This window comes from Puma concolor, chromosome D1, assembly GCF_028749965.1.
Source record: "Puma concolor isolate L17-30 chromosome D1, mPumCon1.1.hap2, whole genome shotgun sequence".
Taxonomy (NCBI): domain Eukaryota; kingdom Metazoa; phylum Chordata; class Mammalia; order Carnivora; family Felidae; genus Puma; species Puma concolor.
The window spans coordinates 112814263-113390978 of NC_141676.1; the positions used below are offsets into that span (position 1 = coordinate 112814263).

At 39.4% G+C, this 576716-nt stretch overlaps 1 protein-coding gene, 1 long non-coding RNA gene, 1 other non-coding gene and 1 pseudogene across 15 annotated transcripts; 2 read left to right on the forward strand and 2 right to left on the reverse strand.

Annotated features, from left to right (window-relative positions):
• Positions 1-13182: 13182 nt before the first annotated feature.
• On the reverse strand, positions 13183-412548 carry GRIA4 (glutamate ionotropic receptor AMPA type subunit 4). 13 transcript variants are annotated; one of them, XM_086679252.1, is made up of 17 exons: positions 412321-412548; positions 411716-411891; positions 410362-410520; positions 263773-264012; positions 128525-128709; positions 106100-106153; positions 88105-88263; positions 82517-82684; positions 81228-81332; positions 75953-76063; positions 67871-68077; positions 62005-62375; positions 59741-59939; positions 52748-52995; positions 20232-20346; positions 17914-18048; positions 13183-13563 (listed from the first exon to the last, which is right to left on the reverse strand). In XM_086679252.1, the coding sequence occupies exons 2-17, from the start codon at positions 411801-411803 to the stop codon at positions 13399-13401; spliced, it is 2709 nt and encodes a 902-aa protein (XP_086535378.1). In that variant the 5' UTR covers positions 411804-411891; positions 412321-412548; the 3' UTR covers positions 13183-13398. The 13 variants fall into 13 exon arrangements, 11 of the variants coding, with proteins under 11 accessions (XP_086535378.1, XP_086535379.1, XP_086535383.1 ...); XM_086679253.1 differs by lacking the exons at positions 20232-20346; positions 412321-412548 and adding an exon at positions 26568-26682 and having other exon boundaries at positions 411716-412178; XM_086679255.1 differs by lacking the exon at positions 412321-412548 and having other exon boundaries at positions 13432-13563; positions 17801-18048; positions 411716-412179.
• Positions 257462-257568, forward strand: LOC112866284 (U6 spliceosomal RNA). The gene has a single exon (XR_003224118.1). It is a non-coding gene; the product is annotated as a U6 spliceosomal RNA (small nuclear RNA).
• Positions 299432-314477, reverse strand: LOC112865895 (60 kDa heat shock protein, mitochondrial pseudogene; annotated as a pseudogene).
• LOC147577001 (uncharacterized) lies at positions 412469-415579 on the forward strand. Its single transcript, XR_015241386.1, has 2 exons — positions 412469-412665; positions 414606-415579. It is a non-coding gene; the product is annotated as an uncharacterized LOC147577001 (long non-coding RNA).
• Positions 415580-576716: the final 161137 nt, after the last annotated feature.

Consider the following 576716-nt stretch of genomic DNA (forward strand, 5'->3'; position numbering starts at 1 on the left):
CTTTTTTATTAGATAAACCATCTGTTCTTTTCTATCCTTCTCCCCCTGATTCCATCCCCCCCACTTCCTCCCTCCCTTCCTTCAGTATTTGTGAAGTGCTCCTGAGTGTCTGTATTGGCAGAAATGTTCCCAAACTGTGTCAGACATTTCCTGCCCCCGAGTGGCTTACAGCAAATGCATGTGGAGTAGACACATGGGAAGTGATGGGACAGGGGAATGGTGTGGGGCCTGAGGAATGGACAGACCAGCTTTTCCTGAGTCCTGTGCAAGAAGAGCTTCAGAGGAGGAGCGATCCCTCAGGTGAGTCCTGGGTAGATTTTGCGACCAAAGTCAGGAACAGAACAGAGAAGAGTTTTCAGTCAGAAGGCCCTGCATGGGAACTTAACTTTGTCAGGCCTGGGTGTGGGCAAGGGCCTTTCTATGGCTAGAGCTGGAGCTCGGGCTGCAGCACTCACCTTAGCGCACAACGTAGTGGGGCTCCAAAAAACTCAGGCGTTCATACATAATATTTTAATGTGGTATTTTTGAAAATAAAAATGAATCCAAAACGCTTGATGTGCAAGATATCAAACTTATTGTCAATCAAGATGACAATTTAAAAATGAACATGTTGGAATTCACAAATGGCACCATGCAAAAGACGTTTCGGCAAACTGAGTTGTAAATTATGGAAGGTGCACACTTAGTGAAAAAAAATTGTCAAAAATATCAGTTCTCTCAACTGAAAAGACAAAGAAGTGGATTTTCAAAGTATTACTGAGGAGTCTGCTTCCGTGAAAGCCAAGAAAGTAACAAAGTAATACATTTAGTTTTAGGGGCGCCTGGGTGGGTCCATCCGTTAAGCTTAAGTGTCAAACTTTTGGTTTTGGCTCAGGTCATGATCTCACATTTTTTGGGATCCAGCCCCGTGTCAGGCTCCACAAAGTCAGTGGACTGGGACTCTCTCTCTCTCTCTGACCCTCCACTGCTCACGCTCTCTCTCTCTCTCTCAAATAATAAACCTAAAAAATTGAATAAATAAATTTTGTTTTCATGTAAATAAAACTTTAAACCTAGAAGAATATTGTGGGTTTTAATACATTTATTTTGCAAATGTTTAATCTTTTTTCCCACTACCTTAATATTCTTCAACCAAGCTAATCATTAAAATACATAAAAAACGTATAAAGGGACACATTTTTTTTTCTTTTACCTTGGGTTCTCATATGGTTTAACAGGCAACTCTCTAAATCTTACTTTATTAAAACATTTGGTATGTTTTACAAAAATTTTGATATTTAAAAACATGTTTAAAATATTATTTACCTTGATTATTGAGTTTTTTGGTTCCCTTTCAGATTTCACTCTTGCAGCAAATGTCTCATTGGCCTCAGTGGCCCTGGAAGAGAAATTAGATTCGTTTAAAGAAATAACTACTTGGGGCGCGGCGCAATCGGTTAAGCGTCCGACTTCAGCCAGGTCACGATCCCGCGGTCCGTGAGTTCGAGCCCCGCGTCAGGCTCTGGGCTGATGGCTCAGAGCCTGGAGCCTGTTTCCGATTCTGTGTCTCCCTCTCTCTCTGCCCCTCCCCCGTTCATGCTCTGTCTCTCTCTGTCCCAAAAATAAATAAACGTTGAAAAAAAAAAAAGAAATAACCACTTAATGTTCATACCCACTTGAAATGCTTTTTGAAGCAGGAAATAGTTTTAAATGGCAATGGTTAACCGAAACTTCCCACTCCGGTCTAGATATGTAACAAGGGTGTTAGAAAAACTCAGTAGTGTTCCCCCTGCACGTCTCTCTACTCCTCACACAGAACGCCTCGCTTCTGACGCTTCTGGTTACCAAATGGGTGGGTTTTTTTTCTGAGGAGGGACACACAGGCCAGAAAAATGTAGTTTAAACTCCCTTACAGCCGGCAGCCCAACGATGGATGTCAGGCACCTGCAGGGAGTAACATTTCCCAAGATGCTTATGGTGCCTTAATGCCTCAGTGTTTACACTTCCTTAAAAACTAAAAGCAACCTTATCTAGACAATAGGTAAATCTTCAGGGTCTCACAGGACCATACAGAAATTCCTTGGAGACTTACGGTAACTATACCTCCCTCCCTCCATAAACTTAAAAGTATATGATCAGTGGTTCCTCACAACCCGGGTGTAGCTCTTTCTGCTCACGGTTCCTGTCCCCGTGCTTTAATAAAATCAGCTTTTTGCACCAAAGACGTCTCAAGAACTCTTTCTTGGCCCTTTGCTCACGAGCCCCACTTCAAATCTCGTCACCTTCCCCCCCGCATCTTAGCAGTTCTCCATGACACCAGCTGGGCATCCTACAATTTAAGTCAATTCTGACACAATCGTGTGGGATCTCAGAGGTGAAGGGCTCTGTCTCCCAAGACGGCTCTCACCCCCATTTCAGACTCCAGCAGCAACGAGGTCCCCCTGCCACCCACACCGTCCGGCCCACCTGGCTCCAGACCAGAGGCCCCCAGAACTTCTCCTGGGGCTCCGTTATGTGTGGAGGTGCTGGCAGAGGGCAGGTGTAACGCGTACTCACGCTTATCACTTTATTGGACGTTAGGAAGTAGTTTGCAGATGAAGGGGTGCAAGCAGCAGGGGCTGGGAGGGGTCCCGGGTGCAGGAGGCTCTGTCCCTGGCCGGGTGGGGTGCGTTCCTCACCCCCGCCAAGGTGGGTGTGTCCCGTGACCGTGACCCGGAAGCGCTCTGCACTCCTCCCTTTGGGACCTTTAGGAGGGCTTCATCGGGAGCAATCAAGCATCAAGTCAATCATCTGCAGCCACTCCTTGACACCTTGAGCACTGTGGGGCCCCTCTCCAGCTGGTAACCCCTCCCCTCCCCCCCAATGGCAGGCAGCTGTTGCTGCTTCATCAGCAGCCGCTAGTGGCGGAAGGAGCAAGCTAGCATTTCTTTCTGTTTTTTTTTTTTTTTTTTTTTTTTTTTTAATTTAAATTCCAATTAGTTAACACACAATGTTGTCATGGCTCCAGGAGCGGAACCCAGTGGTACATCACTTACCTACAAAACTCAGTGCTCATCCCCACTAGTGCCCTCCTTGATGCCCATCCCCCACCCTCCTCCCCTCCAGCAACCCTCAATTTATTATCTGTATTTAAGAGTCTGTTATGGTTTGCCTCCCTCTCTGTTTTTATCTTATTTCTCCTTTCCCTTCCCTTATGTGCGTCTGTTGAGTTTCTCAAATCCATATATGATTGAAATTGTACGATATATGTGTTTCTGTGACTGAAATTAGCATTTTCTTGTGCTTTTGAAGCACCAGATCCTACCAGGCAGTTGGTTTTCGCTTAGCCCCACAGCCTGGGGTGGGGGGAGACTTCGTGACACCCTAGTCCGTCTTGGGGGGAGAAGTTCCTGCAGGGGACAGGATGTCTTGTTTCAGTCCCTTCTCCAGAAGCAATGATTTCTTTGTGCCATGGAGACAATAAGATTTTCTAGTCCTCCTCATTCCCCTGAGACCTGTGACTTGTAGGAGCGAGAGGTCTGGGAAGTCAGGCTGGACATTGTGGGTGACCCCCCAGGGGCTGTTCACCTCATGCACCTGCTCCACCCAGGGGATCTCTGTCCAGCCTCCACCCTGCCCTCCATCTTTCTTCAAAGCACTCAGTGAAGGGTCATGAAAAAAGGCTTACGAGTGAGTTCAAATTCTCTTGGTCCGGGGTCCTTAGCTATTTCCAACTGTATCATAGCCACGCTCAGCCTTTAAGAATGTGTTCATGTTTCGGGGGTGCCTGGGTGGCTCAGTTGAGCGTCTGACTTCGGGTCAGGTCATCATCTCACAGCTCGTGAGTTCGAGCCCCACCTTGGGCTCTGTGCTGACAGCTCAGAGCCTGGATCCTGCTTCGGATTCTGTGTCTCCCTCTCTCTCTGCCTCTCTCTCTCTCTCTCTCAAAAACAAATAAACACTAAAAAAATTTTTTTTAAAAACTGAATGCGGTAACATTTTGGCTCAACTCTTCTTACCCGCAATGTCACTGCCACTGGAACACCACCTCCTCTGTGCTGAAGACGTGAAACTATTTGTGTGTCCCATTTGTCCTGCAAGGGACTTGTCCTCTGGAATTCGGTTTACGTGGCTTCTGAGAGCAGCTTCCTGAGTCACACAAGAAAAGTTATGATTTTGTATATTATCTGGCTTTTTGAGAAAGTCACTTTTCTCCCCCAGCTTTTTATGTCCTAGGCAGAAGCAGAAGCCCAAAGGCTACAGAGACGAAATATAGTTTTGTTTACTGGGCTTCTATGGCACTCCATTGCTGTGATTAGCAGTCCATTAAACATTCCTCTTCAAATTCACAGAAAAATCAAATACGAGGTATTCTTGTTCCCATTTTACATATGAAACAATAGGCTTTCTCCAGAGGCCAAAGAGTAATTGCCAGAGCAAGGATGCACATCTAGTTTGGTCTGCCTCTACAGCTCCAAATTTGTTCTTTCCGCCGCTCACTGTCGCGTATGTAATCAATGAGTCTGGAGACATCAAGTGGAGACATTTATAAAAATAATCCTGAAACAGTGCTAGAAGTCCACATAGAGGTAAGCACAAGACACAGAGACATTAAAAAGAGGGATCTCCAAACTTAGAGGATTAGGGATGTGTGACCAGAGATGATTTCTAGAACGCTTCTTGATGGATGAGTAGATATTCGTTATAAAGACACAGGTGACATATACCACATTTTGGGCCCATCCAGCTTCTTTTGGATTCTCTTCCCATGTTTATTTTCCACATGGTGCTTCCCCTAAGTGGGAGGCCAGTACTTGGTTCCCATGTCTCCCCCGCTGCTAGGTCACAGGTAACTGAGCGCCACGACTTAGATATTCCTGCCTGAGGTTTGAACTGGAATGAGGTGCTGTGTGGAGTCCATTTCCTGAGAAGGAAACAGAACACGCTGGGGAGGCACCCCACGCTTAGAGACAGTACATACTGAAGCTTCTCCTCCGTAAATTCCTGGGTGGCTCAGTCACTTAAGCATCTGACTCTTGATCTCGGCTGAGGTCATGATCTCACGATTTACGGGATCATGCCCCATGTTGGGCTCTGTGCTGACAGTGTGGAGCCTGGAGCCTGCTTGGGATTCTCCCTCTCCCTCTCCCTCTCTTTCTCTGCCCCTCCCCTGCTCTCTGTCTCTGAAAATACATAAATAAACTTAAAAAAAAAAAAAAAAAAAGAAGAAGCTCCTTGCTCAGTGTCCTTGCTGTTACCTGTGTGTCCACGGGAAGCTGGACATGGCTTGGGGCAGATCGGTGACAGATGTTTGGCATTGTTCTTGCTTTCAGCCACGTGCTCTGCCTTTCCCAGAGAGTCTGCGAATTCTCTAGTATCTGTTCATGAATTCACCTGTGGCTTAGCTGAGCTAGAGTAGGCTCTGTTGGTTAGAGCTGGGACCCTGCTCTGAAATAGAGCATTGCAGGGAGAGGTAATTATTAGAAAGGGAAGATCAGGGGACGCCTGAGTGGCTCAGTCAGTTAGGGAGGAGTGGGAGGCAGTGGGAAGGTGAACGGAGAGCAGGATGAGAAGCACAGGACTTCGGCTCAGGTCATGATCTCAAAGTTCCTGGGTTTGAGCCCTGCGTCGGGCTCTGTGTTGACAGCTCAGAGCCTGGTGCCTGCTTTGGGCTCTGTGTCTCCCTCTCTCTGTGTCCCTCCCCCACTCACACTATGTCTCTGTTTCAGTCTCAAAAATAAAAAAATAAACATCAAAAAAAAATAAAATAAAGGCAAGATCAGGAAGCACTCTGGAAAGTGTAGCTATGAGTAGTAACCGGGTGTTATCAGAGTGGCAGGTGAGTGAGAGAAGATAGTGCAGACATTGACAGGTGTCACATAATACACACAATTATTTTCATCAGGAAGGTGACAGGGCCATGTGTGGGGTTTAGGAAAATCACCCGACAGGTGTGTAGAGAAAGGACACAAGGGACATACAGGTGAGACAGGCAGCAAGGGGACCTTGCGGGAGACACGTGTAGTAACGACACTGAGAAGTCATGAGTCTCTGACATGTGAGTCCTGGAACGGATGAAGAGAACAGGGTGTGGTAGGAAGATACCTATGAGATATAAGAAATTTAGGATGTTAGTTGGCTGGATGTGAGAATGATAAAGAAAGTGGGTTCTAGAATGACACTCATGCATCTAAGTTGTGAGATTAGGTAAATGGTAGGACCGTTCACCGAGACACGGAATGGAAGAGGAGGGAGGAAGGCAGAGGAAAACATGAGGAACTAGATATGTTTCAGTTGAGAAGTCAAAAAGGAACAACCCATATGAGATTGGATATGTGGGACTGGAGTAAACGATAGAGATTTCTGAGTTAACAGTGCGTGGGTGATTGTAGACATCTTGACGATGGTAAGATCAACCAGGTGGGATATGTCCTATGAGAGGAGAAAGAGGCAGAAGATACAACCCTGGGTAGTATCAGTAAATTGTTTGGAGGAAATGGGGAACATAAAGTGGAAAAAGAATATACAAGATAATTAAGGGGGAACCTAAAGAATAAAGAGATCAATTGGGTTAGTTCCATATTGAAAATGTTCAGCTAATATGGCCATGAGATGTTTATTGGTGACCTTGGGATGGACATTTTGATAAAGTGAGGGAGCCAAATAGAGAAGTAAAGTAGGGGATGAAAGGTCACTCTTTCCAGTGACCAGGGTATGAAAGGAGGGCGAGGTGAATCATCATCTTGAGTAAGATGAGCAGGTGAATGATCACAAGGCCACCTACTATCTATTGGTGTGGGTGACTTCAATCACACAGGCAAAGACCAACGGGAAGTCAAGCAACCACAGGGCTAGGGTTCAAATGAAGTATCTCCACTGGCCTTGAAGGCACTCAAGATGATAACGGCACTCGGGGGGCAATGGCAGAATGAGCCAAATGCCATAATCCTTGATGAATGTGAAGCAACGACAGAGAATTCAGCAGACACAGTGGACGAGTGGGTGATCCATGTGACAGCACGGTTAGGTGACCTGGACCTCAAAGAGGAGGGGTAATTGTAGGAATGGACCTTCCTTTTCCTTCTAGGTTTGTGGTATGTGGAGTGATGTTATAAGGGCATTGGACAGTGCTCTGGGGGGGGGGCAGGGGGAGGCTGGGAATCCTGGGGGTGTCCTGACTTTGTGCTGAGGGCACCAGGGAGGGTGATGGCAAGGTCAGGGGGAGAGGGAGGCAGCGGGAAGGTGAACAGGGAGCGGGATGAGAAGCACGGGAGTGAATTGAGAGAGAATGTGGGACAAGAGAGAGAAAGGTTGTCGGGATGATTTCCACGTGAGGCTGTGACCAAGGTTTCCATGTGGAGGGAAACCTAGTGGACTGAGCCTCAGAGTTCCTATGCGGGTCTGAGGCCCCATGATCCAGAAGCCACGTGTCCTGATGGTGGCCTTGGAATATGAATGGTGTCATCACACTTTAATTGTGCTTAGATTTATGAACAATATTGGTAGCAATCATGGCTTTGGAAAAGTCTCAGGCAGATGGAACTAGTCAATTTTGTCTTTCCACAAGTTTGAAACAGCAGTTTTAGGTGACTGAAGATTAGGTACATCTTCAGGAGAGGCCAGCTATGGTCTAAATTGTTCCAAATCTTTTCTTTTAAAACAAAAATGCATTGAGAGCATTCACATTCACAGTGGAGATTCCCTCTGAGGAGCCGACAGAAGCTTCTGCAAAGGCGATTTCTTTCGAGGGGCTTCACTCATTTCTTTTTCTTTTTTTTTTTTTGAGAGAGAGAAAGAGAGAGACAGTGTTGGCGATGGGCAGAGACAGAGGGGGAGAGAGAGAGACAGAAAGAGAGAGAGAATCCCAAGCAGGTTCCATACTCAGTGTGGAGCCCAACGCAGGACTCCATCCCGTAACCCTGGGATCATGACCTGAGCTAAAATCAAGAGGTGGACACTCCACCGACTAAGCCACAAAGGCAGCCCTCATTTCTGTTCTTGTTTAGCCCGTCAGTTCATTCAATCATATGTGGGAACTCTGCTTGCCAGGGACTACAGACCTATTCATCTTGAGCAGTAACTCTGCACAGTATTCAGCTGGTGCTAAATGTTTAGTAACTGCACAAGTGTTGGTTGAGCGTACAGACTCGGAGGAAGAAATCATAATAATCTGCTTGAGCAGGCTCACATTGTGTTTGGGATTACAGGAATACACATCTCCTAAATCACCCAAAACATGGAGTAGTCTGGCTTTCTTTCTTTCTAACGTTTTTTAAATTTATTTTTGACAGACAGTGAGCAGGGGAGGGGTAAAGAGAGAGACCAAAACACAGAATCTGAAGCAGGCTCCATGCTCTGAGCTGTCATCACAGAGCCCAACATGGGGCTTGAACCCACAAGCAGTGAGATCATGACTCGAGCCCAAGTCGAACGCTTAACCGACTGAGCCACCCAGGCGCCCCATGGCATTATAGTTTAATAGAATACTTAAGTATGTTTTCTAGAGATCCTCTCAGACCTACCCTCTCCTCCAAATCCAGAAAAAACTGAATGACATTGTGCTCTTTGCCATGAGGAAGAACAAGTCCCAGTATAGATTTCTGCACATTTCTATGGATAAGAGACATGTAATTAGGGTTATTTCTGGTGTAGCATGAACCCAAACATGGGACTTGGAATTTGCTCGACTCCCTCTAATCCAACCACAAACACCAGCCCGTGGTTCGTAGGAAAATTTATATGCAGGTTGTGGGAAGCAGCATATATCAAACATTAACACACATAACAGTGGAAAATCATTTGTCAAGCATTCCTTTTCTGCCATGTTCTTTTGCCCACCCACGGCTGGCCTTTTACCTAGCTTTCTGCTTTCTTAACATGTCCTTTGCCTTATCTTTTATTTCCCTCATTCCTCTGCCTGCCTCTTCCTCCAAAGAAAATAAAATCAAAGCAAGATTAACAGGTTATTCTATTTCACAGGAAATAATTATCTTTTGTTTTTTTGCGATACAATTTCCAAATTTCATCTTTTTCTCTTCCTAATTTGTCAAAATCGTTTCTTTTTTTTTTTTTTAATTTTTTTTTCCCAACGTTTATTTATTTTTTTTGGGACAGAGAGAGACAGAGCATGAACGGGGGAGGGGCAGAGAGAGAGGGAGACACAGAATCGGAAACAGGCTCCAGGTTCTGAGCCATCAGCCCAGAGCCTGACGCGGGGCTCGAACTCACGGACTGCGAGATCGTGACCTGGCTGAAGTCGGACGCTTAACCGACTGTGCCACCCAGGCGCCCCTGTCAAAATCGTTTCTTAGAGAACGGTTCTATTTTGCCAAGATCCCTGGTACTAGCTGTTTAGAAAATACATAAACGGGGCGCCTGGGTGGCTCAGTCAGTTAAGCATCTGACTTCGGCTCGAGTCAGGAACCAGTTCGTGAGTTCGAAACTTGCCTCCAGCTCTGTGCTGACCACTCAGAGCCTGGAGCCTGCTTCAGATTCTGTGTCTCCTCTCTCTGCCCCTCCCCAGTTTGTGCTCTGTCTCTGTCTCTCTCTCTCTCAAAAATAAATAAATAAATATTTAAAAAATTAAAAAAAAAGAAAATATGTAAACAAACCACTTGTTCCATGTGCCTTTGGTCCTACAAATGGTAAGGACTGGAGCCTGCTGGACCATCTGAAATGAAACGCTACTTAGGGATGTGCACGAGAGCCCATACATTTCATGCAGCACCATGTAAACAATTCTAATGAACCTTCACGACTCCAACTTGTCTTTGCAGAAACTCCCCTGATGTCAGTTTCATTTGGTTCTTTTCTATTTGCACTTTCTTGGTGTTGCAAATTGGAATATTCTGTTTTCTGGGAAAATTATTAGAGCACATTTTATTTTTCACTGATACCGACGTAATATATAAATGTGTGCTTATGCATTGACAAATATATATGTTACACCTACTGCACGGCACCTACTGCCTTAGGGAAATGGATGAGTTCACAGTCAGCAGGTGGGGAGACCAGGGAGCGGCCTGAAGCCAGCGCGGTAACAGGGGAAGCTGGCGTTTTTAATTAGTAGCTATTGAATTGAGTGTAGCCAAGTGGTTCTCTGGAGGGCCCTCCATAGCCTTCAGACATGGTCATTGTGTGCAGTTAAGCAGCTGATGTAGCTGCAAAATTGGTTTTGCCGGGCATATTCAGAAACTTGTGCACTGGATGGTGGGCTGGCTTGCTTGGTAATTGAGTTCTTTATGGAACTAAATGCTTTCCCTTAAATGTTTTTAACTTAAACATCAATGTTTTAAAATCACATTACCCAGCTTTATATCACTTCCTCAGATTGGAGTCCAGATTTGTACTGGTGGCAGATTTAAAATTTGGTTTTGGCAAAATTATTCCATAAGAAATATAGAAATTTAACTATAGAACGCTATTACTAATACAGAAATGGAAGAAAACAAAGACAAAAAACTATAAGAAATACAACTTTTGGGGCGCCTGGGTGGTGCAGTCGGTTAAGCGTCTGACTTCAGCCAGGTCACGATCTCGCGGTCCGTGAGTTCGAGCCCTGCGTCAGGCTCTGGGCTGATGGCTCAGAGCCTGGAGCCTGTTTCCGATTCTGTGTCTTCCTCTCTCTCTGCCCCTCCCCCGTTCATGCTCTGTCTCTCTCTGTCCCAAAAATAAATAAACGTTGAAAAAAAATTAAAAAAAAAAAAAAGAAAGAAATACAACTTTTAACTTTGCATCATTAATCCACTCTGAGGCTTCACGAGATTTTTAGAAGAATGGGTGAAACCAAACCCAAACCCTGTTTTGGGTTATTTACCTTGTGACAATTTTTCTAGCTAAACAAATTATTCCACGGCTAGGTACATGAAACACCTTCTCCTCCGATCAGAAAATTGATTAGATCATCTTGTTGTTGTTTTTTTTCCCCCTTTCTTTTATTTTTTTTCTTTCTTTCCTTCTTTATTTATTTATTTTTTGCCATTGCTCCTTCCAGTGAGATAGACAAGTTCATGAAATCAGCCAACTTTCTGCCTTCCTTTTGACCTGCTATATATTTCACACACACTCTTGGGACTGTTCATGAGGACAGATGTCTTTCTGCTTCCACTTAATGAAATTAATTCGATTCAATTCATTCATTCATTCAACAAATATTTATTAAGCACCTACAATATGCCAGGCACTGTGCTGGGTGCTGGGGATACAACTGTGGACAAGATAGACACAGTCCCTGCCCTCAAGGAGCTTACAGTCTAGAAGTTACACAGACAAGTACACACACAGGCAGTTACAATGCGGTATGGTAATGTGGTGGGGAGAGGACACCGAAAGGGCACCTAACTCAGTTTCATAGGCAGCGGGTGGTGGACAGTTGTGGATTGCTTCCTGGGGCAGGTGCAGTCGATTTGGTACTGAAGGATGAGGACAAGTTAGTCAGGTAAAGATACAGGGAAAAGTTACAGCTCAAAGAAAGAGTAAATGCAGTGTCCTGTGTGTCCTGTGTGCTGCTTGTGAGGTTTGAGGGTGGGCAAGGTTGGGGCGGGGGAGAGAAGTCATGGAAGAGAGAAGGGAAGACCAGGTCACGAAAGGACTCATTCGCTCTGCGGAGAGCTTGGGATTTTTCCTGAGGGAACGGTGCGTGTGTGTCCTCAGACCTGCGCTTGTAGAGACTGACCAGGGGAGGGAAATCTTGAGAGTGGGAGCCAGGCGCTCAAGCCTTCACCTGTTCCTAAGTCATCTCCCATGATGTCATACCCTGTGCTCGCTCCAGCCCGCCTGGCTGCATACACTCCTTCGACAGTGTTCTGAGGAGCACGGCGGTGGATCTCTGCTCAACCCTAAGGCTCTTAACACCTCCTCCACCTGTGAAAACGCAACTCATCTTTCAAGGCCACACTTCCGAAGCTATCTTGTGCTTTCTGCCAAGATCTCTACACATCGTGATGTTTATCGGGACCACACTATTAATTATTTCAAATGATCTAAACCTTCCTTCGAGCCATGTTAATTTCACCCATACAGAAGGTGGGTTTTGGAAATAAACATGGGTATAATTTTCTTCACCAATGCCTGTTGAAAACAAGGAGAAATTCTTCGTGTTTCTGGTCTACCACAAACCATTCTTAGTGCCTTCGAGTGATTTAAAGGGAACGAGGCGAATGGGGGATTGGGGGAGAAGCCAAAGAGACACATTATTTTATGCAGCAGAGTGTACAGTCAAGTAAAATTTCAACACACAAGTACAGGGTATGTTGCTCTTATAACAATGAATCCTCCCCGATTCAAACACTCTGCCCGGGACAGTGTCACCGGCTCACAAGGCAAAACGTCTGTAAAAGAGGGCAGCTTATTATTTGGAGACGGTAAGGGCTAAGGACACGCTCCAATGTGGCCCACACTTGACTTCTACAAATCCCCTCCTACACAGTCTTAGAATTTCTCAGGTAACTTTTATAATGAGAAGAAAACAACCCTTAAGCTCTGTGGATATTATAAGAATGTCCGTTGTTTTATTCTTTTTGGTGGGTACAAAAACCACAATTTTGTACACAGAACAAGATTATAAATAATACTGATAACACGAGTGACCCAGAGTCTCTCTCGCTTCTACACTGCAGACTGATGACTTCACATAACGTTGTTTTCGTGTTGTCTGTGTTCCGGGTACCGAGACAAATGGGATCTGTGGACACCGACGCAGGTGACAGAGGGGAGGTTACGGCAACGAGGAGGGGATCAACTTTTGTAAAAAAAAAAAGTCTCTAGAGTTGATTACAGTGATGGCATTTATCTCAATTATTGCAATGTATTGTTCCCTAAGATGGTTAGAAAAAAGAATCGTGTTGTCCTCTACTGAATTTACGTCGGTTAAAAAGCAAGCATGTTTCAGTATGTTTTCTCCAAAGTGAGTGTAAATACTTCCTTTAAATTTTCACAGGATTTACATGTGTGTTTATTATTTTCTTATCACAGTTTAGTGATTTGTTTTCTCAGCTGGAGTCTTCAACGGAACACGTGGGTGTTCTGGAGACAGGTTAGCAGGTTCATGGACTTTTCTAACTACTTGACCCCTTGCGGTGAAGACGGAGGCCTTTCTGAGAAAGGACTTCACAGTTTAATGCGCTAGCTCGCAAGTCTGATTAGTTTTTAAGTCCACTCCAGTGAAATTTGTTGCTGTTAATACGCCCATCCCAGCTCCCCCTCCCCCCCCACCCCACTCCCCGAGAAAACCTAAATTGTGAGTTTTCCTGATATAAAATCTGAGTTTGGGTTTCCGAGCTGAGCTCATGCACGTGTTGCTGCTGGACCGGCGGGAGCATCGGGACGCGCCGCCCGCTCTGGCCCGGAGGCCTGGTCCGCGGCCCCTGCTCAGTGCGCGGGCTGCGCTCCCGTCCGTCACCAGCACAGTTTGATTAAGGCACTCAATTATGTTTTTGGTTTTCATGGTAGGTCCGATGCAATGACAGCCAATCCCGAACTCTGTCTAATCGTAGTTCCCGTGTGTACCGCCTTGGGGCAGTCGGGCGTCAAAACGCGGCCGTTCTCACCCACGCTCCCAGTGATGGATAATCTGGCTTTGTTTCTTATGGCTTCAGAAAAGGTCAGCTGGGTGCATGGAAAGGAAAGAGAGAGAGTGCGCAGTGTTACAATGCTTCTGTTCCTTCGGCAACGCGAGACACAACAAACACCAAGATATCGATAATTAGACATCTGCATTTTTTCCAAGATTCTCTTTGGTCATATGAACACTATGCATGCCAGGGAAGGAACGGTCAGCTACCCCCAAGAATAAATCGGTCTCCAGTTTGTGGTCCTACCTGTTTCGGAACTAATTTTGAAATTTGGTTTGGCACATCTGGGCAAGACACGGCTTTTGCCTCCTGGCCCTCTAGAGCCCAGGACTTCTGGTCCAGCTCACAGCCTTCCCTACGCTTGTTCATTGGTAATTGAGACGCTTGATTCTTGTCAGAAAATGTCTTTACGGTGCAGGCGTTATCCTCTACACTTTGATGAGCTGCCTAGGCACACTATTATCTATCTATAGACTATTCTTGACACGTCTTCCTGTCTTGGGAACACAGATCCACAGACACTTCAATCGTGGGGTACACATGACCCAGAACAGCTCGGTTAGTGACTTCAAGGTCCTCCTCTGTGTCTTCTGAGCTAATTCATATTTTAGGAAGCTCTGAGTGCTCCAAGGAGGGTGCACGGAAAGGGGGCGTGTTTAGATTCCTCAGGAGCTGGCCTGGCTGCGGAACCTTGCAGCTTGAGGTTATGGGGTCAGGCTTCTGAAATCCTCATGAAATTCCTGTTCTCTGTCACATTAAGTCAGTAGCAGGTGACAATATTATGCAGAGGAGAAACAGGCAGTGATGTGTACATCTAGTGACTGCTCATTCGTGGTCTTTGAATTTTTGTCTAGTGGCTGAATTTTAATGTTAAGTCCAGAGGAAAATAAGGGAAAATGAGATGTTCCCTAAGTTTGTTACAGCTCATTATTTATTTCTCGTAACTTATAATATATCTTAATTCCCTGTTGTGAATTTAAGTTTACTTAAGTCTTTAGGAATTCTATCTTTATATTTATTCTGTCCTGGAACTTAAATATTAGAATAATTGTATATCAAATAGTAGGATTAATAATGGGAGTAGAAAATGGTGTAATGTAAAGGTTTAGGGATCAGATGCCCTGATAAAGTCAAACTGTTAGTTAATGGCTTATTGATGAAAACCAAGGTCATTATCATAGTTCTTTAGAAGACAGTCTCAACAATTAATATGCATCTTCAAAATCAGAGGTTAGGATACAATCTCTACAGAAACTGCTCATCACTAAATTAAAATAAACCAGGACCAGAGTTTGAATTCGTTTCCTCAGATTCCCTTTCGACATTTAACATGAAGTAAAATAGAAAATTATTTTTAAAAGTCTACTGGTTTAGTTTTGTTTTCCTGTTTTTTGAAGAGGAAATACAGTTAATAAAAGCATTGTGATATTTTCAAGGTTTTTTTTTTTTTTTTTTTTTTTTTCCCCAGAAGGCATTTGCTGTAAAATCTATTTTGGCTTCCTTTCTTTTCTTGATTGTCTTTGTGAAGAAAGGAACATATACAAATGGGAAAGACTCTATGTGCAGATTCAAGTAATCATCTATAGATTACTTCTCTATAGATTAGTGCAACTGAGTGGAATAATGTCTTTGAGACCTCCTTATTTTGTCTTTAAATCTTAGCATTCTTAGTTTTTCTTTTTAAAAAATTTTAATATTTATTTTTGAGAGGTGGGGAGGAGCAGAGAGAGAGAGGGAGACACAGAATCTGAAGCAGACTCCAGGCTCTGAGCTGTCAGCAGAGCCTGACGTGGGGCTCCAGCTCATGAACTGTGAGATCATGACGTGAGCCAAAGTTGGATGCTTCATCGACTGAGCCACCCAGGTGCCCCTTAGCATTCTTAGTTTTTAGCATTATTATTTCTTATACTTAAGTCTCCTAAGACTATTAGCATTATTATTTCTTATACTTAAGTCTCCTTAAGAATAAAATGTCATTTCTATTCAGCTTGCTGTGAACCTATCGAGGCTGCTCAAATTGGAAAACTTTCTTATGAATTTATACGTGGTCTGGGCCGTTTTAGATTGCTGAGCCTCAAGGCTATGACCTTAATTGTACGTGTTCCTGTGAGGGGTAATCACTTTTAGAGTAAATATTCTACATACGGAAAGTTTCAGGTTTTGTTTTTGAGATTCTAGGACATTATTTAAATTATCAAAAAATTTGCACAATTGTGGGAAATAGAGTTTTTGAAAGGAAAAAAGTACAATAAAAGCTCTTCAATCTTCTTGGTGCACATCATTTCATTTACCCTGGGTGCCATTAGGTCTTTTTAAAAATCATGGATACTAATGCTTTACTTTTATTTGAAATGTACTATTTCAGGCATGAGGCAATGGAGGTGAATCATTTGATAAGTTGTAATGCCAGGTTCCGACTCCAAAAACATTACTACATGTAAATTGTATGCACGTCACCTGGGAATTTTTATCTCTTTAGCAACTTCCCAGATTTTGTAATGAACTGGCATCCGTGTTTCTTTCTAGCATTTTCTAAGGTTCTTTTTCTTTTCTTTGCAACCCTTGCCTTGGACCTTGCTGATGGTTGGAATGTTTTTGCTATGCTAAAGAGAAGTCAGTTGTAATGAACTGGTAATAAAACACGGAAACAAACCAAAACAAACAAATAAAAAAACCCCTTAATTGTAAGACATAAAATTCATTCCAGAATTAAATCCAAATAACTGACTCTGAAAAGTTGTCAGGGATTGTTTCTCTCAGTTTGGGAAAATCTCTCCTCATTTGCATAATTAAGATATAAGCATTTCTATAATGGCCAAGAGACCTTGACATTATCATTGTTGGTTGTTTTGCGATCAGAAGGCAAACTCAAAACATTCTGATCTGAGTGAACTGAGGGTTTGTTCTTAATTCTTTTCCATTCCAATTGGGAAAGAACCATTTGGGGCTTACCTATGTGTAGTTAAAACTCAGTCATCCATCGATTTGTGGATTCTGGATAAAAACACATCTTGGGTAAAAGAGAATGGCTTTGTTCTTTGTTTTGATACACTCACAAAGTGTTTCAATAGCTTTTATATGAATAAATATCAAAATTAAGCATATTTATCTGTCAGCACCTCAGATGTACATCTTCTGAAAATTATATTGGGTGTTTGAGTCTCGGTGCATCAAACATGAATTCCTCTTGTGGGTTCACAGGCTCAACTGTCATTGGACACAGAGCGAGCAGCCGATTCAGTCGACTATTATCTATAATTTTAGAAAATGGGTCTTACAGACCTGATTTTAGGAAGAGTAGTAAATGCTGGCAGATCTTTTTAAAAAAAAAAAAAAAACAAACACTGTCTCTCCTTAGAGAAAGAATGTAGTGGACACTTAGATTCTTAAAAAAAGTATTGCCGTCTCCTACATTTCATTGACTATTTACAATTATCGTGGCACAATCAGAGGATGTGAGTAAGTAGGGCTGATCTGGCTTACTTGAAAGCAACTAAAGCGGGAGGAAAAAGAGGCCATAATTTACTGCAATTTTTATCTTTTCTGTCTCCTCGCAAAGAACACATACATCGTTGGCATCTTTGATGGAGACGCTGCTGTCTTGCCTAAGCTGTATATCCACCTTAGTGATACTGTGGACCTAAGAGCTGAATTTTGTCTAATAAATATGAATTGTAGTCAACATCCTGACGATCCCTCCTACCTAAAGGTCTGGCTCAAGGTACTGTCAGATGAACAAACAGCAGAGTTGCACTCTTAAAAAATACAGAATATGGTTAATGCAAAACAAATCAGAATAGGAGCTAAGATTTTTGGGCACTTACTCTGTGTTTGGAGTTGTTTCTAAAAAAACCCAACAACATATAATCATGGAAAGATAGGCAGCTGTCTAAGCTTTGATCATCTGAGACGTTTTTATGCTTATTTTGTTAGCAATTCTCCCAAAATTGGATTGTTCCACAGGAAACCCAGAACTAATTTCCATTTTCTCCCAAATTTGGGGGAGGAAATCCTGTTTCGGTCATTTTCCAGAGCAATCCTGGAGGTTTGTTTTTTGTCTTTCTGACCCTTTCAATGCAGATATCTATTGGCAACATAAAGTTTCGAACGGTGCACCCGCAGCCAAAGAAAACCGAACCACTTTGCACTGAAGTTTTCAAAAATATAAAGCTCTAATCGGAAGCAAGCAATATCACCACTGGACAGACAGGTCACGACACTGCGTTTACAGGATGCATCACCCACTCACTGTCGTCAGCCCTAAGTCCTACCCCTAAATTTTAATACTTTCGGTTCCATATACGTTGTAACCTTCTCTATAGGTTGCTAAATTCTGGGTATTGTGCGAGGAGGTTGGGTTAAAAGTCTGTGCACTGTTGGCCACCTTCATTCTCTTCGCTTCTGCCCTGGACTTGTAACAGAACTCTATCAAAGCCACCAGCATCGCCAAGCCCAAGCCGCCGACCAGAATGTAGAAAACGCCTGCGACGTTGCTCAGGCTCAAGGCGCTCGTCTTGTCCTGGGGGGAGGGGCGGATAAAGACATTTCAGTTAACCCTGCAAATGTCACACCCGGAAGGCAAAACAGCACATGACATCCAAACAGCTAATCAAAGCAAGCGCCTAACTGAACCTGAAAGTATCGACGTGTATAGATCACTGATGCAGGTGTATGGATGCAAGCATAAAGCTTACAGCTCTCGGAAGTGAAATGATGGCGACTGCCAATACAATTGCAAGTAATTACATTCGGTAAAATTTGTGACGTGTTATCATTGCTAAATATGCAGGAGAAAACCACCCCACTCAGCCGGAGAAAAGCGTTTATGTATTTACTCAGCGCGGCAGAGGGGGCTTATTGTTAAGTTTGAAAATGGCATGTTTATGACCCAATTATATGGGAAGGGGATTCTTCTGGTTTTCCTGCCATTACGTATACTTTGAACGTTTGAAATTTCCCGTGAATAAATCTCACTCCAGGTTTCCTACTTGAGGAACTACGGTATTTTAAGCTACCATTTTCACATTTTCTTCATTGTTGCTCTACCAAATATACGGTCGTAATGTTCTGGGTCTGCACTATTTGTTCCTTCAGTCACAGGTGCGTGGGAAATCTTAAATATCATATACTCTTTAGGAATAATTATATATGCATCACACTTAGGTAGCTTTTTACAAAAAAACCGTAGAAAATACATGAATCAGCATGGCTACGTGAGACATAAATTATTTTTCTGTGGACAAATTGGTAACTATTCTTATCGACTGAAAAATAAGATTCTATTATTAATCAGTTAATACTTTAAACATCTTTTTCTCCAGAGCTTTTGTATACATACTATCTCATAAGCCATTTGGAGACAGTCAAGCATATGATTGGAAGATACTAAAATCGTAACAAGAATTCAGAATTTTTTCATGAATTGTAAAAATGTCCATTATGTCAGGTCACTGGAGGAAGCATTTTGGGCAGACTGCATGCACGGTGTATGTTTTGTGCGAGATGTGATTCAGACACTTAAATAGTTTTCTTAGGGGAGTACTTAAGTCAAAAGATGTACTAGGTACATGGTCCACTTAGCCGTGATATCAGCTGATTGGGCCACAAATTTAGAGTAACTTCATGTTAAAAATAATTGCTCGTTAAGTATTTATGCTTCTCTGACTTTGCATGAGGATTTGAGAGAAGGATTTCATTACTTGGCCAAGCTTGTCTCCTTCTACTCTGGTTCAGAGGCAGGAAAACAAGTGGTGAAAACACAGGGATAAGCCCTGGAAAAGTATCAGTGAACATACTTTGTCTCTGAAATGAATGGAGGCTCTCCTCTTTAAGCTGTTTACTTGTTTAATGTTTTAGAATAACTAATACATTTTTTTTCTTTGTAAAAGAAGATAAAGAAAAAAATAAGAAAAGATTTCAAGAATCTCCAATCATGGCTTTCGGGCACCGGTATTACAGTCTATTAATTTGTGCAGGTAATTAGATTCTCTGGTAAATTACTACAGTGTTCCCTTTAGAAAGAAACATTTCCTTTAGAATGTAACACTATTTTCATTCCTACTCCGCTGAATCAGGTCTACAGATCTCCTGCACTTGCACCAAAAAGAATTCATGAGTAAGAGATCTTAACTTGATATTATTCACAAGTATCACTGACTTATTAAAATCATTTGGATAGACTCCCGGTCGGACAGTTCATCGCTCATCGGTCAGCACAAAACTGTAAGAGGGCCTCTTCAAACTAAAGTGGAATGCTTGGCAACACAGCGACCAAAGGCTGGCCTTCAGCATCATAATGTTTAGCGTTTACAATCTTTCTCAGGATGATTGCCGAGCAATTTCCCATCTCCTGCTTTGAGAACCCCTGGGTTCCCGAAATCATTCACAGATTTCGTGGTGTTTGCCTCTGAAAACAAACAGGAACCGCAGCGGAAACACTACTTTCGCTCGTGGTTGTGGAATCTGAGAGCCACAGAAGGCATCTCGGCGTTTTGCATGGTTTTGCTGCCAATCGGAGTTTTCCGGGCAGCATTCCCGGTGGGGAGCAGGGCCTGGGCCTCTGGGGAGGCCGCCCCGGGGCCGGGATGCGCCCCGCAGGGTGGGCACAGGCGCCTGGAGCTGCCGTGTCCGCGTGTAGGGTTGCCAAGCGCTCCCGTTTAGTGCCGTGGGGACCCGACGGGAGGCCCGAGCTGCAGGACTGACCTTGCTTCCCGAGTCCTTGGCTCCACATTCACCTTTATCGTACCACCATCTGTTTTTCAGCTTGTCTAAGACGCCTGCCTCACTGAGTTTCAAAACGGCAAGGTTTACAGGAGTTCTTCACGTGGAAAATAACATAAATAACATCATACATGTTATTTTATGTTATTCAAGTCAAACTACATCAGAACCGCACGGCAAAGTGACGGAGCGGAGGCCACAGTGGGTGCTGTGCGCGCCGGAGGCCCGGCTCCAGCCCCGGACAGAAAACTGGGGCCCTGCTCCATCGCTTCAGGTAACAGGCGCATACTGCTAAGGGAGGATCTGTAAATAACACGTATGCAATTACTGTGAACCCAAAACTATTGGCCTGGCTCGCTTTGGCGTTGACGACCTTCCCCAGGCAAGGGTGGGAGTCATTCGAAATCCAGCGGCCCCTCCCCGCCCCTTACCCCCCCAAACCCCTTTCAAAATTAGTGGCAGTGGCTGCAGAGGGACGTGAACAGGAGCTACACTGCCCTGGCCTCAGGCCTCACGACCCCGTGATTCAGTCTGTGGGATCTGACTTGACGCCCAGGACACCTGTGCTGTGTGCATCCTGGCCCGGACTTGAACCACGCTCATCGGGACCTACTGGGAGAGGACAAGGATGCCGGTGTCACTGACCAAGGGCTGGCTGCCCCGTGTAGAGGGCAGATGCCTACATCACTGACGTGTGAGCCTGTGCCGGTACCTTCCTTCTAACTGCAGTAGTGAATCTAAATAGTATCGCCAGGAGCCGTGTTCCTCTACCTTGAATCTATCGCCTTGATGTGCTGCAAATACAAAGGGAATGGACTTCAGGATGTACTCTATGAACAGGGTATTACCAACAAACACATGACAGGTGAGGGGTAACCAAGATTTTTATGAACAAACTCTTGTCCTATAAAATACCACTCCTTTTGTATTAACTGTTACGTAAGGAGTCTCAAGGGAGAAAGGCCAGGCATCACTCAGGATCAGCGTTCCAAGGAATCTAAGAGTTGCCCCAGGTGTCGCCGCCATGTTAACACCTCTGTGTGTATCAAATGAAGGGGACGGATGGCCAGCGGTAACTCCCTGCCCCTCCCGTTGTTACCGTTTCCGTGCTTGGTTGCTTTCTGTTTCTCTTTGCTTTTACACACATTCAGAGACAGACTCATTCAGTTTCTCTTGACATTCCTAAGGCTGCCACGATCGTTTTCTCGGGCTCTGTCTCCTAACACCTCACTTCTTCTAGGAAATACTGAGTGCATTTGGAGAGGCACGGCCTGCGTTTATCTGATTACCAGGGGACTAATTCCATAAACTTATCTGCACAAGGAGGCAATGCGCTGATAATGATGGTGATGATGCTTGCTGATGCTGATGGAACCCTCACGACGTACCAGGAACTGTCAGAAGCATTTTACATGTTTGGATACTCTGATAACCTGTATCTTACGAATGAGGAAACCAAGGCACAGAGAGATTAAATCATCTAGTCCCACAGCTAGGAAGTGGCCAAATCAGGTGACTTCATAGCTTGTGCAGTTAAAAACACTAACAACACAACACTCAGGAAATGGAGTTTCTGGTTAATTGAGTTTTCTGATTAACAGGTAAGCCAAAACTCTATTTTTTTTTTAAAGTTCTGGAAGAAGTTTCTAAATTAATGTTTTTCTTTTTACCTGTTTTCTGAATCGGATTTCATTTTCATATCAATCTTGTAACGTTTTACAAGGTTCACTGTTCCATTTAAGAAGTAAAATGCATTTGCCATGTTCCTAGAAAATTATATTGTGTTTTGGATTAAAACCTATTATGGGTGTGATTTAACACTTTGTGCTAAAGGCTGAGTTTGGGGGTGGGGCCGGATGAAGATTCTGGTAAACTGGGGTGCTTGGTTAATTTGGCCCCAATCTAGGTTTTACCACCTATACACTCCCACCCCCGTTTATGATGATTACAAAACCCACGTCAGGTTGCCTGATGAGCTGTGAACTCCAGAAGCCACAGCTCATTGGTCTTTGTAAGACCATATTTACCAGGGTGTCTGACTCAGAGCGGGTGCTCTGTAAAGTTGCTATATTTATTTTGAATCGAGAGCAAGCTTTTTTGTTTAACTGATACTGTAAGAGTTTTGAGGTCCCAGGCTGCTCACCAAAGCCGTTTTCACACCTGCACAGGTGCATGTAGGAGCCTATGCTGCACTTGGAGAATGGGGTTCTCTGGGAAGAGGAGGACTTCATGCTGAAAAGGGCAGGAACACAAAAGCAGAGTTTCCTTCCAGGGTCTTTGAGAAGGGACGACCTGGAGGTCCTGCTTTCCCATTCCCCCTTAACTTTCCCTCTTGCCATTTTATTCCTTGTGCATTCACTTCCGGAGCCTGGTTTTAGAGAGTATGAGTAGGTTGGAACTGTGAAGTTGAGAAATTTATTATGAGCCAAACTTAAAGGTCAGCTGGTGGAATTTTGGACACTGACCAAGGCATTCATTATTGGGGGATCCCTGGTTTTTGTCTGCCACAACTTTTTCTGCTTATGAATTTATATTTTTAGTAATAATCCCTTTATTGTTGGCATTGGCCTCTATGGTTATGGTGAAGGGGGTAACACCACTTATGACAAACTTTAAAGTCAGGAATGGGCTACAGCGTTCAAAGTGCCACATTAAAAATGGGTACCGTGTGATCTAACACAATTACTAAGAAAGACATCACTTGGTAATCACATTTGCAAGATGATTTTTAGAGGAATATCCACATCCACGACTTACCTATTTTTATATACACAGAGGAGAGATCAAGGCATAAAACAAACAGAAAAAGTCAGTAACTTTATAGATCATGAGTGATGACAGGCGTTGCCAACATTTTCAACTAGAACCAGGTTCAAATAACTCACCTTAAAATTGGATTCAAATTCTAGGTATGGTTTGTGCTCAGACTGAACCATATCAGATTAACTGAAGAGGAAAATGAGTTTTAGACACTGCAATGTTATTTTTAAGTTGGTTCATTGTTAATTAGCAAACTTCTGTTATTTTATTCACAAGAATAAGGATGAATTTCTTATAATCATTAAAAACAGACCCCACCGCAATAATCAGTAAATTTTCCAACAAATGCATGAGCATCCCCCAAATCGTGCCTTTCTACTTTAACTTTTTTTTTTTTTTTAAGATGCAGGACTTTTTTTTTCTTTTTTTAAAAATTTTTTTTTTCAACGTTTTTTATTTTATTTTTGGGACAGAGAGAGACAGAGCATGAACGGGGGAGGGGCAGAGAGAGAGGGAGACACAGAATCGGAAACAGGCTCCAGGCTCTGAGCCATCAGCCCAGAGCCCGACGCGGGGCTCGAACTCACGGACCGCGAGATCGTGACCTGGCTGAAGTCGGACGCTCAACCGACTGCGCCACCCAGGCGCCCCAGGACTTTTTTTTTCTTATTTCTTTTCTTAAATTTTTACCTTTCCATGTGAAGTCTCTGGGTTGAGGCTGCGGGATCAGGACTTCCTGCTCTGGGAAGGGCCATCAGGTGGGTGGGGAGGCTAATTGTTTTGCAGCCATGGGGTGTGAGTACAAGGTGCCACAGAGACTCTAAATGGTCCCGGGTGTGGGTGATATTAAATGCTAAGTTCCTTGAGACAAAAGACAGTGCTAATTCTCTCTCTTCCCCAGAGCTACTGACACATGGCCCAGTGAAAGCAGAACGTTAATAATTTGCTCCTTAATGGAAGGCTGGAGATGTCCTCCGTGGTTATACTCCTGCAAATGACAGGTGGGTCACTTGTCTCCTCCAAGTGGGGTGGTCCCCCCTCCAAGGGGGGTGGTCTAAGGTTTTCCGCCTTCAGGCGAACCACTACTAGAAAACCGAGTTTTCTCCTATCACAGAGCCTGTATTTGAAAATCTGAGAAGCGTGGATTCAGCCTACCTGTGCTGAGCCCTCTGAATGGGCACATTCCCTCCTGCACTCAAGGGGCCTCATTTACTTGTCGCTTCTGCTTTGGCTCGGCATGCAGCCCATGCAGCCCAGGCTTCAGAACCAGCTTGACTCCCCACCTGGGCACTTCTCCTCCTTATTCTGCCTCCTCTGAGGAAGATCGGGCTACACGGGAGGAACAAGGTCACTTTGAAAAGGAAACCGGTCACCGGCAGAAGGTACAAAACAAAAACGAAAAAGCAGCTGTCTCCTGGTCATTTGCTCTGGCCTAAGTTTGGTCAGGGGCGTTTAAAAAATCACGTTACATTTCAAGGTCAGAGTAGGGCGTTATTAACATTGAGACTGTAACCCCCTACTCGCTGGGTGATAAACGTTGTATCAGTATACAGCCTGCTGGGAATGTTTTTTAGGATGAGAACAAAATTCCTGAGGGAAAACAAAACAAACTGTGACAGCATTTGGGGGGAACGTTTTATGTTAATTTTTACAACACTTTGGTAAGATTTGAAGTGACATTTTAGAATATCACTTTGCAGTTCCTGTATGGTGAAAGTAATGTATTGCCTACCTGTGGGAACAGCAGTGTGATTTTGGAAACTAAAAGGTTAGATTTATATGTATTTTTTGACAACAAACATTTATTTAATGTCCACTGTATACCAAACAATCTGTGGTATACAAACATAAAAATCCAACTGAGCTCTCCAAACTCTTATTTCAATAAACGGACGTAACTTTTACTAAATGGATTTTCCCATTATGCACGCGTTTCTGTTCTGCTTACTTTTCTCTGGAAAGACTTTTTCATGGACACTAAAATAGGACTTTGTTATTCATTTTTGTAGAAAGTTTTACTTGTGAAGCAGTGTGATACTTCTATTGGAGAGTAAAAAAAAAAAAAACAAAAAACTAAACCTTTGGGAGCAAAATTTTTCTGATGGACTAGAATATCTTTGCTTTTCATTTTTGGTGCTATCAGATTACATTTTCTTACACTTCTAATTTGCAAGGAAAGATAGTTCTTTGTGCAACTTGAAATAATTTCCTCTGCATATATGTATTTATTTACTTAGGTTTTTATGGAAGCTATCAAGTTGGGGCCCCAAAATATAAAAAGAGTTGATGTTCCTTGAGTAAACATATGGCATGGAGGAATCTTGCCGGGTAACCATCCCAGAGATGCCCCCAGGATTCTCCTACCTTTCTGCTCTTTCTCTCCGGAAGGATTCTTTCCCTGGACCAGGAAATGGGAGATCAAGGCTGGGTCCAGATGCCTCTCTGTGGCTAGAATAGTCACTTGACAAAGTTTAATCTCCCTCTTCCTGCTACAGGGCTGGGGATTAGATGGGCAGAGACAAAGGAGCTAGATTTGAAAGTCTTTTCTGATCCAGAAAGAGGGGGAAGTTAGCAGCATTGGCAGAGAATGAGGTTACTAGCCATCCCAGCACGCACTCTCTGAAAACAGAGCATTGTTCTAGGGGTTGGGTGGCCAATCGAGGGCATTGATACCCTAGTCAAGAAACAAGACAAGCAAGACTTCCCGTTTTGGGCAATTCTCTAGATTTTAAAAGAAAGACGAGTGCGTGCTTTAAAATTTTCGAGACTCTTACGTGCCAATTGAAAGTATGTAAGAAGAGAAAATTCAGTCAGAATATTCCCACCTCTGGATTGGTTTCTTTAAGTCAATACATAGTGAAAGGTTCTGGCACACGAGTTGATAATTTCTGCTGCTGGCATACCTTTTTTCTCTTTAGACACCGCTTAGGAAAGAAAGCTGGAAATATGCCACGGAGGTAGTGAAGACAGAACTGAGCGGGACTTGTTTTTGTAGCCTGATCATTTCGTAATTTCATCCACTTACGGGAGGCCAAAAATGTCTAGTTCACATGCCTATCCTGGACTTTTTATGTACCTTGATATTTAATGGAAACATGAGGGTTCTGGGTGGAGCAATGGCCTCCTGGAAAGTATTCTATGGAGTCAAGCTATTGCTATTACTTACACACGCTTTGTAGAAGGTCCAGTCTTTCAGTGGCGAAGGAAGCACACAGGCTTACCCTCTGTGTTCGCCCTGCTCCCTTCACTAAATTGCCCTTTTCAAGACTTGATCCCTCCCTGCTTTGTAAAATGAGGCGCACAGGACTACAGCGTCTGCTCCATAACCTCTTTGAAGCCAGAGCCGTGTGGTGACTATTTCGGTTAGGCTGCTGAGCGTGTCCCCAGATTGGTCCCAGTTGCAAATATTTTTGCTTTGACAGTAATTGCATACTTAGGTTTCAAAGGGACTTGACTCGCCATTTCTGGCCGTGTCCAGAGACCCAAACCCCGTCTCCCAGCAGATGCACCTGTTACTGTACATACTGTTTACCCGCTTGTGGTGACATTGAGGCTGACCTTGGAGTCACCGCCCCCGCTGCCACACTCTCCTTTGTCGTACCACCATTTGTTTTTCAATTTGTCCAACAGGCCTTGTTCATTCAGTTTTAAAACTGCCAGGTTAACAGCATTTCTTGAAACGATAAAAGATATTTTGTAAGAAACTGCACAGCTGTTAAGATGTTAGCAGGAATGAGGACGTAAGCTCTTTTATAAGCTTCTCCCAGACGCTAAATAAACCTCTCATTTTGCCATCCTGCACCCCCCCCCTTCCACTGGAGTCCAAACCAAGGGCGATTGTAACTAATTTCAGAGGGGATCAAACATGTGCTGTTCAAGCTCAGACTTCATTTGTTGTCAGACCAGCGACAAGAGATTTTTTTTTCGTTTTCTTTTGCAAAACAGCAATAAACTTGAATTTACTAGTAACTGAGAAAGAATGGTGTCTAAAATTCCTCTGCCTCTAAGAAGGTCAACAACCAAAAAGAGACTGAAATGAAAATTCATCCCCAGAAAGAGAAACATCACAGCATGAACAGATCAAAATGGCAGCCACTTTGTCCTGACAACCAAGAAAAGGCTTAATTATTATTCCCTTTATAGTCTGTGTGAGCTTAGTTTGTTCTATTCGTTGGCCCCTGAATCTAGGATTTGCATGTTACCTGGGCTACAAGTCAGGGGATATTCAAGAGAAAGGTAGCAGGAGACCTTTGGGAAAAGATCTTACATTTGAATGTTGTGCTGATTCTTAAAGGCTTTGGATGCTCTTTAGAAACCAGGATCCCACAGCCAATTTGACTGTTGACATTAAGTAACGAAACCCCAGGAAGTCCTCCTGCATGTGATGTGGACTTTGCACACAAACACTTGAGATTCGACTGCCTCTGTGGGTATCTCTATCGGGGAATGAGGGAGCAGATAGAAAAGATTCTCCAAAGGGATTACAGATGTGTCACGGGCTTTTGCTTCCCAGGTACTTGGTTTCTTACTTGCTTTCAAGTTATAGTTTTTAAATGAGACATTATCTCTTTCAAGAGGTTTTCCCAGCATTTAATGACATTTCTGTTAAAGCAAAAGAGTGGCTTTGTAGACTGAGCATTTGGGTTATGCTCTTTGATGAATGCTGAGTTTGGGGATTACTTAATACCAGATGAATTACAAATAAAACAAAACAACCGCATATTAATGAACAGCACTTGAAAACTGATTTGCAAGTGAAATATCGTTTTGTGGACTAGTAGAAAGTATCATGTATTTCACCACTATCAGCCTATTGAAGTGTTTGTTTTCTTAAAAAGGGTTTATAATATTTCACGTAAACAATGTTCATTTTCCAGGGTTGGGACAGTCTGATCCACTTGGAGAATAAACATTTCCCGTGAGTAAACCATACACTTTGAGGGTACTACTAACTTCATGAGAGGGAGACTGCCATTTACAAAATGCGAAGTAAATAATCAGCTGTTCCCACATTCCCCGGTAAGTGCCACACTACTGGTGAAAAATAATTAATACACTTCCTAAAGTGGACACTGTCAGGTGGTTGGTTTAATCACCAAATAGATCAGAATGAAATTTAAGAAGGAATGAATATTCAGTGAAGAAAGAGAGACCTATTAAAAAATTTGGGGGGGGGGGCGGAGAAAGTAATTTAAATTTATTTGTGTCTACAACAAATTAAATTTGTCTTCCAATGATTTAAACTGAACTACTAAACTTTTTTGTTTTGGAGAAAATTATTTTTATAATCCACTTTATTTTACTCTTAAACATTCATATCATATTCATTTTATTGAAGTCGTATCCCCATAACTTTATATGTTGGTTTAGACCATTCCTTTGATAAAACTGAAGTCATTTCATGAGAGGGTTATTTAACAGGGTTATATTAGCCATATCCAAAGACAGTTCCACAGCACAGGAGAAAACAAAAAGCAAAATAAAGGAATGGATAAGGAAAAAAAGCTTAATGTTGAGAAAACCGTCTGGAATAAAGTTTTCCGCAAAGTTATTCTATGACATTGTCTTTCTAATATCATCTAACAGGCCATGTAAAACCAGTTTAGTTTCACACTGCTATCCGTATGTGTGTGTATGTACATCTGTATTTAGTTAATGTAATACAGGTGACCAGTAGGTAAGTCACTGCCCAGTTCACAGCCGAACCACATGTTTTCCTTCCAGAAACATGTGGTCCCTTGACAAAGTCTACTTAACACTATGGTATGTAAATTTACTTATCTTTAATGATGCATAGAAGGTAACTTATAATTAATATTCAGAAAGAAGTCTTTATGGATTCATGATCGCTTTGCATATTCGAACTGCCTGTGTTCCACAAGTGTCTGACTACAGATGCAATTTCTTCGTATAACCACATAGGTCTAGCAGCCTCCTTAGATTGTCATTTAAACTGCAGCATTCACCACATACGTAAGGACCGTTTGAGTATCTGTCCTGCCTCATTTATGGAACACATTGCCTTTACACATTATTAATAATGAGCATCATCAAATGACTTAAAAAATACATAAAATGACGTCACTCATTGGTGCTAGAATAGATTTAAAAGTTTTTTTTTTTTTTTTTTTTTTTTTTTTTTTTTAATCTCGGCAAGAGAAAAGGGAACCCTGAAGGAGTAATTGTAAGCAAACTTAAGGAAATCCTAAGTAGTGGGATGAACGAGCGACTGAGAAAGCAGATCCTTGTGGCAGCATGTTTTATGGTTGCTTTGCCACCGCCTTCATACCTTTCGGACCCAGATTTGAAAACCAATGTCAGAAACATATATTAATGATACGGGATATTCTTGTCCTGATTAAACTTCGGAGAAGCTGAAATAGTGGTCTGTCAAGAAGATAAGACATAGAAGAAAAAGGCTGCGGGCTATTCCTTTCATTAATGATTCCTTTGATTCTGTAAAATGCAGCTTTTACATGTAAACTCAAATGAATGGATTGTTTCCATTTAAAAGAAGAAACAGTAAGTGACCACATTCTTGCTGGATGTGTAAACCACAATCGATAGCCCAGGTGTGTTGGCAATGACCTGTTTATAGACTGAAGTAGGACTCAGGCAACTGACTTCTTGCCTTTGCCTTGAGTACCTCAGGGGAATTCTACATAAGAAAAACCCTCTCCAAACAGCCTGTTTAATAAGAGTGAGATGATGGGGGACTTGATGCAGGGAGGAATGAAAATGCTCATGTAGCCAAACTCTAGGACCTCAGGAAAACTTCCCAAGGTTTTCACTCCTGAAATTTCCTTCAGTTGAGCTGCAGATTATGAAAACCCTCAGCTCACTGCCCTAGCATCTGGGACCCATTTTTGTTCATCAGACTCTCACGGAAACACCACACAGAACAAAAGCTTTGCGACAGGAACCGACAAACCCAAACCTCTCCCGTCTAGTAATATTGGGAAAATTCATCCAGGGAACAGTAAGATTTTCCTGTTAAAAGCACGCCTAATTCAGGCTAAGACATCTATCTCTCACTGCACCCTTCCATAAATAATCTATCATTAAATTCTACAGGTTTGGATATGCTTTTATGCTTAACTTATGCCTTACTCATTACATTTACTTCTGGACCGTATTTGTTATAATTTTTCTGTCAGTGAGGTTTCAAAATTTACATCTGACAAAATATTTACCTAATAAGAACAATTTTAAAGTTTAAGTTTAGGAAAGTATTTTTTATGATTTCCTGGATATAAGAATACTACTGTAAAGGACTGATATGTCAGCCCTAGACTTAGTCAATATCTGTACACAGGATATTTAAGGCATAACCAGTTTGTAGAATAAACAGTTGGCAACATCACATCTAATCTGGTTAAAACAAACTCAATCCCATTTTACTTAATAGGATGGATATTTCCTTGTCGGTGATGAGATCAATGATGTATGGACAGTCTATTTGTGTAACCTGCTGTGTAATTTTGCTGGTGTTCCATTATTCTTATAGGAAAGGATCTATTAATGATACACACATGAGAAAGTCCTGTCACCTTTAGGCTTGTTTTCTCTTAACCAGAATGCTCTCTTCATACCAACCTCTCTCTCTCTTTCTCTATGTTTTGACATTTTATTTTTAAGTAATCTCTACACCCAATGTGGGACTTGAACTTACAATCCTGAGACCAAGAGTCACACACTCCACCGAATGAGCTGCCAGAGGCCCCTAAACTCTCTACCAAATTTAAATATCAGGTGTTCAAATGTCCAAAATATTTACCTGAATGATGCTAGGACACAGTTTTCATAGTCAGTCACCACAAATCTTAATATACTTTAAAAAAACTAAAAATTGTGTAAATCCATAAGAAATTATGTAAACAGATAAGAAAATCCCTTTAAAACCAGCAAAATCCCTTTAAAATCATTGGTAGATGATTTATGCAGAAAGACATACAAACCATACAAAAATAATTCAACTTAACCTGGAATTAAGCTGATGTGAATTCAGACAATTCTTTGCTAATTCAATTCTTGGCCACTCATGTCAGGAAAGATAAAAGTAAAGATGATGTTCAGTATGGTCAGGGATTTTATAAGATGTGCGTCCTAAACCACTGATGAGAGAATTTAAAAACTAAGAGGGAAATAAGATGGTTTTATACAATAAAAGCTTGAAAACAATTCCTGTTCTTGGAAATTATTGATAATGTTGATAATAACATTAATTGATTAATATTAATGTAATTGGTTAATAAGAATTCTCCTTTGAGGTATCAATTCTAGTAAGTTTATCAACAATGCTGGTAAAGGGGCTGAATAAATCTCATAGTATATTTCTGTAGCAAAACACTGAAAGCAATGTACACGCCCAAGAGGAGGGGAGGATTAAGTAGATTTGGGGGTATAACGGTGATTCTCAAGCTTGACCTGGGTATAGAATCACTACTACAAATACAGATGATCAGGCCTGACATTGCGGTATCAGATTCCTCTGAATTGGGGCGGGGGGGGGGGGGCGGGCAGCATATCTACATTTTTACAAAGCTCCTGAGATGATGGTGGTATTTATTCATAAGCACCAATTGGTCTTATGACTGAATTTTTTACAACCATTAAAAGTTTTTAACAACACGGAAAAATAATTACAGTATAATGTTAAGTGAAAAAAGAAATTTGTATGTTCACTATGACTTTAAGAAATATATATATATATATATATATATATATATATATATATATATTTATTTATAGAGAGAGACATTAATAGAAAAATATTAGAAAAAATACAGCCAAGAGCTATCTCTGGATGTAGGGATTATGGTCAATTTGGATTGCATTTTGCTTTTTATCCTTCCCCACCCACCCCCCCATTTTCTACAATAAAGTGATACTTTATTAATCAGTAAAAACAAACAACAAAACCTTCTCGATTATTTTACAATGTTATATTATTTTATAATCTAATGTCTACAAGAATTGTTTTATGCAAACCAAAATATACATTCTATTTTGGGTCCAAAAACAACAGAAATGGGGAAATGGTGGACTTCGGGAGTTATTATTAAGGACATCAGAAAAACACTCATTGCTCCTGATGCTGTGGTTTGCTTTGGTCCACTTGGTTCTGTCCTCTAGCCACAGGCTGGAGGGCATGTGATGCACTTGGCTTCCACCAAGATTCTGTCTCATCTGAGGGGGAGGGGTCAGGCTGAGAAGTATGAGTAACGCACAGATTAGCAGGCACACCCCCTCAGATAGGATCTGCAGGAGGTTAATAGAACTCTCTGTGGTCTGCAGAGACTGACTGTCTCACACACATATCTGCAGAGACAAGGTGAGCTTTTCCCCTTAGGCTTCATTAAAAAGATGTCACTGTGAGTACACTGGCATCCTGCTAAGTGGGCCATTAAAAAAATACGGATATACTTCTGTTTTTAGTAAAAGAGTTTTCATGGCTGGCAACTACGTTTTCCCCCAAACAAGTAGTAGTAGAGATTCTAAGAACAAAGTCCTTTTCATTTTATGGAGGTTTTTTTTTTTTTTCTTAAATGAAAAAAAAAAAAATCAACATAGCACATATTTACTGTATCTCTTTCTTGAAATTAAACTAAAATTCTAGATTGGAAAACTCATTGGATTTAAGCTTTGTTATGCAGCAGATAAATATATGCAGAAACATTTCCAGGACAACTCTACTAAGAAAAGAGTAATTTCATGAAAAATGAATAACAATCAACTCTGCACTGGGGTGCCTGGGTGGCTCAGTCAGGTGAGCATCCGACTTCAGCTCAGGTCATGATCTCACGGTTCATGGGTTCGAGCCCCGCGTCAGGCTCTGTGCTGACAGCTCAGAGCCTGGAGCCTGCTTCTGATTCTGTGTCTCCCTCTCTCTCTGACCCTCCCCTGTTCATGCTCTGTCTCTCTCTCTCTCTCAAAAATAAATACCCTTGGGGCGCCTGGGTGGCGCAGTCGGTTAAGCGTCCGACTTCAGCCAGGTCACGATCTCGCGGTCCGGGAGTTCGAGCCCCGCGTCAGGCTCTGGGCTGATGGCTCAGAGCCTGGGGCCTGTTTCCGATTCTGTGTCTCCCTCTCTCTCTGCCCCTCCCCCGTTCATGCTCTGTCTCTCTCTGTCGCAAAAATAAATAAATGTTGAAAAAAAAATTTAAAAAAAAAATAAAATAAATACCCTTAAAAAAAAAATGAAATAAGACTCTGCGTAGACTTTTGGTTCTGTCATTTAAATGATGGTGGCAATGCCACTGTTGTCACAAGGGTGACATACAGCAAAGTCTATCCCATAGAATAAGATGAGATAGGTAGAGAGGAGCACATATCATATGGGATTTTACTTTTGGGGTGTAATTAGCGACATCCCCTCACTTAACGGGGTTCTCAGCCACAAAACTGAGAAGTTACAACAACTCCAGAACTTTGTATAAAGTCATCGAAAGAACTATGCTATCAACCAAGAAAACAGAATAAGTAAATAAAAATCAATAGGTTGTCAGATGATAAGGAGGTAAGAACTAAGTATGTCTGCTTCTCAGGAAAGGCACTGGTGTCCACGATTCTACCCTTTCTCAGCTGTTGAAGGGCTGAAGAGCAACCAGGTCTCAGCATTAGCGATGCTCCACTAAGTTTTCAATTTAACTTGTAGCTGCTATTACCATTCTTTCGAAACTATTCCTTCCCGTAAACAAGCACATGGCTCTTTTCGCTTCACTGGATTTGTGCACTTATTTCCAAAGGTAGAATTTGGGCTGAATTGCTCTGCATATACATGCAAATGTTTTTAGAAAAGACAGTAAGTTCTCATCCCACTTTGCTCACACATTGACAGGTAAGATTTGCTAAAATGGCACCAACCAACTCATAATTTAATCTCAAAATTGGGAGGGAACATTTTTTTAAGTGGAAAGACAACTCAGACCCAACATGATGTATCATTAACATCTGGACACCACTTTGGTAAGGAAGGATTTATTGTCCTTGTGTTGGATTTTGGATGACACATACGCGGTTAACTTATGTGTACAGTCCTCTGACATTTCACACTCCAAGTGAGTCAAAGACAACTAAATAAATTGAGTAGATACTGCGTTAGATTCCAGAAATTGTCTCTAAATTGTGTGTTCTTTGGAATTTGCATGACTAATTTCTATTTCAGGACTGGGTCTGAGGAACGTGATTCGTTGAAGACACGTTGCGATTTTTGTGAGGATGCCTGCCAGTAACTTAGAGCACTAGCTAGAGATTATGATAAATGACAATTTTAATTCTATTTTTGGTGTTAAATTTTTAAAAATGTAATCGTTACAAATATTTCATGTGGTTTAGTTTCATGGTTTTGTCAATTTTAGGTCACAGAGTAGAACTTTCTATCTTCCTCTGGGTCAGGGACCTCTTTTAGAAGTCTGTGCAGGCTATGGATACTTTCTCAGGACAAATGAACAAGCATACAACATCAGAGACTGGGGATCCACAGACCTTGGAAAGGCAATCATGAACACAGATAAGAAGTATCTGTTCCAGATTTGAATAGTACTTATTGTACATTAATTAACTACTTTCAAGTATGTCTATTAAGGGAAGGGGAATAAAAATATTTCTATGACCGATGGTTGCTCCAGAATTTTCATAGAGAGGAGGTTTTAGACTGTGATTTGGTGGGAAGGAACTTCCACCATACTAGCCTGAATTTGGAATCATTCTGCAAGCACTTCATGTGTGGGGCTTCATAAAGACTATGTTATATTAATATATATATAAGTATGCTATATTGTATATATATAACATATATAAGTATGTTATATTAATAAAAATTAAAAATACAAACTGTTGAAAGATACTTCTGGTTACCCTTCCATGATATGGAGAAAGTGTTAATTATTCATAGCAAATAATGTAACTTTTATTTGTGGTGGTCTTGGGGTGCTGTTTGAGAGGATACGGGCTAAGTTCTGCACCCCAAGCCACCCTGTTTCTGTTATCATTATCTGTGATTGAATCATACAAAAGAGGGCTTTGTTTCAAGAGGAGACCATAGCTACCTGCAGACTGTGCAGTGCTTTGGGTTGTCTCCGAATATCATTCACTTGTTTAGGTGTGATTATTATTAAAGTAAAATTTCAAAAATGGTACAGCTGGTGGCTGTCACCATTCGCCATGTGCGAGCTGTTCAGCAGTACTTGGCTTTTCACACAGATGCCTTGCGTGGCCCACAATTTGCTGTGTGGCCTCTGCTTCATCCCTGACTTTGGGTTCCTTCATCTCTTAGACCACCCTCCTTATTCTCTTTAGATGATTTCCAGAATTCTAAACAATTGCATTTCCCTTTTCTTGCTTTCGCTGATTTTTTAAAACTTCCAGCAATTGCTTTAAAGAACTAGAATCCTATCAGTTTTGTTTTTTTTTGGGGGGGGGGTCAAAAAAAATTAAGAGGTTATCTCAAACCTTCTCATCTTACAGTTGTGGTCAGTGGGGTCTAATGAAAGTTAGGTGAGTTGCTCACCAAGGCCCAGCTGGGATGCAGGTCTCCTGTCTCCTGGTCCAGTGCTCTTTCCCACAGTACAAGGATAACTTTCCTTCTGTTGGTATCCGTTCCTGTGTAGCTAAACTATTTATTCATCCCTATTGTGGTTCTCCAAGGAAAATTTTCTTTTTCCTGTTTGTCAGGCTTCCTGGGGGTGATCCTTGGTGGAGCCTTGACTGATATATTTGCTACAACTTCTGTCCCTTCTGGCTAAGTATTTTTGGAGCTGAGATAAAGCTTCAAAAGCATGAGGTCTTATCAACTGAAATTGATCCTTCCTAAATATGCAAGAAGGAAGAAGTGTAGATGACCTTCTTTAAAAAGCCGTACCATAACCTTTACGTAAAATCACTTGATTTGATTAGATGGTAACCCTTTTTCTCTCTTAAGGTTGGAAGAAGACGGGTCTAGTTCGATACATACTAGGTTCCTAGTGATTTAAGTTCTGATCTTTCAGGACAGGTAATGTTGGATCCCAACGACAGCATCATAAAGAAACTCACAGAAGATGGAGAAGTGTAAAAACAATGAATAGCGAAGCTCCATTACAGAAACTCAATCTCCTCTTTGAATTTTCATTTCCTCTCCTTTCTTACAGCTAATTATCCATTAAGAACTTTTTTTCCTGAAAAGGTGTCTCCCAAATTTATATTTTCATTCTTATTATACTGTTATTACCTCAGGGGAAGCCTTTATTACCTGAAACAAGATCCACAGATTGTCTCAGTCTGTTCTGAGCTACCCAGACTCAGAACGACCATGCTTCTCTGCTTATTCACTGTGCTTTGTCAAAAACCCTTACTGACTCATGACTGCCTCCAAGGATACTATTCTATTTTTTTTTTCTGACATTCAAGGCTTCCTAACAATTCAGCTTATATATACCTTTAAAGTATAATTTAATTATATTTGATTGGGCCAGACTCTGTCCCAAGTTCTCCATATTTTCCCTGAATCCTTGTTGAATCCACATGGCTAGTAACTGGTGTAGGCGGGATTAGAACCTGGATCCTTCTAACACAGAAGCCTGGTCTCTTAACCACCCTAATTCCCCAAATAGACCTTCTCTGCCTCCAGCCAGGCTAGTTTCCTGAAAGTCCCCCAAATATTTTACTCACAGTTGATTCCAATCTCATGACAGAACCTTCACCAGACATTTCTTTCTTCCCCCCACCCCAGCTTTTCTAAAGTCCTTACCATTTTCCAGTTATCACTCCTAGACTTATTCATTCAACTAATATTTATCACCTAGTACACCTGAACCTTTATGAGGTCTATCCCAGATACTCTGGACTCTATCTCCTTCAAGTTTTCTATTGTCTGGAGCACTCACACTTGCTCTGAGTCATACATTACTTTACCGTGTTATCTTGGCACAGTTTTTCTCCATGGAGGACAGTGACTGTGGGACTTTATACCATGTTCACCCCCAAGGCAGGGCAAGAACCACAGTGGGTGTAATCCCTACACTCAGGGATTAATTTAAGGTGCTACTTTTCAAGCAGCCTGTTCAAATGAAAGGAGACTGTGCTGAACCATAAAAGGGAGTTCCTTTGACCATGAAACCTAATGGATTTGGGAAAGACGTGGTACGGAGAGGGTTTTAAAACAAAACAGATAAAGCAAAAGGCTCCCAAACTGTCTGCTAAATATTGGCAAAAGGGACATAAAAATTACACCAGCTATTTTTATGAATAATGGCAAACAATTTTGTCCATCATATAAACAAAATTATCTAAGGTAATATTTCAGTGACATTAAAGATTGTTAAAATGAAGGGGTTACCAGCTCGATCTGTGTAGCTGGGCAAGGAAAAAATACTAAATGATAAAATCAAATACAAGCTTGTTGTGAGTATGAAGCGAAATCAGACATTTCCAATGAAACTCTAAGATAAAAATCCCAGATAATGGCACTTTTGTAATTCAGTACTAATCTATTTAAGTGTAGCAAATAAAACATGTCACTTTTAGAAAATTCTTCTGTTGCTAAACATACTACTGAGAACAGAATAATTCAGTACTTTATTTTAAGAATTACATTTGTCATCAACAGATTATCAAATGCCAACTCTATGTCTGGTTTAACTTGATTAAGATTTATTTTACTGTGTATTTAAGTATGTATTTAATTCACTAAATATGTCTAGTAAACCTTTACCTACAAATATTTTAACTTTCCCACCAAGCTCTTAAAAGAAAAAAATAAAGTTTCAAATTTTCTTTCATTTACAGTGCCAGATTCCTTCACGACAGACTATTATTTAGTTAGAAGTTGAAACATATAGCTTGAAATGTCTTGTAATCACTCTTGTTTCATCTACCCTAACTTTTGGCTTGGATTTTGGTTAAGTGGGAAAAGAGCATAACCATAAAAAGGAGACTGACAAAAACAGGTCTTGGACAAGAAGGGATTCTAAGGTAATCAGCACTGGAGGGGATGCTGTGTGAACCTGCCATTGAAAGGCAGGTGCTTTTTCTGTTACTCTCTAACAATAGCCCAACCCTACGAATTCTAAGCCTCCGTGTCTTTAAAAATTTTAAGTTGATGCCATTCTAAGTGAAACACAAAGCTGCTTATCTTTGAGAGCAACAGGGCTCACAACCAGATTTCAAAACAGAAAGGCATCCGGGGCACCTGGGTGGCACAGTCGGTTAAGCGTCCGACTTCAGCCAGGTCACGATCTCGCGGTCCGTGAGTTCGAGCCCCGCGTCAGGCTCTGGGCTGATGGCCCAGAGCCTGGAAGCCTGTTTCCGATTCTGTGTCTCCCTCTCTCTCTGCCCCTCCCCCGTTCATGCTCTGTCTCTCTCTGTCCCAAAAATAAATAAACGTTGAAAAAAAAAATTAAAAAAAAAAACAAAACAGAAAGGCATCCTCTAATTTACTTGTATTAAACAATTTAAGCGCGAAAACACCAAAGAGTTTAAATTCTTCAGATAGTTTCGCCTACATTTGCCTCTAGTGGTGTTCACACTAGACCACAGCACGTGGCCTTTTGGTTACCTGCTCCTCAGCAGAAGTACTTGGGTAACTTCTTAAGCTACCATTTCCATTCGCTATTTTTAATGTACCTAAGAAACTGCATGTAATTGATAGATAGGAGATCAATACTATTCTGTTTACAAAGCAACAAACACAACAAAACAATAACGGTGATTCATCTCCAGGGCAGTTTGCCTAAAAGAATCACCACAGAACCAGCATCAATGCTTTCCCCGAATGGGCTTACCGTGGAGCATTTCATAAAATTCAAATTATACAACAAATATGCCTGACACAACTAGTGTCAGGGTGGATATCAAATTCTAATACATAACTGGTCCACTAAATGATATTGTAACAATATGGTAATATTCCTTCTTTGTGTCACGGCTTAGGCAAGCCATACATCAGGCATCTTAAAATTCAGGAATGAATAATGTGCCTCAAATATACCCTGTGCTTTTCCTTAGGGGAGTCAGTGAGCGGGAAAGTAAAAACTAGGTTCTATCTGACGTCTGACGACAAAATGAAATATCTGCAGAAAGCCGAGCGCTTAGGTTTCTGTATCTGGTGACCACTGCGATGTTGTCAGCTACAAAAATAGTTTGCGTTAAGTCAAGTTAAAATCAAGTTGCTATTTCACATGTGCCTTCTCACGGACGTTCCTAATCACATGACTACTGAGGTTCCTGCTCAGAAGAAAACAATCTCTAACAAAAAATACCCGTCTGAAGTGATTTTCTTTCATTAAAACACCCCGACGATCCAAGTTGAAGGTAATGCCAAGCTTCTGAACCCTCTTGTAAGGAAACAGCCAGAACTGTTTCTGAATGACAACTATCTATTGGCAACAAATCGCCTGAATTCTCATTCTTCCTGCATTTCCTCTCCTTTCTGAGCTCCCTTTCTTCTCGAGCCTCAGGTATGTCCATTGTCTGATCCTCAAGCTTCCCTAAAATCTACTGGAGTCACACAAGAGAGGGCCAGGAAGACAGAAGCTGTCGTTTCATGAGCCCAAAGTTCTACCTTTCTTCCAATATCTCAAATTCTGGATGTATTTAAATTCTCTCACTTGTTTCTCGCCTTGGATTTCTTCCCCCCTGGAAGGACCAAGGTGAAAACAGTACCAAAGACAAGGAATACTGATGATTTCCAAGGACAGCAACATAGAACGTGAGAGATAACAATGGAAACCACTTAAAAGTGATACCCAAGGCCCGAAAGTCTCTAGAAGCATGAAGAAACACCGCTCAAGACAATATCAGCTCCCCTTCCTCATTTTTCTATCCAGTTTTCATATGGTACCTTAAACATCTCATTAAATCTACACTGCCTGCACACCCAAAATCTAGCCTGAGCCAATTCCAAATTATATACCATCTAAATTCTATCAGCTGCTTATTTTAGTAAAAAATTCTTAAGAATACTATTTTTTCTATAGAAATCCTTTGGATTTTCATTTCGATATTTCTGTAACCCCATTACTCATGACGGCTTGACGAACAGTTACTATCTGTATTCTACACGTAGAGAAATGAACAGCCGATGGTAACTTCCTAAGGCCTATGCAAGAGATTGATCCTTAGTGGAAGACTAGCACTGATACTTGATGATGATGAAAAACATAAATGCATTCGCGTATAACTAGATATGACTAGTTTTCCCTGCTATCACATTTGTAAGGGGATGTTCAAGTGACTGTTATGCACAGGTGGCAAGCTGATTTCCTAATGCGTGGGTTAAAAAATATAAATGTATAAAGAAAAAGGGATTGAAAAACAGGTGGGGGAGGGGTTTCCTTCAAATGGATGGAACCCATTCTTTTGAAAGAAAACTCCCCTCTTACCTTGGTCCTGGAGCTGGTTAGTTCTCCTCTGTCCTCCTCCTAGGGGAGAAATACCCAAAGTTAAACAATAATAGAACATGGTCTTGTATTACAGTCAAGTTCAGTTCCGGCCAACCCTTTCCTCAGGTCTCACAAGACACTACCAACTGTCTGATATACTGGGGCGTTCATTGAATCCAGCTTAACATTTATTTTAAGGATTAAGCCAAAGGGGAATGAACGTTCACTGCATAAGGGGGACAAAAGTGTCTGCCCTTCTCAGTCTGTTTTGTCAGAGCTCCAACGAACGGAAGCCTGGCTTAGAGCAGAGGAATTCACGGAAGGGCTTTGCTTGGGCAGTTCTCAGCAGCTGTAGTGAATCAGGGAGAGTGTATGGGGTGCCCCTGGAGCTCCTTAAAAACACAGAGGCATGCTGTGGTCTTCTCAACCCATTTCCCTGATGTTCCTGGTGCAGGCCAACACCATGTTTGGGGCCGTACTGAATCTGGTGTTAACAAGAATTATTGCAAAAAAAGGAAAACAAACCCTAAGGGGATATTAAAAGGGAAGGTTAGGAAAGTTGGGGAGATGGGGTATTATCGGAAACTATGTACTTGTTTTATTTTTTCCAAACAGGATATCACAGTAGGGAAAAGATGGGATTTTCCTCCCTCAATGTACCTCCATGTAACTAGGACTCCTGGTGTCTCTGGAGAGAAACAAGGCAGCACAATAGAAGGAGCATGGACTTGGGATGAGAGAACGACGGGCGCCTACCTCACCTGAGTTTCAGGAGAATCACCTGTGCGGGTGGAGACAGTAACACCAGCATCAAGGATTCGTTGGGGAAAATATATTCGTATACATGTGCTTGGTATGGAGGAGTTGTTGGATTTGTTTCCTTTTCATCTCTATGGCATCTGATACAATCTTTTCTTACTTGAACTCCTTTGTCTTTTATGAGACTGCCGTGTAGTTAACTGAGTTTAGAGTCAGTTCCTAGTTACCCTTTGGCATAATTTCAGAGACAGTGACTGGCTCCCATAAAACAGATCAAATACCAGACAATTGATTGAATTCCGTGAGACATGAAGGAAAGTGGAGACCAAGAATGAGCCTGAACCCATACAAGATCATGTGCTATTGTTATTTAACTTTGGGTAACTTATTAAAATTCTTTATCAAGCAAAATGACATCAGGTGAGAAAATGGATGGACTCTGGAACCTTGGGGTTGTCACCATATATTTCAGAGGCGTCAGAATGAAGGATGGGGTAATTGTTACTCTAACGGCCATTATGAAAATATGCGGGGGGAAAAACACCGTATGGCAGAGTCCACGTTATACGTCTAGTACTATTATGGGGTCTTTAGCATTACGCTCACCCTACGAACTCTGATCACCTTCAAGTTACAGGATGTGAATGTGGCATAGTCAAACTTCCCTCTATAAGCATACATGTTTTTCCTCATGTTCTTCTTTGGGAACTGTATGTTCATTCGTTATATTAAGAAAATTCTAAAAATGGCTATTTTGACAAACCAGCCTTTTATCCACTAAACTCTATAGATTCCCAAGAATATACACAGAAATAGGGAATTGCCCCCCCCCCCCCCGGAACAGTGCTTTTGGAAATTGTAAGGCTGTGTTATAACTGGAAAAAAACCCAGTAAACTGTCTTTTTATAAAACACATACTTCATCCATGGAAGTCACCTAAACGACATTGGAAGGACGTATCTTTAGATTCTGAAATGATGTGAAAATTTCTGAGTAAGAACAACTCTGGGGACACTGCATGGATTGGATAAAGTTCCACTGGTTGTGCAGCCTTCATGCTTCAGAATAAACTGATGGCTACTTGTGATGAGGCCAAAAGGAAATTAAGTACCATTGACCTTGTTGGTGTTATTAGGGTGCCGTTAGAAAGCACCCTCTCAAGTACTACATATTAAAACACCGTGGGATACCATATTACCTGGGTCAGTTTTCATCATATCTAGATATGGAAGCACACGTTTTGTTCTTAAAAAAAAAAAAAAAATCCAAAATCCAAGCTACATGTGTCTCACTTTTGCTGTTTTATTCCCCCTTTTATAATCCAGTGAATTTTGTCAGATTTGTACCTTGCCAAAAGTTTGACGTCAGTATATAATTTTAAAAGTCTGTATATAGAGACAGACAGGACCTGTGTCTATCTCTAGCTCTGTGCTTCTTAAGGAGAAGTGCTTTCCCTAAATACCTTTCTATTCACAGTGTAGACAGAATGCTACAGAAGCAGCTGTTTATCAAAGAAGTGACTTATTTGATCCCCAAACCAGATGAGATTCTATTGAGGTTCTGGGAATGAATTTCTCCCCAGTCTTATTAAGTGTCTGCAACTTCAAAGAGGTGTAAGGGAATTCGCCAGTTGTTCTGCTAAAGATAGTCCACTGCGTGACACAGATTCTCAGACTCTCAAGCTGGGAAGGGGACTCAGATGTCCCAGCACAGTCCCTCAGAGACGTGAGAAGCTCTTTGACTTGAGCGACTTCGGGATCTTAGCCAATTTCCTCCCATCTTTGGACCAGTTTTAATTGTTGTGAGATCCTGGTTGACCTGAAATCTACCTCTGTGCAATGTCTTCCACTGAACCAGCGTTTGTTTAGTTCTTGATATAAGTTAAACGGTTTCTTGAGCTCTTTGTGGGTATTCTCAATACGCCTTGAGATTATGGATGCTGTTGAAACCGAAACACGGAAGAATCACAGAAACTGCTGAGCAAGTTTTCAGCGTAAACTGTATTTATGTTAAAAAGTTCTCTTTTGTTCTTTTCCCTGTAAGAGCACTGGAGAGAGTCAGAAGAGCTCAGTTCTAATTGCAGCTGTGGGACAGTGGGCAAGTCACTTAACGTCTCCCAATTTACAGAGTCTTCCCATGGAACAGAATGACATCATAAGAGGGTGAGAAGGAGCAAGTGAAATAAAGTGCTTTGAAAGCTCTCGTGCTGCACTGTAACTATTACTGTCTCACTTAAGAAGTATCCTGCTTGGTAATGTTGAGAGTTCCGTCATTAAGCCAAACTTGAACATCAGCTCTTAAAAGTGAACAAACTAAAAAGAACATTAATTAGATGGTGTATTAACTGAGTCTTTGCCCTAAATGATACTATCATTGCTAGATCATTTAATAGAAAGCAACTTTTTTTTTTTTTTTTTGAAGCCTTCACCCTTTGCTTTTTACGCTGGGAGACCACTGAGGCCAGCTCTTGCTGGATCCGTTGACTTCTGTTGACCTCCGGCTAGCCTCAAACAGAAGCTAAAAGATTAGGGTGCTGACTTAGGGCTCTGGATACTTGGTTTCATTCTACATTTTCTATTTCTCGTGCCTTTTTGAAAAAAATTTACTTTGCGTGCTAAAGGCACTAGCAATGTAGAGCAGCCATACTTGCTGATAATGCCTTTGTGAAATATTGTGGTCTTAGCTGAAAATGCCTGAAAAGACAGGAAGGAGAATCGGGGCTGGGTATCTGATGAGGGCTTCTCCTAGTTACGAACAGGATTCTGGCATGTTGCCATCTTAAGAAGTACGTTCAGAAGCTGCATATCTGTCAGCCTCAAAGAGGTCACAACCTGAATTCTGTAAGAGCAGAGGCCTTATGGGTAGTTCTTGACCGTCTATGCAATCTTCTGTATGGTGAAGTGACAATGGAGAGGGGTCCATATGCCCCTACTTTCTTTGAAAGTAGAGAGCTGTTTGCGTCACATTGGTTTAACTGACTCCAACTTAATTCTTATTTTGGCTAAGTCCCAAAGACTGAACACGTAGAGAAAACAGAGGGAATAACATTTCTGTGAAAAATTATGTGTGTGTCAGTTTCTTCACTGTACCCCAGAAAAAAAAGTAAGCTACAGAAAGTCTAGTTTATTTCAACATGTGATATGACTTTGCATGGTTGGTGGTATTTAAAATGATGTATTTCTCTCACATCCTGGTATTATAAACTTTGAAAGGCAGAATTGACACTTAGGATTATTTTTATGCCTTTAACTTTTCTTCATTGTTGAGTTGTGTGATACTAAAAGAACATACTGAAATAATTTCATAAGGTTTTTGAAAGTTTATCGGGGCACCTGGGTGGTTCGGTCGGTTAGGCGTCTGACTTTTGGTTTCAGCTGAGGCCCTAATCTCACGGTCTGTAGGTTCAAGTCCCTCATCGGGCTATGTGCTCACAGCATGGAGCCTGCTTGGGATTTCTCTGTTGCTCTCTCCCTCTTCCCCTGCCCTGCTCACTCTCTCTGTCTCTGTCTCAAAATAAATAAACTTAAAACAAATAAAAAATAAATTAAAAAAAGAAAGTATATCTCATTCTGTGGATGAGTCCAAACAATGATTTTTTAAGGTTTTCAGAGCGTATGGAATCTATCCATTTAAAATAAACTACTTTCAACCACGAAACAGATTTTTCTGATATTAAGGAGGATTAACAATACATAGACAGTATTTCTAACTTCTGTCAGTACTATTATTATTTACAAAATATTCTCATCACGAATACAGTGCTGTTCCAGAGAAGGCTTGGGGCCAGGGCTAGGTGGCTCGCAGAGTCATTTTCTATTCAGATGTTGCCAGATGTGTGTGGTGTTTGTAGCAAAGTTATCTCAAATGTATGTTATTTCATTCTTAAAGCAAGAGTGCAGGACTGAATTGGGTGAGGGGGACAAACGTTAAAACAAACGAGCCACAGTTTCTTATTCCTAGCTAAGTTAAAACAGAACATAATTTTAAACCAAGGTCTTTACTATTTTCCAGCTCATTCCAAATCATGGCCAAGCTATTTTATATCCCCCTTTCTTAAGTATGAATTGTAAACCCACCTCATCTTGGCTGATACTATCTTTAGAGACAAAAGGAAGACAATAATGTCTAAACTTGCGGATGGCTGCTTTCCCATATGCTATGGGTACATTTTCATTTTTACGGAAAGCCATTATTTACTTAAGATGTACTAAGTGGATGTTTATCGTTCGTATAAAACTGCATTAAAACAGCTTTGTATAGAACTCTGCATCTAGGAGTACATTACATCTCCACAATAAAGTGAGATCTATTTTTAGTTTATTAGAGATATTGTGGGGTTTTAGGGTAAATCTGATTGCCATTCTCCCTCCAAGGTCCTGTGTGTGTGTGTGTGCACATGGGCACGTCTAAAATGTTCTTTACATGTCTAATCACTGCAAGCATAAAGAGCCCCTCTTCCCTCTCTTCCACAGTCCCCCCCCCCCCCGCCCACCTCCACGCCCTCAGGTACGAGGGACTTGGGACAGTAAGGGGAGGAATGTACCACAGCATCGCTATAATGCTTCTCCCCTCTCCGAGTACAAGGAGTTGTGGTCTCTCTGAGAACTTTAATGGCTCCTTCCTCTGCAGCAGCTTGTGCTGGACCTCCTTGTATCCTTTCCTGTAGGAAGGTTAAGTCTGGAGAAGAGAATCCTACACAAACAGTGCACTGAAAGCAAAAACAACAACAACAATAATAATAAAGCAACCCTACCGCTTGATCTTGGTGCTGTTCTGAGAACGGCTCCTACTCCGTAAACGTCAAGGGCATTTACCATCTAGACAAGTCGTGGTCCTACAGCCTGAGGTCTTCTAGGGAAGAACAGTAATCTGATACCTTTTCTTTGATAACTGAGCATAGACAGGGCCAAAGAGTAGCTGTGTAGCGTGGGGCAGAAGCTGCAGTACGCACGGCAGAGACAAGTGTCACACAGGGCATTGGTCCTGTGGCCGAGACTTGCAGTGTGGGCAAGTCCACGCACTGGACCACACCAATACGTGTGATTCAATATAAAAACACCAGCGGCCCATCCAGGTACACTCGCAGCTGCTGCCCTTGCTCTCTTCCCAGCTCCAGAATTCCTGGTTCCACAGATTGTCCTTCCATCCCTACCCCCTACCCCCAAACCTTCTGTGTTGGACATTGTTTTCAATTCTTTGCTTTGACTACGTGGCCTTTAACTCCTTATTTAGGTATCTTGGTTGGGCCTCGTTCTAGATCTTGGCATTGCCAATGCCCCCAGGGGATGTGTCTTTTCTCCAGACCTGGTGTTTTTAGCTTTGGCTCTGGAGAACCCACACGTGGGCTTCCAACCAGGGCCGCACAACAGGGCGTCCAAACACGCAGAGCCCTCAGGCACTTCTTCCTGACGCTCTGTGTCCCCCTTTTAACCTGAGTCCTTAGCGCTGCCATTGTTTCTGGGAGCTGCTCTGCATCACGATGACATAATGTGGAACCTGACTGGCTACGAGACACCCACCAAGAGGAAAACACTTCAATACGCTACTGGTGTAAGGGTAGGTTCATCTACCGCACGTTTATTACACATCAGATCACGAACCTTGGTCTCAGGCGCCACGTTGTGTCTCCTAAGCACACTCAAACCTGTAGGTTGAGGCTACCCGACCTGGCTGGCCATGGGCTCGGCACTCACATTAACTGCATGTTACCACAATTTGAATTGTATGGGAAACAGGTATCCTTTCCGCAGACTCCCTACCTTTACAGAATTTGCTCATAAGGCAATTGTGTGGGACTAACGAACGACAGTTTGGAAATTCTGGCTTTCCCTGGAACTGTCAGAATTGAGGTCCAGCCTTAGGTCTCTCCTCAGATCAGGCCGTGAAGGCTTGAGCTGTTGAACCTGTTTTATGGCATTTTTATCTCGTTAACTGGCATCCTCTTTGAAGTGCTAGAAACTAAAATGGCCACAACTTACCCAGTTTCTGAGGCAAGGGATTCAAGGCCGGCTTCTAAGTGTGATGGTGAGTGAGAGTGCACAGCAAAACCCTGAATTTAGAAACTTTGCAATGTGCTTTCACCTACTGCAGTCACAAGGCTGAACACCAGCTGGCAAATTCTCAGTTGGAACCCAGTGACCATCTGTTGACTGAACTGGCAAATACATGTAGGCAAATCATTAGCATTGGCCGCTTTTCACAGTGGGAAGAATGGAAACCATGTATAATGCCTGCTGAATCTTCAAGAAATGCAGACAAATGCAACATTTTTTTTTTTTCTTCTTCATGGGCAGCTATAATTTGAAGCATCTTTTAATCGTAGGCAAGAATGAAAAGTGTAGAATTTCAAATGGCAGTGGAAAGTTTTCTGTTTTCCTTCAGGACTCACCACCTAGAAGGGAAGGGAGGACGGGCCTATGGATTCTAAAGGGGATCATTTTCCCCGGCATGGAGGCATGCAGCATTGATACATTTACCATGCACATCTTAGTTGGTGAGGGCAAAATACTTGGTCCCCCCAGTAAACACCAGCATCTCTGGTAGCCAACTGGGTAACTGATTAAGCAGATCACGACCAGGGGATCTGTGTACTCGTGTGTGTGTGTGTGTGTGTGTGTGTTCTAATCCCTAGTCCAACAGACTATGTTCCCAATCATGGTGGGATATCCAAAACTAAGCTACCTATAGCCTCTTTTCATATGGCACCAAGAGAAATGAAGGCTATTCATAAACAAAAACATCTCTTTCCAAAAAAGATAAAATTAAAAAAAAAAACAAAACTGTGTATCAATCTGCTGCAACTCATTTCTGGAAAACACGTGAAAAGTTTATTCACTTGAGGCCAAGCACTGCCTAGGCATACTAGCTCTCAGCTTTAACTTTCTGTACTTTTAAGGTTTTCTAATGCCCACATTAAGTACTAATGGTTGACTTGTTACTAACACCAAAAACAGACATCAGCTTTATTTTCACGCACAACATGCAGCAAACCCTTTGTTTCTAAACCTTCCACGTAGACTTAAATGGATGAATAAACACGTATCATCAATCCTCCATAAGAAAGTAGTTCCTTAGGGATAATACGTTTTCTCACACATGGATTTGAATATTAAGTTTAATACATCGGCCCTAAAGAATCCTTTGAAGTGGAAGGAACGATTTGGCCTACACAGAACTCTGCCGACCCTGACACAGAACTAGACTTGGGCCAAATGTCCTGTGAGGCTGGGGATGGTGTTAAATACTGAAAGAAAAAGTCCAGTGAAAGATGTGTTGTTCTGATTCCCTTTCTTAGCACTTTCCCTCTGGCCACGCCATTGCTCTGGGGCCCTGAGCGCCTGTTGTAAACTAAGCACCATGTGCTCCGTTTCAAAGGTTTCGCTCCTGTTGCCATGGGTTCCTGCAAGTGGACGTCAGCAGATCCAACTGAGCCTTCTGTTTGTCAAGACTTCAGTTACTGATCAAGTTCTTTTGGAACAGTTTTGTTTCAAAACATCGTGTGTGTGTGTGTGTGTGTGTGTGTGTGTGTGTGTGTGTGCGCGCGCGCGCGTGGGGTGGGGGGGGGTGACAGAGCATTTGTCTTATTTTAGACATAGTCTTGCCAACATTTTTAGAGAAGGCAGAATTTGAATGACAATTATCACTGCTGAATAATAAAAGCTAGGAGACTCGTTTTGTTGTTTTTTGTTTTTAACTTGGCTTCAAACATTAGGGTCAAGTATGTAACTTCTTATATACTTGGCCAGGGACAGTCTTCAGATGTGATCCATTGCTATGCTCCCTAGAGATACTAGATACCACGTGTATCTTTAGAAGGGGTATTCTCATCTGACAGCTATTTAGCAGCCAGTAAATCTGTATTAACTAAGTTATTATTTGCTCTAAACAACATTGATCAGTTCTGCTTATTGCACAGTAAAGTCAAGAGTATAGCAACTAGTGTAATATAGACATAATAGAAAAGACAGTATTTTGGTAGCAAAGTATGTAACTTTACTATGCAATAAATAACTGCAGGATGGCAGGTATCTACTGTAGGGTAAAGCTGATTGTACTGACGGTAAAGTCAAGGTAAACATAGTGCCCCTTTTATCTAAACTACAGATTTCACTGCAGTGCTGTCTACAGCATGTCTTTTAAGACAACCTTGAAACATTTCCCAGCCAGAGGAATGTTTGCAATTGTTTCTGGTTGCGAAAGGTACTGGAGAGGGAATGAGAAGGAAGACCAGGATGTGGACAGTAGTAAAAGTAGCACTGTTCACGTGAAAAGAAGACTCAAGACAAGTATCGGGGGGTGGGGATTAGACGGGGTTGATAAGATACGACAGGAGGTTTTGTCCTCTTCTCTCACAATGAGAACTCAAAGTCTTCTTTAGAAGATGACTTTGGAAAACAAGTAACTATGCCAGGGAGATTTAAGTTCTTCCGCTGGTCAGTATTTCTAGTTTATTTGCTGTAATTGCTTCCTTTTATTATAGCAGGATCCATAGATGCCACATTCAACAGCATCAGTAGCCCTAGCATCCTCCTAGGACCTAAAACTCAATGAATCTATGTCAACGTCCAATAATCCCAACAACCTCTGAGCATAGCTACTGGCCTTCTGTCACTGAAAGCTATCTGTAAACCCAGCAAACAGAGTCTGGCATAAAGTCTCTTTGAACAAAGAGGAACCTCCGGGTGTTATTCTCTAGTGTAAAGACGGGTGCTGGTCATCCCTGCTGAAATATTTTCTATCCCAGACAGAAGCGGTCTCTGTAAGGATCCTGACTGCATTTGTTTTAAAGTCTAAAGACCCAAGCCCTGGCTTTCCATCATGATTCTATACGATACTCTTCCTCTTTTCTGTGACATTTATTCTGAAGCATTGGGACCAAACAGCCAGGTTTGGAAATGTGAGACTCCCAACATAAGATCGTTAGCTGTTTGTCTGCATTCTGACACAGAAGACTAGTTTTCCTGTTCTTAAAGTCTCATGTTGCCCTATGAACCACAACAGCAGAGTTTGTGAAACTTGTAACTAATGACAATGAAACAGACAAGTCTCACTGTATCCAGAAGTATTAACCTAAACACTTAAAAAAAAAAAAAAAATAGAACCTATCGGAAAACAAATAAGGCAGAAAGGTTTCAAAGACACTCTTGATACAGGTGTGCCTTCTGGATCTTGAATAAATTCAAATTCAAATTCTTTTGGATTTGATTCTACAAACTAAATCATTCATACAGAGGGGGACTATCAGTCCATCTCTTTATTAGTTTGCCTCTGTTCAAACACAAGGATCCTAATGGAATAAGAATGATAATGTAAGCCTAATGACACCCTCCCCCCCCCCCCCCCCGCCCCGTAACCCCTCTCCCCACCGTTCCCGTGTAGCAGGGCTGGGAGTGGGGCAGTGAGGAGGTGAGGGGTGAGGTGCATGCTGGGTAGCCCTCAGTGCCCTTCCAGTGTTCGCCAAGACAGGACAGAATGCCTGTGGTTTTGGCATGCAGGGGCCAGCTTGCTCAGGAAATTGTGGCGCAGATAAAACAAAGTGCATAAAGAAACTCTCCATCCAGGAAGTGGGGTCTAACAATTGACTCATTAACAAGATCCAGGGAAGGACAGGAAAAGGCGGGGGAAGCCAATAGCTGATGATTATACAGTTCCAGACAGACGAAGGCCTTGAGCTCGTCCCCACACAATCCCCGTAGTGTGGATTTGACAAAGTGGCACATTTAAGGGGGGTCTCTCTCTTGCCATCAATGGGAGTCAGGCGCACCCGTATCTGAGGGCCAAATGCAGTCCTTGGAACTTGACTTTATCAGCAGACACAAGACAGAGGACAAGGCAGCTACACCCACAGAGAATTAATTAAGAAAAAGCGACATCCGGTGAATGTGATCAGTGGTCTGAACACTGACGTATGTATCAACCACCGCTGCCGTCTCCCCGTCTATTTCTCTTACGTTACTTATGTTACTGCTTTGAGAGCTGGTACTTCTTTCAGGAGCGATTTCTTTGCTACGCGGCTTCCCTGCCATCACAGATTTTTACACCGCATCATGCAAAATATACCCTCCAAGACCGAATACCCTGAAGCCAGTTTAGGTTTCTGAGTGGTTGAAATATGTTGGGGGAGAGTCTGATCGTGGGTAATTTATTTGTTTGGCTTTCTCCCTAAACATTTCTCCAGTTTCATGTGGGCGGGAGGGATGTCCAAATGCGCCTGACTTCACAATGGCCAGAGTCCACACCCAAATTGGACTCGACTGGCTAATTTCTGTTCTCTCTCCTTTGAGAACTGTCCCTTTGGACATACCATGAAAGCCCTCACTAGTTATCACGGTGTTGCTTGCAAACACAAAATACTGGTTTAATACAACCTTCCCAGGACTAGCATTTGTTTCCTCTATCTGTGTTACCCCCACCCACCCCTCCCAAGACACACATCCAAAGCACGCTGCAGTTCCCTTGTCAAACCAATGAAAACAATCATGTAATTTTTATATTGTTTTCATTCCTACTGGGCTCAGGTCTCATTATTTTCACGTTTCAAGGGCTTACCAGAGACATCATTTTTCAACACCAGGTTCGTGGTTAAGTCCTTTAGCAAAGATTCTGACTTCTTCTTGAATCTGTGCTTTGTACGAATCTCTCCTAAGCAGCACTGAGACCAGAGTAATTTGTCAGTTGTCATTTCTGACTCCGGCTTTGCTCTAGCCCCAACGATTCAACAGCAGCCTTTAATTGCTTAAGGAAAAGAGGAAATTCTGCCTCCTGGGCATAAACATGTGAATCCTCTATGTCCAGGACCAAAAGGGTAAAAAGGGCAGGTTTTACCAACATTTCCTTCAGAATGAAAGTCTCATCTTTAACACATGTGGATTAATACCACAATGATGATGATATTAATCCACATGTGTGATGCTTTGCTCATGACTCACACTACAGGGGTCTCTGTGTGAGCAATTCTACATTGTCGTCAGGTCTGATTTTACGGATCTTACTTAGGCCACACTCCCTTTGCAATGGGCAAGAGTGTGACTAGAGTAAGCACCATAGAGTCAGAGCCCAGCTTTCTGGCCGATAGCGAAAGCATCTATAAACAGATGCGGTTACAGAGTTAGCACCCATACAACCTCACGGGGATCTGAAATATAATGATGCCGTGAAAAACGAAACACTGAAATGGAGAAGAAAAAAAAAGTGGTTTGTTAGGAAAAGGTTGGTTTTCTCTTACTCAGAAACTAGAGGGCAGGCAGAGTGCGGAAAAATAATGAGAAAAATGTAGAATTGTTAACTGACAAAATGAGAGCGCAGATTTTAGTGACCAGACAAAGTTGATGAGACACAGAAGTGCGGCTACCCACGTTTTCGGCCCACTGGAAGCAGCTAGTGTTCAACCAGTTTGGTTTTTATATGGCCTTAAAAGATATACATGTCAACTGTGATTAATTATTCCAAAATTAAAAAAAAAAAATTACCTGACTGTTGATCAAAACGTATGAAATGGAGGAAAAGAAAACGGACGGACATGCCACGTTCACACACAAAACCAAACACGTCTGTCGGGGACATCAGGGAAGGTGGAATACTATAACAACACATGTTCTATTGTTATACTATCCCACCCACCTTAATGAGGAACCCTTGGGCGTTGCTACTCCATAGCCTTTCGAATCCAGATTTCCTCCCACTTTCATCGTGTCACACGGCTTTCGCTGCTCAATGTACTCGTTCATAGTGGACTCCAGGAGGAACGCAAATTTGCCCTTGGATTTGCGGACACGAGCCACTCCCTCAGCTGTAGTCCTCGTGAACACGGACGGCTCTGCCGATCGCATGTAGGTCCACATCTTTTCATACACTGCTATTTTTGATCTCTGGAGGAAATTAAAATAAAATTAAATACAGGAAAGAAGGGAACAACATGTTAATATCGACCGAACCCACATACGGAGAAAGCCTTGTTAAGTACCTTTTTTTCCCTTGTCCGGTCAGTCCAGTCTCTCCTTGCTAGCATTTTGCCCTCCAGCGAGGAAACTGCCTGTTCCAACTATTTTAGGAAATCACTGAAATGGCAGACATGTAGAAGCCATACCTGAAGGAGCGGGCCTGCCTGTCATAAACAATTACCCTCCTCAAGCGCCTAAAGAGCAAAGTACTATTATTTTTATTTTTAAATGTAGAATGCCATAACGAGAGTTCTATCACATTCATGGTAAACCAGAAAAGGGCCAGATTAGACTTGAGGTCAGCTCTGTAAAACTCCTTTTAATCCGGCACTTGAATTGTAGCAAATGAGGAGTGTTACTATGCTGTGCCATTTTTGTCTTCTCTCGTGCTTCAGAGTTGTACACGTGAAGCATTCTAAGTCGAATAGGAAGAGCGGTCTGGACCAAGTCAGTGGCAGAGGGGCACAGGAAGAGGGGCACAAACCAAACGACCACAGCACAAGGGGCAAACTCTAGGTCCACCCAATGTTTTTAGACTTTTTCTAATAAAATCTCCAAGTAGCACATACATTAAACTTAGAAGTGATTCCTTCTCTCTCTGCAGGTACACACTTCGAGTTAGAAAAGTCATGGAGATGCAAAGTACACTGTAGGGAATATAGTAACTGTCCAGTAACGTATGGTGACAGATGTCAAGTGCAGTTGTCATGATGAGCACTGAGTGATGTATACCTGAAACTACTGTAACGTTGTATGTCAACTACACTTCCAAAAATAAAAAATAAAAAAATTATTTTCAAGTAAAAAGTCAAAAAACCTGAAAAACAAAGAAAGCGATTCCTGTTTTCCTATTAAATATTTTAGAGAGTTAGTCTTTCTAATACCCTGACTTCAGCCAAGAAATTTCTTTTTGTCCATTTGGGCTCCATCTAAGTTACTCCTACTACTTAATTTATCTAGATCCTTGTGCTGGTATCTGCATTCATATTAGATCTTGTATCCATACAGATATTTCAAATGCAAAAATGTTTCCAAATGACCTCAAATGTCCCGGAGGGATGTATTTAATGAGTCAGAGAAGACTGCCTCCTGTTTGATGTTTGATAATACAATCATGCTCAGAGTTTTCTGGTATGAGTGTTTGCCCAATAACAAGGTGTTGACCTTTTGTATCTGGATCCAAATAAAAACTAATGGAGACTTCATTCAGACTTAAGTCTCTTCATTTGAGAGCAAATCCTCAGTACCATCTATATTCATTGTACATTGACATTGTACATTGACATTGACCTTCCTTTGTCTATCAGAATATAGGATCCGATAAATGACAGATTCTCAATTATCAACAAATATCCTGAAGAGCAAACTTAAGAAGACACGTCTTTGGGGCAAAAATCAAATGATTCAGGTCGACAGAGAAAGATGTTGATAAAAGTTGGATTTAACAGTTTGGTTTCAGAAGATGGGAATGGAGTACTCAGTATCCTATGTAACAGTAAGAGATGTGCATACTGGAACACTATAAAAAACAGATACTTTATGCCAATGTGTATTCAAATGGGGATAAATACCAAGATGGAGAAGGGACATCCTGTATTATCCCATGGAGTGTGTTGATGTTATTAACACTTAAACGTATCTCAGTGGCATAGAGCTTGTGGGGGGTGTGTGGGTGTTCAGGTAACGTCGGGTTACTTGTGCCTATAGGAAGCCACACTGAGGAAACTGCATGCCGACACTAAATGAAACGGCAAATATTCTCTGTGGCTCCAGGCCAGGGGCGGATCTGGACTCAGAACCCTCAACCTCGGGATCCACTAAGGAGGCCATGCTGCTTGGCCCCCTTCATTCTGTCTTCAATAACAGAGCTGTCTTCCAGACAACTAACTCTTCCATTTTATGAGTTCTGATCTCTGAAAATCCTAAACTGTCTGGATCACCGGACACAGAAGTCCTTAAGCATTCATTCTGATAATTTCAACCGAAAGAAATGTTGGCAAGTGACATGTTTTAGGCGTATAATCACCCTAAAAAACACGTCGACTTGTGAGTGTCACCGAAAAAGGTACAGAGGTCCACATGCATTTATACTTCATGGATACTACGTTGAAAACAAAAGAAATAAAACCTGGGTATCGTTTTCATTGAAAAGTGTTCTGAAATTTTTTAAGAACATGAGAGTTCGGGTGGTTACTTGGCAATTTTCCAGTGTCTGGCATCTTGCTCGAAGGGATCAGAACCGCTAAACAAAACTAACACAGCAGGGTGGAAAAAGACTATTTCCAGGCCTTGACAATGAGGAAGACAATTACAGAGTGCAATGAAATAGTAAAACACATGATTCCTTTCTAAAAGAACAAAGTATCTTTAGGCCACCGATATTTTTTAGAAGTCCATTTGTACAATTTCATGTGAGGAAAATTACTGCTGCATTTGTTTAAATACATTGAATTACATACACCTTGAGTGCAAAGGAAGGTAAATTAATTCCTTTAAAATCCAGAAGAAAGAGGAATCCACGTGTAGTTGCGCCAAACTTATGTATAACAGAAGTTGTAAAGGTACAGCGGCCCGGTGAGAAATTAGACAAATAATGAAAGCAACTCTTTTGGGGGAAAAAGAAATTACACTGTCACTCTGTGAATGTTTAGGAATTCTGATTCAGAGTTAAAGGCGCGTGGCATAGATAAGATCATGTTCACATGGTGAAGGGGGTGGGGGGGGGGACATTCAAGAAGGGAAAGACGGAAATAATATCCCTGTGCCTTATCTGTGACCGCAAGAGGTGTCTGCTAAGGAGTGAGGGTAAGCAAACCTTTCTACATTTGATGAGACAGGTTAAAAGGGAAATTTCTGCAGACCCAGCAAACTCATGAATGCAGTGATAATGGGATTTTAAGCCCCTAAAATCTTCAACTGTCACATCTTCTTAAAGATTAGGTTTGGGGAGTGACTAGGCTCAAGGTAAGAAGCAAAGATAATAAAAAGTCATTCTCTGAGATTAGAAAAATAATCTCAGATTTATTTGTTTATTGCGAAACTCAATGAATAGGAGGCTTACTTATTTAAAGCACTATTTTATTACTTGAAATCATTCTTGGAGTTTTAAAACTATGCTGTGCTTTTAATTTCTCAAAAATGAAGTATCCTGCCGTTCCCGTTTTTTTTTTTTTTATTTTTAATTTTTTTATTTTTTCAACGTTTATTTATTTCTGGGACAGAGAGAGACAGAGCATGAACGGGCGAGGGGCAGAGAGAGAGGGAGACACAGAATCAGAAACAGGCTCCAGGCTCTGAGCCATCAGCCCATAGCCGGACGCGGGGCTCGAACCCACGGACCGCGAGATCGTGACCTGGCTGAAGTCGGACGCTTAACCGACTGCGCCACCCAGGCGCCCCCCGTTTTTTAAGAGAAAATAGGTACACGTGTCACGCATTATACTTCATATGTACATTGTTGTCAGGTGAATTATTTCCTGCTTCTAGTCGCTTATGCAGCATGGCGGATGTTCACAAGATTTGATAATCTTATAACCCCTGAGAGAGTAATCCACCCCATTTACGCATTCGTGGTTTCCCCGATGGCTGAAACAGCCGCAGTGTAAAATCTGCGTTGAAATAAAAAAGCAGCATGTGCAAATCAGGTGTATAATAATGTCTCAGTACCTACAGAGAAGGCTGTCGGTAAGTGACAAATAGGAACTCTCTTCAAACGCCTCTGTGTTTATGCTGAACTGGGAGCACAGAACACGAAACATACCAAGCTTCACAATGAGGCACGCCCAAGGCAACAGGTGAATTCAGATGTAATTTGCCCCCATGGCCTAATTCTTTCTCCAGTTGATTTTAACTGCAACATTTTTTGAAGCCCTGAGTACAGGTCACTGCCCGAGGCAGTTCAGTGAGGCTGAGAGATGTACCATTACTGTGTCCCGTGAGGAAACATTTTCGACAAGGGCAAAAATACCCTTCACATTCTGTTTCCTCAACCCGTCAGACAAAATGGTTTATTTAAACCAGGTCATCATCCGTGGGAGAGGGGGGAGAGCACAGGGTAGGAAATGAATTCGATTTTTATCAGAGAACCCAAGTTTATGCATTCCTGAAAGTGTGCGGTCAGGGAATGGGCTTTCTTGTCCCATTAGGGTTCAGGCAACAATAAATACCTACGCTTCTAAGAAAATCTTTCCATTTTGAAACTGAAGTGGGGTGGGAGAGAAAGGAAAGGGGGCTCGGTGATTGCACAGCCTGTGTGAAAGGCTCTGTAAAGCCAGCAAACAGCTTTCCTTAGTCCTGTATTTCTTATCAACATACTCTCTTATCTACCTCACCAGTTTTTAGAATTTGGGACACTTTAAAAAAATTCCATAAAGATTAAAAATAAACATTTTCAGGGTGTCTGATGCTCGAGAGCTTTACAGGGAGTTATTTATGAAATTTTTTTTTCTGGGAATCAACATGACCTTTCTTCCTTTATCACTCAAGGCAGGATGATGAACCTGCAAATATTTGCCTGATTTCCATGAAAATCAGTCACCTTTTTCCAGTAAAATGCAAGTGATAGCACAAACTTGTATTCTATTTTGATGCATACACGTAATGGTTTCTGGGCACAGTCACTGAATTTTACCTACTTACTTTTGGACGGAAGCAGTTACAAACTTAGAGATTTCCGGCAAGGTACTGAAATTATGCTAAAATGTGTTAGAGCAGTATGTTTCTATCAGTAACTTTTAAAGACTGGGATGTACTCAGTAAATTTTAAAAATCTGCTTAGTTAAATGTATCCACAGAATACTGTTAATAAAATCTATTGCTATGACTATTATTTATAGTTTTAGAAAAATCTGCAAATACTCTCATTACCATTAATTTTTCATTATATCTATTGGCAATGCTCCAAATTGTTGACGAAGACACTGGTTTCTTTTTTTTTTTTTTTCAATATATGAAATTTATTGTCAAATTGGTTTCCATACAACACCCAGTGCTCATCCCAACAGGTGCCCTCCTCAATGCCCATCACACACTTTCCTCTCTCCCCCACCCCCCATCAACCCTCAGTTTGTTCTCAGTTTTTAAGAGTCTCTTATGCTTTGGCTCTCTCCCACTCTAACCTCTTTTTTTTTTTTTTTTGCCTGGTTTCTTTTTTATTTTATTTATTTATTTATTTTTTTAAATTTTTTTTTTTCAACATTTATTTATTTTTGGGACAGAGAGAGACAGAGCATGAACGGGGGAGGGGCAGAGAGAGAGGGAGACACAGAATCGGAAACAGGCTCCAGGCTCTGAGCCATCAGCCCAGAGCCTGACGCGGGGCTCGAACTCACAGACCGCGAGATCGTGACCTGGCTGAAGTCGGACGCTTAACCGACTGCGCCACCCAGGCGCCCCGTGCCTGGTTTCTTTTTTAAACAATGCCCAGTGATGCGTCTGGCAGAATTTTTGTGTGGTTTGTTCTTAATTTAGTATTATGTAAACATCTGTAGTTTATAAGGATAACACAATCAGATGTTTGTACAAAAAGAGAAATCCCTTACTGAACTCCAAGCACATGAAACTTAAGGCCAGCTTAAGGATTAGCGCATTTTGTTGTTTTTAATTTTCAGGCTGAGTGGGAAAATGATAAGCATATACATTTAAAATGACAATGCAAACTTTCATGTCCTATACACGTAAGCGTGAACTTCCTTTAAAGGGCGATCGTTATTTTTACACAAAACCTTAAAAAATAGGGAAATCTGTCTTGTCTTCTGAATTACTAAGTATCTGTCACTAACCAACTGAAAGTACACATAAAATGTCCTCATTATTACTTTGGTAAATACTTGAGAAAATGTCACTCTGACTACCTTTTAATGATTTGGTTCTGAAATCACAAAATGAATCCTCATCTCTGACCAGACATTACCAAGTATGTATCTCTGGATTAAGCAGAAGCAGAGTAAAAGAGTTTCACCGATCAAAAATTCATCCTCCTAATGGAACAAACAACTGAAAGACAGAAACAAAAACTCCCAAATACCTGCCATCCTGAGGGAAAACAAAAGGGATCATAGCCATATGTAAATTTCTAGCAGTGTGAACAATTTTATCCACAAAGCAGAGAAGTCAGCACATACAAAGCCCTACAAAGGTGTCCGGGAACATAACAGTTCTCTTACCATTATCTTGTGAGGAAGCAAATATATTGCTTTGAAAGCCACTGTTACAGAATAGATTACAGACTATATATACCTCACAGAAGGGTGTATAACCTGCAGTTAAGGGTTTCAAATGTAGCACGTTAAATTTATTCTTTAAAAAACAAATCTTACGTTCATTTTTACGCTCTTAACCCCAAAACATACATAAATTCAATCTTCCCAGATGCAGTATCATCATAGCATTACCAACACTGGAATCCTTTGGATAAGTTACATTATAAAGTTGTTTTAATTACCTTTTTGTTGTCATTTTCCCTTGAGTCTTTCTTGTAATGTGAATAAGTCAATTAGATTTTGCAAATTAAAGTGATTGTAAAATCCAAGTAGGAGTATTGGCATTAAACGGAGCAGTTACTACTGTATGTGTAAAACCTACCATGGCTACAGCCCATAAAATGATTGTTGGCAAAAATGGCCTGAGCTTCAAAATTACGAACATTTCACCGTTGGTGTTTCCCTTAACTTACTCTGAAGAATTCTTTTGTTGACCCTGAATCCAATGTTCCATAGGCAATTTCTGTTTGTTTGGCCAGGTCTTCCGCACTTTCTATGGGGGAGACCATTCGCTCTACCGTCAGGAAAGCAGCGAGGTTAGCGGTATAAGATGATATAATGATGAGCGTGAAGAACCACCAGACACCTCCAACAATCCGACCTGAGAGGGATCTGAACACGGAGAAGATAATGCACATTTTCCTTTCTCTAACCGACATAGAGAAATAAAATAAATACCATCGCTTCCCAATGTACGTTGAAAGCAACACCTGCAAACATTGTTTCATTTTCTGTCTACTCAAGAAGGATTCTAGCCTTCAGTGCGATCTGATGCCCTTCATGGCATAGTGAATTTAGAAATGCCACTGGCAAGATGGAAAACGTTTCCTTTTTACTGTTTAGTCAGCAGAAACATGGGACTTAATGCAGTTCCTTCAGGTACAGAAAAGGAACACGCACTTAAATCCAGTGACACCCTCCTCCCTTTACATTTTAGCATCTCTGGAATTAGGAGGCAGCCTACAGGCCAGGAGATAAAACACAGTCATGTGCTTTAATGGGCAGCATTATTTCTCTCTCCGTGGTACCTAAAATAGCAATACGTCTTAACACTGGGAGAGGTCTTAGATTTGACACAATCTGATCAATACCCTTATGACAGAACCTGTGATTACCTTCAGTCAGAGCCCAGCCAGGGTGGGTGGGGCATGTGCCAAAGTGGCACCTGCCATTGGCTGGGCCAGATGATGCCTCAGACTGGTCTCAGAGGGACTGCAGTCGAGGGCTGTTTTTTTAGTTTGAGATTTCCTTTCTGATAATTTCATTTGTGAGCGTTACTGATCTGAGTGGAGGATGGGCTATGTCCTAACACGTCTTCACTTTCCGGTGTAAAAATGTTCCCTATGCCACTGCCAACATGAGACCTGAGCGTGTGACCTGTCAAGGGACAGCAGGACGGCATTAAAAACCAATGCTAACCTTCCAGAAAAAAAGTTCTCTCCTCATCCTTTCCCTGCTGTCAGAGATGTGTGGGTGATGTGGATGCAGAGGAAAAGCGGGGATGGAATGAATTAAAAATCCAGGTCATTTTCATAATTGATATCACTCAGTGGGACCATCAAACTATTTGAAATTCCTGGGACAAATTGTCTTTAAACAATTTTGTAAAGTAAGAAACAAATTTTCATATTTTCCATGACATTTCTAGCCTTAAAATTCTCCCTTTTTTATCAGTATTGTATTAGTCGCACTTGTTGGTTTTAATTTGGCATTTGCTTCATCCTGGTTTTCAAATCCATTAGTTGATTTACTTTGCTTTCTTTTCATTTCATTAATTCAGAGTTATTGACTCAGATGCATATGACAGTGGAATTTAAACACATTTATAGTTTTCCTGGGTCTTAAGGAACATCAAGTGACTTGTGGCTAAAATGTCTCCTTTTGAGAAAGCATACATTTCTTAAAAAAAAAATCTGTATATTTGTGATGATGATATAAGTCACTATTTAAATTCAATTCTTAGCTTCTCCGACTTTCTGCTGTTTTTTTTTCCTACAGGAGAAATTTGGTATTTTTCTTGTAACGGGAGATTAGCTGCATTTTTGGCAAACATAACTGAAAATGTCTTAGTGGCATCCAAAGGAAGTGAGGCATGAATCCAGAGATATTGAAAAACATCTCTATTAAACTAACACAGCACACAGCTGAACTCTGCCCACGGCTTGTATTGTTAGATAGAACAATGTATACCTGCTACCCACCATCCTGACTCAGGTTTTCAGTAACTACGTGGCAGAAATCTCCTGTAAGGTGCATGGGATGTAAATCAAGTTCGAAATTAATTAAAAAAAAAAGTGAACAACAGCCATAGTAACAAAGACATTTGATTTTGAAAAGGAGACAAAATGGAAATGAATTCCTGTTCTTACAGTTGAGATTTTTGTCTCCATCTGTCAAACCAGTGAAGGAAATATTAATACCGCAGTGCTTTTTGAGGGTTCTCACGGGTAGCATGTTACTTTTCCATCGGGAAATTTCATCTTTATGAGGTTTCCACATTTGGCGCTAAGTTGGAGAAATTGGCTGTGAATATACTTAGATTAATTTGGGAACTGCAAGTTTTTTTGTATGTTTCAAGTAAAGCTCTGCTTCCGGGACAAGAACCTGGATAGAGATGTTCTGCACGACACGAAGGATTACTGGGGAATCGGTGAGGAACTGAGGTTTTCAGACTCACCTGGGTGAAATGTCACATCCTTGCTGCATGAAGGCACCCAGGGAAAACCAGAGGCTGTTAAAGATGCCAAACTCATTGGGAGGCTGGTCGCTGGGTCCTTCCTTTCCATCCTCCGGCTCTTCTGTGTGCCACTCGTACGGACTGAACCTGCTAACTAGGAATAAGACCACGCTGACACCAATGTAGGCAAAGACTATGCACATCCAAATCTCATAGGCCAGAGGATCCAAGAAGGAAAACACTCCTGGTTTGGATTTCTGAGGCTTTTTGATCATGATAGATATGCCCAAACTCATGAAGGGCTTAGAGAAGTCAATGACCTCCTCTCGGACCAAAGTGATTGTCAGAGGGGCGATAGCAATCTCTGCTTTCTAAAAGAGAAAAGACACATGAAAACACATAGGTTAATGCATCTTGTGAAGCTTTAAGGATGTGGGCTGGGGCAGAGGGGGAGCCCTAATTGCTTTTCCTTATGGCTGAATTTCTGAATTTCTTGGCCAGAATTGCTACGTTGCAGCCTTTTCTGTTTCCTTTGGAATGGTGCCACGGACTCATTACTTGGCCATGCCTTAATATTATGAATTGCAAATTTCAAACAGTCCTTCTTTTTTTTTTTTTATCCCTTTCCAGTTGTAACAAACCTATCATACTGTCTGTGTTCGTGGGACAGAAGAAACCCGTTGTTTGATGACATTTTCCAATCCAGCGCGCACACAAAAATCTGGAAATTGGCATTTATTTCTTACTATGCCCATACGGTGATTTTTTTCTACTTCCAATTTCTAACACAGCTTTTGGAAAACAGTGGATTCAATTCTCAGATATTATGATCGTTAAGACACCAGCTTCCATTTTTGTTCTGAGTGATTTTTCTGAGCCCGTTTTCCATATCTCTACAATGAGGACACTTTCCTGTTTGCCTTGCTGCATTACTGTGATTATCCATTACAAAAATGAATAAAATACTAGTGAGCACTTATTGAGGGATTATGTACCTGACATCGAACTAAATATTTAAAGGGCATCTCATTTAACATTCATGGTAATCTGGCTTATCACTGTTTTCTAGACGATGGAACTGAGACTCAGGTGAATTCTACACGTCACAGCAGTTCTGGGATTGGAGCTTGTGTTTCCTTGTAAATCATGTCATCTCTCAAACTGATGAAATAAAGTGTCATGAGAAAACTGTAAGATGTTACATGATCTACACTGTGAAAACAAAGATTATTTGATTGTTCGTTTGGAAAGGAAAATATTTGGCATTAAAGTGGAATCTGGGACATTGATCAAGCACTTGCGCTCTTACACAGAGGCTGCCTCACTCCCGTACACCCTCAGCTCGCTGGCTCACCCGACGGCCAGCAGCTTGATACAGGGGCATCTGGAGGGCTGCGGTGGGCACTGCACTGCAGTCATGATGCTGCCCGCTGGGCGAGTGAGGGTTCACCAGCAGTGCCTTCTCGGGGAACGAACTTAGCTTCCATCATAAACGCCCACACACACAGAAGTCAGATTCACTACTGGGAGGTGTTTATTTCTGCAATCTTACTACTTGTATAACTCTCATTATACAAGTGATATATAAACTAGCCATAGGAAAATTAGTATCTAAACACAGAATCCCCAAATTAAGGAAAGTTACCTCCACTCTTACCTAGTCTTATTTTTTTCTTAATATATGCCCTGCTAGACATGGTTTGATGAAGAATATTTTCCTTATTTCACAATGGGGTAATATAAAACACTATGTTTTTTAAAAAAAACTTAATATTTATTTTTGAGAGAGAGAGAGACAGACAGACAGACACAAAGAATCTCAAGCAGGCTCCAGGCTCTGAGCTGTCAGCACAGAGCCTGATGCGCGGCTTGAAGTCACTAACCTTTAGATCATGACCTGAGCTGAAATCAGAACGTAACCGACTGAGCCACCCAGGTGCCCCATAAAACACTATTTTATGATTCTTTTACTCAGAAGGAAAGGATGAACGCTTTTCATTTTATCTTACATATTAAAAATTAGTTAATGACTGCTGGTATTTTATCATATGAAAATAACAAAATTTACTCAATCTACTTATTATTTTAAGAGTTGTTTGTACTGTTTCCAGGTTTACACGGCTTAAAACTTTGATGAATTATGTGAACATCTTTGAAGAAAAACCCTAGAAGATACCTTAATTGTTTAAGATGTATTTCGAGAAGTGGGGTTGCTGGTCTAAATGGTACCCTTCTTTGTAACGGTCATGATGTATTTTGTGCAACTTTTCTCCAGGAAGACCATGCAAATTTCTACTGTCACCAACATTGTGTGACAGCTTCTGCAGCTATGGATGGTGGACAGCCCATGTGTGTCTTTATTCTCATTTATCGTTGTCAATTTGCTCTATAGAAAATTAGATCTCTTTGTATTGAGTTTATTTTTGTAAAACAAATAGCTACATTGGCTTTTTAAATATCATAACCTGTTATAATCTGCCTGTATTTTCCATACGGTGAATTCATTTTTTACTGACTAATTTGTAAGCACTTTCAAATATATTCAAAATATTAACTTTTATTTTCCACATATGTTGCAAATATTCTCCCTACTCAGCATCTGTTTTCATTATATAACTTAGATCAAGGTACTTCATTGCAATATATGTATTAAATTTTTTGTAGCCTATAAAAGTATCTTTTTTGTGTCTTTAGCCTTTGGTTTCATGCTTAGAAAAATTCTTGTCATATCAGCGGATCCCCGCGAGGCTCAGTCGGTTCAACATCTGACTCTTGATTTAAGCTCAGGTTATGATCTCCTGGTTTGTGAGTCCAAGCCCTGCGTTGAGAGTCTCGTTAGATCTCTCTCTCTCTCTCTCTCTCTCTGCCCCTCCCCTACTCAGACTTTCTCTCTCTCTCTCACTCAAAATAAACATTTTGAGTATAATTCTCATATCGTATGATCAGTCTCCATCATACGTGTTTTAGTCTTGCCCCCACAATTCCTCTAAGCTGTATTTGGTAGCATACCTGATGACATCCTACAAAATCGTTAGTTTTCTAAGTGGCTGTTCTGCTGTTGCAACAGGAATATGTGGCCACAACATCCTTACACCGATCTGAAACACCACTCGTGTAACTCGTTCTGCATAACGTTCTTATGAAATGTTTTACTTATGCAAGTGACCCTGAATGAGTTAACTCCACAAAAGGAAAGCAACACGGAGAGAAACAAGGGGGCCCTCCTGCATGTGAAAGTAGATGTGAGGGAGGGCAGACCTGGGATGTCTGATGAGGGTACTTGTGACGTCTGCAAGAGGATAGTGAACAGAGGAGACAGACCTGGGCTTTGTCTGCTAACCCTGGAGATGGTCCACAACCTTTCGGCGATTCCCGGAAGGAAGTAGGCAAAGGGTCTCCTGCAAGCGCCGCATGATACCTGGGTTTTCCAGGGCCTCTGGGGCAAGGCTCATGAACCGGCACGTCACCACACAGCACAGGTAATCCTGGTGCCGGCCGGCCATGGAACATGCCTGGAAGAACATTCCCGTGGATTCAACTCCATGCACACGAGTCTGGCAGGACCCAGCAGAAGGGCCACAGAGGACCACGGAATGGACTCGCTGGGCGCACAGGTGCCACAGGGGGAGAGCACCTGTCAGGAGCGGGGAGATCTGCACTGGGGCCACCTCCTGGTGGTGCACTGAGGCCGCACATGAGTGCTTCACAGGACACTTATTCCTGACAAGTCCATTACAAAGTGTGCAGAGAACATGACAACGACAACAACAACAACAACAACAACAACAACAACAATAACAATGGGTTCAAGGTGAATCCTTTTGCTTGTCTAAGGAGCTCTGGTAGCTAGGACAGAATGGGTGTTTCACCCCGGGCCCCGGAACCTGGACATCTGTTGTACGTGTTCACAGTAAGAAAGTAAAGTAACTCAGAAGAAAGTGCGGAATTTACAGACACCTGGATGCAGACTGACGCCACAGAAAGTGTAGGAGACACATGGGAGAAGATTCCTTTCGGGAAAAGCTCAAGTGGCAGAGAAGAGAATTTAAACCCTGGAGGATTAAGTGATGAGTGAACATGATGAAAACTGATAACCACTAGGTTACCTTCTCTTTCTCTTTGACACCTGCTTGACTTTGGGACTTTCCGTTACTGTGGTGTGTACCACGGATACAACTTTTCGTTAGCTATGCTACTCTCTAAATATCGCTCATTTTTGCTACTTGAACCGTATGGTCAGAGCCCTCGCAAAGGGGTGAGCCTGGGTTGCCCAGTGGGTAGGGGCTCCGCAGAAGAGAGAAGTAACAAATGCTCTAGAAAGAAACCTAAGCTTGTTACGCCATCCATGACTAATTGGTGATCCAAGTAGGATTTTTTGAGATGAAATACCCAATAGTGATCTCTGAAGGAAATGAATTCTTGTAGCTCTAACAACTTGAATAATGTTTATATTTAAAATCTACTTATCGTATCAAAAGTTAAAAATATTGCCGTCTAAAAAATTACCAAGGAACACCTGGTTTAGGGATCCTTTTTCTTTCGAGCTTGAAGCTCACTATCAAACCGCTGATGAGCCCTGTGGTAAAATACTTTTTGATTCTTTAAAACTGCCAATTTTTTTCACCTTCACTTAGGGCACCTCACTGGTCAATAGTTCTTATAAATGGATATAAAACTAACTGATTGCTCTTTAATGCCAAACAATTTCCTCTTCTGCTGAGGGCACAGCCACAGGCCTGGACTGGTTGCAGAAAGTTGGTCGCTGCATGGTGTGACGTGCAGGGTGCAGAATCGTGACTAGTGGATTGCAGTTCAGGCTTGGGAACGGGGCCCCTCAATAGACCTCGGTTATGTCCTCAATCGTTCCATCATTATTCTTGTCTAGGGAAGGATGGCTCTCATGCAATTATCTCAAAGGCATCTTGTGAGGGTGAATCAGACAGGGTGTGCTCTGAAGGAGAAGTCTGTGAAATACGAATTGTCTTCTAGGAAATTTCCGAGTACACCTCAGGTGGATACAGCTTGCTGCGAGCTCTCGGGTTGGTTTCTGGACTTTGGTAGGATCACGCATCACCAGCACTTGGTAACCACTGGTTTCATTTCGATCCTTTGCAGGGACAGCTGAAGAAACTGATCTTGTTCTGAGTAAGGCAGGAATGTCTACACAGAGTATGCCCTTGGCGATAAACTGTGTATACTTCGTATATGGTGAACTCCCAGGGAAGGGCTCCCTCTACCTGTTTTCACATGAGGCCCGCTATGAAGTATGTTCTAGCTTTTTTGGTTTTGCTACATCGAAAAAAATGATGCCACTGCAAAAAGTTTAAATTTACTATGTTCAGGACTGTGAATATTTTATAGATGCTAAAGTAATTTCATGATTGCTTCACCAAATTACATTAAAGATATTTACCAGTAAGTACAAGCAATGGGGATACAGAGAACTACTTAAAATAAGGTCTTAGTTTATGCTGTTGAAGGAAATCTTTCCCTTCAATCACCAAGTAAATAAATAAAAGATTTGTTGTGCGGTTCTTAAAACAACATAGCTATGATAGAACAACATCAGGCAAGAGAATAATCATCACAGGTACTGAAGTCACCACTTTTTTTTTAAATAGGACATCATATTCTAAATTTTTTATCTTTCTAGATTTTGAAGTTACGAGGTATTAACTTCTCTCATTATTTGGGAATGGCACCATAACAAACTAGAGAAACGTCTGCACATCGTATATGCCTCTCTGAATGTTAACTGCAAATTTAAAAACAGTATAGGTCTTTAGAAACAGATATGTGCCCGGGCGGGGAAAAAAAAAGTTTCAGGTTTATGTAAGTAAATTCTTCAGTAAGTTGATTTGCTTACCCCGTAAACAAGTTCTCCTACCATCCCATTCCAGATTTTTGTGTCTGCGTCCCTCGCTCCATATTTTCCATCAGGGACAATGGCAATTTTATACTTGATACCAATATGTTTTGCAATTTCAGATGCCAAATCTACACAGTATCCTTCATACTTGTCATTTCCTTCAAACATTTCGTGATTTTTCTTGTACATAACATATGGGGATTCCTATAATGAGAGAAGTAGAACTGTAAAGGGGGAAAATAATAAAACATTCCAAAGTCTTAAACTTTTCAACCGCAGAATTTGACAAAACGACTGTATTTAGTATTAGTACACACACTGATTTTGTGTGGCGAGAAATCAGTAATAAAGGATGAATAGAGAAATATGCTTACAAGTATATTCGATGGCTTTATATTGGATACTGAGAGTGAAATCTTTAAAACAGTTTTCTACTGAGTGACTGTTAAATATCTAGCACTGTGACAGGAAAAATAAACATTAATAATTGTCGAGAGAGGCATAAACTGTCATCTTTGGCAATGGGATTAGTATTCTAAAATATCTCATGAAGTTAGAGACCATTTAGTAGTTAGTCAAGGTCACAGGTCTCCATATTCTGCATCTGGTTTAGGCCACATTCAACTATGACCTCCTTTGGGAAAAGAGCTAGATGATTTTTCTTTGCTATCTAGCATTTTGCTGGATGCCTCTCTCAGAGCAGGTGCTAGCGAGTTCAATGAAGAAATGAATTAAGAGCTTAAAAAATTTATATACTTATTTGCATTAAATCACCTTTCCTAACATTGTCCAATAATTTTGCTTTCATTAGAGTTTGATTAGGGTCGTGTGGTCCATGAAATTTTATTCTATTCTAAAATATGTCTCCGATGAAAACTAATAATTCCCCACCCCCCAATATGACAATCACGCCCTTCAAGTCATATTCCCATTTAGTTCTTGAAGCAAGTAAGAAAACAGGATGAAGAATGACTGTGAAAACCCTTATAATATGAAAAAGTTTACTGGTGGCTAATAATAGTAGACAGTTTTCAATTCACACACACACACACACCTAAACCAAATGATTTGAAGGCCATGAACTAGAGAGATAAATTAACAAACACCTGATTTTATAAATGAAGACTAAAGCCACCAAAAGACAGGTGTGGTGAACACAGCTGAGGTGTGCTGGTCACACCTCAGATTTTTTAGATTTTTTAGCCATATGCAGACAAGAAGTGACTGCTTTTGGCCACAATGTCATGGAAATCATGGATTTATAACATTGTACTGTAACAGTCACGAAGTAGTTTTCACACAACTCTTTTCTTCTCCCTCAGCCAGCGTGTTAACTAGCGAAGTTGAACGTGGCTCTTGTGACTCTGTGATAGATGGTATTTCACCTTGCATAACATGGCAGTTTCTATACTACTTCTGATTTTTAAGGACTTTGCAAACGTGGAAACTACTTTTGAAAATTTAATGAAAATGTAAATGACATGGTCCATAATTTTCTCTCAGAGATGCCCTAAGTAACTCTCCTGTGGCCAATTGTCTAGGCTTCGTCCTTGAATACTACTGCCTTATGTTGACATAGTCAAGGGACCCAGAAGTCTCCCGCCTCTTTGTAATTAATGAATAATTTAACACTGGACTTGGGTGAAGAAAGTTTCTCTACCTATAAAATTAAGGCAACTAATTGTCTCTTCTTTAGATAGATGAAAACGGTTTGGTAGCTTACAGAAAACATTCTCCTGTATAATTTAATTAAATTATAAATGTGGTTATGAAGATGGATGAGTTGTTGCAGAGCAGTGTTAATTTCTAAGAGCGTTTATAAAATATTGGTAGCTACAAGGAGCTAATACTTTCCTTCTTTTTTTTTTCTTGTGACAGCTAATTAAAACGTGGGAGAATATGGAGAGAAAATCAAGAATTACACATTTATAAAATACACCTGAAATTGCTTCATGGTTACCACTTAAAACTTTTAGTAGAACACACTTAAGAGTTTTCAAAAGTTGTACCGCTATGGCTCCCATGTGGTGCTAAAGTGTGTGCAATACTTGAACACTTAAGTATTTTAGCCTTCATATACATATATGACCGTATCAGTTCATGTGCACATGATTCTCTAGCTGGTAATCACATCTGTGTTGCTAAATTACCTCTACATTATTTAGGGAGCAAGTTGCTTTAGGAAAAGCTGTGTTTCTACTGTGTACTCAAACATTTATTAAGCACCCACTGCGTGCCAGGCAGTGGGAACGAGGAGGGCAAAAATAAATAAAATATTCCTCTTGTCCTCTTGTGATTAAGATTGTAATTCTTTGTAAAAAGGTGGTGGAGGACAATGATAAAATATAGTCGTGAATGGGGCGCCTTGGTGGCTCAGTCGGTTAAGCGTCTGACTTCAGCTCAGGTCATGATCTCACAGTTTCTGAGTTCGAGCCCCGCATCAGGCTCTGTGCTGACAGCTCAGAGCCTGGAGCCTTCTTCGGATTCTGTCTCATTTTCTCTCTGCCCCTCCCCCACTTGTGCTCTGTCTCTCTCTGTCTCTCAAAAATAAATAAAAATGTAAAAAAAAATATATATAGTTGTGAAAAATATTAGTAGCTCCGACTTATTTAGTACATGTGAAGAAATAATGCTAAGTTCTTTAACTGTACCTTTCATTTACTTTTCACATTGATATTTTGAGACAGGCACTTCCCACTTCTCAGGCAGAGAATTTGAGGCTCAGAGAGGGTAAGCAAATCATTCCATTTCACAGAAGTAGCAGAAGTGGGATCTGAATCTCTATTTTGAAGTATATGGAAATTGTTGAAGCTCTTACTGCATCTGTCAAGGTGTGTGCAGCTACTTGAGATTTGTGATTTAACTAGAGAGGGGACAGGTGTAGGTAAGGATGTGGATTTCTGTAGTGTGAGTGAATGAAATACTTTATATGAAATTATAAGTACACAGTGTAGATAAAACCTCTCCTTATCTCCTCCTATTGTCTGGTACATATAAGGCACTCAATAAATCTGAAGATTTCCTGGTGGAATTGTGCTCCCTAAACACGAGTATCAGGGCAAAGTAATTATATTAGACTTCCTGATTCAGGTCTTCAAAACGAAAGTGACTATTAAGTGCTAGGCTATCTCTTCTGAAACACACACGTGCAAATCTAAGTAAAAAAATATCTAGCTTTCTTTTCTTTTCCTTTTTCAGTTCCCTTTTTGGACAGAACGGGCCTGTCAGGGTCTTTGAGCTCCTGCCAAACAAACCAACAAAGACTGGAAGACCTTCAGCGTACTGAAGATGTTGACTAGAGATTTAGCGAGACTTTTTGCACAGGTGGGGGCATGCACAGGTACTGAGATTCAGGTGTGCGGTGCTCCAGTGTGAGAGAAACAAGATGATCACCCTCAGGAAGGTGGGAGAACAGGTGGAGAGAAAAGCGAGGCTTTTCTTGAACAAAAGATCTCCCGGTTGCTCAGCTCAACCCAGCTTCTTTGCGAGTGTCTCATTTTGCTTTTCTTTCATATTAAGTCCACATGGGTAGCAGATCTTCAACACTCTCCCAACCTCGTCCTTTGCACCAACCCAATCTGACAATTTGCCCGCATGTAGCCCTTCTACCCTGCATACTTGCGGAGGATTTAATACAAGGTTTTGGGGGCTACTATGCCTGAAGAAAATACCAAATCTCCTCAATAGAAGAGAAAACAGAGTCCTGGTGAGTCATTAAGGGGGATTTGTGGGGCGTCTTTGACATGCAGCCTTATGGAGTCCCGGGTATTGAACTGTGAATAAAAACGGAAAGATCAGACAAGCAGAATATAACCACTTAGTTCTGCCTTAAGAGTATAGCCTTCCATCTTTATTATCAACTACTGTGCTCTTTGGGACAGTAATTCCTCAGAAGTTATTTTAAATGCATTACTTCTTAGTGATTATGAGTTTATGACTACAATTTCCATAATGGGTAGTGTTCTACATCTGCTCTGCTATTTCAGGAAAGAAATCAATCCCTGTCTAAAACTGCTACATCAGGGCTTGCTTATGAAAATGTTTGTGTAAATGAATTAAGATGATTTTCAATCGATAAAGTATTTTCCTACTGAGAAAAATTTTGGGGGTTATTTGTATTTAGTAGAAGTAAAACTGTTGAAAGAGATACTTATTAGAACGTTTTTAAGATTTTCTAAACATCATGAATATAAACATTACAAGCACTGTTGAAAAGAGTTAAAACAATAAAATCAGTACCATCAACCAAAGTCAGTTGCTACGTGATATTTCCTTTTCCCTGAAGAATATTAATGGATGTAGATAATTGATCCCATGGGTAAAATTCTTACAGGTGGGAATTAAAGGGTTATTATTCAATTCAGAAAAAAATGAATAAATTGGATGGCTGCACAATTTTAAGTTCATTCAAAATAAGGTATTTCAAAACCAACCGAGTGCTAAGCCCTTCAGAGGCAGGCACATGTATGGGGAAATTAGTATTTAGTACAAGGGAGAGAACAAATACGTCTATGTTTTAGTGCATAGGTCTATGTACATGTGCATATATTATATAAAATATGTGTGTACTCTTATATGTGCACATGTATATAGACAGTGCGTATCTATAAAATCCTAGAGAAAATACGAAACATCTAACAAAAGGTATAATAGAGTAACCTCTGGAAAGATCATGTGTGATAAGTAAAACTGCTTTCAGGTTTGTAACATAATTCCGATGCTGTAGTGAATAAATCTGGATGTATGTATGCACAATCTTCCTCAAGGTTTGTTACGTTCACAAGACGGTAAGAAATACCTTCTAAGCTGAGTCATGCATCATAAGCATTGTTTAGCTTCAGAAGAGAACATGCAGGGGGAAATGGGCTCGGCTGAAATACTGCTTTATCTCTCCTTTTCCGGAGAGTTCCGCAGCCCGAGTAGTGAGATCACAGACGGAACCACCATTCTTGCTCTTCTCTACGGCACTAATGCCTTTTCCTCAACCGCGCGTCCTCAAACCACATGGTGCAGACCTGGCTTTCTTGGGTTGTTGACAGGAATTGTTACTTAGAATTCAGAAAGGTAGGAGGGCTCAGAGTCTCACAAACAATTACAGACTTTATAAAAGTTTTATAAGTTGTGGTCACTAAGGCTGACAGAAAACAGTGGGCATCTGAACTCAAAACTTCAGACCTTCCAACTCTGTAGTCCTGACCCTCATGGGAGGGCACTACCAAGTTTACATTTTATGCACGTTCAGCTAAGTTGCTGTCAGCATGACTATATTCAGGTGGAATAAGCCATTCAAACGGAGACCCCACTCTAGATATACAACACGGTTCTAAGGGGAAAAAAAAACCAAATTTCACCAGTTCAAAAAGCAGAAGCCACACTTTACTTGAGCATGGGGTCGAAGATACTCATCTACTGCCTGTTGTCTGCTTTCTCTCACTGGAATATCAACTCATCTGAGTGCAGGGTTTTGTCTGTTTTGTTGTGCAGCGTATCCCGCGCCCAGCTTAATAAATATTTGTGGATGAATAAATGAATTTCTCAATCAATTTTATTTAACAGCATGTATCATTACAATGTATCGACACATAAATAACAACATACACAAAGGAAAGACAAATGGGAGAACAGCAACGCCATATCAGTTTTGATCAAAATGAATGGTTTCCAGGGCCACAACACTCTCAACCTTCCGTGTCTGGGTACGTGTCTCGTGCACGTTACAGTGTCTAACCAGTGCCATCTGTGTTGGGAGTTCTCAGTTGAATTTGGGAGATTTTTACATGTTGGTGCCAATATCTCATTCATCTACAAGGAATCATATTTTGTTCAAAATGAACGAGATGGTGGAGTGGTCATAGGTCCCGGGTGACCGTTTTCAACAAGAGCAAACACAAGGAACACTTTGAGGGAAAAGATTCTGGTATGTTTTTAAATTACCGAATCATTATGCAATTGCACAGCCCAGAGGTATTACTATAGGAAGATTACATTTTTATACAAAAGACAAATACGAGTATTGCACTGTTTTAATAGCAAAAATATTGATATCGCTGTCCAACAACAGTTAACTTTACAGAATATTCTTTACGTATATAAGAAACCACTGAATCTCAATCACTGTAACTTATGTTTTGGTAGCATGCTTCCTGAAAATGAGCCATGCTTGCAAGGTGATTCAATATTCTGGTTTCAAGAATTAGATCTCCCGTGCCTTTAATAACATGGACGAAAAGGAGACTGTCTACATTATACCTATAATGCACATGAAAACACTTTATTTCACATAGAACAGGCAAGATTTCAGAGAACCTTTAAAGAAAACAGCTGTGTATACTCAGAAAACAAGCACACAAACTCAGAGATATTTACGTTTAGAAGACCTTCACTTGGAATTAGAAGTGACAGAATTCCACCTTTCTGTACAATGCCCTCATTTCAAGATAGGGGAATTGATAGGTCAAAATTACTGAGTGATTCTTTTTCGACATCTATGGATTTTCTTGAGAAAGAGGATTAATTCTTCTTTTGTTCTAGTATCTCGGAAAAGTCACAGAACTTAAAAAAAATTTTTTTCTGGTAGTCCAGAGCTGGTCATCCAAGAAGAATCCCACATGAAAAATTAGCTTATATCTACTACACAGGAGAACAAGACGTGAGCCTTAGTTAGGAATGGTCGAACAGCGTGGAACTCATTTCCTTCTTGATCAATTTCTTAAAATAGGATTCTTCATCAGAGGCTGAAAAGAGGAGGACTGTACTGAAGTACGACTTTCCATTACTGTGTCTTTTTTAGGAAAAGAAATATAGACGTGTATATATATATAGATATATACTATATATATTATATACTGCTTTTCAAGTCCCATGCAACTGTTACACAATTAATTAGAAGGTGTATATTTTGCACTCTTACAAAAAAACTGCTGTAAGTCGGTTTGCATTCTAAAATCATCAACCTTCAATCAAGGCTTGGCAGATTAACAGTAAACTGCTAGCTGGTGATGCAACACAGAGAAAACGAATCCCAGCACACGGAGGCTTCTTTCTCTCTGGCATTTTCTCACGCTTTGACCTCAGGGCCAAGAGTTTTGGAAATAACTTGAAGTTACTAAAAACTAAAGTTACATAAGCTAAGAGTTAAATAACATAAAATACTTCCACTTTATTTAGAGGAAGGGCTTCATGAATTATTGAAAATGTGTTCTGCCTAACGAGACAGTGAGCTGAGGATATAGGTCACCGACTGTTCATCTCCTTTGACCAGCATTGACTCTAAAGGGCAGGCTTGACTTTAGGGGAGAAAAATATACCAGATATTCTCTATTATTTAAAAGGTATTTTCATTAGGATGGCTTTGAGAAAATGTCCTTAACACTTGGAGTATTTTTCATTTTATGATGTGGTGGAATGGAGCAGTCGTATTTTTCTTAAATCTTAAGAGAAGTCCAAAAATTATATTGCGTATGTGTCAGTGGTCAATGAGAAAAATAATCGGTGCAAAACACCCTTTCCACGTGAAAAATAAATATAAAATAAAATTTTGAAAGCATTTAGTTCTATAAAACATGCTCATTAAAATCTTTACATTCATATCCCCACTATTATAAACAGACAATGCAAATCACTATCCAATGATTAAACTACTTGAAAATTATCCATTTGAACACTATTAACTATTATTACATTGATGTTTAAAAAAAAACAGTAACAACAATAATATGGTGTTTACTACCAGATATTTTTCTGTGACTGGCTGCTGCTTTTCCCATGTTCATTCTTGTGTCCTTTGGAATGTTAGCATTTCATCCATTTCTAACTAGAGTGTGACAGTTTCAATTGTTAACATCTGAGCATTTTTCCAAGAACAACAGTGCAACAAAAGATAATACAAATGAAAGTACCGAGTGTACTCAAAGCTCAGGACAAACCTATTCAGGGCCTCAACGGACTCCCGTGGATCATGTGACCCATGACCCATGCCACCACACGTATGATGCAGCGCTCACCCTGTTCCCCATGGCTGGGGAATCAAATCTGCCTGTGGACAAGACGGAACAGCATAAAGCATAGACCAAAACTTACCATAATTGTGGTTACAACCACTGTTCTGTTCTCAATAGCTGCTGTGTCATTGCCAAGAGTGGGCACGTCCTGAATCAAGACTAATTTATCCATATCATTCCAGTAACCAACCTGCAGAACAGAGAAAATTGTTGAAGACGCATTTTAGAATAGTCTTCTCCAGCTCTTTTGGGAACAATGAGGGGTATTAATAAGCAGGCAGATTTAAAAAGGAGATAAAAAGAAGGCTTTGGGAGTTTTCTTAGTTGGCAATGAGCCGATTTTTCTGATGTTAATGATACTGCCTGGTTGTACATTTGGCAACTTCACAATATACCATCGTGGAGTGGCCACGACATTGGGGAGGAGGGGTTCAAAAAAGAATAGGGATACAGATGGAAAACCATCTTATGTTGGGCCTCTCTTCTAGTGGGACTGTCACCTTCTAAAATTAATTTACATGGTTTTATCAATGTTACTGGTTTTATCGTAAAGGGAATATATACGGGTTATTTTCAAGCAAAAAAAGTCTTGCATATTTTTGAGGCAATATAGAAATAGTTTTGGGTTTTACATAAGCTAGCCCTGGGGTAAAAGCCTGACCACTTTCTAAAAGGCTACATACATCAGAGATTAATATTAATGAGCAGTATTTTCACTTTCAAAGATAACACTTAAATTTGTATTCTTGCATTTTTACATCCTTGTATTACTTTCTCATTTGGACATGAAACAAAGTCCTTTCCATAAAATCTATTAAGTACTTAGTTAAGTACTTTACAAAGTAATGAACTGTGACGGGGTCCTAAAGGAAATCCAGGGCTCTTTGTATCATGTAGACCATGAAGTAATAGGAATAGCCACCACTTGGGCTGCTTGCACTGGGACACACACTGTATCCGATGTGTTTTGTTTAGATGCATGGAAAAGTTTATACACACAGCAAATTCAGAAGTAGGTGCATTTACGAACCAGATTTTGGAGATGAGGGCCTATAAAAGAAGGTTAAATACACTGCACTTGGGAATACTCCATGGGTCAGAATTCAAAACTCAGGTCTGCAGGACACAGAGTCCACACACTTTGCTATTAGGCTCCACAACCTTCTCAAACAGGTGTTCACTTAATACTTGCTTAACTTCCTTCCTGAATTTCTGGATGCAGGTGATCATACTCGTGTCTCCAATAAAATTTATGTAATTGCTTACTGGTCTCATTTGTTCCAGTATGTTCTGGAAGTCTCTCCTGCTTCTTCTTCCAAGCTTCTTAACTATTGTGTTAGTATTTGTGAACATAGTAAAATGAAGTAAGGATTAACATGTCAGAAAGAGGCACCATATTATTCACAAATGTTGCATGTATCATCATAGGGCAGACAGAGGAAACTGACTGTCATTAAGAGGGTTTGACACAGTTCTTAGTTTGATCTGAAATCATGAACGTACAGCAATTCAGCAATTGTTTTCAAGTGTCCGAAAGAATCTATTTGGAGCTGACGTTTATTTAAGAACTCAGTTAAAAAGTTAATTTAAAAACAAGTACGCCTCTGAGACATACACACACATCCTAATAACCCTCAATTCCTATGTGTACTTAAAAAAAAAAGCAACATGTCAGTTAACAGGCTTCCAGTTAATTCTCCTTTCCACATGACAATTATAAGATGTGAAAATAGGTTTTACAGTTTAGCACTTCGTTAAGAGGCAGCCACCTTCCAGGTCCCAGCAGCTCATTGTCTAGGAATGGCATTTTTCTTTCTTAATGAGTTCCCACAACAGAAAAAACACAGATTTGGGACACATCCTGGAGAGTCCTCAGATGTTGGCAAGACCCTGACATTTTGCATTTAAAAATGGCCTGCGGCTTCATGACTCTCGACCCTTAAAAGATAAGTGATTTAGAAGTGCTGACAAGTTAAAGTAATAAGCAAAATTTTACCTAAGTGGATGTGTTTGCCTTTTATTTACTTGCAATTCTGTGCAAAAAGAAAGCCAGGGCTTGGGGTATGGGACCATTCATGGCAAATCTCATTAGACCATGGACTCACTGGGAATTGAGTCAATTAGAGCGGACAGTGATATAGGGGTCACCTCCTGAAGAAAGGAATCTTAAGAGTTGGGACCTAGAACCTCACGTGAGATGCAGTTTCTCTCTTTAGTTCGTCACATCATCGGAATTGGACAATGTACTGGCAACTTTTCCCAAGCCTGATCTCATTTAATCAGATGGGGAGCTAGGCATTTTTCCTAGAGACAGAAATTGGGGGAAGGATACTTTTGTAATGCTAGAGCAAAAATAGGGAAGCATTTAAATCACTAAAACGGCAGCGATGTCAGAAAAATATTTGTCTTCTTTGGACTCCTAAAGGTGAATTGTGCATAAATATTGCCATACTATGAATAAACATCTCTGTTTTTACAGGGGACCTTGACTGCGATGTAGGGATCTGGTGAGGACTGAGGGGCCATGAGGAGCCCCTGTTGTACTTAAAGCTTGCTCCTGGGAGGGCTGATAAGACCAGACCTGTCCCCCCAAAATAGGAATCTCATACCAGCCCTAAAGAGAACTCTTAGAGGCCCTGGGACTGACAGGGTTTCACAGCAATGAAGAGAGTGAGCTCTGGAGCCTGGTGAACCCTGGTTTCCACCCCATCTCCACGTCTTTCTAGCTGAACATCGCTGGGCAGGTTAGTTTCTATGAGCCTTACTTTTCTTTAAAATGAGAATAAGCAGGGGTGCCTGGGTGGCTCGGTTGGTCAAGCTTCTGACCCTTGATTTTGGCACAGGTCATGATCTCATGGTTCAGGGGATTGAGCCCCACCACCGGGATCTGTGCTGACAGAACAGAGCCTGCTTGGGATTCTCCCTCCCTCTCTCTCTTTCTTAAAAATAAATAAACTTAAAAAAAAATAAATTTAGAAAAAAATGTATCTCACCTCCAGGCTGTTGTGTGGATTAAATGTAAAAATGCACATCAGTTTTCCATTTTGGTGTGTGGGATGTAACCTGCTCTCAATAAATACAATTGTTCCAATTAAAAATCCCTGCACCAGGCACATCTGGTTCCAGGGCACTTCCTGGGGGTCAGTGGAGTGGAAAGGTCCCACCACACTCAGGAGCCAGCGTTTCTGAAAGAGCGTCGTGGCTGCTCCTTAAGGAGTCTCTCCATCAGTTCCTCTGTTACAGAAGTCACGGAAACTGACAGGCAGACCTTCTGATCTATTTTCAGAGACAGCTCCCTTGCCGGCAACTGTTCCATTTACAAGAACGATCGCTCAGTTTGCAGACATTTTGCCGAGTTCCACCAGCAGAGTGTTTCTCGGAGTGGCTCGTTTTTAAGTTTGATATTCCTGACAGAAGGCCCAAGTTGCTCGCTGCCACGGAAAAACGAAGACGGATGAGTCTACCCGATTTTACACTCGTATTTCTTTTAAGGGTTTTGGATGGATGTCAGCTGAGTGGGAAGATGTTCATCACTCTCCCAACTTGCTCTTTAACCTTCGCCTCCAAAAACCTTAATTGCCGTTAGCGTCACGGTTCAACAGGCCATGGAAGGATTCAGTGCCAGATACAGCTCCCTTGCTATTACTGCCAGCTACCACCAGCTTCCTTTTTATTCTTTCTTTTACGGAGAGGTCATTCTACTCTCTGTACCTACTGTTTTGTGAAGTAGGGGGTGGTCTTTTGCATTTCGCAAAGCTTCTGTTTACATGGCTCCTCTTGCAAAGTCTGGTGTGTGGCCGGAAGGTGCGCCTGGAGGTGAGCCACTGTTGTTAGGGCGGGGACTCTGTCCGCTCCAAAGAGGGGAGAAGCATTTGCCCCAAACGGGCTGCCTCCTTTCTTGTCGTTGGCTGTGTGTGGACGCAGTGGGTCCAGTCGGTGTATACATGGGACTCACCACGTTTCTTCCTGGGAGCACATCTCATTCCCTTGCCACCGGTGGTGTCCTTGGAGGGGCCCATGGGGCAGGTCTGTTCCACAGGTGCCCTGTCACCTGCTCTTCCTGACCTGCTTCTCACCACGTCCAGCCTCCCTGTCCACCTGTCCCAACGCTGGTTTCCTGCGTCTAAAGCCTCCCTCCTCGACACAGCCTTCCTTGATTTGTCTTCCTCTAGCTGGAAGGGATCTCCTCCTCTTTAGGATTTCCACATGCCTTCTTTTTAACTGTCGTGGAAATGACTATATTCTACCGTGCGAGAAAGTAAAGTCCTTTGGAGCAGGACCACTCGGGTGGGGTAATAATGTAGAAGGTTCTGACATCAGACACATCTGAATTAAAGTCTTCGTTTTCTCATTGCTGGGCCTGAGACAAGGAGCTATAACCTGTCCGGCCGTAGTTTTCTCGTTGGAAAAAGGGAGCTCATAGTACTCACATTACAGGTTTGTTGGATTAAGTCATACCAAGTCCAGTGTTTGGGACACAGCAGGCATTCCGTATGTTCTAGCTACTATTACTGCATTGTAGCAGGAAATTATACATGAGACAGTTTTTTAAAACAGCCAAGGGTTGAGACAATTTTTAGATGAGGGAACTGAACACGTCTTTCCTTGAGCATGCTAGCTAATCCTAGTGAAAGGAATGTTAAAAATTATATGTGTTGGGTATAAAGTACCTACTAACTACTGAGATTGGATTGTCTGGTTCTGTAACATCAAGTACTGGCTGGATGTTCAGACGACCAATGATATGCCCAGTCACGTCACAGGACCAGCAGAGTCACCTTCTGAAATCCAGGAAGCCGGCATCAGCAGCTTCCTATCCAACTTCCCCATCCCCTCAATTAGAGTTTCCCAGGTGTTTGTTCCTCTACCCTGCTGGCCAAGTGATAAACTTAATCTCATCTTCTATCTGCTCTTTCTTTTGTTCATTGCAATGTGTTTACTTGCTTATTTCAAGAATGTTTCATCTGTTCTAAATATGTTTTTGTTGTTCTGATGATTTCATAAATGACTGCATGGAGGTGAGTACGTGTCTTATCTGCAAGGTATGCTTTCCTGCACTGTAAATTTTGGTTTTTGAGACTCTTTTTGCTAAATCTTTTTTTAAAAAAATGTATTGTTTCCACTTTGGATACAGGATATAAACAGCATATAAATTAGTTTGTTTCAGCTTTGGCATACCATTAAATATCAATTATGTGACACAAGAATTTACTTCAGCTCAGATTATTAAAAAAAAAATGCTATTTGTAAGTACTCACATTTAAAAACCAATGTAGACCATCCAGCTACCTATTACGTATAAACCTTTAAAAATGTCAAATGCAAACTAAGAAGACTGGTTGAGTGTGGCTCACCTTTCTAGGCCCTGTGCTCTTCAGCTCAAACACATCCATTGTGTAATTGACCCTACGTCCATAGTGGTCAAACTGAACATTTCCTGTCAGTCCTTGAATTCGAACCTATGAATGAAAAACAACACCCACACATATATTCATTTGCCATTTTGCTTACAGAAATCTTGACTTCATTTGCTATAACTATAAGCTATGAATAACTAAAATACCATAGGATATTTGAGCTGCTGGGATATAATCTGAAAGAAGTAAATCAAAGGGATATAATCAATTCTGATATATACTTGAAAGAGGAATATGTTTTTTTTTTTTTTTTAATGTGATAAAGAATACTTCCTTAATATTGAACTATTGCCTATGGGAAAGGAAATATGGGTTATTTATAGTTGCTTTTCAGTTTTATCTATGTATTCACATAATAAATTAAATAGTCCTGATAACCATACTGTATCATATTCTCCTTGATAATATTAAAATTAAGCCCTGAGGGATTTAAAATACAGATACACTAAAAAAAAAACTTTCAAGGGTTTTTTATTCCAAATTTCCTTTTAATTCATTTTTACCTGTGATCTGAACTCATGGCATTTCAGAACGTTTAAAATGTAAGATTACAAATATACACATATTACATTAATCGTTTGAAAAATACTGTTAGTATAACCCAAACAGAGTAAAATAAACAAATTACTTAATCCAAGTTTACAAGACAATTTAAAGATCTACTGTGGTAGTAATTAGCAGTGGTTAAAAAACATTTCTAGTTCTTGGATGTTCTGGCCCCAAGATAGCATGGACTTCCTAGAGTCCTCGTAGTTAGGTAGGTCAATGTGACTGAAATAAGTGAGTTGTAAACAGAGGTGATGAGTGTCACCACTGGGCCACAGCATTTAATTGCCAATTCAAAACCTTCCATAACTCTCTTTCTCTTTGTAGCATTTGAGACGGTTATTGCTGTGTTAACCTGAGTGATTACAACAGGCAGAGTACCTCTCCTAATCTAACGTGTGTGTGAGTGAGAAATACTCCTGTTGTTTGAAGTCACAAGGACTTGGGGTTGTGATTGTGACATGACCTAGTTTATCTCGACTAAGCATCTATATAAGATATGAACAGTATTCTACTTAGTATTTTATTTAGAAATGTCTCAAAAATGATAATGGCTTAATACATTAAAATGGCAATTGTAATATAGATTTACTCTCAAAAAAATTATTCCATTTTCTTGAAGATGCCACACTTAGCACTGTGAAATCAACTGAACTTAATTAAATAAAATTGTGAGTTACCTGTTTGAGTGTCCTCTCCATGTCAATTCCCTGGCCCCATGGAGCAGCAGGATTTGCCAGACAATCCCCAGCATTTCCTCTCCTTGAAATATCAATTTTCTGCCTCCTAAGATTTCGGAAAGTTTCAGCCATCACAAGGACTCCATCATAAGTCAGAGCAGACGTATACTAACAAAATGAAAGTAATTATAATGGTGAATGATCAACTCTTATCAGTCACCAGGAACAGTCTTGGGGTCCTTGAGCACCCGAAGAGGGGCCATTAAACACCCTCTTGCCTAAAGGACAGTTAAATTACTGATATTTAATTGACTCTAGCTTCAGAAATTTCTATTATCACTTTATTACAAAGAGTGTATACTGAATCTTACCACTCTGATTTTAAAAGGGGAAAACACACTGTGAAAAATAGAAATTTTAATGCACAGTTTTCCATTGGGTGAGAAAAGCAAGACCCCTTGGTGAGGTCTTTTCACTGGGTCCGAGTAGAAACAGATAAAGTGCAAGCAGCTAAGTGCATTATTACCACCATCTGCCTTGAAGTCATGTGCTGCGGCTGAGTCCAGAATGGCTGGGGTGCCTCATTCTCCTCTTCTGAAATGCCCAGCAGGGCTCCTTAAGATTTATTGTGCATTTACTGACTTGAAGTGTCTATGTTGGTTTGGTTTCTCAGAAGAATGTGGGAATATTTACTGTCACCTAGCCATAAGATGCCAGAAACAACATCTACTTATTGAATAGAAGTGTATGTACCCGTCACTGTGCTACATAGGAATGAGCATAGTTAGGTCCACGCATGTTGTCCGGTGTGCATGTGCACGGGAACATTAGGTCATCCCCCTAAGTTTCTGCTGTCACAGAGGGTCAAAGTAGAGACCTGAAGTGAGGACCCTGTGCTTTCTGATGATGCCCCTTGCTTCTCTGTGAGAAAAGACAAAGCCCTCAGGAAAAAATTATTCAGGATAGAAGAGGAAGCGAGAGGAAAAACCAAGAACATGTAACTTGTTTAAGCTGAAAATAAAAAGAACAGTGCCCTGGGGCGCCTGGGTGGCTCAGTCGGTTCAGCGTCCGACTTCGGCTCAGGTCATGATCTCATGGTCTGTGAGTTTGAGCCCCACGTTGTGCTCTGTGCTGACAGCTCAGAGCCTGGAGCCTGTTTCAGATTCTGTGTCTCCCTCTCTCTCTGCCCGTAACCCACATGCATTCTGTCTCTGTCTCTCTCAAAAATAAACAAACATTAAAAAAAAAAAAAGAACAGGGAATATGTGTTGGCTTTGACTCGGCAATGCCTGAACACGTGGAACACAGGGCACAATTTTCCTGAAGCACGGCAGAGCGCCAACCACCAATCATGACAGAGGCCTGCCTGATCTCTTTCCCGAGTTCCATCTGGTCAGATCTCTATGATGAAAACATTGTAAGCCTGTACAGGAGGCAGTTCTGTGCTGTGGAAGGTAGAGGATGTCCCCTTGCTTTGCTGCTAGCAAAGGAAGAAAAATCATTTGAAATTCAAATTGCAGAAAGTAAACTTAGGCGGTGTGACTAGTAGGCACACCAGCTGGAGAAGAGAGAATGAAACGTGGATGAGGTCGAGAATATAAATCCTAACAAAGAACCTTTCTATGTAGAGAGCCCAATTAAAACGCTACATCAGGAAGATGTATGGGAGACCTGTAAACTATGAGCCTTGTAATATATTCTCCTAGACATGATGAGATAGGCGTAAGGGCAGGCATGTACCATAGGTAAGGGCCAGCTACCCTCATAGCTGGGATGATGTTCTACCTCCTCCCCTGCCTGGACCAGACATCTCTGAGCAGAGAAAGCCATCAAGTCATGTTGTTGTTGTTGTTGTTTTGGAAAGTAAGAAAATAAGAACAAGAAAGAAAGGAGAACTTCCTAAAGACCTAAAACACCTGAGAAAAATGCAATGTTGGTATTTTAGGTTTCAAGAAAGGAAACAACAACAACAACAACAACAACAACACATTGTCACTTGTTTAATAGGGAGAATAAAGCTGAGAAGAGATGGCACCAAAAAGCGAATGCACTTGCTGTGTTTTGAAAAGTCCATCCATTTTCACGAAACAAGTGAACTCCAAAAGAGAACAGATATCACAGAGTGGAGCATGAGTGGCAAGGGCCTTTGACAGGTTGGAGAGCTGGGACTTGGGAAGATGTAGTGGTTTATATAGATTTTCCTTTTTTGAAGGACATAATTCTCTTCCACGTGTCTTACTGTGTTAATGTCCAAGAAATCAGATTTATGGACGCACATTTCTAGATGGCATCTAGAAAATTCTTACTGACAAAACACTTCATTTTAGGGCTGGGTAAAACTCCAGTTTGGCCTGGAGTTATTCCTGCTTTAAATGGTGATGACAATGGTGAAGTGAGTTCTGGTTACCCAGGTTCAGAGATAACAAGATAGAGTTTGGCGGAATCATAGCGCAGCGCTGAGAGCTTGAGCTTTGAAAGGAAAGGACTACGTGAATTCTAACTTGTTACTCCTAGTTTTATGGGAATGAGTACATTTTCCAGCTATGGAACACAAAACAGATCAGAATCAAACCAAACAAGCTAATAGTGACTATTTCCTGTGGTTGTTACAAGGATGAAATACCACATCTGAGAACTCTTTGAAAAATGTGCTAGACACTGGCTAGAATGGCAAAGTCTACAAAGATGTGTCCTAGATGGTTACTGCTGCAATGGAGTTTACAGAAGTGCAACAATAAGCATATAAAAAATTACATTAAGTCCTCTGTGAGAATTACACAATTAAATAACATGGAGATTACACAGCAGAAAGGGATTGTATTTACGGGGAGACTAAGGAGAGGCTTCATAGACAAAGTAGGATTTGAGATGAAGGCTCATATAAGGTGGTTGGGTTTGGACAGCTGGAAATAAAGGTGGAGGACAGCTAAGGTGGGAGCAAGGACACAGGGACTGGTAAGGAGGGGAAAACTTCAGGGCCGTCCAGTGTGGCTGGCCAGAAAGGCAGAAGCACCCATGACTGGAAAGACCTGCTGGGCCTGCACTGTGGAGTGCCTCTATTCCAGAAGGTTTCCTTTTCTTCACAGCAGGGGGGTGACACGATCAGAAATCGTGTTTCAAATCTTTGATGAGGCACCAAAGAAACTCAAGGGAAGTTCAGTTAAGTACATTTGATCCTCATTACTCAAGGATCCAATATCTGCAAATTCACCTACTTCCTAAATTTGTTTGAGATGCCCCAATCAATAGCTGCAGGGGGTCATCTGCAGACGTGTGTGGAGTTGGTGAAAAACAGGGTCACGCAACACACGCACACCCAGCTGCAGTCAACCAAGGCAACGCTCTGCCTCCTTGTGTCTCCTCCCACACTGTAAACAAGGGGCCTCTTGTGGTCTACTTCGTGCCAGATTTTTCCACAGTGATGTGCTTTTTGCTGAGGATTTCACTTTTCAAGATGACCCAAAAGTGTAGTGCTGCTGTGCTATGTAGTGATCTTCCGTGCAAGAAGGCTGTGGTGTGCCTTGTGGAGAAAATACACGTGTCAGATAAGCCCTGTGGAGGAATGAGTGACAGCGCTGTTGCCTACGAATTCAATGTTAATGAATTAACGATGCAATACATAGGGTGTCTGTAAACAGACTTAAAACAACATGTCATATGATATGTGTTGAATGGTTGACAAAAATGTTATGGCCAGAGGCTTGTAAGAACCTAACGTTGTATTTCCCTTAGGAGCACGTGTTCACATGTCACTCATTGTTCATGGCAACTGTATAGACCATAAATACCATGTGTAATGAGAACTGATTGCGTATATTTATGACATGCCTAGTAAGTGCCTAGCATCATGCTAATAAGAGCTGTGAAAAATGAGAAAATTATGTTTTTATATATAAAACAAAGTGTCTCACTCTGTGACATAGACAAGTCTAGTTGGAGGTTATCAAGTAGGAGACACTGGGATGGGCTCAAGGCAAGATAGGGAAAGACTGACCCCATCAGTGTGCTCAGGGCGGAGAACCACAGTGGACACCCTGACCACGTGGTGATGTTAGTAGCCACAAGGAGTCACAAAACCCTACAGAGAAGCTTGAAGCCTGTTCTAGATACCACAGCTCAAAGGGTCACAAGATCTTTGAAAGATGGTTTACGGAAGAAATGCTGAGCAAAATGACGGTGTGACCATAGACAGGGTGAGGAAGAAAGAGTCAGACAGATTGGTGTGAGGAGCAGTAGTGCAAGGAAGTCTCTGCACACAGACAAGAGAATGAGAGGAACGTGTGGCAAAGTGTCCGGATCAGAAATGAGTCCAACAGGAAACTTTGTACATCCTCTCTTTGCACATTAATGCTTGATATAATTGGGCTTTACGGAGGATTTATCTCTGAACTTGCATGAAGGCTAAAGGACTTCTCACGGTGTTTTGAATCTGGACGGTGATTTGCATCTTAAAAATATTTAGGCTCTTTAATATGCTTTCACATGCATTATCCAAAGTACAGAAAGTGGTAAAATATAGTAGACAATGCACTTGTCTAAGACTCAGGAAGCCCATGATTCAATTCTGGGCATCCTGCAAACTCAGAGATGGCCAATTAACACACCTGTGTAACAACTTGTATTTATTAGTTCCTAAAATCAGAGGGTTGGATATGGTGCTTGACGCATAGCGGATACTCAATAAAGGCTCTGTTTTGAAATTTCATGATTCTATAGAGTAGTGAAGCTGATATGATCAGCCAAATTCCTGTTTTACCAAGGGGAATTGACATAGCTGGTGGCAAAAGTGTTACATTGAGAGAACAAAAGACGTAAGACTATTTACCTCTAGATCTAGATTACCTATAGTTTTCTAGGATTGAATTTCCAAAGGACATTTGAAAACATTTTCGTAGAAAACACTGACAGTGAAGGATCAGTGCACATTGAGAATGAGAACTGCCGTAATTATGCAGGAGCTCAAACCCACTGAGCTGGAGTTGGAGACACATTACACCACTATTTACATGATGTCTACGGCCACTGTCTCTTCAGCTGAGGAGAAAATGGGCTGTGATGACAGTTTTCCAGCTTCTTTTGTGGCTACCACTAACATGCTTCTGCAATGTCAGTTAGAGAAACATTAAGCAACCTGACCTTGAACTATTAGTGTCAAAGAGTTTTGCATTTTACATTTACATTTTACATTTAAATTCCCCAATTTGCCTACTCATTATAAATCACTTTGCAAATATAGTTTTTGCCTAGCGGCGGTTTGGGGGTGGACTAGTTTCCAAGGATTGTTCACCTTTGAGATATTCAGTGAGTGAAAAATTGTTTTAAAGTCTACAATTTCTTCACAGAAATTTATATGCGAAGGAATAAAAATAATAATAGTAAACTACTTGAGCTAATGTCCAACAATCCTGCTCTTACATATAAAACTTAGAAATTATTAAAGACTTGTACAGTGCAGTGCTAGTGACAAAAAGCTTGTGCTCTATGCCACACTATAACTGACAAACATTTACGAGAACAACTACATAATGAACTTTCTACCTTAAATTTTAAAAACGCTAAAAATACATAAGATAAAAACAAATACATACCTTTGGAGGAGTCTCAGATCCTGGATACTCTCTCTGGTCTAGTTTCTTCCAGCGATCCATTAGTTTGGTTACCATAGGTGTATTAAAATCAACCAGCTGGAATCCTGTAACATTGGCTCCACCATGGATAAATCTCTCCAGAGAAATATCCTTGAATCCCTATAGAAATCAATATGATAGTTTGTTAAGTTTAGTTCATTATTATACATTTCAGCTCTTCAATGGAAACATAAGTTAATAACCAAAATGTACATTTATCCATATTTCTAATAAAGCAATGGCTGGAAACGTGGAGGGTTTAATTATGCCAATTTAACTGTTAAATTCTGTCATTCAAAATCTAATACATGGGGAAAGCAATAAAGATATTTTTAGTTCAGTTCAACTCAATTTAACAAGTATTTCTTGAATGGCTCTGAATGCCTTTTATGAAGCATGAAGGGGGATATAGCAGATGAAAATGACAGTACCAAAACGTCTCCTACTGAGGCCATAACTGCCCTCTGATGTAGATATGTAGAAACGTGTCTTATGTGAAGGGAATATCAAGGTAGTATACTTTGAGTATGTGATGCATAGTACCTTTATGGGGGGGTTCAGTTTAATTACAAAGTAGTCTAAAAGCAGACAGAGCCAATAAGTTGAGCCAGGGAGAGTAAAAGCTTTGATCGTATGAGTCACTACAACCCTTAGAGTCCTGGGATGTGGTAACGGAAGAGAAGAGAGCAACACAGGCCATTTGTGGACTTCTGTGTGTGGGAAACAAGATGGTGCCCCCAGGCAGGCTAGGGGAGCTTTGAGGGAAGAGTGTTCTCTCTCTTGGTCCACACATAGTTATTATCTGAGTTTCAAAAATTCTGGAAAAATCACTTATTTTATTTCTTTTTTAATTTTTTAATTTTTAATTTTTTTAATGTTTATTTATTTTTGAGAGAGAGAGAGAGAATGCGGGAGGGGCAGAGAGAGACACAGAGAATTCAAAGCAGACTCCAAGCTCTGAGCTGTCAGCACTGAGCCTGATGTGGGGCTTGAACTCACAAACCATGAGATCATGACATGAGCTACAGCTGGACGTTCAACTGACTGACCCACCTAGGTGCCCCTTTTTAAATTTTATTTATTTATTTGTTTAAATTATTTTATTTTATTATTGTTATTATTATTTTAATGTTTTATTTATTTTTGAGACAGAGAGAGACAGAGCATGAGCAGGGGAGGGTCAGAGAGAGAGGGAGACACAGAATCCGAAGCAGGCTCCAGGCTCTGAGCTGTCAGCACAGAGCCTGATATGGGGCTTGAACTCATGAACTGTGAGATCATGACCTGAGCTGAAGTTGGACGCTTAACTGACTGAGCCACCTGGGCACCCTGTGCCCCTTTTATTAAAAAAAGTTTTTATTTATTTTTGACAGAGAGGGAGAGAGAGAGAGAGAAAGAGTGCAAGTCAGGGAGGGGCAGAGAGAGAGGGGGATAGAAGATTTGAAGTGGGCTCTGTGTGCACAGCAGAGATCCCAACGTGGGGCTCGAACTCACGAACTGTGAGATCATGACCTGAGCCAAAGGCAGATGCCAACCGACTGAGCCACCCAGGTGCTCCTCTTTCCTTCTTTCTCTCCCTCTCTTCCTTCCTTCCTTCCTTCCTTCCTTCCTTCCATCTATCCATGTATCATCTAATTTTTTTATACCTGGGCCCTTTTTTCTGCTAAGTATTTAAGGTGCATTACAAATATACTCAATACAAATTAAAAAACAAATAGGCAATTGCAAGAAGAGGAGAAAAAAGCCTATTAGGTAAGCAAATTAACAAAACCAAAGGTATTGGCTCAGAAAAACGTTTGCCCTTCCCCCACACCCCCAACACACATGCTCATGAGTTTGTAGCATCCTTATTTGCCTTCTTTTTGGTTTTCTCTTAGAATTAAGTAATTTAAAAAAAGTTTTTTTAATGTTTATTTTTGAAGGAGAGAGAGGCAGAGCATGAGCAGGGCAGGGACAGAGAGAGAGGGAGACACAGAATCTGAAACAGGCTCCAGACTCTGAGCTGTCAGCACAGAGGCTGACGCGGGGCTTGAACCCACGAACCGTGAGATCATGACCTGAGCTGAAGTCAGAAGCTTAACCGACTGAGCCACCCAGGCGCCCCATGTTTTGTTTTTTTGTTTTGTTTTGTTTTCAATGTGAATTTGATTCACTTGTGTTGAGGAAGCTAAGAAAAAGTGTTTTGTTTATCTGTTTATTTATTCTTTGGCAAAAATAAAATATGCAGCTGTGATCCTGCGGTCACAGCGAGAACCAGCGCAGGAATCAGGGAGAAGAGAAAGACCTGGCGCTCCCTCTCTTCCTGAAATGTGTCTCAGACTCGATTTTGGAAACACCTGTGTTTTCTGTTGATAACAAAGCAGGTTATATACACACACTGCTGTGTGGCTGCCTGAGGAGAAACGGCCCGTCTACTGGCAACTATGCAAAGTTGCTCCTGAAACCGCCAGGAGTGTGCGTTTACAGCTAATCTTGATGCTGTGCTTCTTATGTGTCGGGCACTGTGCTGAGCACCTCACACGGGCTATCCAGTCAGTTCTCATCACAAGCTTGGAGACAGATCGGCGTCTCAGACTTCTCTTAAAAACAAGGAGACCCAGGCTCGGCAGATTACAGCAAGACTCTGGAGGATTACCCAGAAACACACACGATGTGTATGAACCAGGACGACTCTTGCATTTGCCGTCTTTGCCCTCTGCTCCTGTGTCTTCCTACAAGAGTATGTGTTTTCAGTTTTGGTATCTATCATCACTGCCTCTAGCAGAGGGAGGGTGATACCGTAGAAAACTGCCCGGACCCTGACTCCTCCTCCGTAACCCTCTGGCCTCAGGTTTCCCGTGTGCAACACAACAGTCACAACGCTGGGGTAGCTAGCACATCTGGTTTGAGTTCAGCCAGCGATAGCTATTATTAATTAATCCCCTAGACAAATATTTATCTCAGGCCTATTACGCGCCAGCTAATTTGACAGCTCATCGGTAACATTCTCATTTCACTGGGAAAGAAACTAGACACCAAAAAGCAAGTCTACATTTCTGAAATGGGAAAAACACTGTCCATCAATCTCAAGCTAGTTAAATGTCAGCCGAACATTTGTTTGCGTCTATGAGAAGATAGGGCAGATTCACAGGCAGCCCAAAAAACCCACAAAAATTCAGTTTTCTAAAAGCCACAGTGATTCAACTATTGCATTAGTTGCTAATTGACGACATTATTATTTTCTTTCAGCAGAGGCTGAAATCAAAGAGCTGCCACGCCTTCTCTCATTGCGTTATCCCACAGCTGCAAGACACAGGCAGAGACGCAGCCTTCAGAAAAAGCATCTGATGGAAAGTCTAACTGATGAATAACAGCCCACATTTCTCTGATTCTATCCTACTGCTCTGCTGAAGGTGAAGGAAAAAATATTACCGCATCTGATTTTAAACTCCTTTCAGTTATGATCTGAATGAATGGTGGGTGGCTCAGTTAATTTTAGCCATGTCTGCTTGAGGACAGGCAATATTTTTCCTTTCATATACTTTAAAGGGTTTTAGATCGAAGAGTGATAGGATCTAGACTGTGAAGCAGTATTCTTGGAAACAGTTAGTTTGGTGGCTCTTTAGACTTCAGTTTTTAACCAGAGAAGTGAAGACACTGCTATAAAATTGTAACTCTTCAGACAGTGTGTATGTGTGTGTGAAATCCACGGCTGAGTAACTAACTTGACTAACTTAACAGTGTCTATATAATACACTGATACCCTAAGGAAAGATTAACCTCCAACTCGGTTTTCCTCTTAATGTCCATTTACAGTTCATACATCCGATGGAGGCAAAGAAGCAGAGGGAAATTAATAAACTACAGGACTTCAGATATCCTGCTGACTACAGATGTAAATCTGCAGGTCGATCACATCATAGGTGTTTAATAAATGCTCACCCTTTAGCATTTGTCTAATTCTGATTACATTCCTGCTGTTTTGCATTTCAGGCTCAAAGGATGACTAAATCATATCGACACAGCTCTGGTCAGTTAACAGAAGGACTGGCAGGGAGCATGGGAGAGGTTTCCTTTTTTAACGTCTTTTAAAAGCTGGGTTGTTAAGAAATTGACTTAAAGTATGCATTTTTGGTGATCAAGTGTATAGATGGTGGAATCAGACATGCTCAGTGCAGAAGTTAAAAAATGCAGTAAGCACAAAGCAACAGGTAAAACAATGTCTTCAAGTTCATGGAATCTCGAGTGGGGTCATTGCCCTAGAGCGAAACTATGCTATTGTGCAAATTTTGGGAAAGGAGTTCTAGTCCCCATTTGGACATCAACTGGATGCTGACATGTGGACAAGTCACTGCAATTTCCTTACCTTCCAGATGAGGTGTGGGTGATGTGTGCATGTCTGTGTGGTTCTGCGTGCTGAGGTGAGGGACAGGCAAGGAACAGATGCAGTGAGTCTTCAGGGACATACCCTGGTCATTCCGTAATTTTATAATTTTACAGTACTTCATGAAAGGTCCAGGTGTTTTCCTACATGGAAATGGAATGTATTTTTAAGATGAGAAATCTAAATGAAAGCAAGATTTCAGGACCTTGCCTTGTAGGTACAACAATGTCCATGGCTTCTTGTGCCTACTGGTGGCTCTAGTTACATACTCTGCTGGAGGAGGGGTGAGGAAAGATATGGATACAAACACAGAGAAGGTCTGCAGGGCCAGGTGCCCCTCAAGTCTGGCATACGAAATATTTAAATGAATGCCCATTTTGTGGCTACAGCAGGTATTTACCCATCTTGATTTTATTTATTTGATTGACTTATTTTTTGCAATCAAACAGGACAGAGTTTCAGTCTTGCTTTTGAGACTTAGGGTCTGTGTGATCTTGGATAAATTACAGTGAACCCCAAAGTCCAGTCTATAGAATAACATATGGTCTATGTTGAGGGTTAATTAGAATAATTATGGCAATGAAATAAGCACAATGACATAAGCTGGGAGAGAGAGGATAGCCAGCCACTAAGCAAAGAGGAAGGATAAGGGCACTTTTTATAAGGTCAAAAAAGGCACTGTTCCCACCTCTTATTCTTTTTTAGAGAGAGCACTTGAGTTGGGGGAGTGGGGAGAGGGTTTGGGTACAATGAGAGAATATTAAACAATGCTGAGCATAGAGCCTGACATGTGGCTTGATCTCATGACTGTGAGATCATGACCTGAGCTGATCAAGAGTCGAAGGCTCAACCCACTGAACCACCAGGTGCCCCAATGCCCTTAATGAGCTTTCGGGGTGCTAATAATGTCTTACTGGCAGCTGGGCCACAGGATAGTGGAGAATATCCAGTATACAGGAGGTAAAATAATGATTTCATGACTAAAAAAAAATAATGCATTTTGCATTATATGTATTCTTTATAAATCACGGGGTGATTTGTGAGCCCTGACAAGACACTATCAGGTTAAGTGCATAAGGACAGCTTTCTAGAAGATGTGACTCTTAATTGGGTGGGGTAAGTGCCTCCCAGGGAGACAGAGCGAAAGCTATAAAGAGATATCAGGTATCTGGGAACTAGTCTGATTTCAGGAAGGGGCACATGTAGGGTGCAGTGGGAGAAAAGATCTGGGATTAAGAGGGATAAAGCTGGAAGGGCTTTGTGCTTTGGGGAAAAGAGTGTCAACACTTCACCATTAAGGATTTTTGCAGCCTGGCACCTAGATTTACCCTGGTAGGAGAGGGTAACAGATGGGATGGTGGCAGTGCGTCATTTTGAGACCTGCCAGTTTTGTGGAGAGGTGAGATGACTAGTATTATCAGGTAGGGTTGGAGAAATCTCAGGGTCCTTCCCTTTCACAAAGCACCTGAATCCTTTTATTGTATTTGCAGCCTGGAGTCAAAGAAATAATTTAAGCTGGGAAAAAATATGATCATACCTGTCTTAACACACACACACACACACACACACACACACACACACACACACGGGAGCAAAGTAAACACAGAACCTGAAACAAGAAAGTCTGTGGGCAAAGTAGGGAAGCAATTTCCTCCCTTAGATCTCTGAAAAAGACAGTATAGTGAACCAACAGATCATGTTTTCCTGCCTGTAAGTATCTGGGAAATTTCTAGAACAGAGCTTAATCTAATGAGATACCATGGGCTTTCACCCATGTGTATGTCATGGGTATAGATGGGTATAGATGGGTATGTCTAAGTAAAATATTCCCACATACAAACAAAAACAGGACAGAGAAAAGACAGATTTCAGCAATCTTTCCTTACAAATTTTACTCATTCTTAGTATTCCATTGTTAATGATAGTGGCAGTGATATCATGGAAAATTTTCAAAAATCTGGGAGAGGCATGTCCATTCACCTACACATGAGGCACAGCTCATGCTATTTAGATGATGCCAGCTCCCTGTGGGTCTTCTTGGACTCTTGGCAGGCTAAATAAAGTTTGGGTAATAAAGAAACAGGGTCCTCATTCCCTTTGGCTCCTGAATGGAGGTGAGATTCCCAGCACACCGCAGTAGCTACAAAGGGAACCAGTGGGGCACGAGGACATCAGTCTATTCGCATTACATCAAGACAGAAGGTTGTGTGAGATTGAATCACAGTTAATTGAAGATGATAAATTTAACTTACGGATAATGAAAAGACAGTTTAAGGAATGCTGATGAGCTCTCACAACCCATTCGCATCCTTATTCATAATGAAATGGAATTTTATTTTATTTAAATATGTGGAGTCTGCCTTCGATATTTCAGCCAAAGAATTTGATGGTCATTAAGGAGCCAACGTTTCTGTGACTGTACTTATTTTCTTTCTCAGTTTAGAGATTTATCATTTTGAAAGATCCCCAAAAATATCCATAATGAAACTCAACTTCTCCGTGGAGTAAACCCTGCTGGACTTTTGCAAAAATGTGTGCCTGTAGATAATTTCATGCATCACATGCTGCTGTCTGCCTTGCTTCATTCTTTGGTAAATTCAACTTGGTGTTCGTATTTTCTGCTTTCCTTTTCAACGTTATGACTACGGAATATTAAAAATTTTTAAAAAATGTTTGTTTATTCCTGAGAGGGAGAGAGAGAGACAGAGAGACAGAGAGACAGAGCACAAGTTGGGTGGAGCAGAGAGAGAGGGAGACACAGAATCCAAAGCAGGCTCCAGGCTCTGAGCTGTCAGCAAAGAGCCCTACACGGGGCTCGAACTCGTGAACTGCGAGAATGTGGCCTGAGCTGAAGTCAGACGGCCAACCGACAGAGCCACCCAGGTGCCCTTGACTACAGAATATTTTAAAGTGTCTGGACAACTTGTATCTACCAGTAACCAGTAAGAATTGTTCATTTAGAAATCAGTTCTAACTACTACTGTTAAATCAGTCTCTCTTTCAGCTATATTGAGGTATAATTGACAAGTGAATTTGTAATATATTTAAAGCAGATAAGGTGATGATTTGATGTACTGACGTTTTGTGAAAGTGTTCCCACCATCGAGTTCATTAACTCATCCATCACGTCACGTGTTTACCTTTTTTTTTCTTTTTAGGTGAGAACCCTTAAGTTCTACTCTCTTAGCAAATTTCAGTTATATAATACAGTATTATCAACTATAGCCACCATGTTATATATTAGATTCCAAGACCATATTCATCTCCTAACTGAATGTTTGTACCCTTTTACCAACGTCTTCCTATGTCCCCCACCCTCCAGCTCCTGGCAACCAAAACCCTATTCTCTAAGACTTAATCTATGAGTTAGATTTTTATTTTATTTTTAAATGTTTATCTATTTATTTTTTTGAGAGAGAGAGCTAGAGAGAAAGCAGAGGAGGGGCAGAGAGAGGGAGACAGAAAATCCCAAGAAGGCTCCACACTGTCAGCATGGAGTCTGACATGCGGCTCAAACCCACAAACTGTGAGATCATGATCTGAGCTGAAACCAAGAGTTGGACGCTTAATTGAGTGAGCCACCCAGGCACCCCATGAGTTAGATTTTTAAAAAAATTCCCAATATAAGTGATACCATGGAGTGTTTGTCTTGTTCTCTCTAATTTCACTTAGCATTATGTTATCCTGATTCATCCATGTTGTCACAAATGGTGGGCTTTTGTTCTTTTTTATGGCTGAATGTGTCGTATATCTTTTATCCATTCATCTGTTGGTGGACACTTAGGGTGTTTCTATAATTTAGCTATTATGAATAGTGCTACAATGAAATGAGGGTATATATATCTTTTTGATATTTTTCCCCCTTTGGATGCATACCCAGAGCTTGGATTGCTGGATGATATAGTAGTTCATTTTTAATTTTGTGAATAATCTCCATATTGTTTTCGACAGAGGCTGCATTTCCACCAACAGTGTACAGGGCTTCCCCACTTTTCTACACCCTCACCAGCATTTGTTCTCTTTTAAAGAATAGCTATCCTAGCACATATGAGAGAATAGCTCATGGGGGTTTTGATTTGCATTTCCCTCATGATGAGGGATGTTGAATACCTTTTCATGTACTGTTGGCCATCTGTGTGTCTTTGTTAAAATGGTGCTATGCCCATTTTTAAAATGAAGTGTGCACGTGTGTGTGTGTGTGTGTGTGTGTGTGTGTGTGTGTGTGCTATTGAGTTGTAAAAATCCTTGTATATTTTGGATATTAACCCCTTCTTAGATATGTGGTTTGCAAAGATTTTCTCCCATTCTGTAAGCTGCCTTTTCATTTTGTTGATGCTTTCCCTTGCGAGATAGAGCTTTTTAGTTTGTTGTGGTCCCACTTGTTTATTTTTGCTTTATGTGGCTGTGCTTTTGGTGTCAAATCCAAAAAACCATTGCTAAGGTCTATGTCAAGGGGATGACGTCCTAGGTTTTCTTCTAGGAGTTTTATAGTTTCAGGTCTTTTTTTTTTTTTTTTTTAATTTTTTTTTTCAACGTTTATTTATTTTTGGGACAGAGAGAGACAGAGCATGAACGGGGGAGGGGCAGAGAGAGAGGGAGACACAGAATCGGAAACAGGCTCCAGGCTCTGAGCCATCAGCCCAGAGCCTGACGCGGGGCTCGAACTCACAGACCGCAAGATCATGACCTGGCTGAAGTCGGAGGCTCAACCGACTGCGCCACCCAGGCGCCCCTAGTTTCAGGTCTTATGTTGAAGACTTTAACCCAATTTTTATTTCATTTTTGTGTATAAGACAAGGGCCCATTTCCGTTCTTTTGCACATGAATGTTTACTTTTCCCAACAGCATTTATTGAAGAGACTATCCTTTTCCCATAGTATATTCTTGGCTGATTTGATGAAAGTTAATTGACCATATATGCAAAGCTTTATCCCTGGGCTCTATGTGCTGTTACACTGATCTGTGTGTCTGTTCTTATTCCAATAGCATACTGTTTTGATTGCTACAGCCTGGTAATATAGTTTGAAGTAGGAAGCATGCTGCCTCCAGCTCTATTCTTCTTCCTTAAGATTGCTTTAGCCATTTGGGGTCTTTAGGGGCTCCAAACAAATTGTAGGATTGTTTTTTTCTATTTCTGCAAAGTATGGTATTTTAATACTGATAGGGGTTGCATTCAATCTGGACAGTGCTTTGGATAGTATGGAAATCTACACATACTTTTAATTTAATACTTCCATTCTATGAACACACAATATTTTTCCATTTACCCGTGTCTTCTTTCATCCATGTCTTTGGGTTTCTGGTGTACAGATCATCCACTTCATTGGTTATATATATTCCTAAATATTTATATCACTTTTGATGCTCTTATTAATAAGACTGTTTTCTTATTTTCTCTTTCTGATGGTTTGTTATTACTGTATAGAAACACAGCTGATTTTTGTATACTGGGTTTCTATTCTGCAACTTTAATGAAATCATTTATTCTAATAGTTTTAGTGGAATCATTAAAGTTTTCTTTTTTTTTAATGTTTATTTTTGAGAAAGAGAGGGAGAGTGTGTGTGTGTGTGTGTGAGTTGGGGAGGGGCAGAGAGAGACACACACACACATAGAATCAGAAATAGGCTCCAGGCTCTAAGTTGTCAGCACAGAACCCGATTCAAGCAGGGATTGAACTAACTAACCTGAGATTTTGACCTGAGCTGAAGTCGTATGTTTAACCAACTGAGTCACCCAGGTGCCCCATCAATGTTTTCTATATATAATATTGTAAGATCTACAAGCAGAGGCAATTTTATGTCTTCCTTTCTGGTGTGGACGTCTTTTATTTCTTTTCTTGCCTAATTGCTCTAGCTGGGACTTCTAGCACTATATTGAAAAACAGTGGTGAGAGTGGATATCCTTGTCTTATTCCTTACCATAGAAGAAAAGCTTTCAAAGCTTGTCAACATTAGTTGGGTATGAAGGTAGTGGTGGTGGGCTTGTCATACATGGCTTCTGTTATGTTGAGGTATGTTCCTTCTATACCCAGTTTTTATCATGAGATGATGTTGAATGTTGTCACATGCTTTTTCTGCATCTAATGAGACGATCATGTGTTTTTAATCCTTTTGTTAATGTGGTGACTGAGTTGTGGATGGTGAGCCATCTTGGCCTCTCTGGGATAAATCATGCTTGATATTGGTATGGCCTTGGTATGATCCTTTTAATATACCTGCTGAATTTGACTTACTAATATTTTGTTGAAGATTTCTGCATTTATGTTCATCAGGAATATAGGGCTTTAATTTACCTTTTTATTGTAGTGTCATTGTCTGACTTTCGTATCAGGGTAACAGTGGCTTTTTAAAACGAGTGTGGAAGCGGTCTTTCCTCTTCTATTTATTGGGATAATTCCAAAAGGATTGGTATTAACTCTTCCTTAAATGTTGGTAGAATTTACCCATGAAGTCATCTGGTCCTGAACTTTTTTTGGTGGGAGCATTTTGATTACCAATTCAAACTCTTCACTTATTATTGGACTGTTTAGATTTTCTTTTTCATCATATTACATGGTAGGTTGTATGCTTCTGGGAATTTACCTGGTTCTCCTAGTGTTCCTTTAATGCTGGTGTATAATTGTGTATAGCACTGTGTTAACGATCCTTAGTATCTGTGTCATGAGTTGTATTGCATCTTCTTAACATTTGTTATTTTCTTCAAGTCTTCTTTCTTTCTTCTTAGTCTAGCTAAAGATTTCTCAATTTTGTTTACCTTTTCATAAAACCAGCTCTTAGTTTCATTGATCTATTGTCTTTTTTGTTTCTAGTTCATTTATTTTCACTCTGACCGTTGCTATTTCCATTCTTCTACTAACTTTGCCCTTAGTTTGTTCTTCTTTTTCTAGTTCCTTGAGGTATAGAGTGAGACTGCTTATGTGGTATCTTTTGTCTTCATGTAGGCATTTTTCACTACAACCTTCCTTCTCAGAACTGCTTTTGGTGCATCCCACATGTTCTAGTAAGTTATGTTTCCATTTTCACTTGTCTCAAGATATTGTTTGATTTTTTTTTAATTTTTTTTTTAAATTTTTTTTTTTCAACGTTTATTTATTTTTGGGACAGAGAGAGACAGAGCATGAATGGGGGAGGGACAGAGAGAGAGGGAGACACAGAATCAGAAACAGGCTCCAGGCTCCGAGCCATCAGCCCAGAGCCTGACGCGGGGCTCAAACTCACGGACCGCGAGATCGTGACCTGGCTGAAGTCGGACGCTTAACCGACTGCGCCACCCAGGCGCCCCTGATTTTTTTTAAATTTTTTATTTAAGCCACTGGGTATTCAGGAGCATATGGTTAATTTCCGCATATTTGTAGATTTTTGAATTTTCTTCTGGGAATTGATTTCTAGTTTCATATCTATGTGGTCAGAAAGGATGCCTGATATTTCAGTGTTTTTAAATTGATGAAGATTTGCTTTGTGGCATAACATAAGATCTATTCTAGAAGGTTCCATATGTGCTTGAAAATGTATATTCTGCTACTGTTAAATCAAAACTTCTGTTAGGTCCACGTAGTCCAACAGGTAGTTTAAGTCCAAGCCCTCCTTACTGATATTCTGCCTCAAGGATCTAGCAATTACTGAATATGGGGTATTAAAGTTCCCCACTGTTTTTGTGTTGCTGTCTATTTCTCTTTTCAGATCTGTTAATATTTGCTTTATATATGTAGGTGCTCTGACGTTGGGTACATAAATATTTACAAATGTTACATTTTATTGATGAATTGACTTCTTTATCATTATAAATGACATTCTTTGTCTCTTGTTATACTTTCTGGATTACAGCCAATTTTGTTTGATATAACTATAGCTACTTCTTCTTTCCTCAGTTTCCATTTGCATGATCTCTTTTTTCTATTCTTTCACCTCTGATCTGTGTGTATGCTTCAAGCTGAAATGAGTGTCTATAGAGTTGGGTCTTTTCTTTCTTTCCTTCTTTTTTTAGGAACCTATTTTCATTCAGCCACACTATCTCTTTGGATTGGAGAATTTAGCCCATTTACATTTAAATATATGTTGGTAGGAATAGACTTACTACCAACATTTTATTGTTTTCTAACTGATTTATAGTTCCTTCCTCCCTCTCTTCTTTTGTGATTTGAGGATTTTCTGTAGTGGTATGTTTTGACTCCTTTATCTTCATGTTTTGTGTTTCTATGAGAAGTTTTTGCTTTGTGGTTACCATAAGGCTTAGATAAAACATCTTATAGCTCTAACAATGTACTGTAAGCTGGTAACAACTAAACTTTGAATGGATACAAAAACTCTACAATTCTACACATTTCATCCCACATTTTATGTTTTTGATGTCACAATTTACGTCTTTTTATATTGTGTATATATTAAAAAATTATTGTAGTTATAATTATTAATATTTTTGTTTTTTTTAACCTTTATAGTAGAGTTAAAGTGATTTACCCACCACTATGACAATATTGGTGTATTGTAAATTTTTCTATATATTAACCTTTACTGCTGGGTTTTATACTTTCATGTGTTTTCATGTTACTAATTTGTATCTTTTTATTTCAGCTTTAAACATTAACATTTCTTTTTTTTAATGTTTATTTATTTTTGAGAGACAGAGCATGAGCATGGGAGGGGCAGAGAGAGAGGAAGACACAGAATCCAAAGCAGGCTCCAGGCTCTGAGCTGTCAGCACAGAGCCCGACGTGGGGCTCAAACTCACGGACTGCAAGATTATGACCTGAGCCAAAGTTGGATGCTTAACCAACTAAGCCACCTAGGCGCCCCTAAATATTAACATTTCTTATAGAAACACTCATGATCAATTCTTTCAGCCTTTGCTTGTCTGGAAAGTTCTTTATCTTTCCTTCAGTTCTCAGGGACAACCTTGCCAGGTAGAGTATTCTTGGTTGCCAGTTTTTTCCTATCAGCACTTTTTTTTTAAATTAAATATTTATTTATTTTTGAGAGAGAGAGAGAGAGAGAGAGAGAGAGAGAGAGAGAGAGAGAGAGGCAGTTTGAGCAGGGGAGGGAAAGAGAGAGAGAGGGAGACACAGAATCTAAAGCAGGATCCAGTCTATGAGCTCACAGTACAGAGCCCAACACGGGCTCAAACTCACGAATCCTGAGATCATTACCTGAGCTGAAGTTGGACCCTTAACTGACTGAGCCACCCAGGTGCCCCTCAGCACTTTCAATATATCATCCTATTCTCTTCTGGCTTATAAACCTTCTGCTGATGGTCTTGTGGTGGTTTCCTTGTACATAACAAGTTGTTTTCCTCTTGCTGCCTTTAAGATGCTCTCTTTGTCTTTAACTTATGACAACTTAACTATAATGTGTCTTACTGTATATCTCTTTTTTTATGTTTATTTCTTTTGAGAGGGAGAGTGAACGAGCAGGGGAGGTACAGAAAGAGGGAGAGAGAGAGAGAGAGAGAACCCAAGCAGGCTCAGCACTGTCAGCACACAGCCCAACGTGGGGCTCGATCCTGTGAACTGTGAGATCATGACCTGACCTGAAGTCTAGAGTCAGATGCTTAACCAACTGAGCCACCCACGTGCTGCCATAGATCTTGATTTCTACTTGTTTTCTCAGGTTAGGGAAGTTTCCAGCCATTATTTACGTGAACAAGCTTTCTGTTCCTTTCTCTCCTCTTCTTCTTCTGGGAGCCCTATAATATGTACACTGATCTATGATGGTGTAACAGAAGTCCCTTAAGCTATCTTTACTTCTTTCATTTTCTTCTTCTTTTTACTTCTCTGAATGGATGGATTCCACTGCCTTGTCTTCAAGTTAGCTGAGGTTCTTACTACCTCAGAATAGGTAGGTTCTTACTACCTATTCTAGTCTCCTATTGAACACCTCTATTGAATTTTATAGTTCAGTCATTGTATTCTTCAGCTCTGTGATTTATGTTTGGCATTTTAAAATATTTTCTAACTCTTTGTCAAAATTCTTATTTTTGTTAATACTTTGCTCTTCTGGCCTTGATAAGCATCTTTATGACTGCTATTTGAACCCTGTTTTGTAAATCATTTATTTCCATTTCATTAAGATTTATTTCTGGAGATTTATTTTGTTCTTTTGTTTGGAAGATATTTCCTCGTTTCTTCATTTTTACTGATTCCCTGTGCTGGTTGGTTTCTGCACATTACATAAGACAGACACATCTTCCAGTCTTGGCACACTGGTCACATATAGGAGATGAGCCTCATCAAACGGGCCTGGACTAAATTGTTGGTTGTCTCTTAAACCTATGTGATTGCTCAAACAGCTTCTTTTTTCTTTTTAAGTGGATCTTAGTAGTTGACAGGCCTGCCAATGTTCCAAAGGAAGGAATCACAGTCAGAACCTAGATGCAGGCTGAATGGAAGTTTGACTTTCAGGTAGCAGCCTGTGAAATATACGGTCAAACCCACTTTTAGGGAAAGACTAGGAAATGTGCACCTTGCCAGCTGCCTCTACATTGAGCCCTGGGGGGATGGCCTGGGTTAGTACTTTTGCACATACCTGTTAAGAAATGCCTCATTGCTTGCTACAGTACTGTGGGATTTGTGAATATAAGCTCTGTTGCCTATCAGATCCAGTCATCCCTTGGGTAGGTCACCAGGCACGTGTACAATATTCTAGAGACAGGTTGATGTCCTGGTTTTATAGGAGGAGTGAGCCAGAAGGAGAAGGTGACAGAAATGTCCACCACCTCCCCTGGGCTCCATGAAGAATCATGGCCAGTTCTTTGATGCACGCAGCTGGACCCTTACATACGGACACTGAGGCAGGAGACTGTGAAGTAGATAGTCAACTGCCTTTCAGGGAAAGAGTGGAGACGAGCATTTTTGCTTGCTCCCTCTGTGCTAATAGGGTCTGTGGGGATAGTTACATTCAATGCTCACGAGCCCATTAAGAATACGGCTTCTTTGTTTTCTATAGTCCTGTGGGTCTCATGGACATATAACCATTGGCTTTCAGAACTAGGTGTTTCGGGGCCTGTCTCTTGACAGCCTTAAAAGCTGGGGTGCTAAATGTATGGCCCAAATCCTCACTGCTCACGGAGAAGCTGGGAGTCAGGGATTCCCTCCTGATTGTATGGCACTGTGCTGGGGTAGTTTTTATGGAAAGGGTGGTCTCAGCCTTTCCTATCCATTTCAGTGTGTGTAGTTTCTTAGCTGCTTGGATTTCTCTCAGGGCGATGACTCTGTGTGTGTCTGGGGGTGGAGGGAAGTTCAGGAGCTTCCTACCCCACCATCGAGGTCCCTCCAACTAAACAGTCCCGATGAATTGGTTAAATACCAGTCCCTGATTAGCTGCAAATTGTAAGTGGAAGTTATAAATGGAATTATTTTCTTAACTTTACTCTCAGAATGTGTGTTGCTAGTGTACAGAAATACACACATATATTTTTTTAATACTGACCTTCTATCCGGAAACCCTGCTGAAACTCTTTATCAGTTTTCAATTTTTTAGTTAGATTCCTTAGGATTTTACATTCACAAAATCTCCTTTTCTTCTTAATCTGAATGCCATTTATTTCTTTTTCTTGCCTAGCATCCCTTGCTAGAAGCTTTAGGACCATGTTCAACAGAAATGATGAGGGGCCATTCTTGTCTGCTCCTGATTTTAGGGGGAAATCATTCAGTCTTTCAACATTAAGTATATTAATATAATCTTTCTTTTGATAATGGATTTACTTCACATTTGAGATTCCTATGCAGTAGTTTTCAGGAAACAGCTCGTGACTGGCCCAATGAAACAAAAAACATTCTGGTTTTGGAAGTCACAGCTATTTAGAGATAAATGAATTAAGTCAATAGAAACCATAATTAATAAATATATTGTAATTTAGATCTGCACAAGTTACTGAATAATCATGTATTACAATGATATCAAATACATATGGTAAGGGCTTTGTTATTTTTAGTGACAGTGATGATTTATGCCCTAATTCAGGCAAATATTTTTTCCTACTTCATATGCTGTAATGACACACATAACTTAAATATGCTGTCATCTCCTAGGGCTGTTTAAGAAAGGCTGTGATAGCCATTAGGATGTTATAACCATTCTTTCCATTTTGTACTGGTTTGTTTGTCAATGTCAGCAATTCATTTCTGGTATGACAGTCTATAACACATTGACTTTTTTTTTCTTCTTTAATTCCACTGTTTGGAAAGAAGAGATGTCAAAACGCTCCACTTGCTAGAATCACCTTGTACAATGTCACTGTGAGTGTACACATTCCATAAACATAAGAGTTTTTTCTCTTATAGTGACTAATATGAGAATATATTACCTTTAAGAATTATATTTTTATAAAATATATTAAAACATCCAGACTATGGATCTACTAAAAGCAACGGAAAAGACAAGTCAAAATTTCTCAGTGTTTTCATGATAATCCATGAAGTAGCAAAATTATACTTTATTAATAAAAACAAGGAAATAGGAGTTTACAGTCTATTGTTGCATTTTACTATCTCTATTCCATAGCGAAATCCAGTTCACTAAAGACTGAAAATTCCTGTCTCAAAGTGTGATGGTCCACTCACTACATGACAAGAATGGATAAATCTGAAATCTCTATTGTAGCCTTTGGCTCTTCTGTTGTAAGCAAAAGATCTTCACCAAAGAAATATACAGTGGAAAAGAGAAAAAGGAGAAAAAATTCTTAACTTTTCTAAAATAAACCACTTTTGAGAGCAAGCCCTTGGGGCAGATGGCCCTCTAATAAAGCAAGGAGAATGGCCCTCCACATAGTTCGCTTTCCTTCTTCACCGCAGTTAACAAGAAATACTTGGTAAGCCTTGCCAAGAAATCTAAAAGGACTTGCCTTAGGGCTTTTAGGATTTTATACTAATGTATGTATCTTGTTCGATAACCTTCTACATATATGAAAAACTGACATAATTAAAAAAAATATGGATCACTCCCAATCAAAAGACTTCTTTATACAATAGTCATTTCAATCTTGCTTTTTCTTAAAATCAGAGGACATGGGTCATCAGTTTGATGATCCTTGTGATAGCCCAAGTAATGGAAATCTGGATCCATAGGTACATTTATCATTTATACAGAGGAAAGACCATTATTTGATTTGCCAAGTGATATCACAGTAAAGCAAACATTATCATTACTTTTTTTTTTTTTTCAATGTTTATTTATTTTTGGGACAGAGAGAGACAGAGCATGAACGGGGGAGGGGCAGAGAGAGAGGGAGACACAGAATCGGAAACAGGCTCCAGGCTCTGAGCCATTAGCCCGGAGCCCGACGCGGGGCTCGAACTCACGGACTGCGAGATCGTGACCTGGCTGAAGTCGGATGCTTAACCAACTGCGCCACTCAGGCGCCCCTATCATTACTTTTAAGGTTGCTTTGGCAGATGTCAAGCTAGTCTGCACCAAAATATATTGAATTGCACATTATGAATACAATGACCACCGCAATAAAAATATTATCCTAAGTGTTACCAACAGATTAGTAAGTAATGTAGTTTATTCATTTACTGAAGTGTTATTGTAAAGCACAGTTAAAATAATCTGGAATGCTTGAGCAATTCTTATGAAAAACAGAAAATAAAGAGTTCTTACCAAGTTTGCAATGATGTAGTGGTAACCCTTAACATGCTTCCCAACACTCACAATCTGCAAAGACAGAAGGAAATAAGAGAAAACCTGTTTAACTTCACTGAATGACATTTTTAAAAACAGAATTTTAACTATTGTAGCATAATTCCATGTGGAAACATGAAGAAAAAATGTTACAGTTTTCGTTATAATAGAAGAAATCCACAAGCCACCTTAAAAATTAAGTGATTAAAGTAAAAAAGAAAACCCTCTAATTTCAATCGTGCTGTATAAATGACTCTTCATTCACTATACCTTGTTCTTGTTCAGAAAACTACTATGCTATGATCCCCTCAAAGAGAATGACAAGGTGATAAAACAAACTGATAGTTTATATAAATATTTCTATAATGGAATATGCATTAACATAAGAAACTTAAAATTATTCTGGTCCAAAGACTATAGTCATCCTTAATTTGTTGATAACTTAAAGAAATGTATGATAGGCTGCTGGTGTCTTCAATTGTTAAGAATGGTTTTCTATGAGTAGACTGGATTTTTGTCCCGAGCAGGAAGCAAGGTTTTTCTAAGGCACAATCTCTATGTGTAGACACCTCTGATACTATAAAATACTTAGTTAATTCCCCCCTGCATATGGATAGACTATTATTTTATTATAATAAAAAGACTAAAGACAAAACATCACGAGACTTTTTCTCTCTGCTAGATTCATTTTTTTCCCCTAAGAATGTTTCAGAAATGTTTTGAAAATTAGAAACTCAGAAATTTCTATTGCAGGAATAAAGTTGCATTAGAAATTACAACTCTTAGGGGCGCCTGGGTGGCTCAGTCGGTTGAGCGTCTGACTTCAGCTCAGGTCATGGTCTCCCGGTTCATGAGTTCCAGCCCCGCGCTGGGCTCTGTGCTAACAAACAGCTCAGAGCCTGGAGCCTGCTTCAGATTCCGCATCTCCCTCTCTCTCTCCCCCTTCCCTACTCATGCTCTGCCTCTCTCTGTGTCTCAAAAATAAATAAATGTTAAAAAAATAATAATAAAAAAAGAAATTACAACTCTTATTTTCTATAAAACTGAAAATTCCTTCAATGAGAGAAAATCTAATGACAATTACCGATGGGCAGCTTTGGAATCTCACTGGTTCCCCGAAGGTGATAACACAATACATGATTTTCATGTACTTTCATCATAAAAGGAAAAATTAAGTTGCTTTTAGCACTTTAACATCCTCTAACAGTAGTTCTTTGTAAATTGGTGACTTGTGTATAAAATAAAGGAAAACCCTTTTGAAACAGAAAACAGAGTTTTGCACACACGGCTATTGGTGAAATGGTGTCTCTGCTCATGCAATCTTTCCTTTTTGGTTACAGCCAAGACCTCCTCTTTGTTTTTATGGTTCTGCAGTTTCACTACAAGGCAGTTTGGAAATTTTACTTTGAAATATTTGTTCATATTGTTCAGGATATGTCGTGCATTCTAAGTATGAGGATTTCCCTTCAACAATTCTGGGAGATTCTCTACCAATAACCCTTCACACATCTGTGTGTTCTGACAAATACTGCAGTGTTGATGTCACTGATTCCCAGATCTCAGCAGGTTGAATAAATTCAAATTTAAACGACAATCTACCTCAAGAAGGTTGCGATGACCAATTCTCACAGAAGGTGTCTCCCTCACCACGCTGAGCCCAGGCCAAGGCAGAAAACACTCAGCTGACTCCTTGTACAGGAAGCAGATTTTTTTCTGCTCCTCTCTTTGACTGGGCTGTCACTCTTCTAGAACGTGGCTTTAAATGGGACCTGAGGTCTAACTTACTGCCTTGGCTGAGCCCAAAGTCCCTGTTCTCGGGTGAGCATGAAACCCCCAGTCAGTCAGGCTGCCCAATCTGGCAACTTCCCTGGGTGCAAGTTTCTTTCGCTCTTGGCTCCTGGAGACTTCACTCTCCAGGAAGCTCAACTACATATTTGCAATGTTTTACAAGTAGTTTTTATATTGCCCCATTTATCCGGTCCCGAGTTTATCTAAAACTGAACACCCCTTGACAGTCTCACCACAGAAATGAGAACAAGCAATACAGAGACGGGATGATAAGGAAAGTTCAGTAAAGAAACCGCTTAATTAGTCACCATATTGGGTAACCCAAACCCGAGTGATTTAGCTGGGGGGGGGGGGGTGGTGCTGGGCAGGCAGGAGCCCTCTTTTTCTCCGGAATCTCGGGTACAACTTGTACAAAAGACAATGATCTAGGGACACTTGACAGCTGGTACTGGTAGGAAACTGCAGAGTCGATGATCCAGTCGGCCAGCACTTCCTGCTATGTGACCTCAGCAGGGATTGCTGCCACAAGACAATTCGTTATTAATCTCTTGCTGACTCACTGGAACTTTCTCTGGCTTGACTGGGTAAGCCGTTTTGCACTCTCTTTAAGCCCCCCTGCTCATGCTGCCTCTTCTCTCTCAGTGCTCTCGGCTTGGGGTTCCTCTGTGGCTGCATTCAGTAACCTGTGCTTTCGCCTAGAATCACTTTCAAGAGTTAACACTTGCACATGTGAAAAAGCTGTGGAAATTCTGCACTAGGTGTCTCTGCGAGGAAATTACTGTCAGTTCTAGACTGCCTAGCAAAGAGCTGTCATAAATTAAAGCTTATGTAATGCGTTTTCGAGGGATGAGGACTTTAAGAAACCACATACAATTGAAAGTGACAAAAATCCCGGCAGAAGAGGCCTTGCAGAGCGTGATACGCCTCAACGTTCTGGGAACCAGGGGCCTCAGGGAGCAGTGATCTGAGGATTTATTTCCCTGGCTGGGGACGCTACAGAGAATGCCATTTTTGCTGAGCCAGATCCTGGCTGGGGTAAAACGAATGTGAGAGCCTCACTGCCTTTGAACACTCACCACCCTGACTGAGGGTGGCCAGGGGTTAATAACGGCCAGATCTCGGTCACTCTGCCAAGCATCCAACACTAGATGGAAGTTTCTTTGTGAAAACAAATCCAATTTATACTCCATTACTCCGTAGTAAAGGGCCCTGCACCTAGGGTGTCATTTCCTTAGGTTTTTCCATCGTTTTTATGGTTGTGTAAAACCAACAGTCTCACGGATATGGTTCTCCACGGCTGTCGTCATCTCAACCAAAGTGTTGTATAAAAACAAAACAAAACAAAAAATCTGAGTGGCTGGAGTTTGGATGCAGACCACACCTGTGTCTTGCTATTTCTGACATTATTCTTTATAAAGAAGGAAAATAAACAGTGGGAGGTGAAAGATATTAATATCTAACAGCACAACACACAGTGTGTTTGGCCCACTTGTTATGGGAAAGCAATGTCTACAACAAAGACTTCGCTGCAGCAATTAATTATGGCCTTTCATAAAGACAGAAAGGTGTAGGAGTAGAGACTCCATCTCTGTTATCTTCTTAAAAGACACAGAGGATGATAAATGGACAAAGAATAATGATCAAGTGTCTGTTCAGAGTTCTAAAGAGTGAGTTAGGGAGAATGTACAAGTTACACTGATTATACACTTTCAGAAGAACCCATCTTTACAAGAATAAAATGCTTCAGAAAAGGCACTAATTGATTTCTTTGATTACTTTCTCTTGGTTGTTTTTTAGGAAACAGTTGCTGAGAAATATCTATGTTGCTGGTCAAAGATTCAGTTCTAAAGTCAGGCCTATGCATATTTAATAAGGTAAATGCCAGATGCACTCACCAAACTGTTCTATTAACAAATTATGGCATAATCTTTATGAGTGTAACTTCTAAGTCTTTATTCATTTATTAAAATTAGGGAAGGATGAACCCAGGATACTTTTCACCTCAATCCCACCTTTATTTTTTTCTAATTTTTAAAATGTTGATTGATTGATTTTTTTTTTTTTTTTTTTTTTTTGAGAGAGAGAGAGAGCTGGGGAGGGGCAGAGAGAGAGGGAGACACAGAATCCAAAGAAAGCTCCAGGCTCTGAGCTGTCAGCACTGAGCCCAACATCAGGCTCGAACTCATGAACCATGAGATTGTGACCTGAGCTGAAGTCGGACGCTTAACCAACTGAGCCACCCAGGAGCCCTGACCCCACCTTTAAATAAATTTAGTTCAATAAATGTGTCCTATGTATAAGTTTAGGGTAAGGAGATTCAAGGCTTAAAAAGATAAGTCGGTGCTGCAGTTATAAGAGTGTTTAATTTCTCTCCTAAGACGATAAGCCTCAAACAGAAATGACTGAAATACCGAGTAAAGGGTGTGCCATGGATTTGAAGGAGAAGCGGGATCATTTTGTAGGGAGAACAAGGTAATTTTAAAGACAGAATAGATGTTAAATAAATACTGATTGAGTGGATGAATAAAGAAGTTAGCCTATAAATGCCACAAACACTAGTATATGAAGATCAATTTGAAACTTGTAAATGGTGGGAGTTTGGCCTTTAACCCACCATACAATTTTACGTGAACCCTTCCTGTATCAATGGTTTATAAAGCATTCAGGGGTCTCTCTAGATACGAGGTGCTGTGTATTACCTCCCGCTGTTATTACGAAGCCACGATCACTGTAGTGAACACTATCTTCAAGCTAGAGACCGGCAATGGCACACCCGAGTAGGAATGATTTTGGCTCGCCTTTTACTCCGACTTAATAGGCAGCTAGAAATTCCTCTCCCAGCCGTTATCACGTTCCAGAAAATTCCATGACAGTGGCCAACCGGTACAGCCTACCTGGTGGTGTGCGGGACACGATGCCTCGTCAATGGTGGAGACTTACTGTAACGAGGGCAGTCACTCACTAGTCCTTTGTCTCTGTAGAAAGCCCAACCCCCCAGATGCCCCCTGAATGTTGACTTTCAGGGTGCTTCAAAATACCTTATTATAGAGAGAAACAAAAGCTTTCCCTTGTTTCGTTTGATTAGCTAGTTTACCTCAGTTTCACCAAAAGAAGAACGTAAGGCAAAGGATTTCTGCAAACACACTGCAGAGTTCAATTACAACCATGTAAGAGAACAATAGGACCTTTACTTCTGGGGATGCGATTCACAGTCAGTGAGGGGAACATGAAGAACCCCAGAACAAAAGGAACTAAGACTATTTGTGTGAGAAGAGATTTAGGGAGAGGACAGAGAATGAGAGCTCTCATCAGTACATGCACACACACACACACACACACACACACACACACACACACAAAACTGTATTTTTTCCTTCCACACTTGAAGATGTTAGAAATTACAGAAATTTCTAATTAGGACACACTCATTTTTCGGAAGCTCCGAACAGTGGCAGACTGCCTTCCAGTAAAAGATGTCAGGGGAGAGTCTTTCTCAGGCTTAAAGTCATGTGTTTGCATGGCCAGTGAGTGTCACAGACACTACTGATGGCCCACCAATGCTTTTCCTCTTAGCACTTCAGTGCATACTGCTATAACTGCTAGCACCTGAATTTCCTGGACGTTGGGATCTTCTCTGATCCCTGGCGCCCACTTTGCGCATGGTGGGGCGGGCTAGCAGACCAGGCAAGAGGTGCCAGGGAATTAATGCCCTCCTCCCCAGCAGCCCCCATACAGAGACGGACGGGAGCTGGTGCAGAAGTATTCCAACGCCCATGCCAGAGAGAGGAGTCTGACATGTGCGTTCTATTTACACTAATTTCAAATGACATTTACAATAATCCTCTAGTAATTTACATTAATATCAAATGAGATTAAGCCTTGGTCACCCACATGGTAATTTTCTAGATAAATGCGCCTTTAATTGATTGCATTTCTCCACTGCACTTGCAGTGTGTTCTTCAACTCCCAAACCTACTGATTACACACAAATCCTTGTCTTAAGATCTGCTTCAGGGGAAACGAAACTAAGTCTCCAAATTAAAAAAAAATTACCAATGTGACAGTGACATTGTTAAGGGTAAAAAGATACTTTTGTTGGGTAACTGTCCCAAGCTTTCATCTCTGTAGCATAACACATGTACGTTATATTCTGAGTTCCTAATCTCTGAGTATAATCAAGGACTCATGTTGCATGAAATACCATGATTTTATTTGGATATCTAAATTTGGATATCTAAAAAAAAAACAAGAAAAAAAGGTTTATTTTGATATAGAGAAATAGGGATGAATCAGTATCTTTAATAAATTCTTTTCATTCCTGATACATGATTTTTCCCTTTGTCTTGTCTTATATACTTTAAGGACATCCATACTTAGTACTGGTTGGCTATTGGGTTTTTTCTTTGAATGTATTCCAGATGTTAAAAAAAACCCTTCAGTGTCGTCTTTCCAGAACAAAGATTGTAGATCACTTCTCCCCACCGAGGGCCCTCTGGGGGTAGGAACTGAATGGAGTCGTAGAACTATGAGCGAAAACCAAGTGCTAAAACGCAGGTGTTTAGTTCTGTTTCCACACCTCACCTCAGCATGGTAACTGCCAACAGCTACAGAAAAGCACATCGTAGAATATATCCTTCTTTCTGACTGCTATGGTGGCTCCAAAATTCTACACCCACAGAGCTTGAATAATATTAGGATTCTCATCATGTTAACAATGGCCATCTCTTAGCAGAGATCCATTCTGTTTAACAGTGTTTTAATTTAGTGATTGAAAATATTTGTAGAGAGGCACAGAAGGTTCTATGGAATTTGTGATTTCGAATGTGAAACACACATAGCGGCCTGAAAGAGCCAGTGAGCACAAAGCTCTTTTTTAATTACAGAGATTATTTTTTAAGAAGCAATATAAAAAACAATTCTATGGGGCGCCTGGGTGGCTCCGTCGGTTAAGCATCCGACTTCGACTCAGGTCATGATCTCACAGTGGGTTTGAGCCCCATGTTGGGCTCTGTGCTGACGGCTCAGAGCCTGGAGGCTGCTTTGGATTCTGTGTCTCCTTTCTTTGGCCCTCTCCCACTTGTACTCTGTCTCTGTTTCTCAAGAATAAACAAATGTAAAAAAAAATAATTCTTTTGAACAATTCTAATGAGCTGTAGGTGGAGGGGGGAATATTTTGCTTTCATAAACAAACACATTAAATAAATACAGTCATTAAGTGATGAAGCTGGGACGCCAGCCCAGATGTTTTGACTACAATTTCGTCTTTTTTTTTTTTTTTTTTTTTTTTTTTGTTTTTACTATACCCCGTTGCCTTCCTTAGGCCATAGCAGTCAGAAAAAGGATTTATTTTTTGGCCAGTTATTATACATCTTTCCTAAGAGGAAAATAAATAACAGACATTTATGACAGTACCCTTCGTTATCACATTAGGTAGTAGGCAAATGCCAAGGCTGTGGATGAGAAAAACCAGCTTTCTTTTAAGGAACCAAAAAAACCAATTCCTTTCCTTTAAATAATCTCCTATCTGCACATACTGCTTATTTGAATCGCATCATATATGCAAGGTTTCCCTGGTCCCATTTTGTAGCAGATTGGTACAGGGCCACACAGATGGAATGCTATCAGGTAAAACTCAACATATCTAAGTTTAGGTTTGCAAATTCTTCATATATCCATAATAAAGCTAATAGCAAAAAAGCTTCAATAACTTGCATTCAGTTTTGTTTACCTTGTACTCTATCAGGTATACATTTAAGATGACAGTTCAAGTATATAGTCTAACTTTAATGTAAGTGCAACTCAATCCAGTAGATAATTCTATTTATGTGACAACCTCAAAATGATCATTAAAGGTTCAATTATGTACCATACAGTTTTTTTTTCTGTGCAGTTTTAAATACATTTTATGTTGTTCTCCTTGAAAACCCCATAAACAGTAGTTTATAGAGTATATAAATCAGAATATTTTATTTCTTGGGGTGCCTGGGTGGCTCAGTCAGTTGAGTGTCTGACTCTTGGTTTCAGCTCAGGTCATGATCCCAGGGTCGTGGGATTGAGCCCCATGGTGGGTTCTTCGCTGACTGTGGAGCCCGCTTGAGATTCTCTCTCTCTCCCTCTGCCCCCTCCCTGCTTGCGTGACATGTCATCACTGAATAAATATCTATTTATGGGTTATAAAGAAAACTTGAGGGGGCGGGTGGGGTTGGTGGTGATGGGAAAAAATGTCTTCAAATGTCACATATTGTCACATAGGTTTCAAAGGGATAGATAATTGTGAGGGGATATTTGAATTATACGTCAACTATGTTCGAACATGGCTTGCATAAGCATCCTGGAAAGGTGTTGTTTATGGGATAGATGGCCTCTAAGATCCAGCCAACCTGAGAGCCTCTGATTGTGTGACTTTCCAGTGTAGGGAAGTGTTAATGAACCACGAGTTCTGGGGGCTCCTGTTAGTATACCATCTTCTTACCACCCTCCCCTTAATTTCGTATTTCTTTTCCTTATCGTTTTGATTTGAAATATTATCATCTGAACATTCTTCCCTCTCTCATTTTTAATTCAAACTTCCCTTATTTTCTTGGAGACGTTTTATTTTCCTGTATTTTCTAGGCAAATAAAATGTAAGGAGGTGACTGCAGGGAGGGAGGGAGAGAGAGAGAGAGAGAGAGAGAGAGCTAAAGAGAGAGCAGGAAATTCTGTGGCCACTCTTGCAGGGAACACCAGGTTAAATAAGGTTTGAGGCTGCCTTGCTATAGGAATTTTTAGAGACTTTAATATGCTAATGTTCACCAAAATCCCAAGAGCCAGACAGAGTACACAGCTCTGTAGAACAGTTTTAAAGGGTTGTTTAAGGACATCCTTCTACAGCTTTACTCTCTACTCATCGCTTTCCTTAACCGTCACATACATTTCAGACTTGAGTTGCTTTAGCGGCATTTTCTTATTTCTCCTCTGTGTTGATCATCTTTACCCACAATAAAAAGTCAACGGAACTATTTGAGGCATATTCAAGATATGTTCTGTCCATAATTTTTGTGTTAGTGCCTCAACTATGTAATAATGCCAGCTGGTACCTTTTTAGTCACGAGTTCTAAAATTTGCACGTTTGTAATCTATTCAACAGATGGTAAACCGTGACTAGTTAAATACAGAAGACATATGACCCCAGAGTTACTCTCTTTACTTTTATTTCAGGAGAATGCTTTCCTTATGGGGGACTTTATTAAGTTTTTTGGACTTCAGACAGCTTGGTGCTGGACTTCAGAAAGCAGTTGGTGCATAGAACCAGGTTCCTGGGAAGTGGATTCAGAGTGCAGACAGAGATGTACACAGAGACCCAATCTTCACAGACAAATACAGACTTTTCTATGTAAACTCTTTACATTTGTTCAAGTGACTAACTCTGAAACTATTAAAAAAAACCAAGCAAATGAAAGGTCATAACCAAGAGAAAAAAGGCAGGGAAAATATGTCCCTCCCTAATAAATGATATTGTTCTATTTCAGTGTCTGTATGTTGTATTTGCATGTAGGTGTGTAGGGATCTTATTCCCATGAAGACTATTATCCATAACTAACAATACTGTTAAATTTTCCAAAGGAAATTTTCTTTTAAACCCTAATCATTTTTTAAATGATTTTTAAATTTAAAAAATTTAAAGCATTTTTTAAATGGTTTTTTTAAACCCTAATCATTTGAGCTTCTCAAAATCTTAACCAAAGTAATGGTGACTATGAATCCCTGAATTAAGTGCATATCGTGGTGCTTGGCAAAGTAGACATTAATTAATACGTTTAAGAATTTCTCATTATCACTACTTGGCATTAGATATTTACTTGTTTATTGTGTGGCTCCCTCACGAGTCAGGGACTTGCGGGGGGGCCTAGGACATTGTCTGGCCTCTGATAAGCACTCAATAAATATGTGTGATATAGACGCCAAATAAATGAAGCTAACTACTGGTATACATGAGACATAAAAAATAAAGACGAAGCACCATTGCTCGCTTGATCACCAGTCTGTTCCCCTTTCAGTCCATTCTCTATGTTGTCATGAGAATTATCATTCTAAACCACAGATCGATCAGATCACATCTAAAAACACCCAGTGACATTTAAAGGCTATGCGGAATAGAAGACTACTTAACAGAGACTGTGAAGCCCTTTGGAACCTGTCTTCAATTTGCCATGAGCGTCTTCTCATTTCCCCTGCACCTGATGTTCCAACCACACGTACTTGCTTCCAGCCACCCGCACCCCCCCCCCCCCCCCCCCACCAATGGCTCCATCCCAGGGCTCTTCTTTCCCTCTGCCATCTGCCAAGGCCCTTTCCCACCGCTTCTTCCTGGGGAGTTCTGACTCATCTTTCAGCCATTTGCTTTAGTCTTTATTACACCTTTCCACACTGTGCTATATTATTTGCTTGTGTTCTTGTTTTCCTTTACATTTGAAATTCCTTTAAGGAATGAGCCACAACTGATTTAATTTTATACACAGTGCTTAGAAATGGATAGGTATGGAATAAATATTTGTTGAATAACCGAGCAAATGGGTGAATGTTATGTTCATGATTAAGAAAGGAAAATGACAGGGTACAGTGGGCAGAGACCAGAAAATTAGTTTCTTTCATGTTATGGGCAAGATACTTATATTGTTCTGTCATTATACTGGATTAAAATACTTGACCTTCAAATTTACATATGATAGCAACCAGCAAAAATAGCCATAATATTATTACAAGAATAGAACTAAAAAAAATTTTTTTTCTGGGGCACCTCGGCGGCTATGTCAGTTAAGCGTCCAACAGGCTCAGGTCTGATCTCATGGTCTGTGGTTTCGAGCCTTGCGTTGAGCTCTGTGTTGACAGCTCAGAACCTGGAGCCTGCTTCGGATTCTGTGCCTCCCTCTCTCTCTGCCTCTCCCCTGCTGGTGCTCTATCTCTCTCTCAAAAAAACATAAATAAATAAACAAACATTAAAATAAATTAAAAAACATTTTTTTCCAGTATAGATTCTGTGGTTATAAAGGCAAAGACATAAGGCAATATTCAGACAACTGAGGCCTGGACTTGAAAGAACATAACAATCTCTTGGTATATGTGACACTGGGGATGGGGAACTTAGAAAAGAAAATTCCCTGTGTATAATCTTGATCTTCCTTCCATTTACCAGTGATCATGTGGACCTTTCTTCTTTTTTTTTTTTTGTAACAATGACGCCATTTTAACTTCCTTCCACAATCTGATCTTAATATATTTTTTAAAGTTTATTTATTTATTTTGAGAGAGAGACAGTGGGGGGGGAGGGACAGAGAAGAGAGTGAGAGAGAGAAAATCCCGATGTGGGCCTTGAATTCACGAACGGTGACATCATGATCTGAGCCAAAATTAAGAGACGCTTAACCAACTGAGCTGCCCAGGAGCCCCCATAATCTGATCTTAAACTTGGCACCAGTTGTACGCAAGGGCAGAGAAAATCTAGGTGATCAGTAGGGAAGATGTGTGCAACATAAGGGGAGGATTAAGCATGAATCTGTCCTGTTACCTTTCTAACGAAATCACTGATTAAAAGATGCGTCACTTCACGTACTGGCAGGTAGCGCACTCTATTACTCAACTGTCTGATAGGAACACTGGAGGTTTTATACAGTGTGGTTATACTGACGTTTACAAGACCCCGAAAAGTGTCCTCAAAGGTCATATTGGGTGCTTTGCTTCCTTTTTGTCAATCTCACTGCCTTTTAAGCATTTGGAGAGTGGATGCAGAATTCTGATGGAATAAATTACATAGTTATCCTCTGTCTCCCATTTAATGAGGAATATTGCCTTTCTCTAAATCACAGTAGACAAGTCTACGCAGCAGCTTTCTATTTAAGGCTAGAAACACTAGCTTATTTCTCTAAAATTATCAGATTTTCTTTTATCTTTTTAAAAAGAAACTGAGCTTTTGAATGTTTGTGTCAACAACAATAACAGAAACTATTTTAAGAGGTATTCTTGAAGCAGCAACTAAAACAATTTTAGCTGAACACAATCAATGCCTAGAATGCACAATTCTTCCAAGATACAAGTACTAGCATTCTGCCAACCAGTTTCCTTCCTCCTCAAAAAACATACATCCTTTGCTTTCTTCACTTTTCCTTTTATATTAATTTTTTTGTTTTTACTTTGTAAGGAAATGAGGAATATCCACAACCATGGTAACGGTTGCTAGGAGACAATTAGAGACCCCTTTCTAACTCCCACCAAGTTCCATTTGCACTAGTCTGACTGAAATCTATAAAGGTGTTTTTTTCCCCTGTTTTCTATGAAAACAACATAACCAGTGCATTAGAATGGGATTTACCCATTCAAATCAATTCAGCTAAAACGTAAGATTAAAGAAGTGAAAATTCACCTTTAAGAAAAAAAAAAAAAAACACCATAACCTCACATCTTTTAAGTTTCTCCTCACTTTGCTGCGGTTCCTGACGGATATGCAGAAGCAGCTTTACAATGGAGCCAAGCAGCAGGCCCTGCCAAGGGCCCGCAGTGCAGGAAGCTGCTGATACGGTTTCTGTGCTGTAGTAATTTCTTTGAGTGCCTGATTTGCTCCCATTCCATCTCACTCATTGTTGCTCTAATATATGGAAATGAAACACTTGTGCTTTTTCAGCCAGTACGAGCACCAGAAAACCCGGATTTCCCATCATCTTCGGCGGGTGAGGCATATTGGACAAGAAAGCTTCCCAGGTAATTGAGGGCTGACCTCCAGAAACTTCAAGGACTGGTGAGTGCTCTTCCTTCAAACACGGGAGAGAGATACCTCCTGCCTGTGTCTTCAAACAAAGCTCATTCAGACTTTCATTTATTGGACGATTATTTTGCTCCCTTTTCCTATCACTGGGGATATATTGGCAAATGCTAATTACAGACTCTGCTCTGACGGAATCAAGATTTCGACAACAAAGACAGACGGCTGAACTAGGACAGCGCAAGGAATCCGCATTCCTGCTGCCTCGAGTCTTGTCAGCACCATCTTGGGTTACCTGCTCCACTCCAATTTCTACGTTTGCCGCCTGCCCAATTTTTACCACGTAGAATGGGTCTCCGCCTCCTGGGCTTTCCCAGAACTCCTTGCCTTCCTGCCTTGTTTCCATCTGGAATATCCTTACCCCTCCTTGGTTCCTGGAGAACTACAATGCATTTTGCATTTAAAAGTCTGTTTTCCCCCGGGAAGCACTTCTGACTGTCTCCATTCTACTGGGTCAGCACATTTGCTGGGGTCCTGATACACGTTGCAGTATTGCTGATTCTGAACCATCACATTGTCTGGTCATTATGCATTTTTGTTTCTGAGTTCCCAGCTTGAGAGTATGCCTTCCTGGTTTAGGGGCCATGTTTTGCTCATCTTTGTTCAGCCCCGCAGGGCCTGGAAGGATGTTGGGAACATAGATGTTGAATGCATGCATTCGGAATCAAGTGCAGGACCCTCCTGTCTCTACTGCTGTCTCCTGTCACCTCCTGTCTCTACTTCTCATTCCTACTGTCGGGATGCATGCTGCTTAGTCCTTCCACAGATGGTTCCAATAATCAAAGCCATCATCCCCAGTGATGAGGCCTCTTCTGGAGTGACTACTCACGAATGAAGCTAGTGTTCCTTGTCTCCATGCTTGTTTTTTGTCTCCTCTGTCTCTTATACTTCTGTTTTTGACGATTTTTTTTTTTGTCTTGGTGTGGAAAAAAAATGACCCCATGGGTATTAGTCAGTAAGTAAAATGCTCCTTCCTTTCTACATAATGATTCGACTAGTTATGGCACACGGAGGCAGGCTCTTTAAGCCGCTGGCTCTTGTTGATGCTTTATTCAAGTCAGAGATGTTTTTGGAAGTGGAGGTGGGTAGAGGTCTAGATTTAGTGCAGTTCTTTATGTTAGAGATATCTGAAAACTTATAAAGGCAGATTATAGATGAGCAGACGCTATCTGTTCCGACACATTTGGCAGTTCGCCAAAAATCCTGTCTGGGCCCTGATCTTATCACTGGGCGATACTGGACAAAGAGGCAGCCTTGGCCTTAGGACACACTGCTGAGGCCCTGTGCACTTTCCATCACTAATTTGTGAGAAATTTGCCTCTTTCCAATTGGTCGTGCCCTGAAGCAGGATCACTGCCTTCCTCTGGTGACGCAAGAAGCCCCTGAGAGGTCAGGCATGGCTTTAGGCTTTCCTGATTAGTTTGCAAACAGTATGGGAAGGTCACTGGCTTTGCCAACTGTCTGAGTGTCACGTTGTGTCTAATGAGAACCTGAATTCCCCTTTTCTGTAGTGAAAGGGGAAACAGTGCAGAAAGGGGCACCAATTATGTTCGAGGTATGAGACAAAGTGGCAGTTTGAGATACTCATGAGCCAATTTCTCTATTCCCTTGTCAAACAACTATTTCATAATGTAAGGTCAGTCCTTGACGTCTTCTCCTGAGAAATACTTGGTGAGGCTCCTTAAATACATCCATCATGTGCCCTAAAGGCAGCTGGCTCTCGTTCCCTACCAGACGCCTCTGACATCATCACGTATTGGATAAGAATGGGCACTCATCCCCAGATCGCCGAGATGTTATGAGATCCCTGATCGTTTTCTACGTGCTCTATTTCTAAAGGAAAGAAGGCATTTTCATAGGATTTTAGCCAATGCTTTTGGTTTAAACTTTAGTTAACCAGAGAAGAGTTGCTAACTAGAACAGAAAAGAGAAATAAATCTGTTACCTCATCACTTGATCTTCAGCACACAGAGTCTAGTGTCTCACCCAATGTGGGCACTCGATAAATATTGGTACAATGAATGAATGTACAGAAAGGGCCAACTGACCAAGGTTTTACTTTATACTCCTTTTCAAGGTGTATCCCGTGTGTAAAATTATATTGTTTCAGGATCAAATGCAATTATCAGTCTTTATCAGAAATAGCATTCGTGAATTTTAGAGTGAGCAAAATTTTCTAACATCACCTCAGTCTAATGTTCTTTATTCAGAGTAAGGAGAAGTAGAATCACGGGCATTAAATTATTTCATTTACTTTTTTTTCTGTTACTTATTTATTTATTCTTGAGAGGGAGAGAGAGAGAGAGAGAGAGAGAGAGAGAGAGAGAGAGAGTCAGTCCCAAGCAGGCTCCATGCCCAGCGCGGATTCTGACATGGGCTTGATCTTATGACCCTGGGATCATGACTTGAGCCAAAATCAACAGTTGGACACTCAACTGACTGAGCCACCGAGGTGTCCCTCTGTTTACTTTTTAAAAATAAATAATTGCACATTTCTTAAAAAGTGAAAATATTCATCTTTTTTGGAAACATAATTTTGGGGATATAGGTTGAATGAGCAAAGAAAGAGGTAGCAGAGAGTACAAACCACCTGTGGCCCTATGTAATGACTGTATCCAGAGGATGAGTTGGGTGTAATGAGAGAAGGGTTTCACTGACCACAGGAACATGGGAATTTAGCTGCGTGACCCTTGTTATTTTTCATGGTGGAGTAAAACGTGTGAGCAACATTAGCCTTAAGTGCTATTCTGCTCAAATAATTTTTGATGCCAGAAAGACAGTTAAGATCAAGTTTGTTGCTGCTTTTCTGCTACTGGGCTAAGTATATGTATCAGTCTGGTAGTCGATATTCAGTTGATAAGGTCTTAGAGTCCCTAAGGACTCTTTGTAAGTAATCAAGCTCAGGATTCAAAATTAATGGATATGTGTGAAAATAAAATAATATATAAAAAGGTTTCCACTATAAAGCACTGATTTTGATATGAAAGCAATTCATTGGATTCCAGCTATATTATTTTTAGCTATTCTATAAAATAATTGTCAGAGGAAGAAAACTATGTAAGGTGAATAATGCTAGTGCCCAATATGGTATATTAAAGTAAAAATTGACAGCTTTAATAATTGATCACAAATTTAACAAATACTCATAGAGTAGTTTTGGTTTTTGTCTTTTTTTTTCAGAGTTATTTTCAGCAGATGAGTGGACCAAATTGCCCACTGGATTTAGAAGGCCAAAAATGCAACTTGTTTTATTACAGCCTTGTGCAAACAATGACAATAAATCTAGCTTTGTAGTTTTGTTACATTTCTATTACCTTAAAACTCAGTGGGTAATATTTATATAAATTCTTCCTTTTTTCCTATGGTGTAATTTAGCATAGAAAAATCAATATACCTTAAACTACACTCGCGTATAGTTGTTTTGAAACTGATGTTTTGAAATGTTTGAATGCATACACGGCTACTTGCTATTTTGAACAATAATCTATGGAAGGGAAACTTCCAAACTCATTCTATGAGGCCAGCGTTACCTTGATTCCAAAACTAGGCAAGGACCCCACTAAAAAGGGGAATTATAGGCCAGTATCCCTGATGGACATAGATGTAAAAATTCTCAACAAGGTACTAGCAAATTGAATCCAAGAGTACATTAAAAGAATCATTCACCATGACCAAGTGGGATTCATTCCTGGGTTGCAAGACTGGTTCAATATTTGCAAATCAATCAACATAATACACCACATTAATTAAAAAAAAAGGGTAAGAACCATATGATTCTCTCAAAAGATGCAGAAAAAGCATGTGACAAAGTACAGCATCCATTCTTGATAAAAACCCTCAACAAAGCAGGGAAAGAAGGAGCATACCTCAACTTCATAAAGGCCATATATGAAAGACCCACTTCCTTAATATCCTTAAGCTAATATCATCCTTAATGGGGAAAAAGTAAGAGCTTTTCCTCTACGGTCAGGAACGGGAGAAGGATGTCCACTCTCACCATTGTTATTTAACACAGTACTGGAAGCCCTAGCCTCAACAATCAGACAACAAAAAGAAATAAAAGGCATTCAAATTGGCAAGGAAGAAGTCAAACTTCAATATTTGCAGATGACATGATATTCTATGTACAAAACCTGAAGGACCCCAGCAAAAAACTGCTAGAACTAATACATGAATTCAGCAAAGTCACAGGATGTAATCAATATACCGAAATCTGTTGCATTTCTATACATTGTAATGAAGCAGTGGAAAGAGAAATCAAGGAATCGATCCCATTTACAAACGCACCAAAACCCCTACTATCCCTAGGAATAAACCTAACCAAAGAGGTAAAAGCTCTGTAGTCTGAAAACTATAGAACCTTCATGAAAGAATCCAAAGAAGACACAAAGAAATGGAAAAACATTCCATGCTCATGGATGGGAAAAACAAATATTGTTAAAATGTCTATTACTACCCAAAGCAATACACACATTCAATGCATTCTCTATCAAAATGCCACCAGCATTTTTTTTGCAAAGCTAGAACAAACAATCCCAAAATTTGTAAGGAACCACCAAAGACTGCCAATAGCCAAAGCAATCTTGAAACAAACAAACAAACAAACAAACAAACAAACAAACAAACATAAACAAAACGAAGCTGGAGGCATCACAATTCTGGACTTCAAGCTATATTACAAAGTACAGTATAGCACTGGCACAAAATGACACACATAGGTCACTGGAACAGAAGAGAAAACCCAGAAACGGACCCACCATTATACGGTCAACTCAACTCATCTTCAACAAAGCAGGAAAGAACATCCAATGGAAAAAAGTCTCTTCAGCAAACGGTGCTCGTAAAAATGGGACAGCACTGTGCCAAAGAATGAAACCGCACCACTTTTTTACACCATACACAAAATAAATTCAAATGGATGAAACAGAAAAACTATTAAAACCCTAGGCACAGGCAGCAACCTCTATGACCTCAACCACAGCAACTTCTCACTAGACATGTCTCCAGAGGCAAGGGAAACAAAAGCAAACATGAAGTATTGGGACTTCATCAAGACAAAAAGCTTCTCCACAGTGAAGGAAACAACGAAACTAAAATGTAACCTTCGAAACGGGAGAAGAAATTTGTAAATGACATATCTGATAAAAAGTTTATTCAAAATCTGTAAAGAACTTCTCAAACTCAACACCCACAACCAAATAATCCAGTTAAGAAATGGGCAGAAGACATGAATAGACATTTTCCCAAAGAAGACATCCAGATGGCTAACAGACACATGAAAAGATGCTCAACATCACTCATCACCAAGGAAATACAAATCAAAACCCAATGAGATCCCACCTCACACCTGTCAGAATGGCTAACATTAACAATTCAGGAAACAAGAGATGTTGGCAAGGATGCAGAGAAAGGGGAACCTTCTTGGTGGGAATGCAAACTGGTGCAGCCACTCTGGAAAACAGTGTGGAGTTTCCTCAAAGAGTTAAAAATAGAACTATGCATTCAGCCCAAATGTCTATTGACTGATAAATGGATAAAGAAAACGCAGAACATGTACATAATGAAATATTGCTCAAGCCATCAAAAAAGAATGAAATCTTGCAATTTGCAAGAACGTGGATGGAGCTAGAATGTATTATGCTAAGTGAAATGAGTCCGAGAGAGACAAATGTCGTATGATTTCACTCACATGTGGAATTTAAGAAACAGATGAACATAGTGGAAAGAAAAAAAGAAAAACAGAGAGGGATGCAGACCACAAAAATGACTATTGACTATAAAGAACAAACTAAGGGTTGATGGAGGGAAGCGGGTGGGGGATGGGCTAGATGGGTGATGGTATTAATAGGAGGGCACTTGTGATAAGCACTGGGTGTTATATGTAAGTGATGAATCATTGAAGTCTACTCCTGAAACTGTATGTTAACTAACTAGAATTTAAATAAAAGCTTAAAACATTAAAAAAATAAGCCAACTGAAATTAAAAAAATAAAGATAAAGCCCATATTTAAAAGTACAACTATGGGGGCGCCTGGGTGGCGCAGTCGGTTAAGCATCCGACTTCAGCCAGGTCACGATCTCGCGGTCCGTGAGTTCGAGCCCCGCGTCGGGCTCTGGGCTGATGGCTCAGAGCCTGGAGCCTGTTTCCGGTTCTGTGTCTCCCTCTCTCTCTGCCCCTCCCCTGTTCATGCTCTGTCTCTCTCTGCCCCAAAAATAAATAAACGTTGAAAAAAAATATTTAAAAGTACAACTATGAAGCATTCATTTACTCACCCTTATAGTCAAGAACTTTATCTTTAATAAACACCTTAGTTTTGTTGTCCTCATCACAGCTTTCTAGTGACAGTTTTGCTTTTTTAATAGTGTTTTGGGCCTAAGGTCAGAGTTTTTCAAGCCAACTATCTAAAGACAGGGATAAAATTCTGCATTTTTAACAAAGCCGATACCTCAATCCAGTTGATTCCCAAGCCTACTATTTGTTGGAGATCTACTGCCATAGAATATTTATAATTAAGTTAAAAAAGATGTTGCAAAATTCTAAAAGCAACTAATTTTAATTAATTTGAAAATCCTGACACATCCTGTAAGTCTTTTAGGCAGAGATTACAGAAAAGAGATATTAAAAAAAATAAACAGCGATACATTCATTAGAATGAATTAGGCATAAAAATAACTTGGAAAACAGGTACAGAAGATGAAGTGCTTCTTTAATTATAGTTGTCCATTCACACATTTTAGGAGAAAATTGTGTGAGCCATTTCCATTATGATTTGAAAACTGATATGAATGAAAATATCAGCAGAGTACTTATGGATAGCATGTTGCTGCAGTCTGGAGGTTGCCTACCCTTTCATAAATGTACTAACACGTCCCCTTATCTGCATTATATTAACTTCCCCATCTTCTGAAAGAGGGCTACTTCTCAAAAGCATTTTCCTGATCAAGATTATTTAGCATTTTACTGTTTTAAAAACTGCTCTGGTTGATTCTCTGAAATTGTTTTCTCCTGTTATTTCAATTTATTAAAGAGGATGTTGAAATACAGGTGTATTAAAATACATGTAGAAACTCTTGATAAAGTTTGGATTAGCTCTTATGTTTAGACGAGACAGGAGTAAAACCAAGAAACATTAAAACATGATTTGGCTTAGAGGTACAAAGCATTAAAATATAGATAGTAAAAAAAATCATGTTCAGGATCAGAACATGTCTTTTTTGGGGGGAAAATTTTACAGGACAAAGAGTATATTATATTCTCATAATACTGTAGATTTTGTACAATCGATTAGGTTTATAGTTGAGAGGGACAAAGTCTCATTATTACCATGCAGTCACGAGAGAAAAGAAACAGTTTAGAATTCGGGAGGAAGAAGAGACACGGAAAAGACATGCTCAAGTTTTCTAAGTTCTGGGGATGTAATGTACAGCATGGTGACCACAGTTAACAACACTGTGTCACGAGGGCGTCGCGGGGCTCAGTCCGTTAAGTTTCCAACTCTTGGTTTCGGCTCAGGTCATGAACTCGTGGTTTGTGAGTCCAACCCCTACATCAGGCTCTGTCCCGACAGCGCGGAACCTGCTTGGGATTCTCTCTCTGTCTCTTTCTCTGCCCCTCCCCTGCTTGCTCCATTTCTCTCCGAAAATACATAAATAAGCTTAAAAAATTTTAAAAAACCAATACTGTGTTATCTGTCTGAAACCTGTTAGGAGAGTAGATCTGAAATATTCTCATCCTCAAAAGGAAATGGTGACCACATGAAGTGACAGAATTGTTCGTTCACCAGCCCTTCTGTGGTCGATCACCACATCATAGTACGTTAGTGTATCAAATTACCACACTGCACACCTTAAACGTACACAATGTTATATGTTAATCATATCTCAATAAGGCTAAAGAATATAAAAACAATATTTTTGAGGGGCGCCTGGGTGGCTCAGATGGTTAAGCATTCAAATCCTCATTTCGGCTCAGGTCATGATCTCACAGTTCGTGAGCTCCAAGCCTGCGTCAGGCTCTGCGCTGACACTGGAGATCCTGTATGGGATTCTCTCTCTCTCTCTCTCTCTCCCTCTCTCTGTCACTCCCCTGCTCTCTCTGCCTCTTAAAAAACAAAAGTGTACTTTAAAAAATGATCTTTTTGAGATGACAAAAAAAAAAAAAAAAAAAGACGTCTGTTTCCCTTAGCAAGATTTTTTATTTAAGGCTTGCTCACAGAGTTTATCCAAAGCTCCCGGGTATGATTTCCTTCTCAGAAACCAGCTAAGCCCTGAAATGGGGCTTCTCCAGACGTGGTCATTTAAGCACAAGCGCTAAGCGGGGGTCTTTCTGAGCCTTCCTGGCCCTCTGACAGGAACATGGTAACCCAGGCAGTTCTCAGAACTGACTGTTCTGCAGGATTCATGAGGAGGTATTTACAGAGCTTCAGTCATTCATGGCAAACAACTCAAACTCTCCATGCAGGGGTGGTGGTGGGAGGGAGTGAAGACGGGGTTTGAGCTGAAGTGACTGTCTTACTTAGGCAAGTAAGACCAAAAGCTTTTTCTTGGATTCCATAAATACACATTTAAAAATTCCATACACCTCGAAAAGTTGCAACCTTGATGATTTTTTGGACTCCCACTCAGGAATAAACCTGAGTGACATACAGGTTTGTAATTAATATCTTCCAATACGGCATAAACGTATTTCTTCAATCAAGTTTCTTTTTTTCTTCTTCTATGAAAAGTTAACAGGAAGTGAATACTCTTTCATTTCCTCTTACGGTATAGACTGGCTTCACCAGACGTTTCAAAGAACGACCACACGCTTTTTTACCTTTAACTTGCACTAATTCTTACACAGTTGATGGGGGAAGCTCTGGCCATTGAGTTCAGGGTCCCTCAATATTAAGGAGGAAGCTCTGAAACGTACTTTGGTTTTGATTTTTCTAGTTGGGTACCTGAGTTATTCTTATAAATACACCTCCACATTGGTAAGTTTACTACTACAAATCAAACCCTATTATGATGCAAACTGTATGTGGTAAAATAACCAACAAAACATCACTACAATACTGCTTCAGCCAACCTGACTCGGTGTAGAGAAACAGGGGCGGACATTTCCGAAGCCACTAGATGGCATTCATTCCCTGCAATTTTGGCCAAATAGAGCTACAGCTCATCACGACATGTAGGGTCAGGAGGAAGGCAAAAGTTAACCACGATTTGAGGATATTTTCCTATCATTTAGCACAATAACAAAGCTCACTTTTACCTTTTCCTGTCTACTTCAAATCAAATCAACAAGCATTTATTGAGAAATTTATTAAAGGAGTCTTCATTTGTGAAGAGTTGAAAGCCATCTTCACTGTGCACTTAAACAGGTAGAGGAAAATATGGTATACACAGTATGCAATTTAACTTTTACTTCACTGCTTCACATGTTGTTGGTTCTCACGCAGCTGGTTTTCTAAAGGTTACCGAAAACACACAGTCACAAATACTGAAACTTTCTAAGATTGTAGATGGCATTAGTCTTCAAAATTAATGTTTATGAAAGTAGGAGGCCAAGAGCTCTTGGTGACTCACAAAAGGTCCTTTCTATGGCAGGTCTTAAAAATGTGTGAGAAATAGTGCTTCTAACGCACTGAGACCTGAGAACCAAAACGGCCTTTGGTGATAAAGGATTATGATTTAGTTGTGGAGATGAATCATGGAATGAAAAATCCTGAACTCTGCACTTCAGACGAAATGGTGGGGAGGAAATATTGATGGGAACAAGTAAATCAAGAGTCAACTTTTTGTAGAAGGCATAGGGTTATAGCAACATAAAATCCAGGACTTACCTGTTCTAATATGTTTTGAAGCCTCTCTATCTCACAGTCTATTACAAATTTCTTCTCTTGTCGTCTATCAAGTTCTTCTAGAAGTTGCCTATAGCTGACATCATTAAAATTTTCCACACATATAGCGCTGACATGCCAACCATTTTGTCCTGCTTTTTCCATAATAGCTTGAAGTATTGAGTATCCTAGTGGGGAAAAAAAATCCAGACGGGTTACCAAAATCATACTTTAACTCCCCTTCAATAACTTATGTAGGCACTGAATCTACAGCAACATTTTTATGTTGCAAATACACAATGAATGCTTTAGAAATTTAAAATCTGACTGGTTATTTGTGAATCACTTGTTTTTGCTTTCTTTACTTGAGGCAACACCCTTTAAAATATTACTTGGATGAAGGAAGAATACCTTAAGAAGTTCTCAAAATTTCTCTACTGGAGAACATTACATTGCTTTAGACATGTTTTTGATGAGATAAACCAAAAACCAAATTCAGTACTACCGGCAGTCAATACAATTTCATAAATTCATTTTGTTAATTCTACTCACTGGAAAGAATTAATTTTGAACAACTGTTTAGGCTCTTCACTCGAACATGGTAGTAAAAACATTTTTTTTTGGATTCAGCTGTGGAAGAGATGATGTAGAAAAAACAATGCAAAAGTATGTATTGAAGACCCATTATTGTGAATGGAGAGGCATGATTATGTCCCCTCCCTGCCTTTTCTGGAAAGAAGGCGTTCTTTAACTCTTTGTCTCTTGGCTGGGGAATGATGTGGATTGAGGTTGAACTGAATGGCTACTAGGTGGGGCAGTAGGCACCCAAACTCATAATCTAGTAGAGGAGAAAAAGACATTCAAAGAAACAAAGGCAATTGAGTTTAAAATGGTGTAATGATAGCTGTGCTCAATGCAGTGTTGGCCCAAAGGGACGGCTTGGTTAAATCTGCCTTGTTGGACGTGGGTACCAAGTGCGGAGAACAAACAACTTGTACTGGGTCGTGAAGATTGAGGACACTCATCCAAGATTGCAGAAATCCGAGGAGTATTCGTTAGCTGGAGACAGCCTTCCAGTGAATGGGGGGGGGGGGGTCTGTGCCTTGTTGTCCATCCAGACCTCTCTGCATCAACCAGCACAGAAGGGAAGTAAGAGGTCTTGGTATCTGGATTAAGGAAGATGCGCAAAACTTGGAATACAGCACCTGGAGTGTTTCTTCGGGCCAACACTGTCTTGAAATCTTGCTTCGGCTCTTGGTTTTTGACTGGCGGAGCCTTTAAACTATGAACAGCCCTTACACACGAACTGGTTAGACTCAGAGCCTGGTACCCAGTTATTTTTTCCCCCTTGTGGCTTAGCATAAAAAAATATGCTAGTCCTTTTTAAGAAGGTCTGGCATTTCTTTGAGTTCATTCTATGACAGATGCCTACGGTCTCTCCCTCCCCTGGTCCCTGGAGTGAGCCTGTAGAACCAGGTGGATTAAAAGCAAATACTTGAATACAAAGAACTTGCAACATAAGAGGACATTTATTCAGGTTTATGATTGGTATGAGTCTCTCAGATTCAAGGGTTTTGATTTTTCGGTATATTTTCTACAAGTCAGAGTTTCAAACATTACGGATGCTCAGTTAATATCAACAGATGGAACTGATGATGAGATCATATTTGAAATATAAATTACCTGATATCCTGCCAAATGAAATACTGTGGCAGTCAGGACTCATTTTTATCTAAATGAAAAAAAAAATTCCCCAAAGAGGAAGAAAGAGGGCATGTTAATTACTATATAATTATTCTGGTACATCTACTGCTCTATTTAGTTTTTCCTTCTGCAACGTATGCCTATCATTATCTTTTCAAATCTCACCTAGATTCCCCTCGGCCTCCACCCCAAGTCCAGTGCTCTTTCCCTTGTTTTCTGTTGGGCACAAATGTCACAGGATGGTCTGAGTGCTCTCTTAATGTACCTGTTCATGCCTCATTTATTCAGTTACTGAGACTTGCTCTCTGCTAGGAAGGGAGGCAATGTTACTTTTATTCACTTTTGACACCCATGAACACGTTCTTTTCAAAAATACCAACAGACATCTTCCTTTTCCTTCTTCTCCCTCTATTTGTTGTCAAACCAAAATAATTTAAAGGCATTCTGCTCGATTTTTTGCATGTCGTGCAAATGAGAACTACTGTTCGCACACACCAAAGCAGTTGTCCTGCTCCGTGGGATCAATTCTTTATGTATCACCTTTAAATTTATGTATCTTTTTAAATTTCTGGCATCATGTGCTTATCAGGATTCATGTCACCAACTAAGCATCCAGGTTGTTATTATCCTTCCTACGGGACTTTCACAGAATGTACAGCGGCAAGCCTTCTGATGAAATTCATATATGGTCACCGCTGCATAAGAGATATTTCAAGATTCACACTAATGCCAAAACTATAATTCAAATTCAACATTTCATTATCTGCGTTTTCCGATTTACAAATGACACTAGAATTGACATAGACGAACCCCTAGGACACAATCTTTGTTAAATGGCAAAGAAAGTTGGCTGCCTAAAAAGAATCATTAATCATGGTCAGAAGTAAATGGCATCTTTTCAATGCAGTGCAAGGGACATGCAGTTACAGGTTGGAAGCTTGAATTCTTTTATAAGCTGTGTTGGATTTTAATATGCTTTCTTATTTATGTCACTCAGAGGTGTGTGTCTTATTTATTTGCCAGGATAGTTGTAACTTGGAGAAAATACTGCTGTTGAATCTATGATTATGTAACTTAGCTGTTATATAAACTAAAAAACCACAAGTCATGTCATACTAAATCTACATCTGGCTATGATTTGTGTCTCCTACTTATTAGAAAATCTGTAAGGCAATATTGTTGGCCATGAATACTGCAGTGCTGGGTGAATCCCACAAGACAGACGGAGACTGTACTACTGTAAAGGATCTTTTTAGTGTTGCTTCTACATTAATAAGCTGCCTAACATTTTAATTCAATATAATTTACTGAAAACCTACTACATCCAAGATTCTTGAAGGTTTGCCAAGATAAAGACATGATTCCTGTGTCTACAAGGAATTAACTAGCTAGTCACTTACTAAGTAACTATTATGCAAATTACACAGTATCATATAAATAACCAAAATAATTTTATTAGACTCGTAGCGAAACCATCCCATGGACAAGATCACAGTGCTGTCCTAGAATAAGTAATTAAAGAACACTATCAAGTGACACACACAGGTATTTTTAAAAATGTTATTACGTCATGTAATGATGTTATCAATTATGCTGACAACTGATCACAGTGATGTAAGCAGTACTGAACTACTGCATCCACACACACATCAACAGTTTTTACATCATCCATGGGGAATGGCGTATTTTCCATGAGCAGTACCATCCAGACATGTGGCTGCTAGCAACACAGGCTGGATTTTGTTTATGTGATGTTCTCTCTTTCAAGAGTTATTTGATTCAACTATCTGTACACAGAGGAGCAGGAGGAGAATCATGAGAAGTTTATGTATGTCATGGTGGACATAATTTCAAAAGAAGGGAGTTATCCATAAGCTGTAAAAAGACAAAAACAAAAAACTTCCCTTGGATAAGGACAGAGAAGAGCTCATAGTGCTCTTTAAATTTTTTTTTTTTTCAACGTTTATTTATTTTGGGGACAGAGAGAGACAGAGCATGAACGGGGGAGGGGCAGAGAGAGAGGGAGACACAGAATTGGAAACAGGCTCCAGGCTCTGAGCCATCAGCCCAGAGCCTGACGCGGGGCTCGAACTCACGGACCGCGAGATCGTGACCTGGCTGAAGTCGGACGCTTAACCGACTGCGCCACCCAGGCGCCCCAACATAGTGCTCTTTAATTAGAAGGTCATCGGTGCACTCAAAGCTGCATCACTGGAAGGCTGGACGCAGAAGTCATATTTCAGAAGGCTGAGAAATTGAGAAAATGAGACGAAGTGAGACTGTAGACATTCTCAAGGAGTGTCGTCAGGGTAGTAAAGTAATCAGATGAAGTGTGCCCCATCACGATGAATAGGGGTGTAGAAACATCGAGGTCGTGAGAACCCGTCTGGAAAGGAGAGGGCTGAGTCTATCCCACGGGGGTTGCTGAGCTTAGAAAAGAGAAGGGGCAAAGCGACTGCTTCTTTGTACACCAATTACAACCCCTCTCATTAACCTCATGAATTGCTAGGCAGGCATCTACCACCAGTCTAGTGATTTCTCTGGTCTGGGCACAATCACGGGCATCCCCAGCTAGTGGATTTGAAGAGAAAGGTTTCTATGTCTGGGAGTATACTTCATGCTGTGGATTAACCTCAGTTTTAGGAAGGAATAAGAGTCTGGAATCCTCGGCATCTGATGCCGCCATGCTGGAAATGGAGAGCAGATGTTGTGACCACAGAGTCCGGACTCTTACCAAAGCAGCTTAGCCTGGAAATCACGTGTTCAAAGGCCACTGTCTGGACTCTAAGGTCTCAGCACATGGATGGAGGAACCAACATGTAGCTTGGTTAAATTTATGGGCAGCTGTGACTATAGCATTTATTTTGTGCCACAGTTCACGAAGGGCAGAGTGAAAATAAACAAAGATCTTCTAACTTAAATAGTTTGAGGCCATACATGCAAACCTGATATAAGATGACGAGTTTTCCTTGTCTACAATCAAGAGTAAAAATGGAAAATCCATCTTTAAAGATGGGCATTCTGGGTCTTAGATTTTCCCTGTGGCCTCTCGTATTTTCTCACAAGAACATTCATCGTTTCCTGACCCCTATACTCCAGTGTTCATAGTTAATTCAGAGGCCATCTTACAGGTGAACTTAGTAATTTAAAAGTTTAAAGTTTCCATTAGTTGCACCTGAACCTAACCCTCATTAATATGGGAATACAGCAAATATTTTTAACCATTTGCCAGAGGTTCAAAGCATAGAACTCCTCCCTCCAGACATGCCCTAAAACTATTTTTTTTTTTCCTTATTTCTCTTGGGCTTTTCTCCAGGCCGCTGGAGAATTTGATTTCAGTGCAAAGAATGGTTGAACCTATTAACTTATACATCACTTGTTTACACAGCAACTAGACTGATTTTTGTAGGCAGAAACTCCATGGCACTTCCTTGCAGTGTCCTGTTTTCTTATTCTTTTCTGATATATACCAAAATCATAATCATCCCTCCCTCTCTTTCAGTATCATTTGGGCCACTAATGTCTCTGTTTTACATTCTCCAGCAATACTGCTCTTGTCAGAAGTTCTAGGTGGTACCATGCATCTCTACCTCAGTGCCTTTGCACATGCTACCATTGCCCTTAAAAAACTGTTTCCTTCTACCTTTGTCTTCTTTCATCTTTCGGAGCTTGTTGCAAACATAACTTACCTACCCCTGAATGATCACTTTCTCCTCTGAGCTCTTCAAGCTCTTATAGCTTTCTGTACATTTCTTTCAGAGATTTTTACCACGGTTTCTGGCTACGTATTTAATGATGATCTGATGATGCCTCTGCCTTCCACTGTATTGTGAGCTCCGTGAACATAGTGACCACTTCTGGGCTCGGTTCGTAGTTCAGTGGGGGCACAGGTGATGCTCAGCAAATTGTCTGAATGCATGAGTGAACTAGTGGGAATGTTAGAGGCAGGAATCAGAATTTTAAAAGGCTCAGAGGTAAGACAAAGCGTGGCAGTTCATATCCAGGAACCTGAAATATGTCCAGTTTATCTTGTGTGTTTGGAAGGACAAGGACGGTGCTGGAGAACTGGTGAGGACTGCAGGAAGGGCTGGAGAGAACAGCAGTCAAGTGTCATCACAGGGGCTTTCTCCACCGTATCACAGAATTCAGTCTTTATTCCCCAGGGACATCAGGAAGAGAATGACAAATGTGTTGTACAGTGATCATTCAGCTGAGGTGTGACAAACACTGTGGATGAAAGTAACAGGAAATGGGAAAATCAGCTCATGCCATACTGAAGGGATCCAGGTAAGAGATGACAGGAAAGGAGAGTGGATTTGAGACTATGGGAGAAGGATAACTCAACTTGGTGATCGACAAAACAAACGGGATGAGGAGGAGGCGGATTTGGGCGTAACAACAATCTGTTCTGTTGGTGGTCATTTTGTCCCGTTTTCTCCAGGAACTTAGGTCTCTCTGACGTCCTGAAGAAGCACGTATTTCTTCTACTTGGATTTCAGATGTCAAGTGACTTCTGGTGATAAGGCCTGGCAGTCACCTCCTTCATCACCCAAACCAGTATGCTAGATTCTGACACAGGTTTGAGAAACCCAGTTTTCTCTCTTGCTTCAGGCATCCAATTTTCTAGAGACCATCTCTCTACATTCTGAACAGTCCCTAAGAATAACCTGGAGGGGCACCTGAGTGGCTCAGTCAGTTAAGCATCTGACTCTTGATTTCGGCTCAGGTCATGATCTCACAGTTCCATGGGTTTGAGCCCCGCATTGGGCTCTGTGCTCACATCAAGGAGGCTGCTTGGGATGATCTCTCTCCCTCTCTCTCTCTCTCTCTCTCTCTGTCCCTTCTTCCTTCTCTCTCTCTCTCCCAAAATAAATAAATAAACATTAAAAAAAGTTAAAAAAAAAGAATAGACTGGAGATCTTTTCAAGTTTGCTTCCAGAATTGTTTAATCTGCTCAGCACTATGAGTATTTATCCATCTTTTTATGGTGCACAGCAAAGCCTTTTCACGCAAGAAAGGCATTCTTCAAAAGTTTGCACAGTTTTAAACTCCAATAACTAAAGACTAGTTTCCTGATCAGAATAAATGTCTGGCACGATTTCTGTATGGTTATGATTTTGCTCATAGGCTGACGTTTTATAAATTTTAAATATCACACTAAGAAAAATTCACAATTATTTTTTTTCACAATATAAAAACTTGACAATTCAAACTTGCACTAAACGCAACCATATAGTTGCATCTAAAATATAGATTTTGAATTGGGGCGCCTGGGTGGCTTAATTGGTGAAGTCTCTGACTCTTGACTTTAGTTCGGGTCATGATCTCACATTCGTGAGTTTGAGCCCTGTATCAGACTCTGTGCTGACACCTCGGAGCCTGGAGCCTGTTCCGGATTCTTCTTCCCCACCCCCGCCCCCACTTTCTCTCTCTCTCTCTCAAAATAAATAAAAATAAGCTTAAGAAAATAATAAAAAATATAAATTTGTGAATTAACAGCAAGCAAATAACTTTTGTCTCATATTAAGCATTTAAAGTACTTAAGACCTAATTTTGCACGTTAAACTTATTCAATATGCAACACTCTGGGAGAGCAAATTGTTGGAAAGGAGGGACAGGGCCCCTTAGAGACAGGACTGCTCTGTGCAGAGAATGACAGGTGGAGAAGGGGAGGGTCTGCTGGAGAGACAGTGAGGTGGGAAGCCTGAGGAATACTTAACAGATTACTAATAGTTTAGAGACTAGTCTGCTGGAGTAGTAGGTTCATAAACATACAAAGCTTTATTTTCATTTGACAATGTGCCGGGACCTCAAGAGTGGCCCGGCCCGTGAAAGAGGTAGGACTGTCCCCACCCTGTAGGTGAAGAAACAGAGATAAAGATGGGCTGTGTGACTGACATCAAGTCATAACCCTAACAACCGGCAGGGCTGTGAGGTTCAGCTCAGGCCCTCCGTTCTCAGGCCCAGGGGCTCCTGCACCCGACGTGAGCACACAGGGGAGCTGGAGATGACGCCTCAAGGAGGGCTGGGGCTGTGTTGTGGTCTTCACCAGCTCTGGTGAGCCTCTCACCAACACCCCTAGCGCATCAGCAGACGGTGTCGGTGCTGTCTTCAGGGACTCCGAGAATCTGACCGCTTCTCCCAGCAGGTGTAAGCCAGCACTGCCTCTGGTCTGGAACATGCAGGTGTCTCGTGACCTTGTTCTTGCTCTCGTCACCACCCCCCACCCCCGGGACCACTGGTAGCACGGCTGTGCGCAGGCCACATCCCGTCACTCCTGCTCACCCCTCCTGCTGGACCTGCACTGCGGGCCACTGAGTCACATCTGTGACCTCAGCCTCTCCTACCTCGGCACCTCTGACCCCAGTGTCTCCAACCTCAGCGTCTCTGACCCAGCCTCTCCGACCTCAGCATGTCTGACCTCAGTCTCTCTGACCCCAGCCTCTCTGACCCCAGCCTCTCTGACCTCAGCCTCTCCTACCTCAGCACCTCTGACCCCAGTGTCTCCAACCTCAGCCTCTCTGACCCAGCCTCTCCGACCTCAGCATGTCTGACCTCAGTCTCTCTGACCCCAGCCTCTCTGACCCCAGCCTCTCTGACCTCAGCCTCTCCTACCTCAGCACCTCTGACCCCAGTGTCTCCAACCTCAGCCTCTCTGACCCAGCCTCTCCGACCTCAGCCTCTCTGACCTCAGCATGTCTGACCTCAGTCTCTCTGACCCCAGCCTCTCTGACCTCAGCCTCTCCTACCTCAGCATCTCTGACCCCAGTGTCTCCAACCTCAGCCTCTCTGACCCAGCCTCTCCGACCTCAGCCTCTCCGACCTCAGTCTCTCTGACCCCAGCCTCTCTGACCCCAGCCTCTCTAACCTCAGCCTCACCGACTGCACCCACGGGGCTTAGTCCCAGACCCGCCAGTCAAACCAAGAGCTGTGCCCTCTTGCTGTCCTCCAGGCGGGTCCACGAGGCTCCCCTTTCACCTCCGTCCAGCCTTTACCCCCTGCCCTCTCTTCAGCAGGCCATCCCAGTCTCATTCTCCAGCAAGACAACTCTCTGGTCCTGAGACTCCACATTTCCCTTCCTCGCCAGACTCTGTCTCTAACATCACCACCTAATATACTAGGTACATTATTCATGTACCATGTGTATCATCATTGCCCCCACAAAAGTGCAGGCTCACACACGGAGGCACACTGGTTCTGTTTCCTGAGCGAGAAGACTGGCCACTAAAGGGCACTCAATGAATGTGCTTCAATAGTTAAAAACCGGAAGTTAGATTTTACTTAATTTTTTTTAATGTTTATCTATAGCTGAGACAGAGAGAGAGAGAGAGAGAGAGAGAGAGAGAGAGAGAGAGACAGAGAATGAGCAGGGGATGGGCAAATAGAGAGGGAGACAGAATCTGAAGCAGGCACCCGACTCCCAGCTGTCAGCACAGAGCCAGACTCAGGGCTCGAACTCACGAACCATGAGATCATGCCCTGAGCTGAAGTTGGGTGCTCAACTGACTGAGCCATCCAGGTGCCCCAAATTTTACTTCATTTTTAAGAGGGACACACTGGAGGCTTTGGAACACAGGCAGATGACAAAACTGCTTTCATATTAGCTGACATGATGGACTCCAGTAGAGAAGGAAGAAAGGGAGGCCCAACAGGAGGCTCCAGAAATGAGTCCAGGTCCAATGCAGTGACTCCTCCAGTCTACAGTCATTTGAACAAAGACGGGGGACAATGGAGAAGGTCAGTGGCTTGCTTTTCTCCAAATTCTACACTTGCCACTTCATTCTGTACTCATCCATCGAGTATACTGGGAGATTCTTTATCATAGCAGGTTGGAACCATACAAGACTGCCATTTTTATGCATTTAGATGCTAAAAGAATGTGGCAGGTAAGTTCAAAAACTCCCAAACCAGGGCAGAGAGGAGTCATGAGGAATAGGAGCCAGGAGCCTGGCACACCTCAGCCCTCCTTAGGGTATCCCTGGAAACTGCTCTACAGTTTCTGTTATCAGTCTTTCTAGCAACCATCTTGAGTCATTAACAAAGGCTGAAACAAGCCTCAAAAAAAAAAAAAAATCAGAATTAAAGGAAATTTGAAATCCGGTTTGGAAAGAACTCTATTCTACATGCTAAAAACAGAACTACATTTGGTTTATAAAAACAAATCCTCAGCTAACCTTGAAGAGCTCTTTCAGTGGCTGAGGATGGTCAGTGCTCTCTACAAAATGCTGGTTTTTAAAAGACCAATTAATTTACTCTACCCTACGTTGAAGCCTGAGTCCCAGAGAGCTCATTAATTAAACATGAAAGCAATCACTAGCAACACAAAACACATGGAAGTGTTACACATCCTATTAGATGTCAGTTTGTTACTTACGTGCCGAACTGTGTACTGTAAATAATATTAATTTAGATCCGGCTTTTATATACAAAGCCAAAACCATTCATTTTGGTTGATTTGAAAGTGATATTTTAAAACATTACTTTGTCTTTTCTTTTGAGACGGAGTAGCAGCACATAATTTTCTTTAGATGATTCTGTTGAAAGGATTTGCATACAATTACCGAGACAATTTCTGTTCCTAGCAGGAACAAACACAGGATGAAGTAAGTATTCACCATATGATTAGCCTAATTTTTATATCCCACGGAGGCTTGCTCAATTCCAAGAAGTAATTGTAAACTCATGTCAGTGACTGAGAGTGAATACATTTGATTACTCACTATTAAATTTCTTTACTGGGGAAATGACACTGAGGTGATCATATAAATAAAGAGTGATTTCTTGAACAGCGTGCCAAGAAACAAATGATGGATTCAGTGGTAGACTCAGTTACCTTCAGCTGCAACAACTGTGTTTTTCATTTCAACTATACGGTTCTGAGGCAGCGTATTTGAATTCCTTAATCATCCAGTTTTGACTTCTATGCAGTGAAGATGATTAATGTAGGATTTTATTACGTATAGAACCTGCTCCATAGCTGTTAACAAAAATGGCCTTCACTCCCCATGGTAGAACGGAGGGAGAATGCTCTTGTCTATTTGAGGGATGTGCTTTGTGAATTCATGGCAGGCGAGGGAATTCTTCCCCACAACTCTGGGAGACTCAGAACGTATAACTCAACATCCCATTCCTGCTGGAAAACGAAAAGAAAAACTTAACTCTTATCCTTCAATTCTGTATTTGGTTACTAGCCATGGACTCAACTCGGTTTCGTCAGAAACCCAGGAGATGCTCTCAGACTTGTCACTTTTTTTCACCGTCATCTCTAGTCGATGCCGGTATTTCTTCCTAAATATTGTGCTTAAGATCTTCCACGAAAAGGTCCCTACTTATCCTTTCCGTTTTCACTCAGTGAATATTTCCTGAGGGTCTACTGTATGCAGGCCATTGCTCCAGAGTCTGCACATACAGGAATAGCAAAGACAGTAGAACGTGCAGACCTTCGAGAACCTTACACTCCTGGGCTAAGGCAGACAATAAACAAATACACAAATACATTTATAATGACAAGAGGTGGCAGGTGTTATGAAGAAAAATGAAGCAAGGATGCGACAGAAATGACTGGCGGCGATGGTGGCACTTATTTTTCCACACCGGTCTCTCACAATCTCTCTGAGCTACACATCCCTCAAGTCACACTGAAGATCAGCAGTTCACTGAGTAAACCAGTTTCTTTCTCACTTGCTTCATGTATTCCAGTGGCTACCCTTTGTGCTGAGAAAGTCTATGTTCTTCATCCTAACTTGTACCTTCTGATTTCAGTTTAAGCCTCGGCCTTAGTCTTAGGTCATTTTAGAAGACTTCTCTCACTGGGACTACTAAAACAAAAGCTTCTGCACAGCAAAGGAAATAATCAACAAAATGAAAAAGACAGCCTACGGAATGGGAAAGGTTATTTGTAAACGACATCTCTGATAAAGGGTTAGTTTCCAAAATATATGAAGAACTTAGACAACTCAAATAACACCCCAGAACAATCCAATTTAAAAACGGGCAGAAGATATGAACAGACATTTCTCCAAAGGAGACATCCAGATGGCCAACAGACACATAAAAAGATGCTCATCGTCACTAATTATCAGGGAAAAACAAATCAAAGCCATGAGGAGATACCACCTCACACCTGTCAAAATGGCTAAAATCAACAACATAAGAAACAAGTGTTGGCAAGGATGTGGAGAAAGGGAACCCTCTTTTACTGTTGGTGGGAATGCAAATGGGCACAGCCACTGTGGAAAAGAGTACAGAGGTTCCTCAAAAAATTAAAAATAGAATGATCCAGCAATTGTGCCACTGGGTATTTAGCCCCAAAATAGAAAAACACTAATGCAAAGGGATACATGCATCCTGATGTTTATCGCAGCATTATCTACAAGAGCCAAATTAAGGAAGCAGCCCAAGTGTCCATCAACTGGTGAATTCATTAAGATGAAGTGGTGTATGTATATGTGTGTGTGTGTGTGTATGTGTGTGTGTACATATATATGAATATATACACCTATATGAATATATACATATATATGAATATATAAAATATATATGAATATATAAAACATATATGAATATATGCATATATAGGAATATTACCGAGTCATTAAAATAATGATATCTTGCCATTTGCAAGGATATGGATAGGGCTAGACAGAAAGTACTAAGTGAAGTAAGTCAGGGAAAGACAAACACCATACCATTTCACCCATATGTGGAATTTATGAAACAAAACAATCAAGCAAAGGGAAAAGGATGAGAGACAAACCAAGAAACAGACTCTAAATACAGAGAACACACTGATGCTCACCAGAGGGGAGGTGGGTGGGGGGATGGGGGAAATAGGTGATGGGTTACTAAGGAGGGTACTTTTGATGAGCACTGGGTGTTGTATGGCAGTGTCTGAATACCTGAAATCTAATATAACACAGTATATTAACTAACTGGAGTTAAAATGAAAGGAAAAAAAAGAAGACTTCTCTGTCTTTTCATATTGAGTATTTTTTGTCTTTTTTGAGTATATTTTCTTTTTTCTTTATTCTTCCCCAACTGTCTGTACAGAAATTACAGCTCATATCTCATTGAATTAATTAATTAAATTATTTATCAAGTAAGCACGATACGCTACTTTTGGAAGTACCAAGTACACAGTGAGGCCCAGTTGCTGATCTGAAAGACTTTGAACTTTAATAACCATTATTGTTAATTTACCTGTCTAGTTCTCTTTAAGTATGATATGAGTTCTTATTCACTTTTGTTTCCCTAGTTTGTTCTTTTCAACACAAAGGAAAGAATCCAAGAAGGAGATCGAACTGAATGGCAAAGGTAAAAATCCTGCCTATTTTATATCACACCCCTCCCCCATTTGATCAAGTGTAATAATAATGGAATTTGCGTTCCATTTGATCAAGTGTAATAATAATAAGGATAATAAAAATACCTGTAAGTTATTGAAGGCCTACCTAATCTGTAGCAGGTACTGTATTAAGCGCTTTATGGGCATAGTGTTAGTTTTATTATCTTCATTTTATATAAAGCAAACTAGATGATGGAGAAGTTGAATTCTTGTAAGATTACTTAGCAATTATGTTAGAGCACTTCGTGTGATGTTAAAGTCTGCCTTTTATTCTCCTCTGTGATACTGTCTTTAATACAATGAACACTTAATTCCATTCTGTTTGGGATAATTTTATGCCCCTATTAAGGATTCATTTTTGACCCAGAAATATCCCTGACCATGAAGCACTCCTGGTATCAGGGGTGTCTCCAAGGAGCGCTATATATGGCTGCTGCTATTCGTGTTGGGGATGTGCTTACTGTTTCAACTCTAGGTTCCCAGGGAAGTGATATGCCTGTCCCCCCAGCACCCCACCCAACCACTCTCTGGCAGATCTGGCCCAAATGTTGCAACTGAAAAGATTACAATAATGAACAAAATTTATTCTTTCACAACAGTTTATGAATGCTGCCCTGTGGTTAAGCTTGGTTAATGATGTCGCCCTGGCCCTGCTCAGGACATACCATCAACTCCCTTCTCTCTGAAGGATGTCAAACACTGAATCATAGAATTAGGTCAACTCTTGACAAAGAGCTTTTGAATTACTATTGAGATCTATCTATATGTTTGCCCACATTCTTCCCTTCTAGAAAGAGTCACAAACCCATTTCACAAATTATATTTGAACCACAGTACAGAATAGCTTTTGCTGATGCAGGGGTTAATGTAGGGGAGTTTTCCGGATAGGTATTAAGACAGCAAAACCAGAAAGCACTTGCATTTTTAATTAAAATAAATTTGCCCGAAAATTATAATGGATATAGAAACACTTGTCTACAATTTTATAATTGTAGCAAAATTGAGTCAAGTTTGTACTATCAGGTAGAAAAAATCAGATGGAGCTATTCATTTTTTCATCAAATACTCAGAACATGGCAATAAGTCAGTAAGTGTCTGCTTTGCTTTCTGACCCAACAATCTCTACTATGTATCACTGACATCTTGACTGAAACTCATGGTGCAAATTTCTTTATTAAGTGCTTCATTCATTCATTCATTCATTCATTCTTGGAGAGAGAGAGTGTGCAAGTGGGGGAGGGACAGAGAAAGAGAGAGAGACACAGAATCCCAATCGGGCTCCGTGCTGTCAGCACAGAGCCCAATGCGAAGCTTGATCTCACTAACCATGAGATCACGACCTGAGCTGAAACCAAGAGCTGCATGATTAACTGACTGAGCCATTCAGGTGCCCCCATTATCTGAAATGTAAAATTTGAGCTATGTTCTCTATTTTCATCTCCAAATGCTCCCTCAAGGCTCAAAATGTTATTAATATAATTATAACACTTAAACCATTGTTTTTGTTCTAAGAAGTGTTTAGTGCTGGGTGTTTGTGAACATATATTATACGTCATTTCTGAAAATGTCCCCACTTGCAGAGAGATACTTAAGAGTTAAATGAGCATCTACATAGGATATTTGCCCCCAAACTGCTAACTTCTTTAAACATGGATTGCTTTTCATGGTACCCCTTATATGTTTGATAATTCCAGCAATTTCTGTAGATCAACTGTCTTTAAGCACTATTTCAATACAATCAGAAAAAATAATAGGTTTTTTAAAAACCATTTTAAAATTTAAATGAAAACATCACCCCCTATTTGATGAGACCTTTGAATTCCTGGTGCCTGCTGAGCCGTGCTGGAAGGACGAGCTTGCCTCCTGCTCACGGTGCTGGACCATGACATGCTGGGGGCTGATGACTTGGAAGGGGAGGCCTTTCTGCCACTACGCTCAGTGCCGGGCCTGACTGGGACGGAGCAGCCTGGCGAGGTGCCTCAGACCCGTCTGCCCGTCACCTACCCTGCGCTCAACGGGGATCCTATGTCCTGCAGCTGCTGGAGAGCCGGAAGGGTGATCGGGAGGCCCAGGTGTTTGTGAGGCTGCGGAGGCAGCGAGCCAAGCAGGCCTCCCAGCATGCCCCAAAGCCAGGGCGGTAGCAGTGGAGGTTGGGGAGGGGGCTGGGTGCCTGCAAGATCTGGGTTCTCCCCACCAGCCTGGCCTAACAGTCCGCAAGGGCCCTGCAAGTCTGGGGAACCCCGGTGTGCGGAAGGCCCAGAGTGTGGATCTTCTCTGGTCCTCCCACCAGAGGGGCCCGGGGTGCTGGGACCAGGGCCCTGTGGTATTTATACTCCCTCCCCCTGCCTCCAGCCCTGGCCTCAGCATTCTCTACCAAATTTCAGCACCAGGGGGAGGGGCAGCTGTCTGCATCTCTGGCCCTCACTCTCCTGTTGGGGAAGTGCTGCTCTGGCACAGCTGTCTCCCTGCGTTTCTGGCCTGCCTATTCCAGTCACTGGGGTGGGGGGCTAGGCTCCCTGGGGCCTGCTCTTTAGCTCTCCTTCCCTGGTTCACTGGGGCTGGGGCTACCACTGCCCTGAGAGGGAGGGTGGCAGCTATAATGAAGGGAGCCTGGCTCCTCTCCTTAAAAAAAAAAAAAAAGGAAGGAATTCTATAATTTAAAAGATTTTTATTTTTCCCTGGGACTCACCTCTTTGTATATGTGGGGTGGTCTTGTTTGCAGAAGAGTGTATAAATGGGATTCTGAATTTTGTAACAAGAAGTCAGCTTTGCCATTGGTAGATCTTTTACATAAAACATATAAACTCACTCTGTAACTGGAAATGCAGACCTTATGCATTACAACCATCCTAGCAAGTCTAAAACCTTACAGACTATTTGCAGCCCAAAGACTTTAGAGAGAATATAGTCCAAACTCTTGACCTTGAGAAAATGAATACCCCTCCACCCACCAAAAATGACTTACCAAGTTATGTGTTAGGTATGGTAGAGACTCAAACAGAGGCCTCCTGACTCCTAAGCTAGTATACTTTCCTGAATCTCACTACTTCCTGTTAAAAATCCAACTTGACAACTGCTATTTGAGGAATGTGATCTAAGAAAGGTGATTACCAAGGATGTCATTCTCAGACATAAATTTATTTACTTATTTATATTTATTTATTTATTTTATTTATATTTATAGACCAGAGAATCATATAATTTGCAAAGTAATGAAACATTCTTAATGTGCCTTGTTTAGGAAAGAACCTCATGATAAATTCTTTACTTTTTCATTCTCAAGTTAGTTAACATAGTATAGTCTTGGCTTCAGGAGTAGAACCTAGTGATTCATCTCTTACATATGATACCCAGTGCTCATCCCCAAAAGTGTCCTCCTTAATGCCCATCACCCCTTTAACCCACCTCCATCAACCGTCAGTTTGTTCTCTTTTGGTTTGCCTCCCTCTGTTTTATAAAGATGTCCATCAACTGATGAATGGATTAAGATACATACATGATGGAATACTACTCAGTGATGAAAAAGAATGAAATCTTTCCACTTGCAATAATGTGGATGGAACTGGAGGGTATTATGCTAAGCGAAATAAGTCAGAGAAAGACAGGCATCATAGGATTTCACTCGCCTGTGGAATTTGAGAAACTTAAGAGATAAACATAGGGGAGGGGAAGGAAAAAGAAATTCGTTTTATAATGCAGAATGAGGAAAGGATCTGCCTCTCATAATCTAAATCCTAATCTAATCTAGATTATTTTATAAAACAGTATGAATACAAACTTAGCCAATCATATCTGCTGTTTTCCTTTGGATCCAAAAAAAGGTAAGAGTGAAGGCTGAAGTCATGGTACATCTGTCCCTGATGAATATAATTCTAGTGTATAATGACACCACTTTTCATATACTAAATGTAAAACAACTATTATTATGCTACCAGATGTAAACTGATGATCGTAAATAGCCCAGAGTAGAGAAATGGGAAGGTGTGTCTGTAAATGCACTGGCCCTGTAGGAAAAAAATTTAAATGTACTGAAGATGGCTGAGAACTTACTCAACATGGCGGAGCACTATTTTCACATTTAGCAATCACAAAAGTTTAAAGATAGAAGAACTCGACTCTCAATTGACAAATAAGGGAACGGATAGTCTTGAGGAGAGGAAATGACTTCCTAAGAAGTCAGTTGCGAAACCAGTACCTGAAGATTAGAGGCTATAAAACATCGTCCATATAATGAGGGCCTGGAAGTCTCTGTCTCGTCTCCCCACCCTCCCTGCCTTTCCTTTGATTCTCTTTCTTCTCCTCCATCCCTCTGGTATCATCTCACCTTGCTACACATATTTACATTTATTACATTTTACTTTACAAAATGGGATTTACTATACACGTAGACACAACACTCAAAATATTTAACCACTTGTGTGACATTGGTCAATCAAAATGGCCACCAGTGCAGCACTGTCCTACGGGGAAGAGTATCTCATCTACACACATGCTTTTTGTGAACCCATTTTTCTTCAGTAATAGATCATGTGTATCTTTTTTAGGTAAATAAACACAGAACTACAACATGATTATTAATGGTAACAGAGCATGCCATTGGATGGGGTATCATACTTCATTTAACATTTAGGTCGTTTCTGCTCTTTGCTCGTTGTATACAAGGCATGGACTTTTCATTTTCAAATGTAATTCAGATCAAATCCATGTTCACTGATAATTTGGTGAAGAATAAAAAACAAGCTAAAGTGTAAGAAATCATTTCTGTGTTTAATGGGTAACATATCAGTACTAAATTGCAACACAGCTATTAGGCTTTTCTAAACAGAAATAAAGTGGTACTGGAATGTTCTCTTCCCATCCAAAATTCCTTCTATGAACATTTAAAAGTGCATATAAAATGAAACTTATTTCTCCTTTCCTCGGTGTTTTTTTCCTGTTGCCTTTACTTAAGTCTTTAAATTTAAACTTCAGACTAAAAATTTTAAAGGCTCTTAAATTATGTAGTAGCTGCATCTAAATGAAGAATATCTTAAGATGAACCAAATGAACCGTTTGAGAGACAGAAACATATAAAATAAACGTGCTTGTTGCCAATTTGTGTTTCCTGTGCCTCAAGAGCTCTGATCTGAGTTTTAATGCACACTTGGAAGTGAGAGCAAATGAAGTGTGAGATAGGATAGCTTCTCCTCCATGACAGGCACTGTCCTGGGTCTCTCTCACCTGCATCAGGCAATCAAACAGTTCTAGACCACTCAAGAAGGTCTCAGGGGGCAAGTCAGCACAGCATTTGTATAGAGACTTTGCTTGTTTCTTTTCTTATGCATTACTGTCTACCCAGCTTACCTGTAACGTCAAGACTCAGAAGTTGAGAAGTGTTTTAAAACCTGTAAGCATCCTTCTCATATGAAAATAACTTAAAAAACTTTTTTTTTAATGTTTATTTATTTTTGAGACAGAGAGAGACAGAGCATGAACGGGGGAGGGGCAGAGAGAGAGGGAGACACAGAATCTGAGGCAGGCTCCAGGCTCTGAGCTGTCAGCATAGAGCCCGACGCGGGGCTTGAACTCACGGACCACAAGATCATGACCTGAGCCGAAGTCGGATGCCCAACCAACTGAGCCACCCAGGCGCCCCCCTTAATAACTTTTTAAAGGTTTCCACAGATTTTTAAAAGTGTAGCTATTTAACATCTTACTATTCATAAGAGCAATTATATATATATGTGTGTATATACACACACACACACACACACACACACACACACATATAGAGAGAGAGAGAGAGAGGGAGAGAGAGGGAAAGAGGGAGAGAGAGAGAGAGAGAGAGAGGGAGAAATTGCACATGCATGTAAGAGATAGGCATAAAATAGAAAAAAAAAAACCAATCACGTATCTACCATCCAAAGGTATCTATTAATATTTATTGAATTTTCTCCAGTCCTTTTCTCTTATGTTCTCACCAATATGAATGCCAATATTGCATGCACACTTTTCTTCCATGCAAATAATTATGTCTACGCTCTTCAAAACTTAACAAGCACCATTTTAAAGGTTGCTTACTATTAGATATTTAGTCACATTTTTTTTCAGATGAAGAAACAGAATTAGCAAAGTTAGTAGCAGAGTATTTTCCAAGAGAGCTGCACTAAAATTTTTGGCCTGTCTTCACACGTGAAACTGACCCTCCTCCCATACTGAACTGTGGGGATCAAAGTTCCCTCCTCTTGAATCTAGGAGGCCAGTGACTGTGGGATTCCCAAGGTTAGATCATAAAAGTGGATAGAGCTTCCTCCTGGTCCCCTTGGGATGACTGCCTTTGAAACGGAAGCCCAAGCACCCGGTGCAGAGGGTATTACGTCGGGGTTGACAGCCAAGAGCACAGATGAGGTTTTCAGCTGATAGCCACAATCTCCACGAGACCCACGAGGTAGAGGTCTCTGAAGTCACTGGCGGCCCAGTGCCCATCTGACTGAAACTACACGAGAGACCCCTGAGCGAGAAGCACCCACATAGCTGCGCTCTGCTGTCTCTAAAGCCATGGGAGGTAATCTACACTACTGTCAGTTAGATTTGGGGGTGAATTCTGACGTAGTGATAGATGACCAGAACCCCAACCAAGGTCACACAGCAAGTATGCAGACCCTGGCCATGGCATGCCTACATATGGCAGTCCTACTTCATCACCTTATCTACACTTCCGACCACTACACCATACTGCGCCCTGTTGACTGCCTTCTATAAACTGTAGAAACGTACACAGCTTTCTTTATGTAGACGCAAGGAACAGTGCGTGTGTGTGCGTGCGTGCGTGTGTGTGTGTGTGTGCGCGTGTGTGTGTGTGTGCGCGTGTGTGTGTGTGTGCTAGAGGTAGTAGAAGCAGCACCAGCAGCAGCAGATTCTTGTGCACCAGTAACAGTTACAGTAGTGATCTCTGGATAGCATGAGAGCGAATGCCATTTTGTTTAAATGCTAGACAAAGGAAAACATTCCACGGACTAGTTGAACTCTTAGGATATTTTGGATAAATATTTATATTCTCAATGCATTTTCTCAGGACCGTAAATTCTACAAGTTACGAAGACTATATTATGCAATGGATGATAGTTACCTTCTTAAAGTTGCTACTGCATAGTTTGGTCTTAATGCAAAGGGTTCTGTTTTACAATTGCTCTGCAATTCATTAATTTTCATTTTGTTCCTTTCAAGGGCGTTTAGGGTCTGGGATATACAGTTGTAAAACACAGCTCTCACTAGAATTCATAATTTACTAGGTCTTAATATTCCATTTGAAGAGGCTCCTGGAATATGATGAGGTCAGAAGAGAAGAATAAAAAAGAAAACCATTTGGCATGCTTAATAACAGACTATTTATCCATGGCATAATCTGAAATCTTTTCAAGCACGGCTGAAGGTGACCCGTACCTCAAACTCATTCAGATGGGATTGGTCACTTTGTAAGAATTGGAAGGGGAGGTTATATACATCTCATTAGTTTTTCTAGCCCAACGATATTTAACTTTGATTGCTTATTATAAGCAGAGTAACTGTGCAATTTTTCATACAATCTCAGACACTTTCAAGAGTAAAGGGGGGCACTGTGACCATTACACTAGGCTATCAGGTGTAAACCAGAACTGTGCAGGCAAGCCCAGATGTGTGGGCCAGCTGCCAGGTGGATCCTGGGGGAAAACAGAGATGAATGAAGAAGGCACTGCCCACAAGCAGCTCCTAATTTCCCCCCTCCTCCTGCGTTGTAACTGAGAACCAACAAAAAGTATTGACAGAAAAAGTGCCCAGTGGGAGATGTCATGTGCAAGTTGAGAGGTACTTGGTTGTCTAGGCAGCCCCTGAGTCTCCTTCACTGTTTTTCTCCTTCTAATCTGGCCAGACATTAATTAATCCAGGTCTCTGCAGAGTTACAGTGATCCTATCAACACTTCCATTTTTTATTATTCTTAGAAAGTTATGATAATATTAGAAATCCTGTGAGACTAGAATCTAGTGTTTGAGATCAAAGAATTCTGGATCTCCTGTGTTCGCAGGATGTTGAGACCAAGTTTATTGGAACTTAACTGAATTCCAATGCAAATCAACTAAAACTTTCTTGGTCTAGAAGACACTAAAAAGTGTAATGCAATTAGGTTCACAGAATGGGTTGAATGGATTTTATTCCTAAAAAGCCAAATTAAATTTTAGACATATGAGAGTATTCAATCAGAGGCTCTAATACATCATGTATTGAATTCTCATGTTTATTGCATATTTTTTATATTTTCCAAGCCAATTTAAAAGTGTTAACAAATAAACATTATATTTTTTTTATGAAGCAATAGAAACTAGGAGATTTAGAGATCAAGTGGCCATATTGGGCAAACAAATTTCCCTTCCAATTCTAATCTGTGTGAAATCAAAGCATTTTACAGCTGAGCGGATCATGGAAACTTCCGATGTGGACAAAGGCTGAGCCAGAGTGCTTATAAGACTTGCCCAAGGTAAGTTATGGGAAGAGCTGGCTGATGACAGAGAAGGCTCTAAAAACATCCTTTCTCATGTCTCTGAGAACTGGCATTGTCCTCGGGGGAATCTGGACAGGGCAAAGCTGAGTAGGAAGTCTAAAACCTTCCAGACGATGTGAACTCCTATTAGTCTTGGGCAGAATAGAGCAAAAGACGAAAAAGGACAAAATATAAGAACATGCCTATTGAATTCCCATTAAAATAAATCTTTTAAGAAAGCACTTAAAGGTTATCCAAAAGTTTGTTACTCTCTTCTCAGCATTGCATTCTTCTAGGAATGGCTGTGCAATGAGAATTCTTGATCATTCAGATAAACTGCAAACCTATAGTAATCAAAACATTATGGTACTGGCACAAAAAGAGACACATAGATCGATGGAACAGAAAAGAGAGCCTAGAAACAAACCTGCAACTACATGATCAATTAATCTATGACAAAGAAGCAAGAATACACGATGGGGAAAGAGTCTCTTCAACAAATGATGCTGGGAAAACTGGACAACTACATGCAATAGAATGAAACTGGACCACTTTCTTATACCACATACAAAAAATAAACTCAATATTGATTAAAGAATTTAATGTGAGACCCAAAACCATAAAACTCCTAGAAGATAACATAGGCAGTAATTTCTTTGACACTGGCCATAGAAACATTTTTCTATGGGTAGATCTACACTATGGTCCAGCAATAGCACTGCTAGGAATTTACCCAAGGGATACAGGAGTGCTGATGCATAGGGGCACTTATACCCCAATGTTTATAGCAGCATTTTCAACAATAGACAAACTATGGAAAGAGCCTAAATGTCCATCAACTGATGAATGGATAAAGAGACTGTGGTTTATATACACAATGGAATACTACATGGCAATGAGAAAGAATGAAATATGGCCTTTTGTAGCAACGTGGATGGAACTGGAGAGTGTTATGCTAAATGAAATAAGTCATACAGAGAAGGACAGATTCCATATGTTTTCACTCTTATGTGGATCCTGAGAAACTTAACAGAAGACCATGGGGGAGGGGAAGGCGGAAAAAAAAAGTTAGGGACAGAGGCAAACCATAAGAGACTCTTTTTTTTTTTTTTTTAACGTTTATTTATTTTTGAGACAGGGAGAGACAGAGCATGAACAGGGGAGGGTCAGAGAGAGGGAGACACAGAATCCGAAGCAGGCTCCAGGCTCCAAGCTGTCAGCACAGAGCCCGACGCGGGGCTAGAACTCACGGACCGCGAGATCATGACCTGAGCCGAAGTCGGCCGCCCAACCGACTGAGCCACCCAGGCGCCCCCATAAGAGACTCTTAAAAACTAAGAATAAACTGAGGGTTGATGGGGGGTGGGGGAGAGGGGAACGTGGGGGAGGGGCATTGAGGAGGGCACCTGTTGGGATGAGCACTGGGTGTTGTATGGAAACCAATTTGACAACAAATTTCATATAAAAATAAATAATAAAAATGTACCCCAAGTAAAAAAAAAAAAAGAAACATTTTTTTAGATATGTTTTCTGAGACAAGGGAAACCAAAGCAAAAATAAACTAGTGGGACTACACCAAAATAAAAGGTTTTTGCACAGTGAAGGAAACCATAAAACAAAAAGACAACTTATTGAATGGGAGAACATATTTGCAAATGACATATCTGATGAAGGGTTAACATCGAAAATATATAAAGAACTTATACAACTCAATACCAGAAGAACAAATAATACAATTAAAAATGGGCAGAAGACCTGAATAGATGTTTTTGTTTTTTTTTTCAAAGAAGACATACAGTGGGCCAACAGACACATGAAAAGATGCTAAATATTACTAATAATCAGGGAAATGCAAATCAAAACTACAATGTAATACCACTTCACACCTGTCAGAATGGCTAAAATAAAAAAACACAAGAAATAGCAAATGTTGGTGAGGATGTGGAGAAAGGGAAACCCTCATGCAGTGTTGGTGGGAATAAAAACTGATGCAGCCATTCTGAAAAGCAGTATGGAGGTTCCTCAAAAACTTAAGTGATCCAATAATTCTACTACTGGATATTTACCCAAAGAAAATGAAAACTAATTTGAAAAGATACATGCATCCCTATGTTTAGAGCAGCATTATTTATAATAGCCAAGCTATTCAAGCAACCCAAGTGTCCATCAACAGATGAATGGATAAAGATTATATGTATCATGTCATATCATATCATATCATATCATATCATATCATATCATATCATATATATTCTTTATCCATTCATCTGTTGATGAAGGAATATAAAGGAATATTACCCAGCCATAAAAAGGATGAGGTCTTGTCATTTGCAACAACACAGGTAGACCTACAGTGTGTTATGTAAGTGAAATAAGTCAGGTGGAGAAAGACAAATACCATATGATTTCACTCCTATGTGGAATTTAAGAAATGCAACAAATGAACAAAGAAAGAAAACAAGGGAGAAAAAACCCTCAGACTCTTAAATACAAAGAACAAACTGGTGGTCACCAGAGAAGAGGTAGGTGGGGGGAAGGGTGAAATAAGTGAAGGGGATTAAGACTACACTTATCTTGATGAGCACTGCGTAATGTACTGAATTGATGAATTGTTACACTGCACACCTGAAACCAGTATAACACCATATGTTAACTATACTTCAATTAAAAAAAAAAAAAAGAATTCTTGAATCATTCAGTGATTGGTTGGTTTCAGAGTCTGTGGATCTGAAACTCCACTTTCCATTGTATCTCACTGCGTTTACTCTTTCATTTCTCCTTTAAAGTGAAGGGCTGCCTCACTTGATCTCTTCGGTAGAGATCAGGAGATGTGAGCTAAAATTATCATGTGATCGTCTCATGGCCTGCTTACACAAACTGGCAGGTAAAGTATTTATTGGTAAAAGAACCTAGGAACACATGGATCCATGCATACCAGGAAAGTGTGATCTACTATTGTTACTACTAAATATTGTTCTACTATCTAAATCTGCCTTCAGAATAAATACAGGAACTTCTCAATATCTTCACTACTATCACCCTTGTCCAAATCTCTGTGTTTTAGTAAACGGACTTCACTGCTCTCCTGTACTCATACAAGGCATAATCTCTTTTCAAGGCTTTGCACATTCTGTTCCCTCTACTTTACATGCTTTCCCCCTAAAGCACCACACAGCTCCCTCATTCCTTTCAAGTTGCACTCCAAGAGGACCTTCTCAATGAGACGTCTCCTGAGAGTCCCACGTAAAACACTAAATTTAAAAGATTAAATAAAAAAGTAAAAGCTACATCCCCAGGGCTGAGTTGACAGTAGGCACTCAGTAAATACGAATTCTGTGAATGAAAGACAATGGCTTGTGCCTCCACTGGCTGTGACATTCACAGTTACCAGCACCAGGCATCTCTTACCAGCCCTAGCTTTTCTTGGGAAGAAAAAGATAACCTGGGTAGATTTGAGGGCTATCGATGCACAACTGGAGTGCGTGTCTCTGTGACTTCGGGCTCAAAGTCTCCACGACGTCTGTGATGAGAGCAACAAGAAAAATGGAGGCACCCAACTGTCCTCACCAAGTTTTTATTTTAACGAGTCAGAATGATAAAAAAAAACAACCCACAAAAACCTTATACCCACCATATATATCTGCCTGATTTTATAGAAGAAAACATTTTCATTCTAAAATGGTAGGAAACATAAAATTTTAGGATAAAGGACATTTTTTCAAATAAAAAAATTAGCTTCACAGAAACTCTCTACACTGTCCTGATTCTTTCTCCTGCCCCCTTTTTTTTTTTTTTTTTTTTTTTTTTTACCTTTTAAGTGTTTATTTATTTTTGAGAGAGACTGAGCCACCCAGGCGCCCCTCTCCTGCCAATTCTTGAAGGTGGATCCATAAGAAGTCTGGGCTTTGGATTCCAGACCTGCAGTCCTGCTGTGAAAGTTCCCAGCCACATGCAGGCAGAGCAAACTTCCCCCACCCTCAAAGCTGCAGACACAAAGGTGCTTACATCTCCATTTTGTCATCAGACGACTAAACAAATGGTTTCAGCAGAGGAGTTGGTTAAGATTTTGTATGTAGAGACAAAAGTGAAAACCCTAAAAGATTTAAGGACTTTTCTTGGGTATACCCATTCTTCACTCCTTTCAAGGTCAAGCACAAGCATCTGAATGATCACTTCTTTGATTTTACTAATGAGAAACCATATTGTTAAGAAAGGAAGGTTGAAAAGAATCCATAAAACCCCGAGGTAGATGGGGCACCTGGGTGGCTCAGTTGGTTGAGCGACCGACTTTGGCTCAGGTCATGATCTCATGGTCTGTGAGTTCGAGCCCCACGTTGTGCTCTGTGCTGACAGCTCAGAGCCTGGAGCCTGTTTCAGATTCTGTGTCTCCCTCTCTCTCTGCCCCTCCCCTGCTCACACTCTGTCTCTCTGAAAATTAAATAAACATTAAACCAAATTAAAAGCAAAAAACCCCACAGAGGTGGCACGCTAATCAGTGGAATTTTGCCACAGAGTAGACTGGAAGGTTAAAGCCCAAAATGAAATCCCAGTTTGTAGGGTTTCTTAACAAGCAGCCTACACAGGCTGACCCCTTTGCTTGCTTTTAGTGTTTTCCATAAGTCATGGAGGGCAACAGGATATTTTTTTGAGGATTTAGTAAGATGGTTGATTATGAAAAATCCAAAATGTAAGGAAAGGTCAAACCTTTTGGTTAATAACAGATGAAGCCACACGCAAACTGAAGTGAAGGGGCAGTTCCGATTCCAATTCCTTCAGAGGACTGGATTTCTAACAAATGCACGTTTTCACCATATTTTGAGTCTGTGAGCTCTCTGTACTTTTTGATGTCAAAAGTTAAACTTACAGAAGACATGTGGAGACTCAGAGTCTCCTTGAAATGATTTTGGTGACTATTGTAATATAGCAAAGAAAGTGCACTGTTCAAACCTTCTCAGTAGATGGGAACACGGCCTGGTCCCACCAGTATCATCAGAGCATCAGAACGCATTATGCTGCGTTAATGGCGCATTCTCAAATGCGGTGCACACATTCTGTAGGTATATTTGGAGATTTCTGTCAAAACAAATCATTTCACATTCACCTATCATATCATACTTATCAAGTTCCTCATGAGTTATGCTGTCAGTTTTGAGGGACAGTCTTGAAATTTTAAACACAAATAGTGTACTTCGGGTGCATTTATTAGTAAAAGAGCATATATGGTTTTGTGCCAATAATATGACCCACTTTGTTGTGGGTAGTAATTTGGTTAAGATTTTAAATAGCATGGTCAAGAAAAGTCTTGTGTCCAAGAGTTTATAAGGGCAGGAAACTTCAATACAATTTAATAAAATAAAAATTTATTGACTTTAAGGGCACCTGGGTGGCTCAGTCGGTTAAGCATCCAACTTTGCCTCAGGTCATGATCTTGTGGTTCATGAGTTCGAGTCCTGCGTCGGGCTCTGTGCTGACAGCTCAGAGCCTGTAGCCTGCTCCAGATTCTGTGTCCCCCCCCCCCGCCCCCCCCCCCCCCCGCTTGTGCTCTGTCTCTGTCTTTCAAAAATGAACAAACATTAAAAAAAATTAAAAAAGTTATTGACTTTAAAATGAATAAAAGTACTCAGAGATTTTAATCTACCATTCAACATAAATAAAAGTTGTTTGAAATATAATAATATCTATCTATAACAACTTGTAAAATACTAATTAAACTGTTTGAAAACATGTAATCTTGTTTTGACAATAACAACAACCAACTCAAAAGACTTACTTATTGCAGACTTAACTACTTCAGCTTCTGCAAAAAGTTTAGGTAAGGTCGAACCAGATTTACATTTCCCTTAGGTTACTAATGAAATTTTGTAAGAAAATAATATTAATAAAATAACTTAGGAAAAGTTGATTATGTTTTTTTTTTTTTTAATTTTTTTTTTCAACGTTTATTTATTTTTGGGACAGAGAGAGACAGAGCATGAACGGGGGAGGGGCAGAGAGAGAGGGAGACACAGAATCGGAAACAGGCTCCAGGCTCTGAGCCATCAGCCCAGAGCCCGACGCGGGGCTCGAACTCACGGACCGCGAGATCGTGACCTGGCTGAAGTCGGACGCTTAACCGACTGCGCCACCCAGGCGCCCGAAAGTTGATTATGTTTAAAAACATACTTTAGAAGCTTTAAAAATAATATGATAATCACAATATTCTGGTTAAAAATATACTGCAGGAACATTTCTCTATAGGGCAATGATTATGTATTATAAATACCTGTACTGTGTATTATAGAAGACCCCTAAGAAACTACTTGCTCACAACTGCTGGTCAACAGCATGCTACTGAATAACCTTTATTCACATAAAATGCTATTTTTGTTAAAATGTCTATAATTCTTACAGGCAGAAAGTAGTAGATAGAATTTGACAGCTCCAGATAAACTTCTGTGAAAGTTCAATGAAAATAACCTCTCATTTTCTAGCGTGAGTAGAACGTGCTATATGTCTGTCTTCCTAACATCAGAAAGGAATGCAACAGCCATGGCAGTGGAAAGCAGGCCAGAGGAGGCCTGGGCCTGGGTGGGGTCAGACGCAGGTCCTGTCTGTCTGAATGCATGTGGGGACATCGGAGACACCAAGGAAGCAGACGAAATACAGCTGGGGGGCAAGAGCTAGAGAAGGTCTCAAGGAACAAGTCGTGTGAGTGGAGCCTGGATGTCAGTTTCATGAAGTGGGCAAGTCTCGGGGGCCTGTCATGAGCCACTGTCCTGGCCCTGCCTTGGGTAGATTTGACATCGCTTCAGGGGTCCCGTGCATATAAGGTCTTCTGCATCTTCTGAGCCCACATTCCTTCAATGATTCTGCAGGACTAGAACCAGAACTCCAGAGCCGAGCATCTACCTGAGAGCCTGGGGAGTACAAAGTCTGTAACTATAAAGTAGCAGGGCTGGGTCTGTAAACCCTACGGCAGAAGAAACACCATTACTTTATACAAAATAAAATGGGCCTATGGTCCTATGTAGGCCCACATGCCACATCATTACGTAGGAAAAGGCTCACTTTACTGCTAACTTGTAGAAATGGAACTTCCAGGTTTTAACTTAAAACTAAAAACATTTTAACTCATAAAAAGAAAACCATAATTATTTGATTAGGTGATTTCATCTTTATTAGAAAATAATGCTAGTGTTAAGTACTCATTTTTTTATCTTCACCTTTTATTGAGCTTTGTAATCAGCTTCTTATCAAAGTTTAATTTATTTTAATGATCAAAACCTTAATGTGCATTTTTAAATTGCCAGAAATAGGTCAATAATTTTTAAACTAATCTAAATAAAGTGTCTTCAGATGAGAGGTACAGAGGGGGCTTTATCTCTCTAGTCCCGTTACGAGTGTATTGGGAAGATAAGTGATTGCAACAGAAACAGAATTAATCACTCTGGCATGTTTTCTCTCCTACTGCTACAATTCCTGGTCATAGTTCTTACTTGGAAATTGTAATGTGCTAACAAGAAAATCTGCAGTATTCTCCACTTAATTAAAAGACAGCAAATATCCTACTAGAACAAAAGAAAACATAGGACATTCAGGAACTCGTGATTTAAAAAATGTCTTCATACCGTTAGAACCTATTTCCTAGGTAATATGGAATGCATTCATGGATTCCTGATCGAGTTCCGTCAGGTACCTCTCTTTTCCTTTTTGATTTCCAGCGTTAGTGTCCCTGGTGTCCTGGGCTAATCTCACCTTCAGCAGCTGGCCTTGGTGTCCCACAGGAGAAGACGGACATCTGCAAGCATATCCTTCAAAACCTCTCCAAAACTTGAATCTACACAGTGCTCTGTATCCTTTCTCCAATAATGGAGGGCCTGGCTATACTTGCTTCTCTCTAACGCCAATGACTCCAGCTGTGACCGTGGGTCTAGCATGCAAAGATCTGATGTAGTCTTAAAAAAGTTGTCTGTGGGGACATTTTTGCTAGTAGAAGAGCTAATTTTAACGATGTCACCTGAATTGTCCCACTGCTACTTCAAGAGTGCTACGTAAATATTGTTTGGAACATGGATTATCACACATATACAATATAGAATAAGAGTTCCCACTTTGAAGAGTAACGCACACACACAATACACTCATCGCTGTGCATCGCTTAAGACTATTTCTCGAAGTGTGACTTTCAGATCATCTACATCAGAATTACCTCTGTGCCTGTTAAAAGAGAATACGCCTGGCTCTCCACCAGACCTCTGGGTAGGGGACTCACAGGCACCCCACATGATTTTTTTTGGTAAAGGGGGTTTGGATGCCATTGACTTAATACGACGACAGAGACAGTATTAGCAATGAGTACTCCAAAGTTTAAGCCTAAGGAAGAAAATTGGGGAAAAAGGAGGATCATTGGTCAAGGGAGGGAACCCAGAGCTAGCAGTGGGTGGGTGGCCTGCTGGGGATGACTAGAGTTCCCCCATCAGCTGGTCTATGGTCCTCACACCACCCTATCACCTACAGGTATTCCCAGCTCAATGGCTAAAAACTCTGGGGCAGCCACCACCAAATTTAACAACTCCATGGCCAGATTTCTCATTGAAATTAAGTGAGGGGATCCCCCCTGTCTCTTGCTCTGGGTCTGCTGAAAGGGAAGAGGGAAGAAGAATACAGTAACATAGCTCCTTCGAGAGTCCCCTTCTGCCATGACTAGTGACTGTCCTTTTCTAGCAGCCTCGGGGCTTAAACTCTCTACTATGAAGAGAAGCTAAGGAATAATTATTGACCTGAAATTCTGTTAATTCACAGTACATTTTTGTTATCACATTATCCTCTTCTCCGTGATCATGAAAATCTCCTTTTCTCAGCTCTGTGCCTTCTTACCCTCAAACTCAAAGCCCCTTTCTTCTTCATAAACTGTTTTATCCTTTTCCCCTTTTAACCTAATTAATTATTGTCTTATTTTTCTCCTTTCTTTCATTACTAAAGTTTTCAAATAACTAGGGCTAATATGCTGGATTCAGCTCCTAGCCCCCACTTTAACTGACATTGTTCTCTCAAATTTATCACCAATGGTCTTTGCTCTTGTAAATCGAATGACTTTCACTTTTTTTTTTTTCATGTTGGTTAAAAGCTATGAAAGAATAATGACATTTAATATGTATCTCCTGGGAATCCAAATGGCTTAAACTGCTAATTAATCCCAAGTTTTAGTACAACAATCAATCAGTAAAAGCCCATGGGCTTACAGATCTGCACTTAGATGTCCATGGTTACATCTCATCAACACAGGGTCTGCCCACTGTTGCATTTCATAACATTACTTCTTACTTATTGTAACAGAGGATGAGAAGGGAAGATCCTAGTACACCAAAATTTAAATAAATACCATATCATACACATCTGTGTTTTAGACCTTTGTTCAATTTATAATGCAGTGTACTACAAATATATTAGTAAAGGCCATATCACACAATGCATGTATGTGTGACATACGTGCATACATAAATAAATCAAATTTTACACATCTGGTCGTAGGATATTTTAAATGATGAATAGAATTTTCTACCTAAGGGGCGCCTGAGTGGCTGAGTCAGTTAAACATTCAACTTCGGCTCAGGTCATGATCTCACAGTCCGTGAGTTCAAGCCCCATGTTGGGCTCTGTGCTGACAGCTCAGAACCTGGAGCCTGCTTCGGATTCTGTGTCTCCTTCTCTCTCTGTCCCTCTCCTGCTCATGCTCTGTCTCTTTCTCTGTTTCTCTCAAAAATAAACACTAAAAAACATTATACAAAAATTTCCTACTTAAAAGTGGGCAATGTAATTAATTTTTATTTGTTTTGCTCACATTTTTAAATAATGAAGTACAATGTTTAATAAGGTTAAATAAAATACTAAATTTTAAAATAGATTATAAAGGCATATGGAATAGGGGATAATGTCTTGCAGCTCTCTGGGATTTTCAGTATCATATTCACATTTCTAGAACATTAAGTTCACTTTGCATTTTAATAAAATACAAATAATTGGAAATCTTTTTTTCTTAATTTTATTTCTTTATTTTGAGAGAGAGAGAGAGTGTGCATGCAAGCAGAGAACAGGCAAAGAGGGAATCCCAAGCAGGCTCCATGCTGTCAGCACAGACCCCAATGGGGGACTCGATCTCACAAACCCATGAACCGTGAGATCATAGCTTGAGCCGAAATCAAGAGTTGGACACCCAACCAACTGAGCCACCCATAATAAATAATCGGAAATCTTAATTATCTCTCTATCCTACACATATATTGATCAGAAACTCATGAATCAAATGCACTACACTAATGCAAACTCTACTTACTAGGGTGATGTTAAAATTTATCGGAGACTATCTATAGCAGGCTGACATTTAAACGGTCAGCCTGAATAGGTTTTCTCTTTGTTAATACGTGAACTTGCTGCAGGCACACTCGAGGACTGGATGTCTGTTTGAACCCAGGGGGAACTGAACTTCTGGGCTCACGCCCCAGAGCACGGCAGCTAGAAAAGGTATCTATGTAGCAGGACAGTAATACTTACACCTGAACGTTTCCTTAAATAACTCCTTGTGTTTCTAGGTGAAGGCCACATTTTCCATAATTTCTTTGATTCATTTAAGACCCTTCTTTATTTTCTTAACCTTAAAATGCCAGCATGCTTCCCACAGAGAACACTGGCACCACTATCCCAAAACGCACTTCATTACTGGGGCCAAGTGTAGCAGCGTGCCATGGCGTCACTCTCTGTTTAGTGATGCTGGAATGGTCAGGGCTTCGAGGTACAAACGACCAGGGGTACAGGCAGCAGGTATGGGATGACGTGGGCTCCAAAACCTCATTTGTCCTTAAGTCCTTTGCCAATGATCTTCCATTATATTTGCACAAATTAATTTACAATGTTAAATAATTATTAGATAACTCAGATATTACACAAAAGATTAAAGATTGAGATATGCAGTATGGATTGTGTATGTGTGTGTGTGTGTGTGTGTACATATACTAGCTTGGAAACATAAAGACAGCAACTTTGGGAACAGTGCTGGCATTTCCTCTCTTCCTCTAGTTTTATCTAACTAGAGTTTACTCTCAGATGTTCTTTCTGGCACATCATAATATCCTGTATTTCCAAGGTCATGGCAACAAACATTTTTATTATAATTATCGTCTACATCGGCCATCTTGACACAATCAACTAATCAAATATTTTGGAATAGAAAGGCATGGACACTGATCCCATTAAAATAAACAGCTGGGACCGAAGGGACAGGAACAGTGTCTATCAAAAAACAAAATAAATATAATAAATAATGATCATGTAAAAATAACAACATAACAAACAAAATGGGAAGATGGCTGCAGACTGTGTAAGGGGTTCCACATCTTCTACAGAACAGAGCCATATGACATCTTCCAAAGTGGAAACACATAGCTGAGACAAAACAAAAAACCACCGTAATTGCTCCAGCCTCTTAGGATCGTGCACAGTCTTTGTCTTCATATTAAATAAATCTTGTGGATAGTAATACCATTTATTATAAAAAAATTTATTGGATGTTAATCAATTACATATTTCCTTACCTTCTAAAACTTCAAGAAGAATAATTGTAATTTTTTTAAAGTTTATTTATTTTTGAGAAAGAGAGGGGGCACGAGTCAGAGAGGGACAGAGAGAGAGGAGACAGAAAATTCTAAGCAGGCTCCATGCTGTCAGCACAGAGCCTAACATGGGGCTCAATCTCACAAACCATGAGATCATGACCTGAGCTGAAGTCAAGAGTTAGGCACTTAATTGACTAAACTACTCAGGCACCCCAAATAATTGTTAATTTTATATATAAAAAGAGCATTATTGTTTGAACTCAATTTTGTGAAATTATTTCCATTTTACTCCCTTTAGATATATATATATGTGTATATATATATATATATACACATATATATATACATATACATACATATATATTCACAAATTAACTTACACAAATATATATATTCACAAATTAATTTTCACAAATTAACTTACAAGGTTAATTATTATCTTGAATAACTGAGATATTATAAAAGGAAAGACTCATATGGAGTAGCCACATGAAAATATGTCCATAAAACTATAGATACATGCATAAATCTATCTATATTTATCCAGGAATACTTGAAATAATGCTCAGCAAATATCAATACCATTTATTTTTGGATAATAACCCTTTTGTAACTCTAGAATATTACTGGAGTGTTTACTGCCTGCCAAGCAGTCAATAAATATTTGTTGCATCAGTGATAAGAAAGAAGCATTCTGCTTGGAAATAGGGAGTAAAGTGGTGAATACCCTTCAGAATAAAGTTTTGATGGGGGAGTGCTAAGTGTTGCCGAAAGATGTGGGAATTTGGCAGAAACGGTATTATTAGATCATTAGGAATATGTTTTATAATTACATAAATTTGGGACATGAAAAAATAATGAAAGATGTTTCTACCTGCAAAGAGCATGTTTGATTTCCTAATTTTAAGCTTTGCGCAAATGCATTCCTAAAGGCAGAAATAACGAATTAATTTTCTTCACGGTGTGGAAAAAAGTAACATATACTGTGAAATTTGTGTTACAGAAAGAGAGGGAGAGGAACACACAGCCACAAAAACAAAGAAGGAGGGACAGGTGTCAGCCACCCCGGAGTCCCAGATGCTGCCACGTCTTCCGTGGCAGGACCGACACCTGTAAGATGGGGAACTCCCAGTTTAGATAACCCAGGCGTCCGCTTGGACAAACGAACCAAGCAAGGATTTGATCCTTAATGTAATTGAGTGGCTCAGCGGAAGCAGAACTGAATTAAGAGTCAGAGGACAGAGCTCCACTTTGGAATAATCACCGCTCTTGGCTTCAGTTTGCTCGTCTGTAAAATGAAGATACTAATACCTGCCCTGCGTACTTCAGAGGGTGACGGTAGGGAACAAATTAGATGAAGTAAGTGAACATGCTCTGTAAACTGTAAAGCACTACAGGAGGCAAACTTATCATTATTTAAGGTCATCCTTGATACTCTGCTGTGAGAGGAAAGTCAGAGAGAAAATGCAGCTTTTCCATGAATTATCGTCTTGTCTCTGAGAGACTCTCTGAGAGCTTGTGTAAAGACGGCAATAGAAAGTTAATTGCTCCTGTTTTAAGTAGAGATCTTTACTTTTTTTTTTTTTTTTAATGGCTTTTAGTGCTCTGTCTCCTTCTAGCAGATAACATGTCATGTTGCGGCGGCTTTCTGGCTGCTCCATCTGAGAATGCTTCACTGGCTGCCATCACTCCGTCTCCTACTTTACAAGATTGTTGTTTTAGGCTCATTCTCTTCTTTCCAACCCTACTGTCCTTCGATGATCTCATCTATTTCCCGGTCTTACTCTGCTCCTACTATCCATCACACACCTCAAGGTGGCTGATGTTCGATGGATGTTGAACAGGCACCTGGAGCCCAGTGTGTCCAAAAGGGAATTCATGATCTCCTCCCACACCTCCCTTACACGACTCTTTCTTCTGGGTTTTCTATCTCGGTTAATTACATTGCTATCTCCCTACCCAGTCTCTCAACTTGGAAATCACACAGGTGGTGGGTGGTTTTGCATGGCACACCTCTACAGTCAACTGTAGTCTCTGTGAATGCAGCCGATGCTGTGCAGTGGACAAGGCGCATAATCTAACATGGCAGCCTTCCCAACAGCTTGGTCCAGTATCTCAGTGGCCACTCATTCCTGGATATTCACCAATAGAGAGGAGTCTGTGGACTTCTCAATTATCAGAGGCTCCCACTTAAACATTCACGACACTTTATCATGGTTGTACCTTCAGCTGGTAAGTGTGGGACTATTTCTGAGTGTGCATTGTTGTGTATGAAAATTATAATGCAGGAGGTTTTTATTTACCATACACGTGTATATTTCATCACTATTTCCACGTGTGCGTGTGCATGCGCGCATGTGTAAGAATCTCTAAAGGGAGCACTCGGTGATCCCCTCTCCCCAGATTCTCTTGCTGCTCCTCTTATCCAGAGGTAGAAGTTGTTTGTCTTTCCCTTGAGTCTGTGTGGATCTTGGGTCCACCCTGGCCCGAGCTACAGATATTACCAACAAAGATACGATCAAAGACTTGCTGAGTCTTGGACACAGTGCTTGAACACTGGGATTTCTCCTTTTGAAACACTCCTTCTTAGAACCCAGCTGCCATGTTTTTTATATGTTAATATACTTATTTTGAGAGAGAGACAGACAGTGGGTGCATGGGGGAGAGGCAGAGAGAGAGGGGGAGAGAGAATCCCAAGCAGGCTTCATGCTGTTAGTGCTGAGCCTAATGCAGGGCTCCATCTCACAGACTGTGAGTCCCCTCCAGCTACCAGGTTTTAAGAAAGATACAAAGAGAAGAACCAAGGCATTTGGGTAATGGACCCAGCTGAGATCCCAACCTACAGCTAGCATCAACTTGCAAGTCATGTGAATGCGCCATCTTGGGATATTCTAGCCCCATCAAGTCCCCAGATGACTATCACCCCATCCATCACTACAGGGAGAAGAACTGCCCAACTCAGCAAATCACCACAAAAAGTCATTAGGAACAGTAAATGCTTCCTCAAGTCACTACGTTTGGGGTGGTTTGTTACCCTGTGAGAAAGAAGCAAAACAGAGAGAGAGAGAGAGAGTGTGTGTGTGTTTGTGTGTGTGTGTGTGTATGTGTGCACATGAATGTACATTTAGTTCATCTCTTCAAAGAGCCTAACAGAAAGGCAATTCTTTGCCTAAAAGTGGTAAATGTATACTTTTGGTTGAAATAGTTTCCAAAATAATTCTCTGTAATACTTAGTAAAACTGTCTGTTAAAGTCATGGATCAATAAGAGAAGAGATGAGAATGCCCCAGAGAGGAGGAAAACAGAGTCTGACCCTGAGTGGAGAACACAGACGAGGTGGTCTTATAATCTAAGCTTCTTGTTACCCTGTTACAGATCATACCCACGGCCAACTGATGCGATAAAATGTCAAGTGAACAACACCTAACACTCTAGAGCTTCACACACCTCTTCCACCTCGGACTTCCACAGGAGGAGTCCCTACCACTGGCTCACTTGTCTGTAAGGCCGGGGAACCTGCCGATATGTAGCTTGTCGTGTGTGTGGCACTGGTCTCATTACCAGCTCAAGGGGCACTGCGAGCCAGGAGTGGGAAATTTGCCCTCCTCTTTCCAAATCCTCATGTCATGTGGGTTTTCCAGGTTTTATCTAGATAGCCTTGAGATAAAAGACCCTGCATCTGAGAAAGCTGGGGTAAATCCCGGTCAGTAGTTTGAAAACTAAGCCCAACACAGCTCCCATTACCACTTTGACTATTTGAGCTCACATCCTCTTCATCTTTGAGACCAGACCACCACACTTGTTTCTTAAATTGTGAACCCCTGGCTGGAGTTTCCCTTTCTTTCACAAATGCTCCATCTGCTGTCAGTGGTATTCCTAAGACACAAATCTGTGCCCTTACTGCCCAGTTAGAAAACTCGTCACTGAACTTCTCAACACACAGAATGGGGTCGTCATTAAGAGCGTGGAGATGACACAGCTTGGCTGTCAAGCTGAGGAGTTTGGAGTTTACACAGTAGGAAATAGGGATTGTGTAAGGACGGCTGAGAAGAGAAATAAGCAAAGCAGTTTTCTGAAAATGTCTTTTCTTCCCTCTCAATCAGATTCATTCACTGCTTTTGGTTTTTCCCGGGTCTACCAGTCTGCTAGCTTTCATTCACAGCAACTAGAATAACGTTTTGTGGGCCTCTCTGTTATTCTCATCCACACGTTGTCTCCTGCTCCAATGCACATCCGTGGTCACATGCTCCAACTCAGCCCTTCCTACCCTTTCCTCTCTCTCGGAGTCCATAGCTTCAAGCTTAGATTTACATACAGATAAAATAGCTTTCTGCTGGTCTCCCTTCAATTTCTATCTAAAGGAAGTGGAACCAGTCCCAGTGGATCAGATAAATGTTTCCCTTTCCTTCAAACATCTGCCCAGACACATACCAGCACCTCTGTTAGTGTATGTGGACATGAGGCCGGGATATCTTGTCACTGGGCCGCCATAAGTGGTCGCTCTGGCAGGAGGACTAATTCTCTGCGGGGAGCTGATCATATTTCAATTTAAGCTGCCTGGCAAAGTCCCTTCACTTTCCACAAACACAACTGCAGGGGCTGTTCTTGGAAGCCAGCAGTCATTGCTACTTTTGTCACTGGCAGATGAGGCTGGTAATTAAAATCATTCTACAGCGATCCTCTGAAGTCTTCTCAAGTTGTGGCAGACTGGCTGAGTCAGAAGATTAAACATTAGGAGACATTTCTTGACTGTGTGAAGCTCCTGCTAAAGAGCTTGTGATTGCTCTTGGGTTGTCAGAAGGCGGGACATCAGCTCAGAAGGGACTTGGGTGTCTGAGTTCCTCACTTTAGACATAATGTCAGTGTGAATCTCTCTCTACCTTAGTAACTAGGTGGTCTTCCAGAAGTTACTAAGGCTTAAAAATTACTCTCAGCTGTAAAAGGGTTGTAATGGTATCTGGTGACAATTAGAGATGAGCAGCGTGTCTGTGCATGTGTGGGTCCGTGCACGCACGTGCCTGTGTGTATGTGTGTCAACATCCCTTGACGTAGCGCACAGTAAATGGAGCTCTTATATTAGGTGATTCTGTAACTCTTTTGCCCAGTGCAGAAACATCTGGGCAAAGCAGGAACTCTACTTCTCTTCCTCACTGTCCGGTCTCCAATTTGCAGTATCAGTCAGTGGTTCCCCGTGGTAAACCTGAAAACTGTCTCTGAACGTGCGGAGTACTTTACGTAGCTGAATATAAGCAATCTTATGTCAAAAATCACATCTCATGACACCACAGGAACAAGAGGCAATCCCCAAAGACGGGAGGCTACGATGCTTCCAGATAAACTGTTCCTCAAGAATTGTGTTATGGTCCTTTGAAAATTGCTGCACCATGCATGAACAATCAGACGACGGAGCACAGAAAAACCGAAAATGTGGAAGCCTTAGACTCTCTTAATGAAAACACTAGGCTTTGTCTTACCAGCCTTTCATCTTTTAGAAAGTCTGCTGACTGACAAAAGGTCACATTTAACGCTCTCCCTACTTTGAATTGTGACTAGGAAGTGCAAGTTTTACTAAATCTGATTTTCATCCGTTTGGGTAGCTTGTACTGGCCATCCTGGGCAGGAAGTGCCGACGGTGCATAGGTCGTATTTCCAACATATGGAATCGGTTGGGGACAGATCGTGTGCAGGGTCAGTGGGGGCACTGTGCCAACCGCAGCTCTTCATGCGTAAGAAATGGATGCTTGGCTATGTCACTGGACCACCTTTAAAAGTCATTCTGGATTCAGCATGAATGCAGTGGCTCTTACAGAGCACAAAACAGGTTGGGGAGATTTTATTTTCCTTCTGCAAATGCCCACGGGCACTCGCTCCAGTTAAGACACAAATTAAGTTTTGTGGAGGAGGTTCAGTAATATGTCAGAAACATCCAGCCTTGTTCCTCTTCACTTGTATTTAAAAATGACTAATCTGATTTAATTCACATTTGTGATGTCAATTGTCCGATCAAAATAAAATCCTGCGGTTCTATTTTGAACGACTAAAAATAGTGTTGCAATATACATTCTGACTGGAAAAGCATTTGCCTCGTGGTATTTAATATGTGCACGAAAGTTCTTCTTTGCACCAGAAACATAACAAAGTTTTTTTGGCATTCTTCAATCTCTGCATACATAAGAGAGCAAATTTAGCTAATACTCAATTGATTTAACGAGAAATCGTTGATTTAAAAATACTTGTGAAGTCGAATAAAATGCAAGGAGCTTTAACAAATGCATATTTTTCCTTTTGGTGCCACCATTAATTTCTCTTCTGTCCTTTTGATGATGAAAATCATAAAATAATCAGCAGTAATACCATATAGCTCTATCTCTTCTCTCGCTCTGTAGCACTGATGAATGGAAAAAAATTCAACAATTTTTTTTAGCTCTCGTTAAAGTTCCCTTTTATGAAAGACAGCGGTACCAGAATAGCTACACCCTTCTCATCTCTATTATCCTCTGACTGTAAAATAAAATGATAGAATATTTTAGTAAACCTACAAAATGAAGTAGAATTGATTTTAAGTAAGTTGCTCTAGCATGAGAGAGATTTTGGAAACAAAATTCAACTTCAGGTTGAATTTTTCTTCAAGATGTTTCCTAGTCTGCTTAATTGGTAATCAGTCAGCAATATAATCAAACAAATACCCCTTAGACAATGCCACCAGCATTGGTATCTTGAGTGGAAATACATTTCTGGGCCTATGATTGGGGCCCGTCTGCCTGGGTTTCCAGGTCTGCAAACCGAATTTTGTGTCACTTTACTGTCCCTGTAAATGCTCTGCTCCAAGGCAAATGCAGTATATCCAATCAGCCAATGCCCAAATGCCACACCAACTCTGGGCTCTATACTTACTTCCTTGTTCCTTAGTCATTTTCTATTTTTCTCTTCCTTGTTTTTAATTTTTTATCCTATAAAAGCTTCCCTTGTGCCCCATTTTGCAGTTCTCTGGACCTTGGAAGCCAAGACTTCCCACTTCACTAAGTGTTAAATAAAGTTTCTTTTGGCATTTAAATTGTATTCTCTAATTATTTTTAACCCTTGTACATAATAAAATGTCATTATTTTACTTTGGCAGTATTTCATGAATTCTTGGTTTGAGTGAATGTTTTTGGAATGTTTGGATTTTAAGCAGACACTTCTGGAATGATGGGAGACTGAATGCCTCAAAGTGGCAGCCTAGATATTCTTCGAGGTCATTTCAAAACAATTGTTGGCCTTAAAAACTTTCTGTCTGAATTCCCCAAAGCTTTACAAACAATGGCTCATGATTATCATGTGAAATCCCCCATTTCACCTATGGGAAGTGAGAGTCCTTGCCTATTCGGCTTCTTTGCCTCTCTAGAGGCTCTTCCCTTGCTTAGAAGTGTAACATAGTTAAATATGGCAGATTAAATACAAATGAATATTTTTGCTTCCTCTTGAAATCCAACTAAAATGACATTGTAACTGGGTAAAACTAAGAGAAAAAAAAAACCCACAAAGGTAAAGAAAGTTGGAGAATATATGAGAGCATGCTACAGGAATCAACAAATTTTTGGAAGCTGGAAAGCAGGAGGACAGGTGGTGATATCCATTCTAGCACAGAAAGCTGAAAGCTATAAGCAAGAATCAAGATGAATAATGCCAGAAAACACCGGAATGTGTCAGGATTTAGAAGTGTCAGAAAGCTGAAAGCTATGTGTCTATAATGAAAGAAGCAAGAATCAAGACGAATAATGCCGCAAAACACCAGGATGTGCCAGGATTTACAAGTGTCAGATACTCTTGAAGGCTGACTAACTGGTAGGGCAAAGTAAGAGACATAGAGTGGGTTAGGCATCCAGGTTCTTTAATCCTGCCAAGAGACAAGTAGTTTACTTCCTGGAGAGGACACCAGCCCAGCTGTGGGTAAGGGCACTGAACTGGAAAGAGGAGAGGATTTGAAAGTCTATGCATTAAAAGGTAAAATATCAGTCCCTTTCTCCAAGTTCACTTCCAAGAATTTTGGCAGCCAGGGTTATGTACAATAGGTGTGAGTTTGATGATTTCTCTCTAGGGATATTGACTAATGCAAGAGGAAAGGCCCAGGCAGCTGGAACAGCTAGGATTCTGTCCCATCACCCTATAGGGAGGCCAACCACTTAACAAGCTCCACCTATTCCAATAAGAGCTTCCAGTCTGCTATCTGGTGCTCTCAGTCTTACAGAAGGCTGAACAGGTGAGGAACATCACAAATTTCAAGAAAGCCTCTATGATTAAAGACAGAATAAAACAATCCAACAAGAACTAAAAGGAAACATGGTGATGCAGGGGACAGAAGACGACTCAGAAGACAAAAAGCCCTTAAAATTGGTGTACTCAGAGAACTAGGAAAAAAACTGTACCCACGAAACAAAAATAAGATTTTGAAAAGAACCATTCAGAAACTTAAAAGAAGAATCTTATATTTAGAAAACTTTAAAATGATGGCAGACATTAAAATTTTACTAACAGAGGTGGAAAAGAAAGTTGAGAAAAATCTCTCATAAAGTAGAACAGACAGAAAAGGAGAAAACCAGAGGAAACATAAAAGAATGAGAAGGTAAGCCCTGAAAATCATCATGAATAACAGGGGTTTTAGAAAGGGAAACAGAGAACCCGAGAAGAGGACATGACCTAAGAAATAATAAAGACATGTCCTAGAAATGAAAGGCATGAATTTTGAAACAATTTACTCAGAACAATTAATTTAAGAACAAATGTGTATCTTGCACAAATTGTTGGGAGACAATTCATGGTCTCTCACACTTACACAGGTCTTGTGAAACGGACTGCCTTTGTCCCAGACTATCTTTTCATGGATATGGATACAGCAAACAGCCTTGAAAAACAGAGATAGGCATCTCCCTCTGGGGCAAAAACTGGGTTTGTTTATAGTGTTGGAAGATAAAAATAGCGTCTCCCTCCAGAGCACAGGGCAGGCATGCTTACTACTCTTGATAAAAGACTCAGGATCCTTAAGCTCATGGTTCCCTCCCCTTAGATGCAAACTACTGTGTATGCAGGTTTCACCTAACCCTCCTTGTCTCAGTTTCTAGAAAGCAGGACTTAGGCAAGTGACACAAAGATGACACTCTGGCTACTATGATTGTTGTGAATAACAAACAGTCCTTCACCTTTGACCCAGGAGACTTTTGTCTTCTTCCGGCAGCCATGAAACTGTGGCAGGATGACTACTTAGCTGAGAGGGTAAAATCTCAGACCCATTACAATTGCTTATGGTTTTGGCAAAGAGGATGGGACGTTGAGAGATACAGCTTTCTAAAAGAAGAAAGACAAGGGTCTCAGGCTGACTGACAGGACTTGAAGAAAATCCACAGAAATGAGTAACCAAGATATTGATTAAATTGCATGGTCAATCACGCAGTATCAGGGTAATGCTGGCTTTGTAGAATGCATTTGAAGCTTCCTTTTCTCTTCCATTTTTTTTTTTTTTTTTTTGGAACAGTTTGAGAAGAATAGGTATTAACTTTTCTTTAAATGTTTCTCTTAATTCACCAGAGAAGCCATCTGGCCCTGGACTTTTGTTTGTTGGGAGCTTTTTCATTACTGATTCAATTTCAGTATTAGTAACTGATCTGGTCAAATTTTCTATTTTTTCTTGATTCAGTTTTGGAAGCGTATATGCTTATAGGAATTTATTTCTTCTAGATTGTCTAATTTGTTGGCATATAATTTTTCATAATATTCTCTTATAATCCACTGTGTTTCTGTGGTGTTGGTTGTTATTTCTCCTCCTTCATTTCTGATTTTGAGTCCTCTCTCTTTTTTTCTTGATTAGTCTGATTAAAGGGTTATCAATTTTGTTGATCTTTTCAAAGAACCAGCTCCCAGTTTCACTTCTCTGTTCTATTGTGTTTCTATTTCATTTATTTCTGCTCTAATCTTTATTATGCCCTTCCTTCTACTGGCTTGTGGCTTTGTTTGTTCTTTTTCTACCTCTTTTAGGTGTAAGGTTAGGTTGTGTGTTTGAGATTTTTCTTATTTTTTGACGTAGGCCTGTATTGCTATAATCTTCCCTCTTAGAATAGTTTTTACTGTGCCCCAAAGATTTTGTACAGTTGTTTTTATTTTCATTTGTCTCCATGTTTTGTTTTTGTTTTTAATTTCCAATTCACTGCATTTCTCCTAAATGCCTGAGTCACATCCACTGGTGGTTCAGCTAGGCCAAAACCCAATCATGTCTGCTGGAATGCTGCAGCTATACAGACTCATTGCCAACCATGCAGAATTAAAAATGGATGTGGTTGTCTTGCTCAGTGGACAGAATGTAAGTTCATTCTCATACCTCTGGCATGTTCCCCTTCATGAACTTTGTTTTATTTTTACTGACTCATGGGTGGTTGACAATGGCCTAGCTTTTTGGTCTGACACTTGGAAAATTATTAACTTGCTAGATGAGCCATACCTCTCTTTGAGACCACAAATTGTGGGGAAAAAATGTGGCTGTTGATTGAACTATCTGAGTCACTCACCAGCCTCAGGGACTAACAATGAATAAGTGCACATTCTCTGAGAAGACTAGAATCAAGGGATGATGAAGTCTGCACCCCTCAAATTGCCACCATTGCTCCCTGGATGCATCATCATAGTGACCATGGCATCATCCACCATCACAGACAGGGAATGAAAATAAAGGGATCCAAGTGTTTAAGGAAACACTGGTAGTAGATTATGGAGCCTTCAGATGACTGTGGAGAGTTTTCCAAAATGAAGCTATCCTTGGTTGATTAGAAGATGTTCCTGGGGAGATAACTAACTTGGTATCTGTACACAATCTGTGAGGCAACTATTAAGTCCAGGGAAAACAAAATATTGTACATTTATAGCCATGGTGCTCAACATGGCTCAACTATGAATAATACTCCAACAAGCACAGAAATGAACACACCAGATACTGTGATGGGTGTATCTTGTGAAGACAAGGAAAGGGAAATGTGCATGTAGATGTAAGCTTCCTTAGTAGGAAGTCATTAGAAATTGTCTACTTAAAATGTAAGAAATAATGGGGCGCCTGGGTGGCTCAGTCGGTTAAGCGTCCGACTTCGGCCAGGTCACGATCTCGCGGTCCGTGAGTTCGAGCCCCGCGTCGGGCTCTGGGCTGATGGCTCAGAGCCTGGAGCCTGTTTCCGATTCTGTGTCTCCCTCTCTCTCTGCCCCTCCCCCGTTCATGCTCGCTCTCTCTCTGTCCCAAAAATAAACGTTGAAAAAAAAAATTAAAAAAAAAATGTAAGAAATAATATGAAATGCTATTTAAATATAAAGAGATACATGCCAGAAGCAACAATGGGAAGAGGTGAAAGTGATTACCTTTGGGATATGGGAAGGTGGATAAGCAGGGGGCAGAGCAAGACGACACTGTGGAGGAAGTTTTCAAGTCTAACTAAACTGACTTGTTTTTTTGTTTTGTTTTGTTAGAGAGAGAGACAGAGAGAAAATTAGTGGGGGAGGTACAGAGAGAAAGGGAGAGAGAATCACAAGCAGGCTCCTCGCTCAGTATGGAGCCCTATGTGGGACTTGATCTCACAATTGTGAGATCATGACCTGAGCCGAAATCAAGACTTGGATGCTTAACTGAATGAGCCACCCAGATGCCCCCTGAATTTTAAAACCATATGCATGCTATCTTAGTTTCCTAGGATTGCTGTAACAAAACACCACAGGCTAGATGGTTTAAACAACACGAATTTACGTCTCTCAGTTATGGAGGCTGGAAGTTTATAATCGAGATATCTATAGGTTTGGTTCCTTCTGAGGTCTCCTTCCTTGGTTAGCAGATGGCTGTTCTCTCTGTGTCATCACATGGTCTTCCCTCTGTGCATCCTGTTGTCTCTCTTGTGTCCACATCTCCTCTTCTTTTTTTTTCAACGTTTATTTATTTTCGGGACAGAGAGAGACAGAGCATGAATGGGGGAGGGGCAGAGAGAGAGGGAGACACAGAATCGGAAACAGGCTCCAGGCTCTGAGCCATCAGCCCAGAGCCTGAGCGGGGCTCGAACTCACGGACCGTGAGATCGTGACCTGGCTGAAGTCGGACGCTTAACCGACTGCGCCACCCAGGCGCCCCCATCCTTCAGATTTAAACCACATAGGGCTTAACAGTTATCTGGAGCTTTCAAAATGTTGTCAACTCCACATGCCATATCCACAGGTACTATTATCCTTGGCACAATACGTCGGGACTTGGAGAGTAACATTTAATTTTAGATTCAGTGATCGCGTTTCAAGCCAGATAGCAGTAACTACAATAATACGGGAGAATTACGCTTCTCCTTCCACTAGTTGTTTCCACTCGATCTTGCAAAACCTGCTCTCTCCACCACCTGTTTCTCAACTTCACAACCGTCCCTCAAGCTTCTTCTCCATATTGTTAAAATTTGTTTGCTTTACGGGCGCCTGGGTAGGCTTAGTCGGTTAAGTGTTCGACTTAGGCTCAGATCATGATCTTGCAGTTTGTGAGTTCAAGACCCGTGTTGGGCTCTGTGCTGACAGCTCAGAGCCTGGAGCCTGTTTCAGATTCTGTGTCTCCCTCTCTCTCTGCTCCTTCCCTGCTTATGCTCTCTCTCTCTCTAAGTTAAATAAACATTAAAGAAAAATTAAAAAATTTGTTTTGTCCTCTCTCCCCCACTTTTTTGATCTCTCCTCTCCTTAGCTTAGTACCTTATTTTATCCACAAAAGAACCTAACCACAGAATTCTTGCCTGTTCTTGTAAAGAAACTGGATGATTATAATGAGAGAAGAAAAAAAGAAATGCCCCTCCGTGGTAACTAGTTACTTCTGCAATTTGAGATCCATGCTATAGGAAGTCAAAAATAGCGCTGGTTAAACCTGGACATCGTGAATCTGCCAACAGGCACTGTGATCCCAAATGACGTTCTCTAAACAGTGATACGAATTCCGCTTTATGACAATGCCTTTGACATGATGCTGACAGAAATCCTGCACAAGAGTAATGGGCAAACATGAAATGGGATTGAACTGAGAGTTAATGGATGGCCTAGCACCACTGTCATCGTGCAAGGGCAGAAAATACTGTAGCACCTGTACATACTGGGAACAATGGAGTACTAAGGACACCATGGAACTGGAAATGTTCGGGAGCATCACTGGTGTTAAAGTTGGCAGAAAGGGAATGACCAGCAAAAATATATTTATTCAACATTTATACCGTATGCAGACCTTGCAAGTAATTCCCAAATATTATTATACGTTCCCATAACAAATCCATTTGGGTTACATACTCTTGCTACCTAACAACTCCACCTTTTTTTCAGATGGTTTCACTCTTTTCCGTGCCATTATCCTATTATTATATTAAGATATTTTAAATTCCAGTTCATCAATGTTAACTAATTACTCAATTACCAAAACACAACAAAATGTAAGTAAGCTTACTAGGACAAAGAATAAGAGTTGAGCAAATATGATAAATTAAAAAAATCACAGTAGAAGCAACTCAGTGCATTTCCCGAGCATCCTATTATTTGCTGACACTAAGCTAAATGCCATGCACCTACAGAAGTGGTTAAAAAGAATTTAAAATCAGGCAGTGACTTACATAAACATAAACACTTACTGTAATGATCTAAGGTTCTCACACTGAGAAATAATCCTCTCAAATCAAACCAAAAGAAAACAAAGAAAAGAATGAACTTCAGCTTGTTTCGCAAAGACCCACCCTGCCTTCCTTTGGGGGAGGCCTGAGACACCACTACTGGCCAACTCTTCTGGGCAGCATCTACACTTGATCTCAGTTATCACTGCATTACAGTCATGAAACTATATTTATACTACTTGTCAAGCGCCTTATTACCTTGAAGAATGAAAGATGCTACAGGAGTTAAAGTCACATTTGGTCTACAAATGGATGGCTGGGCTTGAAGCTAAGCATTTCAGTTCTACTTAAGCCCTAGGTATTACCAGCCCTGTTTAACGCAAATTGTTCCACTGCACAGCATTTTCCCAGCTCTGGAACCTGGTGGCGAACAGAGGTGCCGCGGCCGATCTACAGCTTGTCATGTTCTGTGGCGTTATGAGGCTACCTCAGCGTGGCAGTCCAAGCAGCCGGGCTCAGCTCAATGTGCTAAGTTATGTTCGTGCCTGCTGTTGCCCTAGTGCGGGGTGTTTGTGTGTGTAGATTTTTTAACATGGATTTTATGAAAAAATTATAGAGAAGAAGTAAAAATTTCAGAATTCAAATTAGTAAGATCCACCCCGTATTTCTTCAGGAGTGATACTGCTGACATTAAGTTGTTTCAAGACAATTTTAATCCAGGGGCACCTGGTGATTTTAATCTAGGGGCGCTGCTTCAGTCAGTGAAGCGTCCAACTTGGGCTCAGGTCATGATCTCACAGGGCATGGGTTCAAGCCCCACGTCCAGCTCAGAGCCTGGAGCCTGTTTCCGATTCTGTGTCTCCCTCTCTCTCTGCCCCTCCTCCACTCATGCCCTCTCTCTCTCTCTCGAAAATAAACATACATTTAAAAAAATAAATAAATAAAAAATAAATAAACACACACACAAAAACCCAATTTTAATCCAGTGACTTCTTCCTTCATTTTTCTAGATTATTTTCTGGAAACATTTTCTATAATGTAACTTTTGAATCCAAGTTTCCATCTTACCATTTTATTGAGTACTGGGATGAAGTGAGGTTTCAGTTCAGGACCTTCTAAAAATTCAGTGAGATTTCAAAATTAACAGAAGGCACAAGACCGAAGAAGAGGGTTAAATGGAGAGTCAATTAACACACAACAACAACAACAACAACAACAGAAACCAGTGGAAGGCCAGGCCTTGTATGATATCTTGGACAGTCTTCCCTCCATCCCTAATGGACTGCTAGTCAATTTGTAGATTAGAGAACAGGACAGAGATTTCATACAGCATGAGCATATGTGGCAAAAGTTACGTTTCAGAAGTGTGAGGTCCCAATAAAATTTCCAGTGCATTAGTCTGTTGTTCCTTAAAGGACTATTATGTTTGTGATCCCGACTCTAAGATACTTAACATTCAGTGAGGCCGACAGACCGTTATGAACTACTAGTAACCTACAGACACAACTGAATGAAACGACAGCTAAGTGGGATAACGGAAGACAGGATGTGGAAATAAACAGGGGAAAAAGGAGTCATTCTGACTAGCTAGGTGACAAACATGGATTTGGGGTGTTGGAAGTGGCGGCTGAAGGATGAGGATTTTCACGAAGGGAAAAAGGAGGAAAACTTATTTTAAGTTGCGAGAACACTGCATATGGACATTGCCTGTGTGACGCCTGGCATGGAAGAACCAGTCAACAAATACTATTTCTTCCCTCAGACATGCAGCATGGGCACGGATAGCGAGTATGAGGAGGCTTAGCTGCAGAGTGTGGCTGGGGTAGAAGGGATGCGAAGGGATGATGGAAAGAGACAAAACACATAGGTCCCTTTACCTACTAAGTGCGTGATGCTGGATGAGTCTCTGCCTGGACTTCCTTATTTGCAAGATTGGGATGATGTTAGTTGTCTGTGGCTGTGATAATAAAGTGCCACAAGCTTGTGGCTTAAAACACCAGAAACGTAGTGTCCCATAGTTTTGGGGGCTAGAAGTCCAGAATCATGGTGTCTACAAGACTGTGCTACCCCTGAAGCCCAGAGGGGAATCTTTCCTTACCTTTTCCTACCTTCTGATGGTTTGGTGTTCCTTGGCTTGTAGCTGCATACCTTCAATTTCCGCCCTTGTTGTCACATGACATTCTCTTTTTTGTGTGTCTTGCCATGATTGTAGTCTTAATAGGACCCTAGTCTTATTGAATTAAGGGCACCCTATGACCTCATTTTAACTAACTGTGTCTATAATGATCCTATATCCAAATAAGGTCAGGTTCTGAGAGATTTCAACATATCTTTTTATTTTTTTAAGGGGACACAATTCGACCCATAAGAGGGACAGTAATATCTACTTATTTCATTGTATTGTTGAGAGGTTTACATATGTGATGTATGATAATGTATGCATGTTACAAAATACAAAATTAATTGAGAGTATATGTCAACTAACTGGAATTAAAATAAAAACCTGGGTGGCTCACTCAGTTAAGCTTCTGACACTTGGTTTTGGCTCATGTCATGATCTCAGGGTTCACGCGTTTGAGCACGGCATCTGGCTCTGTGCTGATGGCATGGAGCTTGCTTGGGATTCTCTCTGTCCCTCTTTCTCTGCCCCTCCCGTTTTCTCTTTCTCAAATAAAAAGAGTCTGTTAAAAAAAAACTTGGGAAGGGGGTGCCTGGGTGGCTCAGTAGGTTAAGCATCAACTTTGGCTCAGGTCAGGATCTCATGGTTCATGGGTTTGAGCCCCACTTCAGGCTCTGCAAGCCTGCTCCGGATCCTCTGTCTTCCTCTCTCTCTGCCCCTCCCCTGCTCATGCTCTGCCTCTCTCGATCTCTCTCTCAAAAATAAATAAACATTAAAAATTTTTGAAAAACTTGGAAAATTTTTTAAAAAATTGAGTGCATGCCATATGATGAGCACTGCTATGAGTGAATCACAAGAATTGTCACCCAAATAGGTCCATGAAACTTCTCATTTTAACAGAAGGGAAAAGTGAAGTACAAGATGTTAATTGTCCTGCACAGTCACATATGTAGTAAAATGGAGAGCCAGGATCCAAAATCAGATAGCGTGACTTTAGACCAAAGGTTCTAGAACTCAATCCTGTATGACTCTCAACTGGAGCATGCAAATAAATAAGTAAAGATACATTTCTACTTTTCTACCTTTACTTGCCCTAGTTCTTCCTGAAACCATAAAATGTTTCACCATACCTCAAGGCACAATTTATATACTAAAATAAACTGACAGCACCCAAACCTGAATGGCTGCTTCTTAGGTCTTAATCCATGCACCTTAGAAACATGAAGGGAAAAGTTCCTTCCATTGTCCTAATTTCCTTGTCTAAAATGTATGGTTATGAAGTCTAACCTAATTCATACAGCTTGGCTTTCTTATACAATCATAAAAAAATGGACTAAAAAAAGAGGAAACGTTTAGTTTAAAACATATGACTTCTAGGGGCACCTGGGTGTCTCAGTTGGTTAAGCATCTGACTCTTGATTTCAGCTCAGGTCATGATGTCACAGTTGGTGAGTTCAAGACCCAAATTGGGCTCTGGGCTACTGACAGTGCAGAGCCTGTTTGGGATTCATTCTCTCTCTCTCTCTCTCTCTCTCTCTCTCTCTCTCTCTCTCTCTCCTCTCTCTCTGCCTCTCCCCTGCTTGTGTGAATGCATGCTCTCTCTCTCTCTCTCTCTCTCTCTCTCTCAAAATGAATAACACTTAAAAAATATGACTTGTAAAATTCTACATCAAACTTGTAGCAATTTTCAGAGGCCTATATTAAATACATGTCAACATGATGGAGTAAAGGTCACATATGTAGGGCTATTAGCAAAAGCCTTTCTTGTTTGCTTTCTCTGTCCTGCTGCTGGTCCTTTGGCCATGTGGTTTCTATTATGCCCTCTCCTGTGCCCGTGAAGGGAAGATGTCAGCATGGAAAAGTTGCACTTGTCATGAAACTGTTCTCAGCAGGCATTTTGTGCTTCACACAGACGAAGTTTGTGCCCATTCTGAGAGTGTTATCCATCTGCCCTTTGTTGTCATTATTATTATGTGTAATAAAATATTACATGAATATTTGGAGAAAAATAACATAGGCTCTTTACCTATAAGTATTGGAGGCTATAACAGGTGGAAATATCACTAACCAATATGACATGCAAGTTACTGTCACACAATAGCTTATTCAGACCACTCTTTGGATGTGAAAACAGTGTAACCATGAAGTTGCATTCACCTCTCTCCTGAGTAACAGACCAGTACTTCCAACTCTCTAAGAGACCTCCCCTTATAAGGGTGGCACAGTCACTCCTAACTGATTAGGCTCCAAACCAAACCCCACCTTCTCCTAACCAATTTTTGGGACTCTGTGAATTTGGTGAATTTTCTGGACCTGTCTTCTGTAACTGCATTTGCTATCTAATCTCTTAAAAATCTTTACTTTATCCCATTTTATTTTGCTTACTTTTGATGACCCATACTGTACTGTTAGCAATATCAAGTCTAATTTTTATTTCTGATGTATTCATTCACTCACTCATATATACACTACTTTCCTGAGCTCTAGTCTTGAGAACCTGTATCTCTGCTTTGTGCTCTTGCTTCATTTAAGTGCTTGCATCAAATTAAAATGTTTGCCATAAGTTTTGCTAGACTCAATTTGTTGTCACATGTTTTTCAGTTATTGTTTGTTTACATCCATTTCTCTATCACATTGCCATGTATCCCTTTTGATTATTAACTTTTGAAGGAGGCCAGTTTTCCCTGAAATAGCTATTTATAGGCAGTATATATTGGAGGAGGATGGATGGAGCTCTTTTCTAGGAAAGCAGAAATTTTCCTTAATAGCTTGGGTTTTGCCTGTGAGTTTATTTACCTTTTACTTCTTCCCAACCATTGGAGAAATAGAGACGCTATGTTATTGACAATGTAAAGCCTCTTTTCCACCAGAACCCCTCCTCTTCTAGCTATGGGGATTTGGCTTCTTGCAAATACAGACTGTGTCAGTCCATACTTAGCAGTGTCTTCTCAGTCCTAAAACAGTCCAGAGTAGCCCTCACAACCATGATCTGTATGCTATTTTGCTGTCAAAGTCACAGAGTTTTGGTTATACCTCCAGCTGTGCCTCTCACTTTAAGACACATGGTTTTCCAGTTCTGAGATCTGTAGCCTTGATGTATTCTCTACAATGCCTTCCACCGCAACCCTGCTTGATACCACTTTGGGCAAACTTGTTATAAGTAAGTAATAGTTGTTTTGTTTTAAGGTTTCTGTCTTTTCTAGTTTCACCAATGATGGGGTTTATGACTGTTTTTCAATTTTATTTTCTGTTATTTTGGGAAATTTTCATGAGGAGAAGCAGCTAATTTTATTTCATCATATTTAAATATAATTAGAATGTGATAAATGTTTTTAGGTAAAATATTCCATGTGATTTTGGCTATACAAGCACTGTAGCTATACTGCTTTTCTTGAACATGCTATCTTTTAAAAAAAATTATAATTCACATACTATAAAATTTACTCCTTCACAGTATGTAATTTAAGACTTTTAGTATATTTTTATTGTTGTGCAACTCCCTAATTGTACTTTATAATTCCAGAAAACATTCATCACTCTATAAAGAATTCAGTGGGCAGTTCATATTTCTTCTTCTTCACAGCCCCTGGCAACCACTAATCTACTTTTTGTCTCTATACATTTGCCTATTCTGAACATTTAAACGGAGTCATACAATATGTGGCCTTTTGTCTCTGGCTTCTTTTGCCTAGCATAATATTTTCAAAGTTCATCCATGTTGTAGCAGGTGTCAGTATTTCATTCCTTTTTATGCTGAATAATATTCGGTTGGATAGACAGACCATATTTTGCTTATCCAGTTATGAGTTGATGAGCATTCAGTGTGTATTCAAGAAAACCAGAACTGAGCAGAAAAAAAAGTAGGCATATAATATTTATTGTATTTACTCATCACTTATAATATGTAAGACCCTACTAGAAATCATAGTATTTCTAAACATAAAATATTTATTTATTTATTTTATTATTTTTTTTTAAATTTAATTAGTTTAATTTAATTTAATTTATTTAATATTATTATTATTTTTGTTGTTGTTGTTGTTGGCTAAAGTGGAAATGTTTATTTTTTTTTATTTTATTTTTTTTTATTTATTTTATTTATTTATTTTTTTAATTTATATATGAAATTTATTGTCAAATTGGTTTCCATATAACACCCAGTGCTCATCCCAAAAGGTGCCCTCCTCAATACCCATCACCCACCCTCTCCTCCCTCCCACCCCCCATCAACCCTTAGTTTGTTCTGGGTTCTCAACAGCCTCTTATGCTTTGGCTCTCTCCCACTCTAACCTCTTTTTTTTTTTTTTTTGTTCCCCTCCCCCATGGGTTTCTCTTAAGTTTCTCAGGATCCACATAAGAGTGAAACCATATGGTATCTGTCTTTTTCTGTATGGCTTATTTCACTTAGCATCACACTCTCCAGTTCCATCCACGTTGCTACAAAAGGCCATATTTCATTTTTTCTCATTGCCACGTAGTACTCCATTGTGTATATAAACCACAATTTCTTTATCCATTCATCAGTTGATGGACATTTAGGCTCTTTCCATAATTTGGCTATTGTTGAGAGTGCTGCTATGAACATTGGGGTACAAGTGCCCCTATGCATCAGTACTCCTGTGTCCCTTGGATAAATTCCTAGCAGTGCTATAGCTGGGTCATAGGGTAGGTCTATTTTTAATTTTCTGAGGAACCTCCACACTGCTTTCCAGAGCGGCTGCACCAATTTGCATTCCCACCAACAGTGCAAGAGGGTTCCCGTTTCTCCACATCCTCTCCAGCATCTATAGTCTCCTGATTTGTTCATTTTGGCCACTCTGACTGGCGTGAGGTGATATCTGAGTGTGGTTTTGATTTGTATTTCCCTGATAAGGAGCGACGCTGAACATCTTTTCATGTGCCTGTTGGCCATCCGGATGTCTTCTTTAGAGAAGTGTCTATTCATGTTTTCTGCCCATTTCTTCACTGGGTTATTTGCTTTTCGGGTGTGGAGTTTGGTGAACTCTTTATAGATTTTGGATACTAGCCCTTTGTCCGATATGTCATTTGCAAATATCTTTTCCCATTCCATTGGTTGCCTTTTAGTTTTGTTGGTTGTTTCCTTTGCTGTGCAGAAGCTTTTTATCTTCATAAGGTCCCAGGAATTCACTTTTGCTTTTAATTCCCTTGCCTTTGGGGATGTGTCGAGTAAGAGATTGCTACGGCTGAGGTCAGAGAGGTCTTTTCCTGCTTTCTCCTCTAAGGTTTTGATGGTTTCCTGTCTCACATTCAGGTCCTTTATCCATTTTGAGTTTATTTTTGTGAATGGTGTGAGAAAGTGGTCTAGTTTCAACCTTCTGCATGTTGCTGTCCAGTTCTCCCAGCACCATTTGTTAAAGAGACTGTCTTTTTTCCATTGGATGTTCTTTCCTGCTTTGTCAAAGATGAGTTGGCCATACGTTTGTGGGTCTAGTTCTGGGGTTTCTATTCTATTCCATTGGTCTATGTGTCTGTTTTTGTGCCATAAACATAAAATATTTAAAGTGTAGGTATTATTTTCCTAATCAGAAAGTAAAGATCACAGAAGTGAAGTGCTTGGCCCAACATCACAGACCCAGGATGAGTGGGCAAGGGCCCTAAATGTAGAACATCTGAAATTCATGCTTTCTCCATTATGCTTTGCTGACTCTTGTTACAGCAGGCTTTTCTCACATACACACCTAGAGTGGTACCCATGATATGGGGGTGGGCTACTGGGCATTAAGGAGGAGCTGTATCTTAATTAAGCCATTCATAGAAACGTGTAAAAAATGGATAAATATCTTGGCACATTAGTAAACTCAACCAACTTTAAAGCTACAGAGATTTATGATCTCTGTATGATGGGTATGATCTTTTCCCATTAAAATTATATGGTCCTTGAAGCTATGTGACTTCCTAAAATATTTATTAAAAAATTAGAGAGAGCCAAAATGATTTCCAAACTCTCAACTCTGCTAATGTTTTGGAAATAAGAAAGAAGAAATCACCCTAAGACTCATCCACACAATTTTTTTTTTTTTGGTGTGTGTGTGTTTTGTTTGTTTGGTCTTTGCGGGTTTTTTTTTCCTGTTGATTTTCATTCACATAACCCTCTTAAATATATCTGTTAGTGAATCTAAAAGTTTCCTACTCAGCTTTCAGCAGCAGTAACAGCTGGAACAGCATCAAAAGCAGATAGGTTGGGTGACAGAGAGGACCTAGAGAGCTCTGAAAATGAAAGTGATGTGGCACATGGAGGAGGTCCGCGGTCAGGTGAGAGGACAATGCAGAATGGGAAGAGCAGAGGGCTCTTGGAAGGGAAGGACATTTCCATCTTCCTTTCCATGAGATCAAAGAATCTTAACCGTGGTACTTCTTGTCTTAGCAGATTATCTTTAGAAGGCCCTTTTTCCCAACCGAGTAAAGGATTTGCTTTGGAGAAGAGCAATTTTGTGTCCAAAATGAATGCATATACTCCCTTCCTTCCTCCCTCCCTCCCTCCCTTCCTTCCTTCCTTCATTTATTTTAAGAGAGAGACAGTGAGAGTGTACGTGAGTGAGGCAGGAGGGGCAGAGAGAGGTAGAAAGAGAACCCTCAGCAGGGATTCCCCAGCTCTGTGTTGTGAGCACAGAGCCCTACATGGGGCTCTATCTAATGAACTGTGAGATCATAACCTGAGCAGAAATCATGACCTGAGCTGAGATTAAGAGTGAGACACTTAACTGGCTCAGACACCTAAGAGCCCCTATTTTTTTTTTTTTTTGAGAGAGAGTTGGGGAGAGACAGAGAGAAAGAGAGAGAATCTTAAGTAGGCTCAATCCTGAGTCCAGAGACAGATGTGGGGCTCCATCTCATGACCCTGGGGTCATGACCTGAGCCAAAATCAAGAGTTAGCCGCACAACCAACTGAGCCACCCAGGCACCCTGAGAACTGATTTTAAATTGCACTGGTTTATTCGACAGGAATCTTTGATTCAGAACACTGGTTTAAGCCAAAAGGGGACTTAATGACTTGTAAGTGGAGGTTTCCAGTGGGAAGTCTAACTTTAGCTACTGCTTGACTTAGAGCCTTAAACCCTGTCATCAGAATTCTCTCCAATTCTCAATAAGCAAAACAGATTGTTAGTAGCTCCAGACTTAACGTATCTACCTTATTCACTCTAACAAAAAGTGAATTGAATAAGAAAAGTGAATTTTCTTATTGCTGGAGCAGGAAAGTCCCTGACTGGTGAAGCCTGGGTCCTGGGTCACATGCTCATCTCTGAACCAATCACTGTGGCTGGGGGAGGGTAATTGTAGTTTATCCAACTCTGGATGACATGTTCATCTCCGGTGTTAATGGCCAACAAGATCTACCCCATCCTTGGTAGGGACTCTCCATGAACTGCAGAGATTTTCCATAGCAGGAATAAAAAGAAGGGCAAGACAGGAATATATGACAATAGATGTTCACACTAATTGCTATGCATTTATTTCTCTCTATATTGCATACATGTTTAAGAATCTAAGGCTGACGAATGTATCCAATTTTGTTTTTCCCTTTGTGTATACACTTAAAATGATAATAATGGGTAGCATTTGTTATTTGCCTACTATCGGCCCTTCTGCTAGGCATTTTATATATGCTTTCTGGTTTGAATCCTATAAAAGCCTTACCATTATTACCATTTTACAAATCAAGTCACTAAATTTCAGAGAGGTTAATTTGCTCAAGACTACATAGAAACAACAATTGCTGCAAAAGAATTTATCCTACTTAATGGTACAGATCATGTCATTTTAATTTCTGTAAACGGTCACCATACACATGACACTGTCATTAATACTCTGAGTGCACATCTAGAGTAACGTCAACAATAACGATTAGCAGAAGTATTATGAAATAAGTAATAATAACATTAATTACTAACATTAACTGAACACTTACTATGTATCAGCCACTAATATTCCTTTTCTCTATAATAGCCACAGTGATTTTTTTAAAAACTATAACCCAGATCAGGCCACCCTCTATTTAAAACTCTTTGTTAACGCATTCTGCACTTCAAATGAAACTCTAACTTCTTTTTTTTTTCCCTGAGACATTTCTTGTTATCTTTTATTGTTACTACACCTTTTATTTTTTGCTTTTATATTTATTTATTAATTTTTTAATATATGAAATTTATTGTCAAATTGGTTTTCATACAACACCCAGTGCTCATCCCAACAGGTGCCCTCCTCAATACCCATCAACCACCCTCCCTTCCCTCCCACCCCCCATCAACCCTCAGTTTGTTCTCAGTTTTTAAGAGTCTCTTATGCTTTGGCTCTCTCCCACTCTAACCTTTTTCTTTTTTTCCTTCCCCTCCCCCATGGGTTCCTGTTAAGTTTCTCAGGATCCACATAAGAGTGAACAGATATGGTATCTGTCTGTCTTTCTCTGTATGGCTTATTTCACTTAGCACAACACTCTCCAGTTCCATCCACGTTGCTACAAAGGGCCATAAACCCTAACTTCTTAAGATGGTTTAAAAGGCCTTGCTTCCCTCCCTAACATCAACTCATACCCCTCAGTCCTCTTGCTCATTTTGTAACACATTGAATTCTTTCTCAGCTCAGCGTATTTGCACTTGCTGTTTCATCTTCTAGAAAGGTTTCACCTTTGTTTGGTTGTTGTTTGCAGGGCTGAGTCTTTAACTATTCAGGTTGTAATGAGTCTTCCAAGACCACCTATCTAAAGCAGCCCAACCCCCTTCCAGGACCCTTACTCTCTCTCACGTCCTCTCATTTGTTTTGAAGGAATAGAGAATATGTCACCTCAAAATATGTCATTTTGGCATAGTGATTATTTTGAATTGAAGTTACTTAAGAAACAGCCAGTGCAAGGAGTCTGACCCTTCTTTGTCCCCCTGAAAGGAGGAAATAAATCTCTCAGGTGAAAGGGACCCTTCCTGTGCCAGAAGGAAGAGAGATGCACATCCTCATTGCCAGAGATGGGGAATTCAAGGCTGAGGAGTATGTATAAATAAACCTTGTTTCTTCTTTACTAACTTACTACCCCAAGCCCAAACCTCTTTGTTCCGTCCATTCTTCAGCAACGTATTGTTTCTTTGTCTAAAAGGTATAAAAGTTACCTTCTCTGAGTCTCACATTTCTATGAGCTCCCATATGTACAAAATTAAATTTGTTTTTCTCCTAATGTTTTACGTCAAGTTAGTTATTAGGCCAGTCAAAGAACATAGAAGGGAAGAAGGGGAAAGTTTTCCTCTCCTTCAGTTTCCTTCATGGTTCTTTTCTTTTCTTTTCTTTTCTCTTCTCTTCTTTTCTCTTCTCTTCTTTTCTTTTCTTTTAGGAAGAGACAGCATGCAAGAAGGGGAGAGCAGCAGAGGGAAAGAGAGAAAGAATCTTAAGCAGGCTCCATGCTCAGTGCAGAGTCCAACACAGGGCTTGATCCCATGACCTTGGGATCATGACCTGAGCTGAAATCAAGGGTCAGGCGCTCCACCAACTGAGCCACCCAGGCACCCTTCCTTCATGGTTCTTATGGTCTGTAAATGTCTACCTTGTGCTCTTCATGTTGGCTTAGTACTTTGAGCACAGGGCCAGACACATCCTTGGCACCCAGTACTTCATGTTGGCTTAGTACTTTGAGCACAGGGCCAGACACATCCTTGGCACCCAGTACTTTCCGAAGAGAGGATTGTTCACAGAGTCTTATAAACTGCACATTATTAAAATCTCACTTTATACCAATAAGAAAATGAGGAGCTGGATGGGCTTAGGTAAAGTATCCAAATATCAAACAGCTAATGAGTGACAGAGCCCACATTCAAACAAAGCCTTATAACCAGATTCCTGACCCTACATACATATTGACCTTATTAGTCTGGGGCCTTCCTAGATCCTGCTTTGAGCTAGAACTAATAAGTGTCCCTATACCATTCCCTCCCCAGGGGAAAAATATTGATTGCTTATCTACTTAGAGTCATTTTTAATGTATAAAGCAGGAATTTTTCTGCCTCCAACTCTTTCTAGAAATTTTCTTTGTTTTGCAGAACTATTCTCAGTACTTTAGTGACTCAGTATCAACAGCACAAATTGTATTACAACTGTTCAATTCCTGAAAATATTTCAAGCTCTACAAAGCATTGCTAAATATAAAAGGAATTATATAACGGATGAAATCTTCCTTATTGAGGACCTCCAATTAATCCATTATCTGAATATGAATAGGCCAGATGTGGTTTCATGCTGCCTCCCCCTTCCTCCCTTCCACCCTCTTATAAAAACTGGCATTTCTCAATCTTCATGCTAACTCTCATATTTATTTTCTAGCCTACACGAAGAGACCAGCTCGACACTCCTAATTTCTTTGTGATCACCTCTTAAATAAGAACCAAAGCACTCTTTGCTAGTCTTGCTGTCCCAAATATATGAAATTAACCCTGTTTATGAGCAGAATGATTTCAAGAGAAGGTAGGGAGCAGAAGGCTGGAGTTGTTATTTGGGCTCTAACATCATGGAGTTGTGACACAGTCCTATAAGGGAGAAGGAGAGGAAAGAAGGGAGTATTGATTCTCCACCTTGTATCAATCACTTGATATCCGTGTTCTTATGTAATTTACTCTAAAACCCAAGTAGGGCATTATTATCATTGTTTCAAGGAGGAGGAAAATGTTTCGTAGGGATTATATAAATTTCCTAAAAGGACAAAGGTAATATACGTTGACAGAGATGGGATGCAAAGTAAGGTGTCATGGCCTGGCCGTTTACATCATGCTAAAAGAAGGCACCCGGTAGTCGAAAGGACAAATCGGAACTTGCCTGGGTCTCACTGTTCCAATCTGGATAATGAGATGGCTGGGAAAGAGTTTCTAGAGGTCCCCTTCACACAAACTTTCATAAATCTTCATGCCCCATCGTTCACAACATATTCATGGAGTCTGGTTTGTCCGTATATTTATCAAATAAGCTGTGGCGGTGGCCCCCCTTCTCCTCCTATCACCTAAGAACCCCTGCATGGGTAATTTTAGAGTTGGGGAAAGGGGTGACTGCTCTCTCGTTAGTAAAAATGCAACCCATCACTCCCAAATAACTTGTACTTCTCCCACGTCTTCTCAAATCTACCAGATCTCACCATGCATGGAATTTGATAAAAGTGGAGGCATTGCCGTGTTCAGCAACAACAGCCCTGAAAGCAAGCAAGCAGTCATCAGACACTTAAACATGCTAAAACACAGTTGCAGATAATGTACTTTCTCATAAAGATAATTCTGAAGAGCGCAGCCCATGAACATTTGCCTTTTTCCTCACTGTGGTTTACGCAAAAGAGCCTGCTTATTCTTGTCCCGAGGCGTCAGGTGAAAAGTTCTGAAAGGTGCTGGGGAAATAGAGAAAGTTTACCTGGAATATCCAGGCAAGCTTTAACTTTTTTTTTTTTTTGACAACCTCTTCTTCAGAGATTCCGCTGGGGCTCAGGAAGAAAGTAGGAGACAGATACCTTTTGATAAAGTTCCTGAGAAACTTTCTTTTCCTGCTCGCCTGGACCAGCCATCCTCAGGAACGGTTGCTTGTTTAAGTTAGGCTTTACAGAAGCGCTCACGATGGGGCTAAAAAGCCCCAGGAGGATATGATGCCTCTTGGACCTACTGGAACAGGTTTCTCAAGATGGGCTTTCCCTTTGACAAGATGACTACGCTGATTTGCCTGGCAGGTGTCATTGCGTGAGGCCTTGGAGGTCATCTTCAACGGGTGGCCAGGTGGCTAAGTGAAAGCACACAGACCCTGGCTCTCAGTCGGGCTGAGACCTAGCTCCGCTGCTCTTCCCCCTCCTTCAGAGCAGACAAAGACATTAACTACTGGCAGGCTGTCTTCCAGGCAAAACTGGTTACGTGACTGCAAGGGCTGCCCACAACCTGGCTGTCACCATGGTTGGTGGACTCACCAGCCAACAGCGTAGCAACAGAGGCTGTTCCTTTTACAGAACACAGATGTTTCTCTTGAGCTGCCTTTACATCTAAATTTTTAAGAGAAATGGATTAGTGACAGTTATATAATGCATCACATTTATTAAGTCGCTTTTAAAAAAAATTTAATGTTTATTTTTGAGAAAGACAGAGAGAATGAGAGCAGGGGAGGGGCAGAGAGAGAGGGAGACACAGAATCTGAAGCAGGCTCCAGGCTCCAAGCTGTCAGCACAGAGCCCAACACGGGGCTTGAACCCACGAATCACGAGATCATGACTTGAGCCGAAGTCAGACGCTTAACCCACTAAGCTACACAGGCGCTCCAAGTAGCTATCTTTTTTCTTTTTTTTTTTTTTAAGGAATCTATTCCCTTCCTATAATACATGTGGCTGTTATTACTGCTCTTATTTCTGGTGGGAAATAAAGCACTCAGAACTTACAAGTTTGAGTTCAAACATGCCAAGATGCTCTACCATGAAAGCCTCAAGCTCAACTCCAGGCTGGATGGATGAAGTCCATGAGGGAAAGCAAAATGAAAGCTGTCCTCACTGGTGCAGGTCAATGGTGAGGAATCCGTGGAACAGACTCAGAAAAAGTGGAAATCAATGAGCAGTCCTTTCTTGTAACAGGTAACAAGGCAGATCCTTAAATCCCTGCAAACTCTTTACAGATAGTGACTGATGGAGCTAACATCACCTTAATTTGATCATTATCTGAAAGAAAATTTTAAGTATGTGCATTTATGCCATGAATTTGTGACACTATTTGTTTTCGCTCAGATTGCATTAAACTCCACATTGGTGGTTGTATAATGAATTGGCTGCAGATTTTTTTTTGTTCCCAATTTGTTATTATAAACTTAGCACTTAATTTTAAATTTCAGGAGATAAAGATTTAATCTGTATTTTATGATTTGCAAGACAGGCTAGACATTGGCATTTATTCATGTTTGGGGAAAAGACGGATTCAAATACACTTGTGATCAAAAATCTCTATCCACTTAGTTTAAATTTTTGTGTTGATCTGCCAGCTATATGGTTTTCTTACTTCTTGAGAAAGGAGTGAATTACAGCTATGAGTAAAGATCTTGCCATCCTCAACTGCTTTATCATAATTAAAATATTTTAGATCAAGTGACAATGGAGAAGGATAGAGATTGTTACAAATCCTGAGTTTAGTACCATAACTTTTCCCAGTGAAAATGGATCTTCTATTTACATTTTTTCCGCCTTCTAATCTTGGATCCAGAGAAAAAGGACTTTGAGCTCTTAGGCCATAGAGAAAAAACATAATTAAAAGTTGCCCCCCTCTCCTTTGAATGCAAACTGGTGCAGCCACTCTGGAAAACAATGTGGAGTTACCTCAAAAAATTAAAAATAGAACTACCTTATGATCCAACAATTGCACTACTAGGTATTTATCCAAGGAATACAGGTGTGCTGTTTCGAAGGGACACATGCACCCCAATGTTTCTAGCAACACTATCAACAATAGCCAAAGTATGGAAAGAGTCCAAATGTCCATCGATGGATGAATGGATAAAGAAGATGTGGTATATATATATATATATATATATATATATATATATATATATATATACACATACACAATGGAGTATTACTTGGCGATCAAAAAGAATGAAATCTTGCCATTTGCAACTACGTGGATGGAACTGGAGGGTATTATGCTAAGCAAAATTAGTCAGAGAAAGACAAATATCATAGGACTTCCCTCATATGAGGACTTTTAGATACAAAACAGATGAACACAAGGGAAGGGAAGCAACAGAGTGTTGCTGGAGGGGTTGTGGGAGGGGGGATGGGCTAAATGGGTAAGGGACATTAAGGAATCTACTCCTGAAATAAATCATTGTTGCATCATATACTAACTAACTTGGATGTAAATTTTAAAAAATACATTAAAATTTTTTTAAAAATAGAAACAAAGTTGTCTGCCCCTCTCTTTATTGTTTATCTTTTCCCCTCTGGTCCTAGACTTTGGTAGGATTTTCTATTTCAAACAGGACTAAAGGATGAGTTTTAAAATAGTCCTCCAAGATTGATGGAAACATAAAACAAAGATCAAAGGAGTTGAACTCATTGATGAATAAACAGAAAACGGTAATATTAGACCCATGGAAAATATTCCTGGCACACACATAAAAAGAAGGATACACTGTAGAAAGATGAGGAAATATCTCCTTAATTACATCTAATAGACTTAAAAAAATAATTTCTACAAATAGCTATTTTTTTAAATTAAGTAGAATAAGACAGGAATAATAGAAATGATCATGGCATAAAAATTCAAAGAGGCCAAATACAATTAACGTTGAAAACAGTTAAAACGTAACAGATCATCTGAAGTTATACAGAAGGTAATTGTGACAAGTACCCAGAAAACAAAGGAGGTAAGCAAAAGATCCAGAAAAATGTGAACAAAAATGAAAAGAGTAGGGACAGAATAAGGAGAGGTATTTTAAAATTAACTAAAGTCTGTGAATAATCAATGAACAGAGTTAGATTCAATAATGAGTGATACAGTAGGACAAAAATCCCTTCAAAGCCCTGGTAACCCCTGACAGTTTTTGACTGAATTCTAAATATCTAAATATTTAAGTTCTGAATATCATACTTATACTGCTATTTTCTTGGCCCTTTTTTTCCACGTTAAATATTACCAACTGACTTTTTGCCATGAAAGGTGAAGATTGATGTATCTTGATTCTGTTCAACACACACTCCCTTACCTTACCTCTATTTTCTTCCTTCTAATACAACTGTTATAATTATTTGCATTAGGCCACTTTATTATGCACTCTGGAAGCTGTCAGCATCTTCCCTTTATTCTCCGCATTCTTGAATTATATAAGACATGAAGAAGACTAGCGTTTTTCCTTCCATTCATTGTGCCGAACTGTCTGTGGATCTGTTTGGTTTGGAAATTCTTGTACTTGGAGTCTATGCAATTTTTAGTTTTCTCTGTTCTCTTTTTGGAATTCCTATTATTTGGATATTGGGTGTCATATACTGATTCAGAAATTTTCTTAAGTTTCCCACTCTTTTTTTCCTTTCTTTGCCTTTTGGTTGTGGCTTCTAAGAGATTTTTCCAAGCTATGCTTCTTTCTTATATTTCTTGTTGTGTTTTTGTCATCTTATTTTTCCTTTTCAAGAGCTCTTTGTTTTTGTCGTTCTCTGAATATTCCTGTTGTTGTCTCCTATGTACATAGCATCTTCTCTTATCTCTGAACAAAGGTGATTTGAAATATTCTTTGGCTTCCTGAACTGAAATTACTTTACTACTTTACTCCAAAATTATTTTCTTTTTGGTTTCATTTGGATGAATAATTTTCCAGTTGGGACATTTCACAAATTTCTCAAAGGGTGTCTGCTAATATTTATAAAGAAGGCACTAAAAAGCTGACTAGAAGGAGGTGACCATTCAATAAGTAGAATTTCATTTCACAGCCTGTTTTCATCATGGCACATCTTCTCTAAACTCTGCTTCATGTCCTCAAGTTTAGAATATTTTTGCATTATTCTCTTTCGAAAGTACACATCCAGATTTGCACAGGGTGGGACATGGACAAATGCTGACTTAGGAAAGGAATGGGGAGTGTGAGTTTTTATTTATCTATTTTTTCTAAGTATACTTTCAACCAATATACCCATTACCAGCCCCAGAAGTATTCTGTTTTCAATGGAATTGGTACCTCCGTTCTTGAACCTTCTTGGTGGGGTCTGGGCTTCTTATTGTCCCTCCTTGGGTCTATCTTCCTTCCTCTTCCCACTTGGCACCAGCTCCCTCTGTTCTGCTAAGTCAAATCCTTGCAACCTCCCTGCTTTACAGACCCCCGCCTCCCCAATTTCATTGGTTCCCCATTCCCACTGCTCAAGTAATTTTATGACCACGACTCACCATTTATCTGTTTACCTGTTGTTTTAGGGAGGGTATTGGAGGAAATGGTGGTGAATAAAGATGTTCAGTTCTTCTCACTTAACTAAAAGTTTAAATGTCTTACATTAAAAAAATTGAATCCTGTAATTATTGATCTACGAAGGGTAAGGAAAAAAGATGAATTACTTATACTGGTTTAAAAAAATTAGGACAGCTTTGAATTCTTCTGCAATTACAAATTGCTTTGGTTCTCTACTATCTTAAGGCCTAATTCTTTCCTTCTCATCTTTGCTTCTTAGATAATGTCATTTTTCCCCCTAAATTTCGTGATTAAATGGAACTCTTAGGTCAGATCCTTGGTTTCCAGTTAGGCCACATTTATGGGTTACTAAGGAAGGCTCTCTGCCACAAAATAACCTTAACATGGTCTGACATTCTGTCCTTTAATAGAGGAATATACACTTAGTGTCTAGAAGGCTTTTAAAATTTCACAAGTCCGCATTAAAATGTAAATGTCTAGGATGAGAGGCCCGCCCAGGCTATTAGCAATTACTACAATCAAGAAACCCCAGAGCCAGAGGGAAATGCAGCTGATCACACACAATGACCTTTAACATTCTGAAGTATTTTGGTTTTGACTTTTATGTTGTATTCCTTTAAGTGAGCTATTTATCTTATGACAATTCTTTGACTTTGACACGTATTTTTGCTTCTGTTATTTTAAAGTTTGGCTTCTGATATAGTTCCCTCTTCTTGTAGCCATTTTCCATTGCTTTTATAATTTCTTCCTATCAGCTTAAGCTCACACTAGTCGGGCATTTTGAACATTCAGACTGACTTGAAAGCCATTTTAGACTTAATTGTTCATGTTTTCCCTCTAAATTACCAATTGCAGGTGAGTGGGTCTTCTTACTAGAACTTTATAAATGATCTATTTTTTGTTCCCTGATGAATCTTTCACAGATGAGTCACATTAAATAATACAGACTTTTAAATAAAACATTACTCTGATTCCTTGTTAGCATTCTTACTCATTTCTAAATAGATATCACAATTCAATAGCAACACACACACACACACACACACACACACACACACACACACACACACACTGTATAGGAAGGCTAGCTTAAAGTAATCTATGCAACAAAGAATTAAAGTATTAGCAACCAAATTCTCAATCTAATATAAAACTGTTGGAAATTTAAAAATTCTTTGTCTGAAAGGGAAAGTCTCTGACATCAGTTGCTTTAGCTTAGGAGGATACAGACAACCTCTAAAGTGAATTTTTTCTATCAAACACTCACACACCTCAAGTAGTTTTGTTTTTTTCCCCCGTAGAGTCGTTTTTATGTTCTCCTTGAAAAAAGGCAAATGCTGTGTTCCAGTCATTTAATTGAAAATACCTCTGCAATGATCTTCACATCTAATGCATTTCCCAAGTGGTTTTCATACAGGAAGAGTTTTCAAGTAAAGCATACTTTTCAACCATTCAAAGAAGCAGCTAGTGGTTAAAAAAATGAAGGCCATTAACTTGCCACCAGTTACTACCATGCTCTTGGAATTTTAAAATTGTGCAATCATCCATGTAAAATTATTTATTTTTATAACAGTTTTCTCCTTCTTCCAACAAATTATAGTTAGCTATGACTTAGTTACCTTCTTGCACCTCTAACAATCCTTATCAAGATCTCCTTGTGTCTACCATCATTTTTTTGTGCAAGAGTACATGACCAAAATACAGTTTATCTGTTTCAATATAATTCGTGGCTTAAAATAGCTGTTAGGAAGGGGATTCTGCTTTTTTTTTCCTTTAAGAAAACATGTGTCATTCCCGAGAATGATCCAGGTTGTTTGTGTGGTGTGTGTGTGTGTGTATGTGGTGTGTGTGTTTTAATTAAATGGAACCACGGATACTTAACGTCCAGAAAACTGCGCTTATTAAGAAAATCTGAAGATAGCTTTAAATCATAATATGCCTCTAATAATGAGGTTTATATTCTTCAAACTCTAAGTGAAATTATGTTAAGAGGTTATATTTATATGGATCTACTAATTAGGATGTTAACATTTCCAATGTGTGTAATGCATGAGTGAATCACTAGATCACCAATGTACATCATAAATAAATGTCATATCAATAATAGGTAAGTAAAAATGCCTTCTGCATAAAGATTCCAAATACTGCAAATGAACAGGTTTGTTAATCTCTTTATGCTCAAATTTCATACCCCTTTCATCTTCAAATATACTTTTAGACTTTTTTTAAGTCTAGGAAATGTCAAACAGGCAAGACAGGACAGAAGTATACTCTATTGTAATATTCAAGATATTAGTCACCATGGCTCTCTAATTTTTGGGCAGATAGCACCAGTTAGAATCATCGATGCATTCAATCTATCAACTGTACTGCAAACTTACTGTGAGACAAGTACCACATCTATGTTTTTGAAGCCTCAAACAAAACTCATTAGGAACTCATAGAGTGCTCTTTATCTGGAAGGTATACAATGTGTGTTGCTCAACTAATTAACAATTATGATGGAAATAGCACTCAATTTATTTAGCTGTTCATGAACAGTGATCTAAAATATTGCTCAGAAAAGTGTATGGATTTAATTATCTCAATTATGCCTAATGCGTTTAAAACAATTAACTTTCCAGTATAATTTTGTTGTCACATTAGCATGTATAATAAAGAACTTTTGTTATACTTTATGAAGTATATCACCCATAAGATTCTCATATATATAAAATACTATTATGTATACATCTACGTGTATGTATTTGTGACAACGTGGACAGAACTTCAGAGCATCAGGCTAAGTCAAACCAATCACAGAGAGAAAGACACGGTATGATCTCTCTTAAACGTGTAATTTAAAACTCCAAAACAAACCCTAAAAAAACAGACTTCAAAGATAAAAAGAACAGATTGGTGGTTGCCAGAAGTGGGAGAAATAGTTAAGAAATGAGTGAAGGGGACCAAAATGAAAACAAACAAACCACAAACAGTAATACCTGTAGCTAATACCTGAATGCATAGAAATTCAGTGAAAAAAAAAAAGACTGCTAGACCAGGAAGGTGGTATATATCTAAATCATGAACAGGATGCATTAGCTATGGATTCTAAAAACAACCTAATGAAGTGGGAACTCTTAATACCATTTAACAGATGACTACACAGAGTTTTAGCAAATATAGAAAATTTTCCAAAATTTGCAGAGCTAGTAAAAGATAGTGCCAAGATTCAACCCTATTTTCTTTTTTGTTTTTTTTAATATATAAAATTTATTGTCAAATTGGTTTCCATACAATACCCAGTGCTCATCCCAAAAGATGCCCTCTTCAATACCCCATAAACCCTCAGTTCGCTCTCAGTTTTTAAGAGTCTCTTACACTTTGGCTCTCTCCCACTCTAGCCTCCTTTTTTTCTTTTTTCCTTCCCCTCCCCAATGGGTTTCTGTTAAGTTTCTCAGGATCCACATAAAAGTGAAAACATATAGCATCTGTCTTTCTCTGTATGACTTATTTCACTTAGCATCACACTCTCCAGTTCCATCCATGTTGCTACAAAGGGCCATGTTTCATTCTTTCTCATTGCCACGTACTACTCCACTGTGTATATAAACCACAATTTCTTTATCCATGCATCAGTAGATGGACATATAGGCTCTTTCCACAATTTGGCTATTGTTGAGAGTGCTGCTATAAACATTGGGGTACAAGTGCCCCTATGCATCAGTACTCCTGTATCCCCTGGGTAAATTCCTAGCAGTGCTACTGCTGGGTCATAGGGTAGGTCTATTTTTAATTTTTTGAGGAACCTCCACACTGTTTTGCAGAGTGGCTGCACCAATTTGCATTCCCAGCAAAAGTGCAAGAGGGTTCCCGTTTCTCCACATCCTCTCCAGCATCTAGTCTCCTGATTTGTCCACTTTGGCCACTCTGACTGGCGTGAGGTGATATCTGAGTGTGGTTTTGATTTGTATTTCCCTGATGAGGAGCGACGTTGAGCATCTTTTCATGTGCCTGTTGGCCATCTGGATGTCTTCTTTAGAGAAGTGTCTATTCATGTTATCTGCCCATTTCTTCACTGGATTATTTGTTTTTCGGGTGTGGAGTTTGGTGAGCTCTTTATAGATTTTGGATACTAGCCCTTTGTCCGATATGTCATTTGCAAATATCTTTTCCCATTCCGTTGGTTGCCTTTTAGTTTTGTTGATTGTTTCCTTTGCTGTGAAGAAGTTTTTTATCTTCATAAGGTCCTGGTAATTCATTTTTGCTTTTAATTCCCTTGCCTTTGGGGATGTGTCGAGGAAGAGATTGCTACGGCTGAGGTCAGAGAGGTCTTTTCCTGCTTTCTCCTCTAGGGTTTTGATGGTTTCCTGTCTCACATTCAGGTCCTTCATCCATTTTGAGTTTATTTTTGTGAATGGTGTGAGAAAGTGGTCTAGTTTCAACCTTCTGCATGTTGCTGTCCAGTTCTCCCAGCACCATTTGTTAAAGAGACTGATTTTTTCCATTGGATGTTCTTTCCTGCTTTGTCAAAGATTAGTTGGCCATACGTTTGTGGGTCTAGTTCTGGGGTTTCTATTCTATTCCATTGGTCTATGTGTCTGTTTTTGTGCCAATATCATGCTGTCTTGAGGATTACAGCTTTGTAGTAGAGGCTAAAGTCTGGGATTGTGATGCCTCCTGCTTTGGTCTTCTTCTTCAAAATTACTTTGGCTATTCGGGGCTTTTTGTGGTTCCATATGAATTTTAGGATTGCTTGTTCTAGTTTTGAGAAGAATGCTAGTGCAATTTTGATTGGGATTGCATTGAATGTGTAGATAGCTTTGGGTAGTATTGACATTTTCACACTATTTATTCTTCCAATCCATGAGAACGGAATGTTTTTCCATTTCTTTCAATTTCCTTCATAAGCTTTCTATAGTTTTCAGCATACAGATCTTGTACATCCTTGGTTAGATTTACTCCGAGGTATTTTATCCTTCCTATTGCAATTGTGAATGGGATCAGTTTCTTTGTCTTTCTGTTGCTTCATTATTAGTGTATAATAATGCAACTATTTCTGTACATTGATTTTGTATCCTGCAACTTTGCTGAATTCATGTATCTGTTCTAGCAGACTTTTGGTGGAGTCTATCGGATTTTCCAGGTATAATATTATGTCATCCGCAAAAAGTGAAAGCTTGACTTCATCTTTGCCAATTTTGATGCCTTCGATTTCCTTTTGTTGTCTGATTGCTGATGCTAGCACTTCCAACACTATGTTAAACAACAGCAGTGAGAGTGGACATCCCTGTCGTGTTCCTGATCTCAGGGAGAAAGCTCTCAGTTTTTCCCCATTGAGGATGATATTAGATGTGGGCTTTTCATAAATGGCTTTTATGATCTTCAAGTAGGTTCTTTCTATCCCGACTTTCTCGAGGGTTTTTATTAAGAAAGGATGCTGAATTTTGTCAAATGCTTTTTCTGCTTCGATTGACAGGATCATATGGTTCTTATCTTTTCTTTTATTAATGTGATGTATCACGTTGATTGATTTGCGAATGCTGTACCAGCCCTGCATCCCAGTAATGAATCCCACTTGATCATGGTGAATAATTCTTTTTATATGCTGTTGAATTCGATTTGCTAGTATCTTATTGAGAATTTTTGCATCCATATTCATCAGGGATATTGGCCTGTAGTTCTCTTTCTTTTTTTTTTTTTTATTATTATTATTTTTTTAATTTTTTTTCTCAACGTTTATTTATTTTTGGGACAGAGAGAGACAGAGCATGAACGGGGGAGGGGCAGAGAGAGAGGGAGACACAGAATCGGAAACAGGCTCCAGGCTCTGAGCCATCAGCCCAGAGCCTGACGCGGGGCTCGAACTCCCGGACCGCGAGATCGTGACCTGGCTGAAGTCGGACGCTTAACCGACTGCACCACCCAGGCACTCTTTCTTTACTGGGTCTCTTTCTGGTTTAGGAATCAAATAATACTGGCTTCATAGAATGAGTCTGGAAGTTTTCCTTCCCTTTCTAATTTTTGGAATAGCTTGAGAAGGATAGGTATTATCTCTGCTTTAAATGTCTGGTAGAATTCCCCAGGGAAGCCATCTGGTCCTGGACTCTTATTTGTTGGGAGATTTTTGATAACTGATTCAATTTCTTCGCTGGTTATGGGTCTCTTCAAGCTTTCTATTTCCTCCAGTTTGAGTTTGGAAGTGTGTGGGTGTTTAGGAATTTGTCCATTTCTTCCAGGTTGTCCAGTTTGTTGGCATATAATTTTTCATAGTATTCCCTGATAATTGCTTGTATTTCTGAGGGATTGGTTGTGACAATTCCATTTTCATTCATGATTTTATCTATTTGGGTCCTCTGCCTTTTCTTTTTGAGAAGGCTGGCTAGAGGTTTATCAATTTTATTTTTTCAAAAAACCAACTCTTGGTTTCACTGATCTGCTCTACAGTGTTTTTAGATTCTAAATTGTTTATTTCTGCTCTGATCTTTATTATTTCTCTTCTTCTGCTGGGTTTGGGGTGTCTTTGCTGCTCTGCTTCTATTTCCTTTAGGTGTGCTGTTAGATTTTGTATTTGGGATTTTTCTTGTTTCTTGCGATAGGCCTAGATTGCAATGTATTTTTCTCTCAGGACTGCCTTTGCTGCATCCCAAAGTGTTTGGATTGTTGTATTTTCATTTTCGTTTGTTTCCATATAATTTTTAATTTCTTCTCTAATTGCTTGGTTGACCCATTCATTCTTTAGTAGGGTGTTCTTTAACCTCCATGCTTTTGGAGGTTTTCCAGACTTTTTCCTGTGGTTGATTTCAAGCTTCATAGCATTGTGGTCTGAAAGTATGCATGGTATGATCTCAATTCTTGTATACTTATGAAGGTCTGTTTTGTGACCCAGTATGTGATCTATCTTGGAGAATGTTCCATGTGCACTCGAGAATAAAGTATATTCTGTTGCTTTGGGATGCAGAGTTCTAAATAGATCTGTCAAGTCCATCTGATCCAATGTATCATTCAGGGCCCTTGTTTCTTTATTGACCATGTGTCTAGATGATCTATCCATTGTTGTAGGTGGGGTATTAAAGTCCCCTGCAATTACCACATTCATTTCAATAAGGTTGCTTATGTTCGTGAGCAATTATTTTATATTTTTGGGGGCTCCTGTATTCAGTGCATAGACATTTATAATTGTTAGTTCTTCTTGATGGATAGGCCCTGTAATTATTATATAACGCCCTTCTTCATCTCTTGTTACAGCCTTTAATTTAAAGTCTAGTTTGTCTGATATAAGTATGGCTACTCCAGCTTTCTTTTGACTTCCAGTGGCATGATAAGTAGTTCTCCTTCCCCTCACTTTCAATCTGAATGTGTCCTCAGATCTAAAATGAGTCTCTCATAGACAGCAAATAGATGGGTCTTGTTTTTTTTATCCAATCTGATACCCTATGTCTCTTGGTTGGCGCATTTAGTCCATTTACATTCAGTGTTATTATAGAAAGATATGGGGGGGCGCCTGGGTGGCTCAGTCGGTTGGGCATCCGACCTCAGCTCAGGTCATGATCTCATGGTCTGTGAGTTCGAGCCCCGCGTCAGGCTCTGTGCTGACAGCTCAGAGCCTGGAGCCTGCTTCAGATTCTGTGACTCCCTCTCTCTCTGACCCTCCCCCATTCATGCTCTGTCTCTGTCTCAAAAATAAATAAACATTAAAAAAAATTAAAAAACAAATAAATAAAAAGAAAGATATGGGTTTAGAGTCATTGTGATGTCCATAGGTTTCATGCTTATAGCGATGTCTCTGGTAATTTGTCTCACAGGATCCCCCTTAGGATCTCTTGTAGGGCTGATTTAGTGGTGACAAATTCCTTCAGTTTTTGTTTGTTTGGGAAGACCTTTATCTCTCCTTCTATTCTAAATGACAGACTTGCTGGATAAAGGATTCTCAGCTGCATATTTTTTCTGTTCATCACATGGAAGATCTCCTGCCATGCCTTTCTGGCCTGCCAAGTTTCAGTAGAGAGATCGGTCATGAGTCTTATAGGTCTCCCTTTATATGTTAGAGCAGGTTTATCCCTAGCTACTTTCAGAATGTTCTCTTTATCCTTGTATTTTGCCAGTTTCACTATGATATGTCATGCAGAAGATCGATTCAAGTGACGTCTGAAGGGAGTTCTCTGCGCCTCTTGGATTTCAATGCCTTTTTCCTTCCCCAGATCAGGGAAGTTCTCAGCTATTATTTCTTCAAGTACACCTTCAGCACCTTTCCCTCTCTCTTCCTCCTCTGGAATACCAATTATGCGTAGATTATTTCTCTTTAGTGCATCACTTAGTTCTCTAATTTTCCCCTCATACTCCTGGATTTTTTTATCTCTTTTTTTCTCAGCTTCTTCTTTTTCCATAATTTTATCTTCTACTCACCTATTCTCTCCTCTGCCTCTTCAATCTGAGCTGTGGTTGTCTCCATTTTATTTTGCAGCTCACTGATAGCATTTTTTAGCTCCTCCTGGCTGTTCCTTTGTCCCTTGATCTCTGTATCAATAGATTCTCTGCTGTCCTTTGTACTGTTTTCAAGCCCAGCGATTAATTTTATAACTATTATTCTAAATTCACTTTCTGTTATATTGTTTAAATCGTTTTTGATCAGTTCTTAGCTGTCGTTATTTCTTGGATTTTTTTTGAGGGGAATTCTTCCGTTTGGTCATTTTGGATAGTCCCTGGAGTGGTGCGGGACTGCGGGGCACTTCCCCTCTGCTGTCTTGAATAACTTGCGTTGGTGGGTGGGGCCGCAGTCAGACCTGATGTCTGCCCCCTGCCCACCACTGGGGCCACAGTCAGACTGGTGTGTACCTTCTCTTCCCCTCTCCTAGAGGCAGGATTCACTGTGGGGTGACATGGCCCATCTGGGCTACTTGCACACTGCCAGGCTTGTGGTGCTGGGGATCTGGCATATTAGCTGGGGTGGATTGGCAAGGAGCACAGGGGCAGGAGGGGCAGGCTCAGCTCGCTTTTCCTTCGGTGATCTGCTTCGGGAGGGGCCCTGCCACACCAGGAGGGAGTCAGACCCGCCGGAGGGATGGATCTGCAGAAGCACAGCGTTGGGTGTTTGCGCGTGCAAGCAAGTTCCCTGGCAGGAACTGGTTCCCTCTGGGATTTTGGCTGGGGGGTGGGCGAGGGAGATGGCGCTGGCGAGCACCTTTGTTCCCCGCCAAGCTGAGCTCTGTTGTCCAGGGCTCAACAACTCTCCCTTCCGTTGTCCTCTAGCCCTCCCGTTCTCTGAGCAGAGGTGTTAGCTTATAACCTTCCAGATGTTAAGTCCGCTTGCTGTCAGAGCACACTCTGTCCGGCCCCTCCGTTTTGGCCAGCCAGACTCCATGGCTCTGCTTTGCCGGCAGGCTGCCCCTCCGCCCCGGCTCCCTCCCGCCAGTCCGTGTAGAGTGCACTGCCTCTCCGCCCTTCCTACCCTCTTCCATGGGCCTCTCATCTACGCTTGGCTCTGGAGAATCCGTTCTGCTAGTCTTCTGGTGGTTTTCTGAGTTATTTAGGCAGGTGTGGGTGGAATCTAAGTGATACGCAGGACGCGGTGAGACCAGCGTCCTCCTACACCACCATCTTGCACTCCCAGAATCGATTTAACCCTATTTTCTATCTGAACTGTAAAGCCCATGCTCTTTTGTTATTCTGACTTTAAAAAAATTTTTCTGAAAATAATACAATTATATAGCAAATATTATCAGATTTACATTCCTTTTAAAAATAATATTTATATTCTTAATATAAGTGTCATTAACATAAGTTCATAAAATATAGCTATCAAATCATCTATTTTTAAAGAAGCAAATTAAAAATAATTTTTCAATGACATAAGTTTTAAAATTAATTAACTTGTTGGATGTACTGTACTAAGAAAGTTGTGTCTAACATACTTGTAAAGAAAAACAAACTTGGTAAATAAATACCTAATGTTTTTATTGTAAAGTTTCTTTTTTTTTTTAACTTTTTAAATTTATTATTGAGAGACAGAGAGACACAGAGCATGAGCAGGGGAAGGGTAGAGCGAGGGGGAGACACAGAATCTGAAGTAGGCTCCAAGCTCTGAGCTGTCAGCACGGAGCCCGATGTGGGGCTTGAACTCACGAACTGCGAGATCATGACCTGAGCCGAAACCGGTTGCCTAACCAACTGAGCCACCCAGGCACCCCTTACTGTCAAAGTTTCTTAAAAAATTTATTTTTGAGTATAGTTGACACACAATGTTACATCAATTTCGGTTGTAGGACATAGTGATTCCACTTGTCTGTATGTCATGCTGCGTCCCTTGCAAGGGTAGCTACCACCTGTCACCATGCATGGTATTACAGTACCATTGACTATATTCCCGATGCTGTCCTTTTATTCCGTGACTTAGTCATTCTGCAACTGGCAGCCCGAATCTTCCACTGCCCTTTACCCATTTGGACTGTCCTCCTACCCCTCTTCCCTCTGGCAACCATTAATTTGTTCTCTGTATTTCTAAGTGTGAATCTGCTTTTTGTTGGCTTATTCATTTGTTTTATTAGATTTCACATATGAGTGAAATCATATGGTAAAAATATCTTTTTGATTTAATAAGCATTATCTAGGAAACCTTTCAATAGCTTCATAATTGTTGAGAAGAGAGAAAATATCTTACCTATTGCAATATACTGAAATATATTTACAGTTAGAAGTTACCTTTATTGATAGGCTTGATTGTATCTCAGACCTTTTTTGTTGTGGTTTTCATTTTGGATCCAGAGTTCAATTAGCTACTACTTTCTATCTCTTGATGGCTAGGGTCACTGATGAGATTGACTAAGTGCTTGGATTTTATTTGTTATTAATGTGTGTCTATGCATCATCATCGTGCAAGTACCTAGTTATTTCAGATTGTTCTAAATCTCATGGAGATTGCCTCTGCTCCTCAATAGGAATGCACAGGAGAAGCTCTATTTCGACATCTCGTCCAGCACTGCCATTCTGGCTTTGCCTTTGGTTTTCTACCAGCAGGTGGATTCTTGCTCTTGAACACCACCCTCTGTTTGCCTGTTTTCTGTTCTTATGTTCCATTCTGCCACTGACAGTCTCTGGACCTCAGATGCCCTGTAAGTTTGTTTTGGGTCATTGACCAGACTGATGAATCTCCTTGATGGAGAAGCATCTGCCCATCAGGACCCAGGCAGGCCGTCTGCCCATCTGGGCTTTTGTTAAGTCATTCCCTTTCTTGGATCTCCACTAATTGCCTGCCTTGTTCTGCTCCAGTTGGCGCCCCAGATGCTGGCCTTTTCTTCAACTCTGCCTTACAATACTGCTATTGTGCATGTTCTCCCCCTTGTGAGTCACAGCCAGGTATCACACTTAGTATGGTAGACTCCCTTAGTTAGATGCCATGAAACTTTTCCCTGCACACCTCTGGGTTACCAGAAGCACAATAGCTACCAAGGAACTCAATTCCATTTTCATTACACTTATTGTTAGACAGTTCTTACTCTGAATCAAAATCAACCTCCTGATAGCTTATTCCCTGGTTGGCCTCACTGATAATGAGCATAGTACTTGTGCATTGCAGTAAACAGTAGCAGCTGCTATTATTTATTACTCGGAGTTTTCCAATGAAAGGTCCCCCCCCCCCCCCCATGGAGAATATCATAGTGGGAATAAGAAAATGAGGCTCACAAAATGTAAGTAACTTGCCAAGTTATAGTTAGTAAACTGTGATCCCTGTATGAACACGGGCTGTCTCAGGTTCGTTACTTCTTTTTTTCAGTGATCTTGGTTTTACCCAATCACACTGTAGGCACTCACTCCAACGGTTATAGTCTTGACACTGATTAAAAACTGCATCCCATACATAATATCAACTTCAATTAGTCACTTTCTACACTCTACCTCCTGTCCCTCAGACCCGGTTATCTCTAGTGCCATACTCCGACAATCCTTTGACCTCAATAGAGTCATCAGTCCATGGTTCCTACTGCTTTTGCTATATCCCTTATTCTTGTCTTATGTTATGTGTTTTCTTGTTTTATCTCTGGAAGAGATGAGGGCAGGACCTGGGAGGAAAGGTCACAGAACCAAGGACGAATCCTTCTCTAGATGTGGAGAGTGAGAGAGACAGACACAGCAGAGCTCAGTAGGGCTGGTTTCAGGGAAAGGGTAGAAATAAAGAACTGAGATCTGAGCTAGATTTTATATTCCAGAAATTCAGATGTCATATTAACACACCTGAGCACAGCCTGTTCAGTCAGATAGACCTGCGTTTAAATGGCACTTCTGCTTTTTACTTGCTGGAAGACCTTGGCCAATTCACCATATTTTTTAAGCTACAGTTCCTTTTTGTTTTTAAATTAAGTTTTTAATTTTAATTTCAGTATAATTAACTCACAGTGTTACATTAGTTTCAGATGTACAATATAGTGATTCAACACTTCCCTATATAACCCTGTGTTCATCATGATAAATGTAATCTTAATCCCCTTCTCCTATTTCCCCCATCCCCTCCTCTCTGGTAACCATCAGTTTGTTCTCTATAGTCAAGAGTCTGTTTCTTGGTTTGTCTCTCTGTCTCTTTTTTTCTTCGCTCTTTTGTTTCTTAAATTTCACATATGAGTAACATCATACGGTATTTGTCTTTCTCTGACTTATTTTACTTAGCATTATACTATCTAGATGCATGCACATCGTTGCAAATGGCAAGATTTCATTCTTTTTAAAAAATTGTTTATTTTTTTTTGAGAGAGCAGGAGTGGGAGAAGGGCAAAGAAAGACGGAGACAGAGAATCTGAAGCAGGCGCCTCACTGCCCACACAGACCCCAATGCAGGACTCAACCATGAGATCATGACCTGAGCTGAAACCAAGAGCCAGACGCTCAACTGACTGAGCAGCCTAGGTGCCCTAAGATTTCATTCATTTTTTATGGCTGAATAAAAATATACACACATATATATATCCCACATCTTTCTTATCCATTCAACTATCTATTAATGGAAACTTGGGCTATTGTAGATAGCCATACATTTGGATATTATAGATAGTTGCAATAATAATTACGCTTGTAGACAACCTCAACTTGTTTTACCTCTTTTATTATATTCCTATAACAAAATTGCAGCCCAGATGAAATCCATTCTTCATCACTCTGAGCCTACATCCATATTGTTCCACGTGGCTAGATAAAAACTCACAGCCATACCAACTCATCGCCCTTTAATGGTGTCTAAAAATCTACTCTATCTCCCTAGTCCATTCTCTTTCCTACTCTTTTAGATGATTTTTAAATCTTTTCTTCTCTTTCCTCAAACATACCACAACTTTTCCATATCCTCAATTTCATAACTTTGGTTTTATCTAAAAATTGAAGCTTTTAGAAAAGAACTTCACAGCCTACTTTCTCTTCTATTACTATGGGTGGATGATCTGTACTCCTAGGTAAGACCAAGTCCTCTATGTGTACCCTAGATCCATTCTGACCCTGCCTACTCAAGGACATCTCCAGAAATGCTCTCCTGTGTCTTCAGCATCACCATATTTACCCTCGCTACTGATCATTTATCAGCTTATGGATATGCTGCTATACCCCCCCATATCTTAATCCCACTTTCCCTCCCGCTACTGTCTCATTTCTATCTTTCCCTTTATAGCAAAACTCCTTGAAGGAGTGAGTCCTTTATTTTTGCTGTCTTCATTTTCTCTTTCTGTGCTTCCTTGATCACACTCAAATTAGGTTTTCACTCCCTCAAGTAAAATGGCTATTGTGAAGTCACAAATGACCACCATGTTGTTAAATCCAATGGGATTTCTCAGACCTAATTATACTTAATTTACAAATACATTTTACCCAGTTGATTACTCTTCCTTGAAACCGTTTGATGCTTGGCACCTACAACTACCACATTCACCCAGTTTTCTATCTTTCCAGCCACTCACTTCTCGGTCCCTTTGCTGTTTCCGTTTCATTTCATCTATCTCTATGGATCACAGTGACTCAGGGCAGAGTTCATTACTTCAATTTCTCTCTCTCTCTCTCTCTCTTTTCTGTCCTCATGGTCTAGGTGCTGCCACTCTTAAGAGAGGTGACTTTAAATACCATCTTAATGGTAATAACTCCCAAATTTCTATCTTCATTCTGTTCCTCCCTTCTGAATTTTAGACGAGCATATCTGTCTACTTACCATCTCCACTTGGTGATGTAACAATAAGCACCTCAAAATTAACATGTCAGAATCTGAGCTCTCCTCCACTCCCCACAAATGTTCTTCCATGTGCTCTCATCTCAGTAACGACAATTCCATCTTCTGGTTGTAGAACCTAGAAGCGTAATGTCACTGGTAATCCCTCTCTTTCCCTCACACCCCACAGTAGCAAGTTCTATTGTCTCTACCCTCAAAATATATTCTGAATTTGACCACTTCTGACTCTCCCCAGTGCCAGTCTATGAATTGCTTGCCTGGTGCTAAATGTCCTGTTTCTGCCCTGTCCCATCTTCAGTAATGAGAGATAGCCCATTAAAATGTAAGTCAGATTATGTCATTTATTTTTTCATTCGAAATGAAATCCATGCAAAGTCCCATGTAATAAAGCATCCATTATCTCTTTGACCTAACTTCCTATTCTTTTCGTTCTCTCTTTCTAGCTTTGCTTTGTCGCTGTTTCTTAAGAACTCACAGGAAGGTGCTTTCTCACTCAGATATTTGCAACTGATATTTCTCTTGCCTGCAAAGTTTCCCACAGATGTTCTCAGGGTAAACTCACCTCACTTCCTTCAAATTTTCCCCAACGTTACCTCCATAGGTGACTCCAGCCACCTTCATATCCCTTTTCTCTGCTTTATTATTATTTTCTTTGCTAACCTATTATCTGACATATCTTTGGTATTATATGCCTCTTCTAGAAGAATGCAAGGTCCATGGGTATAGAACGTGTTGTTGTTGTTGTGTGTGTATGTGTGTTTTTGTATACATGTTTGCACTTACTTTGTTTTTATTGCTAAATCTGGAAGAGTTCTTGGCACATAGCAGGTTCTCTATAGATATTGGTGAAATAAATCAATCAAGAGAGGAGGAAGAATTCAAACTTAGCATTATCTTGTTCCAAAAATTCACTTAATTTCCGTTGCTTCAATTTTAGTCAGCAATCATCTAAATAAATGACCCGAGCTTTATGCTGTATACTAGAAGGCATGGTGATATGGAAGTTTGCATTCTTTCTGGAGAGTAGATGACACTGACAGCAAAGAGCAGGGCTTGGTCTGTGATTAATCGGCATTGGTGTGGTGCAGATTACAAGTCCTAAGAAGGGGAAATGAGTATGATATGAAGGAATCCATCACAGTTTTAAAAAGATGGTGTAATTAAGCTGATTTAAGTGATGGGTGTTACGTAGCCAGATTATGCGAACAAAGCATGAGTTAAGTTGGAAGGGTGTTGGAGACCTGACTAATCAGGAGTGAAATGAGGGAATACATTTTAATACGGTGGTGGTGGTATTCCAAGAGAAAACAGAAGAATTGAGACTCCGTGCAGTGGTAAATGTGAGAGTCAGAGACTAATCATAGACCTAAGAGCTCACTGTATAATCAAGTTCTGTGATTATTCGTTTTGTAGACACAAAACACTTTGATTTTTTTTTAGGTACACATACATCATAATTATCTTCAAAAAGGTGCACACCACTCATTAAGTCTTCACTCTGTAACCCTGCATTGACAGCTTCGTTCGTGTCCTGCTTCTCATCTAAACACAAACTCCTTAGTAGTTCTTACGTGTCAGTGCTTCTAAGGCAGTGCCTTCTGCATAGTTTCTGATTTGTTTTAGGCTTATTTATTCCCATTACCAATGGAAAACAGAGGCAAATTACAGAAACTGTAAATCAAAGAAAGAAATGGCAACCTACCGAATGGGAGAAGATATCTGCAAAGGGTGTGTCCAGTAAGGTGCCAAAATGCCCAGAGTAGATAAAGAATTTATACAACTCAATATGCCCAAAGTATATAAAGGATTTATATAACTCAACACCAGAGAAACAAATAATCTGATTAAAAAGTGCGCAAAGGACCTAAATAGATATTTTTCGAAAGAAGACATACAGATAGGCAACAGTCACATGAAAAGGTGCTCGCCATCACTCATCATCAGAGAAATGCAAACCAAACCACAATGAGATGTCACCTCACACCTGTCAGAATGGCTGAGATAAAGAAGACAAGAAATAACAAGTGTTGACAAGGATGTGCAGGAAAAGGAGCCCTGTGCGCTGTTGGTGGGAATGTCAATTGCTACAGCCACTGTGGAAAGCAGTATGGAGGTTCCTCAAAAGGTTATAAGTGGAAGGGGCGCCTGGGTGGCTCAGTCGGTTAAGTGTCCGACTTCAGCCCAGGTCATGATCTCACAGTTCGTGGGTTCAAGCCCTGCGTCGGGCTCTGTGCTGACAGCTCAGAGCCTGGAGCCTGCTTAGGATTCTGTGTCTCCCTCTCTCTGCTCCTCCCCCCCTTCAAGGTCTGTCTCTCTTTGTCTCTCAAAAATAAATAAATGTAAAAAAAAAATTTTTTTTTAAAGTTACAAGTGGAAATACCATTTGATCCAACCATTTCATCAGGAGGTATTTACCCCAAAGAAACAAAATGACTAATTCAAAAAGATACACACACCCCTATGAGTACTGCAGCATTATTTACAAAAGCCAAGATATGGAAGCCATTAGTAACAACATGGATGGACCCAGAGGGTATTCCGCTAAGTGGAATAAGTCAGAGAAAGACAAATACCATACGAGTCAGACATATACATAGAGAGAACAAACTGAGGGTAAGCAGAAGGGAGGGCTGTGGGAAGATGGGCAAAATGAGTGAAGGGAAGAGGGAGGTACAGTGTTCCAGTTATGGCCCAAGTCATGCAATAAAAGGCTCAGCCTAGGGAGTACAGTCAACGGTGTTGCAATCGTGTTGTGTGGTGACAGGTGGAGGCTACACTTGTGGTGAGCACAGCATAAAGTGCAGAGATGGTGACTCACTATGTTGACACCCGTAACTAACGCAACATTGCGTACCAACCATACTCCAAAACCAAAACAGAACTTCCATCAGCTCCTTATAAGACAGAAGCTACACTATCTAGGAAAATAGCAATCTAGTGCTCAGTGTAAGTCTGGCACAACTTTTAAAATGTTCAGAGGAAACTAGATATTACTTGATTTACTTGAAGACACTTTATTTTGTAAGGAAGACAATTTTTTCCTTCTTGTTATTTTCTTCAATTCCCATGTGTTGATACTCTAAGCAATTACTCAGTACCTACTTGTCCTCTCCTGCACCTCACAGGACGATGGAGGAATCTGAACCCTGAGGGAGATCAAATTCACACAAAGAGAGAATGGTTGCAGGTAAATGCAGTAATTACAATGTTTACCAAGTTCTGCAAACATATGACTACAGTTGAGGACTAATATTCATGGGGTGAGTTACAGTGGAAACTAAATCCTTTTTTTAAAAATATTTATTTTTGAGAGGGAGAGAGAGAAAGAGAGAGAGAGGGGGGGGGGAGAGAGAGAGAGAGAGAGAGAGAGGCAGGCTGAGAGACTGAGAGAGCATGAGCAAGGGAGGGGCAGAGAGAGAGGGGGAGCCAGAATATCCAAAGGTGGCTCTGCACTGACAGCACAGAGCCCAACACAGGGCTTGAACCCACAAATCATGAGATCATAACCTGAGTCAAAGTCATATGCTTAACCAACTGAACAACCCAAGCGCTCAGGAAACTAGACACTTTAAAAAAACAAACAAACAAACATTTTTAATGTTTATTTTTGACAGAGAGAGAGAGAGACAGAGCATGAGCTGGGGAAGGGCAGAGAGAAAGGGAGATGCAGAATCTGAAGCAGGCTGCAGGCTCCGAGCTTTCAGCACAAAGCCCAATGCGGGGCTCGAACACAGACTGCGAGATCATGACCTGAGGCGAAGGTGGATGCTCAACCGACTGAGCCACCCAGGCACCCCAAAGGCAGCTAGACACTTTTAAGAGGCCAGCTCAGTTTCTAGAGCTCACTCATTTCCAACATATATAACTAATAATAATAATAATAATAATAATAATAATGTTATAAATGATGGATAAAAATCATAAATAAAAATGATCCCTATATAAAAAAAAAATCAAAGTTGTAGCATGGTTTGTAGGGCTTGGAAAGAACACAACAGTTTAACATTTAATGAACAGAAAGTAGCCAAATAAGTGACACATGTTACAAAGAGCAAAATTTTGGACAGTCTTGCCGAACAATGTACTGCATTTGATTTTAGGCTAATGGGTAAGTTGGATGCAATCAATAAAAACACTGAATTGCATCCTGAGGAACAAACAGTACAGAAAAGAGAGGATTTGGCTGAGATAAAACTAGAATAGAAGCAGCTCACATAAATGTCCTTTGACAATGATAGAGCTTATCAAGAAATCGCTCTGTCCGGACTGGAAGCTTAGAATAACGATTAGAAGTGGGTCCCCCAGCAGAGGTGGCTGAGCATCATTCTCGCATCAACTATTTGTCATTTGCCGAAGCTCCTACCTCAGTTTCTGACTGCGAATGGCATGAGTCACGAAAAGATACACACAGGCAACAACAGTCAAGTGCGTGCTACTGCTAACCACTGACAGCAGTAAAGCTGATACGAAGACCCGGGAAGCACCGATGGGCTAGTGCCAGGTTGATTTTCTTCGTTTCTGTATTTTCCTACTGGTAACGCAAGACTCTGTGATCCTCCTGAACGATTCTGTGCACATTGCTTGCTCTCTGTGCTGGATGCACGCGCGCCCGTCCTGTAATCTACGGTCTCTGGAGAGATCTTTTACTTTCAGGTTTTAAAACTCACAGGTAGCTTCAAAGCTCATCCTTGGAAGGCAATGCAGACTCTCTTGAGTCTTACTTAACTTGGCGTCAGTTTAAATGCGCCCTTCCAACAGCCCCCAACGCCGTCTTCCTCACACACTCACGCGGTAGTTCTCTCCTTGGCAAACTTCTTTCAGTTCCTCGAGCACGTCCCCACTCTCCCCTGTGTTTTCAAGGGCAAGAGGGCATGATTTCTCCGGGAATCCTTACAAAACCAGCCATCTGCCCCACGTATGTGCAGTGACCGCATCTCATTCTTCCCCAATCGTACACCTGCCGCATCATCAACAATAATTACTTCCCCCTAGACCTGGAGTTCTTAACAGTGTGGGTGTCATGAGTATATAGAGCGTTCTGGTGAGGTCTACAGTTCCAGTCTCAGAACACTGTTTCTAAATGCATAAGATAAATTACTTACGGTAACAAAATAACCCAGTCATGTTGAAACATACAATTTCAAAGTATTAAAAACTAAATTGATGATATCATAATATACTTGCTTCGTGATTAAAGTAACAAAGCCTAGTGGTGTGTCCACAGCAAATACCTTAAAAATCATGTCAAGCAAAAATGAAATTTTCAGACATTTAAAACACTGAAATGGAATATAAAATTATCTGTGATTTTTAAAATACTTTTTAAAAAAATGTTTATTTATTTTTGAGAGACAGAGAGAGACAGAGTGCAAACAGGGGAGGGGCAGAGAGAGAGGGAGACACAGAATCCGAAGCAGGCTCCAGGCTCTGAGCTGTCGGCACAGAGCCCGATGCGGGGCTCGAACTCACAAACTGTGAGATCATGACCTGAGCTGAAGTCCGAAGCTTAACCGACTGAGCCACCCAGGTGCCCAAAATTATCTGTGATTTTTAATGGTGACAAAGTCACAGGGACTATTAGTACCTGTATGGTTTGTGGCCTATATTCATAATTAAATTGAATGCTAAATTTCAGTTACAGGTTAGGGAAAATAAAGACGTCATTTTGTTGTTGTTGTTACTCTCTCCATACAAGTTTATAGTACCTTTCCTGTGTTCCAGGTTCAAACCCCTGTGCTAGTGTGCCAGTTCCAGAAGGACAGACATCAGCTTGGCCTTGTCTATCACTGAACCCCTACGTGATATTGCATAATCACACAGCCATAACTGCATGCATCAGACTTTCTGTTGTAGCTGTTGGGAGACAGGGCTGGGAACAAGACAAAAGCCCTGTACCACGGAACTTTCTTTGTAGGGGGAGGGCAAAGCTGTGTCCAGTGCATCATAGGCACCCAGACTGTTTGTGAAGCTGAATGTTCCTCTTTTGCTCTGAACTCTTCTCATATCAGTAAGTGCCCACAAACACCTGCTATAATGGTGTTTAAGCAGGTACTGAAGTTCTGAATTAATTCGCTGACAATAAAGAGGTTGTTTAAAAAACTGAGAGAGATTGTGTGTATTTAAAACACACCTTTTCATGACTGCTAGCTACATTTAGGGTTCCTTGATTTACAGAATTATAATTCCTAGATCTCTGTGTCTTTGCTCATGCAATTCTCCCTTTCTTGATCCATGAGTTCCTGAGGCTCCTGGTTAACTACGAACATTTCAAGACTTCTCTCCACTCCCGTCCCGGCAGCTTCACCGCCCTGGGTAGGAATCTCTACGTGTTCAAAGAGCACTGTGAGCATCTCTCTATTTTTGGACAGCTGACAGACAGGAGTGAAATGATCTGCCTGTGTATTCACATCCTCATTTTCTTCCCCTTAAACTGTGACCTTCTGTCTCTGCTGGAGCTACAAGGCCTTTAGCAAAGCAGACATATTGCTCTCCTCACTGAGGCACTGCTTCCAAACTCTCCATGGGAAGGAAAATCTTACCGGAGGCTTTCAGAGCTGTAAGAATCCGTTCTTGCTTTATTAAGAATGTGTGGGGTGCTTGGGTGGCTCAGTCGGTTAAGCGTCTGACTTTGGCTCAGGTCATGATCTCACGGTTTGGGAGTTCTAGCCCCGCGTCGGGCTCTGTGCTGACAGCTCGGAGCCTGGAGCCTGCATCGGATTCTGTGTCTCCCTCTCTCTGCCCCTCCCCTGCTCACGCTCTATCTCTCTCTCCCAAAGATAAATAAACATTAAAAAAAGTTTTTTAAAAGAATGTGTAAAGGTCAGTTTGAAGACATGTATCACAGTGTCTTCACTGGAGTTCTCAGAACCCCCTGAGAAGGGACATTATATGCCCTTTCTGAGCTCCTTACCGTTGGCTTCTATGGCACTAGCTCCCTGCAGGAGACAGAACCCGCAGGACTGTGCCTGGATATGGGGATCCTAATGGGTGACCCCACGCTATGTGGCTCCCTCTCTTTGCGCCTGGGGAAGGGCGAGAGCAGGGTCTGTGTGGTATGCTTCTTACTGGCTGGACCTTTCAAGGTATGGCAAATGGCACTGGCCTCAGATACGCACCGAACACCTGCCGACCTCACTCCATCTGCGTGGTCTAACCTTGGTACCCCAGGGACTAGCAGCCCGTTCTTATTTTTATTTATATCTCCAGGAGTTAGCCCAGTACCCATGACATGGTAGTTCGCCATACATGTTTCCTGAACTGAACCTTTCACAGTGACTTCAGGGAAATTATGAGATTGGCTAGCTTGCTGGCACAAGAACCCGTTTTTCCGTGGATAAGGTATGCTTTTCCTTAACTAACAGAATAAAGGGAATCTTTGGGATCTGACATAATTTTGGCTGTATGGTTTAAAGTCTCAATAATCTAATTCCTGAGTAAACAGGGATGATACACAGCCCATCTTTGCATGTGGGACAAACTCCCAGTTGGTAAAATGGCTAAGACCCAATCCACATGCCTGGGTAGGACTCTAAATATCAATTTTGTGTCTGTCTCCTGCTCCAGACTATAAGCCACTTGAAGGCAGTGTCTTAACCCATTAAATCATATTTGCCGAACTGAATAGTTTGGATAGGGTTTCAATTAAAAATTAAACTAGCAGGTCCCAGAAAAATAAGATGTGTAGCCATTAAGTACCTTCCCCCTTGCTGATAATTATGGGAAAAACTAAGAAAATGCCTTCAGGTACGGTAAAAGCATGTGTTCCTAATTTTATTTTATTTTTATTTACTTATTATTTATTTATTTATTTATTTTATTTATGTTTATTTATTTTTGGGACAGAGAGAGACAGAGCATGAACGGGGGAGGGGCAGAGAGAGAGGGAGACACAGAATCGGAAACAGGCTCCAGGCTCCGAGCCATCGGCCCAGAGCCTGACGCGGGGCTCGAACTCACGGACCGCGAGATCGTGACCTGGCTGAAGTCGGACGCTTAACCGACTGCGCCACCCAGGCGCCCCTATGTGTTCCTAATTTTAAAAACTCCCATCTTCATAATACAGACAGTGAGTGTGAAATTATATTGGAGCAACTGAATATGTATTACAGTTACAATGAGAGGCTGTATTAGTTTTCCATATAGAAAAAGGACTTAACTTATTCTTGACAAGAAATCTCTAAAAGTGTTACAATAGAAACATCCAAACATTCTACGATTAGGTGTGAGGATTTTGTTTTCACTGTGAATGCCAAAATTTTTCCTTCTCATAGGAACTCTTCTGCATAAACTTAGGCAAAATAAATTGCATATTTGGCTATGGCTATTCCCCTTGCAAATTACTTTTTGTATCTTAACGTACTTAAATTGTTTTTTAAATAATTTAAGCTCTGGATTTTGATAGTGGTTTACTTCTCGATGTGCGTTCTGTCTACTTTTCCACACTCCACAGCCTGCTGTTGCTGCCTTTCATCCTACAGATGAAATAGTTCTATGAAACTCGGTACTACTTTATTTCTGCTTTTCACATGAGAAGAACCAAGTACAGTTTTACTCGTTGGCATCCTTACATTTTTTTTCTAATGTCCTTAATGTATGACATTTATAAATACTACTAAATTTTTTTTAAGTTTTATTTATTCTTGAGAGACAGAGAGAAACAGCATGAGCAGGGGAGGGGCAGAGAGAGAAGGAGACCACAGAATCCGAAGCGGGCTCCAGGCCCTGAGCTGTCAGCAAAGAGCCCAACACGAGGCCCAAACCCATGAACTGTGCGATCATGACCTGAAGCAAAGTCAGACGCTCAACCAACTGAGCCACCCAGGCGCCCCCATAAATACTATTTTCAAAGCACTGAGTCACCTGGGGGATGTGATGTACTGCTTCTGTTTTCATTTCAGCTAACACTGGATTGTTTCGGGGGGAACCACCCTTCTTATATGACATTCCCTGAGAATCTCTTCAGCATTCTACATCTCTTATTGGTCATATGGGGATAAATTCTTTTACTAAGCTTTAATGTTTTAGAACATTGATGACACTGTCCAAGTGTAATTCATTTTGGAATTAAATATCTATAAATATTGGGGCACCTGGGTGGTTCAGTCAGTTAAGCATCTGACTTTTGATTTTGGCTCGGGTCATGATCTCATGGTCCTGAGATCAAGCCCTGCGTCACACTCTGCACTGAACGTGGAGTCTGCTTGGGATTCTCTCTCTCTCTGCCCCTCCCCCACTTGTGCACGTGCTCTCTCTGTCTCTCAAAATAAATTTTAAAAAATCTCTATATATGTTCATTTCAAATGGATAGTCAACTGATAGCAAAACTCCTATTGCTATAGCATCTTTAGACACTGGGTGTGTCGCTGTCCCTCACTCTCTATGACGACACACTGTAAAAGGAGCCAGCTTTTTGAACACCTCAAAAGATCCTTGAGTGGCTAATATTAACGGGAACAAGTTTCTGTGCAGGTATGCGTTCCGGGTAGTTGAGAAGACTGCACAGGTTCAGACCCTGGCACTCCTGGCACATTTGATGACTGGTGACAACACACAACCATGAAGGATTCAGAAACAGAAGGAGGGCACCTTCTGTTTACATGTGTAAACTGAGTCTATCGTAATATTTTTAACCTTTGAAAAGTGAATTAGAAAAACAATTCCAAGCTCTTCTATAGAAAGGCACTGTGTATTAATGCACAATCATTGCTTTTTGAGACCAAGCAACCAAAGAGAGTGTACAAGGACCTGTTAGTCTTGACACACACAAATACCACAATTGTTTCCCCTTAACACTGTGCAAAATACCTTTACTTTGGTAACTGTCTTTGGTATCTTAACTGATAACTAATAATTCAACTTTATGATTACTTTTGGTTGGCTCACACCAAACTGCCTCAGATGTATCCTGTATTAAATGAGCCAACTTAAGGGAAGAACAAAACAAAACAAAACAACCCTCAGGCTAAATCAGCAAGAAGGCCATCTGGGCTGGAAGCTCCCTCAGCACTTGCCGGGCTGGAACAGTAGAGCTCATCATCCACCCAGTTGGAGGACAGCAGAGGCCACGGGCTCTGCTCACACACACTCGGGGTGATGGTAAGTGGGGCAGAATGCTGTTGATATGAAGAGGGCTCCGCAACGGACGGCCAAGGTTCTTTAGGGGCAGAAAAACAAGCAAATGAATAAACCACATGAGAAGTAAATGGAAGTGTACGTGATTCCACAGGCAATGACCACGAACATAATTTTAACTTGCCATTTCAGGCCTCAGCTCTCCTCACCTTCTTTTGTTTTGTTTTGCTTTGTTTTTTTTTTTTTTTTTTTTTTTTTGATCTCAAAGAACTTTTTTGATGTATCAAAGCCTTAAATTTAAAGTATCAGTAGTAACATGATAATTCTCCTGTATCTTGCAAACCTGGACTAAAGCCACCATGGACTGTCACATTTTTCAATTTATAGCATTACATCTAATCCTTTCAGTCCCCTGGCTTGAGGCAGAAAGGTAAAAAGTAAGGGAAGAACGGTGCACAGGGGCATTAAGGTTATATTATAGATGCTTCATATTTTTTTTCTTAATTCTCGGTGCTTGACGGGGTAGTTTAAAAGCTGGCAAGGGAGCCATAGAGGTTGCATGTCATTTTTTGCAGTGTGGGAGAAGATAACCAAGCTGACAGATCACCTGCTGCCGGCGTCTGACGTTGAGGGTGGGTGACACAGGTGCCCCTAGTGATTGACAGAGCTAAAGAGAGTTTCCAGACAAAGCTCGGTGAAAAGATTGGTCTCAGAATGTTGGCAATGAAACACCAAAGCAGGACACACACCAATGCGCATTGGCTTCTATAAAGGTAACAGATGTCTCTGTGACAGGTTAGCTGGAGAAAACGGTTTGTATAGCACAAGGATGTAAAAGGGAGACAGAATAAAGAAATTTGGAGAAGTTCCCATCCAGCCTGTGGTTCTTACCAATGCAGGTGGAAGGAAACAATGGATGATCTTCCGTCAGATTTTAGTAGACAGTTTTGCATTCTGAATAGCTAACAGCATTTCATAGCTGTGTGAGGTTGATAGAAAAAGATTCTGCATTTTCCTCCTCACTTGCAGAAGCATAAAGTCCCCTTGTGCGATTCAGACTGCCCTGATCATCCATCAATGTTGCTGTCCACTCTGTTTTAAATAGGAGTGCTTCAGAAGAAGCGGCCTATTCTTCAAACTGACGTTTAGGACCGTTAAGAACACCACAATGACTTCACTTAGCAAATTTTCTGTCCTGCTTCTTTTGGTCAGTAAAGTCACCCTGAGCATCAGTGGTATTAAAGATATTCATTTACAGAATCTGCTTATGTAAGCTTAAATTTCACATCAACAGGGCAGAGTATTATCTTTTGTTTTCCTTTTAAGTAATGTCAACAGAAATACGGTAACAGGATCTGAATTGTTGGGACTGTAATGAGTCAAGGGTAAGATTCACACTAATAACTTTCCAGTCTAAAAACCAAAGCCCAAACAGGTAGAACTGCTTCAGGTCACAGGGCAAATCAGGTTAGGGCCCTACAGGTGCAGCCGCTGGGGGAGATGAGGTTGCAAGAAGAAACCAGAAGCAGGTGGACACCTACACACCGTCTCTGAATACTTTGATCGCTTGTTTAAATGAGCTCTTGACTTGTCATCCAGATGTACAACTGGTATTATATTCTTTATGTTTTCGGAGAGTTTAGAGAAAATAAAAAGTCAATGGGGGCTTGACTAGTTAGGGAAAGCTTTCTCAGCAGTCTGAAGTCTAACATTGAACCACTGGTAAGATACCCCTTGTGGCCTTTTATGGGTTCAGTCCAGCAGACTAGAAGCCTAGGACTGTTTTTGTAGATCTGGATTTCATCACATCAAGGAATGAGCCACTTCATTTGTCTTGCATGACTTTTATGTCTTTTTGGTCTTGACAAAAATTCTATTTGGAAGGCCACAAAGTTTATGTTCTTTGTTTTAAAAAATGCTTATTTCACTCCGAGCTGATTTTACCTTCAGAATAAGGGTAGAACCCATTAAATACTTTCAGCTACTTGTACGTGGGCTAGAAATATCTAACTCCCTCATCTGATTATAGACATTTCAGTCCTAAACCCAAATTCCCTTTGGCTTGAGAATTCCAGCATCCATGACCCAATTTTCTTATACTGTCTAATCTTTAAATAAATATATTTTATCAGAACTGTAAGAATTTTCTAGGGCTTTATTAGATTGTCATTTCAGTACCTGAATGCTAGTTCTAAATCCAACCAGTCATGGAGATAGTGACTAATGCTGAAAAGTCTTTCTTTTCCTATCATTTCTCATATGGATATTCACAGCCCCTCATTGAAGGTAATGGTGATGTTGACCACCTTAATTCTGTTAATTTTAGAACCATCACATAGAGTTATATGGGATTGTTATTTATAAGACTTGAATGCCATTTTAATAGAGTATAAGTGCAATTTCTAAAATAGCATTTTGGGTGTAGTCATTTAATTTTTTTGATCATTATTTTATTATTGATAATAGTATTTAGAATTTGTGTTACTGATCAAACATGGATTCATTCCATGTGCTTTTCTTTCTTGGATTTGGAGGAAGAATCTCTTTTTTGAAATGAATAGTGAATCTATTCCTATGCAGAAGTACATTATGGTGAAGACCTATTTTCACTGCTAAGGCTAGTGAAACAAAAAATGGAACAAACAGAACCCCTGAGACTAGGGACAATTCATCTTTTTATTCTATAAATAGTACCTAAGCAACATTTGAAAATACTAAACTTATGTGATATTAATAACGTGTGTCTGATTGTCCGAGTCTACCAGCTTTCCTGCTTCTGAACTTGTAGAACAACTTGACATACAGGATTCTTCACCTCTTACAGACTGTCTTATGTCATTTACAAAATGTTTTCCTTGTTTTAAATTTCTCTCAACTCTCTGACTGCAGGAACAATGTCTCCTATTTTTCTGTATACTTCAGAGGGTCTAAAACAGTCCTACGCAAACAATGAGACTTTATGTACTTTTAATTTATCACGGGAAAATAATCACCATTGCTCATTTACTGTGTCTGCTCATATTTACATTACAGAGCTCTATATAATCATTTAGTAACTATTTTGCATATCAGCTTATAGAGTCAAATGCCTTTATACTCCTTAATACACAGAAAAACAGATTTTGAACAGCTGAATTAAACTGAGGTCGGTATTCAATTAATTGTCTTTGGCTTGAAGTACATATTAGAGTCTCTCTGTGTTTTTCACCACAATGGCAGGCATGGAAGTCACTGTAATGTTTAAAATGTGCACTAACAACAATGGGTATTATATGTAAGCGATGAACCATGGGAATCTACCCCAAAAACCAAGAGCACACTTTACACACTGTATGTTAGCCAATTTGACAATAAACTATATTAAAAAAAAAAACAGAAACAAAAACACTCAAAAAATAAACAAAAATCCACACTAAGGAAAAGAATGCTTTTTGGCTATTTTCTGAGGAGAAGCTTGGAGAGTCTGAGAACAGTGCATCTACCTGCATGGGGGTGAGTGTTGAGTGCGATAGCTTTCTGTCTGCTCCCTCACTGAAGATTTCTCTCTTTGTGTGAAGGAATCCATTTCTCTTTTCCAAAAGCCCAACATGCGCCATAACAGCATGTTTATAGTCTAATTCACAGCGGAAATGCTAGTGGTTCAATTAAAACCACTGTTTTGTAGATTAAAGATTCTAACAGAGCTTCTCCTGCAGAGTAATAGCAACCTTACTTTTAAGCTTACCTTACAAAAAAGCAAAAGAACCTCATGTAATAAAAGACCTTGCCCTTGGGCAAGATTTTTTCCCCCTACTGATTTGGAAGAGAAAGACTGGAGTATGCACTATATCTTATTTATTGTTTAATTCCCAGAATCTAGCACACTACATAATACAGTATCAACCCATGACAGTTTTTGGTTAACTGAATGAATTAATGAGTTACTATACTCCATCTAGCATTCTGTTTAGTATACTATCTTTCACCTAAAAAAAAAAAAATAGGGAGAAATTAAAGCATTATAAAGATAAGGGTTTTACCAATCAATAATATATTGAGAAGTAAAATCTACTATACTCAAATGTGTTATAATGAATGAGCCCAAAAGGAAACAATTTACTGCCTCACTTCCATCAGAACTTGTGATAAGTCACTGTAATAAAAGATTCAACTCAATAATGTCATAACAAGGACATTGCTATTGTGTAAAACATTGTCATTAATTGCTGGTCAATAGCAAATATGTCATTCCAGGCATGAATGCCTGTAGCCTAGCCCATTGAGACCAGTGACAAGAGTTCATCACTATTTCCTTTTGCTTCAGTTACTTGATTTTACTATTAGATTAAAAACCAGATAAGGGAAGTTAAGAGAAGTTAGCTACCAGAAATGTGAAAGAAGTAATTATTTTGTTGCCGTATAACCTTAAAGATAGGGGCATGACGTGATTTATATTGCAAGTTTCCTATGGGAAAGATTGGGATTAGAAAAAAAAATACTGCAAGTGCTATCTTGCCCATGACGAGGTCATGCTTCAGAAATGTCCGATGGTGATCATTAGTCACAACTTCCTCAGAAACAATTTATGTCCCTTTGGTACTTCATAACAATAAATTAAATAAATCTTAATTAATGTTGTATTTGTCATTTTTTTCATTCTGTTCTTGTAATGTCTTGCTTATTTCCAATTTGATACTGAAAACAAAATTTATTACCTTTCAGGCTGATATAATTGACCAAACTAATAGCAATAATTAATAAAGGCATCCTTTACTTTCTACTTTTTGGTTTTAAATTAATTTATTTAAATTCAAGTTAGTTAACATACAATGTAGTACTGGTGTCAGGAGTAGAACCCAGTGATTCATCACTTACATACAACACCCAGCGCTCATCCCAAGTGTCCTCCTTAAAGTCCATCCCCCTACCTACCTCCCCTCCAGCAACCCTCAGTTTGTTCTCTGTATTTAAGAGCCCCTTATGGTTTGCCTCCCTCTGTTTTATCTTATTTTTCCTTGCCTTCCCCTATGTTCATCTGTTGTGTTTCTTAAATTCCACATATGAATGAAATCATATGATATTTGTCATGCAGAGAAAGACAAATACAGGCACACTTTATACATATATGCAAAACACTTTCAATATGTACTGGCAAACTTCACTTGATTGACTCCTTACCCCAAATGAGTAAATTTTGGATTTCCAAATGAAGAACGTGAAGTTCAGAGAGACTAGTTGATTGCTGGAGCCTCAATACTTTACATGAAGTATGCAATAGAAAGAACACAGGCTTTGAAGCAGACTGCCTGCTTTGAATCCTGGCATATGAGTATATTGAGGTATTAAATTAGTGAGCTATATAAAGCATTTAAACAGTAGCTATCACATTAAGCATAGTCTCAATACATGATAGATTTTGTTATTATTTCTTCAGTGTTTCCCAAGGCGTAGTATCCAGAATCATCCAGGGTGCCCTACACTGCAGATTCCTGGGATCTCCCCAACATCCACTGAATCAGGACCTCTACTTGAGAATCACAGCTGTTATATTTTGCTTTTGTAGGCGCTTTTTTTTTTTATGCCAGCAAAATGACTATGGTTAGACCTTTAACTGCAAGAAATACTTGTAAGATCAAAACATTGCCTAACTTACCAATGGAAAATTGGTAGCTTATTGTGGTGCCGTGGAAAAGATGATGTGGACAAAAAAGCAAGAGAAAGAAATTTCAAGGTCTAAGCCAATCCTCACTATTTAGCAAATAGCTCATTCATTCAGCACATACTGACTGAGTGCCCACACAGGCCTAGCACTCTGTTAATTACCAGGATTACAAAGATGAGTCAAAGGGGCCAGACTCCTGCACTCATGCCATTTAAACAGTGAAATGCTCACATTCAAGAATTACCGAACACTGAATTAAATATTTTATTAACAAATATGAGTTTTTAATAGCTACTTATCTAGGCTGGATGTAAGTTATAGAAAGGTTGAGATGTCTATAGGAAATGTTTCAAAAAGCCTTTGAAATTAATCCTGATTACAAGGTCACCAGACTGTACTGCAGTTAATTTGCTAAACCAACGTAGAGATAAATTTCTGTGATGACATTAATAATACTAACAATGACAACTATAACTTAGTGTTTATGATGACTTCGGCACTTGTTCAAAGCACTTTCCATAGATGGACTCAATTAATCTTCCAAAACCACTGCACGGGGAAGGTAGGATTATTGCCTCCATCTGACTCGCAAGGCTGAAGTAGAGAGATAAACAACTTGACATCACACAGATATAGGAGGTGAAGTCAGTACCTGAATCCCTGGATCCCTCCCGGCAGGGTTGCATTCAAGTCAACTCTGCTCTGATAATGTTGCTCAATCAACATTTCAATGACTAATGTATTTCAAATGCTGATTCACATAGTTGAATAGTGTGAAGCCAGAAAGCTGTGTTTTCTGAAATTAATTTTTAGAAATTAATTACCCTATACATTACTATTTCAATTATATACAGACTAGTAAGATTTTTACTCTTTCGTACACATACACACACACTCTTACACACACACACACACACAACCAGAAGCTGTTTTAGCTCTTCTTATTGCAAGGCCTGAACATATTCTGAATAGCGTAATTAAGGAAATATTCTAATAGTATGGCTGAATAAAAAGTATCCAATATAATTTGAAATTTCAACTGTCAGCAAGAAACATATGGATGATAAAGGAAGCTTTGCGATGTTTCTGATGAGCAGCTGTTCTAGTTGGTTGAATCCTTCCTTGGGATGACCGTTACTGAGTCTTTATACTTCTGCACTGGCATTATGCTTCCTCTGAAAGCAATTCAGAATTATCCGAATGAATGGAAAGAGATCTATCTGTGTGCAATTGGATAATTCCCAGTGTAACAGCTGTGTGGAGCTAAGACTGAATGTAACTCGGGAAACGAGAAGATTGTGTGACTCTGTGTTCCCTTAATTTTGGATTTACACTTCCCCAAGAGTCTGGGGACTGCTTACCTCAAATGGTTCATGTTAGATTGAGTTCAAAATGCCTTTTAATCCACTGCAATGGTGAAGTTAGTACACACGTTTTCTTTTCTTCATTGGGAGTGAAATATTTGCGGGAAAAAAGAGACAGACACAGTAAAAGACATTTCTGCCTGAATTATCTTACTCTTGATTTTTTTCTGCCCAGGGCCACACGGCATTGTAATTGTGAAAGTATTGAATTTAGTATCCAAACCTCTCAATTTTAAGCTAATTTATGAATAAAGTGTGCATAGCGTTTAATAAGCAGCTTCTATGGGCTAGGTGTTTATTATTTCATTCAATCCTCAGCCCTACCTGAGGTTTGGAAAGGTGAGTAAGCAGCCAGTACGTGCTGAAGCCGGAACGCAAACATGTGTCGGGTCTGTTTGAACCCTTCCTGTCTGTGAACAGTTATGCTGGTCTTGTGTAGAGGAGTGTGGTGTTCCTACGTATTCCTTGGTTTCATCTGAGCACGCAAAGTTCTACCCACAAGGCTGCCCAATCCACACCCTGCCCCCCACCCCCACCCCTCCGTTCGGTCTTCAAGTTAAAGGACACGTTTCTTTCTCAAACTTGAGAAATCAAAGACCTGCAAGAGTTTCTTCAGATCTCCAAGAGTCCATGAGTCCAAACGTGAGAAGTATCACCTTAAAAACTGAACCCTCTAACACCGACTGATGTTTGATGCCAGTGTAATGGAGAATTCACATGTTGACAGAAACACTGAAATCATGCACCACTTGGTTATAGAGGGATATTCAAGAAACCTTTACTAATGTTCTGTTATTTCTATTGAAATGAAAACACACATTTTAAAAGTCTCAAAAACTTGATAATTACTTTGGGATATGGATTTTGTTTCTAAGAAACCGTTAACATCAAATACACATCTTGGCAGGTCGTATGTTTACTCAAAATCATTCATTAAAAAGTCAGCCATGATACATTTATGAGGTTATTTAGTAAATATCTAGAACTATCCTGAGGGAATGAGGCACAGGCCATATAAAGTTTTCTGTAGGAAAGAAGTCTGAACTTTGTAGGTTGAGGGTTATTGATATGGGAACTGATAACAGAAATGAGACCCAGGCCAAGTACGCCATGTGTGATCTGATCATAACAGGACTTAAATTCAGCAAGGGGAACAGTTTACAAGCTCTCATCTATGCTTTGAAAACACACTGAGTTTCCCTGGGCATCATCTTCTGCTTCAGATTTGTTTATTTTCCCATTAACAAAAGGGTACTGTCTCCTCTGAATCTTTAAGCAAAAATTTCTTAAAGAGCCTAATAGTCTTTTGTTAGTTGTAAAATAAATCTGCAATGAAGAAATAAATGCCTCTCTTTTTGGGGGCCAGGGGGAGGATTCTTTTTCTAACCATTCTTCCTAAGCCAGCTGGGTATAATTTATCCTTGAGTTCACTAGAACTTCAAAGGTAAGAAGTTACACTGTATTATTATGGCCTATCTGATTCCTGTGGATATTATAAGTGATTTTTAAGAATTTTTTTTTTTTTTTTTTTTTTTTAAAGCTTATTTATTTTTGGGACAGAGAGAGACAGAGCATGAACGGGCGAGGGGCAGAGAGAGAGGGAGACACAGAATCGGAAACAGGCTCCAGGCTCTGAGCCATCAGCCCAGAGCCCGACGCGGGGCTCGAACTCACGGACCGCGAGATCGTGACCTGGCTGAAGTCGGATGCTTAACCGACTGCGCCACCCAGGCGCCCCTATTATAAGTGATTTTTAAAAGAACTGTGGGTTTGAATTAAACATAGCTATAAATTGAAAGAATATCAATGAAAAAAACAGTTGGTTTTATTCCTCTAGGAACTAACACTAATTCTTTATAGAGTCATCAATTTTTACTTTCCATGAGCAACAAAATAACCACCGAAATAAAATGAGATGTACCCCAGAAATTATAAATCAAAATCAAAAGAAATTAGGTATGCAATTTATTTATTCTTAAACTTCATCTCTGATAAAAACAAAATTCAGACTTCAACTGTGGAAGAAAAATGAACATAAGTATGCATAGATGAATAAATGCAGCCACAGAACTAGAGATCCACAGGTGAGAGATCCCTGTGAGGGTCCCTGCAATGTTAAATTTAGGAGAGACAACTAATAATTTTAAAATTCCTATGATGAAATCAGCACACATAAAGATCAGCAGTTATCAGCAACTTGAATACAGGATGAGTTTTGAAACTGATTTAGAAATCAGATTGTTATTTTTGTCTAATAATCTATCAGATTAACAGATAACCTAGGTTCCTAGAACATTTCATGTTTCTGTTATTCAAGTCTGTGGCGTTTCCTTCTTCCTCAAACAGTAGAGCCCGTGTCATATCTCAATTATAAAGGTACTCTATAAACTTGGCTTCCCCCCCACCCCATTCTTGGTAGGTAGTGAGGCGTACATTTCCAATAATGAAATTTTAGGTAACAAAACCCAGAAGGCTGTTAGAACATGGGGGAAGATCACACAGGAGGAGGCCACCACAGAGGGCCAACTGGGGTAGACTTGAGGTTCCCGTCCCCTTGAGAACTAGCTTTAGCTGTGCACTTCCATTATCCTAATGTTCATACTGTTTTAGGAAACTTCTTGAGTCAGCTGATGCCACACTGGACGAAGACATCACATAGCTTTCAAATAACTGCTAGTGAATTTCAATGCAAGCCTGTAATGTGAGCTACTCTACATAAATGTGAATATTATTCTTTTATACATAGATACCTTACCATGATCATATAGAGCATGAGCTGAGGTCTATATTCTATAACATTTATGGGATTTTTAATAATGTTTTTCCTATTCTTGACTGGTGTCTTAAACTATCTCCCCTTTCACTTAGCGTTTGAAAGATTTTATTTACATTTGCTTAATAACACCAGAGAGGCATTTGTCAAAGATGTGCACGCACCTTTCTAAAAAACATCCTTAGGGATCTGCATGTAACACACAATGATCCCATTTTCTGAAGTGCCAAGCTGTAAGACAGAATCCCTGAATTTATAACAAAATGATGTTAAGTACTAAAAACTAGAAGGCTATTAAAAGCATGAGTGAAAACTACACATGAACACACTACTAACTTTAGCTATTTGGACAAAGGGAATTCTTTCCCAAATCTGAGCCAAATGAATGGTCTTTTCTACAAATTTGGAATAAAAACTAAAACGACCTAACCCAGTTCAGTGTGCCTTAGTCTCATGAATCAGCATCTGTGGAGTGACCGCCTTTGACCTAACCTTGAAATAAGCAATCCCAACTGAAAACACGAAAAAAAAAAAAAAAAAGAGGAGCGTCTCCCTGCTTATCCTGACGGATTTTCAGTTCTTGGTCCCTTTCCTTTTCTGAGGCCTTTTGCATTCCTGACTTTGGGACCTATGAAACACCCCTGTCTGCTAACTGTTGTCACTTTCTGTTAGTTTCAAATGAAGAGTCAGAACAAGTAACACTGTGGGGATTGTGATTGGACATCCGTTATTCCTGGGATTACAATGATGGAGGTGAATGGCTGTCACTGTATGATGAGGAACAGGTTCTAGAAACTAAACTCTTCCAGGTCTTCTCTCATACTCCCATGAACATAGGCTTCATCCTGATGATATCTGGAATCTTAAAAAATCTAAAAGATATTATTTGAATGATGTGTGATTTTGGGCACTGGTGAAACAACTTCAAAAATTTTCCTGAATGGTTACGTATTAAAATGAATGGGGACTTATTTTAATCAGATGAATATAGGTTTTATTTAAATAAAACAGGAGGATGAAAAGCAAGACATAGAAGTCTTGATAGAGTATTTATCTCCATGGGAAGTAAAACATTCTTCTGTTGCTATTTGCCTGCCGTTACTGGCTTCCTTCATAAATTATTCCGTGTGAATAAAAAGGCCTAGGTAACTGAAGCATACAACTAAAGGGCAATTCAAGACAAAACAAAACAGGTACTTTGAAAAACTGTTTCCTTAAATTTGTTAGGAACCACCTCTATTTTAAAACTTTTTTTTTTCCAAATTCTATAAGCAATATCTGTTCACTGAAGAACAACTATAAAATAAAGCACAAGGAAAAACTTAAAGTCACCTGTAGACCTCAGTTCTAAACCAAGCACCACTAATGATGTTTGGTACATGGTTTTCACCTATAACATTCTGTGGTATGTAGTGTGTGTGTGTGTGTGTGTGTGTGTGCACGCGCGTGTGCATGCACGCGCTTACACACTAGATGTTGCTTGGCACCAGAGCCTCTGAGAAGGGGCCACACTGTTCTCCTCGGATGAGACGAGGTTCTCTGTGGATACGGGGCCAGGACCACCTCCCGTTAGTGCGGTGGTAGTAGAAAACTGTGCTCTAAATATGCCTAAAATAGGATTTGAGATTAGAGATACTTTGTAGGGGAAGGAAGCCCTAATTATTGTTTTAAACTGGCATTGCCCGAGGTTATCTCTCTCCACAACCCCTAGCATTTCAATAAAGTCTTCTCACAAATGTTTTGAGAGACCAGTTTCACATCTGGCTCCCCGCCTCATGGGAAGGGATGGCACGTTGAAAGCAGGGGTCAGGAAATTCTTAAGGTCCTGGGATTTGTTTGAAAATCATTGAGACATTCCAAACCAAAAAGCTTTTATCTAGTCCTGAGAGACGAGGGAAAGTGTACTTGACACCTGAGATATATATATGTGGGTATTTTCTTTTTTTTTTTTTTTTTTACATTACTGTGTGCCTGGCATTTTGCTAAGCAGTTTACACGAATTATCTCACTGAATTTCCATTACCCCTATGAGGTTACTGGTAGATCTAGAATTCAAATGCAGGCTATCTGGCGTGTAGATCAATTTCTCTCTTACCTATCTATCTATCTATCTATCTATCTATCTATCTATCTCACAAAGAATATACTGGTTTTCCAACTATCCAACTAACTTTTCTTCTCGTTAATATGGAGACAAGGTTGATATATTCCTAAAATACGAATGTTAAAGGCAGATATCATTATCAGCAAAAGTGATCTTTTCCAATTTGACGTGTGTGGTATTTCAATTTAATTGATTAATGTGAAGTTGAGAATATTCCACATTATTTGTTGACTGGGCATATAATATCCTCACTTATGGCCATGTCTATATATTTTGGCTCAGGGATGTGTGTATTCTGAATATTTTAGCCTTACAAGTTTTCACATCTGGTATGGAGGCATCTGGCTTCTGCTAACTTCTCTCCTATCGGCTAATGCTAGATAAATTTTTTCATTGGCCTTAAACATTAATACTATCTCCAGATCAGTATATTTGCCTTTTGAAGAAACTAGGTCTTGAAATTAACAGTTTTTCTTTTTTCTACTTCTTCAATTACTGCTTTTATCTTTGGTATGTTATGTTTCCAGCTTTTCTTCAGTACCATTTTTATTGTAGAGACAGGAGATTGTGTACATGGTGGGGATATTTTAATCTTTTACTATTTACTAAAGAATTAAATGCTATAATTTACATCTCAGTATAGCTCTGGTTCATCTTTGAGATTTTATGGTTTCTGTTTTCTTTTCATTATTTTTAATTGCTTCACATTGACTTTTTTATTTCCTCTTTGGCACAAGTTCATTTTCCACATTTTTATTTTATAAATTTACATAAACTTTGATTTATATTAAGTTTTTGCTTCTCCTATGTATTTATCCTCTATAATAGAAAATATGGCTTCCTTAATCTTAATTTTTTGAACCTATTAGTTTTCATTGCATATATGGACTTAATATATAGCCTGTTTTCATAAATGTCCTGTGAAAAATTTATAAAAGAGAATAAAAGAATATCTATTTCTTCTTGGAATTAATTTTTTCTTAAACAAAACATTAATTATATTATCCAAGTCCTCTATATTTTTATTTTCTGTCTGTTAAAACCAAGAGTCATCTTTCTTTATTATGATAGCTTTCTGATTATATATTAATTTAATGTATTACTTTATGGTTTAAATATCATGGCTTTTGAATTCAATTATGAATTCAATTATTATAAAATTGGTTTATTAATTTTTTAGTAAGATTGCTTGCTTTATAAGAAATTAATATACACCTGTTAGATCTTTGTTGCTTGCCTAAACGATTACACAGCTTACTTTTTTGGACCACTGCTATTTTTCTTTTTTCTTTTTTTCTTTTTTTTATTTTTTCAACGTTTTTATTTATTTTTGGGACAGAGAGAGACAGAGCATGAACGGGGGAGGGGCAGAGAGAGAGGGAGACACAGAATCGGAAACAGGCTCCAGGCTCTGAGCCATCAGCCCAGAGCCTGACGCGGGGCTCGAACTCACGGATCGCGAGATCGTGACCTGGCTGAAGTCGGACGCTCAACCGACTGCGCCACCCAGGCGCCCCTCTTTTAGATTTGGCTCTTCTTTCTCTCTCTGCTCACCTACTTTGGACTTAATTTACCTTCTTAAAAATGTTCATTTTTCTTTTTTCTTGTTAACTCTTTACCCCTGCTTCTCTTCTACCTCTCCTGCACTTTTGCCTTGAGAATCTTTACTTCTCCTTTAACTGATGGCTCCCACATCACTGCCTCGGAAAAGACTTTCTTCAGTTTCCAAACTAGGTCATAGTCTCTCTGTTATGTATCTTTTAGTACCTTGCACTTTAAAGAAGGTGCAATTTCAAGGACAAATGTGGAGAAAAGCACATTTAAAGCATACTGTTAATTACATAAGGGGAAAAAAAAGGATAAGAAAGAAGAGTAGGGGAGGTGGAGGAGATAATGGGGATCCACTTACTAATGAATAGCTAAGTGAAACGTCCCTGCCTCTTAGTCATATATATTCATTTTTCCCTTGTCTGTGTTATTTAATTTTTTCCTGAGTGTTTAATTTAGGCCTAAAATGTGTCTTTTTTTTTGGCTTCTTAAGTTGAAGGCTTATTTGTATTTGCTTTTCTTGTTTTATGATAAATGTCTTTAAAGCTATGAAATTTCCTCCCAGTACAACTTTAGCTACATCCCACATATTTTTTACAATAATTTTTTGGAAATAAGTTTAACTTACTACACATAAAAATAGGGGCGCCCAGGTGGCTTGGTCAGTTAAGAATCTGACTCTTGATTTCAGCTCAGGTCCTAATCTCACGGTTCGTGGGTCTGAGCTCTGCTTCGGGCTCCGTGCGGACAGTGTGGAGCCTGCTTGGGATTCTCTTTCTCCCTCTCTTTCTGCCCCTCCTCCACTCATGCTCTCTCGCTCTCTCTTTCTCAAAATAAACTTCAAAAAATAATAATACAACAAAGACCCATACACCTTTTACACAAACTTGTGTGTGTGTGTATTCCAAGTGTCTTACACACTTTTTTTCTGAAACAAATGCATTCATCATGACCCTTTACTCTAATTATATCAGCACGTATTTCCTAAGGATTAGCTAACCTATACAAGTTTATTTAAAAATGTTAATTACGCCTTCTTAGAGGAACTTGTTTGACAATGGGAACTGAAGCTTTAGCCTAAGTTCATACTGAGATATGGATCTGGGAATCATTCAGATCAAAATTATAGTTAGGGCAACAGCAGAAATAGCACTGGCTCCAGAGACCATGTTGAGAGAGTTGGGCTGAGTAATAAGGACCAAATGCAGAGGAAACTTATGTTTAGGATCAGGAACATAAGGCAGATAGCATACAGACTGAAGATGACCACGGAAACACAGGGTTTCAAAAAATAGTGAAAAATAGTGTCAGATACCCAAGAGGTATTTGAGAGGATAAAGAACATGAAGCATGTAAGAGTAGGAACTATTGGGAACATCTCTGGGTTTGGAGGGCTGAAGGTCAATTTTTGCAAAGGTTCAATTCTGTAGAGTAGGGTAGGGGTAGGCAGAACCCACTGAACAGGGCTGAGAAGTGAAGATATAGGGAGAATTTTGTGCACCATGTTCCAGGGACATGATGAAGAAAGACTTATCAGCACAGGGGCTCAGCAAAGTTGATACTGTAAAGGGTACTGAATGTCTGTTTACAGCTTGTGGGGCGGGGGGATTTGGGCCATGTGGGTAGATAACTGAAGAGAAATATCTTCAAGTATGAAGGAAAACATGGGCTCATGTGGAAGGTTAGCCTTTGACTGAAGGCAAGGATGAGTTCTTTTTTTTTTTTTTTTAATTCTTTTTAATGTATGTTTATTTTTGAGAGACAGAGAAAGAGTGTGAGCAGGCAAGGGACAGAGAGAGAGGGAGACTCAGAATCCGAAGCAGGCTCTAGGCTCTGAGCTGTCAGCACAGAGCCCAACGCGGGGCTCAAACTCACGAACTGCGAGATCATGACCCGAGCTGAAGTCAGACATTTAACCGATTGAGCCACCCAGGCACCTCAGGATGAGTTCTTAAAGGTAGAAAGAACACAAAGGAAATGAACGAGTATACAGATCATTTCAATATTGATAGAATATTGATAGAGAACTCATATTAACTGGCCCCCAAAACAGTACCTGATCTCCAGAGAAATAAGGGAGGAGAAAAGTCCAGCTTGATATTTCTGAAAATTGGAAAAATATTTGATATAGAAGCTTTGGGGAAAGTAATAGGGTTTTAATAGGGATAAGCAGAAGAACTGCTCAGCAGAGGGACAGCCTAGGTCAGTTTGCAATGGAATGAAGTAATCCCATTTTATGTCTTTCTTTAGGCCTAGTAGGCAATTTTTCCAATAGGAAAAAATTGGATAATTGGGATTATTTAAAGACCAATTTCAAATTGGAAGAATATTTTTAAACCATGTATTAAAATACTTAAAATAAATTTGAGGTAGATGAGGAAGGGGTTGAGAAAATTTGGCCAAGTACTCAAACTTGTCTAACTTACACAAATCTATTTATCTAGACAAACTAAGACAGAAAATATATAAAACATGACAAAAATATACCATAAGTAAAGGGAAGTGATACTGGTAAATACATTTCATACCTTAAAGGTCTTGAGAAGGAATTAATTTTTTCTTCATAAAAATTGCAAAATTTTACAGAGCTAAACAAATCAGAAGAGTCACCTATAAGCGGCGTCTGTCCTTAAATAGGGGACGTTAGGACATCAGCAAGGTGTCATCATAGATTAAACTCTCCTTGCATTGGGATGTTAGATACATTACAAGGCTACAGTGCCCTAGAGCACTTTACCATCCATGTGATAAATATGAATCATGTAAATACACCACAGACTAATATAAATGATGTATTATAACATATTGAAAAATTTTATATATGGACATTATCACCAGCATCTTTTGTACACACTCTCATACATAATAGGAGTTCATGAATTGAAATAACTAGTAATCTATGTCTGGTTTTTGTTACTTTTAAGTTAAAATAGGGGGTCAGATCTTTAGAATAAAAGCTGGCACCAAATCCCAAACGATAAACTCTGACTAAAGCCAGCCTACTCTGATGATTCATGTACTTGACATCTTTGTAGCATTTATGGATATAGGTTGTACTATCCTCATTTTCACTTGTTTATATGTCACACTGTTAATCTTCCTGGTTGGTTTTTCTTGCCTGCAGAATCTCTCTCACTGCCCCCATTTCATTCTCCATACTGCCTTGGTGTTATATTTCTGCAGCATAAACTTGTATCATGCCACTACTCTACTTTAAAGTAAGTACTGGCTCCCCTTTCCCTAGGCCACAGGATCCAGGCATATTCAAGCCGGCATTATCTGTTCACATCCATCCCCAGCAGCTTCATCAGCCCTATTCTCTCAGCCAATCATCTCCCCCTGACCCTCTGAGTCAGTCGTTAGGATCTACTCCACTCAAGCGTCATCCTTTCTAAAGCCTCCCTGCCTCTCTAGGCAAAATGACCTGCCTCCTCTGTACCTCTGCACAGTCTTCTATGCGTTTCCAGTAGAGCATGCTTTACACTGTAGAATGGTTGTCTGAGCAGAAACCATTCTACATTTTGTCTCACCTGACAATTCACCTGCATGCCATTTCGTTTTACCTAACGTTAACCAAACACCTGCTAGACGAGTCAGGACAAGAGCTGGTGCTTGTTGTCCGGGGCTCCCAGTTCCCTTACTAGACTCTAAGCTTCTCAGGTTACTGAGCTTGTGCTCCAGAAAATGTGGGCAGCTCCCCAAACATATTGAAACTTACCTACCCACATCTTCTCCTTTACTCACTCGGTTTCCTCTCCCTGGAATACCTCTCCTCTAGCTGAACGCCTCTATTAACTTCTTAGCCACCAATTCAAACCCTACCTTCTACTTAGGGCCCAACTTAATCCCAAATCTGATACAGGGTCTTCTTCCCTTGACTGTCAACACTGTCTTTGTGATTCTCTTATGCTACTTACGGAGTGCACTTTCCACTACAGTGATCTGTTTTCTGATTTCTCTATGCTATCAAAATCTACAGCTTGTGCACATATTCGTCTAGCATGGTGCACACAGCTGACCATTCAGGTGAACGACTCAACTCGTAGAAGGAAGGCTACCACTCCCTTGCACCAAAGCATCAGCTATTATGGTCACTGAAGCATCTATTCATAGAAAGTGCCAGGTGTATTTTTTGGAGGGAGTGGGGGAGCCTGGGTGTAGTTTATTTCTTTGCTTTTCTTTTTTGAAAAAAATTTTACATGAAAACCTAAGCACTCTGACTTCCTAAAACTGAACTATGTGGATTCCGATGGTTGTTTACTTGGTATTCAAGTGGCCGTTCCTTGACATAACTCTGAATTCATCACTCTCTCAACTCCAGTTTGTAAATCAAATTTTAATTTTTAAGCCTGCTAATGCTACTATTTGTTATGCCAATATATCCTTTATCTATCCACAGATGATGTTTTTTAGAATACGACTTTGTTTTTCTTCAATGAAAATGCATTTAGAAGAAAATTGGCACATGCATATGTTTGACTTTCAGTATTAAACTTGGCATTACCTCCTGGGGCTGGCAGTCCCCACTGTGCTTGCCTTGACATCCTCTATTATGTGCTCTAGCAGTACAGCCAACACCTGTGGCCACACAAAAGACCAAACACAGCAGCTGCAGGACTCAGATGTCCACACTGAAATAAATTTCTAAAGCTGAAACATTTGGATCTCAGACGGGTTCTTTTTTTGAGCCTTTCAGGAACTGTTGGGATTGCCCAGTGCTACACAGTGATATATATCAAGTGTCCAGCACTTGTGTACTCTATCTTCTTTGGCTATTAATTTGAATTAAAGGTGGAGGTCCTCACTGGTAGCATAATATACTAGTTAAGAGCACAGATTCTGAGATCAAACAGCCTGGATTTGATGCCTAGTCTACCACTTACTTGCAGTATAATCCTGGACGAGTTATTCAAACTCTAAAGACCCCAGTTTTCTCATCTGTAAAATGGAAATGTCATGTACCTCAGAATGCTGTGAAGATGAAGTGAGGTTATACATATATAAAGCTTTTAGAACCATGCCTGTCCATGGTTAGCGCTATATAAATGCTTACTGTTATTCTTAGATTATAAATTCTTGAAGACCCTTTGGCACAACTTGAAAGCAACTTTTTCATATCTATGATCTATGAGTTTTTCTCCTTGTTCATACTTTTCTTTTTGCATTTTCATTTTTTTTGACAAATGCTTCTTGCTCATCCAAAAAATGTACAAGGGTCATTAAAAACACATCGGGCTGAAGCCTAACCCTGGGTGAATTTAGAACAAAATATGTTAAGAGTTTTTTTTCCCCTTCTTTTAGAATTTTAAGAGCATACCATAACACTACTTACTTATACAGTCAACACTTGTTAAGTGGTAAAATTATTTTTAAACAGCCCTTCTTCAAGTATAAACAACTTAATAAGCGATGGGAGTATCAGATACTCCATGAATCCCACACATATCCTATATGCCAAGCATTCCTGGTCATTCATTCCTGGGCCTAAGGAATTCCAGACCACCCTCTCCTGTGCTTACTATCAGATTATTATGCAAGCTCCGGTCCTTTATTATTTTCATTATTATTCTTGCCAATTTTAAAATTCGTTTATCAAACTTCATTTGACACATATGTATGATGCATCTTTTAGGTGAAGACCCTGAGACTGCAGCGTGAATAAATAAACAAAATGCCCTATTGCAATAGAGATTACCTGAAGTAAAATGTGTAGCATGTAGGGTGGTGACATGTGCTATAGAGAAAATTAAAGCAGACAAAGAGAATGAGGGTATCAGGATGAAGGATGGAAGTGGTCAGAGGCTCACTGAGAAGGTGACATTAAGCAAAGATTTAGAGGACAAGAGGGGTGAAGTCTTCTTAAATCCATAGAAAGAGCATTCCAGGTAGAAGAAAAGGCATGTTCAAAGGCCCTAAGGGGTAGAATGTACCTGGCATGCCATCATGAGAACTGTGATTCAACACTGAGTGATTTGGAAGCCACTGTATAGCTTTGGGTGAAGCAATGTGATCTGCCTGTTTTAAAAGGTTCAATCTGGTTATTGCGTTTGACAGACACAGAATGGAGAAAGGATGGGAGTAGAGAAATCAGTTAAGAAGCTATGATAGACAATTAAACAAGATGGCAGCAAAGGAGGAGAACCCTAGGCTTGTCTCATCCCTCAAACACAACTAGATAACTACCAAATAATCCTAAGTACCCCAGAAATCAACCTGAAGACTGAGAGAACAAACTCCACAACTAAAAGGAGAGTGGATGCCACAGAGAAGAAGGTAGAAAATACAGAGATATGGCTTAGGGGAGAAACACACCAGGGGTGCTGAGGAGGGGAGGGGGCCATGGCAGAGGAAGGTGACAGAGGAGCACACAGGGGAACACACAAGGAGGATGTTTCCCCAAAGCTATTGGCTTGGAAAATGAGAGGCACTGAATTTCTTGAGTTCTTGAAACCAGTGGGTTTAAAGCATGGAGTTCTGGGGTGCCTGGGTGGCTCAGTTGGTTAACTGTACAACTTCAGCTCAGGTCACGATCTCACAGTTGGGGGGTTTGAGACCCATGTCAGGCTCTGTGCTGACAGCTAGGAGCCTGGAGCCTGCTTCAGATTCTGTGTCTCCCTCTCTCTCTGCCCCTCATTGTGGTCTCTCTCAAAAATAAATAAATAAACATACATACATACATACATAAAGGCTAGAGTTTTAATGGTCATCAGGATTGTCTGGGAGAGGCTGGAGGGCACTTCACTGCTCCTGAAGAGAAGGCACGCAAACAACCCCGGGGGCAGAGAGCATGGAAATAGGGATCTGAAAAACACCTGGGGCACCCAGTGGGGAGATTATTCATTTTTCTTGGACCATGTTCCTGAGAAGCAGCGTTCACAGAGATGCCTCTCCTGGAACAAAGGAGCTGGCTGGTGCCATTTCTCTCCCCTGCCTCTCAGCATAAACACAGAGCCACCTGTGGGAAGTGGTGCAGTGCCCACACTAGCTGCCTAACCTGCCTATACAAGCCCCACCCTCTGTGTTCTGGTGGAACACCTTCACTCCTGCCTTACTCCCAGCATGGTGGGCCCCTCCCCCAGACAACCAGCACACACACACATATATCTGCTGACCAGAAAGTTCTGCAGGGCCTCAATTCCGATGGAGGTGGTGACAGGTCTCATTTCACAAGCACACCAGAGCAAACATAGTTAAAACTCTCCACATTCAGGCCAGGGACCAAACACTGCCCACAGCATGCCGGAGCACCTCTGCAGATGACACAGAGCACACACAGTACATACTAGGGACAGTCCCCGAAGCGCCAAGCCCTAGGCACTGCATGACCTCTTCCTCATAAGGCCATTACTTTCAGAAGCAGGAGACATAACTGGCATTTCAATAACACAGAAGAAGAAGGCAAAGACATAGACAAAATGAGAAAACAGAAGAATTCATCCCAAATGAAAGAACAAGATAAGGCCACAGCCAGAGACCTAAGTGAAACAGATGTAAGTAACATGCCTGACGGAGAATTTTAAACAAGGATCTTAAAGACACTTGCTGGGATTCAGAAAATAATAGAAGAAATCAGAGAGATCCTGACCACAGAGATGAAAGAGTTAAAAAAGAATCAGTTCTAGATGAAGAATGCAATAAATAAGATTGGAAACAGGCTTGATGCAATGAACAGCAGGTTGGAAAAATCAGAGGAATGAATTAATGACCTAGAAGAAAAAGTAATGGAAAGCAATGAAGCTGAACAAAAGAAAGAAGAATTACAGAACAAGAGAACAGACTTAAGGAACTCAAGAACTTCATCAAATGCAGTAACATTTGTATTATGAGTCCCAGAAGAAGAAGAGAGAAAAGGGGTCAGAAAATTTATTAACAGAAATAACAGCTGAAAACTTCCCTCATTTGGGGGAAAAAACCAGACATCCAGATCCAGGAGGCACAGACAATTCCACAAAAATCAACAAAAGCAAGCCAACACCAAGACATATTACAATTACATTTCCAAACCACAGTGATTAAGAAAAAATCTTAAAAGCAGTAAGACAAGGGGAGCTTGGGTGTCTCAGTCAATTAAGCAGCTGGCTTCAGCTCAGGTCATGAACTCAGGTCCTGAGTTTGAGCGCTGCATCAGGCTCTGTGCTGACAGCTTGGAGCCTGGAGCCTGCTTCAGATTCTGTGTCTCCCTCCCTCTCTGCCCCTCCTCTGCTCATGCTCTGTCTCTCTCTCTCAAAAATAAACATTAAAAAAAATGTTTAAAAAAAAAGCAACAAGACAAAAGAAGTCCCTAATCCAGGGAAAACCCATAAGGCTAAGTTGGAGGTTTCTCAACAAAAACTTGGCAAGTCAGAAGGGAGTGGCATGATATATTCGAAGTGCTGAATGGGAAAAATCCACAGCCAAGAATACTCTATCCAGAAAGGCTATCATTCAGATTACAAGGAGAGATAAAGAGTTTCTGAGACAAAAACTAAAGGAGTTGATAACCACTAAACCAGCCCTGCAAGAAATATTAAAGGGGACTCTAAGTGTAAAGGAGAGACCAAAAGTGACAAAGACAAGAAGGATCAGATAAATTCTCCAGAAACAATGAAAAAACAAGTAATAAATGGCAATAAATACATATCTATCAATTATTACTTTGAATGTAAATGGATTAAACACTCTAATAAAAAAATAGGGTATTCGAATAGATAAAAAAAACAAGACCCATCTACAAGTTACCTACAAGAGACTCATTTCAGACATAAAGACACCTGCAGATTCAAAGTGAGGAGATGGAAAAAAATTTAACATGCAAATGGAAGTCAAAAGAAAGTCAGACTGGCCATATTTCATCAAACTAGACTTTTTTGGCCTTGTATTGTTTTTTTTTTATTTTTTTTAACGTTTATTAATTTTTGAGACAGAGAGAGACAGAGCATGAACGGGGGAGGGTCAGAGAGAGGGAGACACAGAATCTGAAACAGGCTCCAGGCTCTGAGCTGTCAGCACAGAGCCTGACGTGGGGCTCGAACTCACGGACTGCGAGATCATGACCTGAGCCGAAGTCGGCCGCTTAACCGACTGAGCCATCCAGGCGCCCCTGGCCTTGTATTGTTTTTATCCTGCTTTGGTATTAGTGTAGTACTAGCCTCATGGAATGACTTTGAATGTGTTCCCTCCATTCTTTGTAAGATTTTGGTAAAGATCGTCAACATATATTTTTTAATGTTTATTTATTTTTGAGAGAGTGCAAGCAGGGGAGGGGCAGAGAGAGGGGGAGAGAGGATCTGAAGTGGGCTCTGTGCTGACAGCAGTGAGCCTGATGTGGGGCCCGAATTCACAAACTGTGAGGTCATGACCTGAGCCAAAGTTGGATGCTCAATCGATTGAGCTACCCAGGTGCCCCTAAGTATTTTTTTTTTAAGTATGGCAGAATTCACCAATGAAACCACATGGACCTGGGCTTTTCTGTGTTGGGAAATTTTTGATTCCTAATTCAACTTTCATTCTTGTTACTGGTGTAGGATTTCCTATTTCTTGGATTCAAGATTCATAATTCAATCGTGGTAACCTGTGAATTTTAGGAATTATCTGTCTTTTTTCTAAATTATCTGATTTGTTAGAATATAATTGTTTACAGTAATCTGTTATCACACTATGTATTTCTGTGGTTATCTGTTGTATTGTTTTCATTTATATTTCTCATTCTGGTTTTTAGTCTTCTCTCTTTTTTCTTAATGTAGTTAAATTAATATCAATTTTATTTTTTTAAACTAGTCATTACTTTCAATGTTATATTATTGCTTATTCAGTTCTCTATTTTATTTATTTCTGATTTTATTTCTCCCCTCTACTAAATTTCAGCTTTCTTCTTTTTCTAGCTCCTTGTGGTGTAATGTTAAGTTGTTTATTCAAACACTTTTTCTTTTTTTTTAATACTTTTTCTTAATACAAGCACTTATGGTGCAAATTTCACTCTAATATCTGCTTTTGCTGAATCTCCTAGGTTGTGGAAAATTGTTTTCTTTTTCTTTTTCTTTGAGACACATTTTGATTTGCTGTTTGATTTCTTATTTGGCCCATTGCTTGTATGGTAGTGTGTTGTTTAATATTTACACATTAAATTTTTAATACTAAAAGAAAAGAGAGACTATGGTAATAATCCAGCTTAGAGATTATGGCCTTTGATCTACTTCTCACTTGAGTTAGTTAGTATGCAAGTTATCAAACAAAATTAAGCCATATACACAGACCTAATTAGGATTTTGGAAATAAGCCTACATTCATTCTAAAATTAAAAGATCTGTTACTACACTGCAATGGTTCCAAGATTAATTTCCAAAGTCTATATCTATTATTTAGTTAACATAAAATATAAAGCAGCATTAAAACAAACAAAAATACTAAATATGATTTGAGATAGGTAAAAACTCAAATATATACACAATAAAAACTTCTAAATGCTGGGGAAACAGTTTTGCTTTTCCACAGATGCAGCTCATGCAGAAAAGCAAATGAACAATTGGCATTTAATGGCACAGGCTTTGATCAGGCCTATGATTCTACGGTATCCTCAAGAATGGGAAATACCATTTTTTAAAAACAAAGGCTTTTGTTCTATTTATCCAGTAGCTGAAAGGTATATTTCTTCAGTATTGTGAAAGACACAGAAACTAAGAGTTTGTGGGACACCTGAGTGGCTCAGTGGTTAAGCATTTAACTTCAGCTCGGGTCATAATCTCACGGTTCGTGGGTTCAAGCCCTGTGTTGGGTTCTGTGCTAACTAACAGCTGAGACCCTGGAGCCTGCTTCAGATTCTGTGTCCCCCTCTCTCTCTCTGCCTCTTCCCCAATTGTCCTCTATCTCTCTCTCTCTCTCTCAAAAATAAATAAACACAAAAAAAATTAAAAAAAAGAAACTAGGACTTTGTTAGTTCAGGAATGCAATATATCACGTAAAAGCATCTATGTCCACGATGTGAATTTATAATACTATTTCCAGGGCACCCGGGTAGCTCAGGTGGTTAAGCGTCTAACTCTTGACTTCGGCCTAGGTCATGTCATGATCTGGCAGTTTGTGAGATTGAGGCCCCCATTGGGCTCTGCGGTGACTGCAGAGAACTTGCTTGGGATTCTCTCTTTCTGTGTCCCTCCCCCACTCACCCATGCCCTCTCTCTCTCTTAAAATAAATAAACATTAACTATATAAACATTAGTAACATATATGTATATATATTTGACACTATTTCCGTGGTACTCATATTCACATTCTTGCACAGATCCTGAAATCAACTTGACAAATATTTATTGAGTTACTTCTATGAATACTTTTTAAAAGGTATTTTTGTATACTGCAAATCTGGTTTCCTTAGATATGAAAGAATACACAGAACAAACACAGACTTGAGTATCTTTTTTATGTCAGATGATCCTATTGAAGTAATCAAGTTTCAGTGACAGTTCTAAGTCAGGTGTTGGCAAGCTTCTATAGAGGGCCAGTCAGGTAGTAAATATTTTAGGCTTTGAGGGCCATACAGTGTCCGTGGCAACTCTTCAGCTCTGCCACCACAGTGTGAGAGCAGCCACGGATGACACACGAGTGAGGTGGCTGTGTTAATTACAACAAAGGGCTGCCAGCCAGATCTCGTCTACCAGCTATAGTTTGCTGACTCCTCTTTTTCAGGTTAGGAATGAAAACCTTCAAACCTATGAAGATCTGTGGTTACTGGTAAATTCTAGTTATTATGGGTGCCCAAGAGCAATGTTTTCAGATTTGGTCCTGTCTACGCTCTTTGGCACTGGCCGTTCCACATTTACTTCCACTAAGCAGCTCATATTCCTAATTTCTTGAGGAATATCCCTGTCCTAGCACATCTTTAAACTCATTCCGATTTGTCTAATGCACACTAATTTTCAGTACCTTAACTCGTGCTGTTGTTATCACTCTTGCTATTTTTTTTAGACATTACTCTATCTTCTTAACTTAAACATCTGTATACAGAATTACAGTGCTGAACAGGAGTATTGCTCTATGTTGGGTCAGAAAAATTTTAACTATTCCATGCTCTGTTCTTCTTTGCCCCCTGTGTTAATGTGTACTGAGTTCAGCTGCATCATGGCCTTTAGAACCACTTTTTAGGGCTGTACTGCTTTATTGGTCCTCTCCAAGGGCACATCTTAGACTCTGTAGCCATAGGGCTGAAGGCACCGTTGGTCACACACTTCTTGGGACCCAACTCCTTGGCTATGGTAACATTTGGCCCAATGGATTGTATTGGGTTTGTTCTGACAACTGCATGTCTCTAATAGTCTCTTGCACCTATTGTAAGAATGAACCTACCTTTTCTCATGTTCTTAGGCAAGAAACAATAATTTGCGGCACTGGTGCTAGTAAGGCTGCTTCTTAAGAAAATAAGAATTCCCTTTAAGTATCTTCCCCCCGTTCATCTTTTAAACACAACCTGCCTTTCCCTGACACATGTTTAATATGAAAGACCACACTACAACTCACTCTCAAAGTAAGAGTTCCACCTGAACAGCCATTTTGACCATTTAAAATATGCTAACTCCTTAATACACTATCTACAGTTCCTATATAAGCCATTTTTTTTAGACTTAACAGGCATGTGGACTCTGATTCTATATGCAATTTATTTCCTAAATAATTGAGTGAAAACAGATTACACAATATAGATAATACAAAATTTACGAAATGAGGTATTTGAAATGCTTCAACTAACATACGTTTCAGGTAAAGAATGTACATGGGAATTAACAGAAATAATCAAGTTTAATATAAAAATACAGAAAAATAATCTCTTTAGAATATATCAGTGATAAAACGTGACTTTTAATTTTATACTCTAATCATCTATTTCTGAATTGGCCCTGTAAGGTTGTGTTCAGGGACATTTTAAGATACTTTACATGTGGAATAATTTTTTAAACGAGCCATAGTTCAAATCTTCCCTAAGTTAGAATTGATAGAAATGTACCTCTTAAATATCTTTTTCTAAAAATCACAAAAATGAGCTAATCCCCAATGAAGTGAGAAAGACAGAGTAATGTGCACTCACATAAAATACTCATGACATGGAATCCTTTTTGGCACAGTATACGTAGGTAAAGAGCCCACAGAGCAATACCCCTCACAAAATTATTTTCTCTAGTTTCCAAATTAAAGCTGCAGGCTGTTATAAAGATGGGTGTTTATGCTGTTTTCCTCTAGTACTCGAAGTATACTTGTTTGTTTGATCTTTGTCAGTCATCTATAAAAACAGAATAAACCCTTAAAATAAACTTTAGAAAACAGTAAGAGTGTAATCTCTTCTAGGACAATGACTCCCGTGTTTAGATAATAACATCTTCTGGTGTATTCCATCCACACAGGAGACCTTATCCTTTCTGCCACGAATTAAGAATTAATAATTCTAGTTAGGTTCCAAACTCTTAGAAAAGTTTTGGAAGGCAGCTTAAATAATACAAATAGCACGGGGCCAACACTTAACCCTAGTGAACTGGGCGAAACATGATCATCATAACCACATCGCTGGCCTCTTTTTTCCATCTCCCGGTAAAGCGCTGAGACCAAAGGTTTTAATCAAACCAGACTTCGTAGCATCTGCACAAATTCAGACTTCACGTGCATGCTTGGTTTGGGCTACCTGCTGTACTTGGAGGGCTCTCTTCTCTTATTCTCATTTCTTCTAAAAAGTCCTTTTTCTTCACACTCTTTTGTTCTCCCCAGTGAGTATTACAATCTATTACTTGGAACCTGGTATTTACCCATGTCCTCCTTTTATTTTGTGCTTCTACCCCCTGCTCAATGTAGCACAGTACCAAGCATATGCCACAAGATAGAACATGGTCCTTAAATTCATTTCAATAAGCACTCCTGTCATGGTGATCTCAAATACTTCTTTATGCCATTCGGTTTGCTATCCTACAATTTGTGTGCATGTAGCATACAGGTAGAGCTGTGATGTAAAACGTGCTCAAAGGAAACAAAAATATCTGTGGCACACACATATTTCCAAAACAAACTAGTACAATACAGGATGGAGAATTGGCTAATGTTGGGATACATCGGAAGGTTGTTCTAGTCATCAACCAATTAGAGACAAAGTCACCTAGAAAATAATTGTCAGGAAAATTATTACTTTGACTTTAAACAAAAATTTATCAAAGCACATCTGGTTCATGTCTTACAGAGTTTAAATCACAAGACTTACCACAGGAATATGAGTAAGGCCTACATCAGAAAGGGGGTGCATGCTCATACCTGTGCAGGGACGCCCCATTTACGCATATGATGGGAGAACTGCTTCTAACACATTAATGAATTTTTAATTTAACCCAGGTTAACCTTATTAAACAATAATATGATGTCTAAAAATTTTAAATTTTTCTTTTTTTTTTTTTTAAATAGAAATCTATATACATATTGCACACTAGAGCCCACGGGCCAAATCTGGCCTACCATCTGCCTTTGTGTGGCTTTTAAGGTATGAATGGCTTTTACAGTTTTAAATGTTTGGAAGGAGACAGGGAAATAAAAATAGGATTTTGTGACACATGAAAATGATGTGAAATTCAGATTTCAGTGTCCATGAATAGAGCTTTATTAGAACACAGACATTCTCATTCACTTATGTATTATCAATGGCTGTTTTTCACTACAACATCACAGTTGAACAGGTGTGACAGAAACCATACGTTCTGAGAAGCCTGAAGTATCTACTCTCTGGCTTCTTACAGTTTGCTGACCCTCAGTATAGATCACCTCCTCTCATAATGAACATAATGTAAAATTTCCAGGTAGGTAGTACAACACAGCGGCTAAAGGCAAGAATCTGCTGACTAAGACAAGTAGCTGAGTTCTCGCCCTGTTACTGGCTGCTCTGTGACTTTGGGTAAATTACTTAAGTTCTCTATTTTTTAACTGTCTTAGGAATAAAACAGGATACTAATTCTCCTTACCATTTGGGTTTGGGGAGAATTAAATATGCAACACACATAGAAAATTAACCCATGTATAATGGCAGTTATGCTGCCCAAAAGATATGCCTAAAATATATGGATGTGGGAAAGTCGAAAATAAAAAGATGGCAAAAGATACTGTACAAATACGAGCCTCAAGAAAGCTTGTGTAGGTACATTAATGTTGAAAAAAATAGACCTCAAGACAGAAAGCACGGTTAAGGAGAGCGAGGTTCATTACACAGTTCTAAAAAGTTTCAGTTTATAAGGAAAACACTAAAAATTCTAAAGAATTCTATATGAAAATGTATCAAATATAAAGCAAAAATCTATAAAAATACTACAAGAAATTGATAAACCTACGACCAAAGTGGGAGATGTCCATGTACAACTCTCAATTAGGTCAAGCAATCAGAAATTTAGTAAAGACATAGAAGGTTCAAACAACATGTAATGATTATTTAGAACGCTGCAGGCAAAAAAGAACAGAAACAAAAGAAAATACTCTTTCTTTTTTTTTTTTTTTTTTTAAACGTTTTTTATTTATTTTTGGGACAGAGAGAGACAGAGCATGAACGGGGGAGGGGCAGAGAGAGAGGGAGACACAGAATCGGAAACAGGCTCCAGGCTCTGAGCCATCAGCCCAGAGCCCGACGCGGGGCTCGAACTCACGGACCGCGAGATCGTGACCTGGCTGAAGTCGGACGCTTAACCGACTGCGCCACCCAGGCGCCCCAGAAAATACTCTTTCTTAAGACTATCTGAAATATTATTAAAATTGAACATATACTGGAAAAGAAAGTTCTACAAAATTTCAAAGAGCCAGTATCACAGAGAATACATTTCCTGCCAGAATCCACTAAGTTCCTCGTACCGATGCACACTATATACCTTAACAAATGCGACATATGGATAAACGAAAAATCTGAATAGGCTTCAGAATCATGAAGGAAATTGAAAAGTGGTTTAAAAAAGTTCTTCAGACTTCATGCCAAAATATTTTAAGGCATATTCTACCAAAACATTTGAGGAAAAGCTAGTGTGACCATTATACAAATTCATCTGGAAAACAGGAAAAAATGTAATATTCTGCAGCATATTGCAGAAGGCCAGTATAATTGTGCCACAAAATTGCATGTAAGTACATGTGTAAAAGGTGAAGGGAAGTGGTGTGGCTGTATTTTCTGTGCACTCCTCCCAAGTGATTATAATATGGATATGAGTGAAGCTTAAGCAGCCACCATAGACCTTGAAGTGAAGCCAAATGTTGAGGACGATACAGTAACGATAGCAGAAGTGTGAATGCCGGAAGATAATGAAGCTTCCATAACAGTATAGAACAGCTCCATACTATATATTCTTCAGGTGTATACATGTATTCATACTTAAACATATATGCATATGTATACTGTTATTTTGTATTTTTTATTATGTGAAGCCTAAACTCTTCCTATGGATATACAACTCAAGATAGAAACAGCTGTTATCATCTTCCATGGCATTTTCCCTAGAAATACATCACACAAGTATCTTCTGAAGTCATTCTTTCCAAATACATAGGGGAGTCTCCCTGACAAGTATCTGGCAAAGTAACATGTACAATTTCTGTGTCCTTCTGAAGATGCTAAGGCACAGAGGTGACGTGTGTGAGGTCGGGGTTGCCGAGCGCTCGCCCTGGCAAGGACAAGGAAGGCGGACTTGAGGGGCCACCAATGGAGTCAGGGAGGGAGCTGGTGGACGCAGGAGAATGAAAAGGCCTGAGGCCTGAGCACAGACTCCAACACTGTCCCTCTCAAACCTGTCTTCCACGCTCTCACTGGAGGAGGGGCTCACTGGCATTTTTCTGTGTGACACACATTCAGCAAGATTGATGACTGCTTGCCTATGACTGCATGAAGGAGAAACAGGAGCAGGGCGGGCTCTTCCTTTCCTAGCCTCCCAGGCAGAGTATATCTCTCGGATAGTTTAAGGGGGCAGGTGATAGGTCGACTCTTGGAATGTTGAGATTTTTAGACACAATGGTTACTATGAACATGAATCTCCTCCAAGAGTGAGGACTGAGCTCTATCTAAACATAGATCTTGAAGTCACCGTCAATATACGTGAAGATGAGGCCTTAAGATCCATCCTTTCCTATTTACTGAGTGTAACTACATGACAGGTACAGTCCCTGTTCAGGGAAACCCAATGAGCAAGACAGAGTCCTGGCCAGTGTGGACCCTAAAGAGTGTGGTGACAGGGCATGGAATGAAAGAGACAGAAAACTGTGTGTGATACGGGGAACAGAGAGCGCTACGCGAGCACATGGAAGGGGCTTAACACTTGAGGGCAAGTGTGTAGAACAGACTTCTCGGAAGACATTATGCTCACCCCTGAAGGATGAATGGGAGTCACAAGAGGAAACAGAGATGTGCACTAAAGGTGGAGGCTGCGGGAATGGTACGTGCAGAGGTGTCAAGTCAAGCACCAGAATCTAGGCACAGGGTGCCTGTGCCCCTTCGAATCTAGTGTCAAGTCAAGCACTAGAACATGGTGACTAACTACAAAGCGTATCACTTGAGTAAACCTGACCTCTGGCGTAAGTTTCGCACTGTAAGGATTTCAGCCTATATTGTGCACTGTTATTACATTAACATTTGTTCCATTTTTATAGTAAGGGAGAGAGAGAGAAATAGAGAGAGAGAGAGAGAGAAAGAGAGAGAGAGGGAGGGAGGGAGAAGGAACAAGTGGGGGAGGGGCAGAGAGAGAGGGAGAGAGAGAATCTTAGATTATCTTGAGGCAATATGTTTAGTCAGAGGTCATAAGGAAAGATCTTCCCCCAGATCTTCAGTTAAGCAGTTTTTTTGTTTTTTAAATGGCTAAGTTGTCAGAAAATAACAAGTCATTTGCAGACTTACGGCTTGAGAAAGGTGAGGATTGCTGAAAAGATGCAGCCAGTCCAAAAGCTTTACAGTTTCTCTGTCTGAGATAAGAAAACTGCTAAAACATGATAGCCACATTACATCAATCTAAGGATCCTCCAGGAACATGCTCCTCCTGTTAGTCCTCAGACGTGGCTAAATAACTCAGCTGGCAGGCTGAGTACATGCTCAGGGGTCTATCATGATACAATTTTCTATACGAGTTTAGTATTTCAAAAGAAGCATTAATATAGTGACCATGGGGGGAAAACAGAGCTCTGTTGGACTTCCATACAACTGTTTATAATTTGTGTGTTTGATTTTTATTTTATTTTTTTAATTTATATCCAAGTTAGTTAGCATATAGTGCAACAATGAATTCAGGGGTAGATTCCTTAATGCCCCTTACCCATTTAGCACTTCACCCCTCCCAAAACCCCTCCAGTAACTCTCTTTGTTCTCCATATTCACGAGTCTCTTATGTTTTGTCCCCCTCCCTGTTTTTATATTAGTTTTGCTTCTCTTCCCTTATGTTCACCTGTTTTGTCTCTTAAAGTCCTCATATGAGTGAAGTCATACGATATTTGTCTTTCTCTGAGTTATTTCACTTAGCATAATACCCTCCAGTTCCATCCACATAGTTGCAAATGGCAAGATTTCATTCTTTTTGACTGGTGAGTAATACTCAATTGTATATATTTATACCACATCTTCTGCAAGTGTCCCTTCGAAAGAGCACATCTGTATCCCTTGGATAAATACCTAGTAGTGCAATTGGTGGGTTGTAGGGTAGTTCTATTTTTAATTTTTTGAGGAACCTGCATATTGTTTTCCAGAGTGGCTGCACCAGTTTCCATTTCTACCAGCAGTGCAAAAGAGATCCTCTTTCTCTGCATTCTTGTCAACATCCGTTGTTGCCTGAGTTGTTAATATTAGCCATTCTGACAGGTGTGAGGGGGTATCTCGTTGTGGTTTTGGTTTGTATTTCCCTGATGATGAGTGATGTTGAGCATTTTTTCATGTGTCAGTTGGCCATCTGGATGACATGTCTTTTGCCATGTCTTTTGTCCATTTCTTCACTGGATTATTTGTTTTTTGGGTGTTTAGTTTGATAAGTTCTTTACAGATTTTGGATACTAACCCTTTATCTGATATGTCATTTGCAAACATCTTCTCCCATTTCATCAGCTGTCTTTTAGTTTTGCTGACTGTTTCCTTCACCATGCAAAAGCTTTTTATTTTGGTGAGGTTCCAATAGTTCATTTTTGCTTTTCTTTCCCTTGCGTCTAGAGACATGTTGAGTAAGAAGTTGTTGTGACCAAGGTCAAAGAGGTTTTTGCTTGCTTTCTCCTCGAGGATTCTGATCATTTCCTATCTTACATTTAGGTTTTTCATCCATTTTGAGTTTATTTTTGTGTATGGTGTAAGAAAGTGGTCCAGGTTCATTTTTCTGCATGTCACTGTCCAGTTTTCCCACCACTACTTGCTGAAGAGACTGCCATTCCTATTTTGTCAAATATTAGTTGGCCATACGTCTGTGGGTCCATGTTCCAGTGATGTGAGTGTCTGTTTTTGTGCCAGTACCATACTGTCTTGATGATTACAGCTTTGTAATACAGTTCAAAATCCAGGATTGTGATGCCTCCTGCTTTGGTTTTCTGTTTCAAGATTGCTTTGGCTACTCAGGGTCTTTTCTGGTTCCATACAAATTTTAGGGGTGTTTGTTCTAGTTCTGTGAAGAATGCTAGTGTTATTTTGATAGGGATTTCATTGACTATGTAGATTGTTTTGGGTACTATTGACATTTTAACAATATTTGTTCTTCCTATCCAGGAGCATGGAATCTTTTTCCAATTTTTGTGTCTTCTTCAATTTATTTCATAAGCCCCTATAGTTTTCAGTGGGTAGATTGTTCACCTCTTTGGTTAGATTTACTCCTAGGTATTTTATGGTTTTCGGTGCAATTGTAAATGGGATCACTTCCTTGATTTCTCTTTCTGTTTCTTCATTGTTGGTGTATAGGAACTGATTTCTGTGCACTGATTTTATATCCTGCAACTTTGCTGAATTTAAGAATCAGTTCTAGCAGTTTTTTGGTGGAATCTTTTGGGTTTTCCATATACAGTATCATGTCATCTGCGAAGAGTGTAAGTTTGACCTCCTCCTGGCCAATGTGGATGCCTTTTATTTCTATGTGTTGTCTGATTGCTCAGGCTAAGACTTCCAATACTATGTTGAATAACAGTGGAGAGAGTGGACATCCCTGTCTTGTTCCTGACCTTAGGGAGAAAGCTCTCAGTTTTTCCCCATTGAGGATGATATTAGCATTGGGTCGTTCATATATGGCTTTTATGATCTCGAGGTATGACCCTTCTATCCCTCCTTTCTTGAGGGTTTTTATCAAGAAAGGATGCTGTATTTTGTCAAATGCTTTCTCTGCATCTATTGAGAGGATCGTGTGGTTCTTGTCCTTTCTTTTATTGATGTGATGAATCACATTGATTGTTTTGCAGATATTGAACCAGCCCCGCATCCCAGTTATAAATCCCACTTGGTCATGGTGAATAATGTTTTTAACATATTGTTGGATCTGGTTGGCTAATATCTTGTTGAGGATTTTTGCATCCATATTCATCAGGGAAATTGGTCTGTAGTTCTTTTTAGTGGAGTCTTTGTCTGGTTTTGGAATCAAGGTAATGTTGGCTTCATAGAAAGAGTTTGGAAGTTTTCCTTCCATTTCTATTTTTTGGGACAGCTTCAAGAGAATAGGTGTTAACTCTTCCTTAAATGTTTGGTAGAATTCCCCTGCAAAGCCATCTGGCCCTGGACTCTTGTTTTTTGGGACATTTTTGATTACTAATTCGATTTCTTTACTGATTATGGGTCTGTACAAATTTTCTATTTCTTCCTGTTTCAGTTTTGGTAGTGTATATGTTTCTAGGAATTTGTCCATTTCTTCCAGATTGCCCATTTTATTGGCATATAATTGCTCATAATATTCTCTTATTATTGGTTTTACTTCTGCTGTGTCAGTGTGATCTCTTCTCTTGCCTTATTGATTTAATTTATTTGGGTACTTTCCTTTTGATTAAACTGGCTAGTGGTTTATCAATTTTGTTAATTCTTTCAAAGAACCAGCTTCTGGTTTCACTGATCTGTTCTACTGTTTTTCGTTGTTGTTGTTGTTGTTTTTTCTCAATAGCATTAATTTCTGCTCTAATTTTCATTAGTTTCTGTCTTCTGCTGGTGTGGGGTTTTATTTGCTGCTCTTTTTCCAGCTCTTTAAGGTGTAAGTTTAGGATGTGTATCTGAGACCTTTTTTCCTTCTTTAGGAAGGCCTGGATGCTATACACTTCCCTCTTATGACCACCTTTGCTGGGTCCCAGAGGTTTTTGGCTGTGGTGTTATCAGTTTCATTGGCTTCCATGTACTTTTTAATTTCTTCTTTAACTTGTTGGTTAGTCCATTCATTCTTTAGTAGGATGTTCTTCAGTCTCCAAGTATTTGTTACCTTTCCAAGTTATTTGTGGTTAATTTCAAGTTTCATAGCATTGTGGTCTGAAAATACGCAAAGTATGATCTCGATCTTTTTGTACTTGCTGAGGGCTGATTTGTGTCCCAGTATGTGGTCTATTCTGGAGAACATTACATGTACACTGGAGAAGAATGTATATTCTGCTGCTTTAGGATGAAATGTTCTGAATATATCTGTTAAGTCCATTTGGTCCAGTGTGTCATTCAAAGCCATTGTTTCCTTGTTGATTTTCTGTTTAGATGATCTGTCCATTGTTGTAAGTGGGGTGTTGAAGTCTCCTACTATTATTGTATTATTATCAATGAGTTTCTTTATGTTTGGGATTAATCAATTTATATATTTGGGTGCTTTCACATTTGGAGCATAAATGTTTACAACGGTTTACATAAATGTTTACAGCTGTTCTGTCTTCTTGATGGATAGACTCCTTAATTATGATATAATGCCTTTCACCATCTCTTGTAATAGTCTTTTCACCATCTCTTGTAAAAGTCTAGATTGTCTGATATACGTATGGCTACTCCAGTCTTCTTTTGTCAACCATTAGCATGGTAGATGGTTCTCCATTGCCTTACTTTCAATCTGAAGGTGTCTTTAGGTCTAAAGTGGGTCCCTTGTAAACAGCATATAGATGGATCCTGTTTTCTTATCCATTCTGTTACCCTGTATCTTTCGATTGGAGCATTTAGTTCACTGGCATTCAGAGTGAGTACTGAAAGATATGAGTTTATTGCCATTATGTTGCTTGTAGAGCTGGGAGTTTCTGGTGGTGTTCTCCGGTCCTTTCTAGTCTTTGTTGCTTTTGGTATGTATGTATGTATGTATGTATGTATGTATGTATGTATGTATGTGTGTGTATGTATGTATGTATGTATGTATGTATTTATTTAGTCTTTTCTCCCCTCAGAGAGTCCCCCTTAAAATTTCTTGCAGGGATGGTTTATTGGTCATGAACTCTTTTAATTTTTGTTTGTCTGGGCTACTTCTAATCTCTCCTTCTATTTTGAATGACAGTCTTGCTGTACAAAGAATTTGTGGCTGCATATTTTTCTGATATAGCACATTGAATATATCCTGCTATTCCTTTCTGGCCTGCCAAGTTTCTGTGGATAGGTCTGCTGCAAACCTGATCTGTCCTCCCTTGTAATTTAAAGACTTTTTACCCCTTGCTGCTTTCAGGATTATTTCCTTGCTTGAGTATTTTGTGAATTTGACTATGATATGCCTCGATGATGGTCAGTTTTTGTTGAATCTAATGGGAGTCTTCTGTGGTTCCTGGATTTTGACGTCTGTCTTTCCTCAGGTTAGGAAAGTTTTCCTCTATGATTTGCTCACATAACTCTTCTACTCCTTTTTCTCTCTCTTCATCTTCTGAGACCCCTATGATTCTGATGTTGTTCCTTTTTAATGAGTCACTGGTTTCTCTAAATCTTAAATCATGCTCTTTGGCCTTAGTCTCCCTCTTTTTTTCTGCTTCATTATTCCTCAAAAGTTTGTCTCTATGTCGCTGATTTGCTGCTCTGCCTCATCCATCCTTGCTGCCATGGCATGCATTATAGATTGCAGCTCAGTTATAGCATTTTTTATTTCATCCTGACTAGCTTTTACTTCTTTTATCTCCACAGATAGGGATTCTAATCTATTTTTGACTCCAGCTAATATTCTTATTATCGTGATTCTAAATTGTGGTTCAGACATCCTACTTGTGTCTGTTTTGGTTAAGTCTCTGGCTGTCGTTTCTTCCTGCTTTTTCTTTTGGGGTGAATTCCTGCTGAGTTCTGTGGTTCAGGTTGTGCAGATTGTTGTGTTAATCCTCAAATCAATTTTCTAGGTGTGCAGGATGGTTTAATGTTGATCTGGCTGTATTTCATAGATGCAAGACACAAAAAAACTTCCATGCTGTTCCACCAACTTGGCTCCTCCTGTATTTTGTGTGTTTGAACAGTGCATGCCAATGGGGCCAATGCAATGACCTTTCTAGGGTGCAGGGGCTCCAACGGTCCTACCCAGATCTTGCTCTTCTCTTCACACTGAGCACCAACAATGGGAAGCAAACGTGAATGGAGGACCATGTTGACAGGTGGTTTGTCAGTCAGTCAACAATGTATCTGTCTAGTGCCTTCTACATGACAACCAAACAGACCCGGCATAAATGTTGGTGGAAGGCTGCATATTTACTTTCCCTGCCAGTCCACTTGGGTCTCTTTCAAATGAATGAGTGGAAGGCTCCTGGCACAAGAGCAAGTGTAGGCTCTGTGTGTCTCCAGAATATGTCCAATCTGTCCACACACTGCTTATGGTCCTGCTCCTCACTCCGGCCCCTTCTCTGCCTACGCTTGTTGTACCTTTATGGCATTGTTCTTCGAGAACCCTCTTGTTTGGCAGTGTGGTTCTGGTTCATCATACTTGTGGGATTTGAGCGCAAGCATGGCACTTCCAGCACCCCTCATTGTAGCTTTATGGCACTGTTCTTCGAGAACCCCATTGTCTGGCAGTATGGTTCTGGGTCATCATCCTTGTGGGATTTTAGCACAAGGATGGCACTTCCAGCACTTGCCCTCAACTCCTTCATTCTGTAACCAGGGAAGGTGGGAGGGGACAGACATACACGTGCCTCCCTTTGCCTCCTCTCCCCAGGGAAAAGGGATGGCACATGTAACCCTCTTTATGAAAATACCCACCAGGGTTCCTTCACCCCATGCATGTGCCCCTCCATCCACTATGCCCCCCTCCTAACCTGCAGAGGTGCCAGCCTGTGGAATCGGGTTAATGAGGGCCGAAGACAGGCACTGCAGTGCCACCAAAGGAGATGCTGTAGAGGGAGCAGGGGCTGCCTTGCCAGCTTATGATTACTTTTTCTCCCTCAATTACAAGTTAGAATCGCCATAGGAAGCTCCATTGTTATGTTTACACATGTTTTTTTTCTTTGCTTTCCCACTGGCCCGGCTCCAGCAGGAAGGCAGTGATACATGCTTGAAACACAGAGTGAAGTGTGTTCTCCTCCTGACAGAATGGGCTAGCCTCACACTTGGCAGCTGGTAACAAGTAAATATTTGGCATCATCAGCCTGATGAAAAATGTAATAAATATCAGTAAGCAAACATATTTAAGTGAGCTATAAAAAAGCCTAAATCCTAATGAGTTAATTATAAACAAAGATAAATGCCTGAGGTTCGCCATGGGAAGTTTATAAAAAGGGAACTCCTCTTCATCCCAGTGAGGGTTTTTACAGTTAAAGGTGTTTTCCCTGAGGATTAGGAAATACACTGAAATGAGGCTGAATGTACCAAGCACTAAAGATAAATTTTCATCCCTTCTTGGATAACACCAGGTTAGTGTCTGAAAGATTCTTACTTCTCCTGAATTTATACATCAAAGATCTCTGTTTTGCTAATGTGTTTCTAATTTTGTTTTTAATAAGAAAATTGCATTGTAAGTGGCACAATTCATGGGAGATGTGTGCTGGCGTCACATGAACCTGCGCAGTAACTGGAAACTGGGAGGCGGGAACTCGTAAGCAGCCCTACACACTCAGCACTCCTGTGAGCAGCTCCGAGGCCAGGTGACAGGTGCGCAGTCATCCCTGAAAATGTTCCCCATCTCACACCTCTCAGAAAGGAATTTCAAAGAAGAAGCAGAGCCAGTGATATTATTTTGGTGTGAACTGAAGTCATTACACCATATTCCTTGCACTTTTCTGCTCTGTTATCCCCCTACATTACCTATGGGCGTGAGTTTACCACAAGCCCATGCTGGTAATGAGTGATAGAGGACTGAGGTTCCCAGGTCCATGGAACCATGTTGCCTAAACACTCTATGTTGTGATGCAGGATGGAGGGAAAGAGTAAAAGAATAGGGCAATGTGAGAAGAAATAGAGAAGTGGAGCTGAGAACCCGAAGGGAAGGCAGGCGAGCTCTCTGGAGCCATTTATTCAATAGGCTTATTTACTGGAAAGTTAAGAGAGGTATTGTGGAAAGGTATCTCATGCCTCTTAATTTGTTCCTATTTCTGTGATTTAGATCTCGACTCTTTTCGCAAAAGGATTTGAGGCAGTTTAAAAATAAAAGGCACATATGCAGCAAAACCCAAAAAGTAGAAATAAAATAGCAAGATCTCTGCCCTCCCCACCCAAGCTCCCCTCTCCACCCCCTTCCCTCCTTGCTCTGGCTTCAGCGCAGGGGAGCAGCACACATACATTATGCCACCCACAACGTTGTTTCCTAGGTTTTTCAAAATATGTTATGCTACGTGTAGAATATAGTTTTGTTAAAAAAAAAAAAAAAAAACAGGCCAAAGGAAATAAGCCAAACCAACCCAAATTAAAGTTTTCTACTCTATGTCTTGCCAAATCCATGTCTCCTAGGGACAATTTACATAATGTTATAATAATAATTCATATATTGAACACAAGATATTCAGCAACCCCTGAAATAACGCCATGAACCTGGAAACAGCCAATGCGATAAAACGTTGAACATTAAGCATTAAAGAGAAGTATGAAATAAAACAAGAATAGCGCCAGCCACTGCTTACTCTGGCCTCCAGAATGGGTGCGTGAAAAACAATGACAGTGATCCTTACAAGTTTTAAATGTTAGGGGCACCTGGGTGGCTCAGTCATTTAAGCATCCAATGCTTGATTTCGGCTCAGGTCATGATCACACAGTTTGTGAGATCGAGCCCACATCAAGTCTCAGATGATAGCGTGGAGCCTGCTTGGGATTCTCTCTCTCCCTCTCTCTCAAAATAAATAAATAAATGAACATTAAAAAAAAAGAATTTTTAAATATTAGGTTTATATCTCTTCATCTCTCCCTTGATCATAAATTCATCTTGTGACCCGTGGTGTTGGGAATGGCCATAGATGCATCATAAATATGTACAATTCTGTGCAATACACAGAAGTAAAAAATATTTTCCTTTGAAAACATCTATTTCAAGTGAGAAAATAATGACTTCTTATAATATTTAAATTAACATCCCTTTTTCGCTCAAGGAAAAATGACATGTTGTTAAGTAGATTTGACAAAAATTCAAGGTTTTATAATGCCAAAAATATGGATTATTTTAAAGTGTTTTAAATATTTAGCTTGATTATATCTAAATCAAGAATGTTCTTTTTCAGTGCTCACTTCAGCAGCACATATACTAAAACTGAAACGATACAGAGAAGACTGGCCTGGACCTTGTGCAAGGATGATACACAAATTCATGAAGCGTTCCATGTTTTTTGCAAACTGGTGCAGCCATTCGGCAAAACAGTGTGGAGGTTCCTGGAAAAACTAAAAATAGAACTACCCTATGACCTAGCAATAGCACTGCTGGGAATTTATCCAAGGGATACTGGAATGCTGATGCACAAGGGTACATGTACCCCAATGTTTATAGCAGCACTTTCAACAATAGCCAAATTGTGGAAAGAGCCTAAATGTCCATCAACTGATGAACGGATAAAGAAGATGAGGTTTATGTATACAATGGAATATTACTTGGCAATGAGGAAGAATGAAATCCTGCCATTTTAGCAACGTGGATGGAACTGGAGGGTATTATGCTAGGTGAAATAAGTCAGTCAGAGGAGGACAGATATCACATTTCCACTCATATGTGGAACTTGAGAAACTGAGCAGAAGATCATGGGTAAGGGAAGGGGAAAAAATAGTTACGGAGAGGCAGGGAGGCAAACCATAAGAAACTCTTAAATACTGAGAACAAACTGAGGGTTAATGGGGGATTGGGGGGGAGGGGAAAATGGATGATGGGTATAGAGGAGAGCACTTGCTGGGATGAGCACTGGGTGTTATATGTAAGTGATGAACCACGGGAATCTACCCCAAAACCAAGAGCACACTGTACACACTACATTTTAGACAATTTGACAATAAATTATATTAAAAAAAAAAAAGGATGTTCTTTTTCAGGCTGCTCCATACTTTTTCATGATAAGAAAAAATTTAATTCAAGGACCATCTCTATAGGAGAATTTTTCATTTTGACTAATATAGGAATTATTTGATACATTAAAATACGGTATCATTAAAAAACAAAACAAAACAATTGAGGCACCTGGGTGGCTCAGTCGATTAAGTGTTCAGCATTGGCTCTGTCATGATCTCTTGATTCATGAATTTGAGTCCCGTGCTGGGCTCTCAGCTGTCAGCATGGAGCCTGCTTGGGATTCTCTCTCTCTCTCTCTCTCTCTCTCTCTCTCTCTCTCTCTGTCCCTCCCTGCTCATGTTCTCTCTCTCTCTCTCTCTCTCTCAAAAATAAACAAAGATTTTAAAAAAAACACATGGTATCATTAATAAAATTTGAATTACATGATTAGTTATGAGAGCATCAAAATTATTTGATACCTATTGTCAAGGACTTTGATTAAGTCATTCATCCACTTCATGTTTATGGCATACTTATTAGGGGTTACTATGCTACACAGAAAAGATATAAATGCAGCAAGATATAATAATTACTGCTGAAAGATGTATTTCTGGGGGAAGGAAAGATATATAAATATACACACAGTGTAATGTGAAAATTACTATAAAAAGGATTCTGCACAGGGTGTTCTCTAAGTTCTTTTCCTACATGAATTGATAAAAGATTTGGACATCTCGCTCAAACTAAAATATGTTGTTCCAAATGAGCTCATTGTTTAGATACACTGTGTTGTCCCATATGGTAGGTAGCCATTAGGCAAATGTGACTACTTAGGGTAACTAATTAAAATTTAATATTCAGATCTTCAGGTTCATAAGCAACATTTCAAACATATTCAATAGCCTTAAATTTATCAACTCAAAAATCTTACCAAAGTTTTATTCCAAATGTAAAAACATCACACTGTGTCTCAAAGGCAAGCTCTTGGCTATCAAACAGAATCTTGTGTGCCATTTCCTAATGAAGCTATAGCAAGTGAGTTAACTTCATCCTAGTACAGTCTTGCTCATCACTGCATTCTTTTTAAAAAAAACTTTTTAAAATTTAAAATTAAAATTTTTTTTAAGTTAAAAAAAGTTTTTTTTTTTTTAAAAAAAGCAAGGGAGAAAGCAAGGGAGGGGAACAAAGAGAAGGAGACAGAGAATCGGAAGGAAGCAGGCTCCACACCATCAGTGAAAAGCCAGACATGGGACTTGAACCCGTGATCTGAGATCATGACCTGAGCTAAAGCTGGACATTTAACCGACTGAGCCACCCAGGCACCCCCGTCACTGCATTCTAAATACGTATCAAAGTGTCCGATACAGACAAGGTGAACAATACATTTTTATTGAATGGTAAGTGCATAAACTGAATGAATAAATGGACGAACACTCTCTTCTTCTTTGAGAGGCCGTCAAGTGAAAAGAAGCCAGGAGCGACCTGATAAACAGGATGCTTATGTGACCTACCATCTTTCTTTTTCTGCCCACCGTTTCTAGGGAAGGAATTTGGAATATAATACATATTTATTTATATACAATACCATCTGGAATATAAAGAAACCTTAAAGATAACATGAATGGACCTTAAAGACAATGCAGTTCAACTTTCCTCCTTCTCTGTCCCTGTCTCTATTTCTCCCTGACATATGTGGACAAACTTACAGGTAGGTTCACACAGTTCACCAAGAGCAGAGCAGAACTTGAAGAGAAGTCTTACATCAGAGGGAAGAAAATATCATTCCTTTGACGACAATTCAGCATAAAAACATTACCTTAAGTTATGACAGAGTGAAGCTCTTGTATTTTATAAGATCAGTGTATCACTACGGGGATTAAGATTTCAGAAATAACTAAGTGGATCAATGAGATAACATATCCCAAAATAATGATTTGTGACGCATCAGACAGCCATGTTCCACTCAAGATTGTGGAGAAATTCAGGGTCATATTAAGGCAGTTATTTGTAACAGGAAAAATGTTGAAATAAACAGTTAAGGATAACTGAAGATCAGAGAAAAGTACTAAAATGTACTAAACCATCTTATTTCTTGACAGGTGGTTTTGTACATTATAAAAAAAATTCTTATCTTTAAAGTGGATGTGTGCTCTCTTTTTCTGCATGATGTGAAAATACTGATGACTCTTAGCCAACTATGTTTATGAGAGAAATTAATTAAGCTCACAACTGAAGTTCATACCTCTGTTGGTGATAGTGATACATAATTTTAAGCCCACTATCTAAGAAGAAATAAATTGATCTTGTGATCCTAAACTTATAAAATGAGCACAACAATTTCAAAGGGAGAAAAAATTATTACTGTCTTTTGCAAGTACTTAATTGAAACCAAGAATATCGGGAAGCACGGTCCTGTCATGATAGAGTGAACCATCTCAACACCACGACACGGCCACAAATTTCCATTTATAAAATAAGTAAATCACAGAGATGAAAAGTACAGCATAGGGAATAGAGTCGATACTGTAATAACACTGTATGGTGACAGATGGTGACCACACTTATTGTGGTGAACACTGAGTAATGCACAGAAGTGTTGAGTCACTATGTTGTACCCCTGAAACTAATACAACATCGTACGTCAAATATACTTCAGTAAAAAATATAAAGAGCCATCTTCCTGATATGTTATTCTTTCATTCATGCAATTGCCCCTTGGGATAAAGGTGTCTGTTTTGAAGATGGGTTGTATTACTCTACTAGAAGGCAGTGCAAAGGGCTGGCTGTTCATCCTGCAGCAACTACTAGAGAGAATTCAGAAATTTGAGAGCGTGACTTGCACTAGCTGGTTAAAAGCAGGACAGGGAGACAACAAGGAAAAGCAGGCTTTGTTAAGCAAGCCAATAGGAATGTTAAAGGTAACAAGATGCCATATTAGAAGAAACAGAGCTTGTTCCATGAAGGGTTTAAGCCTTGGGAGGCAGAAACTCAGCCAGGAGAAAGATTCTTTCAAGAACGAAATAGGTCTGCTTATATTAGAGAGATTCCTGGACAGACGGGATGGGACATGGCTCAGGGTTGAAGCATCTGATGTGCTACACAGGGGTGAGGATCCCGGAAAGTACATACTAGTGTGAAAGCAAAGCGCCACTTTGAATCCCTGTTTGGTAGGGAGGCTGATGCACGAACGCCTACAACCTTCTTCTTGCCAGAGACTGATGGACCCAGGCACAGAGGGAAAAAGTAAGACACAGGACCCACTGATATTTCTATGAAATCAAGATGTCATAAAATAAGGATCTTGTGCCCAAAGTGACGAACTGAGCTATATCATAAAGAACCACATAAAGAACAGTCTCATCTATATATATCCCAGTATGTATTTCTTTATATCATGATTCAATTTTTTAACATCTTAAGTCAACTTTATTCAGGTGTAATTTTTTTTTTTTTTTTTGCATTTGACATTCATATGTTACAACTGATGAAGCTATACTGACATATCATTATCACCTAAAGTCCTCGGTTTACATTAGGGTTCACCCTTGGTTTCAGACGTTCTATGTGTTTGGGCAAATGTATAATGACATGCCTACCACTATCATAGTGTCACATCATGATCCAATGCCAGCATCATACTGAGCAACTTCGCTGCTTGACAAATCCTCTGTGATTCACCTGTTCATCCCTCTTTCCCCTTAACCTCTGGCAACCACTAATCTCTTTACTGTCTCCATAGCTTTGCCTTTTCCAGAACGTCATATAGTTGAAATACAGCACGTAGCCTTTTCGGATTGGCTTCTACACTTAGTAGGACTCTGCATTTAAGGTTCCTGCATGTTTTTTAATGTACTGATAGCTCACTGAATAATATTCCATTGTCTGGATGAACCACATTTATTTATTCATCCACCTAATATGAAGGACAATAAAATGAAGGACATTTTGTTGCTTCGGAGTTCTGGTAATTATGAATAAAGGTGCTATAAGTATCTGTGTGCAGGTTTTTGTGGGGACATAAGTTTTCCACTTATAGGTAAATACCAAAGAGCACGAATGCTACATCACAAGGTAAGCACGTATTTAGTTTTGTAAAAAACTGCCACCTTGACTTTCAAACGACTGTACCATTTTGCATTCTCACCAACAACGAACAAGAGCCTCTGTTGCTCTGCATGCTCACCAGCATGTGTCATTGTCAGTCATCTGGACCTTGGCCATTCTAATAAGGTAGTAATACCTCATTGTTGTTTTAAGTTGCCTTATGGTTCAATTTTCAGTGTCCTCTTGCTGAAGGATCTTTCCAAAAGTTAGAAATGAACAGAATGATTTCTCTCATCTATCATACATGCTCTAGGATGCTTTGGATTTTTAGATATTGGAAAATGTCATCACAAGACATGGGTAGGCTCCCATATTTCCAAATGAGAATTACGGCATGTGGCAACCATGCAAAAAATACACTGATGATATTAAGTTTTCTAAACTTGTTACTGAAAGGAATATTTAGCAAGAAAACCAATATAAAATGTACTAGGACCACCAGGGGTGTGACATCTTATAGGATATACCATCTCTGAAAATAGGAAATTATGCTTTGGCCTTTGAAGATAATTACATCTTCAAAAGATTTATTTTGCTTGTTCATTGTTTTATGCTTATTGTTTTACTCATGTCACAGATAGAATTCTATTCAATGATATTCTCAAAACGTTGCCAGTTTGAATTTTTATTCCAACTTCTTGTCATATATACTCTTTAAGGGAAAAATATTGAAGATAAAAAGCCCAAAGGGAGTTCCCTGCTGTTTATTCTGCAATATAATCTGTTGCTGTGATTCTAGACACTAAATAGAAAGAAAAAATAAAAAAAAGAATATGCGAATTTAAGTTATGTCTCACAATGAAAAGTCAAAGTATCTCAAACCTGTATAAAAATGGATGATTGTCAATAACTTATTCACCTTGTTTTTCCAACACATGGGTTGCACAGTATCAGTTCCTGATCTTCAGAGCCTGATAGGTTATGGTAAAATGTAAGGTTGCCAGGGCCCCAAAGCCTTACCCCAAATCTGTACCGCACTGTCACCACATTTCAATTACTCACTTCAAGTTTCACATGTCAAACCCATGGATATGGTTCAACTACTACTTTCTTTTTCCTTTTTCTTTTTTTAAATAAAATTATAGATATAGAGACGCAGACAGAAAAATCAACTTGCTCCCTTAAAGACATTCCAAGACATGAAATCATCTGCACTTGAGGCAAAAGACATTTATTTCCTGATTGTACCTGAAATATCATCACAGAAATGTTCAAAGAAGTATTTATCTTGATTTCAGCTAAGTCACAGAACATGGTTGGCTCATGAATAACCTGGTGCATCTGATGCTCATTTAATTAGAAGTTTGCAGATAAAATTACTGATAATACCCATTGACCCTTTTCTGATTTTAGCTGTAGTAGAGCTCAAATTATTTCCCTAAGTCACAAAAGTGATACCAGGCCACTTCTGGTTGAAAGGGTTTTACTCATGTGGGCGTGGAACTGCGACTTACCCCTGTCTGTGTCGTACAGGAAGACGAAACAGTTCCATTCATAGTGGTCCAGCAGACTCAGGAGCGCGCCCCGCAAGGACGGTCTGAGCTGCAGCACAAACTGGCTCTCCCCCTCCGTGGGGAAACTCGGTGTGATGAGGGAGATGTGCAAGGCGCTGCAGAACGAGGTCAAGGTGTGTACCGACCTCTTATCGTAGAGTCCGAAAATGGCGAACACTCCTCTAGAATACTGGGAACAGACTGAAAAAGAGAAGGAAAGAAACACACTATTAGCACACTCAAGCTGGTGAGTTGCACATCTACAGTCCATGAACTTAAAAAAAAAAAAAAAAAAAAAAAGTCTGAATCACTCGTATAGTCAGGAACATAAGGAAAGTAAAAGTGGAGTGTGCAATTCATTGTGGAATTAATTATCGGATTGCTGAGTATGTGCTCAGAGCCTTGCACTGGCCTGGTAACAAGGAGCCATAGGTTTTCTCTCTCCAGAAGCCAGGTCAGGGCTGTGTTCCCAGACAGAGACTAGGAAGACCCCGGCCTCCAGGAAGACCCCACCAACATAAGTCCCCGCCACTAGGAAAACCCCGGCCGCCAGGAAGACCCCGGCCACTAGGAACACCCGGCTGCTAGGAAAACCCCGGCCTCGCCTGGTCCACCAGATCTGCACCTGTTGGTAAGGCAGCTCGTCCTGAAGGAGTACTGGGGGCTGACCCCAAGGCAGAGAGAGAGAGGACTCCATAACAAAGGGACCCCAGCCCCACGCCGGGAGTTGCCTCCGCAGGGGTGGTACTGAGGCTCCGGGTACAGATTTGCCCGCCCTGGGGCGCAGAGAGAAAGCTGTGGTTTAAAGGAGCAACTAGAGGGGCGCCTGGGTGGCTTGGTGGGTTCAGCATCTGACCCGCCCGGCTCAGGTCACGATTTCCGGGTCCCTGGGATCCACCCTCCCATCTGGCTCCGGGCCCGCAGGGCGGACCCTGCTTGGGAATCTCTGTCTCCACTCTCTCTGCTCCTCCCCTGCCCGGGCTCTCTCTGCCCTGTCTCTCTGTTTCTCTCAAAACAAACAACTGAACATCTAAGAAACAAACAAAGGAATAACCAGAACCCAAAGAAACCAGGCCTAGCAGGAAGCCCGGAAGGTGGGGGGTGGAGCGACTAGAGGTCTTCCGGGTCAGAGGTCGGCGAGGGCCCCCGGCGTGCCCTCTGCTCCGGGGAGCCCGCGGCGAAGCCCCAAACTCAGTTCCAGGTGCCATGGAAGCGCGCCGCCTCCGCCTCCGCCTCCGGGAGCTCTGCCACAGATGCCCTCGGGCTCGGAAAACAACCCGGTGGAAAAGGGCAAGTACAACGTAACAGGTGTGGCCTTGGAGCCCCACGAAAGGGTGCGGAGCCGCTGGAAGTTTCACGGTTCGTGCTCCCCCTCCACCTGGACGGCGCGGAGCCCCAGCCGCCCCGCCCCCCAGGCACCCTCAGGGCACACACCTCCCCCAGCCCACCTCCACCCTGTCCACCCGGGGGCGCCCTCAGTGCCCACAGCCCCGGGGCCACCCCACCTCCAGCCCGTCCACAGGGTAGCCACAAGGCAGAGTGACCTGGGACCCCCAGTCCACCAGCCACTGGGCACAAAGAGTCTACACAAGCGTCGACCATCCACACATCATGCCTTCCAGTTGGAGAAAGGTGGCTGTTCAGCCTCATTCACTGAAACAAATAGGAGGTCAAGCAAAGTGTGGATACAGAGGAATTTGCTCCAAATGAAAAAACAAGACAGAACTCCATAAAAAGAACGAAATGAAATAGAGATAAGCAATCTGAAATGTTACTTTTTTTTTTTTTTTAAATCACAACCTTAGAGTTCTCTTGAACCATGTCTGAAAACAAGTTAAGCTGTCTGGAAAATCACTGTTGGGCGTCCTCAATACTAGGGGAATTGTGACCAGCTGTGTAGCTTCTAGGTTGGATATAAAGCTAACACAGAGCAGTTTCATAACCCAACAGAACCAAGTCCCCCCTGCAGTAGACAGGTGCACAATGTCCCATTCTTTCCCTTCTGTGTTCCCAGTTGTTGCAAGGACAATGAGGCAAATACAAAAAGAGAGAAAACAAAACAAAAACAAAAAACAAAAACTCTTCTCAAGATTCTTGCCCAGCTACATTTTGATCCCTCTTTTGACATGACCAAATTCTAGTCCAAACTTGGATGACTTTTTCTAATTTACCTTTATTTAATTTAATTTTAATTTTATTTTTTAAATGTTTTTCATTATTTTTGAGAGAGAGAGAGAGGAAGACAAAGAATTTGAAGGCAGCTTCCAGGCTCTGAGGTGTCAGCACAGAGCCCAATGCTGGGCTCAAACTCATGGACCATGAAATCATGACCTGAGTAGAAGTCACACACTTAACCAACTGAGCCACCCAGGCACCCCTCTAATTTACCTTTTAAAGGATACAAACTTGCATGAAAAAAAAAATACTCCATGTATGCAGTAAAGCAAGACTGTTTGAATTCCAGATTCTTAGAGTTTACCACATAATGGTTTTAAGGTCCATTTCTCCTTGGCTTATATAGCTAGTTTAAGAAGGCTTTAGTTCTATGAAATGTTTATGTTTTCTGATTTTGGTTACTACTTTTAATTGCTAAGTTCATTATGAAGCCTTGAATATTGGATAATCTAGAGCTATTTACCTTAGGAGTAGTTCATTGTGATACAAAGAAATTAGATTCTGCTTTGTTGAAGCAGTAATAGGCTCTTGGAAAAAATTAATTACCTTAATAACATTTATATCCATATTCTACAATACCTGGGTTTTAGGAAATTAGGAGGCAAAATTAAATAAGATAAATTAATAAAACCTGGCAGTATTTCTTCTGTTCTTGTTTATTTTGCTTCTGAAATTGGGGATACAGTCTGAGCAATGTAATTATAGCAGAAGAAGGTACCAGTTAAAAGAAAATGGATGTTACTGGTTTTCTTTAGATGAGGTGCTCTAAGAGATATTGTATATATTGTGGAAAAACTAAAGCCTAACTAAGGGACCAGCGTCTATATTCAAATGGATAAGACTAGGATAGACCTGACCTTAAAAAATAGAAGATGTGTGTTACCTAACTAGAACTTCAAGTTGGAAGAAAAAAATAGAATATACAGGAAAGGCTGCAAACGTTGCAAACCAGTTCAAATCCTAGTGCTCTTGTTAGCCAGGTGACCTTGACTAAGTTATTTAATCTTACTTGCCTCAACTATAAATACATAATATGCCAAAAATTAAATAACATAATATATGTAAAAGTACTATTACATATGGGAGACAACCAATAAGTGGTGAGTTATATAAAGAAATTCCACCAAGGAAGAACATCCAATTCTAATTCTATGCTCACCCATGAACTACCATTTGATCACCTGAGTAGACTGACTAATCTAGAAGGCTTGGTCTGACAGTGTGACTGGCTGCAATTTTCTCGCAATATATAAGACACAAGGTAATGTAACATTTGAGTATCCGGAGTTGTAACTCAATTCATTTATATAACTTAAGAGACTTGATCTGATAAATCAAGTTGCTGGATCAGATGTTAACCTTGTGAATGTTCCACCAAGGCTTTGGATGTATTTACATAAGTGCTATCTATATATTTAGCATACAACCAGGTGGGAGTCGCTTGGCTCCTTTGTAAAGTTTTCATATTGTCCTGTTCTCTTGACTTTTATGCAAATTGAGGGACCACTCTCAGTCTTTCCACAGTAAATAATCTCGCTTAAATAATTTTTATTTTACCCTATTGAAAAAAAATTTGAAGAGCATCAGAACTCAAATCTAAGATACTGGCTTTCAGTTTGGTGTTGAAACTACAAACATGTTAGTTCTTGTTCAAGAAAACATAATAAACAAATCCTGTACTTTAACATACTCATGTATGTAATAAACATTTACATAATCCTTTCTGTTACGGCATTTTAGAACCATACCATTGTCAAGTTTGGGTTTCCAAACTGTTTTTCTAGGAACCTCACAAGTTCTCTAGGAGGACTTGAATAGTTTTGCAGAAACTTTTTTTTTCTAAATTTCTTTATTTATTTTGAGAGAGGGAAACAGAGTGTTGAGCAGGGGAGGGGCAGAGAGAGAGGTAAAGAGAATCCCAAGCAGGCTCCATACTGTCAGTACAGAGCCCAATGAGGGGCTAGAACCCACAAACTGTAAGATCATGACCTGAGCCAAAATCAAGAGTCAGATGCTCAACCAACTGAGCCACCCAGGCGGCCCTGCAGGGAAAGCTTTGATGAGACAGAAAAGGGTAGTACGGTATGCCACTCCCCCCCCCTCAAACCCTACAGCACATCTTATTTCATCTATTTCAAATATTGAGCTACTGCCTATATAAACTTTTATATAAGAATAGTATTAAACTACTACTTTAAAAAAAAGGTCAAAACAATGAATATACTCTGTACAAAGTTCCCAACTATCTTTTTTTTTTATTATATTGTTGTCAGTGTAATCATTATGACTTTCCACTACTCTGGTGCTTGCTATATGATTTAACTTAATTTATTCTACCTGTGACTCAACAAACTCAATATTTTCTGATATTTAATCATCTTGTATCTGCTTTCATTCATTTGCATCATCATAAATATCTACTGTTTCACCGCCATCTGTCACTCTGCTTCTCATAAACTTATTTTGTCACTCACATTTTACTTTCCCTTTGCAAAGGTCCAGTTTTAGTAGGATTCATTTGAATTTTTCTTTTTGGTCTATTTCATTTAGATTATTTGCTTGGCAGGTGAAGATTATTGGGTTTCCTATGTATGTGGATAGATTGTCAGTGAAATGTTCAACATTATTATCTCGATGTGATACCCCACATAGTATTTTATTTGGTCCAACAGACTCAAATTCTGGAATATAATTATTTCTATATTTAGTACTATACTCTAGCTTTGCAAACACTCAAATCGAAATTTGTTTGGTGGTATCTTAGGATATCTATTGTTGCTTACCATACAGATAATTATTCAAACAATGGATCTTTTTCTTAAACTATATAAATGCGTACACAAATGAATGAGAGTAAAATAAGCTGAGTACCCATGTGTTCAGACATGTATACACAAAAGGGAAACTGAATTTTAACGTTCTTGTGTAACATGGCTGAATATAACACAGAAGAAGTAATGCTTAGTCACCAACAAGATGTGATGACAGTATGCTGATATACTTGGGGATACAAACAGTAATCAGGATAAGACTTTGAAATAATCCAGTTATATTTTTAAGCACATATTATATATTCTGCTTCACTAATGAGATCACTAGGATTGTGTATTATGTGGATAAATTCCTAATATAAACACATCATATTAATCCATTCATCTTTTACCTGATGGTGTCAATTAACCAGATCAGTCTTCTCATCAGGTAGTTACCCCATCCCATTCCAGATGCCCAGCCAAGTCACATGATAATATAATTTGATGATTCATAGCTTCCCATTGCATGTAAATCAAATGACATGGTTTTAGCTCAGTGTTTTGCCAGTTGTGGGACACAGATCCAGGTGCTCTGCTGGATTTTCCGTGACCTCCGCCTCAGGGGTAGGAAGAGTGCAGGCCGGTGCTCATTTCCTCCCTCCCTCCCTCCCTCCCTCCCTCCCTCCCTCCCTTCCTTCCTTCCTTCCTTCTTTCCTTTCTTTCCCTCTCTCTCTCTCTTCTATCTATCTATCTATCTATCTAGAGAATGAGACAGACAAAGACAAAGAGGATTGGAGAAATCTGAGCATGTTTCTTTGAGGGAATGGAGTCAGCAGAGAGGGAAATACATACAGAAGAGAAAAGGGGTACCAAATAGGGAAGGCCCCAAATAGAATGTATAGGGTCAAGGGCACATATAAAATTGGCCTTGAATGAGATGTGCAGGTGTGTGGAGGGTAATTCATTCTAGAGTTCAAAGATCAAAAGATAACATTGTACAGGGTACAGTTTCCTACCTGCACTGATCTAAGAGACAGGGTTGCAGCAGTGAGATTCATTCAACAAAGCTGTGTGAAAGTGGCACCAGTTACAAATAATTGCAGAGAGGGGCACCTGGGTGACTCAGTCAGTTAAGCATCTGACTGTGGCTCAGGTCATGATGTCCAAGTTTGTGGGTTCAAATCCCCACACTGGGGTCTGTGCTGACAGCTCAGAGCCTGGGGCCTGCCCTGGATTCTCTCTGTCTCTCTCTGCCCCTCCCACTCAAAAAATAAATAAAAACATTAAAAAAATACAAACAATTGCAGAGGGTAGGAGAGGAAACTAAAAACACATACATTATAAACTTCATGATGAGAGGGAACCCTTCTTATTTTATCCACAACTGTATCCAACTCAACACATACAACACAGTACCTATAAAACCTTATGGGATGAATGACAAAACAAAATGAAGGATTAAGTGACCACGGACAGAAGACAAGATATGAAAATATAAATTAGAAGTGGCAACAATTTAGAAATTCATGATTTTCTTCAGGCACAACATGCAGATGGTAACCAAAATGAAAGACAATGAGGAGTTCAAAACTTTCCTCCTTGGAACGAATTCTTCTCTTGCTTACCCAACACACGCTTTCCTGGGTCTCCACTTATTGGAATGCTGTTCTCAATTTTCCCCCTTGCAACTCCCTGTCTCATCAATCTTCTCATCTTCTTCTATACCCTTTCTTCAGATAATGTCATCTATTTCTATGACTTCAAATATCATCCGTGTGCCAGTAATTCCCTGATTAAGACCTTCAGGTTTTATTATTTCCTATGAGTTTAGACTCAAACATCAATACTTAATGTTTCCCTTTGTTGTTTTTTCGGCACCTAAGACCCAGATGGGCCGAAACAGGACCCTTCATTTTTCTTTCAGAACCTCGTTTCTGTCCCCCATCCCAATAAAAAGCATGGCCATCTATGAAAATATTCTTGATCCATAACTTCCTTCTTTCCCCACATGAAGTCATGAGAAAATCTCAATGGTTTTACCTCCAAAATATCTAAAATATATCAAAATTCCTCCAACTCCTCTGTATCTCCACTATGCTGCCATTGTCCTGCCCAGTCTACTAGTTAAGTCTCCAAACTGTACTTCCTGTTCCTAGTTTTCTTCCTTCCCCATCATTCTCCACTCAGCAGAGTGTGATAAGATGGCCTCATCGCTAATTAATGTCCCACTGGATTTTCCTCATATTTAAACTAATATCCACATGGTCTAAAATGCTCTTATGAGGAATAATATTAAAAATTATATGCCAACAAACTGGACAACCTGGAAGAAATGGACAAATTCCTAAGCACCCACACACTTCCAAAACTCAAACTGGAGGAAATAGAAAACTTGAACATACCCATAACCAGCGAAGAAATTGAATCAGTTATCAAAAATCTCCCAACAAATAAGAGTCCAGGACCAGATGGCTTCCCAGGGGAATTCTACCAGACATTTAAAGCAGAGATAGTACCTATCCTTCTCAAGCTGTTCCAAAAAATAGCTGTTTCAAAAAATAGAAAGGGAAGGAAAACTTTCAGACTCATTCTATGAAGCCAGCATTACTTTGATTCCTAAACCAGACAGAGACCCAGTAAAAAAAGAGAACTACAGGCCAATATCCCTGATGAATGTGGTTGCAAAAATTCTCAATAAGATACTAGCAAATCAAATTCAACAGCATATAAAAAGACTAATTCACCATGATCAAGTGGGATTCATTCCTGGGCTGCAAGGCTGGTTCAGCATTTTCAAATCAATCAATGTGATACATCACATTAATAAAAGAAAAGATAAGAACCATATGATCCTGTCAATTGATACAGAAAAAGCATTTGACAAAATTCAGCATCCTTTCTTAATAAAAAGAAAGTCAGGATAGAAGGAACATACTTAAACATCATAAAAGCCATTTATGAAAAGGCCACAGCTAATATCATCCTCAATGGGGAAAAACTGAGAGCTTTCTCCCTGAGATCAGGAACATGACAGGGATGTCCATTCTCACCGCTGTTGTTTAACATAGTGTTGGAAGTGCTAGCATCAGCAATCAGACAACAAAAGGAAATCAAAGGCATCAAAATTGGCAAAGATGAAGTCAAACTCTTTGCAGATGACATATTATACGTGGAAAACCCAATAGACTCCACCAAAAGTCTGCTAGAACTGCTACATGAATTCAGCAAAGTTGCAGGATACAAATCAATGTACAGAAATCAGTTGCATTCTTATGCACTAATAATGAAGCAACAGAAAGACAAATAAAGAAACTGATCCCATTCACAATTGCACCAAGAAGCATAAAATACCTAGGAATAAACCTAACCAAAGATGTAAAAGATCTATATGCTGAAAACTATAGAAAGCTTATGAAGGAAATTGAAGAAGATATAAAGAAATGGAAAGACATTCCATGCTCATGGATTGGAAAAATAAATATTGTTAAAATGTCAATATTACCCAAAGCTATCTACACATTCAATGCAATCCCAATCAAAATGGCACCAGCATTCTTCTCGAAGCTAGAACAAGCAATCCTAAAATTTGTATGGAACCACAAAAGACCCCGAATAGCCAAAGTAATATTGAAGAAGAAGACCAAAGTGGCAGGTATCACAATCCCAGACTTTAGCCTCTACTACAAAGCTGTAATCATCAAGACAGCATGGTATTGGCACAAAAACAGACACAAAGATCAATGGATTAGAATAGAAACCCCAGAATTAGACCCACAAAAGTATGGCCAACTAATCTTTGACAAAGCAGGAAAGAACATCCAATGGAAAAAAGACAGTCTCTTTAACAAATGGTGCTGGGAGAACTGGACAGCAACATGCAGAAGAATGAACCTAGACCACTTTCTTACACCATTCACAAAAATAAACTCAAAATGGATAAAGGACCTGAATGTGAGACAGGAAACCATCAAAACCCTAGAGGAGAAAGCAAGAAAAGACCTCTCTGACCTCAGCCACAGCAATTTCTTACTTGACACATCCCCAAAGGCAAGGGAATTGAAAGCAAAAATGAACTACTGGGACCTCATGAAGATAAAAAGCTTCTGCGCTGCAGAGGAAACAATCAACAAAACTAAAAGGCAACCGACAGAATGGGAAAAGATATTTGCAAATGACATATCGGACAAAGGGCTAGTATCCAAAATCTATAAACAGCTCACCAAACTCCACACCCAAAAAACAAATAACCCAGTGAAGAAATGGGCAGAACACATGAATAGACACATCTCTAAAGAAGGCATCCAGGTGGCCAACAGGCACATGAAAAGATGCTCAACGTCGCTCCTCATCAGGGAAATACAAATCAAAACCACACTCAGATATCACCTCACGCCAGTCAGAGTGGCCAAAATGAACAAATCAGGAGACTATAGATGCTGGAGAGGATGTGGAGAAACGGGAACCCTCTTGCACTGTTGGTGGGAATGCAAACTGGTGCAGCTGCTCTGGAAAACAGTGTGGAGGGTCCTCAAAAAATTAAAAATAGACCTACCCTATGACCCAGCATTACCCAAGGGATACAGGCGTGCTGATGCATAGGGGCACTTGTACCCCAATGTTTATAGCAGCACTTTCAACAATAGCCAAACTATGGAAAGAGCCTAAATGTCCATCAACTGATGAATGGATAAAGAAATTACGATTTATATACACGATGGAATAGTACGTAGCAATGAGAAAGAATGAAATATGGCCTTTTGTAGCAACGTGGATGGAACTGGAGAGTGTTACGCTAAGTGAAATAAGTCATACAGAGACAGACAGATACCATATGTTTTCACCCTTATGTGGATCCTGAGAAACTTAACAGAAGACCACGGGGTAGGAGAAGGAAAAAAAAAAAAGGTTAGAGAGGGAGGGAGCCAAAACATAAGAGACTCTTAAAAACTGAGAACGAACTGAGGGTTGATGGGGGGTGGGTGATGGGTATTGAGGAGGGCATCTGTTGGGATGAGCACTGGGTGTTGTATGGAAACCAATTTGACAATAAATTTCATATTTAAATAAATAATTAAAAAATTAAATTAAATTAAAAATGGCAAAAAAATTAGATTATCTTAAATTATTTGTATGTAGCCATTTTAGCTTAATTGTGGTATGTGCTGTTCTATTGTAATGGACTTTAGTAGTTGTTTAAAACAAGGTTAATAAAACTACAACCTTTCATATTTTAGAAATTTTACTAATAAAGGGCAGTCTTACCTTCAAAAAATAAAAAATAAAAAAATAAAACGCCCTTATGATTTTGTCTTTACTAAACTCATGGACCATTGCTCCCTCCCACACAAGACTAAGCCATACTCTCCCTTTTTGTGTTACTTAAACACACCTTCTCATCCACTTTAGGGCCTTGGCACTAACTGGCCAACCCTTGACTTCTCGCTGTTCCTGTCTCAGTGAACATGTCAATTCCTCCCAGAGCCTCTCCCTGACTCCTCTAGAAAATGAGGTTCCCAGAGCTCTAGTCATGCTCTACTGCATGACCTTGTTTTATTTTGTACATAGCTGTTATTACTTTTTGAAGTCACCTTACTCATTTGACTGCTTATTTATCTCTTTTCTCCAGGACAGTAGGAGTTCGGCAAGAGGAGGGAACTTGACTGCCTTTGCACTGATTCAAGCTCAGACTCTAGAACTGGAAAAGAGAAAGCTCTCTGTTAGTGTTTGCTGAATGAACAAAATCATGGTTTCTCATAAAGGAAATGAGGAGAGAAGAAAGACTAAGAGGGTGTGGAATGATTGGCTAAAAGCCACAAAAATCAACTTGCCTGTTGCTGAGTTTACTCTGGCAGTTAAGTTCTCCTTTCCCTGGCCAGGAGTCTAGGCAACATACTGCTGGTGTCTATACGCATCTTTCCTCCCCTTTCAACTGTGTATCGACTCACCATTTTTCTTAAATGTTTACTTATTTTGAGAGACAGAAGGAGATAGAATCCCAAGTAGGTGTTCCACCGTCAGTGTGGAGCCCATCGTGGGGCTCAATCCCACAAACCCTCAGATCATGAGCTCAGCCGAAATCAAGAATCAGATGCTCATCCAAGTCACCCAGGCATCCCTCACCATTTGTTTTTAACTAAAGCTTAGTTACTGAAAACTGCCACGTATTGTGGCCTAAAAATTTCATGATTCTTTATGAGGAAAACAATTGTAATCATAACTATGTATTACTGTTTTTTAAAACAATTTAATGTTCAGTTAATGAGACGATTTTCTTTCACAACTGACCCAAACATCTATATTGTATGTTTCTATCAGGGCGACATTATATTATCATTTTTATACATTTAATTTTGACTAGCTGGAATATGGTGAGGTGAGAAGTTTCATCAGCACTAGAGAGTCTGATCTCTGTCTGAAATGGTATAAATTCCAGGTCTGCTGCCCTCTCCTACCTTCCCCTGCACAGCAACTTGGTCCTAGACTGTCCTGAGGATTGTTTCTCACCCTGTATTTACCTAATTTCTACCTATTATTTTTTATAATCCTGCCATTTATCTTTCTTCTAAAAGAACTCTTATCACTCACCTGGATTTTTAAAATAATGTCTCTTAAAATACCAATAGTCTATTGGAAAACTTTACAAAGTCAGGAAGTATTACTTAAGCACCTTCCCTCTTTCTCTGATTATTTGATGTTAAAATGATGAGCTCCTCATGTTCACATTTGAAAAGGCTCAATCAGATGGTGGATAGAGCATGCTGGGCCCAGAATTCATTAATTTATGCCCTTAAGGCATTATCATAGATTATTAATATGTAAAAGCTAATTTTCTTAGACTTGTAAGCAGTGGTTAGCCGGAGTACATAAAGTTACTGAAGCTAATCACTCTAAATGACAAGTCGAAATGCAAATTACACCAAAATATTTCACTTCAATTATATCACAATTAAGTACTTCCGCTTTCTCAGATGTCTTCTCCGAAGATGCTTCTGGACAATGCCATCAAAGATCACAATGAGATGTAATCACTCGCGTGGCCCTGCACATGCTCTCCTTCGGTTTTATGACATCTCAGCTAGAAAGCACATTTCAATTCTAAATTAAACTAATCGAGAGCTCAGTAAAAATATACAGGCTTGTTTGCACATTTCTTTCCAGAGTCAGGCCATCATAATGGAAACACATGGCTCATTTTGCTTCCAAGGCCCATAAAGGAAGAAGCAGAAGGCTATTTGCAACGCTCAGCACAAGAAGCAAAGACTTCATCCCGTGTAAAAATGGCTGCTCGGCAGTCATTTGGGTGCTGCGAAGATCATAGGATTCTTTTATACTGCTAATATATAACCATAAGGACTCCAACAAGTAAGTCTTTAGAAGGAAGGAAGGTGAGAGGAGAGGAAGAAACCAGTTCTGAAGAGCGCATAAATCCTAACAGGTGTGTTGGTTCTTCGCCTTGTCAACTTCCAGCCATAAAGAAAATTACAGGGGAAAGGCACCCAGTGATATACTGTTCCGCATTCAAGGATCTGGAACATATTTTCACCTTTAAGTGGCTCCTTAATGGAAACATTCGATTCATCATCTATATTTTATACTATACAACTGAGTGGCGTAATTGCTTCAGAGTTCTTTGTATGCTCGAGAAACTTTTTCAAGGGTCTAAATAATATGTCAAAAGCTTTTCTTCATCAGAGGAGACGCAGCTGTCCTACTGAAAAGCATTTAAATGCATCATGGGAGTGGATAACATCAATTAAAAATGGAATGGAATAATATTGGACAGATATTGGAGTGGGTTTTACAAACAACTGTTCTCATGAATATCGTGCTTCCTGGAGAGCGGAAGTGTCATCACTTATCTTGGGTACAGAATCTGTGACATCTGTTGAATGTCTGTCTGTACTACCAGACGTAACAGCAAGGACTGATGGGTCCTGCCATCGTCTTCTTCCCTCTCCAGCATCCAGCATCATGCTTGGCACATAGCTGGTGTTCAATACATACCTGCCGAATCAACAGGCAAATCATAGAGGCAAAGAGGAGGTCATGTGTGAAAGGCATGGGAGATTTGTGAAGATAGCGGATCTCATCATTTCAGTGGGACACACAGCCATCTGAAGCAAATCTAACAAGTAAAATTGTGTTTTGACAAAAGATCACAATGTCTCATTGTACTTAATAGGACACAATTTAGCAAAGTTAATTCACATTCAACTTATCTGGAATCCACAGCTTACACACTTGTAATGGGGCTACCTGCTGTGTGCATTAGGCTAAGGACCCACACCCAGGTGCTCTAGTCTCACGTCCTGAGCACAAGCGAGTCATCCAGGCAGCCAGCTGGGGAAAGGAATGGGAAGAAAGCCTACCAATTATTAAGCACCTACAGTGTGTCAGATTCTGCTACATTTTGTATTCATTATCTCATTCAAACTTCATGGCAACCCTACAAGGTAAGTCTTAAGTCTTCTCATTTTTCTTTTTCATTTTTTTTTTTAAAGTTTTATTTATTTTTGGGACAGAGACAGACAGAGCATGAACGGGGGAGGGGCAGAGAGAGAGGGAGACACAGAATCGGAAACAGGCTCCAGGCTCTGAGCCGTCAGCCCAGAGCCTGACACGGGGCTCGAACTCACGGAGCGCGAGATCGTGACCTGGCTGAAGTCGGACGCCCAACCGACTGCGCCACCCAGGCGCCCCTCTTTTTCATTTTTAAAGATGAAATGTGGTAAAGTGATGCAGCTTGTATAAACGTACACATCTAAGTGGGGAAAGAGCAATTTTTAACCCAAGTCCGATTCCAAAGTTGACACTCATTCTACTCTACCGCTTGAAAGGAGAATAAACATTTCTACCATCTTGCTCTGCTGAAGGCATTTGGGCCATTACACCTTGACTGCTACCGGAAGAGGCAATGTAAGAACATTTACACTTCATGGAAACAGAAGTAGGTTTTAAGGGATTATGGAAAATTGGTTTCTCTTAAAAAAGCCACTTCTTAAAACAAACCAAGTTTTAGCTGTCAATGTAAAAAGGACAAGCATAGGGTGCCTGGGTGGCTCAGTCGGTTAAGCATCTGACTTCAGCTCAGGTCACAATCTCATGGTTCATGGGTTTGAGTCCCACTTCGGGTGAGCCCCGCTTCTCTCTCTCTCTCTCTCTCTCTCTCTCTCTCTCTCTCTCTCTCCTCCCTCCCTTCCTCTCTCTCTCTCTCTCTGCTTCTTGCTCATTTGCACCCTCTCTCTCCCTCTCTTCTCAAAAAAAATTAAAATAAATAAATACAAAGGACAAATACATATATAACTCAGAAGAATGAGATCACAATATGCAATGTTTCCTTTTTGGGGGGGGCGGTAATTGTGTGTTTCTAAAATACACTGCACAAAATCTTGGAAGAGAATTTACAGGTAACCATGACTAGATGAAAATACTGAACACCGGTATGGTTTAGTTTATGCATATATGAAGACAGATACTAAAAGGTTTTCCCATTCTAGAGTATAATATTAGAACCAGTGGTCTGACGTTAGTAAAGATCATAAAATAGCTGGTTTAATTCTGTGTTGTGATACATTATTTTGCCTATATTCAAATTTCAAAAACAACTGTCAGACCTCTGGGCTGTACAATAAGAAGGCTAATGTGAAATGGAAATAATCAGCTGGTCCAGTTACTTTGTCTAAGTTATGTTTTAAGCTTTTTGATTGCTCAGAGACATTTCCAGAATTTATAAAGCACTTTACTTCTTCCTTATAAATTATTAGGGTATTATAGAACAGAGTGGTGTCTAATAAAAACACTATTTCGTTCCCTATGATGTTAAACCATGATTCACTATTCAAAGAACACTATTGGGGCGCCTGGGTGGCGCAGTCGGTTAAGCGTCCGACTTCAGCCAGGTCACGATCTCGCGGTCCGTGAGTTCGAGCCCCGCATCGGGCTCTGGGCTGATGGCTCAGAGCCTGGAGCCTGTTTCACATTCTGTGTCTCCCTCTCTCTCTGCCCCTCCCCCGTTCATGCTCTGTCTCTCTCTGTCCCAAAAATAAACGTTGAAAAAAAAATTAAAAAAAAAAAAAAACAAAGAACACTATTAATCTGTTCTGACTGTGCGTGTGCTCATGTGTGTGTGTGTGTGTGTGTGTGTGTGTGCGATGAAAACAGAAAATGCCTTTGGATTTTGAGAAATAATAGAATATGCCTTGCTTCAATAATCACTATAATCACAATCCTTTTAAATGCACTAAAACTTGAACTATATATTTCTTGTTTTTACACTAAAACAGCATTTTTTCCCTCCCTGGTAACTTTTCTTAGAATAGTTAAAATCACTTATAAAAAAAATGCCAGGTTTTATATTAGAACATAGACTTTTGAAAAAAATTGAAATTTATGTACATCTGTTTCCTAGCAAATAAAGTGAAGTTTATTCACCTCATCCAAAGGAAAAGCAATTATGCAATATAAGGTTTCATTATGCATATAAAGTCATGAATGCCAAGTGTTGAAGAGCTTGTTGAAGGAAGTCATCAAAAGGACGTGACCAATGGTTGACCCATGAGCTGGCCCTGGGGAATCAAAGCCTCCTCGTCTTCTTCTTGTCCTTGGAATATGTGTTCCACTGGCCTTCCCTGCTCCTGGACATGGCCTCCAGATAGCGATGTGGTGTTGGGAGCATCTGAACAGTATATGTGATGGAACCTTCTGTATAATCCTTTAAGATTCTGGCAGGCAAGTGGGACTGTTTACTCATCTTGTGGCCACCCAAGACAAGCCTCATATGTAAGTTCTCTTGCTTATTAACCCTGTTACCTACCAATATGGAATGGTCTAACACTTTTTCTTTCTTTCTCTTTTTCTTCCTTCCTTCCTTCCTTCCTTCCTTCCTTCCTTCCTTCCTTCCTTCCTTCCTTCCTTCCTTCTTTCTTTCTCCTTAAAAAAACAACTCTATTATTGAAGTGTGCCTCTTTCTTCTGTCTTGCCCTGCCCTTCATGTACAGGACTGGCTGCAGAGGACACCCAGATAGCTCCCAAGGAGGCTGCAAACCAACAGAGATCATCTGGCATACATACTATGCCATACGCTACATAGGGAGATTCTAAAATTTTTCTTAAATAATGTGATTACTTGACATGATATTAAAGGAAAAAATATATTTCAGAAATTATATAATTACACTGAGATACACAGTTTCCTGAATAATCATGACCATTTCATATATTCCAGTTTTCTAACATAGTCAACCTTTTTTTTTTTTTTTTTTTAAGAGTGGTAGAATTATGGCTATTCTCTCAATGTGGCTTTTCAGCCACCTGGTCATTCACTAACATTAACTTCCTCTAAATAAAGACTGCAAAATCCAGCCCCCACAGGGGCTAGTCAGGGAGCTAGCTGGGTGAAACAGACCAAGCGAAGGGTGGTGATGTCAGCAGTGAACTTGAGAATACTTACCCACCTCAAAGGGCCTCACCACTCTCACCCGCAGGTGACTGATGCTGGGACAGATTAATGCCTCAATGTGCCTGGGAATTCTGTATTTTCAACAGAATGTATAAATATGAATATATGTGAGTAGTCTGCTCATTTAAAAATGTTGGCCACCAATTAAAACATTACTTATTGTAGAGTTGTTCAGGACAGATTTTATCTGTGGGCAGCGTATTTCCTAGACCTGACATTTTTCTGGAATTACTGTTGTCCCCCCCCCTTAATTCAGATATGACCATATGATGCCAAACTAAATCATCTGATCTCTGCAGTGTTTATCTTAACCTGGTACTCTTGAATTTTGCCTGTGTTCAAAAGTATGCATAAGTATTTAAGTGTGCACCTGTATAGCGCCAGGGGGGGAAAAAAACTTTGCTGGATTATGGAATTTCATGACTGGCTATATAGGTGGAACATCTCATTTTATAGACAACGAAAGTGAGTCCTTGAGATACACCATCACTACCCAAGGCCGTGAGACACTAAAGCAGACCTCCTTAGCTTAGAGAAAAAGTAAAGATAAAAATGCGCATTCCAGTGAGAGAAAAACTTAATAGCGAGATCATACCTATAAATTAATAGGTATTTGAAATCTATAGAGCAAGGATGCGATCTGTGAGCAAGAAAAGTACACATGTGTGTACTGTGTACAAAGGTGTGTTGGTAGTATTTAAAGCATATATCATGATGGGTACTGAGGAGGGCACCTTTTGGGATGAGCACTGGGTGTTGTATGGAAACCAATTTGACAATAAATTTCATATATAAATAAAAAAAAAAAAAAAATAAAGAGAGAAGCAAACATTAAAAAAAAAAAAAAAAAAAAATAAACGTTAAAAAAAAGAAGAAATACATTGTAGATTTTTCAGCTTTGTTTCATTATTAATCTTTAGTTTGTACCACTGTGGTTGGAAAATATACTTGGTATGATTTTAGTCTTCTTAAAATTGTAATGTTTGTTATGTCTCTTTTTATGTTATTTAACCAGAGGATTCTTCTGTGTGTGTACCTGAAGAAAATGTTACTCTATTTTTCTTGGATGGAATGTTTTATATATATCTTTTAGAGCCATGTACTCTAAAATATGCTTCAAGTAAAAATGTTCTTGTTGAAAAAAAAAAAAAAAAAAAAAAAAAAATAAAGCATATATCATGAAATCGTTGTGCTCAGCAAGTATGACAAACACTTCTGTAGATTTTTATTATGGGTCTCAGCACATTTTAATTACTCAAATATTTAACCAGTAGTGCCTTCATGCCATAGAAACTGTTCTCCTTTTTCCACTGCCGATTAAGACAAATGGGTTGCTGATTTCTGCTATTCACTTACAGGCAGGGAAATGTATAAGCCACAGTCCACTATATTATAGAGTCTTTCGGCAAGGTTTTTGTTTTGTAGCTTCAGTTTTCCTTTTTCTTTTCTTCCTTCCTTCATTTTTCATTTCTTCTTTCTTTCCTTTTCCTTTCTTTCCTTCCTCCCTTTTCACTTTCTTTTTCATTCCTTTCCTTTCTTTTTCTTTCTTTCTTTCTTTTTCTTTCTTTCTTTCTCTTTCTTTTTCCTTTCCTTCTTTCTTTTCTTTTCTTTCCTTCCTTCTTTCTTCTTTTCCTTTCTTTCTTTCTCTTTCTTTCTTTCTTTTTCCTTCATTTTTGTCCTTTTCTTTCTTTCTTTCTTTCTTTCTTTCTTTCTTTCTTTCTCTTTCTTTCTTTCTTTCCTTTCCTTCCTTCTTTCTTTTCTTTTCTTTCTTTCCTTTCCTTCCTTCTTTCTTTCTTCTTTCTTTTCCTTCCTTTTTGTCCTTTTCTTTCTTTCTTTCTTTCTTTCTTTCTTTCTTTCTTTCTTTCTTTCTTTCTTTCTTTCTTGATGTAATGGTCACAAACATTATGGGGTAAAGTTTCCAACAATTTAATCTAAAAGTGAATTGTTTTGAATACTATTTTGTGTTTGAGGTAGCTATGTATTAAGTCAGCATATAATTACTGATTTGCCTAGTGTGTCTCAGGTACTGTGTTAAAAGCTGAGATGACAAAAGTAAGCAAAATATATTCCATAATTTAGGGAATATGCAAAACTAGAACTTTATGTGATAACATCTGATCCCATCAAGGCTAGAATATTTATTTCAACAACATGGAGCACCTCCTGAGTTGGGCCATGTGCTAAATGCTGGGGGCACTGCAGGAAGGAGTTCACATGTGATCCCTGCTTTTCATTGAGTAAATGATGACAAGTGGAGTACGTGCCTATAAAGGGGGCGGAGTAGTCAGACGCTAGAATGACACACATTTAATCTGAGTGTGAACGAGGAGTATGCCAAGTGGGGAAACACGTTTTCAACACAACAACTGGAAACTGAAAAGGGTTATAAAGAAACTGAAGACCATTTGGTTTGGTGCCTAGAGAGGGAGAGGATATGGTGAGTGATGAGGCTGAAGAGGTAGATCTTAGAGAACACTGTAAGTACCTCATTCTCACACTGATGGGAAGACACCTTCCTGTTTTGAAGCACAAAAAAGGGGGAAATAATCTAATTCGTGGTTTTAGAATGCAAGCTGCTGTGTGAAAAATTAATTACGCTGGGCTGGTAACGCATCCTGGTGAACCTGAGAGCCAGTATTGTAGTAGGGCAGGCAAAAATTGTTGCTAATTTGGAATTCCGGGTTTGTGAGGGTGGAGAGAAATACATGGGCTCAAGGCATAGGTAGCAAGGTGAATTAGTAGGCTTTGGTACTTACTGACACACACACACACACATACTCACACGAGTAAGAGGCGAAACTCACGTCTCAGTCTCTCCCTAAAGCAACTGGCCAAATGCCGACTGGCGCGTTCATCCTTCTCAGAGGCAGAGGACAGCTGTGGAAGAGCCAGTGAGTGCAGTTCTGTACGTACTGAGCTGCAGATGCTTTGCAGAAAGTTCTGAGAAATGTCAAATAGCTGCATATGTGCGCTCAAAGTTGGAGACAGAAATTTTGGATTTATGAAAAATAAATGGCGTCTGGATTTAGAAGAATAGTCACAAAAGCTCGAGTGAGGCTAGTAAAGTAGCCTTAGCAAGAAAGGCCAGAACTGATGTGTGGAGTGGAGGGTGTGAACCAGCAGAATCAGATCTCCAGAAGCATTCAGAAAGGCATGACAATAAGGACAAAATGAGCACAGTGCCATATCATGGTACCCCCAAGAAAACAAGCACTTCAAAACAGAGAGGGATACTAGTATCAAATGCTGCTGGGGCAGGGAGACAGGAGAAAAATGGGAAAAACACACGCCATTGGAAACCAAAGACAAACCAAGTAATGGGAAGAAGAAATTCTTAAAGATACAAATAATACATGAATTCCATATTATGTAGGAGCCTATTAATATGTATTTGCAAGCAAACTTCAGTTTCATATTTGTATCACATACAGGGAGGTCTTCTATCTACTTGTTTACTATACTAACACGGTATCCTATCTCAAATAGTGTCTCATCTAATAGTACGAGAGTGAAGATACCATTGGTTGCAATTATTTTCTGAGACTGTGATAACTCTGAAACAATGTGGTAGAAACATAAGAAACTGTCTGAACTCTTTCAAACTAACAATGTTGCTACTGTGAGGGTAGTTTGCCCATGTCTGAATTTACTCGTAGACATTTATTTAGGCACAAGAAAGGAGATGACATGAAACATAAGATCTAAAGAAGATGTTTAAGTGTGGGCTACACCATCTGGACATGCAGCCACATCAACAGAGACAGCAGATGTGAAAGCAATGCACAAACTATGAGGTACTAAGTGATGAATGGTAAGAATGTTGTGTTCACGGATGTTAGTCCTTCTTTTCAGCTGCCTGATCTCTGAAATGCTTGCCTGTGTTTGGGGAATTCACCACCTCCTGACTCTTGGAGCCTGGAAATGACAGATATTATTTTCTCCAGCACCCCTGGCAACTAACCTGTAGACTCATGCACAAGTTATTGACTTATTTCCCTCAGCTCCAATCCTACTTTTTTTAAAATACTGGCTCTGTATCCTGCTTTGTGATGCTAGATCCTGTTAATAGTCTCCTTTGTCCAATGGTGATGCAAGCCTTCATCAATGGAGGGCACTAGAATTAACCTATCAAGTGACTGCAAGCACGTATTCCTTTGCTAATAAGTGCTTGGTCATCCATCATCATTTTTCCAGGCAGCGGTCCGGCAGCCCTTTCTGAGATGCTCCAGAAGCACCCCTGGCCAGACTGTCCCCACCAGAGGCTTCCAAGCATCTCTGGACCACCAGAACCCTCCAGCAACACACAAGTGCTTCTCTAAGCCTGCACACCCTCCACAAGGCAGCAGCTCTGAATGCTTCTGGAGGTCTGATTCTGCTGGTTCACACCCTCCACTCCACAGATTGGTTCTGACCACTTCTAGAAACCAGCACTGGCCCATCATGGCTGGAAAGTTTCTTTGCCACCTGCAGGCTGCAATTTGTGACAGTAGCTATACTCTTTTCGAAGACATCAATATCAACCTTGGCAGGCAATCTTGTCATAGTCTTTAATTCTTATTGTTCACTCTTCCTCAGCCTAGGGTTTTTAACTATTCTTTTGCAGTTGCTAATTCTGGACACCTTACCATCCTCTTGCATGCCTTTTAAGAGTTAAGCTCCTTCTACTAACAATTCTTTTTGTTTAAAAATTTTTTAATGTTTATTCATTTTTTAAGAGAGAGAACCTGAATGAGGGAGGGCTAGAGACAGAGGGAGACACAGAGGGAGATAGAGGGAGACATAGGCTCTAGGCTCTACGCTGTTAGCACAGAGCATGACGTGGGGCTCAAACGTATGAATTGTGAGATCATGACCTGAGCTGAAGTTGGACGCTAAACTGACTGAGCCACCCAGGCGCCCCTACTAATTCTTCATATTAATTCCCCCTTGCAAAAAACAAACCAAACAAACAAACAAACAAACAAACAAACAAACAAACAGTGTGGCTTTTGACTCATGATTAACTAATATAGCCCAGGATCTGTACTCTGCCAATCAGAGTTAAGTGTTAATGGAGCAAGCACAGGGCGCTGTCCATGGTGACAGTCAGAAATTAGCGCCAGTAATTTTCTGGTGTAAGAGGTTGTATGCTGTGTGCAGGGATGAAACCAGGCTATAGCACACAGGTCCTCACTGGACCATTTTGTGGTCAGTGTGGGCAATGTTCATGCCTTGTCCTAGATCTAGTTAATCAGGCCTCCTGGCATTTCTGGAAAGTACTTAGTAAATTTTTAAGGAATTATTTTTGACTTAAATGAGCTGGAATTTCTGTTTCTGTTGCTTGTTACTAAGACCTATTAAAAAGGGCTAACATTTGAGAGCTTAAATTATTCAAGCACTGTTCTAATTGCTCTCTGTATATTATCACATTTAATCCCCATACAAATACCGTAAAGTATCAATTATTCACATTTTATAAATGAGGGAACCACAGCTCAGAAAGATCTGCCTAAGTTTGCAGAAGTGAGGAGTACAGATGGTAGTCAAACTCAGACGTTGATTTCCAAATCTGGTGCTCTTGATTGCACCCACAGAATCCTCTTTATTGTTTTTGTGACAACAATGTGATCAAATATCGAGTTTTATTTTTCTCCAACAAGAGTAATTATATTTGACTGTCAAGCTAGACAGAAAAATCTACTTCTGTATCATTCGTGTTAACACCCAGGGCTCAGATTTTATTGAGATTTGGAGCTAAACTGGGTCAACTATTTCCCTAGGTATCTTTTCTGATCATTTACTACCTATTTCTCATAGTTCTATAAAAAAAAAACAACTGATATTATTGGGAAGTCTGCATGAGATCATTATTAGTTTTCTGTCCAGGGAATAGTCTAAATGAGGGAGGAGCAGAGAAGTGGGGTTGAGGTTGGCTTCTACTAAAATTAAGGGAAATAAAGTTGGTAGGGAGTAAGAATCCTATATTCTGCCTTTATCATGGTTAGGATAATTTCCCTTCTTAGAATTTACACATCCTAACTCTCTCATTTGTCCTTTAGAACGTCATGTTATTAACTTACTATAAATGCTGACCAATTACTAATTTTCATTAGATATAGTGATATCTTTTATTCTCCAAGCATAATAAAATTTATATTTTTATTTTAAAAGTGAAATGATGTAATTCAGTACGTCATTCCTTAAGGATATTAGTTCAAATGGCATCTTAAGGGACCTAAATGCTCAATGTCTGGACCATTTTAGAAAAAGGCATGGTTTAAACAATTTAAAGAGCCCATTACACTCAGCCACATTTTAAAAATTGCATAATTTGATTAAATTGACATTTAAATGTCAAGTACTTTTCCAGCATTTCCTTTCTCATGATTGCTCACTGCTGAGACGTTTGTGGGTAATTAGGACGATTTTCTTCTCCTCTTTCTTTTTTAATCAGTCTATCTCTTCAACCTTATTCATTGACAGATTCCAGCGTCCAGTTGTTTTTTTCTTGGCATTGAATTCTGGGGTCACTAAAACTGAGCTGTTATAGCTCTAAAAGTTTTAATGTTCAAGTGAAAAATCATTTAAAATATCCATTTAATTAAGTTGATTTACAGAAGTGACAAATCTGTGTGATTACAATATGTTTGGTGGTAGTATGATTTCATTATAAAAATACCTTAAGCATGTAAATTCGGTTGAAAAGTTTAAATTTTTAAGTATTTACTTAAATTCCTACATTTTCATGTGCATAATTTAATGGACATGTAGTATAGTTAGGTTACCTTAATAAAACACACATACCGTACACAGCTATAGCTAAATTTAAATACAACCATAAGGAAAAACAAATTAATTGATATCATTTTAATATTTGAAATTAGAGAAGATTTTAAAGAAATAAGAGTCAATACTAGCAAAGGCATGAAGAGACAGAAACTTGTATTTACTGCTGATGTAAACACAAATTCATATAAATCTACAAGAAACACAAGACATAAATATCTATGAAAAGTCTTAACTTTTATACCAGGTACCTTCGGGGAGTGATATGAAAAGGCTACTACAGACAGGTGTCTCAACTCAATAATACAGTAGAAGAGGGAAATTGGAAATTGCCTAATGTCCCAGTGTTGGAAGATTTCACAACTAAATACACAGTGTGATTTCAAATTAGGAAAGACAGCAGAAGATTATGTGCCAAGACATCAAGACAAGTCATCTTTGAGAAATAAGTAGAGGAAATTTTTTTACGTATTCTTTTGTAATTTCAAGTGTATACCAAGTTCACTAGAATCGACATTTTTACTTTTAAAATGAGGAGAGAGAGGGGCACCTGGGTGGCTCAGTTGGTTGAGCAACCGACTTCGGTTCAGGTCATGATCTCATGGTCCGTGAGTTTGAGCCCTGCACTGGGCTCTGTGATGATGGCTCAGAGCCTGGAGCCTGCTTCAGATTCTGTGTCTCCCTCTCTTTCTGCCCCTAACCCACTCGCATTCTGTCTCTGTCTCTCTCAAAAATAAATAAACATTAAAAAATTAACAAAATAAAAATATATATGTAAAATTAGGAAAGAGTAAGCTTTATTTTGAATCTGGGAAGATGACAGCTGGTTCTTCCATAGACAGAAAGCAGTCTTTGAGCTCAAGACCATGAGCTCCCTGACATGTTAGCGGCAGTGGGTCCTGGGCCATGTAAACTCTTCACATCCAATACCGATGATTGGGAAGCTGGGATTTAGCCCCCTGTGGAAATTGCTGAGGCAGAATATTCCAGGCAGAAGAGAGAAAAATATAAAGGTCAGGATCAATAATTGCACAAGGAGTTTGTGCAATTACTTGTTTAATTAAGTTTTTATTTTCTGTTTGGTTGTAAACCCCACTAGGGTGGGCTTTCTGCAGGGATCTGTCTGCAGCACTTTGCACCATTAACAAATATTTGTAGAATCAATGAAAGAAATCCAATTATAGAATATTCCTTAATGTGCCTGTTTGAGTCAAGGTTTATAGATTATTTTTGTAAACAACAGAACACATGTTCCCGGATGTTATGCTGAGACTAGAAATTAAACTACAAGAGTCCTTGAATCTGTTGATTTCCCCTGCCTATTTGTGAAAATGGAAGAGAAAAAAGAAAGGGAAATGAAAATTCAGGCAGAAAACAGGAGGAGGAAGGGGCATTCCTGGTCATTAATGCTGCTCAGAAATAAGTCTAAACCATTCACAGAAGAAATGGAATTTTCTCCCTTTTTAAAACCATTCCACCTTTTGTAGTGATCTGTCCCTAAAAAAGGTTATTTCACAGTGAACCTCAATTAGCAAAGGCATTACCTAGATGCAAAAAGCCTATAAACACAGGGCCCAAATCACAGTGTAATGGGCTGGAGGAAAATTAGGGAGTGGGCCCCAATTCTGGGAACAAGTGTCTGATCTCAACAGTAAGGACCCAAAACAGGCAGTACTGCCTGTAAAAATGTGTTCTCCAAGTCAGACTGACCCATTCCCACTCTTGACCTCTGGAAACCAGCATCTCTTTCTATTTGAAACTTTGGCTGGTGAGCACTGGATCACTGGATAGCTTCTATCCAGGTAATCCCCAAATATAGTTTATTCCTGATATCCCTACAGGGATTAGGACGATATTCCCAAGGAGCTGCCAAGAGCTCTACAACCCGAGTCTGTAATGTTGCACATTCCTGCAGTATACAGATTGGAGATTTCTCTATCCACCTTTTCTGCATGCTCTCAGAGATGTGAATAGCTACTTGACAGTGGGGGAACCAAGACATGTGCTATGCTAGTTCGAAATATGAATGCCTTGGGGCTCCTGGGTGGCTCAGTCGGTTGAGCGCCCGCTCTTGATTTCGGCTCAAGTCATGATCTCAGGGTTCGTGAGATTGCCTCCTTCAACAGGCTTCATGCTGAGCATGGAGCCTGCTTGGGATTCTCTCTCTCTGTCTCTCCCCTGCTCTTTCTTTCTCTAAAATTATATATATATATAGTGTGTGTGTGTGTGTGTGTGTGTGTGTGTGTGTATGTAATTATATATGTATGTGTATGTGTATACATATACATACATATATACATACACACATACCCATAACATACACCTTTAATTACAACTAGTCTGGGGACACCTGGGTGGCTCAGTCTGTTGAGTGTCTGACTTCGGCTCAGGTCATGATCTAGCTGTCTGTGAGTTCAAGCCCCAAGTTTGGCTCTGTGCTGACAGCTCAGAGCCTGGAGCCTGTTTCAGATTCTGTGTCTCCCTCTCACTCTGTCCTTCCTCCCCTCATGCTCTCTCTCTCTCTCTCTCTCTCTCTCTCTCTCTCTGTCAAAAATAAATAAACATTAAAAAAAATTAAAAAAACAACTAGGCTGGAGGGAAAATGTAGTACATCAACACAATTCTGCACCTTTGATGTAGAAAATCAGAAGAGGTTCTTTTCACAGATGGCAAGTGACTATTTTTTGCAACACATTAACGAATAAAGTACAATAGTTAATACTGCTCATGAGCGATCTTAAAATGAAATGAGCTGAGTGATGAGGGCCTCTGCATCTGTTTTCAGAATAAGCTTATTTGAAAAATAAACTCTGTCCGGAGTGCCTGTTATGTGCCTGCTGCCCACTATGGCAAGTCTTGAGAACTATATAAATGCAGCCCTTGCACTAAATAGTTCATAATTATACACTCATTTCTGCCTGCTCAGAATTCTCTAATGAACTTTGCTAATATTTACAAAATTTAGGAGCATACATATGCACCAGAGAGAATTGCTGGTTTGCTGAGAGGTATCTGCACCACAGATCAGGAATCCTAAACTCCCAAAACGCTGTGGCTCATGGGAGAACTAATCCCATGTGGCTCATGGGAGTTACCTAATCGTTCTGGTAATTCCTCATGCTGATCACAGTTCTCTCCAGCAGTCATGATGAGTGACAGGGAAAATGAAGAATTCTATTTAGTCCTCTCTGCCCTTTGGGTTAAAACTGAACTCTTGGTAGCACTTTCTAAACTTACAGTTTAATAATTGAGTTCCGAGATCAGGTACTGATGCCTGAAGAGGTTCAGCTTGCCTGTTCTAGAAATCAATACCATTGAACTGTCATTCACCAACTTACCTAAAAATGACTCAAAAAGAAGTACTCATTCTGTGATGAGCGCTGGGTGGTGTATGTAAAGGACGAATCACTAGATTCTACACCCGAAACTAACATTACACTGTATGCTAACTAACTGGAATTTAAATAAAAATTTGAAAAAGAAAAAGTAAGACAGGAAGAGACAGAGATAGAAGGAGGGAGGGAGGGAGGAAAGTGGGGAGAGAAAGAGAGATCACCTGTTTAAGAATAAGAGCTGCGCACTGTTAATGGCTCAAATATGGAGCTCGACGACATACCTATGATGTAAGCTCACCCATGTGTAACTTCTCACCTTGTGTCCCCTTGCTGGTTCAGAACTCCTAAGTAGGCAGCTGATTGAAATTGACAAGAATTCTGCTCTAGGAGCTTCAGCAAACACAAATCTTTTCCATTTCAATAACCTGGTAGCTCAAAGGAATGAGCTGCCAAAGGACCAATGGAATGGAAAGGCACGTACATATTCCCTCTCCTGCCATCAGAACCCATGCCAACAGTAAACGCTGGTCTCCTTCAGATTAGCTCCTTGTAAGAGGTGTTAGTTCAAAACATAGCCACTACCACCAAAACTAAAAAGGGGCTTTATTAGGACCCCAGATATGCAAAGAATTTGGTAAGAAAATAATCAATTCCGTTTTAGGCATGTGGTCTTTTTAACTCTCTGCTATTCAAGTTTTTTTTCAATGAATTGCTCTCTCACTGCAGTGAAGAGTATCCAAAAGATTTTATATATATATATGAGATATATATATATAAAATACTTACAATTTATATATAATAATATATATTTTATATTTATATACATAATACACACACATAAACGGAGACAGATGGAGAGAGAGACAGACTTGCCTACATGTTGTAAAATTGATAATCCCTCAAAGAGACAAATGTTATTTCTGAAGATTCTATGTAAACATCTTTATGAATAATGACATTCTGTCATATCACAACCTGTGACATCTTCCATACTTTTCTAAAAGAACAATGATACTGAAGGTTAATATTTGCATTGCATCATGTGCCTTAAAAACCATGTTTGCATGTGTTAGGTGATCGCTGATCTGCCATGGACTGAATAGTTGCTGCATTTTTTTCTTCCTGAGATATCATGGCTCAGCAATAACTTTTTGTTGTTATTTATATTGGCTTCAGAATCTTTGAAATCTTCTTAACCTGCCATAAACGTCCATTTGCAGCATCCACCTGTCCATCCATCTATCCGTCCATCCATCCATCCATCCATCCATCCATCCATCCATCCATCCATCTATCCATCCATCCAACCAACTAACCAAATTTGTTGAAATGTGCTTTTTGCAAAGCATCATAACTGAGGAGGCAGAGAGTTTGTACGTCTGGCTCTATGTGTTTGGAGCTTCCTCATGGAGTCTCATACTGGCTTGGTCATGAGTGAATTACACCACTGGTTCAATCACACCCATTTAAGTAACTACACCATTGCAATCTTGACAAAACTCAACTGGTTTGTCCCTTAGTCAGTGCTACACACACACCCTATACACTTGTGTGATGACAGCGAATCGTGTACATTGGTTTCACAGGTACTACCACCCTTACAGTGTTTCAACGCTACACTTATTTTGTTCACATACGGGGTATACATCTGAGGTGAACCATAGAACATAACTTTGGTTTTGACTTGAGCACACACTTAAGCAATGATCCATCTCTGTTTTTTCAGGAGAAAAATGACGCATTTGAATGTTTTAGTCAGTCTGACTCAATTTTATATCCACTTTTTATTGTCAGTCTTACCAAAATGACCTGTAAGTAGGAAAAATATACTATCATGGGCATTTGTGTTTCTTTCTCCCAGGATGACTATTCCTCATTTCCAAGAAAAGAAACCTATTCACAATGATGTCTTTTTTAGGAATTCAGAAACATATGTAATTGGATGAATTAAAGAGAGTCTCTTTTGGGCAGAATCTTGCTTTGAGAGGGAAGGTTAGTTTTAGTTCAAGTTCTTTAAGGATATGTAATGAAGAGTTGTTTAAGAAGGTAACTGCTAGGGGTGCCTGGGTGGCTCAGTCTGTTGAGCGTCCAACTTCAGCTCAGGTCATGATCTCACAGTTTGTGGGTTCGTGCCCCATGTCAGGCTCTGTGCTGACAGCCTGAAGCCTGCTTCAGATTCTGGACTCCTCTCTCTGCCCCTCCCCGACTCACGCTCTGGCTCTGTCTCTCAAAAATGAATAAATGTAAAAAATTTAACTCTGTCTCTCTCAGTCTCAAAAATAAATAAATGTTTAAAAAAATTTTAAAAAGAGGGGGCGCCTGGGTGGCTCAGTTGGTTAAGCGGCCGACTTCGGCTCAGGTCATGATCTCGCGGTCAGTGAGTTCCAGCCCCGCATCGGGCTCTGTGCTGACAGCTCAGAGCCTGGAGCCTGTTTCAGATTCTGTGTCTCCCTCTCTCTCTGCCCCTCCCCTGTTCATGCTCTGTCTCTCTCTGTCTCAAAAATAAATAAACGTTAAAAAAAAAATTAAAAAAAAAGGGGGCGCCTGGGTGGCTCAGTTGGTTAAGCGGCCGACTTCGGCTCAGGTCATGATCTCACCGTCAGCGAGTTCGAGCCCTGCGTCGGGCTCTGTGCTGACAGCTCAGAGCCTGGAGCCTGTTTCAGATTCTGTGTCTCCCTCTCTCTGACCATCCCCCATTCATTCTCTGTCTCTCTCTGTCTCAAAAATAAATAAACGTTAAAAAAAATTTTTTTTAAAAAGGTAACTGCTAAAGTATCTCAGGTAAAAGCAGAATTCCCACTTACATTTTTAAAAATTTTTTACCTTTTGTTAAGTAAATAGGCTCTACTCATGGTCATAAAGCTTGCCATGATCTGGCATGAAAAATGAATTTTAAAAATGTGGCTCAGGGGACTGAGAGCTCATGCTATGAGGCTAAAGATAATGTCAACCTCATTTTCAAAATAAGGGGGAAAATATTCCCTTGTTTTGGATATTCCAGAGATTAATGAATAAATTATCATGGAGAATTTGGCTAAAATAAATATCTATATAAAACTGAGTAATAAGGATTACAGAGAGTAGGGGAAGGCAAAGATTCAGTTTCTTATTTTGTGGATTATAGCAACTGCCTATCAAGTGGTAGAAAGTGAGGACAATCTGCCTTTTTGAAAGTAATGTGTCAAGGTAATTTACATGATAATGTAGTATCTTCTCTAGTTCAGGACTGAATTACGGTCTGTCTGAGTGTGAATTTTTCAATCATTCCCCATTTTTACATAATTTTTGCTCTCTGCTTCCTACAGATATTTCCACTGAGTTATGAAACCTCATAATATGATATTATGAAGAAAGTGGTGTTGATGTTAAATACAAGGATTCTTCTCTAGGGGACCACACTGATATTCTGGTAATACTGTACAGCCAAAATGCACATATCTGTACAGTACAGAGGTCTCTAGGAAAGCACCCACCAGTTCTTTCCTAACCAGAGTACCTGTACATCACATTCTATTACAGTATACATATATTAGGCTTCCAGTGACTGTCATATGTTTTAACTTAGGAAACTAAACTTTCCATTCTGTTTTAACCACTGGATGATCATTTAAAATTATTAAAATTAAGGAAGTTGAGAATCCATTTATAACTACAACCTGTCAAAGTCATTTGAAGGGTACACATTACCAAAGGCGCCGTAGAAATAAGTCAATTATTTTACTCTATTATGTAAGTAAGAGTTTTTTCATTGCCTTTCTTCTATGCCCTCCCTAGAACATATATATATATAAAATCACAGCTAAAATATGTTCCTTAGTGTAGAATGGTGTCCCATCAATATAGGATCTTCAATAGATTTTGAAACCTTTGAGAATATAGCTGAGGCTCTTGCATAAATGGAAACAGAGAAACTTGTAATGGTTAAGAAATTGACAAGAAATTTTAGTCACCATCTAATAGAAAAATAATGCTTTGTACTATGTCCAAGACTATTTGTGTTTTAGGTTTAGTTCATTATTTTTAATATTTGTGGCCGACTCCACCAATACCTCAGATCGTCTTCTTCCTGGAACCAAGGTGCACTACATTTCTGGGCTCACTTGGTTACTGGTGACTGAGTGAGTAAGTCCTGAGTGGAACGATGTGAGTCACTTGCAGGCTTGACCCACTTCACAGCTCAGGTGCATTTTGCACTTCTTCCCTTCCAGCTATAGGCTGATGACAGGGATGTGTTACAAGATGCTTCTACATCAAGATGAAAAGATCCTGGGTCCCCAAAGACCAAGTAGAGGAAAACCCCTTCCCCAATGACTCGAAAACCCATGTAGAGTTATGACTTCTCTTTTACTGATCCTTAAAAGTTTGGATCTTTTTGTTCATACAGTTTAGTCTATTCCAACTAGGGCAGAATTATATTGAATCCTTTATACCTAATATCCAAACACATTCCATATGCCAAGACCTGGCTCAAATCCAGAATCTTCTGTGCCTCTTTCCTTGATTCTTTTATCTTGATGTGGTTGACCTCTTCCTGATTGGATTTCTTGTACTAATCAATTGACTATTAATGGAAGTAAAACATCTATCTGTACGCTTATTGACCATCAAAACAAAAAGGGAAACATGGCCAGTTACAGTTTCTTACATCCACTGGGGACAAAGCATAACACTTCATGGCTGGAGGGAAAGCTTTTTCTAATGTTAAATTCTTAAACAAGATGTTGCAAACATGGGAATTCATTTAGGGAAGGCAGTGATTTAATAGAAAATATCCTCCACAACATGCCTAATGCAGGTGTTATTAACAGATCTAATAGTATATTAAGTTATAGCATCTTTTAATTGTAACCAAGTTGTGGTTGGCATGTTTGCAGGATGCCAAGATAATACATATTAAATACGGAACTGCCCTGTTTCATTTGGCCTCAGTCCAAAGATCAGACCTGTTTGATAGCACACTCTTGAGAAATTCTCCGTGAAATATAGTATCAGAGTTTTAAAAAATGAGAATTGTACACCAATTGATTGTGATTGCCATCAAGTCCGCCCATGATGGCAGCAAGTTCTGAGCTGTTGGTTGATGGTGAGTCCATTATATTAGAAAGCAGAAAAGCTGACGGCTTGACTGTTAATCTTTTGTGGACATCAAGGAACCTAATCTAGACTCTTCACTAATAGGAGGCTCTCAATGACACCTGTTGAGGGGCGCCTGGGTGGCTCAGTCAGGTGGGCATCTGACTTCAGCTCAGGTCATGATCTCATGATTCATGAGTTCGAACCCCACATCAGGCTCACTGCTGTCAGCACAGAGCCAGCTTCAGATCCTCTGGTCTCCCTCTTTCTCTCTGCCCCTTCCCCACTCTCTCTCTCTCAAAAATAAATAAATAAAACATTAAAAGAATACATATATATATTAAAAAATGACACCTCTTCAAACTGCCAGAATAAACCCATCCACCCCCCCCCCCCACACACAGAAATCTGGGTCTACTGCAACTTAAAGCTAAAGCTGTGCTTAAGACTACAGAGTTCTTTAATACCATAAAATTGTATTATATGTCTAAGGCAGATGCTAATTCGTTTCCACAAATGTCTGCATTGGCATGTCTGGTTTGAACAATATAGATTCCTGACGACCTTAAATAAAATAATCACTTGGAAATACATCTCTTAATATGGGTTTATTGTATGTGAGCCAACTACAATTTGTATGATAATTAATATTATTTTATAATTGACTACACCAATCTTATGTCTGATAATATTTAGGTATGAGGATCAGCTGATGATGACACCACTGCTAACTGGTGTCAGAAAGATGTCATTTTCTATGGGGACTTGTCCACCTACTTATTGTAAGAAAAGTAGTCACCTCAGTTGTGTAAAAGTCAGATTGTTATCAGATTGTGATGACATTGAGAAATTGAATTCAGTCTAATTTTATGACACAAATTCTGTACAACAATTTCTTTTTTTTTTTATTATTATTTTTACATAATCTGTACACCCAACATGGGGCTTGAACTCCCAATCCTGAGATCACGATTTGCACGCTTCACTGAATGAGGCAGCCAGGCGCCCCAGTACAATTTCTTTTACATAAAAAGTGCACCGATAGCTTTGACTCTCAATTATATGTTAATTGTTTCTATTTGCTCTTCAAGTTTAAAGAATTTGCAAGTTAATTCTTGTAACTTTTAGTTTAAAAATTACTCAAATAAGCTTGAGATAATCAATGACTAAAAAGCAAAAAAACAAAACCAGAATCAGACCTATAAATCCCCAGAACAAACTGAGGGTTGCCAGGAGGCTGGGGGTGTGGGGTGGGCAAAATGGGTGAAGGGGAGAGGGAAGCACAAGCATGTGGGTATGGCCTGAGTAAGTCACGGGGATAAAAGGCGCAGCATAAAGAATACAGTCAAGGATATGGTGATAGCATGCATGCTGATAGATGGGAGCTACACTTGTGGTTTGCAAAACATAACATATAGAGATGCTGAATCACTGTGTTGTGCACCTGAAATAATGTAACATCGTATGTCGACTACCCTCTAATGAAAACTAAAAATAAATGAAACTAAAAACACTTAAGAGACTTATCTACCACCAAAAGAACAATAAAAATTATCTTTAGTTTTTATCAAATGTAGCCTCTAAGTAATAATGTTTCTGTAAATTTAACTTGGGAAGTTGAGATAGAATTTCTACAATTCTCACATACCAGCACTTCAAAAACTATTTTGTAAATCCTAAATCTTATAGACTTTGTCTCCAGGCCTTTCTAAATTTAGTGGTTTCTATATTGTAATGGTAACAAACAAAATTAGCTGAGCACAGCTGTGCTCAGTGAAGTATTACCCAAGGTCCAAGCCTGCCCAGGGCACATGTAATTCTTCCCTGCAGCTGTATTCACTACTCGTCCTCTGGGTCGGTTGCTAATAATTTTTAAGTTGTCCTTTTGTTATTTCGGTGGCCTCAAGCTACTTTTAATTTCCATTCTGTTTCTGTTTATGCATCTTTAAAATATTTTATGCTCTTAATTAGCATAAATTAATTAATAATTCCTGAACTATTTTCCTTGAGTAATTTAATTTAAAAAATTGTGTGTGTGTGTGTGTGTTTATTTACTTTTGAGAGATAGAGAAAGAGAGAGAGCTGTCAGCACAGAGCCTGGTGCAGGGCTTGAACTCAAGAACCACGAGATCTTGACCTGAGCCAAAGTCAGAGGCTTAACCAACTGAGCCACCCAGGTGCCCCCTCCCTGAGTAATTTAACAACAATACTAAAGTACAAAGCTTCTTGTACAATGTAAAGAGGCAGGTAGTTGAAAATTTACTGAAGGACATTATCCCTCAGAGATCGTGCAGGAAAGAATGAACACCTGCAGGTAAAATTAGAATGCATAATACCTGTTGGTGTTTCTGTAAATTAAGTATGGCTCTTACTTATAAAAGCACTAGAGAGAAAAATCTGAGAAAGTCCCATAATCCTATCATTTTACCAAATGATTTCATTTTGTGAATTTCCTTTGTGTGTCCATACACACAGGATTAAATGTATTCAGAATAGTTTTTTCTATATATTACACTGCAGTAGCAACCTGTTACTTAGTAGAAGAGGTTTACTCAGATTTCTAAAGATAAATACTTATTTCTCCATTTCCATCATGAAATTCAACAGCTCATCACATAATTAAAAAAAAACCAGTAATATTTACCTTTCTACAGTATTTCTAAATTTAATGTATGGTTTCTCTTTACAAAGTCATTTTTCATTGCTCTTTTAAAAAATGTTTTTCTTTCTTTCTTTCTTTCTTTCTTTCTTTCTTTCTTTCTTTCTTTCTTTCTTTCGTGTACTATGTTCACATTTTATGGGCATTCACTAGTTATGAGGAATGGCCTGAGGCCAAAAGGACTTTTAAATCTGGACTATAGTGATTTATTTATAGATAACTCATTCAAAGCTTTTTCTAGGTTAAAAAAAAGAAAAGAAAAAAAAACTCATCTAAAGGAAAATGTAGGCAGTAAACTCTTCCATATTGGTCTTAACAATATTTTCTTAGCTAGGTCTCCTCCAGCAAGAGCAACAAAAATAAACAATTGTGACAATATCAGGCTAAAAAGCTTTTCCACAGTGAAGGAAACCATCAATAAAATGAAGACACAAACAACCACATGGGAAAAGGTATTTGCAAATTATGTATCTGGTAAAGGGTTAATATCTAAAATATATGAAAAACTCATACAACTCAACACCATAAAAACAACCAGATTAAAAAATATGCACAGGATCTGAATAGAGATTTTTCCAAAGAAGACCTACAGATGGCCACAGACGCAACAAAAGATACTCAACATCACTAATTTTGAGGGAAAGGCAAATCAAAACCGCATGAGATATACCACTTCACACCTGTCAGGAGGGCTAGTATCAAGAAGACAAGAGACAGCAAGGGTCAGGTAGGAAGTGGTTAAAAGGGAATCCTTAGGCACCTCTGGTGGGAATGTCAACTGAGGCAGCCACTGTGGAGAACAGTATGGAGGTTCCTCAAAAAGTAAAAATAGAACTACCATATGATCCAGCGATTCCACTGCTGGATATTTATCCAAAAAACCCTCAAAAACATTAGTTCTGGGGCGCCTGGGTGGCTCAGTCGGTTGGGCGGCCAACTTTGGCTCAGGTCATGATCTCGCGGTCCGTGAGTTCGAGCCCCGCGTCGGGCTCTGGGCTGGCAGCTCAGAGCCTGGAGCCTGTTTCCGATTCTGTGTCTCCCTCTCTCTGAGCCTCCCCCGTTCATGCTCTGTCTCTCTCTGTTTCAAAAATAAATAAAACATTAAAAAAAAATTTTTTTAGAATACACCACCTTAAATCCTGTTTTATCAAGTTTTGTTGACTTGCTATTTTTCTTTTTTTTTTTTTTTTTAATTTTTTTTTTCAACGTTTATTTATTTTTGGGACAGAGAGAGACAGAGCATGAACGGGTGAGGGGCAGAGAGAGAGGGAGACACAGAATCTGAAACAGGCTCCAGGCTCCGAGCCATCAGCCCAGAGCCCGACGCGGGGCTCGAACTCACTGACCGCGAGATCATGACCTGGCTGAAGTTGGATGCTCCGACTGCGCCACCCAGGCGCCCTGACTTGCTATTTTTCTTACAGTTCATTTCTCTCACCTCTACCTCCACTGTTGGTATCGTAACCCAAAGCACCCTCAACAGCTGTCCTTTTCCGTCCCTCCCTGTGTCTTTTACAATGCTTCCTAATTTCAGGGTCTGATGTTGTCACATGTGGCAGAAATACCACAGAAGAAATGCTGTACCCTTGTGCCTTCCACAGGGTAGAGGTACACGATGCTGGCAGGTCTTAATAACTGGTGATGTCAACTTCAGTCACTGGGATAAGATGGTGTCCGCCAGATTTCTCCAGGGGCAAGGTGCATTTCCCCCCCTCAATTATTAAGAAGTATTTTGTGGAGAAATACTTAGAGACAACTCAGACATCCTGTTTCTTATCATAGCTTCACCTATTAGTTTTAGCATCCATCAATAATTCTTTCCTGCAACAATTACCGTTTTGTTTGCTTACCCGTGATTTTCTGTTTGCATCCTTTCTTCTACATTATTCATTGCAACTATATTGTAGACAAGGGCTGTCTCTTCTCCCCTATTTACTTATTTATTCAGTTCTTTACTGTTGACATCATTTGGGACTCATGGATATTTACTTATTCTTTGGTTGTCTAACCTTATGACCATTACTTGTTTTCTTTGTTGTTTTGTTCACATTGTCCCAGATTTTGGCCATTGGTAGCTTCTGTAAGTTGGCTACTGAATCCTTTGCCTCATGCTTTACCCAATCATTTTATAAACATTTCCTTGCTTTCTGATACAAGATGATCTTGCCTCATCCTATATTTTATCTGTTTTAGCCCTGTTACCATCCTTTTTTCTTTTTTTTTTAATGTTTATTTATTTTTTGAGAGACAGAGAGAGACCAAGCATGAGTGGGGGAGGGGCGGAGAGAGAAGGTGACACAGAATCCAAAGCAGGCTCCAGACTCTGAGCTGTCAGCACAGAGCCTGATGCGGAGCTTGAACTCACGAATCACGAGATCATGACTTGGGCTGAAGTCAGATGCTTAACCGACTGAGCCACCCAGGTGCCCCTGTAATCACCCATGTTTCTAAAAGTCATTGTCCTTTAATTGTAGAATGCTATTCAGGAATTAAGATCTGGATGCCAGGTGTCTTCATTGCCCCTGGAAAGTTCTTGCCTCCAGATCTTCTCAGTAGACAGAGCTAGGAAACACATGTATGGACACTCAACACACACATACATATTATAATTATTTCTATACCTAAGGTTCTGTATATATATTGAAGCCATGGGTTCATACTTACACGTCCAATTTTAGGGCTCTTTCTAGCATTTCCCCTTTTCTTATTTGTAACCCGGCTCTTATTACCTACAATATATTTACCTATCTGCTAAATCTTAGTATGCACATAGTATTTCAGAATCTCTAGTCAATACGTTTGTTAAAAACAAATTTACACAATATAGTGTATGTGGTGGGGGATATATTTGCATATGGTATGCAATCAAAATTTGTCCCTCACATCACTTAATTATTGTCTTCTCTACCCCCTTCGATATAGTTATGTCATTCATTTATAACACCGTCAGGTAAATTTGTTATTTTTTTGTATTCTATTTTGGGTTCCCCCACATCCTGGTCGGTTTTATTTATTTATGTTTTGGGGTATGTCCTAAAAGACAGTGCTATACAGAAAACGAAGAGAAGTTTCATTCTGTTCACATTCTTGAACTGCCACTCCTACCCAACTTATGTTGGCAACCGATCTCATTAGTTTCTGGTTTATTTTTCTATATTTCTTTTGAAGACATTAGTGGATAAATGTGTATTTTCTCATTCTCCCTTTTTCATTACATAAAGAATAGCACATTATAGACACCTTCACAATGTATTTCTTGTTCATTTTTTTTTTTTTTTTTTGGTGAATGTACAAATAGCCTTGTATTTAACAATACAAAATAAATTACCTGTAGGCATGGACAATGGCAGTGATAGATCATTCTATATTGTTAAATGAAACTAGTAACTATGGGTATATTGAATTTCTTAACATCAGCCAGCCTTTTCAACTTCTTTAACTGACTTCTCTAAAATTACTGGTGAGAAACATTGCCTCAAGCACCCTGTCATAGTTTATTAGTAATGGTGAAGCACTATTCTAGAAAGTAGAACATATCCTCCCTGACCATTCCACCTGTTCCATGGTCCTTCTCTTCAGCACCCGATAAAACAGTTCTTATTAACTTGGTTGGATCAATGATTCATTTCTCCACCACATTCACAAAATCTCCAAGGAGAGTATCAGAACCAACTTTTGAGAAACTTAGCATAATTATCTCAACTATCAATGATCCTACAACAACTACTTTCTTAGTAATGACCTTTGTAAGCATATTTTTAAACGCTTATTTCTTTATTTATTTTGAGAGAGACAGAGAGACAGAGACAGAGAGAGACAGAGAGACAGAATCCCAAGCAGGCTCCATGCTGTCAAAACAGAGCCCGATGCATGGCTGTATCCCATGAACCATGACATCATGACCTGAGCTGAAATCAAGAGTTGGACACTTAACTGACTGAGCCACCCACACACCCTGTTTGCAAGAATTTTGAGTGTTCTTTTAGTAATTTCTGTATCATTGAAAATATCTTCATTAGCTGGAATTAGCAAGTCTCAGGCTGGAATGCACTGAAGAATAACACAACCCACTCCCAGAACAACGCCTTCTTCAACAGCTTACATGTAGTATTGAGGGCATATGCAGGTCTTTCTTTTCATTCACTTCCACATCACTTGTCCCACCAACCTGCAGCAGAGCTACTCGATCTAGAAGTTTTTCAAGATACTCATTCAATTTTTCCTTTTCATAATTACCAGTTATGATATGTAACTGCTCAATGATTTCTTGAATAGATTTTTCAATTTGAGTCTGTTACCTTTTCCCTTCGAGCACACTGGCTAATTTTTGGTCACAATGACAGCTCTATCCAACTTTTCCTAAGTGTGTGACTGAGCATCAAGATTTAGGGTCAACCTTCCTTCTCTGAACACTGAACCACCAGCATCAATAGCCATGTGTCTAAGTAGGTTTTTCCACTGTCACCAAAACCTGGAGATTTGACTGCTATAATCTGAAAACCAAGTTTTAGACTATTCAAAATGGGTGTATTTAGAGCTTCTCCATTAACATCTTCAGTAATTATTATGAAGGGCTTACAATAAGCATTGATAATTTCAACTGCAGGTATAATGGAGTAGACACCAGACATTTTCTTTTCACCCAATAGAACACAGGCATTCACATTTCTGAGCTTCTGATGTATACTAAGTATGAAGAAACATAATCAAACTACAATCCAGTAATTTATAATTCATTATTCAGTGTTTCCCATCTTCTGGTGTCTGTACATCCTTCCTTTCAATCTTTTTCACTGTACAAGAAATGATATTGCTCATTTCTTGGCTTGCAGAAATAATAGCAACCTAAGTGATTTCTCTGGGGCTCAACACAGGTTTGAACTGCTTCTTAAATTCATCAATCACAGCATCTACAGCTAACACCACACCTTTCCTAATTTCCACTAGATTAGCACCTTGGCTAACCTCCAAGCCTTCCTTGGCAAGAGAGGATACTGATGTGGTAGCAGTGGTGGGGGATCTCTGGTCTTTTTCTTTGTGTTAGTGGCAACATCTTGAACAAGTAGAGTCCACACATTGTTATCTTTATCCTTTAAGTCAATTGAGACTGATACTCTGGGACTACTCACTCACTAATAATTGCTAATCATCACTCCAGCATCAGCTCAAAGCATTAAGGCTCAGATACCTGCACCAAATTTTACATCTTTGGCATAAGCCTGAGTGAGACGAGGAACCACTGCCTGCACAGTGGCCTCACCTGGTGAGGCTGTGGGCGTGCACCTGAAGAGGCAAGGGAGGCAGTGCTCAGCACACAGAGCAATCAGTCCGTGCCCCCTCTCTGTGCTATGTCACCGTCTGTGTCACCCAGTGGCTTCCATCCCTTTCCTGGTGGCCCAGGCCTGGCAATCTGCATGCACCATGCATATTTTTGTTTTGAATGTTAACAATAAGTCTTGGAAATGTCCCCATATTATTTCATTCAGGTCTTCATTCTTTTTCAGTTTCTTGGTACTCTACTGTGTGGATGCATCATACTTTAATCAAACACTATCCTGTGTATGGGCAATTTAATTGCTTCTGATATGATACAAATCAAATAACCCTGCAGGGAAGAACCTTGTGTAAACATAGTATTTGAGGAGTACCTTTCAGAACAGATTCCTAGTAGTGGGATTGCTTGATCAAACCATACACACATATAAAGTTCTGTTATTAAACTTCCACCAGAAGGACTGTGCCAGTTTACATTCTCACTAATAATATAGGACACTCCTTGTTTAGCCACAGCCTCACCAAGAGGATATGTTGTCATACTTTTTAATTTTTACCCATCTGATCACTGAGAAATGACATTATTTTAATTTGTATTTTTCTAAGTATGTTTGAACTTGAAAAGATATTATACTTAAGGGCCATTTTTATCTTTTTTATATGTGTGAGTTTGTGCTGATGTCTATTTCATATTTTCCATTGTTTTTCAGTTTCTTTTTCTTTGATTTTAAGAGTTCTTAATATATTGAGATTATCAGCTCTTTGTGTTACATGCTACAAATATTTTCTTCTAGTTTATCAATTATCTATGATATTGTGAAGACATTCATCCCTGTGTTCTTCTAGTTCTTACATGTTTTCATTTTTTATGTTTAAATTCTTGATCTCTGGAGTTTACTCTGGTATATCTTATAAGAACTGTATCAAAAATTTTTTTCCAAATGGTTACTCAGATGTTCTACAACCATTACTTAAAAAGTCCATCTGGGGTGCATGGTTGGCTCAGCTGGTTAAGCCTCCGACTTGAGCTCAGGTCATGATCTTGCAGGTCTTGAGTTCAAGTGCTGCATCAGACTCTGTGCTAACAGTGCATAGCGTGGAGCCTGCTTTGAGATCTGTGTCTCCCTCTTTCTCTGCCCCTCCCCTGCTCATTCTCTACCCCCCCCTTTCAAAAATAAGTAAACATTAAAAAAAAAGTCCATCTGTGACCCAAAGAGAGTAGCTGTATCATAGAATATGTTCCTTACGTACTTAGATCTATTTCTGGGTTTTCTACTCTGTTCCCCTGGCCTCACTGTCTGCTTATGTGTCAGTGCCACACTAATTTAATTATGGGTACTTTGAAGTACACCTTTATACCTTTATATCCAGGGGAGGGGGAGGGGCTCATAGCTTCTCATAGATTTTCTTTTTCAGTGTTTTCCTGCTTCTTCTTAAATGTTTTTCCATATGAACTTGATTATCAATTTGTCTTATACCACACACACACACACACACCCCAACTGCTCGTGTTTTGATAAGGACTGAGTTACGTTTATAAATTAATTTAGGAAGAACTGAAATTTTTATAACATTGCATAATCTAATACAAGAAAAGGAAATGTCTGTCCACCTGTTCAAGTCCTCTCCTGTGTCTTTCTGTTTTGTTTTAAAATTTTCTTCATGAAGTTTCTTATCACTTAAATACTTCATCTTCTTTGTTGGAGTTGTTATAGGGTTTTTCCCCCACTCATCCACATCTTTCTTAGGCTGCTTGAGAAACTCTCAGCAAATACCCATGTCCTCCTCCAATGCTCTCTCTACATTGGATCCAGAGTTATCTCTAAAAAATGTAAATTTGTTCATTTTCTTTCAAAGATTTTGAAAAGCTTCTGCATTTATTAAGATGAAGACCAAATTCCTAATTAGGCCCACCCAGTCCCCCATCTTCCGGCCCTCACAGATGGCCACTTTGTGGGCTTTAACCACACTAGCCACTTTTCTTTCTTTTTTTTTTTTTTAATTTTTTTTTTTCAACGTTTATTTATTTTTGGGACAGAGACAGAGCATGAACGGGGGAGGGGCAGAGAGAGAGGGAGACACAGAATCGGAAGCAGGCTCCAGGCTCTGAGCCATCAGCCCAGAGCCTGACGCGGGGCTCGAACTCCCGGACCACGAGATCGTGACCTGGCTGAAGTCGGACACTTAACCGACTGTGCCACCCAGGCGCCCCTAGCCACTTTTCTTTCTATGGGGCCTTTGCCCCCTCCCCGCTCAGGCTATAGAGCTTGAAGAGCAGAGCACCTGCCCCAGCCCCTCCAGTCAAGGTCAGGAAAGAAACCTGGAGAGTGAAGACATGGGTGGCCACGGTTCAGAGAGGAATCCCAGAAGTCTGGCTTCTCATGCATTTGGAGAAAACACGTATATGTGAGTGTGGATGCTGTGGAAATAGTAAGAAGAACCACCACCACCACCCCCCCCCACACCCCACACACACAGCAACAATGCATGGAACTGTACTATCAGGTGATGGTGAACCCTTCTAGTGAAGAAAAGGAGAGTGGTGAGTGACTGCCCATTCTCTCCAGCAGCACCCGGAAAACTAAGACAGGACCTCTGTGACTGGGGGAAGGGAGGAGATCTGCAAAGAGGCAGGTAAGAGTATGAATGAGCATGGAGGGGATGCAGTTCCTGCTTCTTCAGGACTTCAGGAGGAAGCCCTCCCATGAGCCCCTGGATGTCCCTCACCTGAGGGTCTCTCTACCTGGTCTGCAGGCACCCTCAATGCCCCAAGTGTTACTCACACACTGAGTAGGCTCTTTGGGTGCGCCCCTAAGTACAGCAGCTGAGAGGCCCAAAGCAGGCCAGGGTCTGTGGGCAACGGAGAAATCACAAATTTGAGCTACAGTGCCACCTTCTGGAAAATTACAGAGAGCTTTCTAGTAGCTAGGTGGGAGAATACATAAAAAGACATAAAAGACATAAAAACTAATTTAGAATTCTGCCAGGGGCGCCAGGGTGGTTCAGTCAGTTAAGCCTCTGACTCGTGATTTTGGCTTGGGTCATGATCTCACGGTTCGTGATTTCGAGCCCCATGTTGGGCTCTGCACTGACAGTGTGAAGCCTGTTTGGGATTCTCTCTCTCCCTCTCTCTTCGCCCCTTCCATACTCATTGTCTCTCTCTCTCTCAAAATAAATAAATAAACTTAAAAAAAAAAAAAAAAAAAGAACTGTGCCACAAGAGGGAGCAAGAAGAGTGGAATTACCTGGGGTTTTCACAAAGACTGAAAACCCCAGGTAATAACAGCACCATTGAACAGAATACCCCTCCCTACCTAGAGGCAACTAGGAGAGAATTTTGCTACTTCAGATGCAAAGGCAGCAGTGTTAAAAATACAAGAAACATGAAAAACCAAGAAGGCATGTTATCATCAAAAGATAACAATAATTCTCCAATAACTGAGCTCAAGGTAATGACGTTTTATGAACTAGCTGATAAAGAATTCAAAATAGCTGGGGTGCCTGGGTGGCTGAGTAGGTAGAGCGCCCAACTTTGGCTCAGGTCATGATCTCACGGCTCGTGGGTTCAAGCCCCACATTGAGCTCTGTGCTGACAGCTCAGAGCCTGGAGCCTGCTTCAGATTCTGTGTCTCCCTCTCTCTCTGCCCCTCTCCTACTCACATTCTGTCTCTGTCTGTCTCTCTCTCTCAAAAATAAACATTAAAAATTAAAAAAAAAGAATTCATAATAGTTGTTTTTGAAAAAGTCAGTGAGCTACAAGGAAACTCAGAAAGGCAATTCAACAAAATCACACACACAAAAAAAATGCAGAAATTCTGGAGCTGAAGAATGCAATGAATGAAATTTAAAATGCATCTGCAGCGAGCATAACAACTGGAAGACAGAAGAGGCAACTTGGAGGGTAGGAGTTTGTAAATAAATCATTTAGAGGAGAACAAAGAATAATGTAGAAAAGAGAATATCTATGTGATCTATGGGATTTCATCAAAAGAACAAATATTGGGGCGCCTGAGTGGCTCAGACGGTTAGACGGCTGACTTCGGCTCAGGTCATGATCTCTCAAACTCAGGTTTGTGAGTTCGAGCCCCACATCAGGCTCTGTGCTGACAGCTCAGAGCCTGGAGGCTGCTTCAGATTCTGTCTCTGCCCCTCCTCTGCATGCTCTCTCTCTCTCAAAAATAAACATTGAAAAAAAAAAAAAAGAACAAATATTAGGGTAATCAGGGATCCAGAACAAGAGAGGGTAAAGGAGGCTGAACATTTATTTAAAGAAATAATATCTCACAACCTCCTAAGCCTTGGGACAGAATCGGGCATCCAACTTCGTAAAGCTAATAGATCACCTTATTATCTCAACGCAAACAACCTTCCGTAAGACACATGATAACAAAACTGCCAGTAACCAAAGATACAGAAAGAATCCTAAAAGCAGCCATATATTAAGAGATTATAACCTACAAAATAATTCCTATTAAACAATCAATATAAATGAATCAGTATCGTGTATGAAATAAACATACAGAAATCAGGAGCACTAACAATTATACAATAATAACAAAACATCTGAAAAAGAAATTAAGAAACTATGACATTCACAACAGCCTCAAAAACAATAAAATATTTAGGAATAAATTTAACCAATGTCAGGAAAGAGGTGTATAATGAAAACAACATGACTTGAAGAAGACACAAATAAATGGAAAAATACCCTGTGATGTGGATCAGAAAAAATAATGTTGTTAAAGGCACATAGTACTCAAAGACATCTATAGGTTCCATGCAATTTCTATCAAAAGTCCAATGGGATTTTCCATAGGAAAAGAAAGAAAACTCTCCTAAAATTTGTATGAATCCACAAAAGACCCCAAAGAGCCAAAACAATCATGAGAAATAACAAAGCTGGAGGCATCACACTTGTTGATTTCATACCATAGGCCAATGGAACAGAATCAAGAGCCCAGAAATAAACTCCTACATCTATTGTCAACTAGTATTTGACAAGGAAGGCAGGAACACTCAATGGGGAAAGGATAATCTCTATAACAAATGGTGCTGGGAAAACTCATAACCACATGGAAAAGCTTTAAACTGAACCCTGATATTATACCACACTGAAAAATTTTCTCAAAATGGGTTAGAGATATAAACATAAGATCTGATACTGTAAAACTCCTAGAAAAAAAACATGGAAACGTCTTTAACGTTGGTCTTGGCTCCTTGACGCTCGTGTTGATTGCTATACTCATTTTTCATTTCTCTCTCTCTCCTCAGGCCTCCCTATTCCTGAAAGCTTGAAACTGAACCCTGATGTTACACCACACTGAAAAATTTTCTCAAAATGGATTAGAGATATAAACATAAGATCTGATACTGTAAAACTCCTAGAAAAAAACCATGGAAACCCCTTTAACGTTGGTCCTGGCTCCTTGACGCTCGTGTCGATTGCTCTACCCATTCCCTCATTTCTCTCTCTCTCTCCTCAGGCCTCCCTATTCCTGAGACATAGCAATATTGAAATTAGGCCAGTTAACCCTACAGTGGCATCTAAGTGTTCAAGTGCAAGGAAGAATCACATTTCTCACGTTCAATCAGAAGCTAGAGACGATTATGCTCAGGGAGGGGGGCATATAGAAAGCCAAGATGGGCCAAAAGCTAGGCCTCTAGTGCCACACAGTTAGTTAGCCAGGTTGTGAAGAACAAGAGAAAGTTCTTGAAGAAAATGAAAAGTGCTACTTCAATGAACACAGAAATGATTTAAAAAAATCAGCCTTCTTACTGATATGGAGAAAGTTCTAGTGGTCTGGATAGAAGAACCAGCCACAACATTCCCTTCAGCCAAAGCCTAACCCAGAGCAAGGCCCTAACTCTCTTCAGTTATGTGAGGACCGAGAGAGAAGAAGCTGCAGAAGAAAAGTGTGAAGCGAGCAGAGGCTGGTTTGTGAGGTTTAAGGAAAGAAGCCATCTTTGCAACATAAAAGTGCAGGTGAAGCAGCAAATGCTGATGTAGAGCCTACGGTGAGTTGTTATTCAAAAGGCCCAGCTAAGGGAACTAATGAAGGGGACTACGCTAGACAAAAGAGTTTTGATGTAGATGGAACAGCCTTCTCTAAGGAGAAGATGCCTTCTAGAACTCTCCTAGCTAGAGAGAAGTCAATGCCTGGCCTCAGAGCTTCACAGGACAGGCTGACTCTCTTGTTAAGGGTTAATGCAGCTGGTGACTCAGTGTTGAAGCCTATGGTCATGTTCCACTCTGAAAACCCTAGTCCCCTCCAGGATAATGCTCAATCTACTGTGCCTCTCTTCTATAAATGGAGCCACAAAGCATGGATGACAGCACATTTGTTTACAACATCATTTACTAAATATTTTAAGCCCATTATTAGGATCCAGTACTCAGAAAAGACCCCTTTCAAAATGTTATTGCTGATTGACAATGCACCTGGTCACCCAAGAGCTTTGATGGAGATGTCCAATGACATCAATGTGGTTTTCATACATGCTAACACAACACCCATTCTGCAGCCCATGGATTGAGAAGTAATTTCAACTTTCAAGATCTGTTGTTTAAGAAATACATTTTGTAAGGCTCTAGTTGCCATAGACAGTGATTCCTCTGATGTGTCTGGGCAATGTAAATAGAAAATGTTCTGGAAAGGATTCACTTGTCTTGATGTCAATAAAAACATTCATGTTTCATGGTCAAAATGTCAACATTAACATGAGTTTGGAAGAAGTGGATTCCAACCCTCATGGACGACTTTGAGGGATTCAAGACTTACGTGGAGGAAGTCACTGCAGATGTGGTGGGAACAGCAAGAAAAGGAGAATGAGAAGTGGGGCCTCAATATGTGACTGAATTGCTTCAATCTCGTGATAAAATGTCAGCAGACGAGGCATTGCTTCTTATGGACAAGCAAAGCAAGTGGCTTCCTGAGATGGAATCTACTGGTGAGGATGCTGTGAAGACTGTCGAGATGACAACCAATGATTTAGAATATGACATTAACTAAGTTGATGAAACAGCAGCAGAAGTTGAGAAGAGAGATTAATTCTGAAAGAAGTTCTGCTGTGGGTAAAATATATCAAACAGACCTGCATTCTATAGAGAAATGTTCATAAAAGGAACCGCCAATCGATGGGGCACAAGCTTCACTGCTGTCTTATTTGAAGAAATTTCCATGGCCACCTCAGCCTTCAGCAGCACCACCCTGAAGGGTCAGCAGTCCTCAACATCAGGCAAGACCCTCCACCAGCAAAAAGATTCTCACTCACGGAAAGCTAAGATGGTGGTTAACAAATTTTAGGAATAAAAGTCTTTTAAAATTAAGATATGCACATTGCTTTTTAGACATAATGCTATTGCACACTCAATAGACTACAGTATAGCATAAACATAACTTTTATATGTATTGGGAAACCAAAATATTTATTTGACTTGCTTTATGGTGGTGGTCTGGAAATGAACCCACAATACCTCCGAGGTATGCCTGTATACGGAAAGAAAATGAAAACAGGACAAAGAAGAGATGTGTACACTCCCATAGTTTTGCAGCATTATTCATAATATCTAAGATATGGAAACAACCAAAGTATCCATCAACAGATAAATGGATAAAGAAGATGTGGTATATACATATAGTGAAATAATATTCAGTCATGAAGAAGAAAGAAATCCTACCATTGCAACAACATGGACAGACTTAAAAAGGATTATGCTGAACGACACTAGTCAGAGAAAGACAAATACTGTATGATATCACATATATATGCAATCTAAACAAGTAAACAAACAAACAAACTCATAAAAACAGAAAATAGAATGATGGTTACAAGGGAGTTGAGGGTGGAAAAATTGGGGGAGTGTTGTTTAACGATATAAACTTGCAACCAGTAGATACGTAATTCCTAGAGACACGAGGCAGAGAATGGGGATTATAAACAATTTAGTATTGTACATTTCAAAGCTGCTAAGAGACTTTAAGTAGTTGTTCCCATCATAAAAAGGAAATGGTAATGATGAGACATGACAGAGGTCGTAGTGAGTGCTATGGTGGTAATAATACTGCAATATAGGAGTGTATCAAACCAACGTGGGCCACACCCTACAATACACAAGGCTGTATGTCAATTATCTCTCACTGTTAGAAAACACTATATGTGTTATGTATTCTTAGTACTGCGATTTGTTAATACCTAAAAACTATTTTATTGTATGAGTTTTTTTCCATTCCCTTTCCACCAGCCATTAGTTTTACATTTTCCTCATTCTTTGGTTTTCCTATTATCTTTATGATCACTATTATTTTTGTTTGGTTTTGTAAGTATATATACACATGCATTTAAAATTATCTGGGGCTCCTGGGGGGCTCAGTCGGTTGAGTGACTTTGGCTCAGGTCATGATCTCCCGGCTCACGGATTCGAGCTCCATGTGGGGCTCTGTGCTGACAGCTCGGAGCCTGGAGCCTGCTTCAGATTCTGTGTCTCCCTCTCTCTCTGCCCCTTCCTCACTCAAGCACTGTCTCTCTCTCTGTCTCTCTCAAACATAAGTAAACATTAAAAACATATTCTAAAAAATAAGTAAAATAAAATTATCTTACAGTTATATTTATCCATTTATCTTTGTATTTTCTTGGAGTGCTCCAGATTCATCTCAATATTTGGATATTCAATTCTATTTTCCATTTATTTTCTATTTAATTAATTGGAACTTGTAGTTTATCTTTGAAGGTGTAATGATAAGTTAACTTTTCTCCAATGAGTAGAAAGAGTATTCACATAAGAATGTTAAGTGGCTATGTAAAAATTAATATATATCTGTACTCAAATATTTACTCTTCAGGAAAAATATAAATAAGAAAATGTGTAGTTTTTTAAAATTTGTTTATGTGTGTATTTATTTATTTATTGACAGAGAGAGAAAGAGCACGCACACATACAAGTGGGGAGGGGCAGAGAGAGAAGGAGAGAGAGAATCTCAAGAAGGCTCTGGGCTGACAGCAGAGAGCCTGACGCGGGGCTTGATCTCATGAACCATGAGATCATAACCTGAGCCAAAGTCAGGCACTTAACCAACTGAGCCACCAGGTGCCCCAAGAGTTTATAGTTTTAAGTCATACCCCAATTTTAGGGGAAGTCATCTTTAAGTTCCATAGTATCAGGTCAGAATGTGTAGTAAGCTTATTAATTTGTTCATTTTCAGGTGCTGTCACACATCCAACAATTAACACTTTTCAGGGGGAAGAGGCTAAGAGAAGGTGCAATCTTAATCAATGATTTCCCCACACTATTTAATTGCATTCAAGGAGGTTAAAAATTGTTTGCTCACACCTGCTGGAAGTACCAGCCAATACCTTAAATAAACTTCATTTCCTATTCATATGAACACACACACTGTCTTTAATAATGGAACGGAATTCTTGATGGACATGGAATGGATACATACTGCCTTGAGATCAACGCTTTACTTTAAAATCACACAGGTACATATTGTAAAGCCTCTAATTGTCTTGAAGGATCTGTGAACTTCCAAAAGTGACTTCTAAGCAGGTAAAATACGGACACTTATCCCTCACTATCTCCATGCATATAAACACCCTTTCATTGTGATTAAGAACTCATTGAACACATAATGCTGAACATTTACTGTGTGCCTAGCACTGTGTCAAGCTCAGAAGGTATATTTGCAGTCCAGTGGGTAAAGAGGAAAGTAAGAAAAGCATTTCAGGGGCACCCGGGTGGCTGAGTCAGTTAAGTATCCAACTTCGGCTCAGGTCATGATCTCACGGTTTGTGCGTTCAAGTCCCGCGTTGGGCTCTGTGCTGACAGCTCGGAGCCTGGAGCCTCCTTCAGATTCTGTGTCTCCCTGTCTCTGCCCCTCCCCTGCTCTCTCTCCATCTCTTTCAAAAATGAATAAAACATTAAAAATTTACTTTTAATTTTTTTTTGGTGTTTATTTATTTTTGAGAGAGAGAGTGAGAAAGGGGCAGAGAGAGGAGACATGGAATCCGAAACAGGCTCCAGGCTCTGAGCTGCGGCACAGAGCCCGACGTGGGGCTCGAACTCACGAATCATGAGACCATGATCTGAGCCAAAGTCAGACACTTAACTGACTGAGCCACCCAGGCATCCCTAAAAAATTTATTTTTAAAAGAAAAGCATTTCAGCACTGCGTGTTCTCAGCCCTTAGCGCTTAGGGATAAGCACAGTATGACAAATGTGCAGGGTAAAAGATCCCTAATTCAGCCTCAGGGGGTTAGGAAATCTCTGAATAAGGCAGTCTTCAATGTAAAAATCAGAAACGGGAATAAACTCTAGTAAAAGTGAGGGAGGACTTTTACAAAGGGTAGGGAATAACGTGCACAAAGTCCAGGGTCAACACAGAATGTAACTGCTTCAGGGATTTTCTAGGTAACTCAAAATGACTGGAACTCAAAGGGATCTGGGGTAGTTGGGAGCCTGGAAAATGAGCAGGTGTCTATTCATGCGTGTTGCCTCATGCCAGGCTCAAGAATTTGACTTAGCTCTCAAGATTTATCTTCAGAGACGCTGATATGGATATACATTTTTGTGTTGTTAGGAGAATGCACTGCAGACGAGCCAGACCAGAGGCAGGAAAGCCAGTGAGGAGGTAATTAATGCATTTGTCTACACAAGACGTGAGGGGGGCCCAAACTAATTTAATGTCAGTGGGAATTGAAAGAAGAGGACAGTTTGAGGACAGAGCTGATTTGTCACTGTGAATGCTTGGATTTTAGGGGTAGGTTGTCAAGGAGGGTAGCCCAGCCCTGACCTGGACATGTAGGTAAATGTATTCATTGAAAAGTTGTCAGCATCTAAGTAATTGTCACATGGGATTTGCACACCATTGCTGGCAGGGAAGCTTAAAAGGGAGGCACGTAATTGGGCCACAAGGGGGTGAAACTGGTAATAGGAGTGATGTACTCTGGCTTCACAAGACGTGCCTGGCATCAGCCTGCAATTGCCAAAGCAACTGTCTCACTAAGTAGAGCAGGGGAAGGCCGTGTGGGAAAATTCTGGAACCTACCTAAGGCTCAAGAGTTATACCAAAAATGAGTGGATTCGTTTCCTTCTCTTTGTCGACAGTTATATAATTAATGCGTCACATCAGGTCGGTGGTTGTCAAAAATGCTTCTGCCGCTGCGAGCTGTATCATCATCTCAGAGGGACGCTTCTAGAAGCAGCTCCCTGCACTCCCCCTGTAACGCCAGCTTCATATAATAAACTATCACATCTCCGTGCTTTGTTAGGCAGTATATGACACGCACGGATTTACAACATTCATCCATTCATTCACTCAGCAAACATTTATCGAGTGTCCCACTAGCTCCTAGGCACTGTTCCAGGCATGGGGAATAAAACAGTGAATAAAACAAAGCTTGTGCCTTCACAGAGCTTTTGGTGATGGAAGACGATTAATATGCCAGATGGTGAAAAATGTGATGAAGAATGATAAATCAGGGTACGAAGAATGTCAGGTGTGGGCTGTGGTGGACAGCTGTGCCATTTCTAAGGTAACTAGGGTGGTTATGATGAGCCTGTCTGATGAGATGATGTTCCGACCGGGCGAAGGGTCGAGGGAATGCATCGTGTGGATATCCATGGGACAAGTGTCTCCAACCGAAGGATTAGCAAGGGCAGAGGCTCTGCAGGATCAAAGCAGGAACATACTCCCATACTCATGGAACAGCAAGAAATTTTACTGTGCCTCCACGATATATACGCTAGGGTCCTGTGCAATCTCTAGGAAGGAAAACGGAGATGAATAAGCATAGATTTTGCCCTCAAGGAGTGTATTCTTAAATACAGGAGCTAAAAGAGGTAGACAGTCGAAGGTGTCAATATAAAGAAAAAGTTATAATATTACTTCTGGTAGAGTGGCTTAGGAAAAACGAAACACTGCTTGAAAACCGGAAGAGCAACAGATACCAATGTTGTGTCCATTCCCAAATGACCCAGAAGGTGGATGATACCTGAAGTCATGGTCATGCTCATAGGTCATTACGGTCATGTGATACGATCTCGTCCCAGGCAGCACAGCTTATTTCCTGAGTTATTCTAGCAACCTTGCTCATAGGTTCTCCTGAAAATCAAATAGCAAGTTTGGAGCACCCAAAGGGATGCTGCTGGTCTTTTCCCCGGTCCATCCTGCACATGTAGCACATGGAAAGGGTCTTCAGGAAAGGTTTCCCGAGGGAACGGCTACATCAAGAGAAACTATGTGCCCCGAGTTGAAATGATATTCATGAAAACATAAGTCTTGACGATTTCAGCATTAATCAAGAGTAGAAATGAGGACAAGTGTACTGGGAGGAAGCTGTGTATATACCCTCAAATAATACACTGCAGCCGGGAGGAAGTTAGGAGACGCCGGCACAGACAGACCGAAGTGACACAGCATATTCAGAGACTGGGTGGCTTTTTTGTGTGAAGATTTGGGATCGACTTCCCATCTAAATGGATGCCCTTTAAACGGCAGCATGTTCTGTGAATAGTGGTGGCAGCTGCAAAATCAAAGAATCATCACGGCATGTGCTCAGGGAGAGGGCCCGTGGTTCAGAGAGCAGTCTTTCCACCACGCCTGCACGTGCATCGTCATGAGCGTCCGGGGTCATCACCGAGAATGACCGACAACGGCACCATATGCACACAGTGCTGTCCCCTCATTTCCGAGGTGACTGTGCATATTCTCTCCAGTTTCCCGACACATGAGACACAAGAACTTTTCCTCGGTTTCACTGCAGTGCGCTCGAGGCCGCAATTACTTGCACATTGATTTGATCAAAGTCTCCCCTTGGTGTTTTATTGTGAGCAGTTCTACGTTACTAGGGAAACAGACTCGAGTCTGAGTCTCAATGAATGGCATCAAGGATTAAAATTACCTCCACCCCTACCTGAGCTCTACTATAGCCGCAGGACTGTTATCCTAATTTGAGGCTTCCCTACGCACAGGAAAGACTTCAGGCAAATTAAGAGATGCCACGTTTTTCTCTAAATTTCTACATAAAAATATTCATCCTATTTGGGGCACTGTTAGGAAGCTTTCAACCGTCACCTTATACCATTACTGCACGGAGTACATGTCACGTGAATAATTTTCATTATAGTAACCTAATAGTAACCTAATTAAATTACATTTTACGGCTCTACCATTCACTAAAAACTTCATGTGTCTGCACATCAAATCAAGAGTTGTGATAAATGAAAAATGGCTGCTGGGTATAAAATCAGTGCCACATTAGCAGAAACTTCTATAAAGAGATGGATTCACTTTCCTTATCTCTAGAATGATACGTGATTTCTAGAATGCTATTTCCCTATTTCTGGAACGTGAGAAACGCAGAGGAATCACCTCGTCTACAATAATAACCCATCCACACCCAGCCCCCATCCTCCAGCAGAGTGGCCAGCTGAATGTGTCGATGAATGAATGAGCACAGGTGTTTTGATTCCAGACAATTCAGATCATCGTGTTAGGGAGTGTTCAAGTTAGGGAGTATTTCACAGAGGTTCATAAAGCACGGTGCATTCTTTTCCGAAGCCCAGGCTTCCTGACCATCTGGAATATGCTGGCCTTCCTTACACCTTATCCTACCTCTTGGCTGGCTGAGTCCACACTCTTCTCAGGCTGATTTCAGCCTAGGGTTTCTTAACCTATTTTTCTTGAGTGAAACACAAGAGGCCTAAATTGTAGGCAAAAAAAATTGTAGGTGAGCATATGTGCATCTGAGCATTTTTCTGGAGCAGAAGAGAGAGAGCTTATGGCCTTTATCAGCTTTTCAGAGGGATGCTGTGTCCCAACACAGGTTAATAACTACCTTTAAGTGCCTTTTCACACATCATCAAAAAGTCACTCACTGTGTTCTGAAGGCTTTCTTTTTTTTTATTATTTGTTCCAGAAAATAATAAAGTAATAATTATGTTAGAAAATATAAACAATAGTTATTTTAGAATATGAAATATGTTAGCAGGAAAATGCTACTCTTTTATCTCTCAGATACCGCATTTTATGCAGGATAAAATAAACTTGAAAAGTCCTTACCAGATGCGAGCATTTCAGTACATTACATGTTAGTAAGAAGTAGTATCTTGCAAACTACAGAGTGCTTCTATTATCAAATGTGACACAACTTTAGTACACAAACTTCTTTTTCATACATTCTGAGCGCATCTAGGAAGCCCACAAGTATGATATGATGACTTTGTACAACAACTATTTGCACATTAAAGACAAAATGTTTGACTCATACAGATTTACTGCGGTCCTGCCTTGTGGTTAGGCTCAGTGGTCTATGTTCAAGTAGAGGCACAGGAGAATTAGACCCACCTTCATCCTGAGGGGTGTAGCCCAGCGTATGGAGAGAGGCAGTGATAAAGGCAAGTGAAAAGTCTTACTCAGAGGGCACACCAGGGGCCCTGGAGGAACCTAGGTCAAGTGCCTGACAAGTCTTTTGGGCTTGGAGGCAGTTTCCAAGATGAAGTAACTCCTCAGTAGCCGGTGTGAGTAACCCAGGAGACCCGAGATGGGGGAGAGACACTGAAAGATCAATGCATCAGGCAGCAGGGGCAGCCAATATAAACATCCAGACATGTCAGGGAGGTTGCCTTTTTACAGAACTAGAGATTTTATCAGGAGAATTGAAATGCCAAAGGTTTCAGCCTTTTAAAAGGATTTGCTTGCCTCTCATCCAGAGGGCAATGGGATCTATTAAAGACTTTAAATCAGAGGATGCAAAATTGTACACAAGAAAGTAAGGTTATGCAGCATTTAAAGTGTTCACAAGCTGGTGGAGGCACCCTGGAGAACAGCATGGTGGGGGGGGGGTCCTCATAAAGTTATAAATAGAACTGTCCAGGATCCAGCAATAGCACTACTACGTATTTACCCAAAGAATACAGGAGTGCTGATTCACAGGGACACATGCACCCCAATGTTTATAGCAGCACTATCGACAATAGCTAAATTATGGAAAGAGCCCAAATGTCCATCAATGGATGGATGGATAAAGAAGATGTGGTATATATATACAATGGGATATTACTCGATGATCAAAAAGAATGAAATCCTGCCATTTGCAACTACATGGATGGAACTGGAGGATATTATTCTAAGAGAAATTAGTCAGTCAGAGAAAGATGAATACCATATGATTTCACTCATATGTGGAATTTAGGAAATAAAACATGAATATAGGGGAAAGGAAGCAAAAATAAGACAAAAACAGAGATGGAGACAAACCATAAGAGACTCTTGAATACAGAGAACTGAGGGTTGATGGAGGGAGGAGGGTGGGGGATGGGCTAGATGGGTGATAGGCACCAAGGAGGGCACTTGTTGGGATGAGTGCTAATGTTGTATGTAAGTGATGAATCACTAAATTCTACTCCTAAAACCATTATTACACTATGTATTAACTGGCTTGGATTTAAATAAAATTAGAAATGAAAAAAAAAGGGTTCACAAGTTACTGGCTGAGCAAAATCAGTTTGAATACTTCAGGCCTTGAGAATTTGGTTTCCAAAATCATCAGGATTAAGGAATGGCTCCTAGCCAAAAAATACATTTAAAAAATCTAAACTAAATTCTCATTTCCTGTCAAAGAAACAGCCATTATTTGATGGGAAATAAAAACAAACAAATGTAACTATAAAGATCAGAGGACTTTAAGATTGTGCTTCAAACACAGTCATAGATTGCTTCGCTACAGATTGGGAAAGAAACACTGATTAATTGGCATTGTTTAGGTAAGGCCACTCTCTCCAAATTTAGGTAAGAAAAATGGGAGAATCATGACAAGAAAAGACATCTTTCCCCCTCGCATGAGGATAAAAACATAAGAAGCTCAACAAGAAGAGGGAAGACGCCAATGCTGATGACCAGCAGTGACGTTAGCCACGGAGTCATTCCCTGGACTGTCATTGGCCATGGAGCCATTCCACAGACTGACGTTGGCCATGGAGCCATGCCACGGACCAAGCAAGAATGATGGAACAATGAGGGCAGACACTGTCACAGCAGAGAAGAGAATGGCTAGAAAAAAATGGCAGATACACCAGGTCTGTTAAAAACAAAACAAAACAAAAAAATTGTAAGGTACCGAATACAGTGTTCTGCGAGGTAACACACAGGTGGGAAATGGGTAAAAAAATTTTAAAGATATTTCAGTCCAAATTAAATGAAGAGACAGCATTTTGGCATGTAAATATACACCAGTCATCACAGTTTGACCGTTGGAGAAAAGGTGTCATGAAGCAAGATGTTGGGTTCAGATCTGCTACGTCCTAGCCACACACCCTTGGGCAAATTAACTTTAGTCCCTAAATTTCACACCTGTTTAGACTTTGGTGACATAGTAAGTAGACGGTTAATGGCCATTTTTCATACGATATTTCTAATAATCACAATAACACTGTTAAATGGAACCTACCATCCACAGTTTTAGATATGAAAACTAAATTTAGTACAAGTTAAATAACTTACTGAACGTTACACACTTAGAAGTAAAAAAACAAATTCCTACATAAAGGTGTTTTTAAATACACACACACACAGAGTATCTTATTGACTTCTAAGATTACAACACTCAATTTAGGAAATGGTTAACATAATTACTCAGTTTTACTAATTTGATGGAACATAAAGATCAAAGTAGTTTCCAAAGTACATAGATGCTACAACTTAATTTTAAAGTGCTCTAAGTTGATCTCAGAAATAAACAGCATGGACAACACAAATAAGGCTAGGGTCAAAGTTTGGCTCCTTTAAGCAACCTAATCAAATCTCAACGTCAGGAGATAAGGGTTTCTGTCTGTCTTGTCCATGCTGTCTCTTGAGCATCTTGAAGAATATTTGGTACAAAGTGGGCTCTCAAGAAAATATCTTCTGAGTAAAGTTGTTTTATACAGGCAGCTAAATTTTAGATTCTTAGATTGTAGGACACTGCATTTGGACATTGGACAAGCCTAGTCCTCCACTAGGAGAGGGGATGGGCAAGAAGTAATGAATGTACAACAAAAAGTATTTTAGAGCAGTTAGAAACAAGACACTGGAGGTCTGGGTTAGAGGTCTGCAAAAACATGCTTCTGGAGGGAGGGAGGGAGGGAGGGAGGGAGGGAAGGAAGGAAGGAAGGAAGGAAGGAAGGAAGGAAAGGGAGAGGGAAGGAAGGAAGGAAGGAAGGAAGGAAGGAAGGAAGGAAGGAAGCGAAGGAGGAAGAGAGAGAGAGGAGAGAAGGGAGGAAGGAAATGGGAAGGAGGGAAGGAAGTGGAAAGGAAGGAAGGAAATACTATGTACTGTGTTAGGGTTTACAATGAGCAAACAGGTAAGCCAGCAATGATAAAACAGAAGAGTGTAAATACCATGCTAAAAAGAATACCTGCAGAGTCTTCACAAGATAAAGAGTGAACACACAGGAAGAAATGCCAGATTCTCCAGCCTTCTGGGAAATCATGTCTCTAGGAATATTTACATCCTGTCTAAGTTCTAGAGTTTAAAAATATATAGACCGCTCTACAATGAAACAATCAAAAATTTTGCTCTAGGGGCGCCTGGGTGGCTCAGTCGGTTGAGCGGCCGACTTGGGCTCAGGTCACCATCTCGTGGTCCGTGAGTTCGAGCCCCGCATTGGGCTCTGTGCTGACAGCTCGGAGCCTGGAGCCTGTTTCGGATTCTGTGTCTCCCTCTCTCTCTGCCCCTCCCCAGTTCATGTTCTGTCTCTCTCTGTCTCAAAAATAAAAGTTAAAAAAAAAATTAAAAAAAATTTTGCTCTAGGGGCACCTGGGTGGCTTAGTTGGTTGAGTGTCCAACTCTTGATTTCAGCTGAGGTCATGATCCCAGAGTCATGGGCTTGAGTCCTGCATTGGGTTTCATTAAGCTGAGTGTGGAGCCAGCTTAAGACTGACTCTCTCTCTCTCCCTCTCTCTCTCTCTCTCTCTCTCTCCCCCTTTGCCCCTTCCCCACTCAATCATGTGCATGCACATGTTCTCTCTTTCTCAAATTAAAAACAAAAACAAACAAACAAAAAAAACCTCTGCCTTAAAAAATTTTTTGGGCTCTATTTTAAAAATCAAAACCAGGGGCGCCTGGGTGGCACAGTCGGTTGGGCGTCCGACTTCAGCCAGGTCACGATCTCGCGGTCCGGGAGTTCGAGCCCCGCGTCAGGCTCTGGTCTGATGGCTCAGAGCCTGGAGCCTGTTTCCAATTCTGTGTCTCCCTCTCTCTCTGCCCCTCCCCCGTTCATGCTCTGTCTCTCTCTGTCCCAAAAATAAATAAACGTTGAAAAAAAAAATTAAAAAAAAAAATCAAAACCACTGATGTAGTGTTTTCTTGTAAATAGCTATTTTTAGAAATTCTAAACCCCAAGCAGTGTTTTCTTTTCCCTTGGCCAGATATCATCTTCCATTCTGTTGACAAACTGAGTACTGATCAGATGCAAGAATATAGTCATAAATAATATTTTCATATTCCACATACACAAGTAGCTTATATGTATGTTATGTATTATTGTATGTACATATGTATTATTAAAGTGTATGTGTGTATTATACATATACTTTGCAGGAGAGTAAGTAGCAAACTTTAGGATTAGTTGTATTTTTATTCTTTTCTTTTTTCAAATGATGACTTGATTCGATTCTGGTCCTTTATTTTACTTAGTTATGACTTGTAATCACTGGCTGATTTAAAATATTTTTAAGAACCCAAACCATTAATATTAATAACATAAAATGGCACGGGAATCACTGCAGCTTTGAAATCCATGCTCTCGGTGAAGTCTGAAGCAGATAATGACCGAGCTATTTAATAGCAGAATACTGTGAATCCAGAATCTCAGCTAGGTTTTGTTATTTTTTTGCCAAGAAGCACAGGATACGCTAAAAAAGCTGTAATTTTCTTTCACATGTTTCATGTACATTTATATTTCAGTAATCCTCAAGACTACATTATTTAGCTGAAAGAAAGAATAGTATAAATGGGCTTAGTTATTTATATTAAATATTTGCATTATTTCATAAATGAGAAATTATTCTTGATGTGTTACAGATGAGACCGTTGCATTTTTGGACGATTGCCATGTGGGTGCTGACTTATAGAATGCAAAGCCTCTAGTTCCAGAATTCTGTATCTCTTGGGGCTAAAACTTAAAATTGAAATAATGAGTTAACCAAAATATGTAAAAGCATAGGCTGACAAATGGCTCTTTTGAGCTTAGCAGTTAAATGGGTATGATATTCTATCCTTTTGATCTCGATTTCAAAGGAACATATTAAGATAGATTTTTTTTCTGGGTTGATCTTATGCTATTATGACTGAAAACAGTACTACTCTCCAGTCAAAGGGATGGGGCTACAGAAGTTTAGAGCAACCTGAAATGTTTCACTGAATGTTTAACTTGACCCAGTCCTTGTCATATCTCTCCAATAGCACGGGGTGCCTTGAGGGCGAAGTATTTCTAATAATCATGTTTACAATGGTGCTTTAAGCCTATAAATCACTCAACAAATGCCACCTGTAGTACAGCGGTTTTGTTTTGTTTGTTTGTTTTCAGAATAAGTGATTACATATACGATGTTCAGGGCACACATCTACCCACAAGAGAGGTACTCAATACATGACTATCATCATCGTCAGTATCATCAGCACCATCAAATTTAAAAATTCCCTAAATTCTCTAAGTTCTCTTACATCTCCGGGATGGTGTATCTTCCAATGAGGTCAGCACTAAGGTACCTGGTAACTCAGTTTGTGTTGATTTTAGATATTCTAATGTGTGGTTTTATAATCCAGCAACGTGTATTTATATATCTATTATCTAACATTATGTGCTGGAATTCTGAAATATGTTTCAGTAAAAAATAACAATTCATTTAATCATCTAAGTAGTCCTTTGCTGCGATTCCCTTACTTTCTTCATTTTACAGATGATGAAATTGAGGCACAATGTTTTAAAATGTTTAATTAAATCAAGCGAACTGTTTATTATCCAAACATCTTTGCAGAATTCAAGTTTGGTTTTCAGACGAACATTTAATTTCTCTTTCTGGCTCACATATAAAAAGGGCATAGACTATATTTCTTATGTCTTCGCAAGAAATGTCTTATTTTGTATTATTTTTATTGTCTATATTTAAACATCACTCCCGGGAAGCTTATTTAATTATTGATTTTTGATTGTTCAATTTTGTCACCCTCAGGAGGCACACAACGGTCTAACTGGGCTGTTGTAAATTACTTACAAAAATCTGTAGCCCCAATCGTGCCTGCCCGTGCTACACAGCAGGCTAGACAGACGCTAAAGGGCTGACTAGCGAACCTACTGACTAATTAACTAGAGAAATAAAAACTCTGCAAACACAAGGAGTGGGCAATGTTCCTGTCATCTTTGTCTTTGCTCCATGTCTGTTTACTCATGAGTCAGTACAAACTGTCCAGGAAGCATCTGATTTTGCTTATTCCCCTCAGGGTTCTACCACCTAGCGTCCTGACCTCCTATTCCCTGCCCTTGGCTGTTCAAGGGCAGGACTAACACTTGGTGACATCATGATGCTCCCAGGAAAAGCGTCTATTTATATTTCATGCCCTGATTTTAAAAAGTCCTTAATATTGAAGAAAATTGATACAATCAGTTATCTGTGTAGAAGAGAAGGGTCACAATGATTCCTTGCACACTCTTACACCTACCCCCATCCACATGGCGTCTTAAGAGTCTCGTTAGAGGAAGATGGATGGGAAAATTAATTAACCCACAGTTTAAATATTTAATCTTGAAGTTGATTATGATTCTTTAATAACTTTGCCTTTATTAAAAATGACTGGGATCTGGGATGTGAATTTTTTTTACATCTCTGATAAAGGTCACCTGGATCAATCCTGGGCCTCGGCAGGAAAGTGATAACCCGCAGTGGGCGGGTGAATATTCTCAAAGTCCTGGGATAAAGCATTCACGTATCTTTTTATCCGAGATACATATTTATGTTATTTTAAATATCTTGATCACAAAAATAGTGAGAATATTGTGGAGTAAGCTTTTTTGCTCATCCCTAGTCTCTTACTTTGTACCCTTGCTTTAGGAATGCCCTACATCCGCATCCCTATTCAGACCCTTTCTCCCCAACTCTATTAAGAGTAACCCCGTCATTGTTTATTAATTTCTATGAGGATACAAGTGACAGACTGCTACTTACTGAATTAATCCACACAGGGCACATTTTGCCACATAAGCATTGCAGATCAGTCAAATGTTAAAGTGGTCCAAAAATTGTGAGATTCTTAAAAAAAGGTAAAGGAAAAAAGGAGAAGCTTCTCTCAGCAAGTGAATGTGAGTCAAGTGAAGAAAAATAATGTTGACCCTATTAACTATAAGGGGAAGCTAAGTGTAAACTTTCACAGGGCAGGAGCAATGGGGTTGCCATGGAAATCAGGGGATACTCTGATAGGGCAGAAAAATCATGGGATCAAGGGGCATGGAGACATTATTTCTTTCCTCTCTCTCAATCTTCCACTCCCTCTCTCTGACTTTGAAGAAAAAAAGATAGAAGGCTAGGCACCAAGGGAAAACGCCAGTGAAATGATTCTTCTGCCAAGGCCAGCAGAAGGCTGCTCTAGATAAGGGGGTGAGCCTAGGTGTAAGGATGAACGCTAATTACAGACGTGTAGCTCAAAAACGCGATGGCTCTTCAGTGAGGACAGGCTAAGCTCCAAAGTTAAGGAATAATCGTGCTTCTCAGGAGTCTACAGTCACAACCTGGTAAGGTCCGACTCTGCAAAAGTCAGTTGCTAGAGAGGCTGGACCTTGAAGCACAAAGTTTCGGCATGAGGGCATGAAAGCCTTATAGCATAGGACTGGCTGGCCACTTAGGAAAAGGAGAGAGAATAAAATCATAATAAAAATCCACCCAGACCAGTATTTTGAATTAGAAAACTAAGTGTTCTGGTTCAATGTTTTTGAAAAACCTTGCTCTTGAAGGTGATATTCTTTTCGCATCTGTTATGATTTACTTTTGTAAATTATAGGGCAATACCTTGGCAATACAACTTTAAACATCCTTAAGGAAATAATTATGATATAGGGGCACCTGGCTGGCTCAGTCAGTGAAGCATCCGACTCGATTTTGGCTCAGGTTGTGATCTCACGGTTTGGTAAGTTCGAGCACTACGCAGGGCTCTGCGCTGGCAGCACGGAGCCTGCTTGCGATTCTCTCTCCCTCTCTTTCTGCCCCTCCCCCACTCGTGCTTTCTCTGTCTCTCTCAGGATAAAAAAAGGAAAATAATTGTGATACAAAATTTTAGAGGCTTCTTTATAGAACAAAATTCAGTTTAATTCACGATCCTGTGGTTTCACAGTAGACCTGAGACACCAAGTTCTACATCATAAGTGGATTCAGGAAGGAAGTTTACAAATCGCATACGTTCCTGGGGCATTTACTTTTTCATAGAGGGCAAAGCCTTGAGTTTTTGCAGGGGAGAACAAGCAGCAGATGGGGGCTCAGGGAAAGCCATGAAAGCATTTTTGTTGTCTCTTAAATGATAGTAGAAGTATTATTTCATACATTCCTCCTCAATTCAGATGTCTCCAAATTAACCCAATCTCTTTGTGCCCTCCCCCAAATAACCAGAATCATGAGTAACTGCTAAAACACTCAACATCTTCGTCATAAAATACATTTATCAGCTTAAAAGAGCAAATCATGCTGCATTTTGTTGAATGCAACTTATAAGAGAAAATCTAAACCTCTGTTCACTGTCTCCTTACCAAATGTACTCTCTCATTCTTGGTCACTTGATGTTCATCTGCCTAAAATATCCTTGCCACAGTTAGTCTACTGGATAAGTGATTCTTCGGGTGTCAGCTTGCATGTCCCCTCATTGGAAACAGCTTCCCTGATCACCTGGACTAGGTCAGATTTCCCCGATAGAAACAGCATCTGAGCCTTCTTCTTCCTATGGCCGCCATCTTTGCTAATGATATATCACGTGTGTCATGTGGTTACTGTCTACTAGGCTAACAGAATGCTTTTCTTATAGCAGATGTGTAGACCACAACTGTGTTGAAGGAATAACAAATGAAACATAAGCACCATGAGAACATAACTTTCTATTTCATTGACCATTGTGTCCCCAGCACTTAACAGAATCCTGCTGTGCTGTACAGTCATGGCCTAATGCATATTATTGAATGTATGGATTTGTTTCATATTATACTTTACTTTCATTATATTTTTCTCATTCCTCTGGACCCTAAAGATTTCTTAAATGTGCCAGTTACCATGATATACATATATCTTGTTCTTAAGGTTATTTATTTTTGAGAGAGAGAGAGCGAGAGAGAGCGCACCAGTGAACATGGGGGAAGGTGAGAGATAGGGATAGAGAGAGAATCCCAGAGAAAGAGGGAGAGAGAATCCCAAGCAGGTTCCATGCTGTCAGCAAGAATCCCAATGTGGGGCTCAAACCCACAAACCGTGAGATGGAAGTAAACCTAAGGAAAGTACCTAGTTTCTTCATAAGGTTTGTACTCTACTTAGCGCTGCATATGAAATCATTCTTGGATGGTGATTAAAAACTTCATTTGTTGGGGCGCCTGGGTGGCTCAGTCGGTTGAGCATCCGACTTCAGCTCGGGTCATGATCTCACAGCTTGTGAGTTCGAGCCCCACATCAGGCTCTGTGTTGACAGCTTGGAGCCTGGAGCTTGCTTTGGATTCTGTGCCTCCCTCTCTCTCTGCCCCAACCCACTCGCATTCTGTGTCTGTCTCTCTCAAAAATAAACATTAAAAAAATTTTTTTAAAAAACTTCATTTGTTTAAAAACAAATGCACCCATTGATGCTGCTGAAGAAAATGAAGAGAAGGTTAAGAGAACAACCAAATAGACAAAGATGACTTTATATACATAGGTAGAAACATTAAGGATCAGCTATGCTCTACCGCAGTTTAAGGGGGAATTTAGGTCCATCAGTGACAGTGACAGTACCCGGAGTTTGAGAATGTCTTTGCATGTCTCTGCCTGACTCTGAGCCCTCTCAATACCCACAACCTTGCTTTAGCATAGCATCTCTCACCTGCCTCGTGGCTGTAACAGAAATCACCATCACCCCTGAGAACTACTCCAACCTCCAAGAAGTCTTTATTTCCTGAGTTAAGTCATTCTCCAGGTTTGGAAACTTAGTTATCACTGATTCTTCTTCAATTGCTAAGTGTCCCATATGGAATTGATCACCAAGTCATTCTGATGTGACAAGGTCTGCAAATATTTGGAAACCTGGATAACATTTCCCCTTCTGCACGCTGCCTCTCTTGTTTCTGGCTCAGGAGACACTCCCCTAGTACTGTCTCTCCAGTAATACAGTCATACCTCAGAGATGTTGTGGGTTCAGTTCCAGACCACCATGATAAACTGGATATGGCAATAAAGTGAGTCAAATGAATGTTGTGGTTTCCCAGTGCTATATGTTATGTTTATCCTATATGCATTCTATTAAGTGTGTACCAGTATTACATAAAAAAAAGGGGGGGCAGGGGGTGCTGGGCTGGCTCAACTGGTTAAATGAGTGACCCTTGATTTAGACTCAGGTCATGATCTCACGGTCCATGAGATTGAGCCCCGCGTTGGGCTCTGTGCTGATGGCTCAGAGCCTGGAGCCTGCTTCAGATTCTGTGTCTCCCTCTCTCTGCCCCTCTATCTCTCTCTCTCTCTGTCAAAAATAAATAAACATTAAAAAATAATAAGACAACAATGAAGTATGTAGCACTGATCCACTCTTCCTGTCATGAACGAACTCCCTGCAGCATGCAATGCTGTTTGATAGCATTTTATCCATAGTAGAACCTCTCTCAAAATTGGAGTCAGTCGCCTCAAACCCTGCCACTGCTTTCTCAATCAAGTATGTGTAATCTATTCATAAATCCTTTGTTATCATTTCAACAATCCTCACAGCATTTTAACCAGAAGTAGATTCCAACTCATCGTTGAGAAGCAGGTCCTCATCCAGGAAAAGTAGCTCCTCCTCCATCCAAGTTTACCACGAGATTGCAGGAATTCTGTTCCTTCTTCAGGCCCCACTTCTGATTCTACTTCTCTTGCTGTTCCCACCACCTCTGCAGTGACTTCCTGCACCAAGGTCTTGAATCCCTCAAAGCTATCCATGAGGGTTGGAATCACTTCTTCCAAAATTGTGTTAATGATATTTTGACCTCTTCCCGTGAATGATGAATGTTTTTACTGGCATCTGGACATATGAATCCTTTCCAGAGGGTTTTCTATTTACTTTTCTCAGGCACATCAGAGGAATCAATGCCTATGGCAGCTGTAGCCTTACACAATGTATTTCTGAAACCATAAGACTTGAGAAGTCGAAATTACTTCTCAACCCATGGGCTGCAGAATGGATGTGTTAGCAGCCATGACAAAAACATTAATATCATTGAACATCTCCATCAAGGCTCTTGGGTGACCAGGTGCATTGTCAATGAGCATCAATATTTTGAAAGGGATTTTCTTCTGAACAGTAGGTCTCAACAGTGGACTTAAAATATTCAGTATTATTCGTGTTGTAAACAGATGTGCTGTCATCCAGGCTTTGTTGCTGCACTTATAGAGCGCGGGCAGAGACTGAGCATAATTCTTAAGGACCTTAAGATTTTCAGAATGGCAAACTAGCACGGGCTTCACGTTAAAGTCACCAGCTACACTAGTCCCCAACAAGAAAGTCAGCCTGTCCTGTGAAGCTCTGAGGCCAGGCATTGACTTCTCTCTACCTAGGAGAGTTCTAGAAGGCATCTTCTCCTTAGAGAAGGCTGTTCCATCTACATCAAAACTCTTTTGTCTAGCGTAGTCCCCTTCATTAGTTCCCTTAGCTGGGCCTTTTGAATAACAACTCACCGTAGGCTCTACATCAGCATTTGCTGCTTCACCTGCACTTTTACGTTGCAAAATGGCTTCTTTCCTTAAGCCTCACAAACCAGCCTCTGCTCGCTTCACACTTTTCTTCTGCAGCTTCTTCTCTCTTGGTCCTCACGTAACTGAAGAGAGTTAGGGCCTTGCTCTGGGTTAGGCTTTGGCTGAAGGGAATGTTGTGGCTGGTTCTTCTTCTATCCAGACCACTAGACCTTTCTCCATATCAGCAAGAAGGCTGTTTCACTTTCCCATCATGTGTGAGTTCACCAGAGTACCATTTTAATTTCTGACAAAAACTTTCTCACTGTACTTACAACTTGGCTAACTTTCGGTGGCAAGAAGCCTAGCTTTTGGCCCATCTCAGCTTTCCACATGTGCTCCTCACAGAGTTTCATCATCTCTAGCTTCTGACTGAAAGTGGGGCATGTGATTCTTCCTTGCACTTGAACACTTAGAGCCCACTGAAGTGTATTAATTGGTCCAATTTCAATTCTGTTGTGTCTCAAGGAGACACTCAAGGAGAATAGAGGCACTCAAGGAGAGGGAGAGAAATGGGCAAACAGCAGGTTGGTGGAACAGTCGGAACACACACAGCCGTTACGTGCTGAGTTTGCCATCTTGTGTGGGTGTGGTTTGTGGCACCCCCCAAAATTACTATAGTAACACCAAAGGTCACTGATCACAGATCATCACAACAAATATAATAATAATAAAAATAAAGGGGTTCCTGGGTGGCTCAGTCAGTTGAGTGTCCGACTTTGGCTCAGGTGAGGATCTCGCAATTTGTGAGTTAGAGCCTCGCGTCAGGCTCTGTGCTGACAGCTCAGAGCCTGGAGCCTGCTTCAGATTCTGTGTCTCCCTCTCTCTGCCCCTTCCCAGCTCATGCTCTGTCTCTCAAATGAATAAATAAATGAATAAACATTTAAAAAATTAATAAACATTTATTTTTATTATAAATAAATGAATAAACATTTAAAAAATTAATAAAAAAAATAACAGTGAAGTCTGAAATATTGCACGAATTACCAAAATGCAACACAGAGACACAAACTGAGGAAATACTGGAAAAATGGAACTAATAAACTTGCTGATCGCAGAGTTGCCACAAACTTTCAATTTACAAGCAACTCACTTTATATGAAGTGCTATAAACGGAAGCACAACGAAACGAGGGAGTACTGGGGCACACAGAAGAGCTGAACACTTTAATTAGATTAATTAAACAGATTAATACTGCAAACAGTAGACATCGAATTACATTTGTTACCTTCTCTACTAAACTCTAAGATCTGTGAGCCCCAAATCTAGATCTTATGTGAATATTAATGCCACAGCACTTAACAGTGCCTTGTCCATGGAGGACAGCAAAAAAATGCCAATTCTCATCAACAGCCTCCTCACAGTGCATCTCAAATCCGTCTTTCTGTCTTTCATTCTCCCCATTTCTTCTGCCACCACTTTGCTTTGGCTTTCCTGCCCTTTTCTACTACAGGTTCAACTTTATTTCTCAGATTTGAGTATCTTTTTTCTTACTGCTTTCTGCCCAAGATTCATTCCATTGCCCTATTCATTTTTTTTAAAAAATTCAGCTTCTGTGACTTTTCTGAACGAAAACCCCTTATTGTCTATTATTCCAGAGTTGCATATTCTTCATTTCACTCCCAGGAAGTTTCACAGTCTGGCCCTGCCGACCCGCAGACATGCCGTTCTGTAGTGACACCTGTAACATGGGGCTACCGGCCCTGTCTTTCCTAACTCTCCCGACGCACACCGTGTTTCCCGCCGCCTGCTTCACACAGCGCATGCCCCGCCTCACAGACCGGATGCCCCGCCTCACAGAGCGCTTGCCCCGCCTCACAGAGCGGATGCCCCGCCTCACACAGCGGATGCCCCGCCTCACACAGCGGATGCCCCTTCTCTTACCACGCCCTCACTTCCATCCTGGATCCCGTCTAACCCCTTGAAATTTTTATGATCACGTACACGTCATGTTCCATATGTGACTTCTCTCTGTTATGTAATTAAGGTTATGTAATTAAGGGTAATGTGTAATTATTAGCAGACCAACTTGTCACTTGCTTGTCCCTGTGTACGCCCTACTTAACTACAACTCTTCTATTTGGTTGGGTGACAGGAAAGTGCTGGTAGTTGACAGTGGTGATGGTCAAAATGGCAAGTCCATAGGATTTAACATAATATTTTGGTGCTATCACAGACCCAATTTGGCAGTGATTTCAAGCCAGGGGCTTGGTAAGTTTGATCACAAATTCATTCATGTTTATATTTTATTTTGAAAATCAGAGCTTTGGCTGCAAACCTCATGTTAATGAAGTGCCATCACATTTCTGAGGATAGAGAGGCTGATACATATTTCAACATTCTGGCTGAGTAAAGAAGGGGAACTCCTCTTTACTGTTTTTTCTTTTTTCTTTTCATTTTTCTCTCTTCCTCCCTCCCTCTTGTCCTTCCTTCGTCCGTCCCTCCCTTCCTCCTTCTTCCTTCCCTCCCTCTCTTCCTCCTTCTTCCTTCCTTCCCTCCTTCATTCCTTTCTCCCTCCCTTCCTTCATTCTTTCCGTCCTTCCCTCCCTCCCTCCCTTCCTCCTTTCCTTCCTTCCTTCTTTTGTAGCCTCCATTTTGGCGACAAAACCACAGACTCAAAACAATCTGGTTGGCAGATAATCAATACAGAGACGTGTCACCTAACCATAAGTGCTGCCACTCAGACATACAAGGAATATTGTCCTTTTTTTTTTTTTCAGAGAGGACATCATTCATATTATTTTTTTTACTCACAAGATGAATCTATGCAAATAGTTATTCAAAATTCCAAATCTTTAAATGACTTACGGAGAACAAAGCATACACCAAATATTAAGCAATCTTTATAAGTTACTAAGATAGAGAATTTTCTCAAAAAATAAACTTTCCTTATGAGAATATCAGTGATGCATTATTTCCTACTGCATTAAAAAATAAGCATGCATCAATTTAAACAATATTAACAATCCTAAAAATGTTAATGCTATTTCCAATGTGCCCACCTTTAGAATAGGCAGGGTTTAAGTAAGCCAAATTTTTTTCTTTCTTCTTTGATATCAGATTGAGGAATATAGACTTTTGTTTCCATCTTACATTTATTTACCTTATTTTTACTCAGAAAAGGAAATCACCTAAGGTGGTGTTTTGTTTTGTTTTGTCTTTGTGCTTTGTTTTATTTTCTCTATCAGTGTGGCCTAAGCCAACATAGTCTTCATATAATTATATTATAGCATTTGAAATGAAAGGAAACTCCTTCACTCAAATAAATGACTGAGACTTAGAACATCAGGATTGTGCAAGTTGTAACTGATCCCTGGTGTAATGATACAAATCATGCAACCACCATGCTTCCCGTCTGTAAACTATCAGTAAAATTCTTAACCTAAGAGTATTGTGAAACACAAAATGGATCATACTTCTGACACTAGCTTTCCCTTGAAACATTTTGGGTAGCAAACTTCCATTCCAAGAATATGCACTTATTTCCATTTCTTCTATATCTTCTGCTTTCTCCCTTTTCATTCTTTCCTTTGGTCTTGAAGACTTTAGTTATTCCCTGCCCTGCTTTTTTCATAAGAATACTGTACTGAGCAACCCTGCATTGTCCAAAATTATGCTCCAATCATTGATCGATGTATCATGTATTACGTGATAAAGATGGTGGGAATCAAGCAAGGATTCTTTTTTTATTTTACTTTTTGTATCAGAGAAATAGTACAAAATAGTAACAAATATTCCATGAATCACATTATATATATAAAAACTGATGAAAATATTTCATAATTGATTCACAATCAATTGGTTTTAAGCTTAATCCCAAATTTGGGTGCATTTTCTCTGTTGTCACACATTTTCCATTCAAAGTATACATTTTTAAAGTGCTCAAGATACTAATTATGTGCTGTTTCACATTAATTATGAGTATGAGCAGAGGAAACAATTAATTAATATTAGCCTATGCCTTATCAGTTTAGGAGCTGTCTGATTCATTTGCAAAATATCAAGGGCCATACAAATTTAACATATAAATGTTATTACATATCATTGAATGATATGCCTAAAAAATTAATATACATTTTAATGTAGATAGAAAAAAATAGGGATTTTCTTATTTCTTATGCTTACTCTATCTTAAATGTTTTAATTTTAGCTTATTAATTTATTTCCTTAGAGTTCTAAGACTGGAAAAAATCCAGGACCTACCATTATTATAAATGGCTCATGGATTTCAGGGGTACAATTAATATTAGGTGATAGATTTTTTCCCCCTCTGAATAGGATATATTTGACCTATCAAAGATAATGGATGGCTCCTGGGATATTTTCATATGAGGGGTGAAGGTTTTGTCATTCCTCACAGCAGGCGCATGGATCATCAGTTTAAGCATACAATTTTTGCTCAAGACAACTACATCACTGGTCCAAATCATTCATTACTGAGAAGGTGACACTCATTTCCTAGAGATTAGTGTCAGGATACCAAGCTTCGCTCTTCTCTGAGTTGTAGCATTGGTTAATTAATCATCTGAGCCAACTACGGCACTGAGTTAAAATAAAAGTGTGAGACAGAAAAAAAGGTGATCATGACTGTTTTCTGAGTACAGGATCAGGTAATGCTCAAAGCTGGAAATGTAAGTGGGAACAGGGCTCACCATAACTCTATCCAAGAAGTGAGCTTTTGCTATCTGCTTCAATCCCACTACTAAGTAGCTAGATCTTACCTACTGCCTTCTGAACACATTGATTATACTGGAGTTTCTTTTTTTCTAAATTTTTAATGTTTATTTATTTTTGAGAGAGAGACAGAAACAGAGCATGAGCAGGGGAAGGGCAGAGAGAGAGGGAGAAGCAGGATCCAGCCTCCAAGCTGTCAGCACAGAGCCCATTGTGGGGCTTGAACTCATGGACCACGAGATCATAACCTGAGCTGAAGTCGGATGCCTAACCGTGTGAACCACCCAGGCAACCCCTGGAGTTTCTAGTGAGACCAGAATTACTTAGATCAAAAGGTGAAAAGGGCAGCATATGATCCTAATATTACCCATTTTACTCAAGAGAAAGTCATTAAAAAGCACTATTACTTAAAGCAAATAAAACTTTGGTTCTACCTGTACTTGTTGCTAAAATTAGAGATCTCAAAGAAATGTCCTGTTTTGACCACTGAGGGATTCTAACCTGGAAAGAGATGAGGAATGGAACACTCTAATCTGTTCACTGGTTCTTGCCAGTGATGGTATTTCCTTTTTAATATATTGGAAACAGCACCGAAGTCGAAAAGAAATCTGCCTTTAGTTAGAAGCTCCTATGAAACTTGAATGGTTGTATCACACAGTACCCAAATATCTATGTCTCAGGAAGGAAGGTTTGGGTTACGCCATCAGGTAAAGAACCATGACCACCGGAAGTGTGTGTTGCAGTAAAATACCAGCTATGGCCACATGGCTAGTTATAGAAACAAGTAGTTGTCATTTAAGTACTTTCTTTATTTTCTTATAAATATATTTGTGTCTGTGTTTACATTTACATATATATCTTTGTTTTCTGTCTTCTCACATCCTATTATATAACATGAAATACACAGACTTCTTATCATAGCATTTAAGTACTGTTAACTTTACACCCAACTGTGTACATTGTAGGATCTCAAGAAAGGAGTAAATATCACTCAAGAACTTTGCATTATTTCTTGGGAGGGTGTTAGTCATTTTCAGTTGTATGCAGGATAGCTGTACCATGTTAGGCAGAAGTATGATGTGATTGTCTTTATTCAAAGTTTAACTATGACTTAGGGATGCATTGAGATGCCACATTGACACGGGATGGGTTCGTGATACTTAATTTTATGTGTCAGCTTGGCTGGGCCACAGATGCCATATGGTGGATAAAATTATTCTGGATGTTTCTGTGAGGGTGTCTTCTTTTTGAAAAAGATTAACATTTAAATCAACAGACTTTGAATAAAGTGGGCCTCGTCCAATCAGTTGAAGCCTTAATAGAACAAAGACTGACTTCCCTCAGTGAAGAAGGACTTCTGCCAGCAGACACCCTTTGAAAATTAACTGCAGTATGGTTCTTCGCTGGGTCTCCAGCCTGCTGGTCCGCCCTGCAGATTTTGGATTTGCTAGCCTCCAAAATCATGTGAGCTTATTCCTTAAAATAAATCTTTTTCTCTATATATAAATACACATTCATTTGGTTCTGTTTCTTTGGAGAACTGTGACTAATAGATCAGCTGAATTGGAATTTCCTTAGTGGAACCTCCAAATCTCCCCCCCCCCTTTTTTTTTTTAAATATTCTCCAAGGCATTCTGATGACTCAGGGTTGGAATCTCTTCAAGTGGGAAAATTAACTACATTTTTCTGCTCACTTGTGACCCCTCCATTCCCCAAAAACCTTCCATCTTACCCTTCATGATTAAATATTAGCTCCTTTTTATTTATTTCTGCAAATAGAATGCTTTTAGCCTGAAGATATTTGAGAAAATTATCCTGGAATGGCTTATTCAGAGTCTCATCTAGCCATACTTTCTCGATATGCTTCACTGATATCAGTCTCAATGGCAATTTCAATGAGGAGCTTCTGTGGAAAAACACTCAGAAGAAATTAATTTCACAAGCTGAAATTCAGAGGTGAATTCTGGAGACCACACACAGAACGTTTTCATGCAGCAGCAGGTTATGAGAGTTGCTTAAACAAATGTAGAGTACAAATTCAGTTCTGCTTACATGAAGTGTCAAAAACCATACTGCATTCACGAGGCAACTATTATAAATAGAAAGCTGAAAGAAAAGCATTAGCTTTCCCAATTAAATATAGAATTAAAGTGAATAACACAAGCAAGAACCATTTTCAACTATTATCCCTGTCTTTAATCTTATGAAAGGCTTGCTCACTAATGATCAAGATAATGGGCAAAGCCCATTACTGCTCCCCTGAGAAGAGAGACATCGTAATCAAAGCTGAGACAGATTTGCTTAAAATACTGGGCACAATTGGGCCCCCACCTGAATTTTACATATACTCATAGAGGACTTTCTTATTATTGTCAGTGAGCCAAATCCTGGCTTCAAAAGAGCTTGCTATACACACTACAATATTTTCTAAAGTGCATGCTTGAAAAAGAATTACATATGGAAGTACCAAATCAAATCAAAGAGGTTGTTCATCAATTATTTCATCCAATAAACATTTATTTAGTGTCTAATTTACACTAGGGGCAGCATGGACCATTGGTGACATACCAGGAGACGAGATGGTCTCTGCACTCAAGAAACATACAGATAGGCTTATGGGAGGTGCAAACAGGTGATGGAGTAGAACAAATCCAGGCTCCTCACCACGAGTGCAATTACTTCCACGGTCTACCTGCCTCTGGGACCTGACCGGTTAGTCACATCCCTACTGCTCATGCATACTGGCCACGGTGACCTTTGCAACAGCAGATTCCTGAATCTACAATTCTTTCTGTACATCTTTGTGTGCTAGTTCCTTCCTCTCATGCAGGTCTCAGTTCAAATGTGATCTTCTTTTCAGAGTGAAATCCCTGCATGGCTGTGCTATTTTTTTAAGTTCAAAGGGAAAACAGGGTATGGCAGCCAAGGACTCTGATGGGTGGTGAACTAGATTACATGAAAAGACAGTTATACCATCCAGCATGTTCTCTGGGTTCTAAATTGAAGTTCTCCTTTGTTTTAGTTTAGGGACAGACTACTTGGATCAAATGCTTCCGTGTTTAAATTTGTAAATTCCTTTTGAAAAAACTGCTAGTTCTACTGTGTCAGTTACTTCCTGGTTTTGGCATCTTCTTCATCTGATGGTATTTTATTAACTGGTCGTGAAATTCATTGGGAATGTTTCCTGGTACAAAAAAATTAGGAGAATGCCACCTCCATTTCCCTTCGCCCAGTTAACCACTTGCCCGGTTAACATTACAAATATCAAGAGTACATTGCTTGACTGTAGTTATCGCTTCATCCTTCTCTGTAATTCACCAAAGGGCATACCACAGAGTTACACGGATTGCTGCAAAGCATGTTGTCCTTAAGGTTTTTTAGCTTAATTATTAACTTCACAACTATTCTAAAGACAAATACAAATTAGAAAGACTGGACCACTCAGTTGCCACTCATTTGCAAATAGTGAAAGCAATAATTTTATCTTAACTCAATGATTTTTTCACATATATTTATTTACCAGTAACATTATACTGAGCTTCTTTGGTGCTTTATAAATTATATGGCTAGAGTAACTGAATTTTGAAAACTGAAAGCATGTTTTGCTCATTAAAAACATGTGACCTATGCAATTTATTTATATTCATATGTAATAACCAAGTATTCAACAGCAGATATGCAAAGGGGGAAAATTCATTTCCCTCCACTTCTCCCCAAGACTTCTTTTCTCTAGCAATACTAAAGTATTTAAACATTTCTCTTGTTTTTAAAATATATTCTTTGAGCTAAATCATTTAGCTCATCCTTCAGGGCCCAGAAAAAGCATTACTTGCTCTTTTAAAATAAGCACTTAAAATGTCATCTTCTCTGATAAAAAAATCATATGATCTTCTCAATAGAGGCAGAAAAAGCATTTGACAAAATTCAGCATCTGTTCGTGACAAAAACTGTCAACAAAGTGGGTTGAGGGAACATACTTCAACATAATAAAGGACATATAATAAAACCCTTGCTAGCATCACACTCAATGGGGAAAAACTAACAGCTTGTTGTCTAAGGTCAGGAACAAGACAAGGATGTCAACTCTCACCACTTTTATTCAACATAGGGCTGGAAGTCCTAGCCACAGCAATCAGACAAGGAAAAGAAATAAAGGAATCCATATTGGTAAAGAAGTTAAACTGTCACTACTTGCAGATGATATGATACTACATATAGAAAATGCTAAATATTCCCCCCAAAATGACTAGAACTGATAAATGAATTCAGTAAAGCCATAGGATACAAAATTGATACCCAGAAATAAGTAGTGTTTCTATACACTAATAACAAAAAGGCAGAAAGAGAAATTAAGAAAATTATTCCAATTAGAATTATACCAGAGAATAAAAATACTTAGGAATAAACTTAGCCAAGGAGGTAACAGGTCTGCACTCAAAACTATAAACACTGATGAAAGAATTTGAAGATAATACAAACAAATAGAAAGATATTCCATGCTCATGGATTGGAAGAACAAATATTAAAATGTCTATACTAGCCAAAGCAACATATTTATTGCAATCCCTATCAACATACCAACAACACTTTTCATAGAACTAGAACAAATAATACTACAATTTGTATGATACCAACAACAGACCTCCAATACCCAAAGCAATCTTGAGAAAGAAAAACAAAACTGAAGGTATCACAATTCTGAATTTTGAGATACATTACAAAGTCGCAGTAATAAGACCAATATGGTACTGGCACAAAAACAGACACACAGATCAATGGAACAGAATAGAGCCCAGGAGTAAAACTGCCCTTATGTGATCAATTAGTGCATGACAAAGGAGGCAAGAAAATACAATGGGTGAAAAGACAATCTCTTCAACAAATGGTGTTGGGAAAACAGGACAGCAACATGCAAAAGAATGAACAAAGATCATACACAAAAATAAACTCAAAATAGATAAAAGACCTAAATGTGAGACTAGAAACCATAAAAACCCTAGAAGAAAACATGAGCAGTAATATCTTTGACATTGGCCACAGCAACATTTTTCTAGACATGTGTCCTGAGGCAAGGGAAACAAAAGCAAAAATAAAACTATTTGGACTACATCAAAATAAAAAGCTTTTGCACAGTGAAGGAAACCATCAACAAAACAAAAGGGCAACCTACTGAATTGGAGAAGATATTTACAAATGATGTATCTTTTCATAAAGGATTAATATCCAAAGTATATAAAGAACTTATACAACTCAACACCAAAAAATCAAACAACTAGATTAAAAATGGGCAGAGGACCTGAATAGACATTTTTCAAAGGAAGACATCCAGATGGCCAACAGACACACGAAAAGATGCTCAGTATCACTCATCATCAGGGAAATACAAATCAAAACCATGAGGAGATACCACCTCACACCTGTCAGAATGGCTAAAATCAAAAAGAGAAGAAGGAATAAGTGTTGGTGAGGATGTGGAGAAAAAGGAATCTTTGTGCATTCCTGGTGGAATGCAAACTGGTACAACTACTGTGGAAAACAGTATGGAGATTCCTCAAAAAAAAAAAAAAATTAAAAATAGTTACTACTGAGTATTAACCCAAAGAAAATGAAAACACCAAGTCAGAAAGATAGATGCATTCCTATGTGTACTGCATCATTATTTACAATAGCCAAGATATGGAAGCAACCCAAGGATCCACCACAGATGAGTGGATAGAGAAGATGGGTATATATATACAATGGAATATAAGCAGCCTTTATTTTATTTTATTTTATTTTTTTTCAACTTTTATTTATTTTTGGGACAGAGAGAGACAGAGCATGAACGGGGGAGGGGCAGAGAGAGAGGGAGACACGGAATTGGAAACAGGCTCCAGGCTCTGAGCCATCAGCCCAGAGCCCGACGCGGGGCTCGAACTCACGGACCGCGAGATCGCGACCTGGCTGAAGTCGGACGCTTAACCGACTGCGCCACCCAGGCGCCCCATAAGCAGCCTTTAAAAAGAATGAGATTGTGCTTTTGTGACAACATGGACAGACCTAGAGGGAATTATGCTAAGTTAAATAAGTCAGACTGAGAAAGCCAAACACCGTATGATTTTACTCATATGTGGAGTCTAAAAAAGCAAATGAATAAACAAAGAAAAATCAGAATCAGACCTGTATATACAGAGAACAGATTAATGGTTACCAGATGGAAGACAGGTGGGGGATGGACAAAATGGATAAGGGAAGCGGGAGATACAGGCTTTCACATACGGAATGAATACTTCATGAGAATAGAAGACACAGCATAGAAAATACAGTGATATTTTAATAGCGTTGTATGGTGACGTATGGCAGATACACTAACAATGAGTAAAGCAGAGAAGTTGAACCACTATGTCGTGCACCTGAAATTAATATAACTTTGTGTGTCGACTATACTCAAACAAAAAATGAAATTTAACATCACCTCCTCTATGAAACTTTTTCCATCCTTGCCACTTAAATTTAACCATACCCCTGTGTGGTCGATGCCTACTCCTATCACTACATTTACACAATGTTAGTACACTACTGGTCAACCTGTCTGTTCCCCTCTCCTAGACATGAAGCCTCTGACGATGGGATTGTATCTGACTCACTTTGTAGTCAGGACACCTGGTATGATGTTTTGCAGATACAATGCATAATAAGGTCAAGAGTTTCAGTAGTCAGAATTCCAGGGAGAGCTTTTCCTCATTAGAAAAGCAGACTAAAGGACAGGCTACTTGAACTCCCAGATGACACTGTGATAGACAGATTGTGGTGACAGCGAGAAGCTTTTGGTAAGAGATGGCTGCGTGAGGTTCACAGGACCAGAAAGGAGGATGTCAGAGAGGAAGCAGCAGGCGCTGGGAGGGGAGAGAAAGACCTGTCTAGCAGCTGGTCACTGTGAGACTTTGGGGTGAGCCGTGTCTGAAAGGCAATGTGAGAAGTTCTGCTCTGGGAAAGACTTCAAAAACCCTCTATCCTGGGGCACCTGGGTGGCTGAGTTGGTTAAGCGTCCGACTTTGGCTTGGGTCTCGCGGTCTGTAAGTTTGAGCCCCGCATCGGGCTCTGTGCTGACAGCTCAGAGCATGGAGCCTGCTTCGGATTCTGTGTCTCCCTCTCTCTCTGCCCCTCCCCCGTTCATGCTCTGTCTCTCCCTGTCAAAAATAAAATAAACATTAAAAAAAATTTAAAAAAAAACCCTCTATCCTATCTCCATGAAAACTGTAATGAAGATACAGATTGGTAACATATTCTGGAAGGTAACACACACCAGGTTGTATATGAACTTAACAAATATCTGTTGACCCCAATAATGTGAACTATTTCTCTGCTCTAATGCTATCCAAAATTAGTCACTTCCTGGTCTTCAATGACATTAAACAAGCATGCTTCCATAGTTATATTCATCACACTCAACTTTATTTTTACTATTGTTTTCAATGTTTATTTTTGAGAGAGAGCACATGCATGCGAGGGGCAGAGAGAGAGGGGGACAGAGGACCCAAAGGAGGTTCTGTACTGACAGCAGTGAGGCTGATAGGGGGCTTGAACTCACCAACCATAAGATCATGACCTGAGCCAAAGTGGGATGCTCAACCGACTGAGCAACCCAGGTACCCCTTACTATTTATTTTTAATTTCACAAATATTATATTATCATGTGAGAAATAGTGCTAGGGTCCACTTTTACCATTACCCACAGGCCCCATTCTTTCTTTACAGGGAACTATGACCATCAGTTTGTGGAAACATTATTTAATTTCTTCCTATGCATGTATGTATACATACAACCTGTAGATACCTTGATTTATTTTTTATAAATATTTTAAACATATAAGCTATCTAATTAATATATTCTATAAGCCAATAGGAACTTTTGTTATACTTTGGTATTGTTGCAAAGTATTACAATGTATGAGTATGAAATGGTTTGTTTGGCCGTTATTGATGGAAGGACATTTGGTTTGTCTCTCCATTTTCTGTACAAACAATTCTGCAGTGAAATACTGAAACTGCCTTCTGTGTACTTGTCCAAGTATTTTTCTGGGGTGGACCCCAAGAGATGATTCCTAGGGAACATGGCATATATTGTTAATTATGTTGTGTACTACCAAATTTCCTTATACAGTGGCTGTAACAATTTTTACATCCATCAGTAGTAAAAGCACTCGCCTACTTCCTTTTACTCTTTCCAATATTTAATATTCTTATGATACATTATGGTTTTAAAAGAATATTCTATATTTTATTTATGAATACATCCCTTATGCCTGACATATTTTACTTGGTTCATTGGTGTTCATTTAATACTTATTGAATAAATTAATAAATTTATACACGTGAGGAGACTGATGTGAGGGGATCGAAGTGTACTGATCAGGTTTTGTATATATACTGGTATTATGTCCTTAGAATTACTACATCAGCCTAGAAACAAATGAGGTATCTGGAATATGTCTATATTTCTCATTTTTTAAATTGGATAATTGAAATAGTATTAATATCATAATATGTAAATACTCATATTTCCCCAAAACTCTGATCCCAAATTTAAAAAGAAAGGTCTTTAGATTCAAAAAGGATAAAAGACAGTACATGATAAGCCATTCAACTATTATAGGCAATTAAACATTACAGAGACACGTTTTCTGAGTTCAGGATTCTAGGAAACACTAAAACTAATTGGGTATTGACTCTACTGTTTGATAATCCTTGTTCTTAAGAAAATAGTTCAAAGAGAAAAATCGAATTCCAATTGGGGAAGAGTATGACCCCTGAGATAGAATTTTTAAGTGTCAAGTTATGTTACTTCAAAGTTTTTCCTTAAAAACTAAGCAACAGAAACTGTAGAGATTAGTTGAATCTACTTACTGGTCAAGAGATTGTGCTCTGAATCCTAAGTATTAGAACCATTACTCTTTCACCACGTCAATAAGGAGATGACTCCAGTAATTACATTTTTATGGAATTTAAAATGTGCAGATTTCTTTTAAGAATGAAACTGGGTCATGAGAATCACACAAAAAGTTTTTGGTTTTTTTTTTTAATATAAATAAATGGCAGGTAGCTTTTTACAAAGACAGCAACAACACAACGGGGAGGCAATGACTCATGGGAATTTGCCCCATGTTGCCATCAATTCATACCTAATTACTTGAAAATAGAAACCAACCCAAAGCCTGTGCCATTAATTGACTAGATTTCCTGAGTTACAGCTATAATGAAAATCTTGAAAAGAACGTGAACCCTCTGCCTGTCAGCTACTATAAGAACATGTCCCCCAAGGAGCTCTTTTAGTACTTTAAAAATGGTCTCCACGCAGCAGTTTCCTTTTTTACATAGGTACTTATATCTTCAATTCTTTACAAGTCTCTGAGGATTAGGAAGAGAAGGTTAACACTTTCATCTGTAAGATGAGGGCCTTGTGCTACAGAGGTTTTGATTTTTACAACTGAGTTTCCTCCCTGAATCGGCATTTGTTTTATTTTTCATGGAGTAATAAGTTTGTTTTATGTTGCCAGATAGGGATAGCGAAGTCAACTTTCATTTTCTTCTTTCAATGTCCCTTTTCTAAACTCGGAAAGTAGCTTTTTCTTTCAATGCACATCTTAAATGTGCAAAAGTAATAACAATGATAATGTACTGAGGCATCTCAGGTATAATATGCAACTTAATGGAAATGCTAGAATAATGGGGTTCACTGTTTATGCAGACAATTTCAAATTTGAAGTCATATGGAAGCCATGTGGTCCAACTGCATAGAAATTCATCATTTTTGTCCATGACCGAATTATAATACAGCTTATATTTGGCCAGTGTTACTATTATCCTCAGAGGGGGTCGTCTATCCTTTTCCTTTCAACTAAGTCAATACAAAAATCATCCTGGGCAGATGGGTTTCTAAATCATCAAGCAGCTAGAAAGCTATGGAGACACAGGCTTGACTAGTTTAAATAAATGTGAAAACTGACCTCTCCCCTTCTACATACTCATACACATCTATCAACTACTTTGCTAAATTCATCTTAACCCAACATTGCTAAAATTAATTATAGAATTGATTTACTCCCTGGTAAAACATTAACATGCCATGAAATTTACAGGTTATCAAAATATATACACATTCCATAAACCTGACTACAATATGTTGGTAGAGTATTTCACTATTAGAGGAAATACTTAAAGAGCTAATTCTCCACTTCCACATATATTTTCACATTCTCCATGCTTTATACATTTTTCAGGTAAGTAACACATTACCCTTCATATATAAAGTGTAACATAAAATTGATTGCATATGTAGATCGTTGTCAAAAATTCCTTTCTTTGACTCTCAGTAGATTTAAAAAAATCCAGAAACACATTAAAGTCCCCTTAAATTTTAAAATATTAGATATAAATCTCCAATTTAAAGTGGTTAGCCTTTAAAACTATATGTAATTGATCTGGTAATTTGATGTGGATAACTTTAAGGAATTGTCTTATCAGTGATAAAAATTCTGAATAATACTTCACGCGTTTTGAATATCTATCTTTAATTAACCAAAAGTTGTGTCTAACTCTGTTTTTATTTATTTTTTATTTTTTTAAAGTTTATTTATTTTAAGACAGAAAGAGAGAGAGAGAGCGAGCATGGGGGAGGGGCAGGGAGAGAGTGAGAGAGAGGAAGACAGAGAATCCCAAGCAGGCTCTACACTGTCAGCTCAGAGCCTGATTTGGGGCTCGAACTCATGAACCACGAGATCATGACCTGAACTGAAACCAGGAGTCAGACGCTTAACCAACTGAGCTTCCCAGGTGCCCCCAAGTTTATTTTTAAATAAAATGGGGAACTTCAAAATAGAGTCATCCCTTGGGCGGTGAATGTGCGGTGAATGAGAGCAGTAAATTAAGAGCTGCTATCTTGTTATGATTCCTAACACCCCTAGAGAATGGACAGAAGCCCTTTCCAACTCCTACAGAAAGGAGCAGTGAGTACTACAACTGCTATCTTTCATACAGAAGAAAACATTCCCCTTTTTTTTTATCATTTTACAAGGGGTTCCTTCTTGTTTTACATTCTGTCAACTTCAATGCGATGGTCAGGGAACATATCTCTGTACCCACTGATTTACATATGCCCAGTTTGCTCTTAATGTCACCTACCTTATTATTACACTTCAATCTGTGTTGATAATTACTTTGTTCCATTATATGGTGAGCTACTGGGAGTCAGGCCTCTAGTCTCAGTTGCCTCTATAGTTTCAGCACATAGGACAGTATTTCTTTTGGTTAATTTATTCCTGGGGTCCACCTTCAACAAGCTCATGGTGGAGGGATGACATAAGCAAGTGCCTACTATGAGACGGATGAGATGGTAAGTTACGGTGACGTCATGGGAAAATGTAGGCGAGGCCCTCACCTGGATGTGGTGTGTCACAGAAGGCTTCCATCAGGAAATATTTGAGGTCTGAAAATAACGTGGTAGGTGTCCAGGCAAGATATGGAGAAAGAGTCGCTTGTTGTTGGCTTAGAAAGGATGCACACAGGTCCAGAGAAGGTACAGAGAATGTGGCTTCACCACCTGAATTATATGAGCTAGAACTTGGGTGGGTGGAGCTAAGTGGCAAGCAGCAAGACTGGAGAGCTGAGTAGGACTTAGATGGTACAGGTCCTTCCAGCCACATACAAGTTTAGAATTATTCTAAGGGGTATATTAGAATATAGGGAACTTGAGGGAACTATCCAATTCATTTCCAACTAAGAAAGCTCATTTGGCTATAAGGAAATAATGTGACCTTTTCAAAAAATAAAGTGTTGAATAAATTCTGGTATTTAATAAATAACATACCTATACTACGTGTGTGTATGGAAAAACTGGTAAGTAAAACAGTAGAAAAAAGGAATTTTGTATCAATGAAAAGAGTCAAAAATTAGAAAAAGTAATTTAATTTTCCTAATAATGAATCATTTAATTAATTTACATGTATTGTTTCTTTTTTTTATGTTTATTTAACATAAACATATTGAGAGAGAGACAGCGAGCGTGAGCAGAGGAGGGAGAGAAAGAGAGGGAGACACAGAATCTGAAGCAGGCTCCAGGCTCTGAGCTGTCAGCACAGAGCCTGACGTAGGGCTCGAACCCAAAAACTGTGAGATCATGACCTGATGATCATGATCATGATCTCAGCTTAACCAACTGAGCCTCCCAGGTGCCCCAACATATATTGTTATAGTACTTGTAGGCGAACTAACTCATGAGGATGACTGCAACTCTGGTTAAAATAAAAAGTGATAATCCAGTAAAACAAAATAAAACCAACGATTTGACTTTGAGGATACCATTATCATTGCCATTACAGATCAATATTGAGCCCTGCATCAGAAAGTTGTTCTGAATTCCAAGTTAAGAAGTCAAACTATATCTGCTGGGACCACTGGTCTTGTCCACTTGGAAAAGTTTCATAGTTGGGATTTAGCATTAGAAAGGGTCCTTCAATTTATATTATATTTATAGTAAACCAAATATAGTAATATTAAAACAAATACTTTGGGGGCGCCTGGGTGGCGCAGTCGGTTAAGCGTCCGACTTCAGCCAGGTCACGATCTCGCGGTCCGTGAGTTCGAGCCCGCGTCAGGCTCTGGGCTGATGGCTCAGAGCCTGGAGCCTGTTTCCGATTCTGTGTCTCCCTCTCTCTCTGCCCCTCCCCCGTTCATGCTCTGTCTCTCTCTGTCCCAAAAAAAATAAACGTTGAAAAAAAAAATTTTTTTTTAAAAATAAAAAAAAAAAAACAAATACTTTGTTTAGTAACTTATGAGCTATATTAACTTCATTTTTCCACTAATGTAAAGAAGTGCCTTTCTCCTTGAATTGATGCAGAATGAGTAAGATTGGATATACTTTGTAAAGGTGTGGCTGCTGAAAATTCTCGTGTGATCCTCCCAGAGCACTTGGCTCGGTTTTATGTGTAGAGTGGACAGTCAATAACCATCTTTCGAATAAAGGGCAAAATTTATGATTATACAACTCATTCTAATTGTATACAATCTTTTTTTTTTTTTAACTTTTTTTTTTTCAAAGTTTATTTATTTTTGGGACAGAGAGAGACAGAGCATGAACGGGGGAGGAGCAGAGAGAGAGGGAGACACAGAATCGGAAACAGGCTCCAGGCTCTGAGCCATCAGCCCAGAGCCTGACGCGGGGCTCGAACTCACGGACCGCGAGATCGTGACCTGGCTGAAGTCGGACGCTTAACCGACTGCGCCACCCAGGCGCCCCTGTATACAATCTTTAAATGACAGAAAAGTTGTAGTAAATGATCAAAAAATTCTATTTTTCACAAGCCCCATTCTATTTACATTAGCTTAAAATTCTATTTTGTGCTATCTCATGCTAAATGTCACTTTTGAATAATATATGTTCTCCAGGGTAATAGCTTCCCATTCCAGTTAGAGTGATTCAGCTGTTTTGGCTCCAGTGGTGAAGAAATCAACACTACAGCAGCACTTTCTCAAGTGCGCCAGTAAGTGGACGTAGTCATCAGAATCACCTGATGTGTTTGTTAAAAAGCAGAATTCTGAACCCCATCAAAAGCCTCCAGAGTCAGTCAGCATCTGCGGTGGGTGGAGTCTGGGGGTACATAGGTACAACTGAGCCCCTAAATATCAGTTGGAATAATGGAATAGAACTTTACTAACATTGATAGACATTTCCCTAAAAGTAGGTGATATTCCAATGATTTATCTTGTCCATCTTTTCTTCCCCTGAAATGACAGTGACTATATAATTAATTCCAAAATTATTTAAATTCTTTTTTTGAAGCTCATTTAATCTATTATCAAAGTTAAAAAAAAATAGAACAGATTATCTGTTCATTACCTGCTTTATACACTGTTTTTAACTCCTTCTCATCCTTCCCCAAACCATTTCTCTATTTTGATTAGAAGGCATGGTAGGTAAAAAAACTAATAAACAAACAAACAAACAAACAAAGGGGTTCCAACAACATGTTTATGTTTTGATCCTTGGAAACTGAGATGTTATCTTACAGCACAAAAGCGACTTTGCAGAAACGATGAATGTTAAAGACTCTGAGGTAGATTATCTTGTGCTACCCAGGCAGGCCTAATCTAATCACACAAAGCCATCAGCAAGACGACCCTTTACTAGATGTGGCCAGAGAGGGAGAGGACACTATGGAAGAGATGGACAGTTAGTATCTTTGAATTTGGAAGAGGGGAACCACAAGGCAGGGAATGCGGGTGGCCTCTCAAAGCTGGAAAAGGACAGGGAAAGGAACGTCCCTTCCAGGGAGGGACGAAGCCCTACTGACAAGTGACTGTTAGCCTAGGGAGATGCCTACCAGACTTCTGATCTCCAGAAGTGTAAGATAATGAGTTTTTGCTTTCTAAGCCACTAAACTTGTGGCAATCTGTCATGGCAGAAGAAAACAAATACAGAAGGCATTGGCTTTGATCCCAGCTATGTTGGTCTATTTAGAATAGAAGGTGCTGATGGGACTGGGAGCTGTCATAAGAAAAGGACATTCTAGTTATTACTAATTCAGCTTTCCTGAGTTTCAGCTGAAGTTGTCAGAGAGTTATACTAAATAACTCTAACGTGTGTAACACACAAAGGTATTTAGAACTGAAGGTTTTATCATCACAATTCCATTGCTGGATGCCCTTTTAACTGTTGAGATGCTGAAATGATTTAATAGAACTACAACTAACCTTGGAGTTGATCTAGATCATCTAACACTTCTTCGCCCTGGTGGTCTTAGACAAACCTTTCTGTATACACCGTTCCTCACTTATGAGAATGCACAGGGTCTCAACTTGTTTAAAACGAGGCAACATATGCAGAGGCAATCAATGAACTTTACGACAGTCTGAAAATGTAAGATATTTTTAAAGATTACAGTAAAGTATCCATGGGAATTAAATTACCTTAAAATAAATCAACACAAAAGGAAACAACAGAAGGATTTTATGTGCCTGCTCTAATTGAACACACGGGCATAATACATCTTAAGGTTCTTGGTCACTTGCCCAGAATCTAGAAGCAAATTTACCCAATAAATGGTACATTCTAATTACTCACTTTTTTTGTTCTTGAGATTATCTTAAACTTTTATTCTGCTTTATATTTATTATACCCATCTAATATAAAGATGGCTTGCAAGTCCACATGGTGTTTTTTTCCCCAATTCTCCCATTGGGGATGGAAACGCAGACATCTATGTAAAATACATAAAACAGATACATTCCTCCAGGATCAGCAGCCTACAGAAACAACTTTACAAAATGTACACCTTTGGCCCCACTGATTCTCCAAGAATCAGTGAAGACTGACAATACAGAATCGTGTGTCATACAACACATTTTGAAACCGAACGTTTACTCACTCACAAACTTAGTATCTACTTAATTTGAGCAGGCAGCCTGGTGGGTACCTGATACAGAGAAGACTACATACATGTGAAAAGTCTCTGATCTACAAGTTTGATGAAGGAATATGATTGGGGAGACCAATGAGTAAACCATGAAGTACAATGCACTGTGGTTAGTCCTGGTATTCATAAAAGCCACATTATCCATACATGACTATATATTATATATATATATATATATATATATATATATATATATACACACATACATATATGTATGCGTATCTATATTTATATATATCTATATCTATCTATCTATCTATCTATCTATCTATCTATCTATCTATCTATATCTGTAATTGTTTTTTGATTTTATTTTAATTGCAGCGTGTTTAACATACACTGTTAGGTTAGATGCAGGTGCACAATACAGTGATTCAACACTTGCAAACATTACTGTGCTCATCACAACAAGTTCATCCGTAATCCTCATCATCTATTTCACTCACCCCCCACCCACCTCCCCTCTGGTGACCATCAGTGTGCTCTCTGTAGTTAAGAGTCTGCTTCTTAGTTTGTCTCTCTCTCTCTTGTTAATTTTTCCTTTGCTTGTTCGCTTTGTGTCTTAAATTCCACATACGAGTGACATCATATAGTATTTGTTTTTCTCTGACTTATCTTGCTTAGCATTATACTCTCTAGATCCATCCACATCATCGCCGAAGGCAAGATTTCATTCTTCTTATGGATGAGTAATATTCCATCGTATATAAATACCACATCTTGTTTGTCCACTCATCTATCGATGGACACTTGAGTTGCTTTTGTATCTTGGCTATTGTAAATAATGCTGCAATAAACATAGGGACTCGTGTATCTCTTTGAATCCCTCTTTTTGTATTTTTTGGGGTAAAAACGAGTAGTGCAAATAGTGGATAGGAGAGTAGTTCTATTTTTAACTTTCTGAGGACCCTCCATACGTGGGCTGCACCAATTTGGTTTCCCACCAACATTGTAAGTGGGTTCCCTTTTCTCCACATCCTTGCCAACATTTGTTTCTTGTGTTTTTTATTTGAGCCATTCTGACAGGTATGAGGTGATATCTCACTGTAGTTTTGATTTGCATTCCCTGATGATGAGTGATGTTGCTGATAGGTTACCTTTAAATTTTGGTGATGGTTTTCTTTGCTGTGTAGAAACTTTTTGTTTTGATATAGTCCCAAAAGTTTATTTTTGCTTTTGTTTCCCTTTCCTCAGGAGACCTCTAGAAAAATGTTGTTATGGCTGGTGTCAGAGAAGTTATTGCCTGTGTTCTCTTCTAGAATTTTTATGGTTTCAGGTCTCATTTAAGTCTTTAATCCATTTTGAATTTATTTGTGTGTATCATGTAAGAAAGCAGTCCAGTTTCATTCTTTTGCATGTTGCTGTCTAGTTTTCCCAACGCCATTTGTTGAAAAGACATTCTTCCCACTGGATATTCTTTCCTGCTTTGTCAAGATTAATTGACCGTACAATTATGGGTTTATTTATGGGTTCTATATTCTGTTCTATTGGTCTATGTGCCTATTTTTGTGCCAGTACCATACTGTTTTGGTTACTATAGCTTTGTAATGTAACTTGAAGTCTGGAATTGTGATGCCTCCAGCTTTGTTCTTTTTCAAGGCTGCTTTATCTATTCAAGGTCTTTAGTGGTTCCATACAAATTTTAAATTACTTCTTCTAGTTCTGTGAAAAATGCTGTTGGTATTTTGATAGAGATTGTGCTGAGTCTGTAGATTGCTTTGGGTAGTATAGATGTTTTACCAATATTTGTTCTTCCCATCCATGAGCATGGAATCTTTCCATTCCTTTGTGTGTAGGTCTTCATTTTCTTTCATCACAGTTTTACAGTTTTCAGGGTATAGGTCTTCCACCCCTTTGGCTAGGTTTTATTCTTAGGTAGCTTATCATTTTTCATGAATTGCAAATGGGATTGTCTTCTTAATTTTCTTTATTGCTGTTTCATTATTAGTATAAAGAAATGCAACAGATTTCTGCACATTGATTTTTATCCTGCAACTTTACTGAATTCATTTACCAGTTCTAGTAGTTTTTTGGTGGAGTCTTTAGGGTTTTCTATATATTCTGTCATGTTATCTGCAAATAGCGAAATTTTTACTTCTTCCTTAGCAATATGGATACCTTTTATTTCTTTTTCTTGTCTGATTGTTGTGACTAGAACTTCCAGTACTATGCTGAATAGAAGTGGTGAGAGTGAACATCATTCTCTTGTTGCTGACCTTAGGAGGAAGGCTCTCAATTTCCCCCCCTTGAGTATGATGTTTACTGTGGATTCTTATGTTGAGATATGTTCCCTCTAACCCTACTTAGATGAGGGCTTTTATTGAACCACTCTTCCATTCCAGAAATAAATGCCATTTGATCATGGTCAACATTTTTTTACATGTATTGCTGGGTTCTGTTTATTGTATTTTGCTGTGGATTTTTGCATCTATGTTCATCAGAGACACTGGCCTGTAGCTCCCTTTTTAGTGGAGTCTTCATCTGGTTTTGGCATTCGAGTAATGCTGGCCTCATAGAATCAATTTGGAAGTTTTCCTTCCTCTTCTATTTTTTGGAATAGTTTGAGAAGTATTAACTCTTCAAGTGTTTAGGAAAATTTCCCTGTGAAGTTGTCCACTCCACGACTTTTGTTTATTGGGGGTTTTCTGATTACTGATTCAGTCTCCTTGCTGGTAATCAGTCTGTTCAATTTTCTATGTTTTTTGCTTCAGTTTTATATATTTCTAGGAATTTATCCATTTGCTCCAAGTTGCCCAATTTTTTGGCATATAGTCTTTCATAATAATCTCTTACAATTGAATTTTGTTATGTTGGTTATTACTTCTCCTCTTTCGTGATTTTGTTTGAATTCTTTCTTTCTCTCTCTCTCTCTCTTTTTTTTTTTTTTGATGACTTTGGGTAAAAGTTTATCAATTTTGTTGATCTTTTCAAAGACCATCTCCTGATTTCATTGATCTGTTCTACTGTGTAATTATTATATATGTATTATTATTATTTATATAATTATGTATACATATATAATAATATATATAAGTAGATATTTTAACTCTGGTGTGGAGAATAGACCGAGGTCCAGAGAAATTACTGTAAAGCTGATATACATAAAAAGATTATTGTAATAGTCTGGACAGAAGATAATGGTCTAAATTAGGATATAACCTGTAAGAGTGGAAAAGACGAGAGAGAACAAGAGAAAAACTGTCAGGTATCATAGCAGGAATACTTAGGATTTGGTGACTGGTAAATGTAGCAAGTGTGGGAAACATAAAAATGACTCCAGGTTTTCTGGCATACATAACTGAAAAGTACACATTCTAAGAAAAACAGCAAATTAAGGTGGCCTAACTTTTTTTGGACACTGTGGTGCCTGGGACACCTAGTTGGCGATTTCCAGTCAAAGGTTAGAAACAGATGAATGAAGCTGAGAAAAGGTGTTGGGATTAAGATTTCATGTCTTGTTCACCTTTTAATCACATTGCCTAGCAAAAAAAAAATGGGGAAAAAATGATCAATGAGATAGACAAAAACTGTTGATTAAAGGGTCGCTTGGGTGCTCAGTCGGTTAAGCATCTGACTTCAGCTCAGGTCATGATCTCACGGTTGATGGGTCTGAGCCCTGCGTCGGGCTCCGTGCTGACAGCTCAGAGCCTGGAGCCTGTTTCAGATTCTGTGTCTCCCTCTCTCTCTGCCCCTCCTCTGTTCACACTCTGTCTCTGTCTCTGTCTCTGTCTCAAAAATAAATAAACATTAAAAAAAATTTTTTTAAATATGCATTTTTATGAGAGCTATAGTTTTACTGAGGTTGTTTATAAACTCCTTTTTACTTGAAAATTAAAACAAGGTGTGGGGTGGCCCCACAAAATCAGAATGAGGTAGAGTTCGAAAGAGACTTTAAGAGACAAAACAGATGAACATAAGGGAAGAGAAACAAAAATAATATAAAAACAGGGAGGGGACAAGGCAGAAGAGACTCTTAAATATGGAGAACAAACAGAGGGTTACTGGAGGGGGTGTGGGAGGGGGGATGGGCTAAATGGATAAGGGGCATTAAGGAATCTACTCCTGAAATCGTTGCAGTAGGTGCTAACTAATTTGGATTTAACTTAAAAAAAATAATAATAAATTTTTAAAAATAAAAAAATAAAAAGAGACTTTTAATTCTCCTTTAATATTTTTCAGATTTTAAAAAGACTATTTGTGTAATTAAAAATAATAAGGGGGCACCTGGGTGGCTCAGTCAGTTAAGCATCTGACTCTTAGTTTCAGCACAGGTCACAATCTTATGGTTCCTGAGTTCAAACCCTGTGTCGGGCTCTGTGCTGACTACGCAGGGCCTGCTTGGGATTCTCTCTCTTCCTCTCTCTGCTCCTCCCCTGCTCTCTTTCTCAAAATGAACAAACATTTAAAACTAATTAAAGAACAAACAAAAATCACAAGAGGCCATCTCTTGCTTTACATGATATGAATTAGTCTATTCTGTCATCCCTTAAGCTTCACCTCCTACACGACTGCCTTTTCCAGTTATCAGCTCTGTCTGTGTTTATCACCATAGTGGTTTATACCATCCGCTCTATGGAATATGAAGTCCAGAGAAGAAAAATAGAGCCTATTTTCATAAGTGGTACTTTGCCATCAAATTTGTTTCTTTGATGGGAGCAAATAAAATTCAACACAAAGTACATAGGTTTTGGGGCTTTGCTTAATAGAAAAAAAAAAAAAACAACCATGAAGTCGAATTACCTTGTCTGTGTTATGTGTATTCAAAGTGGCTCTTAATATGTGCAGTTATGTTATGTGGCTTTGAAAGTATTAGTGCTAAAGCTAGAGAAGCTCGCTGTAGGAAACACTTCGTGGCTTTTGCTTCGTGCTCTCACATAAACAAAGAGACTGATCTTGAGACCATGTTTTTCAATATGCAGTGGATACAGCAGATAATTAATTCAGGAAGATGCTCAGGAACTTGATGGTTTAAGCAAGGCCCAAGAAAGCATGATTTTTAAGTCAAACGAGATGTTCAGAAGCAAAAGCAAACAAAGGAGGAAATTAAATAGTTTCATGTAAGGCAGAAAGATGATAAGGTTAAGAAGTTAAAAAAAATTAGTTTAATTTTAGGTAATCTAAGTAAGGTAACCACAACATTTATGATAGGCAACGTAGCTATTCTTTCATGAATAACTAGTTCCAAAGTGATTAAAACAACACATATCAGATATTAAGGAATTCTCTTCAGTATTTTAATTATACAATTGGAAAAATACCAACAAAAAATAACAGCAAACATTTACTGAGAGCTCACTCTGTACCAAACACTGCCTCAACTAGACAGATGCATTATTTCATATATTAAACAACAACAACAAAAAAGATTAGGTTTTCCAGTACATCTGGCTTGAAACCACTCAATTCAGAAACCACAAAGGAATACACTCAGGTTAAAATCTGCATAAAATATGAATCATTGAATCTCTGGTAAAAATATAATTTTATTTCTGGTCGTCTTTCTCCCCTGTTCCCCACAGACATCTGGGAAAGAACATGATAAAAATTTATGGAAATATATTTTAGCACTAACATAGTAGTTGGTACATAAAAATATTTAGTAAGTATTCTTTGAATGGATTAGTGACAAATAAGGTACAATTGATGGAAATTCATTGTTCTCTGAGATGTATATTTGACTAAAATGCTTTCTTTCATTCCTTGGTCCCTCGAGGGAGAGAAACAATGGTCAATGCTACGTCATGTTTAGTGCCCACATTTTAAAAACTCTCAAGTCATGGTCTAAAGTTATTCTAGTCCACAGCCTCATCCATTCACAGCTATCAATTCACCTCATTAAAACAGTGCATCACATTAAAATAGCACAGATTCAAAAACAAGATGGAAAGGCGGCAGGTTTTGATGAATTACTGAATTTCACTTGACTGATCACTAGTTGTTATTTCTTATCCAAGTGACGGCTGTGACTAAGACTCTTTTTGGCCAACAGCACCCATCCATCACACACCTGCATGCCAGCAAGCATCAATGTTCTTCGATAAATGGCACGGAGAACAAGCTTGGTGTGTTTTCTCTCCGTGAAAATGTTTCAGCAGCCTTGAATCCATTGCAGGAAGTATCTCACAAATAGAAGTGATGTAGTAACAGGTTCCTAATTTTGTCTGGATGCTCATGGGCTCGTTGTGACATACACTGCTTCCCAAAGGGGAGTTTTTAAAATTCCAGTAAGTATCGAGATATTAGCAGAACATTATCTATTTTATTTTGGCTCTATGAAGAACAGGAGTTAATTAATGATTTGCTGAGATACTATACTCAGCCAGATCCTTTCACGCTGTGCTTCCTCCTCTCTGGGCGCCTTCCATTTCCAGCTCCCAGGGCCTCGTCCTGTGCCCAGGCTCCTTATGGTGGGTCCCACCTGGTCATCACCACCGCCGCTCTCTGTGGCCAAGCCACATCCAATATGGAGTGATGGTTAAAGACCTGGAATCAGGGCCAGCATGGCTAGCTCGAAATCATGGCTCGCCATTTAATATGTGCATAATTAGGACAAGTCTTTGAAGCTCTCAGAGGGTGGAATGTATTTCAAAGGGTAATAAAAATGACCTTAGAAGGTAGTTGTGGGTCTTGAGTTTCTATGTGTGAAGCCCTTAAAATGATGTTTGGAACACCGTAAGGACCATAACGGTTAGACATGATTATTATTCCATAATCAGATCTTTTATTCCTTTTGTGCCACTAAGGAACTTCCGAAGTATTCAGATAAATAATTCAAACTGAAATATTTCACCAATTCAAACATATAAAAGAATTCTCAGTGATTCATTCCCTAAGCTGAAGGAATACATTTCCAGAAAAGTTCATGACTCACAGGAGGCCAAGAGGCCTTCTTTCTAAATACTGACAAATCACTCTGCAAAGGTTAGCACCCACTCCTCCTCCCGGTGGGATCGTTTATTTAATGTGAAAACAAAAGATTACTAGAGCCATGCATCCATCTCTGAGACTGATGCATTAGGAAGGAAGAGATAAATATTAAAGTACCAAAAAAATCATAATTCTATAATAATACCAAGATAGTACTTTTTGATATTGAGAAAAGGACTAAGAAGGGAATAAATTGGCTATATTATAATTTGCCTCTCATAAAATCAATTTTTTTGCCTTAATTCTAACCAATGAAAAAGATGACAAAATTTTTTAAATTTCTCTTCATAAAACTCAGACTGTATTTTTGTTTTTGGAAGTTGCTAGATAAAAGTTTAAATTATTTGGTAAATTACATTATTGGCAGGTACTTTGTCATTACCTCAAATTAATTCCTTTTGAATTATCTCCCAAATATTTCCAAATTATCTCTCAAATAGTGCCAGTTTAAATTTGAATAAATTAATTGAAAGCGCTTCGTATAATTGCTTATCCTTTTTGAAGAGGAATCAAACATTGGGATCCTTGGGGCATCATTAAACAAAATGAAAATCACCCGATTGATTCTGTTGTGGGGTGAATATTTAAAAAAAAAGATTAAAATTAAGCTTATTTCTCAACTGACAAAATAATTGTATTTGAGATCCTTTGACACCTTATCTGATTTAACTGCTTGGTTCTGCAATGATTTCTTTTCTGAAGACTGTCCAGAATATTGCTGCCTTTTTCAGAGGGCTAATTGAATCACACTAGTTTCACAAAATAAGCTTGTTAATTGCTTGTTTTAGCAGGTTATTTTACAAATAGAAAAGTCCGGTGGTTCTTCCAAAGAAGAAAGTGCCAGATAATATTAGTGGCCATGGGTACCAAAGCTACAAAATGCATATAACATTAACTAAAGTTTTCATTTTAATTCATCCATTAAAAAATGCTGTTTTCTGGCTTATATTCCAACTTGGGGTACAAACCACAACTCCTCGCTCTGGTTTTGAAAGTTCCTACATGCTCCTACCTCTTGGATCTCATCTTGTACCATTTTCTCCTCTGCTTGCCACCCTGTCCTCCAGCTAGAAACATTGGGTTCCATCCAATGTCAAAATCAATGAGCTCATTTTGATCCCAGGATCTCTGGTGTAGAGTTTCTCTTTACTAATCTTCATTGTCTGACTCCCAGTCATTCACATTTCGGCTGAAAATGGACTTCAAACAAGAGACCTTTCCTAGCCACTCATGTTACTAGAATCTAGACTGCATGACACCAACATCTTTGTTGCCTGATTCTCTACGGTTTCTTCAGCATCTTGACTAGCTCATCACACATGCTCATCACACTAGCTCATCACACATGCATCAACATAACTCAATATGTTATTTGTTGAGTGTGGAATAAGCATGGACTCCCTGATATGCTCTGTACTGTTAGTGACACATACAGCATTTCCTAATAACCTTGCAAGGTAAATATTACCATGGTTTTATAAGAAGTAAGGGCCCAAATTAACCACCTGGTGTGTCTGGTTCCAAAACTGTTATTTTTCCTCTAACCTACTAGCAAAGACAAATGAGTACTTTAGCACGGTGAGTCCAATCACCTCCCTGCTTTAATGTCATGCTACAGACATCTACTGCAGGAAGTATCACTTTAAAACCTGTTTACATGTGGATTTTCCAAGAGAAACTAGGGTTCCTTGAGCGTAATGACTGCGCCTTATTTATCTGGATAGTCCTAGTGCCTGGAACACAGATTTGCATTGTTGAAAAAATAGAGGAACTTAAAGAATCCCATTACTGGTAATTAACATGAGATCTCAATGTTGAATAGATACAATGCATGTAGAGAGGTTTACAATGAATTTTCTTAACCAAGTAATTTTTGAAATGGAAAACTATGTGCTTGGAATGCATAAACTTCTCTATATTAAAAATTGGCTGAGGGGCGCCTGGGTGGCTTGCTCGGTTAAGTGTCCGACTTCCGCTCAGGTCATGATCTCACGGTCCATGAGTTCGAGCCCCGCGTCGGGCTCTGTGCTGACAGCTCAGAGCCTGGAGCCTGCTTCAGATTCTGTGTCTCCCTCTCTCTCTGCCCCTCCCCTGTTCATGCTCTGTCTCTCTCTGTCTCAAAAATAAATAAACATTAAAAAAAAATTAAACCCTTAAAAAAATTGGCTGAGTCAATTGATGAATTTGATATGAAGAGTTTATGTTTTTACAGACAGTTAATTCTTTTAAAAAATTTTCATTCTCAAAGGCATGAGTTTATAATAATTACTGGTATTCATTTATTCATTCATTCTTTCTTTTTTTAAGATTTTATTTTTAAGTAATCTCCACATGCAATGTGGGGCTTGGATTTACAACTGTGAGGTCAAGAGTCACATGCTCTACTGACTGAGCTGGCCAGGTGCCCCTCAATGTTTCTTTATCAAGGTATAAGGATAATTTGGGGGGGCACTTGGGTGGCTCAGTTGGTTAAACATCCAACTCTTGATTTCAGCTCAGGTCAGATCTCATGGTTCATGAGTTCGAGTTCTGCATTGGGCTCTGCACTGTGCATGGAGCCTGCTTAGTATTCTCTCTCTCCCTCTCTCTCTGCCCCTCCCCTGCTCATGCGTGCGCTCTCTCTCTCTCTCTCTCAAAATAAATCAATAAACTTAAAAAAAGGTAAGGATATTTTAAATTATCTGGTATGTAAACAGTTTTGGCAAAACTACTTTCGTTCACTAGTGTTCGATACTACTTTATTATATATTTTGCTTCCCGTGCCTTAGCTGTAAAGCAGCAGGCAGTTGCATGTGAAAGAGACTGTGAGTGCCACTAAAGGAGTCACCTCATCTGGAGTTTAAGAACACGGGAGGCCCTTCCATTGTTTCTCCCAGTGACTGGGAGAATCTGAGTCTCAGCCTGGAAGTCCTCAGATCTGCTTCTTAATGACTGTCTTTTCTCCCATAACATCTCCTTTTATCAATGTCTTCCTACAAAGGATCCCTTGGTTGTATAGCATTTGCTTTGCTATGTAATATTTTCCTTCAGGGGCGCCTGGGTGGCTCAGTTGGTTAAGTGTCCGACTTCGGCTCAGGTCATGATCTTGGGGTTTGTGAGTTCGAGCTCCGCCTCAGGCTTTGTGCTGACAGCTCGGAGCCTGGGACCTGCTTCAGATTCTCTCTCTGCCCCTCCCCCCACTAACACTCTGTGTGTGTCTCTCTCTCTCAAAAATAAATGGCTTCAGGGGCACCTGGGTGGCTCGGTCGGTTAAGCGGCCGACTTTGGCTCAGGTCATGATCTCGCGGTCCGTGAGTTCGAGCCCCGCGTCGGGCTCTGTGCTGACAACTCAGAGCCTGGAGCCTGTTTCAGATTCTGTGTCTCCCTCTCTCTGACCCTCCCCTGTTCATGCTCTATCTCTCCCTGTCTCAAAAAAAAAAAAAAAAAAAAAAAAGGCTTCATCCTCTTCCCTCCCTAACCTGAACCCTCCACCTTGGTCTGCTGGCATTCTCACCTCCAGCCCCTCCCCCTCCCCAGCAGCCCACAGGTGCATTTCCATCACCGCATCCATGTCCATACCTTTCTTCGCATGAAATGCCACTCTCCATTTCTTTATTTCTCCCCTTGATTATTTTAGGAGTAGGAAACGCAAGAGGTTGGGAGATAGGCAGAGGTGGGTCTGACTACTAGTTTTGATATGTAGAGTTCTGTGAACTTGGACCAGTTACTTAACCTGACTCTGTTTTCTCATCCATAACATTGATATTTCATAATGGTTAGAGAAGATATTTGATTACCAAATTTCTCATCAATTTCTAGCCAATAGGTACATGATCCTTTATTTCTTTGGGTCTCAAATAAAACCTCATCTGCTTTGTTACATCTTGCCTAGCTTGACACATCATATTCTTTTACCCCTATCACTAGATTGAGTTCATATATTTAACATTCATTTGGCATACATACACGCGCGCGCACACACACACACACACACACACACACACACACACGCTTTACATGGTTGGAAATCTCATTACCTCAAGTCCCCATTTCCTTAATGGTTGTGCTGGAACAATGAATTCATTAAGATTTCTTTTTCATAGAAATATATGATTAAAAAAAATCAAATAGTATAGAAAGCCCTAAAATGACAAGAAACTCATCTCTTTTCTTAACCTCCTCAGCCACTTTCCCTAGGAGCAACTACATTAAAAAAAAATATTATTGTAACTCCCGTATTCCATCACCCAAATTTAGTATTTATCAAGAATTTACTATCTACTTATCTTTTCCTCTTCTCTTTCTCACCCTGTCTCAGCTACATTACATTGGAAAGCATAGTCAAGACAAAATGTTCTGTCATCAATTTATACATCAGTTTGCATAAGGAGTTAAGCATTAATTTCTTTAAAATATGGAAATTTTCATCATGTGATATGATGCCCTTATCTTGCCCAATTAATTCCCCAATTAATTAATTAATTCCTCAGTTCAATTAATTCCCCAATTTCATCTAATACCTAGCACATATTCATGTTTTCTTATTTATCTCAAAATGATTTTTTCCCTCAAAAGACCATTTGGATCAGAATCCAAAGAAGATGGACGTATTACATAATGTATTTAGTTGTTTGTGTTTTCAGTCTCTTAATTTAAATGAGTTCCTAGAGGCAGTGAATTTTCTGAGGATTCTAATTAGAGATTTTAGCTTTTAAATGTCTGTTCTTTGCACAGAATTTGATCTTTTGCTTCTGTGGTAATTTTTCCGATATTCTTACAATCCTGTGTTACAGGCTTTTCTCAAAAGTCTGCTGAATTTTGTCCTACCTGTTCATATTTTAGAACTGGGCAATAAAAATGTGCCTGGGACTCGGGGGGCATGGTAGGAACATGTCAATTGACAGGCTTTACGTGAGGCTGTCTGTCTCTTAGGAGTCTTTAAGCCTCAAGAAACAGAATATTTAAAGTGGCTTTAACAGTGCAGAACATCTATAGATACGGACGTATGTTATTCCCGGGTTAACTCAATAATTTGGATGATGCTATTTAGGCGCAGAGGCTCACAGACCTGTCCATTAGTCACAAACTGCCACGGCAATACCATGTATCCTAAAGAGATACAAGGGACATGGTGAAGAGGAAGGGTCATTTCTCCTAATATTCTCTTTACCATAAATTAGAAAAACCTCTCCCAAAGGTCTCTCCAGAGGTCATCACATCTGATTGTTTAGGGTTGGGTCAAATGCTCACTGCTAAGATGGGGAGGCATCTTCAAAAGTGAGTAGTGGACACAGCCTCAATGGTGATGGCTTAGGACGTGCCCACAAGGAAACGCCTGGAGGGTGACGTCAATGACATTTGGGTAAACAGTCCCCAGCACCGTCACACAGGTTGGGGAAGGAACCAATGACTATCCTGGAGCCTCAGATATTTTTGTTTCATGAATCTCCTTGGAGGACGGCCAAGTTCACTGGCTCCCTCTAAGCTTTGTTTCTGTGAACATTCTGGCATCCACTGATGGCCTCTTCCCATTGTCTTCATCAATGTGGACTTATGTCTTTTTATTATCTGAATATCATTTTATAAGGCTTTTGGGAGAAGAGATTAGCATATGAATTCAGTCTCAACATGTTGACATGGCAGAACTCCATTTCAACAGCAGTTTTGATGACCTACCTACCTACCTACCTACCTATCTTTTCAATTCACATTTAAAGAGAAAATTGTAAGTTCATCACATTGTGCTACCTTTCCACAGAAAACATCTTTTAGAAACTATTCCCCAAATTTCAATGATGACCTAAGTCTTTTTCAATCTGAGTCCTATATCACTATAAATTTCTTCTTGTACAATGTTAAATGCCACTGCCAACATAATTTGACCTGTTGTTTAATTTATGAATAATTTTTCCTTCTCACCCTCATTTCTTTCTGCATGAAATTACTTATATTGAATTCACAGACCTCCACAAGGTGGTCCCACTAATCTCATGTCTATCTTTTTATCTACAATAGTGAACTTTTCTTTCCTTTTTCGAGACCGCTCCATTCTAATATAATAGATCATTATATACATTCCAGATCATTTAAAATACTGTGTTTAAAGATTAGGTGCATGTTATTCTGAACCACATTCTTGAATTGTAGACTATGAATGTTAAAAGAAAAAAAATCTATTCAGGATGAAAAATAAAAATCCAGTTATCGTTTTTATCCTATAAACTCATGGCAAGTATCAAACTCCTCTAGAGTGATATTTCATCCCTCTAAGCGTGCCTTAAACCTAAAAAAAGTACCCAAATATTTACTCAGCTCAACTATTTGTAATTTATTAAAATATCTTATTGTGTTAATGGTACCCCTCTGTGAAAACTCATGATGCTTTTTTACAAAGGACAACTTAGTCCAAAGTCAGTATTTTCCCTCTACATAAATGCTTCAGGATTCTAGATACACACACACAGCAGTAAGTATAATTTTCAAAACATTTCTATTCCCCAAAGCCACCACTAAAAATAATAAATTCAACATATTTTCAAAAAAAATAGAAAATACATTCTATACATTATAACACTATGTTTGCTAATTTTCCTCTGAAGGTTAAAAAATGTTGTCATCACTGGGAACATTTCTGTCAATGCTACGTTGAAGGTTTCTACAGATGTGTATGTAAATTATTTAATATGACTAATCTTTCTGGGACATGATGATAATGTCTGCCACATAGTTTGAACGTTGAAATACATATATCATATCATTTCTATGCATACTCCAGTATTATCACTGATCACTTGGAAACTAGGAAGGACCAGATAATCAAACATTTTTTAGGTTGAGACTATATGACATTCATATTAGTTTTTTTTAAATTCCACTGTATTTATGAAATATGCTAATTAGTATTTTCTCTAAAAATAATATTTAAAACTGAGTTTATTCAATGATAAATTGACTACCTTAAAAGCTATAATAAAATCGAAAATTATTTTTGATTACAAAGAAATGCTTCCATCTGTATTTTCTTTAAATATTTTTCCTTTTCATGTTGAAGTTCCTCTAACTTTGCATATACAACTAAAATTCCTTTTCAGATAGGCTACTTTGATGTAGACTCTTAAATAAATTACTGCTTGCACAGTTAATAAAAACAATGCAAGATTTAGGCTAAACTTTGGTCAGAAAATCTAATATGTTTTGAGATTTGTTCCTCCATCACATAGTATAAATGCCAGTTTAGCCATTTACTCTGTCACTGCTGCTTTTAGTTATAACCCTTGGAGGCAAAAGTTCCCTATAGAGGAAGAGTTTTAGAATAGCAGACAATACATACATTCTAATATTTCTAAGAACAAAATCTACCTTTTCTCTATGTCCTATAACCCACTGTTTCTTGCTTGTCACTGGCCTCTACTCTGTGGCTGTTCGAAACACAGCAAAGTGTTAGGATTATGATATGATATGATGTGATGTGATAAGATACTCTTTTGAAATTCAAGACACCATCGAAACACAGATTTTCCAGAACAGAATGACTATGAAATGACTTTATATGATAAAACGCCAGTATTTACAAACTGTATACAGATAAAGGAACTGTTTTGCTCTTCAAATACAGAAATAAATCCAGGAGAAACTTGCTAAGAGTTGAGAAGGACATAAATATTCAAAGAACAATTTCCTCTTTCCTGAAGAAGAGAGCCTTCTTTTCTGTACTGAACATGAGATATATATTCCTTAATTCTCCTTCTCATTCATGTAGTCACTGAGTGAATTGGGTGGTAACACTCCATTGTTCTAATGAAAGAAAAAATGGTTGTTGACTGAATTACATATGCTGATTTTCTGGAAATCAGAATTACTATTTACTGGAATGTTGCAAGAATATATCAAAGTTGTAACAAATAGATACTTTCTTTTAAAAATTTTTTTAACGTTTTATTTATTTTTGAGACAGAAAGAGACAGAGCATGAACGGGGGAGGGGCAGAGAGAGAGGGAGACACAGAATCGGAAGCAGGCTCCAGGCTCTGAGCCATCAGCCCAGAGCCCGACGCGGGGCTCGAACCCACAGACCGCGAGATCATGACCTGAGCTGAAGTAAGACGCCTAACCAACTGAGCCACCCAGGCGCCCCACAAATAGGTACTTTTAAAGATGAACGGTTGAGGGGCGCCTGGGTGGCGCAGTCGGTTAAGCGTCGGACTTCAGCCAGGTCACGATCTCGCGGTCCGTGAGTTCGAGCCCCGCGTCGGGCTCTGGGCTGATGGCTCAGAGCCTGGAGCCTGTTTCCGATTCTGTGTCTCCCTCTCTCTCTGCCCCTCGCCCGTTCATGCTCTGTCTCTCTCTGTCCCAAAAATAAATAAAACGTTGAAAAAAAAAATTTAAAGATGAACGGTTGAAAAGCAGAAAGGAATAATGGAACAAGTTTCTACTTAATTCTGAAGTATCAACTTAGTCATGCAAATTGTCAAAGTCAAAGTGTAAAGACTCCTGACTCTTACCAGTTCCCAAGAAAGAGGTCATGTCAGATTGATTGACCACATCAATAAAGCTGCAATGAAAATGTACTAGATAATCTCTCCTAGGAAAATAAAACCAATTTTTAAGATTTCATCCTTATAGTATTAGAATCTATTTACTTCTATCTGTTCACATGCTATTTATTTCTACATAACTCTTGTAGGTTTGTTTTTTGTTTTGTTTTTGTTTTTTTACAAGGCCTGTAGTGCCCTTTACCTTCAAAGTTCTACATAAAAACGAAGTCCTGTGCTGTTCCTTTGGCTTGATTTCAGATTGCTGTGTCTCCGTGACAAACTGCTGAGCAGTATATGGTTATAGAACTTATGTCTCTGGTAACATGATAGTTAAATATACTAGCATGATCAGATGAAAATGAGAAAGATTGCTGGTTACTATTAGTGAGAGGCTGACATTTTAAAAAAGTTTTTAATGTTCATTTATTTTTGAGAGAGAGAGAGAAAGAACATGAGCAGGGGAGGGGCAGAGAGAGAGGGAGACACAGAATCAGAAGCAGGCTCCAGGCTCCGAGCTGTCAGCACAGAGCCCGACGTGGGGCTCAAATTCATGGACCACGAGATCATGACCTGAAGGCAGACACTCAGCTGACTGAGCCATCTAGGCAACACTATGGGTGGATGATTTTGAACCTGAAAAGCATCACAGCAACCAGAATACTGTGAGGCACATTTGAGTTGATTTTCCAAGGGATTTAGAAAGACGGGTTAGTGGCCTTAGCAATGTCTTTGAGCGTTATAATGTCATGGATCAGCCCCTGAACCTACCCAGGTTTTGTAATCATCTCTAACATTAAGCCTAGCAGTTCTCAACCAATAATACTAAGGACAAATCAAAGGAAGACCGATAATACATCTAAGAATCATGCTATTTCCTTTGTTAGTGGAGGAATAGAAAAAAAATTGTCCCAATATTTGTAATAATGTTTTTGAATAGTATGAGTAACTTTCACAAAGCTTGATTATTACAGATAAACAGGGTGTGGGAAGCTTACAATTGTATCAATTAACAATAATTATTTCTTCAGCACAGACTTATTTATTCTGGAATCAACTACAGAAGCACCAATGTTGTTTCCTTGGCTCTCTCCACATTTTCTAGGGCCTCTATTAGCCTTTGGGGTTTAAAGCCTGCACTTCATTAAAATATACTGTTTTGCTCCCTGGAGAGACAGCCCCCCCCCCCTTCTTAAATGTACAGACCAAGTGTCAGTGTATACTCAGGACTCTAAACCATTTCATTCAGTTATCATGGACCCTCAGCATACATTCATCTGTCTGGGTTCATTACTGAATTAGTAAGTACGCTTCGTATAACGGACGCTCTTTGATTTGCCAGTTGAGTCCAGAATATCAGCTTTTCCTTTGTAAATCAAAGTGGCTTCCTCTTGGGATGATTATGCATATAAAACACATAGTATTGTTTTTTAAAAGAAAACATCACTGCAAAACAGTAAACACACACCTATTTCCGATAAACTAATTGCAATGGGGGATCTCAATACCCGCCTGAATTGGAGGTACTATGATTTTGAGGGAAATAAAAAATCTGAAGGTATCAGAAAAATCACCTCTTACTGTACAAATAGGGTCGATGTAACTCTGAAAAGTGGTAGTGACGCAGAAATAGTTCCTTTGTCACAGTGTTATTGACATAGTTATGTCCATTAAGTGGTGATGTCCAAAGAATCAAGAGAAGAAACCTATTGTATTAAGATAAGAATAATAGTTGTATGCATCAAAGAGAAATTGTAATTCGATTATTTTAAAAAAATACTATATGCAAAGGGAAAAGAGTGTTGGTAACGCTGGGGACCGAGTACCTGGAGAATTACGTGAAGTGACTGATACCTGGTGGCACCTAAAAACAAAACGAAACAAAACACTACAGAGTTTCAGCTGTATGAACCCCCCTGCTGCTCGCCACCATAAAGCAGGCAACCCTTTTATTAATGACATTAGAAAGAAAAAGCCAGACGCCAGTTAAGTACACGGAAATTAGGGGTAGGACTCTGACTCATCTAGGCAGTTCTCCCTTGGAGAGGACAGAGGAGGAGTTGAAGAGGGCTTTGGGAGAGTGGGACAAAGGACCAGGACAAAGAGCAGTGGTCCTGAGCTTGCATGGAGGTGTCCTGAGCCTTGCTGTTCAGGGACTTACTAGGTACTCAGATCCGTCCCTTCCCCGGAGGTCTTTCTCCGTCGTTGTAAGAAATGTGTTATGTTACTGCAGCTTCTTTCTCATTCCTGCGTGGGACCAAACCCTGGATGGGGACATTCTCCTGGGGTTGTGGCTGTGTGTGATCTTACCAGACTAACAATGGAAGCATCCTCCTCTTTACTGAACACTCAGAAGCCTGGAGGAGCAGACGGGGAAGTTAACACTATGAACTACATTTAACATTATTGTTTTCAGGCCATCATTTTCTCCACAAAATGGAAATGAACAAGTGAAAAGGGTAGAAAAGCGAAGCCCACATCACCTTTCCAACCCACCTGGTTTCGCTCATTCTTTAAGACTTCCATGTGAACTCCTTCTACGATGTTCTTCTTGACTGCATGCTTCCTTTTCTCTGTCTACCCAAATAGTCTCACTTCCTGGGTGCATTTCTTTCTTTAATGTTTATTTATTTACGTTTGATACAGAGAGATAGGGAGCAAGCAGGGGAAGGGCAGAGAGAGAGGGAGACAGAATCCCAAGTAGCCTCCATGCTGTCAGTGCAGAGCCCAACACAGGGCTTGAAATCACAAACCTCGAGAGCATGACCTGAGCCAAAACCAAGACGGGATGCTCAACTGACTGAGCCACCCAGGTTCCCCACTGGGTGCAGTTCTGTCCTCACAAGGACCCTACCAGGTTCACCCGGGGAGAAGATTTTTCTGGAAAACACTCCCTCACAAACATTCAACTATGACCTCATTGGTCAGTCAACATAGCACCATACCAGATTGATAGGCACTCTCGATACATGTATGAATGAAAGAACATGACCCCGTCCTGTCATAAAAAAAAAAAAAAAACAAAACACAACACCTACTTTCCTAGAGGAAGAAGGAAAAAACTTCTCCAAAATGAGGAGGCAGAAACCTCTAGTTTTTAGCTTCACATAATCTTGAGAACCAAGTTTCCTAAAAGTGTCAGGTATCTGGTCTATTCCTCTTCTCAATTAGATTAAACACAAAGAAAGGAACATCTATTGACAAAATCAGAGTTACAGTGGGTGTCATAGTCCTAGTTACACTGGAAGCCTATATTAAATAGAAACTTCTAGACAGGCTTTAAGTCCTTGTGAGGACTGCTTCCCACTGGTTAGATTAGATAACCTGACAGAGGACCTGCTGAGATTTTCCCAGGTGTACCCTCTGCTATCCTTCTATCCTTCAACTGTGAGTGAGTCACAACCTGATTATGGTTCATATGTTCATTATTTGTTGATTAAAAAATCATGGATTCCTCTTCTCAATGCAATAAGAATGCAACTATTTCTGTTGAAATATCATTCAAATCTAATCCCTTTTTAGGGGCACAGCGTTTTTCAATAACTGTCTTAGTGGCCCTTCTAGAACAGGAGTCCTTATGCCTGATAATAACTTTTAAATACCAAGAAAATTAACCTAAGAAAGCAAACCACCTCCTCTGTGGAACACACAAGTCTGGCATCGATGTTCTCTTAGGCTCCAAATTAAGTTAAAGGTCTGTAAAATGGCCCACACACTGCGTGTGAAATTTGGACCTGTTTCATCAGCAATATTTAATTACTATACTGGACATAAAGTGACAGGAGTCCCATTAATTAGCTCAGGGACAAGCATTATTCATTCTTTTGGCATTGAAGCAATTCTCATTACAGTGAAGCTGATAGGGGAGTGATAAATGACAACAGGCTACTAAAATTGTTACTATCTACTGAGCCAAATCAATGCATCCCCAAACAGAAGTGTCCAGAAGAAAACACTGATGTGACATGGAAACAATGTGGAGTGTTATCAAAGTGTCATAAACCCGCTGGGTGTATCTGAGACGCTCTCTTCGGTATTTAACAAAGCCACGTATAGGTCTTTATTGGGGAAGAACATCCCAGCCATTTACATTCAGAATAGTGGTCCTCCAACATGACTGATCATCAAAATTTACGGACATTTTCCTAAAAAAAAGAGATTCTTGTGTGTGTTTCTCCCTCCAGCTTTCCAATTCCTCACCAGAGTCTCTAAATCTATGTATCGGTGTATTTTCATGCATATTTCAAAAAAATTTTTTTTGTAATTTTTTTTATTTTTGAGAGAGACAGAGCACGAGTTGGGGAGGGGTAGAGAGAGAGGGAGACACAAAATCTGCATCAGGATCCAGGTTCCAAGCTGTCTGCACAGAGTGCGACACGGGGCTCGAACTCACGAACCACGAGATCATGACCTGACCAAAGGTGGACGCTCAACCGACTTAGCCACCGAGGCGCCCCAATTTTCATGCATACTTCAGATAACTGTGATGCAGGCTGGGGAACCACAGATTAAGGACATATGTGCACACGTGCTTCTGTTCAGTCACCGAAGCTCTGTGTTGCCAAGACGATGGTTCCAAATCAAGGCATGACATTATTTGAGGAAAATGGTATTTGCAACAAAGTGTTCATATTGATTGTCATTTCAGAAGAGTATTTTCACTGACTATTAATTAGGCATGAAAATACATCTTTCGTGAATTTCTGTGTTTACCAAAGTCAATTGGAATTACTCTTTTCTACCTGTATTTAATCAGTTGATTGAAAATTCATAAGAAAATTCCATTATGATGTGCTGATCTGCCTGAAATTTCATTTTTAAACATAAAAGTTATAATATTTGGATTTCTTTGTTGTTGTTGTTGTTGTTGTTGTTGTTGTTAAAAGGGAGTGGGAGAACAAGGGAGGGGCAAAGAGAGCATCCCAAGCAGGCTCCACACTCAGCACAGAGCCCGATGCAGGGCTCAATCTCACGACTCTGGGATCATGACCTGAGCTGAAATCAAGAGTAGGATACTCTACCCACTGAACCGCCCAAGTGCCCCAAGATTTGGATTTCTTATACATTTCTGATTTCAAGTGATTACACAGCAAAATGCTCACTCAAACACCCGTCTATTTTAATAGACTAGGTCTACCTTATCTGACTGATACGGTTTTGTGGTAAAAGAGGCCTGCTGAAGACTGTCTATTTCTCACAGACCATCTAATTTTGGTGAGAATATTCATGAATGATCTTCTTTTTCTGAGATTTCTAGAGGGAAAGCCAGGCTGTCATCTGAAAGTTTAAAGTCACTGTGTCTCACAGCCGTCTGAATAAACTGCCTTGGAATACTCCTAAGAATTTTAATTCCTTTTTTTTTTTTTTTTAATTTTTTTTTTCAACGTTTATTTTTTATTTTTGGGACAGAGAGAGACAGAGCATGAACGGGGGAGGGTCAGAGAGAGAGGGAGACACAGAATCGGAAACAGGCTCCAGGCTCTGAGCCATCAGCCCAGAGCCCGACGCGGGGCTCGAACTCACGGACCGCGAGATCGTGACCTGGCTGAAGTCGGACGCTTAACCGACTGCGCCACCCAGGCGCCCCAATTTTTTTTTTTTCTAAGAATTTTAATTCCTGAGCCCTGCCTCAGACCAACTGGATCAAAATTTCAGAGGCAAAGTCCATGAATTCATAATTGTTTCAGAGTGCCTCTCCACCCTCTCCAGGGATTACTGTGTACTAAAAGTTGAAACTCCATGGTCAGATTTTCAGTTTTTCTTGTCTTGATGTTTAAGAGATTTATTTTGTGGTCAAGACCTTTTCAACAATGCAAACATGTTTTTCACATCCCTTTGGTGGCTACATAATAAAATGTTCAAATCTTGAACCCTGTCGTAACTAGTGTCCTCTTTTCTATACCCAGGATACTGCTCAGAGAGTAGGTTCTAGGAACTCCGTGGCAGGGAAACAAGGCAACCTGCTTTCTTTCATCCGATAGTCCTCTTCTGAAAACGCACCCTTTTTGAAGTCTGTACTTTCCAAGGCTTCCATCACGAAAAAGAAGAATGGATAATTCCCCCAAAGGGGAGACACTTGAGAAAAACAAGTAAAAGGAAATATTTCCACCATTTTGAAATTACAAGTTTGGAACACTTGTAAAGGTTGAACAATTGAATGAAGCATCATTCATTCATTCTCCCAAAACTCAGAAAGACTCAGTGAATACAAGATTGTGGCATTTTTTTTTCCTAAATGTTTTCTCTTCATGTAATTGTTTCTGTGGCTGAGCTCACCTTATATACATGGTTTTGACATTCTGATTTTTTATCTTAATGTCTTCTCTCCTATTTTCTTAGATAATTCAAAATTATTAGCATCATCCTTTTAAGGTCTTCATTTGAGTCAACTGTATGAGTGGTTTATTATTTCAGTAATCATGTTGCTATATTTCTACCTTTAGGATGTATTTGAATTTTCAATTTTATAAATAATACTGAAATCTACTTCTGTGTTAGAAGTAATTTATTAACTTACAGGACAATGGTTATGAATACTTAAAAGTTCTTGATAAATATAATAAGATTGCTTCCAGAAAGATTAAACCAATTTAAATTTCCACTATAAGTGTCTGATAGAACCGATGTCTGAAATCTCATGAGGCTAAAAGTTTACCTTGCTTTGGATTTGGCTAATTTGTAATGAATAGGCATATTGCTTTTGCATAGGCTATTGTTAGTTATTAGACAAGGAAAACGGGTCACATTCATGGGCCAATGGTAATGTATAATAAAAAGAGAACTGAAATGCTTGATTTCTATCTTTCACCTTGTCTGTCAAATGGAAGAATTTTCAGGCCAATGGAATGATAATAAACATTATTAAGATATAACCTAAGGTCAAGAACTGGATAAAGTAATTTTAATAACACATTATTTTCCAAAAGATTTTAAGTTCTACACTGAAATACTCCAAGACTTTCTAAATGAAAACCCTGAAACATTCTCAGGGATATTTAGCTGAGAGCAACTGAAGAATTAATTATATATTTAAAAAATTTTTTTTAACATTTATTTATTATTGAGAGACAGAGAGAGACAGAGAGTGAGCAGGGGAGGGGCAGAGAGAGAGGGAGACACAGAATCCGAAGCAGGTTCCAGGCTCTGAACTGTCAGCACAGAGCCCGACGCGGGGCTAGAACTCACAAACCACCAGATCATGACGTGAGCCGAGGTCGGAGGCTTAACTGACTGAGCCACCCAGGCGCCCCAAGAATTAATTATATTTTTAAACACTTTGTAGCTTTATTTCTTATCTGCCTGATCTAGTCTGGTCTATTAACTACCAATGCATTTATATTGATTTCTTTCTGATCTATCTTACAGTTTTTACTTTATATCAATAATATGTGTGACGTGTGAAGATTTAGAACTTCTTTGTTACTTAGAATCTATACAGTTGTAAGGAGCAAGCGAACATTCTTGTACTATTTAATGTTTTACTGCATTGGCATCAACTTTGATGAGCACTGGGGTGCGAGCAGAGCAGTGAAGATGGGGGCTGGGACACCCTGCACGAAGCCCTCAGCTCCGGATGCCACTGCCTGTACAAGGGCAATACTATTAGTTCCTCCTCACAGGGGTGTTGAAAAGATTAAATGAGCGATCAGGTCCGGCCGAAAACTTAGACAAATCGTGCATCGATGCTGGCTTCTGTTAACTGCAGTTTTTCCCTTTCTACCCTCCCTCTTTCTCTGTCTCTAGTCTGTCTTCCTCTCCCCTCCCTCCTCTCCTGGCTCCTTTTTTTGCATTCCCTCACACCTTTGCAAATATTTGATTTTAAACTCTCTTTAAGAAGACTGTTTGTCCACTCTTGGTTTTGGCTCAGGTCATGATCTCATGATTCGTGGGATCAAGCCCCGCATTGGGCTCTGTGCTGAAGCCTGCTCGGGATTCTCCTCTCTGTCTCTGTCTCTGCCTATCCCCTGCTCACATTCTCTTTCTCTCTCTCTCTCTCTGAAAATAAATAAACTTTAAATTAAAAAGGTCATTTGTCTTCTTTAGGGCATAAAATAAGGAACACTATTTTTAATCATTGAGGATATCAAATGATATTTATGACAAGAACAAAAATGTCCAATTTTTTTCATCTTATTGTATATATTTTTTATTTCTTCTATTTCCTTAATATGTTCTTTATAGTCTATCATTTGTCATAGGACTTCTCTTTCTTTAGCCTTTTCCCCACTGAGAAAATGGTGGTCACCTTCTAGCTCAAAATAGTATAGGTTTCTCAACGCATCCATTTCAGCCGTTCTCAGGGGTCTATGTTTGCCCTCACACTCTCGTGTCTTTATTTTTTAGTAACGTATTGTTTTTTTGTAACAGTGAATTACATTCCATGTAATATTATTTTCCTACTTTATTTCAAGAATGCAATCACCTCCACTTCTCAACAATAACCATTAGAGCTTCATGAATCATTATTTAAATAATGATATTGCCTCCAGATTTTTAATAACCTGCTTCCCACCAAGATTAAGTATTTGATAAAGCTTTCTGTTTATTGAAATCCATTTTCTGAACACATAACAAGTTCTTCCTGTACAGAGCTTCATGGGAACGTTATTCTAGAAAGCTTTCTTTGACTCATTTTTGCATTTTTTTCTGCTCCAATTTTCCTGTCTCCAGAAACGGTGATTATGTGTATAATCTGACCAACACTATGTTCAGTAGCGATAATATTCGCTGAAAGTGCTACTTTATTCACCCTAAATTCCTGATATTTCACTCAGCTTTTTAAAAATACTAATTCTTCTCACTGGCATTGCTAATTTTAGATTTTGAAATAATTTCATTTTTCTCATCAAATGCTGTACTCAGTTTTGCCAGCTACATCTAATCTTTTGAGGTTACTTCTTTCTTTATTCCTGCAATTCGTTTCATAGAACCCATGGCCGCTTTAATTTTTCTTTTGGTTCAAAAACCTGCTTCCGTCTCCCCACTAATTTCTTAGGATATACATTTAAAGGCATACTCCTTCCTGCTCTTTTTCATGCTATATTCCTTTTTGCCATTTTTAAGAGAAATTCCACAGCATCCCCACGGGATTCTCTGTTGCTTTTGTTTTCTTATGCTCTTCATTTCTGCATCTAGGCATTTCCATCCATTCTTGTCCATTGGCCCGAAATAATGTTGTCTTTCATTTTCCTGTCCTATTCCTATGGATGCTGTTGCAATCTTCTTATTCTGTGAACTGGGAGCTCCCTTCAGTTACTCAGATGCTCAGAGGAGCGTGAAGTGGGGCTCGTGGTAATGCATGGCTGATTCTGGGCCATCACTTCTGCAGGTCTCTTTCCAAATCAGGGGACTCCCCTGCCAGTGGGCACTTCTGTATCTTGTCATTCTTCACTTTGGGCACAAGCAACCTGCCTGAGCGAGTTATATCACACAAGCCTTTCTAACTGCACTTGTGCAAACTCTCCTTGCTGCAGCCGCAAGGTTTATTTCCTCACCTCTTTTTTCTCTGTATCTCTTCTGGCTCAGTTCTGCCTTCCCACAGCCCTCCATGATTAGGAAGCAGAATTTGCAAACAAAAGCAGCAAAGCCACGTTGCTTCCAGGTCAGCCCTCACGCACCTGAAATTCTCTGCCTGGAGGTGGGGTGTAGGTCTGCAGCTGGGAGTCTGTTTCCCCTGTGGGCCAGCACTGCTTTCTCCGAGGCCTCACATCTACCGGGGGCCTCGAGGTAGTACAGTGACCTGCTTCTCACAGACCGCACCTTGCTAACAATTCACTAGGACACATACCAAGGGCAAGGGCCAGATCCCATTCTGTTTGCCTAGGCAAACGAACGCCTGTAACTATTAGGATTCAGGAGAGCGGGCTACCAGTTTCCAAGAGGCAGCATCAATAAAATTTCTTTATCTTAAGATTATTTTATCCCAATGTGCTCTTACCAAATTTCCTGGAAATATCCTTCTCAATTATGCGACTAAGATTTTGATCTTCTGAAAGGATGACAAGGTAGACTCAACCATCACAGATCACCAAGCTTGATGTGGCTCTGGGGTAGCAAAGAGGGACACTGGATCTCATAGCATGGCAGTCACTTTCTCCAAAAACGTCTCTCAAGAATCTCTTCTTTTCATTATACTCTTTTTCTTCCCTTGAAATACATGAGTAGTTTTAAAACCAGGTGCTCGGTGATTTCCTTTGAAAATTGTGATATGCAGAACTCTCCACATACTTACTTTTTTCATCTGATACAACCGTACAGGTAACTCAGTTGAGCTGTTGCAGGAATAGTTGCATGTAACATACTGTGAGAAGTACCACGACTTCCACTTCCACAACCACCATTAGAACCTGCACTATCATGAGGCTGAATCCCACCAATACCACCAGAGGAGACCAGGTAAATGAGGAGCACTTAGTGTCTCAGCACCTCAGGGGAGTGCATGGCAGCGTTTCTTTAAAATCCCTGAAGAAATCATAAGGAAACATGGAATCAAAACAGAAGAGACAAGAGCTTTATCACCGGTTTAATCACAGTACATAGAAGTGCCGGTGGTATAGTCAACCTTTCCTTCCCAAAAGGAAGATGTTTTAAAGAATCCTACAGGCTCTTCTCTTCTTCATGGTCCTATTCAACACTGACATCACTATCCTAAATGGTTGCCACAACATTTTTAGAAAGCAATAAGCAGACAGAATGGTGAATGTATCATACATATGGTATTGAACCAGACCTATATCCAAAACAAAAATCATAGGAAGAAACAGAAAATGCTGTACTTTAATTCGAAATAACTGAATAGTTGTAGAATGTGTGGCTTTGCACCAGAACTCAAAATAGACTTAAGATATGAAGCTAGATGTGTCTTATTCAACGATATCATACAAACTTAGCAAGCATTAACAGAAGTCCAACAGAAAGCCTGACCTCAAGATCTAAGATAGATGGTCTTGATCAACTTAGACACGTCTGTTTTTGTTTTTGTCTTTGTTTTCCCCTGGAACTTTAGTGGGTGGGTAAGCAAGCACAGAGGGCTTCTGGGGTCATAAAAACTTGAAATTTTTGAATAAACATTGAGAAGTTGATAGTACATACTTGTTAAATACCTTTTAAGCTTTTACATGAATGTCAAGATTTAGGCCCCTACTTAGGACAAAAGGTCACCTTTAACTTTTCAAGGACTATTGGCTGTGACCCAACTACACAGATAATAAGTCACTATGATATTTAACAGAGTTGGAGTGTACAAGGTTGATTCATGAATAATGGGTTCCCATCAGGAGCAGATGGGGGACTTTGTTTGATGGAGTTGTGTTCTCGGTTTGCCTGCCACCACTCCCCCTCAAATATGGGTCCCTGTGGAAGCACAGAAGGATGTTAAGAGCTGCTTTCTGTCCCGAAATAAAGAGACTACAGGCAACACTGCCTTGTGGCCTAGTAACACAACATGGATGGAAGAACTTTATTCCTGACACTAGGTACTGAAGGATGGACAGGTGACTAACTTTATACAGGCTGGAATTGAAACTGGAGAATGCCATCACCATGGGGCCCTCAGGAATCACATGACCAACTGGTAGTGACACAGGATGATATTATACTGTAGCCCATATGTTTGTGAGATATTATTCAAGGATTCTTTGGAGATTAAAAAAAAACAAATTAGAGATGCCGTACCTACCAACTCTGTTGCCATTAAATGCTCTCTATACTAGTCTCAGTTCAGTCATTAAGCAGAAAAATTATTCTCTGGGGCACCTGGGAGGTGCATCCAACTTAAGCTCAGTCAGTTGAGCATCTGACTTCGGCTCAGGTCATGACCTCACCGTTTATGAGTTCAAGCCCCGTGTCTGGCTCTGTGCTGACAGCTCAGAACCTGGAGCCTGCTTCCGATTCTGTGTCTCTCTCTCTCTCTGATGGTCCACCACTCACTCTGTGTTTCTCTCTCTCTCTCTCAAAAATAAATGAAAATTTTTAAAAATTTAATTTAAAGAAAAATTCTTCTCACTTTTCTGCTCAAGTAACTACTATAAGGACTATCAGTGACCAGACTGAACTGGACAGTAAGTCAGAAGAGAGAATAATGGCTAAGGTGAGTAAAGAGAAAAAGGCTAATAAAATAGAACAATTTAGATTAAACTACTAGATTTGAATTCTGTAACTCTCAGGTAAAAAGTTAATATGGTAGCTAATTGCAGAATTGTATTAAACATATGAAATAATTATTTTCTTAAAACATTTTTTTGTAATGTCTATTTTTGAGAGAGACAGACAGAGTGCAAGTGGGGGAGGGGCAGAGAGAGAGGGAAACACAGAATCAGAAACAGGCTCCAGGCTCTGAGCTGTCAGCACAGAGCCCAATGCGGGGCTCAAACTCAGACCTTGAGATCATGACTCTAATTGAAGTTGGATGTTCAACCGAGTGAACCACCCAGGCATCCCTGGAATAGTTCTTCTTATATCACTTACTTATTAAATGCTAATAAAGTTCTAGACTTGAATGATGAATCAAAGTTCTGTTTTATTTTACTTTTATTTTCTTCAATATCATCATGACAGATATTGGATAAACACTCTCACAAACTTTCCTAAGTGCTTATTAAAACCTTGTAAAGCAGTGTTCCATGATTCTAAACATAGTGATTTGCCACAAAAATAATAATTAGGATAAGAATAATGCCATAAAACATTCTGTTTGAAGCTTCAAAACATCAATTTAATCTAATGTATTTTTACATGTTAAATGAAAAGTAAAAATTAAGCAAAAGAAATGTAATTTTAAGAAATACATTACAAAGAAAACAAAACAAAATGAAAATAATTAGCTATCACTAGTCAACTAATTGAAAAAAAATAAATGAAAATTAATATGCATTGTGATGAAAAGGGGATAACCACACACTAATGATAGCCATGTATGTCTATTTAGAAAGCAATTTTGCAGTATATATCAAGAGCCTTTACAGTGTGTCTGTTCCAACAGTATGGAGGTTTCTCAAAAAGCTAAAAACAGAAATACCACATAATCCAGTAATTCCTCTACTGGGTATTTACCCAAAGAAAACAAAAACACTAATTTGGAAAGATATTTGCACTCCTATGTTTATTGCAGCATTATTTACAACAGCTAGGATGTGTTAGCAGCCCAAGTGTTCATCAATTGATGAATGGATAAAGGAGATGGGGTATATATACAATGGATTATTATTCAGCCATAAAAAAAGAATGAGATCTTGTCATCCACAACAACATGGATGGAACTAGAAGGTATGATGCTAAGTAAAATAAATCAGAGAGACAAAAAAATACCGTATGTTTTTCTCTTACGTGTGGAATCTAAAAAAACAAAGCAAATGAATAAACAAAAAAGCAGAATCAGACCCTTAAATACAAAGAAGAAACTGATGGTTGGAGGGTGGGCAAAATGGGTTAAGAGGAGAGGAAGGTACAGGGTTCCAGTGATGGAATGAATAAGTCTTGGGGATAAAAGGCACGGCATGGGGAATATAGTCAGTGGTGTTGTGATAGTGTTGTCTGGGGGCAAATGGTGCCACACCTATGAGCACAGCCTAAGTACAGAGTTGCCCAATTACTATGTTGTATGCCTGAAATCAATGTAACATTTACCTCAACTCTACTTCCTTACAAAAAATAATTTTTTAAGTTTGTTCATTTATTTATTTTGAGAGAGAGAGACAGCAGGGAAAGGACAGAGAGAGGGGGAGACAAGCTGGGGGAGAGAGAAGATCCCAGGTAGGCTCTGTGCTGTCAGCGCGGAGCCCAGTGCGGGTCTTGAACTCACAAACTGTGAGATCATGACCTGAGCCGAAATCAGAGTCAGATGCTTAACCCACTGAGCCACCCAGGTGGTGCAATAAAAAAAAAATAATTTAAATAAACTAAAATATGCCTGCTCTTTCATCCAGTAATTATTCTTCTGGAAACATATCCAATGGAAATAAGTGGAAATATGGTCCAATTGTTACTTATAATTGCTGAACAGTAGAAAAAGTAAAACATTTAAAAATAAAATTGTTAAATAAATTATTATCATCCATAAACTAAATTATTATACGGTCATTAAAGTAGTACTATTGAAAAATATTTATTGGGAGAATGCCTATAAGAAAATGTTAATCTGAAACAACACAATAAATATTATAAATATTTTTAAAATACGTGAAACCAGTATGTATATTATTATTACTTGGTAGTAGGATTACTGTGATTTTAATTGTTTTGTTTGTTATAACTGTATTTTTCAAATTGCCTGCTACAGGCACATTACCGTGGTAATTAAAAAGATTTCTCAAAATGAAGCAACAAGTGTAAACGTGTTGTTAAGGCATTTACAGAACACAAGGAAACATTTATTTTTTTGTTCATTTTTGTGGGTTTGAAATTGTTCTGACATGCCCAACTTCTTCAGTAAGAAAATGTCTTTTCTTCACTTTCCCTTTCTGAATGTTAGGGAAACGTCTGTATCAGACTCTTGGTCAGAAATAAAGCTTTGATTATTTCTGAAAAGCTAGAACGAAGTTATTAATATAAATGTTGATGCTCTCAAAATAATAAAAATAATTATCTACCTATATTCTTTGTTAATCATCTACTACAATAATTCTAATGATTTTTAAAAACGATTCATGAATTGCTACACATTTTTAATACCGGAAGTAACTGGTAACGGAATTAAGCAAATGGTTACACATGCTGCACGAGACGTGGGCAGTATGAGAACACAGGATATGTGTACTCATGTTCTTTTTTGTATTTAAGTGAAAATTCAGATGCAAATTTGTAAACTGAAAGGTGTGGAAAACATGATTGTTTTCTTCAAATTCTATGATCCTTTGCTTTCTTTAAAAAATTTTGTTAATGCTTGTTTAGTTATTTATTTATTCATTGAGAGAGAGAGAGAGAGAGAGAGAGAGAGAGAGAGAAGGGGAGGGGCAGGGAGAGAGGGAGACAAAGAATCTGAAGCAGGCTCCAGGCTCCAGGCTGTCAGCACAGAGCCTGATGAGGGGCTTAAACTCATGAACTGTGAAATCATGACCTGACCCAAAGTTGGACGCTTAAATGACTGAGCCACCCAGGCACCCCAATCCTTTGCTAACTTTATATTAGCAAGGCCACTATGGAACAGCAGAAGTTTGGCCTCAAATTCAGGAAACATGGATGAATGTCCCCACCTGTGTCCAAAGCACATCGTGTGATCTTAGGAGAGCCATTTAACTTTCCTGGTGACAGGAACTACCTCATTTAATAGGCTCTTTTCAGTTTAACAGCCTATGATTATCACGCTTATAGTTTAAATGTGAATACTATGATGATGGCATTATCACTGCAAATTAAAAATATACAGTACCATGTTGAAGTAAAATATTACATTGGATGTTTAAGGTCTCTCAACTTTTCTAAGAGTCTTTGAATTTTTCCATATGACATGATTTCATTTCCTATCTACTAGAAGGCACAGAAACGGCTGAGTCTGGCCCTAGATGAGACACACAACACAAAGCTGAAAGCTTCACGGGGCGAGAAGCCTCGGGTCCCTGGTCTAAGTACTCTTCACAAACTGCCATAAGTAAATTTCATCCATAACACTAATAACCTGCACTTAAACAGAATTCTGAAACACTGCGCTTGTCCAGTTACTCGTCCCCTTAGTAAACTTTTTTTTTTTAACTTTTCTTTCAAAGCGAATGAGTGCACTTGGAATGCACAAGTCTGGAGTGAGGACAGAATGGGCACTAAGTTAGGTCTGGCACAGCACAGACACCCACTCCTCCCTGCAGAATTAAAGCAAGTTCAGAAGTATTCGCTTCCCAAGGAAGAGGTAGACAGGGTGTATTTCCTGCTTTATTTATGGCGATTCATTCCATTTCTTGCTGGTTTATTGTTTTAAGAGAAAATACAGACATGCTGGTGAAATGTTGAGTATTTACGTAAATATTCACTGATTAACCACTAGGTTACCGATTTGAAAACTGTGAACAGGTCATGGAAAAGGATACGTGGGCCACCTCACTAATAACAAAGGTAAGAGGTGACAGAGAAGGGAAAGGAACAATGAATGTTATCCCGGGAACATCACAGAAAGAAAGAGAAGACTGAGTTTTAATAATTCACGGAAAGATGCAGAAAGACAGAAAGTCATCCCCTCAGGGACAGAGATACAGTGAAAGAACAGTGAACTTAAGGTGTCTGATGGAGGTTCTTTCTCTCTCTACTTCTCAAAAATAAACATTGTTTTTTAATGTTAAAAAAGGGGGAGGGGCACCTGGGTGGCTCAGTCGGTTAAGTATCCAATTCTTGATTTCGGCTCAGGTCATGATCTCACAGTTCATGAGCTTGAGTCCGGCATCCAGTCCTGGAGCACAGCTCCGGATTTTCTCTCTCCCCTGCCTCTCTCTGCCCCTACTGTGCTCGTGCTTGCTCTCTCTCCAAATAAATTTAAAAACTTAAAAATATTTTTTTAATGTTAAAAAAAGGTATCTAACAGAGGTGAAAGTGTGAAGTCAGAAATGAATGAAGAAACTTTGAAATCACAGGGTAAATGCAGAATTAAGTGATTTTAGTAAGAAGACAGGGTAAATAATCAAAGATACTATTTAAAAAGGGATACAGAATTTTCTTATACCATACACAAAAATAAACTCAAAATGGATGAAAGACCTAAATATAAGACAGGAAGCCATCAAAATCCTAGAGGAGAAAACAGGCAACAACCTCTTTGACCTCGGCAGCAGCAACTTCTTACTTGACATGTCTCCAAAAGCAAGGGAAACAAAAGCAAAAATGAACTACTGGGACCTCCATCAAGATAAAAAACTTCTGCACGGCAAAGGAAACAAGCAGCAAACCTAAAAGGCAACCGACAGAATGGGAGAGGATATTTGTAAATATCATATCAGATAAAGAGTTAGTATCCAAAACCTATAAAGAACTTATCAAACTCAACATCCAAAAAACAAATAGTCCAGCGAAGAAATGGGCAAAAGACATGAATAGACACTTCTCCAAAGAAAACATCCAGATAGCCAACTGACACATGAAAAAATGCTCAACATCACTCATCATCAGGGAAATACAAATCAAAACCACGATGAGATACCACCTCACCCCTGTCAGAATGGCTAACATTAACAACTCAGGCAGCAAGAGATGTTGGAGAGGATGGGGAGAAAGAGGATCTCTCTTGCAGTGCTGGTGGGAATGCACACTGGTGCAGCCAGTCTGACAAACAGTCTGAAGGTTCCTCAAAAAATTAAAAGTAGAACTACCCTACAACCCAACAATTGCACTACTAGGTATTTATCTAAAGGATACAGGAATGCTATTTCAAAGGGGCACATGCACCCCAATGTTTATAGCAGTGCTATCGACGATAGCCAAAGTATGGAAAGAGCCCAAATGCCCATCAATGGATGAATGGATAAAGATGTGGACTATATATACAATGAAGTATTACTTGGCAATCAAAAAGAATGAAATCTTGCCATTTGCAACAACATGGATGGAACTAGAATGTATTACGCTAAGCGAAATTAGCCAGTCAGAGAAAGACAAATATTGTATAATTTCACTCATATGTGTAATTTAAGAAACCTAACAGATGAACATAGGGGAGGCGAAGGAAAAACAAGATAAAAACAGAGAGGGAGGCAAACCCTAAGAGACTCTTAAATACAGAGAACAAACTGAGGGTCGCTGGCAGGGATTGGTTGGGGGATGGGCTAGATGGGTGATGGGCATTAAGGAGAGCACTTGCTGGGAGGAGCCCTGGGTGTTTTATACCTAAGTGATGAATCACTAAATTCTATTCCTGAAATTATTATCACACTATATGTTACCTAACTTGGATTTAAATTTTTTAAAAAAGTAAATTAAAAAAATAAATAAAAAGGAGTACAGACAATGTGTACCAATACAACACGGAGAAAAAAAAATACCTCCTAAGATGTAGATTCCTGACGAGAAAAAGTATTTGGTAGCATCGTTCCTCTGAACTCACCACATATGTTGAAAAATGACTGTGTATTATTCATGGAATAAAAGAATATGATTTAGAACAAGAGGTGTTCAGCAGATTCACGGTAGCTGAATACACTCTGTTTCCCGGGTATGTCTGTGGTAACCCAGGCCCTGAGCCCTCAGGGATCACAAGGTTTCTGATCTGTCTCTTCCCCCACACCCCTCACTGTTTTTATCAGCATGATCTCCTGCTGCTTTTCGTGTCACACCGATCACTGCCAATACCGCTCGGCTCCCAGTGGTGCTCCAATACCCAGCTTGAGGATTGCTCTGGGGGCAGAACTGCACAGGTTCACTCTTGGCGTAACTCAGTATAAGAACTACTCTACCCCTTTCAGGAAAAAGCAACCTATACCACCTATCAGGTCACTCGGTGAAATCAGTTCAAATTTACATGACATAATGGCAGCAAAAATACACCATTAGAAGCATTCAGAATCTCAGATATCCTCCGTCATCATTCTTATAGGGGTTAGATTTTAAGAATCCTCACGTTCAAACTGCATTTTTTAAACCTACTTTCTAGAATAACAATAGCTATAATGACTGTCAAATGTAAGCTATTAAAATATCTGCCTAGGTTTAAGACGCAAAGTCATATCTTCCTGAGTAGAAACTTTTCTGTCCTTAGAACCTGCAAAGTATACCGTAGTATTCACCACCATCTCATAGAAACGTCATCTATTTACATGGATTCCTCCTTCTAGACTTCAACTTCACGAGGGCAGAGCATTTATCTGGCTTTTCTTTGATCCTATATAGTGCCTAGTATAGTATGATGCATTGGACAGTCAGTCAGTAAATATTTATAAATAATTGTGTTAAGAAATGGAAATGTTTTTCGAGATGATTCATTATCACATAATGTGCACAATATCCAGAGATTCTTAGTCCCCAGAGAAAGTCAATCCAATTTAAAAGCATTTTTTAAGAATGTTTATTTGTTTATTTTTGGGAGAGAGAAAGAGAGGGAGAGAGAGAGGGAATCCCAGGCAGGCTCTGCACTGTCAGCACAGAGCCCAAAGTGGAGCTCGAACTCACAAACTGTGAGATCATGACCTGAGTCACAGTCACAGTCAGAGGCTTAACTAATTGAGCCACCCAGGTGCCCCAAAAGCATTTTTATAAAAAACTGAAATAATATTTCAATAAAATTTTATATGATACCGTTTTAAGCAAAAGGATTGTTTGAAGGTGACAGGCATAGTGTTCTATTGTCAATGTCATAAAATGTACTAAAATTAACTTTGTATTTCCATTTCTAGTGTTAAGAGCAACCAACCTCTTCTTCATACCTTGTACCACTAAGATTATCTAGTTTCACAGGAAATATTTTCAAATGATTATTATTCTCAATGATAATGTGGAGTACAAATATCAAAATTAAACAGCATTTCATAGAGTTCAATCTTCTAAATGTTCTAAATTCTTCTCTATCTCTATACTTGAGATTTTAGATAAAAACAACAACAACAACAACAACAACAACAACACACCATCCTTTTTTACTGATACATGCCGAGGCCACTGTTCTACTAATACCAACTGAAAAAGTCAAGAAACTGAATGACTGTGTGATCAAATCCAAACACAGCAGACTGAGGGGAATCAGGTGACTTGACGGTCACGACGGACATAAGGCGCTGATTCAATTCCAGCCAAGAGTACTTAGAACTGAGCATCTGTGTGGTTTACTTGAAACAAACCATTGTGGAGAGAGATACTATAATCCTATGTCATTGTTTTAAGATTTCTCTTCACAAAGAGTTCATGGATTAAATAAGCATCCTTTTCCAAGGCATATGTTTACAATGACATTGTCACAACAGTGAGAAGCATCACCATATGGTGAGTACTAAATGAAGCTAGACTTTTTTGACTACAGGCTAGGGAAGCCTGGGGGTGCTAGGGAAAGTGGAGGGGGCACTCTTTCCCATGTTAGCCCTCACAATGTAGAGGCCACCTCTGCACTGTGCCTAAGGAGAAAGGGAAAGGATAAAAGTACAGGAGGTTTCGATTCGGTAGGAGTGTCAGGTGGGGTAACAAAAGGAAATGAGACTCTGAATAAAAAAAAGTCACTTGAAAGTGTAAAAGAGGCTCATCTTGAACAAAATGAAAAAATGGCAAAGTATTCTAGAGGGACAGAATGAAAAGAGCAAGAAATTATACAGGACACAGAAAATTCTACTCCTCCACACTTTCAGAAATTGTGTCCAAATTGCTTTAAAATGTACATTTATGTACGTTACCTGCCTTTAATGAACATGAAATTTTACACTATTAGACATTGCATGAGGGGGGGCATCTAATAACAACTGAACTGATAAAAAGGGAGGTAGGCATTTGTGTTTTATTTTATTTTCTTTGGAAGCTGCTCTGTGTGTATTCTGAAACTGTCTGTTTTGCATTTAATAGACTGCAAATATACTTGCGAGTTAAGAGCCAGTGTTTAGAGTTTTTCCACACCTGCACACGCGAGGCAGAGGCGCCTGTGGGTTAGTGTGGACACTTCACTCTGAGGCCTGCTGGAAAAGTTCCATGCCAGTGCTATAAACATCTTTGTCTACACCTTCTTTCTAACCCACCTTGGGGATAGGCTATGTTTTTGTTTTGTCTTGTCTTGTTTTCAAGATTTGAGTTTATGGAGAGCAGTTTAAATAAATAGGGTTACTTTCCTGTGATATCTAAACTATAAGTAAAAATGTAAGCATTTGTTCATGATTGATCAAAGGCAAAGCCAAAGTTCACCCTCAAGCCACTAACACAATTTCAGGTGCAATGATGGTGGGGGTCACTCAAGGGGACCACCTGGTGGGGAGGCTCTGATGGGAGCACTGCCATGGGCCAGGCAGGCAAGAAGGGAGCTTTCTCTCATGATGCTAATGGTCTGTGAAATGGCCTGAATCCAGCAAAAGGCTGCCCTTGCGATTCCCACAGAAATTTTACAATGTCCTTTATAGCCTTTTCCTTTGCCAAAAATGTAATTCCCAGGGCACCTGGGTGGCTCAGTTGGTTGAGCGTCTGACTCTTGATTTTGGCTCAGGTCATGATCTCACGGTTCGTGGGATTGAGCCCCACGTAGGGCTCTGCGCTAACAGTGAGGAGCCTGCTTGGGATTCTTTCTCTCTCTTCCTCTCTCTCTGCCCCTCCCCCACTCTCTCTCTCAAAATAAACATTAAAAAAATTTTTTCTTAAATGTAAGATCCACAATTCCTATTTCAATTTTACCTAGCTTTCTCTCCTAAAGTAAAACCAATGATACTTTAAGTATATATATGTATATACATATGTGTATGTGTGTATATATATATATATATATATATATGTGTGTGTATATATATATATATATATATATATGTATATATGTATAAATTTCTTCATGTTTACTTATTTTTCAGAGAGAGACAGATCATGAGCAGGGGAGAGGCAAAGAGAGAAGAGATCATGACCCGAGTTGAAGTCAGATGCTCAACCGACTGAGCCACCCAGGTACCCCAAACCAATGAAATTTTTAATGCACAGTCTTGACATGTATTGTGGAACCATCACTTATCAGCACCATGACAGATGATTACACTGCTTTTCCCCTTCAAAGACAGGCTTTTGCTTCAGAATCACAAATTGTGTATTTATACTAAACTTCCTTTAAATGGTTCTAATTGAAAAACTGACAATTTATTTTACTTTTAAGCAGTTAATTTCCTACAGAGAGGTTATTTCCCCAGTTCAATTTTGTCTTCCAAATAAAATTAAAGATAATTTATTTTTGAACTCTCAAATATCATTGTTTTAGAGAATATTTAAATTTATGACTCCTGTACTTGACTGTGGATATTTTGAAAAAAGATTCAAGTTGTACTTTTAACTGTGAACACACTTGTCAGAATCCCTATGTATCATTTAAGTTCTTAATGCCTCATTTTTGAAATACTATGAACTACTATGCATGCATGAGGTTTTATTATCATAGGTATGTAGACGAAGGTATCTATATTTGTCAAAGTCCACCCCAAAATTACACACCCCAAAATCATTTAATAAAATGTCAGTGCAAGCTCTACAGATTGTACTTTCTCCTAATGAATTTTCAAAAACGTTTCTGGCAGTCCCCCAAAACCTAGAATATAACTGACAATGTTTTATATTCAGTATTATCAAGCAGCCATTCCAGAAGGTAATTTCCCATGTATTATATAATAAAGCCCATACGGGAAAGCCGAGGGAATTTGGAGGCTGTCAGAATCAGAGATGCTAAAAAGTGGCAGTTTGTGATGTGTAGGTTGTCTTTGGTGAAACAGGGGGAAACAGCATGGGATGTGGACTCAGAAGGCTTGGGTTTGAGCCCACGTCCTAGCTTCAAAGAGCAAAGTGGCCACAGTCACAGCTGGCTTCACGCATGCGCAGGCCCTATGTAGGCACTTTGCAGGCAAGATCTCCCTCAAGACTCACAGCCAGCTCTTCACATTGCTACCCCTGTCCCTGCTCTGCAGATCCAGAAACAGACTCGGAAATGCTCGGAAACCAGCCTTCGGTCCTGGTGTCTAGGGACTGGCAGAAACCTTGTTCACCCAAGAACACTAAGCACCGAGCTATAAAACTTCAAAGAAATGGCAATATTGGTCATTATAAAAATGCGTGGTCATTCAAAAACATTTTTACAAAAGGAATTTTGAGTTGAAGGTCATTTTCAAACAGAAATGCATGTAAATGGAAGAGTAAATGAAGTTCCTCTATTTCAACTGCACACATTCACTGTGGTCATTTAATCATTCCCGGGCACCGGTGCAACCAATGTCTCTCATAATACAGAGAACACAAGAAAGCACCCCACATGAGAACCACCCTCAAGGAGCTGAGGGACTGGAGACATTGTCAGAGCACATGATCTTTAAGCTGAGAAGTCTGCCCTGTAAACACACGTGAGTTCTTACTTCCCACCCTTGCCTGGAGCGCCCCCCCCCCCACCATGTGTACCCTTGTCTGGAGCATTCCCCGCCCTGGATGTGTACCCTTGCCTGAAGCACACACCCGGATGTGCACCCTTGTCTGGAGCGTGCCCCCCCACCCCGCCCCAGATGTGTACCCTTGTCTGGAGCATGCCCAACCCCCAACCCGGAGGTGTACCCTCGTCCGGGGCGCATGCCCCGGATGTGTATTCTTGGTGGCTTCTGAGAAACTGCTCCTTGTTCTTTCTCTCAGGGACCAAATGTCTACAGATTCTAGACAGGAAATAAAATTATAGGAAGTAGGTCTTGGGGTTTCTAACACCCCACTAGAGAGAACAGACCTTACCTAACTGGGGGCCACTTACCAAACTCCAGCCAATTATTGACATTAGGAAATTCCGATTCATCATAGTAAGGATTTTGTAATTTTCCAGAGAAGCCAGAAATCCAAAACTTGATGTGCAATCTACTGATTTTTAGTTAGGAAACAAATTAATTACTTTAAAGCTTTGTGGACCAAAGAGCCACAGTTTGTATGTTTCTTCTCCTGTTGTTTTCTTCCCCAGGAATCCTGATCTTCTTTAATGCTAACTGGAATTTCAACAATCTCCTTCTTGTTTACGGCTTTAACTGTCACCTATACGCAGATAATTTAAAAACCCATATCGTTATGCCAGATCTTTCTACAGCTACTTGAATATTCAAGTGTGTATAGAACTCCTCCATCAGACATAAATTTCTAACTGGATTAGCTCCAAAATAAAATCATAAAATTGCTCTGGGCCTTGTATTGCACTTTCATTTCATATGCTGCTCAATAGCACCGCCCTCTACCATTTTCTAAGTCATGATCCTGGAGACCCCTTTTCCTTCACGTCGGTTCATTTCATTTTGTACACACAAGGCTGGGAGAATGATGCATAGTGTTATTTCAATGAGGACTGGGATTACACTGATACTTAGAGGACCTTACCACTTTACAGAATGTATTTTAATGCACTGTTTTACATGTTTCTAATTAAAAACAAGGGAAGGTGTTTTTTTTCCCCTCCTTGATTTATAATTTAGAACCCTGAAACTCAATGAAGTTGATTAACGTTTCGAAAATTCACATAGTTCGTGAGCAACAAAATGGGAATTGAATCCAGACGGAGCTCCAGAGCCCATACTCTCATAATTCTACACCGATGAACTAGATTTGGAAGGATGCAAGTGTTTCTACAGATGGAAAGAAGGTGGAAAGGTGTTCAGAATGGTGCTGTGGTCTCTCAAACCAAATACAAGTGAAACAGCAGAGGCTGGAAAGTAAGAGGCAGAAATAAAGATACATGTCCGGAGATCTTACGAAGAGAGAAGATGAGAAGTCAGTGAAAACTAGACTCGAGAAACCCCAGAATAATGAGGGGTGATGACTGCTGAGTGAGCCTTTAACTGGACTCATTTTACGTTCTTGTGTCTACCTTCTTAAGTCGATCCTGCGTACGCATGCCTGAATAATGGTCCCAGTATTCCTCTTTTCCTAATACCAGTCCCCTGGCTACACCTACCCTGTTGTCAGTCTTCACCTGCCTTCTAAAGTCCTGAATTTATAACGGGCTCCCCCTCCCTGCTTCCCTTCACTCTGTCTCCATTCAGATCCAGCGAGATACTTTACTGTGCCATCCCGCACTGATCACTTATACTCTGTCCAACCCTCTTTTATTTCCTCCCCTTTTGTCTCCTTCCCTTTTATGACAAGATTAAATGCCACCTGACCAAGGTTAATGTTTATAAAGTCTGGGGTCTTCTGATATTCCTTCTTTGGCGATTGTATGATACACAGTCACTTCTAATTTAATATCTACTTATTCCCTTGCTTCATATTAAATTACTTCTGCCTTTCCAGAAGACTATACGTTTTTCAAAGTCCAATATCACATCTAATATTTCTTTCCAAAAATATGTGTGACACAATGAAGGAGGCAAGACGGTAGTCAAATAAACATTCGATTAAGGGGGGGCGCCTGGGTGGCGCAGTCGGTTGAGCGTCCGACTTCAGCCAGGTCACGATCTCGAGGTCCGTGAGTTCGAGCCCCGCGTCGGGCTCTGGGCTGATGGCTCAGAGCCTGGAGCCTGTTTCCGATTCTGTGTCTCCCTCTCTCTCTGCCCCTCCCCCGTTCATGCTCTGTCTCTCTCTGTCCCAAAAATAAATAAACGTTGAAAAAAAAAATTAAAAAAAAAAAAACATTCGATTAAGGGGACATGTGACCACTTAAAAAGCTGCATATTAAGAAGGGCAGAATAACTAGGTAGCAAACACACCCAAGGCTGAAGGATATAGAATATAGCAGTGATAAGGGGCATGATGTCTCTTGAGACAATTTGGGTGATTCAATTCATAGGTTTTGAGTACGCCTGAGGTAGACAAAGAACTTGGATTTATTCTTTCCATATGAATTCCAGCATCTAGGTAAATTGATCCAATCTGACTTCATTAATCAAGTAAGTCTGGGTAATAGAGCCCTTTTCTTTAGTTTCTTACCTTGGCCCTATAAGAGTTGGTCAAACTGTCCTTCCGGCCCATGAGGAGAGAAAAGAGAAAATGTCTTTTGAGGTACATTATAGATACACTCATGCAGGCAGGGCTCCCATGTAATCATAGCATCTGTCACACTGCACTGAGATTTTCTGTGGTCATCACTGGACTGTGTGCTATTTATAACCAAAGAGGCCTGTGTCCCCAGAGTGGAATATTACTTGGCACACTAGACACACAAAAACTGCCTTTGAAACTGAGAACAAGTGAGAGGATTTTAGTGGGTCTAGTGGGTAAAGAACAAGGTTAGGGGTAGAAATGAGAATGAATGGTTGTTGCTCAGATCAGAATTTTAAATGGGGAGCTGTGACATCCCTGTCCGTGGGCAGGCAGTCAGCATCATCAGTCATTCAGGTGAAGCAATCCTCATGCAGAATAGGAACTCAGGAGGATAATGGAGGGCAACTTGTACGAGTGTCCATTCTCACTTGGAGACTCTCATTATGGGGCTCTTCCCCTCGAGACCCTGAAGGCAATGTGTTTTAATGAGCAATCATCTTTACAACCCTTCACCAGTTACCTACTCATATGGACTAGTCCATAAGGAAATTGTTTTTCATCTTTTTACAGTCCCCATAGTTCCTCACACAGAGTCTGCCGTAATTCCTTAAGTGGATGCTCAAAATATTGAATTAATATCTACTATCTACAACCATCAATTAAAAATGCCTCCATTCGTGGGGCGCCTGGGTGTTTCAGTTGGCTGAGCATCTGACTTCGGCTCAAGTCAGGATCTCGGAGTTTGTGAGTTTGAACCCCGTGTCGGGGTCTGAGCTGACAGTTCAGAGCCTGGAGCCTGTTTCAGATTCTGTGTCTCCCTCTCTCTGCCCCTTCCTGCTCATGCTGTCTCTCAAAAATGATTAAACGTTAAAAATTTTTTTTAAAAAAGTGCCTCCATTCTCTTAACATAACACTGTATATTAACTATACTAGAATTAAAAAAATGAGTACACTTATCTTGCTGAGCTCTGGGTAATACACGGAATTGTTGAATCACTATATTGCACACCTGAAACTAACATATCACTCTGTTAACTACACGGACATTAACATTAAAAACAAACCCCCTCCATTCTCAAATCCATACATTCAGTGGGTATCAGTTTGGAGCTTTCATGTGCCAGGCATTGTGCTATGGATCTGTTCATAAATACACTGGCATCTGAGAACACAGGAGCTCACATTCCAGGGGGACAGTGATCATATAACATGGCAAGGTAAACTCAGGATGCCATGGGACCACAGCGAACTGGGGCCCAAACCGGCCTAGGGTGCTCAGACAGACTGACCAGAGAAAGTGACCAGGTATCCAAGAGACATCAGCTCACACATGCAGCTACTGGCCTCTCTACGGAATTGAACATAATACATGCAATCGAATTCGGTAAGTTACATATTTCGAATGTCAGTGAAACATGCTTATAGTGACCCCAATAATCAAAAGGTGTGTAAGCAGAGAGATCAAACACAGCAAATGCTGAGTGGACATGGTATTTTTTTATTAAATTTTTTAAACATTTTTTCATTTTTGAGGGACAGAGAGACAGAGCATGAGCAGGGGAGGGGCAGAGCGAGAGAAAGACAAAGAATCCGAAGCAGGCTCCAAGCTCCGAGCTGTCAGCACAGAGCCCGATGTGGGGCTCCAACCCACAAACCGCGAAATCATGACCTGAATGGAATTTGGATGCTCAATTGACTGAGCCACCCAGGCGCCGCCCTCCCCCCCCTTTCTTTTGATGTGATATTCTGACAAGTCTTGCTACTAGCTAAAATGTCTAAAGATCTCCCTGGATTATCTGCTCATTTGGACAGAGGAAGACAAACTCAATACGTGGTGGAAACATCACTGCATTTTCTTGATTTAAATATTGTTAACCAGAGAAGTGCAAATGTATACTTTTTGCAAATATTTAAAAAAAACTCAGAGAAATAAATTAAAAATAATAGTTCTATATAATAACACGAAAGAAAAACAGTCGCTAACAACATTTTGCATTGTCTTTTTCAGCGTCTTCTACATATTGTGATTCTCATGAAATTGTAATCAAAAGACAGCCTGTTTTTTTTTCCACTCACAATTCTATTAAAAGTCTCTAAATCCTGTTGTTTGATAGTTATATACTATTCTGCCTAATAGCACGTCGGATGCAGTCCAATGGTTTAACAGTACTAGAATATTCCTAACACTAAATGAAAAATTTCCCTTTGAAATAAAACAAAGCATAAACTGTAAGGGTGGTGAAGACATTGCTCTTTTGAAAATAAAAAAAAAATTCAGCAAGAGTTGTATGTGAATAAAATATCCACACTTTGGGTTTTTAATCTGTGATTTTATCACTTCTGTAAAATGAGGCTTATTTGCAGTCACTTAGGTTTTTGTAACATATAATCATTACCAAATTTTGTGACAACAATAAGAATCAAATGCCAAGGGCATGTGTTTATTAAATATGCATACAAGACATTCTAATGTATATGCTATCTGTATATATAACACATTAGAAAATTATTTACAGTTATCCTCAAATACAGTGTGTGTGAGTGTGTGTATACAGATACAGACATATATGTACACACATTGTATTTTTATTTTTTCTATATTTCATTTTCAAAAAAATATTATAAATAGTAACAGACAAAAATATGTACCTGAAAGTTTGTTATTCACTATTCTGAAGGCAATGAAAAAATCATTATCTTACAAATTATACATGCTATTTTTGCACTGTATTTTTTTTCCTTTGGTAAGCTCTGTATGTGTATCTGTATACACATACATATTCATTTATATGTATATCCACATATGTGGCGTCACTTGTACTAATTATTATTGTAGTCTTACAATTGTTCAACTCGCTTAAAAAATTTCTTTTAACGTTTATTTATTTTTGACACAGAGAGAGAGCGTGAGTGGGGGAGGGGCAGAGAGAGAGGGAGACACAGAATCTGAAGCAAGCTCCAGGCTCCTTGCGGTCAGCACATAGTCTGACACAGGGCTCGAAACCATGAACGGTGAGATCATGACGTGAGCTGAAGTCGGATGCTTAACCGACTGAGCCACCCAGGCACCCCTCAAGTCACTTTTTAAGAACGAGTTCTTACTACTCTGTATTATGTGACTGAGTGGCAAGTGATAATTTTGGGACACATGGTTATTTGGGCAACTAAATTAAATAATAAACTTCTACCAAGAACAGTAACACAAGAAGAGCAATAACAAAGGGGGAGGGAAGTCTGAAGTTTAATTCGTAATGGAAAATGTACTTTTCCATCAGCAACTATACTAATCTTTAAGGAGACTGAATTGCCTTTATACATATTATAAATGATGCTTATTTGTTCATTTTTTTTCTTCCCAGAAATACCAGCTCTTTTCCAACCTGCCTATTATCATAAAAGACCTGGTTTGCAGTCTTAAGCTACGCGGTTGAGATGATAAGCTGAGTATTTTTTGCTGCAAGTAACAGTTCTCGATGGAAAACGGCGAGAATTACATACAATAATGGGTTCTACAAACAGCAGCTCAAGTAGCAATACAGCATTTCCTGTCTAGGAAATGGTGTCTTAGTGTGTGTGGCATGGGAAAGGAACTGTGTTTTGCTATATACATGATCAACAGTGGTGCTAGAATTCTTTCTAAAACATATAGTTATGTTATAAACTACTTAAAAGGGTTTTTGCTGTCTTCTGGCCCAGAATAAAAACCAAAATCCTTCTAGTTTACCAGGCAACATGAAAGGCTCCTCCCTCCCTCTCCAGTGCTGTCTGCACCCCTCGTCAATCTTCTACTCTATGGACCCCAAACCCCCATCCCTGCCTCCACTTTCCTGCCTCATTACTACTCCCCAAAGTTGCCCCTACACCTTTACCCTTCATCCCGTGATGCTCTTTTGTCTGCCTGGAATACTTCTGTCTCTCTAGTAGAGCGTGGCCAAATCTGACGCATCATTCAAGACCCAAGCGGACGATCACATAATTTCTGAATCTTCCCACAATGCGCTCTGTTCTTAGAAGGATGAGAGGAAAAGAGGAAGGGTATAGGGAAGGGGTTGGGGCAGAAACAGTGATTTCCCATATCCTTCCACGAGCAGAATGTCCACATATCTGCACAGAGTGTGGAGGTACGCTCCCCCAGGACAAAGTCTGTACCTATCTTAACCTGGCTATCAGCCAGGTCCAGTAGATCTATGCTCCTCTACACAATTGATGCTTTTAAAACATCATCCAGCTACCTCTATTAGCTCCATAAATAAGTCATTATTACACTTGGAGGACATCTTTGTTTTACATCTGACTAGAATGCTTTTATTTTATTTTTTTTGTACTATGACTCTGGCGTTTCTATAAGAAAACAAAAAAACATAAAGAAAAAAAGTAGCGTCTCTATATATAGAGAGAAGAATTCTTGAACTCAGAACCTTGGCTCAGGTCAGACAGAGGACTCTCATAATTGACATTCCTCCTTAGACAGACTTCCTGGACTTCAATTAATTTAACCATTTCTCAACTAAATATTACTATGTAAGGCTTTCAGGAGCATTTCAGGACTAGAGAGTTTCCCATATTCATGAATTCAAATGATTCACAATTTTTAGAGTTTTTGGAAAAATTGTGACAAATTGGTTTTCAAATTATATCAATTTAAAATGCCCCAGTCACCTTGAGGGGTGCCTGGGTGGCTCAGTCAGTTAAGCATCCAAATCTTGATTTCAGCTCAGGTCACAGTCTCAAGGTTCGTGGGATAGAGACCCACATGGGGGTGGGATAGAGTCCCAAGGTTTGTGGGATAGAGACAGCACAGAGCCTGCTTGGAATTCTCTCTCTCCCTCTCTCTGCCCCTCCCTTACTTGCAGGCATGTCTCTCTCTGTCTCAAAAATAAATAAATTAACATTAAAAAAATACAATTAAATGCCCCAGCCACTTTGAATGATTTAAAACTCTCTTCATCTTTACCACCAAAATGAGGTAATTTATTATGTAAAACTGTATAACTCACTTTAATTTGGTTTTCTCTGATTAAATATATTTTATATTTTATTTACTAGAATTATTTATTCCAATGTGAATCATCTATTATATATCTTTTGTCAATTCTTTTCAATCTGAATGATGTATCTTGTCTTTATGTGTACACGCTGTATTCTCCCTTATCCAATAGATGCATGAAGTCTTTTCTTAACATTTGTGTGTGTTTGTTGTAACATGCATTTGTTTTAATGTTTAAAAAGCACAAGTGAAGTAAAATGACAATCTGTGTGAACAATATGGATAGATTTGCCTAAATGAATTATTTTAAGAGAATTCACATTTCTTTGACTACACGCACTTAACAGTATTGGTTCATGACCCAGTGCCATCCTATATCGATTATGTATCACAGCCTGCTCTTAATTTTAATCATCAATATGGATAATTATAAACAGTCACACAGAATTTAAAATAGTTTATAGCTAACTAATTTAGTTAATTAATTCAGTTAATTAACTGATTCAGTTTATCTTAATTCAAGATTCAAGATGGTCTTGATGTTCCCTAACTTCTTTGGAAATTTAGGAATATACCTCTAAAATCTATCATTTAGAATTTTTAAAAATGCATTTATAGACAGAGGTTGATAGAAATGCATGTGGAAAAAAAAGCAGAACGTTAGATTCTAATTGATCATGAACTTAACATGAAGAGTGTTGCAACTAACAAATTTGGGCTACACTTCATATGTAAAATGTCTAAATAGCTGTAATTAATAATCTCTTATGGACAACTCTTGAGATCATGACCTTGAATACCAAAAATGTGGAGTTTAGGGGCACCTGGGTGGCTCAGTTGGTTAAGCACCCAACTTTGGCTCAGGTCATGATCTTGTGGTTTGTGAGTTCGAGCCTTGCGTCCTGTGCTAACAGCTCAGAACCTGGAGCCTGCTTCAGATTCTGTGTCTCCCTCTCTCTCTACCCCTTGCCTGGTTCACAGTTTGTCTCTCTCTCTCGCTCTCTCTCAAAAATAAATAAACATTAAAAGAAAATTTAAAAAACATGTGGAGTTTAGTTATGGATAGATCATAATAGAGTATGGGGTTAATTCAGGTCAATATATTTTAATGAAATTATGATAAATCCAGAGGATATTCAAAATGCCAGAACTCAGATGTTAAAGGCCTTAGAAACCAAGTTATATAAGGAAATGATATTTAGCTTGGGAAAGTACAAAGGGGACATGTGATATGGTTTTTAAAAATGTGAAGGGTTTGAGTCATATAGAAAAGCTAGACTTGTGTTATTCAATTCTGCTAAGAATTAGTTGTTATAAATATGCAAACAAGAAATCAGCTCTTTCTCCTTTCCTTCCTCTCACAATTAGTCAGCAAACAATTATTGAGTATGGAACAGCAATGTTCCAGGAATGGTGCCAGGCCCTCAGAGCAGAGTACTAATGGCCATCATCCTTGTGCTCAAGGAACCAGCAGTCTGCTGAAGTCGACAGGTCACCTACCTACCTACCTCCCTGCCTACCTACCTACTGATCTACTATAAATCATTTTCCAAGACATACCAAAATACAGAAGGTACTAAGCAGAAAATGTAACCATTCAAGCAAAAGCTGACCAACACCTGTGTCGAATGGGATATAATCTAGACTTTTAACGGACAGCAACCGTGTCTTTATGCTTCTCTACTAAAATGATGCACATAGTCTTACAAGGTATGTTTATCTGAAACAGGCTTATACAATATTTAATACACACCTGTGATATATTATTTATATCATATATATGATTTTAGAAAAATCAAGGCTATAAAAACAAAGCAAAATGTTTAAAACGGGGAGCAAGGGGCGCCTGGGTGGCGCAGTCGGTTAAGCGTCCGACTTCAGCCAGGTCACGATCTCGCGGTCTGTGAGTTCGAGCCCCGCGTCAGGCTCTGGGCTGATGGCTCAGAGCCTGGAGCCTGTTTCCGATTCTGTGTCTCCCTCTCTCTCTGCCCCTCCCCCGTTCATGCTCTGTCTCTCTCTATCCCAAAAATAAATAAACGTTGAAAAAAAAATAAAAAAAAAAAATAAAAAAAAAAATAAAACGGGGAGCAATGTTACTGAGCAGTGAAAGTGAAACTGAACTCCCTGTTTATCAGAAGAAAAAGACAAACATTTTGACTTATAAGCTTTCCACTAGGAAAGGAAGAAGCACACATATTTTTCAGAAGAAAAACAATTATCTTGATTCCAAATCTTTGGATCAAGAAGGGGTGAAGAGCCTTTCAGAATTGCCTGGGAAAGACTGTGTATGCAGTTGAAAATTAAATAATTTCACTAAGGGTGGGCTAGTTTCAAAAAGGGAGGGATGAATGGTTATAGAAACCAGCCGATTGTGAAATTTACTACTGAAGGTGCAAGAGAGGTCATCAAGAACGGGCAGAAACAGCATCATACAGTTGATTCCAGCCTACTGTTTTTACAAGTTTTCTAGTTTCATGAACTTTAAGAAGTGCAAACAAGCAGTCAGTGTCTGAACAGATGGGATTCTCCTGAGTGTGCTTATTAGTTCACCTGGCTTCCCAAACGGGCTTTCTTGTACCCTGAAAGTGGATTGTATCAGCATTTTCTAGTTATTTTGTCCGCAGACACCACATGGTATAAGCACCTAGAAGTTCTCTTCTACCAGATGCACATTTATCAAAGTGCTATCTGGCCAGCACGATGTCTGTTAATTTGCATTAAATGTCCCACTTTCCTCCTTATAGGACTTACTTAGCCTCCTTACTTAGCCGACCCCATACTTGAATCTAATGGAAACAAATAACAACAAAAACATGCTTCAGATAAAGAAAATATGTAACATTTATTTTGGATACCTCATTGCTTTCATATCCTCAGCTTGATTTGCTCTAAGATAACATACAAAATAGTCCTAGCTATCCTAAGGATGCCCCAAAGATGAGTGAAGGAAAAATTCATCACATAATGCTCATTCATTTATTCAAAGACATGTATTGACTCTCACTTTGTGCCAGGCATTGTGCAAGGTTAGGAGGATATATCTTTTAACAAGGCAGATGAAGTACTTGGCTTTGGTAGTTTATATTCAAGTGATGGAGATAGAAGATAAAGAAGTAAATGAATGGAAACAGTAACTAACAGTAATTGTGATAAAAGTAGAGGGTTGGTTGGTAATACAACAGAGAGTAACTAGAATTTGGGAAGGAAAGGGTTTACTCTAGAGGGGTGGGTCAGGAAGACTTCTCTGAAGTGCTAATTTTGACTTGAGTCCTGAAGGTTCAGAAAAAAGCTAGTCAAGCAAATAACTGGATTGGGAGGATTCCAAAAAAAGGGGGACATCAAGTACAAGACACTGAGAAAAGAAAAGGTTAAAGCATGTCAGGGAACCAAAAAGAAGACCAAGCAGACTCTAGCACGATGCACAAGTCAAAGAAGTGGATGAAACTCACATCATGCAGGGCAATGCCAGAGTTGTAATTCTATCCTAAGACAATACAAAGCCTCTGGAAGGTTTGAGGTAAGAAAGAGGCGGTCTGTGAGTTAGAAAGTCAGAAGACCATCACTGGGCGCAGTATGTAAAGTGGATGGAGAGAGGTAAAAAGTAGAAGCAGGAGATCAATTATGAAATTATGAGAAAAAGCACCATTGAAGGGGACAGAACAGCGGGACAGAAATGGAGAAAGGTGACGGTATTCACAGTGCACTTTGGAGATGTACATTGGTCAGAGGGTGAGTGACAAACAGGGAAGAAAGAGGAGCAGGAAAGGAGCTGATAAACCTATCAAAATGAATAGTGTGACCACCAGGGACCCACAGGGGAGAAAGGAGAACAACAACAAACAGGAGAACGTTGGGAGCGAGAAAATGCAGAACTCCCTGCCAAGCTCAAATTCAGTCGGGAAAAGCAGGAGATGCGCACAAATGTGTCAGTGCAAAGCAGCCGTGGAAGAATAACTCATTCAATAAATAGCGCAGAAAAAAAAAGTCCCTAATGGACATAAGAAAATTCCAAAAGTGGGTGTTATGAATATAACATTTAAAATCATAAAGGTATGAGTAAAATGTAGGATAATATTTTTATAGGTTTAAGGTTAGGAATACCCTTATGAGTATAACCAAAAACACCAAACCAAACCAAACCAAACCAAAAATGAAAAAAGAGAAGCCATAAAGAAAATAACTCACAGATCTGACTACATAAAAATTTAATGTGTCTGTATGATAAAAGACATCACATATAAAGCTAGAAGCCAAAGGCACAGGAGAAAAATAATCTGTAACACAGACAACAAAGGGTTAATTTCTATAGTACATAAAACACTCCCATGAAGAAGAAGATGTTGGCAAAGGATAAGAACACAAGAGAAGGCCACAGGTCTTATAAATATATGAAAATATTCTCAGCCTCGCTATTAATAATAAATATGCAAATTAAAGGAGCAATTAGATGTCATTTGCACCCATCAGGACAAGTGAAGATTCAGGATACTTAACAGCTTAGTGTTGGCAGGTCATATAAAAACAATCATCCTCACATTTTGGCGATTGTAAATTTAAGTAACGTTTTGTTTCTGAGGAGAAGAAAATGACAGTGTCTATTAAAAGCAAAAACTCACAATATTTGATACAGTAAATTTCATCACCAGGAATTAGCTCTACAATACTCACACAGGTACACAAATAGTTTTTCAGATATTTTGTTTGTACTCTCAAAAATGTGGAAACAACCTAAATGTTGACCCACCATAGTAAAGGCAGAAAGACATACTCTGCAGCAGTGAAGGAAAACGGGACCGCTCTTATGTACAGACAGAAAACTTGTTATGGTATGTGAAATAAACCCTCAAAAAAATGTAAGCAGAGGGGCGCCTGGGCGGCGCAGTCGGTTAAGCGTCCGACTTCAGCCAGGTCACGATCTCGCGGTCCGTGAGTTCGAGCCCCGCGTCAGGCTCTGGGCTGATGGCTCAGAGCCTGGAGCCTGTTTCTGATTCTGTGTCTCCCTCTCTCTCTGCCCCTCCCCCGTTCATGCTCTGTCTCTCTCTGTCCCAAAAATAAATAAAAACGTTGAAAAAAAAATTAAAAAAAAAAAAAGTAAGCAGAGAATGTCATCAGTTTTATTAAATGCTTTTATTTCTAGACATATTAGCATCATATGCCTTTAGTTCTCTTTGTCTCCCTATCTAGGTCTGCACTGTGATTACCTCTAAGTGGTAGGATTACGGAATACTTAGACTTTTTAAGATTTCTGAATTATTTGAAATTTTCATAAGTACATGTTACTTAAAAGACAAAAATATGAAAAATAGAACACAGGGCATAATATATGTAAAGTTCCTGACGAAAAGCTGCTTAATTTGGAAGCATGTAAGCAACAAAAGTAAGCCAATGCTACCTATAACTGATTGTGTGATTTCTCCTACATCTGGAGAAGCACAGTCATCTACTCAAGGAAAGTACTAAATCTCACATTTTGTTACCATTCATTTCTAAGATAACTTTTTATTGATGATACTAGTAGTTTTATTAAGACAGAGACAAGTGATGATGCTCTCCAGACAGCAATTTTGACTTGGGTGATGTTCTTTAAGACTGTCAACACTATGTTTCTTTGGAATCTAATAACACGTCCAAGAAAACCTGAAAGAAAATGTCTGAGAGCTAAACAAATATGAAAGGGAAGAACTTGGGAAAATATGTTTTGAATGGGAGTAGTTACTCTGAAATCAAATGACTATAAATCAAATGACTGAAATCAAATCCTATAAAAGAATATAAAATACAGTAAACCTTGCTTTGTGAGCATATTTGTTCTGGAAACATGCTTGTAATCCAAAGCACTTGTATATCAAAGCAAATTTCAAGAACCATTGGCTCATGTGACATTCGGCATCACGTACTACTCGTATTGCAAGACATGGCTCATTTATCAAGTTAAAACGTATTAGAAATGTTTCCTCGTCTTGCAGAACACTCACAGAACAGGTTATTCTCAGTCCAAGGTTTGACTGTAGGTTGGTCAACTGATGAAGTAACCAGACACTGTTTGCATAACATTTAAAAGAGTCATTTTGTCATTTTTATACCTGGCAGTACTTGACATGGACTTTATAAAGCGATGGGGGTGTCATCAATTAGAACGAGAACTCTCTCATTTCTGTGCTGCATGGCAAATCCATCCAAGAATCGATGTCCACTGTAGAATGCAACACGCAAAGGCTGGGGTGAATCAAAGTTGTTAAAGCAAAGAGGTAGCTTTAAGAAAAACAGGTTTCTATTTAAAGTAAGAGTTACCTAGCTGCTGTCACACCAAGTGATGGGTATCTCGTGGATACTGTGCTTCCCAAGCTGCCATAGTATGAATGGCCAGTAAAACTGGACTTCCATATCTGATACCCTGAAAACATTACGGTGAGGCAAATTTTCTTCACTACAAATTTTCAGTTTCTCCACAAATAAAATGATGGAAATAATAAGGCCTGCTTCTTGCAGCTGTGTAAGAACTGAGGCAACTAACACAAGACCTTGGTCAGGTAGTCAGCCCCCTGTTGGAGTAGCTACTGTTACCAGAGGAGGAATGAGTTTCAAAGAACAGGAAGTCTTCGGCAATGCAAATCTCGAAGACTCTTAAGAGACAATGAAGACCAAAGAATAACAATTGGATTTGCTAATTTGTAAGTCACTGATGACCTTCAAGAACACAGCGTTCCAGGAGTGGTGATAGTAAGGGAAAAGATAAATCATGATAAAAATAGAAAGAGCTGATGTGGAATGCATAGAACCTCTGATAGTAAGAGAAGGAATAAAAATAATGGGATGGCAGTTTGAGAGGCTGAGGACCAAGCCAAGCATTTTTCCAGCCAGGGAGACACTGATTATTTTCTACGTCAAGAAAGAAGCTAATGGAGATGGATTTGATGGAAAGATTCCTGGTTAGTTTCAAGGATAAACTCCAACTGGCTTCTAAACTGATGAAGGTAGGGAATGAAGTACTGTTTGTCTGTTTCTAATTTATGCGTAGCTCTTTTAGACCTGTGGTCTTGGACCCTTTTTTTTGTGGTGGGGATTCACTGAGAAGTCATCCAAAAAGTTTAGACTGTCTCTGTGTAAACACACAACACACACACACACACACACACAGTGCTTAAAAACATAAAATTTTGCATATACTTAGGAGAATTTATCAACCTCTTTCATCCATCCATGAACTAATCCTCTCTCTGAATGGTCCATAGATTCCAGATAAAATTATCCTCTGTTAGGACCTGGAAATAATTTTGAAAAATAGGTATTTAGACTTTTATATGTAAATTAAAATTAGCCATTCAGTGGGAGGTAAAAAAATATTCCTAGGAATTGTCTACAAAATATATTCATTCAAAATATAAATTACTTCCCAAAATCTCAACAGAAAATGTAACTCTTACAATGTGAAGTTAGGCTCGGAAATAAATGCTCCATATGACACAGAAAATGTTCACACAACTACATTTAATTGTGTTATGAATGAATGTTCTGTTTTCCAAACACTTTTCTAATATTCGTAAAATTCACGTATGGAAGGTGTTATTTCCCTGGGTTATTGGATTGAGAAACTGAGGCTCCGAAGTGTTAAGTGACTTACCCACCAGCACGATGCAAATTCAAGCCCATCTGGGTAAAAGTCAAGGAAGACTTTCTCCCTACCTCTGAGAAAAAGATAAGAATATTCTAGGCCACTATCTACGAAAGAGTACTATTAATAGAATCCACGTGGGGTTAACGAAGGCTTTTTTTTAAACTAGTCAAAATATAAAAGAACACTCTGAAGAGAAGAAAAGCCTGATGTTTAAGATCAGTTAACCCTGCAATTCATTCTTTAAATTCTGCAGCCTTTGATAAGGTTTTTCACTATTTACTTGAAATTGTCCTCACCTCTTGACTCCCGTGAAATTATTCTTGTCCCATTTTCCTCTGAACCTTCTGACCCATTGTCCTCCCTGCCCCTCCAGTAAAGGTATTTCCTAGGGTTTTTTCCTCAGCGTCTTGTCACTGCTCTTGCTCTCTCTGGGTGATCTCACCACCTCCCTGGCTTCAATCATCACCAAATGCCTGTCTTCAGTTCCCACTGAGCACTGCAGCTCCAAAAACACAAGTCCAACCATCTACAGCACAGCTCCATTTTGGATGTCTCTTAAACCCTCAAAATCAGTACTTCCGTAACCTCACCTTCGCCATTCAGGTCTGCTCCTTCTCTTCCGTGTCCTGTCCCAGTGGATGGTACCAGAACCCAACTGTGTGCCCAGGCTAGAAATCTGAGCGCTCATCTTTCATCCTCACCACGCCTCCTTTCCACTCCCCGACAAAGACACCTAACCCAGCATGAGCTTCTGTCCACAGTTCCGTATTCTGGGATCTGTGTGCTCTTCTCAGTACTCGGTGCTTCTACTTTCATTCAAGCATGTATCATCCTAAACTGTATTCCTTCAAGACTCAACCGACTTGGGGGGCGCCTGGATGGCGCAGTCGGTTAAGCGTCCGACTTCAGCCAGGTCACGATCTCGCGATATCTCGCGTGATCTCGCGTGAGTTCGAGCCCCGCGTCGGGCTCTGGGCTGATGGCTCAGAGCCTGGAGCCTGTTTCCGATTCTGTGTCTCCCTCTCTCTCTGACCCTCCCCCGTTCATGCTCTGTCTCTCCCTGTCTCAAAAATAAATAAACGTTAAAAAAAAAATTTTTGGGGCACCTGGGTGGCGCAGTCGGTTGAGCGTCCGACTTCAGCCAGGTCACGATCTCGCGGTGCGTGAGTTCGAGCCCCGCGTCAGGCTCTGGGCTGATGGCTCGGAGCCTGGAGCCTGTTTCCGATTCTGTGTCTCCCTCTCTCTCTGCCCCTCCCCCCGTTCATGCTCTGTCTCTCTCTGTCCCCAAAAAAATAAATAAACGTTGAAAAAAAAAATTTAAAAATAAAAAAAAAAAAAGACTCAACCGACTTGGGCTTTTTCTTCCATGATATTCCCTTCTGATTCATTCACTTTCTTGTGACCAGCCTATTCTTTATAAAATATACATCTGATGATGTCACTGTTGTGTTTAAATCATTTAACGGCCCCCTTTTTTATCCATCGACAAAATCAAAACATCAACAAGATCCTCTGTGGGTCAAGAAATCTTCTCCCCTAGCAGACCTGTCCTTTCCCTCACACTCAATACCACCGGCCAGACTAAACCATATTCAGTGGCTCAAAGACACCTGCCTCTCCCACACCTGAGGGCCTTGTCCCGTGCTGTTCCTTGGGGCCAGGCTTGGCTCCCTTCCTTCCTCTTTTTCAAATGACTCAATGTGACCTTTAAGACTAGATCTGCAGGCTCCTCACCTGAGATGTCACGCTGAGTTTGGTGCTTTTCTCGTGTTCATCTCTGTGTAGCGCTGTTTTTCCATCATGGCATTGAGTTCGACTGTACTGTAATGCCCGACTTTTCTGTCTTTCCCACAGGGCTCTCAGCTCCTTGAGGGCAGTACCCAACCCTACATATTCCCGTACCCTCACTGCGAGCACAGCGTCTTAAATACAGTTGCCCTTGATAAATAGGCTTAATGAATAAATGGTTACATTCATTACCTAATCCAGTGAATGGATGGAAAAATTCATTACATAATATGACTTCAGCCTTTGCTAAATCACTCACTGTCATATGATTAATGAAGAAGTTGCCCAGAAATGTCTTGCCCTATTTTCTTCAAAACATTGCAAGTAAATTAGAAGAAAAGATAAATGGCAATTCTTTTTTCTTTCTTAACATAAGTAATCTCAATGTAGATGTATTTTTCACACCCAATAGACTCCTCATAAAATAACTTAGGACAATAGTTAGAAAACCAGAGTTCAAACCCTCACCTTTAGCCTATTAGCTACCTGGTGTTTGACAAGTCCCGGGACTCCTTTGAGCCAAAGCTGGCTTACCCACCACATTAATGACTATCTTCTGAGAGTGTTTCTCTTTTTTTTTAATTTTTTTTTCAACGTTTATTTATTTTTTTTGGGACAGAGAAAGACAGAGCATGAACGGGGGAGGGGCAGAGAGAGAGGGAGACACAGAATCGGAAACAGGCTCCAGGCTCTGAGCCATCAGCCCAGAGCCCGACGCGGGGCTCGAACTCATGGACCGTGAGATCGTGACCTGGCTGAAGTTGGATGCTTAACCGACTGCGCCACCCAGGCGCCCCGAGAGGGTTTCTCTTTAAGACAAGCTTGAGGGCAAACGAAATCATGTATATGAAAGCAGTTTAAAAACTATGTGTCATCATAAAATGTAAGGTGTACTACATTTATGCTTCACGGTAAACTCCTCAGCAATAATAAAATTCTGTGAATAAGATACACACATATTTCCTAACGCTGCAAAGTCAAAATTTTCCTCTTTGGGAAATCAATAACATTTGGAATGATCTGGATGGGAAAAAAAAAGTTTAAGGAATTTTTCTAATAGTTTTATGAAAGCTTAATCCCGTAAAAATTTTGAAGTACAGCAATGCAAATTATGGACCATCCTATCCCTCAAGAAAGGGACAAACTATATGAATAGGACTTTCATCATTCTCAGGATAGAAAATTAAGAGGAAGAGAGAAAGATTATCAAAGAATCATTCCAGATCAACATAGAATTCGGTATCAATTCAAAATAGAGAAATCTCATGGAGGTCACAGTAGTCACATTGTTCATTTCTGTAAAAATAATCAAAAGTCAAACAGCATTTAATTCTTATATTCCTCTAATAACAACTCTGCAGGTCAAACTACCAGACTTTTATTTATAGCATGTTTAAGATATTATATTGGCCCAATGTAAACTCTTAGAATGGCTTTTTAGGGCTTCATGCCCCTAAAATGGAAAATGTACGGTATTTAAGCATTGTTGAATTAGAGCGAAGAGATAGTATTATTTAGTACCCTTAAATTCAGTGAGTTTTTATTAAGGACCATATGTAAGTGGAAAGGCCTGTAAGTGTCGACTGGTATAGTGCCACATTTCCAAAATATTTAGATTAACTAAACAAGTATATTTTACATAGAAACCTACTTTTACAAGTACCACTCATCCTGAATACTTGGAGTTGACAAATAAACAGGCCACAAAGAGAATGATTATTTAACTCTAAAAAGAACAACTTTTCCACCATTACTAGGGTATAATATTCATTCTACTTGGGATTGTTACAACTTTCCAATCCACCATTTTTTAAACCACCAAAAAGACTTTAGACAGAAAAGGAGAGTAAGATTAACACCTCATCAAAAGAAAAAAAAAAAAAGAAGTATTACCTGAATGGTCCTTCCTGTCCAAGTTAAACAAGTTGGATATATATCATAAGATTATTTTATTATTTCACCACAGCAACAATATAGTACTTGATCTGTTTTATTATGCATTTCCGACGGCCCATCTGAAAAGTGAGTCATTTCAGAAACGGAGTATTTGTGGATTACGTGCCATAGGTACTGTCTTACTAAAGGAAGGGTTTCTAATGCAAGTGGATTAGGCTAATAATTGTAATGACTCAGATATTTTTAGCTTTTAAAAATTTGGTGATAGACTACTTTACCATTTTGGTTATTACTTACAGTCAAATTTAACACACAGCATCCTCTAAAACAAAATATGTCTGTTAACTATTGAAAATATAAGAAAACAGCGTGCTTTCAGACGATCCCAAATGGTTTGCAAAGGACATATCCAATTTAAATAGCATGTCTGTTTGTAAGGATAGCTAGTATCAGTCAACTGTATGGCATTTTATTAGAGAGCACCGCCATGTTGAATTTATTTATAAAATATCCATTTTGCTATACCCCATACTTAGATAAATCACAACAAAGAAAGATATACTTTTAATTACATTTTGGAATTTGAATACTTGGGTCATTTATTATGCCTACTTTTTATCGTTATTGAAATAGGTCATCATTTTATATTATCTGTATTTCCTATAATTTCAGGTTTATACTGAGCCAAGTGTGACTTTCCGACAATGTGAACAGTTTGAAAGGAAAACAATATGAATCTTACACAAATATTATTAAAGACAAAAGAAAACCTAAGCCGAAATTTCCCCCCTCCCTGCTCAGGAACTTGGTATTTGTACCCAAAGTGGTAAGTTTGAGTTAATCAGGTCTAGACTAACATCGTATGTAAACTGTGTATACAGAATGTTTAGATTGCCCAAAGTATTCTTAGAAGTCCTAGTTCTGAGGCAGAAGCAGCAGCATGAAATTGTATCTGTCCAGTAGATGACCAATATTCTTTATTCTTTAATCTGCGTTTTGTGCCTTTCACGTATACTTATCCTGTGTAATGGCCCTTATTCACAGACAGGCTGGACGGTGCAGTTTTACAAGGATCCAGTACAGGAAAATCACAATGAAAATAAACCTAGCCGGTCATATATTATATCTTTATATTTAATCTAACATGAAAAATTTAAAAATCCAGTCTGTATCACTCTGAGGAATAAGTTCCATGTTAATTTTCCAGAATACTATTTTTATCCTTTTGTACCCAAAGGCAGAGAGCTTGATAGATGAGGCTGCCTCATACTTACTGCTTACGCTTCACCTTTAATTAGACCGGAAAACCACACATGTATGTATTCTCGGTGAGTCCACACAACAAACACCAATCCCCTGACCCACAGTCTGTGACAGTTGATTTTTTCCCCCCGAAATTCTGCTTAGATTTGCCTTAAGGACATTTGGCACACTCATTTGTCAAAAAAAAAAATTATCATAATACGTCCTTTTCTTCACTAGAAAATGTTTCTTCCTCATTTACAATTTATGTTGTTTGAAAAAACTATGTTAAACGCATACAAAATCAATTATTTGTGATTATTGAAAAATATTATCATTAACATTGTATCACACTCGGATTCAACATCAGCAGTCTTAAAGTTTACCTAGTTTTCTCAATCCTAACATGTTAAAAAATAGCATATTTTCTCTATTTTAGATCTTCTAATTTTTCATTCTGTGTGCAGCATCTTGGCAATTCCTCATGTTTATAGGTACTTTACCAGTAATACTTTATATAATACTTTCATTACATTAAAAAAATAATGCGAATTAAAATTATCCTGAAGGAGATTAACAAATGATATGAGGTAAGAAAGGATCAGCACTTTATGGTTTCTACAGCTGGAAGTCACAATACAAACTTCAGAATACTTAAGAACTTAATCTGTAAAAGCAAAACACAGTAAAACTAATATATCTGACACTTTTTAGAAAGGCTTTCAAAATTTAGTAATAATGATTAATATTTAAATAGGAGTTTACTGTCGACAAAGCACTGTCGAATATATGTGGATCATGACTTACTTTTAAACTTAGTAATGTTTTGTTGATAGAATCTCAGGACAGACAAGCAAAAATAATTTAAAAAATAAAGAATATTCAGGTACTGAGCAGAATACTTTAGAACTATTTGAAATGTTGACATTCCTTTCAAAACTTCAAACACAAAACTAACAGCTGATAAAATCTGCAAATATAACTATCCACAAACATGGCTCTAATTCACGTATGTTTCTGCTTAAAAGTAACTTCCTCCTGCTATAATATTGATTGTATCCCTAAATATGACAAACGATTTTTCCTAATTCAATAGTGCTCATAGCAACTACAGAATCCCTGAAAAATAGCACAGTTGTGGCAGTTTACAAATATGTCAAGTGCCTGCACCTCCTTATGAAACCAACTAAAATAAAGTAATAGTTGGATGCCCAAATTTACAGAAAAGCAATCCTGGTAACTGTTAGATGAGTCAATGGCAAAATAATATGAAATAAAACAAATTAATGAAGTAGATATCCTCCAGATATTTAAAAACCATTTGTTTTCAATATCACTTCCTTGTTCAGTATACTCTCTTGTCCTGACAGGACTTTTAAAATCAAAATATACTCCACTTGATACAATAATAAAAATACAATTCAAATTAAACATTTTGTTACTGCTATGCAAAACTACAAAGGAACTCTTCCTATCTATCTTACATAATCTGTTACCATCACCTGAAGCCCCAAAATTTTGAACAGGGTAAATGAGAATGTAAAAGCTGAGGAGATATTTGAAACATGTATTTCCTTCAAGAGGGAAAATGCTGTATAAATGCTCTGGTGGCTGATCGCATGTTAGAGAGTTTCAAATTAGTACACAATTGATTATCTTTTTTTGCATTAAGTTATACAGCACTTTGGTGGGGGAGCACTGTGCCAGCGTTTCACTACAGCATTAGGTGAGGTCACCCGTTGAGTTTCATCGTGCGGGATAATAGATCAGGCTGGGCTGGTTCGTGAATTCAGGTGGAGTGTAGACTAACATGATTTGGCATCGAGCTAAGGTTTCATGGAGGTATATCCACAGGATATATGCATCACGCGATAGTAAGAGACATTTACAACCCAGAATATAAGAGTAGGGCAGCCTCAAGTGACATCACCAGATCATCTGCAGCGTCAACCAACCATCTAGAATATATTTCCTGCACATCACAGCTCCTCTCTTTCTCACTCTTAACAAAGCTGCCTTTGCCTTTGCCAGGGTAAGACAGCTTGTGTTTTCTTTAAAAGCAAGACATGGGCTTACTCAAGCGAAAAGCAAATAAGAAAAAACAGGGGAACAGAATAAAAAACTAGATTGGGTACAATTTTCCCTAACTTGACATTCAGGTAATAGGAATAACACCGGAATGGTGAAGGAGAAATCAACTTGAATTATCCAGACAAGAAATGGGGGGGGGGGGGGGGGGGCGAGAAGAAGAGGAAGAAGAAGAAGAAAGAAGAAAGAAAGAAAGACCGGCTGCATATCCCCAAGACTAAATCTTGTTTTTAACTCTGATTTGCTCTGGAAACAGCCAACTGTAGCAATCTTGCGTTTCTTTCAAAAACAATTTGTAAAATAATAATGATACAGGGGAGGGGGCACCGTGTGGCCTCACTGTGATTGTCTAATTTATCCACAACTTATGTTTTACTTACAAGCATTTGTCACGGCAAAACTGTTGGCTGTCTCAATGTTGTCCACATGAGGTACCAGATTAAAAGGAGCTTCGGACGCATTGGGGCTAGTGTTGTGAAGAAAGATTGCTAACCGAAAGGCCGTGTATTCCTGATCTGTGTTTCGGATGAAGAGACCACCTAATAAAAACAGCAGGAAAAGCACATTCAACGTTTCCTCTTGGAAATGCAGTCCCCACCCGGAGCCCTGTCAAATCCACTGTCATTCAGCAACACACACACCATTAGGAAGACAGCTTCGAGTCTCGGGACTGCCCTCTGTCCCCAAGGTACACGCTTGGGATCTTGGTCTTTAGGACAGCTCAGCTCTTTCGTGCCCCAATCTGTCACAGCACAATGACCTCTGGGCCCACGGAGTGTATTTTCCTTTCTGTCTCTTGCCCTCCCCATGATTCCCAGCACCTTGCTACATCAGCCAAGCTGGGGGCATCTCTCTCCAAGAGGCAAGCGGAGGCACCCAAGAGAGGATCTGCATTAAAACGCGGAAATAAAGGGACGCGGGGAGTCGGGAAGGAGAAATGAACTTTGTCTTCCTGCAGCTCGTGGACTCAGCCTCCTGAGCTCCGTCTAGTGCACAGACCCGGGGACGTGGTGCAGTGTTGAGGCTGGGCTCAGCTGGAAGAAATTCAATAGCTGCGTCCCATTAAAAGACAGGAGTGGAGAAGAGCATGAAGAACCAGGCATGGGGAGGGTCCCTGGCGACAGGGTCGAGTCGAGTTGGAGGCGTAAGGGCCAAAGAGGCAAGAGGAAAACAAAATAGAGGGACAGAAGGCTTCGGGAAGGAAAGCGACCTAACTTTGGAATGGGTTAACCGGCAGCGAGCAGAGGCGGCGGGGTGCGGGTGCAAACGCTTTCTGCTCAAACAGGGTCTTCCCGGAACAGCCAGAAAGCTGCGGAGTCCAGCAGGGGCAGAAGGGTCTTTACAACATTAATAATAATAATAATAATAATAATAATAATAATAATAATGATGATACTACCCCCGCCAAACTCGACACCCCTTAGCGCTCCAGGGAAAGGGGTGAAAAGAAAGACCACACTGCATGTAATCAAACCCACGGAGGGCTTTCCCCCCCGCAACTTATTCCAAGCCTACTTAATTAAGCGACGCGAGCCCAAGGTGGCAGTGAGAGCGCGGGCGCGGAGGAACGGGTGTGCAGGGTGTGTATATCCCCAGTGAGCCTGCACCGGGGCGAGGGGAAGGGAGAGGCGGGCTCGCCCGAATCCCCGAACGGCTCCCCGGCAACTCGCCGAACTCACTTTCGGATGCCTGCCCCAGACACCCACATGCACGCCCCACCAAGGCACAGCTCACCTATCTGCACGCTGCTCGGAAAGGCTCCCATGGCGAGTCCCCAAAATCCAGAAAACAACAAGACAATCTGCCTGCAAATAATCCTCATCTTCTTTTCTCCTCTCCCCGGCGCGCGCTCTCTCTTTCTCTCGCACTCTTCCTAAAGGCTGTTCACACAGGCATTGACCACGATGGCGCTAAAATTAAAAACGACCACAAAAAAAAAAAAAAAAAAGAAAAAAAAAAGAAAAGAGGAAAAAGGAGAGAGGTGCGGGCGGTTGGCGGTCCCCCACTGCGCCCCTTCAGCAGCCCATCGCGAGCCGCCAGGTTTTTCCCGCAGTCTCCATAGCCCCGAGAGCGGTTTCCCGTCCGGCTGCTAAGGTTGCACATGCAGAAGATGGTGGTGGCGCGTCTGGCGGCTGCTCGCGGGGACGAGACATGCGCCCTGTCCTCGCCTCCCTCGCGCCCGGCCCGCCGCTCGCCTTCGCGCGCACACACCGGCACTGCGCCGCGGCCCGCGCCCCTCCCCGCGCGCCCCCTGCTCCCGGCGCGCCCCTCCCCGCGCCCCTCCCCGCGCGCCGCGCGCCCACTCCCCCCTCTCGTCTTCTCCCCGCTCGCCTAGGCACCTGCTCCGGGGAGGGGCACCCCCTACGCCCCTCTCTGCGCTGCTCGGCCGCGCTCGGCGGGAGTGGGGCGGGGTGGGGGGGGGGCCCGCTGGCCCGGGTCCGCCAGCCCGGAGCAGGGGCTCCGGCACTTAGCAGCGCCCCCGGCCCCTGGCCCCCTGCAGCATGCCCGCAGGCTCGCGGGGAGGACGGCCGGCCTCCCTCCCCGACAGCCCTCGCCCTTCTCGCAGCCTCGCCCTCTGCTGCCAGCGGGCCGCGCGCGCGGGGGACTCCGGTCCTGGCTGCAGCCGAGATTTCTCACCAGCCAGCGGCCCGGGAATCTGGAGAGCCCAGCCAGGACTGCGGGAGGTGAAGGGGCGCGGGGAGGGGGAGGAGGACACAAGGCCCAGGGGGCTGGGACCGAGGAGGGAGGTACTGGAGGAGGCGAGGCTGCGGGAGAGCCCCGGGGCAAAGACCGGAGGGAGGAAAAGTTCATTTAAATAGCAAAGTTTAGGGTGACGAACGGGATGGGCGCGAGCCTGAGAAATGCACACCCAGTGGGGCCTCCAGTCTGGCCTCTGGAAGGTCCAGGAGGAAGAGTGTGCGCGGTGCGGAGCAGGGACTGTGAGGGAAGCCCCCTTTCCTTCCTGCAGAGGCTCTGGAGGTCACTTTCCCTCCGTGCTGCCGCCCACTTGGGGAGCAGGGCAGACACGGCCCAGGGCTGATGGGGGCAGGGGAAGGACGGTGCAGGGGAAGAGGGCGCCAGTGTCTGATGGAAAAGTGGGGTGTGTTTCAGGCACATCTCTTCTTAGCCTGGGCTCTGGAATATTCGCTCCACTCCATGTCAATCCCCAGAAGACCAAGCCCTGGGTTGATGTTGTCAATGGTTGCATTGACTGGGTACAAGAACATTGGTCATCCTAGAAAGTTTTAGAGCTCCTGTGTCCCTTCGTCCCCAGGGTCACCTGCAAGAGTTCATTTCCCCAGGCTGTGCTGGATGGAGTCTATACTGCACACACACACACACACACACACACACAGAGAGAGAGAGAGAGAGAGAGAGAGAGAGAGGCTTTGGTGGCAATGAAGGACAGGTGTCTGATTTCCTCTGCAAGGCCTGAGGTCTCCTGATCCAGACAGTAGCTACCATCCCCTAATTCATTAAACTGTGAGACATGCTATTTGAAATCTGCACAGTTCTTTGGGTGCTCTTGGTTGAACAGTTTGAGAGCCCGGAAAGTGGGGTCACATCAGTTCACACCAGGCTTCTGAGCCATCCTTACAAGGGGATGGATTCTCCTTAAACGTTAGGGAGCCTGAGGTAGTGTTTCCGGTTACATTTTACCAAAGAATACAGCAAGGGCCCACGTTTACCTAGGGGAACATTTGGGAAAAGAGCAGAGTTGATTTGATTAAGGGGAATTCTTGCAAGGCCTACACCTTGTTAGGCTTTTTTTTCTCCAATATGCGCTACATTTTCCCCTTCCAGTCTCCTGTAAGATACCACCAATGACCTCTGTTTGCAGTTTGTGGAGGACATTTTGTAATCCCTTCTAAAACTTCGCAGTGCTTTTCTTCAGTGTTTTTGTTTGTTTGTTTTTTGTTTTTTTAAGTTCTGAGTTTTACCTGTAATGTCACATCTTTTTGTGGTTGTTGTTAACTTTTCACCACAGAGTGTTATGACAAAAAAGCAAAACAAAACAAAACCCAAAGAACAATCTAATTGTGAGTAACTGGATTACACAAATCATACATTTGTCATTTCAGTTTATAAGACTTGAGGCTTGCAAGTCAAGTGGGAGTTGAAATGTTTTTGTTTTTTCCTGTCAGTGTAAAAACCAAGGCTGTAAATAAGATCATTCTGTTTCTCTTACAAGATAATAAAATAGGCCACATAAAATTCAAGTTGGATTTAAGTTAAATTAAAATTTCAAAACCCACCGAGGCATGAAACTCATCACCTAGTTGTGTACTCAGGGAAGTTCTACTTGACGCACAGAGGGAATTCACAACTTTTATTCTTCTGCAATTGGAAAGATTTGAGCTCTCATATGACGTAATAGATGCAGGACGATGTTTCTTGTTCACCTAACCACGGTGATGATGCCTTGGCTAATAGGACCACAGATAACCTAATTGTATTTTTCCAAGATAAAAATCCAGGTTTCTTTCTTTATTTCTATTTTCCCAGTTAATAAAAACCTCTATTTTACTTTCTAAATCTAAATTATCTTTCTCTCTCTGTATCTATCTCTGTCTGTATAGACATAGATGTATAGGCATCTCATTGTGTCATACCTGTCTTACAGATGCACCAAATGGGAAAGACTTTTGGAGCCGGTGAGCAAGGAAGGGAAGGAGAGGCTGGGGCACCTTTTGTGTCTTCATGAATAACAATGATCATCAACAGAGCTCAAGAGAAAATAATGAGGAATTAAAATGTGGCTAATAACAGCAGAGTCCACACCTTCACTTTTCAGTCCTGGGGGTCTGGTCCTCTGACCCATTTTACAATTATGACACGTGATATACCTCCTACTATAGGGAACGTACTCTCTTTGGAGCACTGGCAAAGGCTGAGGTAAAAGATCCTGCTCCATCACAGTGAAAAATTCGGAGGATTATTACCAGCTGGGAATACCAAAACCAAAGTGTATATGCACACTTGATTTTATCGCTTTCGTGCTGTTTCAACGAAACAGTTTCACGATTTTTCAGAACTGCAATTTCCTAATATATTAAATGAAGGTATCATACTGGAAGATGTCTAAGATTCCTCACAAATTCCCAAATCTCTGACCCTGTGAAGTCAACTTGGCCAGCATTTGGGCAGGCGGTTCCACTGTGGGGAAGAGCCTGGTGCTGTGGAGAATCCACAGACGAACGAGCCACAACCTATGGTCAAAACACTCACGTGGCGTCAGAATATGAGCACATAGAACACAGAGTCAGCGAAGCAAGGAGCACAGGACTGTATCGGGAGGCTTTCTGCAGATTTTCCAATGAGAAGAGATACATACAGAGAGATGGATATAGCTTAATGGTAGAAAAAGAATCTGAGGGTGTAAAGCACAGTGTGTTGAGCTGTTTTAGGTACAAACTTGGGAGGGGAGAGGTTGGTAAGAACATAAAGTCAGGTTGGACCATTTATGGGGCATTCCAAATGAGGTGCTTGGGATATTGAACCTTGTCTGTGGGGAACTGCCTCATATACATATGTGTGTGTGTGTATATGGATATATATTATATATATGTTTATGTATTTATATATATTTTACAATTACACTGACTTTTGTTATTTATTTGAACTCATCACCTATAGTATAATCAGTAACAGTGTCATCAGCTATGACACTTTTAGAAAGGGACCCTGTTTGGGAGTGGGAGTGAGAGGGTGGTCTGTTGCTGTAGACCAGGAAAGGCATGAGCTGAGGCTAGTTTAGAGACTGCCCTTTCAGAAAGTCAGGTGCGATGGGGCTGGGGTGCAGGGGGACAGTAGGAAAGGCAGAGGATGACCAGGGGAGAGGGATGCTGCTCAGCAGAGCTGACGGGACGCACTTGCCAGCTGCTTGGGAGCACGAGGAGTGCGGCACATGTTCAAGGTCAGGAACATCCCCAAGTTTGAAACCTGAATGCTCTAAAAAGTTGTGGCAGAAATCAGAAGGTTAGTACTGGCATCCGCTGCAAAGTGCAGCTTGGGACGAAGGGCGCCTTTGCTCAGGAATGGGCTTTGCAACAGATGATTCAAACACACACACAGCTGTGTATTGACTACCGACCATGTATGTTTACTGTGTGCTTAGAAATACAGGGGAGCAAAGCAAAATTCCTGCTATCGTTGGAAGATTCCTGATGTTTGTGAACCTTCAAAAACATGCTGTATATATCACCTGCCATGGTGTATGCATATGTATATATATATAAAGGTGATATACATATATCTATATCTATCTATCTATCTATCTATCTATCTACCTATCTATGACATGATCTATAGAAAATTTGAGGTGTATTGACTAAGGAACTCATCTAAAAGTTAAAAATTCTTTTTTTTTCATGTATTTTGTGTTTTATTTGAGAGAGAGAGAGAGTACAAGCAGTGAGGAGGACAGAGGAGCCCAGTGTGCAGCCTGATGGAGGCCTCCATCCCATAACTCTGGGATCATGACCTGAGCTAAAACCAAGAGTCAGATATCCAGGTGCCCCTAAAGGTTAAAGACTCTTATTCTTAGTAAATGTTAAAGCCAAGTGTTAGGGATAAGACTCGGGTCTGTCTGATGTCAGAGACCACACTGTCTCCATTAAAATCTACTGAGTCGATGAGCTTAAAGCACAATGAGAGGTCTGGAAGCTGAGAAGTCAACTAGAAAAATCCCCATGTTTAGAAAAGTAATTCAGTCTACTTAAAAGACCTCAGACTCTTAGAGAAATAATAACTAGGTTCAGATGACAGGCTGTTTGCTTCCCGGCTGCGTTACCCTGGACATTACTTTTCAGCACAGTTTTGGCACATCCACATCATAGGAAATTGTGATTAGGAAAGAGTTGCCAAAAAATGTCACCAAGGTTCCAACAGAGGGAGGCAAAGAGCGCCACAGAGGCAAAATGGGAAATCTAATTTTGATTTGGGGGAAATTTAGGAAGAACTCACAGAGGCAGAGAATATGTACCGAATGTTTATGAATGTGTAGAGATTAACAGGGAGAGAAACAATGATGTGCAACACATGAGAGGGCATATGTCTTTCTGGTGAGTTCTGAAAGTTTGCTGTGACTGGATAGGTTATATCAGGGGACATGCGGGAAGTGAGCCTAGAAAGCAAAACAAGGAAGGAATGCCTGTCAAAGTGACTCATTCAAAAGGTTCATCTCCATTGTGTCAAGACGGAGAAATCACAGAAGTCTAGAAGCAAAGGGAGGAAATGACCGGATTTGCATTTTAGATTAAAAATTCTCATTAGTGTGGAAGCCTGAGGCAGGGAGAGAAATTTGGCAGCTGGAGAGAAAGTCTAGGTGAAAAAGAACTATGTGAACCAAATAGCAACAGTAAAATTTACCGTTTGACCCTCAAGTCCTATTTTCAGTTGTCTACCCTGAATATACACGAGCGGAATTACAGAAGTTGCATGTACAAAGCTTTTTATTACAGTACTGTTTATCATAGCAAAACACAAACAGCCCAAATGTCTATCGAGGGGAGGCTATCATACTAAGCTATGGTATATCCATACAATGGGGTGCTGAATGGTTATTCAAGGAAAGAGGAGAACTTTTATATACCACCGTGGAGTAATCACTGTGGATATATTTTATGAGAAAAAGTAAAATGGAGACAAGTGTGTGGCACGCTAGCATTTATCTAAAATGAGGGGTACTTCCTCTAGGGACAGAAAATCAGGATGGAGAGAAAGAAGCAGATAAATCTACTCAGAGTTGCATTATTTCAATTTATTTTAAAACAGATAATTCTGGCTTATCCTCTCCAGTGGGATATCTCCTGGAGACAAAAATAATTGCAAAAAACAGCTTACCCTGCCTTCACTAATCATATTGTTGATGCTCGTACTCATACTGCTATTCTATTTATATATAGTTGCATAAAGCAAATAAATGCTTATGCTTGTATACTTGGGAAAGCATTAAAGAAAAGTGATACACGTTTAAAATCAGAGGATAAGTAAAAAAACCCTGGTGGTTCTCCGTTTGAATTGGCAGTTGCATTATGATTTATTTTATCTTGTATTTTCCATAAAATATGTATTTTCTCAGCTCTACACACTAATGCATTAGAAATAACAATTAACTGAGGCGCCTGCGTGGCTCATTTGGTTAAATGACTCTTGATTTTGGCTCAGGTCATGATGTCACAGTTCGTGACATCAAGCCCCGTGTCAGTCTCCATGCTGACAGTGCAGAGCCTGCTTGGGATTCTCTCCCTCTCTCTCTGCCCCTCCTTTTCCTCTCTGTCTAAAAAATAAATTTAAAAAGGGGTGCCTGGGTGGCTCAGTTAAGCCTCTGACTTCGGCTCTGGTCATGATCTCATGGTCCATGAGTTCGAGCCCCGCATCGGGCTCTGTGCTGACAGCACAGATTCTGTGTCTCCCTCTCTCTGCACCCCCCCCCCCCAACTCATGCTCTGTCTCTCTCTTTCTCTGTCAAAAATAAATAAACATTAAAAAGAAAATTTTTAAAAAGGGGTAACAATCTGTTAAAAATCAGCATCCCCATGTACACCATCTGTAGAACCTAGTACCATTTTCCACTAAAAGACATACATGCTCCTTGGAAAAATGACTTATTCCCAGCCCAGGGAAAGAATTACACAAGATGTCCCTGGAACACAGCATCGTTACAGAAAGCAAGGAAGCTTAAGTACTGAGATCATGTCAAAAGTGATCAGGAACCAACTGGAGGATATTCACATTGGCTGAAAATGGGAAAACTTAGGTGTCAAAAAGACTAATGCCTGAGATACACACATCACTGTTAAATCCATTGACATTATCATGATAATTTAAAAACCACAGATAGAAGCCTCATTGGCCCCTTCATATATTAGGAAATCAAGTCAGATTTTTTTTAAGTAAATTTCATTTTGGATTATTTGATGTGCAGAAGTGTTTCCAAGATACCACAGTTTCCCTATATCCCTCAGGTAGTTTCTCTTAATGTTACCATCTTGTATCCCTCTGGTCCATTCATCAAAACTAAGAAACCAGCACCAGCATGTTTCTCTTAACTGAGCCCCAGATTTTATTTGGATTTTACCAGTTTTCCCACTAATGAGTTTTCCTGTTTCAGCATCTAGTTCTGTATACTTGATTGCATTCAGTTGTCGTATCTCCTTGGTCTCTTCTATTCTGTGAGTTTCATCTTCTTTGTTTTTCATGACCTTGAGAGTCTGATGAGTACTTTCAGGCGTTTTATAGACTCTCCCTCAGTTTGGATTTGTCTGATGCTTTTCACATGATTAGACTGGGGTTATGGATTGTTGACAAGCATACCACAGAGGTTAAGTGTCCCTCTTTTCATCTCATATAAGGGGATCCATACTTTTCCCACTGATACTGCTTGTGATAAACTTCATCAGTTGATTAAAGTATGTTTGCAAGGTTTCTTCACTAAAGTTACCTTTTTTTTCCATCCCATATTCTATTCCTTGGGAGTGAGTCACATAGTTTCACCCAGGATCATCTTGTCTATTTCCTGTCTCAGTCAATGCACGATACATGTTTCAAGATTTTGGGGCGCCTGGGTGGCTCAGTTGGTTGAGCGTCCGACTTCAGCTCAGGTCATGATCTTGCAGTTTGTGAGTTCGAGCCCTGCGTCGGGCTATGTGCTGACAGCTCAGAGCCTGGAGCCTGCTTCAGGTTCTGTGTCTCCCTGTCTCTGCCCCTTCCCCGCTCATGCTCTGTCTCTGTCTCTCAAAATGAATAAACGTTAAAAAAAAAAATATTAAAAAGAAGTCCTGTTTCCTTTAATTGGAGAATGATGTTTAAGAACCAAAATCTTGATGATGTTTGCTCACTGTTACTGGGATGTCACTGCTTACAGGTTCTCACATAGGACATAGCCAGTACTCTAACCCATGTATCAATACCTATCTGTAATTGCTTCTTTATCTATCCATCTATGCATGTATTAAGCTAACCGTGAGTTCACACACTGATTACTCCAACTCAAATCCAGCACTACAGAGTTCATTCTAACCTACCTTCTATCATATCTTGAGTGGATATCAAAAGGGATAATACCTGAATTATATTACAACACATCACTGTTAAATCCATGACATCATAATGATGATTTTTAAAAATATAGGTAGAAGCCTTAGTGGGTTGCCTTTATATGATATGGAACTAACTCATAATTTCTCTCCAATACTGATAAAGCTGGCTCCCAGGATCAAGGAAAATTTACTTACACTATCAACCTGAACTTCAGTTCTCCAAAAATAACTGAAATTTTTTATACCTTATTTTTGTTTTCAGCCACTGGTGATCACTCAAACGCATGCCATGGCATTCTGTTTTATGAGAAGCCAGCACACTATCCAGAATAATGCCAACAACTTAATAAATTTATTTATGTATTTATTAGCTAAATCATTCCTTGGCAGGGCTTAGTTTTTTTTCAAGGTGTGAATAGTTTTCCCCAATTAACTGATAGTTTTTTATTTTCATGTATTTTCCTGCCATCACTTTCCAGCAAAAGGAGTAACACCCTTGTGCCTCATGGAATGCACTGCTTTACCTTTTTATCTGTCTGTCAACCTTGCTTGAAATCAGCACACTAATCTTGCCCTATAGCAGTTGCTTGATTAATCTTTTGTCATCTGTCTACCTCACATGGTCTCTCCGTGAAACTGATTGACATTGTGCGTGACTTTAATGCTGATAAATTATCTCTCTTCCAGGACCACAGAATCCTCATTACACCAAAAAGATTACTTTCCTTGTTTTATGTTCCTCATTCTTCTCTAGAGTCACTGTAATTGAAAGAGGTCACCAAGTAGGACCTGGCAGTCTTTTCCTCATTCACTCATTCCTCCATCGTGTACTTCTAGAACATTTACTATGAATCATGGTATCAGGAGGGGATAAAAGAATGTTTTATCCAGTATGGCATTTGTTCCTTACAATGAAAGGATCCCCAAAACAGACAGCTGTCCATCAACACACCTACGTAACTGAGTAAAGAGATCTATGTTGTAAACCCCATGTTAGTGGTGGAAACCTGATGTGATCTCCTTCAAGGCAGGAATAGTGTTATATCAAACATCAATCTACCCCAGTGTTATCGCTTCATTTGACTACCAATTCCAGGCTAGGAAGGACCAAGAAAAACATTGGAAAAGCAAATATTTGAGCTTGACTACAAAACACGGACGGGTTTTCATTACTTAAGAAATGGAGGGGCATTCTAGACAGAGGGAAGAGGGGAGTGTGCATTAGGAGTAATGTGTAGCCCAGAGATAGGAATCATGAAAGGGACTGGTAGCCCGGGAGGTGCAGAAGTTTGAATAAGCCAGACTCTATAAACAGCCTGGCATATTAAATATGAAATAAATACGTGGAAAATAAATTGGCAAGTGACACAAAATGGGGCTTTGAGTGACACATTTCTCCCCTACCTTGCTTGTTAACAGCAAAGACTGTATTTCTTCTAACGTTGAAGCCACTGGCCACTGTGCTTAACTGGACTATACAAAGACTTGGAGAATTAATGAAGTTACTTGGAAAACCAGCCTTTTCCAAAATGATTCAGAGTTTTAAAAGTGAACATTAGATTGAGGTTTCTAGTTTAAACATCTACACTGGACACATTTATAAAATACACATTCGGTATTTTTACGTTTAATTTTGCTTTGGACAATTCAATAGCGGTAGTTGTAACTGCCCTTTACTAAGGAACTACTGATGGAAGTGTAATTTTAAGGGGCACCTGGGTTGCTCAGGAGGTTGGGAGTCTGCCTTTGGCTCAGGTCATGATTTCATAGTTTGTGAGTTTGTGAGTTTGTGAGTTCGAGCCCCGGGCCCGGCTCTCCACTGTCCGCACAGAGCCTGCTTCAGAGATCCTCTGTCTCTCTCTCTCTCTGTCCCTCCCCTGCTCATACTCTCTCTCTCTCTCTCAAAACTAAAAGAAGAAGGAGGAGGGGGAGGAGGAAGTGGAGGAGGAGGAGGTGGAGAAGGAGAGTAATTTTTAGTTCTTAAAACTAGCTTTCAATTTAGGTAGAACTAGCTCTGTTTTAGAGATGAGAAAATTAAATCCTAGAGCCCAAGATCACACAGCTTTGGCGGGATTCCAAGCAACATTTTTCTGGCCTAAAGGCTGTGCTCTTCTGACCATCCCACTTCTCATCTATATTTGAGAGAAGAGTCAAGTGTTTGGTTTATATCAATGATCTTTCCCTTGGCTCTGACCTAAGCTGAAACGTCATGAAAGAAAAATTAAAGAAAGAAAAAGTATGTACATTTGCACTTTTGTAGAAATATTAGTATTGACTGAGTCATTTAACACAAATGCCACAAAAGTCAGATTAGTAACATTTATTCCTCTCATTTAAAAAAAAATAGAAGAGGGGTGCCTGGGTGGCTCAGTCAGTTAAGCATAGACTTTGGCCATGATCTCACGGTTTGTGAGTTCAAGCCCTGCATAAGGCTCTCTGCTCACAGCTCAGAGCTTGGAGCCTGCTTCAGATTCTGTGTCTCCCTCTCTCTCTGCCCCTCCCTCACTCATGCTCTGTCTCTCTGTCTCAAAAAGAAATATTGAAAATAATTTAAAAAAATTTAAAAGGTAATGAAAAATAGAAGTATTTGCCTGGTTAGGAAAGAGAAAGTCTAAGGAAAGGACGTAAAGATAGACATCTAGTTATATAGCCCTCTGGTACTTCAAATAACTCATTTGATTTATACTAGAGTTACTTTCTTCCCCATTATTAATCATGAGCAGCCCTGTTGGTTGAGCTAAAGTCATAAACTGAACATTCTCTCTCCTGTTTTCTTTTTTCTTCCTTCCTTTTTTTAGCACCTAAGAAGATTGAGTTGTATGTATTTAGTCATACCCGATCCAACTGCCTTCCCTTGAAAATATCCTTGGCTGGGACTGAATATATTTTGCATAGCATTTTTAACAAAAATAACATGGAGCATAATGACTTCACTTTCAAGATGATTCTGCTCGCAAACCTGCCTGCTTTTCCGACTGTTCATAACAGTCTTGTGCAGTAAGTGTTTGCCAAGCACACCTCTTAGAGCAATGTAGGGATTATAGATAAATTATTTATGAAAGTGCTGTTACTACCGTTTCCAGACATACTGTTGAAATCTGATTATTTCTGTATTTTTATTTTATTCTAAAAGAATACAAAAAATGTGGTGTTGAAAGGAAGAAAGTATACAAAATTATGTGATATAATTTTGCATGTAAAGTCAGATGTATATTAAATAAGACATTATTAATGGTTATTTGGAGGCTGTGGGATCAGCGGTAATTTGTATCCTCTTTTGCATATTTTTCTGCACTTTCAAACTTTTCTAAGACTGATCTGTGTTGTTTTTGTAAACATTAAAACACCATTTTCAAATTATAGGGGGAAAAAAGCTTTGCTTCACTTGCAAGTTTCCTAAAGAACAACATTCAAGTGAAAGTTTGGTGTTATGAGTGTAGTGATGCTAGTTTATGTGGCCTTTAAAATCGTTACAATACCTAATGAATATAGATTAAAAGCAGGAGTACATTTTATCTGTTGCACATGAATGCTACATTAAATTTGTTGCACTTCTATGTAATGTTATTAGAAAGATTGATAACATCTACTGCCCCCTTACTGTTTGTGTGAAATACTGGGCACAGCCACAAACTAAATTGATAACTAAGTTCCTCATAGGGAATTTTATGGGGACGGATATGTACTGCACAAAAAGTAGAATATTTAATCGTTCTTTATAAATGTAAGCTTCTACTCGAGAGATCTTTTAGGAAAGCCACAAATAAGTGAGGATAAAATATACCCTGAGAAAATTAAAACTATGCATGTAATATAGATTACTTTAACATCCAATTTAAGGGTACATGGATTGGTGGAGAAAAGTGAAGCTTGCTTTGTAACTGGAGAAAAAAAAAAGTACAAAACCAAAGAAATCCAGACATTTCTCTCACAAGCATAAAAGCAGACAGAATGTCTTGGTTGGAGTAGAATCCATATCAAATAAGCGATACCCTGGTAAGACAGAGAAGGAGCAAATCAAATGGGGAGAGAAATTTGAGGATCAGACAGGATATAAAAATGTGTTGAGGAGTGGTTGTGTGTTCTAATGGTAGACTTTATGTCCATTCTGAGGTTGCTTATTCTGTATGTATAGAGCAAGCTAGGACTTTGTGAGCTAGATTCTAGGGAAAGAAGCCGAAAGGCACCCAATCTTACAAAGGACTGCCAACATTTCACGGAGATGATAGTGATATCCAAATTCTTCTGCACCATTCTATTAGTACAATAAAAATGAGTATACACTCCAATATGTATTCATATAATGCAGAAATTATTTGTATTATTTTCACCCCAACATATATTTGGATACTGCACCATGCGAATATGGAAATTAAAAAGTAACAAATAAAGAATATGTCAACTACATTTTATTTTGACAAGATCTTTTAATTTCCCTAAAATATTATTTTTATGAATCTGTTAAGAAAATCTAATAACATTATGTGCTTTATATTACTGCATATTTTTATTTATCGATATTTTTGTGAGGGCAATGTAATCAAATGTGCTTTTCAGCTTTGAAATTTTGCCTTAATACTTTATGATACAGATGTCTGAAGATTTAGTTATAATTTTGGTTTGTTTTTGTACTGCTTTTAGTGGCTATCATGGGTGAAAAGACACCAAAAAGACACACAGAACCCAATGAAAGAAGCTCACTGTGCCGTTTTGATCCAGCCACTATATTCACTTTTCAGTCCAATCCATGAATCATTCGAGGTGTATGTGTTCAGACTTTTTATTAAATTATACTCTAATCCGAAAGTCTTATTTGAATAATAGGTGTAAAATATATGGGGACTATTGATTTGAATATTATAGTCTTGAGTTTTTCAAGTGAGTGCACTTGGTTCACAGGAGACCCATGCACAATTTTCCAGACAAAATCCCACATGATGATCAAAAAACACTCTCAAGCATCCATTTTCAAAACAGTATTTCTGTAACATGAGTTGTTTAACAGTTCAAACAATGGTTATTTTTCAAGTGCTAAAATGTCACCTATACTTTAAAGGGACAAATTAGTTGTGTCTAAATACCTGCTACAAAAATATATTTTAAAAATTTGCTACGTAATACCCAACTGGCATTTACCAAATAAGTCAGCAATTTGAAACACTGCATTTTAAAAAAGTTTTCCAACTCTTTTTAAGTTGCCTTAGATAAACAGCAAACCTTGTGTCCCACAAAAGATTTTAATAGGCTTTCCCCTTTCCATTACAAAAAAACTACAAATATTTTAGGATTTAAAGAACTTATTTTTGTAAAACTGACCACATTGAAGGCATCTTGTAGCGTGTCTGAGAGGAATACTGAGAGGAAATCTGTGAGTTAAGAAATCATTATTAACCCTTTGAGATTATGTAAACTTTACTATTTTATTTATTATTTATTTATTTATTTTTGTTTGTTTATTTGAGAGAGAGTGCATGTAAGTTGGGGAGGGGCAAAGGGAGAGAGGGAGAGGGAGAAGGAGAGGGAGAGGGAGAAGGAGAGGGAGAGGGAGAAGGAGAGGGAGAGGGAGAAGGAGAGGGAGAGGGAGAAGGAGAGGGAGAGGGAGAGGGAGAGGGAGAGGGAGAGGGAGAGGGAGAGGGAGAAGGAGAGGCAGAAGGAGAGGGAGAGGGAGAAGGAGAGGGAGAGGGAGAGGCAGAAGGAGAGGGAGAGGAAGAAGGAGAAGGAGAAGGAGAGGGAGAGGGAGAGGGAGAGGGAGAGGGAGAGGGAGAGGCAGAAGGAGAGGGAGAGGAAGAAGGAGAGGGAGAGGGAGAGGGAGAGGGAGGGAGGGAGAGAGAGGGAGAGGGAGAGGGAGAGGGAGAGGGAGAGGCAGAAGGAGAGGGAGAGGGAGAAGGAGAAGGAGAGGGAGAGGGAGAAGGAGAAGGAGAGGGAGAGGGAGAAGGAGAGGGAGGGAGGGAGAGAGAGGGAGAGAGAGGGAGAGAGAGGGAGAGAGAGAGAGAGAGAGAGAGAGAGAGAGAGAGAGAGAGAGAGAGAGAGAGAGAGAGAATTTTAAGCAGGCTCCACGCTCAGGGCAGAGCCCGACAGGGGGCTCAGTCTCACTTCTGTGAGATCATGACCTGAGCCAAAATCAAGAGTCAGGTGCTCAACCAACCAATCCACCCAGGTGCCCTGTAAATCCCACTATTTCCTATGAGAAACCCAGGTACTGTAGATAGACATAGGCCAGCGATCATATGGTCTGGGTTCTCACCCTCTAATGTAAGTCCGTATATTGAATTTTCATAAACTGTATTTTTCTCATTTTTAGACTTAAAAAGAAGTAGCACAGACAAGCAGACAGACTTCAGAGGTGACACTGGTAAGAATGCATGGTGGGCTGGAGCAAGGAAATATAGTTTAGATGTCAAGAGAAGGAGAGATGTCTGCAGGATTTCTATTGGGGTTGATGATTATGTGTTGCAGTACAGGAATTAGGAAATGTAAGGATTTGAGACTTGATCACCTTGGGTGCTACATAATGGGGATGTCCGCCCAGCGATAGAATATATGGATCCAAGGTTCCGCTGAGAGATTGGGATCAGAGGTGTGAACCAGTAGAAGGCAGCCTGTCATCTTGCACAGCACAGACGGGACAAGATAGCTCAAGTTGGTGTATGGAGGGCAGCAAGGGGGGACTTCCTAGCACTCACCCTGGAGAAACAGAGCGGGCGGAGAAGACAAGCCCATGAGGATGGAGGCAGGTCAGACCAGGAGGACCGCGGGGAGAAAATGCGGTCATGGATTTCATGGGAAAAGGAAGAATACTAACTGTGTCACCTGCCCCAGAGACCAAACAAAATGTAGCCTGAAGATTGCTCATTAGAAACGAAAAGCTATTGATAAATTTCCAAAAGCACTTTCAGTTTATCAGTGACAGACACAAATCAGGGTTGGGGGTGAGGGGAAATACAAGATGACGAAATGGACAGAGCTAATGTCTGCTTCTATGGTTTTGAGGATACAGTTCTATTTAAAGCAGGCTATTTTTTTTCTCTTTTGTCTCTGTCCTTTCCCGTAATTTCTTTCCTGTCATCCTCAAGCTTTTCCTGATTCTCAGCTAAATGCAGTTGATCAAGTGTCTGCATCTCCATAGCACCTAGATGCTTCTAGCCTCAGACATTTGTCCTGAAGACATTTCAGTTAATGTTCACCTAACTTATGGGAGGTGGAGTTCTTTCAAACCTAATGCTGCAGCTGTGATTGATCCAGAGTCTGAAGCAGGGCTGGCCACCATATTGGGTTTTGTGGAAAGGCCAACCGACTCTTCAATCTACTAAAAAATTATGGTAAGAATAATTAGCTATAGGGCACCCTGGGTGGCTCAGTTGCTTAAGTGTCCCACTCTTGATTTCAGTTCAGGTCATAATCTCATTGTTCAAGGGATTGAGCCCCGTGTCAGGCTCTGAGCTGAGGGGGGAGCCTGCTTGGAATTCTCTATCTGTGCCCTCCCCAACTCGTGTGCACGTGCACACGTGTGTGTGCTTTCTCTCAAAATAAATAAATGAATATTTTTAAAAAAAGAATAATTAGCTGTAGAACTGTAAGGAAAATAGCAAATGATGAATTAATATCCAACTTCAAAATATTTTTTTCAAGTTTTTAAGGAGATACTTGAGCTTCTTGTAAGCATTTTTTTAAGTGAGGGTTTATGCTTTGAATGGCTTAATTAATTTTTCACAATTCTTAGTTGTGATCTGTTCACATTTTTGTGGGTTCTCATGTATGAGAAACTTTTTTCAAAGGTTGGTGATAAAAATATGAACTGTTGGGGCACCTGGGTGGCTCAGTCAGTTAAGCATCCGACTTCGGCTCAGGTCATGATCTCATGGTTTCTGAGTTCGAACCCTGCATCGGGCTCTGTGGTAACAGCTGAGAGCCTGGAGCCTGCTTCAGATACTGTATCTCCCTCTCTCTTTGCCCCTCCCCTGCCTCACGCTCTGTCTCTGTCTCTCAAAAATAATAAATAAACATTTAAAAAATTTAAATATGAGCTGTTTATGCAAATCATCTAATACATTTCCCAAGTTGAAATTATTTAAAATTATAAGTCTTCTTTAATTAATGACCTTGTTTTGAACTTTCTTGTAACAATGGGTTTGGATTTTGGTCATCATCAAAGTTTTTCATGTTAAGTACTTCAAAATAATGATCCTTGACTTACAGAGCACAATGCATTGTGGGAGCATCCATTCCACTGGCAATGGCAAGCCAAAGGGAGGCACATCACCTGCCAGGGGACAGAAGCGCTCAGTGTATGTGAAGACAAGGCTCGGCAGTGGTCACCTCCAGCGTGATCTGTCAGGAGCCCCACTCAGCTTCCCTGTTCCCTGGTCCCCAGCAAGCAGCACCTTAGCCTGAGTGGCAAGCTCCATGGACCTGGGGAAGAGGAATTCCTTCAGAAATTCCACAGGCCCCTTCCATACGTCATGGATAGCGTATGCTCTGAAGCTGGCTGCTGTCCAGCCACGTGGTACAACACCTTTGTGGGTGTCTTCAGCACCTTGTAGATGAGCGGTCTGCACTCGCGGCCTGTAAGACCGTAGAGTTTAATTCCATCCCATCCCCATCTTCCTCAGAGAAGCCAGCAATGAGCCTGCTTTAATCTGGAAGCGACTGGCCAAAGAGTGTCTGGAAGCTCTAAGCTCCACCTGTCCATCCCAATTGCAGGTTAGTATTTTCTGACATATCGATAAGCCTTGCACAGTGCACCATCGAGCTCCTGGGAAGCTCTGCTCTGCAGCACAGAGCAAAAAGTCTTATTCATAGAAGATGGAAGGGAAATGGAAGGGGGGTGGTGAAGGTGGGGAGGGAAAGGAGAATTCAGAAGCCTCTCTATGGAGGCTATATAGAGAGAGCTAAAGAAGAAAGAGTGATAGCCACTGTTAAACATAGCTGAGAGGTACAAGTTTTTATCATTATTAAATATCTACAATAACGAGATGCTGTGTTTGAGGGGAGGAGTCCAGAATGTATAAAAATGCCCTGCTTGGAGACATACACGACTGGAGTAGTGTAGTACAAGATGGAACGCAGTGAGCACAATGAGGGCAAGAACTCCATGCCATTAAGTCCCATCGGTCTACATCCACAGCAATTAAGTGGTATCAAACATGTAACAAACACGAAATATGAAATGAGGCTTTCAAGCCTCACAATTTCTTCAAATTTTACACAACAACAACAAAGCAATTGACAAATTTTCAAAAAGCCAACAATTTTGTTTATGAAAGATAAATGACAGTAAAGCAATGCCTAAAAATAAAAAGATAATGTGTTTTTCTTTCTGGCCCAGAAAAAGAATCTTTTGATAATATTCACTAAGTTGGTTACCCCCGGGGAATAAAAATAATTTGTGTCTGATCTATGAAACAATTCATAATTCTTGTACTGGATTGTAAAAACATGAAAAGATTGATATTTTTCAATAAGTCACATACTCCAAGTATTCTAAGCAGACTTATGTTGTATTCAAAGATAAAATATTGTCCCAGGGTACTAAATGTTACATTATTTTTGCAGGAGGGTAGGACTAATTTGTGCTCTCTGCATGAAGGACTGTGAACTTTACTAAAAGCTCTTCATATTCAAATCAGGTAAACTCTCAGCCATATACCCCCTTGAACTTAACTCTAAGGATGTGCTGCAGTGACATTATCATTTGTCAGCAGGAGACCACTGGGTTTTGTCATGAAATATTTATATTCCCATTATATAAAACAGTGTATTGACTGGTTTCTTAATGGCTTGCAACAAATAATAATTTGAAGCGTTAGGTGACATTTTACACAATAACTTTTTTTTTATTGTTGAGTGCATTTTAACAGTTAACATTAAATCCTTCATAATCCTTCATAGTTCCATTTGATATTCATGAAATGGCCTGTTACTATTAGTGAACACTGATAGTAATCTTTAAATTCTTCTGTTGAGGAAAGCATCAAAAGAAAATTGAGAAATACAGTAAGGTATCAAATATTTTCTCAGATTATTCATTTCATTCATAATTAAAGACTAGATTAAATGTTGACATATATTTAATAATAATTAAGAATTAACACCTGATACAGGCAAATTTATCTTCTTTGCTAGTTAGAGAATGTATTTGCTAATGGAAAAAAATAACTTTTTGTATCTTGTAACTTAATTACACTTCTTCCTGAATAACAAATTCAAATTGCAACTTTATGTTTTGTGCATTTTTTAAGAAATTTTAAATCCAAAGTTATGATTTTTCTATGTGCAATGTATCTAAATGTGAACATTAAAAATCTTAAATATACTTGAAAAGTCTCATATATAATTTTAATATAGTTTTTACATTTTAGAATACCTTTAGATTGATGAAAAATTGCAAACATATTATAGACAATTCCCATAAACTCCACACACCCAGTTCCCCATATTAATATTGCATATTGGCATGGTCATGTGGGATTTATCTCCATTTATGTTCCATGTGATTCTGGGAAGAATGTGTATTATGCTATTATTGAATAGTGTATTTTATGAATATCAGTTAGGTCAAGTTGACTGATAGCACCGATCAGAGTCATCTTTATCATTACTGATCTTATTCCTGCTGGACCTTTGGTTGACAGCAGAGATGCTGAAGGCTCCAACTTTAATAGCATATTTGTCGATTTCTTCTTCCAGTTCTATAAATTTTCACCTCATGTATTTTTATGCTTCGTCGTTAAACACATAACATATAGGATTTTTATGTCTTTTCACAGAATCAGCCCCTCTTCATTATGTAACTCCCCTCATTATGCCTGAGAAGTGTCCTTGTTCTGAATTCAGTTTTGTTTGATATCAGCACATCAACCCCTGCTTTCTTTGGATTAGCATTAGCATGGTATATTTCTTCATTTCTTTACTTTTAACCTGCCAGGGTCTTTATATTTACTATGGGTTATTGAAGACAATACAATATGTAGTGGGGTCTTCTTTTCTTCTTCTTCTTTTTTTTTAAATCCATTCTGACAAAATCCATCTATAAATGGTGTGTTTAGATCGCTTAAAATAACATACCACCCATGGTTTAGAAAGAACTTCCAACTGAGCTAAGGCTGATATTAAAAAGACAGATATGTTTATACAAATATCAAATGTTTATGATAGAAAAACATTATAAACAAAGTGAAACTGTGTAAGTTTGAGAAAAATGATTACATGTGCCATTTAAAGAATTATTATCTATAATATTTAATAACTTCTTATAATTAATAGTTCTAACAGGGCAATAAGAAAAATGATTAACAACAGACATGAAAAGAGTAAGCAAAAAAAAAAGAGTAAGCAACATGGCCCATTATATATGGTGAGATGTTCCTTTTCTGGAGGAAATACAAATTAAAATAACAGATAGACTTCTAGGAAGATGGCAAAGAAGGATCCAGAGCTCACCTTGTCCCAAAGACACATTGACGTAACTGCTACATATGTGCAGTTGACTCTGAAAACAACCACGCCTGGCAGGAGACCCTTTAAACAGTTGATCATAGACAGGAGGCCACAATGAAAAGGGTGGGAGTGGGAGACACACTTTGGGAACCAAACATCCTGGTGAGACTAACCACAACCAGAAGGACACCACAAGCACAGAGGAGGGAGAGGAGCAGACCCCACACAGAACGGGAACCCAAACTGGCAAGAGGAGTCCCCTTACCATCTGGCTTTGAAAATGAGTGGGGCTTAACCCCAGGTACTTTAAAAATCAGCAGGCTTAGTTCTGGGAGAGCCTAGGGGTGATGGAAACCTGAGTCCCTGCCCTGAAAGAGAGAGTATAAAAAACAACCCACTGACCTAAGGCATAGAAACAGCAGTTTGAACAGCTCCTGGGGCATAGGTGCAGGAAATGTATTTATTAAACTCAAAACATGCACTGGAGGCGTAGAGCTCTTTAGTGGACTTCTCCAAGAACAAAAGAGTGGACAGGCACCCTATCTCTTCCCCTCTTGCAGCGTAGAGAGTCAAACACTTGGGGGAAGCAGCGTGAACAGTGCCCATCTCTCTTGCTAGCACTGTGTGCCTCACCCTTGCGTTCCCTGTGGATCTGCTCCATCTAACCCACACCACACAGCAGGCTTTCCTCCAGAGCAGCTCCAGGCCCAACACAACCTGCAAGCAACCCCAGCAGGGACTGGTGCCACTCCGTCATGACTCCTGTCCTGGGCAGAGGGGAGGATAACCACACACAGCAGTGCACCTGCTGTCCCAGCAGGCAAATCTTATGAATGGCAACCCAAAGACAGCACTCTGCCAATCACTGCAGCCGTAGCCCTGGGAGATGGAAGGAGGGCAGGCATCTGGTCTGACTGCTGACACTGCCAACCGCAAGGCCACTGCAACCCCAGAAAGGCCCCATAACAGGGCAGGGACCAAACTCTGCCTAGTTCACCCACAACAGGCAAAGTGGGTCACTACAGTAGGTTGGGCTGAAGGCACAGGAGGTTCAGCCACAAAAGTAGGGTGCACACAAAAGGAGGGTACACCAGGAGTGCCTGGTTCTGTTGAACAGGAGATACTGTGTTCCAGAAAACCGTAGGACCTCTTCTTCATAATGCCAAGGTCAGGAAACATAGCTGACCTTTCTAAAGCATAGAAATAGACACAGAGAGTTAGATAAAATGAGGAAACAGAGGCATATGTCCCAAATGAAAGGACAGGACAAAGTCACAGTAAAAGAACTAAGTGAAATGGAGATAGGCAATATGCCTGATAAAGAATTCAAAGTAATGGTCAAAAATATACTGGACTTGAGAAAAGAGTGGGGATCTCAGAGAGACCTTTAACAAGAGACAGAAAATATAAAAAGAAAAAAAAAGAGATGAAGAACTCAATAGCTGAAATTAAAAAAATACACTACAGAGACTCAACAGCAGATTAGATTAGAAGAGGCAGGAGGAAAGATGGACAATACAGAAGACAGGGTGATGGAAAGCAACCAAGCTGAACAGGAAAAAGAAAAAAAGATTAATAAGAAATGAGACTAGGTTAGGGAAACTTGGTGACATCATCGAGCATAACATTCATATTATAGGAGTCCCAATAAGAGAAGAGAGAGAGAAAAGGAGCAGAAAATTTATTTGAAGAAATAATGCTGGAAACTTCCTTAGTCTGGGGAAGGACACAGACTTCCAGATTCAGGAGACACAGAGAGCCCCCAACAAAATTAATGAAAGGAAACCTGCACCACATAATATTAAAATGGAAAAAAGTAGTCATAAAGAGAATTTTAAAGTAGCAAGAGAAAAAAAAAAAACAGTTACATTTGGAGGAAAACCCATAAGGCTATCAGCTGATTTTTAAGCAGCAACTTTGCAGGCCAGGAAGAAGTGGCAAAATATATTCAGAATGCTGAAAGAAAAACAAACAAACAAACAAACAAACAAACAAACCTGCAACCAAGAATACTTTCCCTGGCAAGGTTATCACTCAGAATAGAAAGACAGATAAAGAGTTTCTCAGACAAATATAAGTTAAAGCAATTCATCACTACTAAACCAGCCTTATAAGAAATATTAAAGGGAATATTTTGAGTGGAAAAAAGGTCATTTTTTGAGTAAAAAATTATAAAAGGAAAAAATATCACAGATAAATGCAAACATGTAATAAAGGTAATAGATGATTCACTTACAAAACCAGTATGAAAGTCAAAACACAAAAGCAATACAATCAATTATATACATAAAAATCAGCCAAGGATTGACAAAATAAAATGATGTAAAATATGACAATATACATAAAACATGGGGGATAGCAAAAATGTAGTGCTTTTAGAATCAGTTCAAACTGACATGACCATTCAACTTTATGTAGATAGCTATACACATAAGATATCACTTGTGAACCTACGGGTACCACAAGTCAAAACCCTGTAATAGATATGCAAAAATTAAAGAGGAAGGAATCTAAGCATAACACTAAGGAAAGTCATCAAAGTACAAGGGAAGAGAGCAAGAAAAGAAAGAGAAAAGAGCAAAAAAAAAAAAAAAAAACCCAAAACACCAATATTAAAAAGTAACGAAATGGAAAGAAGTACATAACTATCAATAATTGCTTGAATGTAAATGGTCTTAGGCTCCAATCTAATGACATAGCATATCTGAATGGATATAAAATCAAGACCTATCAATATGCTGCTTTCAAGAGACTCACTTTAGATCTAAAGACACATATAGATTGAACGTGAAGGGATTGAAAAACATTTACCAGGCAAATGGAAGGGAAAAGAAAGCTGGGGTAGTAGAACTACATTGGACAAAATAGCCTTTAAAACAAAGACTGTAGCAAGAGACAGAGAAAGACACTACATAATGATAAAGGGAGCAATCCAGTAAGAGGATACAGTGATTGTATATATCTATGTACCCAACATGGAAGCACACAGATATATAAAGCAACTATCGATAGACATAAGGGAGAAACTGACAGTGATACAGTAATAGTATGGCACTTTAACACCCCACTTCCATCAATGGATCAATCATCCAGACAGAAAATTAATGAGGAAAGAGTGGCTTTGAATGATACATTGGGCTGGATGGACCTAGCAGATATATTTAGAACACTCCATCCAAAAATGGTGGAATACATATTATTTTCCAGTGCACATGGAACATTCTCCAGGATAGATCAGATGTTAGTTCACAAAACAAGTCTCAGTAGATTCAGAAAGATTGGAAACATACTGTGCATCTTTTCCAACCACAATCATGTGAAACTAGAATTCCATCACAAGAAAAAAAATCTATGAAGAATACAAATATGCGAAGGCAAAATAGCATGTACTAAATATTAAGTGGGTTGTTTAATAAATCAAAGAGGAAATCATTAATAAACCATGAATAAATCAAAGAAGAAATACAAATAATATATGGACACAAATGAAAATGAAAACACAATGGTTCAAGCTCTTTGGAATGCAGTAAAAGCTGTTTCAAGAAAAAAGGTCATCACAATACAGGCTTAACTCAAGTAACAATAAAAATCTCAAATAAACAATCTAATCTTCTATCTAAAGGAGCTAGAAAAAGAAGAACAGGGGCGCCTGGGTGGCGCAGTCGGTTAAGCGTCCGACTTCAGCCAGGTCACGATCTCGCGGTCCGTGAGTTCGAGCCCCGCGTCGGGCTCTGGGCTGATGGCTCAGAGCCTGGAGCCTGTTTCCGATTCTGTGTCTCCCTCTCTCTCTGCCCCTCCCCCGTTCATGCTCTGTCTCTCTCTGTCCCAAAAAATAAATAAATGTTGAAAAAAAAAAATTTAAAAAAAAAAAAAAAAAAAAAAAAAATAAAAAAAAAGAAAAAGAAGAACAAACAAAAATCCAAGCCAGAAGGGAATAATACAGATTAGAGCAGAAATAAGTGATATAGAAATTGAAAAAACAATAGATCAATGAAACCAGGAACCAATTCTTTGAAAAGATCAACAAAATTGATAAACCTTTACCCAAACTTATAAAGAGAAAAAGAGAGATAACTCAAATAAAATCAGAAATGAAGGAGAAGTAACAATGAACACCACAAAAATAGAAAGGATTATAGCAGAATGGCATGAAAAATTGTATGCTAACAAAATGGACAACCTAAAAGAAATGGATAAATTGCTAGAAACATAAAAACTTCCAAAACTGAACTAGAAAGAAATAGAACATTTGAACAGATCAGTTACCAGAAATGAAACTGAATCAGTAATCAAAAACTCTCAGCAAACAAAAGTCCAGGACCAGATGGCCTCACAGGTGATTTCTACCAGGCATTTAAAAACAGTTAACACCTGGGGCACCTGGGTATTCAGTCGGTTAAGCATCCAACTTTGGCTCAGATCATGATCTTGTGGTTTGTGAGTTTGAGCCCTGCATCAGGCTCTGCACTGGTGGTGTGGAGCTCACTTGGGATTCTCTCTCTACCTCTCTCTCTTTGCCCCTTCCACACTTGCACACATGCTCTCTCTCTCTAAAAATAAATAAATAAAATTAAAAATAAATAATAAAGTGTTAACACCTAAAAATAAAAATAAATAAATAAAAAGATTTAATTCCTATTTTTCTCAAAGTATTCCAAAAAATAGAAGAGGAAGTAAAGATTCCAAATGCATTCTACAAGGGCAGTATTACTCTGATATCAAAACCATACAAAGACACTACACAAAAAGAAAACCAAGGGCCAATATTTCTCGTGGACATAGATGCAAAAATTCTGAATATTAGCGAACAGAATCCAATAATACATTAAAAAAATCTTTCACCACAATCATGTGGGATTTATTCCTGGAATGCAAGGGTAGTTCAATATTTGCAAATCAATCAACACAATGTATTAACAAGAGAAAGGATACAAACCATACGATCATCTCAATAGATACAGAAAAATATCTGACAATATATAACATCCATTCATGATAAAAACTCTCAACAAAGTAGGGTTAGAGGGAACATACATCAACATAATAAAGGCTATATATGAAAACCCATAAATAACATTACACTCAATGGTGAAAAACTGAGAATTTTCCCTCTAAGATCAGGAAGAAGACAAGAATGTTCACTCTCACCACTTTTATTCAGTGTAGTGGGAAGTCATAGCCACAGTGATCAGAGAAGAAAAAGAAATAGAAGTTTTCCAAATAGGTACAGAAGAAGTAAAACTTTCACTATTTGTAGATGTGATATTATATATATAAAAACCTAATGAATCCACCAAAAAACTACAAGAACTGATAAATGAATTCAGTAAAGTCATGGGATACAAAATTAATATACAGAAATCTATTGCATTTCTATAACTAATAATGAAGTAGCAGAAGGAGAAATTAAGAAAATAATTGTACCTACAATTGCACCAAATAATAATAAATAATAATAATGATAATAATAACAATAAAATACCTAGGAATAAACTTAAACAAAGAATTGAAAGACCTATATTCTGAAAACTGTAACACTGATGAAAGCAACTGAAGACCACACAAACAAATGGAAAGACATTCTATGATCAAAGATTGGAGGAAAATATATTATTAAAATGTCTATGCTATCCAGAGCAATCTACAGATTTAATGCAAACCTTATCAAAATAACAACAACATTTTTCACAGAATTAGAACAGATAACACTAAAATTTATACCGTACCACAAAAGATCCCAAATACTCAAAGCAATCTTGAAAAAGAAGAATGAAGCTAGAGATGCCCCGACTTAGATTCCAAGATACACTACAAAGCTGAAGTAATCAAAACAGTATGGTACTGATACAAAAAGAGACACATAAGTCAAGAGAACAGAATGGAAATACCAGAAATAAACCCACACTTATATGATCAATTACTATATGACAAATGAGGTAAGAAAATAGAATGGGGGAAAAGAGTCTCTTCAACAAATGGTACTGGGAAAACTGGACAGCGACATGTAAAGAATGAAATGACCACTTTCATACACATACTCCTAGAATGACTATACACAGTAATTTCTTTGCTATCAGCCATACAAAATTTTTCTAGATATGTCTTCTAGGGCAATGGAAATAAAAACAAAGATGAACTATTGGGACTACACCAAAATAGAGAGCTTTCATGCAGCAAAGGAAACCAATGAAGCAACAAGGAAACCTGCTGAATGGGAGAAGATATTTACAAATGATACATGTGATAAAGGGTTAATATGTGAAATATATAAAGAACTTAGGCAACTCAACACTAAAATCCCCCAAATAATCCAATTAAAATTGTGCAGAGGACCTGATTAGACATTTTTCTACAGAAGACCTATGGATGGCGTAGGTTTCACGTACATGAAAAGGTGCTCAACATCACTCATCATCAGGGAAATGCAAATCAAAACCACAAAGAGATATAACTTCACACCTGTCACAATGGCTAGAATCAAAAAGAGAAGAAATACAAGGGTAGAGAGGATGTGGAGAAAAAGGAATACTTGTACGCTTTTGGTGGGAATGCAAATCAGGGCAGTCACTGTGGAAAATAGTATGGAGTGTCCGCAAAAAAATTAGAAATGGAAATACCATATGATCCAGTAATGTCACTACTCAAAGAAAATGAAAATGCAAATTCAAAAAGACACACGTACCCCTATGTTTCTTGCAGCATTATGTACAATAGCCAAGATACAGAAGCAATCCAATTACCCATCAATAAATGAGTCAAAAAAGAAGGTACGGTATACATACATACCATATATTACTCAGCCTCAAAAACAAATGGGATTTTTCCATTTGCTATAGCATAGCTGGATCTAGAGGGTATTATGCTAAGTGAAATAAGTCAGACAGAGAAAGACAAATACTATATGATTTCACTCGTGTGGAATTTAAGAAACAAAACAAATGAACAATGAAAAAAGAAACAAATTTTAAAAAACCTAGACTCATAAATACGGAGAACAAACTGGTAATCACCAAAAAGGAGGTCAGTGGGGGGAGGGGGGTATGGGTGAAATAGGTGAAGGGGATTGAGAATACATTTGTCACAATGAGCACTGAGTAACGTATAGAATTGTTGAACCACGATATTGTACACCTGAAACTAATTTAATGCGGTATGTTAATTATACTTCAACTAAAGAAATACGTAACAAATAGATATGAGTTTAAAGTATACATTTATACTTAGTTGTTAGACAGAAATTTAGGGTAGCTCATGGAATAGACGTGAGTGCTGACTGACCCTCAAGCCGGCCCTGGGCAAGGGGAAGCTTCTCACCTCCTCTGTTCTTGGAAAGTCCACTATGCCCATCATTCCCAAGCCAGAATGTTTCCAAGGACACAATGTAGAGAGGGTAAGGTGTTGCTGAGATCATCTGGATGGAACCCTGTTATGACTACTATATAAAATTTTAAGATTCTGCTGGGCAGGTGGAGAGATCCACTCGTCTAGTGGCCCCCGAAAACAAGCTTCTTAAGTAAGTTTCCCTGCTTATTAAACCTGGGCCCCTACCATCCTGGGGTGGCGTGCCTCTGTATTCTCTTGCTCCTTGCCCCCCATGGGGGCACTTTCACATTTTACCCAAGAAGCTCCCAAGTTTGTCAGCCAGCATAAATACTAAAGAATACTAACACTTTGTGCTACAAAAATCAGAGAGTACTGACACTCTGTACTGACAAAGATATAGGATTCTTTTTCTTTTTAAAATTTTTTTACATTTATTTATTTTTGAGAAAAAGAGTGAGATACAGCATGAGTCGGGGAGGGGCAGAGAGAGAGAGGGAGAGACAGAATCTGAAGCAGGATCTAGGCTCTGAGCTGTCAGCACAGAGCCCAACACAGGGCTCGAACCCAGAAACTGTGAGATCATGACCTGAGCCAGAGTCAGACGCTCAACCAACTGACCCACCCAGGTGCCCCTAGGATTCTTATTTAAGTATGGTTGCAACCATTTTCTTTCTTTTTAAAATGTTTTTGTAACGTTTATTCATTCTTGAAAGAGACAGTGTGAGTGGGAGAGGGGCAGAGAGAGAGGGAGATGCAGAATCTGAAGTGGACACCAGGCTCCAAGCTAGCAGCACGGAGCCGGATGTGGGGCTTGAACTCACGAACCACTGAGATCATGATCTGAGCCCAAGATGGCTACTTAACCGACTGAGCCACCGAGGCGCCCCTACAACCATTTTCAATAGTATTCTGGCCACATCTATATCAGTTTGAAGGTGATACATAATTTGATGTAGCAATCCAAACCTGATAGAAGTACCCTAGTGGAAAAAGTACATTGATACATCAGACTATGTATAGAAAGATATCAATTATAGCATTTTTAGTGTTAACAAAGAGAAGGAAGGAAGGAAGGAAGGAAGGAAGGAAGGAAGGAAGGAAGGAAGGAAGGAAGGAAGGAAGGAACGGAGGGAGATAAATGGCTGCATAAATTGTGGTACATCCATACCATGGAATATCACGCAAGAGCTAGAAAGATGTGGAGGGGTTTTTATTCTGTAAAGTGAGGAAAGCAAGATTCAGAGACATATATATATAATATCCCATTTCTGTAAATGGTATTACAAATTCTGAAAACAAACTCTGAAAAAGGCATGTGTGTATATGTGTGTAAACACACACACGCACACGCACACATATGTATACACTTGTACATTTATATGAACATATGTATTTATATTATATGCTGTGCATGTATATACACACATACGTATGGTATTTGTGTATATGTATTATATATACATTATATATATACATATGTATATAACCAGGTTATTAACCCTTTTTACCGTGTGGGTAGAAAGTTGTAAGTATCAAACAGAAGAGGTAGGAAGGGAGCTAAACAACAAAATGTAATTGTCCATTATAAGAACAGCACATATGATACACCCTTGGAATTATACCTTATATATAATTCATAAATTTATGAAAGGATGTTCAGCAAAGTGTTGATTTTTATCTCAGAAATAGTCTGTTTTAGGTGATTTCAAAGAAATTTTCTAATGTCTTTATATATTGTATAAATTCTTTACCGATGTTACTTTGTAATTTTTTAAAATTAATTTTAATTATAAAGTAATAAATATAAGAACTATAACTTATTATTTTGTGTTAATTCAATACCATTCAACTTTGGATTGTATCTTGATTTCTCTATTAGTATGGATAATAGTTGTGATTTTTAGATTATATGACTAATTTATTATTGTTATGGCTATTATAACATTGGTATTATTGTTATTATTGTTCTCTGTTAATAGTAATTACTTTCTATTTGGATTTCACTGTCCACAAATCAGTGAAATTGAAGCATTCTGATATAGATTTTCTGGATTTAAACAATCAGCTTCTAATTCTTACAACATATTAGATATTTCCATAATGTAGATGTCTTATTAAGCTTTGCCTCAGTAACTGTATATGTTAAAGAATCAAGGACAAAAAAATCACACAAATGAATTATTTTCTCCAAAGCTTCAAACAGGTAAGACGATTCTACCTAGTTAAGTGCATTACCCATTATCAAGTTAACTCCATACTTTATAGTACATTTCAATTTTATAACATTTTGTTTCATAGAGAAGGTAGGTAAATATTTGAAAGCTTGGTTATCTCTAACCAGGGCACTGGACTTGACAGAGTCTCAAAGGTATTATGTTTGGGACTAGAAGTGCACGTGAAAATGTGATAGGGCATTTCTCTTGTTCTGGTCTTGTTCTACTTCTCTTTTACCTCTTGTTTAATCCTAACACACGAATGTCATCACTGGACTCTTGATTCTGATTACTAATATTTCATTTATCTGTTCCCTTGAAAATTTCACTCCATGATCATGCATTGTCAATGGTACATTTAAAAATACTCTACTTTACTTGCATAGTCTTATTTAGAGGGTTACAGTGATGGTTTCCATATTTGGGGAGGTAGAAAGAATTATTACTACAACAACAGATTAGATTCATGTTAGGTTTTAATGCCCGTGCTATCATAACTCGCACTGGAGTACAAAACACTGCAGCATAAAAATGATTTAAAGTAATTAACTAAGTGAAAAAGGCTGCAGTGTCAATGCTATCCCATTCCATCTTAAAATCTGACACCTTTACATGAACGTGATGATCAGTTCAGTTTACCGAGCTGTTTCACTCCCACAGTGACCAAAGCTCAACCACTGGGGAGAGAAACGTTTTCAATTATTCAAGCATTCCCTGGAGACCCTGTGGAGCAGAGAACAATTAAGAAACAGATACACCCATGGTATAAAATAAAGAGCACTAGTCATCAAGGATGAAGATGACGAGGTGTTATAAATGCCAAGCACGAAAAACTTCTCCATTTTATGGCAGCTTGGTTACCTGTCCTTAAAGTGGGATCCGCTAATTTCTATTTATAGACTTTGAAGTCGCCAACTACCATTGCTAGGTAGTCAGTACTTTTACTGATTCCTGGATGCTAGAGATGTCTACACTAAGTGCTCTAAACCAGTGAAAGCCTATGAAAACCCAAACAATTGTGGATTAGCACAGTTATTTTGCCTATGTATGCTGAAACTATAATTTTATAATATTTCATTCTGGAAACGGAAAAGTGATCCATATATTACTATCTTGATAGAGAAATACTTCTCCTTTTGTATTATTTTTTTTTCAATCTTTCTACATGTTTGTGTAACTACAACAACTGTAACCACCTTCACTTTTAAATATTCTGCTGTCATTATTTTGAATTTCTGTGAAGTTCTGTGTGGGCTGATATTGGTCACACATATTGAACTTGGTCAAAATAATGGAATTCTGAAGAGAATAGGGACTTAAGGGGTAGGAGAGCAACAAGAAACAGTAGCAGAGGAAGCCAGTACTGCACAACTGACCAAGATCGTTATTCAATCCTGTTCTCCCAATTCTTGATTTATATGAACGAGACCATTTTCTGGGCAATGAAAGGACAGGAAGCTCTTTCCTTCCAATGAAGTAGCAAAATGTGTGATCGATACTCACATATCCACCCAGAGCACTTGCTTTGTTCATTTTGCATTGTGTTTCTCCAACCAATGTTAAAAAAAAAAACAAATATCACCCATGAGATGATGAAGTAAAATCAATAAATATAATCATATAAAAATGCACTAAGACATACAAATACAAGTTTTAAGCCATAACTTTAGAGATGGCTAACTTTGGGGGAGCTTGTGGAGATAGTGGAAGACCACAGGAGTGTTTGTCGGCATAGTTCTTTCTTAAAAAAAAATTTTTTTTTTTAAATTTTTTTTTTAACGTTTATTTATTTTTGAGACAGAGAGAGACAGAGCATGAATGGGGGAGGGTCAGAGAGAGGGAGACACAGAATCTGAAACAGGCTCCAGGCTCTGAGCTGTCAGCACGGAGCCCGACGCGGGGCTCGAACTCACGGAGTGTGAGATCATGACCTGAGCCGAAGTCGGCCGCTTAACCGACTGAGCCACCCAGGCGCCCCTCTTAAAAAATTTTTAATGTTTATTTATTTTTGAGAGAGAGAAAGACAGAGCATGAGTGGGGGAGGGGCAGAGAGAGAGAGGGAGACACAGAATCCGAAGCAGCTCCAGGCTCTGAGCTGTCAGTACAGACCCGGACTCAGGGCTCGAACCCATGAACCATGAGATCATGACCTGAGCCGAAGTCAGAAGCTTAACTGACTGAGCCACCCAGGCGTAGTGCACTGTTTGCATAGTGCTTAATTTTCGTTTTCACCACGTCTACCTGTTACTTCCAAATGCAAACCCAGGTCTACTATTACATGATGCTTATGTTCTTATTTTGATGAAGAATGACTTCTAATCATATATAGAAACTTGACCACATGTCATTATCAATAACCACAACTGTCAAAGTCTAGATCTTGCCTTTGCTGTGATGTTCCTTCTGCATGCAAATGCTTTCTATGAGTAGCAGTAAGTCACTGGTATCCTTCTCTTCCCTCCTTTCTTTTATACAATAAGCACATCTTTCAAATTCCAACACTTATTCATGCTTTTCACAATTTTCTACAATAAATGTAACTGGTCTTGTGTCACAATGCCTGATATAACATTACTTGGATTGCATAAATTCACCAGGGATCCAATTTTTAAGAAAACTCTCTTATTGAATAAAATATCTTAATAAAACTCTAAAATCTCGAGAAAAATTGTCTTAATGCTTGATTGTGATTTAAGAAATACCATTTCCTTTCCATTCTTAAAAAAAAAAGTTTCCCAAGTTGGCATTTCCACCATAACTTTTAGGGTGCTTTCTAAACACCATATTGTCACGATATGGTGCATTTTCTTTAATTGCCAAATGAGTTATAAACACTGTAAGTAGTTTTATTCCTGTCACTGCATTTTATAAAGTAATTTCAGAAACACAATTTTAGAAGGGAGACTATTCTTAACATACAATATTCTCTGCAGTATACAGTGTATATCTGTATCCATCCGCTTGTACCCTGTGTGTCCTTCCAACCTAGTGGCTAGAAATAGATTTATCCTGGGCCTTATAGAGTCATTTGAGAGGAAGCTCAAAGACTTTATAGTCTGTCTCCCCAAAGCGTCTTTAGATGATTACTTCATAAAGGTGAGAAGAAGAGGTGAAATAGGAAGTTTAAATTATAGCTCTATAGAATAAGCAATAGAAAAAGTGTTAAATAAATTTCACTTTTATAGAATGTCAGATTTATTTGCTTCATGCCCCAAACCAGCTTTTGGGTCCTTAAGATTTTTAAGTCTATGCTATTATTTTAAATGTTCGATATTTTATATTTGTGAAATATAACCATGACATTTTTATTGCGCTAAGTAAAACATAGTAAATGCAGAATACTCATTTTGTTTATGGAAAAAGAAAAGCTTTTTCAGGTTAGGGTATATAGTTAAAGTAATAGCTGAAAAGTCAGCATTATTTGGATAATCTAGTCAATATAATTCATTTCCAGAGTTATTAAAAATTATCTTATATACTTAAAAAGTTTTTTAAAATGTATGATGTATGAACGTTCTGGTATCTTCTTACCTGAAATACTTCTGGACACCACTAAATGCATAATGTTGACAAAATGAAAAAAAATAGTCTATCAGATGGAACAGCAAATGCAAAGGGCCTGATTTGGGAGGCTGAGGGTAACCTGGGGCTAAACTAAGGCCCATTTAGTTAACCACCCCCCACCCCCACACAAATAGTACGGTGATTTGGGTGAGGGGGAAACAAGGCATGTAAGACTTGGTATGCCACACTGAAGCTTTCTCCTGAGGGCCACAAAGAATTTCTAAAAGACATTATGCGAGGACCTAATAGAATTCAATTTGCAGTAAATAAAAAGTCGCAGTGGCTGCAAGGTGGAAAACTGAGAGTTACGGGGCTAAGCATGGATGTGGGTGGAGACCAGTTACAAGGCTACTGAATTGGTCCAAGTGGGAAAGTGATGTTTTAGGCATGGGGACTACTGCAATTGATATTCAGAGGACAAAGTCATCGGGCAGGGTGATGGGTTGGATATGGAAACTGCAACAGAGGTACAAGAGAACGCCCTGTGCCAGTGTTGTCCACCCGGATGCGTGGCTGGGGCCAAACCGGAGACAGAAAACATTTGGTGCCGGTGTTAGGAACTGCCTTGTGAATCCTGTTTCCCTGTTTCTGGTGACTGCTCCAACACTGAAGGCAAATTGTGGCCCAGCTCCAACAAGCATATAAGACTTCAAGGTGTGCATTTCGTGTGACCTCATTCCTGGCTCCAACTGCTTTTGCCTATTTTGTTCTCTGTGTCATTTTTCTTCATTTAAATGTACGTTATGTCCTTCCGAGTTGTTTTCATGCTTATAAGCTATCTTAACTCTTTTTCGAATAATATGTGACATAGAATAATGGATACAAATTCTATTTAAAAATTTTAATGAATTCACTGAACCGTAAATAACATGGTAGCACCAAAGCAGTAGATTTGTTAGAATGTTCGCTAGACTGGGAAATAAAGCGGCTAACTCAAACTACTTATACTACAATTGGCACCTCTACCACTAGCCCACTTTATGATTATTATTAATGACTATCTTTCATCACGAAATAGTGACTCTTCCAACGGGCTAGCTATGGCAGTATCACTAGAGAGGTCCAACACATAGTTTAGTTTAAAAACCAGTTAGTGAGTTCCTATTACATGCCATGGACTTTCTGGACAGTGGAAATTTAAGAGTTAACACATTTTGGTTTTATTCTTTAGATGTTTTAACACCCATAGCAAAACGCTGGAAGGGCATTCTATGATGAGTGATGTCTTCATCACAGGAACAGTGGCATCTCTCCATGACATAGCCCAATCAAACATGGTAAAATTGGCTAAAAATACACACAATTTTGAAGGCCTACAGACCACAAAAATCTTCTTGATACTTATAATTAAGAAATTGGTTAATTGGCGCTGAGCTGATGGGAACTTTTTACTCACATTCCAGATAGCTCTGTTCTCAAGTTTACTGAACATGTTTACCGATGACTTGGATGAAAAGCAAAAGGATGCTCATTAGCTGTGGATAACATAAAGCTACAAGAAATACCAATGTGCAGGGCGATAGGTGAGGGCTCACAGAGCTCTTCGTTGAAAATATCAATCTAGTATAGAGCAGACACAGCTTAATGGTAACATGTGTGCCACAGGCTTGAAGGTTTCATATGATAGCTAAGTTGATAAAATTACTATGTAATATTATTACTGGAAATGGAGTGTATTCTTTGGATCCCTTAGGTGAAATGAAACCCAGAGTATTGTCTTAGTCTGCTCCAACTGCCATACCAAAATATAATAGACTGGGTGGCTTAAACAACAGAAACTTATTTTTTTTTCACAGTTCTACAGACTGGGAAGTTCAAGTATCAAGGTGTTAGTCAACTTGGTTCCTGGTGTGGGCTCTTCCTGGCTTACAGATACTGTCTTTTTACTATGTTCTCACATGTGGGACAGAGAGAAGCAAGCTCTCTCTTGTCTGGTGTTATAAGGACACAATCCTATTGGATCAGTGCCCTACTCTTATGACCTCATTTAACCTTAATTACCTTGATAAAGACACTGCCTTCAATACAGTCACATTGATGGTTGGGCTTCAACATATGTATTTTGGGGAGATATTAACATTTAATCCATAACAAGTATCTTGCCTGAGGGATGTAACAGTCTATATGGTTGCATTACAGGAGATATTGTTTCTAGTTTTGGATGTCCCATTTTAAGAAGTATGTAGATAAGCTACATGTATTAAGAAGAGAGCAATTGAGACGGTGATTTATCTATAAATAGGAGCAACTGTGGAACAGACACTAAGTAATGTTTCGTCCAAAAATCATGACTGTTGAAGAGGAGAAGCAGATGACTTGGATGGACTGTCATGAGGAAGAAAAATTTTACTGAATGTCCCCACCACGTTCTAGGAAAATGATCAGTATGCCAAGTGCTTCAAAAAAGACAATTGTCACTGAGTAGAGAAATTCATTTCTACATGTGGAGCCATTGAAGAAAAAGTATGCTACCTTGAGAAGTATTGCCTTTCAGTAATTTGAGATATTTGAAAATAAGCTGGATAATTATTTTCTCAAGATGATTTAGATTTAATCAAAGAGGAAATTTTTAAAAAATGGAGACAAATGAAAATGAAACCACAATAGTCTAAAAATCTTTGGTATGCAGCAAAAGCTGTTCTAAGAGAAAAGTTTACTGCAGTACAGTCCTACCTTAAGAAGCAAGAAAAATCTCAAATAACCTAACATTATACCTAATGGAGCTAGAAAAATAACAAACAAAATTAAGAACCCAATGAAACCAGGAGCTGGTTCTTTGAAAAGATCATCTGCTCTGCCCCTGAAAAAAAAAAGAGAGAGAGAGACAGAGAGACAGAGACAGAGACAGAGACAGAGACAGAAAGAGAGAAGACTCAAACAAAATCAGAAATAAACAAGGAGAAATAAAAACTGACACTACAGAAACAAAGGATTATAAGAGAATATTATGAATAACTATATGCTAACAAACTGGACCACTTAAAAGAAATGGGTAACTTTCTAGAAACATTTAGCTTCCCAAAAATCAATCAAGAAGAAATAGAAAATTTGAACAGACCAATTACCAGTAATAGGAAATTGAATCAGTAATCAAAAACTCCCAACAAACAAAAAGTCCAGCACCAGATGGCTTCACAGGCGAATTCTACTAAACACTTAAGAAAGAGTTAATACATATTCTTCTGATGCTATTCCAAAAAAATAGAAGAGGAAGGAAAACTTCCACATTCATTTCATGAGGTAAGCGTTCCCTGATACCAAAACCAAAAAAAAAAAAAAAAAAAAAAAAAAAAAGACACTACAAAAAAAGAGCACTACAGGTCAGTATTTCTGATGAACACAGACGCAAAAATCCTCAACAAAGTATTAGCAGACCAAATACAACAACACATTAAAAAAAAAAAACATTCACCACAATCAAGTGGGATTTATTCCTGGACTGTGAGGGTGGTTCAATACTCACAAATTGATCAACGTGATACATTGCATCAACAAGAGAAATGATAAAAAAACATATGATCAATCTCAATAGGTACAGAAAAAGCATTTGACAAAGTATAACATCCATTCATTATAAAAGCCCTCAACAAAGTTGGCTTATAGGAAATATACTTCAACAGATTTAATGACCATATAGTAAAAATCCACAGGTAACCTAATACTCAGTGGTGAGAAACTAAGAGCTTTACCCCTAAGATCTGGAAAAAGATGGGGATGTCCACTCTCACCACTTTTATTCAGTGTAGTACTGGAAATCCCAGCCATAGCAATCAGGCAAGAAAAAGAAATAAAAGGGATCCAAACTCGTAAGGAAGAAGTAAAACCTGCACTATCTGCAGATGATGTGATAGTCCATAGAGAAGACCCTAAACTCTCCATCCAAAAACTACTAGCACTGATAAATGAATTCAGTAAAGTCACAGGATACAAAAGCAATAAACAAAAATCCATTACATTTCTATACACTAATAACGAAGTAGCAGAAATAAAATTTAAAACAAAAATCCCATTTACAACTGCACCAAAAATAATAAAATATCTAGGAATAAACTTAACCAAGGAGGTGAAATCTTGTACTGTGCAAAACTATAAAATACTAATGAAAGAAAATGAAGACCACACAAAGAAATGGAAAGACATTCCATGCTCACAGATTAGAAGAACAAATGTTAAAATGTCTATACTACCTGGGACACCTCAGTGGTTCACTCGGTTAAGCGTCCGACTTGGAACCAAGTCATGATCTCATAGTCTGTGAGTTCGAGCTCCACCTCGGGCTCTGTGCTGACAGCTCAGAGCCTGGAGCCTGCTTTGGATTCTGTGCCTCCCTCTCTCTCTGCCCTTTTGCTGCTCACACTCCGTCACTCTCTCTCTCACACACAAATAAACATAATTTTTTTAAACGTCTATAGTGCCCCAATCTACAGATTTAATGCAATACCTATCAAAATACCAACAGAATTTTTCACAGCTGGAACAAACAATCCTAAAATCTGTATGCAACCACAAAAGACTGTGAATAGCCAAAGTGATCTTGAAAAGAAGAACAAAACTGGAGGTATCACAATTCCAGACTTCAAGTTATCTTACAAAGCTGCAGTAATCAAAACAATATGGTACTGGCACAAAAATAGACACATAGATCCATGGTATTGAATTGAGAGCCCAGAAACAAACCCACAATTATTAAATCAATTAGTCTTCAACAAAGGAGGCAAGCAATGCAATGGGAAGAACTCTCTTCAACAAATTGCATTGGGAAAACTGGACAGCTATGTGTCCATAAATAAAAAGAAAGAAAGAAACTGGACCACTTGCTTATACCATACACAAAAATAAACTCAAAATGAAGTAAGGACCTAAATGTGAAATGTGAAACCATAAAAATCCATGAAAAGACTACAGGCAGCAATTTCTCTTGATATCAGCCATAGCAACGTTTTTCTAGCTACGTCTCCTGAGGCAAAGGAAACAAAAGCAAAAATAAACTATTGGGGCTACATCAAAATAAAAAGCTTCTGTTACTGCAAAGGAAGCAATCAACAAAACTAAAAGGTAATCTACTGAATGGAAAAAGATACGTGCAAATGACAAATCTGATAAGGGGTTAGTATTCAAAATATAAAAGAACTTACATAACTCAACACCAAAAAAATCCAAATAATTCAGTAAAAAATGGACAGGTCTAAAATTTGAGAGTCACTGAATAAACATGAGAGATGATCACTAAGAAGAGCCGCAAGATTTAACAATTAATTAAAAATGTTCATATATAGGGGCACCTGGGTGGCTCAGCGGGTTAAGTGTCTGGCTCCTGACTGTGGCTAAGGTTGTGAACTCAGGGTCATGAGATCCAGCCCTGCATTGGGCTCCGTACTGAGTGAGGAACCTGCTTGGAATTCTCTCTCTCCTGCTATCTGTGTTCCTCCCCTATTCACACTTTCTGTCTCTCTCAAAATAAATAAATATGAAAAAAATAAATGCTCATATATATATAAACTTTTATTATATATGGTATACTTTACCTAACTTTATTGAGGAATATTTGGCTAATATAATTGTATGTATAAAATAGAATGAGTGCCGAGATCAAAATAATTAATTCATCCATCACCTCACATAGTGAACTTTTTTTTTTAATTTGGAGAGAATGCTTAAGATTGCATCTCAGCAACTGTCATATACGCAGTACTGTATTATTAACTGTATTATATTCTCCATGCTGTACATTGGATCATCTGAATTCATTCTTCTTAAAATTGAAAGTGTGTACCATTTGACCTATGTCTTCCCATTTCTCCCTTCTCCTGTCCTTGGAAACCACCATGCTATTTGGTTTCTACAAAATTTTTTCTTTTGTTTTTGTTTTGTTTTGTTGGGTTTTTTACATTTAATAAATAAGTGACACCATACTGTATTGTTCTTCCTCTGTCTGGCTTATTTCACTTAGCATAATACCTCCCAAGTTCATTCATGCTATCACAAATGGCTGAATTTCCTTTTCTTAAATAATATACCACGTCTTTTTCCATTCATCTGTTGAAGAAGAATTAAGTCCATACCTTAGCTATGGTGACTAATCCTGCACTGACATGGGTGTGCAAAGAACTCAAAACAGTGATTTAATTTCCTTCCTATATATATACACCCAGAAGGAGGCTTGCTGGATCACGTGGTATTTCTATTTTTAATTTTTTGAAGAACTGCCATACTGTTTTTCATCATGTCTGTGCCAATTTATATTCCCACCAACAGTTCATAAGGGTTCCCTCTCTCCACATACTAACATTTGTTATCTTTTGTCTTTTGGATAATAACCATTCTACCAGGTGAGAGGAGATATCTTATTGTGACTGTGATTTGCATTTTCCTAATGATTACTGATGTTGAGCACCTTTCCATATAGTTATTGTCTATTTGTATGTCTTCTTTGGAAAAATGTCTATCCTTTGCCCATTTTTAATTGTATTATTTGGTTTTTTGCTATTGACTTGTATGATATATATATATGTATATGTACATTATGTATATATATGTATATATGATATATATATGTGTGTGTGTGTGTGAGATATATGGTTTGCAAATATTTTCTCCCATTTTGTAGTTTGTCTTTTCAATTTACTGGTTGTTTCCTTTGCAGTACAGAAGCTTTTTAGTTTGATATGGTACCATTTATTTATTTTAGCTTTTGTCACCTGTACTTTTGTGTCTTATCCAAGAAATCATTGCCAAGACCAATGTCAGGAGCTATTTCCCTAAATTCTCTTCCAGGATGTTTACAGTGTCAGGTCTTACATTTAAGTCTTTGATCCATTTCAAATTCATTTTTGTAAGTGGTATAATGTAGCAGTCCAATTTCATTCACAAGTGGATCTCCAGTTTTCCCAGTACCATTTATTGAAGAGATTATCATTTCCGCATTTTGTGTTCTTGACATCCGTGTTAAAAATAGATTGTACATGCTTGGATTTATATCTGGTCTATTTGGTTCCACTGGTCTATGGGTCAGTTTTTAATAATAACATACAGTTTTAATTGCTGTAACTTTGTGATATAGCTTAAAGTCATATGAGCTTTGTTATTCTTTCTCATGATTGCTTTGGTTATTCAGAGTCTTTTGTGGTTCCACACAAATTCTAGAATATTTTTTTCTATTTTTGTGAAAAATTCTATTGAAATTTTGATAGTGATTGCACTGAATCTGTAAATTGCTTTGGGTAGTATGAACATTTTCACAGTCTTTGTTTCACTCCAAGAACATGGGATACGTTTTTATTTATGTGTGTCTTCTATGAATTCGTCAACCAATTTCTTACAGTTTTCAGTGTGTAGATCGTTCACTTTGGATAAAAATATTGTTAAATATTTTCCTTTTTTTGATGAAATTATAAATGGGATTACTTTCTTAATTTTTCTTTAAGATAGTTCTTTGTGAGAGTATAGGAATAAACTGATTTTTGTATGTTACTTTTGTGTCTTAAAACTTTATTAAATTCATTTATTAGTTTTAACAGATTTTTGTTAGAGTCTTTAGAGTTTTCTATGTAGAAGACTATGTCATCTTCAAACAGAGATAATTTTACTCCTTCTTTTCCAATTTGGATGCATTTTATTTATTTATTTATTTATTTATTTATTTATTTATTTATTTATTATCTTTCCCAATTGCTATGGATAGAACTTCCTGTACTATGCTCAATAGAAATGGTGAACATGGGCATTCTTGTCTTGTTCCTGTCTCAGAGGAAAATCTTTTAACTTTTCACTGTTGAATATGAGGTTACCTATGGGTTGGCCATATGTGACCTTCATTATGTTGAGATACATTCCTTTTTAACAAATTTGCTGTTGTTGTTGTTTGTTTGTTGATCATGAAAGGATGCTGTATTTTGTCAAATGCTTTTTCTGCATCTCTTGAGATGACTTTTATAACATTTTTTAAAATGATTATTTATTTTTGAGAGAGAGAGAGAGAGACAGAGCAGGAGTTGGGGGGGGGGGGGCAGAAAGAGAGGGAAACACAGAATCCGAAGCAGGCTCCAGGGTCTGGACTGTCAGCACGGAGCCCGACGTGGGGCTCGAACTCATGAACTACGAGATCATGACCTGAGCCAAAGTTGGATGCTTAACTGACTGAGCCACCCAGGCACACCAATTATGATTTTTATCCTCCATTTTGTTAATGTGGTGTATCACGTTGATTGATTTGCATATACTGACTAACCCTGCGTTGGAGTCAGGAATCCTACATGATCATCGCATATTATCCTTTTAATGTCCTCTTAAATTGAGTCTACTAGTATTTTCTTAAGGATTTTGCATCTATGTTCATCAGAGATATTGGTCAATAATTTTTTTCTTGTAGTTTTCTTATCTGGTTTTACACTCAAGGTAATGGTGGCCTCAAAAAATGCATATACATGAGGTCGAAATAGATAGAAATGCAGTAATATTAGGGGACATCAATACCCCACTGTTAACAATGAATGGATTATTCAGACAGAAAATCACTAAGGAAATAATGGACTTGAACTACACTTTAGACCAAATGCACCTAACTGGCACATACAGAAAATTCCATCCAACAGCAAGAGAACATACATTCTTCTCAAGTGCACAAGGACTATTCTTTGGGATATTATCTAGATTACACAACAAGTCTTAAGTTTACGGAGACTGAAATCATATCAAGTATCTTTTCCAGTCACAACTGTCTGAAATCAATAACAGAAGAAGAAAGCTGGAAATTCACAAATATACAGAAATTAAACAACATACTTGTAAACAATCAATTGATCACAGAAGAAAACAAAAAGGAAATTAAAAAAAAATCTGGGACAAACAAAATGAAAACACAACATACCAAAATTTATGGGACACAACAGAAGCAGTTCTAAGAAGGAAGTTTATTACAACAAATGCCTTCATTTAGAAAAAATAAACATATCAAATAAATAACATACCTTTACACCTCAAGGAACTAGAAGATGAACAAACTAAGCCAAAAGTTTGCAGAAGCAAGGAAATAATAAAGATTAGTACAGAAGTAAATGGACACCAGGAAACAATAGAAAAGCTCTCAACAAAAGTGAGAGCTATTCTTCTGAAAAGAAATAAAACTGACAAAGCTTTAGCTAGACCAAAAAAAAAAAAAAAGAGAGAGGGAGGGAGAGAAAGAGGACTCAAATTAATAAAACTGTAAACAAATGAGGAGACATTACAACTGATAACAGAAATCAAAAGGATGAGAGACTAAAATTAGATGACTTACAAATTGATAAATTCCAAACCAAACCAAACCAAACAAAACTCACCAAGACTGAGTCATGAAGTAACAGAAAATCTGAACATACCAATAATGAGCAAGGAGATTGAGTCAGTCAAAAACACATCCCTCTCCCCAACCCTAGTACTAGATGACTTCACACGTGAATTCTACCAAACATTTAAAGAAGAATTAATCAGTTCTTCTCAGACTCTTCCAAAAAACTGAGGAGGAAGAAGTACTTCCAAGGTCATTTTATGTGGTATACTATATTTACATATCTGCATACAATATTTACATATTTTGTATACTGTATTTACATACAGGATTAGAAGAAGCATAGTGTATACCCTTTGTGTGCATAGACTAGGTACAAAACCTCACCCACAGATAGTCCACTGAAACATATTATGTCATTCTAATACTTTGTTCCTTTACTCATATCTTAGTTTACAGATATTAGCCCAATTCAATTTATTGGAAAATGTAATTAATACATTTATCTTATGTTGCTTGTAAGAATATACACTGCAGTGATTATGGCCCCTTTGTTATGACATATATGTAAGACAATGTTAGAGTCTGGTTGTAATACAGGCATATGATTTCATTAAATTGCAGAAAGAAGCGTTGTGATGTTTCAATAAGTCAATCAAAATATTTGTTAGGAGCCTACTATAGTTAGTTCTTAGCATACTATAATCCATTTCCTAACACTGCTATTTCATTTTGGAAATATGTTCAGGAACATCACTGCAAAAATTATGGAACCCAACATCTTCCATATCATCAGCATAATATAGATGAGATCAATTAATTACATAAAAGCAATCTTCTTAGAAATAGTTTCTCTGGGGTAAATGTTTGCAAACTCTAGGATAGGAAATTGAAACATATAGAGAATCTATAGAGATACTAAAATTATATTGCCCCAATAGTGTGTGTGTGTGTGTGTGTGTGTGTGTGTGTGCATTTAACACAAGAGTATATACAAATACATATTTAAAAGTTTCATTTCACTAGGAATAAAATAAGTGCAAATCAAACTCATAAGGTTGTGTTCATACTCCTAAAATGAGCACATCTTTTAAATTTACTATTCAATACAAATGATTTTATAAGGAGATAAAAGTATCACAAGACGGAATATAACCAGTACAACTTTCTTAATCATTAAGTTGGTTATTTGTGTGATCTATTTCCCATTTATAGTAGATAAATAATCAGAAAGCCAATATAACTTATATGTGAAAGTGCTTTTCTGTTTTATATGTAACAAAATTAATGGAAAAAATCATCCAAATGTTTAATGGTTAAGGAAATAATTATATGTCAGTTGAAGCCAATATTATGAAGCCTTTGAAATTATATTTGTGAAGATCTTTAGAAATATTTATGATATAATGTTGAGTGTTCTCGAAGAGAGAATTTGATAGGTTACAAATAAAAATAAAGTGCATAAAAATGAGTTAAGAAATGAAGGCGCCAAACTGCTAAAAAAGGTTGGTCTACGTGAAGTTATGGATGTTTCCTTTTTTCTGAGTCTTTAAATTCGTAAGTCTTCTGCAATGTTCCATGACCATTACTTTATCAATCAGAATGAGAAAAAAAACCACAGTATAAACAGACACCTTGTACCAGGTTTATATTTGATAAGAAGCCACCATTAAGAACAAGGATATCTGGGGCACCTGAGTGACTCTGTTGGTTGTGAGTCTGAATTCAGCTTTAGGTCATGATCTCATGGTTTGTGAATTCAAACCCCACATTGGGATCACTGCTGTCAGCTCAGAGGCTGCTTCCAATCCCCTGTCCTCCTCTCTCTCTGATACTCTCCCGCTCATGTTTTTTTTTTTCTCTCTCTCTCTCAAAAATACACATTAAAAAAAAATTTGCTTTTAAAGAACAAGGTCATTTATTTTTTTAAATTAAATTATTTAAATACAAATTAGTTCGGGTGCCTGGGTGGGTCAGTTGGTTCAGTGTCCGGCTTTGGCCCAGGTCATGATCTCACTGTTCCTGAGTTCGAGCCTGGCGTCAGACTCTTGTGCTGACAGCTCAGAGCCTGGGGCCTGCTTCAGATTCTGTGTCTCCCTCTCTTTGCTCCTCCCCACTCAGGCTCTATCTCTCTCTTAAAAATAAACAAACACTATTTTTTTTTTATTTCACATTAGTTAACATACATACAGTGTAGTACTGGTTTCAGAAGTAGAACCCAGTGACTCCTCCCTTACATACACACCCAGTGCTCATCCCAACAAGTGCCCTCCTTAATGCCCATCACCCATTTAGCCCATCATCCCACCCATGCCCCCTCCAGCAACCCTCAGTTTGTTCTCTGTATTTAAGAGTCTCTTATGGTTTGCCTCTCTCTCTCTATTTTTATCTTATTTTTGCTTCCCTTCCCTTATGTTCATCTGCTTGTATCTTAAATTCCTCATATAAGTGAAGTCATATATTTGTCTTTCTCTGACTAATTTCGCTTAGCATAATACCCTCTAGTTCCATCCACATAGTTGCAAATGGCAAGATTTCATTCCTTTTGATTGCTGAGTCATACTCCATTGTATATATTTACCACATCTTCTTTATCCATCATCTATCAGTGGACATCTGGGCTCTTTCTATACTTTGGTTATTGTTGAGAGTGCTGCTATAAACACTGGGGTGCCTGTGCCCCTTCGGTCCAGTATTTTTGTATCCTTTAGATAAATATGCCTAGTTGTGCAGTTGCTGAGTCATGGGGTAGTTCTATTTTTAATTTATTGAGGAACCTCCATACTATTTTCCAGAGTGGCTGCACCAGCTTGCATTACTACCACAGTACAAAAATATTCCCCTTTCTCCGCATCCTCACCACCATCTGTTGTTTCCTGAATTGTTAATTTTAACAACTGACATCTGACAGATGTGAAGTGCTATCTCATTGTGGTTTTTATTTGTATTTCTCTAACCTCATCAAGATAAAAACTTCTGCACAGCAAAGGAAATAATCAGCAAAACTAAAAGGCAACCGACAGAATGGGAGAAGATATTGGCAAATGGCATACCAGATAAAGGATTAGTATCCAAACTCTATAAAGAACTTACCAAACTCAACATCCAAAAAAACAAATATTCCAGTGAAGAAATGGGAATAAGACATGAATAGACACTTTTCCAAAGAAGACATCCATGTGTCTGTTAGCCATCTAACACATGTCTGTTAGATGGCTAACAGACACATGAAAAGATGCTCAACATCACTCATCATCAAGAGAAAGGTGATTTTTAAATTCAGTCTGAAGACTAAAATTTTTCTTGATCTAATCCAAATAAAATTTCTTAATCAAATCGAATGGCCATGTGAAAAGAAATGGAAGAGAACATGTACAGAAATAAATCTCTATGAATGCATGTTAACTTGTAAATAAATTCTGGAGATAATTTGTTAACCTACTGAAGGGATCAGGATAATCTCTTGAAAATTATGACCTACTGGATTAGGAAATGTCCTAATTTATTAAACATACTTAAGAAAAAATTGATTCTGGATGACCAGCTGAAGGGTTGGGATAGGAATGTCTCTCTTGAGGAGAGGCTAGCTTTTCCTCTTTCATGAAGAAAGAACCTTTTGATTTACAATTTCTTATACTAAGATGTCTTACTCACGGGAAAGATGTGAGGCCCAGCATTCTTACAGAATGTAGGTTAACCTTCAGGGATATGTAGAGGAAAATGACATAGTATGAAGGTGCTTGTGGTCCTAGAGAGGATACATATGCATAAAGTTATAGAATACAATACAGTCTGATGAATACAACATTGGATGCATCTGTAACATGAGCGTGGTAAAGAGGGAAAGTGATTAAATGTGTTAGGAAGACATGACAAGGGAATTTTCCAGAAGAGAAGACTATTAAGTTGAATTTTAAAAGAAAATTGGAAATTTATCACAGGGTGAGTGGTATGACTGGCATTCTCTGCCAACAAAACTGATGTTTATAGACATGTTTTTTTTTTTTTTTTTTTTTTTTTTTTAAAAAATTTTTTTTTTCAATGTTTATTTATTTTTGGGACAGAGAGAGACAGAGCATGAACGGGGGAGGGGCAGAGAGAGAGGGAGACACAGAATCGGAAACAGGCTCCAGGCTCCGAGCCATCAGCCCAGAGCCCGACGCGGGGCTCGAACTCACAGACCGCAAGATCGTGACCTGGCTGAAGTCGGACGCTTAACCGACTGCGCCACCCAGGCGCCCCTAGACATGTTTAATATGCAGAGCTTTCAAAGCTGAAAGAAAGAGTCATTCTATACAAATGTCGACTGGTAGTAAAACAGTGATGGGAAATAATCAAGTTATACAAGGTTACCTGGGTAGCCAAGTGTTAATCTTAAGAAAAGCATACAAATATAGCTCAAATACATACTCAAAGATGATTTGGTTTTCTTTTCTCTGAAAGTGACTCTTTTGGGGAGGAATTAATAAGGAATATTTTCTTCACCTACTTGATTAGACAACATGGAATATTTAATGTCATAGACAATATCAGGGAACATGAAAGTTTGTGTCAGTTTATAATACTGTATTAAAACTACTCTAATTCATTAAAAATAGAAAGAACAGGATATTGAGCAGAGGTATTTATTATCTTATACTTTTAAATTAATAATAGACTCTAGACACAAAGGGATATATTGAAGAGAATACAATTGGGGTAAACTTATGTAACATTTTTTTTCATTTTCTAAAACTGTTCTAAATTTTATTTTGAGTTGTCCTTTCTTTTAATAAGAATAAGACTCCTATAATGAGCTCCTATAATGTTCATAACAATGTTTCCTTGGATTGTTCAACTATGAAATTTTTTTTTTTTAAATTTTTTTTTTTTCAACGTTTATTTATTTTTGGGACAGAGAGAGACAGAGCATGAACGGGGGAGGAGCAGAGAGAGAGGGAGACACAGAATCGGAAACAGGCTCCAGGCTCTGAGCCATCAGCCCAGAGCCTGATGCGGGGCTCGAACTCACGGACCGCGAGATCGTGACCTGGCTGAAGTCGGACGCTTAACCGACTGCGCCACCCAGGCGCCCCTATGAAATTTTAAGTTATTCCTTTCACATTTTAATTTGTCAACATTGTGATATTACACATTTTGTTTTAGAATTAAAATACCATATATATATACATATATATGTATACATATAACATTCCAATTTTCTGCAAAATTTGCTATCAGTTCCATTTATATGCACTGAATTACTTACATCAATTTGTTTTAAGTATTTTCAGAATTTAATATGGACTTGTGAATTGAGTTTATATGATTTTCTCTCATTTTTCTTCCTGACTAAAAATTAATAAAAGTAAGAGAAGAAGGAGATCAAATGTAACGCTACATCAGATTTTATGGCAGTTTGTCATTTACCAAAATCAAATAGAATTCCCACTAATCAGAGTACAAACGAGATCCTCAGTTAGGATGGTAAGTTCTAACAGGAAGATGATAAGATTGGAGTCTGTGCATGAACATGCAGACATTCTGGTTTCTAGGACTAGGCTGCTACTTACGCAGGAGGAGTATGAAATCAAAGAGATAAATACTATGTGAGAAGGTCCCAGCAAGCAAAATTTACTGCTGGAAGGATGCTCCAAGTTTGAAATCTAGTTTTAGAGTTGTAGGTCAGTAGCTGAAAATCATATAAAGAGGAACTTGAAGTTTATGGTGCTGGAGAAATTTCTGTCCATTCTGTCCTGTAGGAACAACAAATGTATGAAATGGCTAAATCTAATGAGTACATAGGAAAAAGAGTCAATGGAGACTTTGATGCAAATTCATGAGGCAAGAATCTGTCCTTCACCAAGATCAGGGAGTTTCTAAGTTCTAGATGAGTTAGTATTCCCAGTCTCTCACCTCACATCCTTCAGTCCTTTGCTTCTCTTACAACTATAATCTAAATTCTTGAACTTCACTGACTTCTCCCCGCTAAAAATGGTTCCATTATTTTGAATGATAGCCTGAAGAAAGTTGTCCATGTAAGTTTACCATTTTCTTCCTTAACCTTTCCCTCCACTCAGCATTAATTCAAGCAGTTAGTAAAAACTGTTACATGCTTAGCTTGTTATGGATCCTCTGAGCAAAGGGAAATAAAACTACATAAAACAATAGTCTCTACTCTCAAGGTGTTTAATAAAGCTAAATGTAATTTAGAGCTTTCAAATAACCAAATCAATCAGCAGAAAAGAAAAGAAAAAATGACAAACAGAGAATAGGTGAAACAGAAAACTCCAAGCGCATATTTATGACAATTTTGGATAAAACAACTTGGTCAACACAAAATTAGTGGATATGATAACAGTGAAAAACACGGTCAGATTTGACTACTTACGAATGTAATACTAAATAAATTTGGTAAAAAAGTATTTATGTAGAATGTTAGAAATAAACATGAATTTCAGAGTTAAGGTCTCTAATATAAGCATTATTAAAACCCGAAAGAAAAATATCAATTTCCAGTTAAAAACAAAACAAAACCAAAAGATGAAAGATTTGTCTAGGTGATTTCCATGTGGGAAGTAAAAACAAACAAACAAACAAACAAAGAAAAAAATATATCTATGTAAGAAAGAAATAGCAACATAACTAATAATCAAAGAAATGAAAAGCGAAGGAAAAATAATGACACAAAGCTCATAAGCTGGAAGAGAAAATGGACAAATAAACCTTCTGGAGAGCAATTTGGTGATGCCTATCCAACATCTAAGTAATGTTCTTACTCTTTAATATAGTAACCCACTGTCATAATCTGTACTGAAGAAATAATGGTAGATTAGGTAAGCATCTATGTACTAGAATAATCATTACCTTCCCTTAAAGTGAATCAATATTAGAAAATTTTCTCTTGTTTAAGAGCATTTTATTTTATTTTATTTTTTTCAACGTTTATTTATTTTTGGGACAGAGAGAGACAGAGCATGAATGGGGGAGGGGCAGAGAGAGAGGGAGACACAGAATCGGAAACAGGCTCCAGGCTCTGAGCCATCAGCCCAGAGCCCGACGCGGGGCTCGAACTCACGACCGCGAGATCGTGACCTGGCTGAAGTTGGATGCTTAACCGACTGCGCCACCCAGGCGCCCCATAGCATTTTAAATAATAAAGTAACTATGATCCATGAGCCCAATTCAATCTCAAGCAGTTACTGAGATTGTGTTTTAGAGACTATGTGATGGCATGATAAAATACTCACAATATAAGGTGAAGTGCAAAAGTAAGATGTTCAACCAGCAGGAAGTATTGTTTGGAGATCCAAATTTATAAATACAAGAATGTGAGGGAAACACATAACTTTCACTTTTTTTTAAAAAAAATTTTTTTTTTCAACGTTTATTTATTTTTGGGACAGAGAGAGACAGAGCATGAACGGGCGAGGGGCAGAGAGAGAGGGAGACACAGAATCGGAAACAGACTTCAGGCTCTGAGCCATCAGCCCAGAGCCCGACGCGGGGCTCGAACTCACGGACCGCAAGATCGTGACCTGGCTGAAGTCGGACGCTTAACCGACTGCGCCACCCAGGCGCCCCATAACTTTCACTTTTTAGAGCAGTTTGAATTTACAGAAAAATCGCAAAGATTGTACAGAACGTTTCCATATGTTCCGCACACAACTTGTCCTATTATTAGTGGCTTATGTTAGTATGCTACATTTGTTACAATTAATGAACCGGTATCAACACATTATTATTAACTTAGGTCTATAACTCATTTAGATATCACTGGTTTTTTTTTTTCTCCTAACCTTTCCTGTTCCAGGGTGCTACAGCATTCATTTCTCTTAAGGGTCCTCTTAGCCGTGACAATTTTTCAGACTATGTTTTTGATGACCTTGACGACTTTCAGAAGTACCGGTCAAAAATTTTGTAGAATGTTCTCAACTGAAATTTGTCTATTTTTTTTTCATTAGGGTATATACTATTGTATATACTATCAAGGGTATATGATATATATCTATAGATATTATATAGATATAATATCTCAAGGGAATGTGTTAGCAACATGATTTCTATCTTTTGATGTTAACCTTCATCACGTGGGTAAGCCAGTAGTGTTTGCCAGGTTTCTCCTACAACGTTACTTCCCCTCAACCCCATCTTTCCATAGTTGTGCTCTTTGGAAGGAATTCTCTAGGAATGGCCCACTCTAAAGAAGTGGGGTGTTATGTTCCACCTTGAGGGCAGCGGATACATAAAGTATTTAGAACTTTTCTGCATAGGAAATCTCTGTCTTTGTGTGTTACTTCTTTTTTTTAAATTTTTTTAATGTTTTTATTTATTTTTGAAGGAGAGAGACAGAGCATGAGTGGGGGAGGAGCAGAGAGACAGGGAGACACAGAATTCAAAGCAGGCTCCAAGCTCCGAGCTGTCAGCACAGAGCCCGATGCAGGGCTTGAACCCACAAACTGTGAGATCATGACCTGAGCCAAAGCCGGATGTTCAACCTACTGAGCCACCCAGGCGCCCCTGTGTGTTACTTCTTAAACACAAAATAATTCAACGTTAAAATAATATAACATCAAAGAGTGTGCTATAAAATTTTCTTAGGATTTGTTAAGACCTCTTAATCAGTTTTGAAAACTACAATTTCACATACAAATATATATTTGTTAGAATTTCTTTTACTTTCTTGGGGAAAAGTAAAAAAATACTGTATAATATTAAAAGAATAAGCACTAAATAAAACATAATTAGGAAAAAAATAGTTTTTCCATTTCTATTTAGCTTCTTAGAATTTTTCCTTAGAAGGACACTATCCAAGTTTCTCATTCAAAATAAATCATGGATTTCAGAAAGGACTTATGAACATGTAACTGAAATGAGATATAATAAATTGGATATTTAGGAGCTAATTTGGATTATTCCATATTAGACCTAACAAAAATTGACTTTTTATCTTATATCTTATTTTTCAAAAAATAAAAAGTTTGATAACTTACAATGTGACCAAGCAGCAATGAAATTATGCTATTAAAGTCTATGTTAATATTACACACAATGAAATAAAATTTATATTGTTATCTTACTAGTTATAATAAAATGCATTCAAAAAAGAGGCAAAAAGACTGATTTAGATATCTACATATCCCTCATCTTACTAACCCCATCCTGAGGTGATAAGGATTTTATTAACAAAATTTTTTTAATGGTTTTATTTATTTTTGAGACAGAGAGAGACAGAGCATGAGCAGGGGAGGGGCAGAGAGAGAGGGAGACACAGAATCTGAAGCAGGCTCCAGACTCTGAGCTGTCAGCACACAGCCCGACATGGGGCTTGAACTCAGACTGTGAGATCATGACCTGAGCTGAAGTCAGACGCTTAACCGACTGAGCCACCCAGGCGCCCCAAGGATTTTATTTTTATACTACCAATAATTCATAAAAATCTATATATACTTAGATGGGTCTGAAAAAATAGTAATCTGGTTGTTGGATGTCACATTATTATCATTACCTTTCCTTAAATATTTTGCTCTTTATTAAAAAAAAAATCTCTTCTTTGCTGAAGCACAAAACCTGGGACCAGCCTCAGTGAGTTAAAATTTCAGCTTCCTAACTGAGAACAAACTGAGGGTTGATGGGGGGTGGGAGGGAGGGGAGGGTGGGAGATGGGTATTGAGGAGGGCACCTTTTGGGATGAGCACTGGGTGTTGTATGGAAACCAATTTGACAATAAATTTCATATATTGAAAAAAAAATTTCAGCTTCCATTCTTACTGTGGGTGAATTACTTAATCAACTCTGGCTTCTTTCTCATTTGTAACGTGAATAACAATAACTGTCAAAGACCTATGATTGGAACTTAAAGGTAATAAAATAGTTCCTAGCATACAGCAATCACTCAATCAATAAATGTTAAGACGTTAATTATGATTGTTCCTGTTATTATGTAATAACCTAGAGTCCCAAGGTAGGAGAGAGGAGAATGAAGATTTCCTAAGAAAAATATTGCAGTTATATGTATGTATTTTATTATAATTGTGCATAATTTTATAAATATATACACACACATATATATAGTATATATTCATTTATTGTTTCTATAATATTCTATTGTTATAAAAATAACTCTTTGGGATCAAAATCTGAGTATTTGTATCAATGATTCCAGACACTTCACTGGAAACAGCATACTTTGAATGACATTGTCATAAATATGATATGTTTTAAAGACAGTATAAATTTTGAATCCTGAAATATTTCACATCCATATATATTTAATATACTCATCTAGACATTTATTCTTACGAGCATTATTCAGGAAATTATATAGTAACCCTTAGACTGCTTCAAGGTGGTTATTTTTTAATAATCCAGACTTAATCAAAGAGCTATTTTTATCAATGTTTAAGAATATTATATGTTCTGAAGTAACTTCTGTCACACTTTATTCACCGGAAATCGTTCTTTTATTCTTAAAGAGATTTTACCTCCTCACATTTCCTTTGATTAAATGGAAAAAGAAGATTGGTTGTTATTCATGAGTCATTTTCAAATCACTGAAGTCCCATGGACCTCTCTTCCTTTACCATTCATTCAGAAGACAAAACATTCTCATAGGAAAAACAGACAACAAGACCTTTCTGTCTGTATCTGTATTATCTCCCTATCTATCATCTATCTCTCTATCCATCATTTATTTATCATCATCATCTACAATCACCTATTTATGTAAATAGATCTGTATTTACCTACTGTATTATTTCAGGTAAAGAGGAGTACAAAAAGAAAAAAAAACAGACTGATAGGAGAATGCTATTTTAATGCAATACCATTGGCTGAAACTACCCTTTCAAACTTGAGGTCACTATTTACCTTCAGTTCATACACTCATCAACCCATACCTTTGAACACTTATTTTGTTCCATGTATATGATGGGTATACAGGGTGAACAGAATACACAAGATCCCTGCTCATGGGGTGCCTGGGTTAAGCACCCAACTCTTGATTTTGGCTTGGGTCACGATTTCACGGTTCATGAGTTTGAGCCCTGCGTTGGGCTCTGTGCTGACAGTGGGGAGCCTGCTTGGGATTCTTTCTCTCTGTCTCTCTCTCTGCCCCCCCCCCCACCTCTGGAATAAGTGAATAAACATTAAAAAAAAAAAAAGATCCTTGCTCAGAAGTTTCTTAGAGTCTAGTTAGAAGCATAGTAATTAAAAATATTGTTGCGTGCCTACCATGCAGTAAACATTGCGTCCATATGCAAATACAATAATAAAAGATCACATAATTCTCTAAGAAGGTTTAACAAATTAGATTCAAAAAGTACTTGGGTTGCTGAAAGGAAATGGTCTCCCAATTTGTAAAGAGAGAGCACTTCCAAGATCAAAAAGACAGAAGGCCTGAAACTTTCCTCATCTTTACTTAGGGATCCATAGATCAAAATATTTCCCTATTTAGCTGAACTCTGATTGTATTTTCCTTGGGGAAGCATGTTATCTAGTTATTCAGGGGATGTGTAACAGACAGTCATTAAAGTGACCAGAAGCAATCATCTAAACTGAAAATTCTTGTCACTGTGTACTCCTAAAAGCTTCTAAAATTAGTTAAGATTGTTTCTAAGTGTTGCCTACTTTGAATAGTTCTGCTATATTTTCACACCAGTCTTCGAGTGGACATATATGTTGATTTTTATTGAATAGATACCTAGTGTGGAAGTTGCTGGACCACGCTGTTTAACTTTTTAAGAAGCTTCCATGCTGTTTTCAAAAAGTGGGTGCCCCATTCTCCCTTCTCACCTGCAGAGGAAGAGTGTTTCTCTCTATCCTCCATAACATTTGATATTATCAGTCTTTTGATCGTAGCCACTTAGTGGTTAAGTCATTATAGTTTCAATTATTATTATTGTATGACTTATGAGGTTGAGTATCTCCTCATGTGCTTATTAGCTATTTGTATATACCTTTTTTTTGGTACAATATCTATTCAGCTCTTTCGCCAATTAAAAAGATGCATTTCTGTCTTCTTACCGAGCCATATTCTGGATGCAAGCTTTTAAAAAGATATGCAATTTGCAAATATCTTCTCAGCCTGTAATTTATCCTTTCAGGTTCTTAATGGTGTTTTTTCAGAATAAAAAAGTTTAATCTGAAAGAAATACAGTAACTCATATTCTTTGATAATTGCACTTTTGAAGTTATCTCTAATAAATCACTGCTGAACCTAAAGTCATTAAGATTTTCCCCTGCATTTTTTTTCTGAAAATTTTATAATTTTATCTCCTGTAATTAGGTCTCTGCTCCACTTTAAGTTAATTTCTGTGTATGATATAAGGTAATTTTTTAAAAGCGTCAAACGCACACTTGAGGATTTTTATAGGTTGATATATATTTTCAGCAGAAATTTTAAGTAAATAGAAGTTCCACACTCCCAAGATTACTAGATCCTTCTGCAAATATGCGACCTCCACCTTTGCTAGACCTCATTTCATTGGAAGACAGTAAAATGGACAAAACCAGGGAACTCTGCATTTGCTATGTGTCTTGTGTGTGTAAGTTGCTTCAGTCAATGCTGGTCTGAAACTGGTGTGTGTGCACTACCTGGGATGTGTCATTGGACTGGATATATGTGTCATTGGACCGGATATACCTGGCAGGCTTAAAGCACATGAAACGTGTTCTTATTCTCATTGCTGAATCAAAGTCTAGTAAATACACAAGCAAAGAGGTGCTACAAATTCCTGTATGGTCATCCAATTCTACACCAAAATGTCACATGAGGGCACCTGGGTGGCTCAGTCGGTTAAGCGTCTGACTTCAGCTCAGGTCACGATTTGGCAGTTTGTGGGTTCAGGCCCTGCGTCAGGCTCTGTGTTGACAGCCAGAGCCAAGAGCCTGCTTCAGATTCTGTGTCTCCCTCTCTCTCTTTCCCTCCCCCACTCAGGCTCTGTCTCTCTCAAAAATAAACATTAATTTTTTTTTTAATTTCACATGGCATGTTATTTCTAATGCTTGTTTTTCACACCTTTAGTAATATTTTCTATGGGATTTCTGACATTCTTGGCTGAGAAAGGAGGGCATTACGTTTTCAGTCTATTCACTCAGCCATTTTTATTTCAGCAGGGGAATAAAACTCTTTCTCTAATGGCATAGGGCTTTTAGCCTTTCACTATTAAGGAATAAACCTCAAACAAAATTTCTAAACACTTATCATTAAGTGCTTGGGAAAGATTTTTTTTTTAATTTTGTTTAAATTGTATTTTAGAGAGAGAGAGAGAGCAAGCAGGGGAGAGGGGCAGAGGGAGAGAGAATCCCAAGCAAGTTCCATACTAGGTCCAGCACTGGGCTCAATCCCATGACCCTGGGATCATGACTTGAGCCCAAATCAAGAGCCAGAATCTTGGGGCTCCTAGGTGGCTCAGCGGGTTAAGCATCCGACTTTGGCCCAGGTCATGATCTCACAGTTCGTGGGTTCGATCCCTGCTTCGGGCTCTGAGGCCTGCTTTGGATTCTGTCTCCTTCTCTCTCTGCCGCTCCCCTGCTTGCACTCTGTGTCTCTCAAAACATAAATAAACATTTAAAAAAAAAAAAAAAAAAGAGCTGGATGCTCAACCAACTGAGCCACCCAGGTGCTCCAAGCGCTTTGAAACTTTATAAAACACTGGAGTGAGTGTTGCATGATTTGAACCATGGAAGAAAAAACAACGTTTGTATCGTTCTGAATTCTTTCTACTTAGTGATAATATTATGAGTAACTAAAACCACCATACCCAATGGACACTCTTAGTAAGAGTACCAGATCCTTGTCTCACACAAATATGGCAAGGTCCTGAAATGCCTGCGTGTTCCTACCATTCCTTCCTGGAGCTCAGCTCACGCTTTTCTGTCTGGGCTACACCAGAGCTTACTCTTGTGGACGGTAATTCTGAGGAGACTCACTACCTCCTATGAGGAAAATGCCCCAGGGGAATTCACCGCCAAGTTTTATAAAGGAAGATCAATTACTTCGGGCAGGGAGCGGTGATTCTGTTGGCAAAGGAGGTTCTAGGAGACTTGTGGACTTGTGGATCTATGTCTGCACAAATACCTCTGTCTGAAGCCTCAAGGCCTCACTCAGTCTTTGTCAATTGGTCTTAACACAAGATACCGGGCAGGGTGGTGCACTGCACTGGTGCTATTGCCTCTAAATTCTAAAATAAGAGTTTGATCATAGGGTAGATCTATCTTTAAGTTTTTGAGGCACTCCACCGTGTTTCCCAGAGCAGCTGCACCAGTTTGCATTCCCACCAACAGTGCAAGAGGGTTCCCGTTTCTCCACATCCTCTCCAGCATCTTTAGTCTCCTGATTTGTTCATTTTGGCCACTCTGACTGGCGTGAGGTGATATCTGAGTGTGGTTTTGATTTGTATTTCCCTGATGAGGAGTGACGTTGAGCATCTTTTGACGTGCCTGTTGGCCATCCGGATGTCTTCTGTAGAGAAGTGTCTATTCATATTTTCTGCCCATTTCTTCACTGGATTATTTGTTTTTCAGGTGTGGCGTTTGCTGAGTTCTTTATCTGCTAGGAATTTACCCAAGGGATACAGGAGTGCTGATCCATAGGGGCACTTGTTCCCCAATGTTTATAGCAGCACTTTCAACAGCAGCCAAACTATGGAAAGAGCCTAAACATCCATCAACTGATGAATGGATAAAGAAGCTGTGGCTTATATACACAATGGAATACTACTTGGCAATGAGAAAGAATGAAATATGACCTTTTGTAGCAACGTGGATACAACAGGAGAGTGTTATGCTAAGTGAAATAAGTCGTACAGAGAAAGACAGATACCATATGTTTTAACTCTTATGTGGATCCTGAGAAACTTGAAAGAAGACCATGGGGGAGGGGGAGGGGGAGGGGGGGAACACAGAGGGAAGGAGGCAAACCATAAGAGACTCTAAAAAACTGAGAATAAACTGAGGGTTGATGGGGGATGGGAGGAAGGGGAAAGTGGGTGATGGGCATTGAAGAGGGCACCTGTTGGAATGAGCACAGGGTGTTGTATGGAAAACAATTTGACAATAAATTTCATATTAAGAAAAATAAGAGTTTGGTCTGATCTTCAGCTGTGTCTCCCCAAACGGGTGGTGGCCATAGAAATTCTCAAGAACCAGGGGCACCTGGGTGGCTCAGTTGGTTAAGCATCTGACTTCAGCTCAGGTCATGATCTCATGGTTCATGGGTTCAAGCCCTGCATCTGGCTCTGTGCTGACAGCTTGGAGCCTGGAGCCTGCTTCACATTCTGTGTCCCCCTCTCTGCCTCTCCTCCATTCTCTCTCTCTCCCTCTCTCAAAAATAAACATTAAAAAAATTAAAAAAAAAAAAAAAGAAAGTCTCAAGAGTCAATATGAATGGCGAGGATAATTTCCTTCCCAAATTTGACTAATATTTCACACAGTTGGCTCACTGCAATCATTCCATCCATAAAGAACGTTAGAGACTGTAATTTGTGACACATTATATAGAACCCTGGGGTTTGAAGGGAGGTGGGTGCTATTTTAAATCAACTGAAATAGTCATTGGTATTACCTTATATAATATTTTAAAATTAAAAGGTGGGTGCATATATGTCCTCCTACCTAATCCTCATAAATGTTCAATGTTCAGTGAGATAGATATTGTCATTCCATTTTTATAGATGAGAGACTTTTGGTTCAAGAAGGCTATGCTCTTGTCGGAGATCCCATAGCTCAAAGGCAGGCCTCTGGATCCAAGTGTTTGCTTTCTCACAGAGTCTCAGAGTTGTGTAATTGTTTTTAAATAAGGATCAAATGATGCTTCCATTCTGTGGGACATATATTCATGTGTGTCCCAGGGAGCGCTGCTCCAGTGACTAGAGCGATTATTCCAAATAAATAGCTAAGTGTATATTTTTTTGAATATGCAAGTGATTGATATAGAAATTATACGTTTTGTTGCTGCAGCATTATGTACAGCACCGTGTCCCAACATAGATTATGCAAGGCGTCAATGACTCAGCTTTCTCCTGAGTTATAAACTTTTTTGGAGGTCAAGCACTTCTAACAGATGCATATTCACTGTTGTATTTTACATCTCTGTGAATTTTGTGTCTTAAGAGAGCAGTCCGTTTTGTGACCTGAGCATTCCAGAGCTGATGCCACAGGACTGTGACACAGCCACTGATTTCAGAGATTAATTGTCTCAATGAAGTAGTTTATAGCTTCTTTCATTAAAAAGCGATACAAACCAGAAATCTGTTATCTTAATGTATTTGGATTCTTATCAGTTAAGAAAAGCCTTAACATCTGAGCTTTCCTTTTTTTTTTTTTTTTTCAACGTTTTATTTATTTTTGGGACAGAGAGAGACAGAGCATGAACGGGCGAGGGGCAGAGAGAGGGGGAGACACAGAATCGGAAACAGGCTCCAGGCTCCGAGCCATTAGCCCAGAGCCTGACGCGGGGCTCGAACTCCCGGACCGCGAGATCGTGACCTGGCTGAAGTCGGACGCTTAACCGACTGCGCCACCCAGGCGCCCCTGATCTTTCCTTTTTTAAAATAAACTTTCTGGGGCGCCTAGGTAGTTCAGTGGGTTAAGCATGTGACTTTGGCCCAGGTCACGATCTCACCGTTTGTGGGTTCGAGCCCTGCGTCGGGCTCTGTGCTGAGTCTGGAGCCTTCTTCTGATTCTGTGTCTCCCTCTCTGTCTCTGCCCCTCCCCTGCTCATGCTCCGTGTCTCTCTCTCAAAAATAAATTAAAATTAAAAAAAAAACAACAACTTTCCTACAACAATCTTTTTCAATTCAGAGAAAGCCTTTGGTGTATTATTAGTCATTATATTTAAGTATGATAATTAACTTCCCTAATTTGTTGGCAGATTTGCCTCTTAGGAAATCATTTATTTATTTGGCTAGTAGTTTTGTAAACATCACTTTACAAGTAAGCAACACTTAAAAAGATTGATTAACACATAATTTCAAAAACACACATAGATACCTGGAATCTAATTTTAGGATATTTATGTCCTAGTAAGACTAGGTTGTTATAGCAATTATTTTCCCTTTTTGTATGTGTTCCACCTCCTAAATTTTCCCTGAGTTTCCAGGAAAGGGATGCCACACACATGCATGCACACACACACACACATACACACACACACACACACACACACACACACACACACACACACACACGAGCTGTGAGGGGAAAAAAAGCAGAAGGGGACTCTGACATGTTTTCTCTTCGAGGATTTCCTATCCCTGGGTGGGGCACCCTTCAGGTGTCCAAACCAAAATGAAGATGAAAGTTTGGTGAGAAGTTTGTGCTCATGTGATTACCAAGTTGTCCCTCAAGTTTTGCAGACATCCAGGGATCCCTCACAGGGGTGGAAAGCTCTAAATCTGCTCATTGGATCCGTTTATTCAAGATCAATTAATTGCTTTGCAAAACTGATTAATTACCACTGCGGCTCAGTTTTCAAGAGGTCAGCTTTTCCACTCCTAATGAATTTCAGGAAAGCATGAATAATTCTCATATTTAGCAAAGAGAGGCTCCACGGGTTTCAGATATTCCCACTGGAAGATTTAAAATGGGGATGCACATGAGCCTGGTCATAAACATTCACCTTTGGGGTGCAAGACTCTCCGCGACGTCACCAGTTATATAAATTTATATTCAAAGGCTGTCCAGCTCAGGAAAGTGTGCCACTTATAAAAGAAACAGTTGCTGTTTGAGATGAGGTGAATGCTGCTGTTCGTGGCTGTGCTCTCTTCTGGTGGCTTTATTACTAGGCCACTGTGCTGGGCCTCTGGCATCAGCCTTGCCCTTCCCCTCCTCTGCGGGACACTCCTTGGCGGTTCTCTTTCTTTACTACAAACTCCACGATTTCCAACTGCTACTCTTTTTTTTTTTTTTAATTTTTTTTTCAACGTTTATTTATTTTTGGGATAGAGAGAGACAGAGCATGAACGGGCGAGGGGCAGAGAGAGAGGGAGACACAGAATCGGAAACAGGCTCCAGGCTCCGAGCCATCGGCCCAGAGCCCGACGCGGGGCTCGAACACACGGACCGCGAGATCGTGACCTGGCTGAAGTCGGACGCTTAACCGACTGCGCCACCCAGGCGCCCCCAACTGCTACTCTTAAATCACTGCCAGCGTTGCAGGGAAGGGGCTATGACATCAGCTTTCTCCCCCACACACCATTGTCACAGTGCTGCTGAACTTTTTGAGGCCACTGTACATATTTGAGTTCCAAATATAACTTCAGGAAATCAGAAATGGGAAATACCCTACCTCAGCTCCCTGTTCAGAGCCCTGAACTAGTCTCCATCCATGTTCTTCTCTTTTTATTCATTTGGTATTAAAAAAAAAAGTTTAGTGTTTTAATCACCAATATGACTTAGATTAGATACTGTTTAACATCAATTAACTACCTCAACTGCGGATATTAAGAAGTCTCCTGAGGGGGGAAAGTAGAACACTGCAGCTTTTCGGGGCAGAAGAAAATAAGGGTCTGTGTTGTACCACACTTGGATATGAAGTATCGAAACAGCCACATGCCTTAATAGCTAACATTCCAGTTTCTCTTTATCTATTAAAATGTTATCATAAGGAGATAATGTTTAAAATTTATTTATTTTTTTTAATTTACATCCAAGTTAGTTAGCCTATAGTGCAACGATGATTTCAGGAGTAGATTCCTCAGTGTCCCTTACCCATGTAGCCCATCCCCCTCCCTCACCCCCCTCCCCCTGCCCCCCAGGAACCCTCTGCTTAAGGAGATAATTTTACCAAAAGTCCAATTTACGGATTTCATAGTCTCAAAACAAACATTTTTATAAAATGTCCTGCAACTGATTATGTTATTTTAGGCACATTAAATATGAGCTGATGTGAAGACAGTCTCTTAACCGTGTAGACATATGGCTTTTGTAAAATTTCTTAGAAATAGGTTACATATCTGGGGCGCCTGGGTGGCTCAGTCGGTTAAGCAGCCGACCTCGGCTCAGGTCATGATCTCTCAGTCCGTGAGTTCAAGCCCCACGTGGGGCTCTGTGCTGACAGCTCAGAGCCTGGAGCCTGTTTCAGATTCTGTGTCTCCCTCTCTCTGACCCTCCCCTGTTCATGCTCTGTCTCTCACTGTCTCAAAATAAATAAAACATTAAAAAAAAAAAAAGAAATAGGTTATATATTGTAAATTGAGTTTTAAGTGTCTGTAGAAACCTCCTACCCTGTAAAAAGCCAATTTTCACCCAGAGCACTTAAGCTGGAAGGAAAAGTTGAACTGTTTGTTGTAACTCGCGTGATTTTAGATTTGTCTTCATGGGAACACAGTCGGCAGAGAAGAGATTCAGGTGGAGAAGGCACGGTGGCCGGCGACACCAGCGGACTCCACAGTGCCCCCCACCGCCAAATTCATCTGCGTTACTGAAGCGATGGCACGACAGCTGCGGGACCTCTATGCTGTAACGGAGGGAGGGTGCCAGCAGCTCAAATCTGTCTCAAAAGCTGCTGGAAACAACGTTCTCTGGGAACCTACCAGAAATAAACACGCTCTTGCTCTGACTACGGGTGGAATGCAATCCAGCACAATCCTTCCTTCAGCAGCAGGCTTGAGACCTGCATTTCCCTTCAGGGAGTTTGCTGCTGCCATGGGTAGAAGCCTAGAATGCAGCAAAAAGCTGAGGAGCCATTGTTCCATGGATACAGAGTTACAGGTCCCAGGCATCAATGCCTTCTAGAGATCTGCTGTAGGACACAGTGCTATACAGTCATACAATGTTGCACCCTTGAAAACTTAAGAGGGTAAATCTCATAGTAAGTGTTGTCACCAAAGGGGTAAAAAAAATTCCAAGGGGACATAAGAGATCTTTTGAAGGTGATAGAGGTGATAGATATGTTGATTACCTTGATTCTGGTGATGGTATGGGCATAGCATACACCCAATCACATCAAAATGTATACATTAAATACGTGCATTTTTTTTTTTAATTTTTTTTTTTTTCAACGTTTATTTATTTTTGGGACAGAGAGAGACAGAGCATGAACGGGGGAGGGGCAGAGAGAGAGGGAGACACAGAATCGGAAACAGGCTCCAGGCTCCGAGCCATCAGCCCAGAGCCTGACGCGGGGCTCGAACTCACGGACCGTGAGATCGTGACCTGGCTGAAGTCGGAGGCTTAACCGACTGCGCCACCCAGGCGCCCCTAAATACGTGCATTTTTAAATATTAAGTACACAATGGCAATCGTATAATAGGTAAGTGCGTCAAATCAACATGTAGTACACCCTAAGTTTACACACTGTTATGTGTCAAATATATTTCAATAAGTTAAAAAAATCTGTCTTACAAAATCCAGTAAAGTATACCCAAATAAGTTGAAAATTAAACAAAAAGGATTGGTGATGGGAGCTCTGTAGTAATGAGAGCAATATTCCCCAAAGTATACCAAGTCCCAATTTAGGACCTTATTAATAAATTTTGGAGAAAGGTCTGAGGTGACATCAATTTGAGGAAACTGTGTTTAAATTGTTACTTAAATACCTGTTACATAAGATCTTTCTATATGGCAAAGGGTTTTTTTTCTTAATTTTTAGAATCCTACTGTATATAGATTGATTCAAATTGCATTTGATCTCAGACACATCCCTCCTATATCCCTTTTGTGTATATGAAGCCTTCTTAATATTAGTGATCCGGGAAAACACTTATTTAGAAGGACATTAATTCCTACCTGATCGATGCTACCTATTATGACTACAGAGGGCGACAAACTTATACTGCAGATACCAAGTATGACCCAGGCTGCTTTAATTCCCCAGAATTCCCTCTCCCCCTCTTCCAGAGTGAGAGAATAATACACAACATGTATCTGCCTCTTCCACAGCTAGATGTGGTGATGTAACTACATTTTCTGACCAATGGAATTTGTGTGGAAATAGTATAAGCCTTCCAATTATGAGCTGAGCTCTAAGGCATGAGGTTGTCCATGCACTCTTGTCTCCGGTCAGCTGGGACATGGCCATGCCTGTGACCTTGTTTGACCTTGATGACAAAAATAAGGCACGAGGTGGCAGAGCAATATGGTGAAAAGAACCTGGGTCCCCGACTATTCTGACCAGATTGAACCGCTCACTTTGGAAAAAAATGTAGGAAAGAGAATTCAAGTTTATGTTTTTTTAAGACGCCGTTATCATTGAATCTCTTGGTTTCAGTAGCTTTGCATTTATCCCAATGAGTCCACCAAAAGGCAACGATCTAGCATTTACTGAGCGTGGGTTGCAGATAAGGCTGAACTGTCAGAGCGGCACCATCCTACTGAGTGATCTGGAGGCAACAGACTATTAACCTTCACAACAGCACTGTGAGGTAGGTGCTATCATTATCCCCTTTTGACAGAGGAAGTCACCTCGGCACAGAGAGGTTAAGTAACTTGCCCAGTGTCCTGCAGACAGCAAGGGGCAGAGGGAGGCTTTATTTTTTTTTTTTTTATTTTTTTTTTTTATATGAAATTTATTGTCAAATTGGTTTCCATACAACACCCAGTGCTCATCCCAAAAGGTGCCCTCCTCAGTACCCATCACCCACCCTCTCCTCCCTCCCACCCCCCATCAACCCTTAGTTTGTTCTCAGTTCTCAACAGTCTCTTATTCTTTGGCTCTCTCCCACTCTAACCTCTTCTTTTTTTTTTTTTTTTTTTTTGTTCCCCTCCCCCATGGGTTTCTCTTAAGTTTCTCAGGATCCACATAAGAGTGAAACCATATGGTATCTGTCTTTCTCTGTATGGCTTATTTCACTTAGCATCACACTCTCCAGTTCCATCCACGTTGCTACAAAAGGCCATATTTCATTTTTTCTCATTGCCACGTAGTACTCCATTGTGTATATAAACCACAATTTCTTTATCCATTCATCAGTTGATGGACATTTAGGCTCTTTCCATAATTTGGCTATTGTTGAGAGTGCTGCTATGAACATTGGGGTACAAGTGCCCCTATGCATCAGTACTCCTGTGTCCCTTGGATAAATTCCTAGCAGTGCTATTGCTGGGTCATAGGGTAGGTCTATTTTTAATTTTCTGAGGAACCTCCACACTGCTTTCCAGAGCGGCTGCACCAATTTGCATTCCCACCAACAGTGCAGGAGGGTTCCAGAGGGAGGCTTTAAATCACCTCAGTTGGGCTCCAGATATGAAGCTCGTTATTGCTACTTACTTGGGAGAGCAAGAAAGACAATAATCTCATGCTTTAGGGGGCACTTATTTAACAATTCATTCCCTAGAATTGTATGTGTATAAATCAAGGCATAAAATGATAAATATTTAAATTTATCAATAAATGCACAAACACGTATTGATCACCTAACATTTCATTCAGCATATTAACAGCAAGAGGTTTCCAGATTACCCAAATGTGAGAGACAGAACTAACATATTCAGAGAATTACTAATGCAAAGAAAACAGGGATGATTGATTTTTGAGGATAAACAAAAATTAAAATGTATCTCAGGAGGTTAAAATATTGCCCAAAGAATACAACTAAGCAAATGATTACTACCATGGATATATTACACTTGGGCCGGAAAAGAAAAGCTTTCCCACATGGAGGATAAAACTGTCATTATGTTGCAGCTCAGGTAAAACTCAAGCGTCATAAAGTAACTGCAGAGTCTGAGATGATAGGCCGGCTGTTTGAAATCAAGTAAGGTGTGAGGGGGCGCCTGGGTGGCTCAGTCGGTTAACTTACCAACTCCTGATTTCGGCTCAGGTCATGATCTTACAGTTCGTGAGATCAAGCCTCACGTCAGACTCTGTGGTGACAGCGTGAAGCCTGCTGGGGATTCTTTCTCTCCTCTCTCTCTGCCCCTCCCCTGCTCACTCACTCTCTCTCTCTCTCTCTCTCTCTCTCTCTCTCAAAATAAATAAATACACTTAAAAATAAAATAACATAAATTTTAGTGTGAATAACATGAGGACAGCATCCAAAATAATGTAAATAACAGTCACAGCATAATGATTAGACCTTAAGAGAAGTCTAAGATTTCAGGATGACATTTACAAAAATAAACTCTTATTGAAGCATGGCATACAAAAAAAACAACCCATATTGGGTGAAGCTGAATTAACTTCCACAAGATGAGTGCAGCTATGCAGCCAGCAGCCAAGTCTGCTGCTTGGTCCTGGGGCTGATGCTATAATGATCTGGTGGGTCAGCTGGGGTGGGGGTCTCAGTCAATGGGGCCGCTCTCTTGTGTCTCATCCTCGAAGGAACTGGTAGGGCCTTTTTACTACAACTCCTCCAATGCGGCTTCTTTACCGTTTCTTTGTCAGCCCCCGTCTCAAGTGCATCAGGATGCGAGAAACAGGTAATACTTCTTGATAGGAAGGCACACTCCCACATTTCAGTGAGGGGGAGTGGGGGTCTGAGAAGTCCTGTTGTAAGCACTCTTTTTTTTTGTTGTTTTAAATCTACCAGAGTGATCCTGTAATTTATTATCTGAATCAGTACACTTCTGAGAATGAGAGTAACCAGAAGCAATGCCAGGAACCTGGACCAGATCTGTCTCGGGAAAGCTGAAATGCATGGGTCCCTGTCCCTTAACCATTTGAAATTATTTTTTTTTGTGTGTGTGAAGCTTTTCATCCTGGACCAGATCTGTCTCGGGAAAGCTGAAATGCACGGGTCCCTGTCCCTTAACCATTTGAAATTATTTTGTGTGTGTGTGTGAAGCTTTTCATCCATCTTTCTGAAGGTTTTGTTGTTGTTGTTTTAAACTAATTTAGATGAATTTTTAAACTTATCTCTCAGGAAGGGTTCTTCGTTCTATAAATGGCAAATATCTTTTCCCCCCTGACCTGTGGCTTTCCTCTTTGTCATGCAATTTCGTAGCGCGGCTCAATTTACCAAAGTTTTTCTTCAGGGTTAGTGTTTCCTACATCCTGCTGAAGAAATATGTGCCTAATTTGAAGAATTGAGTGTGTTTTCCTATTTTATCTTCCAAAAAGATTAACTCACCCTTGACATTTAGATCTGCAATTCACCTAGAATTGATTTTTCTGTGGAGTGTGAAATATTGGGAAAAGATTAATGTGTTTCAACACAGGTAGCACATTAACCCCCACACAATTTACCAGGGAGACTGACCTTTAATCACCGTTCAAGAGTGACATTTTTGTCCCATGTGCAGTGTCTGTATGCATGCAGCCCTATTACTGCAGTTTCTGAATTCTCTCCTGTTTCATTGGTTTGTCTGTCCCGGTACTAGTACAATACGATGTTAATTCTTGTAGTTTTATTGGGAATCCTGATGTTCAGTACTGCACGTCTCCGTTTTTTTCTCTTTAAGAATTGTTTACTACTCTTAGACTTTATATTTTCCAAATCAAATTTAAAATTATTTTCGCAATATTCACGCACAAGTTGCCTAGGGATTTGATTGTGCCTGGTTTGAACTGAGGTGCATTTGGGAAGACATTCTAGAATATTGTTTTAAAAAATTTAAAAAAATATGACACTTTGAATTTTACTGTTCCTCGGGTCAGCTTTTGTTATATTTTTTCTTAGATATTTGCTGTTTTGACTCTTAACTATAGGGAACAAACTGATGGTCACCAGAGGGGAGGAGGGTGGCAGGCCCGGCTAACTAGGTCATGGGGCTTAAGGATGCACTTGTGATGAGCACTGGGTGTTGTAGTGAAATGCGGAATCACCACACCTTACACCTGAAGCTAATATTACACTGTGTGCTAACCGGAATTTATTTATTTGTTTGTTTGTTTTTAAAGTTTGTTTGTTTATTTTGAGAAAGAGAATGACAGAGTGAAAGTGGGGGGAGTAACAGAAAAGAGAGAGAGAGAGAATCCCAAGCAGGCTCTGTGCTGTCAACACAAACTGTGAGATCATGACCTGAGCTGAAATCAAGAGTCAGACAATTCACTAATTGAGCCCCTAAATAAAAACTTTAAAAATTTTCTGTTTTTACTGCTATAGTTGTTAAAATATTTAAAAACATGTTTTAAAAATGTATATCGCTGTTATAGATAAATAAAATTGAAGACTTAAATATTGCCCCTGCATGCAATACACTTGCTATATTTACTTATTTATTCTAGTTTACTTATAGATTTGGATTTTCTACATTTAAAATTGTGAATCTTGAGGATTTTATTTCTTATTTTCTTATATTGACCTCTCTATGCATTTACTCTCCCTTTATTTCACTAACTAGGGACCTCCAGTGTGATAATTAGTACAAATGGTGTTATCGGATCTTTTCTTTTTTCTGACCCATGATTGGAAGCTTTCAATATTTCGTAGAAAATATAATAATTTCTGTAGATTCCTTTTAACAGAAAGAAACATTTTTCTTCTATTTCCATTTTGCAAAGAGTTTTCTAGAAATAATGAAGGGGTGATAAAATTTCTTCAACGATTTTCTGCATCTACTGAAACAATTATATTTTTCTATTGTATTCAGTGAGTGTGGTGATTTGCACAGAGATATTTTTCTAATAGACTATATTTCTGGAATATATCTACCGCAGATGTGACATATTATCCATTTCATGCTTTGCTGAATTTGGGTTGCTAGCCTTTGTTTACGATGATAACAACCCTGTGAGAGGGACTGCCTGGTAATTTTCTTCTTTACACTGTAAGTTCTTATCAGATTTGGATCCAACTTTCCACATAAAATGACAGAGGGATTACTTAGTTTTTTTTATCCTCTGGAAGAGTTTGGATAATATTCTTCCTATAAATATTTATTCCTATCATTTGGAAGAATTGATGATTAATGTCACCTGGATCTGAAGTTTTCTTGATGAGAAGGTTGAAATTGCAGATTTAATTCCTTAATGGAACTAAGACTTCACGTCAGATGTTTTTCAGTGCTTGTCTTAATATTTGTAAGTAATGGTATCCAAAAAAGTTGTTCATTTCATTTCTATTTTCAAATTCTAACATGTATTTGTTTATAGTATGCTCTTATAAACATTTAAAAATCTGTGATATCTTCACATTTTCATGTATATATATAATACATATAGATATGTATTTCATACATAAAATACACATATATACATACACATGTATATATACATATACATACATATAAGTTCATATATGTATAATAAATATATATGTATTTCATACATATATATAATTTATTCTTTCTCATTTTTTTGGATTACTGTGTCAGGAGTTCATCTATTTTAATAACCTTTTCAAAGGGCAATATTGTAGCTTTGTTGATTCTTTTACATTTGCTTTCTGTCATTAGTGACTTTGTGTTCAATTTGCTGCACTGTTCTTAACTCTTAGACTGGAAATTAAAACACTTACTTTCAGGGTTTTTTAAAATATATAATCTGCGGCGGAAAAATATTCCTCCATGAAGAGTTTTAGCTGCATCCTAAGAGTTTCAATACATTGCATTTTTATTTGGTCAACCCAACATATTTACTGTATTTCATTATGATTTCTTATTTGCTTCATGAACTATTTAGAAGTTACTGCTACAAAGAACATATCAAACTCAACACCCAAAAAACAGTCCAGTGAGGAAATGGGCAAAAGACATGAATAGACACTTCTCCAAAGAAGACATCCAGATGGCCAACTGACACATGAAAATATGCTCAACTTCACTCATCATCAGGGAAATGCAAATCAAAACCACAATGAGATACCACCTGACACCTGTCAGAATGGTTAACATTAACAACTCAGGCAACAATAGATGTTGGCGAGGATGTGGAGGAAAAGGGTCTCTTTGGCACTGCTGGTGGGAATGCAAACTGGTGCAGCCTTTCTGGAAAACACTGTAGACGTTCCTCAAAAAATTAAAAATAGGACTACCCGACGACCCAGCAATTGCACTACTAGGTATTTATCCAAGGGATATAGGTGTGCTCTTTTGAAGGGGCACATGCACCCTAATGTTTATAGCAGCACTATCAATAATAGCCAAAGCATGGAAAGAGCCCAAATGTCCATCGATGGACGAATGGATAAAGAAGATGTGGTGTATATATACAATGGGGTATTACTTGGCAATCAAAAAGAATGAAATCTTGCCATTTGCAACCATGTGGATGGATCTGGAGGGTATTATGCTAAGTGAAAATCGTCAGTCAGAGAAAGACAAATATCATATGACTTCACTCATATGAGGACTTTAAGAGACAAAACAGATGAACATAAGGGAAGGGAAACAAAAATAATATAAAAATAAGGGGGCAAAATATAAGAGACTTAAATATAGAAAACAAAGAGGGTTACTGGAGGGGTTGGGGGGAGGGGGGATGGGCTAAATGGGTAAGGGGCATTAAGGAATCTACTAATGAAACTGTTACATTATTTGCTAACTTGGATATAAATTATAAATAATAAATAAATAACGATGGTACTGCTTATATATATATTTTTTCAATATATGAAATTTATTGTCAAATTGGTTTCCGTACAACACCCAGTGCTCATCCCAAAAGGTGCCCTCCTCAATACCCATCACCCACCCTCCCTTCCCTCCCACCCCCCATCAACCCTCAGTTTGTTCTCAGTTTTTAACAGTCTCTTATGCTTTGGCTCTCTCCCACTCTAACCTCTTTTTTTTTTTTTCCTTCCCCTCCCCCACGGGTTTCTGTTAAGTTTCTCAAGATCCACATAAGAGTGAAACCATATGGTATCTGTCTTTCTCTGTATGGCTTATTTCACTTAGCATCACACTCTCCAGTTCCATCCACGTTGCTACAAAAGGCCATATTTCATTCTTTCTCATTGCCACGTAGTATTCCATTGTGTACATAAACCAAAATTTCTTTATCCATTCATCAGTTGATGGACATTTCAGCTCTTTCCATAATTTGGCTATTGTCAAGAGTGCTGCTATAAACATTGGGGTACAAGTGCCCCTATGCATCAGTACTCCTGTATCCCTTGGGTAAATTCCTAGCAGGTACTGCTTATATTTTTAAGCAGGTTTTTAAGTTTTGACTTCTAAAATAATTCTTTCATGGCGAAAGAACACATTCTATGCCATTTCATAATATTCATGGAGACTGTTTATGGCAGCCTTCAGGAATTTTTTACAAATTTTCTATGTGTATTTGAAAAAAGAGTGCTCTCTATAGATGATTTCTGTGGTATTTTATACATGTCAATTATGTTACATTGTTTAATCATGTTGTATTTGATATTCTTGTCAATTTTTTTGTCTACTTGATCTATCAGTTATAGAGAACTGCATGCTAAAATATCCAGCGATGACTGTAAGTTAGTTATTTCTCATTTTATTACTACAATTTTTGCTTCATGTATTTTGAGGGTAAGTTAATAGAATCATGCACAATTATAACCGTTGTCTTTGTATTGAACCCTATTAATCTCAAGAAATGCCTCATGCCTTAAATTATGTTTATATTGATACAGTACCATATCAATCCTGACTTTCTTTAAATTTGTGTTGCAAGTTGTATCTTTTTCCTCTCTTTAATTTCAATGTCTTTTAAAAACGTCTATTAAAAGTTATTTCTTGTCTTCATTATTCAGTCTGAAAATCTTTGTTATTTGGATTATTTAGCGAATTTATAGTTAATATAATTACTGATGTGTTTGTATTCAAATATTCCATCTTGTTATTTGTTTTTAATTTGTCCTGTATCTTCCACATTCTATTTTTGGGTTTAATAGCTGTGTTGAGATATAATTCAATTCCTATGAAGTTCATAAATTTTACATGTACAGTTGGGTGCTATATTCACTGAATTGTACATCTATCACCCAGTGTATTTATACGACATTTTTATTGCCCCCAGAAGAAGCCTTTGCCAGGGCACCTGGGTGGCTTGGTCAGATGAGTGTCTGTCTTCAGCTCAGGTCATGATTTTCAGGTTTGTGAGTTCGAGCCCCCACTTTGGGCACTGTGCTGACAGCTCAGGGCCTTGAGCCTACTTCAGATTCTCTCTCTGCCCCTCCCCTACTCACTCATGCACGTGTGCACTCTCTCTCTCTCCATAATAAATAAACATTAAAAAAATAAACAAAAAAAGAAGCCCATGCCCATTAGCAATGACTCCAGATTCCCACCAACCCAAACCTACACAAGAGATAATCTATTTTTTGTCTCTATCACCTATTCATTTCATATAAACAGAATCAAACAACATGCTGTCCTTACTCATTGTTCTCTTTCACTTCAAAAAATGATTTGAAGGTTCATCCAAGTTGGAACAGGTACAATTTCTTTTTATTGCTTTGTGTCATCCGATTGCTTGCATGACTGAATAATAAATATCCCACTGTATGGTTATATCATGGTTTCTTCATCCATGCATCAGTTAATGAACAGTTAGGTTGTTTCCACTTTTCAGCTATTAGGATAATGGTGCTGTGAACATTCATGTATAAATTTCATATGTCTGAAAACATCTTTATTTTTTACTTCAAATTTGAAGAATATCTTTACTAGTCACAGAAGTCTAGATTGACAAGGATTTTTTTTCCAGTTCTGTAAAGATGCTGTTCAATTGTCTTGTTGATTCTATTATTTCATTGAGAAGTAAGTTCCGTACTTAATGTTTCTCGCTTGAAAGCAACATGTCCTTTTGCTGTAGATACTTGAAAATTTTTCTCTTTGACCATAATATGTGTTGGTGTGGTTTTCTTTGTATCTATTCTTTGGATTTGTAGAACTTATATTAACACTTTAAAATACTGTTTCAACTTTATCGGATTTCCTTTGCTTCTGGAATTCCAATTATACATATTCTCAGGACACTATTTTTATTTTAGAAACAAATGTTAATGGGGGCATCTGAGGGTCTCAGTCTGTAAGTGTCTGACTTCAGCTCAGGTCATGATCTCACAGTTCGTGAGTTTGAGCCTCACAATGGGCTCACCATTGTCAGCACAGAACCTGCAGCCTGCTTCAGATTCTGTGTCTCCCTCTCTCTCTGCTCCTCCCCCACTTGCACTCTCTCTCTCTGTCAAAAATAAATAAACACTAAAAAAAAGAAAAGAAATGCTACCAATTTCATAATGAATTCCTACAGCAACAACAATAAAATGGTTAAGAGTCTAGAAAGAATACTATTTGAGAAACAAATAAATGTGTTATTGATAGCTGGCCTAGAAGAGAGAAAATACAGGGGAGTCATAATACTTTCAGACATTTAAATGACTGTTGTACACAAGAAAAAGTATTTAATGGTCCTTTACACAATTCAACTTAAAATAACAGAGAAAAGTAAATTTTGGTTCCATGTAAACAAGTCCATGGCTGAGAATTCAAAATGTTTACAAAAAGACCACACTGTTCTCTCGAGGGCCGTCTAGTCCAGGGATAGCTAGGAAGAAGGTTGTTGAGTCTATTTTAAGAATATTATAAGAGCTTAGAACCCTGTGTATAAACTCTAAGTAAGGCTTGAGGAATATGTAAAGACTATTGAATGAATTGGGTGGACAGAATTTTCCAGAGAGGAGAAGTGTCCTATGGAAAGGTGTGGTGACAGAGTGTAGGGTACTTTGGGGAGAGATGGTTAATGAATAAAGAGTTCATTGCAGTTAATGCATAAAGAGTTTGTATTGGTCAATCACAAAGCTACTTTCTACTCAGAGCCAACTTCTATCCTAAACCCTTCAAGAACTTCTTATACTTATGTTTGTGTGTGTGTGTTTTGTAATTTCCTACCAGACTGTAAGGCCTTTAATAGAAGGCTTTTCGTCTCTATGTTCTTTCCTACAGGAAGTAGGGATTCATAGGAGGTTTTGAGGAGGAACAAAAACAACTGAAATCTGTATTTAGAAAACACTACCGTGAGGATCAGCAGAAAGACAGACTGGAAGCAGCAAGTCTGGTTAGGAAGTTTTCTGCAGCGGAAACCAAGGGGGAGAGAAAAAGACAATTTGGTGGCAAAGGTGACAAAATTGGGTAAACTGAGGGCAGAAGACTGAGGCAGGCGGGTGAGTCCAGCCTGTGTGATGGGAAGTTCCATGACAGCGTTCTTATTTTTCCACCTCCGTTCCACACACTACGAATGACACTTCCCCACTTCCCATGGTCTCCTGCCTGGTCCCTCCACAGCCCCTGCACAGACTTCTGCATTTCTCATCGATACCCCTGTACTTCTGCAGGGTTTATGGGCATCCACACCCCTCTGAGTGATTACTGTGTCCAGTGGACGGCTCCCACGCCTTCCAGCTTGACTGTTAGCTCCTGAATGTTTGAAACCTACTGTCCAGATTCACAGTGCTAAATCCTAGCTTTTAAAAGAGAATTTATTTAAATCCAAGTTAATACTACAGTATAGTATTGGTTTCAGGAGTAGAACCCAGTGATTCATCACTTACATAGAACACCCAGTGTCCATCCCAACAAGTGCCCTCCTTAATGCCCATCCCCCATTTAGCCCATCCCCCACCCACCTCCCTCCATCAACCCTATTTGTTCTCTGTATTTAAGAGTTTCTTATGGTTTACCTCCCTCTCTATTTTTATCTTATTTTCCCTTCCTTTCCCCTGTGTTCATCTGCTTTCTTTCCCAAATTCCACATGTGAATGAAATCATTAATCTCTGATACACTCTACTGAGCTAGAGGTGGGTTACAATGAACCCTGGTTTAATGAATAGAAATAAAGAATTTATTACCATCACCTACAATATAGGTAATCAACTTTTAGCTTGAAACCAAAGAGACGTACACACTTAGAAGTGTTAGCTTTACTGAATCTGCCAAGTGTGCTCTGAGTTCCTAATTACAGCGAATCTTCGTTTCCATCGTCCAATTTGTTTTCTGTGGCAGCCAAACTAAATGTAATCTCTTGAGTGTTGGCGATTTGGGGAGCCTTTCCACTCAATTATAAAGGCCAAAGAATTGGATTTTTAAAGGATAATAAAAGCCCATCTGAAATTGGTTTAAATAATGCAGGTTTTTTTGTTTTTGTTTTTGTTTTACCTCATATAAGAAAATATGTAAAGGTCTCCTAGGCCCTGGGTCCTGCCTGTCGGAGGAGATCTACCCTCCTCTAGTGGATGACTTTAGCCTTCACAGATTTCAGCAGGTGTGGGTCTCGCCTCTGAATAGGACAACAGCCAAGTACAAAGGAGGATCGTCTCCTACTCTTCTCTTTAAAAAGAGTGAGGGGCTCCTTTTAGCAGTTTCCTATCAGCTTTGTCCTTGTTTCTCATTGGTCAGAATCACACACCCAAGCCTAAATCATTTAATGCAAAGTGGAGCAGGATCTCCATGATGGCCTTAGGCTCATGACCCACTGTCATTTTTTTCTTTTTTATCTTTATTAATTTTTCACAGACAGAGTGTGAGTGGGGGGGGCGGAGAGAGAGAGAGAGAGAGAGAGGGAGACACAGATTCTGAAACAGGCTCCAGGCTCTGAGCTGTCAGCACAGAGCCTGACGAAGGGCTCAAACCCACGGACTGTGAGATCAAGATCTGAGCTGAAGTAGGACGCTTAATCTACTGAGCCACCTGGGTGCCCCCACTGTCTACTGTTTTATACAGAATCCTAATTTACATAGAGAAGAGGGTGTATCATTGAAAAACACCTGGATGATGTTAGCAAGCTGAGGGAAAACACAGATTTGTGGTAGGTAAGCAAGAGGGTGAACTCTAGAAGGTCTACAATGTTGATTGCTGAAAAGGAAGAAATTTCTTTGGGAAGAAGTCTTAACTAATTATGTTCTCCTCAAAATGGGTTTACTGCTTCTATGATATCATGTGTAGTAAGACTTCACATTACAACATTAAGAAACAGTATAAATCGTCAAAACCCCCCGAAGGGTAACAATAAGATCCCCAAAGGTCAATTATCACATATTATAAACACAGAACCATGTTAGAGTATCCACACCATTCTAAACCATTCTCTGAAGGACTGAATTTGCATGCATTATTCATAATGTTATCTGGCAATAGTTGCAGGAATGTTGTGGGAAGGCTGAGAGATTTCAGGTTAGTAATGACTAACTTAAAAAGCATTTAAAAAAATGGTTTACAAGCTTATTCAAGAACAGTGTCATTTGGTACTAGGAAAAATATAATAATTATACCCAACATGAAAATTTATGTTTTGGAAATTCCTTTTTTCCCCTCGTTGTTCATTTGTTTTGTTTTTTAAGATTCCACATACAAATGAAATCATGTGGTGTTTGTCTTTCTTTGCCTGACTTATTTCTTTCAGCATAATACACTCTAGGTCCATCTGTATGGTTGCAAATGCAAAGTCTCTTCCTTATTTTGGCTGAGTCACATTCTGTCATGTATACATATACCATTTCTTCCTTATCCATTCATTAATTCATGGACAATGGATCGCTTCCACACCTTGGCTATTGTAAATAATGCTACAATAAACGTAGATGCTCACGAAACTTTTCAGATTAGTGTTTTACTTTGGGTAAATGCCCAGTAGTGGGATTACTGGATCTTATAGTACTTCTATTGTTAACTTTTTGAGAAACCTTCACGCCGTTTTCCACAGTGGCTGCACCAATTGTCATTCCCACCAACAGTGCATGAAGATTCCCTTTTCTCCACATTCTTGCCAACATGTTATTTCTTGTCTTTTTTATTCCAGCCATTCTGACAAGTGTGAAGTGATATCTTACATGATGTATCTATTATTGTCTCCATATATCAATCTTGTAACCACGGCCTACACGTGCAGTAATTTTAGGATCTAAATCTAATATACATCTTTTCCACTCCATCTTTTTCCTTCTAGTCCTCTGTGACATTGAGTTTCACAAAAATAAACATTCTTAAATTCTTGAAGTTAAGGAGTCTTGGGAAAACTCAGTTGACAGAGAAAAGAAGCACATTAGTCCCCAGACAATGACTCCATTAAGCGACACTCTGACTTGGGATCCATTTAGTAACTCTTTGACCTTCATTTAAATATAGAGTTTTTAAGTCCCCATTTAGATCTCTTCATAGTTTTAGGTAAGAAAGTGCCAACAAAAACTTACAGAAGAAAGAAATCTGGGATCCATGTCATAGATAAACACCTGTTTATATTAGAATAATAAACACTTGTTTATATTAGAATGGGGCATCAAGTGGGATCCCCCTCTCTGGTGCACACGGAAAATGACTTCTTAGTCTTCCTGATTTCTTTGGATGATGGGAATGGCCCCAGGTTCATGAGACATGACAGGAAGCCCTCCTGAGAAACTGCCAAATTTTGCATTAACTTGTGGGGGCTGGTCTTTCTGGATGGCTTGAATGGGATCTGTGTCAGTATATGATGCAGCTTTTCATCCCATTTATGGATGGGCAAATGAGAACCTTTATCCTAAGCTGCTTGGATTTCTGCTTTTCTTCTCTCACCATAGCGGGAGTGGTAGCAGTCTGTGGTGGGTGGTGGTGTGTGTGTGTGTGTGTGTGTGTGTGTGTGTGAGGTGGGGGGCGGTGGAGAATTTGCACACGTAGAGTTTGGAGACAACTACCGAGGGTAGCCGAGATGGTAAATGTCTACGCACTGGGAGAGCGTTCACCAGAAAATCCCAGGGGTAACATGGTCAGCACGTCTGGCTAGCTGCACGAAACAAATATAACATCCTGTCACAGGTTGACTGATAACTGTCATCACGTCTGACTACTGAGACCTGACCCCCATCATATCTGCAAAGGCCCAATAGAGGAGTCAGTATGGAAGGAAGAAGAGAAACACAAGTTATATGTCTCTGACGGAATAAAGGGATTCGGAATCCAGGCACAGAACATGGGCACATAAGTTCCAACAACGTATGTTTCGTTCCAAGCCAGTATTCAAACCCACTGAAATAAATTGTAACAGGGAAAATTTTAAATCTGACAATACTGACTGAGTCTATAATGTGCAGCATTGAATCAGGAAAGCTGGAACATCTTACTTGTCCTGGACTGGATAATTAGAGTAGCTACATTTCATTGAGAAGTTACGATCTCGCAGTCACTATGTTGAGTGATTGACGTCTACCAGTTCACTTAAGCTGTAAGTGAAGTATATGAGATACGTACTTTATCCCCATTTTACATATAGAAAGACCAAGGCTCAGATGGCTTTAGAATCTTGTCTAAGATCACACAGCTTGCCAAGATGCTACAATTCTTATCCGACACACTTAACTAGTTTGCTCCACTATTCGAGTAGTTTAAGGAAAGGATGTTACAATCCAGACGGATTTGCTTCGCTCAAACACAGAAACTATTTTCTCTTTCAACTCCCATGAAAATTCTCTAATAAGCTCCTCAATATCTACATTCACATGGAATTCAGATTCAAAAGGAACGCAGTGGTCACACTACTTGACAGTGATCTTGCCAATGAAGCAGCAATCCTAATTGGAAGAATTGTGTACTATGCACACACATTTGCTGTATTCTCAGTAAGCTTACAGCTGCTGGCATAGACATCATTAGAATCTAGGAAAACAACTATTTCTGAGAGAACATCAACATAATGCAAAACGTGGTACGCCAGGAAGTGAGGAAATTTGAATATAAGTTAGTGAATGGAGGACCAGCTGTGATAAACCAAGTGGAATCCTGCCTGAGGTCCCATGTCAGAACTGCTTCTGAAAAAGGAAGTTGGGCCGTTAATGAAAACGGAGGGTCAGAAGTGTTGTTTTGCAATTTGTATGACAGATGTTACAGATGTGATGTCTATTTTACTTTGGTCTCTTCCTTGTTTCATTTTAGGAGAGTGTGTGTGTGTGTGTGTGTGTGTGTGTGTGTTTTGGTATTGAGACTACAGATTTCTTGTAGGTTTCAAGCCCTTTGTAACTTCTTCTAGATAATATATTACTGGAGGGACACTGTGCCCAAACTTATTTTTTCCCAAAGCAACGCTATCATAATTATTCCCTGGATGGCTGTGTTTGTTTTATTACCTGAGTTGAGTCACAAGGAAAAAAAAAATTATGTTGAAACATTAAAACAAAATTTAGTACTCATTGAAACTTAAATACCCCCCTTTCTCCCTTTCTGTTTCTTGATTTGACTGTGGACATGATGTAGGCACTAAATGATTTTCACAGAGTTTATACTTACAACTGATCTCCGTGTCTACCGCATGCTTTATGCTGAGACCTATTCCAGCACAGAACATGTGCTCCCTCGCTCTCTTCCTCCCCATTCTTCTTCCTGTGTGCTCCCCCTGCCACGACTTATCCAGAAAACTCTGCCGTTTCCTGCGATTGGTGGTAAAGACCCTACACTCTTCGCACCACGGCACTTAATGCAGATTGTAAATATTCTAGTTCACTCTCCACGCCACTCACTATAAACATTCTCAGTTCTGTCCATGAAGACCTGCCTTTGTTTTTGTTTTTTAAGTGTATGTATTTATTTTGAGGGAGAGCAGAGGAGGGGCAGAAAGAGATGGGGAGAGAGAATCCCAAGCAGGCTCCAAGCTGTCTGCGCAGAGCCCAATGTGGGGCTCGAACTCACAACACTGTGAGATCATGACCTGAGCCAAAGTCAGACAGTCAACCCACTGAGCTTCCCACTCCATGAAGATGTGTTTTTGGTTCACACCTCTGTTTCAACCTCCTGGCTCTCAGACCACCTTGAATACAGCTTCCCTTCTCAATAGCCTGCCCTGTCTCTTCTTCCAGTGCCAGCCAGAGTCTACAAGGGCAATGGGGACTCAGTGTCTCCACCTCCTCGGCCTCCTGTAGTCTGACTGGTATCCCCAGCGAGGCACGTTAGGCTGTGCTTACAATGCTCAGCGATGGTCTCCAACCAATGGAAATTCTTCACGATTTATCATTTCAGGTTCCTCTAACATTAGATTCTGTTGATGACTCTGCATTCTCTGGTATTTTCTATTCCTTGGCTTTCAATATTCCTTTGCCCTTTGGGGCATATGGTTCTATACTTCTGAGCACTTACTCTCTGCTTTCTTGGTGAGGTTCTCTTCCTCTCACCACTGTATAAATGTGATACCTTCTATCCTTAGTCTGATTTTCTATCTCCATATTCCCTTTGCATAATGTTACCCATTTTCATGGTTTTCAAGTACCTACCATGTTGGAAAAAAATATGTAACGATGTCCCACTACCCACAGTATTGTCCCCCTATCAACCACATCACACATATTCAGCCATTATTATGGGCAGAGTATACACTTGGCTCCAAGAAAGTTCCTATTTTTTTTTACTGCTTATTAAATGCTTCACAATGCATCAATCTCTCTACATCGTCACTACTGCCTTCCCAGAAAGGGTCCCTCATTCCCAACGTTATAAAGAAACCAAATCTCAAAGAATGCAAGTACAGTTTTCGCATAATGGTGTTGGCTACTGCAAGGGCAAGACTGAGAGCTCACGTTAGGTTTATCCTCCTTGTCCCTCCTCCTAGTCCTGCTGTTCACAGGCTCACATTCCTTCTGGGGAGCTGGCACATTGGAAAACCAGCGTTCAAGGCTTCTCTAGCTAATGAGCTACACTTCAATGTTCCCAGCACATGTGCGTCCATGTCAATTTTCAAACTCTTTTTTTTTTTTCTTTTTTGCCCTGGAAACGGTGGAGAATTATTGAATGCCTATCAACTCTTAAGTCAGCTCATGAGTCCGTCTCTGCCAGGAAGCTTCCTCTGGATCTTCCTACTAATACTGAGTGGCCCTCCCAACTCTGAACTCTTGATCTGGTTCCCTTCAGCCTGAATTCTAGAGCAGTCTATTCTGTTATTCCATCATTTCTTACGTTTCTGGGTAGGGGGTTGACTCCGTGTAAAACCAGAAGCTTGTGGGGGTTGACGCCTTGGGCCTGGCTGCAGCACCAAGGAGCAGGTCAGCAGAGAAGTATTGCTCAATAAATATATTCTTCATTTTATTGAATTTAAAATTGAACTGAATTTCTCTGTGACCTCCTTTAATGCTGGAAAATGGGGGAAAAAGCTTAGTAATGTAAAAGTCATGCTGATGCGCGAGGGAAAGCAACAAATGATTGATTACACAAGTCTGTAAGAGGAAGTGCTTTTGCCGCTATTCCTAGCTCAGTAAATCAAAAATAGCTTGCCAGATGTGACTCCCGGGTTTCTATAAAATTCATCATTTTCTATATGCATTTACAAAGCAGAGAAAGGATTTTATAGATAGCAACACCCAAAGAAAATTAGGCCTGCCTTGCTCCCCTCTCTCCCTCCTTCTCATCTCTCTCCCTCCCTCCCCCTTCCTCTATGTCTCTCCCTCCTCCCTTCCTTCCTCTCTCTCTCCTTCCTCCCCTCCCTCCCTCCCCCTCCTCCTTCCCTTTCTCCCTCCTCCCTCCCTCCATCTTCCTCCTCCCTCTCTTCCCTCTCTTTTAACCTCTCTCTTCCTCCCTCCCTTCTCCCTCCCTGTCTCTTTATTTCCCCTTCCCCCCTCCCTCCATTACCTTCTTTCCCCCTCCCTCCTTCTCCCTCCTCCCTCCCTCCTCCCTCTTCTTTCCTCCTTCTCTCTCCCTCCCTCTCCCTTCCTTCCTTCCTCCCTCTCTTTCCCTCCCTTTCCCTCCTTCTCCTTCCCTCTCCCCCTCCTCTCTCTTTCCTCCTTCTCTCTCCCTCCGTCTTCTCCCCCTTCCTCTCTCTCTCTCCCTCTCCCCTTATACTTGTATAAAATACACTAAACTATGGACATGGAGCTGAATTGGGCAAATTTTCAATATCTGAACAGATATACTTTAATCTAACAAGGCTGTGATGCTGATTCGAAAACAATAAAGGGTTGAACTTGGTGAGTTCTGAGGTCTCTCACAGTCCTGTGATTGTGTAATTGTGTTAAGGCAGCATTTTTAACAACTATAGGCTAAATATCCCAAAACGCTTAATTCCACTTTAAACTTGGGGGCTCTCAGAAGCAGCAAACTCTGCTGTGCACTTTGCCTCTTCATTATCCTCCTACTAACTGTCCCCCAGTCCTTCCCGTGTCTTCCTACTAACTGTCCCCCAGTCCCTCCAGTGAAAGCCCCTGTCCCTAGCACCACCCCCTTGCCCAGACAAATGTCTACACTCCTTCTGCCACAGAAGCAAATCTCTTCAAAAGAATATTTTCAGTTCAGAATCACTAATAAAACTATTTTAGTTATTTACAGTGCTTTTGAAACACGGCCATATGAATCATGGTGTAAAATACAATCTGTTTGCTTATGCTCTTAAATACTGTCCACAGCCAAATTTTATGACAGTGAATTTCAAAACTTTGTTTTTTGTAAGATCCATGAGGAGGGTTTGTATAAATATAGCTCCCTAGTCTCTACAGAGGGGTTCTTGTCTAATACTTTTGGGGGGAAATGGAGAGGTTTGAAATTTTATTAAGCACTCTGTGTGACTCTGATGTTGATGATGTGGTTTTGTCTGGAACAAATATTGACAAGCCCTGGCCCTTACTGTTTACTCTTGACTCTTTTCATGCTGTAGAGTGAAGAATTTAACTTCAAATACCACAAAATATCAAATATCACAGTAAAAGTCACAACTTTATAACAAATGATTTATGTGTGTGGTAACCTGATATTCTTATTTCAAACCCAAATTATATGTTGAGCATCACACTGACAAATAATACGGACATACTCATAATATTGTTCATAATCTTACATAGCATACTTTTCAATGTTAAGGACTTAATTGTAAGCTCACTGTAATCACTGCATTGCACAATTATGAATTAATGTTCTTGTTAACAACAGATCTCTTTGGGACCCTGATGTCAATGGGCAAGAAAACAGATTCTAGAACTCCACTTTACAAGCAAAGGGGCTTTGAGTGAGGGCCTTGCGGTGATTCAGGATATAAATGCTAGTGACTGAAAGTTCCGCCTTACAGCAAACTACGGCCCATAGAAAATCACACGATGGCAGGTTTCTGGTTTACTTTCATGCATTTAGTTCGAACAGCTCAATACATCAAATTATCAACATCCAGAAAAAAGAGATGAAAGAAATCTATCAGGAATGATTAGATTAATATAATCCTCAAATATGAAATAACCAGTCTCATCTGCTTCACAAGGTAGGAATACATAGAAACAGAGATGGAGACTTGGAGAAATTAAGCAATTTGTGTGCGGTCATAGTTATAGGGATGGGAGTCAGACTGGAATCTTCAACCCAGTTCATCTTTTTTTTTTAAATGAAGATTTCTTAAAGCTTGTTAATGAAAAAATACACACATGGAGAAAACTACAGGAAGTAGTATAATGAACCATTAAGTATCTATGGCCAATCTTTCTTCATTGATATCCACCTAGCCCTCCACCTTTAAGCAAATTCCAGACATCATATCATTGCATCCGTAAATATTTCAGTATGTATCTCTAAAAGATACTCTTTTAAAAATATAAATAAAATAGAGGTGCTTGGGTGGCTCAGTTGTTTAAGCGTCCAACTTCGGCTCAGGTCATGATCTCGCGATTTGTGGGTTCCAGCCCCACAACGCGCTCTGTGCTGACAGCTCCGAGCCTGGAGCCTGCTTCAGATTCTGTGTCTCCTTCTCTCTCTGCCCCTCCCCAACTTGTGCTCTGTCTGTCTCTCTCTCTCTCAAAAATAAATAAATGTAAAAAAATTTTTTTAAATATATAAACAAAATACTATTCTCCAACCTGAAATTTTTTCCAATAATTAAGGTGTTGTAACAAAAAAGAAGTGTTCGTAATATAATGTGAATTGATAAAGGTCGTAAAATTATATATGCTATTATCTTAGCTGAAAAAAAGAAAGAAGAAAGAGATAGAATTAGAAAGAAAGAAAGAAAGAAAGAAAGAAAAAGAAAAGAAAGGAAGGAAAGCAATGAAACAAAAGGAAGGAAGGAGACAAAGGAAAGAAGGAAGAAAGAAAGATAGAAAAAGAAAGGAAGGAAGGAAGGAGGATGAGGGGAGGAAAGGAGATAGTGAAGAAAAAAACAAATGCTTATTCACAGAGAAAAATGACTTGAAGGAAATACAATTATTACCAGTAGTCTTTAGTTACTCTGTGTCAAGGGATGAGAAAAAATTTTGCCTTACCCGTGTATTTTAGTGTATATATTTATTAGTAGGAATCTCCTGTGTTAGATAACAATTCATCCTTTTAACACTGTAAGACTTCTAATGTATTGAGCACTGTCATTCAGCCTCCACTTGTTGCACAACTACGTATTGAATGTGCAGTGAACGCATCAGCATTGAATGAATAGCGAACAAATCGCAGTTTCTGATCTCAGAAGCAACTAAGTCACCTTTAAGGTGAGTATTTGACTTCATTCGTTTTTACATAAATTATGATAGATTTCAGTAGAGTTTTTTTTTTAACTGCAAACCATTTCTTTTCTTTTTTTGGCAGCCAATGGCTTGAATCTCTGCACACAGTGGGCTGGGTGCTTGGTTCATGACATTGAACACAGAGGTACAGTTTATGTCCTCATGTAGCTAGGAGAGTCAGGTAAAAGATGCAGGCTCAACAAGAAGTTGTCGAGTATAGCGGAACCACGAGAATGTGCAACAGGGGATTTACCTAACTTTGGAATGTAAGGAAGGCCTCCCGAAGAAGCAGGCTCAGCCCTAAAAAATGCACGAGAATTTGCGTCATGGACACTGGATGGGAAAAGCGCTCCAGGCAAAAGGCCTAGGATGTGTAAAGACGGAGAACGAGGAGGACACGGGATATTTGAAGGAACAGAGCCCAGTGTGGCTGCGGCGGGTCCAAGTGAGGAGACAGAGATGGGGTCAAGGTACGACTGGAGAGGCTAAGACTGAAGTCGTGCAGGCCAATGGGAAGACCTTGAAGGGCTTTAGACGGAAAATATTTCTTCACTGACAGACCTGCGTACTTTTGAGAGCCAACACAGATGTAAAGATAATGTGTCCCTGTAATGCACATGGACCCTTCCTACCCAGCAGGGAACGCAAACAGCTTCAGGGAGGAGCTGGCCCACTTGGGCCACACACACCAGTGGGCGATAGTTAATGGTTCTCTCTTCCTCATTGAGCACTGGGGATCCCACTTCCCGGAGGGGCAGAAAGTGATTCCAGCCTACAGATTCTACTATCTGGCTGTGTAAATCCTCGACCACTGCCCCCCTGCTTTCTCAGTCTGCAAGACGTGTCTTAATGAACTGCTGCTCTCCCCACAGCTCCCGTTTCTTGGCCAATTATTTCACTCAACAGTTGGCTTTGAGAGTTCAATAGTTCTTGTTTCCACAGCACGAGTTGCAGAAAGACAAAAGATTCATACAACACCGTTCTAGCAACACCGTACCAATCAGCAATCTCGGTCAGCACACGTGTTAGACGCTAGTGTGGCACTGGGCACATCATCATATACTGAAGCATCACTTGCTTTGTCAGGCATCTCTCAATATATGCCACACGTAGAATGTCTTTCCTCTCACTGATGCTCCCACTGGAACACACATCCTGCCAATTACTCAAGATATTATGCATTTCAGTATAACCATGAAAATCAAGGAATAGATTTAGATATGCAAGTTTCCATTTAAATGCAAACTGAGGAAATTAGGGCTTAATCTTGAATTTGAAATATACTTATGGATAAAACACCACTGATTTATTAAGAGAAATGGATACTTTTTCTTACTTACACACAGTGTAGACTTGGATAAATTACTTACCCTTTGGGGGCATCATTTTCCGTATCTATACAATAAGAATTCAGGAAAAGTTTGCCTAGAATTAAAAAAAAAAACTTTTTTTAGAATTAAAGTCCATGTATAGGTTTCAGATTTTCTATAAGATATTCCAAATGAATGGTATGTATGTATGTATGTGTATACACACACACACACACACACACACACACACACACAACCTCAGTATGAAATGTATATATATGTGTATACAAACACACACACACAACCTCAGTATGAAATGTATATATATGTGTATATATATATATACACATATACACACACACATATATGTGTGTATATATACACATATATATACACACACATATACATATGTATACATATACATATATACATTTCATACTGAAGTTGTATATAATTATTAAGTAATTTATAAGCTTTTTCTAAGATCAAATAAAGGAGAAAAGAAAGATGCTTTTATTAAAGTGTGTCAATGATTATTTATGTATTTTTGTGAGTGTTTAATAATGACAGTAAATATTTATATAGCACCTAGCATGTCCTGGGCATTGCTTTAAGATCTTTTCAAGTACTCACTTTAAATGTTCACCTCTCATTTAAAATATGACTAATATTCACCTTATATAATAATGAACAAACTGAGGCATTTTCCAATAAGGTAACTTTCCAATAATCACAGCTAGGATGATTAAACCAAAGTGCTTGGGCTCCTGTCTCCACACATAACCACTATTATTACATCATGTTGCTGCAAAATTTACTAGGGAAGTAGCAGAGAGCAGCATAATTTGATGAAGAGTCAATCGTGGAGTTATGAGGTCTATTCTCTAGACTAGAGATGATCTTGGATGAGTCATATAATCTCTCAGGGCCTCTGATATATGAAAACCAAGATTTGGGAATTTAAATAATTCATCATTTTTTCTTCTATGCTTTCAGAAGATAGTGGGGATTCTGGGTTCTTTAAGGCTAAAATCTAATAAGTAAGATCAGTTTTCATTCATTAAAATAAAAATAACTGAATGTATGAACACTTATTTCTTAATTCTATTATTATAGGCACTAGAATCTAAGATCAAGAGAAATATCACTGAATTCATTAACAAATAATAATTATTTTAATTTAATGTAGTGACATTTGTGCTATTATACAAGACTATCAAAACTTTCATTTGCTGGTATTTAATAAGATTGAAAACTGAAGTAGGTGGTTTTTAAGATGCTTCTAACTTTTTAAAAAAATATTTTTATTTAAGTTTATTTTGAGATAGAGCACAAGTAGGGGAAGAACAGAGAAAGGGAGAGGGAGAATCCCAAGAAGATTCCATGCTGTCAGGACCTGACTCAGGGTTTGATCTCAAGAACCATGAAGTCATGACCCCAGCCAAAATTAAGAGTCAGATGCTTAACTGACTGAGCCACCCAGGAACCCCAGATGCTTCTGGCTTTTTAATAGGAAGTCTTCAAACATGGCTCCCAAGTAAACTTTATACACATCCAAGAAGTTCTGTAAGTCTCCCTCCTTAATTCTGAGCTGGTCACTTTTGACAACTTGAACGTAGCCTAAGTCAGACTGTATGACTTTTGAGACTAAGGCACAAGTCCTATGGCTTCTGCTCCATCTCTTAGAATACTCACTCTGGGAGCCTGAGTCATCGTGGAAGAAGTCCAACTACCTGCTACACTGAACAGAACCATGGAGACTAGAAGGCCAAGGTCTGAACTCATACTTAAAATTGTCCCCATTCAGATCCTAGGCCTGCAGATGAAAACTTCACAGATCCTCAGGACCAGACCAACTGTCAGCTAAATACTATTAAGTGAACCCGGGTGGATGTCATGTGGAACAGACTAATCAGCCCTCTGAGTGCCTTTCAAATCATGAGATATAATAAGATGGTTGCTGTTTTAAGCCTCTAGATTTTGGAGCGGTTACAGAGAAACAGATAAATGACAATTCTAAAAGTAAATAATCCAATATATCATGGACTCACAATTTTGTTTTAAAAAATTTTTTTTTCAACGTTTTTTATTTATTTTTGGGACAGAGAGAGACAGAGCATGAACGGGGGAGGGGCAGAGAGAGAGGGAGACACAGAATCGGAAACAGGCTCCAGGCTCCGAGCCATCAGCCCAGAGCCCGATGCGGGGCTCGAACTCACGGACCGCGAGATCGTGACCTGGCTGAGGTCGGATGCTTAACCGACTGCGCCACCCAGGCGCCCCACAATTTTGTTTTTAGATTGTATTCGAGTTGTTCAAGAGTGGGCCCTGGTCAAAATGGTTGTCCTACTCAAGTTCAGTACAAGCACCCAGTGGAATAATGGAAAGCCAGCAATGAGTTTGGGGTCAGAAGTAACTCTAATCCCAGTAGGTAACAAATGCTAGCAAATCACTCTTTCAGCCTCATCGGCAAAATGGGAATGATATTAGCTACCTCATAAAGGATCAAACATAATATTAAATGTATAAAAGATTATTATTAGTAGTAGTTGTTATGGATCAAGTTGTGTATCCCCACAATTCATAAATTCATATATTGAATCCTTAACCTCTACCAACTCAGAATGTGACTTCATTTGGAAATAGGATTACTATAGATGCAGTTAGTTAAAATGAGGTCATACTGGATTAGGTAGGTCCCTAATCCAATAGGACTGATGTCCTTATAGAAAGGAGAACTTTGGAGAAAGACACACACACAGAGTAGACGATACAGAGAGGCAAGGACAAAAGATGGGCATCTACAAGCCAGAGAGAGGGGCCCAGAACACATTCTTCCATTAAAGGCCCCAGAAATAGCCAATCCTGCCAATACCTTGATTTTGGACTTTTAGTCTTCAGGACTGTGAGACAATAGATTTCTGGTTTTTAAGCTACCTAATTTGAGGACTTTGTTTTGAAAGCTCTAGCAAACTAATATTGTAGTATCAGTGTTTCTACTTCTAAACTCACAGTGACAATCTTTCCTACCATTATGCAACGATTCTTGGAACGTGAAGCTCTCATTTCAGTTAAATGTTCTATAAGCTACTACTTTATACCAAGATGCAACCTCTTCCGGAAATTTTGCATTTAAAAAACATCATATGGAAAATATTATCATCATTTAAAAATTTTTATTTATTTATTTTTGAGAGACAGAGCATATAAACAAGGGAGGTGAGACAGAATCCCAAGCAGGCTTCATGCTGTCAGCATAGGTCCCAGCACAGGGCTCAAACTCACAAACTGTGAGATCATGACCTTAGCAGAAACTAAGAGTTGACACTTAACCAACTGAGCCACCCAGGAGTCCCTGGAAAACATTATTTTTTAAGAATCACCAACATCAGCGGATTGTCAGGATGCTTTTTTGTAAGAGAGATTCCTGGTATTCCTCAATTAATTCAAGACACAATTTATGGTCAATATTGAGGTTTTAATCAGCACCTCAATTTTTGAAGTGATATTTCAGGGCTAAGTTTGCAGGGCAAAACAATCTGTTTCTAATACATAATTGATGCTGGATATTTATATAAAAACATGTCCAGTTGGAACAGATTAGGGAACAAATTAATTCCAGCCAAAAAATAATCCAATTTGTCACTAATTGTAAAAACAATTGACAGAAAGATTGTACAGCCTGCTGCTCTCACGTTAGTGGTGAAATTGCCATGGCTGTGACAACTAAAAGTAAGAAAACAGTAGCTCTAATTAGCATTCTGACATCTATGCATTATGGAAAACCCTGAGAATAACAGAATGCTTTAATAAGGTGACTTTTGGTTTACTCTTGTTTGAAATCATCAAGCTCGATTTGCGCAACTAATAGCTTCATTGTCTATCACATTAATGGGAAAGAATCAAACTACATATACCAAGTGAACAGGATGTCACAGGACTTTGAAAACACCATCTTATCAGCTACCAAGAAGCATACTGGTAGATTTCTGATTTATACATGAACATTTGCACAGATAGAGAGTCCATCATGGTTCTAAGTAGCCACTTCTGGTTTTAGTGATTTTGGAGTCTGACCAACAGAAATTTCCTGAATCTTAAACTAAGTACCTTGTTTCTTCTTGTCCTTTGAGGTGGAAACAAGTCAATTTATAACACAAAATAAGCATCCTTGGTCAAAATATAAGTTTTAAAAATCTCAATCTTTAGCCTTCTATTTGTAAGAGTGACTAGTTCATTCGGTTATTCAATACACGTATATTAAGGTCTGAAATGTGTCAGGCACGGTTCTAAGTTGCTGTGGGTAGAGAGGTGAAGAGGGGACATCCTCACTCTAAGGGAACTTATGTCCTAGTGAGAGAGAAACACAATTTGGAAAAAAACTTACAAATTAAAAAAAAAATTCTTCAGATAATGAAGGAGGGCACTTATTGGGATAAGCGCTGGGTGTTGCATGTAAGACATGAATCACTGGGTTCTACTCCTGAAACCAATATTACAGTGTATGTTAACTAACTTGAATTTAAACAAACAAACAAACAAACAAACAAACAAACAAGAGGCCAATATGGGCAAGAGAACGACTGAGGGGAGAACGTCACAGGACATGTCAGAGGGAGACAACGGCTGGAGTGTGCACCCGCACCCCATCCTGGTATATCTGGACTATTATATTTAATTAACAGGATAAGGACACTTAGGAAATGTCTACATTCCAAAAGATAGGAGAGATTCCCTCCACTCTGATGGACAAATTAATAATTCATGATGATTCAATGAGAAACTTCTTACCACATAGTCTCATTTATTCCACAAGCTAACTTTATACCACTGGGCAGAAGCCTCACTAACGTATTCAGACCTCAGTGTCTGTCTCTACCTTTAGGATAAGGGGATGAGGTTACGTTTTGAGCTTTTATTTGTTTTCACCCTGAAAACAGATGAATTTAGATAATTTTCTTCCTATAGATTGAAATGCTAATTCAAATCCAGCAAGAAAAAATACAGCAGGAATAAATGGAACCGCGGTTGTCTTGACATTTTAAAATTATATATCAAATGAGGGAGTCCTGAAATACTCCAGAAATCCCTAGGAAGCTGCAACTACTTTTAGGTTTCAGGAAATAATATGATCCAAAAGAAAAGAAAAGAAAAGAAAAGAAAAGAAAAGAAAAGAAAAGAAAAGAAAAGAAAAGAAAAGAAAAAAGAAATCACAGAAGTCTAGCGCATTGTGATTTAAGGCTTTAGGGTTCAATTTGTATGTGATCTTTCAAACTCTCTAATCTAGTGAATTTCTTTATGATATTTCCAAATACTCCATTTACTGCGTTGCACCCTGTTCCTATTCTGTTTGGTGTTTTTTTTTTTTTTTGAAATATACTTCACCTTTTTAAAGTATAAAATTCAGCGGTTTTTAGTATATTTACAAGGTTTTGCAATCATCACCACTAATTCCAGAATATTTTCATAAACCCAAAGCGACACTATTAGTCTTCCCTCCCATCCCTCCTACACCCCCCTCCCTAGATGAAAATTAATATGCTTTGTGTTTCTGTGAATTCATTTATTATGCACATTTCATATAAATGGACCCCTACAATATTGGGTCTTTTTTTGGGGGGGAATCTGGCTTCTTTCACGTACCATGATGTTCTCAAGATTTATCCATGTTGGCAATAATGCATTCCTTTTTAGATGAGTAATATTCCATTGCATGGATAGGGCATATTTCCTTCCTTCACTCCTTCATTCATTCATTCATTCATTCACTCATTCATTCACCGGTTGACAGATGTTTGCATTGCCTCTGCTTTTAGCTATTATAAATAATGCTGCTGTGGATACTTACACACAAGGTTTTTTTGTGTGTAAACATGTGTTTCACAGAAGTAGAATTGCTGGATCGTATGGTAATTCTGGGTTTAGCTGTTGGAGACACTGCCAAATCATCTTCCAAAGCAGCTGCACTGTGTCCATTCCCACCAGCAGTGTCTGAGGGTTCCAATGAAGCTTTTGGACTAATCAACAGATGTGTTTTGGAAGAGATGGGAGACAGTACGCTTTTTCATTTTTTCAGAATGCATGATAATGGAATTCAAATGTACAGAAATTTAAGATGAACTATTTTGCAAACACACATTCTTTACTGCAGCTGTGTACAAAGTTGGTCTCCTTTAAGGTAAGTGCAGACAGGTAAGGCATGCCATTATTGATTCTTATCATGGTATATTTTTTCTTGGTAATATGCTCAGAATAACACTTCAGGCTTTAAAAAAAATAATTCAGAGATATTTTATGTGTCTGATATCCTATCCCAGGAAGAGGACAGTTTGTAGATGACACCCATCACATCTCAGAGTGAACTGACAGGGCATGACTGTGCAGTCACAAAGAGATGAAACACCACAAGGTTGGGACCAAGGCCTCAGCTCTTAGGGAAGGACTGAGAAAGTAGATAAGGCTTGGCTGCAAATGGACTATGTCGCCAGAGTATTCTACCCCATGCTTATGATCAGCATTCGTAAGTGAAAACATATCAAGATGTTCCCAGAGGGGTGAACGATCCATGAAAAGGCAATCAGAAGATATTCAGAACTCAGAAAGGTAGTTTTGGGGACACAGGACAACTAGGTAATGAGTTCCCTGCCCTGGGAGGAGAGCTGCACTCAGTGTTTCAGTTCCAGGGCTGTGGACCTGGCCAAAACGTGGTTGTCTTCCTAGAAAAGGAAATCCAGAGCAGGTTATACAACAGAACATGCTGGAAAAACAAGCCTGAAACAAAGACAAAGACTTGTATGTGGACATAAGCTCCAGATCTTAGGGAGGAAGAGCCCTGTTACCTGAATGGAGAAAATGAAGATGAAAAGTGCGGCCTGGAGCATGCCCTGGCTCCAGGTGAGAGCGAACTGTGAGTCCTGGGCCTCCCTAGTTGGCCAGACAGGGGTTTGGCTCAGAAACATGGAAGATCTGCCCTTAAGAGGGGGTTTAAATCGACCTGCATTCTGCATGTGTGGGGAAGTCACTTACTTCTAAGTCTTATATTTGCTTAAGTATTTCCTTCCTCTACTTTGGTTTATTCTGAAAATTAGGGAAATATTGAAACTCTAGTAGGGAAGATAGGGTTTAATCATCAGGAAGAAGAAAAAAAAAAAAACAGAGGTAGGTGAAAATAAGACCAGACTTACTCCTATTTAAGGAAGGGGAGGAAAACGAGATTATGAGCATCCTTGATGTACACGGACTTTAACAAAATGGAGTCAGCGTTGGTTTTTTTCTCTTTTCACGCCCTTAACACCACACCCACCCGGCCACCATATTCACTCTTGTCACTCAAGCCTGTCCCTTTTCTATTCTATTTTGGAAATCACTGGTGTAATGAAAGGAACTTGAGGCTTGCAAAAAGACACATGAAATATTCCTGCTCTACTTTGCATTTTAGGAAGCACCTAGCAGAAAATCCTGTAGAAGGACATATAAACAAATTGAAGAAGTCAGGGGGCAACAATCAGGACAATGAAGTGACTCAAAACTCAGGTCATATTAAAAGTCATTGGAGGAAACAAGAAGAGAGCAAATTCAAGAGATTTTTTAAAACGTGGTTTTGAATTTTTGATGTTCTCTCAAGTCTTTTCTTTTTTTTTTTTTTTTGAATATGCCCATAACAGAAAGAATTGGAACAATTGGGCATAATGCACAGAGAAAAAAAATGTATTTAGCCTTAACATAAGAAAAGTTTTTCGAATACAGAGAGTTGTGAAAAGGAGCGCTAGCTCATGAGAAGCCAAGTCTTCAGACTCTGAAGGTGATTTCAAAGGGAATTCAAAGTGGTCTCATTATATGACTTTTCAGATGCCATCAGATGACTCTGATAAGCTATAATCTCAGCCAGTTCATGGAGAACGTGAGCCATCTCTGATACGCTCGCCCTCACGTGACTCCTCTGTCATCTCATTTCCGGTAGATTTAATAATTTTGCACACCTGCTAGGAAAAGTACTAGTCTCTGCCTCTGTTCTAAGGGGACCGCAGGAGGCCGTGTAGAAAGACCAGGAACTTGAAATTAGTTGCTCTTGATTTCTAATTCTGAGTTTGTCACATACAATCTTGAGGACAGGGTGCTATTTCTCAGCCTCTGTACTTCTATATCCAAAATGGGAATACTGCTCTTTTCACAGGAGGATTTAATAAAACAATACATGGGAAGTTCCAACCACATGGTGGAGGGCGATGAAGGAAGCCATCAGTGCTGTCTGGTGAAGAACTATGGTGGGAAGGACCGCAACAGAAAACACTTAATTCATTTTCCAGGTCAGTTTTTGTGAAAGTGGAATAGACACAAAAGTGCTCAAAGTATAACCGAGTTGTCTGGGCACATTTTCTTACAGGGAATTTGTGTGTGTGTGTTTTTAACAAATAAGTAAGTGTTATCAAACAAGTACAAGGAAAATGTCCAGGTTAAGGAAGAAAACCACGCATTATTGGGCATGCAATATAAAAAGAACGGAGTCAGGATTGGGGCACTGTATTTTTAAACCATTTTGTTATAACATACAAATGTATAAAAATGAACAAGACATAAACGCATAGATTTATGAATTTTGTCAAGGGAAATACCTTGTAAGCAGTATCTAAATCGAAAATTATCCCAGAAGCTCCTTCGTACTCTCTCTCGGTCTGTAACCATTCATTTATTCACGGTTTGGCGTATAGCAAATTTCTTCTTCAAGTACTCATTTTGGCATATACTTGGGTTTTGTTGTTGTTGTTGTTGTTGTTGTTGTGTTGTGTGCTGTTTTGTTTTGCATACAGAGTAGTGCTTTCCAACCGAAATAAGACAGGGAGAATTTCTGGGATGGTCAAAACTGTATTTATTTGTGTGAAAGGTGAGCAAATGCTGATTTACATCTAATTTATCTTTGCTTCCAGCATGCAATGCTGGTAAGAGGACTGCAAATGGTAAGAGGGTCACGCTCCTGGCCTCACCAGTATCTAGATTCCGAGCACTGCTTCCAAGAATCTGAGAGCCTGTCAAAAGTCCTGCTCTGTCTGTGTCAAACATCCCCAGAGAAAAGCATTTCAGAATGCAGAGTTCATTCTCAGAATCCCAGAACTTCTCCCTTGACCTCATTATTTACTGTTTTATTAGTCTTCTGCCTTCAAGATGACTTTCTAAGGTGTATTCTCTTGCTCTGCTAGTTTTCCTCAATGAGATTCACCAGGGAAATTATGTTAATCTGTTATTGGTGGAATCAGGAGTACCACATCGCCCTCTTTTCACCACCTCACACCTGTCAGAGTGGCTAAAATTAACAACTCAGGAAACAATAGATGTTGGCGAGGGTGCGGAGAAAGGGGAACCCGCTTGCACTGCCGGTGGGAATGCACACTGGTGCAGCCACTCTGGAAAACAGTATGGAGGCTCCTCAAAAAGTTAAAAATAGAACTACCCTACCATCCAGCAACTGCACTACTATTTACCCAAAGAATACAAAATTCTGATTCGAAGGGGCACATGAACCCTAATGTTTATAGCAGCGCCACTGACAATAGCCAAAGTATGGAAAGAGCCCAAATGTCCACCAAAGGATGAATGGAGAAAGAAGATGTGGTATATATATATGATGGAGTATTACTCGGCAATCAAAAAGAATGAAATCTTGCTATTTGCAACAATGTGGTTGGAACTAGAGTGTATTATGCTAACTGAAATAAGTCAGTCAGAGAAAGATAAATATTATATGATTTCACTCATATGTGGGATTTAAGAAACACAACAGATTAAGATGGGGGAAAGGAAAAATAGAATGCAAAGAGAGGGAGGCAAACCATAAGAGACTCTTAAATACAGAGAACATACTGAGGGTTGCTGGAGGGAAGGTGGATAGGCTAAATGGGTGACAGACATTAAGGAGGGCACTTGTTGAGATGAGCACTGGGTGTTATATGTAAGTGATGAATCACTAAATTCTACTCATGAAATCATTATTAGACTATATGTTAACTAACTTGGATTTAAACAAAATAAAAAAATAAAAGTATTATTGTTTTCCTTCGTTATTTCTATTTTATCTCACGGAAACTCTTATTAGACATATGTTGAAGCTTCTGTCTTCAAAGTTTCATAACCTCCCTTCCAAATGATCAATATCTTTATCTCTTTTCTCTCTCTTTTGTTCACCAATATACACCCAGTGTGAGCAAAGTATCTGGTGCAGAGATGACGAATACATGTTTGCTGTGTACTGACAGCAATACTTACCATGCTAATAATACATACTGATAGCAATGCGCTGATAGCACTGAATTATTTCTTCCTCAGATAAATGTTGGAGCCGTAACCCCCAGGGTGATGGTACTTGGAGGTGGGACCTTAGGGAGACAGTCAGGTTTGGATGAGGTCATGAGGGTGGGGACTGCATGATGGGATTAATGCTCCTATACAAAGAGATGCCAGACAAACAACGGAATGGGAAAAGATATTTGCAAATGACATATCAGACAAAGGGCTAGTATCCAAAATCTATAAAGAGCTCACCAAACTCCACACCCGAAAAACAAATAACCCAGTGAAGAAATGGGCAGAAAACATGAATAGACACTTCTCTAAAGAAGACATCTGGATGGCCAACAGGCATATGAAAAGATGCTCAACATCACTCCTCATCAGGGAAATACAAATCAAAACCACACTCAGATATCACCTCACGCCAGTCAGCGTGGCTAAAATGAACAAAACAGGAAACTATAGATGCTGGCGAGGATGTGGAGAAATGGGAACCCTCTTGCACTGTTGGTGGGAATGCAAACTGGGGCAGCCGCTCTGGAAAACTGTGTGGAGGTTCCTCAAAAAATTAAAAATAGACCTACCCTATGACCCAGCAGTAGCACTGCTAGGAATTTACCCAAGGGATACAAGAGTACTGATGCATAGGGGCACTTGTACCGCAATGTTTATAGCAGCACTCTCAACCATAGCCAAATTATGGAAGGAGCCTAAGTGTCCATCAACGGATGAATGGATAAAGAAATTGTGGTTTATATACACAATGGAGTACTACGTGGCAATGAGAAAGAATGAAATACGGCCCTTTGTAGCAACGTGGATGGAACTGGAGAATGTGATGCTAAGTGAAATAAGCCATACAGAGAAAGACAGATACATATGTTTTCACTCTTATGTGGATCCTGAGAAACTTAACAGAAACCCATGGGGGAGGGGAAGGAAAAAAAAAAAGAGGTTAGAGTGGAAGAGAGCCAAAGCATAAGAGACTGTTAAAAACTGAGAACAAACTGAGGGTTGATGGGGGGTGGGAGGGAGGGGAGTGTGGGTGATGGGTATTGAGGAGGGCACCTTTTGGGATGAGCACTGGGTGTTGTATGGAAACCAATTTGATAATAAATTTCATATATTGAAAAAATTAAAAAAAAAAAGATATGCCAGAGAACTTGCTCTCTCCCCCACCCTTTCTCTCTCTCTCTGTCTCTGTGTCTCTCTGCCATGGGAGGACAAAGACAGACTTCTTCAATCTACAACCCAGAAGAGGGCTCTTACCAGAACAGGAGCATGCTGTTAGATTTAGATCTCTAGCCTCCAGCATTGTGAGAAAATGAATTTCTGCTGTTTAAGCCACCCAGACTAAGGTGCTTTGTTAAGGCAATCTCAGCTGATTGATTAGATCACTAAACGAATAAATGAATGAGATTTGATAATATTTATCTTAGGATCCTAGGACACTTTAGTGTCTCAGATGGGCTGGTTCCTCAAAGCCTGTCGATATCATATTTTCTCAACTTTTAAAATGTTTTTGCAAGGACTTTTTTTTAAGCGATATGATATAATGACTCTCACCTCCAGATCTCCTATTTTTTAACAAGGCTATTGGTTTTATTTTAGGAAGGCATTTCTAACCTTGATTTAGAAAGGACTATGTCTCAGGCTATAAAAATAAAGGATTAGTAAGTATTAGTAAAAATGAAAGGATTAGTAAGTATTTCATATACATAAAATAAAGTCATGGAAGAAGCAAAGCATTTACATTATTGACACCAATGAGATAAATATATTTGTGGGAAAATAAATGGAGAGACTTTTTTTGTTCTTATTGGGTTTTGGAAAAGAGGAAACCCCTTGAAGGAAAATGGGTCTTTTTTTCATGTATATTTAGGAATGACTTCTCCAAGGAATTACCCTTCTTTAGTTGAGATGTCACTGTGATGTTAAGTAAAAAGGATATGTTTGCTCTTCATAAGATCTAAGATTTGGTCACACAGTAAATGGCGATTTTCTAATTCATGCAAACTCTGAGGCTTTTTTTTCCTGTTAAAATACTTATTTCCATTATATAGATTTCGCTGTAGCAACAAACAATCCTGCTATCTCAGCTCAAGCAAAGTAATCTAGACTTTTCCAGGCTTATGTGAGAGCGGGAGGGCTTGACTCCATGACAGTCACCATCTCCTTAGAGAAGATAGGAGGGAGAAGGCATCGCTGCCCAAAGCATAAAGAAGCTCTTGGAGGGCTGGAACATGCAGGGCTCTGAAAGCCTCTGGTCACAGTTGGCACACGAACACTTACTCATCAAGGTAAGTTAGATGCTCCAACTACAAGTCTGAGGTTGGGGATATACTTCTATGATGGCTGCTGGAAGAAAAAAGTGATGGAGGCAATAATTCAACAAACAACTCTGCCTCATTGAGTTTTGGAAAGCATTAAATGTGTGCATCATTGTGTGTGTGTGTGTGTGTGTGGGGACAACAATGACATAAGTATAACTATTGGCATGAGAAATAAAAGGAAGGGATTTTAGCCAGTGGGACATTATTGCAGACCTTGGTGATGAGAACTCTAAGAGACAAGGGAAGATTAATGAAAAGATGTGACAATTAAAAACTTAGAAGAATAAAAGATGGAAGAAATAGCATAGTTTGCAGAAACATGGTGCAGAATTTTAAATAAGAGGAAGGGGATTCATCACAAATGGTATCCAGTATGGTCTAGGTTGGCACAGAGTTTTATTAAAGTAATGCTTCCTTGTAAACAATTTCTGTCTGCAAAATATTATGCAACATATTCCAACAGTCAGCCTTTGGAAGAATTTTTGGTCAACCTTTAGAGGTATCGTTAGGTTTAGTAATGTTTCTTCTTGAATTAGTGGAGAACAAACACTGGTGATTTTGTGCCTATTGAACATTGCAATTTAACCTTGGGTTTTTCTGCCTCCAGCCTCTGGGCTAAGAGTGACTTTTGTTGCATATATATGCTTGAGTGACAGGATGTTCTGAATCCTTGAACTACAATGTATCCACTCCACCTATTTTCTGCTGACTTCTTTATCTGGGAGCACAGAAAAGATCAGGTCTTCAGACCTGAACTCTGCCCTCTCTCAACTCTGTTTTTCCATGTAAAACTGCCTGGTTCTTGATGGATCACTGTGGAACTTTGTCTACTTTTTGAACATTAAAAAATTTTTAACTCTGCATTCCTTTCTCAATCCATTCCAATCTCTTTTCTGCCTTTGTTAATCCACTTAAATTTATCAGAATAATGCTGCTAGTGACCTCTTACTATCAAATGCAATGGAAAATTTCCAGTTCTTATTTTATTTCCACCTCTCTGATATCCAATAGACACTCTCCTCTCAAGTCTCCCATCCTTTGGCTTTGGTGCCACCTAAGCATTGGTGCTGCTTCTACCTCAAAAACCACCCTCCCTTCTTGACTGACTGCTATCCATCGTCCTTGTAGCATGTGATGGTTGAAAAAGATCTGTTCTCAGATGTGTGTAACTTCTGTGCACCCTCATCCGTATCCCAGATCTGACCATCTTCCAGGTGATGTAGTCTGGTAGATACATCTTTCTACCTGGTCTGAGTCTGTTCCTGAGTTCTAGATCCATCCCTTTATTGATGTGTCCTCTTCACTTAGCTGAGAGGAATCTCCAACTTGAATCCAAAATGAAATCAATATTCTCAATATCACTCTTCTTTCCTCCTCCCATGTTTTATATCTCAGTTAATGGTGATGTTTAGAAGAAACTCACTCCTATATATCAAACAGAAGCAGTGTATAAATTTGACCTTAACATATAGTAATGGCAATGATTGTGTTTCATTATGTTAAATTTTTTTAATGTTTATTTATTTTTGAGAGCGAGACAGAGAGACAGAGAGAAACAGAGAGTGCACAAGCAGGGGAGGGGCAAAAAGAGAGGGAGACCCAGAATCTGAAGCAGGTTCCAAACTCTGAGCTGTCAGCACAGAGCCCGATGCAGGGCTTGAACCTACAAACCATGAGATCGTGACCTGAGTGGAAGTCGGACGCTTAACTGAGGAGCCACCCAGGTGCTCCTGATTTTCATTATATTTTAAAGCCAATGGAAGTAGAGTTAAACAGGCATAATTTTCTGTGGAACAAATAGTAATTTCCCATTCAGATGCTATACTTAAAATTTTTGAAAGTGATTATGTGCCTTTTTTGAAATGACCTTATCGCAACATGACAACAGAAACATTTTTAATGCATTTTTGAATATATGTTGAATATATATTTTAGCACTTGATGCTAATTTACAATGGCTGTTAATGGAATTAAGTTAATACAGTAACTTTTACCATCACTAAAATATATATTTATTTTACCTTATATGAAACAAAACAACTGCAGTGATTTGTATTTTTGAACTTTTAACTATTAAACAGAGTTACAGCTAACAAATACAAAAGAACACATAAAAATGAAAGGAAAAAACATTAAATATTCTTTCAGCTTTCAGAGAAGTTGTGTGACAGAATAGACTTTCAGGAGCTGGATGAGAACAGGCTAAGTTGGTCCTGGCTGTTGCCTAAGATTCTGAAATTAATGGTTATGTGGGTAATGGATGAGACCATTGATCAGTTAAGTGATTTAATAAAGGTAATGGGAATGAGGAGATATGATAGATTAGAAATGGGCAGGAGAAAAGAAAAGGAGGTTCACTAAAGTCTTTAAAAGACAAAAAAACTATGTTAAGACTTTATAAAATAAGAATTTTCTGAAATACCCTAAAAAGGAAAGAATGACCTTTGCTTTGCCTTTCATGCCAAAATTTTATTTTTTAACTTCTTCCTGTTCCTATAAACATGCTATTTTAAATTTAATTTTACTCGCCCATAAAATACAAGATACATACTAATAGACTACTGAATTGTGCCTTGTAAAATAAATGTAGCTTAGCTTCTTGAGCAAAACTAAATTAGTAAAATCACTTAAAACTAGAAAACACAGCGACTGTGACATTTCTGGGAGAATGGTTTGTTTTTTACTTTATAAATTCTAAGGCAAGAAAAAAACAACAACACGTAGACCATACAATATTATCAGAATTATTCCTTCAATATAGCATAGTGTAGAAGAAGAATGTATTCGAACATAGCTGTCCACTTGAAAAGTATATGAGAAAAAATTCCATTATCTTCTGGGTCCCCTGGAATTCATTGGCCACCCTCTTGACTCTAGGGAAGGCAATGTTTTCAACAGCCTGTTACATCGCTCTTGACCTCCGGGAAACAGGCTGTCCTGTAATGGGGCAATTATGACTGTCATTTCTCTTCCCACAAGGATAACTCTGAAATGGCCAGGGGGGGCAAGAATGCAAGGAAAGAGTAGAATTGCATGAGCAGTTGGACGACTTTATTCCCTAACAGTCTCCCAGGACTTAATTTGCAGCTCAGGAAAGTATTCTCAGGTTTTTATCTCTGAATTGTAACCTGAAGAGTGTGTCTCCATTGAAGGCGGTTCACAAAAGCAAACTAAAAATTGGGTCTCTCCCTGGATTGTCTGGCAAGTACATTTCTACATGATGGAAAATAGTTGTAGCTGTATGCGAGCGTTTTCCCAAAACTCTTGCTCTGAATATCCCACATACAAGTTCACATATTTTTAATGCTGATACTTTTTCATTAATTTTTGATAATCCATTACATTACCTTATTCATATGTTAATCTTTTAAAAAAAATCTTTTTAATGTTTATTTTTGAAAGACAGAGAGAGAGAGAGAGAGAGAGAGAGAGAGAGAGGCAGAGAAAGAGGGAGACACAGAATCTGAAGCAGGTTCCAGGCTCCGAGCTCTGAGCTCCAGGCTCAGCCCAGAGCCCAATGTGGGTCTTGAACCTATGAACCGTGAGATCATGACCTGAGCCAAACCTGGACGCTCAACCTACTGAGCCACCCAGATGCCCCTATGCATGTGTTATTTCTATTGTGCTATTAACTTTTTCTCCCTCACTCCAAAAGTAATCCATGCTTAATAAAGGTGTTTTGAAGAGTCCATAAAAAAAGTCACTCACACAAATTAGCTGGAACTGTGGTCAAGTTCATTTTAGATTCTGTCTCCCTGTACACACACACTCAACACTTACACTCATATTTACATCTATGTCCTGATATATAACTATTGACACAAATAAGATCATGAGTATTTTTATACAAAATGTACATCATTAAGGCCTGTTCTCTGTATTTAATGTTATGTCAACAAATTCTCTACGTTACTGTATACGAAAAAATTAAATATCTAATATTCCTCTGAATTGGCATAATCTAGATTTCTTAACATTCCACCAAAGCCTGGATATCTAAACTATTTTCAGCATTTCATGATATATCTACTCTTCCTATTCCTAATGACTTATTAGGGACTATTCTCACAAACGGAAATTTCTATATGATAGCTTGTGAATATTATATGGTTACTGATAATATCTGACATCACATTTGTATTTCTATGAGCAATACTTAAGAGTATCGTTTTATCCTTTTTAGCAGCTTTGGATGTCTTAGAAATATTTCCTGATACAAATGGTGAAAATAATGCATTAATATTTAAATTTCATAATGCTGGGATTATCAAAGGGAAGGAAAATTTTTCTATAACTTAAATCTATTGTATTCATCTCTTCACGAACTTTGAATCTGTTGTCCTCTTATACATTGGAATTTGAGTATTTCTCTTATAATTTGTATGCTCTATTTGTCCCTGCTTTGATAGACAAAAATACTAATCATTTGGACCAATGAGTTGAACCTATGAAAATTATTTATGAGTTAATGATAACTTTGGATTTTTGCATTCATTGCAAAACTATTCCTAATTTGTTTCTGTTCATTGAAACATCATGCTTATCATCTACTACAGGAGATTTTCATTGTTTTTGAGGATGAAATGTGTTCTTGTCCTTTTTAAAGTTTCCTTTGCTTCTAAATGTGGAAACTTATCCCCTTCCTCACAGATTTGATCACTATGCTTACATCTCCATATATCTCCATAATATATATTCAGGGCTTGATTTTCACATGCATTTTTCATAAAATTTAACTTTCTAATCTTTTTGACATTTATTTTACCCCTTACAGTGAGAAACGTTTACAACTTTTGGATTTGACTAATAATTGTCTCAGTAATATAGTGATTCATTTTAAATTTCATAGTTACATAAAGTGTGTTTTAGAGAACAGGGTCTGGTGAAAACTCGACTGAGTTCAAATCACTTCTCCACTGTTCTCTGGTTGGAGACATTCTGTATCACCTCTGCCCATTTCCTCCTCTGTGAAAAGCGGAGATTGACTCCAGCTGTGACACATTTCGATCCGGGAAGGAGTGAATGCATTTTAACAATGAACTACCATCAGGCTGGTCTTGTCATTACTTATAGGGCTTTGATGAAACATTTTACTAGTTTTTTTTTGGGGGGGGGGGGAATCAGTAAATTATAAAGAATTTTTATATTATGTCTTTTTAAGAGGCATTGGATGTCGTTAAAATAAAATTTTTAAATATTTGCAAAATGTCAACCCCTTCCACTGAGTGTTTCGACTTCATAGTACTAAATACAAAATATGGACGTATCAAAAATGTATCGCACACTGGCCTCTTTGGGCTGCAAAGGAGAAGAAAATCAGTTCCTCAGGACAGGGTATTGGAGAACAGGATTCTAGGTGATCGCTTGTTCTGGTCTCATTGCTTATATACTCTTATGTCGCAGTTACTTCTTTTCCTAAAAGTATTGCCTCAGTAAGGAAGTCTCTCTCTGTCCCTGCCTGTCCCCCCTTCCCCCACACCATTTATTTATATTACTATGCAAACCTATATCCTGAGGTCCTGGTGACTGAACCACAATTGTATGTTTTGCTTGAGCTGGGCCAATAATGTTTTCTGTTCTGAGACTTAGAATTGGGGCAGATTATTATTTCTGGCTCTGAGGAGAGGCAAAGGCAGAAAGGATTAATCAACGCTGAGAGCTAATATGTATCAGTCAAGTTCTGTGAGCTGTCCAATTAAAGGGCTGGAGTGATATTCTAGCAATGAAAAGCAAAAGCAGTTTCTTAGTTGTATGTAATTGTGACGTGAAGAGAACAGAGGGAATTACTTAGTTTTAACAGAAAACACTTTATGACAAAAAAATTTGCGTGCTTTGTGTGAAATAAATAAAGCTGAATACAACCGTCTTTGGATGAGACCATAAGACTTAAGTTGTCACTTCTTGTAGCTTTTTCCCCACATTAACAGACTGTTATTAATTAACATGGAGAACAGGCTTAGAAATAAAAATTGCAACCTTCAATGTTGCAGGAATGTTTAGGAAGATAACTGCCAATCATCACTGTGGTATAAATCTCTACAGGGAAATTGTTCAAGTATATATATGTTTATTTATTTGAGACAGAGAGCATGAGTGGGGAGGGGCAGAGAGAGAGAGAGAGGAAAGAGAGAATCCCAAGCAGGCTCTATGCCGTGAGCACAGAGCCCAACACAGAGCTTGATCTAACCAAATGCAAGATCGTGACCTGAGCTGAAATCAGTTGGGGAACACACAAACGACTAAGCCACTCAGACACCCCTAACATATATTTTTTAAGAGAACCACACAGGGGTACCCCCCTGGTGCCTCATTCGGTTGAGCATCCAACTCTTGATGTCAACTCATGTCACAATCCCAGGATCATGGGATCGAGCCCCATTTCGAGCCCTGCAGTGATCTCCATGCTGAGCACAGAGCCTGCTTGAGATTCTCTCTCTCTCTCTCTCTCTCTCTCTCTCTCTCTCTCAAGACAACAGCAAGAAACTAACCATATAAAAATGGAATAAGAAAACAATCATGATAACAAAAACACTAATATTTTTCTTTCCATTAATTGTAATTTGTCATTAAAAATTTACAAATACTAAATGCTGATGGACACTTCACTCCTTCTGCAAGCCCATTAATTGCTAAAAATATTTTATGTATAAGATGAAGGTATAGGTAGACAGACACAATGGGAAGCACAAAATAAGAGCTTGAGAACTGTTTAAAATAGAAGTATGTGTCACTGTAATAATATCTGTATATGTTTCTTCTCTCCCTTTGCTGCCTATGTCACACACATCTCCGTAGCCACATCAAACACACAATGCCTGGCTCAGAACAGGACTCAATAATCAACACACTCAGTGAGGCAGAGTCTATCACTTTTATTCTATTTGTATTTAAAGACAAAATTTAAGAGATGTCTTTTTCTCATTTTTTTCATACCTTAAACTCATTGTGCCAGAACTATTATTAATTGGTAAGTTTAACTTACGGCTCTATTTGAGCAGGAGGGCGGTCTCCTTGCTTACGAGGTATCTTTTAAAACATGCAACATATTTGAATATTTACTTTGTATTTTTTCCTGGGTATTTTTTTTTCCTCCTTTGATCCTCGGATACTACAATGTCTTCAGATTTATGCCTACCTTTCTGATATCTACAAAATGAGTGCATTTGGCAAACTGTTACTGGAATTGCCTGCTGTTTAGGAAATGTCTGGGTAATATTAACTTACATCTGTATTAGTCACTGTTCTCCAGAGAAATAGAACCAATGATAGAAGCATATGTATGTGAACCAAAATATATTTATATCAATGATATATTAGAGAGAGAGAGACAGAGACACTGAGAGAGATTTATTACCATAAAGCATTATAACAAATTATGTAACTATGGAAGCTGACCAGTCCCAGGATCTGCAGGCAGCGAGCTAGAGACCTGGGGAAGAGCCAGCAATGTTGTTTCAGCCCCGAAGTTGGCAGGCTCCAGACCCAGGAAATGCTGATGTTTCAGATGAAGCCCAAAAGCAAAAAATAAAACAAAAACAATAACAAAAAAGCAAAGTCCCATGTCCCAGCTCAAAACAATCAGGTTTTTCTTTTATTTCTTTTATTTTTTTTATGTTTAAATAACATGTTTTATGTTTTAAAATTATTTTATGTTTTTTTTTTTGAGAGAGAGAGAGAGAGAGAGAGAGAGACAGAGACAGAACATGAGTGGGGGAGGGGTAGCAAGAGAGGGGGACAGAGGATCCAAGGCGGGCTCTGCGCTGACAGCGGTGAGACTGACATGGGACTCAAACTCATGAACTATTAAATCATGACCTGAGCTGAAGTTGGATGCTTAACTGACTGAGCCAGCCCAGGTGCCCTGGGAATTTTCTCTTAATCACAGGAGGGACAGCCTTTTTGTTCTACTCAGGCCTTCAACTGATTAGGAGAGGCTCACCCACACTGGAGAGGGCAATCTGCTTTATTTAACAAACTTTACTCTCACCCAGAAACATCCTCACAGACACACGCAGCGAAGTGTTTGACCAAATGTCTGGGCATCTCATGGTCCAGTCCAGGTGGCACATAAAATTGACCATCATGAGTTCCTTTCTTCATTTATTTAGATTCATGCTTTTTCATTCATAATTATGTAAGCCATCCTCATATACCAAAGTAACTTTGTCCCTCTTCAACTTTTTTTTTCTAGTTTCCTTTAAATTTTTTTTTACATTTTATTTATTTTTTTGATAGAGACAGAGCACAAGTGGGGGAGGGGTAGAGAGAGAGGGAGACACAGAATCCGAAGCAGGCTCCAGGCTCCGAGCTGTCGGCACAGAGCCCGATGCAGGGCTCGAACCCACAAACCGTGAGATCACAACCTGAGCCGAAATTGGACGCTTAACAGACTAAGCCACCCAGGTACCCCTCTAGTTTCCTCTAAAGTCCCTCTGCCTGTGCCTGAAGTGGTGACATTCCTCAGGGTCCTTCCCTGGACAGTCTTTCCCAGGTGACCTCATCATTCACATGGATTCAGCCACTCTCTGTTTACTCATGTTCTTGTTTTCTCAGGCTGCTGTAACAAAACGCAGCAGATTGGGTGTTTTTCACAACAGAAATGTGTTTTCTTGCAGACGTCGGGGCTGGACGTCTGAGGTCAATGGTCAATTTCTGGTGAGACCCCACCGCCCTGACTTGCAGATGACTGCTTTCTGGCTGTGCCATCATGTGGCTGAGAGAGCAAGGTCTTTGCTGTGTCTGCTTGTAAGGACACTGATCCCATCTAGAGGGATCCATCCTGACGATCTCATCTGAGCCTAGTTACCTCCCCAAAGCTCCGCTCCAAATACCATCACACTGGGAGTAAGGACTTTAATCTACACATCTGAGGAGGACACAATTCAGTCCATAGCGTTTGACATTGCCTAAGTCTACATTTTGGCCGGAATGGCCATTATGATCTGAATTGCTTCCCCCCTCTAAATTCATGTGTTGAAATACTAACTTGTATTTGGAGACAGGGACTTTAAAAAGGTAATTAAAAGTTAAATTTAAAATTAAGCTGTTAGGGCAGGCCCTAACCTAAGCTGACTGAAGTCCCTGTAAAAGGGAATTTGGACACACAGAGATATATCAAGCGCTGCTGTCCCCAAAGGGGCGATTACCTGAGGACACCTCAAGAGAGTGGCCAACTGCGATACAAAGAGAGAGCCCTCAGAAGAAAGAAATCCTGCTGGCGTCTTCAGTCTGGACATCCAGCCTCCACAAATAGGAGAAAATAAGTCTCTATTGCCTTAGTCGACCTGTAGTGTTTTGTTAGGCAGCCCCAGCCGACTAGTGCGCTGGTTTCCTAAAAAAGTGTGTCTGTAATTCAAGGGGTTGTTGAACACCATTTTGCAACAGTTTAAGTGGATCTGTTCCGGACGGAGCTCGGTACTTCCTGTCTGCGCGGGGCGTTCATCCACATCCCCAAGAGACACATGGGAAAGAAGGCCCTGGGCCTGTAGGTCACAGGACTCCTTTCTGACTGCCCTCAGCTGACCCCCTCTTCACAGCGTGAGGAGGCTTCAGGGTAAGGGGTGGGCCAGGTCCCCGCTTCTAGACCACACTTCCCATCCCAGAACCTCATACTTCCGTCCTGGACCTGCATAGATGTCCTCCTGACCTCAGGTCTCACCTACAGCGACGCTGACCCCTGCACCTGCGTGCTGTGTGTTCAAGGGTATCCGTTCCCAGCGGGTATGGACAAGCAGGCTGGGGTCTTCACATAAATGACACAGGGTCAGAGGTGAGAAACGAAAGGGGTGGAGACAAGCTATCTCTCAGTCACAGTCTCCCAGGGGAAGACAGCAGGGTGTTCCAGAATTCTTACACTGAAGCTGGTCTTCAAAGTGGTCAGGAAGGTGAGAGGGTAGAACACCTTGTATTTACCAGTCATCGCTAGCTTCCTAACTTCCATACATTCAGGCATGTGTAAGGACGACTCATTTGTCCTTTGGTACTGTGTCCTACAAATATGAGGGACAAGACACTTTCTCACACACGACTGCCAGGATTGTTTATTCCTCTTTCCTTCTGGGCTCGGTGAAGGGCAGTGGCAGAGTCCTGGCTGAAACCTGTCATCTTGGATTCCTTCCTTCCCTCGTTCCTTCTATTCACGGAATCCACAATTCCTGTCAGTTACACCTTCCAGGTACCCTTTGCATCTTTGCTCACTGCTCCAATCGTCAAAAACACTGCTCCAGTTGACAGAGTCTCCCACGTGCACCCCTACCTTCAGTCCTGCTCCAATCTGCTCCGCTTTCCCATATGGAAGCTAAAATACGCAGGTCCATGGCCTGAAACCTCTTAGAGGTGTGTTATTTCCTGCAGGCTCAAGGCTGCTCTGGCATCTTGTTACCATACAGCAAGATGGTACCGAGGGGTTACCTATTCCAGTCATCTCCCTGCTCACATTATACAGACCATGGATTTCTTTCAGTTCTTGGAAATTGTCTTTTTTCCCTCTAAACCTCATGGTGTCTCAGACGCTGTTGCATTAGTCTGGCTAATCCCTATTTACCCTACAGGTCCCCACTTAAAATCACTTTCTCCGGGAAGATTTTTCTGAGCCCTCCTGCCCGCCTCAATTGCCCCATAGGGCCTACATTTCAACAGAACGCTTATTACACACTAATTATCTACTTCCCCCCCCCCCCCCAAAACTGTTGAGTGTGCACCTGTCTTGTTCAATTTTATACACATAGTGCTTGGCACATAGCCAAAATGATAGAAAAAACAATTATATGAAACTGAAAGCAGAATTTAGATGCATTTTCATATTCCTAAAGCCGCACAACGCTGGCATCATCTAAAATTCATAGGTATTTTACAGCAAAAATGTAATTGACATATTATTTTGACATTCTCATATTCTGTTCAAACTCGGTAAAAATAACGCTGTACAGTTTTTAAGTATTTACTCAAAAGGCCTGCCTGGTTGATAAAGGAGAACAGCACTTCCCAGACAGATTTTGATGGACAAGAGAGGTCCCTGCAGTCAGTCTCCTGTTTTAAATAGCTTTCTCTGGGGGCGCCTGGGTGGCGCAGTCGGTTAAGCGTCCGACTTCAGCCAGGTCACGATCTCGCGGTCCGTGAGTTCGAGCCCCGCGTCGGGCTCTGGACTGACGGCTCAGAGCCTGGAGCCTGCTTCCGATTCTGTGTCTCCCTCTCTCTCTGCCCCTCCCCCGTTCATGCTCTGTCTCTCTCTGTCCCCAAAATAAATAAACGTTGAAAAAAAAAAAAAGAAAAAAAATTTATATAAAAAAAAAAGTAAATAAATAGCTTTCTCTGGCCAACATCTTGCAGTTCCCCACCCCATAGGCTAGGGGTGTATGGGACCAAGAGGTGGAAGCTGTCTTTCCCCTTGACACAGTATTCCGGGTGCCTGGAAGCATGGGATTCCCTGTTTGAACGGCCCTAACCTCCTTCTAGAACCTGTGTGGGACTCCTCCTGGCTTAACTTTTCAGAACAGACTGTAAAGCCACTGTACCCAATCTTGAGCGTGGAGGCTGAGAACATGCAAGGGTGACTCTTGAAAGCAACACGAAACCAGTGCATCTTGCAGTGTGCACACAGGTGTAGTTAAGGTCTCTTGTGAGGCGGTAGGAAGAAGGGGTGGGGGTGGGGGTGCGGCATCATCACAGCCCAGGGGCTGGTGAAGCTGGCTCCCCATGGTCAACATGCTGCAGATCATTGCAAAGCTATGTTTGTCACGACCGGAGATGAGAACACATTTCATTCAACAAATTTCTTTAGATATTTTAGCAAATCAAAGAATTGCTTCATAAATTTTAAAGACCCCGACCTATGGTAGGTATTTGGGCTCCAGGTGTACTATTGCCACAAGCTCTGGAAACCTTAGAGGGAGCTCCGACAGAACATGGTCAAACGTGTGGTCATGCGTATGTACGGCTTAGTGTAATCTTTCTCTGATGCCTGTGAGATGTCCAGCAACGATCTCTAGGTCTGTTCATTTCATACCTTGTATGTCACTCACATGAACGTAAGTAGTGACCCTCTTCTAAACTTTACTATGCCTTAAAATACATTTAATACTTCTTTGGGGGCTGATATTATTTTTGCTGTGTTAGAATACCAGATCTATTCGTACATTTAGCCTTAGGGTCGTCCATTTTAAGACCCATTAGAGATTTCTTTTATCATCTCTAAATCACTTTTCTTTAATTAACAGGAAGATAAAATGTCCCTCTCAAGAAAGAGGACGAATTATCCCCTTTGAAATACACGTTTCTTCAGCTTATCAAGTCAGAACTGTTGCTCTGTATTATACATCTCAAATGATATCTTAAGCTATGGGAGCCTGGGCTCTTTACAAAAAAATGAAATTGATTAGCCCTTCAGATAACAATGGCCAACAATAAAGCATAATCTCATAGTTATTCATGTCTTACTTATACATACTAAAGACCATCCCCTCAGAAAAGGCTGAATGCATATGTAATAATTTACAGTTCTAAAATATATCCTTAGATCCTTCCCTAGGCACAAAGTTGCCGACAACTTAACTCCTCTGTAAAACCAGTTCTTCAAATACTTTACCTCATAATTTAGAGACAAGGTTTAAGAAGAAAGAACAAAAATTCGTTTAAACATATATCTTTGGGTTCAACATTTACCTTTAATCTTCACGAAAATCATCTGCTTTAAATTGACCTCAGTAGAAAAATCCTTAAGAGGAAGAGGTATCCCCAAATTATAAAGTCCATTTACAGACCTCACATGTAGGTGGAACAGTGATTTCGGTGCTCACGTTACCTTTATATTTTTCATACATTTTTACCTTCCAGGTCCTATGAAGTACATCTCTACTTCATCCTTACCTCAGTGTAAAAATAGAATTCCTTTTACGACTTCACTCCCTCAACAAATGTAGCACCTTGAATAGTTTCTAATAGCTTAAAGATAAAGAGACCGTCTTCCCTTCAGGATTCCGGGACCTACATTTATACTTGCTCACGTAATCTCATTAGTGTGGGATCCAAATTTATAAAGTGGTACTTACAGTTAACTGAAACAGCAGGAGAAAACCCTCTGTGGATTTCTTTTTGATGACAGAACCAGTGATTGGTTGCCAAGATGATTTATGGCTCTCTTTTTAAAATGAATGGAAAAAAATTGATAGAAATACTTTCTAGCAGTAACCTGAAATCTTCCTGACTTAAATAGCTATTACTTTTCTTTCTCAGAAAGAATAAAAATATCAACTATCCAAACGTAGAGTTTTATATTGGGGAAACTAAGAATAAAGTGTATTACTAGAGAAATTTAAAAACCAATGAGTACTGAGTCTCTCAACCTCACAGTATATGGAAATTTAACCTGGATTAAAAGTTAAATGTTAAAAAAAATCAAACAGTTAAAAAGCTTGAAAATAGGAATTAATATTCATTAAACCAACCCCTTGATATGAGAAGGTTTTCTAAACTTTAAAGTAGTCAAAGTGGTTACACACAAACAAGACACTAAAGTTAGTATATAAACTCGTAATTTTATGTATCAGAAAAAAAGAATGAAACCCAAATTTCATGTTAATGAAACATATTTGGGAATATAGGATTATTTATGTATTAGAAGTACAAATGACTTAAATCTTCAATCTTCAAAAACCTCCTGCCTTCGGGGCACCTGGGTGGCTGGCTCAGTTAGTTAAGTATCTGACTTCGGCTCCGGTCATGATCTCGGGGTTCGTGAGTTCAAGCCTCACGTCGGGCTCTGTGCTGACAGCTCAGATCCTGGAGGCTGCTTTGGATTCTGTGTCTCCGTCTCTCTCTCTCTCTCTCTCTCTCACTCTCTCTCTCTCTCTCTGTTCTCCCCCACCCCCTGTCTTTCTCTCTCAAAAAATAAACTTTAAAAAAATAAATAAAAATAAAAACCTCCTGTCTTCTGTTGTCTCTTTGAGAAATGTTAATCAATCTGCAAGCACAAGGTATTCAGTCATTCAAACAAGGAACATTTTTAGTGAGAATGAGTAAGAATTTAGTAAGTATCTGTTTTATGGAATATTCTTCAGCCTTAAAAAAAATTCTGCCATTTATGATCACATAGACGAACCTGGTAACATTATGCAAAGTGAAATAAGCCAAACACAGAAAGACATACTGCATGATGTCAGTTATATGTAGAATCTTAAACAAATTAAGTTGAACACATATTAATAGAAGAAGGGTGGTCAGTAGAGGCTGAGGGGGGGAGGAAAGGGATGATATTGATCAAAAAGTACAAAGTTTCAGATATAAGATGACATAAGTTCTGGAGATCTAATACACAGCATGATGCCTAAAGTTAATAATGTATTGTGATCTTGAAATTTGCTAAGAGAGTATGTCTCAAGTATTCTTAACTTGTGCCTCCCACACCCCCACCACACAGATGGTAATTATATGAGGTGATGGATGTGTTATTTAGCTTGACTGTGTTAATCATTTCACAGTATATATGTATATCAAGACATCATGGTATACATATATACATATACATACATACATATATACATATATATAATTTTAATCTATCAATCATTCCTCAATAAAGCTGGGAAAAAAATAACATGAAAAGGGAAGTAACCTGTATACGCATTGTAACAGAAGAAATAATACTCTCTTTAGTTGCAGATGACATGACTGTCTATGTAGAAAATCCCAAAGAAGTGACAAAAGTCTTGTAACTTATAAGTGACTCTAACAAAGTTGCAGGACACCCAAAGTTAATATTTCGAAGTCAAGTACTTACCTATATACTAGCAATAAGCAAATAACATTTGAAATGGAAAGAAAAAGTTAAATGGGATCAAAAATAATATGTGTAGGTGTAAATCAAATAAAATATTTATAGGATACATATACATCAATGTATATGTATAATCAGAGGGGAGGAAAGGGAGAAAGAAACTATAGCACTCTGATAAATGAAATTCAAGATCGAAATAAATGGAGAGATGGTCTATGTTCATAGGTTTGAAGACATAATATTTTTAAATGTCAATTTTTCCTAACTTGTTCTAGAATTTCAATTCAATTCCTATAAAACTCCTGCCAAGCTGTTTTTTAGATATCAAAATACGTACTCTAAATTTCTCTAAGAAGGCAAAGTCCTAGGATAGCTACTACAATGCTGAAGAGGAACAAAGTTGGATGATTCACCTACCTGCTCTTAAAAGTTATTCTCAACCTATGATATTCAAAGGATAATATTGGAACAGAATAGAGAACCCCAAAATAGACCCAGATAATCTGTAAAATGATATTTGATAAAGGAGCAAAGATTATTCAATGAAGAAAGGACAGTATTTTCAACAAATGCAAGAGAAAACAATTGCACTCCATCTACAAAAAACAAACAAAAAAATTAACCTGGACACAAATCTTATACCTTTCACAAAAATGACTCAAGACAGCCTGTAGACCCAAAAACAGACCTAGATGCAAAATACAAAACTATAAAAGTTCTAGAAGAAAACATGAGGGGAAAACCATGTGATCTTGAGCTGGTAATGAATTTTACATCCAAAACCCAAAGCATAATCCATGAAAGAAAAGTGACATTTTGGATTTATTACAGTTACAAACTTCTGCCAAAGACACTATTAAGTGAAAAGAGCAATCGTATCTGCAAAGAAAATATCTACAAGGCACATATCCGATAAAGGACTCATATCCAAAGGATACAAAGGACACGTAACACTCTGGAATGAGAAAACAAACAACCCAACTTAAAAATGGGCAAAAAATCTAAACAGACATCTCACCAAAAAAGATCTAGAGATGACAAGTAACCATACACCAGACACTCAACATTATTTATCATCAGGTAATTGCAAACTAAAATAACGGGAACATACCATTCCCTGGTGGGAAGGCAAACTGAGACTGGCCAGTGTGAACACAGATTGGCGGTTTCTTACACAACTAAATATAGCCTTACCACAGGATCCAGCAATTGTGTTCCTTGGCACTTCCCCAACTAATTTCACAATTTGTGTCCACACAGAGGCCTGCACATAAATGATCACAGAAGCTGTACTGGTAATTGCCAAACACTGGAAGCACGCAATTTGTGCTCAATAAGTGAATGGATAAAAACACTTTGGAACATCTGCACAATGGGATATATTGAGCTATGGAAAAACAGAGAGGAAATTTAGGCTCATATTGCTAAGTGAAAAAAGCCAGTTTAAAGGCTACATCTTTATGATTTCAGGTTTATGACATTCTGAAAAAGGCAAAACTAAAAGATCTATGGTTACCTGGGGTTTGGGGGGTGTGGAATGGAAGCGTTAAATAATTAAAACACAGGGGATTTTTTTTTATAGTAATCAAACTATTCTGTATGAGGCTATAATGGTGAATACGTAATGCTATACATTTGAGGTTTTTTTAATGTTTATTTTTATTTGAGAGAGAGAGAGAGAGAGAGAGAGAGAGAGAGAGAGAGAGAGAGAGAGAATGAGCAGGGGAGGGGCAGAGAGAAAGGGAGACACAGAATCTGAAGCAGGCTCCAGGCTCTGAGCAGTCAGCACAGAGCCCAATGCAGGGGCTCGAACTCATGAACCGGGAGATTGTGCCCTTAGCCAAAGTCAGATACTTAACTGACTGAGCCACCCAGGCACCCCATAATGCTATACATTTGTAAAAACCCATAGCACTTTGCAATACAAAGCAATGGCCTAAACATACGCAAATTTATATAAATCACACGGGCACTGTGGGATCCTGAGATAGAATGAAGGCTCTACAAGAGAATTTAGCTGTATTACAAATATATGAAACATTATCAGTGACGAGGGGTAGAATGAAAAGTGAAGGACCTAAATTGCTTTGGAAATGATTGGAATCTACCGGACTACAGGCAAGTAAACCGTATACAGCACTGCACTCTAGCCTGATAAAGCTATTTCCCAAGGGGGTACAGGTTTAAGATGCTGATATTGCTCTATAATATATGCTGGAACTGAACAATTAAGTATATGAATGGCAGATGGTGGAGGCAGACTTCTTACTTTTGGATTGGGGATTACAGAAAAGCAGGAGGAGACTAGTATGATCCATGTGGTAGTACATTAGAGTAGAAGACACCAGCAGATCTCCTGTTTAGTTTATGACAGATACAAGTGTTTACATACAGAACTATTTCTAGAGATGAATACACACCTAGGTTAGTATACACACAACTGAAATCTTCGTCAGTTGAGAGATCCTAGAAGCAATAATACCCCAGTAGCAATGAGCACATCTAGTACCTGAATCTTGGTTTCTAATATCATTCTCCAGTAAAGGGAACCAAGGTTCCTTGGAAAAAAGGACTCATTCTAGGGCTGGGACAGAAAACATAAAAGATGATTTGGGGCATGCCAGAAAGTAGTAAGTACTGAAAAAAGTAACCGTAACAACAATTATAAGGTGTGTCAAAAGTACATAGGAGTCAACTGACATCACCTAAAGGTCTAAGCTGAAACATTTTGAGCAACAAAATAATAAATACGGAACATAATCTAAAGTAAAAGATAAATGTTCATAAGTACACACTGATAGAAATAAATGACTGTATAAATAAATCAAATGAAGAAGAGTCAACTCTCCCAGGAGGAAAAATTTCAAATTATTCACATACATACACTACGCTCAAAGAGGTGAGGCATAACTCCCCATGCTTCAATGTGGGCTGTGCAAAGAGATCTTCCTCCAAAGAATATGATATGGAAAAGCAGGTGTGTGTGTGTGTGTGTGTGTGTGTGTGTGTGTGTGTGTGTGTGGTGGGGGTTGGGGGGCGGGACTAGAAAAACTTGAGAAACTGGTTCACCCTCACCTGGGTGAACAAGGTCAACATTAACAGTCTTAAGTCATGTTGTTAGCATGTATCCCAGATACGATGTGATGAAAACAGTACTTTACTTCTGTAATCCTCCTATGCAAACCCATAACCTTGGCTGAATCATGAGAAAAATATCAGACAACTGTTAACTGAAGACATTTTACAAAGTACATGTCCAGGACACCTCAAAACTGTCCAGATCATTAAAAACAAAGCCAGTCTGAGAAACTGTCAGTCCAGAGGAACCTAAGATGATATGACAAAATGTAATGTGGTATCTTGGAAAAGAAAAATGACATTAGGTAAAAACAGAAGAAATCAGAAAAAAAATATGCCCTTTAATCAATAATAATGTATCAAGTTAGTTTCCTACTTTTAACAAACATAATACACTAATGTAATATTATTACTTAAAGGGATGTTGGGTGTAGGGAATATGGAACTCTGTATTGTCTTATCAATTTTATTATACATCTAAAACTGTTACAAAGAGTTTATGTAAAAATTATCTATGGACTTTCTGATTATGGCAAATTCCACCCTGCTAAAACTTAATGTAAAACTCAATTCTTGTTTGCTTTATGAAGATTTGCATCAGGTTGTTGATATTTTGTATTCAGGGCATACTTAACATAAGCAACATGTGAAAGAAAATATAACAATGATTTAAAACAACTTGAATGAAAAGCCTTTAAATTTTCTCCAATTTTGTTGTTATAAATATTTTTCTCAAGACATTTTCAAGTCTTTTTCCAAGGACAAGTAACAATACACTTTATGTAAAACAGTTTTCAATATTCTCAGTGTAACCAAGAACAGTGACATTGCCATAATAGAAATAGGTCATTTTGAAAAGAAAAAAAAAAGACAGAAACTTATGAAGAATGTGAATTTCCTTCTATTTAAAATTCTAGCTTCTTCTATGCATAAACATTCTAAAAACTACAATATTTTTAAATTCTCATATGCCTTTATGTTAGTTTGTCTTCTAAACATTTTTATCTTCAAATAAACAATTTGTTTATAATTTACTAAGCCTAACATGTATTAGTTCTTCTTTGCCTAAGACCAGCAAAATCCAGATAAGTTAGAATTGTAAGTGGGGTTTTTTTTTTAATGTTATAGAATTCTGTGGCCTTACAGGGAAAGTTCTATAGAGGTATGGAATGAACAAACAACCATTGAACTTCTGAGAAATAGAAGTAATACTATCACTTGTAAATAATACTAAGATTTACTGTAATCTAAGAAATTCTAGAATAATATAAATTACATTTTTACTTCTGGGAAACAAAACTGTCAGAAAATAGGCAAAATAACCGATAACACATTTTAAAGGCAATTTCATTGACACATAGGCCAGGACACTATTTAAAAAGGATATTCCAGTAGAGTGAACGGCTGTAGCAAAATCACAGAAATAGAAAAGCTTTAGCCTATGGACAACACTTGATCTTGATCTGAGAGCACCTGTATGGAAACAGTGAGGAGTGGAGGTGATGAAAAATCAAAGACCTTGATCTGGGTAATGTATTCTTACTGCTCATTAGATAAGGAATAACAAGGAACCTCTTATTTTGAAGTAAAAATGGGTCAAAGAAGTGTGGGAAGAATTGAAGTTAGAAAAAAAAGACAACTGTAGGAACACCATTAAGAAATATACTAAATGACCTAAGCCAAACAAGATTATGTGTAATCTTTAAAAAGCTGAGTGTAGAATGGAGGCTACCAGGGGCAGGAAAGGAGGTGGACACAGGAAATGGTCAAAAGTGTGCAGTTATGTAGGATATGTGTCTACAGATTCAAGGTACACCATGATAACTATAGTTGAATAACAACATATTGGGATGTCTGGGTGGCTCAGTTAACTTAGAACCTGACTCTTGATTTCGACTCAGGTCACGAACTCAGGGTTCGTGGGTTTGAACCCCACATGGGGCTCTGTGCTGACAGGGTAGAGCCTGGTTCGGATTCTCTTTTTCTCTCTCTCCCCCTCCTCCCTCTCAAAATAAATAAAATAAACTTCAGAAAAGAGTACTTAAAAAAAGAACTAATTCTGTTTGTTGTTCTCCTTTGACCAACATCTCCCCACTTCTCTCACCTCCCAATCTAGCATTCTATGTTTTTGAGTTGAGTTTTTTTTAGATTCCACATACACTGAGATCAGGCAATATTTGTCTTTCTTTGTCTGACTTATTTCACTCAGCATAATGTGCTCAAGGTCCATTCATGTTGTCCCAAATGGCAACATTTCCTTTCATTTTATGGCTCAACAGTACTGCTTGGTATGTACAAAATTTTCCTTGTCCATTCACCCAACAATGGACACTTAGGTTGTTTCCATGTCTTAGCTCTTGTAATAATGCTGTAGTGCACGTGGGGTTACAAGTATATCTTTGAGAGACTGATCTCATTTTCTTCAGATACATACCTTGAAGTGGAATTGCTGTATCATATATATGGTAGTTTAATTTTTAATTATTTGAGGAACTTCCACACTATCTTCCATAGTGGCTGCACCAACCACACTGAACTCTTTGAATGAATGGGTCTAAAACAAGATTCATGCATAAGGTTTGTGTGCAAACCATGTGATCGGAAGCATTGTTAGGGTTTTCTGGTGTCCCTTCAAAATTCCTATGCTGAAGTATCTTTCACTTCTATGGAATATGACCTTGTTGGGAGACACAGCTGTTGCAGATATAACTAGTTAATATGGGGTCATACTGGAGTAGGGTAGACCCCTAACCTAGAAGGACTGACTTTCTTATAAAATGATCAAACTGAGACACAGGCACATGCCCAGGGAGAACTCCATTAAACAGGAGGCAGGGATGGGGTGTTGTGTCTGCAAGTCAAGGAAGGCCAATGATCACCAGCACACAAGAAGCTAGAAGAACAACATGGAACAGATTCTCCCTCACAGCCCTCAGCATGAACCAGCCCTGCCCACACCTTTATCTCAGATTTCCAGCCTCCAGAAGCCACCAGTTTGTGGCTCTTGGTTACAGAACTCCTAACAAATTAACATAGGTACAAGGACTGAGTCTATGCAAGCGGGATTCTATTTTCAAACCTCAGTACTAAAAACAGAATCAAAGGTTGAAGATCTGTAGGCCACAAATGCAACACAACACACTGAGAAAAGGAGCACAGGTATTAAAATGGAACATTCTATTTTCTTTTTCTGAGAAAAAGGAAAATGGAGAGGTAGGCACAGGTGTGCCTGCGTGTCTGTTGGTTGTTTAAAGGGAAAGGCTTGGACAGATGGTTTCTGTGGGATTTCTGACTTTTCCTTGGACTGTAACTATTTCCTATAGTTATTCATGAGTCATGGATTCCCATGCTTGATGAAATGTATTAAAATACTCAAAGTGAAAATAATCTAGATCTAGACTCAGCCACTGTGAGATTTCAGCTTGCTTGGGATATCTTACATCCACTGACATCTGTCTGCCTTGACCTGTCTCTGCTCTGTCATGCTAAATCACGACTTTCACCATCTTTGCTTTCGCCCATTTAGTCGGAACCGAAATCATATAATCTCCATTTCTGGGACTTGAGGTCCAGACCGCTGGCTGTTCTTGACCTATGGTAGTCTTTAACCCTCAGTGGGTTCATCTAAGCTGAGCACGAGCTATTTTCAACTTGACCCCTCCTGACTGTCTTTATTCATCTGTTCCTCAGGTCTTGGACATAAAAGTGAGATTGGATTTTTATGTTTACATCAAACACGAGAAATGCCTCTTGCTACTTCTGAATTGGGGTGAAGAATCTTCAAGGCCCTTCATTTTAGTACACAACTTTATATTATTGTGCCGCACCGTTGTGTTAGGATATACTTTGTTCATTCCCTGATGGCTGAGCCTTCAAAGGTATGTATTATATTGTTGGTAATCAAAGGTACTCTTTAAATATACAGTGGCTAAAAGAACATACATTTTAATGATTATTTAAAATCATAACATGTAAGAAATGTGTAGGGGGTGAAATGCAATTTTAAAGCAGACTAGATTTTTTTCTTGACATTTTAAGATTTCTCTGACTTCATAAAGCTACTTTAATATTTTTTTAATTTTTATTTGCAACCTTTGCTAACAAAATTTTACAAAGCTACAAGCTTTCTATGTTTAATGCTTTATACTAGTTGTAAGTATTCTGTCTTAAGAGTGAACCAGTACATTTTCTGAAATATTTGATTACAATTAGGCATGAAAAAATCCCCATTACTCTTGAGCATCCTTTTTTTTTTTTTCATATTCCTGGCTGTAATACAAAGATAGGGATGGAATGTAAGATCTTTCTCTCAGTGTTCACTCAGCTTGTTTCCCTAGTAATCTCTCTTCCACCTTCCCTAACAACGAAGTTCAAGTAACATTTAATGGAGTCCCTCTGCATTCACTAAACTACAGGGGATTTTGCTTCTTGACCAACTTTGCTCTGATTGAGACATTTGTCATGGCGATTTTCTGGTTTTTTAAGTATCCTAATATCTTCTCATATTGAGATTTGCTTTTGAATATTATTCAATATTATAATAATAAATAACAAATATTTATTGAATATTTGTTATCTAATACTGAAACTTATTAAAAAGGAAAACATGGAATAAAATAGCAGAAAAAGAGTAAAGAATCAAAAAAAGGAAGAAACAATCTGTGTAACTTTACACAGCTATCTATTAAGAAAACTAGCAAGGGAGACCAGAGCACAATGATGTTGGAGGTTAACGCTTAGTCCCAACTCCTTGCATTTCCATGGGGCAGGGTTTCCTAGGGGAATCCTCACCTATCTCCCTGTGCCTTCTTGGGCTCTACTCTATTGGATAAAGATAGATTCATTTGCCCGATGAATGAAAAAAAAAAAAAAAAAAAAAGAATTGTTTGTTTTTGTCCATTGACATTGAATTCTCTCTGCTTCTATGTGCCCTAAGTTTTAGAGGCACATCCCCTTTGGAGAAGCGCTAGGGTGTTTCACCATAGTTAATGACTAGAGTGAATACATTTAGTTCTGGAGTACAGCACTCAAAAGGCCACTGTCGCCAGAGAGCTAAGCCAAGCTTCTCAAACAGCCTTACAAGTTATGAAGCTGCCATTCTTTTTTTCCATTTGTGTGACTCCTGAGTCTATCTCTCCGTTATTTTTATATTTGCCAAGAAAATAGAGAAGTTATTTATGGACTTCATAAAACTCTAAAAGTAAACAGCGGAGTACTTTACGGGGAATTCTTGGGTTCTATCTGAACTTTCCTTGGATGGTACAGCTGTCAGTGGGGACTGCCCAGACTCTGCCTATGCTAAGTGAACTGTTCCATTGAGACCTGTTGGGGGGACAGTCACTCCTCTGCTATGTTTTGTATCAGATCACCTAATATTTGACAACATACAATTGGACTGATTCAGATTCGATCTTGAAGCCAGATTTCGGAACTGGCCCTGACACTGGCATGAGTCAACTACCTTGGCTATCTAATAAAAGGCTATCTAATGCTTGCTTACTTTAGAGCAAGTTAATATGAGACCAAAACAATGGCAAGTAGTAAATCCCAGGTTTGTAATATTAGTTATTTGCTCATTATATAACAGGTTTTTACAAATATATAGTAGTCTAGAAATTACAGACTGTATAGGCTAAAAACACTGGTCTTCATGATCTACAGACATTCTTAAAAATTTTATTACCAACTAGCAACTATTGTTAAAATTACATATTTGTGATATTTTACGGTACAAATATTTCTTTTTTTTTTTTTAATTTTTTTTTTTTCCAACGTTTATTTATTTTTGGGACAGAGAGAGACAGAGCATGAACGGGGGAGGGGCAGAGAGAGAGGGAGACACAGAATCGGAAACAGGCTCCAGGCTCTGAGCCATCAGCCCAGAGCCTGACGCGGGGCTCGAACTCACGGACCGCGAGATCGTGACCTGGCTGAAGTCGGACGCTTAACCGACTGCGCCACCCAGGCGCCCCCAAATATTTCTTTTAAAAAATATTATTCTTTTTTTAAAGAGATGATGTTGTAAATTTAAACTCTGTCTTCTTTAATTCAATCATACCATATGTCACTGTTTCATCTTTATAAGCTTCTAGAATTTTGGATGTGTTTCCAATAAAAAAAAAATGGTATTTGGCATTAACTTCTGTTGCTACTGACCAGTGCTAATCTATCTATCGTGAAGATGTTCAGTTTTTGTATGCAGTAAAACAGAGATTGAAATTATATAAAAATGTTGGGAGATATAATTTGTAAGTTTAAACACGTAAAAGAGATATGGCTTTTGATTGATCCATTTACCAGATATTTATAAAGCATTGATAGATGCCAGTCTTGGCCAATTTGCTAGGGAATATAGTCACAAACATGATAGAAAAGGATGCTGCTCTTACTACATTCTAGTGGTAGAACAGAGAAAACAGAGAAATAACTAATTAAAAAAAAAACCACACACCCTCCTGTATTACATACATACAGCACTCAGGGACAGAAATTAACTTAGTGGCTACTGAGTCTTTAGGATAATTAATTCAGGAGAATGTGTTTTGGGGCCTGAAGTTTCAACCATTCGTCGTTAAGGGTAAGACCCAGTATACAGATAGTAGCTCTGAGACAGAGCTATGTCTGTTAAAATCTAGTGACATTGTTTGGCGTTCCTTTTGCAGGACCTTGTCTTTGGCCACAACATTTCCCTTTCCAGTTACTGATTTCATTACTTACGCCTACACCTCGGCCATCTTACCCACTGGACTTTCTGTCTTCTGTTCAATATCTGCTGTTTAACTGGTTGGACCTTGGCTTCTGCCATGGCCATGTTCATATCTATTTGCTGGTGAGTCAGTGCTGTTCTCTTATGCCTTTGACTTCTGTCCTGCTATGTTCACCTTGGAGGTTTTAAATGACAATTACTGTGGATAAGTTTTGGATATAACCACTATGCTATCTTTATTTCAGCCACTTCACCTATGTTTCACCCTTTTAATAATAAGGAAAGAAACTATCACTTGTGCAGAACACAGGATCTAAAAGCTATTAAGTTGCTTAATGCTAGTTTATTGATATTGTAATCATGTGTAAATCTGGGGGAAATAATCTTCTGTATTCGAGCCACAGGAGTCTTTTGCTAACACAAAGACTTCTTGTCAACCTCAAGCTTAAACCTGAAGTTTAAAGCAATGGATATATTGAGTTATATTTTTGAAAAATGGCTTTAATGGGACTGGAATCCAAGCTCACTAAGCATCCATAGATCACATAAAATTTACTTTAGAAAATGTGGTTTGGGAAATAAATGTTGGTGAAATTATTTGAGTGATTGCTGATTTAGCTCTACCTTCACTCCCATTTGGATGGCTTAGGGTTTCTGGGGGTGGGGGGGATGATTGCTACTAATTTTTGTTTTCAATTAAATCCCACAGCTCTTCTTTCCAAAAAAGAAATGTCAATATAATAATGAGCTAGACTAAGAGAAAAACAATGTATCTTTTCCAAGAGGAAGGCTGTCATAAAACTTGACACCCTGAAATACTGAGTCTTTTGTAAGGGCTGTTTATAAGAGTTTGTTCTTTGGGCCAAAAAGTCAGAAACCAGTAAATGAGCCAGATTGTCCCCAGTGTCTCAGTTACTCTGGAGGCTCAGCACAGCCAGCTGGGTTCGGCCAGCCTTGATGAACACTGGAAGTCCCCTGTGGCGAGTCAGAGCAGGGGACTGAAAATAAAGCAAAAGGTTGGCTTCAGTCTTACAGTCTTAGGAGTCAAATCTACCCCCCTTTATACATCGGAGTCACTCAAGAAAAGAAGTATGAATGAATAGTTTAATTGCTCTTAACCAGCTGTCCTAACATCAGGACAAAAAAACAAAAAAACAAAAAGAACAAAACAGTGGATGCCTAATTAGACACCTAAACAGAGTTTAAATAGAATTCAAAATTTGAAAAGAGAAAAAAAGAAAATGCCAAAACCCCCCACAAAAAACACCAAGAGGAAAGCCTTCCAATCTCCATATTAAAATTCAAAGCAAAAGTCAACACATCTAAATTGAACAAAGAAACATAAGACATGTTATGAAGATCAGGAAAAATGGCAGCTATTCTAACCTTTCTATTGGCTTTCTTTTCTGTAAGAATGTAAATGAGACATACGTCCATCACTCAACAAATGACTAATTTGGCATCCCCAAAGCATCCTAAATACCCCTCATTTGGTGGCTGTTCTCTGACCGGATGGAATCCACACAGAACTGCTTTCTTCCTGTTGGAAAAAAGTAATCCACTCCTCAGTAGCCAGTTTAGGAAAAGTAGGAGTGGTAAGTAACACAATCAGGTTGGAAATCCTTGGATATTTCAAAGTAAAGCTAATGTAACACAATTCTGAGCTGAGCGGGACGCTCTTGCTGTGTAGAGAAAGTGAATCTTTGGAGGAGGCTAGCTATAAGGGTCTTGCCTCTCCTTCTCCGGTTGGTCATAAGTGGTGACCATAGCTGCTCGGTGGACAAGGCTGATCGGTGCCTTTGATTTCACCGAAGTGTTGTTCCCAGGAGCTTTCAGCTGCCCTCACCCCTGCTAGGACGACAACACTACACTTGTTAATTTTCCGCATGCTGCCCTCCATCAGTGGATAGCACACTGCGCTTTGTCAAGTCTGTTTATAGCCTCTGACCCCACCCCTTACCTCCACACCACACGCCACCTCGGGAAATTCTGCAGAACTGGATTTCTTACAGGCAGCTATGTAGATGATGGATGGATAAAATATTCAGTAGAAAATAAAGTGGGCAAATGTCTAAGAGACTGTGCTCTTAAATCTTCCTTCCTAGTTTTAATCAGCAGTCTTTATTAGGTATCGACTGATGTAGAGGACTTTGTGGGACAATCTCTTTGGAGATAAAAACTTTGTAACAAAATTAGACATTTTACACCCTCAAAGACTTTATTTCCTAATGTGGCAATAGGATGAAGACATGGAAAGGGCATACAAAAGCATTTTCTCCTTGCAGGCATTTGGCTGTCAAGTCCTCTCCCAGCCCATATATTAATTGCCTTCCTTCAAGAGGGAAGAAAGGAGAACGCTGAAATGTACAAATAACAGGAACCACATTAATGAAATATTTCAGGGTAACTGTAGCCAAGAGTTGCGATTTTTCTCTTATGTTGAAAATAATGTGACAGGATCATGACATTGACAATCACTGAAAAAAAGTTGGCTTACTATCAGAGTTGTCCTATTATACAACAGCAAAGTCATGGGCTTTTGTCTTTATATCTCAGTCCTTAGGAAAATAATAATGTTTTCTGCAGTTAAAACTTTAAAGCATCCTTTTAATCTACAGTGATTATAAACAACCTGGGATATTATTTTAAAAGATTTTTAATAACTGGCTTGTAAGAATTATTACTACATTTTCTATTTAAAGAATTAACATTTAGGGCCGCCTGGGTGGCTCAATCGGTTAAGCGTCCGACTTCAGCTCAGATCATGATCTCACTGTTCCTGAGTTGGAGCCCCGCGATGGGCTCTGTGCAGACAGCTCAGAGTCTGGAGCCTGCTTCAGATTCTGTGTCTCCCCCCCCCTTCCGCTCCTTCCCCCTCCTTTCTCTCTCTCTCTCAAAAATGAACATTAAAATTTTTTTAAATAAAAAAAAGAATTAACATTTAAAATTTTAAATAGGTACATTTTTTTCCAGGATTGATAGGTCACAGGATTGATAACATAAGAGCTACTTTTTTTGCACTCCTATTACACATCAAATGTTTTCCCTATTTTTTAACAAATATAATCCTTCAAAATAGCTCATTAACCCAGTCTTAACTTCCCTTTTTTCTCATGGGAAAAACAGAAGCCCAGATTGGTTGAATAAATTAGTCCAAGGTCAATAGCTGTTATATAAAAAATAATATCTTGACTTAAGAGCCCAAATTCTTATACTGTACCATATTCCTCTAAGACTTGTGTAACGTGATATATGACTGGAATTTAATTCAAACTCATTCTGGTGGCAAAGAACTGGCATTGGATATAATAATTTTATACAAAGCTGCCTCTTCCACTTACCGATGCTTTCTTTTGTGTGTGTTTTTTTTTTTAATTCTATAGTCTCTTCCTGGGCTAATTCAAGTCCAAAGCCTCGATCATTATTTATATCCTAATTATTCTTAAAGGAATTGTCCAGGAAGACATCTCTTCTGAAATCAAGATATCAGACCTCTCCAAGTAACTGCAAATACCTCATATCCAACTGGTCCAATTTCAAGCAATTTCTTCCAAACCTGGTTATTTTCAAGTTGTTTCCTCAGCAAATAACAGCATCATCCATCTAAACTTTTATATCAGAGTTTCAAGACGGTCTTGCTATCCCCAATCTCTCTTACCTATTTCTAATGCATCACCAAGTTCACTTAACTTTATTTTTAAATATTTCTCATACTGATCCAATATTCTAGATCTCCTCTGACATCAGCCAATACAAACTACCATCACTTCTTGTCTCAACTGCTGTAAAACCTAACTTCCCTCTGATCTACTTCCAATCTACTCAACACATACACTTACAGAGGCATTCTCAAAACATGCATCAGGTTATGCTCCATGTAAACTAAAGTCAATGGCTGACCATTGTTCCTAAGTTACACTCGTTAATTCAGCTTACAAATCCCTGCCTGGCCTGCCCCTCAAGCCTCATTCCATACGATGCCCCATCCAGGTAATGTATGTAGCTCAAACTCCAGAAGAGATCTGTGGGTCTTGTACAGCCCTCTTCACCAGGCATGACATCCCACTCTCACAGGAGACAGAAGGACGGGAGAATTCATAGCAATGATAATATCCTTTGGGACTGGCTTCGTAGACTTTCTGCTCTGGTAGGGAAAACAGGTACTTGAGGAGACCTTGACTGTTCTCTGGGAATAAATCTTTTGTCCATTTTTAACCCCTTGTAGCCTATGGCTACTTGGAATGGACATTAGAGAGTACATCCGCCTTAGGGAATTCACATTCTGTAGCCACACCCACCAAATACAAATTTGCAGTATTGTTAGGCCAGCCTTGTAGTTTATCTGGCAACACAATTCTTTCTTTTTTTTTTTTTTTTTTTTTGAGAGAGAGAGAGCGCGTGAGCATGAGTTGCGGAGGGGCAGAGAGAGAAGGAGACACAGAATCTGAAGCAGGCTCCAGGATCCAAGCTATTAGCACAGAGCCCCACTTGGGACTCAAACTCACAAACGGTGAGATCCTGACCTGAGCTGAAGTCGGACGCATAACTGACTGAACCACCCAGGTGGCCCCACAACTTTTTTAAGTTATTATTTTTTTTAATGCTTATTTATTTTTGAGAGTGAGAGAGAGAGACAGACAGACTGTGAGTGGGGAGACTGGAGAGGGGGAGACACAGAATCTGAAGCAGGTTCCAGGCTCTGAGCTGTCAGCACAGAGCCCGACATGGGGCTCAAACTCACAAGCTGTGAGATCATGACCGAAGCCGAAGTAGGATGCTTAACCTACTGAGCCACCCAGGTGCCCCTAAGTTGTTATTCTAATTCAAATTAGTTAACATACAGGTATACAATGTAGTGATTCAACAATTCTATGCAACACCCAGTGCTAATTAGGACAGGTGCACTCCTTAATTCCCAGCCCCCGCTTCCACCCACCTCCCTTCTGGTGACCCTCAGTGTGTTCTCTGTAGTTAAGAGTCTGTTTCTTGTTTCTCTCTTTTGTCCCTTTGCTCGTTTGTTTTGTTTCTTAAATCCCACATAGGAGTGAAATAATGTAGTATTTGTCTATGACTGACTTATTTCATTTAGCGTAATATTCTCTACCTCTATCCATGTCGTTGGAAATGGTAAGATCTCATTCTTTTTTACGGCTGAGTAATGTTCCATTGTATGTACACCACTTCTTTATTCATTCATCTATCAATGCACACTTGGGCTGTTTCCATCATTTGGCTGTTGTAGATAATGCTGCTAGAAACATTGGGGTGCATGTATCCCTTTGAATTAGTATTTTTGTATTTTTGGGCTAACTACCCAGTAGTGAGATTCCTGGATTCTAAGGTAGTTCTATTTTTAATTTTTTGAGGAACCTTCATACTGTCTTCCACAGTGGCTGCACCAGTTTGCATTCTTACCAACAGTGCAAGAGGGTTCCTTTTTCTTCACATCTTCACCAATACTTGGTGTTTCTTGTGTTTTTTATTTTAGCCATTCCGACAGGTGTGAGGTAACACTTCATAGTTTTGATTGCATTTCCCTGATGATGAGTGATGTTGAACATCTTTTCATGTCTGTTCGCCATCTGTATATCTTCTTTGGAGAAATGTCTATTCACTTCTTCTGCCTGTATTTTAATTGGAGTATTTGTTTTTTGGTTGTTGAGATGTATAAATTCTTTATTTTTATCAAAAAAATTTTTTAGAGAGAGAGAGAGGGAACACAAGCAGGGGAGTGGAGCAAATGGGGAGAGAAAGAGAATCTTAAGTGGGTTCCATGCTCACTGCGGTGCCTGAGGGGGGCCCAATCCTATGACCCTGGGATCATGACCTGAACTAAAATCAAAAGTCAGACACTCAACTGACTGAGCCATCTAGGATCCCCATGAATATGCCATTTGTAAATATCTTCTCCCATTCCATAGGTTGTCTTTTAGTTTTATTGACTGCTTCCTTCACTGTGGAGAAGGTTTTTGTCTTGATGTAGTCCCAACATTTTATTTTTGCTTTTGTTTCCCCTGCCTCAGGAGAGATCTAGAAAAAAGTGGCTTCAGTCAGTGTCAAAGAAGTTACTGCTTGTGTCCTTCTCTAAGATTTTTAGGGGTTCAGAACTCACATTTAGGTATTTAATCCATTTTGATTTTATCTTTGTGTATGGTGTAAGAAAGTGGCCCAATTTAATTCTTCTGCATGTTGGTGTCCAGTTTTCCCAACACCATTTGTTGAAGAGACCATCTTTTTCCCACTGGATATTCTTTCCTGCTTTGTCAAAAATTAATTGACCATACACTTGCGGGTTCATTTCTGGGTTTTTAGTCTGTTCCATTGATCTGTATATCTATTTTTGTACCAGTACCTTATTGTTTTAATTACTACAATTTTGTAACATAACTTGAAATTTGGAATTGTGATGCCTCCAGCTTTGCTTTTCTTTGTCAAGATTACTTTGGCTCTTCAGGATCTTTTGTAGTGCCATACAAATTGTAGAATTGTGTCTCCTAGTTCTGTGAAAAATGCTTTTGGTATTTTGATAAAAATTGCATTCAATCTGTGAATTGCTTTGGGTAGTATAGACATTTTAATAACATATGCTTTTCCAATCCATGAACATGGAACATCTTTCTGTTTCTTTGTGTCATCTTCAATTTCTTTCACCAGTATTTTATAGTTTTCAGAGTACAAGACTTTCATCTCTTTGGTTAGGTTTATTCCTAGGTATCTTATAATTTTTCAAGCAATTGTAAATGGGATCATTTTCTTAATATCTTTCTGCTGCTTCATTATTGGTGGATAGAAATGCAACACATTTCTCTACATTGATTTTGTATACTGTGACTTTACTGAATTTGTTTACAAGTTCTAGCAGTTTTTTTGGTGCAGTCTTTCAGATTTTCCATATACAGTATCATGTCATATGCAAAGACTGGACATTTGACTTCTTCCTTGCCAATTTGGATGCCTTTTATTTCTTTTTTGTTGTCTGACTGCTGGGGCTAGGACTTCTAGTACTATGTTGACTAAAAGTGGTGTGAGTGGTATCCCTGTCTTGTTCCTGACCATATAGGAAAAGCTCTCTGTTTCTCTCCATTTAAAATAATATTAGCTGCAGGATTTTCATAGATGGCCTTGATTATGTTGAGGTATGTTCCCTCTAGACCTACTCTGTTGAAGGGTTTTATCATCAATGGATGTTGTACTTAGTCAAATGCTTTTTCTGCATCCGCTGCAATGATCATATGGTTCTTATACTTTCTTTTATTAATGCGATGAATCTTGTTGATGGATTTGTGGATAGTGAATCACTCTTGGAACCCAGGAATAAATCCCACTTCCTCATGGTCAATGATTCTTTCAATGTTTCAGTGTTTTCAATTTCTTTCTGTTGGATTCTGTTCAGTAGTATTTTGTTGAGGATTTGTGCATATATGCTCATCAGAGATATTGGCCTATATTTCTCTTTTTTAGTGGTGTGTTTATCTGGTTTTGGTATCAGGATAGTGCTGGCCTCATATAATGAATTTGGAAGTTTTCCTTCCTTTTCTATCTTTTGGAATAGTTTGAGGAGAATAGGTTAATATTAACTCTTCTTTAAATGTGAAGCCATAGTTCTGGACTTTTGTTTGTTCAGAGTTTTTTTGTTTTTGTTGTTTTGTTTTTGATTACTGATTCCATTTATTTGCTGGGTATCAGTCTATTCAACTTTTCTGCTTTTTCTTGTTTCAGTTTTGGTAGTGTATATGGTTCTAGGAATTCATCCTTTTCTTATAGGCGTTCAATTTGTTGGCATATAGTTTTTCATAACATTCTCTTATGATTGTTTGTATTTATGTGGTGTTGGTTGTTATTTCTCCTCTCTCATTTGTGATTTTGAGTTTTTTCTCTTTTTTTCTTGATAAGTCTGGCTATAGGTTTATCAATTTTATTTTCTTTCAAAGAACGAGTTCCTGTTTTCATCAATCTGTTCTATTGTTGTTATTGTTTTGTTTTGTTTTCCAGTTTATTATTTATTTCTGCTCTAATCTTTGATGTTTCCTTCCTTCTGCTGCTTTTAGTGTTCTTCTTCTTCTTCTTCTCCTCCTCCTCCTCCTCCTCCTCCTCCTCCTCCTCCGTCTTTCTCCTTCTCCTTCTTCTTCTTCTTCTCCTAGCTCCTTTAGGTATCAGGTTAGGTTGAGATTTTTCATGTTTTGAGGTAGGCCTGTATTGATATATACTTCTCTCTTATGACCACTTTTGCTGCATTCCAAAGGTTTTGGATCATTGTGTTTTCATTTTCATTTTTTTCCCACATACTTTTTATTTTTTTTTTATTTTATGGTTGAGCCATTCATTGTTTAGTAGTATATTATTTAACCTCCATGTATTTGTGGTCTTTCCAGATTTTTTTCTTGTGGTTGACTTCTAGTTTCATAATGTTCTGGTCAGAAAAGATGCATGGTGTGACTTCAATCTTTTTTTAATTTGTTTAGGTTTGTTTTATAGCCTAATATGTGCTCTATTCTGGAGAATGTTCCATGTGCACTTTATTATTATTATTTTTTTTTATTTAAAAAAAATTTTTTTTTCAACGTTTATTTATTTTTGGGACAGAGAGACAGAGCATGAACGGGGGAGGGGCAGAGAGAGAGGGAGACACAGAATCGGAAACAGGCTCCAGGCTCTGAGCCATCAGCCCAGAGCCTGACGCGGGGCTCGAACTCACGGACCGCGAGATCGTGACCTGGCTGAAGTCGGATGCTGAACCTACTGCGCCACCCAGGCGCCCCTCCATGTGCACTTTAAAAGAATGTGTATTCTGCTGTTTTAGGATGAAATTTTCTGAATATTGGCAATGTAATTCTTGCAAAAATGAATTCAGTCACCTTAGTATCACACATGTGTAACCACATGCAAGTTCTAGCATAATTCATTTATTTATATTGCCTCTTTGACTTCCCCTCTCTCCCTCCAACATTGACATTTATGTGGAGACTATGTGATATGAACCCTGTGAGTCACTGTCACCACTCTTCAATCCGTCCATGCCAAGACTTAAATCTTGTTCAACTAAAAGATCTCTGGGTGCCTTTTCTAGTTTGGGATCGAGAAGAGTTGGCTTTTCCAATCCTGCAAGATCCAGATTTTTTAATTCTCCTAGTCTGAATTCACCCCTTCTCTCAAAGGAGCCAATTCTTCCCAGAGCTCATCTCTTTTTTTGTTACACCTTGTTATAAGCATCACTTTATAAAGAACACACATTACTCATATTCTATTTAGACTTCTTCCTCTGCACCATCCAGAACATGTTCAGCTATAGCAACAATATGCATCCCTATCTTTCTAGCATCTAATGACAGCTTCCTCTGACTGCCACCTGGTAAGTAAACCTATTGAGGCATGTTAACTTTCAGTCTATTTTTGTTTTTAAGAGTTATAATTTACATACTGAGAAATGCACAGATTTTTCTCTATAGTTTATTTGACAAATATATAAACTTGTGTAATACCACAATCAAGATTTAGAAATTTTCCTCAAACTAGTTTCTTATATCCCTTTCTAGTCTTTGCACCAAGAGGCATCCTGTGTTTTAATTTTTATTGTCACAGGTTTGCTATGCCTTTTCTTGATATTTATATAAATCAAATCATGTGAATACACTCTTTTGTGTATGGCTTCTTTTTATGTAATTTTTTATTTCATTCACTTTGCTGTATATGTCAGTTGTTAATTAATTTTAATTGCTGATTAGTATTACATTGTGGAAACATACCAAAATATTTTAAAATTACTCTTCTATTGATAGACACTTGAAATGTTTACAGTTTGGGGCTCTGAACATTCTTGTCCTAGTCTTTTTGTTAACATATGTTTTCATTTCTCTTATACGAAAAATAGGAAATGGAATTATTGAGTCTTAGGGAGGCAATATTGAAATTTGTAATAAACTGCCAAATAGATTTCCAAATTAGTATTATTTTATACTCGCACTGTCAGTGAATCAGAGTTGTCATTGCTGATAGAAATCAAGCAGAAGAGGAAATATTGATCTGCAGAAGTGACAAAGAAGAATTCTGGGGAAGTGATACAATCTAACTGGTAGGCAAGGAAAGGAGGCAATGGGTTTATGTAGTTGATTGGCTCTATATTCTCAGTAAATTAGAAAGCATGATTATCATCATAAGAATAAAGGAGGAAGAAAGAAGCATTGGGGTTTTAATGATAGTAGGAGACAGTATAAAGTCATTTTCCAGAAAAACAGGTATGAGTGAATTGATAAATGTAGTATGGTTGTTGGTTATCATGAATAGCCCATTTGAAGTTAGTGGTCATCAATTTCAATTTAGACACACAACTGGGTATATTTTTCCAATGATGCTCTGGATGTGGGATGTACGGAGTAGGTAGAACTGAGATTATCTGTGGTTGGGAATTTATCAGATTAGAGTAGCAAAGCAAAAAAAAAAATGGATGGGAATTAGGGAATATGTCAGAACAGTGATGGTTATGGATGGAGGATTTAAGGTAGACAATGTGGGAGGTGAGCCCATGAGCAATGCAATGAATATGGTGGAGTTGGTGGATTATAACTCCAGGGATGGGTGAACAGTTGCTGCATTCAAGACAGTAAAAGGCATTTCTTTACAAATATTTGGTTTTGATCCTGCAAGTACCATGTTGAACCAAGTACAACTGATCTTGGAGTCCATTATTTTCCAGTTCAATTACATTAAGACTCATATTTGTCCCAGTTTTAAAATTCTCTCTTTGTCCTTCTTACCACTATCAAGCATATCAATTAACTGTTGAGGTAGCAGAATATTTAAAATAGATAATGCTGATATCTCCAACTAGATTTACTCATAGTACTTGATTTTTTTTCCTGGATACAAGGACAGAAACCTAATCAATCTAACTCAAATGTATTTCTACAACAAGGATTGTAATAGTAATAAGACTTAGAAAACAATGAATGAACTAAAGCCAGGGATCACAGAAAAGTGCTTACGAAGAGAGGAACTAAAGTCACATTATCTTGTCTTGAAGGGCTACCTAATCTCACTCATCTATGCTTTTCTATGGTTCTTTTCTATTTGGACTGGGCTATGCAGCACACTTGCAACTCCATGGCTCCCAGCTCTAGAACTCCATAGTTGGTTGTAGGACCCATGGCCATATGACTAGCTTGTGTGTATGGTATTTACATGTGAACAACTTTAGTCTGTGGATTGGGTCAAGAGTGCACTACTGGTCCATTCAGCTGTGTCCAGGGCAGGGAAGTCAAAGTATATAGCCATGCTTTTGGTATCAGTTAAAATACCTTGGTTGAGCAAATCACTTCCAATAAATGGCCATTTAACTCATATCCATCAACATCTAAAACTGGATGAATTAGCCTCTTCTTAAAATCAGCTCCCTATGGTTTTGTTACAGGTATACCACCTTCTCACATACCCAGAGTAAAACCATTCAAGTTACCTTTAAATCATCTATTGCCTTTGTTTGTTTTGTCTAGTTAGTTGCTTATTCCTTCATAGTCAATCCTTTAAATTCCCATCAATTTTGGCCGTGATAGTTTGATTGTTTAACTAGGCTAAGCTACAGTAGCCGTTTACTCAAACACTGATCTAGGCACTGCTGTATACATATTATGTAATTTATATCCATAATCATCTGACATTAAGTAAATGAGGTTATCTAATCAGTTGAAAGGTCTTGACAAGAAAAATAGGTTTCCCTGAATAAAAAGAAATTCTGCTGATATAGTAGCAGCTCCTACTTGAGTTTCTAGTTTGCCAAATACTTATCTCTCATTGTCCGTCTCAGTCTATCTCTCTGTATTTATATTTATATAAATATATCTATTTATATATAAATACATATTTATTCATTTTTTGAGGTTTGAGAGAGAGGCGGGGGAAGGGGCAGAGAGAATGGAGAGAGAAAGTCTCAAGCCGGCTCTGCTCCACACTGTCAGTGTGAATCCCAATGTGGGGGCTTAAACTCATGAACCTAGAGATCATGACCTGAGCTGAAATGCAGAGTTGGACACTTGACCGACTGAGCCACCCAGACGCCCCTATAATCATTCTAATCATGCAAATCCTAATGGTTCTCCTTTTCTGGCAGAACTCTGATTGATACAGACCTTATCTCTTTTCACCAGAATCTAATTGGAGAAATATATTTCTTGAAACATAGCTTTTATTTTCATGTTTCTGCATATTTTACTTTATATGTAACCACCTTGAGCTATCTGCATGAGTGAGTAAACGCATATTAATTGGGATAATTTCAAAAGTAATACAAACAGAAATAATAGTAAACATCTGACAATTAAAAAAAGATTGTGGACCAAAAAGCCCCAGGCTTTAACATTAGATATGGACAAGAAACAAAATAATTTTCCAAATTCCTTGAAAATAATAATCAAGTGTAAAGACTTCAATGACAGAATTTCTTCTGCAGGTGTAAGGAAGATATCCCTCCTCTCCATGATAGTCATTAAACTTGCTTTTGGAGGGTAGGAAGAATACATGGTAGAGGAAGAAAGAGAGTTAAGTGGGCCTCTTCATGCCTAAACCTGAAATGTTCTGCTACTTAGAAACCGACTGATGCTTTGGAAGTATTCAGTGAGGCATGGTTAGCTCAGGACAAAAGAGCTTGTGTCCTGCTTCCGTTGGGGTGCAAGTAAGGGTCTATAAGCTTCTGAAAAAATCCCCAAAAGCCACACTTCTAAGACAGTACAGACTCATTGACAGCAGGCATCCAGAGAGGGGGTTTTGGGTGCCCCTAGCAGTTATGCAGTCTTCCGGGTCCCCACAAACTCTGGCCTGCCTTGAGGGCCCAGACACAAAGGGCAGAAACCTGGATCAGGATGAGTAGCTCCTGAAGGTTTGAACTTCAAGACCAGGAATTAATGACCACAGCCACACACTTCAGCAGTGGACACACATGTCACATGTAAGCTCCTAAAACAGCCAGGTAGAAGCAGATGCAGCCCATCAGTCAATTGTTCAAGTTTCAGACAAGATAAACTACTTGAATGCCATAACCTGTTTGTTTCCTGAAGATCCTTGTGGCTATCAGAACCCTCTTCCTGTAAATCTGCAAAATCAATTAAACCATCCGTTCTCTACCATAGAGTCAAATGCTATTTTAGAAAGCAGCAGGAGGAGGGAGGGGAAATTTGAGAGACTAATCACCTTTCTTAAAGGATCTGACTGTTTATTTTGGAAGACTGTCTATATTTTTATATTGAACTAAGTTTACTAGATTGGATTAAAGTCTGGTTCATGTACAGCTTGATATCTACCTCCGTTTCAGCTCTCATCATACTCTATTTGGTTTGGAATGTTTTTACCTATATATCTCTCTCCCACAAGGCATGAGAATATAAATAACAACCATATTATACTCATTTTTATATTCCCTGAGGCACCCACCACAAATTTTGACAGATAGCCGTTGCCTAATTGAAATTGAACTATCACAGGCAAAAGTAGGTCAGTGATTCAACACAACAGCTCATCTTGGGTATAGCAGGATTGGGGATTATCTGTCTTCCATAGAGGTGTTCAAGGACTGGAATGGTGAGTTAAGGGCAAGATGAAGTGAAATGGTCCCAAGAGAGAATCAAGTTTTCTTAGGTGCTGATACTGAAGCAGAGGACTGGATTCTTTACGAAATTCTCCACATTTTAAGGCTGTCTTTCAAGGCCTAGCTAAAGTGCTTTGAAGCTTCACTGAACCACAGAAATATTATCTGCACCATTCACTTAACAGATAATGTATAATGACACCCTTTGAACCAGTACTGCATTCCAATTTAAGTCATTATTAATTGATTTTTCATTTGACTGAGCATTTTATTCTAAACTAAGTTATAAGCTCTTTGAGGACAAAACGTTGGCATCTTTTCACATTCCCCTCAGGTGTTCTTAAAGTAGACATTGAAAAATATTGTTTGGTTAATAAACAGCTTAATTTATGGCCTGGTGGCGGGGACATATCTAAAACCACGCAAGTGTTCTGAAACAGTGTCCTAGAAAAATCAGATCTTTATTTTATCCTGAAATTTATGAAAAACAACAATCAGAAACTGCCTCTTGAAATTTCGTATATTACAAGAGGAAAAAGGGGGAAAAAGAGAGAACACAGCACAAATGCGGTTGTGATATACAAAAACATACGAATATTGTAATGTCAGTATTTCTGAAGAATGTGCTTTTGTGATTCATCTGCATATTGAGAATTTCAATGAAGGGATGCCAACATGATACTCTATTACAGATTTTTAACAAATCAATGTTAATGGCATATTCTATCTTTGACAGTTCAGACAAACCCATCGTCTCCTAACTGGAAAAGAGAAACGGGCAGCTGAATTGATTAGGACATTTAGTTCCGTGTGAACACGACTGTCGATTGTAGGAAGGGCCTAAGAGACCAACAGGGAAATGGGGGATTATGAGCTAGAGAAAAAGGAATAAGAAAGTGGAAACTCTCACCTCTGTGTCACTGGTCCACAGTATCACCAAGCAAATGTGAACACCAGGGACTCTGATTTGAATTCAGCTTGGGTTCTAGACCTGACAGCATATTAATAACTTGCAAATGGCTAAGGAAACTATCACCTGATGTGATTTTTATTGGCACTTCCTGTATTAGTTCACTAATTGTTGAGGTGGCATGGTGAAATTACTAATTGAATATGACATTCCTATAAAATGCTATTAAAAATATTGCAGTGCCTGTCACCAGGTGAACTGGCTGTGCATTTTCTGCCACGTTAAAAAATAAATTTATAGGTAATAAAAAATACCTTTGTGAATGGATTCAAAATTCTCAGGGTGGGATCATTTCACTGACAAAGAAAAATAAATATGGCACCGGAAGTTATTCATCTGGGCATTCTCTACAATTTTAAATGCAATTCAGTACTTTAGAAAAAAATGAGTGAATGTGCAGGAAAATGTTTATCTGTGGGAGGGCAAAATGTCTGCTTTTTCATAATGACCTCCTTTATTAACCTGCTAATGACTCTGAAGTTACATTGGAGAGCCATTCATTTGGATTAGAATATGGGTTCCAGAAGGATGTTGTGTTTTCAGTGTGTACCCTATGCTCTTGCACAAGCATGTAGTTTTGGATTTGGAAGAAAGAAAACTAGCTCCCAATGTGTTTCTGCTATAGGTGAGGCCCCATGCTTGGCATTCTGAAGCAAAAGAAAAAAACATTTTGAGGAGCAGAACTGTGTCTTCCTCATTCAACACCTTGATGCCACTGTTTCAGTCCATCATTAAGTAGACAGTAAACAAGACAGAGTTATGGAAGGAGAGATTTTACTTAACCTCTCATCAACCACAAGAGGAAGGTATTTTTAACTTTCTAGCATCCCAAGTTGGTAGATATTATGGAACTTGTCCAGGGTCACAGCTCATAAGTAGTTAGAGCCAGGATTATACGGGCCCGTATGAGCTTCTACACCACCATGGTACCTCTACATGAGAAATCCTGAGATGTCTTACTTGTCTCATTTATAGTGTGAAGTTGATGAAGTGACCCATGGAATGGCCCAGGCTGCACAATGGTTAACAAAGGCAACTGATTCAGGTAAAATCTTTTCTTATTCTAAGCTGGCACCAGAGGTGAGGTCACAGATCATTAATTCTCAATTAGCTTCATAGATTATTTACCCAGTGGTTCCTAACCTCTTTCTTCTCCCAGCCACTGACACATCAGGAATCTACCTCCAAAAAAGTGTATCATATTTTCAGCCATTTATCATTGCATTCAATGTTATGACACTAATCCAAACTACCATTCTATTTTGCCAAAGAAACCACTTTGAGGTTCCTAATTGGTCTCTATGATTCTTCCTCCCTGTCTACTGCTTCCCAGGTCTCTCCACCAAGCAGGAGGAATCATTCATTCATTTACTTAATTTATTTATTTTTATTTGTTTTGAGAGAGAAAGAGAGCATGAGCAGGGGAGAGGCAGACAGAGAGGAAGAAAGAGAGCATCCAAAGCAGGCTCTAAGAGCCTGATGTGGGGCTTGAACTCACGAATCATGAGATAATGACCTGAGCTGAAACTAAGAGTTGGACGCTTAATCGACTGAGCCACCCAGGCACCCAGGAATTATACTTTGAAATGGAACCTAGGCCATGTCATGATCCTGCCCTGAATCCCCAGTGGCTGGCCTATCACCGTCTATGATGGTTCTGCATCATCTAGTCCTGGCTACCTTTCAGATCTTACATATCCTACAATTATTTTCATGCCTATTCTCCTCTAGCCATAACAGATCTTAGGTTTTAAAAACCTGCCAAATGTGTTTCTTCTCAGGGAGTATTCTCTTATTTCTCTTTTCTGTGGATGGTTCTTTTGTGAGATCGCGTGTCTCATCCCCCAGTTGATTCAAGGTTTTGCCTAAGTGTCACCTGCACAGATGGCTTCTCTCACCACCGTATCCAATACACCCTCCCCACCCTAGCCCAACACCAATTTCATCCTTGATTTATTTCTCTTCAGAGCTCATCTCCACCAAAGAAGATACACATACAAATACATTTTTTATATTATTTGTTTGTCATATTATTTTTATTATGCCCACCGGAATATAAAATGCCATGAAAATACTGATTCCACCCTTCTCATTTACTGTTATACCTTTCATGGCTTAGAACAGTGCCTGGCACATGACAGGCAATGAATAAATATTTATTGAATGGATAAATACCCTTAAGGCTCAGCAAGATGTCTAGAGTAAGTGCTTTTTCAATGATCACCCTGATGATATAAAAGATATAATTAACACAAGTGTGATAAACAAGTGGAACAAAAACCGGTCCAGTAACAAGGTCCAAAGCGTAGATGGAAACCACAGTGAGCTATCACCTCACACCTGTTAGAATGCCTGCTAACAAGGGCCGCTGAGGATGTGGAGAAAAGTGAACTTAGGCTCACTGTCGGTGGCAGTGTAAATTGGTACAGCCACTATGGAGCTTTTTTTTTTAAATTAAAAATAGGATTTCTTGAAGAGGTATCTGCACCCCCATGTTCACTGTGACATTATTCACAATAGCCAACATGTGGAAACATAAATGAAACTCGAGGGCATTCTGCTAAGTGGAAGTCAGACAAAGAAAAGACAGATACTAGATGGTCTCACTTAGGTGAAATCTAAAAAAGCCTAACTCAGAGCAACAGAAAGTACTCAGAGTGATAGTCACCTCCACTTGTAAGAGGAATAAGTCTGGGGACCTCATGCGCAGCATGGTGGCTGTGGTTAACAGTACTGTATTACAGACCTGAGAGTTGCTCAGAGAGTTCATCTTAACTGTTCTCATGACAAGGAAAAAAAAAAACTATGTGAGGTGATCGGTGTGCTAACTAGCCTTATTGTGGCAATCATTTTGCAATATATATGTAAATCAAATCATCATGTTGTACACCTTAAACTTACACAATGTTATATGTCAGTTGTATCTTAAAACTAGAAAAAAAGAAAAACAAAGAAGGTCCAATCTCATGATGCAAGTCAGAAAATGGACCAGAGGTCTCTACTACTTTCCCAACATCATAGAGACAATCGATGGTAAGCCAAAGAGCAGAGCTCAGATTTCCTCTTTTTTCTTTTAATGAGGGAAGGAGGGGTGGAGAGAGAGGGAGAGAGAAGCCCAAACAGGCTCTGTGCTGTAAGCGCAGAACCCAACGTGGACTCCCATGAGCCATTGAGATCATGACCTGAACTGAAATCAAGAGTCAGACACTTAACTGACTGAGCCCCCCAGGTGCCCCAGAACTCAGATTTCTAATACTCTTTCCACTACTCTACAAAGTGTTTTGGCAGCCACAGCTTATAGAGTAAAGATGGAAATGTTCCTAGGATACTTTCTTGTTACAGGACAAGGCTACTCGAAAACAGTTTATGAATGTGACTTTTGGGATTGATGATGAGTGTCAAGAGAAAAGGGAAGATTTTATAATTAGCAAGTGCTAGCCATACATCTGACGCTTTTCCAGAAACTCACTGTTGGGTGCTCACTCCCTTCATCCCCACTAAACTTGGTTCCACCCTATTCTTAAAATAATCCTTACGGGGCAGGAATTTTAAGTGCCAAGCATGAAAGTATACTATTAACATTTTTTTTTAACATTTATTTAATTTTGAGAGAGAGAGAGAGAGACAGAGCATGAGCAGGGGAGGGACAGAGAAAGACAGAGACACAGAATCTGAAGCTGGCTCCAGGCTCTGAGCTGTCAGCACAGAGTTCGATATGGGGCTCGAACCCATGAACTGCGAGATCATGCCCTGAGCCAAAGCTGGAGGTTTAACCGACTGAGCCACACAGGTGTCCCATGTAAGTTCAATATTAAATTGGCTCTCCAGATCCTCTCTGTGACTGGCCTAGAGATGACCATTCGGTTATTGCCTACTTTTATTTTTTTATTTATTTTACTTTTTTACTTTTTATTTGATTTGTTTTGTTTTCAATATATAATTTATTGTCAAATTGGTTTCCATACAACACCCAGTGCTCATCCCAACAGGTGCCCTCCTCAGTGCCCATCACCCACTTTCCCCTCTCCCCCACCCACCATCAACCCTCAGTTTATTCTCAGTTTTTAAGAGTCTCTTATGGTTTGTCTCCTTCCCTCTCTGTAACTTTTTCCCCCTCCTTCCCCTCCTCCCTGGTCTTCTGTTGAGTTTCTCAGGATCCACATATGAGTGAAACATATGGTATCTGTCTTTCTCTGCCTGACTTATTTGACTTAGCATAATACTCTCCAGTTCCATCCACGTTGCTACAAATGGCCAGATTTCATTCTTTCTCACTGCGAAATAGTATTCCATTGTGTATGTAAACCACATCTTCTTTATCCATTCGCCAGTTGATGGACATTTAGGCTCTTTCCATAATTTGGCTATAGAACGCTTACTGTCCCAATGCCATACACCCCCATTTCCAGAAACAGACTTTCATTCATTCCCCTATCCTTGATCTGCTCTTGCAATTTCCTTCCCGGTACCAGATGGCTTGTTCATTCCTAGTGTCTGAGACCTTAGGGACAAGTCTCCCAGATGACGGCCAAACCACTAGCACTGCTCTCTGTCTACCCAGGAGTGACAAGTTACCACAGTTTAGAAGGGAAGTCTTGGTCAGTGACTCAGTCCACTGGGCTGCTTTGCATGTGTAGACTCTCAATGTCTCCCCAGCACCTGCTGAGAGGTACGCAGGGTAGTAGAGAGCCAGTGCCCAGTGTCTGCCTTCTTTCCCCCAGTCACATGTTGCCCAATCCGCAGAAGCTGCCACACTGAGTTCTCTGTTACATGTCTATGACCTGAGACAAAATGCGGTGCGTGAAATATGCAACATCGATCCCAAAGTAAAATGGTGCAAGTCAGTTGCAATATTTGAGTGCGTGTATGTGCCAAACTGTTTAACTCTCTATCAGAATTATCTCATGTGATCCAGATCAGTTGATGGTATAGATAAAATATCTGTCCCCCATTTTCAGATGAAAAATATGCAGAGAAAGATGAAGTATATGTACAGAAACTATGAAGACTTATTTGAAATCAATGATTTCTCAAGAGCCAGGATCTGGGAAAAGGAAGTTCATCTGTAATGTCAGGTAGAAAGGTAATAATGACTTGGAAATACGCTAATAATAATGGGATGGCTAATAATAATAGTGTGGTATTTTAATATGGAGCAGATATTTTTTAGTAGACCCTTTCTTATTTATGAGGAAATTAGTTGTGAGGAGATCATGTTATGAGGTGTAGACTGCTCCCGAAACCAAGACCTAAACTCCTGACCGTCTTCTCTTATCCAATTCTTAGCAGGGTTGGGGGCTAAAGTGTCCTTGACACCTAATTTCTTCTTTCCGCCACTAACAGGCCAAGTTCAGTCTTCATGATTTTAAGCAGCATTGACACCACCTGTGTAAAACTATGTACGCTTTTCGAGAAATGGTACCAGAAAAAATATTTGGAACCAACCTGAGGCACTGTCCTCACTAAGGACTTTTTTTGTTTTTTGTCTGAAGCAGCCCTGAACCAACCACGTTTAGCTAAAATTCTAAGTGATGCTGTACAACACAGAAAAGATGTTTAAAATCCTGCAATTTAGAACAGTGAAAAGTGTCTCTTGAGGTTTAACTGACTTTCAACATGACGAGAGAGGGCTGGAAAAATGATTCTGTTTACAGATGGAGTCCTGTGACCAAGCCATTCTTAGGGGAAAAGCTATTTGTTCTAATGCTCTCTTAGTCCCTGCTTTTTAAGTCGTGCTTCCTGTCCAGGCTCTTTTCAGGACAAAGGGAGAGCATTCTGTTTAGGATACCCTCCTCTCAAAACTGTCAGCGTTGTTCCTGTTGCCACCCGTCTTTCCTCTGATGGTGTTGCTTATTCAAGGTAGGCTGAAACATCCATTCTATCATCGCTGCTTCATTGTGGGGGGATCTGAGCCAGCCTTCTTCAGTAGTGGTTCCTGAGAAGTAAATCTTTTGATTGTTATTGCCTTTCCCATCCCACAACATTTATTTCCTTTGCTATAAACACTTGGTGATCCTTTACCAAGTGGTAATTTAGATTTTTTTTTTTAAACTTCACAGACGGAGACAGGTACGAGTTGGGGAGGGGCAGAGAGATGGAGACAGAATCTGAAGCAGTCTCCAGGCTTCGAGCTGTTAGCACAAAGCCCGACACGGGGCTTGAACTCATGAGCACTGAGATCATGACCTGAGCTGAAGTTGGTTGCTTAAATGACTGAACCACAGAGGCGCCCCACATTTTTTTTTTTTACTAAAATGTTAATGGTTAAAAAAAATATCAGCTCCCATCTAGGAGGCCTGTCTCAGGCAGTTTTTGAGAAAAATTTGCAAAGTGGTTAGATGGCATGTGGGGTAGGACGTTCTTTTTATTTATTTATTTTTTTATTTATTTATTTTTTCATTTTATTTATTTTTTTATTTATATATGAAATTTATTGTCAAATTGGTTTCCATACAACACCCAGTGCTCATCCCAAAAGGTGCCCTCTTCAGTACCCATCACCCACCCTCTCCTCCCTCCCACCCCCCATCAACCCTTAGTTTGTTCTCACTTCTCAACAGTCTCTTATGCTTTGGCTCTCTCCCACTCTAACCTCTTTTTTTTTTTTTTTTTCCTTCCCCTCCCCCATGGGTTCCTGTGAAGTTTCTCAGGATCCACATAAGAGTGAAACCATATGGTATCTGTCTTTCTCTGTATGGCTTATTTCACTTAGCATCACACTCTCCAGTTCCATCCACGTTGCTACAAAAGGCCATATTTCATTTTTTCTCATTGCCACGTAGTACTCCATTGTGTATATAAACCACAATTTCTTTATCCATTCATCAGTTGATGGACATTTAGGCTCTTTCCATAATTTGGCTATTGTTGAGAGTGCTGCTATGAACATTGGGGTACAAGTGCCCCTATGCATCAGTACTCCTGTGTAGGACGTTCTTTTTAAATTAGGGAATGAGTCATGAGGTGTTATGTGCTCAACTGTGTCTCACCCCTTTCCCAAACTCACATGTTGAAGTCCTGACCCTCTAGTAATAAAGAACGTGACTATATTTGGAAATAGGGACTTTAAAGCAGTAATTACAGTTAAGCGAGGTCACTGAAGGGGGCCCTAAGGTCACCAGCATGCAGACGGCTGCCTTCCAGGCAAGGACAGTGACACGAAAGGCCTGAACCCCGCTCATATTTTCATCTTGGACTTCCAGCCCCCAGAAATATGCGGAAGTAAGCCTCTGCAGGCCTGTGACACTTCTTTAGGGCAGCCCCAGCAAACCAAGAGGCCCGGTAACGAGGGTGAGGCTGGTGTCTTCAGAATACCCACTTTGTGGGTGTTTGAACTGTGAAGGGTCATGGGACACCCTCTTTGAGAGTCCTCATTCTGTGTGACAGGAGAGACCATTTAGAAAAGAAAGTAACCCTCTACATTTTCCTCAGCTCTTCAACCAAACTGTTTCTGTTTCCTTGAGGAAAACAAAGATCCCCCTCACTGCCAAGTCAGGGCTGATGGTAATCCCCCAGGAAAGGAGATGACAGCCCCCCCATGCCCCCCACCCCAGGGAAGACAGGCACACAGACTGGCAGTCAGAAGGCCAAAGGCAGCCCGGGGTTCCCTCTCAGGGGATGCTGAGTTTCCAGCTACAAACAAGAAGCCAAATTGCATGATCTCGTCCTTTTCTTTGGTTCACAGAGGAAGCTATGCACAGTTCCTTTGTGTTCATCTCAGAAAGGTGACCTTGAGAGATAAAATGGAAGATTTTGTTTGGACATGAAATCATTCCAAGTATTTGTTTTTGGGACTCAATTTAAATATTTGCTTTCAAAGGGTTTTTAAAGGACGTGGAAGGGTTCGTGCAGGTATCTGGCATGTTTTCACGTCTATCCTTGGTTGATAACTGCTCTAATAGGAATCTCTTTTCTGACTAATAGCAATGTCAGAACCTTGAAATTATGTTATGCATTTATAGTCTGTCTCCTAGCAGTGATACATAGCACAATGAAGAAAGATTGACAATACAATATTGTCTTGTGTTCAATTCTTTCTTTGCTTTGAAATAAAGGAGAGAGTTGAAAATAATCCTAATAACAGCAAATGTGTATCAATGGTGTATTAAGGTAATCGCTTTACTTCTATTCTTCTATTAATTTTTACAGAAAGCTACTAAAGTGCTTAGCAAATGTTTGTGGAAAGAATAAATAAATAGTTTACATGACACAAAAATGCCCTGAAAAGTTCAATAACTTTTTCAAGTTCAAAAAGTTAGTGAAAGAGGAAGATTTGAATCTAGGTCTCTATGACTCTATATTATAAACTCTTTTTTTTAAATAAAGTTTTTCTCTGTTTTTAAAAATGTTTATTAATTTTTGAGAAAGAGAGAGTGAGAGTGTGCACAAGCAGGGGATGGGCAGAGAGAGAGAGGGAGACAGAGGATCCAAAGCAGGTTCCGTGCTGTCAGCACAGAGCCCTACATAGGGCTCTAACCCACAAACCATGAGATCATAATCTGAGGCGAAGTCGGATGCTTAGCCGACTGGGCCACCCAGGTGTCCCTAGATTTTTAACTCTTTACCACTGCAGTATGCTACAAAATACAAGGCTTAATAGAGAGAAGCTAAGAATTAACATCCATAGAGAAGAGATGGATAATAAGTGGATCAGAATTATTTATTCTAAGAGATTCATACAAAACAAACACTTGCCATGCAATTAACTATGGCTTTCATTCACCAATTTCAAAACTCTATTGTAAACATAATTTTGGATCTATGTTTCATGGTGGCTAGGTTACTTCACTTAGAGGTGAAAACGTAAGCATTATAAAATACCACGGTAAACCTACAGTAGGCTGCTGGAATTAGCAAATCTCACTGAAATAACAGTAAAGAAATATTAAAAAGAATATATTTACAGAAGGACTAGAACTGGTGGAATGAAGTGGGGGTCACAGTTGGCTAATGGTGTGCCACAGATTGTCATACACTTCTGCAATATGGAAGGTGATGAAATTATATGGATGTTTAAAACCTGGTGGGGTGTACAGCATGCACAGAAAAGATGTGGTGTGGAAGGTATCATTCCTGACCCAACAATACATTAAAAAAATTAGTCACCACGACCAAGCGGGATTTATACCTGGGATGCAGGGCTGGTTCAACATCCACAAAACAATCAATGTGACTGATCACATCAATAAAAGAAAGAACCAGAACCACACGATCCTCTCCCTAGCAGAGAAAGCATGTGACAAAATACAGCATCCTTTCTTGATAAAAACCCTCAAGAAAGTAGGGATAGAAGGAGCATACCTCGAGATCATAAAAGCCACATATGAATGACCCAACGCTAATATCATCCTCAATGGGAAGAAACTGAGAGCTTTCCCCTAAGGTCAGGAACAAGACAGGGATGTCCACCCTCACCACTGTTATTCGACATAGTATTGGAAGTCTTAGCCTCTGCAGTCAGACAACACAAAGAAATAAAAGGCATCCAAATCAGCCAGGAGGAGGTCAAACTTTCACTCTTCGCAGATAGCATGATACTCTATATGGAAAACCCAAAAGATTCGACCACAAAACTGGTAGAATTGATTCATGAATTCAGCAAAGTGGCAGGATATAAAATCAATGCACAGAAATCAGTTGCATTCCTATATACCAACAATGAAGCGACAGAAAGAGAAATCAAGGAATCGATCCCATTTACAGTTGCACAAAAACCCATAAAATACCTAGGAATAAATCTAACCAAAGAGGTGAAAAATCTATATACTGAAAACTATAGAAAGCTTATGAAAGAAATTGAAGAAGACACACACAAAAAAAATGGAAAAATATTCCATGCTCCTGGATAGGGAGAGCAAATATTGTTAAAATGTCAATAGTACCCAAAGCAATCTACATATTCAATGCAATATCTATCAAAATAACACAAGCATTCTTCACAGAGCTAGAACAAACAATCCTACAATTTGTATGCCATCAGAAAAGGCCCTGCAGAGCCAAAGCAATCTTGAAAAAGAAAACCAAAGCAGGAGGCATCACAATCACGGACTTCAAGCTGTATTACAAAGCTGTAATCATCAAGACAGTATGGTACTGGCACAAGAACAAACACTCAGATAAATGGAACAGAATAGAGAACCCAGAAATGGACCCACAAACATAGGGCCAACTAATCTTTGACAAAGCAGGAAAGAATATCCAATGCAATGAAGACAATCTCTTCAGCAAGTGGTGCTGGGAAAACTGCACAGCAACATGCAGAAAATGAACCTGGACCACTTTCTTACACTACACAAAAATAAACTCAAAATGGATGAAACACCTAAACATAAGACAGGAAGCCATCTAGAGGAGAAAATCCTAGAGGAGAAATTCTAGAGGAGAAAGCCAGCAAAAACCTCTTCGACCTTGGGCACAGCAACTTCTTAGTATGTCTCCAGAGGCAAGGGAAACAAAAGCAATAATGAACTATAGGGACCTCATCAAAATAAAAAGCTTCTGCACAGCGAAAGAAACAATCAGCAAAACTAAAAGGCAACCGATGGAATGGGAGAAGATATTTACAAACGACATATCAGATAAAGGGTTAATATCCAAAATCTATAAAGAACTTATCAAACTCAACATCCAAAAACCAAATAATCCGGTGAAGAAATGGGCAAAGGACATGAATAGACACTTCCCCAAAGAAGACACCCAGATGGCCAACCAACACATGAAAAAAATGCTCTGTATCACTTGTCATCAGGAAAATATAAATTGAAACCGCAATGAGATGCCACCTCACACCTGTCAGAATGGCTAACCTTAACCACTCAGGCAACAACAGATGTTGGCAAGGATGTGGAAAAAGAGGATCTCTTTTGTACCGCTGGTGGGAATGCAAACTGGTACAGCCACTCTGGAAAATAGTATGGAGGCTTCTCAAAAAATTAAAAATAAAACTACCCTATGACTCAGCAATTGCACTACTAGGTATTTATCCAAGGGATACAGGTATGCTGTTTTGAAGGGGCGCATGCATCCCAATGTCTCTAGCAGCACTATCAACAATAACCAAAGTATGGAAAGACCCCAAATTTCCATTAATGGATGAATGGATAAAGAAGATGTGGTCTGTATATACAATGGAGTATTACTTGGCAATCAAAATGAATGAAATCTTGCCATTTACAACTACGTGGATGGAACTAGAGGGTATTATGTTAAGCGAAATTAGTCAGAAAAAGACAAATATTGTATGACTTCACTCATATGAGAATTTTAAGAGACAAAACAGATGAACATAAGGGAAGGGAAATAAAAATAATATAAAAACAGGGAGGGGGACAAAACATAAGAGACTCTTAGATATGGAGAACAAACAGAGGGCTACTGGAGGGGTTGTGGGACGGGGGTGGGCTAAATGGGTAAGGGGCATTAGGGAATCTACTCCTGAAATCATTGTTGCACTATGTGTTGACTAACTAGGATGTAAATTAAAGCAAAACAAAGCTCCGCATCTTAAACTCAAAAAAAAAAAAAAAAAAAAAAAAAAGAAGAAGGTATCATTCCTCCCTAGGAACAGTTAGGAATGGGGTATTAGGAAGCTTCTAGGATCTAAATAAGTAAGCACAGGCCGTCAGCTGGGGTGGAGCATTTGACTGAAAGCCTATCTGTTCATAGACAGCATGAGTAAGGCTTCCTTTTTTCTCCTCACATTCCCGAGATGCAATGTAAATGCCTGTAGGGTGAAATCAAGAACATAATGTCCAAGAAGTTAAACAATCTACTTGGGATCATCTAGGGTCCCCTAGAATGGAGACTGATATCCCAGAGTTGGCCCCTCCTAGAATCTGGCATACTCCTCATTCACACATACAAATAAAGCCCACACACTCACATGCTTAGCCTAGGGGCCCAGAGCTGTTGGCCAGCCACCTCATTCAAGGCGGGCACCTATAAGGGAAAGAGAAATATGGGTGAGTGAAGAAAATCTCTGATACCTACCAATGTCAGTCCACTTTGATCCTCATGCAAAAATAAATGGACAACCAAGCTTATGAGATATTTGGGACAATTTGGCCGCACAGTGAGAAGTTCTATTATTAAAACATACAACAATTTATGCTAGAGGATACAAAGTTAATTTACAGAGAACTACTTTAAAAATTATTTTTAGGGGAGCCTGGGTGGCTCAGTCAGTAAGCATGCAACTCAGGGACGATCTCACTGTTTGAGATTTCGAGCCCTGCATCAGGCTCTGTACTGACAGTGTGGAACCTGCTTGGAATTCTCTAAATAAATAAACAAACATAAAAAAAAAGAAAACATAAAAAATTATTTTTAGTGCCCTTGGAGCGCTTATGAAGATATATTACATCCATGAGAGCAATTGGTAATATTCACTTTGTGTATACTTTGTTGGCCACACTCTGTGCTAAAAACATGACATAGATCATCTCATTTAACCCTCAACAATTATTATTGTCCTCAGTGACAGATGAGACAATGAGACATAGAGAAATTAAATGACTTCCCAACTTGGTGGTTAACTAAGTATAAAGTCTCCAAAAAGAAGAACAATTAAAATATTCCAGCAAAATAAACAAATGCAGAATATAAGAAAAAATAAGCTAAGAACAAGAGCAGGAGTCTGCAAAACATTGCCCATGCTTTATTTTTTGGATGGCCCTTGAGATAAGAATTTAAAAAAATATATTTTTAAAGGATTGGCAAAAAATAATGAGAATGAGGCGGTCAAGAAGGACGAACAGAAATTTGTGACATTTCCCCCAACTGTAAAATATTTCTTATCCGTCCCATAACAGAAAATGTTTGCTGATATCTGATAGAGAGGATCAAATACAGGAGGGGCCCCATCCAGCTAATAGTAGAAATTCCAATAATACAAAACAGAAAAATGGAGAGGAGAAAACAATCAGTGAATTCATAAAGGAGAAATTCCAACCTTGAAAGGGTTCACTGAACAGCCCACAGCCGGAAGAGGAAGAATACACACACACACACACACGCATTTAAATGTTTTATAGTAAACTATATGAAAACCAAGGATAAAGGAAACATGCCAAACATTTCTACATAGATTTTAAAAAAGGTTGGAGAGGTCACTAAAAAAATAAATAAAAATATTGGCATTAGAATTCTTATCAGCATTTCTTGATACGAGAAGTTCTGAGGTTAGAACTGCATCACTGTTACGTTGAACGATGCCTGGCTCATAAGAAGGTGCAGGAACACATAGCTGTTGGACACATGAAGCAGAAACTGTCACTAGGCTAACCAGGGAGCATTTGGGGAGCGGCACCCCTGTCCTGAATCTCCCAGGCAAGCTCCCCTGCTGAATCAGTGCTGGCCATGCACCTGCTGGGGCTGGATGCAAACAAGGACACAGTTCTGACTCTCTCAACTGCACCCCAACCCTTCTTCTATTTTAAGGTACCTTTTTCAAAATGAATATTTTCAAGAAACTTTTTAATATAGGCGTTATTCTGTATGTTTTCTCCATTCAATGAGAAGTGAACGGATGGGTGGTTGAAACAAGGTCAGATTCAATCATTTTTGAACTTAATCTTACTCAACAGTAGGAACCATGGAGACCAATATTCGTCTGAACGCTCTGTAGCTGTTCATTTGTCTCTGTAAACACATCTTTCACCATGTCCCCATCACCACATATACAACAGTCTTAAGATTACAGTGAATTTGTGAGGTAAGCATTTGGCTGTTTCTCTTTTTGATTTATAATTCCTTATGTGTATTCTTACAATTAAAGAGCAATTTTTGAACACAAGAAATTATTTTATTTGAAAATAAATCCAGATTATTTTGATATAGCTCAAAATGACCTATTTCTTTGAATATTAAAATGAAAAAGGTAACTATTAAGCAATACAGTGATCTCTCATAAAACCCAACTTTTCAGGTTCAAGGAGGAGATATAATTTGCCTAAGCAAGCTATTACATCCATCAAGTGGTAACTGGGATTTGAGCTACCTTGAGCTAGCACATGGCGTATGAAATTAGGCATTTATACACTAGATATCACCCGAAGGTATATAAATAACCCTCCTTATTTTGAACATTGGGAACAAATAGGGGATAAACATAATACATATTATTGGAAAGTATGATCACTTTTAGACTTTTGAGATTTTCAGTTTTCAATAAAAGTTGAGATGGCAGAGTGATGCGCCTGGGTTTTTTCAGGGAACAGTAGACCAAGAGAAGGAGGTAAATTTAGAATTGTTTTTGTACAGAAGGTAACTGTACTAATAAAGAGACAATTTCAGAAATACCTAGCAAGTCAGTGGGAAAACACAGACTAGAGATTGAGAATTCATACTTGGGCCTCACCCATGATTTATTTGCAAACCGAGATCCAGGAAATGGGATTGAAATTTGGATCATTTATATTCCTCCTTTATAACACCATTTACAAAACAGAAATGGCAAAGTGTCCCTTCAAAATCCAGTGAAGTGTGAAGTCTGGCCAGTTTGCTTTTTACATGCTAAATAGTTTAGTCTATATTTCATGATGCTATTTTTCCAAATCTATCATTATATGTGAAGCACTTCTTTGAAATTATGTTTGCATTTTTTCTCCTGTGCAATAAAATACTCTTTGGTAAATCTATCAAAGAAAAGAGACTAACTTATTCTTTGATTATAACATTCTGGACTGAGTCTTACAATATGCAAATGCTGTCTTGAAGTGTCTTGAGAATGATACAGAATGAACGGGATTATTTTAACAGTTATCAGACTGTATGCATATAGGTCTATTGCTTCTCTGGACTTTAAGACATCTGGACTGTTTCAGAGCTGTATTATGGAACAATTGCCAGTATTTTTTAGAAACGGGATGGGAAAACTGACCGAGATTCATAGAGTGGTAGGTCTACAATAAATATAACGAAAACCATTCAGTTCTGTCCCCTCACTCCCTTTACACACACTTCATGGAAACTGAAGTGTAATTGAAATGGGTATTTTAGTCATTAAAAATAGATTCACAATTTTCATTGGTATCAATCCTTTCAAATCACTTATTAACATAACCAGCATGCAGCCTTTTAAAGTATTCATTTGCTCTGAGCGTCATCACAGGCGTAAAGAGCAAACCAGCCATTAACTGCTGATATCAACTAAATCTTTAGGGATGCAGAAACATGGTATAAATGAACTTGGAATTAGCACTATTAGTTGGGAAAAGAGAAAACTTGTGTCTTGCTCTTCAGTTGAAAGAACGGGCCTATCTGGAATTTACTTAGTTGACAACAGTGTATTTTGGACTTACTTGTAGTGATAAGTATTGTGTCACATATGTTAAAACAAAATTTCTATTGTCTTTGTTATCACAAATTGCTAAGTGCTTAATATGTAAAAATTAGGCCTGGTTCACTAGCAAGAGATTTTCACACAGATAAAAAACACAAAAACAACACTTAATTCAAATTTTTTTCTCTTTGTTAGTGTATGCATGTTCCCATAAAATAAATACTTCAGGATTTTGCATAATCTAGTATTTATTCTCCACAACCAGACATTTACTGATTTTCATAATTTAATTATACTTATGTTGCTTGGAAATAGGCTTCACACAACTTGATGGAATCTGTCTACTTGATTTTCAGCCAGGGTTACCTATTTCTTGACTATTCTGAGAGTAAATTTCTTAAATTCGGTGTTTAAGACATGTGATTCTTTTAAATTTTAGTATTAAAGATTTATTACTTATTGAGACTGTACATACTAGGATAGAGCACATTTCTAGCATTAAAAAAATTAGACTTCTATTCCTTTGTTCTTAGGAATTTATCTCCTCAATCTCTTTCCCTCCTTTTTCATACAATAGGATATTTAAACAAATTTTGATGACTTCTCAGGCATACCTTCATCTGCTTTATATTAAAATTATATATTCAAGAACATAATACAAATACATTCATTCATTAATTTATCCATATTTAATCTATATTCAAATGCTTGTTGGCTGACTGAATGAATGAATCCATTACCAACTGACATGATTTTTACAGTCAGGTTTAAAATTATTATATTTCACCTCTGGTGATTTTTTAACAACACATTTATATAAAGTAATTAGGAAGAGGTGGGATATTCATGAGCAAAATGAATGTGTGCTCAGTGAAAACACGTACTTATACAAAACTGTGTACCAATTAAGAGACTACCACGTGCATTTTATTTTTCTAAAATGTTTATTAATATTATATAAGAGAATGAAAGTATCATCCAGTTTTTTCATGCTGGGAACCTGAAATGTATTTTAGAATCCTAGGTTTGTTTTACTGCTAGAGTTTAACTTCTACTTGTTGATAATTCTATGAATACTATCTTGTAAACATTTCAATTTTTTTCATGTTTATCCACCTCCACATGCCCCAGTCCTAGTTCAAAACTTCATCCTTCCTCATCCAGAATATGAATACAGTCCCCCTTTCTTCAGCCTTATCATTTTGGAATATACCTGAATGGAGTGACTTTTCTAAATAACTTTTATTCTCTTGCTCAGAATTCCCTATTCACATTCTAATGCCTACGGAATGACATTTTACTTCCTTACCATGATACATAGCATCCTGTGTACATGCTCAACCTTTTCTTTCCCTATTCCCTGCTGTCAGTCAATGGTTTGTAGCTACCTAAACCCCACTGTACAATTTCACGCATCTATTTACTTTTTCTCACCGTCTGGGATGATTTTTCTCTTAATAGGTGCCTACAAACCTGTCACCCATGCTTTAAAATTCAGTGCAACTATGGGCCTTCTGAGATGGTGGAATGAGGACCTTGGTATCCTCCCTAAAAAGGAACAATACCGCCCCCAATTAACAGAAAGAGCCATTTCAGAGCTCTGGAAATTAACCAAAGGCATAGAGTGGATTTTATGCATATTTATATTATATATATTTAATACATTATATATATTATATATATTTATATTATATATATTTATATATATTATATATACTTATATATATATTTATATATGTTATATATACTTATATATATTTATATACACACACACACACACACACACACACACACACACACACACCATATTTAAGAAAAACTACTGAGTCTTAGGAATGACAGTAGAGTGTGTGGTGCTCTTACTTGTGCCTACACAGTTTCGTTAGAGTTCATCTGGTCTGAGGCTCTGTCAAGACTCACACCCAGGGCCACTTTCAAAAACAACAGCGACTAGCGGCAAATAGGGAAAGCCAATATTTCACCTGACTGATGCTGTGATGCTGGCTGCGCCAGGCAAAAGGCTGGCCCAAAACTCAAAAGAGAGATCTAAGTGGGCTTTGAAGAGCCTCACCTATCCCCGGGAATCTACATGCTGTGGGCAGGTGCAGGCTGCGTGCACGCTCAGGAAATAATTGCAATGACTCATTAGTCACTCATATCTAGCAGACCATAGGACCCTTTATGAAAAGAAAGTCAAAGTCCAAGCAAACATGTAAATCACCTGAACTTTGAACGTGTGCCACAGCGCATGCACAGATTCCCTCAGCAAATGGCGGAAGACTGATGTGGGGAAAAACAAATTTGTTTTTGTCCAATCACTAGGTGACCCTTATGCTCTGCTTGGGTGACTGGACTTAAAAGTAATTGTAAACACAAATGTTAAACAATATTCAGAGATTTTAGTGTTCGAATACTATAGGAAAGACAGTTTTCACAGAATTAGTCCAGTCAAGTCACCAACAAACAAGCAACCAACAACTGAGGGACATCATCATCTAGATGTGCTACAATAATTTACCTAAAATGTCTAGTCTTCACTTAAAATTATGAGACATACTGAGAAAGAGGAAACTGGAGCACAGAGAGAAAGAAAGCAATCAGCAGAAATTGCCTCCAACTTTAAGTCAACTGTTACAAAAATATTCTAAGGAAAAAAAGGAAAATAAATTTAAACAAAGAAACTTATGAGACTAAACACTCACCAAGTAGAGCATATGAATAAATAAATTATAAAAAAATTCTGAGGTTAAAAAGAATAGTAACTAAAAATGAAAAGTTCACTAAAAGTCCTTGACTGCATATTTGAGTCAGCAGAAAAAAGAATCTTTGAATGTAAAGATAAGTCAAGAGAGATGATCCAGTCTGAAGAACACAATGAACAATGAATGGAAGAAAATAAACAAATCCTGACACACCTGTGTGATAGCCAATATATTATTATGCCAATATATACACAATAGGGATTCTAAAAAGGCAGGAGAGAAAGTAGCAAATATATACATACATATATATATATGTATATATATATATATGTGTGTGAGTGTATACACACACACAAAGATATATACAAGTATATACATATATATATGTATTAGAAAAAAATAATGACCAAAATAATCTGAAATTTGAAGAAAAACATACATATCTAAGAAGCTCAACAAAATGCAGGAGGATAAACTCTAAGAGGTCCACAACTAAACCCAACATAGTCAAACTGAAAAGACAAAGAATAAGAAATCTTGAATGAAGCAGGAAAAAACAATGACCATCACATACAGGTGAACCTCAAAAAGACTGATGGATGCCTGCCTTGTCCTCAAACACAATGGGCACCAGAACCACTCTGATGATGTATTTAAAGTGCTGGCCACGGGGGTGGGGGGTGGGGGGTTCCTACCTACCAAAATAAAGATATTCCCAAATAGACAGTGATTAGGAAAGTTGGTTGCTTGAAGACTTGTCTTACAAAATAAACTGAAGGAAGTTCATTAGGCTGATAAGAAGTAGCTCCAATCAACACAAAGAAATAAAGTACTGATAACGATAATTACAAAGATAAACATAAAAGATAGTGTGTATATATACATTTACTCCTATCTTAACTGATTCAAAAGCCAAATGCACAAAATGTTGTAACAATGTACTGTTGGGTGTGAAGAATGTAAAATTATCATTTGTATCACAATGATAACACAAAGGAAAGGCAGACAAGGGAGCAAAATTTTTATATACTATTTGAATTAAGTTAGTATTAACCAGAAATAGATTCTTTTACTTTATTTATTTATTATTATTATTATTATTATTATTATTATTATTATTATTTTTAAAGTTCATTTATTTTCGAGAGAGACACAGAACGCAAGTGGGGGAAGAACAGAGAGAGGGAGGCACAGAATCTGAAGGAGGCTCTAAGCTCTGTGCTGACAGAGCCAGACGTGGGGCTTGAACCCACAAGCTGTGAGATCATGACCTGAGTCGAAGTCAGACACTCAACCAACTGAACCACCCAGGCACCCCAGAAGTAGATTATTTTGAATTAACACTGCATTTTTCAATTATCAGAGGAACCTAAGAGAGGTTAATAACAAAGAAAATAACAGAAAATACATATATTTTTAAAAGCAATTCAAATGACACAGTAGGAAAAATCATATAATACAAAACAAGGTAGTGGAGGAAGGACTGGGAAAGAAAAATGACATGAGACACAGAAAATACATAGGAAGATGGAGATATAAATCTAATCATCTCACTAATTATGTTAAATATAAAATGATTAAACATTGAAACCAAAATGTAGAGATTACCAGACTGGATGAAAAACAATCCATCTATGTGGTGTTGAGCATGTCCATCTATGTGACTTTAGAGTCGAGGAAAAGAAATAGCTTAAAATGTAAAAAAATGAGAAAACATGCCATGCAAACAGTAACCACAAGACAGCTCAAGAGGCTACCCTAACATCAGAAAACCGAGATTTTAAGACCAAAATGTGTTTCTAAAAACAGACATTTTATAATAATAAATGGATCAGTTAATCTTGAAGATATAATAAACATATGTGGGGTGGACAATAAAGTCCCAAAGTAGATGAAACAAAAATTGGCAGAATTGAAAGAAGAAATATACAGTTCATCAGAAGTAGTTGCAAACATCAACACCCTAACTCTCAGTAACTGAGAACAACAAGACAGAAAATAAGCAAGGATATGGAAGGCTTGAACAATCTATTAAATAACTTGACCTAATTTATTTATATTTATAGAACATTTTACTCAACAACTGCAGAATTTACTTCTCTCAAGGGCATATGGAACACACTCTAGAATAAATATGTTAGGCCATAAAACGACTGTCAAGAAATTCTGAAAGACTGAAATCATACAAAGTATCTTCTCTGACCAAAACGGAGTTAATTACATTAGAAATCAGTAACATAAGAGAATGTGAGAAAACCAGAAAACCAGTAACATAAGAGAATGTGAGAAAACCAGAGAATCAAACAATACTTATGATACAAGATGATAATGAAGGTTAATTCAACATGTATATAAAATAAACTTGCAGTTTTTCGGTGTCCTGATAATTCATGTATTTATTAATTTATTCCACAAATGTTATTGGTTGCCTGTTATTTGTCAGACAGCGTGTTGGGGCACTGAGTATACGATGAAGTGAAAAACAGATACAATGCCTATATAATGACTGTTCATAATACACAAAAATAGTACAATTACATTGAAAATTAAATTCTCACAAGTTCTATACCAACAGAGGTTTTCCTACAAGGATGTGAAAAGAGTGCAGAGCAGGCAAAGGTGGGAAAGGAGTGAGTGCATGTGGACGAGAGCGTCTGGGAGGAAATGGTGATCTGTAGAGGGAGAAGAGAATTAGAATAGTGGGAGAAACCACCGGAAACTGTCCAGGGCATGGGGGGTGAGATGCATGGTGGGCTTCTCACAGAAACAAGCATGGTGCACCCAAGGAACTGGATGCATGGTACATGCTGGTGTCCATCGGGAGTGACAGAACACTGAGAGAAGTAAGGCTGCAGGGACATATAGTTGAGACAAGTTAAGGGGTTTGGATTGTTTTATAATGGTGGAGCAAAACCTTAAAGATTTTAAGCAGAAAAATGATATTATATTTGTAGGCTACAGCGTCATTCTTAGTGCTTCTTAGAGAATATATGAGAAATGGGTAAGACCAGAGACAGTTGTGAGTGATCCAGGGGGCAGGTGATAGCAGAGGGGGCAGGAGTTGGCTCATACGGACTTATGAGAGGTGGTTGTTCCATTGTTTACTTGCATCAATTTCAATTCTGCCCATGTGAGGTATCCACGCAGAGATTCAGCATCACCTGCTTAGGGAAGGAAGTTGGAGAAGAGAAAGCAAAGAGGTGCTACCTGAAGCCATCAGAGTAAAGGACACCACGAGGAAGTGCATGGGAGGTGAAAAGAGAAGAGGAAATCCTAAAGACACACAGCATTTGAGGGATTGCCACACACAACCAAACAGAGAAGCTGTGGCCGGAAAAGTAGGAGGAAAACCACAGGAAAGTTATATCACAAAAATAGATGTTGTCAGAAGGAGCAAGTGTTTGATAAATAGAGCTGATCTAATTATCACAACAATTATCTACTTAAGCACTTTTATAATTTAATAATAATAACTTATGCTCTAATTAATTTGCCCATTTGTCCTCTCTGTCATTTGCTTAACATCCTCTCTCCAATCTGATGACCTATATAGCATTTCAATATTCAAGGAAAGCCTCCTTTGAATAGATATAATCAATCAGGATATTATAACCAATTAGGATATAATCAATCCTTTGATTATCTGTATATAGTAAGCTGTGACATACTCTAAAAATGAATTGTTATTTATACTTTAAATGTGTGCATTAAATCCTTTGAACAATCTGTCTCAAATATACTGAGATTATGTGCATTTTTAATTTTCAAAAAAATAGTTTAATTCAATTCGCCTAACAGCCACAGTTAATTTAATACTGACTCTGTACAGAATGTATCAGTATGTTGTACGATCTCAGGGTCAAAATGCCATTTTATCAAGGTAGAGAAATTAAATAGAAATAGCTGTTAGTGGTAGTTTATATTTTTACCAATTCCAACTGCCATGGCATATAATGCTGGTGTTCATAGGCTCGGGTAATTTATATAGAGCTTCTCATATTTCTTCCAAATTCTCTCTCAGGTCTATGTGATCCTGTCACCATGTGTGAGCCCAGGAAGCAGTGATTCGCTTTGGCTTTGTGATTTTCCATAATGCATTTGGAAACAACTGCTAAATTGCATTTTATTTTATTACTGACTGGCCAATCCTTTGCAGACTGTCCATAGGCTTTCTATCAAGCTTTCTACCAAACTCTGCCTTGTAAAATGGGCAGGATCCAGGAACAAAAGGAGTATCCAGAATCTGGGATGCTTCCTCCTTGCAATGTTTCCTATTATGTTTACACTGCAAAACCTAATAGTACTTCCCATGGGGTAGCAAAAGATATAGCTCTCTCCATTTTCACAAAAACTCTGGGGAAAGCAGAGATTACTGGAGCCTTTTGACAGATGGGGTAAAGGAGTCTCTGAGAGATTAAATGATACAGCTAGGTAGCAAGGGAACAAGGGCACAGAAGTGAAAAAAACATTTGGCTTTAAGATGAGACACATATAGGCTTGAATCATAGCTTCTGACAACAGCAAATTACTTAACATCTAAGAGGCATTCCCAATTTCAATGAAGTCATTTACTTCATGAGATGGTGGTGAGAATTACACAAAGTAAAACGTGTGCAATTCATGTAAGTTAGTGTCATCATCACCATTAAACTGGGGTCTTTTGACACTCATTAATACTGATGTCTCTAGGTTCTCATAGACCTGCTTCTCAAACAGTGCAGCTAGACTATCTGGAGGAAAAAAATAGAATAATGATCACTGTCTTTATCTTCCTTTTCCAGATTAATGATTTACTCCTTATCTTGGGATTTTCTTAGAAATTAAATACACTATGGGATAAGATTTCCACAGTAAAAAACTATCCTATGATTACTGGTGCTAATTAAATTTAGGACATTTTTAAGAAACACAGTTCCAGTGACATGGTTTTGATTAGCATGTTGTTTTAAATAGGTCACCTATGAAACACATTGAAAAAAAAAAATGGCTTTTCAATTACTGCCATTATGCCCCACCAGATCCTTTGACCAGAAATAAGACTTACGAAAAAGCAAATGTCTTCACAGAGCTTTAAAACATTGTCAAGTATGGTATATGTGTTACTGTTTATTTATAACAACTGACAAAGTAGGGGTAAGGCAGTATTTTTAAATGAATGCAAGAAGCCTCTAAGGACCAAATTCTCTGTTTACATACAATATTCAAAATACTTTCCAAGGAATGGAGAACCAACAGAGGGTTACTGGAGGGGTTGTGGGAGGGGGTATTGGCTAAATGGGTAAGGGGCATTAAGGAATCTACTCCTGAAATCATTGTTGCACTACATGCTAACTAATTTGGATATAAATTTAAAAAAAAAATTTAAATAATAATAAATAAAAATAAAATACTTTCCAAGGATGCCTTATTGATTAGTAATTAAGTAAAACAATCTATCAAGTAAGACATTTATTATAAAATTTTCAACTAAAATATCTCATTTATAATAATGAAACTACACAACTGAATTCTTTTTTAGATGATACTGTTTTAACATCAGTGATTACCATAACCAGACTCAGTTTCACTGTCAGATGGGGCAGGGAGATAATAGAGCTTCTACAGATAACATACATCATGGTGCTTAAATGTTTTTTACCCCAAGTGAATATTTATAAATAAAATCATCATTATTTTATGCATTGTCATATATGACATACAATTATAAGTTAATGAGATTAATTTCCTTTTAGAGTCACTATTTTAAGTTTCTTTAAATCCTAGTAACTATATATTATTGCCACCCCCCCAAAAAAAAGAAAAAAAGCAAGTGTAGAAAAATTTTTACAAAAATTAATAAAACAATATTAATCATTTTCTTTGGGCAAATACATATATTTTTTAAGAGAAAAAAGTCTAGAGGGACACATAGCTAACTTGAGAGTGGGAGTTACATCCAGGGATCTGGGGCCCAAGGAAAGGGGGACTGGGGTAGAAGAAAAGGATTCAAGGGTGATTTAGATGCATTTGTGTTTTATATTTGAAAAGGCAAATGCATTTTTTGATTACTTTTATAACTATCATTAACTATAAAATTTAAATTTCTTATGACGATCATATATCATGTGTAACTATGATGGGAAGACATTGAAGTTGCTGTTGCTTCTAGCTCATTCTTACAGAAAAGGGACTAAGGCAATTTCCTTCATTTTTACTTCTGTTAAGGCATGTACTACTTTGGAGCATCTTTTCCCTTTTCACTTTAATCTTCAGTACTCTTCACTCTTCATAAGAGCCTTAGATATTTAGGCTTATTACTTTAGCCATGTTCTAGAAGTGGAAGCTTATAGAAGGACTGCATGAATTACCAGCAAAGCGTGGTGTGTGTGTGTGTGTGTGTGTATATATATATATGCATGTATATAAACAACTTTTAAAAGTGTCCTTAAAAGCAGAACTTTTACTAATTGCAGAAAAACGTGAATGGATAAATCTTGCCAAATAAGGTTCTTTGGAGATAGCTGGCACTCAATAAATACTTGCAAGAAAATGGATGCTGATATGTATTCATAAATATATAAATATGTCATGTGGATAGTTTTTCTTAATCCATGAGAATAAAGACAAAAATATCTGTGTAGTGATCATGCTTTAAATGTTGTACACAAAATGAAAGAGTGTTTGCTTTAAAGTTAAATTCACAATTAATCCCTTTCCCAACTGATGCTATTTTGGAGATGAAGAGCTGATATCAAAAGAGAAATAACTGCTACTCTCAGTAATTTTTGCCTCAGTCCCAGCATGGCTGGCATCCTCTCCCAGAAGATTAGTCCAAATCCCTGTTCATGCTACATCTCCTGATGTGGGAGTTTGTGGAGCCTCAGTTCCTGTGGCAGTGGCAACAGGTCTCAGACAGACCCGAGCACACCTAGTTGAAATATTTCATATTCAGGCCAGAGACCAAACACTATTGACAACAGGCAAAGAGAGCTTCTGCAAATGACCGACCTAAAGGATACAGTGGCCAGGAAAAAAAACAGCAGAGCATGTGCAGCACACATTGGAGACACTCCTGGAAGCACCAGGCCCTGGGGAACAGGGGACGCCATAGGGCAGGTTACTACAAGACCTCTTCTTCATAAGGTCATTACCCTCAAGAATATGAGATACAATGAGGAGACAGAGAAATTTATCCTAAATGAAAGAGCAAGGCAAGGCCATAGCCAGAGATTTAAGTGAAACAGATGTAAGTAACATGTGTGATAGAGAATTTAAAGTAATGATCATAAGGATACTGACTGAACTTGAGAAAAGAGTGGAAGACATGAGTGAGACCCTTAACATAGAGATAAGGAACGCATAGCAGAGATAAAGTGCTCAATAAATGAAATAAAAAACATGCTTGATGAAATGAACAGTAGGATGGAAGAGGCAGAGAAGTGAATTAATGATCTAGAAGACAGAATGGAAAGTAATAAAGCTGAACAAAGAGATCAGATTACAAAAAACGAGAATAAACTTGGGAACTCAGTGACACCATCAAATATAATGACATTCATATTATAAGTGTCCCAGGAGAAGAAGAGAGGAAAGGAGGCAGAAAATATATTTGAAAAAATAGCTGAAAACTTTCCTAATCTAAGGAAAGAAACAGATATCCAGATCCAGGAGGCACAGAGATTTCCAATCAAAATCAACAAAAGCAGATTCACAAGAAGACATATTGTAATTAAACTGGGAAAATACAGTGATAAAGAAAAGATTTTTTTCAGTAGTAAGACAAAATGACAGTAACTTACAAAGGAAAATCCCTAAGTCTAGCAGGAAATTTTTCAGCAGAAACTTTGTAAGCCACAAGTGAATGTCATAATATATTCAATGTACTCAATGGGAAAAATCTGCAGCCAAGAATGCTCTATCTGCAAGGCTATCACTCAGAATGGAAAGAGATAAAGAGTCTCCCAGACAAATAAAACCTAAAGGAGTTCATGTTCACTACACCAGCCCTGCAAGAAATATTAAAGGGGACTCTTTGAGTGGAAAGGAGAGACCAAAAGTGACAGTATAAAGGTAGGAAACATAAAAGCAGTAAAAACGACTTTTTCTGTAAAAATTAGTCAAGGAAATCACAAAACAACATGATTTAAATATAACAACATATACCTAAAATGTGGAGAGGAGTCAACTTAATATAGACTGTATAGGCAGAAGACATTATATACAAGCCTAATAGTAACCACATAACAAAAATCACTAATAAATATGTAAGGGATAAAGAAAAAGAAATCCAAATATATTACTAATGAAAATCAACAAACCATGAAAGAGAGAAAGATAAGGATCAGAGAAAATCTTCAGAAACAATCACAAAACAAATAATAAAATGACAATACATATCTATCAATAATTACTTTGAATGTAAATGGAATAAATGCTCCAATCAAAAGACAGAGAATTACATATTGTGTAAAAAACAAGACTCATGTATATGCTGTATGTTGGAGACTCATTTTAGACCTAAAGACACCTGCAGATTAAAAGTGAAGGGATGGAGAACATCTTATCATGCAAATGGATGGCAAAACAAAACAAAACACAGTAGCAATACTTCTATCAGACAAAATAGACTTTAAAGCAAAGACTGCAACAAGAGACAAAGAAGGTCACTACATAATAACAAAGGGTACAATCCAACGAGAAGATATAACAATTAGCAATATTTATGCACCCAACACAGAGGCACCCAGATACATAAAACAGTTAATACCAAATACAAAGGAAATAATCAATAATCATATAATGATAGTAGGGGACTTTATCATCCCACATATATCAAAGGACAGATCATCTAAACAGAAAGTAAACAGGGAAACAATGGCTTTGAATGACAGACTGGGACAGATTTAGCAATATACTCAGAACATTCTGTCTTAAAATACCAGAATACACATTCTTTTCAAATGCATATTAAACATTCTCCAGAATAGCACACATATTAGGGCACAAAACAAGTTGCAACAAATTTAAGAAGACCAAAGTCATACCATGCATCCTTTCTGGACCCAACAGTATAAAACTAGAAGTCAATCACAAGAAAAAAATCTGATAACACCACAAACACATGGAGGTTAAACAACATGCTATTCAGCAATGAATGGGTCAACAAGGAAATAAAATAATAAATAAAAAGTCTACATGGAAACAAATGAAAATGAAAACACAATCATCCAAAACTTTTGACATCAAGCAAAAGTAGTTCTAAGAGGAAATTTACAGTAATATAGGCCTAATTCAAGAAGCAAGAAAAATATCAAATAAACAACCCAACCTTACACCTAAAGGAGCTAGGAAAAGAACAACAAACAAAACCCAAAACCAACAGACGGAAGGAAATAATAAAGATTACAGCACAAATAAATGGTATAGAAACCAAGAAAACAACAAGAGCAGATTAATGAAATCACTGGCTGGTTCTTTGAAAAAAAAATTAATAGAATTGATAAACTTCTTGACATCAAGAAAAAAGAAAAAAGATACAAATAAATAAAATCACAAGTGAGAGAGGAGAAATGACAACCAACACTACAGAAAGACAATTACAAGAGAATACTATGAAATAATACATTCCAACAAATTGGACAACACAGAAGACACAGATAAATTTCTAGAAACGTATAAATGACTGAAACTAAAACAAGAAAAAATGGAAAAACTGAACAGACTGATTGCCAAGAAAGAAATTAAATCAGCAATCAAAAAATTCCCAACGAACAAAAGTCTAGGACCAAATGGCTTCATGGGGGAATTGTACCTAACATTTAAAAAAGAGTTAATACCTATTCGTCTCAAACTATTCCAAAAACAGAAGAGGAAGGAAAACTTCCAAATTCATTTTATGAGGCCAGCATTACCCCAATAACAAAACCAGATAAAGACACCACTAACAAAGAGAACTACAGGCCAGTCTCTCTGATGAACATAGATGCACAAATCCTCAACAAAATACTAGCAACCTGAATGCAACAACACATTAAAAATATCATTCACCAAATTTCAGGAAGATGGCACCATAGGAGGATGCTGGGCTCACCGCGTGTCCTGCTGATCACTTAGATTCCACCTACACCTGCCTAAATAACCCAGAAAACCGCCAGAAGACTAGCAGAATGGAGTCTCCAGAGACCAGCGCAGACGAGAGGCCCATGGAAGAGGGTTGGAAGGGTGGAGAGGCAGTGAGCGCTACACGGACTGGCGGGAGGGAGCCGGGGTGGAGGGGCGGCCCGCAGGCCAAGCAGAGCCCCGGAGTCTGGCTGTCAAAAGCAGAGGGGCCAGCTGGAGTGTGTTCGGACAGTGAGTGGGACTTGACATCTGGAAGGTTATAAGCTAACAGCTCTGCTCAGAGAACAGGAGGGCTAGAGGACAATGGAAGGGAGAGTTGTTGAGTTCCGGAGGACAGAGCTCAGCTTGGTGGGGAACAAAGGCGCTCACCAGCGCCATCTCCTTCGCCCATCCCCCAGCCAAAATCCCAAAGGGAACAAGTTCCTGCCAGGGAACTTGCTTGCACACGCAAACACCCAATGCTGTGCTTCTGCAGATCCATCCCTCCGGCGGGTCTGACTCCCTCCTGGTGTGGCAGGGCCCCTCCCGAAGTGGATCTCTGAAGGAAAAGCCAGCTGAGCCTGCCCCTCCCGCCCCTGTGCACCTTGCCAATCCACCACAGCTAAT

Excerpts from the sequence above, each read along its gene's own strand:
- GRIA4 (XM_086679252.1), bottom strand. The coding sequence starts at position 411,803 with ATGAGGATTATTTGCAGGCAGATTGTCTTGTTGTTTTCTGGATTTTGG. Across the intron at positions 264,013-410,361 it reads TTTTGCCGTGACAAATGCTT|TCTGTTCCCAGTATTCTAGA; the intron begins GTAAGTAAAACA and ends TCTCTTTTTCAG. Across the intron at positions 52,996-59,740 it reads CAACAAAAGAATTCTTCAGA|AGATCAAAAATAGCAGTGTA; the intron begins GTAAGTTAAGGG and ends AATTTCCTCCAG.